Below are 549,665 nucleotides of genomic sequence, written 5' to 3'. Positions count from 1 at the left end.
GCGAATCCTCACAGCATCAGAGGCGGAAGATACTGTTCACCCGCTTGGAAATAGAGTCTTGAAGTGATTAAGTGACTTATCAAAGGTCACACAGCTAATAAGTAACAGCCAGCATTTAAACCCAGACTTCTGAGTTCTTAACTGCATTCGTGTATGTATGACTGACCGACATTCTCCAGGAAGGGTGTTAGGCCTTCTTTTCTGCCTCGCGCTGTAACCCTCCTTCTCCTAGGCCCCTGCCTCCTTCGGTAGCATCTCCTAGCTCCCACTGGCCCCTCACGGTAGGAGCCTCTCAGGACTCCGGGACTCCAGGACCCCCATGCTTTCACCGACCAGCAGAGTCTGGGAGCTCCCCCAGGGCTCATTCCCGGTCACCGCCGATAACTCCGCCTCCAGACCACAGCACCCCAAGATGTGCCCCGCCGTCGGGACTGTCGTTGAAGTGAACTGGGGACTATGTAAAAATGGTCTATCAGGTGGCTCACTTTGTTCCCTAGTTTCTTTTTGGCACAATTTGGACAGCCAGATTTTGGCATCGATGAGGTCTGAGACCACATGGAAAATGGGAAGACTTCCCCAGCAAGCTGAGGGGGAAAATAAGGATAATCCCTCTGGGCTAAGACCACGGTTTCAAGAGCCTGCATTTTTTTTCTAATTTTCAATTTTTTTTAAAGTAGGCTCCACACCCAGCATGGAGCCCAATGAGGGGCTTAAACTCACAATCCCAAGATCAAGACCCGAGCTGAGATCAAGAGTCAGGCGCTTAACCGACTGAGCCACCCAGGTGCCCCAAGAGCATGCATTTTTAATCAGAGGGGGCTCAGGGGTTTGTGACTCCCCTAAAATGGTGAGTAAAATTCCACGAGCATAACTTTTTCAAAGTGTTCTCAAAAGAACACATGACTTTTTTAAAAAGAGGTTAAGTAAGAGCATGCCTAGTGATCCCCCTGTCACTGCCCCTTTACCCCAAAGGTTGCTGCCTCCGTGGGGATTTGCCTAAACACATCCTCAGAGAAGCATTGCTCCCAGAGGCTCTGCCTCAGGTGGGTATTCTCGCCCCTCGGAGCTAGGGGGGGTGGTGGAGAATCCTGGGGCAACTCCAGGGAAATCCCTGCCTGGACAAATTGGCCTAGCCAGGCTGTATTCCAGCCCTGCCCCCTGGCTTGGGCCCCTCCCCGAGGCCCCCAGCCTGGCCCAACCCCCACCCCACATGCACATAAAAGGGTCGAATTCTCGTGGCTGCTCCATAAATTTTATTCCGTAAATATTAGTTTTCCCTGTGTTTAATAAAGCAGTGGCCCACCTCCCCGCCTACCCGCCCGCTCCCCGGGGCCGGGGCTGGGGCCAGGGCTGGCTGGTGGGAGAAGGGACTCTTTCAATTGCTTTGGAGTATTTTTAGAAAAAAAAATAATATAAGGTGGTTTACACGAGCAAGCCAGCAAACCAGGAGCAGGACTAGGGACCTCGAGGAAGTTCCTGCAGCAACTTGACCTAAAAATAGGGAAATAGCGCCACCTAGGCTGCAAGGCCTACTTGGCCTCGCGGCAGGGCTCCCCTGCCCCCACAGTCAGCTGGGACAGGCAAGCTCTTTGCTGGAAGAGAAATCTTCATCCCTTAGCACTCCAGCTGGGCAGCACCTCCTTCAGTCAGTCGGCCTGACTGAGGGCTTTCCCAGTAGCCTTGACGGCAGTGCCCCAGCCACCTCCTGGAAAAAATCCCACCAGGGTCATTCTCTGTTCTGTCCCGGGTCAGCCAGGCTCTCAGATCAAGGAGCGTTTCCAAAGGCTAGAAAAGTTATTGAGAAGGGAAAAAAGAGCTTCTGGTCTCCATCTTCCCACTGAACCCCGAGGAGCTCACCCTGGAATTTCTGGAGCGTAAGGTATCAAAGAGAGAGAGACCAGTGCTCCCATGCTCCGGACCAGGGAAGAATCTGTCCCTGTCGGACCACGGTCCCTTCCCCGGGTCTGAGGCATTTCACCCACAGGGAGCACTTGGGGGAAGGAGAGATGGTCGAGTCTCCTGAATGCTCGGCTCTAGTGCTTCTTAATTTTATCTGGTGTTACATTTGAACTCCCGTTTCTTGCCTTCCTATCCACTGAAACCTCCCATTTCCCCCAGCCCTTACCTCCTCCCCTGGCCCGGGTCTGCTGGGACATGAGTAGGAGCCTCACGTGTCAGCCTCGGAACAGCGAGGGCAGGAGGGGGGGATGGGAAAGGCCACGACTTCGTCTTGTTCTGGACGTTGTCACCAGGGGCATCTCCTTCTCTCCACAATTATTCTGTCCCTCATGTTCTCCTATTTACAACACTGGGAAGATTTGCTCCCAAGGTATAGGGGAAACCGAAAATCCTCTTAATCACTCGTCTTCATGATGTAATACGCTCTTTATCTGTCCTGCCTCCCCCGTCACTATTTGTGCTATGAATGCAGTCTGTGTTATATACGTATTTCCTGTGTGCCTCTTGTTTTCATCCTTTCATACTCTCAAGCAGTAAAATACTCTCTGAGAATAGAGTCCGTTTTTAACCCTAACTCAGAAAATATCACCGTGGTGGTATCATACTACCAAACGGTGAACTTTATGTTAACTGGGTTTTGATAAGACCAGGATGTATGCTTTTCTTTTCTTTTCTTTTTAAAGTAATCTCTACCCCCAACATGGGGCTTGAACTCCCAGCCCCAAGATCGAGCGTTGCATGCTCTACCAACTGAGCCCGCCAGGCGCCCCAGGATGTATGCTTCCCTAAGCTCTGCCCTGAAATATTTTCTATATTCTAGTTTTCCTGAAGAAGAAACTGTTCAAAAGGAGTAGTGACCTACTACAGGAAACCCCCCTGCCTTGGAGCCTGCAGCCCTGGGTTCCTAGTCCCGGTTCCAGGCATCCGTACCCACGTGGGCTCACCAAATTGCAATGGGTTATGCTGGGCACTCAGTTACAGAGAGGAATGTGGGAAGGGAAGGGAGCCCCACTTTGGAGGGAGAGTTTTCTTGAACTGCCATGACCTTCTGGAAGCAGCTACTTGTTGCGGACTTATTGCTCTATTCCCACCCCACCCCCCATGTTCTGTCAGGGCATCAGAAGATCCCATCCTGAGGGGAAACATTCAGATTGGGAGAGTATGAGTTAGCTTGTGTGTGTGTGCGTGCGCGCTTGTGTGTGTGTGTGTGTGTGTGTGTGTGTGTGTGTGGTACAGAGGGACCTAGGGAGTCCCTCGCTCCTTGAGCTGGAAGCGCATCTATTCTTCTGTCTTTCGTCGCAGACCCTTGGAGGAATACTTTTCCGTCTCCCGGGACTTTGTTTTATGGGGGTCCCTCAACTCTGGGGTCTCATTTCTTTACGCGGGCGTGCAGGAAGTCATTAGGTGGCACCAAAGTATTCCAGCAAAGGCTCATTCGCTCTTCCAAGCTGTTAAGTCCTACCTGCGCTCGGTCTCTCTCTCTGCTGGAGCCCAGCAGGTTTGCTGTGCCCTCTACACTCCTGGACCCTTGGAATGAGTGCTAGCCTCCCAGCACCTAACTCTCATGGGTTCCTGAGAGTCTGGGCCAGCTTAGGGGAACCCGGAAGAGGCACTGGAAGGACTCCAGGGTGTGGGGAGCACGCAGCCATTGACTCACCTGGGAAGACTGTGCCAGGATTACCTGTCCTGCTGGGCCAAGGGCCAGGAGTTAAAGGAGCTCACAGTGCCACACTCTTCCTCCCCTCACTTTGGGGCCCAAAACAGAAGCAGGGCCACAAGTGGGGAGTAGGGCTTGGGGGCTGCTGGGAGTCCCTTCTGAAATCTGGGTGTTATATTTACTTTTTCATATTGGCAGCTGGAAGGGGAAGCCCATCCCAGCTCGGCATTGTTGTCTAACATGGTTAATCAGATCCTATAATCCTGCTGTGGAAATATTGGGCCTCACTCAAAACAATAGAGACCAAGAATATTGTGGTTAAACTTCAACCAACTGCCTCCCTGGCCTGTTTGCCTAACCCCTACCCCCCTCTCCCGGGCCAGAGTCCTCCTTGCTTTATGGACCCCTGATAGGATCGACAGCCGGTCAGAAATCGGTGACAGGAGAAGGGAGAATGGTGTAGGGTAAGGGTAATCCTCTTGACTAGCCCTCCATCCTGCTTTTCCCCTTCCACCCCAGGCCTTAAAGGGTAAGCACGGTGATGCACAGAGTTGGAGCTGCGGGGGGAGGAGGGGAGCCCTGCAGGGTCTGGGTCTGTGGTCAGGGGTCAAGAACGTACTGCCGGGGGTCCTGGGGAGCGAAGAGATCCTTTATTCAAGACAAAAAGACCAGCTACCACCTGAGGAGGAAAGCCTGCCAGTTTCCTTTATGACTGCTGCCCGGGGAACTCAGCAATGCCAGCGGGTCCTATGTTGCATATGGGAGGAACAGGAAGGCCCTGGCTGGGAGAGGAATTGCCAACACGGATTTCTGTCTCATTAGTAACCTGATACGACAGCAATGTAAGGAGTCATAATCTGATGATATATGGAGGTGACCCTGAGACCCCAACTTGAGTGGTTTTCTGCTGGTGGTAATGTCCATGATGTTGCCCTCTTCAGTAAAAAAGACCAATTCAACGTGGCAGGATAATTCACATGCTTAGAAGAGGACAGAGGGAATAGAGGGCCTGTACAATGGCCGTTGGAATCAAAAGAAGATGCAGGGTCTAGATTGTGCTACAGGGGGACTCAACCCAGTGATAGGTTCAGCCAAAGGCAGAGGACGTTCCTCCTGCAGACACCAGGGCACCTGGCTTGAGAGACGGCCAACTTTGAGTCTGTACTCGGCTGTCACGCACCCAGGAGGCACTGGCCACAAGTTGCAGCCACCCTGCTTTTGGAGGTGTCACCAGCCAGTGACCAGAAGTCCAGTGAGGCCCGGTGCCAGCACCTTGGACTATCGAACGGTCAAAGTGTAGGCGCATTTTTAGGATTTGAGGAATGAAAATAGCAGAACTGTGCCAAATGAAACTATATTTGATCAGTTCATACGGGGTGAGGCTGGAACACCAGGAGGGAGCATTTGATGTCTCTCACCTCGGGGGCTATGTGGTAATTCAGGGACCGGCATGGCTCCTGTGGGTCATTCACCAAAGCCACTTTAAAGCAGGAACTGGTTTAAAACTGGCAGAAAGGCATCTGGAAAATAGTTCTTGGGAGCGAGAATCTAAGATGTATGTATGCTCCCAGATAGGAATCTTAAAGCCTCCCTAATGGCCGTCATCAGAAGGAATTGAAGCAGGTACGAAACTGATATCAACAGGATCTAAAGATGATGGAACACATCTCAACAGTTAAGTAAGTCGGACAACTAGTGGAAAGAATTCAGTGGGATTCCCCAGTGGGAGCTCTAGAGGACGGGCTGTATTTCCTCCCAGTAAGGGGGATGTAAGAAGCCAGGTGGGTTGGTTAAACCTTGCGCCGTGTATAGACCAGGACTGTGAATGGGACAGTCCAACAGGGCAGTTCCAAATCATCACAAAGGAATTCAAAGAAAGGCATAGGTTTGTAGGAAATATGTCAGGAATGAAATAGAAAAACCCATATTCAACAAGAAACAGGCACAATTAAACATGCATGAATTCGAATCCTGTATATAATTGAGTGCTTACTCACCAGGATCCCCACCAACCAGGGTCATTATGCTACTTGCTGTAGCCACAAAGACATCTCTCCTGTTTTCACGAAGCCTGCAATCCAAAGATGGTAGTGAAGGGATAGATTTTTTCAAACGTAAAAAGTAGAAAGTGAGAGCCACGCCTATGTCTCTTTTTTAAAAAAGTTTAAAAGAATCATATCCACAAGTACTGTTGTTTTTTTTAAAGATGTTTTATTTATTTATTTGACAGAGAGAGAGAGACAGCCAGCGAGAGAGGGAACACAGGCAGGGGCAGTGGGAAAGGAAGAAGCAGGCTCCCAGCAGAGGAGCCTGATGTGGGGCTCGATCCCAGGACACTGGCATCACGCCGTGAGCCGAAGGCAGACGCTTAATGACTGAGCCACCCAGGTGCCCCCCACAAGTACTGTTTTATTACCTGCTTTTATTTTTACTTGACTATGTTGCATCCATATTTATGCGTCAAACATAAATCTCTTTCAAGGGTCAGTTATCTTCAGTATGAGAGTTATGAAAAGCTTGACAATCATAGTCATGATCCACAAGCAAGACCCAAGCTTACCCCATCCCCCCGCCCCCGCCCCCGCCCCGGGCTTCATCCTCAATCACACTGGTCTCCTTGCTGTTTCTTTAAGACGCAGCACGTAAGGCCTTTGCTGTACGCAGCTCTCTCTGCCTAGAACGCTCTTCCCTAGATGTCAGTATCTTGAAGGGATTTTAGGAACTGGTAGACACAGATGAATGGAATCTTTTTTGTTTAGAGCAACCAGTCAGAAGGCAAGAGTGGGGGCTGAATGCCATTGTGTTAGCTAGAACCACGACGGAATGGAGTTGTCATTTTGCAGAAACTAAGAATACAAGTTACAAAAAACAAGCGACAGAATACATTCTTGCTTTCTTTGGCTATATATCCCCAGCATCCTTAGGGTGCTTTCCTTAGCGTACCAAGAGAGACTGGTGAGAGAGTGGGGGTGGGCCAGTCCAAACCCAGTTACAGAAAGCATGTTAAGGGCATCGCTTGAGTATTTAGAGTAATACCCTCTCCTGTACTGAACATTCACTCAACTAGTATTTTCCCAGTATTCTTCCTTTAAGCAACTAATTTCTTCCCAAATAGAGACCCTGGGGTTGAAATAAAGCTTGTTAGTTAATAAACATGTTATTATCCATATACAGAAATGTATTTGTATGTATATCTTTCAGTCTATAAGAGTTTCCCACAATCTTTAGTTTCTGATTTGAGGGGAAAAACTCTCTTCGTAATTAACTTTGCTACTTTTCCCTACTTTTTCAAAGTCATCAAAGAAAGGTCTTTAATGCTCAAATCTCTCTGAAATGCCTTGTAATGAGTTTATTGTTAGGGGAAGGTAACTTGACATTCCCATTTCTAATCAATAGCTGGCTTTCAAAGCATTTGAGTGGCTCTAATTGGATCTCCAAAATGTGTTCTGGACTGATTTGAGGCTTGAAAGACAGGCCTGCTCCCATTTCTGTATATGGGCCAAATTTGGTGGAGTTGTTAACCTCTTTAAAAAATCAACAATAGAGGGGTGCCTGGCTTTCTCAGTCAGTAGAGCATGGGACTCTTGATCTTGGGATTGTGAGTTTGACCCCCACTTGGGCGTAGAGCCTACTTTAAAACAAATCAGCAGGAGTCAGAGTGATCCCAAAGAGCTGGGGAAATGGTCTGTCTATGAGGTCTTAAAACTCCAAGATGAAGGTAACAAAAGAGTCTCCTAGATTTAGAGAGAAATGAGTATCTTGAACAGAGGTCAACAACCCAGCATGCTTGCCCCAGGAATCACGAAGAAGCGGGATTATTATGGAATCAAACCGGTCTGAATTCCAACTCCAACTCCCTCACTTGCAAGCTCTGAACCTTAGTTCCTCATTCGTAAAATGAAGCTAATAGTGTCATTTCATAAGGCTTTTGTGAAGGTTACGTCAGATCGCAGCGGGGTTTCCCCCTTTACTAGATCATCCAGCTTGGGTTTTCATTATCACTAGTGCCATCATCTGTGCTTGGGCCACGGCCCATCACTGAGCATCCTCTTCATTCTTTTCAGGCGTTCCTTTCCCTCCTTCAAGACTGATCTCTTTTAAGAGGTCTAACCCCATCATCAGAGGAATTGAAGCAGCTACGAAACAGATGTCAAAATGATCTAAAGATGATGAAAAACATTTTGACAGTTAAGTAACTGGGACAACTAGTGGGAAGGATTCAATGGGAAGAAAGAACCCAGGCTAATTGCTTCTTAACTCCATACCCTTCTAGGCCCTCATCTACTAACTTATCTCATTTATAAGGCATTATTCTGTACTCATTCATGAGTGGCATTCACAGCTTCGTTACTGTCTTTTATTTTCATGATTTATTTTTAAGGTTAAATAGCAAATTTCTTGAGGACAACCGTGTCTTTTACTTACTCTTTGCATTCTCTGTCTTTATGCACTGATCACGCTAGCGTGCACAGGGTAGATGCTTCCTAAGAAAGAGAATCCTCTTAATCCCACTACTGTCTCAGGACACACACGTGTGAGCAGTCGGATGGCTGTTAGTCCCTCTAGACGGGTGATAGGGATCAGAGAGCCGCTGTTGCTAGCGAACCCAGCAGAGGATGATGACACATAGGCTTTGTCGTTTACAGCTTATACTTTTAACCCTCTCAACAGTCCTGCAAGGTAAGTGATAAGATTTTCATTTGATAGGTGAGAAAACGAAAATTTAGAGAAGTCAAGTGACTTACCCAAGGCCACATAGGTAGAAGGTATCAGAGACCGTGTTCAGGTACACATCAGCCAACTCCAGGCCTAGTGCTCTTTCTCTGAGCCAGGGCTGCTGGGCTCTGAGTCACTGGAAGATATTTGACTAACTGCATTCCTGCAGCTTGTCTGGTTGTGGCTCAGCACCCATGGATTTAGAGCAGGATTCGTCTGGTCAAGTGGCAGGAGTAGGAGGAAAAAGACTAGTTGGTTATGGAAGTACGGACCAGCACAGTGTGTGTGTTTGTGTGTGTGTGTGTGTGTGTGTGTGTGTGTGTAGACATACACATCTGTATACACACACATGCATATGCACACCTATAGGAATAGATGACGATAAGCACATGGTATTTGTACTATAGTGTGAAATTCAAGATTGAGTCAATATACTAACATAGTAGTCTAATAAACAGATAATAAAATTTTTAAAGTTTTATTTATTTAAGTAATCGCTACACCCAACGGGGGGCTCAAACTCACAACCCCGAGATCAAGAGTCCCATGCTCTACCGACTGAGCCAGCCAGGCGCCCCAACAGATACTTAAATTATCAGGTTCTATGGTGTATTTTCCTCCCTCCCCTCTTTCTTTCCAATGTATTTTTCCAACGTTCACTCTAGTAAGCAAAAAATGAATCACAGTATCCAAAGAAATAGACTTTACTTTGTTCTCTTCAAAATCCAGATGATTGAGGGGGAGAAGGGGTCTTGAGGTGGCAGAAGAACAGTGATTTTAGCAGTAGGCCCAGGACTCAGGTGTGAGGTGCCCTGTCCAGGCTCTGTCGCTGCTGCTCAAACTGCAGGTCGTTGGTGGCCCTGGAGTGGCACACTTTGGTTCTCTAGTTTTGCCAGTGACCAGAAAAAGAAGCAGGCTTCCTTTGCTAGGTCTCATGGATTAGCGCAATTCAAAAGCTATCGAACAGCTAAGAACATAGGCAGCTAAGAAATGCCCCAAGGTTCTTGGACCCCAATTCAGATTAAAAGTGCTCCAGGATCACTGCCATGGAAGTGATGATGCTTCCACTCTCGGCCCCCTTCTCCCTCTCCCTCCACTGAATGCCACCGGACTGATGCAGATCAGAATTTGAGATTCAGATCTTGACCCACCCCTGTGTCCAGAGAAAAAAAGTATAAGTTCAGAGTGAAGAAGCTCTGGGGTTCAAATCTTGACTGTGGGACCCCAGACAAGTTACTTTACTCTTAGAGCCTCAGAGTTCTAGATCTGTAACATGAGAATATTAATTGCCATGCGCAGAGGGTTATTGTGAAGATTTGGCTAAGCGCTTAAGGTAAGTGCCCTAGAGAGAAGACTTGGAAAATGTGAGCCCCCGCACCATCTGCTTCTCCCAGTCCACACCCTGATCGCTGCCCCTAAGTTCGCCAGGCCGCCAGGCTGAGGCGGGGCTGGACTTGAAGGAGCACAATCTCAGCCATTGAGGTCACGCTGCTGTAGGAGCACCCTGCAGTGCTTTTTTGACACAGATCAGATCTTTACCAGAGATTTGTATTCAACAGGATCACAGTTCAAGAAGAGCAGTGAGAGGAAGAATGGCAAAGTTAATACATGGTTATAAGTTCGAGCCTCTAAGAAAATCTTACGTTGTCTTTTACTTGGAGAAAAGAAGGTTGAAAGTGAATTTAACAACTCTGGGTGCCTGGGTGGTTCAGTCGTTAAGCGTCTGCTTTTGGCTCAGGGCGTGATCCCAGTGTTCTGGGATCGAGCCCCACATCAGGCTCCTCTGCTGGAAGCCTGCTTCTTTTTTCTTTCTTTCCTTCTTTTTTTTTTTTTTTAAGATTTTATTTATTTATTTGACAGAGCGAGAGACAGCCAGCGAGAGAGGGAACACAAGCAGGGGGAGTGGGAGAGGAAGAAGCAGGCTCCCAGTGGAGGAGCCTGATGTGGGGCTCGATCCCAGGACTCCAGGATCACGCCCTAAGCCAAAGGCAGACGCTTAATGACTGAGCCACCCAGGCACCCCCCAACATCTTCCTCTCCCACTCCCCCTGCTTGTGTTCTCTCTCTCACTGCCTCTCTCTCTCTCTGTCAAATAAATAAATAAAATCTTTTTAAGAAAAAAAGAATAAAGTGAATTTAACAACTTTTTGAGACTGAAGTGGGATAATGGCCCTGATCTCTAAGGCCAGAAAAAAAGGAAAGGAGTTGAACTTGCATTAGAGAGGGCGGAAGAAAGAAAGACTGAACTTAAGGCCAAACTGTAGAAGATTATTACATTGCACATTGGGACAGGTGACCCTGGAAGCCTATGGGGGGGTGTTCTTTAGAGCTCCCTAAGAAGAGGGCCCCCGTTTGTCTGGATTGGGAGAGGTACTGAGCTGGCTGAGTAGTCTGCCCCAGAAATCAGTGGGAGAGAGGCAGGTGGTTGGGCAATATTTCAGGGATAGTTTTTGAACCCCAGAAAACATGCCTTAAAGCTCCTCAAGAGCTTTCAAGGAAAAAGACATCAGAGTGATCTGAGACTGGGAGAATCCAAATACCAAGGAAGGAAGAAACCCAGTGTGGGGAACGCGGGGCAAAGGGGAGGAAAAGAAGCAGTCCATTCTGTATCCAAGTGACATGCCACTCTACTGGTGGCCTCATCCTACTTCCCTTCTGTGGGCCTCAGTTTCCTTTTCTGTGAATGAAGTGCTTGGATTCAGCACTAGGTTGAGTCCTCCTCAATCTGAACTTCTGCTCACAAAATTGATCCAGAGAAAAATGTGAGTATATCTGTGAAAAGCCACCACCGTCCAAAAGCCGGGCTGTACTGGCCACACAAGAAAGAGGGCCAGTGCACCTGCACGGGTGAGGACTGGGGCTCTGGGGCCAGACCCGGGTAGAGGATTTGAATTCCTCTCTGCTCCTCAGCCAGAAGCTAGTTGTTTATCTTCTCTGAACTTCAAAATCTTCATTTGTAAACTAGGAATAATAATAGCTCATTGGGGGTTGTGAGTTTAAGTTAGATAATGCAAGTAGAATACTTAATATAATAAAACCTAATAGCTTCTGCATATCAGGCACGTAGCAATAAAACGGTACTTATTGCATTAGTATTCTTGGAATGAGCACTTTAAACCTTTTTATTTCTATCTCTACTGAATTTGTAGACTATATTGCACCCAAATCATATAATTTGTTGTGATCGTGGCATTTGTTTTTAACATACTTGCTTTTTCTTGTTTTAGCAGAACAAATCCAAACTCATTCAGCTGTCCTGAATGGCATATTAAAATACATACACAATCCATGCTTCTCTGGCTGCCTCTACACACTCTCTGTCCTTTTTAATTTGTAAAGTAGAATTAACAGAGTAATTGTGCGGCATGCCAGCAGCTCTGAATCGTTGGTGCGGTCCTTAGCAAGCCCCTGTCCCGGAGACGCGCGTTGCCCCTCTCCGCTGCGGTCAGTTCCTCCAGTATTCTGTCGATGTCACCATTTAGCTGCTCTTCTCTGCACCTTGGTCCGTCCCTTTGCAACTTCAGTTTGCTCTTTTTAATAGTGTTTCCCACTCAAAACCCCCTATCTGACTCTTCGTGAGGCTGGATGTCCCACTCCCAGCTTCACACCCCGCGGCCATGGGATGTGCACCCGGCTGATACAGAATTCAGTCCTCCAAGCTGGGAGGGAGCGTCTCCTGGGCAAGGGTGGGGCACCAGGTTAGGAGCGGCCTCCAGCCTTTTGGCTTTACTTCCCCGCAGGGGACACCGTAGGCGGCTGTGCGGTCCGGCCACTGCCCCCCGCCCCTCGCGTCCGGCCGCGCCGTGGGTTGCGGTCTCTGTGGGGGTGGCAGCTCCTGTCCGGGAGGTTTGCGTCTGGCGGGGCACCCCGGAGCCGCGGGGAGCCCAGAGGCGAGGCCCAGGCGGGGTGGGGCGCGTCCGGGCGGGGAGGGCAAACTCAGGCAGCGCAGGGGGCGCCGAGGGCAGCAGGGCGGGCGGACGCGGCGGAGGAGCGAGCGGGACGAGGGCTGGCTGGTGCCGGGGCCGCCCGCCCGAGGGGGAGGAGGCTGTGCCGCCCTTGCTGCAGGTTCGCTGTCGAGCGCACAGGAGGCAGGGACATGGGTAGGGTGCGGTCTGCGCGGGGCCCGAGCCCGGATCTCTTCCATTTCCCCTCTCACTCGGCCCCGAGCTGCGCCGCAGACGGCAGCAGCTCCCGCTCCGCCCGAGCCGCCTGACCGCCGGGCCGGGGTGCTAACCGCGGGGCCCGCCAGCCCGCCGGCCCGGCCAGCCCAGCCCAGCCCGGCGGCCCGCAGCCCCGCCGCCCGCCGCCCCCCGCCGCCGCCGCGTTGCCAAAACAAACGGGCCGGCCTATTTATTGGCGGCCGGCGAGCCGGGCAGCTCAGAGTCGAGGCGCCGAGGGGGACAGCGCGCCGCCACCAGCCAGGGCCCCGGGCCCCCGCCCCGCACCTGAGTCCCGCCGGCCCTGCGCCGCGCCGCGCAGCCCATGGCGCCCCCACCTGGAGCCCCCCGGAGCCACCCGGACGCCTGAGCCCCCGCAGCGCTCCCGTCGACTCGCCCACCCACCAGCCCACCAGGCGCCCTCGCCCGCCGCCGCTTGCCCGGGCTCCCCGGCCATGTCTCCCGCCCGGCTCCGGCCCCAACTGCGGTTCTGCCTGCTCCTGCTGCTGCTGCTGGTGCCGGCGGCGCGGGGCTGCGGGCCGGGCCGGGTGGTGGGCAGCCGGCGGCGGCCGCCGCGCAAGCTCGTGCCGCTCGCCTACAAGCAGTTCAGCCCCAACGTGCCCGAGAAGACCCTGGGCGCCAGCGGGCGCTATGAAGGCAAGATCGCGCGCAGCTCGGAGCGCTTCAAGGAGCTCACCCCCAACTACAATCCCGACATCATCTTCAAGGACGAGGAGAACACGGGCGCCGACCGCCTCATGACCCAGGTGAGCGCGACCCGCCCTCGCAGGGCGCCGCCGCCGAAGCACCGCCACCTGCCCGGCCCTCCCCGCCCCCCTGGCACCTTTTCTCGACCGGCTGGCACGCCCCCTGGCACCTGCCCCTCTCGCCAAGCCCGGCCTCCTGCTGCCCAAGATGGGCCGGCCAGGGGTCCCCCGCGGCAGCGCGGACATCCCCGAACCCGCCGGAGACTGTGAGAAGAGCTCCCCGCTGCCAAGCGCCACCGCCGAGCCGGGTGGCGGCAGTCCCTCTGCCCCGGAGTGCAGGCAGCTGAGGTCAGACGCGGCACCCGGAGGTACCTGGACCCGGCCGCCTCCCGCGCCTCCGGGACCCACGCAGTCTTTCCGGGCCTAACCTTCCGCAGGGCTGCGCCTCTCTCCTTTCGAAGCCGTTCGGCACCCCTGAGGCGAAGAAGCTGCGGGCGCAGGGGGCCCTTCCTCCCCGCGCGCTCGTGGTCCGCTGCGCTGCCCCCTCCTGGGTCTGGGCTTAGGGACAGCGGGAAGAGTTGGGCTGGGAGGCGAAGGTGGGAAAGTGAACTTGCCGGGCGAGCCCACGTGTCTGTCCCGAGAGCTGAGCGGCGCAGCTGCGGTTAAGGGTGGGGTGCCGGGAACTTCGGGCTCTGGGAACGAACTTGGGGGATCCCTGGGCTTGGTGGCGGGCACGGGGAGGGTTGAAAGAGAAGAGCCAGGATGCCGGGAGAGGCAGGGAGCGGAGCTAACGCTAGCTAGTTTCTGCAAGCTCCGAAGAGGACCCGCTCAGCCCACGCACGGGGGAGCAAACTTTCTTCCCTGCAGCCGGGGTCCCAAGGGATCAGAAACCTAAGTCCCCTTCCTCAGTGGTCTCCTGGGGCTTCCCCCGCAGGCAGGCAGCCTGCTTCCAAGGTGCTTTGGGAAGAGCAGCTCCACCACAGCCCTCAGCCTGCGCCCTGGCGCCGGGGCTGGCCGGCGGGTGTCGGGGCCGAAGGTTGGCTGGTGGCCGGGCCGGGCCGGGCGCCGAGGAATGCAGATAAGGATCCGGGCCACGGGCTGGGCAATCATTGACAGCGCGCGCCTGGGCTCTGGACCCGGGGGAGGGAGGAGAGGGGCCGGGAGCAGGGGCCCGCAGGGCCGACGTAGGTGGGGGGCTAGAAGCCTGCAGGCAAGGAGCACTGGGAGTTCCCTCCCTGGGCAGCGAGCGCCCCCAGCTAGGCTGCTCGCCCCAAAGGACAGCCAGGCCTTGGGCTGTAGCGGCTGTTGGCTCCTGGGAGACCCGAGTCCAAGGGTCTGTGGGGCCCAGGCTCTGCGAGGCAGGGGTAGGTGGAGACACTGGCTGCCCACACTTGGCGGGGCCTCTCACCTGAGTCAAGGACTGAAAGGGCCCCCTCTCCCAAAGGCCCCTCCCCCCAGCCAACTGCAGGGTCCTTTGGGCTGCAGGCCAGGGGGGAGTCACCATAGACGGATGAGCTCTCCTGTCCTTCCCGCAGGGCGTGGCTCTGCTCCCACCCCCATGTGAGACAGAGAGAGGAGCCCACTTGCTGAGATCAGAGGCTCAGTTTCTCGGGACCCTTCACTGATAGGGGTGGTGCAGAGGTGCTGAAGGCTCTGGACTCAGGGAGAACGTTGCCTGGGATTATCAACCCAGCGTGCGCCCCGCGCAGCGGAAGACGCTCCTCATCGCCCTCCATCTGACCAGGCTGGACGCTAGCATTTCCACCAGCTTCTGGTTCCCCCGCTTCCGCATCCTCGGGTGGGTTGTGGGATGTCTTTGGATCTTAAGTCCCAGCAGGAATGCTCTGAGGCACTGTAGTGATCCAGGCAGCCAGGGATTCCCCTCCAACACACCCCCACGCTGCTGGGGTGCTGTGCACCTGCCGCACCTCCCCACCCGACTTGGGGGGCTTCAGCCCTGAGGCTACGGTGACACCTACTGGGCACCTCCAGCCTTGCATGCCTAGCGGGCCAGCCGCAGGCCGTCGTCTCTGCTACCACCCCCACCCCGCGGGCAGAGGGCGGTTTCTGATCTCCGTGCCTTGGTGGGACAGAGGGACTGGGCGCTGGAAAAGTGTAGCCCCATCTGTGGAGGGATCAGTACCCCGTGCTGAGGAGAGAGAGTGCAGGAGGAAGGGGCCACTTATCAGAGAAGGTCGCCCAAGGGTGCACCACCGCCCACCGGGCCCTCCAGATTTGTGGCGCCACCGTGCGGTCCAGGTGCCTGAGCAGCCAGACGCTAGAATGCAAGGAAGCAAGTTAGGGCTCTTTGTTCCTAAGAGACGGGGACAGAGCACCCTCCCTGGGTTCCCAGCTCCAGCCGATGCTCTGGGAGAGGCCGGGGCGCGGCTGTGCCTCCACCTGCACGCAGGCCAGCATTTCCCCCTAACTCTGCACCCTTTCCTCTCGCAGCGCTGCAAGGACCGCCTGAACTCGCTGGCCATCTCGGTGATGAACCAGTGGCCCGGCGTGAAGCTGCGAGTGACCGAAGGCTGGGACGAGGACGGTCACCACTCGGAGGAGTCGCTTCACTATGAGGGCCGTGCGGTGGACATTACCACTTCGGACCGCGACCGCAATAAGTACGGACTGCTGGCGCGCTTGGCAGTGGAGGCCGGCTTCGACTGGGTGTATTACGAATCCAAGGCCCACGTGCACTGCTCCGTCAAGTCCGGTGAGCCGCTGCCTGGGGGCTGGGCCCGGGGCCGGGGCCGCAGGGCGTGGGCAGGCATTGGGCTCACTGCTGCCCAGAAGGCGAAGAGGCCCGCCAGGGGATGGAGGAGGGGACCCCAGGGAAGAGGACGTCCGCGGCGCTCCCCGCTGCTGCTTGTGACCACCTGCTCGTCTGGTGCCTGGTAGTGTCATGGCAGGAGCCTAGGGAGACAGGGCCCTGTCCCCGCGCTGCTGGGGGCCGGCCTTGTGGTCCACAATCCAGAGCCTGCCACAGGAGGTGCAAGACAGAGCACGCTTGGACAGATGGAAGCCAGGCTGTGGCAGAGATGGCCTCCCCACTCAGCTGACTCTGAATGGAGGTGGGTGGCGGGAGCAGGGGCCTGGGGCCAGGGCATGCCCAGACACCATCACGCCTGACCAGGAGCCAGGAGCCCAGAGCTTCAGAACCCACAACCCTGCTGCAGGTCAGGCCCTTTAGGGCACTTTGTATGCTCCTCCAGGGGGTGCAGGCGTCCCCAACATCTCCCCCCAGGGCCCTGAAGCTGAACGTTTTGGGGCAAAGCCAGCCACGAGGGCCAGAATAAACAGAGTGGACTCAATAAAATGGATTTTCCCAGATTGGCCGCCTTGTTGATCTGAATGGGCAGGCATGGGGGCCTCGCCCCTCCCTCAGATCTTATCAGCGTCCCTATCACCTACACTGAACCCAGTCATGGATGCTTCAAGCGGTTCCTGCGTGACTGCCAGTCTGGCCCCGCCTGGCTGTGGGCACAGCCCTCCACACTGGTACCAGGCAGTAGTCACGCTTGAAGACCTGGCACACTGAGACCAGGTCCGCTGCTTCCTATTCCCAAACCCGCCGGGGCACACAGTGGGGACCGCGCCCCCCCCCAGCACTGGCCCGCCAATTGTATCTACGTCAAGTCACCTCCACCCTTCACCTGCGAACACTGGCCTGGTACAAGCTCCCCAAGTGGCCACCTCCGTCCTTATTCCTGACCCCCCAACACTGCTCTCCATCCCACTCACCAATGCCACTGTGTCCCGTCCCCGCACAAGGACCCAGCACATGAACTGAAGATAGTGATTTTACCCTTGCCACTGAGCCAGGCCCTGGCCTGACCATTCACTCCGAGGCTCCCCAGAAGTCTGGGTTCGCCCACGGCGGGTCCTCCTCTCACTTCTGTATGGACTCCAAGGGCCAGCTCTGGCACAGAACTTGGGGAGTCTGTCTGAGAGGGCAATTTTTGGGAGTGTCTGATCAAGAAGTGAGAAATCATGGGACATCCAGACCCCAGAGGAGCTAAGTGCCTTCTCCATGAGACTGCAGCTTTCTGAGGGTCCAGTTACAGCTGACCACTGCCTGGCTCGGCCGATCCCTGGCCTCTCTGACTGCCTCGCAGCATTGTCAGGATTGAGAGCAGGCGGGGGCTTTACCCGGGCTTCGGGAGGGCCCTTTCCACCTCACTTGGGGGTGTTGGTACCACAATACGCTCCTCTCACTGGCGACGGATTCGCCTGGGGGGGAGGGTGGAAGGAAGATCACGTCGTGGGTTGGGGTGGGGTTCAAGGCTGCATGCGACTGGGCGGGGGAGTGTGGAGCAGAGCCAGGATATGGTGATGGGGGAGCTCTCCAGGAGTGAGAGGAGCTCTGGGGAGGGGTGCTGTGACACAGTAGTAACACCTTCATGTCCCTTCTTCCCACAGAGCACTCAGCTGCGGCCAAGACAGGTGGCTGCTTTCCTGCTGGAGCCCAGGTGCGCCTGGAGAGTGGCGCCCGTGTGGCCTTGTCGGCCGTGAGGCCCGGAGACCGGGTGCTGGCCATGGGGGAGGATGGGAACCCCACCTTCAGCGACGTGCTCATTTTCCTGGATCGCGAGCCAGACAGGCTGAGGGCCTTCCGGGTCATCGAGACCCAGGACCCCCCGCGCCGCCTGGCACTCACGCCCGCGCACCTGCTCTTCACGTCCAACAATCACACTGAACCAGCAGCCCACTTCCGGGCCACATTCGCCAGCCAAGTACAGCCTGGCCAGTACGTGCTGGTGGCGGGGGTGCCGGGCCTGCAGCCCGCCCGAGTGGCGGCTGTCTCCACACACGTGGCCCTTGGGGCTTACGCCCCGCTCACGAGACACGGGACGCTGGTGGTGGAGGATGTGGTGGCTTCCTGCTTCGCGGCCGTGGCTGACCACCGTCTGGCTCAGTTGGCCTTCTGGCCCCTGCGACTGTTCCACGGCTTGGTGTGGGGCAGCTGGACCCCGGGAGAGGGTGTGCACTGGTACCCCCAGCTGCTCTACCGCCTGGGACGGCTCCTGTTAGAAGAGGGCAGCTTTCACTCGCTGGGCATGGCCGGACCAGGGAGCTGAAAAGACCCCTTCACTGCCCTCCCGCGACTGCCTAACTCGGTCCAAAAGCCTCCTTGCCAGGAGCGCACTGACCCTGGCCGGGACCTGAGTTGGGGGGGGACACTGGTTCCCACCATCTCCTCTTTCACAGAGACGCACCATTGCGACTTGACCAGCCCGCGTCGGCCACCCCACCTCGATGTAGTGACAGAGCTGTAAACGGAGCTGGTGGGCGGGGGCTGGTCTAGCCTTCTACTCCAGAGACCTCAAGGCTGGCACAGTGGGGCCAACCCAGCCAGCTCTCACTTTGACCTTTCATACCTGCCTCCCCCAAGGGGGAGGGCCCATTCCATCTGTCTTAGGCCCCTCTTAGGTGGGCTTGCACCTCAGTTGATGCTGCTAGATTCCCTGGGAGCCAGCAGGGAGCTGGCTGGACTCAAGGCCTGCTGCTCAGAACTGAGAAGGCCGCAGGGTAGGGCAGCCAGGCTGGCCATCCTGAGGCATGACCTTCCTTCCTGGCCACACTCCTCGGGACACATCCAGAGACTATTGCTGTCAGCGGGCAGAGTTCTGGGTTCCAGCCAATGTGATCATAGTGCCTGGGACCAGGGGAGGAGGCTGGATGTCCTTCCGCCCCTGCCCAGGCTAAGCTCCCTCTTCTGCTGAACCATGATCCCCCACGCCCCCTCCGGTCAGTCTCCCCCACCTTATTTATTGGCGCGGAGGGGGGAGCCCATGGGAGAATTTTGGGGATGTTTTGGTCTTTTCTTCCTTTTGTAATAAAAATTATTTAAGTTGTTAGAGCCATGGAGTCTAGGACGCTGAGTGGGGCCAATACACAGACAGTCGGGAGCCATGGGTGAGTCTGTCCAGGGGTGTGCTCACCTTCCTCCACAGACAAAGCCTCCCGTGCTCCCACCGTCTCTGTAGGCCCTCCTCACCCAGCAGCCCAACAAAGCCCCCACAGAGCGCTGGGCTCTGCGCCGGGCAAGGCCTTTCACATGCTGACCTCAAAGTTTGCCCTAAACACTACTGGACCAGAGAGAGAACTGAGATAACTAGCCCAAGGTCACTTGACTCATTTAGAACCCCCCCACTGTGCCTAGCCAAGGCTCTTTTCCTGCTTACTCCAGACTCTCTCAGGGCCTGGGTTTCTCTTCCCTCAGTGTGAATAATGGACCACGGTACGAAAAGATTCCCGAGAGTTCACACCTGCCTCGTGGCCCCTTCTGACTTCTTAGATAACTCAGGGGTTCCTAATCTAGCGTGTCTCAAACCTCAGCATCACCTGGGCAGCTTGTTTAAACATGATTTCTGGCTCCATTCAAACGATTCTGCTTTCGTAGATCCCGAACGACCCCGGGAACTTATTTTTACAAACACCCCAAACATGACAGATGGTCCAGGGATCGCACTTGGAGAAACAGGAGAAACACTGCTTAGTCTAGAGAAGGCCCAGTTTGTTGCCGAGACAGGTGACCCCTTCTTCATTTTCTCTTGGTCTCTCTTTCCCAAGGCAGGTTTTTCTGGGCTGATCTCACTACAGATCGGCTGAGATTCCCAGGTCCAGCCGTACACTTGTGAAATTGTCAGACGTTTCGTAAGCCAGTTGAACTAGGCCATGGCGGAGGTATTCGCACTGTGGAAACTGGTGTGGGCTCTGAAGTAGATTCCCCTGACCACGGAGAGCCAGTTGCTAAAACACACCACTGCCCAGGTTCTCCCCTCTTACAAAGATCGCCGTGTCAGGGATGACTGGCCAGACTCTTACCTCACCCTTCCCCCACCTCCACAGAGGAAAACTCCAGAGAAAACTTCATTGCTCTGGAGACTGTGTCATCTGGGGGAAAATCGGCCCCCACGGGCTGTAATGACACTGCTGTTGTTCGGTGAAGACTAACCGTCACCACTCATTGTTCCAGGTGCTTTATATGAAGCCATTTAATTCTGGTGACAGCCTGGAGTGCCGTATGGTTTCATATTACCATGTTCCAGACGAGCACAAAAGCACGGGGAGGTTAAGGAACTTGCCCGAGATGACATAGCAAGGGACAGAAGCAGGATTCGAACCCATGCATCTGGTCTTTGGGCCTGCTGTTTTGACCACAGGGCTTTTCCTTGGTGAACTTGGGTTCTCTCTGGAAGGCACTCTCAGCATTTCAGGCCTGGAAGTCAGCTTTGTCAGCACATCTAGAATGGACTCATGGCAGATGCTCATGGACCAGGCTCACAGGGACCAGAATGTCCATGAACTTATTTACAGTGAAAAACAGAAGATCAAGGTCAAGATACTCTTGTCCATTTGTTTGTACATTCTCCCCCTTACAGACGTTCTTTGTGGGGGGTGGGGGACAGACAGAGAGAGAGAAAGAGACAGAGAGAGAAAGGGAGGGAGGGAAGAGGGTGGGAGAGGAAGAGAGAGGCTTTCCCCCAGGGGGTCTAGCTGTTTCTCCTACTGGGCTGGGCACACTCCGTCCTGCAGACACAGAGCCATTGGGCACCCCCAGACCTTTCCGTTCTAGATGGGCTCCTCAGGAAACACATTCATTCTTTAGACAGAGAAGGCTGCAAAGATTCAGAAAAAAAAAGTTATCTGAATTCAGACCCTCAAAAACTAACCTTGGGGTGGATGTGGGGCCCTGCGCCTTTTCTGGGAATCCTGGGGCCAGATCTGAGCAGACTGTGTGAGCGGGGAGACAGCCTGGGAAGTCATCTTCCACCGTTTACAGTATGGTGGTGGCTGCAATCCCTCCCACCAAAACCCACCTCTCCCCAGTGTCTGTAATGTCAAGGCCCAGAGGAGGGTCCACCATGCTGCCCAGGCAGCTACTGACCCAATGCCTGCCTCTCCTCTCAGGGTCAAGTGCAGCCCCCAAGGCCACTGCGTCCACAATTGACCTACATTCACCTGGTTGGCCATCACCCACTGGATGCTGTTGTGTTAGGTCCTGTGCCAAAGTGATGGAAAGTAGTAGTCCCTGCCTCGGGGTACTCTTGGGTGGTAGGAAGCAGCATGGGGAGACACGTGCTGTGGCTGGCATCTTACAGGGGCCATGGGAGTGCCATGGAAAAGCTGGGAGCTAGGAGGGCTTCCTGGAGGCAAGGATGTTACCAGTAGAGCAAGGAGGGCTTTGCATGGCAGGTCAGTAGAGGAAGGGATCCAGGCTGAGGACACAGGAAATGCAAAAGCGTGGGGGCTTGAGTGAGCCCAGGGACTCGGCAGAACTGCCAGGCAGTGTCACAAAGCTACGTGGGCTTGGCAAAACTGACGTGGAGAGGTAGGCAGGGATCAAGTGACACAGGGCCTTGTACGCCACATATTTGGACTTTAACCTGAGGGCTTGGGGAGGGCCTGGAGGGTTTGAAGTCGGGGAAGCTCACAACTAGACTGTTTCAGAAAGCTCACCCGGCAGCAGTGTGGACAACGAATCCGAGAAGGCGGCTGTGGAAGCAGGGAATCCATTTACTGGGGAGAGAAGTTGGTGGCCTGGACTGAAGACATAGCCATGGGGTCAGAAAGAAGGCGATGGGCTGTAGATGTTGAGGAGTGGCATGGCCAGGGCTTGAAGCCAGTTTGGGTGAGTAGCAAGGTTGAGGAAAGGGTTCAAGTCCACTGCAGGTGTTGAAGCATGAGATCCAGCTCCGCAGGCCAGAGCCCTGGGCTGTGGCGCTTCTCCAGCCTTAGTGCCTGCACCTGTCGGGGAGATAGCCAGGCTTTCCCATACAGATATCCTCTCTCCTCATTGCCCAAGCTGGTCTAACCGGGTTCAAGGGACCCTCGGGGGTCCTGTTCTCTCTGCCTGCCCGCCCCCCGTCAGGAGTGCATGGGGGAGATTCAGATTAGCCCCTCACAGCCTCGTCCAGGCAAAATGCAATACCTGTGCCTGCGTTCACGAGTCCTCGGGGAGAACTGGAGCTAGGGAGACCTGGAGTGTTGGGGTACAGGAGACAAAGTGGGGAATCTGGCTGGGAGGCCTATGGAGCTGCCTGGACGGACTGCCCTCAACACAGGGGCCACTGCACCCCGGCTCTCCTACTCGCCTGTGCAGAGGCGCCCCCTCAAATACCCACCCCCAAGCTGTCCTTGCAGCCTCCTCTCTCTGGTTTGGAAAGACCCAGTGACCCTGGCGATGGCTCTTCTGAAGCTGCGTGGGCCTGCACTCCCCTGAAGACACTGCCTTGGGGATGATTTCTGACAGTCTGCAGTGCTGTGCTGGGAAGGGCCGAGCTGAGGGCATCAGTCCTTTAGGCAACCAGGCCAGCTGCTGGCACTAGCAGCCCCAGTGTGGGAACTAGAAATAGGAGCCCCTCCATTAAAAAATTTAGCAAATCCCTCCCTCCCTCTCCGCCCTGCAAAGAGATCCAACTAGAAAAGGCAACTCTTCTGGCCTGGTGCCAGCAAGCCTGTTTAGGAGAGAGCCTAGTGCAAGGGGCACGCTGGGGTACCAGCGCGCCTGGGTTTCAGCCCTGGCTTGCCTGCCCAGCTTAGAGCCTGTATGTAATGTACAACTCATACAACCTTAACTCTGGCCCAAGGGCAGCCAGGGCCTCTGCCAGGCTCAGCCGATTCCCTGCCAGTGATTAAAGTTTGGATAGAAGTTCCCCACAGTGTCACATGGGAGGAAGCACAGAGCGATTAGACAGGGGTGGGGACAGGATGAGCTCCATGACCCCAGTGACCTGGAAGTGGTTTTGGGCTGCCGCCTTCTAGGTTGAGTGACTGGGGCAAGGGTAGGCGGATGGATTATTGGGAGCAGATTCGCAGAGAATGAGAGGTGCAGGACACACTCAGGAACTGGGAACTTGTGTGGCTCGGGCTAAAGATGCCAGGAAGGGAAATGGGAGCTGGACCGGGGGTTGGGGGACGCCATGCCCCATGGAAGGGGTGGAGCTGTGGGCCTGGTGGGAAGGGCTGGAGCAGGAAATGCCCCAAAGAAGTCAGACGGTGGGCTCTGGGGGAGGGCACAGGCCCTGCTCCCCACACAGGAGGGTGCCCCCAGCACAGAGAAACCTCTTTGGTAGGGGTTGGTGGCAGCGGCTCCCCCACCCCGTGCCCTCTGCCCCCTGGGTGGAATGCGCCTGATGGGGCTCGGCCCCATGTCCCACACCCCAGCCTGGTTCTCAAAGCCTCTTTGTTCCATGGGGCTGAGCTATGGCCAGCCCGGATCTGATAAGGCCGGTGGGGCAGATAGTGGCCCGCCCTGGGCACTGCACCGCCCCAAGCCACACCCTGGCCACCTCGCACGCACATGGCATGGGGCCCCAGCGGGGCATAGATGCAGGGGGCTTCCTGGCCAGGTTAGGTTCAGGAAGCCTCAACTTGTGGGCTGGCCCTCCCTGCAGTCCATTTAATATCCCCTCTCATCCGCATGGGGGAATTGGGTTAAGAGAATTATCCACATTTCAGAAATCAAGTCTCCAAGAGGGAAAATGACTTGCCCCCAGTTATTTCTTTCCTAATCAGGAGCATCAACTGTGCTAAGTCTGCTATTCACATTACCTTTTTAAAATCCTAACAGCCTATGAAGTGAGATTGTTCCTAATTCCTACTTTGCAGAGAAAAAACCGAGGCCAGAGAGGTGAAGTTGCCTGCCCAAGGTCACACAGTAGCAGAGTCCAGACCAGAACCCAGGTGCCCTACAGCAGCAAATTGAAGGAGGTGGGAACTGATGAGTCACCGTCCCAGAGGAATGGGAGGAAGGCATTTCTGATACAACCTAAAAGATCTGATGGGGCCAGGGGTGGCCAAGAACCCATCAGGGAAGGGTTATGGAGGAATAATGTTCTAGAAGCTGTGAGAGGATCCCATGCTGGTGGGAGTGGCAATGGTTAAAATATGTCCACCAATTATTTGACACTCCTCTGCCCTTGGAAAATGCCATATAGCTTCTGCCTGGTTCTGCCTGAGATTGCCGAGCTAGAGAGGCTACAGATAGATGTTCCTGTCCATAGGCTAGCAGAGCTCCCAGACCACAGCCAGCGTCAACTGTCAGCCACATGAGAGCACCATCTTAGAAGTCTCGGCCCAGTGGAACCTTCAGAGGGCAGCCCTGGCCAAAATCTAAATGTAACTACATGAGAGACTCTAAGTAAGAACTGCTTGGCCAGGCCCTTCCTGAATTCTTGACCCACAAAATCATAAGCAAAATAAAATAAGGGCTTGTGTGTTTGAAACTCTGAAGTTTTGGAGTGATTTCTTACACAGCAATAGTAACCAGAGCAAAGGTCATAGAGTGGATGGGAACAGATGAAGGTATCTTCTAAGGCCTTTAACACTTTTACACAAAAGCTTTTAAAAAGGGAGTCATGGGATGCCTGGGTGGCTCAGTTGGTTAAATGTCCTACTCTTGGTTTTGGCTCAGGTCATGATCTCATGGGTCCTGAGATCAAGCCTTTTGTTGGGCTCTGGGCTCAGTGTAGAGTCTGCTTGAGATTCTCTCTCTCCCTTTGCCCCTCCCCCCCACTCATGTATGCTCTCTCTCTCTCTGTCTCTCTCTAAAATAAATACACAAATCTTTTTTTTAAAATGGAGTCATTATTGGGCTGAAGGAGGTGTGATGCCTTTTAATCTTTTTTTTAAAGTTTTTATTTATTTAAGTAATCTCTACACCCAACGTGGGGCTTGAACTCACAACCCTGAGGTCAAGAGTTGTATGCTCTTTCAACTAAGCCAGGCCAGGTGCCCCACCTCTTAATCTTCTAAAGCAGAAGCATGGGAGTACATACTGATTTAGAATGAACTAGGGGCAGATAGAGATGAAGACAAGGGGGAAGGTTGGATAAGCAAATCTCTCCACACTCAATTGATTAGAAGTACGTTATGTATCCATTTTAGGAGCAGGATCTCTGATGATCTTGATGAATTCTTGGAGGAGTGAAGAGTCTTCTGGAAGGAAGGAAGCTCATGGATCTGGGCTAGTGGGTAGTAAGGAGTCATCCATGGCCAAATGAAAGGAATGCTGTTAGAGACTTTAAAAAACTCCAAATGTTAGATGTTGGAAAAAGTGCTCAAGGGTTAAGGCCAGACCTGAGAGATAGGCTGGACATTTCTGTGGACAGTTGCTGGCCACATTTTCTCAGAGTGCCCCTGCACACAGAAACTTGCAGGGGCTCAACAAAAAGTTCCCTGAAAATGGACTAGAAGCACCCTGTTGTCCTTATAAACTCCAGGTGTGTTTGCATTTGGCTTCTGCACATGCCTCCAGATGCCCAACTTAAGAAGACTCAGAGGAAAGTGACCAGACAGATACTAGGGACTGGGTGTGTCTCGGGGGAGTGGTTGGGAGTGTAGGGGTAGAAAGGTTACTTTGAGGGCAGATTTCCTGGTTTTTGAACTCTTAATCCTAGAGAAGCAAAAGACAGACATGATCAAAATCTAATAAAAAGAGAAAAGTAGCAAGTTGACAGTGGACAATCCTGACACTACTTTTCTAAGTAACCAAAGTTAACATCACCAATAATGCATATTGACATCATGTGCCCTCTGATATGATGCACTGAGAAGGGCATATCACCTCTGTATTATGCTTCCGAATAATACATACCTTACTCTAATCACATGAAACAAACCCAAGATTGAGGAACATTCTACAAAATAATTGACAGTACTCTTTAAGAGAGTCATGGTCATAAAAGACAAGGAAAGACTCAGGAAACGCCCCAGGTAGGGTCCTGAATTGGATACTGAAATAGGAAAAGGATGTTAGTGGACAAGCTTGTGAAATCTAAATAAATTCTCTACTTTCATTAATAGTGTGTGTTATACCAAGGTTAATTTTCTTAGTTTTGGTAAGTGTTCTATAGTCATGTGAGATGTTAACCTAAGGGTAGGCTGCGTGAAGGGTTTATGAGAACTCTCTGTACTATTTTTGTGATGCTTCCATATATCTAAAACGAACTCAAAGTTTTTAAAATGAAAAAACAAAGTCTAATAAAGTCAGAACCTCACGGTCCAGTCAAGGGTGGGCTCCCTTACCATCTTACCATCCTTGAAGTCCAAGCCAACTTCTGCACCCAAAGGAGGCCAGCAGCACTGAGCTGGTGGTCATGTTATGATACTTTTACTTGAGAATGAGCTCTGGTCAGAAATGGATTGGAAGGGGTTTGAGGAATTAAATAGGATGAAAAGTCACAGAATAATGTTCCTTTATTTAGAACATATAATAAGGCAGGCATGGTGCTAAGTTCTTTGAATCTTTTATCACACTTAAACCTCACAACCTTTGAGGTAGGTGTTAGTTTTCCCAGTTTACAGATGAGCAGACTGGGTCTTATAGAAGCAAAAGAATAAGATCAAAGAGCTGAGAGTTGGTAGGGTTGGGATTCAATTTCAAACTTTTTTACTCCAAAGCTTGTTCTTAGTCACGCCACTGTACTGTCTTTTCAAGGATGACCCTCATTCAGTTCATATCTCAGGGTTTCCGCACTGGGGTGGGTCAGAGAGGTGGGGATAGAAGGTAGGGGGAAGGGGATGGTCTGGGTTGGGCTGGTTAGCCAGAGCTGTCCATGGTGCTGGCCAGTGAGGTGTGTAGCTGGAAAGAGGAAGAGATGGTGTAGGGGAAGACAGCTGGGAAAGCTAACACAGAGAAGGAACACTGCTCAGACTAGAAAGGGAGAGCAGTTAGACGTGATGACTGATTCTTCACCAATGAGGAGGAATTCAAGGGGGAGACACTTCAAGTTTTGATAGAAAAAAATAACTGTGTATACAGCAGCTGGTGAGGTAGGATTTTTCCTCAGGTCCCACTTGCAACTAATACTATCCACTAGAGCTATACTGGTTGTTAAAATCTGGAAATACTTTGGTACCAGTTGGGAAATAGTCACTGGTTGAGTCCTCTACTGCTGTGGCTGCTCTCCCTGTTCCCTTGCCATACTCCCAGCTCTCCCCATCACCCTACAACCAAAGGGTTAAAGCCTGGCATAATGTGAACAACCAGGACCCTGCTCTGTCTCTAAGGCCAGCTGGTATCCATTCTCATAGCTTGGCATCCATACTTTACCAATTGTTAAGAATTTGGAATACTATCCTTATTTGCCCCCATTTTACAGATGAGGAAAGTCAGCCTCTAGAATATTTAATAATTTGCCTGAAATCACCCAAATCTCAGAAGGTAGAACCTGAACTTGAACTCAAGTCTCCTGAGATTAAGCCTCATGTCCTTTTCCCTCCATCACCCTAATGTTGGCTTGCATGTCTCTCTACCCTTTTGTGGGGATGGTGAAAGGAGGGATCAAGTTATCTAGGGAGTTTGGGTTGGCACAAAAGGGTAGGAAACCCTATGGGGGGGGTCCTAGGCAGAATGGAACTCTTTCATTTGAATTCTCTTGTGATATGACAGTCTTTCCCCAGCCTCTGTCAGTTTCGTGCCTTGGCAGCCCTTTCAGGCTGGAGGTGCCATCAACCTCTTGACGAATGCTCCCCACCCCCAGCAGCGTCAGAGGACCAGGCACCCTTGTGCAGAGAGTGATCCATGCCTGCTCTTAGATCCAGCCCCCAAACCACCCCAGTGGTCCTCTTAGCTGCAGCTTTCTCTCACTCTTCACCCTTCAGGCTGGGCTTGGAAGACTTACCTTGTGAATTTCAGAGGTCAGAAATTTCTGTGGGAGAACTCACCTCCTCAACTCCCTCCCCCAAGTTAAGTACATCTTGGATGCAGACCTGATTTTAGAACCAACACTGGAAATGGAGTCAGAGTTGCAGGGAAGGAAGATGGGAGGGCACTTTGCAAGTTCTGGAGTTGGCTTGACTTGCCAAGTGGACAGAAAATCACCCTGGTACCTACTTTTGTCTTTCTCCATCCCAGAGCACCAAGGCAGGCTCCTCCTTGTAGAAACAAAAGAGGGGGGTGTGGAGAGAAAAAAAACTTCCTGCCTTTCCAGTGCAGAGCAGAGAGGCTGGGAGGTGGTAGGAGGGGAGGGAGCACAGAAAACTGAGTGGCTTAATTATAGGGACCTCCCACTTGATAAGAGACCATCCTCTGTGCATGCCTAACTTTATTGACTGTCTACCATATGTCAAATACTTTTCACAGGCCTGATCGCTCAGTTGCTACACCAGCCTTTTTTTTTTAAGATTTTTAAAAGATTTTTATTTATTTATTTGTCAGAGAGAGAGAGCACAAGCAGGGAGAGCAGCAGCAGACAGAGGGAGAAGAGGCTTCCTGCTGGTCAAGGAGCCCAATGACGAACTTGATCCTAGGACCCTGGGATCATGACCTGAGCCAAAAGCAGATGCTTAACCGACTGAGCCACCCAGGTGTCCCATTTTTTTAAAAAGATTTTATTTATTTATTTATTTATTTATTTATTTATTTATTTGAGAGAGAGAGAGAGCATGAGCGGGGGGAGGGGGAGAGGCAGAGGGAGAGGGAGAAGCAGACTCCATGCTGAGCAGGGAGACCGACCTGGGACTCCATCCCAGGACCCTGAGACCATGACCCGAGGCAAAGGCAGACTCTTAACCGACTGAGCCACCCAGGTACCCTGCTACACGAGCCTTTTGATAATTATCCCCAGGTGACAGTTGAGGAAACTGAGACTGAGAGGCCATGTGACTTGTTCAAGGTCACACAGTCAGTAAGTGACAGTCAGGATTACTCTTAGGTCTGATTTCCCAGCCCAGAATCCCCTCTATTCTATTTGGTGGGGGAAGGGAGGGAGAACTTAGAAAAGATATTTTTGAGAGTGTTGAAGCCCAAATGACTGAGTGTGGGCTTTATCTTTATCCCCACCAGTGAAGGTTTCCTTAGAAAAGGATTCAAGTCAGTCTACTACCCATCCTCCTTCCTCCTTTTCTCCCACATCCTGGTCATCATCAATTTCCTGAATCAGCACCCACCTTTGTTCACAGCCCTGAACCAAACAGCACCCACCCTGTTGTCTTTCTTGGGCCCATGGAAGATACAGTCACCAGGACCTAGCACCCATTTTTTTCCCATGGGTTCTGGGCTCCTGGAAAGGAGGATTCCAAAGGAAACCCAGCCTCCTCTCTCCTCCTGAGACTCAATCCTTTGCCACACCCCTTTCCATGTTGTTTGCCTCTCGGAGCAAAGTCTGGCTTGGACCTCTCCCTGAGAGTCCACTATGTCAGTCAAGGTCAGAGCTCTCCAGCAGAATTCTCAGGAGGCAGCCAGAGCCCCACAGAAGTGAAGCCCACAGGGTGGGGACAATGAATCCGCCAAGGTTTGGGCACACCATAGCTGTGGGGGGACACTCCTTCAGTGAAGAGGCACAAGGACACATGGCTCCTAGCATAAGCTTTCCCACCTTCTTGGGGTTTTCTTGCTGGGGTTCTTGAGGCCACCACAAAGCCCTGTCTGCGGAGTCACTGCTCCCATTTCTTTTCAGCCTAAGAATGGAAAAACAGGTCCCTTTCCCTGTCCTTAAGGTCCAGCTGAGTCAGGCTGACCATTTCAAAAAGAGCTTAGAGGAAAACAAAAAGGAAATCATTATAGAAACTACAAACAGCATAGATGTTGTCATGTCCAAAGTGCAGTTTTCAGATTCTGAGAATAACATTAAAACTGGCGAAAAGCTCACTGAGTTCCACATTCTTTGATCCCAAGAAAATTCCATACCTAACTAATGGTGCTGGCATAACTTCATGGGCCCCCCTGGCCTGCCCCTTCCCTCCAGTTCAGCCAGCCTCTGGCCATGTGATTTCCCAGGCCAACTCAGGCCACTTTGTCATCTTAGTCCATCCATTGTTTACTTTCCCAAGTAAATGCCAACTTTCCCAAAATGAGAGTTTATTTTCAGGGTTTACCCCTAGACTCACTAAGGTCTTTCCCTGTAACACCACCCCCCATCACTGTCCTGAGTAGTGAAACATCTTTAATTGCCCACGAATGAACTTTGAGGCTTTCAGCTTCACCCACCTAAGGAGTCTTCACCAAATTAGAGCTGTTACAAAGAAAACCACAGGCTCAAAATGGTGTCACTTAGGCCAAGTTTCAACCTCCCCCAGAAATGTAGTCTTAATGGGTCAGACAGGAATTTTCTGGTCGGCACCAATGAGGTCATCTGTCACAGGTGCCCTCTCCACCCCCCAAAAGAAGATAAGGTCATCTTCAGTAAGAGTCCCTGCCCTTCCCCATAAGGGAAGGCCATCTTGCCTGAAACAATCCTTCCTTTTCTTTTGCTAGTAACATCTTGTCCCACCCTCCTGTCTATAAAAACCTTCCATTTTGCACAACTCCCCGGAGCTCCCCTCTACTTGGTAGATGGGATGCTGCGTGATCCATAAATCCATTAAAAAAGCCAATTGGATTACTTTAACGTTTACTCCCTTGACTTTTTGTTATTTTAAAGACCTTTCCCACAAAGCAAGGGCGGATAAATCAACAAATGGGCTTCCAAGAATCCACATTAGCATATCAGCGCCTTCTTCATACGTTAAACTCCAGATCCCTAGAAAAGAGTTAGCTTGGTGCCAGGGAGGAGGAAATGCCAGCAGAAAACGGATAGGACATTCTTTCTCCCACCTGCAAGAGGAATCCAGTTGTAAAGCAATATGCAAATGAGAAATAACTACGGGGTGCTTTTAAGTTAACAATCGCAATCACAGACTGAAGTTCCGGTAGAGATTCTGACCGTACGTCACCATCGCGCGGCCGGAAGGAACTGGAACGGCTCCCACTCCCAGGTGACGAGCCCATGGATGACCTCCTATGAGTTTGGTCGTCTACTAAAATAAGGATTGCGAGGGCGTCACGACAACTAGGAGACTATACATTACATGTTGCGACTGGTAGAAGCTCAGTGACTACTAGCAGGGAAAATCAGAGAATAGAAAAAGGGTAAGCATTAAAATTGGGCGGTACTTTCGCCTTCCATGAGACATGACTCATTCGCGTTGCCGTCGTTGTCCTGGGATACCGGGAGACGCCGTGTCCTGAGCGTCCCGTCTCTATGGAGACGACAACATGGCGGCAGAGTGAGTTCTGAGAGTCGGTCCCAGTACCAGGGAACGGCGCGAGTGGCCACCAAAGGTATCTGTCTCAGGAGACCGCCTCTTTTGGGAAGTTGTGGCCGGGGGTCCCCTCCATGTCCTTTAGAGAGCCCCGTGGGACTGAGACTAGGGTGAGATCAGTCTGGGGATCTCCTAGAGAAGGGAGGAACGAACTTAAGTATTTTTTATGACTTCCTTTTACGTTTCTTTTCCACTCCACACTACGCGACGACTCGCTACTTTTTCCACTGGTCATCTTAGGAATGTTTAGGTTGGAAATGAGACAAATAAAGGAAGCTGATGATATGTATATTTTTAAGTCCTCAAGATTAGAAAATTGGATTTAAAAACAACACCTACCCTGCCCAGTGTCTTCACAGTGATTGAAGATGGGTGTCTTTTGGAAAAGTAGCTCAACCGAGCATGGAAGTTATGGCTGTTAATTACAGTAACATTGGTTCCTCTAGGGCTTTTTTAAATCCCCTATTTCATTCCAGCTTCACATCAACTTTGTGAAGTAAGATAACCCTCATTTGGTAAGGTGACTGAGGCTCAAGGAGATGGAGAAAGTTGCCGATCTCAGCGAACCTGAGCAGATGCTGGAACCCAGCTCTCATTGCTCCAGGACGAGCGCTCCGTTCCCTAAGTCCTAAGACCTGATCTGGACCAGGTTTCTACCCCCATTGTCTCTAATTTCTTCTACCTGTGTTGGCTGGAGACTTTTTCAGAGCTCTGAGGCAGTGGTTAGCTATAGAATCCCCTGAGATCACAGACTTTACTGAGCCAGGCAGGACTACACAGCCATGCAATAGCTGAAAAGTAATGGGAATCTCCTCCCTGCCTCCCCAGCTGGCATTTCTTTGATTCCATCTGAATATCCTCTTTACAGAGGAAGGTAGGGGCCTTGCCTGTTTTGTCCATTGCCTAGCACTGTATGTATAATAGGTACTCAGTAAATGCTTTGTGAGTGGATGAATGAATGAATGAGTGAGTGAGTGAATCTAAGATATTTTCCAGAGGTTTTGGAGATGTTGCCAATTAGGAAAACCTGAATTAACAGAATCTTTTGCTTTGAATGGTGGTGGGGAGGGGATGGGAGAGTCTGATGAAATTGTTTACATTTCTAAAGGATAACCATAAAATTGTTGGCCAAAGTATAATATGTTATAATAAGGAGTTGAAAGTTTAACCCCAAACTTGAAAAGAGGTTTTTGTTTTTGTTTTTTTAAGTAGGCTCCACGCCCAGGTGGAGTTCAACATGGGGCTTGAACTCACAACCCGGAGATCAAGACCTGAGCTGATAGCAGCAGTCAGACACTTAGCAGACTGGGCCACCCAGGTGCCCCGAAAAGAGAGAATTTTAGGCCAAATAAAGGACAGCTTACATCTCATCATCAATTGTTGCAAAGATTAAAATACATAAGGGGCACCTGGCTGGCTCATTTGGAACATGTGACTCTTGATCCCAGGTTTGTGAGTTCAAGTTCCACGTTAAAGGTGTAGAGATTACTTAAAAATAAAATCTTAAATAAAATAAAATACATGAGAAGGCCTTACAGCACTGCTTGGCGCAGAAGTTCTCAGTAAATGTCAGTAAAAGTTGTTACTATTTTTGAGATTGTTATTTAAAGAGGTAGGGAGGGACACTGAGTAGTCTGAAAAACGTACGTATGTTCATAAAGGTATTAGACTGACGCTGTCCAATATGGTAGCCACACCTGGGTGTGTGTGCTGAAGGAAGGCTCCTAAAGGAAGAGGGGATTTGGAGTTTAGGCCCGGTGTGTGTTCCCTAGAGCAGGACCAAACACCCTTTTGAGTATTTGGTGAAAGCTGTGGACACTTTCCCTGGAAAAAAAAGCACTTCTCCATATATATGGCATTTTACAAATGGTTTGCATATAACTTTTGTGTATATTTGCATATAATTTCCAGCTGCAGTCTCTCCATGGATCCCTCTGCTCTAGAAGCTGGTTCGCTTATCCTTGGGTTGAGTGATTATTTCAGTCAATGCTTACTTTAAACCTGGACTGCTGGTTGCATACTGATAGAGGAAACCCCAAAGACCGAGAACCATCCGGTCTCCTTTACCTCTTCTTTGCCCATTCTCCTCCTTCTCACAGGAGGCAAGACACGTTCAGAAGAAACAAGTAGCGAGCAAAAGCCAGATAAAGGTAACGCGTGTGTTTCAGTGGTACTCCCTGGGGGCTTCCTGAGAAATGCCAAGCGTGGCCATGGCAGGCAGGGCTGAGAGGGCCGCATCCCTGAGTCCCTTTCCTGAATGGTGAGTTTCTAGGCTCCTGGGCAAAGCACTGAACCATGTATTCAGGCTCAGTGCTCACGGTGCCACCTCATACCCCCTTGCCACGGCTGGCAAGCGGGCCTCCTTTGGTAATGATGGCCACAGCAAGTCTGCTCTGTGAGCCTCTCTCTTCGATGTCCCTCCTGTCTCCCCTCTGGTCTCTTCCTAGTTCCAGATTGGCAGGAACTCCCGGCTCAGCCAGAGTGTTCCCCTTGGGCTTGTGTTCCAGGTGGCTGATGCTCATCCAGGCAGCCTTGAGCCCCCTGATGAAGACTAGGGTCAGTGGGGACTGCGCCATGAACTCCGGCTCGTGCCTGAGCGCCTGCACAATGGCCGTCCCCACCGTCACTGGCAGCAGCGTGGCGCTGAGTGCCTGCAACAGCAGCACCACCAGTGCCCACGTGAGGATGTGGCCAGGGTGGGCGGGACAGGGGGCAGCAATGCCGGGGGGAGAGGTGGCAGGGAGGGGGGTAAGAATCTGGAAGGACCTGACTCCCCCTGTCCAAACCCCAGCCCTAGACCCTGCGTATACTGAGCACCAAGCTGCCGGGAGTGGTGGCAGTGGCGAGAGTGACCGTGGGGGCTAGGGGTGCATGTGAAGAACTCTAGGGAGGTGCCAGTCAGAGCTGAGAGAGTAGTCAAGGCTTCTCTCTTCCGTCAGAACGTTCTTCTGGGTTTGACTCCTAGGACTTTGTGTTTGACCAAGATGTGGCTGTTGCTGCCTTTTTTTGCCGCTCTCGGGGTGGTCTCTCTGTGACATCGCAGGGGAGGGGGGTGGTTGTCTAGGAGTGTGACTGTGGGGTTCAACTGTGTGGGGTGCAGCGTGTGTCTGTGTTGCGTGTGGATTCTTGTGTCTCCTTGGATGCGATGGTGCTTGCCTTTGCCTCCCTGAGGACCAGGGGTCATCTCACCCCTTCCTCTGGGCCATTCTGGGCATGTTTGCCCCATGTTCCCTCACTGCCTTTCCCCACTCTGCGCTGAGCTGGCAGGAGATTGGAAGTGGGGAGGAAGGGAGGAGCCAGGGTATTTCTTTTCCCCCCTCTCTGCTTTTGTGACAGTATTCCCATCAGCAGCTGCATCTCCCCGTGACACCAACCCCCATCAGAGAGGCGTCGGGGCTCTGAGAACCCCAGTACCCCCCCTAACCTAGTGTGGGAGCAGCTTCTTGATGTTGCTAGCTTCTGGCTTACTTCACTATGCCTTGGTTGTGCGTTAAATGCCTTTTTTTTGAACACCCACAGTGGCTTCTATTTCCCTGATTGGACCCTGACTGATGTCCCAACTGATATTTACCATAAATTACCTTGCTCACCCATGTCACCTTCCGTCCATGGGCCAACCAGGAAAGAAAATACTATATTGGCCATCTGACACTCCTTGTAAATATTTAAACTGAGAGTGTAAGCTCCAAGAGAGAAGAGATGCGTCTGTCTTATTCGCTATTGTAGCAATCCTGGCGCCTAGCACAATGTCTGGCGTGTGATATGTAATCAACAAATATTTGTCCAGTGGGTGAATATATCTTTATGTTAAGTAACAATATAGAAGCAATGCTTGGCCAAAGATAAAATAACATGGCAGTGAGTGGAGTGTTCATCGCAATGGTAGGAAGAGGTACCTTGTTCATCTTCCCCTCACCTTGGCTTTGCCCCTGCAGCCCCCTCCCTTCTCAGGTAGATGGGGGCTGGGGATCAGCTCAGGAAGGATTTTCCATTATAGATGGGAAGCGTTGGCACCCTGTGCCTCTAGCATCATCAGGAGCTGGAGTGGCCCCCACATCAGGGCAGGAGGTTGGGCTTTGTCGCAGGCAATTTGACTCCTTCCCCTGCTCCACCAGCCAGTTGAGGGACAGGAGAGGGAATGGTAGAATATTCTTGTGGTCTCAAAAGGTGTATGGGATAGATCACTCCAGCTAGGAGAGGGTTCCACAGCGAAAGGTTAGGATGGGAAGGAAGGAAAGCAGAAGGCAGCACCCAAGGGGACTGGTACCTTTGGGTGCATTGAGGAACAGAACCAACCAGCTAAGAATGTTCAGTGCCCGATGGAGCGGTCCAGGGAAGGCTGCAAGGGCAGGGGCAGGCTCATGGACAATTTGGTTGGAAAACCATTGCAGTGACCTCAGAAATGGTAATATCTGACTCCAAAACTGCCTGCCCCTCACCTTCTCTCTCCAGACCATCCCCCAGGGGCCAGGGGTGGGGTAATTCCTTACTTTCTGGAGATGGAAGATCTTTGCCTGTTCTCTGGGTATTCGACTCTTACCCTGCTAACGCGTCCTTTCTTCTTCCCCTTTTCCCTGCCGACTGGACAGCCTGCGAGCTTGATGGACACTCGCGTGTGCTTCTTAAAGAAGCAGGACAAAGTGAAGAAGAGGGTCATCTGGGGCATTGAGGTGGCTGAGGTGCTGCAGTGGAAAGGTTGGACGCTAGGGAAGGAGATCACCAAGAACCTGGCTCTGAAAAATCTATCCTTGAAAACCCAGAAGATGACGTACAGGTACCAGCCTGAGGGATCAGAGACTCAGCCCCCGAGCCCTCAAGCCCACCCCTCCCCCCGCCAAACAGTGACTCTTTAGGAAACAGACATTAAATTTATCATATAAAATTAGGGGCACCTGGGTGGCTAGTCGGTTAAGCGTCCACTCTTGGTTTTGTCTCAGGTCATGATCTCTGGGTCATGAGATCAGCTTTGCCTCCGTCTCCTCACTCAGCGGGGAGTCTGCTTGAGATTCTCTCTATCCCTCTCCCTCTGCTCCTCCTCACCGGGCGTTCTCTCTCTAAAATAAATCAATGTATCTTTAAAAAAATGAAGTTATTGTATAAAATTAGAAGAATGTATAAAACATGCATAGTTGGAATAGTTACTGAAAGTGGAACCCATGTGACCAGATTCCTAATGGAATAATGTCTGAAACTCACCTTCTCCCATGGTGTGTCACTCCCCTGTTGAAACACCTTCCCTTCCATAAAAGTAACCATTCTCCTGATTTAATGATTTCCTTGCTTTTCTCAAATGAATGGATTTACCACCTATGTTTGCATCCCTAAATGATATAGTTTAATTTGACCTTCTTATGAACTTGATGTAAGTAGAATAGTAAGGTTTATTTTTGAATTCCTTTGTTTTTGTTAAGTTATGTTTGGAAGATTCATCTGCATGCAACAAGAGCTCATTCTTTTTCATCACCATATAATATTCCAACAGCTGCTTATATTGTAATATATTCATCTGTTCCTCTGTTGAGGGATGTTTGGGTTGTTTCTAGTTTGGAACTGTGATCAACATTGATGTATAGATCCTCACTTGCAGGAGTTTTTCGTAGGGTAACTACATAGGAGTAGAATTGCTGTGACCTAGAGCATGTCCATATTTGCCTTTTATAGATAAAGCCAAACTATTCCCTAAAGTACTCATTTATATTTCTATTTCCACCAGCCATGCACGAGTTCCTGCACCTCCGCATTTTTACCAACCACTGCTATCGTCAGAGTTTAAAATTTTTCCAACATTGGTAATTTTTTGTGGTTCTAATTTGCATTTCCCATCTTACTGATACAGCTGAGAGTCTTTCATGTGCTATTGACGATTTCATCTGTGGAATTCCTGTTCAAGTCTGTGCTCTTTTTCCTATCAGATTGTCTTTTTTTTTTTTTTAAGTGAACTCCATCCCCATGTGGGGCTCGAACTCACAACCCCAAGATCAAGAGTCCTATGCTCTCCCAGTCGCCCCTGTAGTTTTCATTTTTGTTTTTGTTTTTGTTTTAAATAGAAGTTCTTATCCCTCGGAAGCCTTTGTCGGTTATGTCTTGTAAATATCTTCTCCCACCTGTGACTTGTCTTTTGAAGAATTGAAGTTCTCCATTTATTAAATGTATCAATCTTTTTATGTTACGGTTGGTGCTGTTTTATATCTTGCTTAAGAAGTCCTTCTCTCCCCCTCCCTAGGTCATGAAGTCTCCTATAGTATCTTCTAAAGACTTTATAGTTTTGCTTTTCATGTTTGTCTTTTATATATGCAGAATTGATTTTTGTGAATGGTTTTATTTATTTATTTATTTATTTATTTATTTATTTATTTACTGTGAATGGTTTTAAGTAGGGATCCTATGATGCTTTTCCTCAAATGTCCAAATGTCCCCAAGGCATTCATTGAAAAGTTCATACTTTCCCTGATGAGCTTCTCCACCACTGATGTTTATCCTTGTTTCGTGTGTGATCTCTACATGAAAAATTCCAATGTATCACCATTGGTTTGGATGTTTCCTGTGTGCTTTTTGTTTTGGTTTGAGTTTTTTTAGATTTTGTCAGGTTAAGGATGTTCCCTTCTATTCCTAGTTTGCTAAGAGTTTTTCCGCACAAACATGTTGAGGGTTATCTAATATTTTTCTTTATTGAGACGGTCATTTGACTTTTTTTCTGTCTTAATTTGTAACCTGGTGGAGTACATTAATTGATTTCCTCCGTTAAGCCCACTATGTATTTCCTGGAGTAAGTTCAACTTTGTCATAATTCAGTTTTCTTTCTATACATTGCTAAGTTCTTTTGGCTTTCTGGTTTTGTTTATGAGAGAGATAGGCCTGTAATTTTCCATTCCTCTCCTGCCTCTGTCAAATTTTGGTAACAGCGTTACAATGGAGCTATAGAATATTTTGGGGAGTGTTTCCTCATTTTATATTCCTTACCTACCTACCTAGGAAGGTAAGGCTGGGGTTATTTTTTATCAAATGTTTGGTAGGACTTGCTGTGAAGCCATCCAGCCTAGTGTTTTCTCTGTGGGAACACTTTATTTATTTATTTATTTATTTAAGAGAGTGCTCAAGAGTGAAAGAGCACAAGCAGGGGGAGCGGCAGGCAGAGGGAGAGGGAGAAGCAGGCTCCCCACTGAGCAGGGAGCCCAATATGGGACTCGATCCCAGGACCTTGGAATCATGACCTCAGCCGAAGGCAGACGCTTCGTTGACTGAGCCACCCAGGTGCCCCTCAGTGGGAAGATTTTTAATTCCTTATTCAATGGCTTTGGTGATTTGGGGGGGGGGGGCATAAAATCTATTATCTAATTCTTGAGCCCACTTTGGTAAGTTCTACTTTCCTAGAAATGGGTTTATGTCATCTAAACTTTAACATTTATTGATGTAGAGTTATTGGCAGTATCGTCTTCCTGTGACTATTTTAGAAGTCTGCACTGTCTGTGGTTTTGACCCATGCTGGAACTCGACAGCCCTGCCTAGGTCCCTGCTTGGATCAGCATCCTGGCCTCTCTGTTCTCAGCCTTGGTTTCCCCCAGCTCAGCGCTCAGGGATTTTTCTTGTTTTCTGAGCCCTGATCCTGAAGCGCTTAAGCCCCGGCTCTCTCCTGCAGGTCCCCCAAGACCAAGTTCTTCTTCACAGTCATCCCCCAGCCCCTCTTGCTGAGCCCGGGCATAACCTTCACACTCCCCATTATCTTCCGGCCTCTGGAGGAGGTAAGGTCTGCCACTGCAAGGGGGCGGGCAGGGAGGGACCCAGGCACCATGACCTTGGAACAGGAAGCAGGGCAGAGCAGCAAGGAGCACTCCCCTCCCCCACCAAGACACACACATACCCATCCTGCCAACTGTAGCAGAAACTCCAGCTTGGGAAGCCCTGGAGAGGCTCTGGCCCTAAACTCATTAAACCGCGGGAGGTTCCCAGTTGGATATTGGGGGTTAAACTCTGTGCTGTGATAGCCTTAGATTCCTTAGCCTCTTCCTACTCTCAAAACATTCCCCCCAGTACAAGAGGTCCCCTATCTCTGAGACCAAGACAGTGTTAGAGGACAGGTGCCCAACTCTCCTCGGAGACTGAGGGGGGAGGGCCTTGGCCCAGCCTCACCCTCAGTGACTGTGTTGGGGGCATAACCAAGAGCTGGGGTGGGATGTGTGGTCCCTGAGTACCATGCGGAGGCCACCATTCAGCGACGGCCTCTGCCCCCGGCCTCCCACCCCCCACATTCCAGAAGGAGTACATGGACCAGCTCTGGTTTGAGAAAGAAGAGGGAATGTTCTGTGTGGACCTGAGGGCCACCCTGCCTTGCCACAGTCTGACCTGCCCACCGTCCCTGCGGTTGCCCACGTGTGCTGTGGGGGACACGGCTGAGGCCTGGTTCTGTCTGGAAAATGTGGGGTGAGGGGAGCAGCTGAGGCTCAGAGGTGGGGAGAGTGAGCTCGGTGAGGAGGGCCCCAGGGTGCTGGTGGGGGAAGGGAGGAAGGGAGGGGCCCAGCGTCTCTGCCTTCTAAAGTAGGGGCAGGGGTCAGAATGAGCCCAGTGGCTCTGATCTGCACCCCCCCCCTCCAGGGACCTGCCCACCTTCTTCACCTGGGAGTTTCCGAGCCCATTCCATATACTGCCCACCACCGGGCTGCTGGAGTCAGGCCAGGCCTCCTATATCAAGGTGACCTTTCATCCCATTTTGGCTGTCATCTACGACGTTCAGGCCACATGCTGGTATGGAGAGGACAACAAGCAGAAGAGCAGCATACAGCTGCAGGCTGTGGGTGAGGCCCGACCTCTCACCTGTCCCCAGAGCCCACCTGCTGCCCCTCCTGGGCCTCAGAGCCTCAGTGTGCCCCCCCACGTCCCCTGCTGGCCTGTCTTCCACAGGACCTCCACCAGCTCCCCGGCCTCCCTAGCCCTGCAGGCTTTGCCTTTTCTGTGCCTTCCTTGGTGTGGCAGACCCATGTTTCCCTGGGGACACCTGCCTTCTTCGAGACACTGCTCAGCTGGGGCAACCAAGGCCCTGGTGGGTTTCTTCCCAAGACGCCCTCATCTCTGCCCCAGCCAAATGCGCCCAGCTCCTGGTGAGCATAAAGCAGAAGCGACCAGAGGACCAGGATGCGGAAGGCATCCAGAAAGTGCTGCACTTCGGCACCATCGCTGTGGGCTGCACGGCCGAGAGGCAGATCAAGCTGTATAACCCTTCAGCGGTATGAGTCCTGTGTATGGGGCGGGGGGGGGGGGGTTGGAGGGTAGGATCCCAGGCTGGGCGGCTCCTAAAACCCAGCCCCTTTACAAAATGCCCTCTTTCTCTCCATACCTTTGGCCCCAAGCCTCACATAACCCGAGTCTGTTGATACACGTGTGTGTCAGCAGGTGTCCTCTCTTCTCAGCTGGGGACGGGGCTGGAGTATCCCTTGACCACCCCCAGGGCAACTCCAAGAGCAGCCCTAAGATAGTCCTACCCCCAGGACCACAGCTAGCCTTTCTGGTACCTTTAGGAAAGAAAAGAGTGCCCCCCACCCAGGCAGTCCCAGCACAGGGCACACAGCTTGGCCTCTTCCTTCCTCCTGGTGGAGGTGACCTCCATGCCCAAACTGACAGGTGGGGCAGAGGCTGGAAGTCGACTGCTCTCACCCCCCTCAGCCGGGCACTTTGGTCAGGACAGCTGGGTCACCCTGTGACCTGACCCTTCCTGCCCCCACCTGGCCCCATAGGTGAGCGCCCCCTTCCGGATCGAAATAGCCCCAGACATGCTGGCCAAAGATCATGCCTTCTCATGCCCCACTACCAATGGCATCGTGCCTCCAGGAGGGAAGAAGTCCGTGTCGGTGTTCTTCCACCCCGAGACCTTGGATGTCAGAACTATTGACTACTTGTCCGTCATGCCCGCTGGCTGTGCCTCCCAGACCTTGCTCAAGGTCGTTGGTTTCTGTAGAGGTACGGCCACCCTAGGATGCCGCACTGCCTTGTGGGGACAGGAGCAGCCCCCGTTTAGGATTAGGAAGGGCTCTTTGCCTGCTCCAAGGGCCTGATGCCTGCTCCAAGGGCCTGATGCCTCCTTGCCCTTCAGTCTGGGTGTCTGCTGCCCCCTGGTGGGCTCAGTGTGGAATCAGTTTTGGACCCCTGGAGATCGTGTTCCTGCTGACTCGGGAGGTCAGCTCAGGTTTCTGGGGCTCTGGGTCTTTCCAGCCCAGCCTTCTGTCTCCAGGAAGCCCCACCCTCCATCAGGGAGACCCCTTCTAAGACATCCTCGGGGAGGCTGATAGCCCAGCCCCACCCTGGTGGTGGGGCTGCTCACAGGAGCCCCACCTCCGCCCAGGTCCTGATGTATCCCTGCAACACCACTGTGTCAACTTCAGCTGGGTCAGCCTTGGGCAGATCTCAGAGCAGAGGCTGTGGATTGAGAACAAGTCGGACTGCACAGCCTACTTCCAGCTGGCCATTGACTGCCGAGAGAGTATCTTCGACATCAGACCGAGCTTTGGGACCCTGGTGGGCAAGGCCCGCATGACACTGCACTGTACCTTCCGGCCCACTCACCCCATCATCTACTCTCGGCGAGTGGCCTGTCTCATCCACCACCAGGTGAGCGGTGGGGGAGGAGGCGAGGAGGGGCTCTCCTGGGACCTGGAGAGGCCAGTCTGAGGCCCAGTGGTGAAGACAGGGCTTGGTGATCACTCTCCTGTATTCTCGGATCATCTCTGCCAGGGCCCCGGCCTGGCTTTTGGAGCCAGGGCCCGGCCAGGGGCACAGGAAGGCTCACTCCAAGCCTGGTGCTGCTGCTGCGGCTAATGGGCTGGGGACAGGGGGGAATGGACTCACCCCCTGCAGCACGTGCAGAGTAGAGAGCCTTGAAGGGAGGACCCAATTCAGGGCTGTGGGCAATGTCCTACAAACTGCGCCCTCACCAGCTGGCACCTGGCCAAAGCGGCCAGTGGGGGCCAACATCTGGCCTTATACAGACAAATGTCACAGGACCCACTGTTCCTGGACCTGATTGGGACCTGCCACTCGGACAGCACCAAGCCAGCCATCCTGAGGCCTCAGCACCTCGCTTGGTACCGCACACACCTGGCACGGGGCCTGACGTTCTACCCTCCTGACATCTTGGGCATCTTGCTGAGGGAGAAGAAGCTGGAGCGGGATAAGGATGGGGCCCTCAGGATTCCCACTGAGGTTTGATGGACCGTTTGGGGCCCCCCACAGTCAGGCTCCCCTCCCCAGGTTCATATCCCCTTCTCTAGAAATTCTTGGCGAGTTGTGTTCCCCCAGAGTCCTGTGGGCAACATTAATAGTTGGGGATGACCTGTGTGGAGCCCTTGTTTTTTCCAGAAAGGGGCATGCAAATGAGGGGCAGTGGCAGGAGGAATGGCACTTGGGCCCCTGCTCACCTGTCTCTCCCTGCACAGGACTCGGCGGACGCGTCAGCCCTGCAGTATCCTCTCATTCCCCCCATGACTGAGTGCTTCTTCGATGGTACCAGCGACATAGCCGTCTTCCCCCCACCTGTCAGCATAGAGCCCACTGAGGTGGATTTTGGTGCCTGCCCCGGGCCTGAGACCCCCAACCCTGTCCCCCTGTGCTTGATGAACCACACCAAGGGCAAGATCACGGTGGTCTGGACACATAGGTCTGACTGCCCCTTCTGGGTAACCCCAGACACCTGTGACGTGCCTCCACTCAAGTCCATGGCCATGCGCCTGCACTTCCATCCACCTTACCCCAACTGCCTGTACGCCGTGGAGCTCGAGGCCTTTGCTGTCTATAAGGTGAGTGCGGGCAGAAGAGCCCAGGGGAGGGCAGCCTCTCTGCTCTGGAGCTTGAATGGCAGGGTGGGGTCAGATGCAGTGGTGGGGGCTGCCATGGGATCCATCCTTGATGCGCCAAGCTCCACTTGGACCACACAGTAGTCCTTCCTGGTTTGTCTTCTCCCAGGCTCATAGGCTGCCTTGGCCAAGGGGCTTCTTGGCCCCTCTGATTACATCTCATGCGTATGTGACCTCCCACTCCCCCCAGAGGGAGACTCAGCTGAGGTCAAGCCCGTTGGGAAAATTTGGCACAGAAGCCGTACTCCCTGGGGCTCCTGGCTGCTCTGTAGTCCTTGAAGTAGAAAGCGGTCCATCCAGAAGAGCCATGGGCAGGAACCAGAGCCTGGGGGACCAAGTCCTGGGGGCCGGATAATTAGGTGTGTGGGGGGAAAGGGCTTCTGGCGCAACCTCCCTTGGCCAGGGAGCTTGGAGCACAGGCTGTGCTCTGCCCAGCCTCTTGGTCACAGACGCTGGTCGCTCCCTCATCCTGGTCCTGCCTTTTCCCTTCCTTGTTGGCTCTGCCTATGCTGCCGTTCTTTCCCAGGGACCAGGGTGCTGGGACTGAGAGATTAGCATCCCTTACCAGCCGTGTGACCCTGGGCAAGTCCCTTAATGTCCCTGAGCCCTGATCTTTTCATCTAAAAACTTGGGGTCATATCCGAACTTTTGAGATGGCTTTCCAAAGCTGAGACTTTCATTGCCTCCATTCTAATATCTTGGCAGTGGGGAGGGGGGGGCTGTGGGGGCTTGTAGGAATAAAGCTGTGGACACCAGGCTTTGCCGAGGCTGAGCCCTCCAAATTGTTAGGCTACTGGCTCTAGCCTTGCACTGTCTGGTACGGCAACCACCAGCCACATGTGGCCACCGAACACCTGAAACATGGCTAATTCAAATTGAGATATGTCGTTAAGAGACCCACTGGCTTTCAAAGACCAAGGGGGAAAAAGAACATAAGGTATCTCAGGCGTCGCTTACGTATTGATTATAGGTTGAAATGGTTAGATTCTGGATCTATTGGGGGAAGTAAGACATATCTGCTGAAATTAATTTCATGAGTTTCCCTTTGTTAACGTGGCTACTGGAACAGGTACCGCTACCTTTGCGGCTTGCATTTGTGGCTCGCGCGCTATTTCTATCGGCCGGCACTTCTCGAGGCACGTTCCTGCAGGATGAATGCTGTCCTTACATCCCGGCCCCGGCCCTGTGCTGGTGCTGTTGTGCTTTATTACAGAGCCTATTTGCGGAGTACCCAGCGTGGCCCCAGCACGCTGCGGTCAGCGCTGTTAGGAAGGCTGTTCTCCGCACTGTCTTCCCAGGGAGCCCCTCTCCTCCTGGAGAGCAGGGGGGCGGGCGGTGGGGCCCCCCTGCAGGGTCAGACATGGGACTCAGCTTGTCCATGGGTCCGGGCCCTGTGCAGGTCCTGCGGAGCTACGATAACATTGAGGAAGACTGTACCGTGTGTCCCTCCTGGTGCCTGACCCTCCGCACACGAGGCCACAGCTACCGTGCCGCCTCAGAGCACCATGTCCCTCAGTATTCCCTGCACGCCCCCAAGGTGAGTGTGGCCCCAGTAGCAGTGGGAGGTGGGGCAGGGGAGCTTGGCTTCTGCCTAGGCCTGAAGATCCCTCTCCGCACTCTGCTGGCCGCAGATACATCCCAGCACCCTCCCAGGCCATCCCAACCTCCCCACCGCCAGCCCTGGGGGCTCTGGGCACGGAGGGCTCTCTCGTGGGCCACTCTGGGACTTGGAGCCCTGGCCCCTCCTTGCTCCATCTGAAATACTCCCTGGGCCTCTCGCATTGAGGCTGAAGATTCTCTAGCTCCTTCATTTGTCTGTGCCTTGTTTGCTGAGCACCTGCTAGGGATCCGACCACCCACCATGAGCCCCTGGCCTTGGAGATTGCCCAGGCCGCTGTGGGTCGCAGAGCTGGTCCCTTGGCTTCCTGAGTCATAATTCCAGGCCTCTCTGAAGAGCGCTTGGAGGCCCTGTCTGACCCGAGCAGCCAGATGACAGAAGGTTTAAAAGTCAGATGTAGGAATAAGGCTGGAGTCAGATGGCCCCGGAGTCAGATGGCCAAGTTCCAGTCCTGGCTTCTCTTTTGATGCCTCTTGCCAGCCTCCCTTACCTTTGTCATCCTTCCAATCCATCTCTGCTGCCCTCACGCCTCATATTGCTGGAAAGGTGCCACTCTGGGCCTCTGTACTGGGGGTGATCCTGTCCCCACCCACCAGCTACACTTCTTCTGTCCAGTCCCCAACCAACTTCACCCCCAAGATTCAAGTCAAGTCCCTCCCTGACTGCACGGGGTTCCCATCCCTGACCCCAGTCCCTTTCTCTTGGCCGGTTCGTCCCAGCAGTCTGTGGCCTGTACTGCTATCTAGCCAATTCTGGGCCTGTGTTGCCCCCCACTGCCTCACACACGGGCACGTCTGCCCTAGCTGGACGGGTGCCCTGGTCAGCGATCTCGGGCCTCGTGTGACATGGCCAGCCTAGCTCTTAGCCTGCAACTGGCCATACCCTACGTGCTTCAGGAATGTTTGGAAGCTGGGATTTCTGGGGCTTTCCTTTTCTCAAAGGGGGGTTCCCCTCAGCCATCTGTAAGAGAATCATCTAGAAGGAGTTTCTTACCCCAGAGCTTCTGGACCAGGATCTCTGAAAGTGAATTCTCCAAAGGAAGATTTGAGGGCACCCTAAAATGAAACTCTGAGGAGGGGGTCTCAGAGGCCTGTGTTTCCTGGATCCACTTCCTATGGCCACTCCATCTCCCTGGAGCTCTCTGGAGGTTTTTTTTGAGGACAGAAGCATTTTTTGGTGCCAACCTGTGTCCGTCCATTCCCTGCTCCCAGGGTAGTGAGTGGGATGTGTGGAGTACCTTGGATTTCCTTGGAGACAGGCCCACCCAAGCCCACAGAGACTTCCCTGAGGCTCTGGGCGTCCAGGGAATATCAACGGATGTAGTGCTCGTGTGCAGATTAGCGGGGTGGGGGAGGGGGAAGTGCGTAGGTCTGAGCGCGGGTCCCTCTTGTCACACACCCCAGCTCTTTCCTGCGGTGTCTCCCAGCGAACCCTCCTACCGCAGCCTGCTCTTGATCAACAAAGGCTCCATGATGTTGACCTTCAACTTGGCCTCCCAGAGCAGCTTAGACATCTCCCTGCGGCCCAGCTCGGGGCTTGTGGCCCCCAGGGCCCACCAGATCTTCCTCGTCTGTACCTACCCCAAGGGCAACTCCTGGAAGCAGCACGTTTTCTACTTGCAGTTCAATTTCTGTCCCCAGTATCTCAAGGTAAAAGGCAGGGCTAGGCAACTGGGTTCTGAGGAGTGGACCATAGTCTGGGGCTTCCCTTCTCAAAGCCAAATTCTGGGGTTGGCCTCTAAAGCTCCCCTCAAGTAGTCAAGGGGCTGCTTTTCCCCCCAAGAAGTGTCAGGGCAGGGCGAAGCCCCCTTGGCCACATCTGTGAACAGCTCTCCCACCCTCAGGGCCCAGCATGTCCTCCTCAAGGTGTCTGGGACAAGAAAAGGGGTGCAGAGGTCCCGAAGGGATGAGCAGGGGCAATATAAGACTCAGACCTGCAGGGTGCAGAGGGGCATTTGGGGCTGGGCCAGTGAAAGGGGCCCATACTGGCCCAGTAAAATGGTCTGTACCTCCTCTCTCAGTCCCTGAGTTCTTTTTAAGAACCATCTTCCGGTTCGGTCACTGCCTACTCTGCCGTGACAGAGGCTGCCCATGCCCAGGCCGGAGGAGGGCCTTTTGCTGCCCTCTCCAAGGGGGAAAAGCCGCCCACCCATGGCTTCTTGGACATTTGGGGGAGCCAAGGCAGCGGGGTGACAGCAGGGCACTGCCCTCCTGCCTCCGGCCCTAGGAGGTAAGCATGCAGAGCCGGGAGGAGCCCCTGCAGCTGAAGCTGGACACCTGTAAGAGCGTGTTCTTCAAGCCTACCTGGGTGGGCTGCTCCTCCACCAGCCGCTTCACCTTCCGCAACCCCTCGCGTCTGCCCCTGGAGTTTGAATGGAGGATTTCCCACCCGCACCGAAAGATGCTGGCCGTCCAGCCTGCTCGGGGGGTTATCCAGCCCAGCGAGAGCCTTGTGAGTGCCCCGCCCCCTGGCTGGGGGCCCAGGCTCCCATCTGCGTGCTCCCCGCCCCCAGCCAAGGCAAGCACTCAGGGAAGTCTACGGGGTGGGCTGTCTGCAAAGAGATCCAAGGTCATCTTCACTTTCACCATCATCTCTTACTCGTGCCCATCAGGGGCCAGGCTTACAGGGTGCACCATCCCATTTAAGCCATAATCACCTCCCCTGTCTTGTAAGTGGTGGGACAGCTACCATTGTCATAACCCCGATTTTACAAAGAAGAATGAAACTGAGAGAAGAAAAATCCATTTACAAAGCTTACAAATGAGCAGGTGGAGCTGGTACTTGAACCAGTTTCAAGGGGCGAGTCCACTCTCCATCCATGGCCCCCAAAGCTGCGAGATCTTCAGGAGGTGGTTTGGAACAGCTGGATTTGGGGCCAAATGGGTGGTTATCATTCAGACATGAGGAAGGGGAGTCCTCAAGTCCCAGCAGCAGTCCAGAGGGGGGCTCCATCTGGGGCCCAAACTAGCAGAGCCACATTCCCTGGTCTAGCGCCTTATAGACTAGTTGGGGAGGCCAAACTTGGGCCAAGAACCACCAACACATGGTGTCTGGAAGGACCCAGGTAGTAGTCAGTGAGATGACAGCCCACATAGGCTCTGCAGTGGCTTCAGGAGTTCACACTCCAGCTCCCACCAAGCCCCTCGCCAGCCTTGTGACCTTGGGCAAGTCACCCCACTTCTCTGTCTCCAGTTTCTCATCAGAAAGCGAGGTACTAAATACCACTTACCTTGTGGGGATGAAGGATGGAGGGGCCGAGGGACATAACATAATATGTGATGTGTGGGAAGTGCCCGGCACAGGGTAAACCCTCAGAAAGGGGTACCGTAGCTTTTCTCCAGCAGCAGGACCTCTGGTGGTTGGGAGTCTGGGCAGGGGCTTCTGGAGAGCCCCACCTAGGGATGATTGCTGTGACCCCAGACGCTGACGTGGACCTTCAGCCCTCTGGAGGAGACCAAGTACCTGTTCCGCGTGGGGATGTGGGTCTGGGAAGCCGGTCTGCCCCCAAACATCAAGCCCCCCGCCACCACCCATTACATGCTCCGGCTGGTGGGCGTGGGCACCGCCAGCAGCCTCTCTGTGAGTAGGAGAACCCTGGCGGATGGGGCTGGGGCCAGGGCGCATGTGGGGGGGAAGGCCCCGGGGGGCAGGGGATGGGAGCCCCCTGGCCCTCTGGCCCTGCCCTGCCCTGGAGATTCTCCGAGGCCAGGGGTGGGGAAGGCAGGGCTATGGCTGGCTGACTCTGGCCATCAGGCGAAGGAAAAGGAGCTGGATTTTGGGAACGTGCTGGTGAACGACAAGCAGTCCAGGTTGCTGATGCTTCTCAACGATGGCAACTGCACCCTTTATTACCGCCTGTTCCTGGAGCAGTGCAGCCCTGTGGTCGTGGACAACAGCCCCCTCGGTACTCGGGCCTGGGCCTGGGCGGGGGCTGGGGCCGGGGAGGCAGGCAGTGAGGGACGATGGTGAACCAGATCATGGTCTGGGGGCAGGCAGAGCAGGGCTGAAAACTTGGTGCTTCCACCTTTTAGATGTGTGACTTTGGGCAGGTGGCTCTCTGAGCCTCAGCTGCCTCATCTGTAAAATGGGACTATTGCTGGCAACTGCCCCCCAGGGCTGTAAGGTGGAGTGAAGTCCTTAGCAGGTGCCAATGACCCAAAGACTGGTTTCCTCTGTCTGGTCTGGGAAGAGGGACTCTGCTCCTTGTTTCCTGGCTCTGGGCCTGCTCTCTAGCCAGTGCTCGGGTGGCCTGGGGGAGGGTATCTGGAAAGGCGCAGGAGGAGATGCCGGGACTCTCTGGCCTGTACTGAGGGCTTCTTCTGCCCTTGATCTCACCCGGGTCATCCCTGAGCAGCCTTGCAGCTGGACCGCACAGAGGGGAGCATGCCACCCCGGTCCCAGGACACCGTCTGCTTGACTGCTTGTCCCCACCAGCGGTCCCAGTACTGCTGGAAGATCAGCTACTCTTTCCTCTCCCACAGAGGTACCTGGGCCATCTGGCAGAGTCAGGGCCAGGGAGGAGAGGGGGAGGACTGTGTGAGCAGGACTCAGGGTGGGAGGGTGCTGAGTGTCCAGACAGGGCTAGCAGGGTGTGTGTTAGTGTGCTAGCATGTGCCTTTGGGTGACTGGTGTGTATGCCTCATACCAACCACATCCGTCTGTGCAGAAGCCTGTGTATGTGTGCGTGTGTGTGCCCGAGCTGGGGAAGACTCAGCGCGAAAGGTTTGGAGCTGCGCCTATTTCCTGTGGGATCTTAAGACAAATCCCCAGCTGCTCTGGGCCTCAGCTTCCTCCTCCGTAAAATGGAGTTGTTACCAGCCTGCCCCGGGGGCCTGCTGGTAGGAGTCCAGGGCCGCACGCACCGAAGAGTGGCTGAGGGTGTAGACCGGAGCCAGACTGCCTGGGTTGGATCCTGATCCCAGCATTTGTTAGCTGTGGAATCTTAGCCAGTTGTTTAAACTCCCTCTGCCTCAGTTTCCACATCTGTAAAATGAGGATAATAATGGTACACAGGCAAAAAACAAAACAAAACAAAAGAATGAAGCACTGATACGTGTTACCCCATGAATGAACCTTGAAAACATTACACCAAGTGAAAAAAGCCATGGCCAAAATCCACGTATTGTATGATTCCATTTACGTGAAGTGTCCAGAACAGGCGAATCTATAGAGACAGAAAGTAGACCAGTGCCGGGGTGGTGAAGAAGGGGCGTGGGAGAGGGGGGGATGGGGAGTGACAGCTGTTTGGTACCAGGCTTCTTTTTGGGATGACGAAAATGCTCTTGATTGGATAGTGATGATGGTTGCACAGCTCTGAATATGTGACGAATCTGAAATGTATGTGTTAAAAGGGTTAATTTTATGGTATATAAATTCTATCTCAATAAAGTCATTAGTGAGAGTCAGTTTGAAAACAAGTAACCGACGGGGCACCTGGGTGGCGCAGTCGTTAAGCGTCTGCCTTCGGCTCAGGGCATGATCCCAGCATTCTGGGATCGAGCCCCACATCAGGCGCCTCTGCTAGGAGCCTGCTTCTTCCTCTCCCACTCTCCCTGCTTGTGTTCACTCTCTTGCTGGCTGTCTCTGTCACGTAAATAAAAAAAAAAAGAAAGAAAGAAAAGAAAAGAAAACAAGTAACCGTGGACAGTTAACACAGTGATGCATGCGGAGCGCTCAGACAATGTCTGACGCATAGAAAGTACCAGACGAGGGGCGCCTGGGTGGCTCAGTCGTTAAGATCTGCCTTCGGCTCAGGGCGTGATCCTGGCGTTCTGGAATCGAGCCCCACATCAGGCTCCTCCGCTGGGAGCCTGCTTCTTCCTCTCCCACACCCCCTACTTGTGTTCCCTTTCTCGCTGGCTGTCTCTCTCTCTCAGTCAAATAAATAAATAAATAGATAAATCTGAAAGAAGAAAGAAAGAAAGAAAGAAAGAAAGAAAGAAAGAAAGAAAGAAAGAGAAAGAAAGAAAGAAAGAAAGAAAGAAAGAAAGAAAGAAAGAAAGAAAGAAAGGGAACCAGATGAGGCTTGGCTGTTGCTGGGAACGTCCCAGAGTCCAGGAGACATCTGCTGCTCCTGACAAGGTTCCTGGACATGTGACCGGGGGTCCTACACCCTCAGCCTGCATGCTGTGCCCTGGGCAGCTGGAAGGTGAGGCCACTCCTCTCTTCCATACTCTTTGCCCCAGATAACAAGGCTGGGAAGAGGCAAGAGCTGTGTCGCGTCTTTCTAATGGCCGTGTACCCCTTACTCTCCATCCTGGATGTTTGCTCCATGGGCAGCGCCAAGGGCATCACCCGGAAACACCTGTGGCGCCTCTTCTCCCTGGACAGACTCAACAGTTACTTGGAGCGTGACCCCACCCCCTCGGAGCTCACCTACAAGGTGCCCACCCGACACAGGTGAGGTATGCCCAGGGAAGGGGCAGGGCCTCTCTGGGGGTGTTCTTGGAGCTTTCTGCCCGCACCCCCCAGCACCAGGACCTGTTCATGGAGTGGCTCCCCATCTCCCCCCAAATTCCTGCCCATCCCTGGAGGGGCCTGGAGAAGTCAGGGATTGGCTCAAGGTCTGAGGTGCTAGCCCACCCCGGCCCCTGAGTCCCAGATTCTCCAATTCCCACCTGCAGGAAGATGATTGCCCAGCCAGCCAGCCACCCCTGGGAGGGCCCCATACTGTCCCCATCTCTCTCTGAGTCTGTTTCTCTACTCCACACAGCACAAGCCAGATCCCCACTGTCTTCACCCCTCTGAAGCTCGACTTTAATTTCGGGGCCGCACCTATAGAGGCCCTACCCTCGGTGGTGCTCCTGGCCCTGAAGAACAGCGGAGTGGTGCCCCTGGACTGGTACGGTGGGCTTGGAGGTGGCTGCTGAGGGGCCCAGGAGACAGCTGCCAGAGGCCGTCTCTGGCTTGGGGTAGACCTGGCTGTCTGGTGTCTATGAGAAGTGGAGCCCCTCATTGATGGGATGGGGAGGCCAGCATGGGATTGGGGATCACCCTTCAGCACACCAAACCTGTCACTGCCGGAGACATGTCCATAGACTCAAGAGTGGGGGACACTGATGGAGACCGGCACGGTCATCCTAAAAGCTTTATGAGTGCGAAGTATCCTTTGGGCACCTGCTACATGCCAGGCACTGATTTACATGCCCTTTCTCCTCCAAGCCTCACACCAACCCTGAGGGAAAAAATTCTCCTCTACTGACTCTTTTGCAGATGGAGACTAAGGACTCGGCTAAGGCCGCTCAGCCGTTAGCAGGCAGAGCCAGGTTCGAAGCCAGATCGGTACCACTTAGTCAGCAAGGAGTCTTCAGAGTGCGCCCGGGTACCAGGCTCTGTGCTAGGCACTGGGGTGCCCCCGACAGAGCTTCAGTCCAGGGAGGCCAGGCCTGCACGGGGGCGAGTTAAGATCTCTGGTGGGGAAGGACCGGGACAGGTGGTCACCCGGACAGTGTCAGGGAGGAAGACGTGGCTGAGTGAAGCCACGTGGGTTGCGGGAAGGCTTGAGGCTGGCCGTGGAACAGCCTGCACCCCTCCAGTCACAGGGGCCCGGGCCTGGAGCCCTGTGCCTGCCTGCCAAGCATGGCCCTTCCTGTGCTTGGCTTTCCTCCCGTCGGGGCCCGAACGTGTGCCCAGTAAACATCCTGTTTCCCTGCTGGAGCTTTCTCTTATTTTTCCTCCCTGCGTCGGCCACGCGGCTTGACTTCCTAGTCAATTTCCTTTTGATGTCTTCTAACTTTTCTTGCCTAGACAGAGGTGAGAAAGAAGTGCACCCATCTGGGGCAGGCTTGGGAGAGAGAGCCAGGGGCCCAGCCTGGGAAGAAAATAGGTGTGGCAGAAGGGAGTGCGGTGGGGTACTTCTGTGATCTCAGGAACCTTCCTGCCTGAGCAGAGTCTTGGGGTGCGTGGGGGCAAAGCTGGGGTGGGGGCTGCCTCATCAGGGGTGCAATGGCCGTCCTTACTCTCTGGGTTGTCCTGCCCTTGGCTGGGGTGGAGGCGACTGGGGAGGCAGGCTCCTTACGTGGCTCCTGTCTGAGAAGGGCCAGGACAACCGAGTAGTTGAGGGCTCCTGGCTCTGATGACTTGAGGAAGCTTGGCAGGCAGGGCTGCTGGCCTGGTGGGGAAGGCCCGGAGCCCGCCTGAGCTCCAGATCTGCCGTTCACTGGGGCTACTGGAGTGGCCAGAAGCCAGGCGCTACAGGAAAAGCGGCGTTAGTCTGTCTTGGCATAGAGCAGGGTATTTCGGTGGATTATGCATGCAAGTGTGTTTGTGTAGGAGCAAGCCAGCTCACACTCTCTGTGGAGAGAGTCCAGGTGGCTGGAAACCGAGGTGGGAGGAAACCCAGGCAAGGTGCCCGCTGAGCCGAGCCCATCCATCAGGAGATCATCTGAGGTTCAGGAAGGCAGTCCGGGCTTCTTCCAGGAGTCCAAGCACAACGAGCCTTCCTTGGAACGCTTGACTCTCCTAGGTTTTTTGTGTTGTTGTGTTTCCTTTCAGTTTCTTAGAAGGCTATTTTTGAAAATTCTAGCTGGTCTCTGCTGAGCTCATAAAGAACAGACTGGAGGTTTTATTCCTGCCAAGACCAGTAAGAAATGGGGAGTGTGGACTTAGCCTGGAGGCAGCGGCAGGCAGGACAGAGTGAGAACCCCCAGTGGGAGGGGAGCATCAGAGGAGATCGGAGCTAGAGCTGCCTGCCCCACTCCCTCCGGGTCTTCTCCTCTGATGCCTCTGCTCCTGACCCAGGGAGACGGGGGACCTTACCGACATCAGATACGCTGGTTAACATCTCCTGTCCCCTCGCGCACTCATTAAGTCTTGGCTTAACGTTTACTGGGGGCTTTGAGGCCCGGCCTCCCAACCTGGCCCTCAGAACTGAGGTGCCCACGGATCCAAACCTGGCCCTCCACGTGCTGCAGGGGTCTGGGGCAGGGCGATGTGTGCTGAAGAAAGCTGCAACCGAGCTAGACCTGCAGCTTAGGGGGAAGACGCAGAGAGGCTGCAAAGAACCTTCCAGACAGGGGCGCCTGGGTGGCTCAGTCGGTTAAGCATCTACCTTCGGCTCAGGTCATGATCCCAGGGTCCTGAGATCAAGTTCCGAGTGGGGTTCTCTGCTCCGTGGGGAGCCCGCTTCTCCTTCTGCCTGCTGCTCCCCCTGCTTGTGTGCTCTCTCTTTGACAAATAAATACATAAAATCTAAAAAAAAAAAAAAAAAAAAAAAAAAGAACCTTCCAGACAAACGGCCTGATACGTGCACAGGTAAGAGAAAAAGGCTCAGCCTGGCTGGAGTGTTGATAGAGAGGGAGGAAGGGGTCCCGGATGTGACTTAGGAGGCAGGCAAGGGCCATGGCATGGGGACCTTGTCATCCTTCTCCTAAGAGTTTGGATTTCTTCCTGAGGGCGTGGTGGAGATGTAAGCAGGGACAGGGGACAACGACATGATCTATCTTTAAGACCTGCCACTCTGGTCTGGGATGCAGGGTGCAGGGAGAGAGATGGAGTGAGGCAGGGGAGCAGGTGAGGGGGCCCACACTAGAGGACTGGCAGGGAAAAGGGGGTCGGGGTTATTGGGAGGGGGACTGGGTGAGGGCAGTGAGGGAAACAGAGATGTCAAAACTATCCAGATAACCCCAAAGTAGCAAGATCTCCAGTTTTGCTGCTGATCAGTATCCCCTGGATAAAACGACAAAAGCAGTTTATTCACCTGTCAAAACACACAAAAGTGATGGAAGAGAAGCAAGAAACTCCGGGCGCGTGTCCACTCTGCGGGGTGATGAAGGTCTGGAGGGAACTTCCGTCCTCAGCACTTACAATGCGCACACACAAGAACCCATGCACACACACGAGAACCCACACACACGCGAACTCACACACATGAATGCACACATGCGCGCACACAAAAACACACACAAATGCACATACACAAACGCGCGTGCACACACACACACGAACACAACCCAGGGGTTATTCTGTTTCCCTTGAGTTTTTGTTTTACCGTAATGGCACAATGCTGTGCACACTGCTTTCTGCTCGGCATTAGATCACTCATTTTCACTCAGCATTACGCCAATAACATTCCCTTCAGATCAATACGGATCAATGCATGAAACTCTTAACTCTTTCTTTTTAAGATTTATTATTTATTCATTTGAGACAGAGAGCGAAAGAGAGAACACGAGCAGGGGCAGGGGGAGGAGCAGAGGGAGAAGCAGACTCCCTGCTGAGCAGGGAGCCCATAGGATGCGATCTGGGGCTTGATCCCAGGACCCTGAGATCATGATCTGAGCCCAAGGCAGGCACTTAACTGACAACCCACTGAGCCACCCAAGAGCCCCTTAACTCTTTCTTTGTGATACTTGCATAATATTCTGTAATATGAATGGCCCTTAAATTATTTCATCCTGTGCTGGATGACAGTAATTGTTCCCGGTGTTTTGTTGTTTTTGTTTTTGTTTTTGTTTTTTTTTTGCCATTCCAAAGAAAGTTGTAATAAACATCTGTGTGTGTGTGTGTGTGAGCACATACACACAGGCATTTATTCCTGCAGGGTAGTTCCCCAGGAGAGGATTTCTGAGTCAAAGGGCACGTGCAGTTTTTATTCGCGTAGACACTGTCAGAATTCTTACAACAAAAGGCGGCGGCCATGCCTTCTCTCCCTGCCTGTTTGAAGGTGTCTGTTCTTTCTAAACTTACCAGTATTGAGTGGAACTGTTTACCACGTTTCTGATGTGAGACTATTTAAGACTGATTCAAGGGAGTCTGGCTTTGTGATTTCCTCAACTCTGTGTTGAGCGTTTCCCCTTTTGGCTGCTCCCTGTTCGTGCCCTCTGCCCAGTGGAAGGCCAGTTCTGTGCCATGTCTCTGCCAGGGAAGGGCTCCTCCTTGTCAGATCATAACCCAGAGACCCCTCACCTCTTGTTCTGTCCACCGGCTAGAGGGCAGTATCTACTTTCCCACAACGTGAGGCATTTGGGGGGCCTTTATTCTATGCCCCGACTTGCTCCAGATTCGAGAACACCAGCCCTGCTGGGGCATCTGTTCTCTGCCCTATGCTCACACTGACCTAGACACCCTCCCTCTTGGGGGGGGGGTCTGGTTGGTGCTGCTGGCATTTTTAGATGTTTCAGATGGCTCTGCCTAAGAGGTTTGTCACAAAGCCCCCCTCCCCAGGGGTTAGTGGCTAGCTAGCCCAAAGTTACCCACATACATAGGTAATCCCCCTTGACCCCTGTCACCCACAATGGAAGCCCCAATCTCCACTTTCCACTTTGTCACCAGGGACCTGCTGCTGTTCCCAGGTTTGGGTTTGGGGCTGTTATGAAGTGAGACTCTGCTGTGGCTGTGTTTGCTCAGCCATGCGTGGGGCAGCGGCCAAATCGGGGGAGGGAGCAGGGGAGGCTGCCATCCACCCCACCTGCAGCTCAGAGCTCCCGCCTCTCTGTTCTAAGAGGCTTGCACCCTTCTTCCAGGGCCTTCCTCTTTCCCAATGACCAGCAGATTGACCTGGAGCTGTGGGCACAACCAGCAGAGTTTGACTCCACTGAGCTGCACCAAATGCGTGTGCAGGACAACTGCGTATTCTCCATCAGCCCCAAGGCTGGGAGCCTAAGTCCCGGGCAAGAGCAGGTGGTGGAACTCAAATACAGGTGCTCCTCCCACTGCCTGTCCTACACTTCCGGTTCCGGAGACCCGCCCCTCCACCCTTTCCCTGTGCTCCTGCAGGAGCCTGGCCTTGCGCTCTGTGACTCCAGGGTACCCTAAGTGCCCGCCGCCAGGGGAGGACCCCGTCCACCCACTTGGCGGCAAGGTTTCATTTCCCTCTTACCCCATCCCAATGCAGGGGTTTCCACATGCTCCCAGGGGCTGGCCACCTCAAAACCGTAGGCCCTTGGCTCTCCTGCTGGTATTCAGGCTCCATAACTCAGCCCAGACTCATCTCCTCCCTTCCAGCCACATGTTCGTCGGCACCGATCACCTCCCAGTGCTCTTCAAGGTGTCCCATGGCCGGGAGATCCTGGTGAGACCCAGACCTCATCCTGTCCTGGACACCCAAGAGAGGAGCAGGGAACCATGCCCCCCACCCCGGGGAGCTAGGGTCCAGATCTTTCTGCTGGGAAGGATGCTACTCATGGGCTTTGTATTTCCAGCTAAATTTCATAGGTGTGACAGTGAAGCTGGAGCAAAAGTACGTGCACTTCACCTCCACTAGCCACCAGTTCGTCCCTGTCCCCATTGGCGACACACTGCCCCCAAGGCAGGTCAGTGGTCTACATTGCCCTGGTTACCAAGAAGCCTAAGCATTGATCTCTGTGTATCTGCATCAGCCCTTTACAGACTGACAAAGACCCTGCCCTCCAGAAGTCCTCACTCTAAGAGGGGGGGCTACAGGTCAAACCCTGGGTTTGGGCAACTGGGAGAGATCCCAGGTGAGATTCCTGGTGCCTGGTGCTAAGCCCTTTGCCAGGCCTCATTCCCATGTTCCCATGCAAAAGCAAGACGGTTCTCTCCTCTAGCACAGGATCTTTCGAACCTCTTTGACCATAAATCACACTAATATATTTTGGACAATAACCCAGTAAGTACATACATACACATATACTTAAAACAAAGTACCACAAATCAATATGTACATTACTACACGCAAAGCGTTCTGATGTTTTCCATTTTTATTTTATTCTGTTCCACCTGCTAAATTGCTTTCACGACCTGCTCACTAATAGGTCTCAGCGCCAGGTTGAAAATCGCTGCTCCAGGAAGGACATTTTTCTGGAGTGAGAAAAGTTAGACTGTGAATCCTTGCGAAGCTATGGAGTTTTCTTTATTAAGTGGAGGGAATTGGGTTCCTTTGCTCTGAAAATGTACACCGGAAATCTCCCAGAGGGGGCATAGTATTTGCCCAAACATGTCATAGCTGTGAAATTTCTAACCACTTAGAAGTCCTTGTATTTCTGAGCAGACGCCTCTGGTCATCCAGCCTAGAGCCAGAGGAATGGGCTTTCTGGACCTGAGAGGGTGGGACCCCCAGCCCCGAGCTCTGTACACATCTCCACCACGCTCTACCTACTGGCTTCCTGGAAGCCTCCCCCATCCCACTGCCACGGCTGTAAGAGCCCAGGTCCTTGAAAGGGAAAGCAAAGACTCAGTGCCTCCTGGAGAGCTTTCCCGAGAGACTAGACCACTCTAGACCCTGAACATAGACAGTGGAAAATGCCCCCCAGATCTGGAGCCTGGAGACCCCATTGTGCCTCCAACTTATCTCCACAACTGTGGCCAAGCTTCCTCTTTCATTCATAAGATGATGACAGATGGTGGCCCAGATCCACAAGAGGGCAGTAGAAGTTAGAAGTGAATAGATTTAATTTACATTTTGGAGGCAGAATCATTGGGACTTGCTGGGGCCAGATTGGGGAAGTGGGAGAAAGGGAGAGATCGAGAGGTATTGAATTCCTAGTTTGAGCATTTACTGAAAGGAGATACACTGGAGGGTTGAAATAGGCTTTCTAGGGAAGAGTTCGGTTTTTACCAAATTTGAGATGTCTATGAGACAATCAGTGGCCGGTGAGGGGGCAGGGAGGGCTTGTGGAACAGAAGTTGGATCCCAGGTCTGGAGCTCAGAGGTGGCCCAGACTAGAGACAGAAAATCAGCATATTCAGGAGTGAGTGCTGGGAAAGATGAGGGGACAAGACCTAGATCCAGACGAACTGTTTGTTCTCTCTGGCTTCCATTTTTCTCATCCTAAAATGAAGGATTAGACCAGAAGATCTCAGGTTTCTTCCAGGACATTCTGTGATTCCCACACTTTGGAGAGAGTCTTGGGGGACATCATAGCTTCCTTCTCCTCCCTCATCTGCCTCTAAGCAGGTCTGCCTCTAAGGGCAGATGGGGAAAGTGGCAGGCTCCCGGGTGATTAGAACGAGAGCCTAGAAGGTGCTGAAAGGTCTGAAGGATGCATGCATGGACACTTCCGTAAATCCCCACACTAGAGACATGAGCGTTGGTGTCCCCTTATACCTTGGCAGAGGTAAATTAAGAGCAAATAAAATAAGGATTACAGATTATCCTAAAATGTTCCAAACTGAAAATACAGTTACATACTTCTTGGATGATCAGGCCATAGGGAAGTCAGAGGTAGTTAGGGGGCTCTGGGGCTGGAAGGGTGACATCATGGAAATCAACCCGCCCTCCCACGGTGGACACAGAATCCCAGGCTGTCTGCATTGCAGCCCTGAGCTGGTGTGGAGACTTCTTTATTCCTGCCCCCCTGCAGATTTATGAGCTGTATAACGGTGGCTCGGTGCCTGTGACATACGAGATCCAGACCAACATCCTGTCGCAGGTTCAGGAAAAAAATTTCGATCACCCCATCTTCTGCTGCCTCAACCCCCAAGGGGAGATCCAGCCAGGCACAACTGCTCAGATCTTGTGGGTCTTCTCACCTATTGAGGCCAAGACCTACACGGTGAGCAGCAGCCTGGCCCGACTAAGGGTGGAGGTTGGCGTTGGCCTCCTCAGCAAGCCTTGCTCTGAACTGTCCCTTCCCCACCCTCCTAACTTCCTAGGTGGATGTGCCCATACACATCGTGGGATGGAACTCAGCCATCATCCGCTTCCAGGGAGTGGGCTATGACCCCCACGTCATGGGGGACACAGCCCCATTCCACAACATCTCCTCTTGGGACGACAGCTCCATACATTCTAGGCTGATGGTTCCTGGACAGGTAAGGGGAAGGGAGGTAGAAAGACCCGAGGCCTAGGACGAGCCTGACGGCCCCCGGGTGGCCAGCACAGAGGGCAGCTGGGAAAGAAATGTGATGGAGGTGATAAGGGAGGGAGGCAGAGGTGAAGCCTGGAACCAGCCCTCATGGAGATCTAGCAGACAGCACCAGGCTCCATGAGAAGCTTACCCTGCCACCTAGTGCCCATAGCTGTTCCTGCTCTGGGTATTGGGATGGGGATTTTGGAAGGGGTAGAAGGAAGCCTTCCCATTTTAGGGCTATAAAGTATTATCTTCATACAGAACAGTCCCTCTCTGGACTGAGATGGATTTTGCTGTAAGATATTTAGGGTCAATAACCCCATCTTTAGTTCAAACACACCTCACTGTTGGGACGTCTGACCCAGTCATTCACCTACCCATCCATCCCTCTCCTCCCATTGGCCCCCATGCCCATTTACTCATCCATCCATCCATCCATCCATCCACCCACTTCTCCATCCATCCGTCCATACAACCACCCAGTCACTATACACCTATACATCGACCTGTCCACCCTTCCATTCCTACCGTTTCTGGACTCTAACTGCGTGATGAGCTCTATGGAGGCCCTGAGGACACGAGGAAGAGCCAGACAAAGTCCAAGCCCTGGAGACACTCAGGGTCTGGACAGAGAGAAAGTGCCCCTTCTGTGTGGCCTCAGTCTTTCCAGAGCCCCTACTGTTGTGTTCCCATTGAAGATGCCAACGGCCGATACCCCATTAATTTACAGCCATCCTTCAGGGATTCAAATTATGTTGGCTTTCGTTCTGTCTTCTCTAAGCAAATTCTGATTTCTCAGCCCTTCCAAGCCTATTTTAATGGTCAAAAGCATAGGCTTTAGAGTGAGACTGTCTGGGTTTATCCCCACGGTGCCTGTAAGAGACCTTCGGAAAAATTCTTCATGCTCTCTAAAGCTTAACAGCGCATCTGCAAAGTGGGGACGATGATAATACGTGTATCACAGGGCCGTGGTGAGGGTCAAGTGCATGTCAACCGCCTACCATGCTGGCTGGCCTGCTGAAGGCATCAGTATCCAGGAGTAGTTGCTGTGTTTATGATTTCTTCACCTCCCAAAGTGGCCGTTGTGTTGTCTCCACCAACAGAACGTCTTCCTGTCCCAGTCTCATATCTCCCTGGGAAACATTCCTGTGCAAAGCAAGTGCAGCCGCCTGCTGTTCCTCAACAACATCTCCAAGAATGACACAGTTGTCTTTGAGTGGCAGCTGAAGCCTCTAGACTTTGGGGAGGTGAGAGTCCCCTATTTCTGCAGAATCAGAACCACTAGCAGGGCTCCAGGTCCACCCTATTCCACCCTATCCTATCCCATCTTGTCTCGTCTTACCCCATCCCACCCCACCATCCCTCCCCGTCCCATCCCACCCCACCCCGTCCCACTAAATCCCACCCCATCCTATCGCACCCCATCTCATTCCATCCCACCCCATCCCACTGAATCCCAACCCATCCTGTCCCACTCTATCCCACTCCATCCCATCCCACCCCATCTTATCCTGTCCCACCCATCTCACTCCAGCTAACGCCACCCCATCCCAACCCATCCCACTGAATCCCACCCTATCCTATCCTGTCTTGTCATATCTTACCCTATCTAACCCCACCCCACCCCACCACATCCCATCCCATCCCACCCCATCCTACCCACCCCATTTCATCCCACTCTATCCCATTCCTGTGAGGCTCCAGAGACCCCTTCCCCCAAACAAACAGGTGTCTGTGAGTCCCATGACAGGGAAGGTGGCTCCTGAAGAGACAATCCCATTTGTGGTGACCCTGAAGGCCTCAGTGCATGCCAGCTTCTACAGCATGGACCTGGTATGCAAGGTAGGACCCTCACCAGCGAGAAGCTAGGATGGAGCATAGCTCCCAGTACTGGGATGTGGGTGGGCTATGAGATCCCCAGGCCTTCGCAGAAAGGCAGGGGCCAGTCTCTGGAGGAGTGGGGGGTCCACAGCACACAGGTCCTCTAGACCTTGGCCTTCTCTCTCCTTGTCCTGGGCTGTAGGTATACCGACAGAAACTCCTGAATCAGTACCATAAGGAGCTACAGGAGTGGAAGGATGAGGAAGTGCGGCAGGAAGTGGAGTTCACCATCACAGATAGGAAAGGGAAGGTGAGAAGGCTAGAGTGGGCCTTGAACACCACAGATCTTTCTGACTGGCCTTACCAGAGGGGACAGAGGTGGTGATATGAGGTGGTCTTACATGCAAAACTGGCCAGTCTGTCCTAGATTAGCTGGCTTTTATTAGACCAAGCATAACATCTCCCCAAGAAACTCTTCTGTACACAGAAGACTGGCTGACCATTCCCTGCCTCATGTAGCCAGTGTTTAATGGCATGCTAAGCACTGAGCACTGGGGACCGAGGGGAGACCATCAACTTCTGATGGAAGACGGTGTGGGACAGGGGTTTCGGGGGCAGGCTCTGGAGACAAGTTGCCCAGTTTTGATTCTTGGCTTTGATGATTTCTAGTTCTGGGATCTAGGTCAAGTTACTTAACGTCTCAGTTCCCTCAACTATAAAATAGGGGTAATGTGACATCTGGGATTGACTTCAAGATAATCCAGGGGTGCCTGATGGCGCAGTCGGGGAAGAATCTGACTCTTGATTTTGGCTCAGGTCATGATCTCAGAGTCATGGGATTGAGGTCAGACTCTGCCTTCAGCAGGGAGTCTGCCTGAGATTCTCTCTCTCCCTCTGCCGCTGCGCCCCCCCCCCCCCCCGCTCACGAAAGTGCTCACTCTCTCTCTCTCTCAAATAAATATATAAATCTTAAAAAAAGAAAGAAAGAAAGAAAGATAATCCAGAGGTGGGGCCCAGATGAGCCAAGACTGGCCATGAGCTGCTGGTTGTTGAAACTGGGCGGTGGGTAACGGAGGACTCTTTGTACATTCTCTCTACTTTCCTATACATTTGAAAGTTTCCATATTAAGAAGGTTAAAAATAAAAGTTTAAAAATATTTTGAATGCAAGTAAAATAGTGCTTGCTTCACCGCACTGTGGTGAGGATTGAATGAGTTAAAGCAGGTAAAGTGCCTACAACAGAGCCTGGCGCCCAGTAAGTATGCACTAAGCCAGCTCTTCTATCTGTAGGGGAGCCAGAGGGTAAACGGGAGACAAAACAGCCCTCTCCAGTGTCCCAGCCTCCCTGTGCTGGTATTCTTGAGCCTTGATCACCTCTGCACTCACCACACTCAGCCCCCAGGGAGGCACTGCTCCCTTTTGAAGCTCTGGCCCAACTATGAATGCAAATCATGTCCACAGGGTGTGGGAGCAGGGATTTCTGAATTAAATCTTAATAAACAAGAGAATTTCCTTATCTCACCCAACCGCAAAGCTCCAAGGCAGAAGGACAGGTGGCCTTGCTATAGCCTGCATCTATTTGGTGGCATCTCCTTTTCTGTCCTTCAGTTGGGTGATCTGATTTTCCTGTGTGCAGGCAGTACTTCCCTAAGGAAGGTCCTGGAAGGGGGTGTGGCTGGGAGTTGGGTGAGATCAAGAGGGCAGCAGGTCCAGGCATTGGCTTCCAGCTCCCTCCCCCCATCCCGTGGGTTGGCAGGAAGGGTAAGAAGAGGGGAGTCCCTCTAGGCTTCTTGTATCCTGAGCACGGGTCTCTTTGCTTCCATAGGGAGGAGCGTATTGTAGAGCTTGTGCACCTAGGAGGAAGTACAAGGTGAGCTCAGAAGGCCCATCGCCTTGGGATAGATGGAGAGGGCCTTGCTTGCTCCCAGAGATACCCCAACTGCTGGCACAGCCTCCTAGAAGGGAGGATGGAAGTGCCAATGGGGGCGGTCACACTCCGACTTGGTTCAAAAGGCCTGCTTGGGGGCTAGGGACCCATCGGTGAGGGAGTGACGTCCCCAAACCCCTGTCATCCACGTCTCCCCCTTTCTAAAGACACTGCCCCCCATCAAGAATCAGCAGCCTCTCAACCGGCCTGTCAGCTGGAACCTTAAGATCCCAAAGAAGAAAGTATTCTGGCTCTGTCCCCAGCCGCCCTCGCCAGACGTGCTGTGCTTGGGCCTCACGGCCCGGGCTCATGCCACCGACTACTTCCTGGCCAACTTCTTCTCCGACTTTCCCCAGCACTTCCTGCACCGGTGAACTATCAGGGAGGGAGGGGTCTCTGCCCCCTGGGGAACCCACCTAGGCCTCCTGCCCCACCTCCTTCCTTCCCTTTCCAACTCTGAGCCTCTTCAGGTCCTCTCCCGCCCCTGAGGTTTGGGCTTTGGTCCCCAAATGCAGTAGCACTACATTTGGGTCAAGGTGAGGGGCTGTCCCAAGTTCAACTATGTTCTCATGATTGCATGGCCACCGCCCCTGCTCGTGACCCCACCCCCAGCCTGGTGGCTTGCCCAGGCCACTCAGCATGTCATGACCTGCTCCAGGGAGCTGCCGAGGAGGAAATACCCCAAGGAGGAGTTGGAGGCTTCGGAGGAAGACTCCCCAGACAAGGGGTCCCCCGTCTCCAAGCAGGAGAAGCAGCTCCTGATCGACTGTCTCACCATCATTATCAGGTGACTCTCTGGACCCTCACCATCCCCCTCAACTCACCAGCTCATTTAGCCAGCTCTGTGTCCACCCATGGCTCCTGAGGTCCCAGCCCTTCCTTTCCTGAAAAATAGAACTTCCTCACAAGATCCTTCCACTGGGGGCCCCAGGCCCTGCAGGATGGGGCAGCTCTAATGGAGCTTGCTAGAAGGATCCTCAGGGCTGGATCCCAAGTTCTGTCCTGTCCAAGGCTAGTAGATAAGGTCTGAGCCAGTTCACTGTCTCCCTGAGTTTCCTGTCCCTTATCTGTGTAACTCTGACCTCCTGGCTCTGCCTCTAAGAACCCACGGAGCCCAGAGCTGCCTTCCTCCAAACGAGGGGTGGGCAGGGCAACTGACTAAGGGCTGGCCTCCCCCATCAAGCTCCCATCTGTAGACATAGAAGTCAGGAAATGCCCCTTGAACTCTGAAGCCAGAGCCCCACAGGGGGTGCTAAGTCCCCTTGCAAGGCCTCTTGGCAAGGACCTTCTCCTCCCTGCCATGCAGGGGTCTGCTGGAAGACAAGATCTTCCATGAGGCCGTGGACCAAACCCTGGTGGAGAAGATGCCATACTTCTGCCAGTTCTGGAATGAGCAGTCAGCCAAGTTCACGGCCCAGAGCAACACCCTGCACTTAGCACCAGTCCTGTCTCCATCCTCCAGCAGCTGGGAGGCTGGCAGAGACAGGGAGTCAGAGGAGGACAAACTGAGGCTGGAGAAGAAAGAGGGGGAAGAGGAGGAGAAGAGCGAAGAGGAAGAGGAGGAGCTGGAGGAGGAAGAGGAGGAAGAGGAGGAGATGGACGAGGAGGAGACAGGGAAGGGGGAGCTGGAGGAGGATGAGCTGGGGGAGAAGGAAGAGAAGTTGCCCTGGACGGGGACTGAGCCCACACTGCAGCCCACGTCCCAGGAGTCCCTGAAATGGCGGTGGCAGCAGCAGCTGAAGGGCATAATGAAGGAGGAGCAAGAGCAGGATGAGAAGGAGACGATCAGCCGGTGAGCCGCCAGACCCAGACGAGGGTTGGCAGGGCAGGTGTGTGCAGAAGGATCCCAGGAGGCAGTGGTGCGCTGGGGCCAGCCTCTGTCCGGATGCAAGGCTCTCCCCAGCTCAGCGTCCAGGGACATCCCGCTGGTAGCTTAAGGCCTTCAGGGAGGTATTTACAGAATGGCTATCTGAGCTTTAGTTTTTCCCTCCAAGACCCACTGTGAACATTTTCTAGCACCCCACTTTCAGGGGGTAGCAATGGGTTTCCAGAGCCAGGAGAGCAATGCCACCTCTTCCTGGAGGGCCTTTGTCTGGGGCTGTTCTGTGGCCCTTCCTGTCTGTGTTGGGATTTCTTGAGCCCCACCCAGTCCCGTGGGCACCCTCTCACAGCTCGATGCCTCTCCCCAAACCTGGCCCTGAGATGGGACCTACAATTGCCTGGGTTTGGATCCCGTTTGGCAACTTGATCCCTTGAAGCCACAATTTGAGCGTCTGTAAAATGGGAACAATGATGCCTTATAAGTACTGGGAGGGCAAGGAGTGGAATGAGAACCCACGTCGATAGAGCCCAGGGCACACAGTGTACAGCACGGAAGAGGCCCGCAGAGAACGCGCGCGCCGTGGACGGCCGTGCTGACACCCGCGTCCTCCCCCGCCCCCTCAGGCTCCCGGCGTTCGCCAACCTGCAGGAGGCGCTGCTGGAGAACATGATCCAGAACATCATGGTGGAGGCGAGCCGTGGGGAGGTGGTGCTCACCTCGCGGCCGCGCGTCATCGCCCTGCCGCAGCTCAGCGTTTCCAGGTGGGGGCGCCGACTGTGCCGAAGGGGCGCGAGGGGCGGCAGGGGCGGGCAGGCTTGGCCCGAAGGCTCTCTCCAACCTCTCTCTGGGGCTTTCTGTCTTCCAGGATTGAGACTCCCGACTTGCTTTCGGCGGCGCCCCTCGGGCTGCCGCATGCCGAAGTGCCCCGCCTGGCGCTGCCGCCCCCTACCGACTCTTAGAGGATGTCACGGCCCAGCCCCTCCGACTTGTTGCCCTCAGGGCCCCCCTCTCCACAGCCCCGCCACTAAAGCATCTAGCCTTCTGTGTCTGCCTCCACTTTATTTCCCCGACGCAGGAGGAATTCTCGAGCGCGCTCTGGGAGGGACAGATGGTTGGAGCGGCCGAGGTGGACTGCAACGACTCGTGGCCGCCTTGGGTGCTGGGAGGTTGCTTTTCTCCACTCCACGGCGCCGCCGGGCCACAGTTCCGGCCGCTCGAGGCCGGGCGCCGGACCGGGTTTGCCCAGTGGAGGGCGCTTCGGGCGGGGCCTAACTGGCCTTTGCCCCAGCATTGCCCGGTGGACAGGCACTGAGCTCCGGGCCTAATCGGCGCAGCAGGTGGCTGCAGGGCGAGGTGACCACCCCTCCCCTTTCCCCGTTGCGTCTGCTCCGAGGCTCGGTCTCTCCATCGCCAGTCTTTTCTCAGCATCTGTTGGGCTCCCAGGACTGTGCTAAGAGGTTAAGAAGGAAGGGAAACCGAGGCACGTCGCGGAGGGCTAAGAGCTAGACGCTGGGACGCGGGTGGAGGTCACAGCTAGATAGCGAGCCACAGGCCCTAGTAAGCGACTCCCATCGTGAATCTGAATCCCCAGCCCGGGTGATGTCCCTCCTTCCCTAGGATACCCACCTCCCGCTCCCCCTAACCTCCTCCCAGCAGCCTCTGTCCTCTGCTCCTCACCCCCCTCCAGGCAGGTGGGTGGAAAAGTGACATCTGGTGTTGTTCCAGAGGCGCCCAGGTCCCCGACACCCCTCCCCACTCCACCCCCGCGGCCAAGGCCTCGGAAGAGCTCCGGCCCCAGAGCCCAGGCGGGGGCGGGGAGGGGGTGGGGGCGCTCCGCCTCCTCTGAGTCAATATTTGCTCCAAGCAAACGGGTGCCCGGACAGGTGTGAGTGTGTGTGTGTGTGTGTGTGTGTGTGTGTGTGTGTGTGAGAGCGCGCGCGCGCGTGTGTGTAGGGGCGGGGACTGAACCGGCCGTATAAGAGCGCGCTGAGCCCAGGCTCCCGCACAAGCTCGGGGGAGTGGGCTGGGGACCAAGCCAGGTGAAGGGTGGCCAGGAAGGGAGGAAGGGAGGGGCGGGCCAGGTGCGCACCTGCGGTGGCCACCTCGGCCGGCGACGTGTCAGCCGCAGATGCGCGCAGGTGAGGGCGGCGGCCAGCGGCGCGCTGTGTGGCACTGCGCTCGCGGAAGACCAGGACCAGGAGATCACCCAGGGCCAGAGCCAGGCCCCCGGCCCTCCGCTCCCGCCCCGCGACGAGCCCCTCGCACAAACCGGACCTGAGCGTTTTGTTCGTTCGGCTCGCGTGAGGCAGGGGTGGCCTCTCAGCACCCGCCCGGGGGCCGGGCCCGACCGCCACGCAGGCACCTGCCGCCGCCGCCGCCGCCGCCGCCGCCATACGGGTCGGAGAGGCTGTGCGCCGCTCCCAGGGGAGATCCGGCTCCCATCCGGCCCCGCCCGCCCTGCATTGTCCTGTCCGCAACTCCAGGGCTGCCCGGCTTGATTCCGGGTGATTTGGGCCCGCCGAGCAGGCTCCAGCGGGTGGCATAAGGGGCCGTGGCAGGAACAGGAGCCCTTCTGGAGGTAGAAACCCAGCTTCTAGTCCCGCTCTGTGCCAGCGACTTCTGTGGCCTTGGGCAAGTCATTTCCCAGCCTCTCCCTGGGTTTTCCTCTTTGCCCAGTGAGAGGGACTGGTCTGGCCTGCCGCCAGGGCCTCACTGGTCCCCAAATCCTGATTTCTGGGCTTCTGGCAATAATTCTGAGCCAACTGACCTGGGAAGTTGGAGGCCCTCAAGGGGTTGGAGCAGGAGCTGTGAGGTGTGGAAGATCTGGGCTGGGGGAGCCAGAGCCAGATGAAGTGTGAGCCTCCAGATGGGTTTGGAGCTGACATCCTGAGGGGTCACTCCCTGCCATCTCCCTGGCCCCTCTCAGTCTTTCCATGTGTGAGACAGACAGACTGGTTGAAAAGGACAAACATGGGGTCCCCAGGGACCACAGCTACCACCATGTTTCCTAAACTCCATAATCCCAAGGCCTCCTGTTTCATGCAGCCTGGGGGGGGGGGTCTGAATGGCCCTCTTCTTAGGCAGGAGACCATGGGTCATTAGCCACAACCCAAACCTGAGACAGACCGGCCCCCCTTCTGCGGTGATTCAAAGTGCTAAGATCTGACATGGGGGAGGGGTGCAGATTACCCTAGACCCTGGCCTCCTGCCTGGAGAGTCTAGAACTGAGGCTTCCATGCACAGCCTGAAGTCAGTCTGAGCGATTAGCTGAGTCTCTGTCCTTTGACTCCGGGTGTCCTCCTTTCCTCCTCCCCAAAATTGATGGTGATGCTGGTCTAGCCCCAGAGACAGGGCTAGTTGTAGGTCGTTAAGTGGAGGGCAACCTCAGCAGTAAGGAGCCCCAGGTTCCCCTTAGAGTGAGGAAGCATCCCTGGTACGGACTATACCACCACACACCCAGGCAGAGGTAGCCCCCTGAGGGGAGAGAGAGAACGAGGGTCAGGAGTCACTGGTCCCTTCCAGCTTCATTTTGGATGTTCCTGGAGGTGCTGGCTTGTCCCTTCTACCTGTCCCCTGGTTGCCCCCCACACCCCCCCCATCATCCCCACCCAACTACCTGCAGACCCCATGGGATCTGCTGAGTCCTCTGTGCAGAGAAAGGGAGGGGGAGGGGATAAGATGGCTCTGACATACTCCAGGCAGTTCTGGGAGGGGGCGGACTGCAGTAGCCCTGGGGAGGGAGGCATCTACGGGTCCTCAGCCTGGGGTGTGTGCAGCCCCCTGCCCTCCCTGGCCAGGCTTCTGTCCTGGGCCCAGCCCTCTGCTCCTTACCTGGCACTGAATGATTTGCCTGTCAGGGGCCAGGCCTGGCCCCGGCACATCTTCCCTGTGTCTGTGAGGGCTTCCTCTTCTCTCCCTAATCGTGGAAGGGGGCTAGAGCTCCCCACCTCTGGCTTGGATTTCACATCTTGGGGTTGCACAATGAAGAGATCTCCCCCTGAAATGACCTCCTTCCACACATTGTCATTTGGTGGTTTGTGGGGGGGAGTTGGGAAGAATGAGGCCACCTGTGGGCTGGGTCTGCCCTTGTGACTGAGAGCCACTACCTTCCCCCCCACCCCAGGGCCTAATTTCCCCAGACCTCCACCCCCTATCCCCAAGACCCGCATTTCCTGACCAAGGCCTGGGATCGGGCCTCTCGTCCAGGTCCCTCCTCCCTGCCTGGCCAGGGGCGGAGACTCCAGGCGCCAGGCTGGCCTGCAGGTGCGGGGCTTGGGGGGGGGGGTGCTCAGCAGCTGGTGTTCGAGCGGGCCCCCTTCCCCCTCCCCCTTCCTGCTCCCAGCCAGAGCCTGCTTCCTGTCATCCCTGTCAGCACCCGGGGCGGGGGAGGGGACAGGTAGTGGAGGAAGCAGAAACAGGGACTGAGCCATTGGAGTGTGGGCAGCCTCAGGACTGGGAGAGCACGGAGGAGAAATGGGGAGGGGAGGAGAGTGGAAAACACAAGCAGGGCAGAAGGACAGAGAACGAGGACCAGAGGGATGGGAGGCCCAGGGGAGATTTCAGGACCTGGAGAGTCTGCAGCCCTCCCCCGTCGCCCGTGAAAGCCAGAGCTAGGGAGAGGGCAGAGACAACCAGAGAGAAACCAGAGAAGAAGGACAGAGGCAACCGGACATAACCAGAGATGTGCAATTCCCAGAGATGGAGAGGTGTGAAGATGCCAGGTCAAAGGTCAGGGTACCGGAGGGGGAAGGCATGGTGTGTGTGTGGAGGTAGGGGTCCACCAAGTGAAAACAGCCTCCATCCCCACACTGGGGGAAATTACCCCCAAGAAAGGAGAGAGAAAGCTGGCTTCTACAGCCAGGGCTGGGGGTAGGGCTGATACCGCTCTCTTGGGAGACCCATCTCTCCCCATTGAAGGAGAAAAGACGAAGAGGGGCAAGGCTCAGGCCCCGCTGGACACTGAGCAGCGAGGGGCATGAGTCTGACCCCATCTCTGCCCTTTTCTCTCTTGGCCACAGCTGTAGAGACAGCTTTGACAGCTGACCTACCCTCTACCCACCTCCTGGTTGTGGCCCAGCCTTGGAGCCTCCACCCAGGGTCTCCGTGAGAGTCAGGGGACCTGCGAGTGGAGGTACCAGTTGGGGGGGGGGTGGTCATAACCAGGTGCTAATCCCCATCCGGCCAAGGCAGGACCAGAGCCTCACTGACCTTCTTAGAGATTAGTCCCCATGGCGACCTTGGCAACTCGCCCCCTCACTCTGGCTTGGTGGGGGGGGAGGGGAGGGGAGGGAGCCTTCCTGAGGCATCACAGGATCACAGCAGTCAGGGTGGGGAGGCCCCTCCAAGATCAGCAGTTAGGACAAAATTGGGGCCTCAAGAGAGGGAGCGACCTGCCCAAGGGCACATATGGAGCCAGAAGAGCCCGGACCGGAAGTCAGGTCTCCAGTTCCACTCCCAAGTGTTTTCCAGAAGGGCAGAGGACAGGAAATTGAGATACCCCCTCTGACCCTCCCAACCTTCCCAGACTGAGATCAGGAGCGGAGTGGCTTGAATGCGGTGAGGCAGGAAGTCTCCCCATCCTGAGGGCTAGGCTGGCTTCCTCAAGGCCAACGTGGGAAAGGGCATGCAGATCCCAGAGCTATGCTCGCTGCCCTGACTCCAGCCTCCATCCCAGCCAGGCCCAGGGGTGTGGGGAGCAGGGGGAAACCATGCAGCAAAGCCAGTCAAAACCACAACCACAGTGGCAGTAATAGCTAACATTTATTGGATACATTCCGCAGGCCAGTTCTGTTTTTACATGCTCTTAAATCTTCACAACAGCTTTTAAGAATATTGTTCCCATTTTACAGAGGGAAAAACTGAGGAGTAGAGTGCCACTTCTAAGCAGTGGAGCTTGGACTGGAACCCAGGCAGCAGTGCAAGACTCCAGAGCACTCAACCCTCCGGTGTCTGTCTGATCATGGGCAGATGACTGAGCGGCCTTCTCTCCTCCTCTCGGTGACTGATGACTTTGGAATGGGATAGGTGCAAGTGTAAGTCACAAGGGCATACTCGTGTGTGACTCCAGCCCCCAGCACAGAGGGGCACGTGGCACATTTTATTAAATGTTTGAGGAACGAGTGAGCAAGTGTCTGCCCATAAATGAGTGTGAATTTGGGGGTCTATAGAATCCTGGGAGAGGGCTCACCTGTGATGCGTGTGCGATCTGTGTGCCTGGAACTGCGTGAATGCGTGTGTGCACGTGCCCTCTCCCTGCTGCCCTGGGTGAGCCCCATGGCTTTGTGTCTTGGAGTGGGTGGTGGTGGGAGCTGCCTCCCCTCTCCCTGGATGGCAGCCAGCTCCGCGTCCCCACCAAGGGGCAGAGACAGGGGCTCTGTTTCTAGCGGGGAAGGACAACGGGTGTGTGGGTGGGGCTCCCACCCCCGCAAGGACCCCCCTCTTCTGGGCCAGCTGTCGGACCCTGCCTGAACTGAGCTGATCTCTCACTCGGTTATCTCTGTCTCCCAGGAGACCAGACCTCACAGCCCCAGGGAAGGTGCTCATCTGCCTGTTCCTGGCTCCAGACCTGGGATGGGGGCAGGGCAGGGAGGAGCAGAGCTGCAAAGGAGAGGCTGGTGATGGCACCAGGGAAGGGGGAGGGCGCCATTCACAGAATTTGCATCTTTGGTCACCAAAGCCCTGGCTGATTTCCCAGTGAAATGAGGGGTAAGGGATCGGAGCAGGCCAACTTAAGGAGAAGACGTTGGCCACTGGGTGCTTCTAAGGTGCCCAGCAGCACTGAGAAGTAGGGCCGTTCAGGGATGGGGGCTCTATGTGAGGGAGATGTCTCTGGGCATTCCCAGGGCTTTTATATGGGATAGAAACCTGGGTGGGAGCTCAGGATCAGGTTGAGGGTTTCTTTATCAGGTCTGTATGTCCCTGTATGGGATAGGATCTGAGTGGGATCTGAGGGTCTCAGGTCCTGAGGACACAGGACTGAGTCGAGGGTTTCTCTGTGGGATCTTAAGGTACCTTGTGGGATTTGTGTTTTGGTAGAACCATGGGGAAGGTGGTCCTAAAGATTTCTCTATGGGAACAAAAGTCTCCATATGAGATGGACTGGAGAGGGTGGTGATGGGGAGTTCTTTGAGGGGGATGAGATCCCTAGGAGGTCTTGAGCTCTTTTAAAGGTATAGATCTGGGGACATGGGTTTTTTCCCCTAACTTCCCCCTCCACGCCCAAAGGCTGAGGCTGTGGATGGGGAGGAGGTGGGGGTGAGGGTGCTGAGCTGACAAACAGAGCCACCTGTGCCTCCATCCTTCAGGAAGCTCTGAGAGCAACTGAGCTGGGAAAACAAACAGGACCAGCTGCTGGGGGGCGGGGAGGGGGCTAGGAGGGGCTTGAGGGAGTAGCTGGGGGGCTGGAGCTGGATCAGCCTCATGGAGAAAGGAGGCTGGGTGGGGGTCCATAGCGCAAAAAAAGGACAAGGATCTCAGAGTCCCATTCTAGCACACCAGGCAGGGCCGCCAGACAGCCCCTTCTCCTTCAGTGTCTCCTTCTTCCCTTTCTCCATGACTTGGAAGCCCAGAGCCAGGGGGAAGGTCTGGGGGATGTGGGGCCCCTGAGAGAGGGCTAGGCAACTGGCTCTTGGTGGTCTTGGTGGGTGTGCCCATTTCTGAGAGAGCTGGTCACAGACAGAACTAAAGGCCATGGACTGGGGACCCCACACACCGTTTTTCTGATGAGGAAACTGAGGTACACAGGAGGGAAGAGGCTGGCTAGTACCTCACAGCTTCTTAGAGCAGATCCAAGGTCAGGATTTAAGACTAGAAAGGTGCCCTATCTCACACGAAGGGTCCCCACCCCAAGTCCCAGCTGGACTCCTAATTCTAATTTGGATCTCAGCTGGTATTACCTCCCCACTACTTCCCTGGCCCTACACACACACACACACACACACACACACACACACACACACACCCCTCCTGTAGCATATGATTGTCTGGCCAACAGCTGGATTGGAAGCTGCCCACCTAGGTGGAACCTGGATCTCAGGGCCGTGCCCAGGCCCCCAGCCCCAGCTCCCGCAGACACAGCGTCCCTCCTCTGAGAGAGACACCCGCGCACCCGCAGACGCACAGCCTGACGCACTCGCCACCGGCGCGCGCCGCCGCTTGGACCTCAGCCTCCCACCAACTCCCCCTTCCACCCCACCCCACCCCACCTTGCCGGCTTCCCACCAAGCGCGTCCCGCCCGCGCCCCCTGGCGGCCGAATCCAGAATCGCCCAATAGAGATGGAGGAGGGAGGGAGAGGGAGGGGAGAGATTAGGCTCTCGCTTCCCTCCACGTCCGTAGTCCCGATTTGTGAGACCAGGCGCAAGGGCCAGGACGCGAAGAACCCAGGACGGGCTCTAGCCTCCGTCGACAGTCTGTATTTCTCTCTTCTGGACTTAGGGGAAATTATACCCTATTTGTGTTTCTCCAAACCCCTCTGGGGTAGGGCTTCAGGGGACTGGGCGTGCTTCCGACACCATCTCCAGTCAAGCCTGGCTGTAGTGGTCCTTGGTAGTGACTCAAACCTTCCTAACTTGGACTTCACTCCTCCTGTTTTAGGGCGCTTTACTCTTGACATTCACCTTCACACACCTTATGATCCTCAATAGCGATTCCTCACCAGTGAGAAGAGAGACCCAAGGGACGCTCCAGTGGCTCCCAATGCGTGTTCTCAGCACTCCAGAATTTTGGGGCCGGGAGGGGGGCTGGTAGAGTGGGCAAACCATTACCCTTGCTCTCTCGCTGGGGAGTTTCCTCTATACCCCTTCCCCCATGGACATTTGGCTCAGCCTGTCCACCTTGTTCCCTCCCTCACCCACATTTTATTGAGCACCTATTCTGTGTCCAATACTGTGCTGCGTTTGAAGATAACAAAGAGCAAGACTGACACAGCCCCTTTCCCCTTAAATGGAGCTTGCACTCTAGTAAGGGAGACACTCGGTGCCCCCACAAACACTCCTAAACAAAAGATGAAGAAGACAACTTTACAGAGTGATAAACACTATCAAGAAAACAGGATGATATGATGAACAGTAAATGCCAGGAACAGCATCACCCAGGAGGTAGCAAAGGAGCCAGCTTGCCAAGATCTTGTGACTAAGACACTCCAGGTAACAGAAGCTCCGAGGTGGGAATGGGCTTGGCGGTTGGGAGAAAGGCCGGCTGGCCGGCATGGTAGACTGCCAGGAGCTGGGGCAGCTGCCTCTGGCCTCTGAGTCCTTTTAGTCACGAGGTGTTGAGTGGTAAGAGCACTGGCTTTGGAGTCAAAGGGTTTAAGTTCCAATCCTGCTTTGACACTGGCTGTGGGAATGTGGAAGAGGCCCTATGCCCCCTGGTGCCTCAGTTTCCACGTCTATATGTCCAAGCCTACCTCACCGGACTGTTGCTGAGTCTATAAAGAAAGCACTTGGCTCATGGGAACAACAAAATAGTAGTTCCCTTCTCACTCTCCCCTTCACTTCTGCTGAAATACCCCCTCCATTAGGGAACGCTCACAATTTTGCCAGAAGTCTTGGTGCCTATTGGTAGCTGTGATGGTTAGGAAATTAGGCTGTGAATTGGGTGGAAACGGCCTCCCTGTGGCTTCCCTTTGAGGCCCCAAGCCTTTCCTCCTCCTCCTCTCCCTCCCCCACTCTCCACCCTTCTCCCCACCACACGCGGCACTGTGATTGAGGACAAGAGCCTAGGACCTTCAGGCCCCGACCAGAGTCCCCAGATCCTGGAGCTCCGTCTGGCGACTGGGAGCGTAGCGCTGAGGTTGAAACATTTTACCTACCACAGTGAGCCACCCCTGTAGCTACTATTATTTCTAAGCGCTTCGGAAATCGCGCCCTCCCTGGGGCGGTTTACGTTTCCTGAGCTCAACGCCGCCTCGCGGCGAGTCCTGGTCATTGCCTTCGCTTGGCCCCTCCGCGTAAGAAAACTCCCGGAGCGCAGAGCCGGGTCTGGGAACTCAAGCTTGGGAGGAAAGGAGCCACAGTGGGAAAGAGGACGGAGGGGTGTGAGGAAAGTCGCTTGCGGAGAGCCGTGTCTGACCCTGCCCAGCGTCGCCCAAAAGAGAGGCCTCGACGTAGGCCTGAGGAAGAGGTGGAGTTTAGACGTTGGGAAGAACTCCCGCGCCTCAAGTCACGAATTCGCGGTCTTAGCCGCGAGGCCCCAGAGTGGCCTGGTACCTCCATCACTAAAGGTCTGGGCCAGGGAGGGCGCGTTCTGCCCAGAGGTTGGGTGTGCCTTGCCTGGCTCAGGCCCCCAAAAAGAAAAGCGGAGTCAGCCTCAGCTGCAGCGGGCGCGGGACGTGTGCCTCAGCACTTTCTATTGTGAGATCCCCGAGGGCTGGGGCCAGATTGGCGGCTGCGGGAAAGGCCTGGGCTCCCCCAGAGGACACCAGAACTGACCTCAGCCTGCCCGCTGACTCAGCTCCCCCACCCAGGGGGAGAGAATGCGGAGAGGGGGGCGAGGCCCGGTATAAAGCCCCGCACGCCCGGCCCCCGCGCAGCCTCTCCATTTTCCGTCAGTACAGCGCTCACCCCACCCGGTGAATACTCGGGGCTGGGGCAGGGTCTCTCCCGGGCGGGGGAGGGAGAGGTGAAGGAGAGCCGCCTGCAGCCCGGGTCCAGCCCGGTGTTCACCCCCCACCCGGGCTGGGTGGACATGGGCCCGGCGGGACGCTGAACCTTTGGTCCCGCCCTTCTCGCCCGCAGCGGCATGAGCAGCGCCCCCGCGCCGGGCCCCGCGCCCGCCAGCCTCACGCTCTGGGACGAGGAGGATTTCCAGGGCCGCCGCTGCCGGCTGCTGAGCGACTGCGCGAACATCGCCGAGCGCGGAAGCCTGCGCAGGGTGCGCTCTGTCAAGGTGGAAAATGGCGCGTGAGTGATGGTCCAGGCGCGGCCGGACTGGGTTGGGCCGCGCCGGGCTCCCCTGACCTAAGCTCCAAGCCTGGGACCTGAGCTCTCGGCCCTCCGTTTCCCAGATTGTTAGCCCTGCCTGAGGGAGACCGACCTGCATGGGGAACCCCTTGGCCTCCCCAGAACTCCCCGTGCGCCACAACACACACCGTGTGAACTGAAGGGATAAAGGCGAGAGGCAACCCTCTGCGGGCGCCCCGTGGAACCAGCCTGAACCCTGGAGCGGTTCCCAGTGTAGTTATTTCCTCCCCAGAGTTTTTCTCTGGTCAGAGTTAGATGGCTCTGCGCTTGGTATAATAAAAGAAGCCAAATCCCCTCCTCTCGCTCCACCCTGGTCTCTGAGAGCCCGCGCAGCCCTCAGGAGAGCTGAGGCCCCCGACTGTCGCAGGTTGTTGCTATCACAGACTGCTATTGCAGGTGGGAGGGTTCCTACACCAACCTCTGCAGACACCTAAATCCTTGAGGTAGGAACCCTTGGTTAGGTGATCTTCAGAAGCCGGAAATTCCTTCCAACCTGAGGAGCCTAAGCGGGAAGCCTGGGTCCCTCAAACCCTGGATAGCAGGTGGTCTAGTATTTTTAGCTTCTAGAGGGGGCCAGATTGCCATGAGCTGTGTATGTCAGGGTGAGGGCTTGGGGTTGGAGAAAATAATTGGTTTCTCAGTCAGTCTTTTCGAACACCGAACACCGTGGGGGTTGGGGGAGAGGAAGGAGTGAGTCTGGGGCAGATGCCTCCCATTCCTTTATCTTTCCCCAGTTGGGTGGCCTTTGAGTACCCCGACTTCCAGGGACAGCAGTTCATTCTGGAGAAGGGTGACTATCCTCGCTGGAGTGCCTGGAGTGGCAGTGGCGGCCACCACAGTGACCAGCTGCTCTCCTTCCGACCAGTGCTCTGCGCAGTAAGCACAGCCTTCCCCTTCCCTCTCTGCCTCCTAGCTCCTAGCTCCAGGCCCTGACCCCACCATGGCACCTCAGAAAGGCTGTCTAGTCACTGTATGGGGATGTGTAAATACAATTCCTAGATGGGTGGTGGCGGCATTACTTCCCAGAACCAGAAGCGCCTCCCCAAGTTCAGGAAGTGGGCCTAAGTCAGGTGTCCAAAATCAGCACCACGGACAGCACTGAGCCGAGGTCAGTCTTGACCACCTACTGTTCCTCACTTTGTGTCCTCCACACCTGTGAGCAACAGCCTCTGTCATCACACAGTCCTGTAAAGTTGAGGTGGCTGCTGTTAGCCTCATATACAGGTGTGCAAATGGGGCTCAGAAGGGCAAAGTGTTTTGCCCTCGGACACAAGAGTTAACATGAAGATGAGACTAGAACTCGATTCAGGAATCATTGGTAAAAAGGGTCAGTCTCTGTGTGTATGTATGCAGGGGAAGGGTTGACAATGAATCAAATGAGTCACTGGAGGGGAGGATCCCACTTCTCACTTGTGCTGACTTAGCTACCCTACTGTTGAGGCTTGGGACTGAGAGGTAGAAGGTAAAGAGCAAATGCTGATTCAGCCTGGCTTCTCCATTCCAGGAGGGCAAGGCTCTAGGGCTATGGAAGGCAAGACTCAACCAACACTGATGCCCTCCCTTCTCTGTTCTGACTCTGCCATCTGGCATCCCTTAGCTGTGCCCAATCCTGTGAGAGGCTGTACTCAAGGTGCTGGGTGGCAGATTGAATAGTCAATAAGACCTTTAGGAAAACTGTCTTGGTTAATGGGCCAAATTTCTCTCAGGATCTCTGATTTTCCTTCTGCAAATAGGTCCATATTACAAGATACCCTCTAGCCCTGACCTGGAAGGGTCTCTGGGAAACTCTCAGTCTCACCACCTCAACCCAAAGCCATAGAAGGGACTAGGCTGGGGACTTCTGAGCATCCCAGCTTCCCAGACTGCTATGGACCTGACAGAGGGATCTCTGGAAATGTTTGTGGAGCCAAAGTGTCTACACAGCTGTGTTGGGAGGCCAGGTGGGGAAAGCAGGGCTGAGAATGTACCCATTAACACCTCTTTGGAGAGTCTGACCTGTCCACCCCCATCTTCCTGTGCCTCAGAATCACAGTGACAGCCGTGTGACCCTGTTTGAGGGGGAGAACTTCCAGGGCAGCAAGTTTGAACTCAGTGATGACTACCCATCCCTGCCCTCCATGGGCTGGGCCAGCAAGGATGTGGGTTCCCTCAAAGTCAGCTCTGGAGCGTGAGTCCTGGGACTGAAACAAAAGAGATGAGAAGAGAAGGGAGGCAATGGGCACCAGGGAGGGGGGTTGGGAAAGGCGATGGGGTGCTACGAGACATGGTAAAGAGATGTTGGGGACTGGGGGACAGGGGGAAGTGAGATGATGGAGACAGACTGTGGGGGGCAGGTAGTAGGAGATAGGAGTCAGGGAACCAGTGTGGGGATAGAGGAAGGGGTATTTAAAAAGATGGATGAGGAGGAAATGGAGGTTGGGAAGGGGGACAAGGGGTGGACCATGATAAGAAGACCTGGAGCAGTGGGCAGGGCAGGAAGAGATCCATGTAGGGAAAACTGAAGCAATGGTTTTGCTTCATTGTGGGTGGGGGTGTGAGCTGAGAAAGGAGGGCTACTAATGGGGGACACTGATGTGGGTGGGGGCAGAGTCTGCTTACCACCCTTGTGCTCTCACTGGACTAGGTGGGTGGCCTACCAGTACCCAGGCTACCGGGGCTACCAGTATGTATTGGAGCGGGACCGGCACAGTGGGGAGTTCCGTACCTACACTGAATTTGGCACGCAGGCCCACACCGGGCTGCTGCAGTCCATTCGAAGAGTCCAGCACTAAGCTCCACAGCCCTGACACCTCCCCTGAGGACCCTCAATAAAGGCTCCTGAACCTGCCTGCCCCTCTTGCCTCTTTCTTGGTGTCTTGCTTTGTGATCTTTATCCTGTTTCTTAAGGTCCTTTACTGCCAACATGACCCTCCTCTCAGGCTTCAGGATTCTTGACTATGGAGTACATAAACTGGCTTAGAATGTATGTGGCTAGACCTTGATAGGGCTGAGAAAACTGCTGGTAAGAATCTTGGGGATCCTGTGAAACACTACCAGTCCCATACCCCTCACGGTAAAGGGCCATCAGCTTGGGCCAGGTGTACCATAGCACACATGGCACCTTTGCCATTCTCTGGTTTGGGCGCAGTCCTACAGCAGGGCTCATAGCTCCATTTCAACCACTTGGGCCAGGCACAAGCATGCACGGCAGGACTTCCTTAACTCTATGCAGGGCTCAGTTGGGTTTCTCCCTAACCCCCAGAGCATTTCCAGCCTTTATATTCACCCTGGCTCCCTATCCAAAAGGATCCAGAGTAAAGCCTGGACCCTTTTCCCAGCTTTATAGAATCTCTGCCTTATAGAAAAGCAAGGCTGTAAGAGGAGAAATGAGCGGGAGGTCCCACTGCCTCCCAGGGCCTTCTGAAGGAGAGACTTTCTCTCTCTGAGTGGAGCCCCCAGACCTTTTGTCTGAACAACAACCCCTTCATGATATTGAACTCCAGCATTGACAAAACATTTTCATACCCCTCCACTCAGCTGTTCCAAAGAACCCTCTCTTCATTCTTCTTCTCCCTCCCCTCTCTTCAAAGGATTGGTGAGCTGGAGAGGCCACCCCTCAGCCACTGACCACAGTGAGTCTGGGTTCTGGGGCAGGTGGCAGAAGCCCACAGCCATGCTGGGGCTGAGTGGTAGCAGCCACCAGAGCCCCCGGCACCAACGCAGTTTCTACCCAGTTCCCTCTTTGGTCCAGTTAACAATACTCTCAATCCCACATAGGCAGGGCCCTCAAGGCCCTTGGGACTCCCCTCATTCTGTCTTTCAGGGATGCTTGTGTTTTCAAGCCCCTAGTGGACCTATCAATGGGGAGGAGTGGCCCAGACCATCACCCGAGCCCAGAGGAGGTAGGACAATGTTGGGCTAACAGTCAGACTTGGACCTGAGCCATTCCCAAGGGAATGTGCAAAGTCAGGCATCTGCTCCCTTGGGAAGAGCCCTGGACCAGAAGTCAGAACACCTGGGATCCAATCATATAGCATCCTTGAAGCCCCCACTCCCTTACTTGTAAAATGGGGCTACTGATCCCTGCCTTAGTCTGTCCCACAGGGTCGTGAGGATTCAAGGAGAAACCACTGAAAATGCTTGTGGTGTTATGGAAAAGCACCAGGGCAGTCAAAGCAGGGCCCTCATTCCCTTGCACTGCCCCCCCCTCCATGGATCCCAGGGTAGGGTCAGGGGAGCAAGGGACAGAATTCTGGGCAGGGTATGAATCCTGCTTTCTAATGGGATGGGTTCTAGAGTCCATGCCCCTGTTGCATTTAGTGCGCCTAACACTTTCCATACTTCATCCACTTCACCAATGAAGAAAGAAGCTGGGCTGTCTGAGAGGGAGAAGCCTTGATGAGGTCATCCACTTTTACTGGTGACAAAATCAGGACTTGAACACAGGGCTCCTGCCCCAAATTCAGGCTATTAAGGGGATGCTGACCTGAACCGTGGCTAAAAGCCTCAAGCTTCAGCAGATCCCCAAACCTCTGTGGGCCCCCAAAGAGTCTGGAGTTCCTGCCTGGTCACAGGCTCCTAACTAGCTCCTTGGAGGATGGTAAGAGTAACAATAGCTAAATGTATAGAGCCTGAATACAGCACGTGTTATATAAGCCTCATAATTCTGTATGGCAGGTAATGTAATCCCCATTTTACAGATGAAGACACTAACTTCCCCCAAAATCATATAATTAGGAAAAGGGGGAACCAGAGTTGAGCCCAGAACCCAGACAAACTAGCCTCAGAGGCCAGCAGCCCTTCTCCCCTCTTCCTGCTTTGCAGGGTTAGGCAGTGGGCAAAAGCAGATCCAGTATCCACCATCAGCTAAGCTGCTCTCCCTCTAGGAGGGTCTGTGGCTGCTGGGAAGAGTCAGCAAGACGGCTGCAGGAATGGCAGTGGGAACCTGAATAGGACACTCCCTGTCTCTAGGTCTTAGTGTCCCCATCTGTACAACTAGGGAGTTGAGAGAGCTAGTATTTGCTGCAGCCCTTGTCAACACGAACCTTCTAGGTTTTCCTGGACCAAGGAGTCCAATTCTGCTTCCCACACTGGCCCCTAAGGAGTGGGGGGCTCAGAGGCCAGGCTGGGAGTGTTTTCACCTTTCCAGCCTCCTCGCATTCTAGGCAGGTTGATGGCAAGCAGAACCCTGTGGGTCTGGGACCCAGCCAGGTGGGAGGAGGATGGAGGAGAAGCTGCCTGGGATTCATCCATTGGTTGCGCTCAGCCAAGACCAAAGGGGACGAAAGAGGCCATCTCCTTTCTGGTGCAGCCAAGACCCAGTGGCAGTGGAGGTGGGAAGCACCTCTCAAACTCTTTCCAGCTCTTTCCAGAGCTCACTTACCCCTTCAGCACTTGAGTCTTCAGTGAGGCAGAGACACAGAGCTCCAGAGACACAGAGCTCCAACTCTGAGCACCTCTCCCTTCTTTCTGTCTTAGCCTTCTGCTGAGAACATTGAGTGAACCCCACTGCCTCCCCACTCTCTCAGCTCTGACCTCCTGCTCTTCATTTTTTATTTGGGAAGTAAATAAGAATGCATGAAGGAAAGAGATTGAGACCTCAACCACACCTCCAAGGCCTTCCCCTCCTATGAAGCCCTGGGTTGGGTCTCCAGGGAACATCCTAATCTCTCCTCTTAGCTCTCCCCAGATTCCTCATCTACATCTTCCTTTAGGATCCTGGGGTCCTGGGATCCCCCAGTTCCACCTGGATTCTGCCTCCCTCACTCCTTTTGTTCCTTCTGATTTTGCACCCTCCATCAGCAAAGGTGAACACTCTAGCAGTTATAGCAAGTGAGGAATGAAGCCCTGCAGAACGCCCCAAGTTGGACTTTCCAGCCACCGTCAGTCAGCACTCCAGGATCATGGATCCTGCAGGAAACTTCCCCACTCCAATCTGTGTGCCCTGGAGTCCCAAGCTCCTCACCTCCTGGGCTCAAGCAGTGGGAGAGAAAGGCCTTGAGATTACCAATTCTGACAGAAGCCACCAGATGCTGTATGGCTGTGGGTAGGCTCCTAAGCCCAGAGCCTCCTCTTCAGTTAGCATTCCTCCTTAGCTAGCCTCTCTTGAGCCAGGAAGCCCCGCAGGTACTCAGAGACTCCGGGCCACCTGGGAACCACATCAGCTTTGCTAATACACAATCAGTGTCTTTGGAAGGGATTTCAGCCTCCACACCTCCCCTGGGTTGGAGGCCTTTTGCAGCACACAACCCTCTTTCAACCTTTCTACTCCTGCTAGAGCAAAGCGCCAGCTGCAGCCTGGTTCAGGGATAACCAGGGTGGGAGTAGTTGAGAGGGTGGATGGTAGCTTGGGATGAGAGGGGATGGGGAAGGGTGGAAGAGCAATACTTTGGGGGGGGGGAATGGAAGGGGGCTCGGGATCCTCCTGCATGACACTAATCAGTCCGGAACAAAAGAATGAAAAAAGGAGGGGAAGGAGAGCGGTAGGACAGAGAAAGAGAGAGAATAGAGTCAGGAAGGGGGATGGCATCGAAGAGGCTAGATGAGGGAGAAGGTGAGACCTAGAAGGGGGGGGGAGGGACAACCCGCTTGAAGTTGTAGGGGAAGGACCTGCTGCTGGCACAGAGGCCGGGGAGCCCTGGAAAGGCAAGAAGCGGGCCAAAGCAAGAGGGAGACAGGGAAGGAGATCGGGTCTCTAGGGAAGAGCAGAGAGTGGGAGAAGAGGAGGAGGGAGAAGGCGCAGGGAGGAGGAGGGGGCGAAGATAAAGGGAGCAACTGCTGCCCGGCCGGGAGCGGAGCGACAGGCGAGAGGGAGGGAAGCGGAAATTTAAAAGTGAAGATGCAGATAACGCAGCCTGGAGACGGGAACCCGGGTGGGGGTGGGGGGAGGAAGGGGGAGGAGAGTGGAGCCGTGATGGGGGCTGGAATGGGCGGAAGGAGGGGCTATGGCCCCGGGGGTCCGAGGTGGGGCCGGGTACCCTGCCCCATCGCTGTTTGCTGAGAGTCACGGAGGCGGAAAAGAAATGCGCTCCCGACCCCTATCAGGGCGGGAGGCCCAGGCCCATCCCCCGCGCGTCTCCCGGGTTGCGGGGCGCTGGGGGCTGCTGGGTGCGCTTGGCTGCGGCGCGGCGCGTTGGAGACTTTATTGCGATGGGGCGATAAGAGGGGCGGGGGCGGGGTCCGGGGGGCCGAGGCAGCAGCGCTTTAATTAAAACGGAAATTGCGGCCCCTGCCCGCGCTGGGGGCCGGAGGGTTCCAGGCAGCCTGGTAGCTGGGAGCATCGCTCCAGGACCCCCTCCATCCCCCGCCACACCCGGGCAGCCCCCTCCCGCCAGGCCCTGCCGGACCCGCGCCGTCTTCTCCCTGTCACCCGCGGTTGCCTCGGGCGGGGATCGGTGCCCCGGAGCGCAAAGCCTGACGCGTCCCCCCTTTCTCATCCCCCCCACACACCTCCCACCACCCAGTCCCTGGCGGCGATGAGACAGAGCGGCGCCTCCCAGCCCCTGCTGATCAACATGTACCTGCCAGGTACCAGGGACCAGCCGGGGGCTGGAGGCACCAGGACCTGGGGCCGGAAGTTTGGGTTCGGGCATGGGAAGGGGTTGCTGGGGTCCAAGGGAACGGGACGCGGTCCAGAGACTAGGATTGCTGGGAGGACTGAGCAATCTAGGGCACTGGGGGACCTTAAAGGCAGATGGAGAGCTTTGGGGTTTTAGTGTGAGGTCTAAGGACTAAGCAGATTGGGAACCTAGGAGGCCGAGGGCGCAAGCTCAGCGGCTGAGGGAGCCTGGTAGGGGGAGCAGGGGTCTTCGGTGTGGCAGGGGACTGACGTAGTGTGCGTTCAGCGTTGGGAAGCTGTGGTCAGCTGAGCGTCGCCCCTGCGCCCTCGTGGCTCCTCACCTCCGTGCTCCGAGCGTTCCCAACAGCCCAACCTTCCAGGCTCCCTCCTCTCTTCTCCGATGGGCTCCGGGCGCTCCCGCTCGGCTGGCGCACTCCCTGCTCGGCTTTATAAGGCTCCCGCCGGCCCGTTCGGAAAGCGGATTTCCTTTTTCCTGGACGCGTTTCCTGACTTGGGCGTTATGGAGGGGCTCCGCGCCGCGCGCGCCCGGGCCAGGCTCGGGGAGGAGGAGCTGGCGGCTCGAGCCCCCAGCCTCGCACCTAGGAACCAACCCCCAACCCCCCACCCCCGGGCCTTGGCCCGGAGCCCTTTCGGTCAAGCCCACAACCTCCGCCCGGGTCCTCCTGACTGTTTTTTCCTGCTGCTACAGATCCCGTCGGAGACGGTCTCTTCAAGGAAGGGAAGAGCCCGGGGTGGGGGCCGCTGAGCCCGGCGGTACAAAAAGGTGAGCTGGCCCGCGGACGGGGTGGGGGCTGGGGGAGGACGTGGATGGAGGCCATGGCACCCACCCCAGAAGGACGGGCGACACCGCCACGGGAGGGTGGAAGAGATGTGCACTTCGGGACTCTGGAAAGGGAGGGTCTAGGCATGTCTGTGGGGAGGCTGAGGGGAGGGGGCATTCACTTGGTGTTTGGCTCCACTCAGTATATTCTGAGTCCCAGAGCTGGACCTGAAGACTAGGACAGAGGGAGAGGATCCTGGCCTTTGGCCTTTTTACATTGAGGGTCCAGGACCCAGGTGCTTGGTGTCCTTTCCCTCTTGGCCTCAGGAGCACAAGGCCGAGGCACCTCTGGGCAAAGGGGACTGGGGTTATTACACCCTGGCCACTCCAGTCCTTCTCACCACTAGCACTGGGCCAGCACCTGCCTGCCTTACTGGCCCAGGCCTGCAGGACTCCGGGGGCCAAGTTCGCTGGGCCATTGATGTTGATTCTCAGGTTCCCACACCTGGACTCCGCTAGTCTCTAAATTACTCTTGGCATTGCCTTGTTGGTCTCAGAGCCTGGCTGGCCCTCAAGGCAAAGCCTCCCCACAGCCTCCCCCCACCCCCCTCAGTACCCTAGATCTCACCAAGTTACAGTAACCACAATGACAAACGTTGCCAACTGCCTGATCCAAAAGGTTACATGACTCTCAACAAGAATGGGTTTCCAAGCCCCTGATGTCAGTCTGCGTGGGTACCAGCTGCACATTTTAACCCAAATCTTCCCTGAATCTTCCCTTGTTCCTGACCCTTTGAAGCTCCTGACCTGGAGTCAGGGGGCTACTCGCTGAGCTGGTGTGGAGGGATTGGGGTAGAAAGGATGATGAAGGGAAGTGTCTAGGTTCAGAGCGAGGATTGAGAAAGGAAGAGAGGCTCCACCAGTCTATTCATTTGAATCAATAATTAGACTACCTCGAGGAAAATCCTTTTTTCCTCTCCCCTAAAAGAGAGTGAGAGGAAGTCATTGTATCAAGATTTTTCTCCCCTGGTTTGACTGAGGCTCCAAACCAGGGGAGTGAGAATTCTCGGGCAGCCCTCTCTCTCATCACTGGAATATCCGTGAAAATCCTACTTGCTCGCTTCCAGCAATCCCGAATAGGGACTGCCCGGCCCCAAGAGCCCAGAGATGGCGAAAGACGGGAGGAGGCAGGGAGCCAAGCCCAGCGGCGTCCCGTCTCACCTCCTTTCCTCAGAGCTGTGCATCGCGCCCCCAAGTATGACACCTTCCCATGCCGGGAATCCCGGCTGCTCCGAAAAACCGGGCGGAACCCGAGTAGCGCCAGCGCAGCGCTCTGCACCCCCGACCCTGGGGAGGGTGGGGAGCCTTCAGAGTCTGACGGTCCCCGCACGCTTCAGAGGCCACTGCTCGCATTCCTGACTGGTAGCGCAAGAAAGCCAGCCTCCACCTCTTCTCCACCGCAGGCGGGGCCGGTCCAACTGTATGCCTTTGAGGGCTAGGCCTTGTCTAGTGGCGGGGGTGGTCCCGCCGCACCCCTTCCTCTTCCCTTTGGACTTGCGGACATGGTCCAGCTGGGATGTGGCAGTCTAAGCACCTGCGCAGACTACCCCGTGCGGTCATGTAGGCGCCTCTCTACTCCGAATAAGGGCGCAGGGCCGAGGCGGCAGTAGGGGGCAGGTATTCGGCTTTTGGGGGCTTCCCGGAGCCGCGTGCCCTGGTGCACTGCTGCCTCCACGCGGAGGAGGCTGCCCTTCGCCCTCCTCCCCAATTCTCACAAAGCCAGGAGCCCGCGGGGCTGCGTCCTCCTAAGAGGGAGCGGTGTTTCCGTTGTGCAAAAGCACGGGAAAGGCTAAGGACCGCTTGGCCGATCAGCCCCTCCGTGGCCAGCCGCTGCAGCGGCGCTCAGCTCCCCTGCGGACGGGCCCTTCCCCTCCCCGACGCCGGTTCCCACCCGGGCCGGCTCGCTCTGCCGCCTCACCTCTTCCCCTACCTCCTGCCTCCCTCGTCCCGCCCGTGGCTGACCGCCCCGTCCCCACAGGCAGCGGGCAGATCCAACTGTGGCAGTTTCTGCTGGAGCTCCTGGCTGACCGCGCCAACGCCGGCTGCATCGCGTGGGAGGGCGGCCACGGCGAGTTCAAGCTCACGGACCCAGACGAGGTGGCGCGGCGCTGGGGCGAGCGCAAGAGCAAGCCCAACATGAACTACGACAAGCTGAGCCGCGCGCTGCGCTACTACTACGACAAGAACATCATGAGCAAGGTGCACGGCAAGCGCTACGCCTACCGCTTCGACTTCCAGGGTCTGGCCCAGGCCTGCCAACCGCCGCCCGCGCACGCCCACGCCGCCGCCGCCGCAGCCGCAGCAGCCGCCGCAGCCCAGGACGGCGCGCTCTACAAGCTGCCGGCCGGCCTCGCCCCGCTGCCCTTCCCCGGCCTGTCCAAACTCAACCTTATGGCCGCCTCGGCCGGCGTCGCGCCCGCCGGCTTCTCCTACTGGCCGGGCCCGGGCCCCGCCGCCACCGCCGCCGCCACCGCCGCACTCTATCCCAGCCCCGGCTTGCAGCCCCCGCCCGGGCCCTTCGGCGCGGTGGCCGCCGCCTCGCACTTGGGGGGCCACTACCACTAGACGGGGCGGCCGGGTGCCGCGTGGTCTCCCCCAGGCGCCCGGAGCCTCGCTCGGTCCCATCCACACCCGGGGAAGGGGCCCGGAGCCTCCCCCACGGTTCCTTTGATCTATGATTTTACTCCACCGTAGCACTCAGCCCCGGGGGAAGGGGGGGAAGGTCCTGAAGCCTCCTCAGTCTTCTTTTAACACTGGATTTTCCACCCCCCCGCCCCCCTCCCACCTTATACCCTCAGGCCCCAGGGAAGAGAGACTGTGCCCCCCGCCCCCGCTTTCTTTCACCTCCATCCTCTAGGCCCCAGAGCCCTGAAGGGGGTTCCCAGACCTCCCCTGTCTTTTTCTGCCTTCCGCCAGTACTTCCGCCTGGCTCCTGGAAGCCCCTTCCATTAACACCCCCCTTTTTCAAATTCCAAATCTTTTCTCGTTTGTTCTTTCCCCCACCAAGCTGCCCCATCTAGAACGATAGAGGCCTCACACAGTCCCCCTGCTCCTTGACCACCCAGGCTTCACCGGACTTGGTGAGGGCCCCTGCCCCTGTGACTCATCTAGGTAGCTTCTTGCCCCCCTTCCTCCCGCCTCTGCCTCTCTCTCTCTCTCTCTCTCTCTCTCTCTCTCTCTCAGGATGGCCTGGTGTGTTTCTATTCCCTTCCAGACCCATTAAAGCTCCCAAGCTCCCTACTGCCTCCTCTCTGTGTTCTTTGATGCACCAGAATCTTTTTTCAGGGGGAAAGGAGATGCCCCACTCGGGCCTGAGCAGAAAGGCCTTACAAGGAAGAGTTGGAGAAAATGAGGGCAAAGCCAACTTAGGTGCTACCGGAGGGGACAGAGGAGCCTCTGGTGGGCGGGCTCAGCCCAAGAGGGAGACCGCCCGGCTGCAGCAGCCCCACCCGACTGACCGCCGGTCAGTCCACCCCAAACTGCCTCACCCTGCCTTCCACCTGCCCCTCCACCTCACCCCATCCCACCCTCCACCCCAGCCTGTCTCGTGGGCACACCATCTCAACCTTTCCTGTCTCCAGTTGGTCTCCTTCTCCACTTCCCCTCCCCAGCCTACCCTCACTTTGACTTTCTGTCACCCTCATTCACAAAACGCCCCCCTGCCCCTCTATCTCCAACGCTATCTCTTCTGGGGATCTGCCTCCTGATTTTCAGAAAGATCCCCTGCCTCTTCATTCCGGCACCCGCCGCTCCCAGCCGTGGCTTACAGCGGCAACCTCCTTCTCGCGGGTGGCGCGCGCCCTCTGCTGGTCGGAGGAGGGTAAGCCAGGGCCGGGTTTTGCAGCTAAGCCCGGACTTAACCTGGTGGAACCTCAAGGTGTCTCACCCACCAGAGGCCGGGAGGACGGCGATGCTTCTAGGCTTCCTTTGGTCTTAAGAGAGGAGGGCAAAGGGGAACCGCAACCCTGCCTCCCTCAGGAAGTCCTGGAAGTGGCTCAAGGGGGTCATTCTGGCTGCCCCCTCCTTTTAAAGATTTTATTTATTTGAGAGAGAGAGTGAAAGCAAGGGGTGGGGGGCAGAGGGAGAGGGACAAGCAGTCTCCATCCCAGGACCCTGGGAAAAATGACCCGAGCCGAAGGCAGACGCTTCCTGGCTGGGCCCTTTTCCTCACCACCTGGAGGCCCTCTGAATCCTGCACCCACTGGAACCATGACCTTTATGCTCTCTCCGTGCCTTTTACAAAAACTGTTGGCAGGAAAACTGCTTTAAACCCGTTCCCTTAGATGAAACAACACCTGGCAGGTGCCTGAAGTGATTGCCATGATCTTGGACTGCACACCAAGGCAAGCCCCTCGCTCCCCTTCCCCATGGTCTTGGTGCTTCTTTCCCAGGTTCCTGCGGGTTGCGGGGAGAACACTCTGGGCTCCTGCAAGAGGCTGAAGAGATTTTCCCATGCCCTGTGGGTGGGAAGGGGACATGCAGGTGGAAGTCGGCACAATTTGGTGCAGGCAGGACTGGCATACTTTTCCCTAAGGAGTGCTGATGAAGTCATCAAGGTCCACCTAGGGAAAGAGGCTTTATTCTTTTTCATTTTATTTTCACTTAATTTTTTCCTGGTTTTCCAAATAACACATACTTGGCATAGAAAATCTGGAAGAGACACACAGAAGGCCTACATTAAATATGAGTTAGATGAAGAGTGTAATGAAGCATGGGGGGAAATCACCTACAGGCCCATTACACAGAGACCACTATTCATATTTCTTTGACATAATCTCTTTCCTTTTCACTATGCCTTTTAGAATTTATTGGTACCCTACTTTAGTCACCTAATATTCTGGCATGAGCATGTTCCACTCATTATGCCCCACAGACCTCATGAGGTAGAAGGGCGGGCTCACGTATTCCATGGGGCAGATGAGCCAGGGGATGTGTCCCACATTGCGAGGGCCTCAGTGACTTGGAGGGAGGTACAAAGGACCTCTTCGCAGGGGCAGGAAGCTGAGAGGGAGAATGGATTCACCGGAGAGACAGAACCAGGCTCCAAAAAGATCTGGGCTACTAAGAATTGTGGGCTAAATGTAACAAGGTGAAATTTTCTGGCAAGGAGTGTGAGGCCCTGCTCTTAGATCTTTCAATGAAAGGACAGGAGTCAGAGTGTGAAGCGTGGCAAGGAAGTGGCTCAGGAGAGCCTGTGTATAAATTAGCGGCTTCTTAGTCAGCACAATATTAAATGGGAGCCTGCAGGGTGACATACAGAAAAATCATTGGGATCTGAGGATGCTTTGATGGAGGTATGGCCCCGAAGATGAGGGGAATGACACACTTGCTCTAGTGAGCGTGCCCCCAGCACACTGGACAGTGTTAGGGAGCACTTCCAAGAGAACACCAAATGGAGAACATGCAGAGTAGTGGGCTCAGGCAGTGAAAAGAGAGAAAGCTGGAGAACCAATGACAATGAGAGATGTAGTCTGGAAATCACACTGGGGAAAGGGACACTAGAGCTGGCCTGTGGCAGAGGACCTGGATGTGTGTGACAAAGGGCAGTATTGGGACGCGTGGTAGGAAGCTACAGGAAGACAGATACGTCAGTTTGATCTAATGAAGCCCCTTTGTCAGTACTCAGCAGCCCCTTCCTTGGGGGGCTGGGGGAAGGGGGGGACAAGGTAACTTCTCGAACCTTGAGACTCTTGAAGTCCTGTGAGTGAGTTGGTAAAGGCAGGATTTCAGGCGCTGTTGGGCAGCTGAGGGGAGGTGTCCTTAGATTAGAGGATCTTCGTACCTATGAAATCACATCCTTAAAGCCTACCCTGCCCCTCTGTCTTTTCCTCCATGCAGAGCCAGTTTGGAAGCTAAGACACAGGATTGGGAATCATGAAACCTGCATGGCAAGTAGGGTAGCAACCCCCTTGCTGTGTCACCTTCGGACAATCACATCTCTGCTCTGGGATTCCACTGTATCTCCTTAAAATAATGAGGCTCAACCAGGGATTTGAGAATTCTACTTTGTGGGACCTCAGAGGTCACCCGGGTTCTCTCTGTTCAAAAAAAAAAAGTTGGAAAATGTCTGTTCAAGGTGATTTCTAAGGTTGTGTCCAGCCCCAGCATCCCACAGATGGGTGTTCTCTTTTCCAAACCATCTTGGCTCTGGCTATATCCCTGCCTCGGTGATGTTTCCAAGCCCTGAGTTTCTGTGGTCTTGGCATGACTCTACTCCCACCCAAGCCCCAGAGAAGCCACACTCTTAATACACTCAGCTTCCTGATGATCCAGGTCTGTCCTCATGGACCCTTAACCCCTTGATTCTTGCTTGGCCTTCCAGGGTACTGATCCCACCATTGCTTCCCTCTCCCATTCCAAGGGCCAGCCCCTCTTGCATTCCTGGAAGTCCTGAGCCTTTTCTCCATCTCCTCATTCATGTCGCTGGTGAAAATAGGACTCACTTCCTACCTCCCCCCCACCCTCCCTCCAGTACCATATGCTTCTGTTACAGGGTTTATAAAACACTTCCGCATCCATTGTTTTATTGGTCAGGGAGGAAGACAAGGCAGGGATTGCTTTACCCACTAGAGGGATAAATAAACCAAGGCCCAAGAGATTAAGAGACTTGGCTAAAGTCTCAGGTTTGTTCTAGGACCTGTGTCTTCAGGTTTCTGTCCCAAGTCTTTTCCTAGTGCTGAGTGGTTTCTCCATTGTCCCACGTGGCCCTTGATCACCTCCTTTGTCAGATCCCTCCCACCCCCGGCCAGGATTACACACACCTGTGTCTCCTGCAGTAACGTGTGTGTCATGTCCCAAGCTGCTCTTGCAGATGGACTCGGAAGCCCAGCTAGCCCAGCTAGTGGCGTGAGGTCGTGTGTTCACGCGGCCCGATACCTGCACAGTCACAGCGGCACATGTTAGCTCAGGGGACCATCGGTAGACATTGAAATGGGCTTCTGTGCTGTACTTTTCTCAGACCCTTCTGCCTTTCTGGCCTTCATCTTTTTTTCAGCATGTCTTTAAGATCTCTCAGAGCAGTTAAAGGAGGCTGGAAGGCCAGACCCTGAACATGAACATCAGGTTCCTTTTTCTGGAAGAGGAGGACCAGTTGCTTAGCAACACAGCAGGAAGTTGTCAGGGAGGCTTTGGGCAGTGCTGTCTTTTTTATTCTGCAGTATGGAGATATCTGAGGTGACACTAGATGGGGAGATGAATGGGAAAAGTGGGGAAGGGTCTGAGATCTGACGGCAACCCCTGGGCCTCATCCTCCTTTCCTATGATCTATCACCTTTCCAATACCCTTACCCTTTTCCCTTGGTTTTCTACCTTTGACACACAGAGACGGAGAGACAATTTCTGGATCCATCTTGCACACACATGTGTGGATGACCACATCTGTGACCGTGCATCTAAAACTCAAGACCGCCTTATGAGTACAGCACTTTACAGTTTACAAAGCACATCCATAGACATGATTTCACCTGATACTTACAACAGTTTCTTTAATTCCTGTATGACAGGGGAAGAAGTCTCAAGGTCCCACAGTTATGCTGCAAATCTCAGTATAATTCCACTACATGTTGAAGCATGGATGTTAGTACAGGCATTGGCACACACATGTGTGCATGCAATTCCATAGCCTCACACTTTGAAGGTTCTTCATGCCTAGTGTCCTAAGATGCTCCCAAATGCACCTATCCCCACCCCTGGTCACAAAGCATGTGCAATATAGAGGCAAGGTCCAGCTGTTCTTCCCTGCAGGCAAGAGCCAGCCTGGGGCCAGGGGATCCTGAAGTGTGGAATTCCACGAGGGACCTGGCCTCCTGGCCCAAAGGCCTCAACTCAGGAATGCTGCTGGGCTGGGCCTGGTTGGCATAAGTGTCTACATACCAGCAGCTGAAGCAAGTCCCCTGGCTGGCATTCCAGAGAGATGCACGTGGGTCCCACTGGACCTTTGCCTGCAGCAAGGAGTAAACACATGTCACCAAGGTCATAGATAGCTCATGGGAGGTCGAGGTCTCCAGAGCTCCCCACTGCCTCATGGGCCAGCAGAGCTGGTCAGGGCAGCCCTGGGGCTCCATTCCGGACTCTGTCTTGGTCCCTTATTCCCTCTGTCAATGTTTGTTAATAGTGCTGAGTACCATAGCAATGGTTGTTACCCCAACAACAGTAATATTGTCATTCCTGTTAAGCCACAACACATCTGAAATCCTTGTTTCCATCTGATAGATGAGAAAACTGAATTTCAGAGAGGTTGAATAACTTAGATCAATTAGTTAGTTAATGATCGAATAGGGACTCAAACCTCTGATTCCTGGAATTTTGTTCTGTGAATCCATCACACTGCTGTTAAATGTTTGGGCAGAGTGGGGGAGGAGGAGTTGCAAGAGAACATTCAGTCACTCCATCCTTTATCCCCAAACTGCACATGCCCATGACCATGTAGGCCAACATGCCTCAGAAGAGGCAATTTGAAAAGTTATTTTGATTAAGGTTTTATCAACTTCCAAAACATTATTTGAGATGACTTACTATATAGCAATAGGCACAAAATGGAATATTCAGTTTTAAAAGACAAATAAAAAAGGAGTTCAAGAAATATGTGAAGCATTCCCGTAAGTCAAGGACAAGGCAAATCTGTTTTATCCCTTCTAACCTTATCACTGCCACCACTGAACATTCTACTAAAGGTCCTAAACAATGCAATAAGACAAGAAAAGATATATTCTATATGCAAATATTGGAAAAGAAGATATTAAAATGTCCTTGTTTGCAGACAGTATGGCTGCCTACCTAGAAAATCCAACAGATCCAGCTGGAACACAATTAAAACTAATGAAACTAGTATATCCAGTAACATACAAAATTGACATACAAAAATTTACAGTTATTCTATAACTCTATAAAAATAAGGGAAATAATTGGGAATAATAGATGTACAACAATAATAAAAATATGCTCCTAGATAAACTAATGAAAAACATGGAAACATCTAAATGAGGAAAATGACAAATCTCCATGAAGGAACATAAAAGAGGACCTGAATAAATGGAACACTTAGCATGTTCCTGGGTAGAATGACTCAACATGGCAAAATGTCAAATCTGTCCAAATTGGTCTATAAAACTAATACAATCCCTGACAGGCTTGGTTCTAAAGTTCTTCTGGACTATGTTTAAGAATGGCCTAGACAAGGGGCGCCTGGGTAGTGCAGTCGTTAAAGCGTCTGCCTTCGGCTCAGGGTGTGATCCCGGCGTACCGGGATCGAGTCCCACATCGGGCTCCTCCGCTGTGAGCCTGCTTCTTCCTCTCCCACTCCCCCTGCTGTGTTCCCTCTCTGGCTGGCTGTCTCTCTGTCACATAAATAAATAAAATCTTTAAAAAAAAAAAAAAAGAATGGCCTAGACAATTTCAGCAAAAGAACAATGAGCATACTGCAAAGCTACAGTTATTAAAAGTGTGGTTTGGCATAGAAATAGTTGAATAGACCAACAGAACTGAGTAGAGCCTTGAAACAGACCCATGTATATGTGGGAATTTCATAAAAGATAAAGATCACATTCATTATAGGGAAAGAAAGACTGTTCAAAGGTTGGCACAACTTGTTATTCATTTGGGAAAACACAGTTATATCTCTACTTCTCACTACATATAGAAATAAATTCCAAAATAGATTAAAGAATGAAAGTATAGTTGTATACTTACTGGCAACCAGAGACAAACGTGGAAACTGTCACTATTTCACATTTATTGAGACCCTACTAAATGCCAGGCACTGTGCTAGTCCTCAATGTTTAAAGAAAGGTTATGAATAAGTTCATGTGAAGAGAAAAATTTCCCCTAGGTTTGTTATTTGAATAAGGGATAATGGGTGTTCCATGGCATTTATGCCAAAGATAGAGGAGTGTTCTTTAAATAGTCTTTGAGGGATCCTTGTGAGAGTGTGTATGCATGTATCATGTTCTGTGTGTGTTCATTCACCAAATAGGCTGCATGTATGCCCACAGTGCTAGGTGGGTATCTAACAGTTTGCTGTGCTAGATAGGTATCTAACATTACTTGTCCAGGAAGTACATTCTTAAATTCTTGGGATTTGGAAAGAGCTTGAGGAGAGGGAAGGAAGTGAAGAGACTTTGGAGATGTATGAGAGGAGGGAGGCAGGGCTGGTGGTCAGACACTGCCCAGCCTCACTTTTTTCTTCCTTCCTTCCTTCCTTCCTTTCCTTCCTTCTTTCCTTCCTTCCTTCCTTCCTTCCTTCCTTCCTTCCTTCCTTCCTTCCTTCTTTCTTTCCTTCCTTCCTTCCTCCCTCCCTCCCCCTCTCCCTCCCTTCCTTATTTCTCTCTCTGTCTCTTTCTTTCATCATGATTTTCCTTCCTTTTTAAGGTAATAATAATAATGCTCATTGTAACAAACTAGGAAACTCAGAAAAATACTAAGACGAGAGTAAAACTGATCATTTAAAATCCCACCACTTAGGGAGAGCAACATTAATATTTTAGTAAACCTCTTAAAAGTGTCTATGGCTGCACACATGCACACACACATACACACACCAGGATCATTCAGTGTAGATCTATTGACTGCCTACTGTGTGCCCAGCACTATGCCAGGTGCAGGGAATCTAGTAGTGAACAAGACAGGCATTTTATTGAGAGGATACAAAATAAATAAGCCACAAAAAATAATTGGGGTATGTGAAGGAAGATGACTTTCGGGCAGGCTGAGATGAATTCATCAGGAAGAGGTGGCTATTAAGCCAAGATCTGAATGACATGAAGAGGACAGCTATTTAAAGATCTCTCTCTCTCTCTCTTACACAAATAGAACCATATTACATTGTTTTTAGCCAGATATTTTCACTTTATCATGGTCATTTTTCATGTCAATAAATATAAATTGATGTATCATTTTTAATGGTCCATAATATCCCAACAAATATTGATTTATCACAATTTACTTAATCTCCTATTCTTACATCCAATTTTCTTATTATTATAAACAATGTTATGATAAGTGTCCTTATGTCCTTTCCCACTTATTTCCTTAGGGCAAATTTCTGGAAATGTGAAGCTGGGTCAAAGAGCACTCTGCCTTTCACATTTTGATCCCTAGCCAAGGGATATATATATATATATACATACATACATACATATGGATATATATATCCATATATATATAGTGTGTGTATGTACATATATATATACATATATATGTGTGTGTGTGTGTGTATATATATATATATATATATATATATATATCCCAATATGAGAAAGCGCACATCTCCTCATGTTTTTATCATCATTGGCATTTTCCATTTTTATAATTTTTGTCAGTATAAGACATGGAATCTCCCATTACTGTTTTGACTTGAATTTCCTGGTCAATGGCGAAATCTCTTTCTATGTGTTTATTGATTATTTACATTTGTGGCTTGAATAACGTCTTCACAGTTCTGATTAATTTTCTACTGAAAATATATTTTGCTGCAAATATGTTCTCTCAGCTTGTTACTTGTCTTTCTATCTTATTTGTGGTTGTTCTTTCTCTCCCTATTTCTCTAACATTCAAAAGCTGAAATGGAGTCAGATGAACCAATTTTTTCCTTCAAGGTCTATGCCAAAAAAAAAAATGTTCACCACCCATCCCAAGATGCTCTAGTAACAATACTAATAAATAATCCTTGTTGGGGCACCTGGGTAGCGCAGTCGTTAAGCGTCTGCCTTCGGCTCAGGGCGTGATCCCAGCGTTCTAGGATCAAGCCCCACATCAGGCTCCTCCACTGGAAGCCTGCTTCTTCCTCTTCCACTCCCCCTGCTTGTGTTCCCTCTCTCGCTGGCTGTCTCTCTCTCTCTGTCAAATAAATAAATAAAATCTTTTAAAAAAATAATCTTTGTTTTCTCTAAGTATTTTTATTTAATATTTGACTATTGCCATATATTAACTACTACTTTCTAATTATGCAAACAATATACTAATATATTTTTATTGTAAAAATTAAAGTCCACAGGGGCGCCTGGGTGGCACAGCGGTTAAGCGGTTAAGCGTCTGCCTTCGGCTCAGGGCGTGATCCCGGCGATCTGGGATCGAGCCCCACATCAGGCTCTTCCGCTATGAGCCTGCTTCTTCCTCTCCCACTCCCCCTGCTTGTGTTCCCTCTCTCGCTGGTTGTCTCTATCTCTGTCGAATAAATAATAAAAATAAAATCTTAAAAAAAAAATTAAAGTCCACAGATAAGGTGCATGTCCTCTAGACAAAATCAATCCCAGTTCTCCCAATAAGCCATTTATTAAGAGTGATATATATCTTTCTCAAGCTTCTATTACACACACACATACACACACAAATTAAGGTTTAGTTTTGTTTTGCTTTTGCATAAATTATATTGTACTGTATATATTGTTATGTAACTTTTAATGCTACTACATGTTTTGTAGATCTTTCATCAGTACATATAGTCTAATCCATTCTTTTTAACTGAATAGTATTCAGTAATTTGGCTGTATCAAAGTTTATTTAACCCCTAACATACTGGTGAATATTTACATCGATTCTAATTTATCTTTCTCCAAACAATAACACAATAAAAATATCTTTATCATGTCTCTATGTGCACATATTCAAGTATTTCTCCATGGTGAATACTAGAAATCAGAATTCCTGAATAGAAAGGTACGTGCATTTAAATTTTTAGTAGGTACTTTTAAACTTTCTCCTCTTCTTTGGGGAGCCTGGGTGGCTCAGGCAGTTAAGCAACTGCTTTCAGCTGGGGTCATGATCCCAGGGAGTCCCGTTGGGATCGAATCTTGCATTGGGCTCCTTGCTCAGCGGGAAGCCTGCTTCTCCCTCTGCCCCCACTCCCCTGGTTATGCACATGCGCGCTCTCTCTCTCTCTCAAATAAATAAATAAAATTTAAAAAAATAAACTGTCTCCTCTTCAAAGGATTTTTTTTTAAAGATTTTATTTATTTATTCGACAGAGAGAGAGACAGCCAGCGAGAGAGGGAACACAAGCAGGGGGAGTGGGAGAGGAAGAAGCAGGCTCATAGCGGAGGAGCCTGATGTGGGGCTCGATCCCATAACGCCGGGATCATGCCCCGAGCCGAAGGCAGACGCTCAACCGCTGTGCCACACAGGCGCCCCTCTTCTAAGGATTTTATAGCTTTTTTCTTTACATTAAAAAAAAAATCTGGAATTTATTTTGGGGTAAAGAATGAGGAATAATTCATCTTTTTTCTTCATATGAATGACTACCGTTGTATAAAACCATATGTTGACTAATCCATCTTTTGCAATGGATTTGAAATGGTGCCTTTATCATATATTAAATTCCCATGTATGCCAGAATTTAGCTTTGGAATATCTATTCTGTTCTATTGTCTATTCCTAAGTCAGTGCCATATATTTTAACTGCCTTAGTTCTATAATACATTTAAGTATCTGGTAGGGCAAGCCCTCCATCATTACTCTTTTTTCTTATGCTTTTCTTGGTATTCTGTGTTTTTCTGGGATCATATGTAAATTATTTTTTTTAAGGAGTAAATTGTTGAAAGATTATAATGGAATGGATGATAACCCCTCCTTCCTTTTAGGTAGTCATATGTAAAAATGCACACAGAGAAACTAATTTTATGTTTTATGGACTTGAAGCTAAATATCAATGACAGGAGACTATGACCAAAGGGTGTAAAGAAATGGGGCGGGGTAAGTCTTAAGAAAGGGGAGTAACTACTGTGGGCAATGTCTCCAAATAGAAAGAGACCTTAGGAGCAGCTAATTATTAAAGAAATAGTGGGAAAACCCCGGGGTGGGGGGGGGGGACCCATGAAAGCTCAAGCTAGACTGGGGGAATCTTAATCCAGAAACTAAGAGGTTAAACTTAAGATAGAGGAAAGAAAAACGAAAAATAGGGGTGGGGTTGCTGGAGTGAAAAGTTAGCCATCCAGCCTGTAAGTGCAATAGAGAGACTGACTCTAAATGTCATCAATGTATTAAACTAAGGTCAACTGATGTATTGAATCCTGAGACTCTCCGCTGCAATTTACCTGTTTTGCACCCAATCTTTCATCACTGAACTAAAACAATTTTTCTGCCCTCCATTTTCACACCTAGCCTGTGTGGGTATAGATGACCTTCTTGTAGGGCGTTTAGCAAGGTGCTGAGAGGGAAGGTAATGGTCTTAATGAAGGTCCTTAAAGTGTTAACACCTGCTGTCTTGATGTCACTGGCAGCAAATGTTGTTTATCATGTATAAAGGGATCAAGACTACCACTTAAGTGGGGTGTGTGAAGATGGTCAGCCCTCCATACCTGGCTGTCTTTGGTCATGGTGGCATGGCTGAAGGGGTTGCTGTGGAAGCCTCTGTTGTCAAAATCTTCCAGAGATCCCCGTCTGGGGGCCTGAGGCAGAGTCCCCATAGGTAGAGGCCACAGGATGTCCCCTTGGATATTGCCAGATGCTCTGGTTGCTGGGCACTCTGTCTGGCAGGCAAAGCAGTTACCATGACAACCAACACCCCCGCCCCCACGTCTGCGGATTTTTTTTTTTTTTTTTTTTTTTTTTTTTTTGCATTTCTCCTTTCCCATTAAGTACCAAGGTATTCCAGGCAAGCATAGCTCTCAGGACAGAATGTCCTCTGATCCAGGAAGAGGGGCAGGGAAGTAGGCAGTGGAGATGTGTACATGTGATATTCTGAAGGCTTCATAAGTATAAATGTATATGTATCTGCTTTCTGGGTAAAAAATGTATGCCTTTGATTGTATATCCATGCAACAAATGATCAGATCACTGTTTATCCACACATTTGCTTTCCTGCTCCCCTCCGCTCTCTGCTGCTCCTGTGCTGGGAGAGTCGCCCCAGTCCTTTGGCAGGGGAAGTGCTGAGTCATGGCTCCAGCTAGGTTTCTGTCTCCTATTCTCCATCTCCATTCTTTCCTCAGTCGGCCCCTCATCCAGGCTGGGCTCTTTCTAAAGCTCTGAGCCCTCTTCATCACTACCCTCCTCAGCCTGGACTCACTTTCCTGAGGTTCACTTCTGGGCAGTAAGGAGAAGGCACCTTATTCTGTTTTTGCACTTTCTCCCTTCTCACCTTGCCTTCTCAGAAGACTGAGCCTTTCTCCGTGTGACCACCCCTCCCTTAGAAAACAGAAGTCTGACGAGGTTTGACCCAGGAGGCTAATTCTTCCATGTATTCATGTTGATCCTCCTCCAGTCGCTTACCCCCTAATCGGATTATGGCAGTGTCTCATGCCTTGGGGCATGGCAAGGAAAGTGAGATTTAATTTGACACCACGCATTGAGGCTTTTTTCTCATTCTAAGTCTCCAAGTGCCAGACCACAAGTTCCTGGAGGGTGTGTGTGTGCCTGTGTGTGTGTGTGTGTGTGTGTGTGTGTAGTAAAGGGAGGATGCTGTGTCTACGGGTTCAGGGGCAGTACCCAGTGATCCCGCCAAGAGCAGGATGTTTGGGGGTCTCGGTAGGCTCTCTGGTCTCTCTTTCCCACCCACTTTAGACTGTTCAAACGCAGAAGTTCCAATCAAGCAGTCTTGCTAACTAGTTCCAAATAAGGCAGCCTAGGATTGTTTCCTCCGCTAGAGTGGGGAGAGTGGAAAGGTGGCCCCGCCCGCTCAGTCTGGTTACTATGGCGACAGCCGCGGGGTGACCCAAGTGCTTCTCCCTCCCTCCTCCCAAACCCAGAAAGATGACGGCACCGCGCTGACTGCGCCAAATTCCAGCCAATGGGCGGCTGCTCCCGCCTTCCCTTCCGCCAGCTCTCCCCCTCCTCCCCCCCCCCCCCCGCCCCGCCTCGGGAATTCGATTCACAAATCTGGACTGGGGATTTCCGGCTCCAGGCCGGGTGCAAGGGCGCTGGGCCGAGGCCGGGGTAGAGTCGCGATCTGTCCTCTTAGGAGGGCAAATGGAAGCCGGCATTCTTAGGTTCTTGGGCCAGACTCTAACTCGCTACCAGAAAAGATCACAACCTACTCCCAGATTATTCAGAAAATCTAGTTGAAGCCCGAATCTCCAACTCCTCCTGCCCCTACAAGCCCCCACCCTGCCCGAGCGCGCCGGTCAGTACCACGGACAGCGAACCTGGGCCTAGTGTTTTGGACTTCGAAGGGCTCTGACTCCTGATCCTCGAGGTCTGGGAGGCGACTACGGTCAGAGACGCCAGCGCTCTACTGGAGCCAGGCTTTCTTGGGCCATTGAAACTGAACGGGGAGCTCAGTCACGTGGCTAAGAAGGCAACAGGACAGGAATCTCAGGCTAAATTGCTTATTTCTCTTCTTTCAACCCCTAAGAATGGCTCCTGCCTCCCAGGCTGCCTGTGTCCTAGCCTCCCTTGGAGATAAAGGGCCAGGTCTGAATATTAAGCAGGGATGGACTTCCCAAGGCTATCCTGGGTGGGTGTGTGACTGAAATGGCCTTGAAACAACCCAGAGGGTTGGAGGAGGGGTGTGGAGCTGAGTGTGACAGTCAGGCCCCACCTGAGAGTGGTGAGCACAGGCTTAGTCAGGCCTAACTAGACTCTAGACAGTATATATAGTGGGGAGAGATGGAGGAGGAAGAGAAAAGCAGCAATCATAACTAGCTAGTTCTACCTCAATGGACTACTTTGTAAAGGGTACAACTTTTGCTGTCCTCACCATTTAATCCCTGAATGGCCTGGGCATTAATGAAGAGCTAAGTGAGACAAGATGGAGGCATAGTGTGTGAGGGGATTCAGCTTTATCACCAGGCCTCAACCTCTGTCTACTTTACTCTCTGTAAAATGGAAGCCAATGTGGGGGCGGGGTGACGGAAAGAGTAGCAGTTCTCAGGGACCCATTTTCCCCACTAGGCCCATGGGGGCCCTCCTGCCCTATCTGTGACTGTTTCACTCCTGATCCCACTCCCTCCCTCCCTCCCGGGGCCCAAAGAAAGGCCGGCGCAAAACCATCTGCAGGCGCTTCCAGCGCTTTATAGTTCTCTCCGGGACAGACGGACAGACAGACAGTGCAGCCCGCGCCGTCGGCCCGCATCATTGGCACCTTGGACACGGCACCAGGCCCAACCCAGTCCCTGGTACCCTCCCGGGAGGATTCCGGTCCGGCCTCAAATCAGCACCTCAGACAGCTCCCGGCCCAATACCCACCCCTCCCCCCTCCCTCTGGAAAAAAACAAATAAATTAAAAGGGGAGAACAAAACACCTAAGGATACGGAAGGGCGGTACCCCTCCCCCAGAGTAAGAAGAGTTTCTGTCTCCTCCCGCCCTTCCGTTGAGGCGCTGCCGCCGCCGGGGTGGCCTCCTAGGTTGATTTTGCTCCCAAACCTCAGCCTCCTGAAGCCGGAGTCTCCCTCCCCCCCCAACTCCCGGCATGCAACACGTTGGAAAAGGTAGGGAGAGGCGGTGGGGGTGGGGCGAAGGACCATCCTGGTGGTTGTCTGGGCTCCTGGGGCTGCAGTTTCTCGCCGCACCGAAGTCAGTCCAAATCAAGAATTAATATTCCCTTTGGTCTGGGAAAGGGGATATGGGGGGGCTCAGTAGGGGGAAGAAATGCAAGCTGACATAGGCGGACGGGGGGGGGGTGGTAAGCAGACAGGAGGGAAGATGGTGACACATGCCAGGAGCAAGGAAAAGAGAACGAGAAGGGGAGATGGGGACACAGGTGCAGAAAGAGAAGGGGGGCCAAAGATAGGTAGGGGGTAAGATGGAGACGGAAATACACACCCAAGGTACCGAAAATGGAAAGGCAGAGAGAGAGATGGGAAGGCAGACAGGAGGAAAGATGAAGGTACAGGAAGGAGGGGAGGAAATAGTCAAAACTGAGGGAGATGGATTTACAGACACACACGGAAGGGAAGGTGGAGACCCGGGTAGAATTGTAGAGATGGGGGCACAGGCAGACAGAAAGGGTGAGGTTGGGGGTCCCCCTCCCGCGCTCATCCCCCACCCCCACCCTATGCCCAGCAAATCCAGAGCCGCGGCCTCTGGCGTCCTGGCCTCCACCTTCCCCTGCGGGACAGGGGCGGCTCCTCCTCCGGCCACGGCACGGAGCGGCGGTAACAGCGGCGGCGGCTTGATGGTCCCGGGAGCTCCGAGTGCGTGTCAGGGGCTGGGGTGGGGGGCGGGCGCGACCCTCGGGAATCCCTAGCGGTCCAGATTCATAGTCCAGTGCTTGGCTCCGGTCGCGCAGCTGTCCCTGGCGGCCGAGGAGGAGGCGGGGGCAGCGGGCGCGCCCCCGTTGGGTGGACCCCCGGCGCCCGCGGCGGCCTCGCCCTCGTTCTTGAGGTCTTGAAAGACCTGCGTGAAGAAGTGGGGGTCGGCATTAAGCCGCAGCATCTGGGGGCTGAGCCGCTGGATGAGGCGCAGGCAGCGTTGCCAGAAGCGCTCCTTGTCGGGCTCCACGAGGAAGGGCTTGAGTGGGTATGAGATCTCGTTGCCCATGTAGGAGTAGGCGAGGTAGAGGCAGGTGAGGAAGGCGGCCTGCAGCTCGGCGGCCGACGCCAGCTCATCCCCGCGCAGCGACTCACGGCACAGCAGGTACACGAACACCAGATTGGCGGGTGTAATGAAGGCCTGGTCTTGCCAGCCCTGCAGCAGCAGCGAGCGGTCCACTCCGCGGAACCAGCCCACCAGCTCGCCCGGGCTCAGCTCCTTGAGGCGGTAGCAGCGTCGGCACACAAAATCGCCCAGGCAGCGCAGCAGCTCGCCGGTGGACGCCTGCACGATGACCCGCCGCGGCGAGCCGCCAGGCACCGGCGGCGCCGCCTGCGGGGCTGGGGGTGGCGGCGGCGGCGGCTTTCCCCCGCCCGAACCCGGCGGCGGGGCGGCCGCGCTGCCCCCCGACGGCGGCTCGCAGGTGGCGGCGGCCGCGGGCACGGTAGGCACCGGCACCGCCAGTGGCTTGGTGGCGCCGCCGCCGTCTGGGGGGTCCCGGCCCTTGCGCAGAAGGTTCTCGCGGTTGCGTTGCTGGACCAGAGGGTCGGGGCCAGTGGACGCCGGCTTGGGCGTCACCTTCTTGCTGCCTTTCTTCTTCTTGGCAGACGCGGCTACCAGGCGCTTCCAGGTAAGCGCCGAGATGAGCACGGACGGCCGCTTGAGTCGGCTCTCGCCTTTGCCGCCCTTGCCTGCTGGCGGCGCCCCGTAGCCCCCCAGCGCCTCGTCCCCCGCGGGCGGCGCTTTCTTCTTCTCTTCGGGCAGCCCGCCGGGCCTCCGGCCCTTGGCCGAAGAGGCGGGGGAAAGAGACAGCACCGTGCCCATCCTGCAGAGCGGGGCCGGCGCCCGGGCCCCGGTGGGAACCGCGGGCGGCGCCGCTGTCGCCGCCGCCGCTGCTGCAGCCCCCGGAGACCCGGCGGTGGGGGGCCTAGCCCCGGCCCGGGCGCGGGAACGGGCAGGGGAAGGTGGTTGCTTGGCTGCTCCGCGGCGGTTGCTCGGAGTCTGAGCTGCGCCAGCTGCAGCGTCAGCCCCACCCCTTGGACCCCGTCTTTAGCCGCGCCGCGCCCCGCTCGCGCAGCCAATCTTCGCCCGAGTTGCCCTCCTGACCGGCAGCTCCTCTAACCAATAGAAGCTCACATACCAATATCAAGTCCCGCCCCACCCCCACCCTCTGTCTCTGGTCCTTTCCCTACACCAGAAAGGGGAAAGGAGGAGGAGGTGGCCCTAGTTCGAAGGGCCTCCTCAGGGTCAGAGCTGGGGAGAGGGGTCTGGCGGCTCCCACTCTCCCTCACACCCCCCCCCCCCCCAGTCCTAAGGCCCTGGGTCAGCTTGTTTTGATGAACTGGATCGCGGTAGCAGAGAAGCCATGGGAACAGCCTCTCCCCTCTTTTGATTAGCTGCTGGGGGCAGTGTGGGCAGTGGCTTCTCCAATCTGGTCATAGGTGGATTACCTCTTAGCTCTCCTCTCCTCCCTTCATCCCATGAGGCCACCGTGGTGATGCTTGTGGGGGAGTGCAGTAGGTATCTTCTTGCTCTACCTGTGATGGGGACCTTCCTGCAGGTCACAAACCCCCTCCTTGGGGGCCTTCGTTCTGCGGGCGGCCAGACCATCAGATACATGCCTGAGTCTGCCGTTTGCCAGCCTGATTCTCTGCAGCTGAGTCTGTGTGGAGAGGCCCTAGCCTCTGGTCCCTTTATGGTTCCTCTCGTGCTCCTCTTCCCCACCAACACACCCTGATCCCACACTCGGGTGGGTGATGAATGATTGGTTCCTGGGGAAGTGCTGGAAATTGGATGGGTTGGTCTCCCCAGGCTCAGACAGGAGAGGGGATCTCCTGCACAGAGGGAGGCCCAAGAGGATTGACCCAACCTCCAGCTTAGCCCTGGGTCCAGGTTGAGGTGAGTTTTCATTAAGTTCTTTCTGCCATTCAGGTCCCAGCTGTCCCCACTCCCAGCTGCAAGCTATTAGGCTACATCCTGCCCATTCCTCTCTGTTCCCTCCTCAGCACCCACAAGGTCTTTGTCCTCTGGGCCTTACCTGCAGGTCCTGAGCCCAGCTGGTTCTGGGGCTGTTCTACCCGCCTTATAGGACAGTGTCCACCCTTCTCCAGGCTTGCTCCCTGTAGCTCCCCAACACAGAAGTCTTCCAACTTTTTAAGTGGGCCTTGGAAGTGGGTATGAGGGGGAGAGCAGGCCCTGCTATGGATTCAGCAAAACCCTTAGAATTATCCCTGGAGTCACCTCCATGTTCTTCACATGCCACCGAAATGACTTCCAAGGACCACTACTGTCGCTTTGTGTATATGCACACGTGTGGGTGTGGTTCCTTCCATATAGGCTGTTCCAGAACCCCCTTCTGCCACCAGAGGCACCAGCTTTTCTCAGCTCTCCCACAGCCTCTGCTCACTCACACCTTCCTGGAGGCTTATGGTCTGGTTGTCTTGATTCCCTATCTCTTTACCACCTCTCACACACAGACTTGTACCCGCTTCCTGACTCAGCACCCAGTGTGCACTTCTCAGCAGGGTGTCTCTTGCTCCCCTAAGATCTGATCATTATTACCTTGCAGCCTGAGCTGACCTATGCAACCTCTCGTTCTCCTCCTAGTTGAAAAAAAAAAAAAGTTCCCTTTTTTCAGCTCCTGTACTTGGTCCCACTTCCTCCTACAAGGCCTTCTGAGTCAGCCTTCATCTGACACCCAAGGAACAGTAGGCTCACCAGTAGTTAAGGACAGGTCCCTTAGACACTGAGTTGCCCTAGCAGAAACATGTGGATCTGAATGGCACGTGGGTCCTCCCAGCTCTACTCCCAGGAGTCCTTCATTGACATACGGCCTATTACTGGTGTCACGTAGGACAAGATCTTCTATTTATGCAGCACCCACAGATGTCACCACCATGGCACCCCCACTCCAGGCTCAGTTGTGACCTAGTGTCCTCTGGGTCAGAATCAAGAATTCTCTTCCCTGCTTTAGGGTCCCCAAAACAGGTGCCTTAAAAGGTCTTACTCCCCTTCTCATTCTTCACCTTGTCCCACATCAGACCCTCTCTCTGGCTCACACTCTCCACCCTCCTACTTTGGTTATCCCTCTTGAATCTCTGAGTTCCTACCACTACGCCAGAACCCTTCCTCAAACCACTACCTTGCCTTCTTCTGTCAAACTCTTGAAAATCCACCTCCTCCAAGAAGCCGTTTTGGACTGATTGTGAGGGACCTAGTGCTCTTCCTGACATCAGTCTTTCTAACCTCTTTCCCCGACAGCAGCTACTACATAACAACTTGTTTACGGGCTGGGCTCTGAGTCCTGAGTCAAAGATGTACAAAATGAATATGGATGGAATTTTTAAAGGAAGCAGACAAAATAGTCAAAACAGATCCATAAAAAAAATAGATCTGTATGTCACTTCTCATCTCTCCATTTCTCATGAATGTGCGTGCTCCTCTGGGACAGCGCTGGCTGTATTAGACTCCCCTTCCCTGAGAACTGCCTCCCTCCCAGGCCAGGCTCCTTGTCTATCTCCAGCACTTGGTAGATTACCTAGAACAGTACCCTGTCCAGTTAAATGGTTATTCCTGAAGGCTCTTTAAGGCAAGAACTGTAGGCCTCGACCAAGAATTGGAAGGCTTAGACCAGGGTATTAGCCTGTGTAGGAATGCAGCCTTATTGATGAGAATTACCACCAACTCCACCTTAGAGATGAGCCCTTCACTGATCCACCCTGGGAAGATGAGCCCCATCTTTAAGGGGACATTTCCAGGCAACACTGTTCAGACTCCCCTGCCCTTTGGCTGTTTTTATCTTCTTCTTGGAGAGGCCATAGTCTAGGAAGCAGGAGGTAGGGGTTCTAGTCATTTCAGCTCTCTGGGCCTCCTTTTCTTCATATTAAAATGCAGGGATTCTATATATGTTACTTTCATTATTGGACAAATGAATATTAAAGACATCAGATAACATCTTGGGGACTGGACTTAAAAAAATGATTCCTAAAGCCTCTTCCAATTCTACAATTCTGACTCTAAATAAAACCCGGGCTATGAATCTGTTTCATTTTCTAGCTCCAGCCCTGTCTGGCTCTCCCTAGTCTGTTTCTGCCTGATGGGCTCAGGCTTTGTGTGCATGGCGACCATGAGGCCTGCATTTCTGCAGTTCAGCCGGGGAGACAGAGACGAAGGGGAGGGTGCTCAGGCTCACAGTCATGCAAATCTCCCGAGGTCCCTCCAGGCTATAGTGGGGTCCCTGAAAAGTTCTGAGACAAAGGACAGGATGCCAAGGTGGTCCAGGGTCTCCCCAGTAAACATTAAGGCTGAAGGCCCCAGAACCTAAGGTCATTGCATCCTATGTCTCCAAGGGGCCCCTACAGAGAGGCTGATGACAATGAAGGTTCTTAGAACAGCCAGGGTGGAGACTTAGCCTGGACATCCGAATGCCTGGATTCTGCTGCCCCCACCCCTTCACCGGTCCAGTATCCTCACCCCAGGGTCTCAGCTCCTGAGGGGCACAAAGGGGGAGGATAGACACCTACCCAGCCTTCCTTCCCTCTCCCAAAGACCTTAGCCCAGGAGAGCTGGGGTGGAGGGGGGCAAGGCCACAAGAGGCAGTCGAGGGAGAAGCCTTCCTCAGTGGGGAGTAGGGAAAGGGGATGAGCAGAGAGAAGAGATGAACCTGACAAAGGAGATGCTACCCAAGGTCAGGACGGAGACTCCACCTTCACCCATCCTTCCCATTTCAGCAGGCCCCTTGCTAGAAGGACTTCACCGAGGAGGCCAAATAGAGTTTTTTTTTAAAGCAGAGAATGGGGGTGGAAAGCATAGATGAGGAAGAAGCGCCCTGGGGCAGGGAGAGAGGGGACTGACGCTGAGATGCTGGAGGCCCAGGATTAGGGATCAGGGCAGGATGAGGGTGAGCTGGGGACTCCTTTTCCTTCCATAGGCTGTGCCTCCGTCCTTAATAAAGCCTTGGTCTCCCTTTCAGGTTACCAATGCCAGCCCTCCTCATCCTCACCCCTGCATCTTCTCTCCCCAGTTCCCGGGCTCCTGCCTTTACCTCCTTTGTCATCCCCTGAGCACAGCTCTCTCTTTCCAATCCTTCCAGCTCCCTTCAGTAGCTTTATTTCTCAGTTCACCTTGTTCTGCCCCCACCAAGCCCTTTTCCCTCTCCTCCCTCTTGTGCCCACCCGAAGCCTCACCCCCCACTTTGTCTCCTCCCTGCCCCTGCTGGCACCCAGCATAGCACTCCAGATGTAGGAGCAGATCAAGAAGGGCGGGGGTGGTGGCTGTTGCTTTTCTGGGATATTCTTAGCCTGTCTGGGGGCTGGAGCTGGAATCAGTGTTTCCATCTCAACCAGGCAGGTGGCTGCAGGGAAGCTGCCACTGTGACAGGGTCTTCATCTCATTCCAGGTCCCTTTCCTTATCCTCCTATGTCTCAATTCCTGTGAGCACAGATCTCTGCGCCCTGAGGTAGGACCTTCCCTCCACCCTGACCTAGCTCCAGTGAGGTCTTAAAACCCCGCTCTTGGAGACTCTTCAGGGAAAAGAAGGGCCTTTGAGAACTCGAGCTCAGATGTTCCCTGGATCTGCACATAGCCTTCACATCTCTGCCCCAAGGTGGGCTTTCTTCTGTCCCAGCAACCCCCGCTTGGTACTTGGTTCATAGACTCTAGTCATGACCACGAGAGCCTTTCTTATTGCAAATACAGGAATCATTTAGGGGCCCTGGAGTTTTAGGAGTTGTCTCTTGAGAGAGTCAGAGCCCTGGGATCCAGGCCTCCTTCGGGAATGAAGAAGGTGCTCACTGGCCAGATTCGTTAGCAGAGGGAGGAGCCAAGAAGAGATCTGACTCGTTCATGAACAACACAGAATATATTTGTCACCTTAAAGGAGACAGACAGTGTAGGGGTTCCTATGTGGGTTCTAGAGTCATGCAGGTCTGAGTTCGAATACAGCCCATCCTCTAATGAGCTGGGAGACTTGGAACAATTTCTTAATTCTTTTGAAGTCTATAAAGGTAGACCATCACAGGGTTGTTGTAAGATTGTACTGAGTCTGGCTGCCTGGATGGCTCATTTGGTTAAGCATCTGGCTTCGGCTCCGGTCATGATCCCAGGACACTGGGATCAAGGCCCGCATAGGGCTCCCTGCTCAGTGGGGAGTCTGCTTCTCCCTCTGCCCCTCCCCCCTGCTCGTGATCTCTTTCTCTCTCTCTCTCATGCTCTCTCTCAAATAAAATCTTAAAAAAAAAACAAAAAAAGATTTTATTGAATTTCACAATGCTTCACAATGCTTGTATATTCCATGGGCATGGTGCTTGGTGTTCATAAAATGTGGGTTATTACAAATTACATTGTCACCATTATTTTCACAGAGCAGGAGAGGTTTGCTTGACCTGTTCCATTACCACATTTTCTTTTGGCTTTTCCTCATAAGAACATTCATTAAAGCCAGGACAGTACCATCATTTCTTTTGGTTTGGTTGAGACCTAAACTGACACCATCCTTTCTTTTGGCTATTGTACTGGCAGCTATCATACTCAGACTGTCCCCTGGGGGGTTGGCTTGATTTGATTCCTGAGGTCACGAGGATCTGACGGCATACAGGAGCTGGTCCTCTTCTCTGGTCCAATGTGGGCCTCATTAATTTTGTGAGCCTCAGAACTCCTGGGTGGCTCAGTCGGTTAAGTGTCTGCCTTCAGCCTAGATCATGATTCTGGGGTCCTGGGATCAAGCCCTGCATCGGGCTCCCCACTGAGCAGGGACCCTGCTTCTCCCACTCCCTCTCTGCTCCTGCTCTCTCTTTCATTCACGCTTGCTCTCTCTCTGAAATAAATAAATAAAATCTTAAAAAAATTTTGTGTGTGTGTGAGCCTCTGTGTACCAGTGATGTGCCAGGTGCCACCCTGGCCCCACGTTCTGACTGTGCTTTTCAGGGGGCATGCTCTGCCTACTCATTCTATACCCTGCTGTCTCTCCAAAGCTCTAGAGACTCTATGTAGGGTCAGTTCCAGGTTTCGAGGGCTTTGAGAAAGTGTTCTGCGAAGTTAGAAAATCCGCATTAGCAAATATTGCTTGAGAAATTGTAGCCTATGAGATAACGGGCTAGGTGCTGGGACCAGGAGAAAATGTGAGGTGGGGCTTCAGCCTTCAAAGAGCATACAACAGAGATGATAGAGACATGAGCAATAATACTAGTAAATTGATCAGTGTTCTACAAGCCGCTACGGAGGATGGGATTGGACCATTCGGCTAATCCCGCCCATCCCCCCTCCACCTTCCACCATTGTAGCTAATCCACCTCCAGCTTGTCCTGAATTCTCAAGGGTAAGCAACTACTGGCAGGGAGTCAATATCAAGTTAACTAAGGTCCAGTTCCTCTGCCTCGGGTTGGGTTCTCTCCAGTCCGTGGCTTTCCCTGTCTGACCCCAGGCTGGGACGATGATGAGCACCTTTTGCAAGGCAGAGCTGGCCTCAGCAGCTCGCTGCTGGCAGTGACAGACTCCCACCCTCGGAGCAGGAGAGTTAATCAGTTACTGTGTGAGTGAAGAGGTGAAGAGGTGAAGAGCCGCAATGGGCCTGCTAACCAGCCCAACATCTTAGGAGCCACTTCCGTTGATCTCCTATTTGTCCCGGATCAGGGGCAGGTGGGGGATGGGCTTTGAAATAGGTTCATTAATTTACACTTTCATCTCCCTGATCTCAAAATATAAAGATAATCCTTTATTTTTACCTCCTCTGAGTAAAAAGGCAGTTGATCGTTATAAGCTAGAACCCCACATATACTCACTTTTGATTTTGAGTGGTGAGCAGAGTAAGAAGGTTGTCCACTAGATTAATTACTAGTTCCTAAACTACTCTGCCCAGCAGAACCACCTGGGGAAACTTCGTGGAAATACAATTTCTGGACTCTACCTCAGGCCGATGGAATCATACTTTCTTCAGGTGGTCTCTTAAGGTGGCATCAATATCAGAAATTATTAACAGGGAGAAGAAAATTCTGGCAGATGGCTAGATCGCACCTGTTCTGTTTAGCCTCACTATGGTTGCTGCTGGCCAAGCATCGCTGATTTAAAAAAAACAACAACAACCCTTATTTACCTTTGGGAAATCTCTTCTCCCACTCTCCCAATCCATGTGGTTTTTACCTGCCTAGATTCAAGACAGACCTGACCAGCTGCTGTCCTGGTCACAGTGGGTCAGGGACAGGCTGGTGACCCAAACCAGTCCAATGAGACTCCATTCTTGAAGTTCTTCTAGAACTACTGGGAATGAGGCGCTTTTTTTCCCCTCTGAAGTTGCTCAGCTGGTGGGATGAAAGCCTTGAGATGCTGGCCCCCACATGGAGCGAGGTCATCTGAATGAAAGCACAGGGAAAGAGTCAATAGATGATGGAGGGAGACGTTCCTGATGTGATTCTAGCTGCTGGATCCACTTGGGCCTGACACAGGTCTATAATCCAGTAAATGCCTCTCCTCCCGACTTTTTTCCTAATTTTAAGGTAATGTGAGTTGCAAATCTAATATTTGCCAGCAAAACAATCCTGCCTAATGAACTTCCCTCTGGAAATTTGTTAGTAACTTCGGAGAAGTACATGTTTGGTCTTAATGGCTGAGGAGGGTAGTGTCTGACATCCGGTTGTCAGTGAAGGACTGAACCTGGAAGAGACACTGTTGACCCGGCCTGGATTCTGACCCCAAGGCCTATTTCCTACTAGATTCCTCAGACCTCGCTGTCCAAACCATAGCTGGTGATTGGAGTTCTTCGTCATGTCTCAGTGGCCCTTCCTCAAAGCAAAAGCCTTGGGACAGGAAAGCCATTTCCCTACAGCCTACACAATCGTCAAGCCTTCTTTCTGGACTGCTGCCAGGTTGCATTCCTTAGGTATCAGCTTTCTGCTCAGATAAGAAATCCGATGCTTCACCCTCCATCATGCTTCTGAATCAAGTTTGCATCCAACCAGTGTAAGAGCCAGTTGTGGCCAAAACAGAATCATTTGTTATCATCAGGGCCATTAGCACGGTGTCTCTGGGGGGCTGGGGTAGGGGTGGCTTTGAGCTTTAAGCTGCCCCAGGATTCTTGTCCAGGACTCCAGAACTCCTTGTCTGGCCTGCCTCAGAGAAGCTTTCGGGGGGCGGCGGGGGGGAGGGGGACGGGTTAGGGCACCAGACAAACCAAAATTTTCAGTTACCACATGGTTCATATCTGTCCTTTTTTTTTTTTTTTTTAACTCCAAGGTTATTTATTTTCAGATTGTTTGTGGATTATTCTTCAATGGGACAATATTTTCCTATCCCTCTCTGTGGTCCAAACACAATCTTTTTTTTTTTTTTAAGATTTTATTTATTTGAGAGAGAGTATGAGCATCAGGGGGAGAATCAGAGGGACAAGTAGACTCCCTGCTGAGCAGGGAGCCCGATGTGGGGCTCAATGCCAGGACCCTGAGACTGTGGCCTGAACTGAAGTCAGACACTTAACTGAGCCACCCAGGCGCCCCTAAATATACAATCTTGATGGCGATTCTATGGGACTTGGGCATCCATTCATAATTCATCTTTCCATTCATTCATTCATTCATTCAACACAAATTTGAGTGTGCAGAAATTTTTTTTCTTTTTTCTTTTGGTAAATCAAATCCAACTTCTACCACACTCCCATTGGGTGAAGGGAAATTCAATCCTAGTTGTTACGGGGAACTCCATCCTCCTTCCAAAGATGACAAGGTATTTCCAGAGAACAAAAGGTGTCTAGCACAGTCCTTTGGGGGAACTCATTGTCCAAGCCCAAAGGGCACCTCAAAATCTGTCATCTCTACTGTTTCTAGGCTATGACTGAGGTTCAGGAATCTTTAAAATGGTTATACAATATGTGAGACACAAAAAATATATAAAATAACATATCCACCTCCTAGTTCAAATAAAATACTGCCTACAGTTTAATCGCCTTATCTTCTCCTCCCCAACAACCCCTTCCCTATCACCAACCACCCAAGAGAATAAACAACATTCTGGATTTGGCGTTTGTCTTTTACATATATTTCTTTATTCTCTTACTACATATATAGATCCTGATTAAGCAAATGTGTGTGTCTGTGTGTGTCATTGCTGTATAACAATTACCATGAACTTAAACCTTTAGAGGCTTAAAACAACATCTATTCATTAACTTGCATCTGTAGGACGGAGGTCCAGGCAGGCCTGGCTTGGTTCTCTACTTAAAATTTTATAAGGCCAACAAGGGGGTATCTGGAGGCTCTGGGCAAGAGTCGGCTTCTAGGCTCATTTAGGTTGTTGGCAGTTCTTGGCAGTTACAGGACTGAAGTCCTCATTTCCTTGCGGGCTGTTAGCTGGAGGCTGGTCTCAGCTCCTGGAGACTGCCCACAAGTCAGAAAATCGTGCATTGAATCCTTACCACACTTGAAATGTCTCTTCTTTCCACTTTTTTGACCAGCTGGAGAAAACTTCCTGCTTCTAAAGGGTTCATATGATTAGGTTAGTTAGGCTCACCTGGATAGGCTGCCTATTTTAAGGTCAACTGATGAGTAACTTCAGTTACATCTGCAAAAATCCCCTGTGCCATATAATGTAGCATAATCATGGGAGTAACGTGGAGAAGGGGGAACATGGAGGCATCTTTGAATCCTCTATCTATCTATCTATCTATCTATCTATCTATCTATCTATCTATCATCTATGTATCTATGTAGCTTTCTATCTTTCGAGGTGTCCATATTTTAGCTTTATATAAGTGAAACCATGCTATATTAATCCAAAACTTGTTTTTTGCTTTCCATCAAGTTTGTAAGATGTATCCTTGTTGATGTTGGTCTTTGCAACTGCATAACATTTTGCTGTGTGAGTAAATTGTATTTATGTGTTCTCCTGGTGACTGATATTTAGGTTGTTTTCAATGGTTTATGATCGCCCACAATGTTGTTATAATCTATTTTATATAGCTCCGGTGTACCTGTGCAGTCATTTCTCTAGGAATACACCCGTAGTGAAATTGCTGGGGTATTGGGCATGCACATTTTTACGTTTGCTAGATATTGCTCGATTGTTCTCTCAAGGAGCTGCACTAGTTCACAGCCCCCATCAGCAATGGAAGTTCCTACCGCTCCACATGCTCATCCACATGTGATACTGTCAGATTATGTGAACTAACTCATAGTAATATATGAATTTTATGTATTCAACAAATAAATATTAATGAAGTAGCACCACATGCCAGGTAGTGAACAAAATAGACAAAATCCTCATCTTATAGAACTTCATCCCATGGAAAAGACACACACGCACACACACACACACACACACACACACACACACTGCCTCGTTGAGATCCCCACTTGGATGTACAGCATCCTGATGTGTCAAAAACCAGCTCCTGATAGATACCGCCCCCCAAACTACTCCTGCTGTCATCTCCATCTCTGTTAACAGCCATTCTAGTCTACTCATTTGTTAGAACAAAAGCTTTGGAGTTATCCTTGACTCCTCTTTTTATTTCACACCCATATGTAATCCGTCAGCAAATCTTGATAGTTCTGTCTTGAAAGTATCCAGAATGCCACCATATCTCATGACCCCTCGGTCTCCATCTTGGCCCAAGCCACCATCCTCTCATGCTTGGTTTATCACAACAGACTCCTATCTGGTCTTTCTACTTCTTCCTTCCCTATAATTTATTCTCAAAATGACAGCTAGAGTAGTTCTGTTAAATGGAAGCCAGATCATGTTACTTCTCTCCTTCAAACCCTCCAGTGGTTCCCTGCTTGTTCACAGTAAAGGCCAAAATCCTTGCTATGACCTCTAAGGGGCTATGTGGTAGATTAAAGATGGCCACAAAGTCTTTGACGCTCCTCTCACTGAGAGGTGCACTGGGACCCACTCCCGACCCCTTGAATCTACGTGGGCTCCATTACGACTCTGACCACTAGAATATGGCAGTAGTGCCACTGTGCCCGTTTCTGGGGCCAGGCCTTTAAAAGACTAGCAACTGCTATTTCCTACCTCTCAAAACACTTGCTCTTGGAACTGTGAGCCACTACGTAGGAAATCCAGCTACTCTGCTGGACAGACCACATGAAAAACCCCTAAGACTACATGGAGAGGTACAGAGGCCTGGCTTCCAGTCATCCCCACCAAGGCAGCAGACATAACAGTGAAGCCACTTTAGATTGTACAGACCAACGCATCTGCCAGCTGAACACTGCTGAGGGACCTCAGTTGATGCCACATGAAGCAGAAAAATCACCCAGTTGAGTCCTGTCCAAATTCCTGCCCCACAAGTTGTGAAATATTAAAAAAATGGTTGCTGTTTTAAGCCACCAAATTTGAGATCATTTCTTTTTTTAAGATTTTATTTATTTATTTTACAGAGAGAGAGACAGCCAGCAAGAGAGGGAACACAGCACGGGGAGTGGAAGAGGAAGAAGCAGGCTCCCAGCAGAAGAGCCTGATGTGGGGCTCCATCCCAGAACTCTGGGATCACGCCCTGAGCCCAAAGCCTGACGCCTAATGACTGAGCCACCCAGGTGTCCCTGAGATCATTTCTTATGTAGAAATAGATAACCAAAAGAGCCTAACTAACCTTGCCCCTGGCCATGACTACTATGGCTGCATCTACTACCTTTCTGCTTCCTTACTCCCCTCTGGTCCTAGTTGCCTCCTTGCAGTTCCTCAAACCCTCCAGAAAAAGCTTTTCTGCCCAGGACCTTTGCATGTGCTATTCCCAGTGTTAATTCTTCTGCATACACATAAATAAAGCTAGATCAAACTGTAGCTACTGTTTTGGATGTTTTGTTTATAACAGACAATATTCATCTTTCTATTAGAATAAATCTTCTGCCCAAATACTCTTTTTTTTTTTTTAAAGATTTTATTTATTTATTTGACAGAGACAGACAGCCAGCAAGAGAGGGAACACAAGCAGGGGGAGTGGGAGAGGGAGAAGCAGGCTCCTAGCAGAGGAGCCTGATGTGGGGCTCGATCCCATAACGCCGGGATCACGCCCTGAGCCGAAGGCAGACGCTTAACGACTGAGCCACCCAGGCGCCCCTCTGCCCAAATACTCTTAATGGGTGTTTAGTGTTCAATAATGCAGATATTTGTTTTACCAACATTTCTTTTATGAAAATTTTCTAATAATACAGAATGGAAGAACCATACAGTGAAAATCCCTATATTTACCATCTACAGTCTATAATTAATCTTCTACTATATTTGCTTTATCACATCTCTATTCCTCTATCCAACTTAATTTTGTTAAACACATTTCAAAATAAGTAAGGTCAGGGCTCTTTGATAGGTTTGTTCATTAAGTATTCCCAGCACCTAGAACAGTGCCAATTATAGAATAGTAACCATTCTATAAATATTTGAATCAATAAACTCAGGAAAACTACAAAAATTAATATAGCTCAGTAATCATCCTGTTATACCAACATAATGAGAGACTCAAGTCAGATGTCACCCTCTTCAGGAAGCCTTCCTTGAATGACCCCTACTCCCTGCCAAGCTAGGTTGAGGATCCTCCTCTGTGCTCCTATAACACCTGGGATACGAAGCATCCATCTCATTGCATTTAAAGCGTTGTATTATCATCTTGTACATAGATTTCCTCTACAGATGGTGAACTTCTTGAAGACAAGGACAGTTTTTCATTTGCCTTTGTACCCCAATGCCTACCTAGTACAATGCCTTCCCTAGTAAATCATAAAATGGCTAATATATATTGAGTTCTTACCACGGGGGCACATGTACTATTCTATGTGTGTCACATGTATCATGGATTTTATATGTATCATGTTATTTAACCGGGTCAACAACCCTATGGGGCAGATATTACTTTTATCATTCATATTTTACAGACAGAAAAACTGGGGAACAGAAAGGTTAAGTAATTTGTCTGAAGTTAACAACTAGATAGTCACAAAATTGGGATTTGAACCCAGGCCATCTGGTTCTTGTGCTTGTCTTTATAACACCACACGGCCTCCTACACAGAGGTAGCTCTCCTGTAAAACTTATTAAATGTCAGCCTCAGGGACTCTCACTCCCTAGAACCTTCTAATCTCCTGGGAGGGGCCCAATAGTGCAGTCAGAGCTACATACTTTTTCTAAAATTTGAAAAAATGATATTTGAACCCAAATTAGCTAAGACTGCTGTCTCTTCCTGCTCCAGTTTCCCATTACACATCCCTTATGCAGACGGTATTGAGACTCTATGGGGGTTTCTGGGATCAAGCTCAAATTGGGATATTTAATCTGGGTTCAGTGGCTGTAGTAATTTCCTGTGACTTACTGGCTTAAAACAACATGTATTTCTCTCTTACAGTCGGACACAATGTGTTAGCAGGTTTGGTTCCCTCTGGAGACTCTGAGGGAGAATCTGTTCCATGCCTCTTTGCTGGCTTCTAGTAGTTGCTGACAATAATTAGCATTCCGTGGTTTGTAGACACTTCACTCTCATCTCTGCCTCTGTCTTTGTACCACCCTTCTCCTCTGGCTCTCGAGTCTCCTCCTTTCTCTTGTAAAGGATGCCTGATACTGGACTGGGGGCCCGTGCAAAATCCAGCATGATCTCATCCCAAGATCCTTAACTTAATTACATCCACAAAAACTCTTTTACTAAGTCAAATCACATTTATAGGTTCTGGACGTTTTGATATGGACATATCTTTTGGTGGGGGAGCACCATTCAACCTATGTAGTGGGCTATAGTTGTGGAATCTGCAGGCATTACTACGTACGGTTCATTATTAACTCATTCAGGTGTGAGACTGTCTTCCAGAATGATGACTAGGGCCCATTCACTACGCCAACAGATGCGTATGTGAGATCAGAGCTTACACTGCAAAATGGACACACCCTACAATACCTAGTACCAGAAGTGTATGAGTAAGGAAGACAAACAAGGTTTGAATGTGGGGAGCCAGAAGTTTTTCTATGGAAGATTCTTCCAATCATCAGGTTTGTAAAATTGTAAATAGAGAATTCAGTTCTCATAGACACAAAAATGGAACTTCTCTCTTGTCAGGAATATATTTGATTATGCCCTGAAATCACATAGCTCATTCAAACTCATAGCAGTTTTTCCAAACTAGACAACACTCTTAAAAATTGACATGACAATATCAATCAGTTTTGAAGCCAAAGCAAACTCATTAAAGCTAAAAAAATTGTTTTGATCACCCATGCCAGAGGAAAGACTAAATCATCTTTCCATTCTTTCTCAGACACTGATATTATAAAATTGTTGTCATATACAGATGTGATCACAGAGTATCCAGCCAAGAAATGTAGTACAAAAGTATTATAGGATATTTTAAAATTTTTTTAATTTTTTCAGATTTTGTGATATTTGTATCAGCTTTTTAGAATTTAGAATTTATGATTTTGCTTCTCATTCTAAATAAATATTCACTTTCCGGCCTAATGTTATACTCATAATTTTATCATCTTTTTCTTTTTTTAATAAAAGATTTTATTTATTTATGTGCAAGAAAGAGAGAGAAACAGAGCACAAGCAGATGGAGGGGCAGAGGGAGAAGCAGACACCCCGCTGAGCCTGATGTGGGGCTCCAACCCAGGACCCTGGGATCATGACCAAGCTGAAGGCAGACACTTAACCGACTGAGCCACCCAGGCACCCCTTATTATCTTTTTTTTTTTTTTTAAGATTTTATTTATTTATTTGACAGAGAGAGAGACAGCCAGCAAGAGAGGGAACACAGGCAGGGAGAGTGGGAGAGGAAGCAGCAGGCTCCCAGTGGAGGAGCCTGATGTGGGGCTCGATCCCAGGACTCTGGGATCATGCCCTGAACCTAAGGCAGACGCTTAACGACTGAGCCACCCACCCAGGCGCCCCTTATCATCTTTTCCTTAAGAGGGGCTTCGAGATTATATAATCTTTAGGCCCCACAAAAATCTACCCTTGCCCCTTTAAATAAGATACTGGCATTTTTACTCCTAGGATTACACCCAGGAAATGCACATATATTCATGATAAGACATATATTAGGCTTAGTAAGGATACTGAAATAGCCCCATATTGGAAGATACCCTAATGCCATTATATTAGTTATCTATTGCTGAATAAAAACCCACTCTAAAACTTAGTGTCTTTTTTTTTTTTTTAATTTATTTGACAGAGAGAAAGACAGCCAGCGAGAGGGAACACAAGCAGGGGGAGTGAGAGAGGAAGAAGCAGGCTCCCAGCGGAGGAGCCTGATGCAGGGCTCCATCCCAGGGATCCAGGATCACGCCCTGAGCCGAAGGCAGAGGCTTAAGGACTGAGCCACCCTAAAACTTATTGTCTTAAAATGATAAGCATTTATTCTCTCTCAGCGTCTGAGATCAGGAATTTGGGAGTGGCTTAGCTGGATGGTTCTGAGTTAGGGTCTCTTCCGAGGTTACAATGGAGGTTACAAAGAGGGAACTGAGGTCCTTTGGAGACTTGCATAGGGCTGGAAGACCCAGAGCCAAGCTCAATAAGTAGCTGTTGGCAGGAGGCCTCAGTTCCTTGAGGGGTTGCTCTGAGGCCTCACTGTGGGGGGAGGAGCTCCCCATCGTATCTCTTCAGGTCCTTGCTTGATTTTCCTCCTCAGAGATTTCTATTTGCTGTGCATTGAGTCTTACTTGCCTATTTTCAATATTTGTAATTTTCCTTCTTTGAATCCTTTTCATCTCTTCTCAAATTTCATTTCAATTTTTAATGTTTTCTTTCTTTTCGCCGTCTATTTCTCTTTGGGCCCTATGTACTCTGTTAGTTCACTCAAGCATTTTTCCAGTGTAGACTTTTCTTCTGAAATTACCTTTTCTTTCATTTCTAATTCTCTTCTGAGTTCTGTCACCTCACTTCAGATTGTCTCTAACTTTGACTTATGCTCTTTTACATCTTGTATTATTTTTAATGTCTTTTATCTCCTTTCTAAATAGTTACAGGTTTTCTCTGCTCTTTGGGCCTTTCTGGCATGCTTTCTTTGCCTGTAGGTAGTATTGTGGTTCTGCTTCTTATTTTCTTATAACTATAATTGACTTGGCCTCAATACTTTCCTGTTGTGTATTTCTATGTGAAATAAATTTTCCTGAACTTTTAGGGTCGTGTTTGTCAGAATAACTCTTCTAACTTCGCAGAGTTCCCTTTTCTGTAGTAATTATTTTCATGTAGAAATAAAGAACACAGTAGAATACTTTCTAAGATTTCTTGGCTCTGCTCCCCTCCCTATTATCTTCTGAGCCTTGCCTGTCTTTATTTTTGTTGTCCCTAACCTGCTCAATGTTGATTCTTCCCCCATCAGTTTCTTCTCAATGTGGGATCCTGTCCTGGCAGAGAGCCCTGATGGCCAGTCTTGAGAGTTAACATGGGCTATAGTGCCCCAATTATTTCAGTCCTTGTCCCAGGCTGCTTGTACTCACCTACCAATGAGTTAGGCCAAACCCCTCCCAATCTCTGGTACTTTCTCAAATTGACCTCGTGCTTATTTTGGTGTCCTCTTGTTCTCAGTTCCATCAGAAGCCCACTACTTCCCTCTGCCTTCTTTTGCATAGATGACAATTCCATGCAAGTCTTGTTGCCTTGTTTCCACCTACCTGCATTTTGGGCGGTGTGGGGATATCCTGCTACCTAATTTTGTTGTAAATACTATCCATTGGGGTTTTTAGTTCTACTATCTAATTTTTTTTTGGTCGGGATTTAGAGTAAAACACTATGCCTCTGCTACAGCTATCTTCACAGAATCCCAATGTTTTATATCTTCTTGTGGATAGTGGTTCAACATATTCTCTTCATAAAAATTCACTGAACTGTACCCTTCATATTTGTGTACTAAGCTATATGTATATTATATATCCATAGAAAGTCTACCACGTATTAGGGCTCTCCAGAGAAACAAAGATAATAGGATTTGTGTGTATATACACATATGCCATAGATGTATATATGCATATATACATATGATATACATATACAGATAGAGAAAGAGGGAGAGAAAAATGGGGACATTTATCTTAAGGAACTGCTCATTTATCTTAAGAAAAGAGTGATTATGGAGGTGGCAAGTCCAAAGTCTCCAGGGTAGACCAGCAGGCTGGACACCCAGACAAGAGCCAATGTTGCACTTCAAGTCTGAAGGCTGTCTTAAAATTAACCAAACACCCCCTAAAAAGAACCTTAATATGAACTTATAGATGAGACTGAGAAGCTAAGTAACTTGCCCAAGATAGTAGCTAGAGTAGTGGATTCAGAAGTAGAACTTAGCTCTCTTTAAGGCCAGAGTCCATGGTCTTTTCACTATACCAGACAAAAGGTGTTCTAATGGAGTCTGGTCCCATATTCTCTGCTACTTTGCAGGTCCAAGACACCATCCTCCTCCATAAGGAACTGCAATGGCTTCTGAATGTTCTCATGGCTTTTGCTTTCCACACAGCTGCCAGAGTGATTATTTCAAGATTGAAATCTGATTCCATCATCTAGAACACTTCAGCAGTGTGCCACTGTCTTAGTCCATCTGGGTTGCTATAGAAAAATACCATAGACTAGTGGCTTAAACAACAAACGTGTTATTTCTCACAGTTCTGGAGGGTGAGAAGTCCAAGATCAAGCGCTGGCAGATTTGGTGTCTGGTGAGAGCCCATTTCCTTGTTCATAGATGACAGTGTTCTGTCTTCACATGGCAGACAGGGTAAGAGAGCTCACTAGAGTCTCTTTTGTTAGGGCACCACTGCCATTCCTGAGGGCTATACCCTCATGACTTACTAATCACTTCCCAAAGGCCCTGCCTCCTAATACCATTAGGGGTTAGGGTTTCAACATGTGAATTTTGGGAAGATAAAAACATTCAGACCTTAACAGTCACTAAGAATATAGGTATAACTTCTATGATAAAGACCAAAAAGCTATAGTTAAAACAAGTTAGAAGTTTATCAATTTGTCACATATAGTCTAACAGTCCAGGACTATGGCTGCTCCATGGTGATGGGGATACAGTTTCCCTCTATCTTGTTGCTTTGCTGTCCTCAGCATATGGTGTCCATCTCATGGTCTAGGATAGCTTCTCCAGCCCCAACCATAAGTCTATACTCTAGACAGAGAGAAGAAAATAGGATAAAATGGAAGCCTGCCCTTCTGATCACAACCCGTTAGTCAGACATGGTCACACGGGTAAATCTATATGCAAAGAAATCGGGGAAATGGTCTTTAATTGGCATGTGCCAACCCAAAACTTTGGGGTTCAAATTCCAAAAGAATAGAGGGAAAATGGATATTGGGGGAAAACTAAGACTCTATGACACATATGGTTTTCCACTGATCTTATAAAAATACTTTACATGTCTCTTGACTTTGCCTTGCCAGTCTCTAGTCTCACCTCCCAACACACCCCTGTCACTCTCTGCCCTCCAACCACACTGACCTTTTTCTAATGCTTGAGTGTTCTGCTCCCTGCCAGCACCCTGGGCCTTTGCAGGAACTGTTCCTTCTGCCTGGAACGCCCTTCTCCCACATCACCTAGTTAACTCCCACTCATTCTTCAGATGTTAGCTCAAATGTCACTTCCTCAGGCAGGCCTTCCCTGATCCCACTCTAATACACTCTTACCTACCATGAACTCTTCCTCTATAATACTCAGCTCAGTTGTAATTATATACCTATTTGATAATTATTCAACTAATTGCCACCCCCTCCTCTAGACTATAAATCAATAAGGGCAAGGACATTTCAATTTTGCTAACCATTGTATCCCTAGCACCTAGCAGAGGTACAGGGGAAAATATTTGTTTTTCTTGAAAAGAAAATGGACAAATGAGTTACAGTGAGTCCTTAAAATTGTCTGAATGATACTGACAGGACCATTTCAGCTGTGTGGACAAGTCCTCAGATCACATGGCTCGATCCAGACTTATCACCTCTACAGTCACGACAGCAAGTCTGGGTTATCTGGGTCCTCCTGTGGGCAGAGAATAGTTGTTCGAATTCCGTGGTATAAGGTTTGATTTTAGTATTCGGTACATTGCCCCCTTGCCCCCTGACTGCAAATAGATTCTATCAGGCTTTTAACTTTTTTGCTTTGGTCAGGTTGTATTAAAAAAGAAACCAGGCAGGTTGAATACTGCCAGATGCAGTCCCCATAGAAATCCTCACAGCTTTATCATGTGAATGACTGGCTGCTCCGAGGTCCAGAGTTCAGAATACCCAGAGGGAGGAAGCACTTGGGAGTTCCCAATGAAGTTAAAATGAAGTTAAAATAAAATATCTGCAAGTCACAGATTTAACTCCCTCTTCTGCATTATTCCATGTCCTCTGGAATAAAGACCTCCGCAGACCTCGGATTTACGTGTCTGGATGCTTTTGGCTATAAGTTGCAGAACGCTCCTTCTTGGCTGGCTTCAACAGTAAAGAGTTTCTCATCACATACCACAAGAAGTCTGGAGGCAGGCAAGTCCAGGTTTCCTTAATCATTGGAACACTCCACAGAGGCCTCAAATTCTTTCCATTCCCATTATATATGAATGGTTCTGCCCCCTTGCTTTTTTCATTTGACTGTCATTCCAAACAGTACATAAACATCTACTTTATTTTTTTTAGAATGAACAGTAACTTATTTTAAAGAGATATCATAATTTATTTAACCAATCCCCTCTTGATGAACATTTGTTTCCAGTCTTTTCCTATTACAATGATGTGATCATACTTGTGTATAAGTTATTTCTTGTGTGAGTAAATGCATCTGAAGATAAATTCCTAGAAGTGAAATTGCTGGGTCACAAGATATACGTAGCATTTGTAATTTTGATATATGCTGCCAATCTGCCTTCCATACAGGCTGTACCAATTTATAGCCCCCTCCCCTAATGTGTACAGCAGGGCTTGAAATCTTTCCAACATCGGAACTTAGACTATGGTAGACGTCTGAATGGTTTCTGCATAAAGAAACAGTAGGTAGGTTGCTTATCAACTCAGTCTATTTAACTGGCAGCAACATAAGCCTTGATCCTCCTTTCCAATAAATCATTAATTCTTATGGATGTCCCCAACTCCCATTGTCTGTCCAGGTCAGGCTGTCCCTGTGCAGTCCCCATTTCAGAACTTAGCCCTAAACTTGGCCATTCTATCCACAAATGACTCTTCCCTGGTTCTTTTCTCCTTGGCTCCACCTGGCCATGTCCTAGTCCTCTCCTCCATTAAACATTATGTGACACCTCCAGGCAGAATTAGTCACCCTTCTCTGCTCCTACAGAATTTTGTTCACACCTCAAGCATAGCACGAATCACCTATAATCATCCGTTTACCTGTCTCCCACACTATGCTCAAGGATAGAAACTTCACCATCATCTTTCAACCAGTGCCTCCCCACACAGTGCCTGGCATGTAAGTGGTCCACAGCAGAGGTCCACTGAAATGAAATTCTGCGAGGACACAGAGGGGGAGTACCTGGTGGCAAATACAACAGTATTTGTCTTTTTCCTTTTCTGATAATCCTGATGACAGGGTAAAAATATGGATGTTTCTGAGTATTTATTTATGTATGTTTCTGGATTTCCTCCTTCTTCTGGAATCTGTTCTGTTCTCTGCTATGTCCTCAGCGGCTGGAACAGTGCTTGTGAGAAAACAGGCCTTTCATAAATAAGTTGTGAAGGAATGGTTATCTCTGATCAAAAGGAACATCTATTGTGCAGCTGAGACTTTTGTGCCTGTTCAATGTGGCCAGAAGTTACTGCTAAGTCTTTCCCAAAGCCTCAAATCTTGGCCCCTCATGTGCCAGTTGAGTATTTGGAGTCTGTTTCATGTCAGGTGAATGCATGTAAGGGGGCTTAAAACGGGGGCAGGTACTTAGTACACATGCAGTAAGCGTTGGCTATGATTTTTATTATTCTTCTCACTAGCCCAAGCATGCTCCCATCAGCTCACCCCCCTGTGCTTGTCCCTTCATGTCTGTCCCAGCAGATAACTTGGCCTCGGTCCCTGGAAAACACTCCATTAAATGCACGGGCGTCAAGTCACCAGCTGTGTGACCTTGGACCAGTTACTTAATCTCTCAGAGGCTCAGTTTCTTCATTTGGACAATAAGCATTATATTAATATCTACCTCTTGGGTTGTTAGGAGGAGTAACATGATAGTCATGGACACCGCCGAGCTCCATGTGGGGCTTGGAGTAAGCACTCAACTGTCATCCTCCCCCTCCTTAGTATCGCAGACTTGCATCTCTTCTTTCCGGGGGGACTCATTCCCATAGCTCTTCTGGTTGATTGGAAACCTTTAGCTGGGTCTGGAGTTGGGAGCATCACCAGGAGGCTTGTTTTGACCATGTGTGGATGAAGCTCCTGCTCTTCCCTTGATGCCCTCCCGCCTGAATATATCTATTTCATTCCCATAAAAATGTTTTCCTCTGACCCATTCCTGAGAGCTGAAAGTAGGCTGTGGGAACTGTGAATCAGAAAAATACGGTTGCCCACTCTCTCTGACCATATCCCTGCCCATTGGCCAGTATTTGGTTGACAGTGCTAGGTGCCCCAATTCTGTTAAGTCTGAATTTTCATAGACTCACTTGTGACTTTGTCCTGTAAGCTTCTTCTGGGGACCTTTATCTGAAGTAGCAACTACAAAAAAAAAGGCAACTTGGGACTCCTTACTGATCCATTTTTGTGCATGTAACTCACTTTTATGAAACAAAACAATGTATCACAGAGGAATATAGAGGTGTTAAAATTATAAAGATAATTGTAGATACTAGAAGATAACTAACAGACAACAGGTAGAGGTTGTCTCTGTGGAGGGAGGGGGATATGCCTGCAGAAGGGCCCACAGGGAGCATATGAGACCCTCATAATATTCAGTTTCTTGAGTAGTGGATACATGGATACACATTGGGCTATTAATCTTTAAACTGTACATATTCATGTAATATGCTTAAGTGGGCATGATGCATTTCATTTAAAAAAAACAAAACCACTATAAAAGAGAAAGGAAGAAAGAGGGAAGGAAGGAAGGGAGAAGAGGGGGAGGAAACTGGATCTGTTAATAGGAAAGAGCATGCCAATGTCAAATTCCCATTTTTGGCTAACATGATTCAGCATCTAGGAGGATAATCTCAACAATTACTCAGTGGATCAGTTTATTTAATTTATGAACTATGCATTAATTCATGCTCAAAATCAAACATTCTAAGCTTCTTTCCTCAGAATATCTTCCACGCTAAAATTATCTATGCCATGGTTTTAGGGGACAGAATTTCCTACAGAATTTTCACATTATAGCTGCTCCTGCAGCAAGGGTGGGACGACCATACAGAAATCAACTCTTTAGTTTTCACCTTAAAATTAACTCTGCTCCCCTTCTCCCCTCAAGTTAACTATCACCTTCTATACCTATCTCAAGCAAAAGAAACTCTTGTTGACAAGTAATACAAAATATCATTTTCTCAACACTAGGGTTCTTTTAAGATTTTATTTATTTATTTGAGAGGAAGAGAGAGAGAGAGTACAAGTGGGGAAGCAGCAGAGGGAAAGGGAGAAGCAGGCTCCCCACTGAGCAGGAAGCCCCATGTGGGCTCGATCCCAGGACCCCATGATCATGACCTGAGCCAAAGGCAATGCTTAACCAACTGAGCCACTCAAGCACCCCACAATACTAGGGTTCTTAATTTTATTTTATTTATTTTATTTTTTTAAAGATTTTATTTATTTATTTGACAGAGAGATAGAGACAGCCAGTGAGAGAGGGAACACAAGCAGGGGGAGTGGGAGAGGAAGAAGCAGGCTCACAGCAGAGGAGCCTGATGTGGGGCTCGATCCCATAACACCGGGATCACGCCCTGAGCCGAAGGCAGACACTTAACCGCTGTGCCACCCAGGCGCCCCTAGGGTTCTTAATTTTAAATCACTTTCAACCATTTCTATCAAAAGCCTTGCTGAAACAAATTATTTTTCCCCCTGAAGTGGCCAAGGGATAGAATTCACGGTACGTCAATAGCCCATAGTTTCTTAAATACAGATCTCCATGCTGTTACCACTCTATGACCTTGTCCTCACTCTATGCAAACAGAGCTATTAGATCAGGATTGGGCACCACCTTATAGATAGACAATCTAGAGGTGGGCTGTGTATTTTTGTTAAATAAACAAATGAATGGATGACTATGATATAGCCTGGCACAAGAACTTTGCCCAAGAGAATCAACTGTGTCTGAACTGAATCAATCAGATTCATTCTCCTGTGGAGCTGAAACTGACATGCAGAAGTTGGAAGTTGATGACAGGTTGAGAAACTGAGTTAACTCACAAAGAGGTAGCAGGTCAGTGGTTTTGAAGCCACGAAGAAGCAGAAGTCATGAGCAGGCAAAACCAAGAACAAACGAACAATATTCAGAGAAGAGTTTGAAAGGGTTGGCTGCCAGCAGGAGTAGGAGAATCAAAAAAAACAAGGTGAGTTTCCATAATGGCAAGGAATTGAAGCCTTTCTGGTGTTGATGGCATGACAATGATAACCCTGCCACAAATTTTACTTAAGGTCCTGTCACCATGGGGTGCCTGGGTGGCTCAGTCGGTTGAGCCTCCAACTCTTGATTTTGGTTCAGGTCATGGTCTCAAGATGGTGAGATCAAGCCTGACATGGGGCTCTGCACTCAGTGCAGTCTACTTGAGTTTCTCTCTCCCACTGCTCCTTCCTCCCGCTTGTGATGTAAATAAATAAATAAATAAATAATAAAAATCTTAAAAAAAAAAAAAGATCCTAAGTCACCTTATAGTTCTCAAATTATGTCCTAGGCTACACAAGGATTAGCTGTTCTTGGTTTCTTATGAAATGTTCACTCATCTTCTTGCCATGTGTAGTCTTAGAATAAAGTGTCGAATAAACCTATGGGGGGGGGGTCTCCAACACTTGCAATCAGGGGAGCCTAACACAGATTTGAGAAGGATGATCTGAAGGATATGCTTGTCATTTGCTCATTCAAAAAAACCCCTCTTGTACTGTACTAGGTGTGGCAATCCCTAACGTATCCTCTGTAAGTCTGGTATAACTGGTATAAAACGGTTATAGTACAAAGTGATACCTGATACAACAGAGGTTCACCCAAGATGCAAGAGTGGAATTAGAGTCCCACAAAACTTCTTAGAGTCAATATGAGCTGAAATTTAAGGGTTCCCGTAGCCACAAAAATAAGGAGGATGCTGGAAACAGGCAGAAGGAACAGCATAAACAAAGGTACAGAAGTCTGAAGTGGTTGGTTGTGTTTAGGGAACTGTAAATGTATGACTTCTTATGCTGAGCAGAAAGAGCCAGAAGTGGGGGAAGAATTAAACATCCAGGAAAGAAACTCTGCTTTAGGCTATGATGAAGTATCAGAAGAATTCTCCTACTGAAAACAAATATACGCTAGATACAATACAAATCATAGTTGTTTGATGACATTGAAGAACAACAAAGGCAGCCAGGACATGGAGCACCAAGTTTCCAGAAAGAAGGAAAATGCAGAAAGAATGAAAAGCAGCAGAAAAGTACGTTTGTAGGTAAATTTCATTGAATAATAACTGTTTAGAACAAAAGTGATCTATTTTGAGGTTTATATTTAGATACATGACAACAATTGCATGAAAACAAAGTGCTAAATAGAATTAAAGTGCTGTAAAGACTAGAAAGGGGTAAAGGTATTAATTTAAAGGAGACTTTACTAAGTTATGGATGTATGCTATATCTAGGGTAACAAAATAATGAAAATAGATAACAGAAAAAGAGTAAATAAAAATACTGGTTAATCCAAAAGAAAGCAAGAAAGGGATAAAAAACAAAAGGTAGTCTGTGATCCACTTTGAGTTAATTATTGTGAAGGGTATAAGGTCTGTGTCTAGATTCATTTTTTGCACATGGATTGTCCAGTTATTCCAGCACCATTTGTTGAAAGACTATTTTTTCTCTATTGAAGTATTGCCTTTGGTCTTTTGTCGAAGATTAGCCAACTATGTCTATGTGGGTCTATATCTGGGCTCTCTATTCTATTTCACTGATGTATTTGTCCATTGTGACATACCATACTGTTTGGATTATAGTAGCTTTACAGTTTAAGTCTTGAAGTTGGGTAGTGTCAGTATCAGAACTACTGTTCCCCTTCAATATTGTGCTGGCTATGCCTCTATATAAACTTCAGAATCTCCTTCAATCTTGTGTTGGCTTTTACCTCTATATAAACTTTAGAATCAGTTTGTCAACATCCACAGAACAATTTGCTGGGATTTTGATTGGGATTGCTTTGAATCTATAGACCAAGTTAGGAAGAACGACATCTTGACAATATGGAATCTTCCCATCCACAAAGATGAAATAAATCTCTCCATTTAGTTCTTCTTCATCAAAGTTTTATAGTTTTCTTTATATAAATCTTGTACATATTTTGTTAGATTTATACCTAAGTGCTTCAATTCAGAGAGAGTTAATGTAAATGCTATTGTGTTTTTAATTTCAAATTCCACTTGTTCATTGCTAGTATAAAATAAAGTGACTGAGTTTTGCATATTTACCGTGTGTCATGTAACCTTGCTATAATTGCTTATTCAATGCAGGAATTTTTGTTGTTGATTTTCAAATTTTCTACATAAACATCATGCTATCTACAAACTTTTTTTTTTAAGAGTTTATTTATTTATTTGAGAGAGAGAGAGACAGCCAGCGAGAAAGGGAACACAAGCAGGGGGAGTGGGAGAGGAAGAAGCAGGCTCTTAGTGGAGGAGCCTGATGTGGGGCTCGAACCCAGAACGCTGGGATCATGCCCTGAGCTGAAGGCAGACGCTTAACCACTGCGCTACCCAGGCGCCCCTACAGACAAACATTTTACTTCTTCCTTCCCAACCTGTATATCTTGTATTTCCTTTTCTTATTGCATTAGCTACAACTTTCAGTACAATGTTGAAAGCAATGGTGAGAGAGCACATTCTTGTCTTGTTCCTGATGTTAGTGGGAAAGATCTGAGTTTCTTACCATTAGGTATGATGTAGAGGCTTACTGATCTTATTAATCTTTTCAAAGAAACAGCTTTTGGTTTTGTTTATTTTCTCTATTATCTTTTTTTCAATTTCATTGTTTTCTGCTCTAATTTTTATTTTTTCTTTTTCCCTGTTTCCTTTGGATTTAATTTGTTCTTTTTCTAGTTTCTTAAGGTGGAAGCTTAGATGGTTGATTTTTAGATCTTTTCTTTTTTTCTAATATATGCAATCAATACTTATAAACTTCCCTCTAAGCACTGCTTTCACTCCATCCTACAAAATAAAAATGTGTTTTCATTTTCATTTAGTTCAAAATATTTTAAAATTTCTCAACTATCCTTCTGTTATTGATTTCTAACTTAATTCTATCATGGTCTAAGAGCAGACACTGTATTATTTCTCTTCTTTTAAATTTGTTAAAGTGTATTTTAGGTGCAGAATGTGGTCTATCTTGATGAATCTTCCAAGTGAGGTTGAGAAGAATGTATATTCTGCTATTGTTAGAGGAAGAAGTCTATAGATATCCATTATATCCAGCTTATTGATGGTGTGGTTGAGTTCAACTATATCCTTACTGATTTTCTGTCTGCTGGATGTGTCCATTTCCAATAGAAGAGTGTTGAAGTCTCCAACTATAATAGTAAATTCATCTATTTCTCTTTGCAGTTCTATCAGTTTTTGTCTGCTTGACACTCTTTTGTTAGGTACACACATATTAAGGACTGTTACATCTTCTTAGAGAATTGATCCACTTATCATTATGTAACGCATTATGTAATGCCCCTTTTTGTTCCTGATGACTTTCTTTGCTCTGAAGTCTGCTCTGCTCTACCTGAAATTAATATAGCTACCCTTGTTTCTGTTTGATTATTGTTAGCAATGGTGCATCTTTCTCCATCCATTTACTTTCAATTTATATGTATCTTTATATTTAAAGCATGTTTCTTATAGACAACATGATTGAGTCTTGTTTCTTGATCCATTCTGATAATCTGTTTTAATTGGTACATTTAGACCATTAATATTCAAAGTGATTATTGATATAGTTGGATTAATGTCTATCATATGTTACCATTTCATATGTTACCTGTGTTCTCCATTCCTATTTTCTGCCTTTGTGGTTTTAATTGAGCATTTTATGATTCCATTTTCTCTGCTTTCTTAGTTTATCATTTATACTTCTTGTATTTATTTATTTTACTTTTTTTTAGTGGCTGCCCTGGAGTTTGCCATATTTATAGCTACTCCAAGTCCACTTTCAAACAATATTACACCACTTCACAGATAGTGCAAGTACCTTACAATAACAAAAGAATCCTAATACTCCATCCCATCCCTGTATCATTAATGTCATTCATTTCATTTATACATATGTGTGTATACATATAATACATAGCATACATAATCAAATATATTGTTGCCATTATTTCAAACATATTTTTATTTTTTAGATTAAGCTAAAGAAAAGTTTTTATTTTGCCTATACTTTTTCCTTCTCTAATGCTCTTCCTTTCTTCATGTAGATACAAGTTCCTTATCCATTATCATTTTCCTTCTCTTTATAGAACTTCTTTTAACATTTCTTGCAAAATAAGTCTATTGGCAACAAATTCCTTAACTTTGTCTGAAAAACTCTTTCTTTCCGCTGAACTTTTGAAGGATAATTTCACAGGGTACAGAATGGTAGGTTGGTAGGGATTTTCTCTCTCTTTCTTAACACTTTAAATATTTCACTCTACTCTCTTCTTGCTTGCATGGTTTCCATGCTTGCATGGAAAAACTGGATGTAATTCTTATCTTTGCTTCTCTATAGATAAGGTATTGTCCTTTTTTTCAGAATTTTTTTCTTTATCTTTGATTTTCTGTAGTTGGAATATAATATGCTTAAGTGTAGTTTTCTTTGGTATTTATCCTGCTTGGTGTTCTGTGAGCTTCCTCGATCTATGGTTTGGTGTCTGACACTATTTTGGGGGAAATTCCCAGTCATTATTTCTTCAAATATCTCTTCTGTTCCTCTTTTTTTTCTTCTGGTTTTCCGATTATGTGTATATTACACCTCCTGTAGTTGTCCTACAGTTTTGGATAGTCTGTTCTGGCTTTTTCAGTCTTTTTCTGTTTGCTTTTCAGTTTTGGAGGCTGCCATTAAAATATTCTCTAGCTCAGAGATTCTTTCCTCAACCATGTCCAGTCTACCTATAAGCCCATCGAAGACATTCTTCAGGGGCACCTGGGTGGCTCAGTCGTTAAGCATCTGCCTCCGGCTCAGGACCTGATCCCAGGGTCCTGGGATCGAGCCTCACATCGGGCTCCCTGCTCCTGCTTCGTCCTCTCCCACTCCTTCTGCTTGTGTTCCCTCTCTCGCTGGCTGTCTCTCTCTCTCTCTCTGTCAAATAAATAAATAAAAATCTTTAAAAAAAAAAAAGGCATTCTTCATTTCTTTCTTAAAATTCTTTTTTTTTTTTTAGATTATTTATTTATTTATTTTGACAGAGATAGACAGCCAGCGAGAGAGGGAACACAAGCAGGGGGAGTGGGAAAGGAAGAAGCAGGCTCCCAGCGGAGGAGCCTGATGTGGGACTCGATCCCGGAATGCCGGGATCACGCCCTGAGCCGAAGGCAGATGCCTAACGACTGCACTACCCAGGCGCCCCTTAAAATTCTTTTTTTAATTGAAGTATAATTTACTTAAGTATAACTAACATGTCATTATTTATTCTATTACAATGGGTTTTTTTTTAATCTCTAGTATTTCTTTTTGGTTCTTTCTATGAATTCCCATCTGTTTACATTGTCCCTCTGTTCTTTCATGCTGTCTGTTTTATCCATTAGAGATCTTAGCATATTAATCATAATCGTTTTTAATTCCCAATCTAATAATTCCAACATGCCATATCTGAGTCTGGTTCTGACGTGTGCTCTGTTTTCCAACTGTGTTTTCTTTTTAATATGTCTTTTTTTTTTTTTTTTTTTTGGCCAGGCATGATGTACTGGCTAAAAGGAATTGTTATAAATAGTCTTTAGTAGTGTGTTAAGTTGTAGGGGTAGAGGAAGCATTCTATAGTCCTATGATTAGGTCTCTGAGCCTGTACCTCTAGACTGAGAAATTCACATGTACTTCTCAGTCCCTCCTACCCCGCTTAGGTGGGACAGGATGGCCAGAGGGAGCTGGTGGGTATTTCCCTCACCCCAGGTCAGTTAGGGTCTGAGAAATCCCAGCAAGTTAGCCTCCAGTAAAATAGTTTCTCTGGAAGCAGACCTTGCTAAGACAAATGCTCTAGTGTATTTCAAAGTGGTTCCTTTTCCTCCTCCCCTTGTCAGAAGCAAGTGGAAATTTTTCCATTTATTCACTGTGAGATCCAGGTAGAACTACAGAAGGTAAAACTCACAAAAGTGTGGGGGTCTCCGGATGACTGGGTTCCCTGGAGTTTTTAACTCTCAGAATACATATTGAGCTCCCACCAATTCATAAAATACACTTCATGTTTCCATACCCCAGCACTGATTCCTACAGAGGTTTTAGCTCATTGGGTTCTTGCTACTGTCAGCTCTGATTCACTCCATTTGCTTGCTGTTCTCTTCAATGTGGGGGCGAGGGGTAACAGTTTGCCCTAATGACTTCAATTCTCTTACAAATTGAAGAAGAGTTGTTGAATTTTCAGTTTGTTTAGCTTTTTATTTGTTGTTAGGACACAGTGGTGACTTCTAAGCCCAGAAACTGGAAGTCTTATATTTTATTATAACTGATTTCCAGCTTACTTGTCAGATTTTAATCCTATAAAATATGCAGAGATTTCCGTTATGGCCCAGCTTAAAAACAAGACTCAAAAGTATCAAACTGTTACCAGGTAACTTAACTGCATCCCAGAACAGAGCTCAAACACAAGAATATTCTAAAGGAATAGAAAATAACCCAACACCCAATAAAGTAAAATTCACAATGTTTGGCACCCAATCAAAGATTACTTAGCTTACAAAGAAGCAGAGAAATATCACCTAAAAGGAAGAAGAAAAATTAATCAAAACCAACCCAAAATTGATATAGATTTTAGGATCAGCAAACAAAGTCTATTGTAACTGCATTACATATGTTCAATGGTTAAATGAACACATGGAAGAAAGTTTTTAAAAGAACGAAATCAACCATCTACAGATGAAACTACAATTATGAGACTGAAAGGGATTAGCAACAAATTAGATATTACAAAAGAAAAGACTAGTGAACTTGAAGATACAGGCTGTGATAAATTTAAGATGTATACTGTAAACCCTAAAGTAGCCACTAAAATAACAAACACAGAGTTATATAGCTAATATTCCAATGAAGCAAAGAGTAGAATAATAAAAAGTACTCAATCCAAAAGAAGGCAAAAGAGGAGGAAAGGGGAGCAAAGAAGAGATAGGACAAATAGAAAACAAACAGCAAGGTAATAACCAATCTAACCATATATAAAAAATCACATTAAATGTAGCTGAATTTATTAAATGGCAGAGATTGTCAGTTTGGATTTTTTAAAAAAGACCCAACTATGTGTCTCCTAAAAGAAACACACTTCAAATATAAAGACACAGGTATTTTGATAAAAAGTAAAAGGAAAGAAAAGGACATGTCATGCTATCAGTAAAAGAAAGCCAAGATGACTATATTAATACCAGACAAAGTAGATTTCTGAGAAAAAATATAATCAAGAATAAAGAAGGTCATTATATAATGACAAAGGGGTCAATTCATCAAAAGAACATGAGAAGCCTGAGTGTTTATGTACCTGAAGGCAAAGCTCCAAGATTCAGAATGCAAAAACTAACAGGACTGCACAGAGTAATCCAGGATTCTATTCAGAGATTTCAATATCCCTCTGTCAATAATGGATAAACAAATAGACAAAAGGTCATAAGGATATAAAAGGTATAAGCAACACTATCAACCCCCTTAACCTAAGTGACATTTATAGAACACTCCACTCAACAACAGCAACATACACATTCTTTTCAGTCAGATATGCAGGTCTGCAGCTTAGAAGAGCCATCCAGGTAGGAAAGAGACTTGAAAGTCATTAGCGTTAAGATGGTAATCGAAGCCTTGAGAGTGGAGGCAGAGTATGGAGGGTGAGAAGAGAGGATGAGTGAAGGAAGAGGAATCAGCAGAGCAACCTGAGGAGTAGCCAGGGCGTAGAAGTAGCAGAGTGAGGTTAATCAAGACCACTGAGGAGTGTTTCATGCAGGGACCGGCCCATAGAATCAAGTCTGCATTTATTCATTCAACAATTCTGAGCACCTGCTACCTAGCAGGCACTGTGCTGGGGACACAATGGGAAGAGAGAAAGAAGACTTAGACCCTACTGTCCTGGAGTTCACAGTCTAGTGGGGAAGTCAATCAAATAAATCCACCGACAAATTTGTAATTACCAAGGTGGTTTTGTGAGAGTATATATCAAAGGAATGCAGTCTTCCTGAAGAAGTAACATTTGAGTGAGATCAAGACAGGCAGGTCCTAGATAAAACACCAAAAGCACAAGCAACCAAAGAAAAAATAAGTAAACTGGACTTCATCAAAATTAAAAATTTCTGTGCTTCAAAGGACACCATCAAGAAAGTGAAAACACACCCTGAGCACAGGAGAAAACGTTTGCAAAACATGTATCTGAAAAGGGATTTCTATCTAGAATATATTAATTTTTAAAATTATTTTAAAGATTTTATTATTTGAGAGACAGTATGCATGCACACATGCATGCATGAGTGGGGGAAGCAGCAGAGGAAGAGGGAGAGCATCTCAAACAGACTCCGTGCTGAGTGCAGAGCCAGATGCAGGGCTCTGATCCCAGGACCGTGAGATCATAACCTGAGCCAAAATCAACAGTCAGATGTTTAACCGACTGAACCACCCAGACACCCCCAGAATATATTAAGAATTCCTAAAACTCAATAATAAAAGGACAAACAACCCAATTTAAAAGTGAGCAGAGGATCTGAATAGACATTTATCCAAAGTTATACAAATGGCTAATAAGCATGTGAAAGTATGCTCCAAATCATTTGCACTAAGGAAATGCAAATCAAAACCATAATGAGATACAGCCTCACACCCGAAAAGATGGTCATAATGATAACCTTTAAAGTGGAAAATAACAAGCGTTGGTGAATCCTATTAGTTAGCTAAGCCATAACACAATACCATAAACTGAGTGGCTTAAACAACAAAATTTTACTATCTCACAGCTGTAGATGTTAAAAGATAAAATAAGGCACGTTAAAAATCTTAAGTTTATTTGAGCAAAGACTGACTTCAATCAGGCAGCATCCAATCTAGCAGATAGAAAGGACCTCTGAGTCGCTGTACAAAATGAGACTTTCATAGACAGAAGGCAGTGGGAATAAGGAAGTTACAGCAGCAAACAGCAGATTGGTTGTTGCAAGGTTACTTTCCTTTAGGGGATGGCAGAGGTCTACCTAGTGCTGATCAGGTGATTCCTGATTGACTGGTTTAAGATTCCATTTCTGGGAGAGCTGAAACTGTAATTAGGTTAAGCCTCAGTTTGGTGACGTGGGGTGCAGTATAAGTGACTCCACTGTGGGTCTGTTATCTTGTTTTTAACAGAGGCTAGAAGTCCAAGATGAAGGGGTCAGCAGGGCCACGCTCCCTCCAAAGGGGCTAAGGAAGGATCTGTCCCAGGCCTCTCGCCCAGTTTCTGGTAGTTGCTTGGTTTGTGACAGCCTGATGTCAGTCTTCACACGGCATACTCCTTATGTGTGAGTCTTTGTGTTCAGATTTCTCCTTTTAATAAAAGACCCCTGTCATAGTGGATTAGGAGTCCAATTTGACCTCATCTTAACTAATTACATACGCAATGACCCTATTTCCAAAGAAGTTCACATTATGAGGGACCCGGGATTAGGACTTCAACATATGAATTTTGGAGGGACATAGTTCAACCCATAACAGCAAGGCTGTGGAGAAATTGAAACCCTCATACAGTGCTTTTGGGAATGTAAAATGGTGCAGCCACTTTGAAAAACAGTCTGGCAGCTTCTCAACATGTTAAACATAGAGTTACCATATGATCTAGCAATTCCACTCCTAGGTACATATCCAAGAAAATGAAAACATATGTCCATACAAAAAATTATATACAAATATTCATAGCAGCATAACTCATGAAAGCCAAAAAGTGGAAACAGTCCAAATGTCCTTCAACTGATGAATGGATAAACAAAATGTAGTATTATCACACCACAGAATATTATTTGGCAATAAAATAAATGAAGTACTTAAACTGACACAGTATTATATGTCAATTATATCTCAAAAAAAAAATTAAATGAGGTACTGACACATGAGTCAGCATGACAGCATGGATGAACCTTGAAAACGTTATGCTAAGTGAAAGACGCCAGTCGTAGGACACCACATAACGTATGATTCCTTATAAGAAATGTCCTGAATTGGCAAATTTGCAGAGGCACAAAGTAGATTGGTTGCCCAGGGCTGGGGAATTTGTGGAAGGTAGGGGGAAGTGACTATTAATGGGTACAAGGTTTCTTTCTGGGGTAACGAAAATGTTCTAAAATTGATTGTGGTGATGGTTGCATAACTACGAATACACAAAGTTTAACTGTATACGTTCAATGGGTGAATTTTACAGTATGTGAATTGTATCTTAAGGAAGCTGTTATTAAAAAATAACAAATAGGAATAAATAAACTCCTTACCATGAAAGAAAAGGAGGAAAGAGGAAGAACATTCCAGCAAAAAACAATCGCCAGAAGGTGAGTTCCGGAATGGCAGCAATTTTTGCCAGTTTTGTTCACTCCTGTACTCCCAGTACCAAAACAATGTCTGGTAAATAGTAGGTATAGTGTGTGTATACACACATATTTATAGCATACAGTAGAATGTAGAATATAGTAACGTGCAAAAGTCTTGTGGCTGGCTCAGTCGGTAAAGCATGTGACTCTTGATCTTGGGGTCATGAGTTCAAGCCCCATGCTGGGGGTAGAGTTTACTTTAAAAAATAAAAAGCCCTGTATCTGGAAAAAAGCACTGGCCTCTGGAGAAAAATATCAGTGTGACCGGGATGATGCTGAAGAGGACGGGTGGACCACGTAGGTCAGAGATTTGGATCTTAATCCTAGAAGCAATGGGAAGCCACTGAAGGATTTTAAGTGGAGGTGGAACAGATTTACATTTTAAAAGACCCCACCAGTAGCAGGGGAGAGTCCATTAAGATAAGGACTGAAAAGTTGGATTTAGCAACAAAGAAGTTGTTGGTGACCTTGGACAATATCAGTCCAGGTAGAGAGACGGGGTGACTAATTTTGGGAACTGGAAAGGAAGTAGAGCCGGCAAAATTATACTACACTTGGTGAGACCTCTCCATATTCACAAGTCTCCAAGGAAACCGACCAAAAATACACTTGGCTTGGGAAATAACAAAAGACATGTTCACATGAATATTCACACACAGCCGGTTCACCAGCTGATTCTGTTTCTGTTCAAGGATTCCACACTTCTCACCCTGACACAGAGGGAGGACCCATGGCCACAGTTCTGCATTCTCTCCCAACAGATGTGGCCTTTCATTGCTGGGAGTGGTGGATGGAAGTCCTCAGAGAAGGATGTCATCATCTGAGACTTGGGGACACTTTAGAAACATAACTTGTCCCCTTTTAGCATCACTGAGCCTCTCACCTGAGCTATGTACAACACGGAACCCAAGGACAAGCCAAGCAGACACACTCAAGCCCTACACACTGAAGACTAAAAGTGAAAGCTTTTGGAATAGGGTACTTAGGTCCGTAGTGTGACCAGATGTCTGAACTGAGAACCAAAAAGGCTGGGTGCTAGTTCTCATTCTGTCAGTCACGGTAGCAAATCCTTGGGCAAGCAACTTAACCTCTCTGGGCTTCCATCTGCTCAGCTCAAAAATGAAGAGAATAAACACACGCCCTGCCATGCTCAGAGTGGTTAGGAGATAACAACCGTGTAAGGGCATCCCCAGAGTTTGTGGGGCCTGAGGTTTATATCATTTTATAGGACCCCTTTAAGAAAAAGAATATAAAATTATAAAAACAAAATTAACGGATGTGAATATATGTTTACGATGAGAAATTATATCAAACTATAAATTTTAAAAAGATAATACAAAAAGAAAATCAAAACATTTTTTTAAATCACATGTTTATTCGGGCACCTGGGTGGCTCATTCGGTTGAGCACCCGACTCTTGGTTTCAGCTCAGGTCACGATCTCAGGGTCCATAAGGTTGAGCCTGCATCGGGCTGGGCTGATTTTCAGCGCAGAGTCTGTTTCAGGTTCTCTCCCTTTCCCTCACCCTCCCCCTCTGCCCCTCTCCACACGCACGCGCGCGCTCTCTCTCTCTCTCAAATAAATAAATAAAATCTTTTTTAAACAATCACATATTTGTTAAATTAATTGCCTGGCATACTACTATCCATTTTCTTTCCATTACATTTTTTGGCTACATATTCTCTAATGGTTTCCTCAAAGAGAACAATTTTGTAATGTTTCCTATGGAGAGAACAGGAAGATAATTCAGTCTTCCTCTCTCATGGTTGATCAAAATTTGTTATTATTGCCAGTTCAAAAAAGATATTTGCAGTGTCCCAACTCATTATTTTACAATGGTTCTCAAATTTGGGGAACTCTCTAACAAGCTTCTTTTCTTTATGAGCTATAAGATTTCAAGGAATTCCACATTTTCTTGTGCAGCGATTAATCTTTTATATCTCCTCATTCTTCTGGTGCTGGACACGCCAGGACCAAAGGACCTCTGGTGCCTTCAGATCGCCATGCTTATAATTCAGCACAGTGGGAGTTAAGAGTAATCTAGAAGCCATTCCTACACATGGAAGGCAGCAATAACTTAACTATATACATGAACCAAATATATGTATTCCACTTAACTCAAATTAGGGGTATTCCCTACTCCAAAATGCTTACAAATGTTCGTGGCTGCTTCAGTGTCCCCAGATAAGGAAGTCGCAGTGAAAAGAGACCACTAGTGATCTTAAAAGACGTGGGCTAAAATATCCTAGTTTTGGGGCGCCTGGGTGGCTCAGTCAGTTAAGCCTCTGCCTTGGGCTCAGGTCATGCCCCCAGGATCCTGGAATCGGCCTGCATGGGGGCTCCCTGCTAACGAGGGGGTCTGCTTCTCTCTCTTCCTCTGCCCTCCTCCCTACTTGTGTTCTGTCTCTGTCTCGCTCACTCACTCAAATAAATAAATAAATAAAATCTTTTTTTAAAAAAATCAAATATCCTAGTTCTGCTAATTTTATAAAAACACGACCTCTTCTTCCATGGCCATAGAGGGGGCCTGGGCGAGTGAGGGTCCAGAAAGTGAAGTTGCGTTAGCGTTGGGGCAAATCACCTCGGTGGCCACAAAGACTGTTTAAAAGGCTGAGCCAGAGCAGGGAATATTACTCACGTTTGGAGGGAAGCACAGCGGCCCCGCCAGCCTGGCTCAAGCTCGTGGCCGGCCACGGCAGCGCCCCAGCGAATGAATCTGTGGCCACTGCCAGCCAAACGTCACGCAGAGGTCCCAGCTGACCCACCTGCTCCCGCCTCCACCTGCAGCCCCCACTCGAGGCCCACAAGTGTCGGCTCCCTCCAGCCCACCTTTCCACTCCACAGGTCTCCGCCTCCGGTTTCAAAAGGAGCGCCCTCCCTCGGGCCCGCCCCTCACTTCCGGCCTGGAAACCCTTTGGTCTCACCGGGTCTCGCGATATCGCAGCTTCTCGCCTCCCCGAGCTAACCCCGGAGAGCACCGTCCGCAGGTCTCCTGGTGGTGAATTTTCCGGCTGGGGCTTGGGATCAGGGCTCGTCGCCAGGCACGTTTTCTAGCAGCACCGACCAGGCTATTAAGGCGCAGTTAAGTCCATCAGGCCCAAGGTTCAGATCAGGGGCGGAGGGGCGGGGGTCCGCCTTCAACCTGACCCTGGTCTGGTTCTGCGCGTATGGGTGATAAGAACTCAAAAATATGAGTGACTGCCGGACACTGGGCTCTACGCACGTCATCTCATTTAATCCCCACGATAACCCCGAGAGAAAGGCATGGTTTTTACCCTCGCTATAGAGATGGGGAAACAGACTCAAAAGCGGAAGGATGCCGAGAGTCACGGGAAAGGATGTGACCGGTGACCGGACAGTCTGACAGTAAGGGCTCATTACTTGGTAAAGCAATTTGTCAGCAGATTCTGCTGACCCCTCGATTCCTAGAGGACAGTGTAGCTCCGTGAAACGTGTTCCACCTTTGGGTTCACACCGACTTATGTTCATATAAAGATCCAGACACGTTCTATGCTGTGTGACCTTGAGCAACTCACTCAACCTTTCTGAGACTCAAGTGATGGGGATAATAATACCTCATGGGATTATGAGGATCGGATGTATATTCAGTGCCTACTCCAAAATAAGCACTCAATAAATTGAAGCTATTGTTATTAATAATATTTTTATCCCCTTACATGTTGTGCAGTGTTCAGTGTGTAGGAGATGCTTAATAAGCCATAAATGAATGAGTGAATGAATGGAGGGAGAAATGAATAAGTCTGGACAGACACCAGGTGATCTCTACCTCCAGTCCACTAATCTCTTACTCAGGTCCCTGATATGATTACACCTCAAAGGGCTTGAAGTGGGAAATGACTGTTCATCCTCCTTTTCCCAAGTAGTTGTGTGTATGTTCACTTGTTATTAAAGTAGCATACAGAAAAATGCACACATCTTAAGTGCACTTAAGATCTTATAAAATGAACACACTGGAATAACCAGCCCCCTGATGAAGAAGCAAAACATTACCAGACCCCAGAATGCCCTTCATGTTTCCTTCTAGGCCTATACCCCCTCCGGGGTAACCACTGCCTTGCCTTCTACCAGCAGACATTAGGTTTGCTTGTTTTTACACAAGTTGCAACTGGAATCAGATAACATGTGCTAATCTTTAACTCCCAGACTTCCATGTCTCCTCGCTTCCAGCGGGAGTCCAAGAAGAAGCCCAATGGGGTTGACTTCCATGTAGTCAGGGCAACTGCCTGAAGCCAACTATCTCAGCATCATGGCTAGCCTCTCTACCTGCTCACTGGCCCAAGGATCCCTGTGCCATGGACTCCTGGCATACCTCTCCCTTTCTGAGGTAACAAAGCATCTTCTGCTGCTTCTCAACTCTTTCGTAAGGGTTCCCATGGTGGAGATGTGTGTGTCCCTAGTGACCCCTGTCTTTGCCGTTATACCCCAGATCTTTCCTCCTCCTCCAGGAAGGCCGTGGGAGAGTGGAGAATGGAGATGTGCTGAGCCAAAAGGAGGTCATGCCCAGCTTCACAGCATTCCAAGTAATACTGCTCCCTCTGCTTTGTTCAGTGTGCCCCTCCCCCCTCCATCAAAAACTGTTTCTCGCTCAGGGGTATGAGCTCTCGAGGTCTCTGCTGTTCCTCCCTGCCATCTAGCATCTGCCACATTCCCTCAGCCCACTAGACATGTTTGTTCATTCCCAACCCCCAACTGAAGGCATGGGTTTTGTCCTCTTACAAAGGATTCCTGATGCCATGCAGATTAAGGGATGTGGTTTATGGGTTCTGGGCGTTCTGCCTCGAGGGGGCAGTGTCGCCTAACACCACAAGACAGCCCAGTCCTTAGCCCAGTCAAGAAGCCCCATTACACAGATATTATTATCAAACCCGTGTTACATATGAGGAGGGTAAGGCTCAGAGAAGTTTAAGCGATTTGTCCAAAACCATAGAGTTCATAAGTGATGATAAGGTGACCTCAGGAGTGCTGTTTGATGCAGGTCTAGAAGGCTTGGTATCTGTTAAAGGCCACCATTCAATGAAACTAAAATGAGACACGTGGATATTTTACATATTTCACATCTAGTCCTCAAACAACTCGAGGAGAAAGGTTTTTTTTAAGTTTCCATATGGCAGATACAGAAATTGAGGTCCAGAGAAATTAATTATTCTGCCCAAGATCACAGGGATAGAGACTAAACTAAAATCCAGCCCCTCCCATCCCACAGACTGACCCTAAAGCCTGGCTCTTTCCTCTGTGCTCTGCCACACTCATCAAAGGGATTCTGGCAAGTGCAGATATGAGTGGGTACATGGATAAGATAGGACGGTGGGGAAAGGATACAAAAATACTAATTCAAACGGATACATGCACCCTGATGTTTACAGCAGCATTATCTACGATAGCCGAATTATGGAAACAGCCCAGGGTCCATCACCTGATGATGGATAAAGAATGTGATACACACACATGCACACACACACTGGAAAATTACTCAGCCAGAAAGAAGAAGGAAATCTTCATGGATGGAGCTAAAAAGTATAATGCTAAGAGAAATAAGTCAGTCAGAGAAAGACAAACACCATATGATTTCATTCATATGTGGAATTTAAGAAACAAAACAAATGAGCAAAGGGGAAAAAAGAGAGAGAGGCGAACCAAGAAACAGATTCTTTAACCATAGAGAACAAACTGCTGGTTACCAGAGGGAAGGGGGGGGGTTGGGTGTAATAGGTGATGGGGATTAAGGGGTGCACTTGTCGTGATGAGCGCCGGGTGTTGCATGGAAGGGCTGAATCAGTATATTGCACACCTGGAACTAATATTACACTGTATGGTAACTAGCTGGAATTTACATAAAAACCTAAAAAAAAAAGATAGGACGGTGGGAAAGCATTCCAGAGAGAGCAAAACACGTACCACAAAGGGACAGTTTTGCTTCTCTATTAATGTGTAACAAACCACCCCCACACACACAATTTAGTGGCTTAAAATAGCAATTTATTTTTATCTTTCACAGTCCTATGGGTTGACTCCACTCAGCTAGGCAGTTCTCACTGGGGGTCTGTCATGCCATTGCAATCAGATGGGAGGATGGGGCTGGAGTCATCTGAAGGCTCATCTGGGCTGGATGTCCAAGATGGCTTTTTTTTTTTAATTTTATTTTTATTTATGTGACAGAGAGACAGCTAGCAAGAGAGAGAACACAGCAGGGGAGTGGGAGAGGAAGAAGCAGGCTCCCAGCGGAGGAGCCCGATGTGGGACTCGATCCCGGAACGCCGGGATCACGCCCTGAGCTGAAGGCAGACGCTTAACGACTGCGCTACCCAGGCGCCCCCCCAAGATGGCTTTTTAAACACAAGTCTGGCACCTCATCTCAACTGGCTGGACCAGATGGGGACTGGCCAGGCAGTCCTCTCTCTCCAGATAGTCTTTCCATGTGGCTTGCTTAGGTTTCCTTGTAGATGGTGATCTCGGGTATTCAAATCCCACACGTGGTAGCTGACTTTCCCCGCAGTGAACATTCCAACAGACTGAGGCAGCAGCTGCAAGACTTCTTATGACCTGTCTTTGGAATTCACGCAGCATCACTTCCACAACATGCTATGAGTGAAAATGAATCAGAGGGCCGGCCCAGATTCAAGGGGAGGGGACAATTCATAGGTGTGGATATCAAGAAGCATGCATGGTTCAGTGGGGGCCATCTTTGGAGATCAGCTACTACAGGGGGCTAAGGCAGGATCAACTCAGGAACTGCACATTTTCCTGTTTCAGTGGAACATGGTGTGCAAAGGAGCAAGACTGGAAGTGATGGCTTGTGGCATACTGTGGAGCGGTTCAGTGACATGCTCAGGAACCTGTAAGTGGGTACCTTCTGGGGTCTTTAGCTGCCCAGCATCTGAGCCTCCTTCCTTTGTTGGAGGATCCTCCTTAGTGAAGGTATTAGTGGGAGGTCAGGATTCCCACCCTTGACTCCTGAGAGGAAGGTCACAGAACTGTGACCTCGAAAGTGTGACAAATCCATGATCCCACTTGGGACTCCGATCAGTAAGTGACCCGAGGAAGCAGAGGACTGTTTATAATTCATCCTAGCGGCAGCCACAGCCAGTTCTCAGGTAGTGGCTATTCAAGAGAGGACCCCCAGAGCCCAGGGGCAAGAGCCCCCTAATCAGGCTGCTCCTAAGGCAAGCCCTGACTGAGGTTCTGGCTGCGTGGCTCCTCCTGGTTCCTGCCTACTTCCTGAGACTGATTCTGGAGGCTTCATGTCAATTTTGTGAGTTTCCTGACATCATTCCAGTAAATTCCTCTTCTACTTAAGTGAACCAGAGTCCATTTCTGTTGTTTGCAATTAAGAACCCTAATAGGCACAAAGACCCATTGAAATCTTCAGCCAGAGGAAATGACATGACCAGAGCACTTTATGGAAGAGAAAAATAGAAAAATCTGATAACGACAGATTGAAGAGAGAGCAACAGGAATGAGAGAGGCTGGTTGGGAGGCTGTTGTGATGTTTGGGGTGTATGGTGAGCTACAATATTACCAGTGCCAAGAAGTGGGAGAAATAGCAGCTTTTGGCCACTGAGTGAATATGGAAAAAAGAAGAGAGGGGAAAGTCCATGTCGACAGAGTTTTTAGTCTTAGCAACTAGGAAAATAATGTCACAGAGAGAAACAAGTAAGTCAGGGAGAACTCGTTTGGAAGGGGAAATCTTCATTCATTTATTCAACAAATATTAATTGCCTGCTGTATGCCAGGCACTGTTCTAGGCATTGAGAAGACAGCAGGGAGCAAAACAAAGTCTCAGTCCTAAATGAACAAATACATACATGAGAGAAGGAAACTGCTTTAATAAAGCTTCCGTTTGTGGCACCACAAGGCACACAGCGAAACATGTCTAACTGGCAGCAGGACTTCAAGAAAAATCCTAGGAAGCAAGGCCGGACCTAAGATGAATTGGCCATCATTCCCACAGACATTCATTCACTCATTCATTCACTTACATTTATCGAGTACCTACTATGTACTCAGTACCATTCTTGCCGTAGAAATACAGCAAAGAAATAAAAGAAGTTCTCAGCTCTCGTGGAGTTTCCATTATAGAGTAAGAGACAGACAGTAAACAAATACACAAATATGTCAGATACATGATGTGTACTATGAAGAAAAATAAAACAAGGGAAAAGCAAGAGGAAGTTTGCTATTTTAGACAGGCCGTTCTAAGCAAAGACCCCTCTTGTAAGGAGATACTTGAGTCAAGTCCCGAATGAAGAGAGGCAACATCCACGTGGTTACTATGAGAAACCTATATCAGGCAGAGAGGATAATAAGTGCAAAGGCCCTGAGGCAGGACAATTCGGTTTCTTCAAAGAACTGCCAGGAGATCAGTGTGGCTAAACTAAGTGGATGAGGACAGGAGGAGGAGGAGAACAGGTGAACGTGGGAGAGGAGGTGGGAGCCAGATCTTGTAGGGCCTTGCAAGTCATTGCAAGTACTTTGGCTCTCGTTCTGAATGAGATAGAAAGACTTTGGAGCATTTTGAGCAGAGGAAGCACACTACATGACTAACACTTTAAAGGGATTATTCTGGCTTCTCTGTATAGAATAGACTGGGGGTGTGTGAGGGCAGAAGCAGGAAGACCAACTAGGAGACAGCTACAGTCATTCAAGGCAAGAGACCATGGTGGCATGGAGCAGGCTGGTAATGATGGAGGAGGGGAATGCGATCAGATTCTAGAAATAAACAGAAGGAGAACAAACAGGAATCTGCTGATAGATTGGATGTGAGGTGTCAGAGAAATAAAGGAGTCCAATGACTCCAGAGCTTTTAATAGGTATCACTAGAAGAGCAGTTGCCACTTACTGAACAGAGAGGATTGAGAATTACAGCTAGAGCTTCAGGAAAGAGTAAAACTGTCACCAGCCTTCCCGCCTGCCTGCCTTCTGAATAATTTGGCTCCAAAGCCATGATGGGGGGACCAAGGTAAAGCACCCATGTGGGGGCGGAAGAAAGATATTTGGCTAGCATAGGTTGTCAGGGCCAAGATGGGAGAAGGTGAGGTCTGCAAGGGAAGTGGAGGGGGCAGTAGCAATGGCAGGGAATAGGTTATTTACAGAGGGGATTAAATAACCCTTCCAACTGGAAGAGAGAAGGAAGTCACAGAAATAGAAAGGGGGAAAATTAGCATAAATCTTGTGGTGTTGGATTGGAATTGAAGGTACGGTGTGCACTCTTGGTTTTCTACATAGGGAGATTGAGAGATTGATTGATCGATCAATCGATAGATAGGAATGTGTGTATATAATTATACATATATTTCCTAGCACTGTCCATTGAGAGGCCCAAAAGCAGTGACACCCCAAGAACAATGCACACACCCAGCACCCAGATCTTGATTTCTAAATCTCATTCTCCATTAAAAGAACAAAGGTGCCTTCAGAGAAATGGCTGGTTGCAGGGCTGGAACAGAGAAAGTACAAGATGAGCCCCGTACATCTTGTGCCAGAAAATAAGGAAGTGCTCAAAGAATCATGGTGATAGAAACCAGCTTGGCAGCTGGCCAAATCTGGGAAATTTTTGAGCATCAAAATAAATAATGATGCAACAAGTAAAACACCCACATCTATAATAATGTTGCCAAAGATGCATAGCCCAAATTGAACCATGAGGAAACAACAGATAAACTCCAATTGAAGGACATTCTGCAATATAATCAGTCTGTAGTCTTTTCAGTTGTCCTGGTCATGAAAGTAAACAAAGCCTTGGCACTGTGTCAGACTGAAGGACACTGGAAAGACAGGATAACCAAATGTAATGAATAATTCTGGACTGGATCCTTTAATCATTAGGCCAGGGAATGAAAGTCCAGTAAGGTCTGGGCGTTAGATGGTATGAATGTATCGATGTTAATTTCCTAATCTGGAGCATTGTATTGTTATGTAGGAGAATGTCCTTTTTTTAAAGAAATTTACCCTCAAGTACAAGGAGCGATGGGGCATCGTGTAGACAACTTACTCTCAAGTGGTTCGAGGAAGGGGAAAGCTCTTTGTATATTGTAATTTTTCTGTTACATCAAATAAAAAGAAAAAGGCAAGAATGGATGAAGTCCCTGAGACGTTGGAGAGTGACAGGAGGATCAGCCAGTGCACCAAATGGTGGATGGAGTATTCCTAAGGAGAGGACAGTTGATGAGGTGCAGTGTTGCCAAGAGATGGCAGAGGACAAGACTGAGATAAATGTCTTAGACTTACAAATTTTGTCCATGTTGTCAATCATAGCAAAATCTGTTTACATATGCAGTACAATGGAATGTAAATTGGTTATTTATCATGAGAATACTGAACGTGCATATGGATTTCTAACAACTTCTTGGCTTCCCTGGGCCTTGGGATTCAGAGGTTGGAAACCTGCTTTCACTACAAATCATCACTACTTGGAGAAGAAAATCCCAATGACATAGTCATATTAGCTCTTGTCAGGAGGCCCGGTCTCCAGAATTCCTAGTTTTAGAAGGGTTCTTTCTTAAATTTAGTATATTCCAATGATACAATTCAATGCTCACATTTTGGGCCAAAAATATTCTGGATATGGAATTATTATTGTGCCCAAATAATACATGCTCATTATAAACTAATGAAAAATGTAGATAAAAAAGAGAACAAATTTTAAACCACCTATAATCCCATCATCCCAAAATAATTTCCGTTAGCAATTTGCTGCTTATTTTAGACTTTTAAAATGCAAATCACGTCTATAAATTTTTGTTGCACTAAAGAAGGGATCCTGCCCTATGTTATTTTGTATCTTGCACACTCCCACCCCCATACAGAGCAAACACGTTCTCAGTCACTAAATATGCTTCAACCACCTCATTTTTAAGGACGCTGCGAAGAATTCCATTGAGCAGATGGACGATGATTTATGTAATCATGTTCCTATTTGCGGACTTTCACATTGGGCGCAGAGAGATCGCGCCGCAGAACTTGCCCACCAAGCACGGACGACTAGAGAAGATGGGGGAAGCTGGGTCACCGAACAAGGTTTTAAGTACACAGGCACCGAGGAAAGGTCATCGAAGCCACGGCCGGCGGAAAGCAAAGGACCGAAAGAGTCAGGATGTGCCTCAGGACAAGGCGCGCGGAAGGAGTGGACTCCGAAACCCACGGAAACGAAGCGAGACCCGAGGCCGCCGGCGGCTGCGGCCTTAGCCGCGGCTGCTGCGGGACGTACAGGCTCGAAAGCTGGTGCACCGCCGATCCTCACCAACAGAGGGCGCTGGGGCCACAGCAGTTTACAGTGGGCGGGTCCCAGCTGCCGGCCAGATGTGGGCAGCTGGACCGCGGGAGACGCAAGCGCTACCCAGCCCCTGCAGGCCCGCAGGCAGGGGAAGAGCGAAAATGGGATTCAGAGGCAAGGGTGATGGCAGAATACCCCATCGCTGCTCGGCAGGGCCTCAGATTGCCTTCCTTGTGGGGCAGAAGGCGGGGGGGAGCCTCCTGCCCAGAGGGGGCTCCGTTTTCTGATTCCCACAAAAGTGAGGTAGGGGCAGGCAGCAACCCTGGGGCTGGCTCAGCAAGACAGAGCCAGGTCAACTGGGTGGGGCTCCGGGCCAGGGGAGACCCACGCGACTGTCTGCGGCGGGAAAGAGAGCCGGCCTTGAGGGCTTTGAGCTTCTTGAGTACCCAGCCCTCGAATCCAGACGTTCCAACACACACACACACACACACACACACACACACACACACACACCCCACACCACACCACACACAACCTCCCTGCGCTCTTTCTGCCCTGGGTGCGGTGTGCATTCAAGAAGAGAGCAACTGAGGCACAGCAAAACCGAGCACCGAGTAGACCCGTCCTCCCCACATTGTCTGGAGCGGAGAAGAGTTGGGCTAGAAGGCGGCAGTCCGAAGTTCCAATTAAGGATCCCGGGCTAGGGACAACCCTAGGGACCCCGCCCCCTTGGCCTGCCTGCTGTCCCCACCCCTGCCGCTTCCCTGACTCCGGAGTAATCAGCTGCTGCGCGCGGCTGTAATTGACGGTGCAGGCCCTGTCTGGCAGAGAGCCGGCGGGCGGCGCAGGGGCGGGCGAGGGGCTTAATTGCAGGGCTTCGGGTCGCAGTCTGGGCTGCAGCTCCGCTTGGGGGGAAAGGGACAGACACTAAGCTCGGAGAGCCTGGCCTCAGAGGAAGCGAAAGACCTCCGAGTCGGCAGTCGGGGATCCCCACCCCGGAAACTGGGGATTGAGGGGCTTGAACCCTAGCGAGTGTGCGGGGAGGGGGGGAGGTGTGGGACGTCTCCAGAGAGCTAGGAGGAGGGGGGCAGATTCCAAACTCCCCACCCCAACGCCAAGGAGCCCTGGTTCATCTTGTCCGAGACTCCTCCCTCGTTCTGACCCTCCCTCCACCACCATCCCCCGCTCCCCTTTCTGCCGCCCCCGTCACCCCCCTTCTCGTATCCCCAGGGCGCTCCCACCCTGGGGAAGAATGTGCCCTCCTAGCGCACCCTTGCCATGGTAACGGCACACCCCCACCCCCGCGCACCGCAGCGGCCCGGCCTGGCCCGGAGGGCGGCGAAAAAAGGGGGAGTGGGCGCCTCCCAGCCCCGCGGACACACCTCGACTGCCCTGGTTGCCGCAGTAACCGGGGGCGTTTCGAAGTGCGCAGCCGCAAAGTGGCACAGGGCACTCCTCTTGATCCTTCACCCCTCTAATCCACCAGCAGAGGACCCTGGCTCCTAAGAGAGACTGCCGCCCACCCTCCACCCCCGCGCAACTTCAAGGACAAAGTCCAGAGAGGGATCATGGGGAGTTCCAGCTTCCACGCACAGCAAGCCTAGAGGGCAAAGGCGGCAGGAGGACCCAGATAGCCTGGAACCTGGAAAGGGATCCCCCTGTCCCCAGCCCGCCCCCTCCCCCAGCAGAGCCTAAGGGGGGCGCTGGCAGCAGGAAGCCGGGAAGGGCCCCGGAGGCGCGCAGGCCCCACAGTGGAGCGGTGATTACAGGGACCTGTCCCTCCCGCCCCCGGCTCCCACTCTCATTAAGTCATTTTTTCCCCTGTTGGAAAGTCCCCGTGCCTTGAGCGCAGGGGTTGGGGCGACCGCAGGCAGCTGCCGGCAACCACATGAGAAGGGGGGGGGGTGGGGAGGAGGGGGCCTGCGACAAGGGCCTGGACAAACTCCAGCGTGGAAGGCCCCCTGCCGGGGGCTAGCTGGGGGCGCGTTAGTTTGGGAAGAGGAGGGCCTGGATGCCGCTGACCTTGCTTCTCACTCACCAGGGTCCTCTTCCAGCTGCCAGGGCCCCTACCTTTGATTCCCTCCTCTTTTTTCAGCCCTTCGATCTTGGGTGACTGACAAGCAGGATGCTTGGGTTCTGACCCCCACCTCAGTCGTGCTGCCTCTCCCGGACCCTTAACCCTACCACTGCCTGCTGATGTGTCCACCACCCTCGCTCTCTGTTGCTCTCTGTTCGTTCTCTCCCCCCCCCCCCATTGGGGCCATCCAGGATCATACTGTTTTTTCCTCCTGCAAGGAGGTGACCCAGGGTCCATCAAGGCGAGAGGTATTGAGGACCAGAACTGTTCCCTCCCCCTCTGATCTATGGTTCACCATGTTCTTATTTCCAAATTGCAACCCTGGTCCTCCTCAAGCAACTTGGCAAGTTCTTCCTCCCATCTACCTCCGCCACCCCCTATTTCCAATCAGCACATTGATTTCTGCTGCGCCCTTCAGCCAGCATGCCTAAGCCCCCGGTGCCCCCTGGGCCCTATTTTCCTGCCCTTCATCACCTCCACATGTCCCCTTAGGGCCCTTGCCAAATCCCACATTCCCCTTTTCAGTTGTGGGGTCCAGCTTTGATCCTCAGACTCTAGTCAGCTCCCAGCCCAGAGAGAGGATGTGAAGCAGGCAACACCTAGTTTGTTCCTTTCCCAACTCTCCCTCTCTTCCTTCATAGGTCAGGCCAGCATATATCAGCTCACCAGGACTTGACTGGAACATGTCCCTCCCCTACAACGTGGTGTCCAGCCCCTGCCCCACCCCACCACCCACCCCTCCCTCTGGAGGCAGCATGCTCCGCAGTATTCCGACTCCTACCTCCTTATCCCAACCCTGAGCCTATATCTCTCCTCTTCAGTCTCTCCTCCCCCAGCTCTGTCCTTCTTCTGCCTGGAAGGCACAGGAGGGTGACACTGAAGATAATGCTGTAGTGGACACTGCTGGGGTGGGAGTGCCCCCCTAGGCCTTCATTTCTCCCCCCCCCTCAAACACACACCTCTTCTCTCCTCCTTCCTGGGATGGGAGGGAGCAAGGGGGCGGGGAACCCAGCCCCCACAGCCCTCTCCTGGGTGAACAAGAGGAAAGGAATGAGGCAGGTGTGTCTGGCTGCTCCCGCTTACCCCTCCTCCCCGGGGGACTCTCACCCGCCTGCCTATGGGGCTGTCTTTTGGGGGTTGGGGAGAGAAATCCTGCCCTCCACAGAAGCAGCAGAGCTGAGTACGTGGACGGTCCTGCTGTCTTAGGCATGTCCAGGAGCTGCTGGGATGCAGGCAGTTGGAGGGAAGGAAGCTGAAGGCAAGCTAGTGAGGGCACATCTTCCAACTGGTGGGCTTACAGGGATACATCATCATGAGAGCCTCCTTTCCTTCTCATACCCAGAGAGCTAGGGAAATATGGGGATTTGTGTAGGCTGGTAATTGGAAAAAGGAACCAGACTTCATCCACATCTGGTTCATCGAGAAGGATGCCATTCTGGGTAAACTAAGGTAGGCAGCAGGATCCTCAACTGTGAGCAACAGGAGGTCTGGATGAAGTAGGTGAAGGGTCCTTTCTCTGAGATCCTGACCCGACCTCCGTCTCTACCACCCTCCTTGAGGGTCTATTTCAGAAAAACATCCTATCTGAGAGCCAAGGAGAGTGCAGCACTGGACCCAGACTCCCAGCTCAGCAGTGTCCTATGGGGGTAGAGAGAAAGAGGCTTGCCCACCGGCCAAAGGGCACCCTGAGCTGGGGATCTGGGGGCACAAGAGGCATAGGAAGGATGTTGCTCCACCTCTGGCCTTACCTACATACCCCACCTGCCCTGCATGGACTCAGAGAGACCAGAATCCAGACAGTGAGTCTCCTGGCCCTCCCCCGCCACCCTCCTCCTGGCCGCACCTCCTGGCCCCACCTGCTCCCTGGGGCGCTGGGCTGGCTGGGTTGAGCTGGGTCTTGCCCAGGATTACTCCTCTCAGAGTGCCTGTCTCTGCCGAAGGGTGCTGCTGGGCACCTCCACTCGTCCTGGCTTGTGGCAGAAGGCTCAGGCACAAGGTGGACAGCTAGAGCTCTGGCATCAAGAGCTCCTGATCCAGCCTCTTGTCAACATCCCCACGGCCTCCATCCAGTCAGGCCCCGTGTCTGGTTTGGAAGAGGGCTGTAGTTTCCTAACTGACCCCCTGCTGTCAATTCGTCCCCTCTTCATTCAGTTCCCTGTACAGCAATCCATGTGGAAATCAGACCATGACACTCAACTGCTTAAGACTTTCTGAATTTTCTCATTCCTCTTAAAAACCCCAACTTCCTACATTGGCCAGAGGCACATGTGATATGACTCTTGCCTGCCCTCTGAGCTCCTCTCCTGCTAACCTGCCCTTTGATTCTTCACTCCAATCATACTGTCCTCTTTGCTGCTTCTCCTGAAGACATCTTTCTCACCACTGAGCTATTGCATTTGCATGGTCTCTGCCTGGAAAGCCCCAACCCTCAGTCTGTGCATGGCTGTCCCCATTGTACCGGTCTCAGCATGAGTAACACAACTCAGAGAGGCCTTCCCAGACCAATGTGTCTATCAATCAATGAATGGATAAAAAGATGTGGGCCGTGTGTGTATATACATACATACACATATACATGTACACAATGGAATATTATGCAGCCATAACAAAGGGTGAGATCTTGCCATTTGCAACCACATGGATGGACCTTGAGGGTAGTACACGAAGTGAAATAAGTCAGACTTGGGAAAGACAAATACCATAGGAGTTCACTCATATGTAGAATCTAAAAAAAACAAAACAAACGAATAAACAAACAAAAAGCAGAATTGAAACTATAAATACAGAGAATGAGCTGGTGTTTGCCGGAGGGGAGGTGGGTGGGGGATGGACAAGATGGGTGCAGGGGAGTGGGAGACACAGGCTTTCAGTTATAGAATGAATTAGTCACAGGAATACAAGGCACAACATAGGGAATAGAGTTACTGGTATTGTAATGGCCTCCTATGGTGATAGATGATAGCTACCCTTGTGGTGAGCAGACCATAATGTATAGACTTGTCCAATCACTATGTTGTACACCTGCAACTAATGTAACATTATGTATCAACTGTACTCAAAAAGTGTTTTAAATGCAAACAAAAAATAAGGGGCCCCACTCCCCAGAAATCACTCTACACCCAGCACCGAGCTGTATTTTCTTTATGGCACAGAACATTGTCTGAGATGACCTGGTCTGTGTATTTTCTTATTTATTGTCCATCTCCCCCAACCAGCATGTAAACTCCAAGAGGGCAGGTGCTGTGACTCTCTTATTCACGTCTGTGTCCCCAGCACCCTTCGTCCCCTGCAGAGTGCCAGACCACAAAGAGTGCAAAATAAATATTTGTTAAATGAGTGATGAGGGGCAGAGGCCCTGCGGGGAGGGCATCTGAGGCCTCTATAGAATCACTTCAGCACAATCATGTCCATTTCTTCTTTTCTAATCATAGTCCCCCTGCCCATAGGCTTCCATTCATTCTCTCTCCCAGGGGAAGAGGTGAAGGCAGGAAAGGGGACAGGCCCAGAGACTGCCTGGCTGACACTCGCCCTCACCCACGCCCTTAGGTGTGGGGCAATCCCCAGCCCAGCTGAGCTTGACTGAGCCTGGGGCAAGGAGCTGGGAGGCATATAGGTCCTTGGAGGCCACAGAAGTGAGGAGTGGTGTCCAGGCAGGACGGGGCTGTCCCCTGATTGCAGATGTGACCCTCAGAGCCGGGAGGCTCCTATGCGATCAGATGGTCCCAACTCCTCTCCCAGGAGCCTAGGCGACGCTCGCCGGGCCAAGCTGGCAAGCGGCCGAGGGCCGGGCTCCGGGAGGGGAGCCTGGCTCTCACTTGCAGACGCTGACCCACTCGGTGATGCGGCACTCCTCGCAGACGACGAAGCAGCACCAGTGGAAGCGGCAGTGGCAGCGCTCGCTGCGCGTCTGGCGCAGGATGTTGTGGCCGCGGCCGCAGCACATGCTGCCGCAGCCGTCGGGGCCCGAGCTGCTCTTGTTGCACAGGCGGCCCACGGTGCCCGCCGAGTCCAGGCGCGGCTCGCGCTCGCAGAAGTCGGGCGACTTCTCGAAGTAGACCAGGTCGGCGGGGCTGGCGCGGCGCCGCGGCCCCGGGACACCCGGGGCCGGCGAGGGGGCCCCCGCGGGGCCGGGCTCCAGCTGGCCGCCGTTGCGGTTGTGCGGCCGGATGAGCGTGGCGCGGTGGAAGCGGCTGCGCAGCAGCGCCCCCACGGCGCGGAACTCCGGCGTCACCTGCCAGCACGTCTTGAGCTGGCAGCTGCCTGACGTGCCGTGGCACTTGCATTTCCGCCGCATGTTCTCCATCACCGCCTGCAGAGGGAGGCACGGCGAGGGGTGACGCCCGCGGCCAGCCCCGCGGCCCTCCTCCCAGCGCAGACACTGGCCTTCGAGAATCTCCGAGACTTGTGAAACCGACTCCCATCGAACAGAAACTCAAGCCCGAAGCGGGGCGGGGCGGGGGCTGGGGGTGGAGAGCTGGGGCGGGGGGCGCGCGGCTCCTGAGCCACGCAGTCCGGAGAAGAACTCTGCCTGCTCTTCTGCTGCTCTCCCATCCGCCTCCCACCAGGCCAGGTCCTGGGGGAATTCCCTCCTTCCTCCCCTCCTCTCCTTTCCCAGCAGCTGCAGGGGGCCCTTGGGGCTGGAGGGCTCTTGCTTCCTGAGGGGGGATCCCAGATCCTCAGGGAAATTCCCTCTCCTTCCACCCTCAGGTGGGGGCCAGGAGGAGGGGGGTGCTGGCCCCACTATATCCCATCCCCAAAGCCTCTGGCCTGGATCCAGGCGTGAGTGGGGGCTGCTGTGGGGAGTCTGAGAAAGCCCCTTTCCTCCTCTGGGCCCTGCAGCCCTTTGCAGGGAGCCTAAGGAGGGGACAGAAACTAGGGAGACTCCTCTTTTCCCCATTATACTGGCCGGGGCTTATTCTGCCCAATGCTGAATGCCACGGTTCCTCTAAGGGAATAGTGAGCACCAACAGGGGCCAAAGGCTCTACCTGAATACGGAATGGGAACAGTCCCAGGGAACCAGACCCCCTGCGCAATGAAAGCGAGAAGTCCCCAAGCCTCTGAGTGAGGTAGTTACAGAACACAACCTACCCACCCCCTGCCCAGCTCTCAACCTGCTCTAGAATCTCCTCCCAAAGGATCCCTTGACATTATCCTCACTAGAGACACCAGAAGGAGTTGGCCACACCTTCCTTTCCCCAACTCCATCCCAGAACACGCTCAGACCCGGAGAGCAATGATCTGGGGCCCTCTAATCTGGGCGGTTAGGGCCACAAGAGAGAGAGACCCTGCCCTCTGAGTCTTAAAGGACTCCTCGGCTTGTAGGTGCAGCCTGTGGTGTCAGCACCACGGAGGAACCAGCCCAAGGCCCCCCCTGGCCAACAGCTCCAGAACATTTGCTTCCCACAGGCAGCAGTCATTAACTAACCAGTTTAACAAGGAGGAGGCGGCACTGTTGCTACGGGCTGGGATAGTATGGAAGCTTGGGAAAAGAGCTGCAGGAACAGGGCAGGGCTGGGTGGGAGCTGGATGTGACCGGAGGGTGGCTATGCCTCAGTTTACTTCACCTCTCAGTCAGGACAGGAAGAGCTGAATCAGCTCCGAGCCTCTGCGGAAGGAGAGGGTGGCCCGCCTGGGTCGAGAGGCCAGGAGAAAGGGGAATGAGGAGGAGCAGGTGCCAGTCAGAGCGAGGGGAAGGCAGAAACAAGGCCTGAAGGCAGGCCGGGCAGAGCTGAGAGAAGGGACAAGGGCTGAACAGCCAGGAAAGGGGGGTGCAGACAAGGCTGCGGAGTGAAGGAGCACAGGCTCAGCGCTCAGCGGCCGGGCTATGAAGCTGCCTATGAAGCCGGCCTCTACCACTTCCTCACCAGTGACACCACCTCGAGCAAGCTTCTCCATCTCCCCGTACCTCAGTTTCCATATCTGAACCTGAGGCTAATACTACTACCCTCATAGCTAGTTGTAAGGATTAAATAGGCTCTCCAGTCAGGGCCTGACACGTAGAAAGGACTCAGTAAATGCAGGCGATTACTCCTTTCCTTCTCCTTCTCCTCTTCCTTCTCCTTCATCTTCTTCTTCTTTTTTTCTTTTTCTTTTTTTTAATGAATGACCTTTGAGGTAGTATGCACAGTCAAGGTTAGGGAGAAAAAGGAGAAAGGCAACCATGCAATCACCGCACAGGGCCGTGGTGGCCCCCAGGAACCTGCCCTTGCAGGAACCCTCATTCTGCACAGAAAAGTCTGGGAAAGGAGGTAGAGGGTCCCAGCATAAGATAGCACAGAATCATGGACCATTAGAGCTGGCCAGGGGCGCAGGACTCGGGGATGGGGTGATCCAGTTGAACCTTCTTGCTTTATAGAGGAGGCGACAGAGTGGCAGAGCAGGGCCAAGGCCGCTGAGGCCTTGACTGCAGCCCCGCGGCCCCTCCTCCACTGCTCACTGCAGAATAGTGAGAGGAGCAGGCTGCTCAGCAGAGTGGGAGCTGATGCAGGACAGGGTCGGTTTCATCCCTGCATCCCCGGCCCAGTCCAGTGCCTGGCACACAGTAGGTATCCAATGCATGTTTGACAACTGGATTAGGCAGGGGCAATGAGAAAGTTGCTGAGCTAGGGGGAATGGCGTGGGCCCCAGAGGAGAGGTAGGCCTGGGGTGGGGGAGGGGAGGAGCCCGAGGCAGAGGGATTTGGAGCAGGCCCAGGCGGGTGGGGCTCTCACCTGCCTCCCAACTCGGTTGTTGTGGAGCCTCATGCGCGCGTGGATGTCTCTGTGGGGCTCCCGCGAGTCCAGAAAGTCCTTAGAGAAGCGCTCCCCGAAGCCCACGTCGGGGCTACAGCCGCCCCACTCCCAGGAGTCCTGCAGGCCCGGGCTGGCAGGGGGCAGGGCCGGGTGTTCCGGGACCCCGTGGCTCAGGCCCTTCCCGCGCTGCAGCGCGTCGAGCTGCAGGCGATGCAGCTTCCGACGGAAGGCCTCCTCGTCCCCACGCCGGGAGGCGTCGCAGCCGCATGCCCTCAGTTTGCCCAGGGCGCAAGCATTGGACACAGCGTGCACGACCCCGGCGGCGGCGATGGCGTAGGCGAAGGCGCTCTCTCGAAAACCTGAGGGTGGAGATCCGGGGAACAGGCTCTGGGGGGCTTCCACGTCTCATCCCTCCGCCCTCCCTGCCCAACCTTCTTAACATACGAAGGAGAAACCAAGGCCCAGTGTTGGGGGAAGGTCTGGTACAAGGACACAGACTCAAAGAAGGGCAGAAATCACCCCCGAAGTTCCGGGTGCAGGGTGGAGTGGGGGAGGTCTCCCCCAGAGCCCTCTTTTCGCTTTGCACTTCATTCCCTGTTTCATTAACATCACCCTTAGCAAGCTCAGAATTTGTGTCTACTTCTCTCCTGTTGGACAGAAAGTATCTGGTAAACATTCTTTTTAAGATCAGGGACTTAATCTATTACCTCTCATGTGATATTTGCAATTTAAAAATAAGCCTGCAGAAAGAAGGCAAAATTTAATCTAAAAAAATAAATCACTTGTGATGGACTTCCAGGCCTCAGAGGATGCTAATGGGCAGAAGGGTAAGTAAGAGGAGATGGAGTCCTCCTAAAGCTCCCAGCCCCAAGGTTGCCTGCCCGGTGCCACCCCCTTTGGCACCCACTACAGAACACTCCCTGATGGCCAGGTTCAAGAGGCAGAGAAAAGAGCCAGCAGAGTTTTCCCCTTCCCTGTCCACAGGCATCCCAGAAAATCTGCTCAGAAAAGGGCACCGCCCAGCCATCCAGCCAGCATTGGGTCTAGGTCAGCAGAAGGGGTGGCTTGAGGAATTCTGGAAATCAGCTCAGTGCCCTGTAGTAGTGTTGAAAGTTGAGTGGGAAGGGTGAGCTAAGGCAGATGCCTTCCTTGAGATGTTTGGCGGGCACAAAGACCCTGATGAACCACCCTCAGGGGCCCAGGACTTGTCTACACTACTTTTCTCCTCTGAGTTTCCAGCCTGAGCCATCCTCTGAGAAGGCCCTGATAAGTCTGGGCCTCCTTGGCAGGGGGATGTCTATTCCCAGAGGAGGCTCCGGCTCCTGGACCCACAAGAGGCTTCTGGCTTATTCTGCATCTGAGAAGGGACCAGCTAGCGGCATTTTCTGGTACATGTCTCTGACCCGCCTCTGAAACCGAGAGTGTGGGCAGTGGGAGAAGAAGCCAGGAGCAATCGCAGCCTCCACATGAGGAGGAGAACTCAGCTGTGCCATAGGCACCTGTTGGGGGAAGCCCAGACCCTAGCAGGAGACTGAAGGCTTGCAGGAGACCAGAGATTCAGAGCAAAACACTCTGGGTCCTTCCACCCTAGTGTCAAAGCCTGGAAGGACATGCTCTGGGAGTTCCCATAGACCTCAGAGAGCCAACCAGGACTTGACAGAGACCCTAGCCCAATCCTGCAGCCCCCCCCCCCCAAGCTCACCCTCTGCATTACAGGGTCCTGTCCTCCATCCTTACCTAGCCACCCCCCCAAAAAAAAGGCAAGATGTGTATAGTTCAAAGTATGAACTCTGGAGCCCAATTGTCTGGGTTCAAATCTTAGCTCTTCCACTTACTGTTAATAGCTACATGACCTTGGCCAAGTGACTTGACCTCTATGCCTCAGTTTTCTCATCTGTAAAACAAGATTGTTATTATCTGCTTCATTGTTGTCCCAAGAATTGAATTAATTAGTAAACTGCAAGTACTTCGAAGAGTACCTTACTCATAGTAAGTACCGCACAAACATTAGCTTCTATTGAGAAGTTCTTCATATTGTCTCATTCCACTCACTACAGCTGCAGTTTCAGGCCATTAGTTTTTGTTTCCCCCAATTACGGACAGAGCCCAGCAGCTCATGACCCACTTTAGAATAAATCACATGGGCCACCAGAAGCCTGAGAAGCAGGCCGTCCCTGTCTATCTTCTCTCTCCAGCTTGTGGCATCTCAGGACCTTTTCTGCAAGGAGCCCAGCTACGAGCAGACAGGAGGGGATGGGGATTGGGCTGAAGCCTTTTAAGAGGATGTTGGGAATTGGTGAGAGCTGCAGAGAAATAGACACTGACATGGGAAGTGGGGCCCAAGGGAAAGGAGGGCAGACCCAAGTCCCTAGGGAGTGCACCCTGCATTTTCCCTGCCTTTTAGCTGTGGAACTCTCAGCGCTTCCCCTATTGCTAGGGGGCTCATCAGCCCACTGCTAGGACAAATGGCAATATTCTGACCTCCAGAAACAGCCCAGGCCTCAGAAATTATCCCCCCTCCAACACACACACACACACACACACACACACACACACACACACACACAGTGCAAGAGGGAGATGCCCAAGATCACAGGGGTTATGTAGCAGCCCCAGCCCCAGCTCTCTCAGTTCCCAGGCCTGGTAACTTTCTGCTAAAGGACATTTGGCTCTAGGGAAGACATGCTCCTGTGTAAGAAACCCAGGTAGCTCTGGCCCCAGTTTCTATGGCCCTATCTACGCTTGCCACCAAGAAAGAGCAAGAGGCTGGTCTAGGGGGATGTGCTGGTCCACTCAGCATCTTCCAGGCTTTGTTACATTCAGAGGCAGGCCCAGAGGAGTCTGGAAAAATGTAGTTCACAATCTACAGAAAACACCCCTACCTACCCCAGGCAGCTAAGGACACCATGCCATGGCCTCTGGCAGCTGTCACGGCCACGTGTAGGGGCAGCCAGGCAGGGCTTGTGTGACCACCCTGTGCTCCAAGCATCCAGGATTCAGAGAAGCCCAGCCTCCTGGGTCTGCCCCCAGCTCCCATTCAGGGCCCCAGTTTCGGTCCTGGCCCCAACTGTCTGGGGCAGACACAGGCACTGTGCCATCTGGCCAGCTGGTGGGGGAGAGGGGTGGGGCCATGGCCAGCTGGGCTGCCTGGAGCATGGAGGGGGGGGGGCTTGTTAAGACGCACAATTAGCTGTCCTGCCTTTGATCTGGGACAGGGACTGCCAGCATCTAAGTGGAGTCAGCTGCTGCTCCAGGCCGCAGCCAATGGCCAGGATGGGGCTGGGGGAGGAGGTTTGGAGGGCAGGGGAGCATGGAGGAGAGAGGATTCAGGAGCCAGTGGGAACCAGGAGGGGTCAGAGAAGCTTGAGCCCCGCCTACTTGAGTCCAAGAGGGAGGGAAGGGGGGAGATCTGGTAACAATCCCCTCCATGCAGATAATCTGTGCATGCTCCCGTGCCTGGGCTGAGAGAGAGAGAGAGAGAGAGAGAGCGAGTGAGAGAGTGAGTTGTGTGCGCATGGGAACGCTTAGGGGTGACATTGAATGTGGTTACACGTTTGCACAAACAAAGGTAGGTGTGTGTCTCTGTGTGTGTGTATACATGTCAGTTTCATTTCTTGGACTACTCCTCCATTGTACCACTCACCTCTGGACACACAGTGGGAGATCATGGTGGCCTGGTAGCTTAGGCAGGCAGTATGGCAGGGGGTTGAGGGCAATCTCTAAAGTCAGCTGGCCTGCATCTGAGTCCTGGCTCTGTAGCTCCCTTAGAAGCTGTGTGACTAATTCCAAGTTACCCAACCTCTCATTGCTTCATGTGCAGAATGAGGATACTAATAGGACCCATTGCATGGGGATTGTTTAGGGATCTTAAAGTACAGATAAAATGCTTTAAAACAGTGCCAGACAAACAGCAAGTACTTAATATGTATTAGCTAATTTATTGGGGGCTATTAGGATAACGGAAATTTAGGCGATCCTGGGATATGATGGCCTGAGCCTCTGTCTTCCTATCTGCATGCCACCACTCACCCCAAACCTGGAGGCTCCCCAAGGATAACCGTAAAAGAGAGGTGGGAGAAGAAAGAGCCAGGGCCTTGGAGAACAGAGGCTAGACTCTTAAACTGTGGCCTTCCACTGGGCTGAGAGCCTGGCTGGGCTGCAGGGCCTTGTGCCCCTTCTTTCCATCCATTCCAGATGGGTCAGGGCCTTGGGAGAGGGCTGTACTAACCTGTGTGGGCGCTCCTAGGACCTGCTGCTTGAATCTCCTACACTTGCCTCCACTGGCCTCTCCCAGGCCCCATATCCCCGTCCACTCTGTTGCCCCTGCATCCATGGTTGGGTGCTCTAGTCCTCACCAGGAGGGGCTCCCCTCTAGATGTGCTGCCCAGCAGACACCAATTGTCTGGGTCCACAGAACAAAAGGCTGGGGATATCAGTGCCCTGGCCCTGAGGTTGGAGCTGCCCCTGGGTTGGGGACCTTCCCACAGCTTTTTTTTTTTTATTCTAGCCCCAGAGAGGCCTCTCTCCCTGTCCCCTACCCACCCAGGTTCCAGCACCCTGTCATGCCCTCTCCTGGGCCAAGTAAAGCCCTATCATATGCCCTGCCTTCCCAAGTTTGTCTGCTCCAGGTGTTCAAGCATCCATCCCTCCTACACTGGAACCCCATCCCTTCACCCAACCCATTTCAGGGGACATGCCAGAACAATCAGATGGCAGTAACAGCATTAAGGTGGAAGGCCCCAGGGACCACCTCCTCCCAGCAGTCTCTGAATTTTGGACATGGCAGAATGCACCTTTAAGAGAGCCCCACTGGCAGTCTGAGTTGGAAGAGGGGTCAGCACCCTGTATTCCACTTAGGTGAAATGGGTCAAGTGACCCCACATGAGACAATTCACAACTTGAAAAGAAGGGAGACTGGGGGAAGGACCCAGTCCAGGGACTGGCTGCCACCAAGAGTAGCCCCGTAGAATTCAGATTTAGCTAGTCCTTGAGGTGACTGGCGGGGCGGGGGGGGGGGGGGGATAATCCCACAGGAGGGTGAAGGGTGAACCCAGATATGGAGTGGGGGAAGGGTTGTAACGGTGGCCGTGGAGGGAGAAAGTGGCAATTTCTTCTAGAAGCCCAGAGTCCCCTCCGAGGAGGGAGACGTAGAAAATGGGGTGTCGCAATGCGGGAGCAGAAGCCACATAGGTAGGACAGTGTTCCAAGGCCAAAGGAAGGAGCCCAGCCCCCCCTGCCAGAGCCCCGGAGCCGCTGTCCCGCCCCTTCCCCGCGCTGGGCACCGCCCCGCCCTGGCTAGCCCCGGCAAGTCTCCCCCTTCCACCACTAACCTCCCCCCCCCCCACTCGTCCCCCCAGCTCACCTCCCGCTTATTAAACTGCAGGTGAACCCGGGAGCTCCTGGCGCCGGGCCAACCCCGCGCGCTTCCACCGCTCCGAGCTCACCCCTGAGCTTCAAAGACCCCACGTCCTCCACCGGGCCACACGGGCCTCACGCGGGCGAAGTAATCAGGACGCGTGGGTTCACTCTATCTAGAGGGGACAGGAGGCGCAGAGGGGAAGAGGGGACACCGTGGCCGGGAAGAGGGACGAAGAGCTTGCCTTGCCTTGCCTCACCTGAAGCGGCGGGGGTGAGAACCTCAGCGCCTGTCCAACCGCCCCCCCCTCGCCGCGAGCAGAACCCAAAGCAGGGCTCCGGCGCCCTCACCGCGGGGGCCCGAGCGCTGGAGGGCACACAGGGCGTCGGGGAGCGCACGGGTCACCTAGAAAGCCGGAGGGGGAGCGGGCTCGCGGCGGCAGCGGGCTCCGGCCTGGCCCAGCCGCGGCAGGAGAGAGGCATAGGCCCGTCCCGTGGCGTGGGCGAGCGCGGGCGGCCCGGGCGGGGCGAGGCGCCCGGCCGGGGTCCCCAGCAGCCGCCGTCTGCCGGCCGGCGGGGCTCGGGTGCGGCGGGGCGGGCGGGGCGGATGGGGCGGGGCGGGAGCGCGGGGCAGGGGCGGAGGGGGGCGCCCCTTGGAGAGCCGCGCGGTTCGGGCCGGGAGCCGTCTGCCGCGGCCCGCGGGGATTAGTTCGCGGCTGCATGCCGCCACACGCGTCGGGCTGGGCTTGGCCGGGTAGAAACAGCGCCCGGGGCGCGCGGGGGAGGGAGGGGGTAGGGCGCGCGGGGGCGGGGCGGGCGGCCTGGGGCTGGGCTGGGGGAGGCTGCGATGGTCCCTGACTTGGGGGCCCCTGGGGATGCAAGGAGGGGTCCTGGTGAAAAGGGAAAGTCCCAAGCTGGCCGACTTCTTTCTGATATTCGAGTACCTTAGAGTCTGACTCTTCCAGAAGCCTCTGGGCCCCCAGGGCATAGGGTATAGGGGTACCCCTCTTCCTCCACTGTCAACTGAGAATTGGACAAGTCGCAAGGAGCCAGGTCCCCACACTGTCCCACTCGAGCAGCTGAGAGGAAAAACAGATAACGCCCATCTTCCCCAAAAGACCTGAGTCAAGGCCTACCATACCAGGGCAGGGGTGGGTGTGAACAGAAACGAGTGACAACACCTCCTGCCATCGCCAGCCCAAGCTCCTCTAGGGGTTGTCAGGGTGGGCCCTGGGTCACCCAGAAGTCCCAGAGGGAGGACAGGGAGTGGGCTGCGGCTTCTCTGGGCTGTGAGGGGAAGAGGGATTGGCAGAGCTGTCAGGCCTGCCGGGCAGGAGGCCTGCACACACACCCAGGGCCTCTGATTCAGAGAAGGTTTTCGGGGGCGGCGGGAATGACACAGAGGCTGGTGGTGTACCCTGCCGGGAAGAGCTCCTGCAAACGCACAATTTACCTGCCTGGGCTTCCCTCACCTACACCGTTTGGCAAAAGTCCTTCATGCTGACTCTGGGCACCTTATCCCAGACTCTCCATCCTAAATGCTGTTAACTAGGTTGAGGGTCAACTGAGGAAGGTGACAGATGTGGATATTTCCTGGGCCTGAGATAGACAGTGTCAGTGACAAGGCAGGATAAGCCAGGAGTCAATTCTCAGGCATGGAACCTACTACCCTCAGCCCGCACAGCCCAGGCTGGAGACATGTCTGCCCCATTTGTCTGGCCCCCATGGACTGGCCAAAACCAGAAAGGAGCAGTATGGCTGGTAGATGGGCATCTGGGGCAGGGGGGGTTGCCAGTTTGAGGGCGTAGGTAGAGGATGGTTGGCTTTTGGGGTGCGCAGAAGGGCAAGGGTGAGGGGGGCAGCTACCTCTGCTGAAGATGGGACTCTCGTAGGGGATCTTGTTGCGGGTCTCCAGACTAGAGCAGTTCCAGCGCTGGTCCCGGAACTGGTGCTGGCACTCGTGGATGGCGATCTGGATGCCCTGGATGGCTGAGGCAGCCACATCAGGGTGGCGCACACACACCTCCATCTGCCTCCTGCTCAGGCCCGGCAACGTCAGGCACACCGTGTTGGCATTGAGCACGGGCTCCGGGGGCAGGCGGAGGCCCAGAATGTCGTTGGGTGCAGACCTGCAGGCAGCGGGGGTGGGGGTGGGTGTGGGTGAGTGTTTCGGAGAGCTGGGAAGGCCCCGCTTGGCAATTTACACTCTGTCCCAAGAGCCATAATCCCTCTGTTCCAACCTCTGCTTCTAAAAGTTGGGCCTGTAGGTAGAGTCCTAGAGCATTCTCCTGTCCTCGGTCCTCTCATCATCGCTTCCTCCAACACCACCTGTCCAGATGCACACCCACACAAGCTAATGTGTAAATGCACACGCATCCAAAATGCCTGCGCACAAGTATTTCATAGGTACATGCTGAGCATAGATGTTCACATACATAGCGTTCCCCAGGAGACTACTCCCAACGCCTGTTTCAGACGGTCACATTCGCACAGACACACTTCTGCACACATTGAGGGGGCCACACAGACCCAGGAACACTTACACACATACACACTTCAGACATAGTTACACACACAGACACACAGACACTCACAAGCATGTACATGTACGCGTGTTAACGTATAATGTATATTGATCCGTGAGCTCTCAGTTCACACACATGTGCACACACAGACTGCTGTTTACAACATAACTTGCAGGGTTCACAAAATCACACACACGCACTGAGAACCCTTCCAGCCGCAGTCTCAGTGACCCCACCTGATCTACTCCCTGCCAGCTCCCCCCCCCACCCGCCCCTGCCTGGGAGTGATCTCTAATGTGAAGCAAGGCAGTTTGAGCTTTCTCCTGGGGGGGGGGTGCATTCCCCCCGCCTGGCATGGACTCCAGGTTGGCACTTGTTTCCCCCACACACATACACACACCTCCTCTTCTAGTAGCCTTCACTTTCCTGGGCACTGCCTTATCTCCCTGGACTGCCCAGATTCTGTCACCAGTTCAGCCCCCTCCTATGAGGGCAGTGTCTTTCATTGGGTACCAGCACTTTCCTGCGACACTGTCCCTCCCTCCTTCCAGGGTCCCCTGCCCCAGCAGGAGCGCCAGAGGCCCCTGTGGCTGGGGGTCCCAGCTCTCCAGGAGGGCGGGGCATAAGGTGAGGGCTCACCTGGGCACGGAGGCAGCCAGCAGCAGTAGGAAGAACAGGAGCGCGCAGAGCGCGGGCCGCGGCTGGGGCCGAGGTCGGAGCCGCAGCCAGGGGCAAGGGTGGGTGCTGCCCATGGCGCGCGGGCCGTCACGGGCCAGGAGTGGGGGGCTCACAGCCCGGCGGGACCGGCGAGCCAGGGGCGACGGCGCATGATCCGCGGGGGTCGGGGCGGCTGCGACACACAGCTCCGACTCGGGTCACGGCTCCGGGAGCAGACGGCGCCCGCCTCCCCGCTCCATGGGGCAGCGCCCCCGGGCACCGCCCTCGGGGTGGGGGGGCGGGCGGGCGCACCGGGCACCTCCTGGCACAGGGGTCCAGGGAATTTCCCGAGGCCCCCCTGCGACAACTCCTGGTGCCTCTCGAGGGTAGGGGGGGCCCGGAGGTGCTGCGGGCTGGGGACGAGAGGCTGGGGTGCCAGGGAGCCCCCCAGAGCAGCGCCGCGAGCCTGCGCTTCCGAGGGCGTGCGAGGCGGGCGGTGTGGGGGGGCGGTGTGGGGGGGCGGCGCTGTCTGTGCCCGGCCCCACCGCCCAGAGAGTGAGTGACTGTCCCGGCTCGGGGAGCTCTGCCGCCTCCCCTTCCTCCCCCCGCCCCCCCGCCCGAATGTCTCAGGGCTCTACCCCAGGTGACGTCACGACGGGGGGGTGGAGGCGTGTATGGGTCCTGAGGCCACTGCGGCCGCTCAGGACTCCGGGTGGGAGCGGCGGTGCCGAGGGCAGGGGAAGGAGAGGTGTTGGGGGGGAGGGGGTCTGCGCGCGCGTGCACGTGGAGGTGCCAGTGCCAGGGCGCGCGCTGGTTTGTGTAAGAAGCTGTATGTTACTTCGAAGTGTGTGTGTCTGGCCGAGACACAGCTGCCGGGGAGCAGTCCTCCCCAATATACACACCTGCAGGGGCTGGAGGGGAGGGGCTGGCCCCCCTGCTTGCCTCTCCCACCTCAGGAGGGACTTCCCAGGCTTGGCTGGTGCGGCAGGTGTGGGGGGTCCTGTAAAGGGGTTTGGCAGCCTCTGGGTTTTGCTCTTCTTCCCTGTGTGACCTTAAACAGGTGCCTTGTGCTCACTGAGCCATCCTCTGCCCCTTCGTGAAATGCGGCTATCGAGGCCCACCTCATCTAGTCAGTGAGCCCATGAAGGTAAAATTGCTGGGACTCCAGTAAATGCTTATTTGGAAGCAGAGCTCCCAGGGGTGACACACCCTGGGAGCGGGATTAGTGAGCCCTTTAATTCCAAAAGTGTGCTTTGGGGGTCATCTTATTTTGTCCCCTTTTATTTCACAAGAAAATAATGAGGCTCAGAGAGGACCATGACTTACTCAAGGTCACACAGCAAATTAGTCCAAGAGCTGGAACTGAGTCCAGTGCTCTTGACCGTGAGCATAGCAGCAGTGGCCCCAACACTGAGTGTTGCTTGCCTAGGCCTTGCTGCAGATGCTCCGGATCTTGCCCTGGTGCTGCTACCTGTACTTGGCTCTCTGGGAGCCACCCAAAACCAGGCTCCTGGCTCAGGCCCACTCCGCTCTGGGATTTTCCTCTGGTCCTCCCACCCCGGCTGAACACTTAGCTCATCTCACTATGGGGTGAGTATACTAGACCCAGGCAAAGGCCTGAGAAACCAAAGGGTCGGGGACAGAAGCTCCAGCTTCTGTTTCTGGTTCTAACCTGGGCCCTGATAGTGAATCCTGCTCCCACTGCGGCCTTAGCATCCTCCTCTGTAAAATGGGCACAAGTCTTCTGCTCTATACACACACCTCCCTCCCAACCTCATTGTCCTCTCCTGGTTTAAGTACAAACTCTGGGCTCTGAGACAAAAGGGGCCCATTCCTGGAATTGTCCATCCCTGGGGAATTGGAGAGGGGTGGGGCCTTCCCTGTCCCCAGACTGTCAGGTGGTGGGGGCTGCCTGAGTAACAGCAGGCTGACGGCATCCTCCCCCCCTCCTTTCCCCCATCTCTGCCGGCAGCCTCCGCAGCTGTCAGGAATTAAGGGCTTGAGGCTGCTGGGGGTGGGGGTGGGGTGGGGCAATGGGGGGGAGCAGTCTGGACAGCAGGAAAACAGCCGGGGGCAGGAAGCGGTCTGCGTCAGCCAGAGCCTTGTTTGACCCCAGCCGCCCCCTGCCCTACCCACTCTCCTTCGCCATGCTGCAGGGACAAGGACAGCTTGGGACTAGAGTTTGGGAAGAGTATGGGGGAAGGATAGGGCAGGCCCAAACTCAGCACAGGAAGGAGGCGGTGAGCCTAGGCTGGGAGAGGGCACCACAGGGACAACCCAGGCTGGGGACACATGTGCCCATTGGCTGTTGGGAAAACTGAAGCCCAGAAAAGATTAGGAAGAGGCCCAAGGTGGGACAGGGAATGCAGTCATGACTGCTTAACTCCCTGGGTAAAGCTCACACTAGTCTTCCCATGCTTGATGCATCATATGTGTCCCCTGGGGTAGGCCATTGTGGGGAATACTGATTCTGGATCCCATGCAGCTGAATCAGCCTGTCCAGGGGCAAGGCCTAGGGGTCTGCATTTCTAGCTGGTATCTCAAGTGATTTTCATGAAGACCACATTTAGGAAATTCTGCTGAGCTGCTTGAGAAGCTGTTTTTTTTTCTTTAACCTGCCTCTGCAGAGGGAACATCTCTTTGTCCCCCACCCCACCCCACCGCCTCTATGGCTCATGAAATATAGAGATGTAAGAGAGAGGGAGAAGGCCCTTTCTTTGAAAACCCCAGGAGGCAAATAATGATTCTCAAGTCTTGTTTGCAGTGGGGCGTAGTTCTGGCCTGATGTCATGAGGGTCTAAAAGTGCCCAAGCCTGGGGCACTTCTCAGTGCAGGGAAGAAAGGGCATATGTGCACAGGACCTTGGCATATGTGGAGATGAAGCCCAGAAAGCATATCTGCAACTGGAGCCCCCGTCTCAGTGACCTTTGCCATGGCCAGGCCCCTATCGGCAGTCCCCAGACCCCACCCTGGCCCTGCCCTGGGCCCTGGCCCTCAGCCCAGCCCCAGCCCCCGCAGCCGCCAGCTGAGACCACAATTATAGGGGCCACTGGGGGTGGGGGGAGCACCAGGGATGAAAGGCGGCTCAGAGAATGGTTCCAGCTGTGGCAACTCTGGAGGAGGTTGCAAGGAAGGGAGGGCGAAGGGAGGCACCAGGGTGAGAACAGGTGGGACCCTCACAGCCCCAACCCAGACCAGGCCAGGCTCAGTCCCGATGCTTGGTGAGAGAAGTCTGTCTTGGTGAAGAGGAGAGGGAAGGAGCCCCAGACCAATAAGGGAGCTCTTTGTCTTATCCTTCAGGCCTCAGGGACCAGAGCCCCTCAGCAAGGTAAGGGGATTAACTTGCTGCTTCAGTCACCCAAACTCCTGGTCAGTCATCGGAAGGAAGGGGAAATGAGCCCTTGGCCTTAGGCTGATCATGGGCCTTCCACCAGCTTCCCCACCCATCTGCCTGCATTCTGGCTCTTCCTGATGTGGTCATGCACACATCTGGGGCGCCTCTGTGCTCTTCGCCCATCTCCCCGATACCACATGTCCCCCACCACTCAGCCAGCAGGGAACCTTCATGGCTCAGACTGTGCCTGGGGCTGAGCAGCTGGGTGAGCAAGGGGGTGGTGTTGAGGGGGCATTTCTGAGCTCTGGGCCCAGCCTTCTTCCAAGACAGCAGTGCAAGAGCACAGAGCTATCTCTGAGCTTAAAGATGACCAAGATAATGGTCAAAATGGTGCCTCTCAGGCCAAGGCGCTCACCCTTCACAGAAGCCATTTCCCAGACTTCTGCTGAGCTTGGTCCAAAAGATGGACCACTAGTGCACAACTAGCAATTTGAAGATTGCAGTGCCCTCTTACGATGTACTAAAAAGCTATCAGGCAGCCCATTTTTAACGGGAAAACTGAGGCTCAGAGAGATTAATTGACTTGATCAAGGTCAAGTTAGCAAAGTAGGCCTTTTTTTCACTGTATCATGCTACTTCCTCTGAATTCCTTTTAACCTGATTGGGGTGGTGTCAGTTCATGCCACTGCCTCAGTTTCCTTCTGTGGCATCATGGAGGAGTCCAGCATCACCCACTCTGCACCACTCACCGGGACCTGGCAATAGAGACCAGGAGGCAAGTGTCCCAGTCCTAGGTGCGGGTCAGCCCCAAAGGTCCCAGACAGTCTGGAATCCTAGCAGCTTGACCCAAGCTGTCCTTGGGTCTCCTTGCTTCCTTTCATCTTACCCTCTCCTTCCTGCCCACAGCTCTCTGAGCCCCCCAGATGTCTTGCAGGTCCCATCTGTTGGGCCCTGTTAATAGGGAAGCTGGGCTCTGTGCACCCTCTTGTGGTCTCTGAGAGAAGTGCAGGAGTTCGTTCTTTGTTTGTTTGTTTGTTTAGTGTGTTGAACCCAGCTCTGCGGAAGGCAGAGCTGTGAATATAAACCCCACCCTTAGGGAGCTTCATTTCTCCTCCATGTGGCCCACAATGCCAATTAGTTATCCAAACCCCTTGAGTAGAGAGGTTGAGTTCAGATTCTCCATGACACCTCCCTGAAGCCCGGGCCTTTGACCTAAGGGAGCCGGGAGGAAGTAGGAAGGAAAACTCAGATACCCTTTCCTTCCCACTGCCACCTGATATCCCTTCTCCTTCATGCTTCACTCTGGGGTCCCCGCGTGATTCTAGAGGACTGAACCAGGCTAGCACAAGAGGTGGGGGCGGAGACATTGTGGGGGGGGAGGGCAGATGCACCGGAAGGCATGGTTAAGGTCTGTTACATCCAGGATGAGTTCCGCTTCCTTCTGTTTCATTTGAAAAACTCTCCTCTCCTCCCTGTGTCCCCAGTACCTGTGGTCTTGGCGGTTGGAGGGCGTTAACAGTCAGAGTCACAGTAATACATCTTTCTGGGTGGTTATTGGTTTAGGGATGGGCAACTGACCCAAGCTGACCAAATCGGGGTCTTCCTTAGGACTTTTTCTGGGAAAGCCATTCTTTTTTAGACTACCAGCTCTAAGAATGTGAGCATAGGGCTGACATAGAGTGAAAGTCTATCTGCAACAGGAGGTAATGAGGACAGTATGAGCAGTATGGTGGTGAGGGAAGAAGACAAGGGAGAAAGACCTATGACATTGTTTGGGCCTCTGGGTTCAGTTGTGCTTGAATTCAGGCTTACCTTTGGACTTCCCAGGTAATTAATTCCCTTTTTAATTATTTTCCCAATAATTCATTCCTTTGGGCTAAGCTAGTTTGAGTTGGGTATCTTCATTTGCGATCAGGGTCTGCCCTGAGAACATCAGCTTTCTATCCCCATTCCCACAGTAACTGCCATTTATTAAATATAAGCTTGACCTAAATTATTGTGCCAAATGTTGTGCTAAGTGCTTTTTGTATCTCAAAAAAATCCTCCCCATGTTTCTATGAGGATATGAATGGGTTATGACAGTGTTGCCACTTTCCCACTGAGAGATGGAGACTATTTCCCCTTCCCTTGAATTTTGGCTGGTTATGTGACTTGGGTCAGCCGACAGGGAGTGACAGCAGCTCTGTGACTTGAGACAACCAATAGGGAGTGTGTAACTTCCAATGCTGGACCGTAAGGAGCTTCTGTCTTCACATTCAACACAATTGATTTTGAAAGCCAGCCTGGATAAGAAGTCTGACTACAGGGGCGCCTGGGTGGCACAGCGGTTAAGCATCTGCCCTCGGCTCAGGGCATGATCCCGGCGTTCTGGGATCGAGCCCCACATCAGGCTCCTCCGCTATGGGCCTGCTTCTTCCTCTCCCACTCCCCCTGCTTGTATTCCCTCTCTCGCTGTCTGTCTCTGTCAAATAAATAAATAAAATCTTTAAAAAAAAAAAAAAAGAAGTCTGACTACACCAAAGCCACCACGCTGTGAGGAAGCCCAAGCTAGCCACACAGAGAGAAGGAGGCCATGGAGGAGCTCCAAGGCATTAGACGCATATGAGGGAAGCCTCTTAGACTGTCCAGCCCAGCCCAGCCACCGCAGGAGGCGGCCAAGTGAAGGACCACAGCCAATAGTTCTGCTATAAGAAGCAGAACCACCAAGCTGAGTTCTGGCAAATTCCTAACCTACAGGATCATGAGATGTAATTATTTTGGGGTTGTTCGTTACACAGCAATAGATAACTGAGACACGATGGTGTTCCCATTGTATCGCTAAAGAAACTGAGGCTAACATGCCTATATTGCTACCTTCGAAGCAGCAGCCGCAGCTTCAAACCCAGAGTGCCTGAATCCAAAGCCCAGGCTTTGCCTATATACGTAGGTGGGGCAGTCATTGTCCACTATGGTATTTGGACTGTAGGAAAATTGGGGGCCCCAAATCCCAGCCATTTAGCCATGCCCTCCCCCATTCTCTGGAGGAAAATGGAGGCGTGAGATTCAGCTCTGGAGAACTCAGAACCCCAAACCTTTTCCTCTCTGTCCCTTCAGCCTCAACATCAGCTTCCTGAGAAAGAACCAGAAGGCAGGAAATGTGGTTGGGTGCCAACAAAAACCTTGGGACAACGTTGCTTCATCTCCCTCTGAGTGTGATTAGAAATGCTGTTCTGAGCAGTCTTTTGGACGCTAATGGGAGTGAAGTTAGTTTTGATGGTAACAAAGTCTGATGTTACTAATCACATAGTTTCATCACATTCTACAGTTTATAAAGTGCTTTAATCCTATGGGCTTGGGTGGCCCTAAAAGTCTACCCTCAAATTCCCCAGGGGTCACAGAAACAGAAGGGCAGATAAGGGTGTCGCAGTCCCCTAGAATTGAGATGAGGGCTGATCTGAGAGCTGAGGACACTACCAGAGGCTTCTGGTCTTCCTTTCCTAGACCTGTTCAGTCTGTTCCTTTAAAGAGCGATGGCTTAGGTCTTCCCCAGCTCGAAGATTCAGGCGGGAGAAGTGTGACAAGGGTGACTCTTCACCACGGTTTCGAGGAGAGCCTCATCCAATAGGTAGGAAGATAGGGACCTAAGGCTGACCCCTGAGATGCTAGTTCTGTCAAAACCATTTTCCTTTACACACTCCTTCGGAAGCCTGGCCCCATGGCAGCCCCCAGGAGGCCAGCTCCCCTCCCAAACCGTGGGCCCAGTCCTATTGGTTTAAATACTTTTATTGATACTAAACTCACCCACCCACCCAATGGCCAGCAGTTCTAAGGAGTCCTGCATCCAGAGGCCTAGAGACTGGCTCTTTGGTTTCCATATGGGGGCCAAAGAGCGAGAGGGACTGCATAGCCTCCCCCGGAAGCCTTCCAGAGCGCTCCCTGGCGGGGTGGGGGGGGGGGGCGGTGCGGTTCTCCAGCGCCCTGGGCCTTCCTGGGCTGGCGCATAACTCCCCTCCGCCGCCTTTCAGTTTGCGGAGGCCCGGGAGATGGGCTTTCGGTGGGCGAAACTGGGTCGCACCCTCGCTGGGGTCCAGAGGTGCCGCGGTCGCCGGGCGGCGCGTCAGAGGCAGAGGCTGAGCTCCTTGCGCACGCGACAGCGGTGGCACTGCACGACGCAGCACCAGTGGAAGCGGCACAGGCAGTTCTCCTCGAGCTGCACGCTCTCCTGGCGGTGCCCGCGGCCGCAGCACAGCAGGTCGCAGCCGCTGAGGTCCGGGGCGCTGCTGTTGCAGGCGCGGCCGCGCGTGCCAGGCGAGCCGGTGCGCCGGTTGGGAGCGCAGAAGTCTGGCGAGTCGGCGGCGTAGAGGAGGTCGGCGCGGCCCGGCGGCTTGAGAGTGCGGACTGCGGGCAGCAGAGCCTTGCCGTCATTGGTTCCCATGACACGCGAGGCGCCGTGGAAGCGCTCGAGCAGCCGCGCGCCCACCTCGCGGAACGGGGGCAGCTTCTGCCAGCAGGTTCGCAGCGCGCACGAGCCCGACAGCCCGTGGCACTTGCACTCGGTGCGCGTATGGCTCCGCACGGCCTGCGGGGAGCGAAGGAGCGGGCGGATGGGGGCAGATTGGGGGTGCGTGGTTTGGCAAGGCCCAGGGGATCGACCTAGAATAAGATGGGGAGGGTGGGGTGGGCGGAAGAGAGAAAAGAGCAGACCAAAAACACAAAGGAGAGCGCAAGGTGGAGAGGAGGAAATCAGGGAGCAACCCCTCCGACAGAAGGAAAAATGATACAGATGGAAGAGTAAGAGAAGTGAGGGGGGAGCGCTGTACGTAGCACAGAGATCGCAGGATACAAAGTCAGGAATGGGGGAGAAAGCAGAATGGACGGCAGGGTTGAGATTCTCCCTGGAGCGAGGCGGGGAGGGATTGCAGCTGTTGCGCTCTATTCCTTCCTACCAACCCGGGCCCGTCCCGGCCCCCGGCCCCCGGCCCCCTCGGCCCCCTCTCCTTGCTGCCACTAACGGCCCCAGGCAGGGCTGAGCAGAGTCCCAGAGCCGCAGAGCCCGCCTCTTGGGCGTTTGTCTCTGCCACCCCTCCCCAACCCTATCCGACAGGTATGCGGGCCTGTCTGGACATTCCTCTCTGGGCCCCCTCTTACCCCCTGCCTGATGCCTCAGGCTGAACCCTGGAGGACACAGGATGTGTGTGGGGGCGTCCCTAGAGTACCCTAGAACTGAGGCCTAGGGTGCGGGAGGGCCCACTGTGAATGCATTACTGAGAACTGGAATCCAGAACTCCTGCCCCTTATTTGCTATTTTGTGCCTAAAGCTGGGGTCTAATTGTCACAACCGCACTAGAGATTTATGGCGTCAGATGACCCAGGATGACCATCTCTGGAAGCTCAGGGTCCAGAGGCCAACCTGATCTACAGACTTGAGTGCGTTCCCCCCTTCCCAGGCCTCTCCTTCCTCACAGCCCCTCCTGGAAACATCTGACCCAGACAGCTTCTTGTCCCTAAACAGGAGCTCCTGGGGCCCTCCTCCTTGCAGAGGGAAAGGGAGAGGCTGCCAGGATCCCGAGCGGGGCCCACTCTGGGGCTGGTGGGCAGCCAGTTGGCAAGTACCCAGATTCGGTCACAGCTTTCCTGGCCTCTGCCTGACTCCCTCCTACCTTCACCAATATCTATGCTTTGTCTTTCACACCTTTCCAAGCCCATCCCTCTTGGGCCTGTTCTAGCCCCTCCCAAGGCCTCGCCTGATGCCTCCACCTCCAGACCCCATACCTTGCCCCAACTTCTATCTTTTCTTTCATCCCCAGCTTTAGTCACCCTCCTCTGCCCCTGCCCAGGCAGCCAGGTGTCTCCCTCCCCAGGCTTTGTCCTATCTGTCCTCTGTCCAGTCTCAGAGGTTTGTCTGCCCTACCTGAGGTCCCTAAAGGCCTTGAGTCCTCTTCCCGGGATGTCCCTTCCCCACCCTGCCCATTAGACCACCAGCTCCAGGCCCTCCCAGGCCTCCCAAGGGACACCTTCTAGGTTGGCCACCTTACCTCCCACATGGCCTGCACATGCCCCAGCCCATCTGCCCCCAGGGTCCCTCTCTGCCAGGCAGCTCCCACACAGGTACTTCTGCACCTATACTCCCTCGCACCCACCCCCTTCCTCACACTTCCACAGACCACACCCTCACCGACGTCCACTCACACCCACCCATACTCACACATTCACAACCCCCACACTCTTACACAGCCCTGCCCCCACTCACCAGCCGGCCCGCCTCGTTGTTGTGAAGTTGCACCAACGCACGGATGTCTCCCCGTCCCCGCTTGTGCCGCGCGTCCATAAAGAGCCTCGACTTCTCGTCCCCGAAGTCTACGTCGTCGCCGCAGCCTCCCCACTCCCAGGCGGCGCTGCCGTCGGGGGAGCCGACGGGACCCGGGGGCCCGGGCGTGCCGGACAGGCCTGGGGGGCGGGGTGGGGGCGGTGGGGCCCGCCCTCGGGGCGCCTGGCAGCCGCACTGCAGCAGCTCGCCCATGGAGCAGGCCTGCGTGACCGCGTGGCTGGCACCCGCAGCCGTGATCGCGAACACGAAGGCAGTCTCCCGGATGTCTGTGGGCGCAGGTGGGGGGCGGTCAGCCTGCAGGACCGATGCCGCGTCGGGGGGAGGGGTGTGGGGAGGGGAGGGGAGGGGCGAGGCGGCGGGGCTAGGAGACAGGGGCAGGGCAAGGGCGCCCACAGACCCGTGGGACAGGCGGGCTCAAGCAGCCTCCCCAAATCCCCCCGCCCCCTGATTCCCCTAGAGAAGAGAAAGCAGCACCCCCCCCCCCCCCCCGCCCCCGTGCTCTGCCCACACTGACCCTGCTGCAGGATGCGCCCGAAGGCCTTGCTGTGGCTGGAGCAGTTCCAGCGACGGAAACGGAACTGGAACTGGCACTCTCGTACCCCAAGCCGGGCGCCCCGGGCTAGCTCCGCCACCACCTCTGGCTCGGCCTGGCACAGCTCAGCCTGCCGCCCTGCCAGCCGCCGGGCTTTTCTGCAGATGCTGGTGGGGTCCATGACCAGGGGGCTGCCCACCGCCCTGGAAAGCAAAGAATGGCAGGTCCCGGGTATGACTTAGAGGGCTTGGGGGGAGGGAGAGGGAGACCAGCCCCGTTCAGCCTTGGGCTAAGAGCTGGCATGCACCTCTGGTCTTACCCACCCCAGCTGAGCTGGAGATTGTCCTGTCTGGTTCTCCTACCATTCCACGTCCCCTTTTAACTAGATTTTAGACTGAAATTGCTATAGGGCAAGGATTCGGTCTTATCCTTCTGTGCACATCTTCATTAATAAATCCTTATAGGAATTTGACTCAAGGTCAAGGCACCTGGCACCAGGTGAGCCAAAAAGGAAACGAGGAACAGATGAACAGGAGGAAGATCAAGAAAACTGTCAGAGTACAAAACAGTATGAATCATAAGGAGATACAAAGAAAAATAAGCAGTAGCAAAGAAGGATCTGGTCTTAGTGGACAACAAGCTGGTTTTGGCAGCTGAACAGCCCTGATGCTAGAAAGACAGGGGCAATCCAGGGATACAGAAGGCCACAAGATTTTAGGATGGCTAGGGAAGGGGTCCTAGTGACCTTTTCAGAGCAGCAGGGCAGCAAGCCAAGCCCTGACGTCCCTAGTTGTGACATAACTGGTCTGGGAAGAGGTAACTACTCTTTGGCTCAGTGGTGAAGACCTCATGGGAAGTTCCACACACTTTCAGAAATCCCTCCTATGCCTAGCCTTCATTTCACCTAAGGAGAGAGCTGGTATTAGGTTTCCATATACCAGACCCCCGAAGGTTAAGGTTATTCACACTGGAGTGGAACTGCTTTCATCAGATTGTTCTGACTTGAATGCTTAGCTGGGATCCCTGTGCTTGCTGTAGGAATGAGTGGGTGGAGCTCTTGGACCTGACAGTCATTTGCGATCACACAAAAACCCTTCAGCAGAGGGCAGAGAAAGACTCCCGGGTGGGGAGAAGTCGCACCAGGCAGTAGAAAATGTAGAGGAGAGTGGTAGCTAGGTGCCAAAGGTCAAGGTGGCCTACTTTTCAGTGTAGCTTTGGTGACCATCCGCCCGCCCCCCTGTCCCCATTTGCTCTGCAAGTACAGGCTGCCCAGGCATGTCTGGCCCCACAACAATGAGTTGTAATGGGCTCAAACAGCAGCGAGCGGAATTCAGGTCTTAAGGTAGAACTTCGCAACTCTGCGGAGTGAGTTGCAGGAAGATGTGTAAGCTCAGTCCTTTGAGGTCCCCTACTCTCCACCCCCCACACCAGACCCCACCCTATCAGATCATTGTCAACCTCCCCACCCAAGTAGTCCTGGAGCCAAGATTCTTTTCTTGGTGAAGAGACTTACAGTCCAGACCTTCCTTCCTCCGTGCTTAAGACAGGCTCACCCCTGCATTCCAACCCTGGAAAGGTCCAGCTCCAGCCCCTTCCCAACCCTAGAGAAGTGGTGGATGGAGCAGTGGGAAGAGGGCTATGGGTAGGGTAGGACAGCCCAAGCTGGTTCCCAGGGGCCCAATGACCTTCAAGTGTGGATCAGTCCATATCTATCTATCCCCCCTCCATCCACTTATCCACCTCATTACAACAAGGATTTGAGGCAGCTTTCAGCATGGTATAGGGTCAGTAGATAAGACTATGAGCACCTTGGGAGTTAGAAGTGACATTTTCTTTTGTTTCCCACGGCAGATTTTTAGGTGCTTAATTCATATTTCCCCCAATTTTTATTATGAAAATGTGCATGTTATGAATGATTACTATAATACTACAACGAGCACCATTTACTACATGTTTCTGAATGAATGAATGAGCCATCCAAGGACAGTGTCGTCACTTGAGGCCAGGCCCCTGTCCAGGACTCCTAATTGGCTTCCTCTCTCCCCCCCACACTGGATGCACAGGCAGGCAAGCAGGACTCCCCATGGCTGTCCAGCTCCTTTCCTGCCACCTGGGAGTCTAGGGTTCTGCAAGCTCATCTTCCCCACCCCACCCCCATGCAACTAAGCTCCCTAGTCTTCCCCGCCCCAACCCTGCCCTCTGCTAACTCCCTACTTTCCCAAGGTTGACTGGCCTTATCCTCTCAAGGTTACTCTGACCCCATCCCTCTCCTCTCAGCTCCTCCTACCCTAGGAAAGGAAGAGAGGGTGGGGGTATGCAGCGAGAAAAGCAAAAACCTCCCGACCTTGTCTGCTTGCCAGGGGTTAGAGATAGGAGAGAAATCAGGAGAAGCAGGAAGGGTAGGGCCCTCCAGGAGGTGGGGCCAGCCCTTCACAGGGTTGAGGGGCTGCCCCAGAGTCGTTGCTGGTCTGGGTCTGGCTCCCCAGGCTGGCTGGCTGCCTGGGAACTAGGCTTGTTTACAAGCTGGTCAGGAGGAGGGATGGGCAGGAGTAGCAGCTAGAATCCCAAGGGACCAGCTTGCTCCCTGCCCTGCTGTCCTCGCTCCCATCTCCAAGTCACAGGGAAGAAAACTCCAGAAGAGGATTGGCAGGGGGGCATTGGGCAAAACATCAAGCCTCTTCTGTGCCCTGGTCTCTGCCAACTCTGGGTGAACTGAGCCACTGTGGGCAAGTCATTCTCTCTGGGCTTCAGAAACGTGAGGAGTTAGCATGAGAAGCTCCCTTATCCCCTCTAACATTAACACTTGACTCCACATCAAGAAATAACTCCCCCATCTCCCCTCTTCCTTTACCCTCCTTTCTTCCCTTCTGCTTCCTTAGACAATCAACTCCGCTTTTTTGGCCTTTGAGTCAGCATTGGCCTGGGGTCAGCCCAGGGAAGATGTGCCCATTTGAGAGCATCTGCATGTTTTGGGGGCTGGAACACAGTGGTGGTAGGAAACATATAATATGTAGTGTGTAGGATCCGAGATCCCAATCTAATAGCCATTCCTGGGCATAGAAAAATGAGGCTAGTCCTAGAGAAATCAGTATGCAGACAAGAAGGGACAAGCCTAGGGTTGGCCATTCGAACTGGCTTGGCCTGTGCCAAGATCTCCCTCCCAGGGACCTTGATTGGTAGAGTCAATAGCCAAGCGAGGTGGCATTAGGGGCCAGCCAGTTCCTCCTGGCAATATCTGTAGCTCTAAGCCCTGGCGGCCCCAGGTTCTGGCCTAACCTACCTTTCCAAGCCCAGATTCAGAGGGTCAAAGGGAATGCCAGAAATCACCTAGTCCTACTCTAACCACCTCACCCCCCTTTATACAGATGAACATCTAAGGAGGGACGTGACTGACACAGGCCATTCAATGGAGGGATCCTTACTGCAAGGAATTTAGATGAATATTTTCTTTTAAAAAAATTTATATTTATTTATTTATTCATTTATTTGAGAGAGAGAGAGAAAGAGGGAGAGAGAGAGAGAAAGCATGAGCAGGGGGAGGGGCAGAGGGAGCTTCATCCCAGGATCCTGGGATCATGACCTGAGCCAAAGGCAGATGCTTAACCGACTGAGCCAGCCAGGGGCCCCTAGGTGAGTATTTTTGAAACCAAAGGGGCTGGAGGGAAATGACCGCATGAGGTATCAGAAGACCTCAGATGGCCTCGCATGCCCTCCTCCACACAGCCCTTCCTAACTTTTAGCAGGGTTGGCTAACTCTGCATTCATCCCAGATTACACCTCTAACTTTCTGGACTCAGAGCCACCCCCTCCCAACCCCTAAGTCATTGAACTCATACCCAGCATGTCTCCAAGCTCACCTCAGATCCCACTTGCCCCAAGGAGCCATCCCGAAGCCCCAGCCCTCACTGACCACCCCCCCCCCGCACCACATCACCTCAGGTGTCGCTCAATTGGGGGCGCTTGTGATCCTGCCAGTGGCATAACTATTTTGTCATGTTTTCTCGTCTTATCTCTCCACTTAGCTTGAAGACACGGTAAAGACAAAGATCTCACGAGGAGACAAAACGTCATCAATAGCACACCTTTGGAGTCTGGCGAGTCTGTGACGGGGCTTTGGATCTGGGCTCTGCCATTTGCTTGTTCTAAGATGTTAGCATGTGCTTGCTTGTGAATTTGGCACTTAATATTTGTTGAATGAATGCGACCTAACCTTCTGAACCTCAGTTTCCACAACTGTAAAATGGGAATAAGGGATACCTGACTGCTTCTCTGGTACACAGGAAAAGGGTCTGTCCGGGGAGCGAGTTCCAGCAAGCGGGTTTTGTCTTCCCGGTCACACCCAGATTCATCTTTTGGGCCTGCCCAGTGAGGGGCAAGCAGTAAGAGCGCAGGCAGAGTTCGTGGGTTCATGAGAACACCCTCTTCACGAACTCTCTGCCTTACTTCTCAGCTTGGATCCCTGTGTTTCCTCTTCCTTTGCCGGCCCTGCCCCTGGACCAGAAGCACCCTCCGGGACCCCTCCCCTTCCCGAGAGCACTCCTGGGTGCATTGTTGAGGGCAAAGTGATCACAGACCCTTTTGATGCCCAGCCACCTCTGAAGGGCCTCATGGCCAGCCCCCTCTATTTCCTCACACTCACCCCCAGGGTCCCTAGTCTGACCCCCACCTCCTAGGAGCCAGCAGAGGGAGCTCTGAGCCCTGGGGCTGTGGGTGGGGGCTGCACGGGGGTGGGGGGAGGTGGGTGGTGGAGAAGGGGCAGAAAAATGTTGCCTGACGGCTGCTGAGGCGGCTGGGCCCGGGCCTGTGCCCGCCCGCCTGTCCTGTCCTGCTCTGTCTAACGCGGTAATTACTGCTCCCCCTCCCCCAGCCCCTACCCCCACCCCAACCACCACATCAAAGCCAGTGATGCCCCAGCTCCATTAACCCCTGCCTCCCCACCGCCCACCAGACACCCCATTCCACCCCTCTCCCACACTGACCCAATTTGGTTCCCTCTGCCCCATCCTGGACACTGCCCTTCCCACCTCCTCACACTGTTCTCCTCATAGCTCTTGGAAGAGGTAGGGGCTCTCCCTTCCCTGATGGCCTTCACCAGTAGAGAGGGCTTCCTATGGGTCAGGGCTGAGGGATGCAAAGGAGGGGCCACACTGACCATCCACTGGATTCTCTGAGGAGAATCTGTCATGTGCCTCTGCTCTCCCATACTGAGGTGGGGAATACCCATGTGAAGGGGGGGCTGGGGAACAGAAGGGGCCTGTGGAAGGCTCTGTACCCCTTTCCTGACCCCCACCCCTCACTGCACACAGGGATGAGGTACTCAGCAGGAGGTGGACTCCCAGGCCTGGTCCTCACTGCCCGCATCCTGGGTGGCCTTAGGCAAGTCCCCTCCTGTCCCTGGACTTTGCCGGACTTCTAACAACCCTAAGTGAGAAGATTGGCTTAGATGATCTCCAAGTCCTTCCTAGGTCTAATTTCTGGCTTAAATGAAGGGCTTGGAGCTGGAGGAACCAGCTTTGGAGGCCAGGTGGAAAACAGAAGATCCCTCCCAGTGACCTTTCCCTCCCTCAGCTCTGGATCAGGGGAAGCACCCAAGGTCTCACCCCTCCCCCCGGGGCAGGAAGGAGGACACAGGCTAGAGGGCGCTCTGCCCAGGCCCCAGGGACTGGCTGCTGTGTTCCCTAGCGCCTCCTGCTCTGGCTGGCTGGGCGCCCTGCTGCCAGCCTGACCACGGCCTGGCTGCCCGCCCCGCCCTCGCCTCATCCCCTCCACAGCTGCATTTTTCCATCAAAGTACACATTCTGGAATCCCCCTCGCTGGGCCCTGGTGATCAAACCTCCCTCTGACCTCCCCCCCCACCAACTCCTGGCTTCCGATGAGAACGGGGCAGGAGGGGGCTGCCCCCCCATCAGGAAATGTCTCAGTGCCAGGACTCTGGTGGGCTCAGGGCATGCTCTGGGCCGGATCGAGCCAGCCTCCTTTTGCCCCTGCCCTTTTCTGCTCACAGCCCCATTGTCTCCCTCCAGGGGAAGCTGCCAAGACGGGAGGCCTGGAGGGGGGTACTGGATGGCCACCCCACCCCCATTCTCCACCCGACCCTGAGCTTGATGGGGGCCAGCCACCAGACTGCCCACAAAGGGTCAGATAAAGACCGCGATAGAAGAGGGTGGCCAAGCCCAGCCTGGAGTGGGGGCTCTCAGCTGGAAAACCTGGGTGTCAAGAAGATGCCTGGGTCCTTTTCCTGACTCCCTGTGGGGCCAGAGATGAGGCTGTCCTAGGCCTCTGGTTCCTATTTCCTTTCCATGGGGTTGGGGGAAGGCAAGATGAGATGGGGGAAGGGAGTGAGACTGGGTGCTGTTTTGCTTGTAGAACAAGGGGGAGGGTTGGTTTCTTTCACAGAAAATATAAAACAGAAGAAGGAAGGGAGAAGAAGGGAGATTGATTTGGCTATTCTGTGAGAGTGAGTTATTTTCCACATCCACTGATTGAAGGCATAAATAAAGATGGGTCAGACACTGAGAAGGACTTCCTGGGGGAGGGTGGGAGGGGTTCAGAGAGCAGGCTGGAAAGGGCTGGGAGCTGGTGGCCAAGGAGCCACAGACTTTCTCTCTCTGCCTCACTCTCAAAATGGGATCTGTCAGGGCCAGAGCACAGGCTGGATGGCCTGGAGGCAGTGGGCTGGACGAGATGACCTCAAGAGAGCCTGGCCAATGTCCTGGAATCTGGGATTCTGCAATTTACAAAGATATGGTTACAGATGGGAGAGAGACAGACAGAGAGGCCGGAGGCAGAGTTTAGAAAGCATGCATTGCATGGAGGGGGAAGGAGGAGGGGGAAAGAAGGTGGAAGGGAAACGTTTCTGGAACCCAGAGCCAGGTACCTGAGCCTATATCAGGACATGGATCACTCCCATACAGGACCCTCCTTTCCTAATCAGGACAGTCCAGTCACTCAGAGCTCCTGGGGTCCTCTCTGTTCCCAGCCTGGCTGCTACTAGAATGTCAGAGTGGACTGCAGGGGCTGCTGCCTTCCTGTCTACTGCTAGAGCTCTGGCCTGGCTAGCATTCTCTGAGAAGCAGGGAAAAGAGGGCCAGCAAGCAGGTCCTAGACATTAGAGAACAGCCTGGAAGCTCCGGGCCTGATAAAGTTCTAGCTAAACTAAAGCTGGTGTAGGGGGGCAGTGCAGGGGGTGAGGGGTGGGCAAGGAGTGGCAGGAGCCTCAGGCCACCGGGGATGCTGGGTCCAGCCCTCCAGTCCAAGCCAGATCTTGGAGAGCGATGATGGCGTGGGGTGGGGACAAGAGAGTAAGCAAGTAGAGTCAAAGATCCTGAGAAAGGAATCTGGGATCAGACCAAAGGAATGAAGTGTCAGAAACAGACAGAGAAGAGTGAGGGGGCCAGTGCAGGTGGGACAGGCAGGTTCTCTCTGAGAAGCAGCTGAGAGAAGCAGTTGCTGGACACCTTATCACCCCAGCCCCTCACTCTTCACCCAGCTCACCCTGCAGCTGCAGCCATGAAGGCCCCTGTGTTCTCCTACACCTGCCCTCCTCACCTCCTCCCCCACTCCCTGCTTCCCAGCTTCAGGGGCAGTTTCCAAGGGACCAGGCCCCTCTCCCTCTAGCTTGTCACCCACGCAGGAGCACCTCCTGAACAAAGGAACCCCCACAGACACAAGTCTCCGGAAGGTGAATCAACCAATTCAGCAACACTCCACAAAACTTCCCCAGCACCTTTAGCCCCAGGGCCCCAATACAAAGGCTCTGCCTTCCAGGAGCAGAGAGGAAGGACCACAGAGGGGATGGTTGTCAGTAAAATGCAGTAACCGACATAGTTGCCCAATGCGTGGGGTACAGTGGGAGCACACAGAAGGCAAAGGAGGAAAGATAAAGAGACAGTGTTATGGGGGATGTGATATTCTACCTGGAAGGATGAGAATGATTTGGAGAAATGGAAAAGGAGTAGAGGGAGGGGAACGACCATCCGGGAGAGACCCCTGTCTCCATGCCTTGAGAAAGGGCATAATAAGAAAACATGAGTCTGGGAAACAAGACGGAGATCCCTTTAAAAAGTTTTGCTTGGGACTCTGGATTTTAAATTTAAATTAATCCTCTTTTTCACCCCTAAAGACTCTGTCCAGGAGAACCCACAGCATGGAGGAGGGGACTTAACATTTACAGAGCACTCCCAACGTCAGATCATTTTGTAAGTCCTCCCACCTAATCCTCCTATCCAGCCTACCAAACAGGGGGACTGTTTCCCAATTTTACAGTTGAGACGTTGAGGCGCAGGGAGAAGTGACTTATCCAAGGTCACAGACTTAACAAATGGCCGAGATCGGATCTCAGGTCTATTTCAAAACTGATACTATTATTATACTAAGTATGCTACGCCAGGATGGAAGGACGCAAGTCCCCTAGCCGGGACCTCGGTCATCCTCGATTTGCTCCCTCGCTGACACCCCCGAGGGACATCTCTCCCACATCACGAAAGAGGGATCGAAGCCAGCAGCTCCCTGTGTGGGCATCCAGCTCCCTATCTCCCTGGAAGAGAGGGATCTGCCTGCCCCACCCCTCCTTCCAAATCGGGGGTGGGGGAGGAGTGGAGGTAGAGAATCCAGCCAATGATACGGCGCTATGCAAATAGACAAAACCCTGCTTTCTTAGGATTGGCTGATGCATCAGTAATATTGTCCAAGTCCCTCCTCTTTATACACCCAGCTATTCCGGGCGGGTCTTTGCAGCTCTAGAGAGACCGGGAAGGAAAAAAAAAGTCCACGGGATAGAGATCTCTAAGAGGTCCCGACCAGGCACCCACCTTCCTAGTTGCTGTCCATCCCCAAGACTCAAAGATCCCGCGACCTTAGGTCCGTAGGGGTCTGGTCTAGGTTGGGCCAGTTCTGGAGGTCACGTTCCGTTCCCTGGTTGGCCAGGCCTCCCTCCCTTCCACCAGGACCCTTCACGATTCCCAGTACCTCCGAAGCTGTATTTTTTCATTCCTGACCCCCACATCTGGAAGGACCGGGAGCCTGGGTCCCTTTCCTGTCTTTCTACCTCTTCTTTGCTCCGGGAGGAGAATGTAGAGAAAGCCGGGGTCCTGACTCAGTTTCCCTTTACGTTTTTTCCCCGCCACTACTGTCCGCTTTGAAGTAGCACTCAGAGGGAAGCTGGTGGGTTGTTGAGCAAAGTGAGGTGGGGAAGAGGCAGCTGTTTGACCCTCCTTGCCTTTTGGCTTCCCACTTTGTTCCTCTCTTTCCCACAAATCCCGTCCTCCTCCTCTAAATCCAGGGCTCTCCGCATACATTCTTTTCTTCGGATCTCTAACTACAGATCTTTCCCCTGTCTACTCGGTAGCTCTTTCCTACCCACGTGCCAGTTCCTTGAGGACCTGGATTGAGTGCATAACCGGAGGGGGGAAAGGGAGGATGAGGAAGGGTGTGTAGCACAAGGTAGGAGGAAATACAACAGAATGTGCGGATTGGAGGTTTAAGAACGTCTGAGTGGCAGTTTAGAAGTGGCCCAGACGGGGGCCGGCAGGAGAGCGGCACGCACCTCCCCGGCACCTTTCCAGCTGCCCCGGGGCTGGGGTCCGCTCGAAGATAGAGCCCGGAGGCAGCTGGAGCGCGTTTCGGAGCCCCCCAGTCAGTCCCGAAGTCCCCACCCTTAAGCCTCAGGAGCCTCGCGGGGACAGCCAACCCGACGCAGCACTCACCACCACAGTCCACCGACGTGCGCGGGACACAGGAGCAGCAGCAACAGCAACCCGAGGAGGGAGGGCGCGGGCGGCAGCATCGTGAGCGCTCTGCCGCCGGCCGGTGCGGTAGCGAGCGAGGCTGCCGGGCCAGCCCGTGCGCGCGGGGGCGCGGGCTGCAGGGCAAGCGCAGGCTTCAGGGCGAGCGCGGCGACGGCGGCGGCCGGGAGGCGATGGCTCCGGCGGCGGCGGGGGGGCCCATCGCGGGCGAGGAGGGCGCGGCGGAGGCGGAGAGCGGACGGGGCAGCCAGCGCCTGTGTCTCCCGCCGAGCTCGCTCGGGAGAAGAAATCAGAGCCGGGGGCGGGGGTGGGAGGGGAGCGGGGCCCGGGCGGGGGCGGGGGCAGAGGGGCCGTGGGGTGGCAGTTGCGACAGTCAGGCGGCGGGACTCTCGGGAGGGAGCCGTGCGCCCCGGGGCTGCAGGCGCGGAGCTCAGCGGAGGGCGGGTGCGAGGTCCCGGGGCGGGGCCCAAGAGCGCCCGTGGCTGCGGGACCCGCCTGACTCGCCCCTTCCCTTCGCCTCTCGCGGACTGGGAGCCCCCCGCCGCCTCCCAGAGTCGGGGGCAAGGAGGGGCGGAGAAGCAGGGTGGAGAGGAGTAAGGGGGGGGAAGAGGAGCTGGGGAATGGGGGACGGGCTGGAAGGGAGACGTTTGACAGGTTTGTTGACTGTAAAGAGAGAAAACTTCCCAGGAATGAAGGAGTTGGGGGGGGGCAGTTCGGAGGGAGATGCTGGAGCGGGGGCCGGGAAAGGAAGTCCGCCTCGGGCGCTGGGTGCTCCGGGGAGGGGTGCCGAGCTCGACCGTCGGACGGGCGGACTCCGGAGGGGTCACCCATTGCCGGCCCCGCCTTCGTGCTGCACGCCCCTTTCTCAGCCTTTCCTCGAGGAAAGGAGGAAGCCCTAGGCCTCCACTCTCGCTCCCCAGCCGCCCCGCCTCTTCAAGCCCGCGTTCGGGGGAGGGCTGCGAAGGGGAGATTAGACAGCAAGAGGAACCTCTTGGATGGCCTGCGCTCAAGCGCTCGCACGTGTAAGCGAGCGATAGAGCTGAGGTTGCAGACTTGCAAGAGATTAGGAGGGCAGATCTCTCTGCAGCCAGGCCTCGCGTGTCCGCGGGTAGCCTGCCTCGCGTTCCTTCCCCAACTTGGCCGGGGCCAGAAGGGGTGAAGAGCGAGCTGCAGGTGAGATGGCGTTTATCTGATTCTCTAATGCCACAAAAATGTCTTTGATGCCCCAGCCCCCCCCCCCACGGGTGGGGGGGAGATCAAAGGCCCCGTGGGGAGGAGGGACAGCTCCATTCATCACACCAAGCTTACTGGCAGTGGCTGCAGTCACTGCTCCTCCCCTCCACTTGCTTGCCCCAAGGGTGCCGAAGGACAGGTGGTGCAGGACATTCCACAGCAAGGGCCAGTCTCTCCATCAGTGGCATCAACCGTTAAGGGAGTGGGGTGGGGTGGATCTCCCAAGTGGTAGAAACTTCAGGCACCCAGAGGAAAGCTCCTGGTCTTTTGGGGTGGAGATAGCAACTGAATTCTGGGAATGAGGCCACTGCCAAGAGAGAGAAACATCCCTGGTGAGCAGAGAGAAGGCAAGACTGAGTCCCGCCAGAGAGTGGGGACAAGCGAATAGAGATGAAGCTGGCGACTAAGGCGATGTCACCGAAGACCATAGATGCCTAACCCAGGGGACGAGGCCGATCTGGGGTAGCAAGCAAGTGGAGAACAGAAATGGAGAAACATTGCCCTAGGCACGTGGGGAAGCTCCTAGGTTTGCTGTGAGCCCAACCCCACGGCCATGGTGTCCCAGCTGTGTCAGTCTAATCCACTCTACCTGGGACAGAGAATTTTGGTGAGGGGGCTGGAGCACTCTAGAGAAGGGGAAGGGACCCTTGGTGGGTCGCCTAGTGACTGAGGGAGCTAAGGAGGCACATGGGGCCCGAGTGTTGCCCCCTCCCATTTTAACCTTTCATAGCATCCAGCTGCCACCCGTGGCCTCTGCACCTCTTAATTTTGTGCACAGTTACTGTTTCTGCAGGGCAATGCCAACTCTGGACACTGCACTCTCAAAGACATGCCCAACTCAGGCCAGATGGTACTAAACAGGCATCTGGAGAGCTTTAGAGGTTCCTAAAGGCTGCAGGTGGCCAATGACCAGACCCCTGGGAACCACTGCCTGGGTTCTGAGTCCCCTACCCACCCCTACCCCCACCCTGCTACTGTTATTGCAGATTATGAAATGCTCTCCCTATCCTGCATTCTTCTCCGAGGCAAGAATTTTAATGTATTTGTCTTTGTCATCAGGGGACCAGGGCTCTGGGACCGCCCTGCCTCTGCCTGAGGAGGGAGCGCCCCAAATCTAGTCCCTGCTGTCTCCAGACCCCAGCCTCTTTCCATTACCACCCCCTCATGCCCTAGCCCTGCCCCTCGCCTCCCTCTCCTAAGACACAGTCTCTCTGTGGGGTGGATAAAAATGATGTTATTGAAACAACAGAATTGGGAGCAGTGGCAGGGAGCAGGGATCAGCGCAGGAAACTGGGGCGTTTGCCAAGAAGCCTTCTCCCCCGCAGGCGGCCTTTCTGCCCCCACCCCCCACCTTTCCTACAAACACACACAGATCGCCCCACCCCTCCTGCAGCACTCTCCCTGGCCAGATCTTTCGGAATATTTGGCCATCCCCGGATTCCCTAAGCCCTCACCACCACCACCCTCCCCCCAGAGTCCCATTGCAGAATTCATGGGCCCAGCAGAGCCAGCAGAGGCACCAGGGCAGGGGAGGCGTCCTCTGGAGTCGGTGATGGGCAGGCCTTGGCTCTCTGCTCACTCTCTTTTGCCTTCTCTGCACCCCCACCTAGGAGCTGGCTGGCATCTGGGCAGAAACCAGAGCAATGACTTTGGCCCTTATGTATTCCAAATCTTTAGAGAGAGGAGTTCAGATGTTCCTGAGGCTTCGGTCCCTCACTATCACCCTAGAAGGCTTTTCGTGGAGCAGGGCTGGGGGACAGAGACAGAGGTCCACAAAGATCAAGATGCATGTGAGCCCACGGAAACCACAGGACACCCTTGCATCCCCTAGACAATGCTGAGTCACTTTCACCCACAGGTACAGATGGACACACAGATGGGCTGGCTCAGGCTGAGACGCATGCCTGCCTCCCTGGAGATGACAGGCACCCGCCCCACCCCCACCTCACGCACACCACCTCTGCACAGACGTGCACGTGAAGGAACGTTCACAGAAGACTGGAACACAGCAGCCCAGAAGGGGGCAGCATGGAGGGGGTGTTGCCACTCTGATCCCCGCTTTGTCCTCTGGGCACTGGGACCCCTCCACCTCTTCCTCTGTTGCTCTGCCTTTAGTTCTGAGAACCTTGTAACTCCACTTTTAGGCCCTCCTGCAAAAGAAAGAGGGGGAAGGAGCACAGGGATGTCTGGCTGCGGGATGGGAGAGGGAGGAGGAGCAGAGGTGGGGACTGGGGAGGGGGGAGAGGCAGCTGGAGAGAGATAACATCGGAGTCGCTGCAGGGGAAAGCAGAGCCCTGTGTGTTGGATCCTCTCTCGCTGTCTTTCCGTGTCTTTTCACGTCTCTCCCATCTCCAGAATTCGGTTTCTATTTGTGTCTGTCTCTAAATCACTTTCCCTGCTTCTTTGTTTCTCAGAATGACTGAAGCTGCAGGAGCCCAGGAATTTGGGCCCATGACCCTTCCCCTCCCAGTAACCTCCCTCTCTCCCTCCCTCTGCACCGCCTTCCCTCCCCCTTCCCCAGCAAGGGGACCTAACTGCCATTCCTTCAGGGTGGTGACTGGGTCTTGAGAATTCCTAAGGGCCCTGGGTCTCTAGGTCCCGGAAGAACAAGGAGAGGAAGGCCTAGCCCTCTAGAGAGATGGAGGGAAGGAGAAAGAAAAAGGGTAATTTTCCTCTCCCTTTTGTACCCATCGCTCCACTCCAGCTTTCCCCAGCCTACCTGAAGTCAGGAGAGTGCGCCTTTCCAGCCAAGGGTGGGAGCTCAAATGCCTGGTTCCCACTTAAGCCCTGTCTGATCACTGCCTTACAAGCCAAGTTTCCTCTGAGACCCCCTCTGGGCCTTTGTCCAAGGGAGCCCCCACCCCAGTTTCCAGTTCCCCACAAGGCCTACCTGCCCCACATCTTCCATACCTCTCAACCCTACCTACTTCCCACATTTCCAATCACCCCATCTGTCAAAGGGAGAAAGAACTGGAAAGGGGTTTTGGGGGGGGGCTCTGAGGAGGGGAAGGGGAGCAGGGGCTGAGAGGGAGGGGCTGCTCACCGGACTGGGCTGGGAACAGCCAGAGAACATTTGTTTCCACTTAGCTCAGCCCCAGTGGCCCCGGGTGGGAGTGGTTGGCCCCAGGAGCCTCTCCAGCCTTCCCAGTCCAGGCCTGGCTCCTGTGTTAGAACCTGGGGGTGGGCAGAAGGACCCTGGCATGGCCTCAGGTGTTCTGGGAGGGACCTCCACCACTTCATTGTTCTCCAGGAAACACCCCCTATCCATACTGCTTCGGCTCCCACCTCCGAGGGAATCAGGGCCTTCAGTCTCTCCTAAGTTCTGTCTCTCCTAATTGTGTCGGTGTCTTCTGTCTCTCCCTGGGCAGCTGTCAGCACATTTTTAATTGAACACCTATTATGTGCCAGGCACCCAGCTACGTAGTGGAGAAACAAGGGTGAGCAAAAGTAGACCTAATCCCTACCCTCGTGGAACTCATGGTCATTAATCATATCATCTTACAAACAAATGGAAAGCCGCAACCTTGACCTGTGTTGTCCAGGAGAAGGGAGGGGCCCGTGAGGCTCTGGCTGGGGGTATTCGCTGAATCAGGGAAGGAGGAGCGGGCTTCTCTGAGGAGCACACATTCCCTCGGAGATACAAAAATAAGTTGGGGTTAACTGGGAGACACAAGAGAAGGAAGAGCATTTCAAGCCAAGGGAACAGCCTTTGCAAAAGGCCCTCCGGGGTATGGAGAAAGCATGGGGGCACTGAGTCAAGGTTGGCATGGGTTGAAAGAGAGTGAAAAGCAGCCTGGTGGGAGATGAGACTAGAGAGATTTAGGAGGATCAAACCAAGTAAAGCCTTACAGGCATGGAAGGGAAGGTTTTTCTTATTTTAAAAGCAATGGGAACTCTTTAAGACAAATACACTGCAAGAGGGAAGAAAAAGAAATGGGGGGGGGAACCTCTGGATTAAAGGAGAACTAAAAGACATATAAGAAAACCCCAAAACAGGCAAAGTTGGACTACGGTAGTTAGAGACATGTGGTTGGATGACAAAAACAAGTAGATGCTTCCCCTGAAAGTGAGGATAGGTAGTTCCTCGGGGGTGGGGGATGGAGGCAGTTCTGTTTTGAGGAACAACTGGAATGGGATGGCTGGCAAGGTTCTGTCTCTTTTCATGGCAGTTGGCTTCAAGGGTGTTCAATTGTACATTTGTTCTATGCTCTTTTCTGTATTCATTTTCTTAACAATAAAAGGGTTAAGAAAAAAAAATTCCCTTTGGGCCTGAGCGGGAAGCCACCATAGCGATTTCCCCTGGGGAATGAGTGACATGGTCAGTTGTACATTTGGAAAAGATGACTCTGGCCATGGTGTGAAGGGAAGAGTGCAGGAGAGCCAGAGCGGAAGGAAGCAGGAAGGCCAGCTCGGAGGCTCTGGAGGGGCCCAGGTGAAAAGCCCCCGCAGCCTTGAGCTGGGTGAAGGGCAGCCATGATGGACAGAGTGGACAGTTCTGGTCCCTGTTGAGGAAGCAGGGTCAGGTGGACTTGGGGGAGGCTGGAAATGGGGGCGAGGAAGAGGGAGTTGGCAAAGGGGCCTCTGGGATGTTTCCCTGGCCGAGCAGGATGAATGGTGGTGTGTCCACTCAGCTAAGGAACCAGCATTAGGCAGGGCTGGGTGGGGGGTTTGGGACGTGAATGAAAGATGCTTCTGAGACATTCGCTGTGGGGTGGCAGTTGGATGTTTGGCTCTGGAGCTCGGAGGGGAGGCCGGGCTGAGTCATCGCGGTGTGGGGTGTAATTAAGCCGAGCACAGGGCCAGGATCGCCCAGGAGAGAGTGCGGAGGGAATGGAGGCTCCGTGAGCATTTAATGGCCCGAGGAAGGGTAAGAGGCTTCCCCGAGGAGGAAACCAAGGAGCGCCTTCAGAAGTGTAAGAGGAGAGAGCATTGTGGTTTCACAGAAGCCAAGGAAAGAGAGCACTTGGAGATGAGGGGAGTGGCAATCGTATTAACCATGTGCGAGAGGTGGGTCAGATGGGGAAGAAAATGTGTCCGCATAACACAAGACGAAAACCACTGAATCAGTTCAACCTCAGGCTGATTTGGCCAAAGCACAAATACGACCCACCAACCCACTGTTTTCTTGCTGTCACACCGGCACAGCTTCGCTTACAAAATCAAGTGCATACTCCTTAGCTTGGCATTTCAGGCCCCACCACGGTTTGTCTCTCTGTCCGCTCCCAGCCTCACCTTCTTTTCTGTCTCCACCAGAGCTCCAGGTTCACTGTGGCGCTCCGTCAAGCCCCAAACCCTGGCCTCCCCTCCACGCTCTGCTCACCTGCCTCCCGGCCCCAGCAGGCCCAGCTCTGCCCTTTCTCCAGGTTCCCACACACCCATCGTGGGAGGCAATCTCTCCAATTCTCATTAACTCATAGCGCTTTGAACCTTTCTTATAGGAAGTACAGCATTTAGAGTTGATTTTGTCTGTGTATTTTTCCTCCACTTGCTTATGAGTTTTTTGTTTTGTGTTTGTGTTTGTTTTTGTTTTGTTTGCAGGGCATGAACTATATCTGGCCTGCAGTGGACACTTCATAAACTTGGGTTCTCTGGAACTTGGAAGCTTCAAAGATAGACCGCAGGGCCGGGCAAGGCAGACCCCCCCCCCCCACCATGTGGGGTCACCTCCTCACCAAAACCAGGTCTTCTGAACTCAGGTGGGAAACTGGGACCCTCGGGGAGACCAGAGGATTTCTTAACATCCCCTCTCCTGGGGCAAACACACACAGCCCACCCTACAGCCCACCACTAACACCAGGGCACCCGCTCAGGGAGCCTAGCACAGAGTCACAGCACCATCTCCTGGCAAGAGGAGACACTGTCCCTCAAGAGAAAATAAAGTAAGGTCGTTTCCATGGTAAAGAAAAGCAGATTAATAATTAGAGCCAGGAAGAGCACCAACCTGTTCAGTTAACAACAAAAATTTAGAAGGTGTAAGCTCAAAGCTGGGAGAGGTGTGGAGAAACCTTCGCGTATTGCTGGCAGGGCTATCAAGTTGACCGTGTGTTCCAGGAGGCATGACACCAACTGATCATATATACCTTGTGTGATTTCACTTTGGAGTGATACCCAGTGTAAGTTATTTAAGAGAAAAAAAGAAAGAAACTATGCACGCTAATGTAACTACGTTTTCTGTATTAGTGGAGAGCTCAAAGCTTACGCAATGCCTAGCTAGCAGAGGGTGTGTTAACCACACCATAAAACACTGGTCACGCATTAAAATGACATATATGTTCATTGCACTGACGCAAGGAACAGTCTCTATAAAATAAATGCTAAGTTACAAAAAGAGCAGCCAGAATGTCTCTTTCATTTATGAAGTAGAAACAGTGCGTGCAGCAATAAGGATTGGGAGAGGATTAAACATCTTATAAGGAGCTGATGTTATTCAATGGTGAAGAAGCATTTTGAGTTTTTGGCTTATTTATTTCCTCTCTGGTGGAAGCTTGTGTTTCTGATAGAGACTCCAGCTCTTCAGTAAAAAGAAATCAAAAAGGAGAAAACTGGTTAGGACAATGTCCCAAGCTCATGGGGCTGGGCAACGTCCCTTGGGGACATTCAGGGTCAGAGAGCTTTCCCTGGGCTTTTCTCCAAAGCTTTCCACCTGCCAGCGACTTGTATGTAATATGCGTTCGGTAAGTGTCGGTGGAGTCCCCGAGGTGAGAATGACGTCAAGCCTGAAGACCAGCGGTCTTCCTCAGTGCTGTCTCCTCTCAAGAAGCCTCCTTCAATTGCCCTTCAGCCCTAAGTCTTCAAATTATTGGCCCTGATTCGATAAGGGCCAGATAATGCCTCGAGGCTGTCACTGAACCGCACAGCCTGACCTTCCTACGGCCTTCAGTGCCTCTGCCCAAAAGGGATCTGAGACTGGCCAGGAGGGAGGTCCCCAAGAGCTGGAGGAGCCTCACGCTTTGGCTTCGTATCTAGCGTCCTTTCGTCAAATCTAGCAGCGTGCCTCCTTTGCTCTGGGCACGGAAAATAGATACGTCGCAGATTGGGTCCTCCAGATGCTGGAGATGATTTTTGCAAGGGGTTTATCTGGAAAGGAGGGAGGCAGAAGCAGGATTGGGCAGAGGGAGAAGTGGGGCTGTGACGCAGGCTCAGCTAAGCCTCCTTCACAGGCTCTGCCAGCTCTGGAGGGACTTTTGCCACCAGAATGTCCCCCCACGGATTGAAACGGCCAGGGCTTTATACCCCTATCTCACTTGGTCACCAGATAGGTGGGCAGCCCCGAGGAAGGGAGAGTGTGTTCTCTGCAGCTGACCCTGAAGGAGCTGACGGCAGAGACTGACTGTTGACCGCACTCGCCATGGCTGGGTAGCAGACCCTTCATGAAGGGGAGCCTGGGCGGTGCACCTCTGTCTTTATTAGAGGACATCTGACAGATGAGGAAATTCAGGCCGAAATCATAGGCATCAAGTGGTAGAGCTAGGAGTCCAGCTTGCGCTCCTGGTGCACCCTTACCCCCGCCTGTTGCCACGTATCCCACAGTGCCCCCCCCCCCCAGCATTGAAAAGGGTTCCCATGGAGAAAACGTTACGGAATGGACCATTAGTGATCAGAAGGGGCCACGGGATATCCAGCAGGGTCAATGGCATTCCTCACGGCGTCAGGAAGACGGAACCTGGAGTGCCCCCTCTTAGCCACTTCCATCTCCTCCCTCTGCCCCCACCCCCTTGGACTTCTGGCACGCACATCCTTTGGTGCCCCCGTCCCCCTATGCCAGGATATAGCACTTTGCCGGGTCACAACACAGCCCTCGCACGTCCTCTCTCTGCCTCTCCTGGCCTAGAGGGGTCCCTCCAGCCCTCATCTCTTCGCTGTAGTTTGGCATTGTTTTATTTATTTTTTTTTTAAATTATTTTTAAAATATTTTATTTATTTGACAGAGAGAGAGACAGCCAGTGAGAGACGGAACGCAAGAAGGGGAGTGGGAGAGGAAGAAGCAGGCTCCCAGCCCAGCAGGGAGCCCGATGCAGGGCTCCATCCCAGGATTGTGGGATCATGCCCTGAGCCAAAGGCAGATGCTTAACGACTGAGCCACCCAGGCGCTTCCTTGGCATTGTTTTAATTTCAAAAGACAACAAGGTCACATCCGTTGGCTTTAGACAGAGCTGTGATCAAATTCAGCTCAGCCATCTGCCAGCTGTTGGACAACTAATGGTCCTGCCTGAGCCTCATTTTCCCCTGAGGTAGGAACACCCACCCCATAGAGCCATCATGAGGATTCAATGATACAGCGAAGACACAGCGCCAAGTCAGGACCTGAAAGATACCAGGCTCTCATTCACTAGTAGCGGTTATTTTTTAAATAAAGAATTCAGGATGAGGATCCGGTCTTCTTGTGCCAAATGAAGAAAACAAGGATTCAAAGACAATTCCTAGAGAACCAGTTGCGTCTATGGATCATCGTCCCAGGGAAGGGTTTTAAATGAGCCAATTTAAAGAAAAGCATTGAGTAAGTATAGTCCACGTGGTATGTGGACATACAGGAAAGGACCTACAAATAATGGTGTAGGGGAAGGCACAAGTCTGCTTACGGTCTTCCTAACCCTATCCATGCTCTGAGGGGAATAATGAGGCGTCCCAGAGAGGACAGGAGGGCCGCTGCCCCAGAACACAGCAGAGGACAAGCTCAGCTGAGCAGGGGTCCACTACCTGATGGAGAGTTCCTTAGAGCTCCCAGGGTTGTGTGGATGGCAGACTCACCCACGTTGTGGGGGAGGGGGTCCAGTCTGGCAACTCCTATGTCTTCATTCCTTCCAACAATGGTGTGCGGGAGACCAGAAGACGGGTCAGAAGACATAAGTTCTGGTCTTAGGAGCCGGTTTGCTTTGTGTTCTTGACGCAGTCACTTCCCCACTTGCTGCTTCTGTTTTCCCATATGACAGTGGGGACTGGGAATGAACGAGCTCTCAGCTCTGCGCGGGTGGGACAGCCCTTTAAGTGGTGAATCCTCGGTGCCAGCAGAGGGCGCCAGACCCTGAGGAGCAGATTGGAGGCTCCCTTGGGACCATCCCGCAGAAGGCCAAAGAGCCAGAGTGAGGCAGAAGTGACAGTTTCACACAGACTTGGGGTACCCAAGCGACTGACTGGAGGGACAGGCTCCTCAGAAGAAAGAGCTCTGTGTAAGGACAGGGCGACTGGCGTCCCAGCCTGGCCCTGGGTTAATGGCAATTAGAAACCAAACAGCTGGCATTCAAAAGCAACTTTTCATTTCAGCACAACGCTCCCCCCCCTTTGGGGGGGGCCTCTGTTGTTGGGTGGGAGTTGAAGATCTCTCCCCCGACCCCTCTCCTTACAAAACTATTTTTAAATGTTTGGAGAAAAGAAATGTAGCATCATGGGAAAGTATCATGTTCTACAGGCGATTCAAAATGTATCATTCTTACGGCATCTAAGTTCAAAATGCATTTGCCATCTAAGATGCTTAAACAAGACAGCTCTCTAGCACGTCACTGGTAATAGCAAAGAGAAAAAAACTAGAAACAACCTAAAATGTCCATCAATAGGAAAATAATAACCTATATTACAGCAAATACCATAACATAAAAGCTCTCCACATATATAGTGACAGGGTCAAGACGTACCATTCAGGAAGCAGACAAGAGCAGTGCACCAGGATAAATTCTATAAATGAGTAAACTTCTGGAAAAAAACAAAAGGAACAGTTAATGGGGCTACCTTTGGAATAACGGGAAAAGGAAGGTTTACTATTCGATTTTATAGCTCCGTATACAAAATGGGGGAATTTTCAAACAATGTGCATTGTGTGTACTGTTTTTTTTTTTTTTAATGTCAACAAGGAAAAAAATGTCAACAGGGATTATCTGGTGGGAAGATTATGGACCATTTTTGTCTGTTTTTATCTTTATGCTTTACATTTTTAAAAAACAAAAACATTTTGATGAAACCAATATTATACTGTATGTTAACCAACTGGAATTTAAATAAAAACTTGAAAAGAAAAAAAAAGTATTGTTATTTTGAATGGGTGACATAAGGTTCAAAAAATCAGGGCAATGTAACACAGTATACATGGAGAAATCTTATTCCCACCCTGTTCTCATCTAGCCCATCCCCCTGCCCATCGTCTGCCAACCCTTATGAGTAACCACTTTTTTTTTTTTTTTACCTTTTAATCCCTTTCACCCATTTCTCCCACCCCCACCCCAGCCTCTGGCAGTCACCAATCTGTTCTCTGTATCCACAAGTTCGTTTTTGGTTTGTTTTAGATTCCACATATAAGAGAGATTATATGGTATTTGTCTTTGACTTATTTCACTTAGCATAGTGTCCTCAAAGTTCATCCATGTTGTCATAAATGGCAAAAATTCTTTTTTAAAAAACTGAATAAGAGGCGCCTGTGTGGCTCGGTGGGTCCAACTCTTGGTTTCGGCTCACGTCGTAATCTCAAGGTCGTGGGACTGAGCCCCAGGTCGGGCCCAGCATGGCAGGGAGTCTGCTTGAGATTCTCTCTCCCTCTCCCTCTGTCCCTCCCCCTGCTTGTGCATGCTCTCTCTTTCTAAAATAAATAACTAAATCTTTTTTAAAAACTGAATGATATTCCATTTATATATAAACCACATTTCTTTATCTGTTCATCCATTGACAGACACTGAAGTTGTTTCCGTATCTTGGCCTCAGTGAACATGGGGGCGCATATATCTTTTTGAGTTAGTGTTTTTGTTTTCTTCAGACAAATACCCAGAAGTGAAATTGCTGGATCATAGGGTAATTCCATTTTTGACTCCATAATGTTTTCCACAGTGGCTGTACCAGTTTACATTCCCATGGACAGTTTTTCTCCACATCCTCGCCAACACTTGTTATTTCTTGTCTTTTTGATGATAGCTATTCTAACAGGTGTGAGATGATAGCTCATTTTTGATTGGTTTTGATCTGCATTTCCCTCATGATGAGTGATGTTGAGCATCTTTTCATGTTGGCCAACTGAATGTCTTCTTTGGAAAAATGTCTATTCAGATTTTCTGTCCATTTAAAAAAATTAGATTGTATTTTTGCTATTGAGTTGTATGAGTTCTTTATATATTTTGGATATCAGCCCCTCATTGGATATATAATTTGCAAAGATTTTCTCCCATTTGGTAGGTTGTCTTTTCATTTTGTTGATGGTTTCCTTTGCTGTGCAGAAACTTTTCAATTTGATATAGTCCCACTTAGTTATTTTTAATTTGCTTTTGGTGTCAGGATAAAAAAAAATCATCACCAAGACTCATGTCAAAGAGCTTACCACCTACGTTTTCTTCTAGAAGCTTAACGATTCCAGATTTCACATTCAAATCTTTAATACATTTTGAGTTTATTTTTGTGTATTGTATGAGATAAGGGTCCAGTTTCATTCTTTTGCATGTGGCTTCCAGTTTTCCCAACACCATTTATTGAAGAGATTGTCCTTCCTCTATTGTACATTCTTGGCTCCTTTTTTGTAAATCAGTTGACCCTATATATGACCCTTGTATGTTCCATTGCTCTATGTGTCTGTTTTTATACCAATACCATACTGATTTCATTACTATAGCTTTGTAATATGGTTTGAAATCAGCTAGTGTGGGGGCGCCTGGGTGGTGCAGTGGTTAAGCGTCTGCCTCCGGCTCAGGGCGTGATCCCGGCGTTATGGGATCGAGCCCCACATCAGGCTCCTCCACTATGAGCCTGCTTCTTCCTCTCCCACTCCCCCTGCTTGTGTTCCCTCTCTCACTGACTGTCTCTTTCCTGTCGAATAAATAAATAAAATCTTAAAAAAAAAAAAAAAAAGAAATCAGCTAGTGTGATGCCTCCAGCTTTGTTCTTTCTTAATTGCTTTGGCTATTTGGGATTTTTTTGTGGTTTCATACAAATTTTAAGATTATTTGTCCTGTTTCTGTGAAAAAGGCCACTGAGATTTTGATACAGATTTTGTTGAATCTATAGATTGCTTTTGAATAGTAGAGACAATTTAGCAATATTGATTCTCCCAATCCATGAATACAGACTATCTTTCTATTTATTGTGTGTCTCTTCAATTTCTTTCATTAATATCTTGTAGTTTTCAGCACATAGGTCCTTCATCTTCTCAGTTAAATTTATTTCTAAATATTTTATTATTTTTGATGCAATTAGAAATGAGATTCTTTTCTTAATTTCTCTTTCTGATAGCTCATTATTAGTGTCTAGAAACAACAGATTTTGGTGTATTGATTTTGTATACTGCAATGTTACTGAATCCACTTACTACTTCCAACAGTTTTTAAGATGATGTCTTTAGGGTTTTCTATATATAATATCATGCTGCCTGCAAATAGTGATAGTTTACTTCTTCCTTTCCAGTTTGGATACACTTTATTTCTTCTTCTTGCCTAATTGCTCTGGCTAGGATTTCTAGTACTATGTTGAATCAAGCTGGTGAGAGTGGCATCCTTATCTTGCTCCTGATCTTAGAAGAAAAGGTTGTGGGGCGCCTGGGTGGCGCAGTCGTTAAAGCGTCTGCCTTCGGCTCAGGGCGTGATCCTGGTGATCCGGGATCGAGTCCCACATCAGGCTCTTCCGCTGTGAGCCTGCTTCTTCCTCTCCCACTCCCCCTGCTGTGTTCCCTCTCTCGCTGGCTGTCTCTCTGTCACATAAATAAATAAAATCTTTAAAAAAAAAAAAAAAGAAAAGAAAAGGTTGTATGTTAGCTGTGGGCTTGTCATATATGGTCTTTATTGTGTTAAGGTATGGTCTCTCCAAACCAGCTTTGTTAAGAACTTTTATTATAAATAGATGTTGAATTTTGTCACATGGTTTTTCTGCAACTATTAACATGATCATATGATTTCTATCCTTCATTTTGTTAATGTGGTGCATCGCATTGACTGATTTGTGGATGTTGAACCATCATCCTTGCATCCCTGGAATAGACTCCACGTGTTCATGGTATGCGATCCTTTTAATGTATTATTATGGGAAACCACTTGTATTGCTTCATGTAATCCCACTGCTGTTTCTTTGTGCGGACTCAAGCATATACATGGATAGTCTAGTCCCTCTTTCACAGACTAAAGGTAATATATTATGTACACTGCCACATCTTGCCTTTTCTATTTAGCAATGCCCTGGATATCTTTCTCTTTCACAAAAATATCTTCCCCATCTTTCTCCTCCCCTCTTTTCACATGAGTATTTATTGCTATAAATCTCCCTCTCAGCACTGCTTTAGCCTTTACAGGGATGTGGAAATCAAGGCTCAAAGAGAGTAAGTGGTTTGCTGATAGTCAAATAGGCTAGTGTGGCAACATCTCTTGGCTGGGCAGAGCAGGAGCTCTGTTGAAACCCAGACTCTTCTCAAAGGTTCTCTGTGGCTTCTAGATAAACTAGGGCATTTTAGGTAAGAGTTTACATGCCATCCAGGGGCTTTGTAGGAGAGGACTTGAACCTGGCCTATTATCGTCATTTAAACATGTACAGCTGTTGAGCTGGGATTTTCTGAAGAAGATAAGACTGGGGGAAGGAAAGAGAGAGAGAATGAGATCACTAATGGGTCCCTGAGATAAATCACTGTGTGTAAAAGAAATCTGGTAGAGGGCTGTAGAGTCAAGATGTTGGAGGATGCTGTGACTCCAGGCAGGAAGAGAGGCTGCACTTGACCATAATCCAGTACCCCCTCCACCCCTTGAGGTTCTGGAAAAGAGAAGGCTGTGATGCAAGGGAATGAAGAGTATTACTTGGGGCCAGCACCTGGGGTTTTGAAATAGCAATGTGAAGAAGTAGATGGAAAATTTCTATTGGCCAAAGAGAAGGACAGAAGCCACAGAGGTCTGTGCTCAGAGGAGTAAAGAAATGGCATGTGTAACAGTGTGGACAGTAGGGTGGCCTTAGTCAACAAAGAGAAGGATGACTGTGCAAAGGACGGCACGGCGGTGGGACTGCAGCCCAGCGTGAGAGCTCTAACTATTTGCAGAACATGTTCCAACTCCTACAAGGAATTCGTGGGGGAGGGGGTTAGTCCCAGGGGAAAATAACTGGTCTTTTTGCCAATCAAAAGGGTATCACTTTGCCCTGAAGAATTTTGGCATATCAGTTGCAAAAGTGACACATTTACTAGGGATCAACAGCTGGGATATGAATACATACAGCTCTCGCTGGTTTATTTTTGTCAGTATTTTAATTGAAATCAACATCACAACCTGCATAGCAGACATTATTATTCTCATTTAATACACGCGGACATTAGAGTCAGAGTTTTCCAAGCTCACACAGCCAGAAGCACACTCACCTCATTCCCTGACCCATTTTCTCTTAAATCCAGGTGCACATTTCTGATGTGATGGAGAGGCGGGCACATCTCCAGAGATCCTGGCTTGCCACTGGATGGAGAGTGGATGGTACTTTTTCAGAAGGGCATGAGTGCATTGCCTTTAGACACAGGCATTTTTTAAAAAAGATTTTATTTATTTATTTGACAGAGAGAGAAGGAACACAAGAAGGGGGAGTGGGAGAGAGAGAAGCAGGCTTCCCACTGAGCAGGGAGCCCGATGTGGGGCTCGATCCCAGGACCCTGGGATCATGACCTGAGCTGAATGCAGATGCTTAACGGACTGAGCCACCCGGGGGTCCTCTCTCTCTCTTAAAAAAAAAATTTTATTGGTTAATGTAACTGAAAAACCCAGTGGTAGGTCTTCAGGTACAGTTTGATCCAGGGGTTCGGTATGTATCAGGAGGACCTGGTCTTTCTCATCATATCATGGTTCTTTTGCCCTTTATTTTTCCTTCATTCTTAGGCAGTTTCACTCTGCCTGATAGCAGAACCTCCACACTTACATCCTCAGCTCCAAATCCAGTGGAAAAGTGCTCCTATTCACTCCAACAAAAGTTCCAAGATTGACCTCTATTCGGTCAATGTCCCTTTCGCTGTGGCTAGGGGAATGTGATGTGCTGATTAGCCAAGTCTGAATCAGAGGTAGACTTCCTGGAACCCACAATTAAGCCCCTCTGAAAACCATGAGTTTTGAGATTGGAGGAATCGTGGTTTCCTGAAGGAAAACTTGGGGGGGTTGCCAAAAGAGGGGGTAAATGGATACTGGGTAGACACAAGCACCATCTGTCCACTTCAGTCTCCAACAACCAGCAGAAAAAAGCTCAGGAACAGGGCCCTTGGGGCAGAATATACTGCATTAACAAGGTGCTGATTCTATCCAAGTCTTTGGGACACTGACATAGATTTCAACCACACGCAGACAGGACGAGAGCTGGAGTGTTTGGGTGACTGACCTGAAGGCTGCCCTCATAGCCTCCTAATCACTCTGCACAGCAGACCCCATTTGTAATTTATCAGGCTACTCCCGTTGGCCTCCTCAAGCTGTTTTTCTCCCTCTGATATAAAAATAACGCTTTAACAGGATCCCGACCCCATGTCCCAGGCAAATCAGCTATCCAGAGATGGCAGCCAAATTCACCCTTGGGGCAGGGTGAAGATCCTTATTACACCCAGTTTTGAGAGCAAGCCAAGAAATAGGGTTTCAAGAAATATGATACCATGACCAGAGACTAAAAGCAAACACCCAAAGAGTATTGATTTCTCAGCTAAAGGCAGTACCTTCTGCTGATTCGTCCTGCCAAAGATAATGGGCAGCAAAAGCAGGTGTGGGGGCTCTGAGAGGCTAAGGGCAGGGGCAGGGCAGAGAGCTCAATCTCTCTCTCTCTCTCTCTCTCTTTTTTTCACAACTGGAACATCACTATGGGTGTAGTGTTGAGCAGTGCTGGGTTCTGCCCCAGATGAAGCCCTCCTCTGATCCCAACCTCAATACCACTATCTCATAGTGATGGTCAGCGTGCCCCGTGCCTGCCCGCCTTCAGAGCCTTGTAGCTGGAGGTCTAGGGGCACCGAAAGCAGGTGGCAAGGCACTAATTATAGTAACCACTTACTGAGCATCTATTACATGACGGGCCTGTGTTTTATTTACAATAAGCTTTGGGCTTAAGAGTGTGGCCCCCGAGTCCAGAAACACTGGTCTTGACGCTGAGCTCATCTCACTCGCTTTGAGGTTTTGATCAAGTTAATCTCTTTATACCTCGATTTTCTCATCTGTAAAATGTTAATCATATGTATATAATAATATTAATGCATATTAAAAATTTCAAACTTAAATAACACACATACAATAATATTTACCACCCAGGGTGGTGAGAGATTACAAGAGATACTGCACACAACGTGTTTTGCCGTGTCTGGGAGGTATTAAGCACTACATACATGTGAAGGATCGTTATACACACTTGTCATTTCTAACCCTCCCCCAGTCCTGCAATGTAAATGCATTAGCTGGAGAGAGGATTGGTTGCTGTAGCAAAGCTTCGATTTGTCAGTGGCTTAAGCAAGATGGGACTTTATTTCTCTTTATAACGTGACAGCCCAGAGGTAGGCTGGCCAGCAAGGGGGCGGGAGAGGTTCTGTCATTTCCAACCTGCATCTTCCACCATTGGGCTCAAAGGGTGCTCCAGCTCTGACCATCGTATCACAATTCCAGTCAATAGGAAGAAGAAAATCTGCCCCTTCCTTCTAAGGTCATTCTTAAAGTCCGCATATAACGCTGATGCTCAGATCCCATTAGCCAAGCTTAGTCACATGCACATACTATCTGCAAAGGGAGCTGGGAAATATAATCTTGCAATTAGCCAAAGTTGTGCAGGTTACTCGTAGAGGAAAAAGGAGAGAGTAGATACGGCTCTGCCAGAGCCCACCATTGGGCTGCCCCCAGCAAAAAACACAGTCAGCAGCCCTGGAAGGGAGGCATCCAGGCACCGCACCAGCTCAGAGCACAGGATCTCTGAAGGATGAGGTGTGGATGGGATCCTACGGTCTCGTGACCTGTAAAATAAAAGGCAGATAATCTGCTCCTCCTACTCTCCATAGACAACAGTGGAGGAGGAACAGGATAAACTCGGTTAAAACATCCACTTCGATAGACCCTTCTATTATGATAGCGTGTCCTTCTTCATCTCTTATTACACTCTTTGGTCTAAAATCTAGTTTGTCTGATATAAGGACGGCTACTCCGGCTTTCTCTTGGAGTCCATTAGCATGATCAATGGTTCTCCACTTCTGCACTTTCAATCTGGACGTGTCTTTGAGTCTAAAATGAGTCTCTTGTAAGCAGCACATCGATGGGTCTTGTTTTTTAATCCATTCTGATACTGTGTCCTTTGATAGGAGCATTTAGTCCATTTACATTCAGAGTAATTATTGAAAGATATGAATTTAGTGCCATTGTATTTTATTACCTGTAAAGTCACTGTTTCTGTAGATTGTCTGTTCTTTTCTGGTCTTTGCTACTTTTGGGCTCTCACTCTGCTCAAAGGGTCCCCTTTAATATTTCTTGCAGGGCTGGTTTAGTGTTCACAAATTCGTTTAGTTTTTGTTTGTCCCGGAAACTCTTTATCTCTCCTTCTGTTCCTAATGACAGCCTTGCTGGATAAAATACTCTTGGCTGCATCTTTTCCCCATTTAGCACGTTGACTATATCCTGCCAGTCCTTTCTGGCCTGCCAGGCCTCTGTGGACAGGTCTGCTGCCAGCCTTATGTATCCACCCCTGATGGCCATTAAGGAGGGCACTGATGTAATGAGCACTGGGTGTTATAGGCAACTGAGGAATCACTAAATTCTACCTCTGAAATTAACAATACAGCATATGTTAACTTAATTGAATTTACAGAAAATTAAAAAAAAAATTCACTTGGAACAGGGAAAGAAAGGCAAACACCCAGCAGTCACTGGGTCTTATCAATTTCCAAACCCAGCTGGGCAGGAATCATAAAGCTGCTTCCCCATAGAGGAGTAAGTTCTTGGGCGATGCCTCTGGAAGCCACTGCTTCTGCTCTCTGGGAGGACCTCCCCTTTTTATTAGCCTATGTGGCGTCTGGTGTTGCCTCCTGGGAAGTTATCCCGTCCCCAGAATCCTCTATGGCTGCACTGGAGAATATGTCCTTGCAGACCTTATAGCTTCTATAGACCTCTTCCCGCTGGCGTACATCTGGAAGGCCGATCAAACCAGCTTTTAGTGACCAGGTTTGTAGTTTCTTTGCCAATACAACACCCTCAGAATCTTTTTTTTTTTAAGATTTTATTTATTTATTTGTCAGAGAGAGAGAGACAAAGCACAAGCAGGGGGAGCAGCAGGCAGAGGGAGAGGAAGAAGCAGGCTTCCCCGCTGAGCAGGGAACTTGATGCAGGGCTCAGTCCCAGGATCCTGGGATCATGACCTGAGCTGAAGGCAGACACTTAACCGACTGAACCACCCAGACATCCCCACCCTCAAAATCTTAAAAGGCTTCTGACCAGTTCCATATTTGAGTGACCACAGCCAATGGTCTCACAGAGCCATAATTTCTGTGCCTGATACTCTCTGGACATGGTGTACTTTCTATTCTCTCTCACACCGCTGGTAGCTATCTTGAGGCCATCTGAAAAAACATGCTTGGCTGTGAAGGGAGCCTCCCTTCTTCTGCCCACTGGGCCAGCTCCCACTGTCGCTGAACAGAGTGTGCTTGAGAAAGAACTATAGGTACAACCCCGGCTAAGGCTGCCTCTTTCAAACCACCTCTTACAAACAGCCCGAGGGCATCTCTCCCGTAGGTCTTTGTTAGTAGCTGCAAGCCACAGCCAATACACACCGACAGTCTGAGTGTTTCCATCCAGTTTCTGTGACGTATACGCTCTGTTAAGAGCCTATGATTTACCTCTCAAGGCATTATAGATGACTGTCACATCATATGTTTTGCTATAATATAACAATTGTCAGCACCTTACCAACATACAACACTGTTCCTTGTTATCTGCTGCCCAATCTCTAAACCAATGTCACTTGTTTTGGACTTTTTGGAGCAGTGCCACTTACAGATACTAACTCTGCATTCATTAGGATGCATGTTTGGTGCTGTACCAAAGACCCAATTTAAGAATGACTTAAACAAGAAAATTTATTTCTCTCTCATATAAAATCATCTGTAGACAGTCTAAAGCTGGTAGGGTGACTTTGAAACCTTTAACAAGCATCTTCCATTTGGGGTATAAGATAGCTGCTCTAGCTCCTGCCATCACATCAGCATTCCAGCCAGCAGACGGGGCAAAGGAAAAGGAGGAACCCACGCCTCTTTCTTTTAAAGCCTGCCCTGGAAGTTGCTCACATCCCTTCCACTCACATCACTGTGGCCAAAATTAGTCACAAGGCCTCATTTAGCTGCAAGGAAGATTGGGAATCTGAGTCTTTGTTACCGACAGCCACTCCAGCTAACATTCAAGTGATTCTACTACTAAAAGAAGAAGAGAAAAATAGATAGTGGGAGGCAACTGGCAGTCTGCCACAGAATGTTTTTATCCTCATTTTACATTGGTAGAAACAGGCTCAGAGAAAACAAGCAATGCTTTTTAAGGTCATATGGAGAACAAACGGCAGAACATGAATTTTAATCAAGTCCATCTGACCGTAAAACAGGCTTTCCATCACATCCAGCCAACATATTTTGGTCATCAAGGTGCCCACTGTTTACTTGGAGATACGGGACCTTCCCATGTGACTAGTTAGGTAAATGTCAGCTCTGAGTACCTGAGATAGGCACACAGAACCGCTGCTATAAGGAGACCGGTGCAGTGAGAGTGATGCCATCAGGGAAGACTGTCTTAAAGAAGAACCCTCCCACTGGCCCTGTAGATGGAACAGGCCTAAGGCACAGGGGGAACAGAGCATCGCAGGAGAAGGCAACGGTGTGATCTGCACCTGTTCTGTATCGGGCCTGGTTGTGAAGGTGGCCCGGAGCTTAAGGGGAGGTAGAGGCTTTCCAGGTCCAATGCATCGCGTCTCTCCAAGGATGGTCCACTTGATCCTTCCACTAGTGGAGGCATCCCCTTAGCTGTGCCTTAGACATTCTGTCTGCTGAGACAAGACAGGAACAGGCCACAGGAATCCCGCAGAAGGAGAGCTGCATTCACCCCCCCGTACTACCCAAGACACACAAGGAAAGGCAAAGTCCCTTCCCTGATCGGTTCTCCTCCACCCTCCCTGGAGGCAGGACAGAGGCTTTGAGGGGTGATGAGAAATGTGTTCGGTACATTCAGCAGGAAATCCAGTAATCCATTACTGAGTGTCCAATCCAGGGCCTGAGACTGGGATGGAAGAGGCTGGAAGGAGAAAAGGAGGGGCGGGCAAAGAGAGGGGAGCTTAGAGCAGCTGGGTCAGCATTCCCGATTTGGACACTGACTCAGGCCCCAGGAATGCCAAGGAAGGGGGGTGGGCAGCCACCAGAGCCGGGCTGGGATCCTGTTGGCACCCGGAGATGTAGGGACAGCACGGACAGAGGGATGTTGGGACCAGGGCTCCCACACCCGGGGACCCACCTCCAAACCACTGGTGGAAACAGATGTCTCTCCCCTGGGCCCTCAAGGCCACTGCACAACTTGACGGTGATTCTCCCACCTCCCCACCTTCCCGGACATCCCACTCCAGCTCCTCCAAGCAGGGAAAGGGACAGGCTCCTGGGACTCCAATGGGGACATCTGGACACACAATGGCCACTCTCCTGGGACCACCCACAAACCCCTTGGCCCCAGCCTCCCAGCTGGCTCCAACTTGCCCTTTCTAACTCCAACACCACCCACGACTGCAGTTTGAATGAGGAAGAACCTTGAGCTCAACTCGCCTCCATTTTCCGTCCTTTGGCACCTGACAAAGATGAGAAGGAACCCAGGATGCCGAGAGCCCACCTCCTCCTGCTGGTGCCCCCCCAACCCGGTGCTCCAAGCCACCTCCCCCGGAGTGAGGTCCTTCATGTTTGTCCTCAAAGACCCGGGAGGGAACCCAGGACCCGGCCTCCAGATTCCAGGTGCGCCCCTGCCCTCCCCACCCTGCCCCAGGCTCTGGGCGGGAGCAGCTGAGCCTGTGGGGCCCTCCTTCCCGCTGCCTGACACCCAATCAGAGAGAAACCGATCCGGGGAGGGCAGGGCGCCAGCGGCCGGGCCCAGAATAGTGCTGAGCCGCTCGTGTTGCGCACTTGTTCTGCAGTTGCTCGGGCTTGGCCGCATGGAGCACGCGCTGCCCCGGGTACAGGGGTCCCGGGGGACGGGCGCTGGGGCAGCCCAGGCCAGGGGATCGAGAGCGCACCACACTGTGGGAATGTGTGTGTGTGCGTGTGTGTGTGTGGTCTGGATTCTGTGTGTGTGCGAGCATGTGGGCATCTGTGTATATGTGTGTTCTTCGTCTAAGTGACGTATGTGGTTCCGCGTGGATCTGGGAATGGTCGGATGTGTGTATTTCTGAGTGTGTCTAAGTGTGCACGGGTGTGTGTGCGTGCATGCACACGCAGTGGGAAAAGAAGCTCCCTGTGGTTTGGGAATGTGGGACATGTTCCCACCCCTTCAGACCTTCTTCTCCCCACAGAACCCATCCTGGAGCCGCCTGGGGGGACCTGAGCCTCAAGGTAGGTGGGGCTGCCTCCTCCTTGTGGGCCGAAGAGCCCCTTCTCCCACTTCCTTTGTCTGCCACCTCTCTGGGTCCCCAATCTCCCCCGCCCTCATAGCCTGGCTTTTTGTCTCTTTCTCTCCTTTTCCTTCTTTTTCCTGTTTCTTCTTCCTTTGTCCCTCACCTCCTCCTTCCTCTTTCAGAAGAAGAACTGGGGGGATCTAAAGTCCAAAGACTCTGACCCTAGTTCTGACCTTATTTATCACGTACTAGCTGTGTGAACTGTGGCAAGTTGCTTAACCTCTCTGATCTCAGGTCCCTCTTTAATAAAATAAGGGTGAAAATAATCCCTCCCTTATAAGATTGCTATGAGGTTTGAGTGAGAAATGTATAGAAGAAAAACCCTTGGGGAGCTTGCAAATATTAAATATTATTATTAACATTTTAATTGATTTTGTTGTGTTACTCCCTATTAACCAAACAGGCCCCATTCCCCCTTCCAGAGATGAGCTTCCTAGAACAAGGACAGAACACTCCATGGCCATCACCGGCCATGACCACTGGCTCAGAAAGAAGCCATGGGAAACAGGGGGCCAAGGCCTCAAGATGGACAAGGCAGGAGGCCTTGAAGGAAGGGGAGCTGCCGGGTCTGGGGGAAGGTGAGGCCAAGGCCAGTTCTGGGGAGTTGGGAGTGGGGGCAGTGGGATGTCCCAGAGCCCGGGGCTGGGGCTCTGCTCTGGGTCCCTCCATAGCACAGAGATGGACCCAAGCCTCATCTTGTAGCCTCAGTTTCTCCACATGGGAAAGGTCAGCTGCATTGACGAGCCAGGGGCCCAGCACGGCCAACTCAGGACAGAGCCACTACCCTAACTCTGAGACTCAGCTTTCTCACCTGCAAAATGGGGCCACAGCACCCAGGCTTCCCAAGGCTGCTGTGAGGTTGACCCAAGCCAGCAGATAAGAAAGTGCTCCGGAAGATGGACTTACTGTGCTCTTCCCCCCACAGATCCAACAGATCCCCAGGCCAGGCCACCTGCTGAGTACATCAGGCTGGAGGCCACATTCCCCAAGGCCACACATTTGTCCCAAGCTGCTCCCTTGGCCCAGGTGGGCTCCCCACCTGCCGAGTGGGACATCCTCCCCCCTGACGACGCAGCCTCAGCCTCAGGCTCCAGCACAGATGATCTGGAGCTGAACATAGAGTCCCCAGCCACGGCAGCCTGGGGGTATGAGCTGGGCATGGTGGAAGAGAGGCCGGCCCTGTGCCCCTCCCCGCAGGCCCTGTTTCCCAGGCCAGGCTGGGACGACGAGCTGCAGAAGCCGGGGGCCCAGGTCTACATGCACTTCATGCAGGAGCACACCTGCTATGATGCCATGGCGACCAGCTCCAAGCTGGTCATCTTCGACACCACGCTGGAGGTGAGGCCATGGCTCTGCCCCACCTCCCTCCTCAGGGGCTGCAGCCCCCCCACCTCACACCTTCCAGGACACCCTGCCGGGCACCCCCTGCAAGTCTCCTCCCAGAACTCCTTCTGAGCACCTTCTCTTTGTAATTGTCATCCCAGCTCCGCCATTTAGTATCTGTAGGATCTTGGGTCAGTCCCTTTACCTCTCTGGTTTCTAAAACAGCCATAGGGGGACGCCTGGCCAGTTCAGTCGGAAGGACATGCAACTCTTGATCTTGGGGTCATGAGTTCAAGCCCCACATTGGGTGGAGAGATTACTAAAAAAATAATAATGATAAATAAAAAATGAAATAAAATGGGGACAGGAATGCCTGCTTTGCCCTACAAGTTTCAGAGGACTCCTGGGACCACCCAGGATAAATGGGAACACTTCCCAAAGTATGTGGAGGACATAGCAGGGTGGCCTAGGGACAAACAGCAGGGAACTCTTGGTAACAGAAAATTACGATGAGCTCTAGTCCCTGCTTTTCCCTTAGGCTAAGCTACAGAACGCCTGATTCCGTTCTTACCATCACAGAGAGCAGGGCAGCGTTTCTAGAAGCACAGCATACGAACTGTCCACAGTACGCTCTTTGATTCTAGTGGTAGATGAACAAATATATTTATTTTAGTAGCTTTGCATGTATTTTAATATGCATTAGAAAAATACACCTGGAATAGATACAACCAGTATCTATTAGATAGATAGATAGTATTCCTTAGGAGGAGGCCACGTGAGCCAATGTCCAATTTATTTAGAGAGAAGTATTTTGGAAGTAGTATGTAAAGAAGTATACCTCTAGTGCTTAGATTAGCAGAAACTATACTGTGTGTGACTGTCCACATATGGCTTCTGAGTGGAATCGCTCGGTTAGTTTCCCACGCCCTGGTGAGCCCGGGGAAGGGGTCACTGAGGTGCCTCTGGCCACCAGCAGCCTTATCTCTAAGCAAATGCGCCTGACAAGGATCACGTCTAGGGGGTGCAATGGCATAGGAAAGGCAGTCAAGCTCATGTATAGGAAACTCTGGGAGAAGGCCCCAGGGGAGGCCCCTGGTTGGGACAGGGTAGCACCGAGGGGCGGGGAGAGACTCACCCCTCACTGTTCTCTCTGGCCCTCAGATCAAGAAGGCCTTCTTTGCCCTCGTGGCCAACGGCATCCGGGCAGCCCCTCTGTGGGACAGCAAGAAGCAGAGCTTCGTGGGTGAGGAGGGGCTGGGAGGCAGAGGTGGTAGGGAAGGGGAAAAAAGAGATCTTCAGCGGGCTGATTCTGGGGCTGAACTCTGACACGCCACGGGCTTGAGCAGATCCTCGGGCTGAGCCAAGCTGGGGGACTGGCACGGGGAACGTCGGATCCCAGTCTTGTGGTCGCCAGGTGGGAGACCCCATGCGTGGAGTAGGTGTGACCAGCTGACCACTCCAGCTCTACTCCCCTCTGGTGCTAGATAGGAAGAGAGGAAAGGGAGAGGAAGAAATTAGGAGAATAGAAGGTGGGGGGAGGAGAGAAATTACAGGGAAGCATAAAAGGGACGACCCCATTTCTGAGGCGTGGGAGGGACTGCCCTGCTCCCTTCTTTCCACATTTCCCACAGCTGTCTCAGTCCTCGGCCTCTGGCAGAGCGGGCAAGGGGGTCTGACCCCCAGCCTGCCTCTCACCACAAGGCCCCAGGCTGACCGCCCTTTCCTGACCCCGCAGGGATGCTGACCATCACGGATTTCATCTTGGTGCTGCACCGTTATTACAGGTCCCCACTGGTGAGGAGAGGGCTGGGGGTCCCAGGGGGCTCCCATCTGGGCTGGGACGGAGGGTGGCTCAGGGAGCCTAGTGTCCCGAGGGGCCCATGTCTGACTTCTGGAGTCCTGTCAATGTCTCTAGGTCCAGATCTATGAGATCGAAGAACATAAGATTGAGACCTGGAGAGGTGAGCTGGCGGCGGGGCGGGGGGGGGGGGGGGGGTTGGTGGTGGTGGGAGGGCAGGGGTGGGACTAGAAGGGGCTGAGGGTGTGTGGGTGAGTGTGGGGCCAAGCACCTGAGGTGGAGGATGGGCGGTGGGGATTTCCTAGAGGGAGGGGCCAGAGGGAGGAAGTCAGTCTGGGAGCTGCCAGGTGACAGGCAGGGCCGCCAGCTCCCTGGGCCTGACTCTGGCTTTGCCTACAGAGATCTACCTTCAAGGCTGCTTCAAGCCCCTGGTCTCCATTTCTCCCAACAGCAGGTAAGAGTCCCCAGCCACCCACCTGCACTTCCTTGCCCCGAGCAGTCCCCTTCCCTGGCTCTTCTGTTCTGAACTCATGGGCTCATCCTGCAGGGGACAAGGGAGCCTGGACACCCTGTCCTCCTTTGGCAGGGGCTGGGGTAGAGGGTGTATCTCCCCCAGACCCACTGCTCCCACCTCTGCAGCCTGTTTGAAGCTGTCTACACCCTTATCAAGAACCGGATCCACCGCCTGCCGGTCCTGGACCCGGTCTCGGGCGCCGTGCTCCACATCCTCACACACAAGCGACTGCTCAAGTTCCTGCATATCTTTGTGAGCCTGGCCACAGCCTCGGGGTGACCTGACGGGTGCAGCGCTTGGCCCCACGGACCTGACCAGGGAGGGAGCAGCTGGGAGCCCTCGGGCTGTGGCTCCACCCTGATCCGCACCTGTCCCTGACCCACCCAGGGCTCCCTGCTGCCCCAGCCCTCCTTCCTCTCCCGCACCATCCAAGACCTGGGCATCGGGACATTCCGAGACTTGGCTGTGGTGCTGGACACGGCGCCCATCCTGACGGCACTGGACATCTTTGTGGACCGGCGCGTGTCTGCGTTGCCTGTGGTCAATGAAGCTGGTACCTGCTCCCGGGAGTGGGGCTGGCTGGGGTGGGGTGGCGGCAGGCAGGGGTCTGTGGGCATCAGCTCAGGACCCAGGGTGGAGTTGGGGCTAGAAGTCTGCCTGCTTTGAGTCTTGGACCCGTTACTTAGCCTCTCTGCGCCTCAGTTTCCTCCTTTGGGACATGGGACTCTTGACAACACCCATTCCCTGACTTCAGGGGCTGATTTGAAAGGAATATGTGTGATAAAATGAGCATGGTGAGAGGAAACAGGAGATGAGGCTTTTAATGCTAATTCATCCTAAAAGGGGCCATGGGATCCAGCCAGATGTCACCTTTTCTTGCTCTGAAGAGGGGTTAGAGGGACTACATTTCTTTAGTTGAACCATGTCTGTAAATCATTTCAAAGTTAAAATTGTTGTAAGGAAGCTAGATACCAAGAAAGGTTTTGATTATGAAAAATTTCAAATGTATGAAAATGGTAGGAAAACCGTACACTGAAATCCACATATCCATTACCTGGACTAATTCCTGTTATATTGCTGTAACCAGGGTTTCCCCCCCCCCTTTTTTGCTGGAGTAATTTTAATTACAGAGATCATGTCATTTACCCCTTACCTCTTCAGTCTGTGCCTCTTAAAATCAGTGTATTTCCCATATCACCTGACAAAGCTAAATAATTTATTAATATTATCTAAGATCTGGTCGTAATTCTTATTTGCTCACCTTCCCTGAGAATATCTTTTTACAGTTGATTTGTACAAACCAGGATCCAATTAAGGTCCATGCTTTGCATTTGCTTCTTTGGTCTTAAGTCTCTTTTAATCTGGAACAGTTCCCTCGTCACTTAATTTCTGTGACAGTATCATGGGTCCGTTGTCCTGTAGACTGTCCCAGCTCCAGCTGTGTCCCTGCTTTCTACAGGTGGCCTCAATGCTGTTCCTTTATTCCCGGGTTTCCCCGTAAACTGGAAATTAGATCTAAAGGCTTGGTCAGATTCAGGCGACCCATTTGAGGCCAGGATATTTCAGAGGTGACACTATGTACTCGTGCTGTGTCATATCAGGAGGCGTGTCAGGCTGGCTCTTTGTCCGTAATGCTGTGTGATTCATAGGTTCAGGTGGTGACAGCTCCATGCGTCATTTTGAAGCCAGTAGCCTGGGAGGGGTGGGGGGGTGTCCTGTAATTCCTCCTGAGAGCCCGCCCCCAGCCCTTGCACAGCATCCCCGTCCTTATGTGAACCTCTTCCCTTTCTCTCCCCACCCCCACCCCTGCAGGACAGGTCGTGGGCCTCTACTCCCGTTTTGATGTGATTGTAAGTGTCTGCGGGAAGGGGGAACGGAGGGTGCCACGGGGAAAGGCTGTGGGTGTGAGGATCAGTAGAGGGCTATCTGTGGACCAGAAGGACCTCTACGAGTGGAGAGGGGGCAGTATCTGCGGGTCCGGAGCCCGGCTGAGGGGCTGACTCACATGGCACTTCCCTCCCTGCCCCAGCACTTGGCTGCCCAGCAAACCTACAACCACCTAGACATTAGTGTGGGAGAAGCACTGAGGCAGAGGACACTGTGTCTGGAGGGAGTCCTTTCCTGCCAGCCCCAAGAGAGCCTGGGGGAAGTCATCGACCGGATTGCCCGGGAGCAGGTACCCCCTGCCTCTCCATCTGCGCCCCCAACACACATGGCCCAGTCCTCATGAGCAGCCGCAGCTGTCCCTGTACACTGGGCGCCTGCCCTGTCCCCCTGGGTCATGGCCATTTCGAGCTCTCAGTGTCCACACTGCTCTGCAACTGGTCCTGCCCGTGGGGCCCTCGTGCTAAGGGCCACAGCCAGTTGATCACCCAGAGTGGTCAGAGCCACCCCTAACTGGTTTCTAGGAGACACGCTCTTGCTCCCCCAGTTATGTTACGTGGATGCGCCTGATTCTTGGTGCTAACCTTGCTGGCCGCTGTAGCCGCGCGGCTCTGACCCCTCACGGACCGTCTGCGGACCCGCAGGTACACCGGCTGGTGCTAGTGGACGAGAACCAGCATCTCCTGGGTGTGGTGTCGCTCTCCGACATCCTTCAGGCGCTGGTGCTCAGCCCTGCTGGCATCGACGCCCTCGGTGCCTGAGAATATGTGAGTCCTCCCTCCCGGGCCACCTTTCGCACGCCGAAGCCAATGAAGGGAGCCAGGGGACCCGGCCTTCATCTTCCCCCACCCCTGTTTGCTGGTTTGGCTCTGGTTCAGGTAGGCTCTGCCCTGGGCCATTGGCCTCAGCACAAGTCCACTGATCTTTCGGGGCTCTCGGATCTCAGACCGAGGAGCCTTGAGGACGGGAGTGGCCCAATTCATTGCTGAGGAGCCCCATGAAAATACCAAGTGTCAGGACTCACCATGGGGCCCCCACTTAGTCCCCGTCACAGCTGAGGTCATGGAGGTCCTCATGAGAGGGATGGGCAGGGGCTGGGGTAAAGGCAAGGGCAGTGATGTGATTTCAGATGCTCCAGGGAGACTGACCTGCCCTCTCACAACTCAATTCCCGCCTGCTCGGAATTCCACTGGAAGGAAGCAAGGTTAATAAATCTTTGTTGAATGGAATTTCCATGCTCAGTAAGAACTACCGCCGGGAGGAGGGAGCTTCTCTCTAAGTACTCATCTCGGTCAATTTGACACGGCCTCAGCAGCTGGTAGCATGCTTGTTAGGGTTCACACAGATTCCACCTGCTTGGCCGCGGATGGCGAGACAAGGTTCCCGGATTGGAAAGGCAACCTCCCCCCACCGTGTAGTCACTGTCTTCCCTTCTCTTGTCCCCACAGGCTTCTCCAGCCCTCCCTCATTGCCCCTGCCCTGCCTATGCTCCCAGAAGCCCTCACGAATGCCCAGTGCACCGTGGGATGGTGAAATGGAGAACGGCTGAGTCAAGCCTGGAGATCCACGAACCGGAAGCACTGGGATTACCCCAGGGCCGGCTGCTCCAGTGGGGTCCTCCCTCCATTCTCATCCTGAGCACCAGCAAGCGCTGTTCTCATTCCCCAGTGACGGCCTGGCTTTGGATCACTGAGGATGAACCGTCGAGAAAACACAACAAAAAAGAACCACCCATGAACTTGAATTGTAGAAATTTCACTCAGAAAATGCCAGCCATTGGACCTGAACGTGTGGCCAGGCCCCCGAGCTTGCTGAATTCGAAGACACAAGGGAAGGTCTGTGATGGACAAACACTACGACTGGCATTTCTTTGGCGCACAGAGTGTTAGCCCACTGAAATTTCTTTTTTCATCTTTTATTTATAACAAAACCACAAAGAAGATATGAATTAGTTAATTACATAGTAAATACAACTCAGTCCACAAACTCTCATCTGCAGGAAACATAACTTTATTTTTCTAACACTGAATAGAGTTTCTATTATGAACCCCATTTCACAAGGTGGGAGAAATTAATCTCATTCAGTTTGGGGCTCATCCCCCACCTTTTCCTGGGGTTAAATTTGGTGAGGGGGGAAGGCTTTAAAGAGTGTGAGACTTTGTTCCTCTGGCATCATCACCCATGCATGCCGGCACCTGCTAAAACAATCCCATTCCCATCTGCTTGTCTCTGGGTTGGTCGCTGGTGGACCTGGCGCCTGCTAGGTGCTCCCTCAGTCCCCACCGCGAAGCCTCCTTGGGCCTGCCTGCTCCTGGGGCATGAGAACCTTCTAGCTCCTGGACCCGCACCCCTCTGGGCTTCGGGAAGCTCTGTGGGGCGCTCGCAAGCGCATCTGCTCAGACAGACAGCAAGTGGTCTGCTTTACTCTGCATTCTGCTTTATTTCAGCCTCTACCCCAGAAACACAGGGCACAGGGCTCTTCTACCCTTGTCATCTCCAAGCCTCTCTGGGGTATTTGTCACACTCCCCTCTCCCTTCAGACACAGCTCCCTTCTCAGGGCCCTCTTCTCAGGGATCCCAGAAATGTCCACAGTCTCTGCTTCCCCAACCCCCATCAACCCATGGAATCTTTACCAGTGGGACCTTTTCTCTAACCCACCATGCATTCTTCCAAACCCACTGTACGTGTCTTATGTTTCTTGCCACCTACCTTGAAGGTCCAATTCCAAAACCAAGACCAGGTTTCCACTGTGTCATCCCTCCCCTGTGGCCATGGACTCTGTAGGTCTGCTGTCCAGTGGGGAGAGGATAGGTTAATATTTCTAAAATACGATCCCACCCCATGTGCCTCACCGAGCAACAGAGTGGAGACACTTGTGCTTGATGAGTCAGGCAGCCAGTGAAGGCCTTTTCTCATAACACCCAGCCTCTGTTTCCGACTTTGCCATAACCCACGGGTCCGTTCCGGCTCTGCTCTGGCCCTCCCTGGGAAGGCCCCGGGCCTCGGGCCCAAGAGGGATGATGGGATGGGGGTGCTTTTCTGGGCCCGTCTCAAGTGCCAGTGTCCTCGGTGAGCCTGGGGCAGGCTGCCTCCAGCTGCGCCTGACTGTGGGCTAAGTGCAGCAGGTCAGTCTCTGAGGGGGTGCCCCAGACTGTTCCGCGTGAACAGACCTCCAGAGGTCCTAGTGCAGGCAGAAAGGGCAGCCCGAGGAAGACACTCTTTCCCCCTCCTGCTCCCCCTGAGAGTAGATAGGTCTCCAGCCTCCTGGGCCCACCCTGCTGAGGACCCAGCCATTCTCCCTTGGGCCCTTCTGTGAAGGACCCTGCCAGCCCCCGGCCTCAGACCTCCTGCTCGGATCACAGCCCAACCCTCAGTTCCCGACAGTCCTCCAGCATCGTGGCTGCTAGAACAGAAGCCAAGGGTTGGCATGGGGACAACTCCTGCCCTGACTCTGAATGAAAGTGTAAAACCCACCTTGCTGGACCCCTGTTCATACTCTGAACCTGGGGCTGGCCAACATCTTCCAGGCATCATTGGCTCCATGCCCCTGACTCCTGCCCAGGCCTCCGCAGCCCGTCCAAGGTTCTGTGGCCCCCAGGCTGGAGTCCCCTCCACTTCTCGGCCCACTCTGTCTCTTCTCTCACACCATCTCAACAGCTGTCAACCCTGGCAGTGCAACGGGATCCCCCGGAGAGCTTTATAAGATGAAAATTCCAGGACCCATGCCTAGAGACGCTAATATCCTGACTCGGGGGTGGGACCTGGGCAACTGTATTTATTTTTCGCAGACACTAGAGATTATGATGCATAACACGTGATAAGCACGATGGCTTGCTGAGAGATAAGGATGCCGCATCTCCATAATTGGGAAACTCACTCGTCGCGTTACTGCATCTGTATTATTTGTTATGCCTAAGAGCTACAAGGAGAGCTGGCGAAGGGCAGGGACACAGCGTAGGAGAGACATGATTTGCTGGCATTCTTGCTAGCCTTCCAAACATCCGCAAATATAGAATTGAGTACAATGTCCCATATGTCCAGCCCACGGTGACAGTTTGTCAGAATTTTTATTTGACATGCATCTTAACACTGGAATCATAAATAAGGAGCTGGAGCCGAATTAATATTAACAAGCCAAACTACACCCAGAGTTAGAACATCTATAGAACAGGAGTGTGTAGACAGCCAGAAAACATCAAATACTCGATCTGTTTTTGCTCCTGGGAGTGCTGCATGAGTGTTTAAGAAGACAGCTGATTTCTTTCTTTTTTTTTTAAGATTTTATTTATTTATTTGACACAGAGAGAGAGGGAGAGGTAGTGAGCAAGCACAAGTAGGGGGAGCGGCAGGCAGGGGAGACGCAGTCTCCCCGCTGAGCAAGGAGCCCAATGTGGGGCTCAACGCCAGGACCCTGGGAACATGACCTGAGCTGAAGGCAGACTACCAACTGAGCCATCCAGGCACCCGGCAAGTTGATTTCTTAAAGTCGTACCCAAAAATATGGATCCTACTTTGGCCCACAAGTTCAAATGAGCTTCAATGGCAGTAGTGAGATATGCACATTCTTTTTAGTCAAAGGTGTATCTGTTGTGCTGAATTAACGCCTGGTCGTCCTCAATGATCCTTATCATTGCAATGATTGTTCTTCCCTTACAGAGTCAGGTCGGGGTGGATAATCAGGGAGCCTGGCTGTGATATCGCTTCCCTGTGACTTACCTGAGCAGCACAGGGTCCCTGATACCATGGACCCCTGGGATCCAGAGGAGCAGCACATTGGGAAGGCGGAAGTGGCTCTGGTTGACTTTGCTACAGAAATCCCCGTACCCTCTGAGCCCGGCCCTGTGCTCTGCATGTGTCAGGTGCTCTCACAGGTGAATCCCAGCACAGGTGGGGTCAAGAGCTAAGCCCTTACAATCAGGAAATCCTCCCAATTCTCTCCAGATTTCCATATTCAGTAGGAAAAGCTCTGCACCATCCCCTCTTCTTCCTTACCCTGCCTACTATTCCAGCCTCTTCTCACTCAACAACCATTTATTAATCACCACCTAGGGGCTAGACAGAGTTTGGTCACTGGGATCCAAACTGAAAGGAGCTTGATTTCTGCCCTGCAGGGGGTGCCCAGCTGGTTGGGGAGACAGTGGGGTCTCCAACAAGGTGAACAGGCTGAGCGCTCAGTTCTGTAACGTTGCGGGGGGGTGGGGTAGGGTGGGGGCGGGGAGCACAAAGGAAGTGCTTGTGCTCCCCCAGAGAGGTCAGGGGAGGCTTATTCAAAGGCAGTGACATTTGCGCTGAGCCCTAAGGAAGAGCAAGTTCTCTGGGATGACATCACAGTTGGTGAAGAGAGTGTTCCAAGGAGAGGGGGCAGTAAGAACAAAGTATTGAGGTCAGAAAGAGCGGAATGTGCTCAGGGCAATACAAGGAATTGGGGTTAGGCTGTGGAAAGGGTGTCTGGGCAGGGAGTGAGGGTGGAGAGCAGGGTACCGGAGTCTTCCAAGCCAGAGTAAGGACTTCGGGCTTTGCTTCAGGGCTGAGGGAAGCCGCTGAAGGATTTTAATGGTTTTAATAAGTGCAATGACATAATTTTTTTTTAAATCTCACTAACATAAGAAATGCGATTTTAGTTTTCTATGACCCGGCAGAAATTTACCACTGGGGCTGGGGCTCTGTGAGGCTGGGACTCATTGCCTCCTCAAACCCGTGGAACACTCAGTCTCCACGCTTTCCTTCTGGTGGGCGGATTCCTGGGCTGAAGAGGCTGGAAAGCTAAAAACTACAATCCCCATACTGCCCTGCAGCTGGAGCTCCAGGCGGGCCCTGGGTTCCACCTCTGGGCTGTAGGTGAGATGTGTGGAAGGTGGTAGCAGGACAGAGGCCATGTTTCTGCTGCTCCTGCTGTCACTGTCACTGTCGCTGTCGCCATCGCTGTGGGGGGTGGGGGCAGTCGTGGGCCAGGAGTCGGGGCAGGGAGGATGCTTTTCTTCACCAGGGAGACCCGGAGGCACACTGGGGGCCCTCCCAACGTTCCTGGTCCTGCTCCCGAGGGCAGCCAACCTGGTGGTTCCCAGGCCGATGGGTGCCCCGGGAGCCATTCCTGCAGGGTCAGCTGAGAACGCCTCCGTCCATTTTTGCAGCACTTCCCTGCCTCTGTCAAAGCACTTTCTGTTCAAAAGAGGGCGCCCCCCCTTGGGGCCCGGAGGATTGTTGTGCCCTCAGGTTGGGTTTCAGCCAGCACCAGGGGAAGCGAAGGCCTCTCTGTGAGGTCCAGGAAAGCAGAGGTGTGCTCACTTTCCATGGTGGGAGGGGGCTCTGCCTCCCACAAGATCCCTAAGCGGGGAGAGGCTGTTCCCCAGACACAATAAGGGGTTCAGATGCTGGGTCATCAAAGAGAATGACAAAGGCCTCCAATTATCAATAGAAGTCCCTTTATTCTGTATTTTCTCCAAGGACAGCAATGCGACATGCGGGTGGCCCTTTATCTGAGAGGGACGCATTCAGAATGATAAAAGTGGCAAAAGCTCAGGGTTCTACAGAAAGCGCACTGCGTTTCTTTGACCTCTGTTGTCTGGCAGCCACCTTCTCCCGCTTCTGGTCTGAGAGACAGCGGTGGCTGGGAATGACTGCGCCAGGGAGAGAGCAGGGGGCTGCTCCTGGGAGGCTCGGGCCCAGCTCAGCACTGCCTCTGCCGGAAGTGCAGGCTCACCTTCTTATTGGGAACCAGGACAATGCGGGCCATGCTCCTCACCTCCCCTGTCTCGGGGGCCAGGACCACCTCGTACTGCTGGATCAGCTGGGAGGGCACACACACCGGCGTTAGAATCTGCGATCTCTATCTACTGCCCTCCTTCGTGTGCTTCCTCCTGGTGCAGCCCTTGCGCTCCTCCCCCTGGTCTCCACCAGCCCCGCCTGGCCCACACGGCCCTCCAGCCTCGGCCCACTCACCCGTGACAGCAGCAGCTGCATCTCCAGCTCCGCAATCCTGCGGCCCAGGCAAGCCCGGACCCCATAGCCAAAGGGCACAGAGCCAAATGGATGCTGGACCCCAAGGGCAGCAGGCTGGCTCTTCCTCAGCCAGCGGTAAGGCTGGAAGCTCTCTGGCTCAGGGAAGATGTCAGGGTCACGGGACACCACATAGTGGCAGAACACAAACTGGGTCTGCAGAGCAAGAACAGGCAGCACATCAGCTTAGGGCGACAGGGCAGCCCTGGCAATCCCAGCTCTTCAGCCCCACTCACGTTCTTGGGGAAGAGGAAGCCATTGACTTCGATTTCCTTTTCCGTGATGACCCGGGAGTTCATGGGGACCACAGGGTAGAGGCTGCAGGGAAAAGAAGGTGCAGGTTTGCCTCTGGTCCCCCAGGTCCTTCTTCCCATCTCACCCCTGGCCCTAGCTCCAGCCCACCAGCCTCCACTTCCGACTCCTGTCCCTGAGTCCTCCTCCGCACAGACCCTGCGCTCCCGGGAAATGCCACCTACCGCAGGGTCTCCTTAAGCACCGCTTTGAGCAGGGGCATGTGGGCAAAGTCCTTGTACTGGGGCACCTGCCCAGCTGGCACCACACCCACCACTTCCTTATGCAAGGCAGCCTGGATCTCTGGGTTCTTTGAAAGATGGTACAGGGCCCAGGTCATCGTGTTGGATGTCTGGGAGGCAGAGGGAGAGATGAAGTGAGGAGGGATTTCTAGGCAAAAGGCTAGCGAGGTAGTGGAAGGGTGAGTGAGTGGGCATGTGCCGAACAATGAATTTGCCACGAGCATGGCAGAAATCGACACAGGGGCTCCTGGGGCCTCTCCATGCTGAGCGTGACTCCACAGCAGGATGAGGACCCATGAGACGGAGAATTGCACTCTTAACAACAAGGAGATCTGAACAGAGAGACACCCCATGCGATAAAAGGAACACAAAGAGTTCGACTAGGAAGATGCTTGTGGTCAAGCTCTCCACTTAAGTTACACCTTAAATAGATGTGAGAAGAAACTTTGAACTGGCCGAGAGAGGCTCCAGGAGGCAATGGGTTCCCTCTTACAAAAGGACCATTCCCTGCCCACCTCTGCCAGGTTGAATGACCCCCCACCCCGGTTTTCCTTCTAGCTCTACATCTAGAATACAGAAAGAGAAGCAGGTACCTAGAGGAACGAAGGTCAGGCTCAGGTGAGGGTAATGGGCAATTGGTTCAGGATAGCCCCCGGTCTCCTGGCTGGCCCCCCTCACGCACCGTGTCTACGCCCGCCAGGAGCAGCTCAGGCAGGCTGCCCATAGCCTCACGAGTACTGAGCTGTCCTCTGGTCAGCAGGAAGTGCAGGTAGCCAGATATCTGGACTTCATCTGGCCCCCTTGTCTGCAGCTGGGTCTCTATCTCCTTGAGCTTCTGATCAATCAGCTTCTTCCCTACAGGGAAAATGGAGAACAAAGGAGGACAAGGTCGAAAGTCATGATCTCCAAGGACCGAGAGCCACTCTGACAGCTGGTAGCATGAGGAAGAAGGTCCTGGGAGAGACTGCTGATGGCAAAGACCCTGGAACCCACTCCCCTACCCCCACCTCCACACCCACCACTTCCTTCCCTGGCCTCCTCACCAAAAGAGAAGATGGTGTTCCAGCCATCCAGATAGCGCTTCCAGAAAGGCAGCAGGGAACGGGTCCACTTGGGGAGGAAGGTGACATAGACTGAGTTCTGGAACATGAGCCCGACAGATCTGATGAAGGCCACCGTGTCCTGGGGGATGGGGCGCTCCAGGCAGCCGATCCGTTTCTCAAACAGGATGTAGCAGATCGCTGGCAGGGCACAGAGCCCGTCACAGGAGGCAGTGTTCTGGTGCCCAGAGTCCAGGGGGCTTGAAGAGGGCGGGGAGCACAACCTGCCTCTGACCACCCCCCCAGCTCCTCTCCCAACAAGGGTACCTTCCAAAGCAAAGTAGTAGAACTGGTGAGCCATGTCGGACACCTGGTCCCCCGAGGCACTCTCTGCCAACAGCCGGTTCAGGTGGGCCAGGAAGTCGTCGATCACCTCGTTCACAGCATCGGTGTAGAGCGCGGCCTCGCTCGGCTTCAGCATCCTCTGGTTCAGAGTACGGCGCAGCTCGTACCAATGCTGTCCTTCCCTGCGGGGGACGGAGGGACCGCACACTGGTAAGTTGCAGTGGAGCTTAGATTAGATGGAATCGGCCCCCTGCCCTGAGACCCCTCCAGACTCTAGGAAAATCTCAGACTCGAGATGTAGAATTATAGAGTCACTGAACGTCAAAGAACAGAAGCTTCAAATCACAAAACTTCAGTCTCACCAGAGCATCGTGGAAGGAGTCAAGGTGGGCCTCTGGAGCCAGACTACCTAGGGCCAAATGACAGGTCTGATGATTACTGGCTGAGTGACCTTAGGCAGGAGACTTAACTCCTCTGTGCCTCAGTTTCCCCTTCCGTAAAATGGGAATAATAAGCGTGCCTGTCTTAGTAGGGTTGTTCGGGTGATTAAAGTGCTTAGATCAGAGCCTGGCACATGGTGAATGCTTAACGAATGTTGACCATGATTATCTTAGGATGATACAACTCCAGAATCTTCTGTACGTGAAATCAGGAGGAGGTGCGATGGTCCTTCTGCATGGACAATGAGGAATAAAGGAGGAGCAAGTTAGGGTTCCTGGGAAGCTCAGATTCTGGACCTTCATGCTCTACCTGGCTCAGTGAGCCAAAGGGACAGGGAGACCCACCAGGCTGATGCCCCAGGTCGTCTTGCTACAGTCACCCAGTAGGGGGTTGGGTCACCACCCTGGTTAGACAGGGATGCTTGCGAGGGTGGGAACATGCTTCCAACAGGGGGCGGGGGAAGGGACGTCAGGTCCGGGGACTGTCCCCACCCACATCTGTTCCCCAAACCTGTTGCCTTTCCTAAGCAAGCTGGGCACAGGTCAATTTTTCTAAGGCTAGTTGCAGAGTAATAAGTACAATGTGGCCCAATTTTAGGAAGAAGAAAGGAAACCCTATAGGTCCATATGTACAGTTGCATGTTTCCACATAAAGTAGGGAAGAATACCCACCAAACTGTCAGGATTCCTTAGAAGGATGGGATGGGAGTGGGCGGCAGGACGACAATATTTTATTATTGGGCTTTTTACAATAAGCATTACTTTCGAATTGTAAAAACCAATACAGTATTTTAAAAAGAAAGATATTAAAAAGGCTTACAGCAAGAATTGGTTTTTTTTTTTTATTTAGAAAAGTATTTATTTAAATGAACCTCAAACTTCAGGAGTTTTCTTTATTGTGTTGGGAAAAGCTGCAAAAAGGTCAAATGACAGTGCTGCTGAAAAAGGACCGAAAACCAGAATAGACTCATTTACTGGAACTTCAGGTTGCAGGTGCTTCTCCAAGAGCAAAACATTCTCCCAATAGTAGCAAGAAGACTCACAGAACTTAAATGAGAACATTTCTGTGGTTGTTAAATTATTTCCTGGGAAAACAATACTTCATAAAATGAGATGTAAAGGGACGCCTGGGTAGCTCAGTTGGTTAAGCATCTGTTTTCGGCTCAGGTCATGATCCCAGGGTCCTGGGATTGAGGCCCGCATCCGGCTCTTTGCTCAGCGAGGAGCCTGCGTCTCCCTGTGCCTGCCGCTCTCCCTGCTTGTGCTCAATCTCTCTCTGTCTGACAAATAAATAAAGGCTTTTAAAAAATGAGAGTAAAACATACATACGTATATATATATATATACGTATGTATGTTATATATATATAAAAACAAAAAGAACTTATCATTGGTTAGCAAAATAGCTTTAAAATACATATATAGGGTATAATATAATTAGGAAACTGTAGAGTGAAAAACTATAAATAGATAAATAGGGGTATCCATAATGTTCAGCTTCAATTCTAAATCTTGAGCCATCAACCCTAGTGGTGGCCTGACCTGGTGAAAACCTAAGACCCAAATCCTGCCCTCGGGGCCAGACATCATGTTAATGAGCTCTGGAAGGACAGACACTCGATTCTCTTCCCATAACTTTGGGCTCATTAATTGTTGCAGTTCTGAAACTGTTCACCTGTGAAGGAACCACAAAAAAGAAACAAACATGCGATGGGAGAATGAACATATAGGCATCAAAGACAGATGAAATGCACCCTCCATCCGGTTTGCTTCCTTTCCAAAAGTATCAAAGCATTAAGTTCCTAAATTCTAAAATTAGATCGATTCCACCACTCACTACTGGTAGGTGATACAAAAACCTCTCGAGGCTTAAGTTTCTCCACCTATAAATGGGGATAATCACACGATCTACTTCATGGACTTGTTGTGAGAATAAAAGGAAATAATAAATGTACAGAGACTAGCCTGATACCTGGCATGTTATAAACACCTGCTTAGCTATTACCATTGGTGCGGCTACTATAACCACTGCCGGGATTAACTTTAATCCCTTAAGAAATGATGAAAGCATGAGATGTCAAGCAACTAGGGAAAATAAAAGTCTTTCATTATTTTCTGGAGCTCTGTTAACATACTACAGCAAAAAGAAACCCGTATTAGGGTGAAAGAGGTGATGGGGATTAAGAGCACACTTATCCTGATGAGCACTGAGTAACGTATAGAATTATCGAATCACTATAGTGTACATCTGAAACTAAAATAGCAATGTCTGTTAACTATACTGGAATTAAAATAAAAGACAATTTTTAAAAAGCCCTGTAATATATCCAGTTACAACCTGGGTAGCATTGGGAATGATTCATTACCAATGATTCTCAATGGTTTACCTCAATCGGCATATGCGTATATAACACATTTGGCCCATGCTTGAATTTGTCACTGCCAAAATAATCTTAACTTTTCTGGGTGTAACTTCAAGGCTGAAAGCTACATCTGCCTCTGTGTATGGAAAGCAACCTTGAAAGTTATATCCAACAACAAACCTATAATACATAATTTGGGAAATATTTTTAAAGTTAAATTCAGCCTTCCTAACTATTATGGTGATGTTTTCCCAACTATAAACAGATATGTCCTATTATGATTCAAGTTGGTATATTTTCAACTGTAATGTAGAACAATGGAGCTGGAAAAGTCCTAGAGATAGTTTGGAGATATTCTGCTCCAAACTTCCCATTTTACATATGAGAAACGTAAGGCCAAGGAAGGAGAAAGTATTCCTTTGTCCAAAGTGATACAATATATTAATGGGAAAGATAATGAATGGTCCCTGGGCTTCAGCCAATCCCAACCACTGCTTTCTAGACTGATTATCAGGCTCAGAGAATGCAGGGAGAGCCCACTCTGCCCATTATCCACTGGCTTCCCAATACCACTGTCCTTGGGCCTGGCCCTCTGAGGCCTTGTACCAGTCCCTTCAGGCCCCAGCTCACGTGGTGAAGAGCCCATAGGACAGGCCCTGCTGGTCCCGGTGCTCCTTCCATAGTTCCATGTCGTTCCGTACTGGGTACTTGCCCTCTTGACGCATCACTTGCTCCAGGAGGGGGGCACTGGCCAGGTTCACATGGGTCTGAGGCCCTGCGCGGGTTAACCACATTGGACCATACTTGGCCTTGTTCAGCACCTGTGGGGTTCAACCAAAGCTGAATAACCATGGCCTATCCAGGCAGGCATTTACTAGAGAGGCGATGGGATGGGGGAATATCTGATAGTCACACCAGAGTAAGTGGGCTGGGCAAAAGCGTATTGTACAGGAGGTAGGCATTAGGATGGCCTGTGGTTCTTAAAAGAGAATGCTGAAAAAAAATGGGCAACAGGAGTTTAGAATACTGAGAGAAATGAGCATCTGGCAGAACTGGGGAAGTTGAAGTCCTTGGAGAGATGAAATTTTAGAAAAATGGGATTATGTGGCAAACTGGGGTCTGTTCTGAGGTACAGATATTTGGGGTCTGAGGTTTTAGAGAAATTGAACCCTTTAGTGAGGTATTGTAGAATGCCTACAGCCCCTTCATAGAAGCATTTAAATCTAATGCAGCTTGCTGTCAATGAGATAAAGATACATATCTCATATAATCAATAAGAAAAAAGAAACACAATAAAACTCCAGGAAAAACAAGAAGCTGAATGAGAAAGTCAAGATTCAAATATGAAGTACACTATGTGGTACGAATTTTATTTATTTATTTATTTATTTATAAGATTTTATTTATTTATTTTTTAGAGAGAGAGAGAGAGACAGTACAAACGGGAGAGGCAGAGGAAGAAAGAGAGAGAGAGAGAGAGAGAGAGAGTCTCAAACAGACTCCATGCTGGGCTCAGAGCCTGATGAGGGGCTTGACCCCAGGACCCTGAGATCATGACCTGAGCCAAAACCCAGAGTCAGACACTTAACTGACTATGTCACCCAGGTACCCTGGTATGAAATTTTTTTAAATAAAAAAATGTATTAGCTGTGTTAAGTAATATAATTCTCAAATATTTTATCTTAGAACTTCTAAAGCACTTGACAGTTGATACCCACAGCATCTATGAAATCGACATCAGTATAATGTTTTTATAGTTTCTGAAAATGAGGGGAGAAATAAATATATTTTGGGTTTGGGGGGTAAAACTTAAGAAGAATCCACAAATACTGAGGCTAAATTTACTGGCTAAGTTACATGTACGAACTTAGAGAATATGAAACATGGTGGTTTCCCAGGTCCTTCATCTTTCATAATCTGTTACTGAAAAGATATTAAGAGGCTCCAGTACAGAAATTAGACCAAAGCGTTTCTGTAAAAGATGGGTTAAAATTATAGAGAAGAGATCTTTCATTCAAATCAGAGAAGGAAACATCACCCAACTTCTGGTCCAGAAAAACAGCAAGCTTCCTGGGTTTTACTATTGACATTAAAAACCAGATTCTTCCAGGACCAATGTGACCTGATTGCACTCAATACATTACCCAGTTGCCCAGAATCCACCCTGAACTAACAGCTGATTCTGCCAGGTCCTAGGTAAACGGCCTTGACAAACCCCCAACATCTTTTTAGTTTTGTTTCCCACTTCTACGTCCCAGTAACACCTGCCCATGTGGTCTGGTTTTGAACAGATGATTGTCTGGAAACTACAGCGATTCTTGGAGGGAAAGGGTCATATTCCTACATTGCTGGTGGGAGTCTAAAATGACACAAACCTACATGGAGGGCAATTTGCTAATATTTATTAAAAATTACAAATACATTTATAAACAGAGTATGGAATGTCTACAGAATGGAATACTATGTCACCTTAAAAGAGGGTGAAGCAGCTCCTTGTGTAGCAATATGGAAAGATGGATTGTAATGTACAAAGATAGATAGATAACCAAGATAGATTGTTAAATGGAAAAGTATGATAGCTTCTAAGAAAGGGGGACCAAATAAGAATATAGAGCATTTGCATTTGCTTTTATAAAGAAACACTGGGTTGATACATCAGAAACTAAATTAAAGTGACTGCCTATGGGCAGGTGGACGGGACGGCAGTGGGAGGTAAGACTGCACGATGTATATCTTGTCATATTGTTTTGCGTTTTGAACTATGAGAATGAATTCAAATGTTTTAAATCTAAAGGGAAAAAAAGAAGCGTCTTGTGAAACTATGAGTCACCTGCCATTGATCAGGTAATTCCAGAAAGCAGGAAAGCCTTGGCAAACCTCTCAATTCATGTATATACTCCTTAGATTTATAAGTGAGCTATCACTTTATTTCTTGTAAAGATTCCATTTTTAAAAAGTACTTATATGGGTGGCCCAGTCAGTTAAGTTCCAATTCTTGATTTTGGCTCAGGTCATGATCTCAGGGTTGTGGGATGAAGCCTCATGTTGGGCTTCACAATGGGCGTGGAGCCTGCTTGGGATTCTTTCTCTCCCTCTCCCTCTGAGCTTCCCCTCTCTCAGTCTCTAAAAAAAAAAAAAAAAAAAAAAAGTTGAAAGTACTTATATGTCTGTTTTTCTGTACTGAATTCCTTAGGAGAATTACCCTTTTTTCTCTCTTTCTTTTTTTTAAAGATTTTATTTGTTTATTTGAGAGAGAGAGAGAGAGAGAGACAGCCAGCGAGAGAGGGAACACAAGCAAGGGAAGTGGGAGAGGAAGAACCAGGCTCCCAGCAGAAGATCCTAATGTGGGGCTCGATCCCAGAATGCCGGATCACGCCCTGAGCCGAAGGCAGACGCTGAACCACTGAGCCACCCAGGCGCCCCATAGGAGAATTATCCTAAACATAAATTTTAGTCTGTGTTTCCAGTTGGCTTATTTAAGATATTAATCACATAATAATAATGATAATAATAGTAAATATTTCCATGGAGCTTAGCATAAACCAGACACTGTTCCAAGGACTTCACTTATTTTAGAAATTCAGTCCTCACTACAGCTGTATGAAGAGGGTGTAACATTACCACAGTTTTTGTAGATGAGGGAACTTAGGCCCAAGGAGGTTGCCCAAGGTCACATTACTGGGAAGTAGAAGGGTCCGAATTCAAACTCAGACCACCTAGATGGGGGTCATGCTCTCAACCACTTACTCTATTGATCTCTGAGAAAACTATGTCCTACTAACCAGAAACAAACGTAGGCCCTTTAAAAATATGTACTATTTAAAACCAACATAACTCTGCAATAAATCAGGGTTCCTCCCTGCACTACTGACCTTGGGGCTGGATGACTCTTCGTTGTGGTGGACTATCCTGTGCATTGTAGGACGTTTAGCAGTATCCTTGGCCTTTACCCACGAGCATCTCCCTGCCCTCCAAGTTGTAACAATCGAAAACATCTGCAGACATTGCCAAAATGTCCCCAGAGGGGAAAATCACGTGGGTTGAGAACCTCCACAACAACCCCAACATTTTTGTTGTTGTTGGTTTGTTTGTTGTTGTTTTGTTTTGTAACCCCAACCTTTTAATACAACCCTAATTTTTTAATTTTAGAGGACACTTCTTAAGAAACAATACCTCATTTGAAAAAATACTTAACTGAAATTTGGTTTCTTTTCCTTGTGTTAAGTTCAAATACAATTACATGCAACAGTGTTATAAAAATGCAAAGAGTGGTTATCTCTCAGTCATGGTTTATAGATAGGTTCCTTTCTTCTTTATACTGCAATTTGTTTTTCAGATTTTCTACCATGATCTTGGAATCAGAAAAAAAACCAAAAACAAAAACAAAACACCTCATGTTTTAAGAGACCAGAGCAATAACCATTTACTTGGGAACTGGCTTCTTCCCTGGAATCCAAAGCCTCTGGCATCTCTTCCTGGCTGTCAGTTTGCAAGTTTCTGAGACATTTCCCCCTTTGCATAGGCCATGCTTTCTTCCCTCTTCCTTCATATTCCTCTTCTCAGTTTACTCAGTGGAACTTAACTAGGATCTATTTATGTAAGAACTTATTTTAGAAAGACACCAGAATACTTGCTGAAAGAGTGTGCTGTGTCTGTGAACCTACCATTGGGCCGTAACCTGAGCCAGTTAGAGAGCCCCAGGGTTCTCAGATAGATCCTGTCCAAGTGCCACTTTGCAGAACACAGTCCCCTAGCGATCATCTTCCAGGATGAATGGGAGGGGTAGCTTCCACCAAGTGAGATTCTGAAGGGGGAGAGTGATGAATTCACTCAACATTCATTTATTGGCTCATATCCTGTTCCTCCTATACTGATTTCGGGGCTGAGGATACAACTGTGAGCACAGCAGGAACACCTACCCTTAGAGAGTTTACATCTTAGTGCATGAACCACACAGCTGAGTTGCTTATAAATTGCTCCCTAGTTATGTCTTGTCTCCTCAACTAGATTGAAAATATTCAAGGGCGGGAACCATGTCATACTTCTTTATTGCTTCCCATATTGCTTGACATATTATTAGGCACAGTTTAGACACTTAATATTTAACAGTTGTCAATGAATCAGGTGGAGGAAAAAAGTTGCAGACAACGCAGGTTGCAGACAGAAACAAAGAGACAGAAAGGAGGTGGAGAAAGAGATTCATGGGAAACTGATAACAGTGGCTCCAAAGGAGTGGCCACTAGTTGTAAAAGCCTGGAAGAGTAATCCGAAAAGGAAATTAAGAAAATAATTCCATTTAGAATTGGATCTGCTCTAGACTGAATATTTGTGTTTGGGGGAATTCATATGGTGAAGCCTTGGCACCGCCTGTGGCTGTATTTAGAGATGGGGCCTCTAAGGAAGTAAGATTAAACAAGTAATTAAGATTAAATAAGAGTGAGTCCCTGATCCAATAGGATTAGTGTCCTCATAAGAAGAGACATCACATCAGAGAGCATTCTCTCTCTCTCTCTCTCTCTCTCTGCACATAGATACCAAGAAAGGCCATGTGAGGACACAGGGCAAAGATGGCTGTCTATAAGCCAGAAAGAAAGCTGTCACCAGAAACCAACTATGTTGGTACCCTGATCTCAGACTTCCAGCCTCCAGAACTGTGAGAAAATAAATTTATATTGTTTAAGACACCCATATTTTGGTGTCTTATTATTATCTGTCATATTTTGTTATAGCAGCCAGAGAAGATTAATACAGAGCAACCAAAAGAATAAAACACTTAGGAATAAATTTAGCCAAGGAAGTGATACACTCGTACACTGACAGCTACAAAACATTGCTGAAAGAAATTAAAGAACTAAATAAATGGAAAGATATCCCATGTTCATGGATAGGGAGACTTAATATTGTTAAGATGGGGTACTCCCCAAAGTCTACAAATGCAATCCAATCTTCACCAAAATGCCAATGACCTTTTCTGTAGAAATGGAAAAATCAATCCTAAAATTCACATGGAACTGCAAAAGGCCCTGACTAGCCAAAAAACTATTGAAAAAGAAAAACAAAGTTGGAAGATTTACACTTCCTAATTTTAAAACTTACTACAAAGCTACAATCATCAAAACAGTGTGGTAGTAGCATAAGAATACACATAAAGACTGACAGATAAGAATTGACAGTCCAGGGGCGCCTGGGTGGCACAGTCATTAAGCGTCTGCCTTTGGCTCAGGGCGTGATCCTGGCGTTCCGGGATCGAGCCCCACATGAGGCTCCTCCACTAGGAGTCTGCTTCTTCCTCTCCCACTCACCCTGGTTGTGTTCCCTCTCTCGTTGGCTGTCTCTCTCTGTCAAATAAATAAATAAATAGATATATCTTAAAAAAAAAAAGAATTGACAGTCCACCATCTATGGTGAGTGGATTTTTGTAAAAAGTGCCAAGACCATTCAATAGAGAGAAATAACAGTCTCCTCAACAAATGATTCTGGAACAACTAGATAACCAAGTGCCAAAGAATGAAGTTGGACTCCTACCTCACTTTATATACAAAAATTAACTCAAAATGAGTCAACAACCTAAATATACGAGTTAAAACTATAAAACTCTTAGAACAAAACATAGAGGCAAGTCTTCATGACCTTGGATTTGACAACGGATTCTTCAATTTGACACCAAAAGCATGAGCAATAAAAGAAAAATAAAAAATAATTAGGACTTCATAAAAATTTAAAATATTTGCACATCAAAAGATATTATCAAGAATGTGAAAAGACAATTAATAGAATGGGAGAAAATATTTGCAAATCATATGTCTGATGAGAGTTTGATATCCAGAATGTACAAAGAAGTCTTAAAAAACTCAACAATAAGAAGACAGCTCAATTTTAAAATGGACAAAGGACTTGACATTTCTCCAAAGAAGACATACAAATGGCCAATAAGCACATGAAAAGACATTCAACACCATTAGTCATTAAGGAAATGCAAATCAACACCACAGTAAGATACCATTTCACACTCACTAGGAAGGCTTTAATCCAAAAAACAGAAAATAACAAGTTTTTGGTGAGCATGTGGAGACATTGAAACCCTTGTACATCGGAATTGTAAAAATGGTGCAGATGCTATGGAAAACCATTTGGCAGGTCTCCAAAAAGTTAAACATTGAATTACCATATGATCCAGCAATTCCACTGCTAAGTATATGCCCAAGAGAAATGAAAACATATGCTACAGGGCGACTTGGACACGAATGTTTATAGCAGCATTATTCATATTAGTTCAAAGGTGGAAACAACCCAAATGTCATCAGTTGATGAGTGGATAAGCAAATTGTGGTCTACACATACAATGGAATATTATTCGGTCATAAAAAGGAATAAAATATGATACATGCTACAACTTGGATGAATCTTAAAAACATGTACTAAGTGAAAGAAGTCAGACACAAAAGGTCATTTATTTTATGATCCTTTTTTTTTTTTTAAAGTAAGTTCCACACCAGCATGGAGCCCAATGCAGGGCTTGAACTCACGACCCTGAACTCAAGACCTGAGCTGAGATCAAGAGTCAGACACTTAACCGACTGAGCCACTCAGGCACCCCTGTAGGATCCTTTTTATATGATTTACCTGGATAGGCAAATCCATAGAGACTGAGAGCAGATTAATGATTATCGAGGGGCAGTAGGAGAGAGGAATGAGGAGAGATTAATTGGTGACAGGGTGTTTACCTGGGGTATTGAAAAAGTTGAAAACTGAAATTAGGGCGAGGTAGTGGTTTTATAATATTGAGAATACACCTGAATGTCACTGAATTGTACACTTTAAAATGATTACTTGTATTATGTGATTTCCCCCTAAAACAAAACAGAACAAAAAGCCCAAAAGTTCGTGATACTTAAAACCTCCAGGGGTGCTTGGGTGGCTCAGTTGGTTAAGCGACTGGCTCTGGATCTCAGCTCCGGTCTTGATCTCAGGGTCATGAATTCAGGCCCCAGGCTGTGCTCCACATTGGGTATGGAACCTACTTAAAAAAAAAAGTCTCCAGAGCCTCAGCAAGAACTTGCTATGCACGAAAAATAGCCCCTCAGAAAAGAGAGCGCAGAAAGAGGCTAAGGGATGTTGAGTTGGTTCTTCCTTGGCTCCAGGGTTTTCTCTCTTGTAGATCAAGGAGGAAAGAGAACCAGGGGCGCCTGGGTGGCACAGCGGTTAAGCGTCTGCCTTCGGCTCAGGGCGTGATCCCGGCATTCTGGGATCGAGCCCCACATCAGGCTCCTCTGAGAGCCTGCTTCTTCCTCTCCCACTCCCCCTGCTTGTGTTCCCTCTCTCGCTGGCTGTCTCTATCTCTGTCGAATAAATAAATAAAATCTTAAAAAAAAAAAAAAAGGAGGAAAGAGAACCAGACCAACTTTCCTTTCTGTGGTCAGCTCCTAACCCGGGATAAAGGATCAAGCTTTGAGGGGTATTTGTGGGTCTGTTTATTTGTTCCGGGAAGAACACAGGGGCAGAGTCTCTGAGAATGCCCTCTGTTGTGCAAAACTACTGTGTGTACAACTTTCCAAAAGGACAATTTGGCAGGCGAGACATATCAAATCCCCGAACAGAATCTTTTACACAACAGTTCCATTTTAGGGGTTTATTCTGCAGAACTAATTCAGGACGGGCATGATATGTAGTGATAGATATATTTGGGAAAGCTTTACACATACAAAAAATCTGAATACATAATGGTAAGGTCCAGCAAATTTGTATCATATGAAGCCGTATGTTAGAACACCATTCAGCCATTAAAAATTGTTATAGGCGTGTTTGTTGATAGAGAAAGGTATGCATATTTGTTCATTTATTTATTTATTCATTTTTAGATTTTTTATTTATTTGAGAGAGAGACAGCATGAGCAGGGAGAAGGGGCACAGGGAGAGGGAGAAGCAGACTCCCCACTGAGCAGAGAGCCCGACGTGGGGCTTGCTCGATCACAGGACCCTGAAATCATGACCTGAGCCGAAGGCAGTCACTTTTTTTTTTTTTTAAGATTTTATTTATTTATTTGACACAGAGAGAGAGACAGCCAGCGAGAGAGGGAACACAAGCAGGGGGAGTGGGAGAGGAAGAAGAAGGCTCCCAGCGGGGGAGCCTGATGTGGGGCTTGATCCCAGAACGCCGGGATCATGACCTGAGCCAAGGCAGACGCTTAACGACTGAGCCACCCAGGCGCCCCCTGAAGGCAGTCACTTAACCAACTGAGCCATCTAGGCACCCCCATATTTATTTTTAATAAAGGGCAGGTTACAAAAGAGAGTATATGGTATGCTTTCATTTTGTAAAAAAATGTATATGTTGATGACACGTCGGGAGAAGTCTGGAAATCTATTCACCAAGGGTAAGCAAACAGGGATAATGCTTACTGATCACTAAGACCAGGTGTGCATTTATGTATTCATTTCACAAATATTTATCAAGCACCTATGTGTACAAGGTACTGTGACCTGTGCAGGGCTTGGGGATGATGGAAGCTTTGGATTTTCTTCTTTTTGTATCTTTATATCTTCTGATTTCTCTACAATAAACACGTGTTTGTGTGTACAGAATATTGTTTAATATCCTGCAAATTATGTCAGCCACGTCGAAATGACATTTTCTCCTACAGGTGGTCTGTAGTCATAAATAATTAGCACGTAACTCATATTTATGTGATTTTTTCCAAAAAACAAGAGTAATTTTTACAGGCAAAACGTGCCCGTTGCTGTCATGTGTTTTCGTCTCGTCCACAGCCGGCAGGATCAGTGCAGGGATCAGGGACTGCCTGGCAGGAGACTGTTCCAGTTCCAGCTCCAACACTAACAGGCTTTGTCACTTTGTTGGATGACAGCTTCACTATGGCACCCTCCCGACCTTGCACGTATCCATGCACACAAAGGAGTCTTCGGGGCTCAATACCCTGTGACCCTCCCGGGACACCAGAGGACAGGAGGCCGACCAGGAGCCACCACGAGACCAGCACTTGCCTCCCTATGTCCCCTGGGAGGCCATCAGGAGACCGGCAGCTTCTCCTCTGGGCTCCAATGAGGTGCATGCTTTCTGCCCCGCCCCCCTCAGGAAAGAGCTGCAAAATACAACCCCTCCCCCAGCTGCAATCTAGAAGGGGCACCTCCACCACTGGGTACCCCTTTTGCTTCGGGGTTGTCCTTTTGCACGTGTGGGGCAAGGATCTTGGGGAGCTGGCATTTTTGGCTTATTCTTTTCACTCCCCATGTAAGTAATGAACTGTCAAAATCTAAACGTGGCCTGTTATATCTTTACCAGAAAAATCAGTTACGTCTTGGCCTTGCCTTATCTAATGTGTGACCTGGACACATTTGGTGCTCAACATGGGGCTGGTAAAGTCCCTGTTAGAGGAGCGCCTGGGTGGCTCAGTCGTTGGGCATCTGCCTTCGGCTCAGGGTGTGATCCCCAGGGTCCTGGGATCGAGCCCCACATCGGGCTCCTCCACTGGGAGCCTGCATCTTCCTCTCCCACTCCCCCTGCTTGTGTTCCCTCTCTTGCTGGTTGTCTCTCTCTGTGTCAAATAAATAAATAAAATATTTTTTAAAAAAAAGTCCCTGTTAAAGAAGTGGGACCACTTGGTCAGGTTTGGAGATAAAGTAGAACCCATGATCTAGGAGCACATGCTCTGGGCAGGGAAGGGCCCTCCCACTGGCGGATGGCATGGGTCAGGGTAGGAGAGAGAAGGTGGAGGAGTAAGGGTCTTCCCACCGTCCCATCCAGCCTGTTAATAAAAGGCCACTGAAGAAGCACCTGCGTGGCTCAGTCACTTAGCCTTCCAACTCGTGATTTTGGCTCAGGTCCTGATCTCAAGGGTCATGAGATGGAGTCCCAGGGTGGGGTCCACGCTCAACTGGAAGTCTGCTTGAGCTCTCTCCCTCTGCCTCTCCCTTCACAACCCCCTCCTGCTCGCTCTTGCTCTCTTTCTCTCAAATAAGCAAATCTTTTTTTTTTTAAGATTTTATTTATTTATTTGACAGAGATAGAGACAGCCAGCGAGAGAGGGAGCACAAGCAGGGGGAGTGGGAGAGGAAGAAGCAGGCTCATAGCAGAAGAGCCTGATGTGGGGCTCGATCCCATAACGCCGGGATCACGCCCTGAGCCAAAGGCAGACGGTTAACTGCTGTGCCACCCAGGCGCCCCATCAAATAAGCAAATCTTAAAAAAAAAAAAAAAAGGCCACTGAAAATTGAAATTAACCGCAAAGCTGCCCTTCTGTTGGAGCTGTCCCCCTGAGCTGCCCCTTCTCCCCCGACCTTCCAGCCACTGCCCACTGAAGTGCCTGAGTGAAACCCTTTGGTCTGTGTTTCTGTAAAAAGTGACTGATGGTTTGGGACAAGAATGGCAGCCAAGAGAGAACAAAAGGGAAAGGGATTCCGTGAGAGGTCCACGAGATGATTCCTCCTACAAACTTGCAAAATGTGTAACCGGTATTGAGACGTCTCCCTGACAGTGTTCCTAAAGTGTTAGGAACATTCCTCTGATGTCTCAACTTTTCATTGTATAATGACGTCTTGTTGGTTGGCAAGTGGAAGGGCTCAGTAGGAATGACTGGTAAGATTCAGAGTCCGCTTGCCAAGTAGTTTTGGAAACAATGTTGGTAGAGCGACAACACGGAATCCCTCTGGCAGCCAGAGAAAAACTGCGGTCTTTTACCAACTAAAAAGCGGTATATTCCTGGGGCGCCTGGGTGGTGCAGTCATTAAGCGTCTGCCTTTGGCTCAGGGCGTGATCCCGGAGTCCTGGGATCAAGCCCCACATCAGACTCCTCCACTGGGAGCCTGCTTCTTCCTCTCCCACTCCCCCTGCTTGTGTTCCCTCTCTCGCTGGCTGTCTCTCTCCATCAAATAAATAAATAAAAATCTTTATAAAAAAAAAAGGCGGTATATTCCTGATATAGAAGTTGCACCTGTGGGGCGCCTGGGTGGCTCCGTTGGTTAAGCGTCTGCCTTTGGCTCAGGCCATGATCCCGGGGGAGGGGGGTGGGGTCCTTGCTCAGGGGAGAGCCTGCTTCTCCCTCTCCCTCTGCCTGCCGCTCCCCCTGCTTGTGCTCTCTCTCTGTCTGTCAAATAAATAAATAAATAACATCTTAAATAAAAAGAAAAGTTGCCCCTGCAAAAAGGAACCACAGCACCTGGGGTTTCACCCCACTGCTCCTGACAAATTGGCTTACATGGGTTTTTTAAACCCTCCTCACCAGCTGATGAGGTCACAGCATCCATTTAGGAAAAACACAGTGAGACCCCACAGGCCAGCTAGCAAAGTCTGCAACAGGATCCTGGCAGGCAGTAGCAGACCCAGTGGATATGTTTAGTGACAAGGTGACAAGGGTCAATGACCATGGTCTCTGAGAGCCCCGGCTAGTTGTATTGGTTTTTAGAGCAAAAGGGGAGAGGGGCCCATAAAATGTTTAAAAAGCATTCCACAGTTGTTCCTTCCCCTTCTGTATCACCAAGGAAAGCAACACTGTTTCCATCGCACATGTGGCTGGGGCTGATGCCCTTTCATCAATGGCAGTCAGTTCCTCAGAGACATACTGAAGTCCCCTCTTACAATGAGCAGGAAAGGAGAAATTAGGGAACGATTTGGGCAAAAGCCTAATGGGACTCTGGAAGTTTGGTTGCACCAGGTAGCCGATGAGAAAGCCACACCAGTTCCGCCGGATGAGAAGGAATGGAAATCAACATGTCACCTAATGACCGACCCCATGCTTCTCAGACACCCTGGCCATGAGCACAAGCACCTTAGCTGACGGAGGAAGGACAGGTGAAGACCGATCAGGGTTTGTTGCAGTGGATCCTTCCATCCATAATAAACCATATGGGATGACTAGGGAGGAAACTGTAACTTCTCTTAGGGATACTGTAACCTCAGCTGGATTTATAATGGAAAACATGAGTGCCTGGATGAGCAGAGAGTCACTTATGGTTAGTTTGAGCTGTTTGTTCAATGGGCACCATCAGGCTTTAGAGAACAGTTAAATCTGCTCTTGCACCCCAAAGACAGGCTCTAGAAAACAATCCATCTCTGGGCAACAAACTTCCCAGAATGGAAGCCTAGACACAGAGGAAGGTCAATGCCCCTCGGGCTAAGGCGGGGGGTGTTACAGATTGAAATATGCCCTTCCCACAAATTCATATGTTGAAGTCCCAACACCCAGTACCTCAGAATGTGATCTTGTTTTGAGACAGAATAAAGAAGTAATCCAGTGAACACAAGGGTGCGCCCAAATCCAATATGACTGGTGTCCTAAGAAAAGGAAATTTGGATGCAGACGCCCATGCATACAGGGAGAATGGCAGGTGAACATGAAGACTGTCTCCTGCCAGGCAAGAAAAGAGGCCTGGAAAAGATCCTCCCTGCACAGCCCTCAGAAGGAGCCCACCCTGCCAACACCTTGATTCAGGGCTTCAGTACATTTCTGTTGTTTAAGCTCCTTGGCTAGTGGTCCTTTGTAACGGTGGCCCTCGCAAACTAACACACAGGGACAACATAGGAACACAGGCATCCAGCGTGTAGGACCATATGGACCTGGTTATAATGCCAGGGTGACGCCAAAATGAAGACTGAGGGTTTGTCCCAAAAGGAAATTCTCTCTTGCTACAAGGCCATGAGATGGCTACAAACTGAAAGACCCAGGTTGTAACAGGGGAGAATCCCCAGTCGCCATTGGCACTTACTGTGGGAAAAACAGGACGAGGGCCAAGAGGATCAAGCCACCCTCGCTGAGGTCTATGCCATTTGGAGCGGTGCTGATCCAGTACCTCCACCCCCCCTCCCCAGATCTTACCCCTTCAAGAACAAACAGGACTAAGGCAGAGGCCCAAGTCCCTCCTGCCCTAAGGAGGACCAGGGTTCTTATTCATTCACTGGCTAAAATGTGTTCGGGACTTGATGGCAACACAGGTTGTCAGAATTTTTCAGCCTTTTTTGGACTCCGGGGCACTAGTCATTGTGATGCTGAGAAATACCCATGGGCACAGCTGAGAAATCACTTCAGCTGGATTTGGAAGTGACTCTCAGACTGGACAATGGACTGATATAATTTTGTGGGCATATTAGTCAGGCCTTTTTAGAGAAATAGAACCACTGGCTGTATGTATATATAGAGAGAGATTTATTTTAAGGAATTGGCTCATGCAGTTGTGGGGGCTAGCAAGTCTGAAATTTATAGGGCAGGCCAGAAGGCTGGAAATTCCAGCAGGAGGTGAGGTTGCAGTCTTGAGTCTGAAGGCAGGCTGGAGGCAGAGTTCCTTCTTCTTCTGGGGACATTCAGTCTTTTCACTTAAGGCCATCAATTGATTTGATGAGGCCCACCCACATTATGGAGGGTAAACTGCTCTACTCAAGGGGTACTGATTTAAATGTTAACACACCTATAAAATACCTTCACAAAAATATCTAGACTAGCATTTCACCAAATACCATAACCTAGCCAAGATGACACATAAAATTAACGATCCGTGGGTGAGCCTTTTTTGAGCCAATACACGCTCCAATGGTTGTCATGGATACTACTGACTGTATTGTGTTAAGTATATCTAATGCTTCTCTACACTGTAAGGGATGTTCCCAGTGGGGAAACACCATGATTAGAACAGTGGTAGTGGGTCGAGTGGACCACCAGGAATCCACCTTTTTCTCTCAGCCCAGTCATATGTTATCAATAATCAATAAATAGTATAGAATTCCAGGGAGAGGGAAGGGGTACAAGGGAAGATCACCATCTTGATCAAAGAACTACTACAGACAAACACGATGCTTAAGAAAACAGTCAGGGGCACCTGGCTGGCTCAGTCCAAAGAGCTTGCGACGCTTGATCTCGGGGTCATGGGTTCGAGCCCTGCCTTGGGTGTAGAGGTCATTTAAAATAAATAAATAAATAAATAAATAAATAAATAAATAAATAAATAAATGTATTAAAAAAAAAAACCCGAACGACCCAACAGTACAGATCGCCCTTCCACCTGGGTCAACCCTCACGAGCCCTCTGAGCTACACGGGTCAATGTCTGACATGCAGACTGAGTTCTGCAGCAAAACGATGTGGTCACAGGATACTGGTTCTCCAGGGTCTTGGACGTGCCCTTGCCTGACGTCAGCTCCCGGAATACCCCACGTGAGAGACCGTTACTGGCTTGCTACCGAGAGCTGGTGCGCATGGAGAGGCCGACGCAGCAAAGCGCGGCTGTGCCTGGTATCCCCCTTGTGAGATGGGTCAGAGATGAGAACGCCAACAAAGTGGGTATGGCCTAACAAGAATCCCTTACTACGGGGCAGTGGTACATCCAGGGGCATCGTCCACCAGCCATTAAGTGGTTAGACAGCCCTGAGATGTGCTGATTCAGATGCAGGGTCTAGGCTAGCTCCTCAGATTTCTTGGGGGCCTCGCCACACTGAGGTTTTTTTTTTTTTTTTTAAGATTTATTTATTTATTTATTAGACAGAGACAGCCAGCGAGAGAGGGAACACAAGCAGGGGGAGTGGGAGAGGAAGAAGCAGGCTCCTAGTGGAGAAGCCTCATGTGGGGCTCGATCCCAGAATGCCAGGATCACGCCCTGAGCCGAAGGCAGACGCCTAACAACTGCGTCACCCAGGCGCCCCCACACTGAAGTTCTTGACAAAGCCTGGGACTGGTTCATGGACAGATGAGCTAAGTTGGGGGCCACGGGGCATACTGGGCTGCTGCTGCTGTGTAGCCCCAAAGAAAATTGCTTACAACCATGCTCAGAAAAGAGAACATTCACTGTTCAACAGCCAAAGTTGTGAGCTGTGGTTCTTGTTCTGGAAAAGCCCTCCCAAAAATGCACCTTGCTACATTTTTCCCTTGGTTCCTGACAGTGTGGCTGGCGCTTGGCAGTGGAATGCCTGGATGAACAAGTCTCAGGCTCTCTGGGAAGGAACGTTATGGTAGCAGATCACACGAGACCCATAGCCTCTGTCCATGACCCAGGTGGATGCCCGTGGCAAAGGTTTCCTTGGATGAACATCAATGGAATCAGCAAGCAGACGGGACCTGTGATACCCATGCAGGGACCCTAGCCACCTGGGTACACCATTGCACAGGGCATGGTAATCCATCTACAACTCAAGACTGGGCCTCCACACAGGCATAGTGACTCCGGCACGTGTAGCCAAGGAAGCCTGGCAAACATGTCCGGACTGCTCGCTAGACAGTCCAGTGGTAAAGGAAATGTGGGGCCACAGAGTGAGGGTTACCAGCCCTGGCCTGTCCTGGCACACGGACTGTACAGGTTCCCTACCATCCTCTCGAGAGGCATGGATAACCTGGAAGAGACCCAAGCCACATAATTAACTCTTCTCATTCCACCATTTTTCTTCCCACACCTACCCCTTGGAAAACCAAGGCTACTGGAATTTGCACGCAGCAAGAAGAGTCAGGGAGTGAACGAGTCCAGCTTGGTGTTTCTCTCGCCATCAGCTCTGTTTGCCGCTCTTGGGCAATAATAGATATTGATGATAATGGTCATGACTATGGGGTGACAACTTCTCAGACGGTCCTGCCATGGGGGCTCGGAGATGTTCTAGAATGTAGTTGGTAGATAAGGAAGGAATGACCGCGGCACCTCATGAGAAACCAGGGCTCGTGTGAGAGTGAGACACAAAGACTGGGACAAAGAGGTGAAGCGATTGCTAGAAGAAATGGTCACACTGGTCACATGGTTGTAGAAAGAGGAATACCGCTGGCTTGTGGGAGATCAGGGGTCATCCTTTGGAAGTTGGAGGTGCAGGAGGGACTATTAATCTCTCTCTCTCTCTCAGCATCTGTCTACAGACAAGACAGCATCTAACTGACCTCTGGCCAATTTAACCCAGACTGCCACCACCCTCGACTTGACCACGGGCCGAACAGAACCTCAATCTAAAAACTCTTAGGAACTCCCCCGGAGACATTGATTTCAGAAATGGTCAGCTTCCAATAAAGATAACAGAACAAGATTAAGTTTCTGGACACGGATTTGGTCTCTGTAGCTTCATCCTGTTACCGTTGGCCCCTTTTGTTCATTTGTCACGGGCTGCTCTAAACTCGAGCACGGGTGGTAATGGGCAATAGTAATGGCCATAACTTCCTCGGGCTGGCTGAGGCGGGGCATGGCCTCAGTAACAGGCCTAATCAGCCTCCAGGGAGGGGCGAGTGTGGTGACTCTCATCTGAAGTTGTTGAAGACGAACGACCGATTTGGTATGAGCTCCTATCAGTAGAACTGGACTATTTATCTGGTGGGGTATTCACATCGCTGAGGATTCTCTCTCATATCTGGATATGGGAAAGGTCAGAGGAGAATTGTGGAGCTGCCCCGTACATATCCATGCACGCGATGACTTGAGCCATACCTTATGAGTTTTGGCAGAACACTCTGCCATCTTCCTGGAATATGAGAGAATGTTCTATAAGGAGCTGCTATAAGGCTACTTCCTACTCACCTTCCTAATCTCCCCTGGGAGGTTGTCATGAAACAGTTTCTCATCACCTCCCAGGTTCTGAGGAACTGCTGGCTTTCTGCCCACCCCCACCCAGACAAGAGCCACAGAACAGAAATCCCCTTGGCTGTCGTCTAGAAGGAACAGCTCAGCAGCGGGGTACCCTGTAACTCACACTGTACTCATCTGGTGGGGAAAGCTTCAGTGTAGTCCTTCTGAATGCGTGGGACGAGGTTCAAGGGCAGCTGGTATTTGTCTGTTCATTCTTCCTTTCACTATGCAAGCAATAAAATGTCTACATCTAAAAGTGGCTTGGTGTATCTTTACCGATTAAATTAGGCCTTAGCTTTGCCTTTTCTTCTCTGACATTTCACCAGTTGAACAGGAGAACTGTACTATTAGTGGATCCCAAAGGTACACGGTGGCTAGCCATATGTTAAGGTCAATAACTCAAGGCAGGTCCTCATGGCCATTACCCACATTTGAGGCATAGTGCCTAGAATGTACTAATCCACTTCTAGCATGGGATAGTTACCTGGGCCGTGCAGACAGGCTGGGGCGGGGACGATGCACTCTGTGTACTATGTTGTACACAGACTCATTTTTTGCTGTTGCAAAGGGCCATAGCCTTCAGATTTTTAAAAGATCGGGGACCTAAACAAATTTAGGAAACTCAGCTTTGGGTTGTGATAGAGATTCGCTCCTTAACCAGATTCCAGTCACGCTCCCCCCGGCCCTCTTCTCAGCTAGGCCTCAGCTGTAGCCGAGAAAGACTCGAACAGACCACCACAGTTTCTAACAGCTCAGAGCAGCATCCCTGGGACGACCTTCCTCCCTAGAAGAAAGACCTGCCTGAGAAAACTCAAGGTTGCCAAAAGAATTTCCTGTTTGTTCCAGTCAACACCTAAAACTGAGGCCCCTGTCTCCAGTCTCTGAGGAAATGTAGGAGTCCAACTTTGATAAGCACCAGTTAACAAACCAGATGAGTTTCATGTGGACCAACTGCCCCATTTCCTGCTTTTGTAATTTTGCATTTCCCTGACTCTGCTCAAGCCCCCACCATCCCGCTCCCCACTCCCTCACTCTCCTTCTAAAATGCCCGGTTACCCCCTCCCACACGCACAAACCAGAAGGGAGTTTATCTCTTTCCCCTCCTGTCACTCATCACTGAATAAAATCTGTTTTCACCACTCTAATGTCCACCACGCTTATCTTGGACAGTCCTGTGTACCTTGAAAACTCAAAAAGTAATACTGAGCCCCAAAGCGGAAACCACACAGACCTCCATCCACAGAGGGTTGAAGGACACATCGGGACGTAGCCCCACAGTGGAATATTAGTCAGCCCTGAAAAGGAGCAGAGTCCTGATACCGGCCACCACATGGATGAACCGTGAAAACAGGAGGCTAAGTGAAAGGAGCCTCTCACGGTAGACCACACAGTCAATGAGCCCAGTTATACGAAATAGCCAGAATAGGCAAATCCACAGAGAGAGAAAACAGATTCGTGGCTGCCAGGGGCTGACGAGGGAAGGGGGCCCAGGTGACACCACAGAGCACTGGGTTTCCTTCTGGGGCGATGAAAATATTCTAAAATTGATTGGTGACGGCTGCACAAGTCTGTGACTCTCCTAAAAGCCACGACATTGTTCAATGGGGTGGAAGATATGGCACGTGATTTTATCTCCATAAAGCTGTTACAAGAGACAAAAAAGAAAAGAAGAAAAAGAACATTAAAACCATCTCAAATCTCCCCTAGGAAAGACCGATACCACATCGCCATGGTCTATTTTCCTACTTGATGGCCTGTTCAGTTTACTGACTCACGGACTCCACAGGGAGGCTCTTGGCACAGCAAAAAACCCCCAAGAAAACAGCAAATAAATAGCCCTGAGGACAAAAGCAAACTCACCAGCACCCGTACTGTTTTGCCAGTATCAACAAGCCTCCCCTACAGGTTGGTAGCCAGCAGCTGGAGAAACAGGAGAGAGGTGACTGTCGGCACGGGTCGCTCCTTTGCCTCCACTGACAGATGCGGCAGAAAGGAGGCCCACGTGGGGTCAGAGGTGAAGAGGAGCCCCGCTGGGACAGTCATGTCTCAGGCCTGTCAAAGTGTCATCAGGAATTTCGCCCCAACCCTGTCCCACAAGGGGAATTCACATTTCCGAGAGACAGAAGGTGCTAAATGATTAACGGCATTCCCCGGTTCTCCTTGCTCTCAACCTGGCCTTGAATGACCCCTGAGACCAGACCAAGCCCGTGGCTCCACGTGGACTTGGGATGAGCAGCGTTACTTGTATTTTTTATTATGAATATTTTAATGTGGACAGTTAAAGAAAATAACGTTATAAATACACATGTACCCACCCACCAAAATTAAGAACTGGTACTACTTGTCATAGTTGCTTCAAACCTTTTTCAAAAATGAAAACACTTAAAAAAGAAAAGAAAACATTTCAAAGTCTCCTTCTTATCCTTCCCTTCACACTCCCTTCCCAGAACAACCACTATCCTGAATTTGAAATGTATCCTTCCTGTCAATGTTTATATAATTTCACTACATCTCTATGTGTCCAGTGACAGCCTAGAGTATTTTTGTGTGGTTTTCAATTTACAGAAACAGTATTCTACTGGACCTATCGTTCTATAGTCAACCTTGTTTTTGAGTTCTATGCCGATACATTAAAAGCTTGCGCATTCATTATGACTGTCGTATATTGTCCCATTGTAGGACTGTATCACAATTTCTTTAACCTACTCATGGGCATTGAACGTGGTTCTGAATTTTTGATTTTACAACCAAAGCTGCAAAAAAAAAAATGTGGTGCATGTGTGCAGCCACTACTGCAGTAATCACAAAAATGTCTGTTTTTATGCCAGAAGACAGAACTGTCTTAAGTCACCAAGACACGTACTGGACCACAGGCCGTAAGAATTTCCCTCGGACTTAGGACTCTAGACAAACAATGGGCTGAGGGGAGAGGGTGATCCAAGAAAAGGCACTGCCTGGAACGCCCTCAGAGGGGCTGTCGGGGCAACAGAAGCACCGCCCACCCGCCACCTGCAGCCCTCACCCACCCAGAGGCAAACCGCGGTGTGCTGAGCGCACTTTGCCTGCACACTGGGCTGGTCACGGGCAGAATGAGTATTCCACGAACAAGGACTGTGCCTTCAGCAGTGGACGCGGAACTGGAAAGAGGATGGAGCACAGAGGTGGAAATCGAAAATAAGGACCCGGAGCCTGTACCCAAACAAGGTACAGGAGGAAGGGCCATCAGAGGACCTCAAAACATTATGGTTGACCAGGAAGCACGTGGTCAGCCACGCATTTATCTCCTGCTTTCCAATCTTTGGCTGTTGTTGTTGTCTTTTATTGTAATAGGTAATTTCATTGTCACAGGGAAAACCTGGGGGAGGTCCAGAGTAGTCCTGCAATAAAAGACAAGATTTCCTCCTAACTCTCGTCTCCAACACCAAGACCCCACACAGAGGCAACCATCATTACCAAGTTCTTATGCATCTTCCCAGAGAGATTTTATGCACTTACTAAACATATATATGTATAATGTAGTTTTGTACCTTACTTTCTTCCCATCTCTTAGCAGACAACTCGTATTAATACACACAGAGCTGCAGTCTGTTTCAGCAGTTGCATAAAATTCCATCGTATGAAGATACTATAATCAATTAGTCCCTTACTGGGACATGTACGTCATTCCAATCTTTCCCAATCAGAAATACTGCTACCTTGACTCTGTATTCTCTTTGACCACAGAATTTTATCTGTAAAAATTCTAACAGTGCAGTTGCTAAGTTAGTATGATTCCCACTTTTGACCGTAATATCTGGTTTCAAATTTCCCATCCCTGAGGCTTCAAAGCCATCCACCCAATTTGGCCATAGTCTCAAGGACAACCTATCATGTCTGCCAGATGACACTGAGAGCCAAATAACGGTAACTAGAGGATAATCTCTGAAAGGCTGGATGGGAACAGGAGTCCTGGGGCAGAAAACCCACCTAATCAATGGTATTAGCCAACCTGAAGAAAGAATGTGTTAACAGAATGGGAGCGGCCATTATAAAACCCAGAAGAGGGGAGCCAAGCAGCAAGAATTTGGCAGCATTCATCTCTCAAGAGAGATACTTAATCTAATGGACAGGCACCAGAGATGCACATTCAACCAGGTTTCTCCAAAGCCTAGATGAAACTTCCTTCCATAGGATTCTACTCCTTTCATTCTGGGGTCTCCACACACAAGCAGTCTACTAATGGAATGACTATATTCTCTCCCTAGGTACCTGGACCCTAGGAAAAGGATGTGGCGGATTAAAGATGACCAAAGATTTGTCGACACCCTTCCCATTAAGAGGCGAGGTCTATGTCTTCCCCTCTAGAATCTGGGTGGGCTCTGTAACTGTTTTGATGGGTAGAATACAGTCGAAATGACGCTTGCCAGTTTTTAGGTCCAGGCCTTAAGAAACTGGCAACGTTCACTTCCTATCCCTTGGAAAGTCACTTTGAGGGAAGCCAGTACCCTGCAAGAAGTCTGACCATCCAGAGACCACACTGTGAGGAAGCCCAGGCTAGCCACATGGAAACAGAGAAGGAGAGATACTCAGCTGCTGTGGCCAAACCAGTCCAGGCACCAAACATGCGTTTGAAGAAACTACCTTGGAAATTCCAGGCTCAGGAGTCATGACGTGGGGAAAAACTGAGGAAGCCAGCCAAAAGCCAGGCCCGAGGCCCGGAAACATGGCCCCACTCGAGCCATCCCAGCCATTGCCAGCCATTCGAACTGAAGCCCCCTTACACTGTGAAGCTGAGATAAGTCAATTCCGATGCTCAAATTCCTGACCCCCAAAATCAGGAGTAACAAAATGCTGTTTAAGCCATTATGTTTTGGGGCAGGTTGTTACATAGCAATAGATGACTAGAATATGAGGTTTCTGTGTGATGGAGTATTAAGGTCCCCAAGAGGGCCAGCTTCTCCAGGAAATAAACATGTGGGCGCTCCGGTCCACAATTTGTTTCTGTCTGTTTGGCCAATGCTGGTCAGCCCCTAATAGTCATCCCATGCTGAATGTGCTGATAAAATTTAGTTTCTGAACTTGAAAAGCTGAGACCTGAAGGGTCGGGCTTACTCCATCTGCCCACCGCCCTCACCATCTCTTCTTCGCTCCATCTAATGTCGCACAACTCAGACCGAAGAGCTGAGGAGAGCCTCACAAACTTCACCACCAGGTGCAGCCACTGCTCGGTGTCCCTCACAGTCCTTTGGCTGCTACGTGAAATTTATTATTTTTTATTTTTTACTTTTTTTAGAGAGAGAGAGAAAGAGCAGGGAGGAGCAGAGAGAGAAAAGGAATCTCAAGCAGGCTCCACGCCCAGCACAGAGCCCAATGTGGGGCTCCATCTCACGACCCTGAGATCATGACCTCGGCCGAAGTTAAGAGTTGGACGCTTAACCAACTGAGCCACCCAGGTGCCCCTGAAATTTATTTTTCATTAAACATTGCTGAGAACTTTCCCTGTACCCAGGACTGTGTCTGGCACTGGGAGACTCAGAGGTGGGAAAGACATAGGCCCGGCCCTCAGAATTTACGAGCCCAGCTTCTAAGCCATGTGAACAGGTAATGGTATAAAACATGAGCACCTGAATATATAAGACAAATATTAATAGACCTAAAGGGAGAAATAGGCAGTGATACAATAATAGGAGGGGACTTTGATACCCCCCCGGACAGATCATCGAGACAGAAAATAGATAAGGATATATTGGCCTTAAATGACACAACAGACCAGACGGACTTATTGGACATATACCGAACATTCCATCCAAACACAACAGAATACACATTCTTCTCAAGTGCACATGGAACATTCTCCAGGAGAGATCACATGATAGGCCACAAAACAAGTCTTAACAAATTTAAGAAGATTAAAATCTTATCAAGCATCTTTTGTCACCACAAGGGTATAAAATTAGAAATCAATGATCAAAAAAAAAACCTGGAAAATTCACAAAAATGCAGAGATTAAACAACAGGCTACTGAATAACCAAGAAGAAACCAAAAGAGAAAATAAAAAACACCTAAGGACAAATGAAAATGGAAATACAGCATGCTAAAACTTAAAAGAGGAGGGGGTGCTTGGGAAAAGGAGGCCGGGGCCTCGAATGTCCCTGTAAGGAGTTAAAAGCTGATTCCCCAGGCCCTGTGGGGATTCCTGAGCAGGGGAACCACACATGCTTTTAGGGACACAGACACGGCAGTGATGCATGCATAAATTACAGGGGCAGACTGCGCAGCACGGGAGACCGAGCAGGAGGGGGCGCCCGGGCACCATTCCTTCCCACAGTCCCCACGGGGCTGCTCCTGCTGCCGGCCGAGCCACAGCCAAGCAAGGAGGCTGACCTGGCGCTGGAGCGGCCGGAGCTGCTGGAGCTGGACACGACATCCTCTGCGTTGGGCAGGACAAAGCCCGCCAGGTGCAGAAGGTCACGGATCATCTGGCCTTTGATGCTGACGTCCAGTGGAGAATGCGAATGCAGGCTTCAGGGAAAGGATGGAAAGAAAGGTAAAAGCCAGAATGTATGGGATGCAGCAAAAGCGATTCTAAGAGAGAAATTCATGGTGATAGAAGCTTATGTCCAGAAACAAGAACGATCTCAAATAAACAACCTAACTTTACACCTTCAGGAACTAGAAAAAGAACGACACACTAACCCCTAAGTTAGCGGAAGGAAGAAAACAACAAAGATCAGGATGGAAATAAATAAAATAGAGCCTAAAAAGACAACGAAAAGTATCAATGGAAACAATCCGCCTCACAAATGGGCAGAAGATCCGAGTAGACATTTCTCCAAAGAAGACATCCAGATGGCCAACGGGGACAGGAAAAGACGCTCAACATCACTCATCATCAGGGAAATGCAAATCAAACCACAATGAGATAGCATCTCACACCTGCTAGAATGAACCTCAAAAGGACGAGAGATGACAAGCGTTGGCAAGGACGTGGAGAAAAGGGAACCCTCGCGCCCTGTCGGTGGGAATGCAAACTGGTGCAACCCTGTGGAAGTGTACGGAGGTTCCTCAAGAAATCAAAAATAGATTACCCTGTAATCCAGCAATTTCACTCTGGGTATTTATCTAAAGAAAACAAAAATAGTAACCAAAAAGATCTATGCACCCATGTTCACGGCAGCATTACTTACAAGAGCCAAGTCCTAGAAGCAATGTAAGTGTCTGCTGATGGATGAACTGATACAGAAATTATGGTGTATATTGGGGCGCCTGGGTGGCACAGCGGTTAGGCGTCTGCCTTCGGCTCAGGGCGTGATCCCGGCGTTACGGGATCAAGCCCCACATCAGGCTCCTCCGCTAGGAGCCTGCTTCTTCCTCTCCCACTCCCCCTGCTTGTGTTCCCTCTCTCGCTGGTTGTCTCTATCTCTGTCGAATAAATAAATAAAATCTTTTTTAAAAAAAGAAATTATGGTGTATATACAATGGAATATTATTCAGCCACACGAGAGAAAGTCATCTTGACATTTATGACAACATCGATGGACCTCGAGGGCATTATGCTAAGTGAAGTAAGTCAGAGAAAGACAAATATTGACTGATCTCTCTTCCACGCAGAATCTAAAACAAAACAAACAAAACCGAATTCATAGATACACAGAACAGACTGGTGGCTGCCAGAGGGGGCAGGTGGGAGGGGGCGGAACGGGTGGAGGGGGTCAAAAGATACAATTTTCCAGATACAAAATAAAAAAAGTCCTGGGGATGTAACATTCAGCCTGGTGACTATAATTATTAATGCAGTATTGTATATTTGAACGTTTCCAAGACAGTAGATCTTAGAGTTCTCATCACAAGAAAAAAAATGTGTAATTATGAAAAAAAGAGAGAGAAACATGCATGTGAAATGACAGTTACGTGCACAGGGCAGTGTGGGTCCCACAGTAAGACCTACAGAGTACATAACTGGTCTCATCATTCTCTGGGCTGACCTCTTTCAAAGAAATCACTTTAATATAAATCTCCATACAAATTCAAATTCAATGGATGTTCACATTTCATTTTTCTAGCACTCTTGGTATTATTTAAGAAAGAGAAAGGAACTGCATGTATGGACTAGCACGATTTTCACATGTCCCAATCCCCACTCCACCCCTTAAGTCCTACGACGCTTCTCTGAGCTGATATTATTATTTTTGTGCGTGATACACAGTTTTCGACAACTGACGGTACAGGGGATATTATGATCAGCCGCCCCTATAGCAACTCCACTCCTCTGCCTTGTGCAATCCTCACCTGGCTTAGGTGGGAGGGACCCCAAGCCCCGCTTTAGAGGCGAGCCTGCGCGTGTCTAAGCTACTTAGAGTTTGCCCCTGGCCACTATGATGGGTTCAGAGGCGGACAATTAACCCAGGTCATCTAACTTCCGCAAGACAGCATAGCTACCAGAACTGCAGAAAAACAAAACTATAGCTTTGATGATCTCATGAGGCCCCAGAGCAAACTCTATAGCTGAAGCGTATCCAACTATTACACTTTTGGGTTCTGTGAGCCAATAAAGCTCCTCGAAGCCAGTGTGAGTGGCAACCAAATAAATTTGAACTCATGCACAGTAGGTCACTGAAATGTATACTCTGTCTCAACAGGGGTATTGGCTGGGCTTTAGGGATGGGCAGCTCTCCGCTCTTTATTAACTCACACCAGCCACATGTAGCAGGAAGGGCTAATATATTTTCCATCGATGCCCTGGGAAGGTTCATGCGACTCCATATCTCTGGGATACGAGGGCTGGAGCCAGGCGGCTCTCCTCAATCCTAGCCCTGGCTGCTCCTTTAAAAGGTTACACATGGTTCATTCCCCCTTCTGTTTACCCCCCCCCTTCATTCTTCCCTTCCTTCTCCTACCGATCTTCCTATTTCTTACGTTCCATAAATGAGTGAAACCATATGATATTTGTCTTTCTCTGCTTGACTTATTTCACTTAGCACAATCTCCTCCAGTCCTGTCCATGTTGCTGCAAATGTTGGGTAATTGTTCCTTCTGATGGCTGAGTAATATTCCATTGTATATATGGACCACATCTTCTTAATCCAGTCATCTGTTGAAGGGCATCTCGGCTCCTTCCACAATTTAGCTATTGTTGTCATTGCTGCTATGAACATTGGGGTGCTTCAAAGGGGACGGGGTGGGGGATTGGGATAGGCCAGTGATGGGTATTAAGGAGGGCACGTACTGCATGGAGCACTGGGTGTTATACACAAATAATGAATCATGGAACATTGCATCAAAAACTGGGGATGTACTGTATGGTGACTAATATAACAAAATAAAAATTATTAAAAAAATAAAGTATAACTTGAAAAATAAAATAAAAGGCTACACATGCCTGGGCTCTTGGGTGGCTCAGTCGGTTAAGCAGACGACTCTGGATTTATTTCTAGGAATCCATCTCAAAGAAAGAGTAAACGGGGTGCCAGGGTGGCTCAGGTGGTTAAGCATCTGACTCTCGATTTCAGCTCAGGTCATGATCTGAGTGTCGTGAGATCGAGCCCCACGTTGGGCTCTGTGCTCAGCATGGTGTCTGCTTGAGAGTCTCTCTCTTCCTCTCCTTCTGCCTCTCCCCTGGCTCTCCCTCTCTCTCAAGGAAATAAATAAATAAAATAAAAGGCTACACATTCCTGGCTTTCTCCTGCTTCCTCCTCCACCTTCTAGGAGGGTCTAAAATTTCTTTGGTAGTCACTGCTCCAGAGATAATCCTAGGCAAAACTTTCCAGTAAACATTCACTAAGAAGTGATGAGAAATTCTTAGTCACCACCCTCGGGGCATTCCCTGCGCCACTCATATTTCCGGAGGTTAAATCAAGTAAGAAAAGTTTACAGGACTCTGGTTTCTTGGTTTTACTTGGTTTCTTGAAGCTGAGCCCGGAAGGAATGATTTTGTAACCATCTCTGAGTGCCTTGGGAGCTGCCCACCAAGTCTTGGAAACAGGAGCTACCAGGGAAGGGCTCAGAAGACAGCAGCAGCCCGATTGGGTGCAGAAGATGCAGGTGCATGGAAACTGGTCAGGTTAGTGCTTCAAAGCCTCAGAGTCATTTCCCCCCTCACCCTCAACTCCTGGTCCAGCTTGGTCTGGAGGGTGGCTCAGATACGTCCCACCCGAGCCTTTGTCCCCTGAGGTCCTCCCTACCTCTCCTGTCTGGCCCATCCTACTGCACACACCATAACCTGGACAGTGTCCCTTGGAGGCCATCTTCACCCCATGCCTGCTCGAGGGCCCACGGCAGCCCCTCAGAGGAACTAGGGCCCTCAGGCTGACCCGGAAGGCCCTCCTCAAAGGCCTGTCCTATCCCCAGTGCCCACAGCTCCTCTGAGTTTTTGACTACTGACCAGCACGGCTACATGGTACCAGCCTGCTCACCAGCCCAGCCAAAGGCTTGCCTGTTCCTCTTACCAATCACTGATAACCACACATGTGCCGAGAGGACAGAGGAATCAAAGGTCCCACTCAGCCCCCAACCCTGGACAGGCTTCCCCTCTCAGGGCACTCAAGTTCTCTTTCTGAAATTAGCTGTTTATTGACTTGTTCATACCCCTGTCCTCCTTCTTCCCCCAAAGGAGCATATAAACCCTGGGGTGTAAGCTTCCAACTAAGCATATAAACCATGAGGGCATTGGCCACCTTTCAATGAATCCCAGCACTTGGAAAAAGGCCTGGGGCAGAGTAGATGGGTTTATCCTTAGTAATAGTCATTAGGAAGCCAGATCCCAGATGAATCTCTTCAGTTCATTTCCTAAAACCTCTCCAACTAAACCCACGTTGGGTTTTCCGGTCTCTGTCGGTTGACAGTGGGATATCCATCCATCCCTGCCTCAGTGTTCCACTGGATAAACTCTTCTTACTGGACACTGATTCCTTAGTAACAACAACAACAAATGCACCTTTTCCTTAACGTCTATGACTGCTTTCACTCCCTGAGAAGTGACATTTTTCTTTCTATGGAAAAACCTATCTTGCAAATTGCTGGATGCCTGTAATCCTCCCCGAAGCCACTTCCTTTGGAAGAAGTCTGTGGTAGCCAACATTGTCCCAGAATTAACTAGTGGTTCTACCCCATCTGGCAGCTTGGACGATGGCATCTGTCATTCTGTTACCAAGACAGTTCCAGCCTCTCTCAAGCTCCGTTCGTTTTGAACCTGGCCCCCCAAGTCACCGCCTCCCTGGTGCCCTCCCAGTGCATACCCCTCCTGGACCTGTTCATTTCAGTCCAAAGGCTTCTGTGCACTCTTCACACAGAAGCCCTACAGATGTCCAGTCTATGACCCTAGCTCCAGTGGGTCCTGAGCTAAATCCTCGTGTCCTTCACTTTTTTGTCCAACATCTCTCCATCTCCAGCTTCTCTGTCCTGGTGCTCACCCCCCCCCACACCCCCGCGGGCGCCGACCGCCCCCACCCCCACCCCGTACCTGGAGCTTGTGTAACCGCAGAACGTATCCTCGCACTAGCAGCTGGAATAAGAAACGCAGCTGCCCTGGCCCTGGAACCTCCTCCAGGGTCCGCAGCCTCCGGTCGCCAGGCCCGTTTCCAGGAGTCTCAGCGGTAACCGGGACGGCGGCGGGGATCGCGGCCTTGGCTCTGGCCCCGTGTGGGCAGAAGCCAGGGGGGGCCACCCGCGTCCCCAGCAGCGCCCACCGCAGCCTCGCGCCCCGCAGCGCAGCCATGCGATCCATGGCCCGCGCCGCTGCGCCTTTGCACGGCGAGTGAAGAGCGTCTGGAACCCGCTCAGAGATCGATCCGGAGGGGCGGGTTCAAGGGCGCCAGAGGCCGGGGGTGGGCCGGGCGGAGGCCGGCCAGGCCCCTTACTGTTCACTTTTCCTCGCGGTCCTCAGTCTCTCCAACGGGACCTAACGAACACACAGAAGCCACCTCCTCCAGCCGTAAGCCTGCGGCCCGGGGCAGGCGCCGGCCAATGCCGGGGCAGAGGATGAACCCCGGGATTTATCGAGACCTCCAGAGCGCCGATCGCGGCCGCCTCTTCCGCGCGTCCCCACCTTGCACTTCCGCGGACTCGCAGCGAGAACCTGAAGTTCTTTGGTCTGTACTTTGATTCGCAGTACAGCAAAGTTCTCGGAAGCCCGGGCCGCTTCCAAGGCCAGGAAGCCCCAGCCAGCGAGCCGGGCCCTCGTCTGACCTGCAGGTTCGCCACCGCACAGCGCCCTCGCCCCACCGGTCCTCGCTTCCCCGAGAGCAGGAACCGGCTGCTGAGATTTAACTGGCCTCTGGCTTTTCCTAATGCCCCCCCCCCCCAGCCCCGAGTTGGTCCCGGAGCCTGAGCGTCCAGCTACGAGAGAAAAGAAAAACAAACAAACAAACAAAAAAGAACCCCAAAAAAAAACAAAGGAAGCAAATTCAGCAGAGCACAGCAAAGAAAAGAAAACCAGCCCCGTGTCCAAGGTCATCTGATTCCTGGGGGCTGACAAACAAATTTAAATAATAGGGATTTGTTAATGCAATTCTCTTCCCTCCACGCTCCTAAGTCAGCTAAGGCAGGGCTTTTCAGACTGTAGGTTGAGCCCGGATTTAGGGACTGCGACCAGAGGTTTTTTTTTGTTTTTTTTTTGTTTTTTTTTTTTTTAGATTTTATTTATTTATTCGACAGAGATAGAGACAGCCAGCGAGAGAGGGAACACAAGCAGGGGGAGTGGGAGAGGAAGAAGCAGGCTCCTAGCGGAGGAGCCTGATGTGGGGCTCGATTTCATAAGGCCGGGAAGGCCGGGATCACGCCCTGAGCCGAAGGCAGACGCTTAACCGCTGTGCCACCCAGGCGCCCCAACGACCAGAGTTATTTTTTAAAAAGATGGAAAAGAATAAAAAAGTTCAGAAAATGCTGCCAAGAAGAAAGAGTAGTGTTTCGTGAATCCTTTGTCTCCTATATATTCAAAGTATATTGAAAAGTTATTTCTATTTCAAAAAGTTAAAAGCAGGATGGTAAAGCTTGTTCTAAGAACATTGGAAGAATTGCTATTTCTAAGCAGCCAGAGGGAGAAAGGGCATATTAGGTTCCAAGGGGCAACAATTAGAGGGTCAGTTAATGCGGCTAGGTGTGGATTTGCTTTTATTCATCCCACCTGGGGCCATAAGGGTTCTTAAATCTGTGACTGAAAATCTTTCATCAGTATGGGAGTTTTTCAGACATTATCTGTTCAAACATTTCTTCTATCGCAGTCCTTTTTTAAGACTTCAGATTATACCTGTGTTAGACCTTCTGGCAGATCCTTCCTGTCTTTTAACCTCTCTTACGCATTTTTTTTAAATTTTTGTTTTTTAAAGCAGGCCCCACACCCAGGTGGAGCCCCAGGTGGGGCTTGAACTCAGGACCCTGAGATCAAGACCTGAGCTGAGATCAAGCGTAGAGGTCCCTTAAGCGACTGAGCCCCCCAGGTGTCCATCCTCCGCATTTTTTAAAATCCTCTTGTCTCTTCTAGCTCCTTAATTCTCTATTTGGCTGTGTCTAACCTGCTGTTAAATCTGTCCATTGAATTCTTAATTTCAGCTATTGTATTTCTCAGTTTTTAATTTTGATTAGTTTTTTTCAAATCTATGTCCTTTTTTGGTATTTCTAGTTTTATGTCAGAATTCTTAGCTTTATCTTTTATTATCCCCTTATATTTCGTCAACATAGTTGTTTTAAGAATTATGACTAATAACTCCAATATCTGGGTACTACGTGAGACGATTTCTATTGTCCTTTGTTTCTAGTGGTTTTGTTCATGTTGCCATCTTTCTTCCTGGGCCGGGTGCTTTTGATTGTGTGCCAGAAAAATGCATTCCTTACGTTTCTGGGGAAGCTCATTTAAGCTTTAGGATGATTTCATTTTCCTCAGGCAAGATTTACTTTTGTTTCTGACAGTTGCCTGAAGGCATAAGCAACCCAGGATCAGCCTAATTCAATTTGGGAGTGAGTCTTTGAAGCCAAGCAGCAATTCTTTAGAAAGCCAGTCTAGTCCAGTCCTTAACCATTTTGGATCCCAACCAAAAGCTGGGTGTAAGAGATCATGGATTCCAGGGTTTCTTCACCCAGCGCTGTGAGGCTAAACAGCTCAGCCTCCTCTAAAAAAGGGAGGGTGCCTGGGTGGTTTAGTCGGTTAAAGCATCTTGGGTCCTGGGATCAAGTTCTGCATCAGGCTTCGCATTAGGCTCCCTGCTCAGTGGGGAGTCTGCTTCTTCCTGCTGCTTGTGTTCTCTCTCTCTCTCTCTCTTGCTCTCTCTCTGATAAATAAATAAAATCTTTAAAGGAAAAATAAAACACACAAAAATTAAAAAAAAGAAAAGAAAATGGGTAATACCACTAATAGGAAAGTGGTCCTTAATGCCTAACGTACCTCTCTCTGGGTTTCCGTCTTCTGGTTCTATTGTCTATTACCTTGTGTGTTCGCTGATGCTGATGCTTCAAGTAAATGCTTGATGTATTTGTAGTCATACAGCTTTTCTAGCTATCCTTAGAAAGAAAGTCTGATATCAACAGAAGTAGATATCGGATGTATGCTTTTATCTTTATTCTTTCCTCGCCCCCTCTGGATTCATTTTCTTGATATTTTATATTTTTTAAACTTTTTTTTTAAAGATTTTTATTTATTTATGTGACAGAGAGATAGCCAGAGAAGGAGGAAACACAGCAGGGGGAGTGGGAGAGGAAGAAGCAGGCTCCCAGCGGAGGAGCCTGATGTGGGACTCGATCTGGAACGCCAGGATCACGCCCTGAGCCGAAGGCAGACGCTTTAACGACTGCACCACCCAGGTGCCCCTATATTTTTTAAACTTTTTAAAAAACTGACTGCTTAGTAAAATTTTCTGATTTCCCAATAAATGCTTTTAATGCTGTTAATTTTCACATGTTAAGGTGCTAGCCATTCCAGTAAGATTCAATACACATTCTCCCTTATTGTCATTCATGTCCCAATAGTTTGTAATTTCCATTTTGATTTTCTTTTTAATCTAAGAGTCATACGGAAAGGTGATTTTTATTTTCTTGCAAATAGTTGCAGTTTTGTTTTTTGTTTTGAAAGGTTCCATTCTTTTGTTATTAATTTATAGTTGTTACATTGTGGTCAGAGTGTATATGTTCTGCTTTTTAGAATTACCTAAATGTTTTTATAGTCTAGTAATTGTTTCTTTTTCTGAACGTTCCATGTGTTTTTTTTTAAATACTTATTCTCTGTTTATTAACTTAGTTTTGTTATTTAGATCCTCTATAACCTTACTTACTTTTGTCTACTTGGTTTGTTAACTTCTGAAAGAGGTATGCTTACGTATTCCCAAAATATTATGTATTTGTGGGCTCATCAAATTTTCTTGTATTCCTGACAGTTTTTGTTTTATATTTGGAAATCTGTTGTTAGATTTATAAACTATTCTTGACTATTATATATTCTTGATGTATAACAGCTCTTATAAATCTGAGATATTAAATTGTTTTGGATTTAGTTTGGTTTTAATATTGTTACTCCTACTTTTTTTATTCATGTGTTTGCTATATCTTTATTCATCCCTCTATTTTCAGTTATTCTAAGTTATTTTGATTTAGAAGTATCTCTCATAAATACCATGTAGCTGGGTTTCTTCTTGCCCAGCAAGAGAATCTTTAAATAGCAAAAATTATTTTTAGAATTTGAATGAAAGCCTAAAACTAAGTAAATGAAGTTGAATAAAATTAAGACATAATAAATGGATAATTCAGAAGGGAGGAACTATAAATGGCCTTAAACATATACAAAAATGTTCAACTTCACTTGCAATAAAAGAAAGACATATCAAAATTACGTAAGAGACCATTTTTCACCTAAAGGTTGGCAAAGATCAAAAGCTTGATATCACTAGGTAGTTGAAGGTATAGGGAAACAAGCTCTTAATCATGGTTCAAAGGAATGCAAATTACTACAGAGCATTCAAAATTTAAAGTACACTTACCTTATGAACCAATAATCCTATGTGCAGGGCTTTCTTCTACAAATATACTTGCACGTTTGCAAAATCACAAATACGGAAGGATATTTATTACGGCATTGCTTGAACAAATAAAATATCGCAAATAAAATCAACGCCTATCCATAGGGACTAATGAGGTGAATTATGGTTAATCCACAAACTGAAATCATTTGCATTTGCATAGCATTGAAAACAATGATACGGCTCCCTCTATACCGATATACAACAATTTCTAAGATGTACATTTTTCAAGTAAAAAGAGTAGGTGACAAACCAGGGTTATGGTAGGCTACCCCGTAATTATGCCAATGTTTGCACATATGTAGACTACCTCTGGAAGGATATACAAGATATTACTATTTGTAATGGTATCTGCCTCAGGAACAAAGGTGGTAGGGACACAACTTCCCAGCACACTCTCTTGGTATGTAAGAGTATGTAATACGGACAGGTAATATCTAGTTTTTTCAAATGGCTTATTCGAAAGTCACATAACAAGGACATTTTCTTTTGACCTTTCTGAAAACTTGTTTCCCAAAGTGATGTCTGGCTATCTATTATCTTGGTCACTTTGGTCCTCACCAGAGTCAAAACTTTAGTGAAAGCACTAATAATGTATTAAAATAATTATATATTTATATATATATGGAATATATATATAATTATATATATAATAGCTAATAATTAAATATTATTTTAAATATTTAATTATTATTTAAATAATTAGATACCTTCTTTTTTCTTTCTTTCCTTCTTCCTTGTTTTCTTTCTTTTCTATTTTCAGTAGGGGGGCTATCTAGAAAGAAGTATGTTGGGGAAAATGTATAATTGAAGATATCCATGAATTAAGTACAAGGACAAATAGTGTGAGTAAAAATTGGTTTGAGGGGCGTCTGGGAGGCTCAGTCAGTTAAGCGTCTGGCTCCTGATTTCGGCTCAGGTCGTGATCTCAAGGTATTGGAGCCTGCTTAATATTCTCTCTCTCCCTCTTCCTCTGCCCCCCCCGCCCAATATCTGAGATGTGAGAGGAGGTAGAAACTGGCCTGATTCCTCTAATTAACTCATACATTTTTTTGGTGATTTCGAAACCTAAAATAAACAGGAACTTTCCAAACCCCCTGAAAGTGGTGAGTTTGTTTGCACTGCATGCAAAGGGATTAAATTGTACAGCAAAACATCCCCAAGGCAAAATCACTCATAATCTCACCACATGAAAATTTAATATAAAGTAACAAAATAAAAGACCCCTGCTCTGCTTTGTCAGTTACACTCCCCCAGAATGAAGCACTGCTCAGAATTTGGTACATATTCTTCCAGACCTTATTCTGTATTTACACATCTTTTTTCACCTAGAGATAAAAGAGTCATACTGATATTTTAGTGTGAATTCTTTTAAATATTATAAAGGCTCAGGGTTTCTAAAAATATATTCTTACTGACCATTTCTATTTCTCTATGAAGTCCTTAATTATACCCTTTGATCTTTTTCCTGTTTGCGTGTTTTGGGGGTTTTTTTTTGGTCTTTCTTATTAGTGTGTTGGTGTTCTTTTCCTATTTAGGGAGATTAACCTTTGTCTGTTATATATTACAAAGTATTTTCTCCTGGTCATCTGTTCCCTATATCTTGGTTGCATTTAAGCTATCTTTTGTTCGTTTCTGTGTGGTCCAGGCTGGCACTTTTTTCCTTTTATGACCTCTTAGTTTCATATCTTGCTTGGGACTACCCCAAGACTGTTAGCAGAAAGAAACTTTCATATGTTTTACCTTATATTTGATAGTGTTGTTTTTTATATGCTATAGGTTTTTTCACAATGAGCAATCCAATCCATCTGGAATTCATTTTCGTTGCTGGTGTGACCTAGGGTGTGCACTTATCTAATTATTCTGACATCATTAAATTAAATAACATCTAATTATTCCAACATCACTTATTATATAATAGCTCGGGAGTTTGCTGGGTGCCCCCACCTCCCATCTGGGAGCAGGATTCTTAGAAGACTTAGCCGATTTGATCTTCCATTTCACTGCAGAACATTTCTTTCGTGCCATGTAGCTTTCAGGATCATCTTCTGATATTACAATGGCCACCTGCAGCTTAGGGTTACAGTTCACCCAAGGGTGACCCTCCACCTTCCCTGGGGGCCAGGAGGAGATGGGAAGGAACATTCCCTTCCACGTCATGCCACTCTGCCTCTTTAGCGTTCACAAGACCAACATAGAAGACAAACTTTGTTCCTTTAGCAAAAAGGACATTTCCAGAAGGGAACCACTACATAGGAGAATCAAACATTCTCCTGCAAATTGCCCAAGGGTGGGCAGCTGGTGCCCTAGACCTTCATGACCCTGGGCTTCGGATGCTTCTTGAACAGCTTTCTAGCTGGCTTCTTCAGAACTTGGGCTGTTCCTTGTCCCTCTTGCATTCTCTTCTTCAAGTCTTGAAGTAGAGAAACTCTATTTCCCTTCCTGGGGAAAACCCCACTTCTTTCCCAAGGAGCCCGGATTCTTTTCTTCGGATAAGGTTCTGAGTCTTAGTTTGGTCGTTTCATTCAACCCTGAGTTGCAGCCAGTGACCCCACAGGCACAGGGGGGTGGGCACCCAGCTCCTGGGAGATGGTGAAGCATCTGACTCTAGACAAATTACTTTTCTTCCTCTTAAAGACTGTGCAGTCTAAACCGTATCAAAGCAAGAATATTTCCTCTTAAAATTAATAGAATCTGTGAGTATCAGTTATTTTCCTGAAGAACAGACAAAGCGGCTGGTTTCTTTCCTGCCTTTCTTGGGGTCTGGGGGGAACTACTGACATCACAGAAGCTCTAGGCTACCTCTTAATGGCTGCTCTCGCTGATACCCGGAGAAAGGCACCTGCCTTAACCTCTTCAAATCAACACATGTCCTCTCATTGGGGATGGGATGGGATGGCTTGGCCCGTTCTTCCACACAATGCTTCCCTATAGGTTTGAAATATCATATACATTTTATTTTCAGTTCGAACATGAATTGGGATCTATGTCTATAGTTTCCATCCCAGGTGCCAAAAACCCTAATGGCTTTAGGTGAAGCAGACCAGGCTGGAGAGCAGAGCAGGGGAGTGCTGGGAATTGGACGACTACCACCCAGCTCCAGCCAAGTGTTGCCATGCGGGAATGCAGGCCCCGTGTGGCCGGAGCTTTCGATTTTAGACAAGAAGCCAAAACATCAGAATTTTTATGAGAAAACCCCCTACAGCCTTAAAAAACAAATTAATCAGTCCAAACAAAATCTTTGTGTGCCAGTTTTCACTCCCTGCTTTATGTCCCACTCTTCCCTCGACCCGTTCCTGGGCCAGTGTGGTCTTGTTTGAAATACTGCTTGTGACAGACTGACGTGTCTGCCCCCCAAACTCGTGTATTGAAGTCCTAACCCCCATTACCTCAGAATGTGACTGTATTTGGAAACAGGGCCTTTAAAGGGGTGATTAGGGTTCAATGAGGTTGAGTGGGCCCTAAACTCATACAATTGACATCCTTATAAGGAGATTTGGACCCAGACACACACAGAGGAGACCAAGTGAAGACACCTGAGGAGGATGTCTACAAGCCAAGGAGCGAGATCTTAGGTAAACAGCCACGCCTGCCGACACCTTGCTCTCAGACTCCTGGCCTCTGGAACTGAAAACATGAATGTCTGCTGTTGAAGTCACCCAGTCTGCTGTGCTTTGTAACAGCAGCCTGAGAAAACTGGTACACTGCCTCTTTTTCTTTTTTTCAAGATTTATTTAGTTATTTTAGGGAGTGCGCAGGCACAAGTGGGGGGAGGGGCAGCAGGAGAGGGAGAGAGAATCTCAAGCAGACTCCCCACTGAGCACAGAGCCCGATGTGGAGCTTAATCTTATGACCCTGAGATCAGGATCTGAGCCAAAACCAAAAGTCAGACACTTAACTAACTGTGCCACCCAGGCGCCCCTCTGCTGACTCTTTTTAATTTTTTTCTATTATTATTTTAAAAAAATATTTTATTTATATGACAGAGACAGAGAGAGAGAGAACACAAGCAGGGGGAGCAGCAGTCAGAGAGAGAGGGAGAAGCAGGCTACTGAGCAAGGAGCCCAATGCGGGGCTTGATCCCAGGACCTTGAGATCATGACCTGAGTCAAAGGCAGACACTTAACTGTGCTGCCTCTTTTTAAAAAGACTTCCTACTCACCACAACATATGTGAATGCCGCAGCCTCCTTGAATAGTTAGAGGTCATTACACTTGAAGTTCAGAGAGGTAAATACAATGGTTGGCAGAGCCAAACTTGGAATGAACCCAGGAATTCAAGCACTGAGCTTCATGTTGTTTCTACTAGGTTTGCAGTGAGAGGGGACGGAATAAGTTGTATGAAGTTTCTACTGCAGGAATGGGAAGTGGGGCACCTGGTGGCTCAGCCATTAAGCGTCTGCCTTCGGCTCAGGTCATGATCCCAGGGTCCTGGGATCGAGCCCCGAATCAGGCTCCCTGCTTGGCGGGAAGCCTGCTTCTCCCTCTCAGACTCCCCTTGCTGGTGTTCCCTCTCTTGCTGTCTCTCTCTGTCAAATAAATAAATAAATAAAAATCTTAAAAAAAAAAAAAAAGAAATGGGAAGTGGCGAGGTGCCCATTATTGCCCTGATAACCAGGGGCTGGGGGATGGTCCATAAGAAGGGAGGACCCCTTGCCTGGCCCCACATAAAGACATCTGCCCGGAGCAAACAGTGCCCTCCAGTCCTTGCGACCTGACTGTCTGTGGGGGTGGCAGCTCACTGTCATCCCACCCAGGGCTGCCATGCTGACGTCTCCAGAAATTACCTCAGGGGTATGTGCTGGCCTTCTGAGTCTTAGAAACTGTTATTTGGAATTCCATTTTGTATCAGAAAGTTATCCTCAGTAAGATTAGGGACACTTGCCACTGTGTAAGAAAAAATTTGTCTGGTCTTGTCCCCGATTCCTGAGATGTAGCCATTGGAATTCTGTGAGTGGTAGGAGGGTCTTCGTTATTCACAGCGGGTCCCTAGATAGTTTCAGGATGGGGACTGGTCATGCTGGAGAGCCTGCTCGTGTGATTAGATCCTGCCGATGTCATGAAACACCAATGAAAACTCTGGACACCAAAGCTCAGTTGAGCTTGCTGGTTGGTGAGCCCATGAAAATGCTGGGAGGGTGACACATCCTGGTTCCATGGAAAGAAGACACGGACGCTCCATGTTCAAGACCCTCCTAGATGCCATCCTCCAGGTCTCTTCTTTGGTCTGGTCCCAATGCAGATGCTTTTTAATAAAACTGTACTTTTTAAAAAAGATTTATTTATTTATTTTAGAGAGAGAGTGGGGGGGGAGGGGCAGAAGGAAAGGGAGAGAGAGAATCCTTAAGCAGACTCCCTGCTGAGCGTGGAGCCCAACCTGGGGCTTGATTCCAGGGCCCCGAAATCATGACCTGAGCCAAAATCAAGAGACATCGGCCGCCTAACTGACTGAGCCACCCAGGTGCCACAATAAAACTATGATTTTATGTATAGAGGTTTCCCGAGTTCTGTGAGTCATCCTAGTGAATTATCAAACTTCATAGCGTTGTGGGAACCCCTGAATTGTAGCTGGCTGGTCAGAAGCATCAGTGGTTTGCCCCCCCCCCCCCCAACTAGCAGGTGGCATCTGATATGACGACAGTCTTACTGGGGATTGGTCCCTTAACCGGTAAAGTCTCTGCTCACTTCAGGCAGTTACTGGCAGAATCGCAGTATTGTACCTAGCGTTTCCCTGTGGTCGGGTCTAACTTTAAGGAATGACGTTGTGCCCAACACCTGTGAGGATCCCAACCTGGTCTTCAGCTGCTTTTGGCTCCTGCTGCCATTTACTGAAATAACCTCATTTCTGCCTGGCGGCAAACTCTGCCCCCATTCCTGACCCAAGAGCTCTTAGGTGTGGCTCCCACTCGCTCTTTCCCCACCCAACACACACACATCTCTCTCCTACTTCCACATCCTCCATGGGCTCCTGGGGGCATCTGGCTCTTCCTGAACTCAGGGCAGGGAGAACTTTGAGCTTATCTCAGGCCCATCTGCCTCCATATCTCAAATGTCCTCATAGTGGGATTTCTCTTCCAGGAAGCTGGTACAGGTCTTTGCTGTTCTCTGATTCTCAAAATCACTGGTGGAGGAGATAGACAGGACACGGCCCCGATTACAAGACACACATCAGCCTGGAAGAAGGAGGAAGAAGAGAAGAAGAAGGGGAAGGGAGAAGGAGGAAGAATTAACATTGGAGGGCTTACTATGCGCCGGTCACTGTTCTGAGACTTTTCTAATATTAAATTCATTTGATTCCCACATCAACAGTACAGTTTCTATTACTATCCTAATATTTTAGAAAGCAGAGCAGTAGGGATTCAAAATAATCTGCCCAAGTCATACGGCTACTAAAATCAGAGCCCAGAATTCCCAAAGTGGGTGTTGCAGTGATTGTGAACGCTTGTCATGAACTTGCTGCGTAGACGGACACATGAGTTGTGTCTTTCCCCTGTGTCAGTTCCATTTGGTCACAAAGCAAGGTTAACATAATTAGCAGATTCAGGATCCAAACTCAGTGACATCTCACCACGTGTTTAACCTTGGCTTGTAGAAGTCACGCAACCAAGGGCACCGGGGTAGCTCAGTTGGTTAAGTGTCTGACTCTTTTTTTTTTTTTAAGATTTTTTTTTTTTTAAGATTTTATTTATTTGACAGAGATAGAGACAGCCAGCGAGAGAGGGAACACAAGCAGGGGAAGTGGGAGAGGAAGAAGCAGGCTCACAGCAGAGTAGCCTGATGTGGGGCCCGATCCCACAACGCCGGGATCACGCCCTGAGCCGAAGGCAGACGCCCAACCGCTGTGCCACCCAGGCCCCCCTTTTTTTTTTTAAGATTTTATTTATTCATTATTCACCTGAGAGAGAGACAGAGAGGGAGAACATGAGCCGGCGGGGGGGTTGGGGGGAGGCAGAGAGAGAGGGAGAAGCAGATTCCCTGCTAAGCAGGGAGCCAGACCTGGGGCTTGATCCCAGGAACCTCCCCCCCCCCAAGATCATGACCTGAGCCCAAAGCAGATGCTCACGTGACCGAGCCACCCAGCCACCCCAAGTGTTTGACTCTTGATCTCAGTTCAGCTCAGATCTTGATCTCAGGGTCATGAGTTCAAGCCCCACGTTGGGTGTGGAATTTTCTTTTAAAAAAAAAGTCACGCAAGACACAAGGCGAGTCACACAACAAACAAGATAGAACACGTGAAGGAAGTTAATAAATCAAAAGCAAGTCAGTCTGAGCCACCCCTGAGATAAGGCCTGAGAGATAAGGCCTCGGTCTGGTCCGGGTCGGCTTATTGTGTTCAAGCCGTGAAGGATCTCCGTTCTGTTCAGAGATCAATTGGGCAGAGCCTTTGGCAGCAGCTGCCTTTTTGAAGCGGTCAGACACGGAGGGGTCAGTGTCCAGAGAGTGCGACAGTTTGCTGCAAAAATCCTCCCTTTTAAAAGGGATTTAGTCAGTGCCGGGCCTTTGCAGACCTCCTCTGTTTCTGCGGGTTATCGTTCTGGGTGTGTCGTCGGCCGGTGCTGCTCTCGGCGATATCTGGTCTGAACCGCTGTGCCCTCGGCTGCCTGCCCCGTCGCTGCTTGATGCAGGCCACTGCTTGACGTGAGTGACTCCATCTTGCTTTCTACAGTGCTCTGTACTGACTTCCACTCACTAGAGCTCCTCGCCATTGCCTCTCCTTCTGCCATCTCAGGTAAGTCGTCTGCTGTTCGGAGCAGGAAATACTGGCTCTCAGTAACCAAATGTGTTCTTTTCTAAATATTTCATCACACATCTAAACTTGAAATTTTGCAAACAAATACATGATGATTTTCTTCTCTGCTGTGTCGGTCTTTCCCCCAGAAGGAATGAGATGAAACACTCCAGCCTCTACTCCCTTCATGGGGGAGGGCCACCCGTGCAAAGGGAACCACTGGGAGTGTTGCTATATTCTGACACTTGAATGGGGCCCCCACCCGGACATAAAAGAATTTATTGAAACCAGAGGCAGCATGATATGGTGAAAAGAGCAAGGATTGTATTAAAATGCTCACAATGTTTCATTAAGAAGAAACAAAAACAAGTTACAAAACCATTTCAACAATTCATCTCTCCCTGCCTCCCTCTCTCTCTCACACACACACAAAATTGGAAATATACACACCAAAATTAATAATGGTGGTAAATTATATGTGACTTTTATTCTTTTTACTTTCCTGTATGTTGTCCTAATTTTTTAAATGAATTTCTTTGTAATAAGATAAAAATATTCACGGCAGTAAAGCATGTGGGCTGTAATGGACACACAGTCCCGGCTTTGTTACTTACTAGCTATGAGACTCTGGGCAAGTTACATAACCCCTTGAATAAGCCTCAGTTCTCAACAATTAAACAAGAATAATGCATATCAAATTTACAGGGCTGTTGTGGGGATGAAAGGTAATATAAGTAAAGTTCATCACTTGATTAATGATTATCATCATTGTAATTTACCAGGGTGTCCTGTTTAATCTATAACCAGGGCTCTGTTCACAATGGATAGAAAGTATTGATTCGGGAGGCCTGGGGGAGGGCCTGAATCCTCCATCTCTAACAAGCTCCTGGGTAATGAAAAGACCTCAGGTCCAGAGACCACATTTTGAGTAGCAGTCCAGAGGATTGAAGCCACTGAGGGAAAAGAATGTATAGCTGATCACTACAGGTATTTTCATGCTGGGAGCATTTGGAAATTCTGGAAACAGGTGGGAGGTTGAAAGTCCAGGCTTTCAAGGAGAGCCACTTAGGCGGGACAGAGAAATTAGAAAGAATGTTGGCAGAACTTACAGGGGACTTCCAGCACACAGCCAGTTTCTCCCTAGGAACATTTGCCAGATTCTAGGGTTGCAAAGTGAGAGATTGAAAAGCTAAGAAGAAAAGCCTCCAAAAAGCAGAGTGTTGCTTTCAGCAGTCTTGAGATATATGTAGAATTAAAATGTAATTTTAAATAAGAGGCTCCGCTCACCTAATTCCAACGTGTCTGGGGGGTGGGGCGGGGGACATCACCACGTGGTGCTTGGACACCCAGCTGGGTGTCCTACAGCTCAACTCGATTCTGGACCTGGGACAGCATCAGCTTCCACAGGTGAGGGGCTCGGCCCCACAAGACTGCCACCCACCCCTGCAGATGCCGATCTCGAGCCCAGGTGATCTGTGCTTCTGACCACCCAGCTGCAGTTTGGAGGTTCCCGTGACCCCCTCCTTAGGCTTCAGATGCCAGTCACAAGGACAGTGGTTATCTAGACTTCTGACCAACTAGCTCTAAATCAGAGGGTCCCAGGATTTTGGCTTTGATTAATTTGCTAGAGCAGTTCCCAGAACTCAGGAAACCCCATTACTCACTAGATTACTAGTTTATTATGAAGAATTTTATTTTTTTTTAATTTTTATTTTTTAAACATTTTATTTATTTATTTGACACAGAGAGAGACAGCCGGCAAGAGAGAGAACACAAGCAGGGGGAATGGGAGAGGAAGAAGCAGGCTTCCAGCGGAGCAGGTAGCCCTATGCGGGGCTAGATCCCAGGACCCTGGGATCACGCCCTGAGCCGAAGGCAGATGCCTAACGACTGAGGCACCCAGGCACCCCTATTAGGAAGAATTTTAAAGGAGATAAACAAACCTCCAGATGAAGAGAAACATAGGACAATGTCCAGAACAAAGAAGTTTCTGTCCCCACAGACTTTGGGCCCAGGATGGTGGCATGTGGAGGCCTTCTGGTTCCCCAAACCAAAAGCTCTCCAAACCCCATCCTTTGGGTTTTTTATGGAGGCTTCATTCCAGAGGCAGGTAGATTAAATCATTGGCCATCGGTGATTTGATTCAGCCTCCAACTCCTCTCCCCTCCCTGCAAATCAGGGGTTGGGATGGAAAGTTCCAATTCTCTCTTCATGGTTGGTTCCCCTGGCAACTAGCCCCCATTCTTAGGTGCTTTCCAAAAGTCACCTTATGAATGTAAGCCCAGTTGGGGTGGAAAGGGGCTCATTAGAAACCATAAGACACACATTGCACCTTTATGCCTCTGGAGTGATTTCAGGAACTGAGGACGAGAGAGCAAATATTATAGCAAAAAATTCTCCCATTGCTCTCATTGGTCAGGGAACTCCTAGGATCTTGAGAGCTGTGAGCCAGGAACCATCCATGAAGGCCACATGTATATGAGGAATGTATGTTGGTCATCTGCACGACCGACTATATATATCTCATAAATCACAGTGTCACAATAACAATGCCCAAGGCAGGAGGGGTAAACATGGGGCTCGTGTGCTCTAACATGCTAGCATTATGCATTAAAACCAATCGTTTGCATTAGACTTCTGCTCTTGCTGCGTAACAAACAATGCAAATCATTAGTGACTTAAAACGACCACTGTTGCGTTACGGGTACGGCTTCTGTGAGTCAGCGACACCTGGAGTAGGCATGGTGGGAATGGCTTGTTTCTGTTCTACGGTGTCGGAGACCTCAGTCTGCAAGGTTCAAAGGCTGATGGCTGGAAGAATCTGGAAGTGCCCGATGACTCAGGGGCAAGGATTGTCGTCCAGAGTGTCCTCACATGGCTTTTCCGTGTGGCTTGGCTTCCCCATAGCAAAGCAGCTTTAGGGTGGTAGGATTTACACATGGCAGCTCCGGGCTGCAAGCATGAAGGTTCCAAAGAATAAGGCAGAAGCAGCCTGATTTTTGTTACCCTGCTTCAAAAGTGACACAGCATCCCTTTGGCTTTACTCTTTAGTCGGAGCGGTTACACGCTCTCCCAGATTCAAGGTGAGGGAAATCAGACTCCAATTCCTAATGGAAGAACAGCAAGATCAGTGGTAGGATTACATGTGTTTCCAAAGAAATTGTGGCAGTCCCCTTTGGCAAAAACAAAACAAAACAGCTTCGCATATTAGCCATCTGTTTAGGGTGATGAAATATTTGGCAGGAGGTAGTGATAATGGTTACGTAACAAAGTGCGTGTCGTTAATGCTACTGAGTTGTACATTTAAAATGGTTGAAATGGCCAATTTTATGGTATATATATTTTGCCACCATAAAAAATTCAGAGAGGGAGGAAGGGAGGGAAGAAAGAAGGGAAGGGAGGGAGAGAAAGAAGGGAAGGAAAGAAAGAGGGAGAGAAAGAGACCCAGACCAGCCCAGGGCCGAAGTCAGGTAGGAGCTAGGTGGGAAATCAGGCATGACATTCCGCAGAGAAAAGCTGGATTTCATGTCCGTGTTCCTACCTGTGCATATAATTTGTACCCCCAAGATTCCTCAGTGTAGAAGCTTGTTAGGGCGTTTGCAGATAGTCTGAAGGATAGGAGAGGGTTTGGCTGGAGCCATGATGAAGTGCACTCACTAGAATAAATGAGAGGTTAAGAATAAAACCAAAGGACCAACTTACATTTCCAAACCCACGATTTCAACAGAAGGTTTATGAGACCAACCTTGGGAGACTAACGTATAATTCCAACATCATTACTGAGTTTCTCAAATTCGTGTTTAATGAACAGTGACGCTGAGCTGGGAACAAATGCCGTGGGTGGAAAGATCACCAGTGTAGTCTCTGGGAGGTGCAATGCCCGAATGATATTTTGTGGATAATTGTATAACGAGGACGCAGTAATGCCACCAAACAATGGGCACACTGTTCCGAATGAGGAAGTAAACAGTTTCCAGTGCCGTCATCACATATTTGGTTTTTGGTTTTCGGGTTTTTGGGGTTTTGTTTTGTTTTGTTTTTTGTTTTTGAGATCTGATGTCTGATCTTGGAAAAATCTCATTTTTGACTGGACTCAAACTCAGAGGTAGAAACTCTCAGAGAGGACAGCCCCCGTCTCTCGGCAATCTGTTCCTGCTGCTTTGCTTTGACCTCTTTCATTCTCTTGGCCAAAAGTCGAGCATATTCTGCAACGTCTTCCTTACTTTTCTCAGCATGCTGTTTCCTCAGGGCAATTCGCCGACATCTGTGTCGGAGGACATTTGGACGCACGGAGTACCAAGGCGCTGGATCCTGGGCGCTCTGGTTCTAGGTTTCTTACCTTTTTTGTTTAGGGGCTTTCTCACAACATACGGGCGGACATCATCTTCTTTAGGGAGAGATTGAAAACTCTGCGGATTCTGCTGGCTCTTTGGGGCCCCAGGTGACAAGGCACAGTAGTATCAGTGAGAACACTGAGATTGGCATCCACAGTGCAACCCTGAACAGATTCGCACTTTCTTTCTCCAGTCCTCCTTGGTCTATCGCAGGAATGCTCCTTACCCAGCAGGAGGCGGACGAGGCTATGGGTCAAGAGCACCTGCTTCGTGGGGAAGCCTTGTCTGTCATCGCCTCCATTGCTCCAGACCACAAAACCTTCCATTCTTCGCCCAGAGCATCGGCAGCGACTTCCGTGGCCAGACGCTTCTTATTAAAGGTACAAAGTTTGCGTTTCTCATCCACGTCAATGAGTCTCTGGCAGCCAGTAGCTGGGAAAGAGCTGTTGCCTCTCATCCTAAAGCAGCTGGAGGCCTGCGAGGTGCCACGGAAAAGAGTTGCCATCACATGTTCTAAACACTTATGGGGACATTCGATTTTATAACTTTATCCAGAGAGCAGGATTCATCTGCTGCTAAATGGAACACCTGCAAGATAGAGGAGAGAAGAGGAATGGAATGTGTAGGGGCCCAGGGCAGGCCGGCCCGAGATGGGCCACTTTGGCATGAAGGTTATTCAAGCTGAAGGCAATTAAGACCCAGAGGGCTCAGTAGAAACTTTTGCCCTTCCCTTAACTACTTGGAAGAATTTAAATTGGGGATCCTTCCCAAAATAATGGTTATTACCACAGATAAGTTTTATCTGCGTGACCCATCTGTATGGCAAGGAAAATGTCCAATTACCAACATCTGCTCTGCTTGCTTGCCTGTGAATTGCATTCCTTCCCCCTGAAGTCCCCAGACCCTAACACCCTGCTCTTTAGTTCAGGATGACATATCTACCTCGTTGTGCCTGTCTTTGGGAATTTCCATGTCTGTTTGAATTCCCTGTATGTACCCTGTTAAATCTGATTTTCTCTGTCTCGTGTCAATTTGATTCTTAGTCCAGCTGCAAGGACTTTGAAGGGGCAGGATATTCTGGCCCCCCGACAAGTGATACCCCTTATTCCATTCCTGTGATGTTCTCACCCATGTCCTCCCTCGCATTTGTATAACTGGGGAATTGGATGACGAAATCTAGACAAAGTAAAGATCTCAATTCAACTTTACAGTTATTGAACGAATATTGATTGAGGGGCCGGATGGAAAGCCAACCATCTCCAAAGATGGGAAATAAATTCTTTTTTTTTTTAAGATTTTATTTATTTATTTGACAGAGAGAGAGACAGCCAGCGAGAGAGGGAACATAGGCAGGGGAGTGGGAGAGGAAGAAGCAGGCTTCCTGCTGAGCAGGGAGCCCGATGCGGGGCTCAATCCCAGGACCCTGGGATCATGCCCTGAGCCAAAGGCAGACGCTTAACGACTGAGCCACCCAGGCACCCCAGAAATAAATTATTCCAACCATGTAGATTTTAAATTCTGTTAGGTGGGATTAGAACAGATTTTGGACTATTTTTTTCCCCACTCTCAAGGTGATACCCTTCTGAATGTTTAATCTGGTGTCCCATGAATTATACATTTTTTTCTACTTTGGGGGGAACACAGTCTATTCCTGTCTCTATATGAGTTCTGAGGATCGTTCCCTTCGGTGGGTTTTCCCCCAGGCTTGGGTGATTTCTTCTCAATCATGCGCCGATCAGAATTCAGCTGTAGACTCAAAAGGGACTCTCTGTAGATCTCCTGAGCGTTCTCCCTGTCCCTCTTTCTGGGCGGAGCTCTCTTATGTAGCATAAGACCTGAGAGATGGGAAACAAAAAATATGATCCTTGTGGTTGCCCCAGCTTACTACCTGGAGAGAGTTTCTAGGCCTAAGCTCAGGGAACTGGACCCCAGGTGGAGCTTGGTAGAGCCCCTGAACTGAAGAAGGGGAACTAGTAGTCGGGGAGGACAGGAATTCACAGGCGGATTCCCCAAGAAGAGAGCTCCGCCCAGAAAGAGGGACAAGCATTGTTTCATATTTTGCCCATTTTTTCCTTGTTTCATGGGGGAGGGCAAATCTAGCCCCTGTTACTTCATTTTGGCTGGAAACAATCACATAGATCTTAAATTAGATGACATTATTAATTGCTGTCTCCCTTAAAAATTGCTCTTGACTCCCAACATATGTTATCTTTTATACTGAGGAGTTGGTTTACTGTCTTCAATATGAGGAAGGAGGGTTGTCAAGATAGGTGTCAGATGGGAGTTGGCAATTCTCTTTAATGATACTACAGGTGTCTCTGTAGAATTAATTAGCTACAGGTTGACCACTATGATGGATAGCGCTGGTCTTGAATTTGGCTTCTCATATAAATAAAATCTAATTGTAGTTTGAATTTCTAGATTCCATCTTACGAAGTCTCTTCTCTCTTTTTTTACAGTTGCATCTCTGGGGAACATCATGGGGTAACCTTTAGGATATGTAATCACTAGATGTGTAAGTGTAAATGCAAGCCACTTTATTTAGAGTGGTATGAATAAAACAGATCTTTTTTTAAAAAAGATTTTATTTATTTGAGAGAGAGAGAGAGAGAGCATGCGCGCGAACACATGAACAGGGAGGGAGAGAATCTCCAGCAGACTCCACGCTGAGTGCCGAGCCTGACAAGGGGCTCGATCCCACAACTCTGAGATTGTGACCTGAGCCAAAACCAAGAGTTGGTTGCTTAACCAACTGCACCACCCAAGTGCTCCTAAAATATATCTTGAGACAAAAGAAAAGGAAAACCCACAAACTTGGGGATGTGCCACAAATAGTCAAATAATGGTGTTGGAAACTCCTTTTGACAACTGGCAGAAGTTTTTATTTGGCCATGGACTGTCTATTTCATCATTTTCAGTGAGGGAGAATGTGTAGAAGACACCTTATATAGGGGAAAAAACACTAACTTCGTTTCTAAATCATTTAATCATTACTTTATAACTTTTAGGGTACCTTTGACTATATGATTAATTCACTGTCACATTTGTCAATCTTCTAATATTTTTGACTCTTTATTTGGCTTCATTGTCCATCCTTCCCTCAGGCCAGGTCTTCCCATCAGTTTCTGAAGTCCGTAAGTGCTACAAGGCACTAGGAATCAGTACATGCAATCATTAATTCATTCGATAACCTTGGACAAGTTATCCAACCTCCTTGAACCTCATTTTTCTTATCTGAACAATAGAGATAATAATCCTACCAATATTGAAGGAATTTTTCGGTAAGAGTAAGTGTGTGAGTGTGCGGGCGTGTACGTGCATGTGTGTGTCTACTGCAAGAACAATGCCTGAGTCATAATGGAAACTCAATAACCAATAGCTGCTATTCATTTTGCTCAAGCATCCACTGTCAGGAAAGAAGTATACATATTAATAAAATGTCTGTCATACCTCTTCCAGGGACTGATTTCTGAAATATAGCATGATGAAATTCTCAATGTCCGAGACTTCATCTATTAATAGCACAACCCATAAGAAGGTCATTTGTCCAGGCTACAGAGGGATTGCAAAAAAAAAAAAAAAAAGTCTCTCAACTCCAGGGATTTGAAATTTTTCCCATCTAATAGAGGCAACAGAGTCAGTGATATTTATCTCAGCTGTAGTCTCAGATATGATTGCTGAGATACCTGGCACTTACCAAGCCCACGGATCCTGATTTTGAATCAGTTCCCCAACAAGAGAGTTGACTTAAAGTTCGTATTCCTCTGTCAAAGAGCATTCAGATTTGGGTTGTCTGGTTTCAAGTGAACTATCTTTCAAATTTGAAATATATCACGCACTGACAATATTATGACTAATGGGTGCAGGGATCCATTCACCTTCCTGCCACCCAAGACAAGCCTCGTATGTAAGTTCCCTTTTCTAGTATTAAAATTATCACCTGCCAACCTGGAGTGGCCTGCTTCTTTCTTCAGTCTCTCCCTGACCTCTGAGTATGGGGGCTGGTTTCAGATTACACCAGGAAAGCTCCTGAGAGAGTTGCAAACCTACATACACATACAGTGGAATACTATTTGGCCATCAAAAGGAATGATGTACTGATACATGCTACGAAGGGGATGAACCTTGAAAATATACTAAATGAAAGAAGCCAGACACAGAAGATCACAAATTGTAGGATTCCATTTACATGAAATATCCACACTAGGTTAATCTATAGAAACAGCAAACAGAAAGTGGGGGTTAGGGGTAGGGGTGCTGGGTTTCCTTTTAGTTGGATGAGAATGTTTTGGAACTGGAGAGTGATGGTGGTCACACAACATTGTGAATATATTAAATGCCACTGAACTGTTCACTTTAAAACAGTTACTTTTGGGGCGCCTGGGTGGCTCAGTCACTTAAGTGGCCAACTGTTGATTTTGGCTCAGGTCATCATCTTGGGGTCCTGAGATCAAGCCCCACGTCAGGCTCTGCACTCAGTGGGGAGTCTGCTTGAGGATTCTCTCTCCCTCTTCCTCTGCCCCTCCCCCTACTTGCACTCTCTCTCAAATAAGTCTTTAAAAAAATAAAAGTTAATTTTGTTAGATCAATGTCACCTCAATTTCTAAAAAAAAAAAAAAAAGAAAGTGCTATCTTAAAATTAATGCACAGGTTTTAAGGGGACAACTTGATGAGTTTTAACTAGTGCGTTACCTGTGTAAACAACAGCCCCATCAAGAATAGAGCGTTGCCATCACTCCGGAACGTTCCCTGGTATCACTTTTCTTACCAAACTATTAACTCCCAGAAGCAAACATTGCTCCAATTTTAATTCCCATGGGTTGTTTTCCTCTGTTCTTGAACCCCACGAGTTGCACAGTGTGTGCTCTTTTGCATCTGGCTTCTCTTACGCAACAGAATTTTTTTGAGATTCATGTTGTTGAATAAATCAGTAGTTTGTTTCTTTTTACTGTTGAATGCTAATATTTCAGACCAGTTTATCTGATCTTCTGAGAAACATTTAGGTTGTTTCCAACTCTTTGTTATTATGAAGAAAGATGCAACAAACATTTTCGGTGGGCATATTATTTTATTGGGGGGAGTACTATCTAGGAGTGGAAATGCTGAATCGTAGGCAGATATATGGTAACTCACAAGAAACTGCTGGTGTCCCATAGCAGTTGTTCCATTTTACACTCACACGAGTCAGATGTGAAAGCCCCAACTGTATAACCTCTCCAACATTTGGTCTTGATTGCCCTTTAAATTTTAATTATTCTAGTGTTCTCTCATTGTCTTCAATTTGTATATGCATCATGAAATGGTATCTCCTTGTCCTCTTTAGGGGCACCTGGGTGGCTCAGTCGTTAAGCGTCTGCCTTCAGCTCAGGTCATGATCCCAGGGTCCAGGGATTGAGCCCTGCGTCGGGCTCCCTGCTCAGCGGGAAGCCTGTTTCTCCCTCTCCCACGCCCCCTGCTTGTGTTCCCTCTCTCGCTGTGTCTCTGTCAAATAAATAAAATCCTAAAAAAAAAAAAAGCGCCAGCTTTATTTACTTACATACAATAAAACTCACCCATCTAGAGTGTATAATTTGACTACTTTCAATGAATGTACAGTCATGTAACCACTACCATAATCAAGATACAGAGTAATGTCCCCCTGACCAGTCAATCCCCTCCCTCATCTACAGTTTCTGGCAACCACTGATCTGCTGTCACTACAGTTTGCCTTTTCTAGAATGTTATATAAGTGGAATCATAACGTACATAGCTCTCGGGCGCCTGGGTGGCTCAGTTGGTTGGGGGCTGCCTTTGGCTCAGGTCATGATTCTGAAGTCCTAGCATCAAGCCCCGCGTCAGGCTCCCCTCTCAGAGGAGAGTCTGCTTCTCCCCCGACCCCACCCCCTCTTGTGCTCTCTCACTCTCTCTCAAATAAATAAAATCTTAAAAAATGATAACGTACCTAGTTCTTTGTTTCTGGCTCTTTGACCTAGCACAATGCTCTTGAGATTCAGCCATATTGTTGCATGTATCAGTTTACTTTTTTGAGAGAGAGAGCATGAGTGTGCATGCCAGGGCGAGGGGCCAGGGGAGGCAGAGGGCGGGGGAGGGAGAGAATCCTAAGTAGGGTCCATGCCCAGCACAGAGCCAACGCAGGGCTCGATCTCAGGACTCTGAGATCCTGACCTGAGCCAAAGTCAAGAGTCAGACACTTAACTGAGCCACCCAGGCCACCCAGGAGCCCAGTTTATTCCTTTTTTATATCTAAGTAGTACTGAGCAGATATACCACAATTTATTTATTCAGTAGTTGTTGGATATTTGGGTTGTTTCCAAGTGTTTGCTACTATGAATAAAGCTGCTGTGAACATTCGCCTGCAGGAGTGAATTGCTGGGTCATATGCTAAGAGTATGTTTCACTTCACAGGAAACCACCAGTCTGTTTTCCAATGTACCATTTTGCATTCCCGCCAGCAACATAGGCATTCCAGTTGCACTGTATCCTCGCTGACACGTGGCATTTTCAGCCTTTCTCATGTGAGCCATACTACGTAAGTGGTGTCTCCTTGTAGTTTTTCTTGTATTTTGGTTTTCGTTTACTTTGCCCCTTTCCCACCCCACCCCCTTACATCAAGGGCTGACTTTCAGTAGATCCCGGTGAGGGAACTGCTCAGCTACATAGCAACCCAGACCCAGAAGCAGGTCCTCTACAAATAATTTTTTTTAAGATTTTATTTATTTGACACAGAGACAGCCAGTGTGAGAGAGAGACAAGCAGGGGGAGTGGAAGAGGAAGAAGCAGGCTCCCAGCAGAGGAGCCTGATGTGGGGCTCCATCCCAGCATGCCGGGATCACGCCCTGAGCCGAAGGCAGACGCCCAACGACTGCGCCGCCCAGGCGCCCCATACAAATTATTTAACACCAGGTTCTCCTTGAATGTGCCTTGCTAGGCTTACAAGGATGAGGCTCCCCTTCTGGCCACACCTGGGTCTCTGGAGGAGCAGCTCTCTGCTCGGGACGCTGCCCCCGCAGCAGGCACCTGGGAGAATGGGTGGAGGCCCAGCCACGACGCCCTAGCATTTGGCCTCAATAACACTCTGACTTAGAAGGTCAGTCATAATCCTACAGATGGTAGCTTCACCCCATTGGCTCCTGATTCAGCCACATACACCACATCTCTGAACCCGCATCATTATGGTTTTAAATGCACTTTCCTGACAGCTACTGTTGAAGGGTCCAATCTTTCCAAGCTAATTATCTTGATGAAATCACCAGGTTTGGTATCCCATGAATAGAATTAAAGTATATTTACACAACTAATGAATCATCGAGCCTTACATCGGAAACCGGGGATGTACTGTATGGTGACTAAGATAATATAAAAAATAAAAAAAAAAAAAGAATTAAAGTATATTTGATGAGCTTTATAACAGCAACATGCTATTGTAACAGTATTGTAGAATTGTTGAAATAACATGCTAGGTTACTATTACTTTATGGAAGACATATTTTTGGTGGTGTTACTTTATTTTAGAGTTTAAGTTTATTTAAGTAATCTCTACCCCGAACATGGGGCTTGAATTCACAACCCCGAGATCAAGAGTCACATGCTCTTCTGACTGAGCCAGCCAGGTGCCCCTAGCATCTATTTTAAATCTGCATGGAATGTTATCAGACACTTTGCCTAATGTTTTACATAATTCCTCCACCCTCATAACTACCCTATGAAGTATGCTTTGGTCTCCCCACTTCACCAATTGAAGCACAGAGAGAAAAGAGCTTTTCAAAATTGTGGTAGCTTTTCTAGTGACAGTCCCTAGCATTCTGTGTCCTAGTCCATCACAATAAAGGCACAAATAGGTTTTCAAAAACAACTATTGATCCTCCTTGTGTGCTTTCATCTATGCAAGAAATCTGCCAAGAGCAACAGAAGATTGCTTGCAGCTTTCATTGCTCCGAAGCTGATGAAAGGTCGTTGTCACAAGAGCATCTATCGATCCCTGGACATTAACGAGGATGCGAACTCTGCTCAGGTGGGGGTGGGGGGAGGGTCCAAAGTCCAAGGTTTGAGAGGCTGGATCAGAATCCCAAGTGGCATGACATAGAGGTCCCTCAGCTACACATCTCTGAAAAGTCTCAAAGCAGTTAGAGGAATTCAACCAATAAGATTCAACACGGCTTAATCTTAAATCTTAAGGACAAATCCAGAGGAAACGAGAAGGGGAGGTCCCGCAGCTGCTTTTGGTGACCCCCTTATTTGTGTAGCTAATTCAGCTGACAGGGACTTGGAAGTACCTACCATGTGCGGGTTATCTACCTCCTTCACAGCCCAATGCTGGATGGGTCTGGGGGCAACCCCGTGTGTTGTGTGGCCATGGTGATAGGGACAATTGCCCTCAATGAATAGCCTAAAATCTTAAGAACGCACCTGTAACAACTGTCCCTTGGCACAGCTGTTGGGTCTATGCATGTTCTTTGGCTCCAGTTCCAGCTCAAGGTCTCCTACTTTCTGGGCCCTGCTCTTCCCCCTTCCAGCCACCAGGTCCCCAGTGTTCCCTTGCTCTCTCTTTCTTATCAATGTTTCTCTTGGGATAGGACTGAGTAATTTCATTCAATTCACATACTTGCAATGCTTGATGTGTTTCTTGTCCCAGGGAATTGGCATTCTGTAAAATTTTTTTACATTATTTATTTGACAGAGAGAGAGAGAGAGAGAGAGAGAGAGAGAGAACGCACACACAAGCAGGGGGAGTGGCAGGCAGAGGGAGAAGCAACCTTTCCACTGAGCAGGGAGCCTGATGCGGGGCTCGATCCCAGGACCTTGGAATCATGACCTGAGCCGAAGGCAGACATTTAACCAACTGAGCCATCCAGGTACCCCAAGTATTCTGTAAAATATTAACCAAAGAAACCCCCAATGAAGAGTAAATCAGAATGAATCATGCTGGTAGTGTTTGTGTGGGGGTGATGAGGTATTATATAAGCCTGTTCTGGCCTTCCTCACCTCTAAAATGTCTCAGCTGCTTCACTTCCCTTGTGGAAAGGGCTTTACATTTCTTGCCTGCCTTCCCCTAGTCAAGGAACAGGGCTTGGACAGCAAATGGAGAAAGGAGTAACCATGTATTAAGTTCCCTTTACGTCCTAAGTACTTACTTAATTTTCACAGCCCTGCAATGTAGGTATTATTTTCATCTTATTTAAAATACCTGACTTTAGGGGTGCCTGGGTAGCTCCATCGCTTGGGCATCCAACTCTTGGTTTTGGCTCAGGTGGTGATCTCGGGGTCATGGGACTGAGCACCCCATTAAGCTTCACGCTTAGCGTGGAGTCTGCTTGAGGTTCTCTCTCTCTCCCTCTGCCTCCTGCCCCCCACCAATCAAGTGTTCTAAAATAAAATCTTAAACACCTGACTTTAAAAAGTTAGATGACATGCCCAAGGTCATACAGCAGAACTGAGATTAGAACCCGAGGTCAGACTACGAGGTCCGTGCTCTCTTCCTCTCACAACCTCACCTCTTCATTAGTATTCATTCTGAATTAGTTTCTTTCTTTTTTTTTTTTTTAAAGATTTTATTTATTTATTTGACAGAGATAGAGACAGCCAGTGAGAGAGGGAACACAAGCAGGGGGAGTGGGAGAGGAAGAAGCAGGCCCACAGCGGAAGAGCCTGATGTGGGGCTCGATCCCAGATCGCCGGGATCACGCCCTGAGCCGAAGGCAGACGCCCAACCGCTGTGCCACCCAGGCGCCCCCTGAATTAGTTTCTGATCCTGAGTGAATCTGAAGTGAACGGGAATAGTGGCCACCCTCCACGTCCCCACCCCAATCCCTACTCCATTGATCCAGAAATTCCCTGTATTTCTCCCGTCTCCAGACAGGGACTGGGTGTAAGTTACCAACTCAGAAAAACAGCGAACACGTTCTGACACTTACCGTACTACAGCTCCAAAGTTAAACTGTCGAAAAATTTCATTACTTCTCCCAAAGTCCTTATTTAGCTGAATACCTTATACTGTGGGTATTCATTGCTAAACATGTATGCTGAATGCTTAAGCAAGATTCAATTTCTCTCAAGGGGGAAGGGGGAATATAAGCCCATTCCTTTCTCCCATCCAGTAAAACACCCACACCTTCAGATGATGGGATGGAAATTAAAAATAATCTGTATAAACATGCTTTCAACTATTAAGGACACTTATTTTCATCCCTTACTTAACTGAGTAAGCCCTCCTCCCACCCCTGATGCCCACGCTGCCGCAACACTGGTCTCCTCTCGTTACAGGGATGCCTCCTGGGGACTCTCAGATGGCGGGCCGAAGGCCTGAAGTTGCTTTCCAAGGAGTAAACCAGTGCAGCCGGGCCTCCGGACCGAAGCCTCGCCCTGGACCAGCCACTCCAAAAGTACTGAAGCAGGTGGCCAGCTTTGTTAGGAAGGCCACGTCCTGCCCTCGTCACATGTTTGACATGGCACTAGGGTACTGCATGCAGGTAGGACACGGGGGAGCTGGCTTCAATTCTATCGGAAGGGACTGAACCAGAATGCCTATCCCGCTGGGCCTGACTCTGATGTCCTTGCAGCAGGTGCTGCCCCAGGCCTTTGCCACCAAGCTTTCTTCACAATTGTCAACATGGCCTTCAGACTGGCCAGCGGAGCCATCTGCTGGGTGGCCTTGAACCCAGGCAGGCCTCTCAGTGACTCTTCCATGGCTCCATCCCAACTCGCCACTTAGAGCTCCAGGAGCCACGAAGCAGGGTAATCGTCTTTCCAAAACTCCGAGAGAATGAAGGCAGAGAGCCCGAGGCCAGGTGGCTGCTCGCTGGGCACCACTGCTAGAAAAGCAAAGCAAAGAGACCATGGGGCTGGGGAGGGAGTGAGCTACCAGGAAGTGCTGGCTCGAGCAGGAGCACAGTTCGAGGTGAAAGCACCTTTCTGACCCGCCCTATCACACCGTGTCCTTCCCCTGGACGCCACTCTGCCCCAGGAGAGGAGCTCGTGTTCTTCGTAAGCACAGTTCACTTGGTCAACCTTTTCCCACACTCGCCATTCTACTGAGTGCTGGGGAGGGAGGCAGATTCAGTTAAGACTACAAGAGTTTCGTCGGCGGTCCGACTAGAAGGCCATACTACAGGGGTGACTGCTCCTGCTTGCCCTCGTGACCTGTGAGCCAGACCCCGCTCATCAGAGACAGTGAAGGGAGTAAGCAGAACCCGAGTCTCCCTGTGTTGTGGGGAAATCACAGCTCCTGCCGCCCTCCCCCTGGACGGTGTCCTTCGATGCACGGACACAGACAACAGCAACTGGGATTACCTGGGCTCCTTCCCTGGGGCCGCAGGCAATTTGCAAAGCTCACAAGACCTCTCACCTCACAGAGTGCTAAGCACTAACACCCAAGAGAGAGAAGGCTCAGGACTACTGGCTGCTGAGTAGATGGAGGAGGGGAAGCCCCGAGGGCTAGGATGATAGGAACCGGCTTTATCGTGTATGGCCTCTCCCTGTCTACTGAAGAAGTCTGAAGGTTTCTCAAAGGGGCTTCTCGGGAGAGGGTGTGGGGTGCGGGGCCTGAGGGTGAGACCTGAGGATGAGGACCTTTGGAGGGACCTCCTCAATTACAGGCAAAGGGCTTCAGGGCATTTTCTCCTCTAGAGCTCTAACTTACTCCCTGTACCAAGGTCTACAACAAACCACACACGGCTCTCTGAAGTTAGAAACCAAACCCTGCTTTATAAGGCTGAGTGGCCATCAGTGGCTTCTCTGTGGAGATATGAGGTACCAGCCAGTGAACCTTCCTCACCTTCTCCCCATTCCCACCACCCTTCCACCCCTCCAGATACCCATCTCTGCAATTCAACCACTTCAAAAAAATACTTTGAGGAAGGGGCTGGGGCTCAGGCTGGCTGGCCGGCCAGCCGGCCGGCCAGTTCCCATGAGGTAGCTAACACCGGTGCTCCTAGGCAGGGGCTAGTGGAGAGAGGCCAGTCATGGGCTCACAGCAGCCAGGAGTGAGTCACCGGTTGACTGGGAGGTGGGGGAAGCAGAGAGTCTCGAAGTCTGCCCAGAGTACTTCATCATAGGTAACATCTGCATGGAGAGGCTGGGCTCTTTGCTGGTGTCCTCACTGTCCTTGGAAGAACTGGGTTTCCCGGGGAGAGGAGAAAGGCCAGCTTGGGTCTTCCTGGGCTTAGGGATGGTCCCGTCTTCAGAGAGTGATATGCTTCCCTCGGAGAAGCTGTGTTTTCTGAAGGATACAGGTGGGGAAAGAAATGGCTGAGACGCTGCGTAGCTGGGGCTTTAGCCGGTGAGCTGCCTTCAGACCTGGACCGGGCATTCACAATATTAGGGGCTACGCACCGCAAGTAGATGGAGATAGAGGTAACCATAAAATACATCTTCTTTATCCGAAGGCTGGAGAGCTTGGTGCAAATGTGAACGTGTGAGAGGGGGCCTCAAGGAGCCCACAGGCAGCGGGCAGAGCTGAGGGGCTGTGTGCAGGTAACCCTGCACTCCAGCTCAGCTGTGCCGGGCAGACGGGGAGCCACCAGGCAGAGGAGACGGTGGCCGCATACCCCACCCCCCTCCCCCAAATGGAGAACACTGATCTCATCATCATCTGGGAAGAGAGGAAGAAGAAAACTTCCTGAACTCACACCCAACACCCTTCCCTTGCCCCGACAGCACTCACCCCAGCTTGCCAGTCTCTGATTTGGAGAGAGCACCGAGTGCCACATCACCCTTTGGGATGGTCAGAAGTGATGTTGGGAGAGACCACTAAAAACAAAGGAAGCGGTGAGGCCAAAAGGGCTAGGCAGAAGTCAGGCGTGAGTGTTTAGGGTCCTGGGACTCTCTCCCGGCTCTACGTCTGAGTGATCATGGGGCTCTCCTCTTCCCTACCCTTCAGGCATGGGCCCATCTGGGACAAATTCTCCGTTTCTCCAGATTCAGACAAGAAGCTGAGGCTACAAAGCACTCTTTGACCCTTGAAAGAAAGGTAGCCAGGGAATCCTGGAGGCCATTACTCCCTTGAAAGGGAAGGGTCATGAGACACAGAGAGAGGGCCCCAGGGAGAAGTGAGAGGGTCTGGACCTACGTCCGACCCATGCTGGACTCTTAAGGTGGAGGACTGAGGGTGCTGACTGGAGGTGTCCTCCTCCCCCGCAATGGCGTCACTCACCATTGGAGCAGAATCAGAGATGGCTCCTGTGTGGAACCCTTTGTAGCACCAACTCCGAAGCAGATCTACTCCTAGGAGAAGATTAGCAGGGGTGGGACTTAAGAGGGTGGAATCGACTGGTCAATTCTTCTCATCAGGGAGGCCCATTTCTCTGTCTCCTATAATCACTCGCTAAACACGGCCTCCTGTGGGCAAGGAGGACATATCACCTTTGAGCTTGTTGCCATGGTACTTCTGTTCCCACTGGGTGGTGAGAATGTTGAAATATCGTGGCTGCTCAAAAAAGCGGAGATAGCGAGAGGAGATTCGAGAAGGAAAAATTCGTTCAAATTGACCACGGCGAGAAAACTCATCCTCCATCTCCACCAGAATCCGAACGTCATCTGGCGTCAGGACATCCAGTACAGATGCGTAGAAGTCCTAAGGGACAAGGAATGGAGAGCAAGAGCGTGTGAGAGGAGTAGGAGCTGGAGGCAGAGAATCAAAAAGCTGGGGGACAGTGAACACAGCTCTGCGGTCCTAAGGCTCCAGGACTCCCAAGGGAACACCAAGGCTGACCTCGTCTGTTCCCAAGCCTACTGAGCTTTGCTGTTGGAGAAGAGACTCTTGGGCGAGTCCCTGGAGCACAGAGGTTTTAAGAGGTTTGCTGGATGGAGTCAAGATCAGAATCTAGGGGTGAGATGTGGCAGCCGCCTTCGGTCGACTACTCTCATCTGCTCCAAGAAGACATCGAGCCTCCCTGGGGCTCACTGCATCTCAAGGAAAGCAGCCCAAAGGGTCTACAGCTCTGACAACAGGGGATGGCTAGTATAGCATCTGGCTAAGAGCGGTGGTTGACCACGTGATAAAGGCCATCAACTCTCTCCTGGAACAACGCATATGCCAGCAGGTCCCTGCACACCAAGGGAACCCGGAGCTGGGTCAGGAAACCTTGTCTTAGAGGGAAAACTGCTTGCCTTGGGCTCCCAAATGTTTCACCAGGGAAACTTTCTGTTGGCACTTGGGGGGTGGAGGGTAATCTCCTACCTGATCAGGAATTTTCTGGGTGAGATAATAGGCTTTCTTCATCTTCTGTGCAGTGAAATGCTCCGGGGCCATTCGACATTTACCCCTGGGGGAGCTGGGCAGGCTAACACGGTGGATGGAAGAGAAACAAAGGGTAAGGTCAGCAGCCTCACACCCTGAGAACATGCGGAGACAGCGTCCACCTCAGGACTCTTAGCGTAGCTGGTGGCGGAAGACAACTCCTGGGTGGGGTCCGGGGACTCACTGGGGTACCAAGCTGCAGTGGTTTGTTGGAGGGAGTCACCCCCTTCTCAAGAGAAGACAAAGAAGTTTGGACAGATATTTGGTGCTCGAGTAGATGAGACTGCAATGCACTCTACCCGAGTCGCTTGTCAGAGACCAAGGACTGTGGAATAACTAGAAGAGTATGAGGCACCCGCACTGGCTTGCACTTCAGTGGTAAAAAAAAGGACCCTGGAGTAATCGCTGCGTATGTCAGTTTAGTGGAACTTGGTGGACCCTCCTCCATACCCAGTTCAGCACTGGCTGTGCGACCCTGGGCGCACTACAGGACTCCCTGCCCGGTTTCCTCACCCACGTCACTACGATTACTGCTGACAGACACCAAGATGGCCTCCATAGAGCTCACGGGATGGCAGGTGTCAAGTGACAGCCACAGACAGAGCCACACAGGCGTCTACGAGGCATGGTGGGGAAAGCCAGTGTTGTTCCCAGAAAATCAGAATTGGAATCCCAGCTCTACCACTCTGTAGCCGAACAGCCATGGGTGGGCTGCCCAATCCCAGTGACTTCCAGTTTCCTCATCTATAAACTGAGGATACTAATACCAGCCTCATGGGGGGGCGCCTGGGTAGCGCAGTCGTTAAAGCGTCTGCCTTCGGCTCAGGGCGTGATCCTGGCGTACCGGGATCGAGTCCCACATCAGGCTCCTCTGCTATGAGCCTGCTTCTTCCTCTCCCACTCCCCCTGCTGTGTTCCCTCTCTCGCTGGCTGTCTCTGTCAAATAAATAAATAAAATCTTAAAAAAAAAAAAAAAAATACCAGCCTCATGGGGCTGTGGTGGAGATAAGTTACAGGTTTCTCCTTACACACAGCAGGTCCCAACTAAATATGAGCTCCCGGCCCTCCAGAGTGGTTCCAAGAGGTTTGGGGCCGTGGTGGTGAAAGTCCATGTGGAGCTGGCTTCATGAAGATGCTGCCCTCAGCTAGGCTCTCGTGGGTGGGGGAGGTCCCAACAGGGAGGTCTGACTGAGGGGATTTTCAGGAAGAAGAACCCCATGAGCAGAGGAGGGGACACGACGGAGGGACAGTGAGAAGCCACACGCATTCCAGAGAGGAGAATCAATCACTGATCCTTCCAACTCTGAGGTTCTAGGAGCGACTGCTTTGTCAGAGCACAGGAGCCAGGAAGAGGAGTAGAGGGAGGGGGCGCCTGGGAAAAGGAGGCCGGGGCCTCGAATGTCCCTGTGAGGAGTTAAAAGCTGATTCTGCAGGCCCTGTGGAGATTCCTGAGCTGGGAGCAACATAACCAGGCATGATTTTAAGGGGCACTGACGTGGGAAGAGGTGTGCAGGAAGACTGGGGGCAGACTGCGCAGCACGGGAGACCAAGCAGGAGGGGGCGCCCACAGGGCTGCTCCTGCTGCCGGCCGAGCCACAGCCAAGCAAGGAGGCTGACCTGGCGCTGGAGCGGCCGGAGCTGCTGGAGCTGGACACGACATCCTCTGCGTTGGGCAGGACAAAGCCCGCCAGGTTCAGAAGGTCACGGATCATCTGGCCTTTGATGCTGATGTCCAGTGGAGAGTTGGAGTGCAGGCTTGGGGGAAAGGGTACAAGGAGTAGTAAAACAGTTTCCGGCTATGCGCCCGAGTCAGTGCCAGCCCCGTTTATACCCTGCCTTCCCGACTCCTGAGCGCCATCATGGGCGACTTCTTGCCCCACAGAGAGTGAGTAACCTCACTCAGGGTGCTTCCTGACTATGACCTTCATTTGCCAGGGGAAAATAATGAGGTAGGGATCAAGTTGAAAAGAGCAACTTTTAATAACCTCTCCCCATCCTCAAAAGAAATCTTGAGATAATGGCGTAGAATGAGTGAATGAGCAAAAAACAGATCATGAAGGGAAAACACAAATTTTGGTGCAGGAAAGGTCTTCCCAAAGTCAGCAAGACTAGAGTGGAAAGAGGACTGTGAGGATACAGGCAGGGTTGTACTCTGAGTGCCCTGAGAACCCACCTACCTCGGGGAGATGTTGACCTCCAGGACCCAGGGCTTGAGGTTCTCGTCCAGCATGATGTCGAAACCAAAGAGCTCATGGCAGCTGTAGGGCCGTCGCACGTACATCTTCAGCAGGCTGGTCACATAGGGTTCTGACCTGCTCACGGGGAAGACCAAGCAAGCCTTCAGCGCGATTCCCGGGGGGCCCTACCTACAGCTGCCCTGACGGGGGGAGCTGCCTAGAGATGGGAGAACAGACACAACCCAGGAAAAGCAGCCCCCAAGAGATGCCTCTGATCTGGAGCCAGCTTCGGAAGACGAAGTTCAGTGAAAGAGCAGAATTCTATCCGCTCCTTCCTAGTCCCTGTCCTCGGAAACTGACGCACAGCGTGGTCAGTGTCTGGGGCGCAGCCGTGTGGAGGCTCACGAGCAAAGGGGCTCCAGCGGCAGGTCCCACACCCAGGGTGGTAGTGTGACTCACGAGATGATGGTTTTGACAACAACATCCTTTATCTTCTCCCAGATGGCATCACTATTGACTCCCTTCTGGCTCAGGTAGTTCCATAAAGCCTTCAGTGCCCTGCAAGGCAGGGGGGAGAGGGAGGCAGAGTCTGGGGTTATATTCTATGAATGGGTGATGAAGAAAAGAGAAAAGAAAAAGGAGTAAGAGGTCCAAAGGCGTTCTCTCCATGTCTCTTCTTTTGAGGTTTTCAATGAAGAAAGATAGGAGCCTGGATGGAAACAGACCAATTCTGAATTGCCCAGTGTTTACATAACCTTTGAGTTTCACATCAATCTTCCACTGACCAAGCCCCTGAACCTCCCCAAAGCCCAGAACCCTGTGTTCCCCTAGGCCTCCGCCTGACGGGGACGCTGCCTGGGTACCATTTGTGGCCCTGGCAGGCCGTTTCATCCGCATTGGCCTGGTACTCGGCATTCTTTTTATTGACACTGTAGTTGGTCAGGTGCATGAACTTGTTGCCGAGGCTCTTCATGGAAGGGGAGTACCTGGAAGTGAGGAGAAAGGCAGAGGTAAGACAGGGAGACAGCAGGTAGACACAGGTCCAAACATTTCCCCACATCCTGAGGAGGTCGAGGACAAGCAGACAGATCTTTTCAGACGCACAAGAGCCTGAGAAGTATGGCTGCTGGCAAGGTTTCTAGAATACCACAGCTCCTTTATCATGAGCCACTCAAAAGACTCAGGAAAATAGTATGTTTACTCATTTCTTATAAAGGGAGATGACACAAGATACAGAAGAACAGCCCAGTGCAGGAGAAGCGTGGGACATCTCCTTCATCCCACCTCAGTTCTGCGGGAAGACCCACCTACATTCAGTGCAGGAGAGAACCTTCTTGTTTCCTCTTCCCCAAGTGACAATGCGATTTATAATAAGAAATTTACACGTGTGTCTCTGCCCCTGGTTCCTGGCGCAGAGCTCCTAACGCCCACGTAAATTCCTCAGTGGCAAGAGCACTACGAGCATCTTTTGACTAATAATTGGTCTTTGACCCCAGTTCCCGACACACAGCTCCTGAAACCTGTATAGTTTCCTGGGCGATAGGAGTGTCTCGTGTTCTAATGAGGCGAGTTTGGGTGGGTTCCTGGATAGGGTCTGATCACCTGACAGACCAAGCCATGATTAGGAGCTTGGAATTTTCGGCCCTGCCGCCCCTCAAAAGGGAGAAGGGCTAAAAACAGAATTAATGATCAATCATGCCTACGTGATGAAGCCTCCATAAAATCCCAAAAGCACAGGGCGCGTGTTCTGGGTGGGTGAGCCTGTGGGATGTGCTGGGATAGTGGTGCCCAGAGGCGGCAGGGGAGCGCTGCACAACTTGCCACACATGCTGCCCTGTGCCTTGTCTCTGACACCTCACCCTGTCTCTTCTATGTGGCTGTTAGCCTGTAACCAGACTTTACCATCTCCTTTCACGATAAGCTGCTCTGGCAGACTAATGGGAGCTGAGAAGGGGTCCCAGGAACCTCTGACTTCTAGCTGACCAGTCAGAAGCACAGGGGGCACCCGACTGGCTCGGATCCGCCGGGGGAGGGTGCGACCAGCGTCATACGGGGAGTTAAAATGCAGGACCCGGCTGGTGTTGCAGAGAACTGCTTCCTGTGGGGAAAAGCTCCATGCATTTGGGGACCAGAAGCGTCAGAGGTGAAGTGCTCTCTGTAACAGGAGACGCACAGGAGGAAAGGAAGATTGGGTTTTCCAAACACAGCCCTCCTTCTCCTTTGCCAACAAAACTAGCACGACGCGGTGTTTTTCTGCCTGGCGTCCTCCAGTTTCCCTCACTCTCAGGAAAACAAATCCCCAGAGCTGTCGGGGTGAGGTCTCAGCACGACCACATACTTGCAACTGGCAAAGCGGACGAGTCCATCTGAAAAGAGGTAAATCCGTAGAGGGTCGTAGGAGGTGACGTAAACATAGACTCGCAGATCGAACTTGCTGCCGCTGATGAGGTAGGGTCTGTGTAGATACCTACACAGGGAACGGCCAGCTTTAGGGACGTGGCCGACGAGACAGGGCTCAGCGGGCAGAGCAGCAAAAGCCAGCGAACAGTCCCCAAGGTGAGGACCTTAACACCGCGGGCTGAAGGGGGTCAATGGCTGGGAGGACAAAGGGCAGAAGAACCCTAAAAAAGGGAACCTCCGGGCTGAGGAGATGGGAGGATGAGGGCTGGGATGGGAGCTGGAGGCGGGCTCACCTCTGCACCAGGAGGGGCCTTCGCTTGGGGAGCTGACTCCACTTGTGAATGACCTGGATGCCAATGCCTCGGGCTGACGCTGGCTAGAAGTCAAGTGGCAAGGAGAGGAGATTTGCTGCCCTCGTTCCCACTCTCAGACCACGGCCCGCCGCCCGCCGCCATCCACTCACCGGTTTAACAATCCACTTTTGGCGGCTGCTGCTCTCCCAGGCTTTGCGCAGGAGCTTGGCATCCTGGGGCAGGATGAAGGACTGAGGGAAGAAGCTGAACTCCTTCTTGCCAAAGCGGCTCTGCATGCGAGACAGGTTCCGCCACAGTCGGTCCTTTCGCCCAATCTGGAAGGAACCTGGGAAGTGGTTTAGCTACAGAAGGGACAAAGGGTGAGAGCAGGGAGAGGGCCGAGGTGAGGCCAGGAAGACAGCAAGACTCTCGGGTGTCCTTCCAACCTCCTTAGCGACACTCTGAGCTCCTGATCCATCTGCCCACCGCCATCTGATGGTAAGTACTCTCTTGCCGAGCACTCACCAAAAGATGATTAAAACACAAACAAAACACATCAAAATGGAGTGCCCCCAAGGAGCTGATAGCTCATGAATAGCCAGAGAACAGTGATTAAGCCAGACATGCTATTATTCCCCTTAAGTGCAAAGAAAAAGCTGTTTTAAGTCTTTTATAGTAACAGCCTGTAGGGCGAAGACAGGAAAGTACTCGGCCTTCGCTAAGTCTGGGGGCAAGGGACTCCTTTGTCGCAACATGAGACCAGAGTTCTCTGTGCGTATCCAGCTTGGAGGACCAGAGGCAATGCACAGTAGTCACAGGAGAGACATGATTCACGGAAATAGTGCCATATCCCAAGACACACCAGAGGAGAAAAGTGTCTTTAGGGGGCTGCAGCTGCCCGGAGCTGTATGGCACCCGCGAGGGCCCCGCTGCCCCCCTCCTCCCGCACCACCTCCGCTCCTCTGTGCACGTTCCTGGCTTCTCCGTGGTCATCTCCTTTTTCCCCACGGCCCACACCAACCTCCTCCTGCCTAGCCCGAAGTCCAGGGGAGGGGCTCCCCAGAAAGGACCCCTACCTTCTGATGCTCCCGAATGGATCGGAAACTAGGAGACTTCATGTGGTGACCCCAGCAGCCTAGCCAGTCATCATTTCCTACAGAAGGCACATCAGGGAGTCAGTCCTGCTAGCAGCTCAGTCCTTGGGACAGAGAGGCTCAGAGGCCCCAGAAATACCGCTAGACCTGGGCACAGCTCCCAGACCCAGTTTCCTAAGAGTCACCATGGAGCTGTCCTACATGAGACTCTAGAGTCAGGAACAGAACGGCTCTCTGTCTTCTAACTCTGAGGACCAGGCTCCGGCCTGGTGAGATTTCAGAGCTGCGTCTTCCTAGGAGGTGGCAACTCCAGGCCAGGGCGCCCGTACAGCAGGACGTATCTCGGGCCCTCCTCCCATCCGGAGCCCACCTGTCAGGGCAGAGGACAGGCTCGCAGTAAGGCTGGTGACTCACTTTTGCTGATTTTGAAGTGGGACCGTCCAATGGTCTGCTTGACAATGTTGGGGGTCACTGTGCTCATCTTCCACCGGAGCAGTTTCCTCTGCTCCCAGGGAAGTTTCTCCACTGGGAAAAGGGGGCGGGAGGTGAAGAAGAGCGGGAGAGTCAGGGTTAGAAGTGGAAAGGTGGCACAGCTGCTCAGCGTTCCCTAGCGAGACATGTCACTAAGGAGTGTTCCAGGCCAGAGTTTCAAAGGCACACCCTTGGTGACAGAAAGGGGGGCCACAGTGGGGTGAGGAACGCGGATAGGAGGGAGGTTGGAAGGGAGAAGAAGCAAGGTTAGAGGACAAGAATGAAGCATGAGATTATGGGGCTGACAAGGGTCAGCTCAGGGACAGACATGGAGAAGTTCCCCGTTATCAGACTGGTGAACCAGGCAAGGAACCGAGCACCAGAAAGGCCATTCTGGAAAGCCCCTTGCACCCTACTGCCACCTCCTCCTAACTTCGCTAGCATCCTTCTCCTGGGGGCACTTCTGGGCTTAGCCACTTGGCCAGGGTTACCTCTCTCATCCCGGGTGCCAAAATAGATGGTAGGGGGCACGTTGGGAAAGAGGCTGTAGATGAGGGCTGGTCGGACAACTTTCTCACTGGAGAGGGGCTTGGTTAGAATCTCCGCACAGCTCCTAGGATGCAAAACAGATGTGTGGTAGAGAAAGGGGAGACCACAGCCCTGAAGTGCTGTGACTGTGTCATTTCTTTCGGGGTGCGGCCTTTCACATTGTGATTCTACAAAGACAAGTACTCAGTAATTATTTTGCAAGCAGGAATCCATACAGTGCCAGGGCTAACACCGTTACATGTCACCTAAAGACCAGATCTTCCGGTACTTCCTTCCGTGATACAGCTCCAAAATCTCCGGTGACAAGCCACAGGCAGGGGAAGCCCCTGGAAAGAGTGGTTCTGAGAGCAGGTACGCGACACTTGAACAAAGGAGTAAATGAGGAGAGAAAACAATTGATATGGAGAACGAAAAAGAAGGAAGAGCAGAAAAGACCTAGGAAGAAGTATAGAGAGCTTTAAACAGAAAAAGGAAAAAAAGCAACAGAAAGAAAAGAAATAGGGATACTTCTAACTCATTTTATGTGTAGGTTAATCTGAAGATATGCAGATGATGAAGGCTCTTCTCCATTCTGGAAATGATCACGGACACAGGTTTTTATGTAACAGTGAGGTAACACGGGTCAGGGAATCTGGGGCAGTGGGCCACGGGCTCCAGCTGTTGCTCCAACAGTGCCTCGGCCAAGGCGATCTCAAGGGATCTCTAAAAACTGAACCCCTCAACTATGTATCGGGAACACGCGGACAGACCCAGACCATGTCTTTAAATAGCATCGGGAAAGGAGAAAATAGATGTGACTCTCTCGACGGAGCTGACATGACCCTCAAAGATTTACCGTATCAGCTTATTCCACCCGCTACTGCGCAGAGCAACGGAAAGAGGCACCAGTACGGACAATACTTCAGTGTTTCAAATCTTCAAGATCTTTAAAGAATGAGACTGGGTCAAGTTAAATACTAATTCTCAGTTAAATAATTCCAATGAATTCAACCCTCAATTCCTCATTTCCCAAATAGTTTATTTCAAAGGCTTTTAATTCACAGAGTTTGCGAATTTAAGATTGCTGAAAATCAAGGAGAAGGAGTTAAGATTTAGAAACAAAGACAAGATAGGAATGTAAAATGGTATAGCCACTCTGGAAAAGTTTTGGCAGTTTCTTAAAAAACTAAACAAGTGGGGCACTTGGGTGGCTGGGTCGGTGGACTAGGTCACAATCTCAGGGTTGTGAGGTCCAGCCCCACACCAGGCTCTGCACTCAGCTCAGAGTCAGCTTGAGATTCTCTCCACCCCCCCCCTGCTCCTCCCCCTGCTAGTGCTCACTCTCTCAATAAATAAATACAATCTTAAAAAAAAAAAAAGCCCAAAACAAACACTAAAACATGCAACTACCATATGACCCAGCAACTGCACTCCAGGACATTGATCTCAGAGGGATGAAGACTTATGTTCACACAAAAATATGTACAAGAGGGCTGCCTGGTTGGCTCCCTTGGTAGAGCCTGTGACTCTTAATCTCGGGGTCGTGAGTTTGAGCCCCACATTGGGTGTAGAGATTACTTAAAAAAATAAAAAAAATTAAAAAAAATATATGTACATGAGGTTTACAGCAGCTTTATTTGTAAGAGCCCAAACTGGAAGTAACGCAAATACCCTTCACCAGGTAAACGTACCGTGGTGCATACATCCACACCACACAACACTACTCAGCAATGCCTGCAACAGCCTGGATAAATCTGCAGCAAACAGGCCGAGTAAAAAAAGCCCATCCCCAAAAGTTACATACGGCAATCATTCTATTTGTATAATATTCTTGAAACGACTAAATTATTATAGAACAGATTAGTGGTCGCCAAGCATTAAGGAGGGGCTGGTCATAGGAGGGAAGCAGGTGTGGCTATTAGGGCAACAGGAGGGATTCCTGCATCGTGGACATATTTGAGCCTTGACTAATGTTAACATCTTGGCTGTACTGCATCGTATTAGTTTTGCCAGATGTCACCACTGGGGGAAACTGAGTAAAGGGTTCAGGGGATCTCCGTATTATTTTTTACAATTGCATGTGAGTCTGCAATTGTCTCAAAATCAAAAGTTTAAGGAAAAAAAGGCAGAAAATGTTTGTTGGCTGCCTCTCGAGAGTACTGGACGGATCATCCTCAGGCGCCTGGCTTCTGGTCTACCAGTGTTGGAGACTGTGACCCCACAACAGTTAACTTCTCTGGTCCTCAATATTCATATCTGAAAAAAAGAGGCTGGACTTAATGACCTCCAGCTCTAAAATTAAGTGATTCTTAGAAAAAGACTATGAAACAGGAAAGGCAATAAACTACTGCTAGGTAGAGAAATAGAGACAGCGTTTTCAATGACCTTTCTATAACTGTCAACTTTTCTATAATAAAGCACAGAAATCTCCCACAATTTGGAAAAAATGATTTTAGCAATCCAAAAGTATTTCTGATTTTAGTCATCCTCACAATGCAAAGTGGTTTGGAATTCATCAACCTCCATTTGGTTGAAAATCCACCTTTTCAGCCTTGTATAGATAAGAAGGTCTGTACATCTTGTAGGGGTTAAATTAATCAACAAACGAATTATGAGCAAACACCTTTTGAGAATTTTATCTTTACGTAAATCAGAAGAGTTAAGTAAAGGGCCGTGCCGCTGTCTCACAGGAGGCCTGAAGACAAAGCTAGAGCGTCACTAAGTGTGGAAAAGGTGAGACTCCAAGTCGATCACATGTTGAACATCCTTCTCTTACGTGGACAGCAGAGGTCCTCAGTCAACATCCAGATGCACCTTTGTTTTTCTGGACGGAGGACAGGTTAGGCTCAAGGTAACAGAACCGAGGCACTCTGAAACTGGTGCAGTCGCCGCCGCCATCACACGCACAGAGCTACAGCTTGCCTTGTCCACACCAACCAAGGCATGGAAGGTCCCCGTGGCTTCATCCAAGGCACAGCAGACCCGGAGAAGAGCAAGCTGCATGCGCGTGCTGCGTATGATAGGTATGGGCTAGCCTTGACACATGTGGCTTTTCACTGAAATTAGGAGAGACATTTTGCAAGAAAAACAAAACAAAGCTCACCAATTGCCAATACTTGTAACTTTGTTTTTCTTTTACATTTTCAGTAGAAGTTATTTTTAAAAAGAAAAAACTTTAATGTTTAATACTTTGGGGAGGGGGTTTCTTGATAATATTTAATAGACTAATAATGAGGCAAGGCGGCAAGTGGTGAGGGGAACAAGATTATGTTGGAGTGCTACCTTTCTACCCGAAAGCTGGCATATATGATCCTTTAGCAAGTTCCAAAGATCTTTAGCACAATGACATGCCCTCGTTTACTGTAACTTCCTCACAGTCCTGCATTCCTTCCTCTCCCCTTCCTCTCCATCTCAGTTCCGTAGCATCCTCCAACAACCTGTTTTATAAAAGAAGGGCCTACATAAAGAGACTCACTTTTTGGTTCCCTAGTCAGAGACAGATATCGCTCAGACTCCACCAAGGGCAGTCAATAAAATAATCTAGATTTAATAAAGCTAGAGGGTTTTAAATTCAATTTCTTATTATTAATAGGTTAATGTCCATCTTATTTCCCCTAACAAAACTAACCTCAGAAAGAAGCATTTCACAAAGCTCCAATTAGTGGCATACTCATCTCAGAAACTGCGTCTGATAGTGGGGCACATTTATAATGCAAGGTGGCAATTACCCTCATGTGAATGGCCAAATACTATGTTTCTCCATTAACTGCTTATTAATTTTCTTTTTACTTGAACAATTTCTTGGAAACTAATGACCAAACTGCAGCCTAAGAAACATGGTACTTTTTTAAAGCCCAAATGATAAAATATGCTTCTAGTCCCTTCCACTGGTCCTTGTTTGAAAATTAAAGTCTCAAATGTAAAAATCTGGTAAAAATGAGTTACAGTTAACATTAATGACTTTATAATCTTTTTTTTTTAAAGATTATTTATTTATTTGAGAGAGAGTGCATGAGCAAGCAAGCGGGGCTGGGGGGGGAGAGGGGGGTGAGGGAGAGAATCTTCAAGCAGACTGCCCACTGAGCGAGATCATGATCTGAGCTGAAACCAAGAGTTGGACGCTCAACCACTGAGCCACCCAAGAGCCCCTCTCTTTATAATCTTAAAGAGATGGCAAACGAGCCTGTACCAATGATGGACACAACACTCACCGAGAGATCACTGCTACTGACTCGCTGGTGGAGACAGCACTGAATGAGGAGCACTCTGAGTCTCCTGGAGGGGAAAGAGCAGAGAAGTTCCAGCAGGAAAGCCTGCTACACAAACCCACCAAGCCCAGGCAGCTCTTCCTCGGGTATCCTGGCTCAGCCTTCCTGAGGAGCCACGGGCACCACCCTGCAGCCTTGCTCTGCCCTCCGTGAGCTTGTCAGTAGCACAGAGAAAAGACTGGTGGACCGCAGGGCTGGTGAAGCAGTTTCCCAGAAGCCACTGCTGCCCTTAGACCCACGAGGCAAATGATCACTGTAGGTGATAAAGTGAGTCAAGGACCCAGTATACAACTGTTAGCCCCATTCCCTCGCAGGTGGTGACCACTTCCCAGCTGCAGGTAAGAGAGGGTCCCTTACTCACTCACCCTCTTCCTCTTCATTCTCATCATGGCTGCAGCAGTCCTCCAAACCATCTACTAGCTCTTCTTCTAGATCTTCAGCCTCACCCAGGTCTAGCTGGGGGTCTGTGGGTGAACTATAAGAAAGAATCATGCCCCAGCCCAGTCCGTAAGAGAGATCACAACTAGATTCTCATTCCTTCATCACCTCCCAGTGTTTGTCTCTTCCCCACTCACCAACCTGCTGTCTCTTGCCCAGATCTCACAACTCATTTTTCTTGCCCTCAGAGCTTAGGTCTAGCCATAGTTCCTCAACCCTATGGCCCCTGTTGTGCAGGGACACACTCTGTCTCCCATCTTCTCGGAAGTCCCTCATAGCACTTCAGTGCAAAATTCTGCATACAAATCACCATCAACGAATGTCTGATAATTGATTTCAAAAGTCCCTAGACCTCTGAGAAATCAGAGCACGCTGGTGGACCACGCTTCCGGAGAAGTAACAAGGCACGAGAGAAGGAGCCAAGTTTGTGTATGCCCTAACTCTGAAACGGCTATCAAACAAGGGATGACAGAGAGCCTGATTTGGTTTGGAATTAAGTAGAAAAGTCATAGGCCCCAACATTTGGTATTATTTCTTCCTGGTTGTAACCTAAAGCAGGGTCAGCAAACTCTTTCTCCAAAGGATTAGATAGTAAATCTTTTCAGTTTTATGGGCCATTCAGTTTGTTGCAACTACTCAACCCTACCAATTTAACAGGAAAGTAGCCACAGACAGCAGTAAAGGGATGGGCGAGGCTGCGTGTCAATAAAACCTTATTCATAAACGCAGGCAGTGGGTAAGATGTGGCCCACATGCTGGTCCAGTTTGCCAACTTCTGCCCTAAAGTGAAAACCAAAATTCCAGGGCGGCCAAATAATAAAACACCCTTCAGGGATGTAGGGTCAGTGTCACCAAATTACGGTGTATACATTCTGCTGCTCTAAAGGAATCAAAAACTTTCTCGAACTTACCTGATACCCCTAGCAGGGGAGTCCGGCCCCCTGGCTTCCTTCAGCCCCTCCTTCCCAAGCTGGCCCAGATGGATGGAAGACAGGCGGGTGGCCACGTCGGCGACACCAAGGGGCTGAGGGGGAGAAGGCAGAATGGGAGTTTTGTCTTCTCCGGGTGGTGGGGAGTCAATCGCAGATCCACAGGCAGGGCCGTGGCCGAGCGCACTGGCATGTGAGGCAAGGAGGTGAATGCTGATGCGTTTGGTACAGAAGACTGTACTGTCCAACTCCAAGGTGTCCGAGGCGCTAGGGAGGATCGCACTGCTGGCTCCGGCATCTTCCTGAGGGAACTGCTGGCCTGCCACGGGAGGTCTCCACTGCCGGTTCCTGCTGAGGAGATCACACTGCAAGCCGGGGCTCATGAAACAAGACTGTTCAAACTGGCAGCCTTGCCTTGGCTTCTTCTCAAAGCCTCTTGCAGTCAGCTTCCTCACGGCCTCGGTGAACCGAACCTCCTTGGTCAGAGCCTGAGAGACAAAGTCGCCATCCAGGCCACACGGACGCGGCTCTGCTCTTGCGGCGAAGCTACTCCGGCTGTACTGGGCAGAGGCAACACTGGTGGTCAAAGTGTCCACGGAGCCGGGGGCAGACAGGGCGCTGCGGGCGGGGGCGTCACCCAGGACGGTGCCGCTGCTCCTGGGTACCTTGTGTTCCACAGGCTGCAGTGCACAGTCTCCGGTGCCCCCCGAGTGAGGCCAGGGCACCAGATGGATCTTGGGTGGGGATACTGGCTTCAGGCCCTCCGCGGCCTGCGGTAAAGGCACTTTAGTGCTATTTGGCCGCATGAACGAGTTGTTATTGAGCACGGGCTTGTAGGACGAGGAGGAGGAGGTGAGCGGAGACGGGATCTTCCCTGAGATGGCAGCGGCCAGGCTCTTCCCCGAAGGGTTTTCCCCAGCCGCTCCCAGCGAGAGGTATGGATCTGTGGACGAGGACGCCATGGGCTGGGCCATGGGGGAGACCGTGAAAGAAGGGGCCTTACTGGCAGTGAGTCGGACAGGGAGGCTCTTCGGAGCGAGAGAAAGAGGTCTTCTCTCCGGCAGGCCTGAGCGCGAGCAGAAGGACTCCAGCTGCTGGTAGGGCTTGTGCCTGTAGCTGGCGCGGCGGTACAGCAGCGTGCCGCCCAGCGAGTCCGGGAGGGAGTGCAGGTAGCAGCTGCCGTGGCCGGCGAGGACAGCCGAGCGCCCCGAGCCACAGAAAGTGCTGGGGCAAAAGAAATACGCTGGCTGGGGTGGCACACCCAAGAGGCCGGGGCCCAACGCCGCTGACAGGGTCCCCACGTGCCTCCTCTCCAGCTTCCAGATCGGCTTCACCTGCTGATGGGCCTGCGCCCAGCCTTTGCCCTCAGAGGGCTTCTCCGGTGGCCGGGCGGGCACGGTGCCTGAGGGGCCACTCTGCTTGAAGCTGTTTCCCCGGCGGAGGCCAATACTGTAGTGCTCTGTTCCTGCTGAGGCCATGAGGGGCCCCCATCATGGCCACGTGGCCTCGGGGCCCAACTCGGAACAGGTGCCACGCCCCTCCGGTAGGAGCGGCTGCATCCTCGAAGTCCGTCAGCCTGCAGGGGAGAGAAGCCATCGGGAAGTTACGGTGCCGGGAGGAGGAGCAGGGCGCTACGGTGGTCTTCTGTTAAGCAACAGAGCCCTGCCTCCGTCGCCCCTGGGCAGCCAGCCGGGGCTGTCATTTCGGACCCCGAGAGAAGAACACCAGATCCCTAGAGTGTTTCCAGTGGTCTTCCGGCTGCCCTCACGCAATCAGAGCTGGCTTCATCAAGACCGGGACTCGACGACTCCACCCAGGAGTCTGCTCCCGTGTTCCCACTCCCGTGTTCCCACTCCCTCGGAGCTCTCTGCTCTCTCTCCAAAGAAAAATAACATCTCTCTGTCTCACCATCCGTGACTTCACCGAGGGGCTTCCTTCTCTCTCCTAACGCCGGTGTGGCTCGGAAAAAGGCAAGTCTGGGGGGTGGGCAGGCAGAGAAACCAGCCAATGTCTTCCTCCTCACCAACTAATTCTGAAAGGTTGAGGGTCACTTGAGAAACCTATTTGACATCTACTTGTCCCTGACCAACTCCCAGCGGCCCCTGGTGTGGTCTGCTTTTCACGGCTAAGTGTGACAGCTGAGATACAAGCAGAGACTTCCCCTGCTGACCTCCGGGGCTCACTCGGAAGCCAAGACAGTGGTTTCACCTCCTCAAGCGTCTGGCCAGCTGTATAGACTTTAATCCCATCACACATGTTGATGGCAAAAAGAAGAAAGAAAATGGAACTGGACACCAACATTATTTTTACTTCAAGTGACCTTATTTCCAGCAGCCACAGTAGGACAGGAGAGTTCAGGGAGTAAAAAACAGGGGAAGAAGGAGGAGAGCTTTCTTTACCCTAAGTCTCAGGCATCAGTTTGGGCTGATCTCAGGGGGGAGGGCCTGTCTCAGACGTTCCCTCATTCCATGTTCCCTCTAAGGCAAAACCAGCCAGTAATTCTGAGTTCCAAACAGCCTGTTAAGTATGGTCGCCTACTTTCTAAATCCAAGTCACAAAATAATCTCCAGTTTTCACAAATGACAGCATCCAGAGGGGAAAAAACAAGACCCTTCTATAAGAAGTCACTCATCTGGGATAATTCTGAATGGAATCCTGGCATCCTTACCAAGGAACTGTTTTTGCAGTGGCTAGAGGGAAAGAATTAGCAGAGAATTGTTTTGTTCAAGTTAGTTTTAAAAAACATCAACTTCACCAGGAAGACGACCTCGTATTTTGATAAGAGACTAATGGCCAAGGAAGATCCACGACTCCTGTCTACATCTACAGGAACTGTTGGTGTTGTCGACCAACAGAAAGCCTGCAGAAGCCACATGACGTCACCCCCTTCTCCTGCAAAGGCTGGCCTACGTGGGTTCTTCCTCGAGGAGGGAGTACAAAAACCACAACTCATTGCTGTCAATATTCAATATGACAGTGGGCTAAAAACAGCCTAAGTTCTAAAACTAGATTTTGATGCCAGTAACCTCAAATTAAGGGGACAGAAAATGGACCTCCACCAAATCCAAACTATGGAAATACTGTGCAGGGGCTAATTACACTCCGTGCGTTTATGGTAGAGAAGCAGACACAGGGAAGAGTCAAAGTCTGTCAGGGACTTTACTAGACCACATGTGTGTGTTATGTACACCCAACAGATTCCCAGTCCCAACTCATGTCATCCTCTCTTGGGAATCCATGTCTGGCCCTACCGACGCGACCCAACAGACAAACCAAAATGACAGGCGAAGAGTGCCAAGGAAATGAAACTGCACTGGTCGGCCTGAAAAATACCTCACTTGTGGTTCCTCACATGCACCCCGCTACCTCGGACCTTCATGCCTCTACAAGTACTCCTCCTTGGAGTCTTTTCCTTCTCTTTCACCAGACTTAAAAAGTAACCAGCTTGAGGGGCACCTGGGTGGCTCAGTCGTTAAGCGTCTGCCTTCGGCTCAGGGCATGATCCCGGAGTTCTGGGATTGAGCCCCACGTCAGGCTCTTCCGCTGGGAGCCTGCTTCTTCCTCTCCCACTCCCCCTGCTTGTGTTCCCTCTCTCGCTGGCTGTCTCTCTCTCTGTCAAATAAATAAAATCTTAAAAAAAAAAAAAGTAACCAGCTTGAATACCCCCTCCTCCAGGTAGCCTTCCCGGACTCTCCACTTTGCACAGGATGCCTCATCCATGTGCAGGCCACCGTCACTGCCTCTACTGAACTTTAATAACATGCCACTCATCTGCCCAGGAGCCACACGAATGTTTTCCGCTAGCTCATGTTCCCTGCAGCGTCTGGAAGACAGTAAGTGCTCAATATTCTGTTGAATGAATAAACTGAAAAAGTTCAGTAAATGAAGGGGAAACACACTAACAGTGATGAATACTAATTTGGACACCTCACAAAGCCAGGTACTATGCTAGGCTCTTTACCTCTGTTTTCTTATTTAATCCTCACAAAAACCTTACATTCAATTTACTTACGATGAATCCGAGAATCAGAAAAGCTAAGTAACTCTTCTGTAATTAAACAACCAATAATGAGTGGTGCCGAGATTAAAACTCGAGTTTGTCTGACTCCATGTAAATAGGAATGAAACACACGCTTAGTCCCTGCCCCCTCAATTATCCTTAAGCTTCAGGAACGAGACAAAACCCAGGTTGGAAACACTCTCCCAGTTTATACTGAGCCCCTTTGGGGTTGAAGCTTGTAAGAGCATGCGTTCTCATCAGCACCACGGCCAATCCCACTTTCCCTCGTAGCCATGGATGCCCACTGCACACTACCCCAGGGCTGGGTGCAAAGAACCCTCCCTTCTTCCCTTCTGCACACACCATACAGTGTCTGCCTCGCCGCATTGTATCACATGAATCCTCAGTGCCAGGAATATTGGATGCAAGTGGCCTGGCATCTGGCTAGTTTGACTTCTAATCCAAATGAGGAAGAGGGAAGCAAAGAATACACTCCCACCCTCTTCAGAGGCTGCGGGGGGCCTGCTCCCAGGCAGAGTGTGAAGCAGGCCAGCTGGGCAAGCACCAGAGTAAAGTGGCTTCTCCTCTCTCTAACGGGATTCCAGATCTCGTATATCTTTGCAATGGCCGTTCCCCCCTTCTTGTTTCCTCTCGCAGTCCCCATGATGTGTAAGATGGCAGCTTAGAAAAGAGCCACCTGTCTTCCTAAGGAAGCATTATCTGGACACAGGGGCCAAGCAGATGAGAAGACGGTTCTGTAAAAGTCTCTTTCTGGGAAAGAGCTCCATTGCTAGTAAGAGACGGCCAGCGTTGGCTAAGATGACTGTGTCAGGAACTGCCAAGCAAAACAAGTCCGTCATGTCAGATAATCTACACGGAGTAGATTCGGGAACATGAAGTAAACAGTATCACTCATACCAGTACCACATACAAATGTTCTCACCTGGTATCACAGATTCTGCCTCAGGCGTAGTGTCTGGTTTAGATGAGGAAATGGCTGCTAAAAGCAACCTTCTCCCGGGGCGCCTGGGTGGCACAGCGGTTAAGCGTCTGCCTTCGGCTCAGGGCGTGATCCCGGCGTTGTGGGATCGAGCCCCACATCAGGCTCCTCTGCTATGAGCCTGCTTCTTCCTCTCCCACTCCCCCTGCTTGTGTTCCCTCTCTCGCTGGCTGTCTCTATCTCTGTTGAATAAATAAATTAAAAAAAAAAAAAAGCAACCTTCTTCCTTCTCTTTACAGAGATTCTTGATGAAATCAAAACTCCATGTGAACGGAAAGCAGGGACCTAGCTAGAAAATTCAGGCAACCTGGGTCCCAGGAACCTCCGACTGCTGCCACAGGCCACCTTTTCCCAGAGGTGGCCCTCAACAGCACTGCCACTCAAGTGCCAGGGAATGACCCCATCTTCCTACAGGAATGAGGAGTGACAAACTTTAAATAAAGTCTTAGGTGGTCTAAAATACAAGAAGTAGAGGAAGTGAGAAAATAGTTGCAAAATACAACACACTGAGAATAGTGGTTTCTGGCCATAAAGTCAAAGTCTAGATTGGCAAATAATGTCTGGCAGCCAAACCCCATAGACAGCATACACTCAGAGGGTCGTTTTCTCCTGAGGTCATAAAACCTGTCCTCTGTAGAGTACCCTGGGCTCCTGACACAATGTGAGATCCTTCTCCCCATCTCCCTCAAATTTCTAGGTGCACTGTGATGACACACACTTGATGTGTCTGTGTGTGTGCCCATAGAACCTCAGAGACGGGCTGCCCATCTCCCAGGAAATATTCTAGGATGAGACATTAAAGGCAAGAGAACAAGAAGGAAAGGTATTTATATATGTAGGCGGCCTCGCACAGGCTCCTAATGGAAGCCTTGTTTTAAAAACACCCAACTGAAGCAAACCTAAACTTAGAGTAATTGGTGATTATATAAATTAAAGAATTCACAAGTCCCATTATTTTCGTTCAACTTACATACGCTTCTTAGCCACATATATCCACTACTTAAAAATAAGCAAAGGCATTCATACTTACCCTCTCTGACTAAGCCTAAAGGATCCACCATCAGTTGACCCTCCAATCAACAGCTTGTGAGGAAATTACTTTAGGAGCCAACACACTGACCTCATCTGGAAAAAAGTATTTTGAACAATCTAACACATTTCACAGAGCTATTAATCTTATATCTTTCTTGCTCCTATACATTATCCCTGGGGAACAGGAGGACTTAAGGGGTGAACAGGGGAGATAAACACTATGCTATTGCCCGGAGAGTTCAGGTTTAGAAGCAAACAAGCCTGTTTCTGGTTAAGTTCCTTAATCAAGGTCCAAACAGGAAAATGCCCAGCTGAAAAGAAAGGTTAGTTTAGGGCAGAGCAGCTGAGGAGTGAGTTCTTGGGAAGGAAAGTCTCTCTGAAACAGCTCTCAGAACATTTGAATATGTTTATGCCAAAACAAAGATCTGGGGGCGCCTGAGTGGCTCAATCAGTTAAGCATCTGACTCTTGACTTCAGCTCAGGGTCATGAGTTCAAGCTCTGTGTGGGGCTCCACGCTGGGCATGCAGCCTGCTTAAAAAAAACTAAAATAAAATAGTTAAAAAAAACTCAAAACACCACCAAAGGTCTGGAAGAATATACGCTAAACTATTATGGCAGATACCTTGGGGGGAGGGTGAAATGAGGATGGGGCAGGCTTGGGGGGACACTTTTCCAGTTTACTTGTTTAATCTTTCAAAACAAAAAACAAACAACCACATGTCACTTGTGTGAAGTATTTCAAGAGTCTCCAGGGCACTACCAGTCCTCACAGCCATGCTGGATCAGCAGTTACCACCCCTCATAACTCATGTCCAGCAGAGCTCTGATGAATAGTGAATTCATTCAATGCTAAAACCATACAGCGGAATGTTTGGGAAAAGACAAGAAAGGAAGTACCATAACCCCCACTGGGTAGTGGTGAGAACAAATTAGAAAATTCACATAAAGCACAGTGCATGGTCCACACTAAATATTCAAGGGATGGCAGTTATCACGCTCTTTATGACTGGCACCAAATGATCGAAACTTCTCCCTCAGCCCTCTTCTCAAGCTTCCATGAAGAGGGGGACACACTTGGAGAGGGCAACGAGTATTCCACGCCAAAATTTCAGCTAGTACAAATCATGTTCTTTTATAAAAAGACATAGTCCTGTCACCTGGACACTTCTGTGAAATTTATTATATTACCACTAACTCGGTTCTTCAGTGGCAGGTCTGACTTGGCACTAAAAAACAACTGAAAAGTGCTTTGGGATATACCCAGAGAAAACCCTTGCTTCTGGCTCTGACAGTTTTTATATAACTAGGTGGTTGGGATTTCTGAAAACACTGGGAGAAGAGGTTAAAAAGTGATTGTTACTCACCTAATGCCTAGACCCTGATCACTACATACCATTTGTCAATAAAAGAAACCAAGAAACTAGAGCTCCTTGGAGGACAGTTGGTGCAGGGAAAGCATCAAATGAGCCCGAATGTCTCTTATGCTGCAAAAACTAAGGAAATTCTCAAAGTTTGACAGAGACATATCATAAGATCACAGAAATAGCTCACATCACATTTAATAGTAAAACACTAGATGCTCTCCCTCTAAGACTGAGAACAAGGCAAGGATGTCTACTCTCCTCATTTCTATTCAACATTGCACTGGAAATTCTAGCCAGTGCAATAAGGCAAGAAAAAGAAATTAAATGCATGTAGATCATAAAGGAAGAAGTGAAACTATACTTACTTGCCGGAGATATCATCTTGTACGTAGAAAATCCTAAGAAATCTACAAAAAACCTACTAAAATAAGGAAGTTTAGTAAGATTAGAGAATACAAGATCAGTATACAAAAACTGATTTAATTCTATATACTAACAAGTAAAAAATGAAATAAAAGAAGTACACTGAAAACTACAAAACACTCCCAAGAGAAATTTAAGAGTTAAATAAATGGAGGGATATAACACGTTCATGAATTGGAAGACTCAATTTGTTAAGATGGCTATTCTTCCCGAACTGTTCTATGGAGTAAACACAATTCCTATCAAAATCCCAGCAGGCTTTTCTGGAGAAATTGACAAGCTGATCCTAAAATTTATATGGAAATGGAAAAGACCTAGAGCAGCCAAAAACAATTTTGGAAAAAAAAAAAAAAGAACAAAATTTAACATATACTACCTGATTTCAAAACTTAGTATAAAGCTCCAGGAATCAAGATAATGTGGTATCAGCATAAGAATAGACATACAGATCACAGAACCAAATAGAGTCTAGAAATAAATCCTTACATCAATTAATTCTCAATAATGTTGCCTATGCAACTTAATGAGTAAAAGGATAACCTTTAACAAATGATGTTGGAACAAGTGGATATCCATGCACAAAAAAATGAACTCCAACTCTTACCTTACACCATAAATTAACTCAAACTGGATCAGAGAGTTAAAGGTAAGAACTAAAACTATAAAACTTCTGGCAGAAAACACAGGAGAAAATGTTTATGACTTCAGGCAACTGAAAAGTTTTAAGAGAAAATGTGGTAACAGTCCAGCTGTTAACTGGATTATATCAATGAAGAATTTAGAAAAACACTATCAAGAGAATGAAAAGAAAAATCTACAAACTGGGAGAAAATATTTGCAATTATAAAGGACTTGTATCCAGAATATGCTAAGAACTCTCACATTTCAAGAAGATGAAAACCAGGGCGCCTGGTTGGCTCAGTCATTAAGCGTCTGCATTGGACTCAGGGCATGATCCCGGCATTATGGGATCGAGCCCCACATCAGGCTCCTCCGCTGGAAGCATGCTTCTTCCTCTCCCACTCCCCCTGCTTGTGTTCTCTCTCTCTGGCTGTCTCTCTCTCTGTCAAATAAATAAATAAAATCTTAAAAAAAAAAAGATGAAAACTGACCAAATTAAAAAAATTTTTAAATAGGCAATTTTAAAGATAGGCAAAACATCTGAATGAGTATTTCACTAAAGAAGATATATAAGTGACTAATAAGCACATGAAAAGATGATCAATATCTTTAGTCATTAGGAAAATGACAATTAAAACCACAATAAGGTACTACTATACACCCACTGGAATGGCTATAATCAAATGGATTGATAATACTGTTGACCAGAATATGGAGAAATTGGAACTTACATACATTGCTGATAGGAATATACAATGATACAGCTACTTTGAAAAACAGACTGTGAGTTTCATAAAAACTGTAATATATAATGACCCAGCAATTCCTCTCCTAACTATCTACCAAAGAGAAATTAAAGCATCATGTCCAAACACTTACACACAAATATTCACAGCAGTATTTTTCTTAATAGGCAAAAACTAGAAATAATTCAAATGCCCATCAACTGGTAAAGTAATAAACAAAATATGATATATCCATATAATGGAATGCTGCTCAGCAATACAAGGTAACAACCTGGATTAACCTCAAAAACATTCTGCTAAGAAAAAGCCAGACACAAGAGACTATATATTGTAGGGTTCCATTTTTATAAAATTTCTAAAAAGACAAAATTATAGAGATAGAAAGTAGATCAGCGGTTGCCTGAGGCCGAGGGTAGGAATAAGGAATGACTATAACTGGGAATGAGGAAACCTTATGGGGTGATGAAAGTGTTCTAAAACCAGATGGTGGGGGCGCCTGGGTGGCTCAGTTGGTTAAGCATCTGCCTTCCGCTCAGGTCATGATCCCAGGGTCTTGGGATCGAGCCCCACATGGGGCTCTCTGCTCAGCAGGGAGTCTGCCTCTCCCTGTCACTCTCCCTCTGTGCACTCTCTCTCAAATAAATAAATAAATAACATTATTTTTTTAAAGATTTTATTTATTTATTTGACAGAAAGAGAGACAGCCAGTGAGAGAGGGAACACAAGCAGGGGGAGTGGGAGAGGAAGAAGCAGGCTCATAGCGGAGGAGCCTGATGTGGGGCTCGATCCCAGAACGCCAGGATCACGCCCTGAGCCGAAGGCAGATGCTTAACGACTGCGCCACCCAGGCGCCCCAATAAATAACATCTTTAAAACGATAAAATAAGAAATAAAACCAGATGGTGGTGATGGTTGCACAAATGTACAAACTTACTAAAAGTGATCAAACTCTACTTTCGTAGTGAATGAATCAATTGTATAGTATGTAAATTATACCTCAATAAAGCTGTTAAAGGTGGAAGGGGAAAAGAAGGACAGAGGAGCCAGCTTAAAGAGGCTCTCTAACCAAATCTGGGACAACCTGAGCCGCAAAATAAATGAGTATCAGACTATGTTAAAACAAGAATCCATGAATCCACAGTGATATAAATAAATAAATGAATGAATAAATGGGGGAGAAGGAACAATGCTCCCTTACAACAGAATTTCAACCGATAAGAATAGAAAATCACCACCGGCAGCCACCATGGTAATAACTGCTTCATGCAAAACTCATCAGTGGATCCTAAAATTGGTGGGTGAAAGATTATTGGGAAATGGGATAATCACATTGTCTCAAAATATCTCTTCACAAGATATTTATTAATTCCGAAGGGAAAAAACATAACTTGGGGAGCCTGGGTGGCGCAGTTGGTGGAGCCTCCAACTCTTGGTTTCGGTTCAGATCGTGATCTCAGGGTCAAGCCCCACTTCGGCTCCATGCTCAGCGCGAGTCCGCTTAAGAGTTTCTCTCTCCCTTCCCCCACTCCCCGCCATGTGTACTCTCTCTCTCAAATAAATAACTACATATTGGAAAAAAAAGACAAACCCATAACTTTACCGTAGAGAAACCAGGCAGACGCTACCATAATCAAGTGACCAAAGTTCCTGTCATCAGTAAAAGCACAAATTGGCATTATGCACCTCGTGATATGACTCACTGAAGGACACATCATCACATCTGTGATTTCCTGACCTAAATGCACCACCTGAATACAACGAGAAATATCAGACAAGACCAAATTGAAGGTCATTCTACAGAGTAACTGGTCTGTACTCTTCAACTCTGTCAAGCTCATGAAAGACAAGGCTGAGGAACTATTCCACTCAGAGGAGACAAAAAAACCAAGACAACCAAATGCAATGTGTGCTCCTAAAACAAAGGACAGTGACAGGACAACTAACAATATCTGAATAAGTAGGTCTGATAATAACATTACAGTATGTGGTATTATATCAACATTAATTTCCTGATTTTGATCGATATACGGTGTCAATTTAAGAGAATATCTTTGTTTCAGGAAACATTTAGGAAGTTTTTAGGAAATACTCAGATGTAAAGGGGTTTCATGCCTGCAACTTATTGTCAAACATTTAAAAAACAACTCACAGTTCACATACGAATACTAAAGCAAGTGTGGTGAGATACTAACATTTGATAAATGTGGGTAAAAGGTAAATAGGAATTCTCTGTACTATTTTTGCAGCTTTTTTTGCAAGTCTGAAATCATTTCAAAACAAATAAGTTTTTTTTAAAAAAAGGTTATTTCTACTTTTAAAGGGAAGTTTGGTTTTCCTCAGACCAGGAGGCAGGCAGCGCACAATCACCTTCAATTCTTCTTTGAAAGAAGACTGGCAGGAATGGATTTTACAAGGGAATGATTCCAGCCATTGAAGTAAGACTCACTCTTGCTCCGTTACCTGAAGCAGGCTTGACTGGGGATCCATCTGTCATCACTAAGGTACAAGAACTGAAGTCACATGCCTTATGAAAGGCCTACCAAGACATGTCTTTTCAGCGTAGCCACCCAGCATACTCCCCTCTCATCTGTCAGTGAATTTGCAAACTCTGGCTTAAGGGGAGTTCCAGGAAGAAGGCAAACGCCAGAGCCTGGTAGATGACCTTCAACAAAATTTTCTCTGGGGCCCATCAACATACGATGTCAGGGGACGTGTCCAATTTTTAGGGGAGAAATGCTTCTATGTGAAAATCTCACTGCCCAACAAAACCCAAGTCCTTGTCTTGACTTCAACCTAGAAAGCAGTTTCTGCCAGCATCACCTGGGAAACAGGAACCTAGAGGCTGAGATAAGGACCGGCTAGACTCAAGGGATCATGGGGACAAAAGGGGAAACTCAAGGTTTTCTATGACCCCTGTTATTCAAGAAAGGAACATGCTTTCTCTTAATCTCCTTGAAATTAGATGAGAATGTCAGATTTTAATAAAGTCATGCTAAGGACAATGGGAGCAGGGCTGAGATAAGAATGCATCAATCATATTCCTCACTTCATTGATTCCCTTTTAGAGCCAATTAACCTTGTAGAGTCAGGGGCAGTAAATAAACTGCAACGGCACAAAAAGACTTCAGTTAAAAAAAAAAAAAGAATGCAGGCTGAAGGGGCTAAGTCCCTGGGGCAGGTGTTCCTGCAACACCAAAACTCCCAACATGCCCTGGGTCATGATTTCACCCTGACCTCAGATCTTCACTGTTACTCACTTAATCCATCAAGTCTTTCCAGTTCAAATACACATCCCTGGGGGCGTCTGGGTGGCTCAGTCGTTAAGCATCTGCCTTCCATCCAGGGCGTGATCCTAGCATTCTGGGATCGAGCCCCACATCAGGCTTCTCCCCCCTAGGAGCCTGCTTCTTCCTCTCCCACTCCCCCTGCTTGTGTTCCCTCTCTCGCTGGCTGTCTCTCTCTGTCAAATAAATAAATTTGTGTTCCCTCTCTTGCTGGCTGTCTCCGATTGATTGATTGACTGATTGATAGATAGATAGATAGATAAAATCTTTTAAAAAAAAAAAAAACCAAAAAAACCAAATACACATCCCTGGAGCCATCTATTCTTCTCTGTTTCCACCATTATTCCCCTAGTCCGCACCACTATCCCCTCTCACCTGCTGGTCACCCCCCACACCCCCTCACCCCCGCTTCTAACTCTTAGGCCTTCTTTATAATCAATTCTCCAGACTGTGGTCAGGCGCTCTTTTTAAAATGTAGCTTAAAGCTATCTGGTGGCTCCAAGGCCTACGTGATCTGACTTATCTCTCTGACCTCATGCAAGTCACTCTTCCTGCTCAGCAGGCGTGTTCCCACCTGTGTTCCCAGGGGCTCCACTGTTCCCTCTGAAACACTCAGATCTCTGAACTGCCAGCTCAGTTCCCTCTCTCAGCATTCAGCAAACATCCCCACCCCAAAGAGCCTGTCTACACTAATACTGCACCACCCCTGATCATTCCCTATCACATTACCTGATTCTAATCTGTTTCATTCTTCCACTAGCTGAAATTATTGTATGTATTTCCTTATAACTGCCTAAAGAAACAGTGGAAGAACACATAGGAACGGATTTTTTTTATAAAGGTGACTAATGGGGTATGAGACCTAACTGTGCATACCTTTTCTATCATTTTAATTTCTGGCTATACACATGAATCACCGAGTCAAAAACCCTGTTCGTTATTTTTAAAATAAGAACTTCAATTATTTATGCATTCCTTTGTTAGGTGTCTATCTTCTCTTCCAGAATGAAAGCTTTTTGAGAATTGGGACCTTGTTTACACAGTCTGTGCCCAGCCCTAGGACTGTAATCAGGGCTCATTAAATATTTGCTGAATACACAAATGCATCTACAACAGCTAAACCCAGCAGAGCCACAGTGGGCCCTTTTCAGATTAAACAGGTGATGATTCTACCACCATCTCCTTGTCGCTACTTCTTTACTCAGTGCAGGAACTCGGCCACAGCCACACCCACCTCCTTCAGGGGTGCCTTTTCTTCCCCAGGAGGCCCCCTCCAAAGTCCTCCATGGCTCCTGTTCTATCCTGCCTCCCACGTCCGACCAATCTGCTCTCGCTATTTCAACCATTATCTGCAGAAGCGCCACTCTTCAGACCTGCCCTCTCTCAAGCTTCATGTCCTCATCACCAACCGTCTATTCCACCTTTCCCACGTGCATACCCAACCACTTCAAGCTTGTCACACCAGCTCGGCGCTCTTGACCTTCAATTTCTTTCAGTGGAACCTTCTTTCTCTCAGTCACCTAAGAGGAACACCTAAGCCACTTCTGACTTCTTCCCTTCCCTTATTCTCCAAAGCCAAACCAGTTACCAAACCTAAGAGAGATTCTTTCTTCCTAGGATGCTTCCTCCATTTATTCCCCCACCCCCTCTGCAGAGCTGGATCATTGCAATAACATCTAGACTGAGGTCTCTTTCCAGGGTCCACCCTTCCGAAGCCCACCCTTGCAGGCAGCCTCCAGATTAACTTTGCTTGGTCTTACTTGATCGGGTTACTCCCCTTTCAAAAATTTCCTAGGAGTCCTCACTAAATATCACAGCAGCCGACCAATCACCTGCATCAGAATAACATGGGGTGCAGGGTGCCTGGCTGGCTCATTCAGGAGACTGTGCAACTCTTCATCTCAGGGTCATGAGTTCAAGCCCCCTGTTGGGCATGGAGCCTACCCGAAATAAAAAAATAAAAACCAAAACAGAACAAACATGAGATGCAGATTCCCAAGTCCCATCTTCAAAGTGGATTCAGTGGGTCTGGGGTGGGGCCGGGAATCTGCATTTTTAATAAACATTCCAGATGATTCTCACATGAGTCAGCAAATAATATCCAGATTTCTTAGTTTGGATTGGAAGGCTTATTTCCATCTCCTTACGCCTTGAACTGTGCCCTATGAACTGTGCTGGTCTTAACACTAAACTGGAATAAACCTTTCAAACCTGTCCACCAGCCTTTACTCCACTAAGCCTCTTTCTTCTGAATCCTTGTATTTTATTTACCTTTTCCGGACACAGCTCAAGCCCCACCCTCTCCATGAATATCTCTTGCATAATCTATCCCTCTAACTTGATACTTTACAAAGGCTACTCTCACCACTGTTCTCTTTTCACATGGATATGCCTCATAAGTTCCATGATGATTTTCATAGGGAATCCCTGTTTACCTGTAACAGACAGGTGCAAAGCTAAACTGGAAGAAGGGGGAAGATCACTGCCCTAGTTTGGTCTCCTCCTCAGCAATGCCGCCCAGGTCTCCTTGCCAAACAACTTTATGGGGCACTCGGTCCCTAGAACAAAGTTTCAAAAACAACTGACTTGGGGTGATAGGTATGTTCCAGATCAGTTTTACCTCCACGAAGTTGTTAAAAATAAAACCAAAAAAACTGCCTAGAGGATAAGAAAGGAGGATAAAGAACCACAGAGCATTCTAAAGATAAAATGGCCTCACACATCCCCTTCTTTGTATTTACCTGCCTGGCTCAGCCCAATCTCTACCCCTCCGAGTACCCACCTGACCAAGTGCAGGGCTTCTGCGGTGGAATCCTTACCGCCGTCCCTGGCTGCAGCTTCTGCAGGGAGCCTCAGGACTCACACCAACCTGCACCAACCTGCTTTGTCATCTTTATACAGCACTCAGAAACTGCCTACCTCCTTTTGCCTTCCACTCTTTGAGATGTAATTTTGCCTCCAGTTTCCTCCTTAGTAGAGAGTGAATAAAGAGCAGCCTATGCTAGAAAAATCTACGGCTGTTGTTTCAAACCACCAAGTCTCTAGAGGCCAGGTCCAGACCAACTTGGACAAGTATCTATTTCTACAGAAAGCAATTATTCATTATTCACTGATTAAATCACTCTCCTGTATTACAGGAATGTATGTGAGTGTGTGTGTGTGTGTGTGTGTGTGTGTGTCTGTCTGTCTGTCTCTTGGGACTCGCAGTTTCCTTTCCCTCCTCCACCGAGGTGCTTCCCTCCGTCACCAGGGGAACTCAGGACATCAGAAATGGTTCGGAGTCTACACTCTGAAAGATCTCTAATGAGATTGCTTTAATTGCTCAGTAGTTATTGTAGAAGACGGAACTGACTTACCTGGAACCAAAGAGAATGGGGAGGATGGTGGGAATCATCCTCATCTAGCTATGTCTCCCCCCAAAAAGCTGGAGGGGCAATGAGCTTCTTGAAGGCCTTCTGGGAAAGGAAGCTCAATACCCCAGCCCTATGAGAAGGGAGGGTCAGTACCACAAGTTAAGCTTTTGTAGAACACTGTTCGGCAATGCAAAAGGAGATGGTAAAGCTGAGAGAAAAATACAGCGTACAGCACCTAGAGTTGAGCGGGGCCAATCTACAAATTACTGAAAGGTGAAAACTGTTGAAGGCTTAACGTAATTAGTGACTAGCTCTCCTAGAACCTTGGCTTTTATCACCTTCAAGGAACCTCCCTCCTCCTCCTGAGGGTAGACAGTGTCTTCAAGGTATAGCCTTTAGGTTGTGCTGGGGAAACGATTTTCCTAACAAAACTAAGATGCGATTTGCTTTTTAAATTGTGCTGGTCTTTCCATGGTGGTAGAAAAGCAATGGTGGGTCAGCCTGTTGGTACCTGAGCAAGAACTGAGACAATGTCACACCGAGTCAGATCCTTGACCACCACAGGCTTCCTCACCGCACAGTGAAAGAATGCCAGCCTTACCCAAGAATGTCCTTGGTGACACAGTAAAAATTACCTTAAATCTCAATTCTGGAGTGCATCTTTTTAATGCTCTATGTGACAAAACAAGGAGCACGTGCAAAACGCTTCTGTGGTATACAGAAGTTGATGGCCGTCTCTAAGGAAAGCTCTGTGTGTTTCAATTGCAAAATGTTTCTGTGGAACACCACGTTCGCTTGAAAGAATAAATGACATGAAAGTGATGGGTTATTCAGACTTTGGCATTTGGCAAACATTTTCTAGAAAATAAAACAAAGTGAGTCTGTCAATTCAAGAAAAACTGACAGTATTTGTTGCCAATGATAAAATTTCAGCTTCCAAGAGAAAAATCAGAATTCAGGCAAAACTGTCTCTGCCACCATAAGCTTGACACCTTCCCAAAAGTTAAGCATTTTTCTGATGAAAGTGCAGTGATAACATGAATGATTTTGGGGGGATACTGTTAATAAAATGTGGCAACATTCGGAAGAGCTGAAACGCAATGAAAACAGTGTTTTCCAGATACCTATCACAATGTTATGGAATCATGTCTGGGTAAAAGGCCCCATCAAAAGCAAACAGGGAGAAAAAGAAAAAAAGACCCAGTCAAAATGAGAGACCAATGGATTTTAATGTAACAAAGTATGAAAAGTTCATTTCAGATTCCACATTGCAATAACCTTCATAAAACCATCCCTTGCTAACTTTCGTGTAATACCAAAGAATACCCACAATTACCTGAAAAGGCTATTAAAAATATTCCTTCCTGTCCAACTAAATGTCTGTGAGGCTGGATTTTCCTAATAATTCAACCAAAACAACACATCACAACTGACTGAACAAAGAAAGAGATATGAAAATCCACCTATCTTCTATTAAGCCAGACATTAAAGAGATTTGCAAAAACAATGCTACTCTTCTCACTAATCTTTTTGAAACAATATCATTTTTCATTTAAAAATTCTGCTTATGGGGGGGTGCCTGGGTGGCTCAGTGGGACTGGTGTCTGACTCATGATTTCGGCTCAGGTCACGATCTCTGGGTCATGAGATCGCGCCCCATGTTAGGCTCCACACTCAACATGGAGTCTGCTTGTCCCTCTCCCTCTGCTCCTACCCCCCGCTTGCGAGCTCTCACGCAAATAAATAAATAAATAAATAAATATTTAAAGAAATAAAAATAGGGGCGCCTGGGTGGCACAGCGGTTAAGCGTCTGCCTTCGGCTCAGGGCGTGATCCCGGTGTTATGGGATCGAGCCCCACGTCAGGCTCTTCTGCTAGGAGCCTGCTTCTTCCTCTCCCACTCCCCCTGCTTGTGTTCCCTCTCTTGCTGGCTGTCTCTATCTCTGTCGAATAAATAAATAAAATCTTAAAAAAATAAAAAAAAAAAAGAAATAAAAATAAAAATTCTACCTATTTTAACTTGGATTTATTACTTCTAAATGAATAAATATTTCAATTTCTAATATGGTAAATATCAAGACTATATATCCTACATTAAAAAATATACTGAAGATCCCAAAGAGGTTTTGAAGTGCATAAAGGAGTCCTAAAAGCAGAAGTCTGAGCACCTCTGGTCTAAAATGCCATTGCCTGTCCAGAATATCCATGAGGACTCTTAAGGACAAATTTCTCTGTATTTCAGGGCCTAAGAGAAATTAGAACTCTCCATATTTCTTCCCAAATGCCCAGTCTGGTTTCCCAGTTCTGCCAGAAGAGAGTGTAAGAAGTTCAGGGCACATAAGAGAATTTTTCTCTGCAATTTCACTGACACATCAAAGCATCTGATCCTGTGCTAGAATCCAGGGAGCCTATAATCAGACCATTCAAGGTCACAAAGGAATCTAGTGGTGAAGTTAAACTCAACTCCAGATTATGAATATCAGATCGTGAAGTTAAGGCTTCACCGAGATACAGCTGTTTAGCAAGCAACTTTTCATTTACACATTCATTTTTGTATTTGGTTGTAAATTCTCTGTCTCCTTCTTTCACCCCTTTTCCTCTGCCCACTCTCTCAATGTTGGTGTTCCTAAGAGTTCAGTCTTCTCACTCTGCCTGGCACATAGTCAGTGCTCAATAAACTCTCCCAGAGCAATCTCTTCCATCCCATGACAGCAACCACTTCCTTCCTTCTCGACTTTTTATCATCACCCAGACCTCTGTCATGAGCTCCAGACTTACAGAATGACCTCCTGGCCCTCTCTACCTGGATGTGCTATGGGGACCTCAACTCTGCATGTCCAGAGTGAACCCCTTTATCCTTCTCCTCAAAGCTGCCCTTTCTCCTAATAGTTTCTCCTGCACCATCACCCACCTGGTCACTAAAGTTGGAACTTAGGATCATTCCGGACTGCTCCTTGTCCCACTGTGTATCTATTTTGCCACCAGGCCTTGTCCACTCTATCACCTTTAACATCTCTCTAAACCCTCTCCATTCCCACTGCAGGCAACATACAGCCCTCACCATCTCTAGCCCGGTCTCGAGTTTTCTCACTGGCTCCCTACCTCCAGTCTAAAATCCTCCCTACTCATTTTCTTGGGGGGGCTTTCAAAAATTGTTTTATAATAATTTTTTACTATGTTATGTTAGTCACCATATAGTACATCTCTGGTTTTTGATGTAAAGTTCCATGATTCATTACTATTCAAACCACACACTGATGCTACAGTAGCCTCAAATACAAATCTACTGTTATCTTCCTGCTAGTTATATTTCCATGGTTTTCCTGCAACACACCCTTCAAATGGTTTTACTCCTGTATCCCCAAAAGAATCTAAATCATGTATTCCTTGCAGATTAAAGTTTAATTCTAAGATTTTTCATCACAAGTTTAAACACATCTATTCCTTTGTTAAAAGGAGGTATTTTATAAAAGGACTAAGTTAAGGATTAACTGTAAAGATTTTATAAAAAGATTTTATTAAAAGATTTTATAAAAAGATTTTATAAAAAGAACTAAGTTAAAGATTAACTGTAATTCAAATAAGCATTTCATGATTTGGGGGCGCCTGGGTGGCTCAGTCATTAAGCATCTGCCTTTGGCTCAGGGTGTGATCCCAGCGTTCTGGGATCGAGCCCTGCATCAGGCTCCTCCGCTGGGAGCCTGCTTCTTCCTCTCCCACTCCCCCTGCTTGTGTTCCCTCTCCCACTGGCTAGTTGTACTTCCAGATCTCCCTCTGGCTGTCTCCCTCTCTCTCTCTGTCAAATAAATAAATAAATAAAATATTTTTTAAAAAAAGAAAAGAAAAAAAGCATTTCATGATTTGATAAAGTAATTTTTAGCTATTTTACTGAAAAACACACACCTAAATTAAGAAATCTCTTTAATAAAAGTTTTTATGCAAGTGTTATCCTATAGCTTGAAAAACCCAAGGTCCCAAAAAGCATTCTAGCCACATTTAACTGTTGAGTTCATCTGAATTCATAATATCACAAGAAGAATCAAGCCTCACCCTAACAGCAATGTGTATTAGGAGAAGATAGGAAGCCTCCTGAGTTTTCAAAGTAATTTAATCATCAAAGGAGGCCTTCCTGAAATCAGTATTTCCTAATACTCCACTTGGCAACCTTTTTTTTTTTTTTTTAAGATTTTATTTATTTGACAAAGAGAGAGAGAGAGTGCACACAAGCAGGGGGAGAAGCAGGCAGAGGGAGAGGGAGAAGCAGGCTCCCCACTGAGCAGGGAGCCAGACCTGGAATCATGACCTGAGCTGAAGGCAGATGCTTAACCGACTGAGCCACCCAGGTGCCCCACACCTGACATTTTTACCCTTGGGACAAAACATTATAATTTGGGAAGTATGAGGGATATAACATCCCGCCGCCCCCACCTTTTCTTGTAAGGTCAGTTTCAGAAGAGTTCATTTGGAAGCTGAGGATCTGGAAACTGATTCTTCTAAAGCTATATGTGCAGGTGTATTCCTTGGAAGTCCTGGGCCCTAATCACCCCGCTTGAAAAACTTAAGGATACTGTTCTCTTTAACAAAACATCTATGGCCCTTTGTGATCTAATCCCTATTAATTTTCCTCTTCCTATTTTTTAAAAAAGATTTATTTATTTATTTGAGGGAGCATGCACAAGCAGGGGGAGGGGCAGAGGAAGACAGAGAAGCAGACTCCCCACTGAGCAGGGAGCCTGATGCAGGACTTGATCTCAGGGCTCTGGGATCATGACCCGAGCAGAAGGCAGACACCGCAGACGCTTAACCGACTGAGCTACCCAGGCGCCCCTTCTCTTCCTATTTGTCATTGGATGGCTACCTTCAAACCCAGATCAGGCCTGTCAAACTGTTTCCAATTCTCTTTTTAGGCCTTGCTGTATTATTTTGTGAAGCTACTTTGTATCGGGAATGTGCTCTCAACTTCTTTATTCCCAGAAGACACTTGATAATTTTTCAAGGTTCCATTCAGCCCAACCAATAAGCAGCTGGTAACTTTCTCAGGGTTGAGGGTGTGGGTCTCATACAGTGTCTCAGTATTTACTGCAAGAAATGAAGGATGGACAGAACACTGTCCCAAAAGGTCCCCCAACTACTTTCTGATTGGCTAAATCAACAGGTGATGAAGTTGAGAAAGATGTCATCTGGAGTACGTGAGGGAGCAAGGATGACTCCATAAAGAAGGATTAAAACATATCCTAGATTCAGAATGAGAATGTGAAGACCAGGGAATGGGGATAATATACTTTTCCAAGCAAGTCTGGGTTAACTATCTTTCTAATGTTCTATCAGAGCACACACCACACAGTATGGCAAATGCTTGTTTACTTGATTAAAATCTCCCCTAGACTAGAAGCTCAGTGAAGACATGCCTGCCTTGTTCACCACTGTTATCACCCCAGCGCCTTCCACAGTGCTCTGGCTCACTAAATATTTGTTGATGTTTGTAAAAAACAAAAACAAAAAACTGTTGGGTGAATGATTACATAAAGGGATGAATAAATGAAGAGAGTTAAATTTACAAGATCTCAAATTCTGTTTGAAACCTCTACAGTTTAGGAAAGTATTTCTCTATAGCTACCGAAGATGGGGAAAGAAAAAAGTGGATTTTCATGTTCAATTCAGCTACGAATTGAGAGGAGCTTGGGCGAGGAGAATTTAAACCGCAGCGCGGCGGGAAAGCGGCACGGAGGCCCAGGGTGAGGGGATGCTGCAGGGTTCGGGCACCCGGAGGCAGCGCTAAGTTCACGGGGCGTGGCGGAGGGGGAGAAGGGTCCCGAGGACGGGCACAGACCTGACCGGGTGGAAGGCCGCAGCCCCATCGCCTCCCCGGAGATGGAGAGGTGGCGGGCAGGAAGCGGGGCTGGGGCGGGACCCGCCGGAGGGCTGCGGACCCGCGCGAAAGGACCCGGGCAGAAGGAGGGGCGGGAGAGTCGGCGGGCGGAGGGTCGTTCCCCCGGCTTCACCGTCACACTCACCTAGCGGACCCAGCTTCGCCCCGGCTCGGCGCCGGCTCCGCGTTGCTTCCTCCCTCGGCCTGCTGGGCGAGCGGGCGGCCTTAGACGCCCCTAGCAACCACGCACCGCCACGCGACCCGCGCTCCCAGCCGCCGGCGCCGAAGCCGCCTGCCAGGCACTGCGCGCGCCCCCAGCGGACAGACCGAGGGCCTGGAAGGGGCGATCGCGGCGGGCGGGCGGGAGGCAGGCGCGCGGAATCTCGGGGGTTGTGGGGCCTGGGAAGGCAGGCCGGCTCCAGCCTCGCGCATGCGCAGTCGCTTCAGGGCGCGTGAGACCCAGAGAGCGGAATTCTGGGAGATATAGTCCTGAGAGTCTCACACACACCAACCACACACACACACACACACACACACGCACACCACACGCACACCACACGCACAACACACACACACCACCACCACCACCAAAAAAGACTACGTTAGGGGTTTCCAGGATTCTCTCCTTCTCTGGACCTTGATACCACCTCACCTGAATGGACTATTTCTTTGGCCATGCCTTAATTCGCTCCTCTAAAATTAGGGGCGCCTGGGGGGCACAGCGGTTGGGCGTCTGCCTTCGGCTCAGGGCGTGATCCTGGCGTTGTGGGATCGAGCCCCACATCGGGCTCCTCTGCTATGAGCCTGCTTCTTCCTCTCCCACTCCCCCTGCTTGTGTTCCCTCTCTCGCTGGCTGTCTCTATCTCTGTCAAATAAATAAATAAAATCTTAAAAAAATAAATAAATAAAATAAAATCAAAAGAGTTCAGGCTTTATTAAAAAAGTTTCTTAGTAGTCCTTTTCAGCAGAAGTCTTTCAAATTTGACCACATGAAAGGAGACCTCGCCATATCCACTGTTTCCCTCCAACCCACTTTCCCCTAACTCCAATCTACTCAGTAGAGTACTATTACGACCACCTGCTTTATGGGCTTCAGGTAAGAACTTAAGGAAACAGCGACTCAATTCATCATCTCTCTAGAAAACGAAGATGCCCCAGATGTTCTTAGTCCCAGATGTTCCTAGACCTAATGGATTTGAAAATCAAAGGAGAGGGGCATCTGGGTGGCTCAGTCAGTTAAGCATCTGCCTTGGCTGGGGTCATGATTTTGGGGTCCTGAGATGGAGCCCCACCCACATCAGGCTCCCTGCTCAGCGGAGGAGTCTGCTTCTCCTTCTCTCTCTGCCCTTCCCCTGATCGTTTGTGAGTGCTCTCTCTTTCTCTCTCTCTCAAATAAATAAAAATAAAATCTTTAAAAAAGAAAAAAAGAAAAAGACCTGGAGGGTGAAAAGGTCTTTTCTAAACAGTAGGCTACAGAAATAAAGAGCAAAATAAAAGGTTAAACTAACCTAATAACAATCTGGACCAGAGCAAGGAAGCTTAATAAATAATTGATTTCAGCCACAGTATTGACAGATGCTAAAACCACTAGAGGATTGATTGGGGGAATTTTACACTGGAAGGATCACCTCTAGATTTTAACCAATCTTAGATCATGAAATGCAGGACAGCTATAAATTATGTTTCCTGATGTGATGCAATTTAAACTACACAATATTTAGGAAGTAGTTTATTTTTGTCAAAAATAGTTGAATCTGAATATAATCAAGCTTTTGGCTCCAACTTCCAGGTTATAGGAAATAAAGAGAAATAATGACATGGCAAGAAAGCAATCTGACGAATCCAGAATGTGGGCCAATGTACAGATGAATGACCTCATTTCTTCAACAATTTCGGAGTTTAAAAAAAAAAGTGAGGTGTTCTAGATTGTAAGAGACTTAAGAGACTATCAAATGTAGTGAGTGGACCTTGTTTGGATTCTGATTCAAAGAAACCAACTGTAAAAGATATTTTTGAGACAATGGAGAAACTTGAATATGGGGACATTAAGAACAAAGACCGATGTTAAGAAACCATTATCAATTTTGTTATGCAGTTGACTGAATGGTGCCCCCCCAAAAGATATATCCACACTCTAATTCCAGGAGCTTGTAAATATTATATGGCAAAGGATTCTGAGAGGATTAAGGAATTTTCCTGGATTTTCTGAGTGGGCCCTAAATCCCATAACCTGTGTTCTTCATGAGGCCAAGGGAGATGTGACAGACAGAGAGAAGACACAGAAAAGAGGAGGAGGGGACACCTGGGTGGCTCAGTCCATTAAGTGTCTGCCTCTGGCTCAGGTCATGATCCAGGGGTTCTGGGATCAAACCCCACATCGGGCTCCCTGCTCAGTGGGAAGCCTGCTTCTCCCTCTCCCTCTGCCTGCTGTTCCCCCTGCTTGTGCTCTCTCTCTCCCTTTCTGTCAAATAAATAAAACCTTTTAAAAAAAGAAAATACCCTTATTTTTCACATACAGGTATTTTTTAGCGATTAGACATGATGCCAGGGGTTTGCTTTTGCTTTAAAATACTAATAGCAAAAACTCTAGAGGCAATGAGCACACCAAGCATCCAGGTCCTACTTTCTAATACCAATCTCCATTAAAAAGAACAGGAGCTCCTTGAAGAAATGGCTGATTCCAGGACTGGGGTAGGAAATATACAAGATGAGCCTGAAGCACTTTGTAGTGCCAGAAAGAAAAACCACTTTGGTAGGAGTGTGTCACAGGAGCTAACTGAAAGAACTCCCAATGACCAAAGCTGGAACAATGTGAGCAACAAAATTGAATAAAGTAGTAGTAGTTTATAACCCAAAGTGTAAAACAAATATCCATGAGTCCCTGGTATAAATAAGTGGTTTAATATGTTCATAAACGCAGTAAAGACACAAATTTCCTGTGCAGAAGAATTCCAAATAAACTGTGTAGATACTCAGCCCTAAAGGAGGGGAAGCCTAATTCCCCATTCCTTAAGTATGGGCTGTACAAAGTGACTTCTTTCCAAGAGCACAGTAAGGAAAGGGGGAAAGGGGTGGAGTAGGGCAGAAGTAGTAACAGTAGAAAAATCTGGCAAACACTACTTCAGCCAGGTGATCAAGGTCAGCATCAACAGTCAGATACATAGGACGCACCCTTGATAGGTTATGAAAATGGCACTTTACTTTTGTGATCTCCCTCCCCAAAACCCATAACCCAGTCTAGTCATGAGAAACATCAAACAAATTCCAATAGAGGGGCATCCTACAAAATACCTGACCAGTACTTCTCAAAACTGACAAAATCATCAAAAACAAGAAACTTCCGAGAAACTGTTACAGCCAGGGGAGCCTAAGGAGACAACCAAATGTAATGCGTAATAAGACTAAGGAAATCTCAATAAAATACAGGCTTTGGTTAATAATGTATCAATATCAGTTCATTAATCATAACAAATACATCATAATAATGTAGGATGTTAATAATAGGGGAAAGTGTAGGGAAGGAGTATATGAACTCTCTACTATCTGCTCAACTTTTCTGTAAATCTAAAACTGTTCTAAGATACAAAGTTTATTAAAAAAAAAAAAAAAAGAAGTCAAAAGAAGTCTGCCCAGACCACCTTAACCAAGTGACCAAAGGTAACTTCACCAATAATGGGAAAAAGCAACATCATTAGCTTCGGATGTGATATATGATATAGAAGACACGACACCACTTATATAGTGTTTCTGCTAAAAATGCACCTGTGGGGTGCGTGGGTGGCTCAGTTGGTTAAGCGTCTGCCTTCGGCTCAGTCACGATCCCAGGGTTCTGGGTTCGAGTCCCAAATTGGGCTCCCTGCTCAGTGAGGAGTCTGCTTCTCCCTATGCCCCTCCCCACTGCTCGTGAGCTCTCTTTCTCACTCTCTCTCAAATAAAGAAATAAAATCTTTTAAAAAATAAAAATGTATAACCTGAATCAAATCACAAAGAAATCATCAGATATACCCAAACTGGTCAGTATTCTTCAAAATGTCAATCAATGTCAAAAAAGGCAAAAGAAAAGATGAAGGATGGTTCTAGATTAGAGACAACACAACGAACACAAAGCATGATATTTGGTTAGATTCTGGACCAGGAAAAAAATTGGTATAAAGAACATTATTGGAAGGAGGTGGGCAGGGGTTAGGCTAAAAAAGGTGATGTGTATTAAGGAGGGCACTTGTTAGGATGAGCACCGGGTGTTATATGTAAGTGGTGAATCACTACATTTTATGCCTGAAACAAATATTACACTATAGGTTAACTAGAACTTAAATAAAAAGTTGAAAAAAAAAACAGAACGGTTTTGGGGAAAAAAAACCCATTATTGGAACAATCGACAATATTTGAATATGGGCAGCATACTAATTAACAGTATTATATCAATGTTAAATTTCTTGATTTTGTTAATCACGTTGTGATTATATAAGTGAGTATCCTTGATCTTCAGAAATTCCCCCGTAAGTATGTAAAAGGTAAAAGGACGTGATTTTACAACTTACTAACAAATGGTTCAGAAAAAATGTGGCAAAATGTTATCAGTGAATCTGGGTGAAGAGTATATGCAAGTTCTTTGTAACTATTCTTTCAACTTTTCTTTAAATTTTAAATTTAAATTAAAAAAATCTATTTCAAAATAGATGCTTTTTAAACTACAGCAATGACAACATTTAAAAAGGGATAGGTAGAACCAGTGTGACAAAATGTTGATAACAGCCGAATCTGTAGGATCAGGGTTTGGAAACATATTATGCCATTCTCTCTACTTTTAATGTTTGAAAACGTTAACCTCCGTCTCACACCAGAAGGGTTAAAACACATAAACTCTCTTACACATGCAAAAGCAAACACAGGCACAAATCCTCAAACCTTCCAGACATTCTCTGAATTCCAGGCACTACCCAGACCATTCACGTCAAATCATCTCAGCACTTTGTGCAATGATATAAAATGAGGTGAAATTGTTTACATATTTCTAATCCATTAGATTATATGCTCCCAAGGATGGAAACGTGTTTTCTTATCATGCTTCCTCATGAAATGATTAACTATTGTTTTATGTGAGAACCTAAAAAGTTTGTATATTTAATTTCTCTACATCAAATATTTTATGCACCAGACAAGCAAGGTATTTCTAGCTAGTATTTAATGAATTATTTGGGGGAAAAAATAATTCTTTCCCAAGGTAATTCTTCCTAGTTCATCTTTTAAGGGGAAAAAAAATCTAGATTTTAAAATACAATACTGTATTTGCCTGAATCCAGACAAATCTTAGTGAAGTACTGTGGCTTTGTTAAAAACAAAAACAGAAGTTCTGATCTGTTAAAGATACACCAAAGTACTATGGGTAACATTATATGTTTCCTGAGAGTTGATTTAAAATACTTGAAAAAAAAATAAAATACAATACTTGAATAGAAAAAGAATAGATATGGCAGCTGTTGGAACCGTAAAGCAGTTCACTGAATTCATATCTCTACTTTTGTGTGTTTAAAAATTCCCAACTAATAGACTTAACAGGTTGAAAACCGAACTTGAATTTTCCCACCCATTACCACTCCGCTACTAGCCTTCCTCATTTTAGTTAATGGCAATCCCATTCTCCCAATTGCTTAGGCCAAAAATCTGGGAGTCCTCCTTGTCTACTTTCCTTTGTTCACACCCCCACATCCAATCAGTTAAAAAATCTTATTTGCTCCATGTTCAAAATAGATTCAAAATCAGTTTTTCACCATTCCATTGGTACTACCGCAGCCTCCTACCCACTCACCCTTCCTCCCAGCTGCTACCCCTCCCCACTCTTCACAGTCCATGCACAACACCAGAATGAAGAGTAATCTCTCAGAATATAAGGCAGATCACATCACGTCTCTATTAAAACTCTCCATTAGATGCCTACTTTACTCAAAGTAGTAGGTCTACAGGCTTACAACATCTGGTCCCCACTATCTTCCTGTCCCCATCTCTACTATTCTCCCCCTTCTTCACATCTTCCATCCAAAATGGCCTTCCCCACAGCTCCTCAAGCCCCCAGGCACGCTTCCGTCTCAGGGCCTTTGAAGTGAGTATTGTCTCTGCCTCAAATTTTCCCGCAGCGATCTGCGCTGCTTATTCCCTCATAACCTTCAAGTCTCTGCTCAAAGGTCATCTCAGTGAGGCCACACCTGACCATCCAACTCAGCACCCCTCATCCTCTCTGTGCTTAATTTTTCTCCAGAGCTTTTCTCACCTCTCTATGTGCTCTACAGAATTCGCTGATGTTAGTAAGTTCATTGTCTTCCCGACCAGAATGGAAACTCTATGACGAACATGCATTGCTTATCTCCAGTGTCCAGAACAGTACCAGGCACAGAGAAAGGACTCAATGGTGAACCGAATTGAAATAATCGGGATAGGAGGAAATTATAGTGGTCTCTAGGCAAAAAAGGTTATTTTTGCTAAAATATAAACACAGACAATGCACAACGAAGATGAGGGCTAAAGAAAATTACTTATAAAAAATAAGGGCACCTGGGGCACCTGGGTGGTTCAGTCGAGTGTCGGGCTCTTAATTTTGGCTCAGGTCATGATCTCAGAGGTGTGAGATCGAGCCCTGTGTCAGGCTCCGCACAGAGTCTGCTTATCCCTCTCTCTCTGCTCTTCCCACCCCCCCCAACTCGTGCACACACACACTCTCTCTCTAATAAATAAATAAAATCTTTAAAAAAAAAACAAGGGCACTTTACTCATCTTTCACTTCGAAAACAATTAGAATTTAGGAAGGACAAAAAGTAGTCTCCCCATTTTACGGATGGAGAAATCAGGGTCCTGAGAAGCTTGTTGCAAGCCACCTAGTGAGTCGAGGTTTAAGCTTTCAGTGTTTCCAGCTGGATCACGACTCTAACTAATGGGTCTGCCAAACATCTCTTTCCGGTAAAATGCTCAATGTCCATAAACAGCTGCCCTTCTCAAGCAGCTGGGCTTCCCTATACATTGAAACTCCATCAAACATCAAAACTTGTCACTAAGGCTGAGATCACAAGGCAATCCAGTGTACGTCTCTGTTTAATCCTATCCCTCCCTATTTCAGCTCCACTGGCCTTGGCTTGGAAGTAGGAGGCCACGTGTAGCTCATCTGGGATGGAGGAAGCCGGAAGGCAGGAAGAGATATAATAAAGAAGCTCCCAAACCAGGATCTTGTGTGAACAGGACACAAGTGCTTCCGGCATCACACAGCAGCTGAGAGGAGCTGAGCCCCCCAACCTCTTACCCTGGCAGCTCCAAGTAAGGTGAGGTATACCTTTTATGACAAGAGTTTTCAGAGGAAGGATGAGCAGAAGAAAGGTAGGAAGGCAAGAAGGCAAGAAAGAAAAAGAAAGAGAGAGAGAGAAAGAGGAAGGAAGACAGGCAGGCAGGAAGGGAAGAAAGGAAAAAAGTAAGAAAGAAAGAAAAACAGAAAAGAAAGACTCTCCACCCTAATCCATGGATGGGAATGTGGACTACGGGTCAGGGAACCATCCATAGCAGGGACTGATGGCATTTATCACTTGGAGGTGAGACAGGCTCTGTCTTCATCACTGTCCTGGGGCCAGTGCACAGGAACCTGCTAGGAGGATTATAGGAGCTCCAGAAAGGAAGAGAGCTCTCAGATAGAAGGTGCCTCTGATGTCCCGGAGACATGTTCTTGGGATTAAAGGCACATGACTGGAGGAAGAGCCTTCGATGTAGAAAAGGAAGGAATCTTCTCTGGCACCAACATCAATGAAGTTTACTGGTTGAAATCAGTATCTGGGGAAAGGAGGGAGCTTTATACATAAATCTTTTCTAGTTTCTTGTTCTCAAATCAGTTGACTTGCAGCTTATCTCTTTTTTTTTTTTTAGTCTCTTTCGCTCTTGGTTGAGTTGGTGGCTCATGTAGTAGAAAAAGGAGAGGTTGGCAATAAGGGGGCAACAACGGCTGGAGGACGGACCGCAGGAATCTGAGATCACGTGCTGTGGGTTGGCCTCAGGAGGTGAATGAGTTTCCTGCAGTGTCTGGCAGAGGCGGGCCGGGGGCTGCTGGGCGCCAGTAACTGATTCCCCAGAGAGAGCATGGCTAATCGCTCACTGGCCCCCAAGGACACCAGCACCTGTGGGACAGAGAGCAGATGACAGAACACAACATGGCCCAGCAATTCCCACTCTAGAAAAGAAAGAAAAAGAAAACAGGCTCTTGGGGACTCAGTCTAGAGGGGGCTCATCAAGACCAGAGGTCTACTCCCATTCGCTTTGGTTATACACCATGAAACCGAGGCACCGAGGGATCCATGCATTTGTCCCTAGAAAGGTAATACATGCCACCATGACAGTCAGTCAAAAGTGCGATTCGCAGCTGTGGATCCTGACCATTGGGCCTTAACCTCATTACCACTGAGAATCCCTTTCATTATTTCCACAGGGATTGCCAGAAAATCCTATAATTTATATCATTGCCATCCCATCAAAACGTCTATTCCGCATGGACCATCCAATGCTACCACATTGCATTATAATAATTTGGATGTTTAGCCTTATCAGAGGTAGATGTGTGATTTCCACTAGGCCACTTTATATACCAGGCAGAAACAACAGAATAAAGCAGTGGTTAAGGTGTGGGGCTCAGGACTCAGACTTCTGAGCTCAGAAGTCCAGTCCCCCAAACTAGCTTTGTAACATGGACAAGTTCTCAAATTCTCAGTGCCTCAGTGTCCTCACCTGCAAAATGAGGACCATAATAGCTTAAACCAGATAATAAAGGTAAAATGCTCAGCATGCTGCTTGTCACATGGTGAGTGCTGAAAAAAGACAGCCGTTTCACGGCCCCCAGGATAAAATCCCTCAACACCTCAACATGGCCTAGTGTGTCCTCACCTCCTTCCCACACAGCCTCAAGACAGAAACCCTGGTCCTTGAGATGCCAGGAACTTCCCACTCATCGGAGCCCTCTCCTGCACTCCTTCCCTTTTCCAGGGTGGGAGATGGGAGATGAGTTTGTCATTTCCCACTTCCGGACAGGGGATTTGTGGGTGTCCCAATTCCTTAAAGACAACCTCAGAAAAATGTTGTGAAATACAACCCCATTGTCGGGGTCCACGAGTCCCCAGGGGTGTACCTGATGGATGCAGGGCTCCTGCCGGAGGCTCCGGAGGGCAATGAGGGCGGCCTCCTTCACGTTTAGCTGGGGGTCTCCGCACGCCATCTCTAGGAGCCGCTGAGGGACTTGGCACTGTAACAGCTCTGCCCCCAAACCCTCAGGCCCCAAGTTGCCCAGAGCCGACGCGGCATTGCGCCGGATGCCAGCCTGAGGGTCTCCGAGCAGCTGGGTCATACCGGGTACCGCAGCGGCCAAGGCAGGGCCCAGGGGACCAGCTTGGTAGGCTGCATTGCCCACAGCAAAGCTGGCACTGCGCCGCACAGCAGGGTCCTTGTCTCCGAGCCCCAAGAGCAGGAGGCTGAGCAGCCCAGCCTGGCTCTGCAGCGCCCCACGCAGGGCCATGCTGTGTTGCAGCAAGTGTCCCAGGAGCCCGTAAGTGCGCGCCCGCACAGAATTCTCTGGATGGCCCAGGAGACTCCGCAGGGGCCGGTAGGACTCATCAGAGCCGGCCAGGAGTTCTTGGATAAAGGACAAGTGTCTGGGAGACAGCACTCGGGCTGTGTGGGCCAGCAGGGAGAGAAGGTCAGAGGTTAGCAGTGGCTGGTCACCCAGGAGGGCAACTGAGAGGAAGGAGATGACAGTTCTAGGGGAGGCAGCCACCGCATTCACAAACTGGTTGAGAGAGGTGGGATCCGTGAGGGCCAGGCGTGTGAGGAGACTGACGGGCAACTCAACTTGAGGCAATGGAAGATGGTGGCAGCAGACCTGGGAAAAGAGGGCCAGGGCAGCAGGCAAAAGGGGTTCAGGGAGAGGGAACACTCATTGCAGTGGGGTAGCTCAAAGGAGCCCAAGCTCTGGCAGAGAGAAAAGCCAAGCTATGCTGAGAAACACCCCAGAGAACTGGAAGACCTGACCCAAGCCCGCCACGTGAGACACGGTGGGGAGCCCGGGGGAACAGGTGCAAGATCATTCCTTGCTCTGCAAGGACGCGGTCTCTCCGCCTTCAAAGGCCCACTGCTTAGTGCCAAGAATTGCCAGAGAAATGATTCCTGGCTGAGGAACTGAGTCTCCAGTGCCTAGACTGGGATGTCCTCCCCATGGCGCTCCAACAGATCCAGAGGAGGGACGGATGGAGAGAGGAGGTGCCAGCCCCAGGGCCAGCCAATGCCTCTGCTCAGGCCCAAATGCCTTCTCCACTCCCAACTCTTAGATGGAGCCAGACCCTCCACTCTTCCAGGGGCCCAGGAGCTGTTGGCAAGTGAATTCGAGAACACAAGGTTGGCCATCTTCCTCCCCGACTTGCGTGCCTGAGTAGCTTCCCAAGTACCTGCAGCAGGTGGGCTGCGACTTCTGAGTCCCCCAAGTCAGCCAAGACGCCTCCGAGGAGGTCGTCATCCACATCCAGGGCGAAGGGAAAGCAGAAGAGCTGGCAGACGGAGAGCACCACAAGGGGCAGAAACTCAGACCCATGAGGCCTAAGGAGGGCAGTGCAGAAGGATTGACTCGGTCTTGCTCACCCACCCTTTACCATTCTCGGCCCCCTTCTCAAATCCCAGAGTCCGGCTCCCCTTCCCGAACCTCACCAATCCCACTGCTCTCCTCATAGCTCAAGCTGTCAGCTACGGCTCTCCTGCCTCCCCTCTCCCCACCCCACCCTGCAGACTCTCTGGACCATCTGGTCTCCCTCCTCTAGCTCCAACTCACGCCCGGCCCAGCTGATGCAGGAAGCTGGGGGAAAGCAGATGCTTCAGGGTGGACATGAGGATACTTCCACGCTGTGACAGGTGACTCAGGCATAACTGGGGCTCCTGGGTGAAGGTGGCCACAGCCAGGCTCAGCAGGGCTGCCACGCCTGGAAACACCCAGAATGGAGACCCAGTGGAACAGGTAAGAGGCCCGGGCACTCCTGCTTCTCCAGGGCTCTCCGAGCTTCCACCTACTTAGTCCCTTTCCCACCCAGCGTAGCCCGCACCATCCTCTCCCCAGGCGACAACAGTCGTAGCAATCTCTGTGGGCTGATCCGGGGCTGGGCTGCTTTCTTTGAAGAGGGCTCAATACTTCGGCCCCACAACGGAGGCCATGTTGATGGAAAGATACCTTGGGGTGAGATCAGCGTCCAGTCTGGCTCTGGGCTTTGTGGCCTGGACAGTGACGGCTCCTCTTCCTGTGGAGACACCTCTTTGGGGAGCTTTAGGGCCATGGAGAAGCGGTGCCACAGAACGGTCCACATTTCTGAGCTAGCCACGTCCCTTATCAGGCTACCCTTCCCTGGCTGGAGAGGAAATTGAAGGAGGGTGGGCGGGTAGGGAGATCGAAATCAGGCCTCAAAATGCTTCCCCTTTATCCCTGACCTACAAGGAAAGAGAGTCCTAGAAATAATTCCTCTGTTTTCCCAACAATCTGGGATTTCCCGGTTGTCTGAATTCCCTTTCTTTTCACATCTTAACCCATGTGTATGTCTTCTGGAAACCAGGGAATTACGGCTCTCCTCCCCCACTGAATCCTGAGGGAGGCAGCTGTGATTCCCCAGAAAGGGTCTGTACTAAGGGCAGGTGGGCCCATTCGAAGGCTATTACGGGCACCCTAGTTTGACAAAAAAGGCGAGTGTGGGTTGCTTCATTCTTATTGCCTAGCGGTTCAACCTTGGATGTGCCCATACCTGGGTTACGAGGTGCAGCAGGAGGATGAGGAGGCCGTCGTAGAATCCACAGCCACCGGGTGGGGTCAGCCGGACCTGTTGGAGAGAGGCAGGAAGAATGCAGGTCCTCTGCAAGCAACTCCTGATCAGGCAGAAAGAGCTCTTCCTCAGCCCGGGGAAGTGGGGAGAGCGCTTCTGGACCTAGGAGTCTTGGTTCCTGGCTATTCATTCAATGACTACTTCTACCCCAAGGACACATAGTCTGGTAGGGTAGGAAGACACTTGCTGGACAAGAGGGTGGGGTGGAGGTGGGGCGGAGACACAGTGGAGAGGGCCTAACTCTGCCTTCTGGAGGTAGGACACTGATGAATGAAAAGTTTAAAAGGCAGTCAAGTGAAGGAGATGGTAGGAAGGGACAGCATTGCAAGTAGTACTCATAGCATAAATAAAGCAGCTCATGAACGACGACAGTGACCTTTGGAAGTGGTAAGTCCTGGTACAGAAGGATTAAGAGCCCAGAGGAAACAGATGAGCTTTGAGGAGAGGGTAAAGGAGTTTGGACTTTATCCCGGAAGCAGCGGGAAGCCACTGAGGATTTATGCAAGGTCCATATGGGCAAGATTTTTGTCTCTTTTATTCACTGCTGTATCCTCAAAGCCCAGAATAGTGTCTGGTCCTCAATACGGATTTCTGTGCTAAATGCCTGTTGGTTGAACAAATGACTAGACTTTTAAGAAAGCTCACCCTGGTGGCAGTGAAGAGAATAGACTGGAGAGGAGAGTCTAGAAAAGAGGTCCCTTGGCAGGCAAGAGTGCAAGATGGATGATGTGCACACGAACAAAGGCAGGGCAGGGACAGTGGCAGGCAGCAAAAGATCTGAGAGATGACAGGAGGGCTGAACACATGGGGCCTGGGGGAACCATCTAGATGGGGGAATAATGGAGCAGAGGGCGCAGTCTATGAGGACTCCCAAATTTCTGACTGGGGCTCCTGGATGAATAGGAATGCTGTCCCTACCACCTCTCTGAAGTTCAACTTCATCTAGAAAAAGCAGGTGAGTATCATTACATTTCATGTGTCTCTCTTTCAAGCATGTTGTGGGATAACATGTGAAGTGCTTCCTAAGTTGTAAGGAATTCTGTGCCTATAAGGATGACAATCATCTGAATATGAAATCTATCCTTCTTTTTACAAAATGACATAAATATAGGTTTCAAAGTATCTAAAGAGGAGGGGGAGGGGTTAAGGCCTGGAAAAGGAGAAAGTGGAAAGGAGGCTACGCGGTGGACCGGATTCCTGAAGAGTTCTCAGGATGCCAGCCACCTTTTCCATCTCAGTTAAGGAGAAGGAGGGGGGACCAGGAGTGCCAACTGCAGGCAGAGGGGAAGAGATGAGGCTTTTGAAAGGACCTTAACAACAGGAGCAGGAGCTGCTGGAGGAAGGGACTAAAGCAGGCAGGGAAATCTCATCCTCTGGTAACTTGGGTCCCCCTCCCTCTCTCCTTCTTTGCCTGCCAGTCGGGGCTCAGAGGGGGCTGTTATCTGGGGGCAGACAGAGAGGAAAGGAAAGACTCCTTGGCTCCTTTCCCCACTCCTTGGTTTGCCCCAGGCGTGCTGGCGCTGCAGTCTTTTCCCCTGAATGGAATCCTGGGTCTGAGTCAGAGAGAAGGCGTCTGTGTCCTCCCTGGCCCACCTCACCTCCGCAGGGGCAGACAGAGCGTGTGAGGCTGCTGCAATCCACTCCACAGGCTGGAGGTCGAAGGTCACCCCTTGCTGACCAAGTTGTCCCAACAGACAGGCTGCTGCACTCTGGGAGGAGTCAGAGGAGAAGGAACGTCTGAATCCATGCAGCAGGCAGGACAGGCAGAGAGCATATGTCTCTGTCAGGCCCCACGGATGCCTCAGAACCCGCTGCTCATGGGACAGTGACGCCTGTGCTCCCCAAAGGGCCGGACGGCAGGGTGAAAAGGGGAGGAAGAGGAAAGCTGAAAACTCACCACGAGAGAGACGACGTGTGAATGGGTAAACAGAGTAGCAATCTCATTGCCTAGCTTCTCCATTCTGGAAAAAGGAGATACATCAAAGGGTGCAGCCGAGGGAAAGGAGGCTGGTGAATGGCCTCCCTCCTCGCTGGACAGCACTCTCCACAGAGACCGAAGGACCATCGCCAAGACACAAAGTCAGTAGGAAGCGAGGTCTGCTCTTTGTAGAGAAGACTTCACTCTCTCTATCCCAGTCCGTCCTAAGGACAGGCTGCAAGGTGCCATTTCCCATTTCTACATCAGGGTGAGCTATGGGGATGGAAGACTCCAGTGGAGAGACCCCACTTTATGACTTACCCAGAAGGCAGATCTTGCAGCCGGAGGACAAGAAGGGAGAGGACGTAGAGGGCCACTTCGGTAGACTCTTCCCAATCCACTACCTTTACCTACGAAGGAAACCTCAGATAGCAGAGCAATTTCTGAGTGAGACAGTGGGGCCACCACGATACACCTGTGTTGCTGGCCTACCTTGCCCTGGACCAACATCAACAGTGACTCCAAGGCCAGGGGCTCTTGCCCTAGAAGATGGCACAGGCGCTCGCTGACATGGCAGCAGGAGTAGAGAACCTAAGGGAGTGGGAAGCAGTCTGTCAGTGAGGCCGAGTGGCCCCTGAGCTGAGAAGCAGGCTGGCCTCTCAACTGATCTAGTATCCACCACGGGGGTATTAGAGACGCCCAGGCCATTTCCACCTCTTGCTATAAGTCAGTGAGATCGGGCTACTTCTCTGTTCTGATGAGGACTGGCTAACAGTGGGGCCATCTCAGTGGAATACATTTAGAAGCAGAAAGGAGCCCTCTGGGATCTCTTGTCTCTCTCAGTGTCTTTCTCTCTCTCTTAGTCCTGGGGATTAAAAAGAAACCTGGGGGCACATGGGTGACTCAGTAGGTTAAGCATCCAACTCTTGATTTTGGCTCAGGTCATGATATCAGAGTCATGAGATGGAGCCCCACATCCCACGCCCAGCACGGAGCCTGCTTAAGATTCTCCCCCTCCCTCTGTCCCTTCCCCCCTAAAGAAAAAAGAAAAGGAAAGAAACCTGAAGTCCCAATGGTTTGGGACAGGCAGTACCTTGAGAAGGTGGAGGCACAGGACGGGATGCTGCAAGCCAGAGATGAGGGACGGCCTCAGCTGGTTGTTGTCTTCAGTAAGCTGATTCGCCAAATGCCGAGAGATCTGTAGGGACACAGCCCAAGCCTCTCTCCCATTCCCAGGATTCCCAGCCTATTCCTCTCCTATCTCCAATGAATCAGGTTTCTCGCCCCTGCTAGTCACTCTCCCTCAGATTCACCAGGAACCTCAGACCCCATCCCATCCCCAGTCCTCATAGCCAACGGAGAACCAAAGGTCCTGGCCTAGTTTCGCCCTAGTGTAGGCAGGTACAGAGGAAAGTGTTGTTGGCCAAAAGGGGGGCAGGAAATCTAAATCCTGAGCCCTTGAAGAAGCATCATGGGTGGCTTCAGATCAGCTACCCTGCCACACGGGCAGTTTGTCACTGAGCTCTCTAACCAGCTGGCCAAGGGCTCTGGGATTTTGGTGACATCATGTTCTACAAGTGGCCCAGATCCAGGGTGGGAGAGTATCAGTTTCTGAAAGTACAGAGTAAGGGGAAGCATCAATGCTAATTTTTATGTCTTTCTGAGAAACTGAGGCCAGCTTCCTCATCTCCGGCAACATGGATTAGAGGAACCAGAGACCGCAGCTCAGACCTGCTCCTTGGCTTCCCAGCAGCTGGGCAGCCCCACCGGGGCCGTGCATATGGCTGCCAGCGCGGAGGACATGGCTCCAGGCAGATCCTCATTCTGCTCCCGCAGTGGCTGGCTCACTTGGGGGGCTCCTATGGAGAAAGGCGAAGAACGCAGGGCGGGGTCTGGTTGTTTCTCTCAGATCCCCGTTCATTCTTTCAGTGCACAGTCACTGAGCACTCACTGAATGCCAGGCACTATTCAAGGTAATGGCAGTCGGTGGTGGTGGGGGGTGGGGTGCAGAGCCAGAGTTGCTCCGGACTCAAGAGAACCTCCGCGCCCTACTCTGGTTACCTGGGGGTGTGTGGAAAGGGAGCTGGGGAACGGTCAAGCCGTGAAGCAGCCCGTCCAGCACTGCCCGCTGCGTAGTCAGCAGGCTGGAGTAAAAGGCTTTGGAGATGGTCCAGCTGTTCCCATCCATGGCTTCACACAGAACAGTAAAGCACTAAGGGAGACAAGGGCGGGGTTGACATTAGAGCAGCAGAGAAGTGACGGGGCTTAGGATAAGGAGCAAGAATCCCCCAGAGAACCTGGGAAAAAAGGAGAAAACCCAGAGGGACCAGCTGTGGCATTCAAAGTATCCCTCGCACAGAAAATGCATTATAATCGCCTTCACGTTCCAAGGATGGCAATTTTAGATGGCAATCCTTCTATTCTCTGATCAGCTGCCTCCTGATGACGCTTCTCAAAGTGTTATCTATAGACCATGAGTATGAGAATTCCTGGGGATTCCTGGGTCCCTCCCAACCCAGTCCTACTGGTTCAGAATTTCGGGAGGAGGGGTGTTTATTCCAAACTCCCTATGCACTCACTCCACAGTGACATATAGGGTAAATGCTAGCCAATAACGTAAATTGCTGATGGCCAAAACTTAGGTTAGACATTGAAAAAGCTTCCTGACTTGAATGGGTGAGGAACTTTAAAATAGGCTCTCAGACTAGAAGAGTTTGAATGGACTGCTAGCTGGAGGCAGAAATGCAGCCCAGATCTGTGTCCCTCATTGTCAGTTTGAACAAAGACTAGGCAACGGCTTACTTCCTTACTGATGTTCCTCTCTGTCTCCTCTGAGATCAGTCAGAACTCAGCTATCTTCTTGTTCAATCCTCCATTCTCCTGTCCCTCACCTCCAGAGTCCAGGGGCGAGAACCCACTAGTTTATTGGTCCACAGGACAAATAAGTTTGGGAAATACTAGCCCATCTGCAAGTCTCTTCGAGAAGGAATGTGGTTTCCTGAAATAGGCCACAGTGTTTAATGCCTCTAGATCTTTATATGCACTGCTCCTTCTGCCTGGAATGTCCTCCCTACTTCCTGCCTCACCTACCTGGCAAACTGCTATGCGTTCTTCAAATCCTAGCAAAGATGACTTCCTTCAAGACTTCTTCTGTGACTCCCCAAGTAGCATTAATCATATCTTCTTCAGTGGTGCTTCTATATTTCATACAAGTTTTATATAAGTTTTAATGTACTTCTCACACTGTTGTCCTTGATCATTTTTCGTCTCCCCTACTAGACTATTTCTAGTCCCCTGAAGACAGGGACTTTCCCTTACTCACGTGGCACATGGTCGGTAAATGTTGGTTGTATTACCCTGACCTAACCCTACAGAGGTATAAGAAAGGGGAAGGCAGAAACGTGGGGAAAGACATCAAAGACAGAAACCTGGGCCAGGGAACAGATTACCATAAGACTATCCCTCCGCAGGGTCTGCTCAGAATCATCTGGTTGTGCCAGCAATTTCCCCAACAGGTCCAGAAAGAGGTTGGCAGCCTCCTGAAACACCTGTAGGCTGGGAAAAAATAGCCCATCTCTCTAAGAGCCCACATGTGGTAAATGGGTCAGTTCTGGGCAGGCAGGAGGATCTCTGCAAAGGAACATCTCAGAATGCTCCCTCCCCTCTCCCCTGCTAAACACACACACAGTCTTCTATATACATCCTCCTAGCCCCTTCTTTGCAATTTTCTCTAGGTTATTCACCAATTGTGACCCTTCCATTTAGTGTTTGGTGACCCTTAGAACCTGCAAGTCTTGGGATAAACTTAGAGGGGTCTCTGAGTCCTTAGAAGGGCTAGCTAGACCCTCAGCAGTTAGTCAGCTGACCCCTAACCTGTCGGCTTCTCCTTACTTAGCCTGTTCCTAACAGAGAGGGGAAGAAATGGGGGTAGAAATTGAAGCCAAAGGGGCCAAAGGAGCAAAGCTGGCTCTCGTCCCACCTGTCACCTGTCTGGCTCCTCTCCAGATTGAAGGTGCAGGCAAAGTAGGCCTGAATCACAGCCATCAGGTCCCGTAAGAAGGTCCCATACCAACATTGCTGCCAGGGAAGAGGAGAGAGAGTAAGGGCAATGAAGAGGATGGAGACGAAGAAGAGAAAACGCAATAAAAAAAAAAAAGGGTGTCCTATACCCAGTCAGGTTGATCAAACAGGAAGGGGCAGAGGGAAGAGAGCGTCGGACAGAGAGGGGACATCCAGAGGTAACAAGTGGCGGCCAGTGGGCTGTATGTAGCCTGAAAATGTGTCCTGTTTGGCCAGAATAGCATTTAGGAATTTAGGAGGCTCTGTTTTTCAAAATCACTCAAATTCTTTTCTAAATTTCTTAACAACACTCAGGGTTAGAACTCTTGAGCAGAATGCAGCTTCCAGCCACCTGAGCCGAGGCCCCACTAAACGTTTCAGTATTCTGTCCTCTCAGCTCGGCCACAGCAGAACACAGCTGGTGCAGGGAGGGATTCGGCCTCAGACACACTGAGCCTCAATCCTAGCTCCTCCACGTACAGTCCCTGTGACCATTTACAAGTTAGTGCCTGTGTATGAGTTGGCGAATCTCTGAATTTCAGTACTCTGTTCTATAAAATCAGGGCAACAGAAGCCTAGAATTTAACATTCCCAAACAGCGCTCTAAAGATTGGAAAACTGTGCATACACATCTGGATTTCTAGCTTCTCTTAGAAAACTGGGCGAGCTGGTACCACTGGGCACGTGTTCTCACGTGGCAACAGTGAGCTGGAGCCGAGGGGATGTCCCATTCACAGACTGGGCACAAGCTCTCCAATTTCTCGTGGTCCCCACTCCTCATACAGTGGCCCAGAGTCTATACTTCACTGCCTGACAGGATCCGTCTGGTCTCAGAGCGCAGCAGAGCTTGCAACTCGTGATCCACTAACTAGACAGGAGGCAAGAAAAGAAAAGGCAGGGGGCCGAATAGAAATCCAAGGTGAAGAAACGGAAGAAGAAGAAATTTGAAGAAGAGAAAGCCAAGGTGAAGGAGCTCCTGAAAGCCTCGCGAGGCTCCTGGCGTAGGGCTTACCTGCTGGATACTGTTGCTCTCCTGGCTGTGTCTGAGCAGGCTGAGCAGGAGCCCGGGGAGCCCCGCCTCGCGGCAGAAGGAGTACAAGGGAACGGAGTCACTGCAGCTAGACAGAAGACTGCTCAGGACCCGGAGTGCCGGAAGGATATGGGATCCACCCTCCAGCATGCCTTTCAGGATCTGGGTGACATGAGGGAAACACAGTCATGATATTATCAGAGGGAAAAGGAGAGTCACAAATACCAGTGTCCCCAAGGAGCTGGCAAAGCAGACTATATGTTCTCACTCCTTTCTTTGGAACTCTAAAACCCAGGGAAGGAGAACAGAGAAAAAGGGAAACAGCGTCAGGGAAGAAGAATATACACGGACAGGTCACCTGACTTACAACAACAGTGACCAAAGTAAAGGGGACCTCCCCTCGGTCTCTGGGGGACCCAGTGCCATTCCTATCTGCTCCCTCCCTTGTCCAGCCCTTCACCTTAAACACACACACGAACACACACACGCACACACACATGCATGTGCACGCACACACGTTTACACACTTCCAAAGATTAAAAACAACAGACACAAAACAATGTAATTCAATTCCAGACAGATAAAACAGTATTGTCTAACTCTAGATCAAGATTTAACTATGACCCACAGGCCAAATCCAGCCTGCCACTTATTTATATGGAACCTGCAAGGTAAGGGCACTATGATACTTTTAAACAGTTATTCTTTAAAAAGTTAACTCTTCAAAAAAGAATAACATTTACGTCAAGTGCTTTATAATATATCATTCTCTATTTCTAAATCTTTTCACTTATTTGCTCATTTACTCTTTATAATAACTCTGTACAGTAAACACAATTACCCATTTTACAGATGAGAAGACTAAAGCCTCTAGATAGGTTAAGCAAGGAGTCAATTACCACATAGCTAAAGAGTAGTTCAGCTGGAATTCCAACTCCGCAAGACTTAACCTGGAGGCAGAGCTTTTCACCTGCCTCCCTACTGAAGTTACCACCCCACTACAAGGACAGCATGGAAGGGCCAGAAGAGAGGTGCAAGGCGCCAAGGCAATTCAATGGGGAAAGTAGAGTCTTGGACCCAGGGTGCTGGGATGACTGTAGAGCCATGTGCAAAAAGATGAACTTAGAGCCCTACCTCACATTATATATAAAAAGTAACTCAAAATGACCTAAATGATAGAGCTCCAACTAAAAAACTTTGAGGAAAAAATAGGAGAAAATCTTCCAGACTTTGGATTTGGAAAAGATTTCTTCCATATAACACCAAAAGCGTAATCCACAAAAGAAAAAAATGGTAATTGGACGTCATCAAAATTCAAAAACTTTGTGCTTCAAAAACCACTCTTATGAAAATAAAAGGGCAAATCATAGACTGGGAGAAAATATTTGCAAACCACATATCTGATAAAGGTCTCCTATCCAGAATATACAAAGAACTCTTACAACTCAAGGGTACAAACAACCCAATTTAAAAATAAGCAGAAGAACTGAATAGATATTTCACCAAAGAAGATATACAAAGGGCTAATAAGCACATGAAAAGATGCTCCACATTAGTTATTAACAAAATCCAAATTAAAATGACAATAAGACATGATTTCACATTCACTAGAATGGCTGTGATAAAGACAGACAATACATGCTGGCAAGAATGTGGAGATACGGAGCCCCTCACACAGTGCTGGTGGGAATGCAAAATAAGGCAGCCACTTTGGAAAATAGTTTATCAGCTTCTTAAAATGGTACACATAAATTACCATTCAACACAGCAATTCCTAGATAGCCAAGAAAGAAAAATGAAAGCGTTATGTCCACACAAAGACGTCCACGTGAATGTTCGTGGTGACATTATTCATAAAAGCCAAAAAGTGGAAACAATTCAAATGTCCATCAACCGGTGAATGATTAAACAACATTAATTATGAATGCCAATTAGACAAAATGTTATCCTTTAAAAAAGAATCTCGTTCTTCTCATTAGTATACTTGTATTAGAAGCTCTTGTATACTTACATCTGTATTTTTAATTTCATCAACAAAATTTTTTAATTTAAATTCAATTAGCCAACATATAGTACATCAATTTCAGATGTAGTGTTCAATAATCTATCAGTTGCGTACAACACCCAACGCTGATCACATCACCATCAATAAAAATTATGTGGAAAAGCGCTTTCTCTCATTACAGAAGTACTTAATATCCTCCATTTTGCCTCTTGCTCTTCAATGCTCAAAACGTTTACCATCCGAGTTTGCCAACCCCTGCTACAAATGAATGCTTTTCCCTTCAGAAAGAGAAAATTGAGACCTGTTCGTTCTTTCTTTCTTTCTTCCTTTCTTTCTTTCTTTTCTTTTTTCTTTTTCTTCCTTCCTTCCTTCCTTCCTTCCTTCCTTCCTTCCTTCCTTCCTTCCTTCCGTTTTTTCTTTTTCTTTCTTTCTTTCTTTCTTTCTTTCTTTCTTTCTTTCTTTCTTTCTCTTTCTCTCTTTCTCTCTTTTCTTCCTTCCTTCCTTCCTTCCTTCCTTCCTTCCTTCCTTCCTTCCCTCTCTCCCTCCCTCCCTCCCTCCTTCCTTCCTTCCTTTCTAAGATTTATTTACTTATGGGCACCTGGGTGGCTCAGTCAGTTGGGCATCTGCCTTCGGCTCAGGTCATAATCCCAGGGTCCTGGAATTGAGCCCTGCATCAGGCTCCCTGCTCAGTGGGAAGCCTGCTTCTCCCTCTCCCTGCCCCCGCTCATGCTCTCTCTCTTGCTACTTCTCGCTGTCTAATAAATAAATAAATAAAATCTTTATAAGAAAAGATATACTTAATAGAGAGAAAGAGAGACCGTGCATGTGCAGGGGGTGGAGGGGCAGAAGGAGAGGGAGAGAAGAATCTCAGGCAGACTCCCCACTGAGTGTGGAACCAGAGGTGGGACTCGGGTCCCTCGACCCTGAGATCATGACCTGAGCCAAAATCAAGAGTTGGGCATTTAACTGACTGAGCCACCCAGGCGCCCTTTTTTTAAAAGGTTGATTTATTTATTTTAGAGAGCCGAGGCCTGTTCTTTCTGTGTTACTAAAGGAGGCTAGCAAATCTTGAATTAAATAGATGAATTGAAAGAGAATTGAAAAAGGGACAAACTTTCTTTTTCTCCTCATGTTTTTTAATGCCTCATCTGTGATTACAATAGTCTAAAATCCCATTACGTGTGCCCATTACCTGCCCCCCGGCCTCATGCAGCTGGCCCTGGATGCGTTGGCAGAAGTCAGGATTGCACAGCAGAGTGAGAGGGGCCTTCAGTTGGACAGGTGCAGGCTCAGCGGTCTCTAGCAGGTGCTGCCACTCATCGTCGCTGTCTGGCTCCTGAGGCATAGGGGAGTGAAAGAGGTCAGGAGCATGTCACGTTCAAGGGTAGTAGCGCCCAAACTGGGGAATCATGGAGTAAATGCAAGAACCAGTGAATTCTTCGGCACACATGTATTTGTTTCAACCACCAGTTTAAAAAGGTCTAGCTGGCAGTACGTGAGGGGTCTTGAAAAGTCTCTCAGAGAATACTGGCATGTGTTCATAAAGAGATACCTACAAATAGGTCTACTGCAGCATGGTTTATGACGAAAAACAATTGGAAATGTCATAAAGCTAATCAGTAAGGGAATAATAAATCATGGCACACCCATCTTAGGAAATATTATGAAGTTATTAAAAAGACTATAAAACGGGGCCTGCATCACCTAGGTAGTAGTCCCCCCAACACTGCATAAAAGAATCTCATCGTGAGGAAGTATGAATTTGAGGAACATTCTACAAAATAACTGGCCTGTGTACCTCAAAACAGTCAGTCCTGAAAAACAAAGAAAGACTAGGAACTATTCCAGAATAAAGGAGACTAATGAGGTGTAACAACTAAACACGATGCCTTACTCCGGATTGGAGCATGGGCTGGGAAAAATTTGTTTTCCCCTATAAAGAACATTACTAGACCAACTGGCAGACTTTGAATATGGATTGTAGATGAAAGAACAGAATCATATCAGTGTTAAATTTCCAACTTCTGGGGACACCTAGGTGGCTCAGTTGTTAAGCGTCTGCCTTCGGCTCAGGGCGTGATCCCAGAGTCCTGGGATCGAGCCCCGCATCCAGCTCCTCCCCTGGGAGCCTGCTTCTTCCTCTCCCACTCCCCCTACTTGTGTTCCCTCTCTCACTGGCTGTCTCTCTCTCTGTCAAATAAATAAATAAAATCTTAAAAAAAAAAATTCCAACTTCTGTAATTGTACTGCAGTGGGTGTAGGTCAATGGTCTTGTTCTTCAGAAATATGCACTAAAGCATTTAGGGGTAAAGGGACGTGATTGCATCTTACCTTACCCATACATAGATATCTAGGGAGAGAGAATCATAAAGCAAATGTGGCAGAACTGTAACAGGTGGGGAATCTGTGTGAAGGGTATACAGGAATTCTTTGTGGCGTCCTCACAATTACTCTTTAAGTTTGAACTATTCCAAAATAAAAAGTTAAACCCCCCAAAATGACATGCTCAGATGTAGAAGGATCTCCAAAACAGCTCATATGGTAAGTGAGGCACGATGTAAAACAGTATATCTGGTGTGAACTCAGTAACAGAAAACAGCCAAACTAGAGATTTCTGTGCGTGCATATACATATCTGCAAAAATTCAGCAAGCTTGGAAGAAGAAAGACTAAACTAATAACGCAGACACCACTGGGATGGGGGTAAAGCTCAAGAGGGACTTTGATTTTTACCCATGTGTTCCAATTTTTTATAATTACGTGTTCAGATGCTATGTAATTAAAATCTATAAATTGATAATAAGAAAGCAATCTTTAATACAAGGTGAGCTCCTACTTGGGATAGTCAGGAATCACTATTCCAGAAAAAATATCTACCCAGACCCAACATCCCATGGCAGGGTCAAGGCCAAGTGCAGCCCGTAGGGCTTACCTCATTTTCTAGGTCCACTGCATCAATGCTCCGCTGGCCCACCACCTCTGGCCTCAGCTCTGGGATAACTCGTTCACAATCCTGGGTGATGCGGTTTTCCCTGCCAGAGGAACAGGGAGTAGAGGAGTTCCAGACCTGTGAGGCTCAGGGTTCATTAACATGTTCCTTGCTCTAGGTCCAAGAGAAGCATGAAGAAGAGGCCATACAGGATTGGAAGGGGGAGAGCTTTCTTCTAGGATATGGCCAGGACAGGACGTTGACCACTCCACACGTATCCTTGACTGCCCTTCCACTTTGGATCTTACTCTCAAGTCTACCTTGGCGGCTTTCACCTGTAGCTCTCAACTCAAATAATCTTCCCTTTTGCATGGAAACAATTCTTTCCTTCTCAGTTAATGTACAGCTGAGGCATAGAGAAAGGAAGATTCCCACGATTCCTGATGAATCAGGAAAATATCAAGAATCAGAATTCAAGAACCCAGGACTCGGACTCCCAGGGCCCTGTCCCCATGAGGCGGTGGCTAGTGACAGGCACCATGTTGTATTTGCTTTGGCTAAAGCCAAAGACCTGCAAGATACCTCACCCTGTAAATCCCTGGCTATCCCCTCCTCACCGAGGTGCAGGAGGGGCCTCTCCAGCCCCCCACTCAGCCCAGCTGCTCTTCATTTCTGAGGCCAAGATGCCAGCCAAGAGGCCTGGTTCCTGAGGAGTGGCTCTTAGTCTAGGCAGCGGGGTTGTGCCAGAAGCCATCTTGCTGGTCCTGTCCTCTTGCTCAAGGGCAGGTCCTGTGTTCTGGTGTTTCTGTGGGAAGTAGGCAGGAGACACTGAATCAAAACTGTTTGGTTGCCATAGGGCAGTATGAATCCTATTCACGGCCCCTCCTCAACCTTCCTTCTTCAACCTCCCCAGTTGCTAGCCTGGTCATGTCACCTATCCCCTCTGTCCCACATACCTTCTGCTTGGCCTCCTCAGCCATGCGCTTACAGGCCTGTCGCAAGATGCGAGATTGATTGCCCTTGGGGGCCAGCCGATGCACCTGTTGGTCCTTTAGGACCTGAAGTTCTGGGGGTAGGCGACTGGTGAAAGGGGTGCCCAAATCTGGGCCTCCTGGTTCGGTTATTACTGTAGGGAAGGAAGAGGGAGAATACGTGATCACACTAGAGCCACGCCACCATCTCCACTTGGCCGGAGACAACTTCAGTGTCCTCAGGCTTCTGTGGAAGGAGACCATTTTGACAACGTGACAGAGAGGGAGTGGGGCGGCAAGGGAAGTGGCAGAGGTTAGGCAAAGGGCAAGGAAGAAAGTTCGAGCTGGTAGGGTAAAGCAGATGTGCTGCGTCCACAAGCTGGGGGAAGGAGCTAGATCGGGAAGAGTCCAGGGAAGTGCCAAAGCCCCTGGAACTGTAAGGACTCACTGGTGACACGACCAGCTATAAAGGGGTGATGTAAGAGGTCTGGCCAGGACAGACGCTGCCTGGGGTCCTTGGTGAGCAGTCCCTGCAGGAAGCTCTGTGGAGAGAAAAAAATACCCCATGGGTCTTCGCTTTTCTACAGGCTCTCTTTAACTCACCAGCAGAAGCAGGAGACCAGGACTCCTGAGTCCATTTCTTCAGCAAAGTAGCTGGCCTTGACCACACCCTCTCTAATCCCATCCTTAGGCCTCATTTCCCTGGCTCCAGGAACAGACTTCACTGCCTCCCCTCCTGGAGAGCCCCACATCTTGTCCAGAGACATTCTGTCACCTTCACAATCATCTTCAGAAAACAAACACTCAGAGGGGTCCAAACTGCTCACTGCGCCCTCCCTTTGACTGTGGCTTTGTTTGCGGCTGGGTAGGAACAGACGCATTTGTGGTTAAAAGCACACTCACACACAAGTCATTGCATAAAGATAGGTTTGGGAGCACGCAAAAACAGAAATCTTTCAGCAAGTCTTCAGATGGCGGTGGGGAAGGCAGACTGCCTCTGAAAAGGGTACATCTGTTATGAGGTATCCTTGGGAAAATCGTCAGTTGGGCCTAAAACAGGAATAGAAGGTACTGGTCGATAACGATCACTGTTCTAAAACAAGGTGTCCTCTGTGGCTCTTGCTGAACGAAGATGCCTGCATGTCTGCTCTAAGGGAGAAGGAATATCCTATGCCTATCACCCACTTAAGTTTCTTTTGTTTAGATTCTTTTCGATAATTACTTGAGCTTCCCCAACTAAATAGGTTGGGGAGAAACTTGTCCCTTTTCATCTTAGAGCAAGAGAAAGTTATAATGAGACTGCACTCTGGGAAAAGTTTGCATTTAAATTCCACTGAGGGCCCAAATTTTGCCCTAGATAAGAATAAAAAGGGTCAACTCTTTTTCCTCCCTCCCTCCCTCCCCCACTGAGACTTAGCTGCAATCAACAGGCACCGCCTCTGTCATCTGCCCCTAATCCTGAGCTAGCTAGCCCCTCTAGCTCTGTCTATTGGGATGTCTGAACAGTCCTTTCACGAGGAAGACTGACAGTTCTGCGGGCAATTCTAGATCTCATCTGGACCTTGCATGTGAGAGGAAATAAGTGGAATAGAGGGTGTGTAAAAGGACAGCATCTGTCCCTGGTGGCTTGAAATTACCTTTCCACTGTGATAAAGAATAAGCCCCAAGGAGGGGCTGCTATTCCCAAGTTTGGCAGACCTTAGAACAGCCTCCCAGAATCAGCCCCTGCAATAGAAAGCAAGGCAGCTGGGCCCAGCTCCTGCATTCATTCAGTAATGGCAAAATCTTGCCCTAGATTTTGGAAAAGGGAACGGGGAGGGAAGAGGAAGACAGGTTTCTCATGCAAAAGTAATCTCCCTTTCTGTTCATTACCTTGAAGCAAGGACTAATGATGGTCGGCCAGCGCACAGGGTCCTTGAGAATGAGGCTGACCAGCTGAAAGATGCTCGTAGTGTAGAAGGGAGGGGTGCCTACAGCCAGCTCATACAGTATGCAGCCCACAGACCAGAGGTCTGCGTTGTGGTCGTAGGGTCGCTCTTCCACCAGCTCTGGAGACATATAAAGCGGTGTCCCTTTGATGGATGTCAGCACCATCGTGTTGGTGCTCATCGCCCGGGCAAATCTGGGGGAGATGATGGAACGGAAATGGGAAGAGAGAGTGTAATCGATACAAACTAGGCCTGGTGACTAGGCCTGTGTAAGATATCCCAAACCCACACAGAGAGCACCTTCCTAAAGACCCAACAGGAATCCCAGTCTCCAGCTTGGCTTCTAAAATGAGGCTCAGGCCAGTCAAGCAGATGGTCTAAGACTCCCTGCAGAACAAGGAGCGGAGACAGAAGGTCAGTCTCCTCACCCAAAGTCACAGAGCTTGATGCCGCCACCCTTGGCAAGAAGGATGTTCTGAGGCTTCATGTCTCGGTGAAGGATGCGGTGGGAATGCAGATAGTACAGAGCGGACACCAACTGGGCAGCAATGGCTTGAACCTAGGGGTCAAACAGGTGGCAGAGAGAAAGGAGAGGTCAGGTCAGAGGAAGGAGCCTACTGGCACCTCCCTAAATAACTGATGTGATCTTCTCTTCTTTTTCTTTCTTCCAGAGCTTCCCATGACAGCTTCCTTAGTTCTTGCCCCCCCAATTCATTCATTCTTTCATTTGTTCATTCACTCATTGAAGAAAAATGACCATGGATGGGCAAATTATCCCATGCCTCTCAGACGCGTCATTTACAAGCTGGCGATAATAACACCACCTCCCTTACAGGGTTATTGCAAGGATTAAGTAAGTTACAGCATGCTATACTCAGAATGGTGCTGGGCACTTAGTAAACCTCCAATATACATTAGCTGTTATTAAATAAGACGAAGTCCTTTTTCTCAAGAGAAGTAGTCAAACGAATAAGATACACAAAATGAGCAAGATGATGACTTACAAATAATAATGCTCAGAGGGAGATGGCATGCTGCATCAGGAAGTCCTGAGGGGGGCCTACTTGCTAGCGTACAGAGAAATCTCTAGAAAAAGTGTGGTTGGAGAATGTGTTTGACCAAACCCCACTGCTAACCACTAGATCCTGCTGGTGAATCCTGCCTTAACCACAACGCTTATCCCCTTCTGCCCTCTTTGGTACTACCACACTAGCCCTTCTTCCCCAAGGGTGCCTAGTGACAGCAACAGCATTAATAATCGCTGATTAGGGGTGCCTGGGTGGCTCAGTTGGTTAAGTGTCTGCCTTCGGCTTGGGTCATGATCCTGGGGTCCTGGGATCGAGCCCTGCAATAGGGAGGGAGCCTGCTTCTCCCTCTCCCTCTGCCTGCCACTCCCCCTGCTTGTGCTCTCTCTTTCTCTTTCTCTGTCAAATGAATAAATAAAATCTTAAAAAATAATAATAGCTAACTATGTTGAATACTGTGTATCAGGTACTCTTTTAAACACTTCACATGAATTAATTCACTAATCTTTACAAGAGTCTCATGAGACAGACATTATAATTACGTCAATTTTTAAATGAGGAAACTGAGCACAAAGAAGTTAAAGTAACTCGCCCACAAAGATCCAGCTAGAAAATGGCAGGGTCAACCTTTGTAGTCCGAGATTTTTGGCTCCAGTGTTCACATACTTTCCTGTCACACCACACTGTCTCCATATACACCCGGGCTCTTATATTTCCCTCAGGAGTTTTTCAAAATGGTGACTCTCAGTGCCCTCAGGTTTCCCTAGCAGTCCTTAAGCTGAAAAGAGGTAGGGGAGGGGAGAAGTTTGAGCCAGGAAACATACCTGGTCTTCAGGAAGTTTTCCGTCATCTTCCAAGATCTGAAAGAGCTCTCCCTCAGCATAGTCTGTCACCACCACCACCTGCAGGGAGAAGGCAATTGTCCTGATGGCTCCAGATTTATGCGTTCTGAGGTCAGGAAATTTCTGGGACCTTTCTTCTTGGGGAAGGGGGACCCAAAACCGAAGTGCACCTCTTTGTCAGTTTCAAAGCTGTCAAGCATATGCACAATGTTGGGATGCCGCAGACTCCGCATGATTTCAATCTCTCGTTGCAGATTCCTCAGCTCCTTCTCTGAGCGTCCCAATTTTGGAATGAACTTCAGGGCCACCACCTGTCAGTGGTAAGATGAAGAAGAGTCAAGGCCTAACCACGCTATTGAAACATTCACCTCAGAGCTCCAGAACTCGGGCTTTAGACCATTAGAGCAAATTCTCATTACCTGCTAGTCTATTCTCCTTCCCCATGGTACCCTGGCCTTATCCAGGCCTCCCCCACCCCTTGCCCTAGGAGAAAACAGCTTCTGCCAGACAGCTCCCTTTGGTGGACTCTGGGAGAGGTGTTCTGATCTGGGTAAAGAACTCCGGGTAAAGATTTAAGAGATTTAGGAGAAAGAGAAGGACGAAAAAAATGAAGAAGAGAGAATAAGAGTTCAGGTGGTTTATCTCTTCTGGCATGGTATGATAGAGGAGAAAAATAATAAACATAAAATTTATTTATTGTTTACTAGGTGTCAGACACTGTACTAGGATAGTAATTCAGCGTGAATCACATTTAATCCTCAAACCCCATCAATCAGATACTGTTCTTATCTCATTCTAGAATTGAGGAAACTGACATTGAGAGGGTAAGTAACTTGTCCATAGCTCAAAGGCTACAAAGTGGTGGACCTAGGATCTGAGCCCAAGTAATCCAATATTAGGGCTCATGCTCCCTAAGAGGAATGAGGGAGTCAGTGCCTCAGGAATACAGGTCGGGATTCTGGTCCCATTTTCCACCGTAGTTGGAGGTACAGAACCCCACCCAAGAGATACCCCTCTTTGTTCACCACCTGAGCACTGTATTTTCTTCGACCCTTGTACACCCTCCCAAAAGAGCCTTCTCCAATCATCTCCAACACATGGTACTTTTCCATGACAGAGGTTTCAGGATCCCTCAGAAGGAAGGAGGTAGAGATGGTGGTGAAGGGCTACAGCTCCAGGGGCAGTCCCACACATTTAGGAGGCCTGGTTCGGGCATGGAAGAAAGGTTCATGTTAGCCACCTTGCCTTTTCCTGTTTCATAATCATCCAGGCCTCAAGAACATCGTAGGACGGAGTGGATGGAAAGATGAGATCTTGGCACTCCTGTCCTCCTCCCTCCTTTTCAGCCACCTCCTGTCCCCCAACCCAACCTCGTTCCCACCCGACCCCGCGTCCCCCTTCCCCCTCCACGCAACCCCGCCCACCCGCCCCCTCCCCGTCTCCCTCTCCCTCTCTTTCTACCCTGCCTCGCCCCTCGGCCCCGCCCCCTCCGCCCAGCCTCGCCCACCCGACCCCGCCCCCTCCATCCGGCCTCACCTACCGACCCCACCCCTTCCAGCCTCTTCCAAGTTCCCGCCACAGCCAACCTCCTCAGCACCCTCTCCCACGCCCCCTGCCCGCGCGCTTCGCAGACCGGAGCCCCTCTCTCACCCCTAGCCTAGGAGCTTCAAGCTCCTCAGGCCGGGGGACGTCGACCCTGGCCTTCAGCCCCGCCCCTTCCGGCTGCCTGCAGACTTTGCCTGACTTATAATTCTTCTCCACCCCCACTGCCGGTCTCTTTAGACTCCCATTGTTACCAGCAGTACTCGCTGAAACTGGTCAGAGAGGTTCAGAGGACGAAGGCGTTCCGAGTTGTTGGGAGAGACGGCGGACCGCCCATAGGCACTTCCTAGGGCACTTCCGAACCTTCTCTTGGGCATCAGGACCCACTAAGGACCAGGAGTCTACGGTTGCCTAGAAACGGCCGCTAGCCTCCATGCCTCCCTCCCTCCTTTAACTTGCCGCCCCTGACTTCCCCGAGAGTATTTCCGGTTCCGGCTGTGGGCCGGAGAAGACATGGCGGCGTCTGCGTCGGCGTCTGCAGGGGAGGAGGACTGGTAACTTTGGGGGCATGGGCTTTGGCTGGCCGCCTGGATCCTGTCCGGGGGAGTTAGTAGTGGCCGCGGATGGTCCATACGGCGGGCTTGTGGGGCGGAGCGAGGGAAAAGGGATGACAGAGACGCTGACATGTCTTCTAAGAGAGCTTCTGTACTGGGAGCCCGAGGGTGGAGGGGCACTGATCTGATGGGAGAGGAGGCCGGATCTGCGCCGGCCGGGCCAGCTCGGGCTGCGCCTTCTCTGGCTCGATCCCCTCTTCTCCGGCCTCACTTGTCCCTTTCTCCTGAAGTGGATTTGCTCAGGGTCCCGGAGGATGCCTGCTTAACAGCTCTCCTCACCTCCCTTTCACCTCCTGGAACCGATGTCCTCCAGCCCCCTTTCCCCTTGGATCAAACTATTTCCGCCGAGGCTTTCCTCAGCCGTCTCCCTCCCCGACGGCACTAATGAGGACTATTGTCTGAATAAAGCTTTACACCTCACAAAAAGCTCTCCTAGTCCTTCTCTGAAGCATTCTCAACAAGAGACCAAAACCTGGAAGGACTCTGGGATTGGAAATAGGATAAATGTGGGTTCACTCCATATTTTATTAGCGTGTGATGCTGACCAGGCCACCTAGGCTCTGTGAGTCAGTGTCCTTAGATGTAAAAAAGTGGGTGTGGCATCTACCTCAGAATAGTTGAGAGGATCACGGTGGATTTGTAACATAAAAGCCTACTTTTTGTAACCAAGGTTAGGGTTGAGGGGACTAGATGAGGCCTGAAGAGGTACATCGATTGCTAAAAAGTACATAGTTATGACGAGGAATCGAGGTTATCTGACTCCGATGAATCTTATGTTTTTAGTACTAGGACATTATAGAATCCTCCTGCCGGCCCCTCCTTTTTGTCACCACCTTACCATCATCCCATTCCATACCTCACATCCAGGGCCCAAGTCACAGGTAGGGTGGGTGAGGTATTGAAGTGCCTGTTGATGGAGGTTAGGCCTCAGTGTTTTATTGATTCAGGGAGCCCAGCCAGTGTTGGCCTTTTTGAGACCATCTAGTCTCATGTTTTCACCTTGTTCAGGGGAACTTTTAAGATTCTGAGGAGACACTTTGAGCCATGGAGAGGGCAGTAGTGATTGCACAGCTAGCTTGTGGTGCTCTGAGACTCCCACACTTATGTCAACCAAAACTACTCCACAGTTTTCCATTTTATATTTTGAGGTGTCTAAGACTTAAAAAAAAAATTTGAGAACCAGTAATATATGGGCCATGCTAGGGCAGTCCTGCTCTTGTTAAAGAAAGAACAGTGACTATAAGAAAGGAAACCAAGCATGTGTCTTTACATGCATTACCTGGGTAGAGCTGTAGACTCAGCCTATCACTAATCTTCAATGGCTGTTTCTATAATTAAACATGTGTGTCCTCTCATTTACATCAGGACCACCAGATCCTGACCTAAACACGTTGATCTAGATCAACTAGATAGCAAGGGTGATAAATGCATTGAATACTAATTATATCCTTCCTTCTTTCCTTTTAAGGGAGAAGGTTATATACAAATAGGAGAAAAGAGAATATAGACTAGCTACTATGGCCAAGATATTATTAGGTACTTTACATAAACAACTTTTTATCCTCACACTAACCCTAGAGAGTAGGTGGTATTATCTATATATGGTAGACAGTGTGACTCAACCTCGGAGAGATACTTACTCAGATCATGTAGCTGGTAAGTGATTGGTACCTATTACTCCAAAGCTGGTGGTTCTTCTACTACATCACGGCCTTTATACCACCTCGGTCTCTTTTTCTGTTCAGATTGTTATCTCCTTTGAGTAGGCTTAGGGCAACTGATACTGGCAGTATGTGTAGACACTGGGATCCACGTGAATAATGGTGTAGGGAAAGCCAGGAGTGGTATCGGTAACCTTGATGTGAATCAATGGACATCTGATTTCTGGGTCAGAGAGATGGCCAACCAGCAACACGATGGAAGTTAAACAGGGAGTCAGGAAACCTGGCTCTGGTTCTAGTTCTGCCTCTGTTAAACTTTGATATTTGAGCTAGTCATTTCACCTTCCTGAGAATCCCATTTCCTCATCTGTTGACAAAAATGGCCCCTTAAACTCTGATTCCCATGCTTCCTACCTGGCCACTTGACAACTTAAGAAAACATACTTCCCCCATTTTTATGGAGGTTAGCACGAGCATGCACTCAGGCACATTGCCAGTTTTCTATAAAGCCAGCCCTCACGGGCTCTAGCAGGCTTTAACGGGGAGACCTATAATGGTGAGTCAATCTCCCCCCTGTCTCTCTAGGGTACTTCCCTCTGAAGTCGAGGTGTTAGAGTCTATCTATCTGGATGAACTACAGGTGGTTAAAGGAAACGGCAGGTACGTATTCAACTAGAGGTGGGCAGGAGTCCCCTTAGTAACGAGAGGATTCCACGCAGAATCCGTGAGCCTTGATTCAGAGAAAATGCTGTTCTCATGGAGACAAAGACGACTCCTTTAATCGCCCCCATAAGAAAGAGTCCAGTGCTCACTTCCTCCACCCCCTTTACTGTCTCACCCCCATCTTCCCTGGGCCTCAAACTTGTGCCGGGTCACATCCCTGGTCCCCACTTCATCCCCCCACAGATCTTCACCGTGGGAGATCTACATCACCTTGCACCCTGCCACCGCGGAAGACCAGGATTCACAGTATGTGTGCTTCACTCTGGTGCTTCAGGTCCCAGCACAGGTGAGGCCTCTGCTTTGTGGCAGCAAAGGGAGGAAGGGGAGAGGCCCTAGGGTGGAGTGCTTTAGCAGTAATGTTATTTTCTCCCACTAGTACCCCAATGAGGTGCCACAGATCTCTATCCGTAACCCCCGAGGACTGTCAGATGAACAGATCCACAAGTAAGTTGGGCTGGTCAGAGCAGGGGAAATGGGATACAGCTCGTCTGGTGAGGGGAGGGGGCAGGACTAATGTTTGCTTTGCCCTTTTCCAGGATTTCACAGGCACTGAACCACGTGGCCAACGCTGGGCTGGGTACTGCCATGCTGTATGAACTCATCGAGGTAAGAGGTGTGCTAGCTCAGGAAGCTGTGAGAGCCTTTTCTCTCAAGGGAGGTAGTGGGCCTAGAATCTTACATCTGGAGTCATTCATTTAGTTCTTGTTTAGGTGAGGCCTAAATCCAAAAAGAAAAGATTTTCGTCTGTTTCCAAGAATTCCCCTCAGAAGATAGTTCTATAGCTTCCCCAAGTGGCCTATGCTAGTATCTTGAAAAGGACTTTTTCTTTTTAATAAAACTTGGATATTCTTAATTCCATTCCAGTGCATTCTCTTGGCACTGCAACCAAAAGTAGCCAGAGATAGGAACCTTGCCTAGAGGGTTTCGCCACGAATGAACATTTGAAGGCTTGCCTGCCTTTGGAGCAGACTAAGAAAAAAAGTCCTGGTTCCTTTACTCAAGAGTTTCTCCCCTAATGAAGTTAACAACCCACAGGGACCACCCTGAGCTACAAGTTCACATACACAGATAACTTCTGTTGCTTGAGATTAAACGCACGCAATGAAGTACAGTCTTGTTTTCCTCAACTTTAAGTTTGGAAGAAAAATGTTCAGAAAAGAATGAAGGTGGGCGGCCTGGCGTCAGAGTGGGCTTAGACCACTGTAGTGCTTCTGAGGCCAGCCTCCACAACGCAGCTTTGAGCTCCGTGGAATTCCAGAGTATTCGCTATTCAAACAGCAGTGCACATGAGTTAGTTCTTAGCCCAGCTCGATGCCTTTGAGTTCTCTGTTGGGGTTGTCCAGCCTTGACTTTTTCTGAAAGCTGGCTCCAAGAACAGACTTTTTGGGGGAGTGATAATTGGGGGGGGGGGGGGCTAACCAAGGAAGGCGTCCCAGAAGATAGGAGTGTCAACAGAACATTTGGTTCTCTCCGGGTGTATTATTTTCATTCCTGAGATGTATTAAAGGTGATTGAATGCGTGGAAAAACAATGAAATTGGATTTTGCAGCTGGGTAGATGTGGCGGGAGGGGCAGGGACATGGAGGATTGATTCCAGGCAGAGGGAGCCTCTCCAAGACAGAAACGTGTGAACACAAAGTACCACACTGGCTTGGTAGGACGTGGTCCTGCAGTCCCTCCTGGGAATGGTGGACAGGCTTTGTTCACAGTTCTTGCCCCTGCCTCCCTGTTTGAACAGTGTCTTCTCTCCTCTCAGAAAGGGAAGGAAATCCTCACAGACAACAACATCCCCCATGGCCAGTGTGTCATCTGCCTCTATGGTTTCCAGGTGGGTTTCTCTCTTGGGACCTGAGGTCAGCTTGGGACGGGCAGTGGAGGGCTCACGAGAGCTCTGACGCCATACCCTATGTCCGTCCTCCCTTCAGGAGAAGGAGGCCTTTACCAAAACACCGTGTTACCACTACTTCCACTGCCACTGCCTCGCTCGGTACATCCAGCACATGGAGCGCGAGCTGCAGGCTCAAGGCCAGGAGCAGGAGCAGGAGCGGCAGCATGCCGCAACCAAGCAGGTCAGCTCGCCGGGCCCTGCGCTCACCCTGCGCTCACCCCGGACTCACACCCTTTTCTGTCCCTCTGTGGCAGTGACTCTTCACCTTCTTAGGGTCACAGATACCTTTGAGATTAACAAAAGCTCATCTCTGTCCAGAAAAAGGGGCGTTCTTATATACCCATATACACATTGCATGCAGTTTCAGAGTTCCCAGACCTCTAGGGAGGCAGCCCCTGCCCTGTCCTGCTTCCCTGCTGAACCGTATGCCAGGGCCCTCCGTCCCCGCCCTGTGCGGATTAGGCTGGCTGACGGGGTTGGGCAGCTGGTGAGCACCAGCGCTGGGAAGCAGGGCTGTGATCTCTCCTCTATTTTTAGAAGACAGTCGGTGTGCAGTGTCCGGTATGCAGAGAGCCCCTCGTGTATGATCTTGCCTCACTGAAAGCAGCCCCCGAACCCCAGCAGCCCATGGTAAGGGGGACTCCCTTCTCATCTGAGCCAGGAATAGGGGCATTCTCCAAGGCGGGAGGGATGGCATCTTGTCAGCCTCGAATGGGATCTCTGGAATTGGGCTTCCCCTGCCTGGGACCTCTCTGCAGAGCTGCAGCCCCCACTAGGCTAAGGATTTAGGAGCCCAAATCTGAGGGACAAACCCGAGAACCTCATGCAGATCTCCTGAGGCAGTCCTGAAAGAGCAGGGGTTCGAGTCTGCCTTCTCTCTACTTTTTCCCGGGTCCTTCTGCTCCCTCCCCTCCAGGAGCTCTACCAGCCCAACGCGGAGAGCTTGCGCCAACAAGAAGAGCGCAGGCGGCTCTACCAGAGGCAGCAGGAGCGGGGAGGCATCATTGACCTTGAGGCGGAGCGGAACCGGTACTTCATCAGCCTCCAGCAGGTGAGGGAAAGCTTTCTCACTCCCCCCTTACTGCCACCTACCTTCCCACCAGCACCCCTCTGCCATGGTCCTAGGGTGAGCTTCGTTCTACCGTTGAGGATACAGGCTGATGGTGGTCAGCCGCAGTAGTGAGCGAGGGGCCTGCACTTCCCTGCTGTAGGGAACTACATCTCCCTCACTGCATCTACTCACTTCTTTCTAGCCTCCTGCCCCTGTGGAGCCTGAGTCGGCTACAGATGCCTCCAGAGGATCCCACCCGCCCACTGCCCTTGCCACAGAACTGTCCACCTCATCAGCTGCCCAGCCCCACCTGTCGGCTCCTCTGCCTGGGGCCTCCCAGTACACGTGTGAGAAGATTCCGGGGCCTGGGCCAAATCAGCAAAGGTTGGGCGAGACCCAGAAAGCTATGCTAGATCCCCCCCGGGCCAATCGAGGCGCCTGGAAACAGCCTGAACGGAGGCACCTAAAGGGAGGGGAGTGCCATGCCCACAAAGGTACCAGTGACACCCAGGAACTGCCACCTCCTGAGGGGCCCCTCAAGGAGCCCATGGACCTAAAGCCAGAACCCTGTAGCCAAGGGGTTGAAGGTCCCCCCCAAGAGAAGGGCCCTGGCAACTGGCAGGGTCCCCCACCCCGCAGGACTCGGGACTGTGCTCGCTGGGAGCGCTCCAAGGGTCGGACACCGGGTTCTTCCTACCCCCGCCTGCCTCGGGGTCGGGGAGCCTATCGTCCTGGTACTCGAAGGGAGCCCCTGAGCCTGGAATCTGAGGATGGTTCCTAGCGGTACTGTGGGGGGCAGGGATTTGGGGGGGGCAGGGGGGGCAATAAAGAGATTTGGCCTTGTTTGGCTTTCTTTGCTTAGTGGCACCTGGCCTGTACAGTAGGGCTCTTTCTGAATTTCTAGCAAGACTGGAGCGTGGCAGAACAGCCCCAACTTTGCTCTGAAGTCCCATTTTCCCAAGAGATCAGGGTCTGAATAAAGGCAGGTCTGACATCTCAGCTCGTGTGCTGGGTTTCAGGAAAACTGGTAGATGCCAACATTTCAGCAGAACGTGTGGGAATGTAACTTGCACACACCCACTGCGTATACATCCACATTTTTACACATACACATTTTTTTTAAAAATTGAATGCCTTTAGACGGGAGACTGTACTTCCCTGTCTGCCATAGTGTCTCTTCCAGCTCTGCCTCAGCTGATCCCCCCAGCACTTGCCTCTGTGGATGCCTGAGAGCCCCTGCTTTTTACTTAAAGACCAGAATGGGGAGGTCAGAGACCACAGTGGTGCAGCAGGTGTTTATTGAGCTAGAGGAAGAGAGCGGAGCACAGCCTGCCCGTCACGTCCTCACAGACTCAGCGTTGTGAATTGCCCCTGCAGGGTCATTTTTATACAGCATGAAGTAGCCCTGTACCTGGGCAGGGCTGATCTGAGTTGTCACTTGAAGCACGCGTCCTGCAAAGGCCTCAGCCAAGGAAGGTGCTTGCCCTGGATAGAACCTCTGGAACATCTGGGTCAGCTGCCAGTGTGAGCAGTAGCCCACGTACTCCTTCATGTCTACTCGTCCAGGGCGTATCAGGGCAGGGTCCAGCCTAAGAGGACAAGGCAGCAAAGGCAGAGTCACAGGCCCAGGTACCACGAGTACCCTCCCAGAAATGACAGTCCCTCCAGATCCCCTGATCCTCCCGAGGTGCTGAGGGGGTGGAGTCTTGCCTCACAGCCTCAGAGGGCCTCGCCCCTTCTTACCTGTCAACATGGTTGGTGGTCATGAACACAATGCGTGCCTCAGTGGATGCCACGCCATCCAAGGCATTGAGCAGTCCGCTGAAGGTGAGGCGACCTAGACCTTGGTACTTGACTGGGTCTAGAGGAAGGCAGAGAGAAAGCGCGGCTGGTCATGACCCTGCTTAAACCCTCTACTCCCCACCACATTCCTTAACAGATGAGCGCCTCTTGTGGACTCCTGTTGCCAACCCTCCGTCAGCCCTCTGGATTTCCACTTTCTTTCACCGCTCCTCACTTACTCCTTTATCTCATTTACCTTCATTTAGAAATGCTGCCCCTTCCCTCAGACTCCCCTCACTTACTCTCTGCCGCTAGGTCTCGGCTAAGAAAGGCTGCATCCACGTCCTCCAGAAGCACCAGGCTCTGTTGCGGGGCCACGCTCAGCAGGTGGTTGAGCCGGTCATCGGAGAGGCTGGAGTCCGTAAGACTCAGGAGGCAGATGCTGTGCTCCAGTTCCCCAGCCAGGGCTGTGCTATGGAGGATGGGAGGAGAGAAGGTGGGCAACCTGTGAATCCGTTCTTGGGCCCAAATGCTTGTCCTCACCATCCTGGGTGGGTCTTAGAGACCTAACCCTTCCATCACCCGATCGCTTCTCATGTCCCACATTTATCCTGTTCCCTGGTCCCCACATCCCACTCCCTTTCCAACCCCACAGCCTATTTTTTCTCCAGTTTATGGATTAAGAGAAAATATAACCCTACTCACATAAAACTGCTTTTTCCACAACCAGGGGGCCCATAAAGCAGGTAGCCACGTCTGTAGGGAATGCCTAGGAATACAACCAAGAGGATCAAGACCTAAAATGAATTCATGCACTCTACCCCCAGTGTCCACATTCATTCCCAACCCTGCCCCCTGGTGGCCTGATGACCTTGGTATGGGAAGAAATCACCCCCCATGGCAATTTTTCTTTCCCCTTGATCTCTGGGAAGTGGGCTAGAGCTTTATAGTCCTCCCCCCACCCACCCCCCCTGCCGTCTGGCCACCGAGACCAACCTGTTTCGCCCTGCTCTGACACCACATCAAAAACAGCCTGGCCAAGACCCCAGCTGCTGCTCACCTCTGTCAGTGTACCACTTGGGGTTATCAATGAATTCCCGGACGTCTCTGACAATTCGATCAGCCAGACCCTGTCCTAGAACCACAGAATTCAGTGGCCGCCGCCGGCGTGGATAGCCAAAAGGACGCCATTCAGAGCCCATGGCTGTGTACATCACCGTCTTCCCTTCCTCCTGCTGCAAGGCCAGCTCTCGAGCTGGGGGGGGGGGGGGGGGGGCGATAAGACAAAGCCAGTAATGCCTCTTTGTCGTGCAATTAGGCAGAGCTCTGCCGAAACAGCTTCCCTCTTAGTCCCCTGGGCTCAGATTCTCCTCTCCAAGCTTCCCTTGCTCTGATGTCAAATGCCCCCATCCTTGCAACCCTCCACGTAAAGTCAGCCTGTGCCATCCCACACCTTCCTCCAAGATGTTGAAGAAAACCTTTCGGTCAGTGCCCAGAGCCGTGAAGGTGACAGATTCCCAAGGGGTTCCTGTCTGCAGGTCTATCATCTGCATCTCTCGGCTTCGTTCCACTCGGATCCATTTCCCCTGATACCTGAATAAAAATGGCCAAGGCGGAGTGAATGAATGGGTCAAATCCAGCTCCCCTCATTCTCCTTTTCTACTCTTTGAGCCCATCCTGGTTCCCAACCTTACCAGATAAAATGGTTTCCAGGGCTGGGGACAAATTCAAACTTAGTGGAGATACGCCCACTCTCATGCTGGAGGTACGAAGTCTCAACACTGAGGTGCTGAGTACGGGTACTGTGGCGAGTGAGCCAGCTAAGCAACCAGGCATAGCTTCGGTCTCGAGCAGGGACTTCCAGTGTGATCATGTAATGGCGCCGGAATGCCACCAGGCCCAGTTGGGCACCCTTCCGGGCCAGGGCCAGGGCTGTGCCCACACCCACAAGCCCAAATCCAGCCCCAAAGTAGGGATTGTCCTTCAGGGCCAGAATAAAGTCTGAGAGGGGCATCTTGAGAGGGAAACACGGAACCTTACAGGCTCTGAGGTATTTTCAAAACCTGGGGGTGGGGAGCAGTGGAGATGGGACAAAGCACAAGATTAGTTTAGAAACTGGACTCCGCAATTCCTCCTCACCCTTGCCCCCTCCCTCCCGCAGAAGCCAGCTGCAGGAAGGACAGGTCAGTGCTACCGTGTCTTTCAATATCCTCTGTGGGGAGGAGGAGGTACTGGAATGCAGGAGCTGAGACTCCGCGATAAATGTCCTTCAAATACCCTGTCCTTTACATGCTCAATTGCTAATGTCCTGTTAGCCCTTTATTGCCTCCCAACTAAACTGCCTCTTTAAAATTTATTTTAGTTCTTGAAATGTCATCTTAATGGGTCTCTCCACCTACTGCTTCACCAAATTGCTACACAGGTATCCAGAACGTTCTTCATAAAGTCCACTTCAATCCTATTACTCTCATGACCTCCAATGGCTGGCTCTCCAACAGATCCTTGAATTAGGTAAAAATTCCTCTGCCAGGTACTCAAAACCTTCCACAACACGGCGCCTACCTATCTTTCATTGCTCAGGCCCCAATACTCCCTGTTGTACAAATATGCAAACAACCTTCTCCTTGCTCAAGCAGGTCTCTTTACTCGGAATGCCCATTCTAATTGATTCCTTCCCTCTCTCCAATCGAAGATCTGTCCATTTGCTGCTTCCTCCACGGAGATTTTTCCCGAATTCCACCCCCCACCCCCAATAAAACGTGACCTAGTCAAATTCTAGAGATCCCGAGGGATAGGAGGCTACGTCGTTTCTAATACACCTTCCCGGCCCCTGCCACTTTGCGCGGCGCGCAGGGGGCACGCGGGGCGGTGAACTGACAGCCGAGACCACCGCCGAGGCTCAGAGTAGAATCCAGAATGCCAAAATACCTATGCATGGAAGGCCACAGACAAAGCCCTTCCCCCTCCCGGCCCTTGTAGGACGCCCAGAAACCCCTGCCGAACACCCTCCACACCCTGGCTCGCGCCTCCGGCGGCGTGGTCTGGAGCAACCCGTCACTCCGCCCCCTTACCGCCATGACTCTCTGGCCCTCCCTCTCAATGGTTTCAGCCCTGCACACTTGAGGGAAGTGCCGCTCGGCCCCGCCTCCGCGTTCCTTCACCTACTTCCCGCCACACCCACCCAGCGGGCCGTGCCGCTCTGCCCCACAGCTCTCGATGGTACTCTTTGCGCTTCTCAGTCGGGGGAAGAAGCAAGGGGAAACGCCGGGGAAAACCATAGAGAACCCCGCCGGCCGACGAGGGAAGAGAGAGCGGCCTCCATCGGCTCGAAGTCCTGGAGGCGGCTGGGCCGGAGGCGGTCGCACAAAGGGAGTCCCGGGAGGCCGCTCCAGCGGCTGGAGGACCATAGAGACGCAGCTCCCGCCCGCCCTGGGCCGGGAGGTGAGTGAGCGGCTGCCGGGCGGGAAGTAGTAGGGGGTGCGTGTGGAGCGGGCCGGAGGCAAAAGTTTCTCGAGCCGCAGGATGAGGGTGGGCCTGGGCGGCGGGACCCCTCGGGAGGAGGTGCTGAAGGGAGCACGCCGACGATCGGGGCCCCGGCGCATCACAGCGGCAGTCCTGGTGCCCCATCCGCGTCACTGCTCTGGACCCCGCCCGGTTACCCGCTGCCTCTCATCAGGACCGTAATCATGACGATGCTCCATCCCAAGCTTTGCAGGTTACAAAACGGCTTTCCCATTTGCTGGCTCTTGTGATTCTCGCTCCCGCCCCACGTTGTGGACGCTGTCATCACCTCCACTTTACAGATAGGAAAGCTGAGGCCCTGGGAAGCGAGGTTACTCTGTCTGCGGCCGCACGGTGAGTCAGAGCCGAAAGGCAGGTGGAAACCCGGGTGCCTCGGGTCTCATTCTTTCCGCAGGCCCTCTCTCCACCTTAATTTGTCCTTTCTCTTCCTCAATGCCTGTGCCCCAAAGATAGGCTCATTTCTCCTCTTCTGACTACCGGTCTCCCACCTCACCCGCCTTCCAGCGGCTGAAGGTTCAGGTTCTCCACCTACACCGACCTAGTCCTCCCCCGCAGAGCGGTGATAATATTCAGTAAGTGGAGGCTGTGGTTTCCAGAGAACCCTCTGACCTCGGAAGTGCACTTCCCAGCTACCTTCTGAATCCCCTGAGCCAGGGTTTTGAGTTGCAGGATTTTCACCTGCAGCCTGATTTCCTAGTCCTAAGCCCTCACCTGAGGTGCATGACTCAATTTCATGAAGCGATTACCGTCGTTCTTATACATTACTAATTATTCAGCTTCAGCTAATGTTAGCCCTGGATAACAGGATATGCAGTTTAGTTGCCATTCATTTCTCCATTGTGTTCTAGTGTTGTCAATATGAGGCTGTAGTCAGTGAGTTTGATATTTTTTCACGTGGGTTGCTTTATACCTAAGGAACCACTGGTTTGTTATCTTTGTAGAAATCTGGCTTTCTCTGATGCATCTCCGTGTCTTCAGTTCTTCACTAGAATCTCATCTGTCTGACTTGCATAGATGTTGTGTTTGTGTTCAGTGAAGTGGTAATGTCAGTTAATTGCACCCAGAAAGCTCCAAGTCTAGGGAGGGAGATTGATAAGTAACAACGGTGCCGTGTGACAGAGTTTCTGACAGAGCTAGGTACAAGGTGCCATTGGGACCCCACAAAGAGTAACTTCTATGAACAACGTCAAGAAGCCTTCATAGCCAAAATGACATTTGTGTAGATTCTTAAAGGACGGGAGTTGGTAAGACAGATGAGAGAGATGGAGAAGGGGAAAAGGTCCATCTGATGGAGAGAGAGAGAGAGAGAGAGGGAGGCATGTGTGAGGGTATGGGAGCAAAAGAGGATGTGGTGAGCCTGGGGAGTGGCAGCTCATTGATATGGCTGGGTCAGAGGTCTGTTAAGGAGCGAGGTGGAAGATGAGCCTGGAGAGGTCAGCAGGGCCAGATCCTGAAGGACGGGCTTTAGACCCATACTAAGGAATAGTGAGATCACAGTATGGTAAGAGGGGAAGGGACCTCTGAGATCCCTTGGCCCCAGTTTTGTTGCAGATAAGAAAACTGAGGCCCAGATTGCTTAATGATTTCACCAAGGTCACTTAGCTCCAAGAAACATAACCTTCAGTCTTTAATATATTGGCCAAAACTTATTGGCTCTCTCCTAATGCTGATCCCTATTAGCATCTGTTTACTTTTTGTTCTGAACATTGTTGTAAAAAGAAAACTTCTAGGTTAGCTAGGTGTGGCATGCTGCCATGCAAGGAAATGCGTAAGTGGGCAAGCACTGGGCCATGCCCCCACACCAATGGGAAAGAAAGTGAGATTTCTAACTCTGTTTTGTTCGGTTTCTCTTGCATTGGCTTATCAGCACATAAGGAGACCACAGAACACCAGTCAGTGGTGATGACAGATCCCGTGTTGGACTCACAGCCAACCAACAACACTGGGGAGATGGATGGACTGTGCCCTGAGCTGTTGCTGATCCCCCCATCTCTCTCCAACCGTGGAATCCTGGAGCCCGTCCAGAGCTCCTGTCCTGCTGGGAGCCCCACACCTTTGCCTGCTGACCCAGGCTGCCTGCTGGTAGAGGCCACAGCAACCGAAGAGGACACAGGGAACATGGAGATCATTGTGGAAGCTGTAGCTGGAAACCTGTCCCCAGGTGCTCCCGGAGAGACCCCAGGTACCAACACAGTCACTAGCAGTCACTGGGACAATCAGCTCTGAGGTTTTGGCTGTGCTATTTTTGACCCTTCTATATAAATACGATGAGAACACAAGGTAGCATCTTATTTTTATTCTTAGAGATGTTGTCATTTGATTTGCAGTTGGTGAATGTTGATTGAAGGCTGGCAGGGTGGTTCACAACATGGTACCAAGCTCTTGGCAGAGTCTATCCCTGCAAGGACTTCATGTCTGCTAGGCAGGAATCCAGAAGGGAAGACCTTTCTGACACCTCCACCCAATCCTTAAGCCTATAGCATATCGACCCTCCCACTCAGGAACTGCAGCCAGGGATTAGGCAAAAGGCCCAGTGTCTCTACCTCCCTGGGCTTGGCAGGGCTTCCCAGAGGTAATCTGGTATTTCCTTGCCCTAGTTTCTTGTGTGTAACATACGTAACTCATCCAAGGCATGTTGTCAAGAGTGGGAGTTGAGCATTTATATTTATGCTAGAAAAAAGATTCTCCCCTTTATTCTTCCCATATCTACAACTTCTTATTTTTAGGTAACTTCCCCGTTGTTAACTGCCATCCTCCGGCTACAGTTGTCACAACTTCTCTTGGCAATGTAGTATGGTGACAACGAATCCTGGGAAAGATTAGCTAATTTGATTAGCATAGAGTGTTTCTAAGCTCCTGTGTGGTGAAGCAAATAATAAAGAACAGACATGGGGAAAACATTTGCAATATATAAGGAAGAATTAAAATCTTTATTTTTTTTAAAGATTATTTATTTATTTATTTATTGGAGACAGAGAGAGATAGCAAGATCAGAGAAGGAGGGAGGGGCAGAGAGAGAGGCAGGCTCGCTGCTGAGCAGGGAGCCTGATGTGGGGGCTCCATCCCAGGACCCCAGGATCATGACCTGAGCTGAAGGCAGCCGCTCATCCAGCTGACCCGCCCAGGCGCCCTGAGTTAATCTCTTTAAAATTCAAAGAGCTCCATAATAAGAAAAAGAAAGGGTGTTTTTTTTTTTTTGAAAGAGAAAAACCTACATGCAATTCCCTAAAGAAGAATAAAAATAGTCAGTTGCCATAAGAAGGGTTAATCTTACTAACACACAAATAAATTCCAGTTAAAAATAATTATGAGGGGTGCTTGGCTGGCTCAGTTGGAAGAGCATGTGACTCTTTATGTCCGGGTGTGCGTTCAAACCCCATGTTGGATGTAGAGATTACTAAAAAAAAAATAAACTTAAAAAAATAATAATAATTATGATATGCCATGATCTCAACTTTGGCAAAAATTAAACATTTTTAGTAATACTTAGCATTGGTGGGAAAACAGATACTGTCTTATAGCTTACGGAAAGTATAAATTTAGCATAATCTTTCGAAGGTCAATTTATCTACATAAAAAATTTGAAGATATGCGTACTCTGACCCAGTAATTCCATTTCCAGGGCTCTGTCCTCTAGAAAGTGCTCACACGCGTGCACAAGAACACAGGGGTAAGGACGTCTAGAGCAGCCTTATTTACAAGGGTGGCAAATAACCCAAATGTCCATCAGTAAAGGCAAGACCTCATTTTGACCTGTCCATGCTTGGAAGTACTGTGAACTGGACAGAAAAATATTAGATTTAAAGGTACTCATTGAAAAAAGTATCTGATCCACAGCAAGTGGGGAGGAGGAAGGGGAAGCAAATTGCAGAGAAATGCCTTAGAAAGGCCTAAAACAATATAGACCAAATGGGGTGTGTAAGGGTGGGATTGGTTATTCTTTCTGTAGGTGCATCCCTGTCATTTGAATTGTTGCACTGAATTTTTATTTAAACAAAGAAATAATAAAGAGAAAAAGAACCACCGGAGTAGATGTGACACAGAGCTGGGCTGGAGTCATGGCTTTGCCATGAATGAGCGCAGCCGCCCTAACCTCCCAGAACTCGGGGTCCCTCTTCTCGTAGGGCAGCTAGAGGACCAAGTGAGTGTTTCCTAAGCCTTTCTTTATCAGGGTCCTGCCCATTGCTTAAGAAATGGCAGTGATTACCATGAACAGGATTTGGGTCTTTTGAAAATGGATGTTCTCCATTTTATGAATTACTGTGCCTTTGAAACAAATCTCTTTACAGAATGTGAAAAGGAACACCTTGTCATTTAAACTGCAGATATTATCCCCAGATTGTCATTTTCTTCTTTTGAGAGTTCCCGATTTTTCCTTTGGGCAAAGCATATTGCCTTTTCTTAATGCTTTCTGGACTTGGTTAATGCTTGGTTAATTCGTTTAGCAAATGTTTACTAAGTACCCGTTTTATGCCAAATATTGTGCTACATACTGGAAATCCAGATACATATGCAAATAGACTGTCCCTGACCTTACAGGACTTACAGTCCAGGTAGAAGACTTAAGGTCCATCTCCACCCCACCAGTATTAAAAGATTCACCTACATTTTATATTAGGAGCTAATGCCTATGAGTTTCGTTCCATCTGATTCCGTGCCTTTCTGTCGGTCGTCTGCCTGCAGGTGTCCTGGTAAAGGTGGTGGAGGTGTACTTCTGTGAGCGCTGTGAGCAGAGCTTCGCAGAGCCCACTCTGCTGGCCCTGCACCAGTGCACTGAGACCCTCATACAGCCTCTGCAGGGCCTTTCTGGCCACCCGTGCTCTGTAGAGCTGACCCCCAGCAACCTCACTCTCTCTGGCCCTCTGCAGAGCCAGGGCCCACCAGATAGCCCCCTGCCGTGTCCCGTGTGTAGACAGGAGTTTGCCCAGCCCCAGGCCCTGAAGAGCCACTTCAAGAGTCACCGGGGCACTCCGGACACCTTCTCCTGCCCAGAGTCTGGCTGTGCTTTCTCCGCGCAAGATCGCAAGGGTCTGCAGCACCACCTGAGGCAGGCCCACACCGCGGTTCCTGTGCCGTGTTCTTTCCGGGGCTGCCCCCTGCTCTTCGGGAGCCAGCAGGGCATGGAGCTGCACCGGCAGGCCCATTACCCTTTCCACTGCAACCATTGCAGCTTCATGGGCTCCAACGTCAAACTCTTCCGGCAGCATCAGCGGAGCCACGGGGCCGGGACGCAGGGAGAACTGTCTGCCCAGCAGGGTCTTCCATCCCAGGAGCTGCTGCCAGGTATGAGGCCAAGGCCAGGCAGCCCCTTGCCTGGAACGTAGCCACAGTCAGTCCCGTAGGAGAGGCAGTTGGTTCCAGTGCCATGATCGTGTGCGTGAACGCAAGGGGCTCTGGAGCAGTGGCTTAGCAGGACAGAATTACTGATTGACATGGGAAGGCCTCTCGAAACCTTGGGCCAGTCAATATATGAGACAAAGAGGAAGTCTTTGTCCATGACAGTGAGTGAGATTTGACTTTGGCGACACTGTGGCCTTGAAGTTATTGACTATTCTTTCTTGATTCGTTTCAGAACTTTCTGAGGGCAAAAGCTGAAATGTTCATCAGTGGCTGTAGCCACTGGTAGAATGCTTGTAGACTTCCTTTTAGAGCCAGTGGGATTGGGCCAGAGAAGCTGGAGTTATTTTAAAAAGAAGCCTTCGGCGGGGGTGGGGTGGCGCTTCACTGATGCTTCCTCCTCTTGGTCTCAAAAAGAGGGCATGGGGTGAATAGAGGAGAAGGAGGAGGAAATTCGGCTGGGAGAGGCCAGGATTCTGCTGAGAGACCTAGGCTTGCTAAGACTGGTTGGTGCTCTGTTCCCGAAGAGAAGAGCCCTCTTTCCTGGGAAATCATCCTCCGTCTTTGCCTTATTGAAGCAACTGTGTCTGTGGGGGTAGAAGGGATGGATCGGAGGGGACAGGGTGTGACCCTGAATTGCTGAGTTAGGCTTCTCAGTAGAGCAGTTTAGAGGTCCGGCTATGTGCAGCTGCACTGAGCCACCAGCCATTAGCCCTGGGGACCTGAGCCAGGGAAGTGCAGCCTACCCATGCTGTACCTCCCAGCCCCTTACCGCCCACTGCAGTGATTTCAAAGCCCTTGTCTTCGAGGGGTCTGAGGATGGCGTTATCTGAGGTTTGATTTGCTTTAGGTTTGGAGCATTAATGATAGCGTAGCTCCTGGTCTCCCTCTCCCTGTCTTGAGTGCTAATAAATGGGCAGACCTAGAATCCAAGTCCTAGATTCTCTTACACTAAATGGGGAGGGGGTGGGCCTGCCAGCCAGAAGGAGTACAAGCAGTCACTGCTGTCGTCGGCCCCTGTAGACATCATCAAGTTTTATGTGTCTCCAGCTCCCAAACTGCCCCCTAGAGAGGGAGCGCCGTCAGGACAAGCGGATACGCCCTTGCCCAGGCAGGAGTCAGCGGACGAGGAGGACGTGGAGGAAGAAGAGGAGACTGGCGCTCCGAAGGACACCCAGAAAACCCTGGGGAAAGGCCAGGGAGCTCAGCAGTTAGAAGGTAAGGACGTGGTTGGGCTTGAATATCTTGGTGGTGGGGAGGAATGGATTGTGGAGAGTCTGGCATTGAGGCTCTGGGGTTTGGTTTTCTGGGCTTTGGTTCATTGCCTTTTGTTCTTAACCTTCCACTTTGACACGTCTAGTGGGAAAATGATAAATGCATAAAGACAGTAGAAATAGAGTAGGGGTAAACAGTTTGCTCTCCTGGGCTGGTTTTCCTCAGGCAGAAAGCTCTTGTGCAGGGAACGAGAAGGTGATATTCATCATACAAGATGGCAGACGTTACTGGTCAGCAGCCTGTCTTGTCTGGCATTGGGCCCACGAAGATTTTACTTCTGAACCCTTGCTTCCCAGTTTTCCAGCTCACTAGAACAACATTTGAAATGCATCCATCCCACAGGGAGCCCGTTTACTGTCAAGTGAATAAAAAAGATCTGATTGTATTTATGACCAGTTCTCTGTGATCTAGAACTCAGTGAACTAGTGTTTGGAAGCAGGAGTACTTGACCTTCTTCTTGTCCCTTCTGCATACTCTGTGCGTTTCTTTTCCTTCCAACCAACCCTGCTGATCCCACTGCCTACCCCCATGAACAAGGGCCGGAAGAACAAGAATGCTTCATCCAGATTGCTCTCTTGAGCAGCTCTAGACAAAGGCTTAGGAATAGTAGGTGGCTGGGTAAAGCACTCCAGATGGGTCTGCAACAAGGTCAGAGAAATCCTCGTGACTTTGCTTCTTTCACTACTTGAATTTCTCGTCTCTTTTTGGAGACGACCCTGAGATGCTATTATGAGAGTTCCCGGAGAGAAAGGGGAAAGGCCGCGTAATGTAGTGTCTGGGCACACGGTGGTTCTGCCGCTACCTGGCCAGCCCCTGACCTATCAGAGCATCTTGCTGTCAACCGTCTCTGCCTTTCCCTCTCCCAGGGGATGCGGCTTCTGGCCCCGAGTCCCTCTTCAAGACCCACATGTGCCCGGAATGCAAGCGCTGCTTCAAGAAGCGGACGCATCTGGCGGAGCACCTGCACCTGCACTTCCCGGATCCCAGCCTCCAGTGCCCCAACTGCCAGAAGTTCTTCACCAGTAAGAGCAAGCTCAAGACCCATCTGCTGCGGGAGCTGGGCCAGAAGGCGCACCACTGCCCGCTGTGCCACTACAGCGCTGTGGAGAGGAACGCGCTCAACCGCCACATGGCCAGCATGCACGAGGACATTTCCAACTTCTACTCGGACACTTACGCCTGTCCTGTGTGCCGGGAGGAGTTCCGCCTCAGCCAGGCCCTGAAGGAGCACCTCAAGAGCCACACGGCGGCGGCCGCAGCAGGGCCCTTGCCCCTTCGCTGCTTTCAGGAGGGCTGCAGCTACGCGGCCCCCGACCGCAAGGCCTTTGTCAAGCACCTGAAGGAGAGCCACGGCGCGCGGGCTGTGGAGTGCCGCCACCACTCCTGTCCCATGCTCTTCGCCACAGCCGAGGCCATGGAGGCGCACCACAAGAGCCACTACGCCTTCCACTGCCCGCACTGTGACTTTGCCTGCTCCAACAAGCACCTGTTCCGCAAACACAAGAAGCAGGGCCACCCGGGCAGCGAAGAGCTGCGCTGCACCTTCTGCCCCTTCGCCACCTTCAACCCCGTGGCCTACCAGGACCACGTGGGCAAGATGCACGCCCACGAGAAGATCCATCAGTGCCCTGAGTGCAACTTCGCCACTGCCCACAAGAGGGTGCTCATCCGCCACATGCTGCTGCACACCGGTGAGCCGCCCCCCACCCCTGCAGTAACCGGCCGTGTTGTCACACGAGCCCTGACAGTGTGCGAGACTCGTGAAGGGCTCCGCGTCCGTTGTGTTATTGGACCCAGTGTTCCTAGAGCTAAGTCTACCATTCGTAGTTTACAGACGAGCCTTACAGTGAGTGTCACTTGTCTAGTAAAATGGTCAAGCTAGGATCGGAGTCCAGGCAGCCTGAGCCTGGGCTGTGACCACAGTGCCGCTGTGTCTCCCCCTTAAGGCCGTGTGCAATTCTGCCTACCCTCGGGCGGGCTTGGAGGGGTCGATACCCAGCCTGTTAAAGCAAAGAAACCCAGACCGGGAGAGATCCCTTCCTTTGCGATTCAGGTTTTGAGAACGTGCTTTGAGAGATGGGGGGGCGAGGGGACTGAGCCGTCCACACTCGGGAAAGCCTTGGCAGCCGACTCAGACCCTTAATTGGTTGCCAGCATTATACTGATGCTTTGGCAACCATATTAGGCTTCCTGTTACAGCATCATCCCATTCGTGATCTCTAGGCAAGCATCAGTGGGGTGACAAGACATTTTTTAAAAAATCTCATCAAAGACTCTAGTTTGGGAGGACAGCTTTTAGGCAGCTTGGGGCAAAGCCATTGTTTCCATTGATAAGTTCATTTCTGTGCATGCCTTAGTCACCACATCTCATTTTTCTGAGGCCCTTCATAAAACCTCCCATCTCTACAGTGCTCTTTAGTTCGCCAGGTTCTTTTGTATTATCTCATTTAATGCGTAGTAACAGTCTTGCAAGGAAGGCAGGTAAAGGAGAGAAACTGAACATTTAAATGGCCCATTTTGGGATCACACAGCTAGTATTAGAACCAGAGCCAGAACACCTTTTCGCTTGCCTTTCACCACAGGGAAGCGGGCTGAGCGGGTAGGCAGGGATCACAGGGAAGGGTCCTGAAGGAATGTGCCCCCAGCTTCTTGCCCCATTCCATGGACAGCTCTTCCCTGAGTTCTTGCTGGGCACTGCTGAGGACTTTGGGACGTCTCGTTTAATCTTCTCACCAGCCATGAGCAGTCAGTATTTTTGTTGCCCCCCTCTTTGGAGACAAGGAAACGGAGACTGAGAGGGGTTACGTGACCCATCCACGGCCTCATAGTAGTAGTAAGCTGGGATCTGAACCGCCACTTCATAGCTCTGGGTTTCTCTGTGCCTCAGCTTCTTTCTCTGTAAAATGGGGCAGTCCTAGCACCTGCCTCATAGGGCTGTTGGGAGGAGTCAGTAAGAGGGGGCATTTTTTTTAAGATTTTATTTATTTACTTGTCAGAGAGAGAGCACAAGCAGGGCGAGTGGAAGGGAGAGGGAGAAGCAGGCTCCCCGCTGAGCAGGGAGCCCGACGCGGGGCTCCATCCCAGGATCCTGGGATCATGACTTGAGCCAGAGGCAGATGCTTAACTGACTGAGCCACCCAGGCGCCTCAAGAGGGACATTTTTATAAAGTGCTCAAAGAGGGGCACTTCCTAATGCACGTTCTGTACGTGTTTGCTATTATTATCTTTATTAACGTGTTGGACTCCAGAGTCCCAGGTTCTTAACCACTATGTTGTATGGCCTAATTTTTTCTCCAAAACTGGAGGGAATTGGGGTAAGTGGAACAGTTGGCCGTTAGTGCCAACAAGGTCTACAGCAAATCCAGGTAGACTTGCAAGCTGGTTTTGGAAAGCACGGTCTTCACCGCCCGCCCCCCCCCACCCCCGGCTTCCCCCGTGTCGGAGCGGAGGAGAGGGCCGGGCAGCAGCACTGACTGTTGGGAGCCACCCCTCGGGCGGCGCGGGAAGCTTTCACTCCCACTTGTCAGCCGTGCAAGCTTGCGGGTTGGGGGATGATCTGTGTGCTCACTCGATCTGCGTCTGACCCGTGTTTCCTCCCCTCCCACCCCTCCCCCCACTCGCACGGAAGGTGAGAAACCTCACAAGTGTGAGCTCTGCGACTTCACGTGCCGAGACGTGAGCTACCTGTCCAAGCACATGCTGACCCACTCCAACACCAAGGATTACATGTGCACCGAGTGCGGCTACGTCACCAAGTGGAAGCACTACCTGAGTGTGCACATGCGGAAGCACGCGGGGGACCTCAGGTACGAGCGTGCGCGCCCCCGCCCTAGCCCAGGGCGCGGACGCTCCGCTAGCCTCCTCTTGAGCTCAGCGTGCTCTCCTGGCCCCAGCGCGACTCCTCCTAGTGGCCCTCTCTGCTCCTCTCGTCTCCGTTCTGGTGCCCGTAGCCCCGTCTGCACGGGGAGAGCTCTCTGGGCTCAGCGAAGGGAGTACAGACCCAGAGTCCAGGCCTAGCCCTGAAGGTGTCCCTTAAGCTCTCAGAAGTCCAGGCCTGGCAAAGTCAGGAGACAGCACTTGGGACCCCAGCCCTAGCCATGTTCCCCATCCAGGCAAGCTCCCCTCTGCCCTGCGGCCCGGCTGGCCAGGGGGTCTCTCCTGAGCTTTCACGCCTCTGTGGGAGAATGGGATCTAGGCACAGAAACCTGCCCTGTGAGGCCACAGCCTGGCAGCTCCTTCCAAGGCCACGACGGGTGGCTGCTTCATGCGGTCTGCCCTGTGGGGAGCAATGTAGAGTAGGGGTTGGAGCACAAGCCCCAAAGCTGGCTCTCTGCCCTTCACGTCCTTTGTACCCTGAGGCACGTTAGTAACCTCTGAGCTTGAGTCGCCTCCCTTGGGAGTAGATGCTATGTCGTGAGACAGCGGCAGGGAATGAGTTAGATGACACGAGTGCCACACTGAGCAGAGCCTCGTGCACAGGAAGTACTTACGGGCTGGTTACGAGAGATCGAGCATGGTGACTTTGCTGTCCCTCCCCCCCCCCCCCACCAGATACCAGTGCAACCAGTGCTCCTATCGCTGCCACCGGGCCGATCAGCTGAGCAGCCACAAGCTGCGCCACCAGGGCAAGTCCCTGATGTGCGAGGTGTGCGCCTTCGCTTGCAAGCGCAAGTACGAGCTGCAGAAGCACATGGCCTCCCAGCACCACCCGGGCACGCCGGCCCCGCTCTACCCCTGCCGCTACTGCAGCTACCAGAGCCGCCACAAGCAGGCCCTGCTGAGCCACGAGAACTGCCAGCACACGCGCCTCCGTGAGTTCCGCTGCGCCCTCTGCGACTACCGCACCTTCAGCAACACCACCCTCTTCTTCCACAAGCGCAAGGCCCATGGCTACGTGCCTGGCGACCCGGTGTGGCAGCTCCGCTACGCCGGCCAGGAGCCGGAGGGGGCCAGGCCGTGCCCGACGCCCCCTGCCGCCTCCGAGCCCTCGGGCCAGCCGTCCGCCCCACCTGAGGGCCCAGACCGGGCCCCTGGGCCTGTGGCAGAGCCCCCCTCGGACCCGGCCCCACCAGAGACCAGTGAGGAGGAGAGCGCCGGGAGGCAGGATGGCGGGGAGGGTCCGCAGGGGGACGACCTGGTCGGCAGCCCCAGTCCGGCGGAGGTCGAGGAGGGTGGCTGCACGCTCCACCTGGAGGCCCTGGGGGTAGAGCTGGAACCTGTGGCTGAGCCACCCCTCGAGGAGATCGCTGAATCCGCGCCTGTGGCGTTCAGGCCCCTGGAACCCTCAGGGCCCCTGAGACTGGAAGGGCCAGATGGAACTTTGGCAGAGCTGTCTACCGTGGAAGGTGCTGGGACGTCTGGCTTGGGTGCTGAAGAAGAGCCCGTTCTGGAAAAGCCAGTCCCTGAGGCCCCTCAAGATCCCCCTTCCTCAGAGGAGCCCCCTGACAGCTGGGCGGGGGCCTTCAAGGCCACTCTGCCTGCTGAGAGTGCTCCCCTCCCCCAGTTCCCTGAATCGGAGTCCTTACTCAAGGCCCTCCGGAGGCAGGACAAAGAGCAAGCCGAGGCCCTGGTCCTGGAGGGGCGCGTTCAGATGGTAGTGATCCAGGGCGAGGGCCGGGCCTTCCGCTGCCCTCACTGCCCGTTCATTACCCGCCGGGAGAAGGCCCTGAGTGTGCACTCCAGGACGGGGTGCCAGGGCCGCCGAGAACCCCTGCTGTGCCCCGAGTGCGGGGCCAGCTTCAAGCAACAGCGAGGCCTTAGCACCCACCTGCTGAAGAAGTGCCCTGTCCTGCTCAGAAAGAACAAGGCTTTGCCCCAACCGGGTTCACCCCTCCCTCTGCATCCCCTGCCCCCGGGCACCCAGGTCTCCGAGGATGCAGAAGGTGGAAAGCCCCCACCTGCACCGTTAGAAGTAGAGCTAGTGCTCCCCAAAGATGCTGCTCCTGTGCTTCCCAGGGAGCCGGAAGAAGTAGAGGAGCCTCCTGGCACCCTCAGCGTCTCTGCAGCGCGCCCTGCAGGAAACACCTCACCCGCAGAGACCCCTGAGAAGTTCCACTTCGAGCAGGGCAAGTTTCACTGCAACTCGTGCCCCTTCCTGTGTTCTCGGCTCTCCTCCATCACCTCACACGTGGCCGAAGGCTGTCGGGGGGCGCGTGGCGGGGGAGGAAAGCGAGGGGCCTCCCACACCCCGCCCGTTGCCTCCCTCCTGAGCCACGGGGACGCTGCCTCCCTAAGCGGTGGGAGTGCAGAGCGCAGCCCCGGGCCTGGGGACGCAGCTCTGGTTCCCAAGCAGAAGGGGGCTCGCTTCTCCTGCCCCACCTGTCCCTTCAGCTGCCAGCAGGAGCGGGCCCTGAGGACTCACCAGACCCGCGGCTGCCCCCTCGAAGAGTCTGGAGAGCTGCACTGTGGCCTCTGCCCCTTCACGGCGCCTGCGGCCGCCGCCCTGAGGCTCCACCAGAAGCGGAGGCACCCCGCCACGGCCCCAGCCCGCGGGCCCCGGCCCCCCCTTCAGTGCGGGGACTGCGGCTTCACCTGTAAGCAGAGCCGCTGCCTGCAGCAGCACCGGCGGCTCAAGCACGAGGGAGTGAAGCCGCATCAGTGCCCGTTCTGTGACTTCTCCACCACCAGACGCTACCGGCTGGAGGCCCATCAGTCCCGACACACGGGTGTGGGCCGCATCCCCTGCAGCTCCTGTCCGCAGACGTTCGGCACCAACTCCAAACTGCGCTTGCACCGGCTGAGGGTCCATGACAAGACGCCCACGCACTTCTGCCCGCTCTGTGACTACAGCGGCTACCTTCGCCACGACATCACTCGCCACGTGAACAGCTGCCACCAGGGCACCCCCGCCTTCGCCTGCCCCCAGTGCGAGGCCCAGTTCAGCTCCGAGACGGCGCTCAAGCAGCACGCCCTACGCCGGCATCCCGAGCCGCCCCCCGCGGCGCCGGGCTCCCCGGCCGAGGCCGCCGAGGGCCCCCTGCGCTGCCCCCGCTGCGGGCTGCTGTGCCCCAGCCCGGCCAGCCTGCGAGGACACACCCGCAAGCAGCACCCGCGGCTGGAGTGCGGGGCCTGCCGGGAGGCCTTCCCCAGCCGGCCGGCCCTGGAGGAGCACCGGCGGCGGCGGCACTTCAGCCACCGCTGCCAGCTCTGCGACTTCGCCGCCCGGGAGCGCGCGGGCCTGGTCAAGCACTACCTGGCGCACCACGAGCAGGCGGCGGCGGTGGCGGCCCCGGAGGGCGTGGGGGCCGGCCAGCCCCCTCTGCGCTGCCCCTTTTGTGACTTCACGTGCCGCCATCAGCTGGTGCTAGACCACCATGTGAAAGGGCACGGCGGCACCCGGCTCTACAAGTGCACCGACTGTGCCTACAGCACCAAGAACCGGCAGAAGATCACCTGGCACAGCCGCATCCACACGGGGGAGAAGCCCTACCGCTGCCACCTCTGTCCCTACGCCTGTGCTGACCCCTCCCGCCTCAAGGTAAGGCCGGGGGCCACGCGGGCCAGGCATGGAAGGCAGCCGGGCTGTGGAGGAAACTCCCTGCGGTCTCCGTCAAGCCCCTTCACGTCTCCAAGCCTCAGATTCCTCCCCTGTGAAAGAGGGGGTGATACTTCCTAGGGTTGTTGCAGAGATGAAATTCCATTGGACGCGCTTGGTCTGCGACAAAGGCATGTCATAGTTCGGTGGGGTTCTAGATAATAACGGCCAGCATTTATAGAGCACTTACTGCATGCCGGACGCTGTAATTTTAATCCTTGCAAAACAGGAGCTATAGTTACTTCTGCCGTTTCTCATCTTAGAGATGACTAGACTGAGAGTTGGGGGCTGAGCCCCCAAAGGCACAGGTAGGAAGTGGCAGCGTGAGATGGGGCAGAGCAGGAGGCAGGCCCGGTGGGTCAGGGTGGCGTGGGAGCGGCCAGACCGGGGCGCCCACTTGGTGACGGGAGTACGGCTAGGGTGGGAGCACCTCCGTTGAGGACCGTGCTCGGCTCTTCCCTCCTCCAGTACCACATGCGGATCCACAAGGAGGAACGGAAGTACCTGTGCCCCGACTGTGGCTACAAGTGCAAGTGGGTCAACCAGCTCAAGTACCACATGACCAAGCACACAGGTGAGTCTGCATGGTTTGGACGGGCCCAGTGGGGTACCCCCCCACTCCCGGCACACCCAACCTCCCTGAGTTGGCAGATGTCCTTACTCCGATTCAGGGTGCACATTGGGGGCCAGAGGGGTGGTTAATGGCCAGAATAGCTTCCCACCCCACTGAAGACCTATGAGAATCAGAAGAGAGGTGAGCCTGAGGGTCTGGGCCTGGGTACTTTCTAAAAGCTTCCCTGCTGACCGTGGCACTAGGCCATGCACCCCCACTGAGAACCCCCCCAACACAAATGTGTGACCGGCAGAGGTCTACTTAGTCCTGCAGACACGATGGAACTTTTAGGAGTAATGAGGAGAACATGAAAGGTTCACCTGTTTTAACATCTTTTATTCTCTTGGGTATGGAGTCCATGAACCATAGGTGCTCAGAAAACGGCTAATGATGGCGTGCCTGTATTATGCGTCGGATCCCCTCGTGTCAAGGAAATAACCAGATGCATTTCAGGGCGCTCTGCATCTGTGAAGGCCACTCTCTTGCCTCTACCCCTTCCTTCTTTTTTTTTTTTTTTTAAAGATTTTTATTTATTTATTTGACAGAGATAGAGACAGCCAGTGAGAGAGGGAACACAAGCAGGGGGAGTGGGAGAGGAAGAAGCAGGCTCCCAGCAGAGGAGCCTGATGTGGGGCTCGATCCCAGAACGCCGGGATCACGCCCTGAGCCAAAGGCAGACACTTAATGACTGTGCTACCCAGGCGCCCCTACCCCTTCCTTCTTAAGCATTTTCTTTTACTTTTTGAGTTGAACAAGGAGTTCTGTTTAAATGGATTCCCAAGTTCCATGAGTATGCCATGATCGAAAGGGGGGTTGGAGTTTCCCATTTGGAAACCCTGTGATATTTGAGTGAGTATACACTGCTGTCAGGTGGCTGTTCTGGGGCCCAGTTAGTATCAGCTTGCATCGAGCGCTCATTGTACACAAGGGGCTGTGTTGGGAGGAGGGCACAGAAACGTCAGACGGGGCTGGAACGTTCCATAGACGCGATCATGAGTCAGCTTGCTGCTTGTGTCGTGTCCCAGGATCACAGTGACTCCTGGGCCCACTAAACATTGCCCCGCCCCCTTCGGTAGTAATTTTGTTCGTTGGCCCTGCCCTGTCCTGTAGGACTGAAGCCATACCAGTGTCCCGAGTGTGAGTACTGTACCAACCGGGCCGACGCGCTGCGCGTGCACCAGGAGACCCGGCACCGGGAGGCACGGGCCTTCATGTGTGAGCAGTGCGGCAAGGCCTTCAAGACCCGCTTCCTGCTGCGCACCCACCTCCGCAAGCACAGCGAGGCCAAACCCTACGTGTGCAACGTGTGCCACCGTGCTTTCCGCTGGGCCGCCGGCCTGCGCCACCACGCCCTCACCCACACCGACCGCCACCCCTTCTTCTGCCGCCTCTGCAGCTACAAGGCCAAGCAGAAGTTCCAGGTGGTGAAGCACGTGCGCCGGCACCACCCCGACCAGGCCGACCCAAACCAAGGAGTGGGCAAAGACCCCACCACCCCCACCGTGCACCTGCATGACGTGCAGTTGGAGGAGCCCGGCCCTCCTGCTCCTGCCGCTCCCCCAACCGGACCTGAGGGCTGAGAGCTTGCCCCACGTCTGGGAGGGTGTGGTCTGAGACGTGCAGACTGGAAGCAGAGCTCGCCTGGGGCTCGGGGCCTACGGAAGGGCTTGCTCCGAGGTGCCCGGGTGGCCGGAGGCCTCCAGGGACTCCAGCTGTAGTACTGACGTTGATGGCCATATAAAAGAGTGACATGGACCACAGGTGGACTTCTGGTTGAGGCACACTGTGTTTCTAACCCGTGAGTTCCTGATTCCTTCATCGCTCCCCCAGAGTCCCTGGCTCTAAGACCTTGGTTCTACCCACGCTCTCTTTCCCTTCCTCCTTCCTCTGTCAAGCCCTGTTTTCTTGCCGCGCCCTCAGAACAGTTGTATCTAACTGCATGTGCTGTCCTGCCTACTGCTGTCTAAAGCATGTTAAACAGAGTGGTTACCAGCTTACCGACGCGTCCGCGTCCCTGACTGAACATGGCCAGGCTGTCCCCTCCACCTGCCCTGTTCTCTGCCTCTCCTCCTTCCATCTCCTTCCATCTTCACCGAGGGATTCCCAGATATTCCCGGGTGTGCCTTCTCTCTGTCCTGGAGCCTGGCTTGGCCCTCGCCCTGCTCCTTACTTCTGAGCCCCTTGGTCGCCCTGTATAGGGAGGATGGCCACCCAGTAAGCCTCTTGCTGGAAGCAGCTTTAATTCGGCCTCCATCCTCAGCCTGGCTCGGCAGTTGCACGAGAATTCAAGCACAAGACAGTGTGAAAGACACAGGACTTGGGGGGTGGGGGGGGGGGCGGTGAGGACCTCTAATCCAGAATTCTGTGAGTACCTCACAGTGACTGTATGCTTCATCACTGAAACTGGGACACACTGGGAAACTGGAAAAGGGTACTTTTAATACTTATTATTGGGACAATAGACATAAACTGGGACTATTCCAGGCAAACTCTCGGGAGGGTTTGGATCACATAACCCTTTGTCTCCTCCTTTTGCCCTTAGGAGCCATACTTCTGTACGTAGCACTTGGGGGGGGGGCTGGAAACTTCTTATTTTGCCACCCATTCTCTGCCCCACCTGTCTCCCCAAATGTCCCCCCAACCTTCATACCTCTTCTTGCTCAGCAACAGACCATACTCAAGCCAAACTGGGTAGAAAAGCTCTATTTATACACAGGGGGCCAGGGGAGAGCGGTCCAGTGGGGACTCAGCTGTGCGGTGTTCTCTTGCGAGTTGTAGTATAGTCCTGGGGTCCAGTGTCCTTCCCCAGCCTTTGCCTGGGGAGCCTTGAGGCTCAATTTCTTCCCCTGGGCTCTGGGTTTTGAGGAAGTTAGGGTGGAGGGGATAATGCCTCTTGGTGTCCCTCTGCTCCAAGCCCCTCTCTGGGTTTCTAGCTGCAGCCAGGCTTTGAGCTGGGGTTGAGGAGAGAGGTTAGTCCTAGATCTGGGTAGGGGATTGAGCCTATGGCAAGAGGAAGGAAGGAAATCCAGTGTAGAGTATGTGAAGGAAGGGGGCAGAAAAGATACCACAGACTTGTAAAAATGAAGAAAGGGAAGAGAGAGAGAGTGAAAAATCAGGTCCTAGATTTGCTCGTTCGGAAGGGTGAGGTAATTTTGTGCTTAGGAATGCACAATCCAAAACTTGCTTTTTACCACCTCTGTCTGCTTTCTGGAGCATCCTTCCAGGTTTTTCTTACCATCTCAAGCCAGTACACCCACCCTTCCCAAGTAGTGCCCACCTTAGGATTCATCCCCCTCCAGCCCTTCCCGGATGCTGATATTCACGAAGATGGAAGCTGGATGGAGGCTGATGCCATCCTTGGAGAGCAGGTGTATGTGGCGGTAGCCTGGAGAGGGGCAGGAGGAGGGCATTAGAAGGGCAGCCAGAGCCCGGGTGGTGTTGGCCAGGGGTTGGAGGACTGGCCCACCTTGCTGCATGCAGGTCCAAGGCACTGTGTACTGCCCGATAAAGTCATTTCGGGATTTCCAGTTGTAATCCTTGACCACAAAACGCAGCAGGGCCAGTTCGGGCACCAGGACCCGGAAGCTCAGCGTCTGCCCCCAGTATGGATTAAAACCTGAGGTGGTGGGGAAGGAGAGAGGGAGTGAAGGAACAGACATCGTTGACCGCTTTAGGCACGTCCTGGGTTGCTTTCCTTGTGTTCTCACAATTTTCACAGCAATCAGCATTTTATAGGTGAGGGGATTGCGGTCCAGAGTGGGAAAGCAATTTGCCCAGGTCACCAGAACTCGTAAGTAAGGGGCCAGGATTCAGATCCAAGATGTCCAAGCCCATATTCTTTGTCCCGATCCACACTGCCTCCCATGGAGGTGGGAGAGGGGGGTGGGGACAGGGACTTTGCAGCTTGGAGGGCAGCGTGGTAGAGAACAGTTCCTCCCACCTACCTACCCCACCCACACACCCAGCACCGCCCAGCCTCACCGTTGTTCTCCACGTAGCTGGTCTCTTGCCGGGCTGTGTCTGGGCGGACACCAAAGATCTCTACTCTCACCAGCGGATCCACAATGGACCTCTCTTTACTCGTGTCCTCTTTGGGGAGTTGCTGACCACTGATCACCTGCAAGCAGGACTCTGGAACCTCACTAGTTCCTGCTCAGCCCAGCCCCGCTCCAGCTCGCTCGTACACCAGGAGGTGGAGGGGGGGCAGGGGGGGGCTAAGGAACTGGCGCTATAGTTTCTGGGTTTGAGTAATATATTCTCTTTTAATAATCTGTCTGCTATCTAAAATGCATCTGAGTAGAAATTGAACAAGGTTTGAAAATAGGTATGTTCAGGAAACCCTTTACAGCCCTGACTCTGCCCCAGGCATTGTTGTCGGCACTTCTAGACTAATGACCGCAACAACCCTGCAGGCTGGAGAGTAGCATTCCTCCCATTTTGCAGGCGAGGAGCCTGAGGTTCAGGAACTGGCCCAGACTTACACAACTCGGGAATGGGCTCGCACCTAGGCAGCTGGCTCCCAAATCCCCGCGGTTCACAGTCAGGCTGTCCTGCCTCTCGTGAGGAACTCTTCACCCACTCCGTTCCTGCCGGGCCCCGCCACCTCTGCCCCCAGCTTCCGTCCTGGCTACCCTAGGTTCTTCCCAGCGGTCTCCCTCTCCCTGGTACCTGGATTAGGAGGGTCTGGGCTTTGAAAGGGCTGATGGGCCGCTCGGGGTGGAAGGAGCTCTGGGCATCACGCAGGAAGTCAGGCTTCAGCACGTAGCCACAGCCACCGTTCTGGCGGAAAAGCCCATCATAGATGTCCATCTCAAGCCCCGCGGTCTGCACATTCATGGCCACTGCGGGCCCCAGGAAAAAGGAAGGCAAGCATACATCTCAGGAGCCCTCTAGCCCCTCTTTCAGGGAACGGAGGAGATGGATTGGGTAGAAGAGCGCCTGCTGGGAACACCCCCCCCCCTTGCATCTTTCTTAGCCTAGCACCCTTCAAGCGTTCCCTGGCCCTCCTGCCACTGGGGCGCGTAACTTCCCCCCTGTTGCTCTTCCAATCCCTCTTCCCTGTCCCTGCTGCCCGCTCACCCATCTGGCAGCCTGCGTTCCAGAGTTCCTGGGGGTTGTAGTTGGATGAATCTGTCCTCAGGCCACTGGGATACACACGGCTTAACTGCCAGGCGTTGTGCTGCACAAACTCATTGCCTGTATAAAGGGTATAGTAGGGAGATGGCGATGGGGTGCATCCCCCCACTTCCCTGGCCTCAGGTACCCCGCCTACCCACTTCACTCGTCCCCAGCATCTCCTGAGGCCAGCTCTCCTCCCCCGAGAGCCTCGAGCCCACTGCTCAGAGCTCCTGTCCCTGTGCCTGCTCTGAGGGCTCGCTTAGCTCCCTCACCCCTCCTTAGCCTCTTTGTCCTCTTTCTTGGGACTCATCTGCCTGCCCAGCAGCCTGACCCTACCCAGCCCAAGTCCCTCCCTGACCCTCCCTTTTGGTCCTGACCAGCCTCCTTGATGAGGCTTCTGGCCTTGCTTTCAGAGAAAGATGACGTCTCATAGAAGCGGTAGTGCTCCTTCGAGTGAGCGAAGCTGTGGAATGAGACAGACTTCAAGTAGACAACCAGGGCAGAGAGGGACGGGCACAAGATGGGTTTGGATCTCTGGAAAAGGAGCAAATAGAGAGGAAGATGGAATTGAACCCCCAGCGATCGGAGAGGGAAGGAGCCAATAGCCAGGATCTGAATTTCCCCACCCGACCTAAGCCTCTGCCCACTGCCTCCCCTTTGCATTCTCCCTCCTGCCTCACCTGCTTGGGAAAGAGAAGGGACTCAGGCTTGGAAATAGGAGCCTGAATCATAACCTCACAACAGATAGGCGGACAAAACAGCGGGCGCATCACAACCTGGGGATGGGGATGGGAATAAAGGCGGTCTACGTACCCTGATGGGATCGGTTTCAGCCTCTGGGCTCAAAGGGTCTGCTCTACTGTTACTTCCCGGGTAACAGGTTTTTAATTATTACTTTTAAGCAGAGAGGTGTCCTCCTCCCTGCCTCTCGTCTTTTAAAACAAATTAATAGTATAGTTTGGTCAAAATGTACACGGACCCAGACAGAGATGTCGAGGTAATGCAAATGGCCATCGAAGTCACACCAGAGGGATGTGAGGGTCCCAGAGTAGTATCTTTACATTTTTCTCCTGAATTCCCATTTCCTTCCCGGGACATGGTAGCAGGTTAGACACCACAGCCCCAGAGAGGGCAGGATACGCTAGAAGTTAGTCAGCTAAGTCAAGGAAGTGCACGAGAAGGAGAAAGGCAGACTTCTAACAGAATCTCGGCAGTTCCACCAACGGCACCCCTTCCCCACAGGGAGACGGACCACGTTGGCACAGTCTCAGAGCCTGCACCTTCCCCAACTCCTGCTCCTCCTTTGTAGCTATTTATGGCCCCTTCTCAGACTCACCTTTTCTAAGAAGCTTTCTCTAAGCCCATCTCAGGTGAGGTCACAGCAGTCACTTCAGTAAGCCCTACACCCCCAATACAACAGTGCAGGGTACTCTCTCTCTCTGTCTTACACACACACACGCACACACACACACACACACCAGTGGTTTTCAAACTGGCCTTTAAAGAGACTGAGAAGAAGTACAAAGATGTCTCGGGAGTCAACGGGGGACTCAGGAGAGAGCCACGTGGGTGCTTCGACAAGGATGGCTCCGCGTTTCTCTCTTTTGTATGCAGAGCGCCCATGTAAGATTTCATTCCAAACCGATTCCATGGCCCAAAGAAGTTGGAAAGCCACCGTAATCTCTCTACATACGACAATATATCACGCTGCCATGCACGCATCCTTACCCCTCCTTTACTGGGGCATTTTGCTCCTTGGCCCTCCACCCTGCCTGGCTCTAGTCTCTCCGCACATGAACTCAGCTTATGGTACAGACTGACCAAATGCAGGACCAGAAAGACCCCTCTCCGGGCCCACCTTCTCCTTCTTTTTGTCCTTACTGCGCGGGCTCAACTCCTGGGGCTCAGACTCCAACTGGGCCTCCAGCTCCGAGTCAGCTTCCTGGCCCCCCTCCAGTTCAGACTCTAACTCTTCCTCCTCTTCCTCTTCCTCAAGATCCTCCTCAAGTGTCCTTAACTTCTTTCCCTTCACCAGGATCTTCCTCCGAAGCTCCTGGAGACAGAAATGAAGGGGCTTGTTTACCCGTCTGCTCTGGGACCGTCCTGGGGACCATGCAGCTCCCACTGCTCTCACAGCCCCACCTCAAAGGCAGAGGAAGTGAGTGGCCAGAAGTTCCCACAGGGGGGCTGCTTGATATGAACAGTAGGGATTCCCTATTGTTAAGCCAACTTGTCCCATCTCTAGCCAACTGGAAAACATTACAAAACAGAAAAATACCTCACATTTGACACACAGATTCTTCCCAGATTCAAGATTTACATGTAAATATAAAGAACATAAGAGTATTAGAAGAAAACAGAGAATCTTTCTGAATAGTCTTAAAGTGGGAAAACCTTTAGAAACAAGAGATGAGGGGTGTGTGGGTGGCTCAGCCGGTTAAGGGTCTGACTCTTGGCTTTGGCTCAGATCATGATCTCAGGGTCCTGAGATCAAGCCCTGTGTCAGGTTCTGCATTCGGCAAGGAGTCTGCTTGAGATTCTCTCCCTCTCCCTCTGCCCACCCCCATCTCAAAAAAGAAAAGAAAAGAAAAGAAAAACAGGAGATGAAAACTCAGAAGACATAAAAAGGACTGGCAGATTTGACTACATAAAGCTTAAAATCCTCTATAGGGCAGACAGTGCTATAAGACAAAAGCAAAGCCTGCAGAAACAGAAATTTCCCCGACATCAATGTCTTTAACATTTAGAAACTTGTCATATAGCAATAAATATTATAAAGCCCAATAAAAGTGGGTAAATAATACTAATTAATTCAAAAGAAAATACAGACCTTTCTTTTTTAAAAACTTGACTTTTTTTTTTCCACATTTGCCACTATGAATCCTCTTACTACTGGAGTTATTTGTGGTCTGTCTCTTACGCTGTTGGTCAGAGAGCAATTTGGTATTTTTTTCCAGAGGGCAACTTGACAGTAATAACCAAAATATTAACGTGCAAACTCTTCAACCCAACAATTTACTTCTAGGAATCCATCTCAAAGAAAGAGTAAATGGGAAGCCAACGTGGCTCAGTTGGTTAAACATCTGACTCTTGATTTTGGCTCAGGTCATGATCTCAGAGTTGTGGGATCGAGCCCCGTGTCAGGCTCCCTGATCAGCAGGGAGTCTGTTTGAGATTCTCTCCCTCTGCCCCTACCCACCCACCCCTGCACGCTTGCTCTCTCTCTCTCTCCTTCTTTCTCTCAAATAAATAAGTAAATCTTTAAAAGAAAGAAAGAAAGAATAAAAAGTAAATGGACAATACTGTATGCACAAGTGAAAAATTACCAACAACCTGAATGTTTACCATTTACTGGTTGAATAAATAATGGTTCATAACAGAAAATGAAATACCATAGAGCTATTAAAAGGAAAGAAATTATACATGAAAAGACATCCATGATATATATTGTATATGAGATATAAAAGGGATATATATATATGTGTATATATATACACACACATATGTTGATATATATATATACGTATACACACACACACACACACACACACGTTTATATAAGCATTTACAAAAATCTCTTGAGACCCATTATGGGAGAGGTTGAGATTAGGGTGGAGGGATTTCCCTTTCTCTATATTGTCCGTACGGTCTACAACAATTATGAACTATCAGGAAAAAAATCAAGATACTTCCATTGAAAAAAGAAATAAGAAATAAATAATTGACTTAAAATTTAGAAAACTATAAACAAGTCTGCATTCTATTGGATTTTTTAAAAATTAAAGTTGTCTCCAAGGATATTAAAGAGCAAGATGGGGCATCTCAGGGTGAGGAGAAGGGACCAGGTGGGGCATGAAAGAAGGAGCCAGTGGGGGGTTGGAAGCCACAGCAGAGCCTGGGCTGGGGAACAGGGTGCCTACCTCAGGTGAGGGCAGCTGAGTGGGCAGCAGCCCATCCAAGGTAGTGCTCAGCAGCTGCTCCCCCAAGATCTCGGTCAGATGGTTCGCGATAACCTGCTGCTGCTCCCAGCTGCAGTGGTTCTCCAGGGACAGGATGACCGGGTAGTCTGATGTCTGATGGGGAAGGGAGGGAACACCAGAGCCAGAGGTCTAAAGCGCGTGACCTCCTTGCTTCTCCAGACCTTCCCTGGTGACTCACTCAGCTGAGTACCTTGATGGCTAAACCCCTCTGACCCTATTCTGGGCATCGAGGAGGTCTCGCTGGGTCCGGGGCCCACCTCACATCTAAAAGTCATGGTTGGATCCCAAATCTCAGACCTATACCAGGTGTGACCCAGGTCCCTCTGGGACCTTTGAGTTTTTAGGCTCAGAGTGGGAAGGCTAAACCATTCCCCTGATTATGTGTTCGTGTTGCACTCTCATCTCCAGACTCCTATTGTCCCCAGGCCCACCCACCACTTTCTCTGTTTCCTTATCCACCCTCTCCAAGATGGGTGACAGTTGTTAGAAGTAACAGTCACTGATCTCTAGCAATTACCTCTAGGACTACTAATTACGAGGGACACATCCAAACCCTTATTCATAATCCCTTAATATTTGCCTGATGCTTCACGGTTAAAATCTCTTGTACATCTCTGCCATTTGATATAATCCACCTCCCTTCCCCAGATGCAGAGCCAGCCCATCTTCCCTCAGATCACCTTCCCTCACCAGTACACCCATCCCGGGAATCCTACCTGGAAGGCGTACTGGGCTACAGTGGCCACGACATCTTTGAATGGGATGCGGGAGGTCAGGGTGTGTCCATGGTAAACGATAGGTTCCCCGCTAGGTCCATCCCATATATCCACCTCCACGCAGCGGCACCCCCTCTTCAGGGCCCTGCAAGAATCCCAAACCCCCAGGGACAGAGAGGTTAAGGTCTTACCTTCCATCTAGGAACTCTCTCCCCACTCCGGAGAGAACAGTGCTCACTGGCACTTAGTTGTCAAGACCCCTTCAAGCTACATCTCTGTGGACCCTTCTCTGTCCACAGGGACATTGCTACGGCTCACACCACCTCCCCAACTCACAATCTTCCCTCAGCAAGTCATCACATACTGCCTCGTGACGCTTCTGGTCTTCTGGTTGTATAGCATTCTGCAACAGCTGAATAGTCAAACTCTCAGTAATTTTGTTTGTTTTTAAAGTAAGCTCTATGGTCAATGTGGGGCTTGAACTCGTGACCCTGAGATCAAGAGTTGCGTGCTCTACCAACCGAGCCAGCCAAGTGCCTCTCAAACTCTCAGGAAATTTATACATTATTTTCCCTACTAGACTTTCTAGGGCAGAAACAATATGTTCCACTCATCTTTTATGCCCTGAAGCTCCTAGTTCAGTTGCTGCCACTACAAAGATATCTAGAGTCTTCGATCCAATCCATAATTAATCACAATAGCAGGTATCACTTATTAGCTATTAACACATGGATTATCTCATTTAATCCTCACAACAACTCAGACAGAATAGGTATTTTTATCATCCCTATTTCATAGATGGGGATACTGAGGCACAGAGAGGTTAAATACTTAGAACCAGAGTACCAAGTGACAGAAGTAGGATCTGACCTCACATGGTCTGACTCCAGAACCTATGTTTCTAACTTCTATGCTCTGCTGCCTTCCATGTAACATTTAGTTTATTTATTTGTTCAAAATAAATCTGTCAGGACCTCTGAGTTCCAAGAGAGTTTCATAGCCTATGAAAGAGAGAGAAGCTCCATTTACCCATAGAGTTTCAATACTACTCTCCTGTCAGTCTTCAACATCTCCTCCAAGTCTCTCAGGTATGCAGGGATCCTCAGCCCCACGGCCCCCCACAACATCTTTTCAATCCCTGTTATCCACTGATAGCCCAGATGGCCCCTTCTCATGAGCTGGAGCACTTCCCCCTTCCTTCCCACGGCACCGTATATATCCCTCGACGCTGCTCTGGCCACAAAGCTGGTCCCCCACGAGGTAGGTGTTGTGAGAGGAGTTGATGTAGTAGTGGTTCAGGGGTTGAGTCATATCCTGGTAGATGGGGAGGCAGGTTGGGTTGAAGATATCTCCGTCCTTTGAGCAGAGGTAGCTGAGGAAGCCGTCCATGCTCAGCACGTGTCGCAGTTTGCCTGGTGTGGAGTAGGGGAAGGCTAGAGTGAGAAGCTCTGAGCGAGGGCATCCCAGCGCACCTCTAGCCCATCCTTCACCTCGCCGCTCTCCAGGGTCCTGCCTTTCAGATGGTGCCCATTCTCAGCCTCCAGATGCTGAACATGCCCCACCCACTGTCCGTCACTGCAGTCATCCCCACCCTCAGAGAGAGTTAAAGCTATGAGGAGAACCATTAAGATCATTCTAGCTCAGTGGTATCCAATAGAACTTTCTGCAATGATGGAAATGTTCTGCTCTGTGCAGTCCAATGTGGCAGCCTCTAGACACCTACAGCTACCAAGCCCTTGAGATAAGGCTGTGTGCCTGAAGAACTGAATTTAAAATTTTGATTTTAATTAATTAATTAATTTTAAGTCTTAATTTATTTATTCATTTAAGTAATCTCTACACCCAAAGTGGGGCTCAGACTCATGACCCCGAGATCAAGAGTCACATCTTTTCCAAACTGAGCCAGCCAGGCACCCCAATTTTAGTTAATTTACATTTATTTTGTTATTTTTAAGATATTCTTTTTTTAGATAGAGCATGCACACGTGTGCTCGTGCCGAAGAGCGGGGCGGGGGGGGGGGGGAGGAGCAGAGGGAGAGGGAGGGAGAGAATCCCAAGCAGACTCTGCTGAGCACAGAGCCCAACAGCGGCTCGATCCCCCAACCCTGAGATCATGACCTGAGCCAAAATCAAGAGTCAGAGGCTTCACTGACAGTCACCCAAGCACCCTGTTCATTTAAATTTAAATAGTCACACAGAGGGTCGCCTGGGTGGCTCAGTCAATTGAGCATCCACTCTTGGTTTCAGCTCGGGTCATGATCTTGGGGTTGTGGGATCGAGCCCCATATCGGGCTCTGTGCTCTGCACTCAGTGTGGAGTCTGCTTGTCCCTCTCCCGCCCCCTCTGCTCTTCTTCTGCTCATGTGAGCGCCCACACTCAATCTCTCTCTCTCTCTCTCTCTCAAATAAATAAATAAATAAATAAATAAATAAAAATCTTTAAAAAAGAGTCACACAGAGCTCATGGTTACCATAAGGGACAGCACAGTATTCAGTGTAAAGGGTTAATTTAATATGGAGAAACTGAGGCCCAGAGAAAAACAAAGTCAAAGAGTTTTTAGCGACACAACCAAGGTACCTGTGTTTTATTCCCTGGGCTGTGTAGCTGCTGCCAGCTATGACCTGAGGGTTTCTTCCTTTCATCAGTTCCCATACGGTGTTTTGAAGATTGTTCGTCCAATATACCCCTGGATTACAATATCCCCTCTCTTCTAGGGCAGAGCCCTGTCACTCCCTCCATAGGCCTCACCCATGTCCGCACGGGCTTCATACAATACCAACAACAACGACTAATATTGAACACTTGCTCTGTGCCCGGGACATCCCATGCAGCATCTCTCTTACTGCTCTCACCAATGTGGCGAGGTAGATATGGTATAATCTGCCCTGAGAGCTTAGGTAACATAACTAGTAAGGGAAGGAGCTGGGATTTGAACCCCGAGCAGGCAGGTGTCTGAGCCACGCCCATCGCCCTGGGCTTCGCAGTCTCATTGAAGGGCACATGCTGCAGGGGGGCTCCCTTGGGAGTGGAACAACTTGACTCCAATGCCTAGCTTCGTTGCGCCAGCTTTGACAAGGCCTCCAGATGGTGGAGAGTAGCAGGAAGTCAGGCAGGAAGTTTTATTCCTAACAGCAAGGACTTAAATTGCGAGAGTAAATCCACAGTTGCCAGATAATTTTCATGTGTGTCATTTCATTTGATCACGCATTATTTTACAAATGAGAAAATCGAGGCTCCGCTAGATCAAGCAGCTTGCCCAGGGTAACTGAGTTAGTAAGAAGCAGAGTGGGGCCTTGAGCTCAGGTCTCCTGGGGAGACTGCCCTCTGCAGCCAGAGTCTAGTATTGGACAGTTGAGTGCAGGGGAGGGAATGCCACCCAAAGGGGCAGGGGGTAGAATAAATGTAACCGATGTCGACATCCTATTTCTTAACGCTCGTGCATTCTTCTTCTATTTATTTTTCTGAAATGATTTGCTTTACAGCCCCCTTTCTTCTCTGAGCATGGACAAGAATCTGGAATCAGGGATTCCAAGCGTTTCTGTTTGAGTCTAAGCTCCATGAGGGCAGCATTCTTGTCGGACCTTCTGCTCTATCTCTGGGGCTGAGAATAGGTCCTGGCCCATTACAGGGGCTCAATAAGCCTGAGCTGAAGTAGTGAGCGAATGAATGAAAGGAGTGGGAGCTGAGACCTAGGAAACAAGGGTCACTTGTCCAGCTCTCATTCATCTCATCTCGCTCTCTTTTTTAAAGATTTTATTTATTAATTTGAGAGAGAGTGTGCAACCAAGTGCACAAGTGCAAGAGCAGGGGGAGGAACAGAGGGATAGGAGCGGAGGGAGAGGGAGAAGCAGGCTCCCTGCTGATTAGGGAGCCTGATGTGGGGCTCCATCCAGGACCCTGAGATCATGACCTGAGCTGAAGGCGGACACTTAACCGACTGAGCCCCCCAGGCGCCCCTCATCCATCACATCTCTATTCCTCATGCTCAACCAAGGTATTAGGTAAGGGTCAGGAGACCTGAGTTTGAATTCCAATTCCTCCTCTCAACAGCTGTTGGCTTTGAGCAAGTCATTTGATCTTTCTAAATCCGAATTTTCCTCTTTGGCACAGCTGACTTAATAATAGAAGCCACTTCATCGGGTTGGGTGGTTGGAAGGATGAGAAGAGAAAAGGCATGTAGAGATGTTAGCACATTAATGCGATACTTAGCAGAGGCTGAATAAGGATTATGCTTTTGATTTACAAGATTGTAGTGAGGGCTAGAGGAAGTAAGTGATGTGAAAGTATCTTGTAAATCATTTATTATTAATGTAAATTCCTCGTGTTCTGAAGGGGGAATGGAGGGCAGGGCGATGTCTACTGAAGGGGCAAGGAGAAAGGGCTGAAGACAGAGAGGGCATATTTGAGCTGTGCTTACTGAAAGCCAGGTGACTGGCCTCCTCCTCATTCCACTCAGGCAGGGACTGACTAGCTTCCTGGCCCAGGGGCTTAGCCACTCAAGAACCACTTGGAGAATTTGGAGAAAGCCCAGGAAAGGGCAGAGAGCCAGCATTTAAAGAGACAGCAAACAGGAACCATGAAGGGAGCTGGAAGAAAAGGAATGAGGCACTCAAGGAGAAGAAGCCAAAGGGAGAGGACCAAGGATCTTCCTTTTCCACTGGGGACAAATGTTGATATCAGGACGAACTTATTCCGAAAGAGAAGCACGAGCATAGTGGATGAAAGGGGACTGATGGAATGTTCTTCCTCCTGAGAGATACAGCATTAAGGAGGAGACTCTTGTCTCATCAGGGCAGGAAACTGCTGTTCTCCTTCCCAGGGAGTGGTTGAATGAAATGACGATGATGGCACAGGGGCTGGGGTAGGGGTGGGCTCAGCCTTCCCTGACTTAGGCAGAAGATGGCTTGTCTCTGGACCTTTCTACGATTCCCCTCCTCGCCCATGTCCAGTGCCTCTCCACCCTAGCCCCCTTACCGCTATCTGAGGGCTCATAGCGGTCGATGAGTTCCAGAGCGAGGTCAGAAGCTCGCTCTCCTTCTTTCTGCTCCTCTCGGAGGAAATCCACGAATTCCAGCAGGGTCAGCTTCTGCCCATCCGCTGAAAAGTTTTCGAACACCTCGTGCACCTCAGTACGCTTAGTCAGCGCCTTATAGAATTGTACAAACTCTTCTCCCTCCAGAGTCCCAGACTCGGACGTGTCTGCTGTCTGCACGTGAGGGTTGAGAGGATGGTGGAAAAATCCTTTTAAGAGCACATTGTATGGCTTTGACCTGTCCTGTAAGGGCAATCTTGCTGACAGGTGGATACAAACATGCTTCCACAAAATTCTCCCAGAACTCCTGACACGTAGTGTTTATAGAAGCTGCTTCGGTAAGTAAAAAGCAAAATGGCAGCCATACCATTTGCTACTAGAGAAACATTTCAATTAGAAAGGGTTAAATGCCCCCAGCAAGCGCTTAAAAGGTCAAAAGATCCCTCCTCTATTGTATTCACATTCCAGTTGGACTTTTCCATTGTTATGGGGCACCTGGGAAGTTCTGGCCCTGGACAGAGAGGTCCCTGAGATCTGACACAGTCATGTATGGCTATTTACCTTTCATAAGACTATGAATCGTCTTTTGAAGACTGAAGGGTAAGAACCATGCGCTACACTTTCCATTGAGCCTGGCCTCGTGATAGGGGATATAGGAGAGATTCAGCAGAAAGTGATGCTGGATAGGGTCAAGTACACTGGCCACGTAAGAACATGGCCTTGGCTGGCTTCTGAAAATTCTTCCCCAAAACACTCACTTGGAAAAGCTGGAAGGCATATTCTTGGTCCATTTCCACATTCATCAGGTGCAGTAACCGCTGGACTTCGTGGAAACTCATCCGACCATCCTGGTTCCTGTCTCCACGCTGGAACCAGTCACTCAGCCACCCAGGTGTGAGTCAAGGCAAAAGCACCGTGTGTGTTTGTGTGTGCAGATGTGTGCATGCTCATCCACTGACATCGTCTCCCCTAGCTTTGCTACCAGGCTCTCCTCCATGCCAATGCATTTTCCATATTAGCTTCCAGAATAATCTCCCCTGAGCACCAATCTGTCTTGTCCCTGCATAGCTCAGGTGCCTGCAGGGTCCTCCCTGTTGCCTGCAGAAAGGAGCCTAAATTTTTTAACGTAGATTGAAGGTCTTGACCCCCGTGACTGGGCCCCCACGCAGCCTTCTCAACACACCTCTGTCCTCCCCGTACTTTAGCCAGACTCTCCCTCCTGCTCTTCCACATCCTGTCTCTGAGCCTTTTCTCATGCTGTTCCCCCTCAGGCAAGAGAGCCTTCCCCGCTCCTTTCTTTATGTTCAAGTTCTACTCCTTAGCTTAATAGATGGTGAATGAATGAATGAACAAACGAACGAATGAACGAATGACCTGGCATGGAAGGTGAATACAATCTAGGAAACCTGAATGAGTCAACACCATGCAGGCTGCTTCCCAGTCCCGCGGTAGTTAATGCCACCGGGATCTTCTGTTCAGCTCTCAAGATCAGCACCTTGTTTGGTCCTTTGCCTCTCACCATCCCTCCCACCATCCTGAAGGGCCTGATTTCTGCCCACCCTCTGTCCGGTTATGTCTTAGCCATCCCAAGCCTCCATTACCCCTTCAATATCCTTGGCCTCACAGTGGCCCGAGCTGCCCTTGCCCACCCCACCTGGACTCTTAGTCCTCCTTCAAGCTGCACGCCCCCACCTGTCTCTAGCCCTGCAACATCTGGCTCCTTCAGTGACCCCTGGCCCCCACTGTGACTCCATCCCGCTGATACTGGTCCAGCCGTTCCTGTTGGTCCATGCCGGTGACAAAGTCCACCAAATGCTGGAGCCCCTGCATCCATATCTTGGCCTCCTCGACACTGTTGGCCACCAGGTCCAGGTTGGAGCGGCGGCCGTGGAAGACGATGGTGAAGCCCTGCTCCAGGGGGAACTCCTCTGCCAGGCTGCGCAGCAGCTCAGACTCGTGGCCCTCACGCACTCTCTCCACATCTGAGATCGAGACTGCCAGAGAGGAAACAGGTGGGGCCGGAGGAAGAGAGTCGGCCGAATTGCAGGGGCAGAGGGTCGGGGCCCCTTTGTGAAGCCATAGGGTGGAGGAACCCCAACCTCCACAGGATGAGACCCCTGAAGTCTTGGTACAGGGAGACGCAGACCCCTGGGATTCAGGATTCCCCATGAGTCACTGCCATGTTCAGAGGCAGTTTGGCAAGGGGCCTGTGCTGGGGGTGGCAAGACCTGGCTTCAGGCCACCGGCTGGCACTGTGACACAGACCAAACTGACTTAATCCCTCGGTACTCTCATCTGAAATAAGGGACGGTCCCTTCTATGGCCAGTCCACATGTGACCACTGGTGGGGCTGACAGATGGAAACACACTTAAAAAGATAGAAGCAGTTACACCCAAGCATGATATGTCCAAGTCCAATTCCCCCATTCCAGGTTTGAGGGCCAGGAAAGAGCCAGAGAAATTCGTCTACTCCCTTTCCTCAGCTGGGGGTGCTGTGGATCGTGAGCTCTGATTATGTCTCTAAAGCAGGCTCTCTCAGACGTGTCCTGTGATCGGATTTTTAGAGGGTCATAAAGCGTCTGGCCAACAGGACGTATTGTTGTGCTGCATTTAGGATATTTAAAAATATTCATCATAACGGCTAGTCTAGGAAACGCATCCTGGTGTCAGGTGCCACGGTAGCTGCCTTGTACGTTCACTTCCTGAGTCCCTGTCACCTTCTAGGCAGGTGCTGTGCAATCCCCATTTTGCAGATGAGGAAACTGAAGCTTAATGTAACTAAGTTGTCCAAAGCCACTCAGCTTGAAAGTGGCGGAGCCAGGGCTTTGATCCAAGCAGTCTGATGCCTGAGATCATGCTCTCACCATAATAATAATAAAATATAACCTAGGATTTATTGAGCCTTATTATGCGCCAGGGCCCTCCTAAGCCTTTTACGGGCAGTAACTGATGGAATCCTCAAAAATAGCCGTAAGAGGCGAGTGCTGTTAAAATTTCCACTTTACAGGGGCGCCTGGGTGGCCCAGCGGTTAAGCGTCTGCCTTCGGCTCAGGGCGTGATCCCGGCATTATGGGATCGAGCCCCCACATCAGGCTCCTCCGCTATGAGCCTGCTTTTCTTCTCCCGCTGCCCCTGCTTGTGTTCCCTCTCTCGCTGGCTGTCTCTCCCTCTGTCAAATAAATAAATAAAATCTTTAAAAAAAAATTTCCACTTTACAGGCTCGGAGGTAGATGCAAGAGGGACAGGGCAAGGCCCCGCTTTCAAGCTGCTGGGCTTTTCAGAGTCCGATCCCCCCACCGCGCCCACGCCTAGCTATCCACGTGACTCACAGGTGGGCTTGGCAGTGCCGCCTGCCTGCCGGGCGTGCCAGACTGTCATGCCGTCATCCTGAAGTCTGAAGTATCTTTGCTTCTTCCAGCTTCTGGACCTCACCTTGCGCAACAGCATGCCCTTCTGCATCATCAGCAAGTCCTGATTGATGGGCAGCCCTGGGCCGGAAGAAGAAGGGGCTGGCTGGGTAGCCGGCGGGAAGGGAGGAGGGCCCAGGAGGAGCTCTTGAACAGAGGTCCAGACTCCTCCCCTCCTCCCCATCCCTGGGCTGTCTCCCCAAGCCCTCCTCTCCTGCTGGGGTACTCACGGCCTTGCATCAGAGACGCCATCACCCGCCGCTCCACCAGCTGGTGCCAGAGTCACCTGGAGGAGCAAGAAGGAGCAAGAGGCTCTGGGTTAATGCTGGTGATCTTAGAATAACAGACCAAAGGAGGAAGAGAAGGAAACCCGTGCTTCCTGACGGCCCACGATGTGCCAGGGGCTTCATCTACATAATCTTTAGCCCTTTTTTTTACTTCTAGTGTAAGTCTGATGACTTTGAAGCTTAGAGAGGGTAAGAAACTTGCATCAAATCACATAGGGATTCAGAATTTAAAGCCCAATATGTCTGATTCCAAAGTGTCTGCCGTTTCCCACAGCCCCTGCCAGAGAGGATGACACCGAGGCCTTCTGCCCAACACCCCACAGTCCGCTGGGTAGCCGGGGTCACACCCTCAGCTCCTCTTTATTAGGGACCACCATCTTGCTGGCTGCCCCCTTTCCGGACCTGGAATCTCTCTATAGCCTAAGCTTCTCTTCTCCAGGCAGAATCACCCCAGCCACTATATCTTGGGGACCCTCTCCATGCTCCCATGCAGACCCCCCAGCTCCCGAGGGGCCCAGGCAGAGTGCTGCTTTTGCCTCTCCGGTGACACTTAGTGCCATCCTTGCTACATAAGCCACCTTCTTCTGCCTTCCCATGGGAAAGCACATTTTATACGCCTTGTCATAACACTTATCGTCAACAGCTTAATGGACCAAGTTACGTGGTCTTAGAAATGCATTTTCAAGTCTTCTTTGCCTCCCGATAAAGGGAACCCTCTTTAAGATATACGCTAATTTGGGTCCTGGTTAAGTTGTCCTAGTAGGTGACAACATACTTCCCTTGAAGAGAACCAGAAAAGGGGCGCCTGGGTGGCTCAGTCTGTGAAGCGTCTGTCTTCGGCTCAGGTCATGATCCCAGGGTCCTGGGACTGAGCTCTGCATCGGGCTCCCTGCTCAGTGGGGGGCATGCTTCTCCCTCTGCCTCTGCCCCTCCCCCTGCTTGCGCTCCCTCTCTCTCATAAATAAACAAATATCTTAAAAAAAAAAAAAGGAGCCAGAAAACTTGATATGCAGGCATATTGATTCTAGCTCTGCCCCTCTAAGAAATTCTCAACTCTTGACCAAATCATTCTGTAACAGGCAAAGCGCACGAGAAACATAAAGCTCTATGCTTTGTGTAAGCAAAGGAACTGCCCTCGAATAGAAATGCTATGTTTTTTAATTGATAAGTTCACATTTTCGACCATAGTGAGCACTGAAAAGACTCTAAAGCAAATATTCAGTTCATGCTCTGTTAGCGCGTAGCGTGGCTCAACTCACTAGTCCCATAAATGAACAGCAGAAGTCCAGAAACGTGAGGCGGTTTGTCTGAGATCCCGCAGCATCTCAGCGCCCTCTCTCTCTTTAGCTGGAAGAGCCTGTCAAGTCACCCAGGGGTGACCAAATCTTTAGGAAAAATGCAGAGGTCACTAAAAATATAGCTCCCCTGACTAGAGGACCTAGGGAAGGCTTTCTAAAGGAGTAACAACATGCAGGTGCCCGGGGGAGAGGGGAAGGTTGCGAGCCAGTCTGTCCCTAGGTGGGAAAGATGAGGCAGCCCCTCAGGAGAGACAGAACCCTGCGATAGTTCCAGAAAGCAAGGGTTTTGCCTGCTGAGGCTGAATATAGTGAGCCTGGGTGAGACCAGAAGAAGCCTCTGGAGGGATCCAGAGGGCTTCATGAGAGGCAGAAAAGTAGCTCCACTTTCTGGCTAGAGTTTGGAATCTAAGGCTCACAAAAACTGAATGAAGACTGAAGTAACAGGTCCCTCCTAAATGTCTCAGGTCCCCAGACTCCAGCAGAAGGGGGAAGCCTGTGGTTCTGATCCCCCTCGCCCACATCCTGCCTCATCTCCTCTTTGAACTTCAGTTCCCATGTCTGGGGCATGGGGACTGTGGGGTGGGGGGAATCTTGGCCCTGGGAGAAGACAGAATTCCCTTCCCTTACACCTGTGTCCAGGAGCCTCACAATCATTTCCTGAAACGTGGGAAGCCTCAGCTCAAGTGCTGGGACACCCCTATTTTGGAGCCTATCTCCTCTCAAGCAAGCCTTAGAACATTATTTTATGCTTTTTGTCAAACTCTCCCAACCCCAGGGCTTGGCGTGCTCTACCAGTCCTGCTCCCATTCCTGACTCACTACTTTAAACCGAGATCCAGGCGACATGTGGCTGTATGAGGGCCGATTTCAACTCAGGGAGCCACAGAATGTCAGAGCTGGACTTCATTGTATAGAGAAGGGCTAGAAAGATTAGCTGAACTGCCAGAGTCATTGAATGAATTACGTGGCAGAAGTGGGACCAGAACCATGGTTCCTTGTGACCAGCTCAGAGATCTCACCAAAGCTCTGCCCATAGAAAGGGTTTTCTCTAGGGGCACCTGGGAGGCTCTGCCCAACTCTTGGTTTCAGCTCAGGTCATGATCTCAGGGTTGTGGGATCCAGCCCCGCATCAGGCTCCGTGCTCAGCCCAGAGTCGCCTTGAGATCCTCTCTCTCCCTCTCCCTCTGCCCCTCCCCCTGCTCTCTCTCTCTCTAAAATAAATAATAAATAAATCTAAAAAGAAAGAAAGAAAGAAAGAAAGAAAGAAAGAAAGAAAGAAAGAAAGAAAGAAAAGAAGGAAGGAAGGAAAGAAGGAAGGAAGGAAAAACCCTTTCTTTCCAAAAGAAAACTTTTGGAAGCGGGTTAGAGCAGGGCTAAGAACCAACAGGGGACATGGATGCTTTGTTTCCCTGCCTTTGTCATTCTCTGCCCCCACCATGTCCCACTTAATAGCCTTTCCTTTCTTCCCATTTCTCTCCTCTCCCCATCCTGGTGCCTTCCTTTTCCTTTCTCCCAGCTCACTCTTCTCTCCTGATCCCGTCTGCCTCCCTACTTGCTCACTTGTCAGCCTCTCTGTGCTCTCCTCTCTTTATTCTTCTCCCCACCCTTTCTCCCTCTCACCTCTTCCGCTTTTTCTTTCTCCTCTAATTCCCAAAAGGTCAGGTTCTGGTCCCCTGAGCCTGGGGTCCAGGAGGGAGGAGGACACTCGGGAGCACACCCCTTCACTCAGCCTCACTTCCCCCGTATCCTAGGAGACTGACTAAACGCACTGCCCAGAGAATGCGACTTAGAACCCAGGTGTTCCAGGTCTTGGTGTTGCCTCTGGTGTCTGAAGGTAGGATGGGAAGGATGGTCACAGCTGATGCAGGTGCAGTGAGGAGAGAAGGAACAAAGGATTGGGAGTGGGAGTAAGAGCAAGAGGTGAGAAGCAGAGGTTGAAGACTGAGAGTAAGAGATTGGATCTTAACTGTTCACTCCTGGACGCGAATGGGGAGATCCTCGGGGACACAGATAATTACCTCTATAACACAGATGAGAGAACAAAGACACAAAATAAGGTGGGAAGTGGCCAGGGCTGCCCAGTAAGACTTGGTCCTCAACTTACAGGTAAGAGATGGACTTTGGTAGAGTTGCCAATGATGGCAATGGCATTAGAGTGATATTTGGGGGGTGTCTCAGGGCTCCCTGAGGGGCAGGAAGGAAGAGAATCATTATGTCTACTCTCTTGCTTCTGAGCAGGATTATTAGGTGACCTCATTCATATAAAGAGGACAGAATAGCTCTGGTCATAGGTAGCCTTCAGAATGTTAGAGCTTGAAGACTCTTTCCTAACTCATCTCATCCAGAGGTTCCCAGCTATATTGATATCCCTAGGTCAAATAGCGATTCCCTAGCCGCACCCAAAATCTGCCAGATCAGAATTTGCAAGGATGGAATTCAGGAATATTTATTTTTAAGAAGAACCCCTACTACACAAGCAAGTCTGGGAAACCCTAAATTCCTATCCCAGATCAGGAAGCTGCTGTCCAAAGTCACATAGCCTGTTAGTGGCAAAATCAGGGCTAGAAGCAGGTGCTCTTCCCAGCACAGCACTTGGGCATGCCAACAAATTGCCCTAGCCCATGGAGCAGGCTAAGAACAAGTGAAGAGCTCAAAGCCCGGCTCTTTCTAAGGAAATCTCGTTAACTCTATTGTTTCTATCATTTTCCCTGGGTCTTCGGTAATCCTTGACATTCTGTTAATGAATCTATCCTACTCCAATTCTCTCTCTTCCCTTACTAGGGGGCTCACTTCTTGAGTGGTAGCTAAGAGGTCCCCATGTAAAGGGGTGACTGCCGCAGCCAGGAGGACAACTATAAATCAAAGGGCTAGAGAGAACCAGGAGGTGGGAGCCTTGCAGACGTGTTAGGGCTAAGGAGTCCGGGGTACAATTTAATCAGGGTGGATAAGCATGTGGAGGGACAGAGTTAGGGACTCAGGCAGGGCAGAGCTGGGAGCAGAGGCTGGTCAGAGCCTCCGGGCCCTTACCGTGGGCAGGATAGCAGTCCTGTGTCTGTGAGCTGTGCGATGCTCTCTCCTGTGGGACCAGGAAGCCCAGCTGGGCTCTTTCTCTCCTCTCTTGCTCCTTTCGCTGTCTTCCTCCCCTTTTCTACTGCAGTTTGCTGCTGTGACTGGCAGACTTGCAGTCAAAGGGAAGGAGTAGGGAGGGGAGAGGTGTGAGCTCTCTCCTCAGTCCAGCCCTTCCAACTCTTAAAGGCCCAGGACACTGATCAATGTGAGGGAGTACTGGGGGAGGGGTGCGTAGAAAAGGATTAAAGGAGGAGGAGCCTGGCTGCCCTTCATCTCGACGTCAGCCCTCACTGACCCCAATCCTGCAGTCGCTCTCAGAGTGAAACCCAAGGAATGTCTGAGTTGCGGTGCTCCGTGAATCACTGCTTTTCATTCCGCACAGTTTCTCCCTGCAGGTTACACAGCTGTCTTTGCCCTGATTTCATCTGGCTCCTTTCCAGGGTGTCTGTTCCACCGGGCTGCTTCTGTGTCTCCGCACCCTGCCTTGCAGGGCACTCCATCTAGCTCTGAGGCACAGGGGAAGGAAAAAAGAAGCAGGACAGGGAAGGAGGAAGATGAGGAGAAAGGGAGGAGAGGAACGATCCTAGAGGATCGAGGGACGGGTTAGTATCTCTGTATATTTTGGGCACTCGCTGAATATGAAGGAGTGCATACATAAATGCATGAAACAATTCATTTGTTTTCTTTACATGTATGCGCTCTATGAACGTTTGTTCAGCACCTCCCATGTGCGAGGACATGCGTGTGTGTTTATAAAGATGTATGCAGAGATGATGCAGACTCATGGTATTGTAAGAATCAAGGCCAAAAAAGTGGAGCACGAGATTGGAAAGACACCCAGGGGGAAAGAAAGGTGATGAGCTTCTTGCAAGGTCAATGAACAGGCACCTGAGATAGAAACCGAGACTGAGGAAAGGGGACCAAGTTAGGAGAAGAATATAGGGGATCCCAAAAGGCTTCATTATGGCCCCATACTACACACTGAGACCGAGACCCAGGGAAGTCTTGGCAATGTTCTGGGCTCTCACATGTCAGCAGCAGAGACAAATAGTCCCTGGAGCTCTCCCAAACACTGTGAGCTGAGACCTACTTTTGCTTTGCCTTGGAAAGACTGTGGGGTATGGAGCTTTCTGGACCAGTGGATGGGAGTCAGGCAGCCAGGCTGGACTTGGACTTCTGTGGATCCTTTCCAGTGAGGTGTGTTTTAATCATAGGCACAGAGAGAACTAACTGTATGAAATGATGTGACTTTAAGTGTGCTGAGATCTGGCTACCTCTCATGGCTCCCCCAAACACCCTTTGAGTGCCCAATATTCTACCATTAGTGATTATTTATAGCTAAACCTTTAGTCCCATTAAAATAAAATCCTCCTAAGTGATTACCATAAATGTCAGGATTGTGGTTACTTTGGGGAGGAGGGTGAGTTGTGATAGGATCGGGCACATAGCTGGCTTCAGAAATAGCTGGCCGAGTTCTATTTCTAGCCTTGGGTGCTAACGAGGGTCTTCCCTTTATAACTTATTCAACTATACATTTTCCTTTCTTTTCTTTTTTAAGTAATTTAAAAAAAGATTTTATTTATCCATTTATTTAGAGAATGCATGAATAGGGGGAGGGGCAGAGGGAGAGAGAAACTCAGGCAGACTCCACTCAGTGTGGAGCCCGATGCAGGGCTCGATCTCATGACCCAGGCTGAAATCAAGAGTCGACATACCACCAACTGAGCCACCCAGGTGCTCCAGGAATTTCTTTAAAATAATGTCTACACCCACCATGCGGCTCAAACTTGCAACCCTGAGATCAAGAATCACATGCTCCCGACTGAGCCAGGCAGGGGCCCCTAACTATATATATTTTATGTATTTTTCTATATTGTGTTATATTTTACAGCAAGAGGGTTTCCGATTTTTGCAGTTGGTAATTTCTGAAGTTTTATTGGTTTTTCATAGTTCATCCGTTGAGTTTCCATATTCTCCTCAGAGTTTGTTTTTGGTTTTTTAAAGTTTATTTACTTATTTAAGTAATCACTACACCCAATGTGGCACTTGACTGAGCCAGCCAGGCACCCCTGAGAGCAGGGTTTGATAAAGAAAGAGGGGTATGCAGGGAGGGGAGGCTGAAGAGGGAGGCCATTCATGGGGAATAGAAAGATTAAGGGGGCATCAAAATTTAAATGGTGCCGGCTTTAATAGAGCACCTGTCTTCCTCTCCCATTTCTACTGCCCTAACATCATCGTGTCCTTAGTTTTCCATGCTTCCCCCTCACATTCCTCGCTCCTTCTACACTCCAGGTTTACGTATGCTTTGCCTCTATTTGCCTCACCTAATTGCTGCGGAACTTCCTTCCCTTCTGGGGGTTCGGTGAGGGGTATTATCATTCCTCCTGGATTTTCTGGGAGAATTCATATCTTAAATATTCTTTTTCAGTGTTCTCATAAACATACCAATCCTCCCCAGATCATGCATTCTGATTTTGGGGGGCAGGCACTTGGGAGACTTTCACAAGGTTAGAATGGCTCCAAAGAGTGGCTTAGAAGACTAGCCTGCAGCAGGACGATCTTTAGATCTAGGGAGGGAGCAAACAGACTGGGGGGGCGGGTTGCTGGTACAGGAACTGTCCATGTGGTTTGGTTGCTCCTATTTCCATAATGGTCCTGGCCCTTCCCCCGCTGTTGTCTATTATTAACAGATCCAGAAACTTGATCAGGGCAGCAGCAGCAGAGGGATTTTCTGGGAACCATGCCCAGGAAAGGCCCAGAAGCGCTAAATTGAAATGAAGGGGCAGCTGGCAAAGAGGGAGACCTAAGCACTGTCCTCTCCTGCTGCCACGCAGACAAACCGAGACCCTCCTTATACACAGGGGAGATGCCCTAAACATCTCGCTTCTCAGTACTAGAGAGTCAGAGACCAGTTCCCCAGTCCATCCAGCCAAACTACTCAAACTTCTGAAATAAAGCCCATTTTCTTTGTGGTCAAAAATGCAGCTCAAAAATATTAAATTCCACGTGAAAAACCATCAATATGAGACCACTTGTGGAATTAAAAGCCAGGATACGTAACTTCAAAAGACCAGAGAATATATAGCCATTCCTCAATTCTGACATTAAAAACAGAAAACTAAGGGGAAGGGGAACAAGGGAGGTATAAAATCAGAGAACAAGATGATGGAATTAGAGTAAAAAATACAAGTGGTGTGATATTCCATATTGAGACAAAATCTTCAGAAAAGGTCATAAAACAAAACACAAGAGTGTGCTATTTGTAAGAAGCATGTCTACAAAAAGGTGTTAAAAAAATAAAATGTGGCATAAATCTTAACAACAACAAAAAGGTTGAAAGTTAAAGGAACACATCTGGAAATGGAGACTCCACTTTCGTCCTTACTCGAAATTGCCTTGGCTGTCTTGGCACTTTGCATTTCCATACAGATTTTGGAATCCGATTGTCAATTTCATAGAAATAAACCTGCTGGGATTTTACTCAGAATTGAGTTTAACCAGCAGATCAACTTGAGAACACTGGCATCCTTACAATGTTGTTTTCTAATCCATGGAGAAGGTACATCTTTCCATTCTTTTATGTAGGAGTTTAATTTCTTTCCAGAATGTTTTGTTGTTTTAATGTAAAGGTTCTGCATATCTTTCCACGTATCTATTTTGAGCTATTTGATTTCTTATGCTCTATTTTTTTTAAGGTTTTTACAATTTTATCTCTACATCCAACATGGGGCTCAAACTCAAGACCCCAAGATCAAAGTCATACGCTCTTCCGAGAGAGCTAGCCAAGCATCCCGTTATATTTTTGAAATTCCTTGTGTGTGTGTTTGGAAACAAGTAATTGACTGTTTTGCATACTGACTCTGTATCCTGGGCCCTTGCTGAATCCATTTCATTCTAAGAGTTTGCAGGCTCTTTTGGATTATCAGTGTACGCAGTCACGTTGTCAGCAATTTTGTTCTCTCCTTTATAATCCTGTCTTATTTTCTTGGTTTATCACACAGACTTGGACCAGTATAATGATACATGGGAGTTGTGGCAGTGGACATCTCTGGTTCAATCCTAATTTCATGGAGAATGATTTCAGTATTTTTTCATTAAGAGGTTTACTATAGCGTTTTTGTTGGTATCTTTTGTTAGATTAAGGATGTGCCCTCCTATTTCTTGTTTTCAAAGTTTTTTTTCTTTTAATCATGAATAGGTATTGCATTTTGTAGTGTTCTTTCGTACATCTACCTAGATAACTGTGATTTTTCTATTCACATTTGTTGATTGTTAATTGCATTGATTACAAGTATTGAATCCATCATGGTTTTTTACAGTAAGCCCAGATAAGGTACGTGCATCATCATTTTTCTAGATTGCTGGATCTGATTTGCCTGTTTTTTCCAGGTATTTTACATCTACATTCACAGGAGAGTTCAGCCCCTGGTTTTCCTCTGTGATATCCTTGATGGGTTTTGGTGGCTTCGAAAGTAAATGGGGACCTGTTCCCTTATTCTATACTCTGGAACTTCATGGAAAATTCGTGAGTTTAAGACACATGAGTGATGTGCCTTTTTCTATTTCTAACATTTTTTGGTCTAAGGTCTACTGAGGTTTTATCAATTTTATTGTTTTTGAGGGAATGACTTCCTACTTCATTTTTTTTTCTTGGACATTTGTTTTCTATTTTATTGACTTTTGCTTTTCTTTTCTGTATTTTCCTCTATTTTTTGAATTTGTTATGCTGTTTTTTTTTTTTTAAGATTTTATTTATTTGACAGAGAGAGAGACAGCCAGTGAGAGAGGGGACACAGGCAGGGGGAGCGGGAGAGGAAGAAGCAGGCTCCCAGAGGAGGAGCCTGATGTGGGGCTCGATCCCGGGACTCCGGGACCACGCCCTGAGCTGAAGGCAGACGCTTAACGACTGCGCCACCCAGGCACCCCTGTTATGCTGTTTCTTGACATAAAAATTAAGATCACTATCTTCAGCCTCTCTTTTGTAACGTGGATTAAAACCATAAAAAGTATTACTTTACCTGTATACCACAGGTTTTGATATGGTATATCATCATTCAATTTTTTTTGTCAGGGACTTCCCAGTTTTTTCCCCTAACTTAATCCCCCCGTGTTCACAGAACATTATTTTAATCTTTAAAAATTTTTTGAGGCTTGATGGTCTACCATGACCGCTCTCGTAAATGCTTCTGGCATAATTAAAGAGGATATGCGCACTGCTGGTTTAGAGTATAGTGATCTGCCAATTGAGTTAGGCTTGTTACTTGTGTTGTTCAACTTAACTGTATGTTAGCTTTTGAAATAAATGTATTAAAATATTTTTTTAAAAAACGAAATTCCACAGCATTCAGGAATTTCATTTCATTCTATGCTTTCCTATTCCGAATGTTTTCCTTGGGCTTTTGACAGCAATACCTTTGTCTATCTCCTCCCCCACCCTTTCTCAGCCTTTGAGCCGCAGTAGTGAGCAAAGGAATGCTATATATGGACAGTAAGGAAAGCATGCTCCGAAGGCTACCAGCGCCTCTCCGTGCCCTGTTCCACCACTCAGTCACAGGCCCTCCGATGCCTCGGAAAAAATCTGGAAGCAGAGGTTGGCTCTGTCCTGCTGAGTGCCAGAAACAGGCATGGAAGTTCTGGGGATGTGTGCAAAGTCTTGAACCTTGGAAGGACATGAATACTGAAGTCTGTGATAAAATGTTTCCAGCACTACCTCGTCCCTTCAAGTCTCTCCCACACCACACTAAATTCTGACCACTACGGCCAGGAGTGAGGTTCTGTGTCAGCAAAAGACATTTATCAGATAGAGGGTTACCACCCCAGCCTCCCAAACGGCTTTTAATACCTCAGCGGGACTCTTCCCAAAGGACCTAGCCGCCGGGGAACCATCACTGCCCTCTTGGCAGAACAGTGTGTTTGTGTTGAACAGATGGTAGAGGCAAGGGTGACAATGATCGTGTGACCAGAGTGCCTAGAGATCTCCATATTGACAAAATCAAATCTCCAGTTTAAAGGAAAAATTATTTTTATAAAAACAGAAACAGGTTTTATTTCAATCCTGTTAGGGAGTGAGAGGGATGGAAAACAAAAACATGAAGGGAGGGGTCTCTTTAAACACACCTGACGTCAGGATCAACTACATGGAATAACACCCATTTCATCCCTCCCCCAACTCCTAGTGGGGTCCAAGGCCGGCTGAGAATAGACGGAACAGGAGTTAAGACACCACTGGCACAGTAACATGGCCAATGCCCCAAGAGATGGAGAGAGAACTTCCCAGGGAGCAAGGCCCTGGGCCTCAGCTGCTTCCCCAGTGGAGGAAGAATGAGAAAACTTTGGCTCAGCAGGAAGGCAGTTGGCAAAAATCAAGAGATCCCTTAGCGGGACGCCCCAGATCACAAAACTACGGGCTGAGGGAAGTCCAGACATCTGTCCAGTCCGAGCTGCTCTCTGCTTTCTCCAAGACCTCTTCTCTTCAGGCTTGGCACTGAGAGCTCTCCTGGTTCTCCTCTTCACTTTGGAAGGCAGGGGAGTAAGTGCTTATTCTACCCTTCCTACGTCTAGGCTACTCAATGACTACTTTCTCGGCTCTGGAGGCAGAAGCCAACTAACGAGGCCGGCTCCCTTTGTGAAAGTCGGCTCGAAAGAGCCCTTGGGTTGGCAAACTGCGTCTGCAAGGTTTCTCTGAGCTCGCTCCTCAGACGGACCCGCCACAAACTTGTTTGGAGATACCTTCATCTGTGTGAGATGTGGACAGAAAATTCTTTGTCTCTCTGTCGAGTTGGATTAATAATCCCACCTTTGACTGGAGATGGGGATGAGAGAGAGAGCAGGTGTTGGGCAGGGGGGAGGATTGGGGGAAAGCCAGGCAGCTCACACTGCGTTACAGATTCAAGTCTCTGGACTGTGAAGGGTCATCTAGAGCTCCAAGGAAGGAAGGGGGAGTCGCTGACTCAATACGAACAAGTGGAAGTATTTTAGTGGCAACCCTGTAATTCCCATAGACCAATAGGGAACGTGTCAAAAAAAAAAAAAAAAAGACAGTGAAGAAGCAGAGTCCAGCCCTCTATCTTAAATCTGAATAAAATGAACTCATTTAGCTAATACCACTTCAAGTACAATCGTGAACACAGATGGAGCTGTGGAAATTCATACTAAAGAATGGGATCAAATAGTCTGTCGTCTTGATCCCAGGCACCCTCCCCTTTAAAAGTCATCCAGAAAATCTCTCTGAGGACTGGAATTGAAGGTGAGGTCCATGCCGCCTCTCCTCCCCCAATACCCTTCTAGGACAGCCTGATGAATTAAGATGTCTGTTGAAGTTTAATAGGAGGAACATGAAAAAGGGAAAAGCACTGAGATTTGGAAAAGCTAGCAGCTAGAGCCAGAAACAAGGTTAGGGTCCTTGTGGCGTCCAGAACTGGGGGCAAAAGGGCGGAAAGGGAAGGGAAAGAGGCTGTGGGGTCCTGTTGTCCTTTGGCTTTATCCTTCCCCTGCCGCCCATTCCTCCCCACAGCTCGTGCAGCTATTGGCCTGCTAGAGGGGGTGTAATGCCCAGACCAACTTTTTATTAAGCTTATGCAGCTAACAGACTTGTAAACAGTGCCAATTGACAAAGTTTTGCTGACTATTACAGCTTGTGTCCACTACACACACCTCTCTCTGACATTAAAAACACAAGACCAAAGTAAACAAATACTAGAGAGAGGATGAAGAGACACATCTTGAGTCTTCCAGGAAGGCAAAATAAAAGACCGCCACACGGCTTGGTCCCAGGCGTTCAGCATGCCGAGCGTGCTGCCACCGTCGTGTCCCCCTCCCCGCCAGCGGCTGGTACGGGGGTGGGGGGTGGGGTGGGGTGGGGAGAGGGGCCACCACAGGCATGCTGCAGACACAGCATTCGCTGGTGTTGACACTCTCCTGGAGCTGTGGTGGCAGACTGCTGTGTCAGGAGCCCATTTCCTGGGAGTAGCGGAGGGAGCCCAGGTCCCGGAGGCAGCCTGAGATGGCAGCCCGTTCACCTCAGCGGTCACCTGGCCCCTGTTCTCCAGTGCAGTTCGGCATTGAGGTTGTCTATTCCCGGTCAGCGGTAAAACCTGAGCTGTTTTCCTCGCAGGTTCCCCCTCCCTTCCCCAACTCGGGGGAGTAGTAGAAGGGGGCGGGGAGGATCACTGAGGGGGCAGGGGGATCCCCCGGGGATCGGTGACTTGACCCTCTTGCAGGTTCTTCACCAGTTGTGCAAGCCAGCGTTTCGTGGTGGTGTCATCTTTTAGCACCTGGGCGAAGGTCGTGTCCTTCAGCTGGTCAGGGAGGCACTGCCTGAGCGCTTCACGTGCCCTACATCAGAGACAAACAAGCCAACCAGGGAGACCAGCAAATAAACCCACATTGGGGGGACAGGGAAGAGGCCCTTTCTTAGACATAAATAGACAGAGCTCGGGACTATGAGGTTCAGTCAAGTTATCTTAAGAATCCATTAAAATTCCTTAAAACTTGAATTAGGCATGGGCTCAGAGATCTCCAGGATCTGTCATCCGTGAACATTTTCAGAATGCTGTCTCCACGTGGAATTCCAAGACAGCGAAATGGAATGGAATTGTGCCATCGTTCGATGCAAACTGCCTTCTGATTTATTACAGTAAACATGCTCAAGGTAAATGAGCTCACGGTAATGCTCAGGGTAAAAACAGATGGGCTAGCGTCCATGAAGCCCTCCCCAAATCAGCACACGGACAGGGAAGATGACCTGGCTCGCAGTCGGAGAAATTACTGAACTTGAATTCTAAATTAATATAAATTTGTGTCTTTCTAAAAACTGCCTCAGTTTCTTTTCTCTTTCCTTTTTTTTTTTTTGAAGTAAGCTCTACACCCAGTGTGGGGCCTACACGCTCGACTCCGAAATCACGAGTCGCGTGCTCTACTGACTGGGCCCACCAGATGCCCCTGTTTCAGTTTCACACTTAAAATGCTTCATAAGAGATGAGAAGTAAAAACAAAACTATGGTAGCAACGTTATCAGATGAACTTTCAGACGTTTCATTTTCTTTAAAAGATGACCAATGGGAAGTCAAATCTGAAAACCTCAGAAAGGTAAACGCCAATGGTTTATAAAGCTGTTTTAAATAAAGTTACGGCTTTTGTACCCAGACTAGTTTAAATAAACATATTTTCAAACTGATGAAAATAGGAACCACTGAAGAACAGGACAAGTAACACGGTTAAAGAAACAGCTAGGGTTTGAATAACCTCAGTGGCAGAAGGCTGCGTTCACATTAAATCGAATTATCCCCATTCCCAGGAACACAGAAATGGCCCCATTATGTGGTTTAGCAGAACCGGAGCAAGTGGCTTTCAGCATGAATTATGGATTTACAAAGCAAAAGGTCAAACATTTCTAAAATGCACTATATCTACAATGTCTGATTTCTGACAGAAAGATTATGAACACAGGGAGATAAAATAATTAGCTCAAGGACTTTACAGGAATCAAAAAGAGAACTGAAAATATAATTCAAGCGCCTCTGGGCTCCATTCCTTTCTTAAGAGATCTTTGAAAGTATACTTCTCTTTCTGACCACCTGGGGTAGCAACAGAAAGCTCAAACCACAGGAGTAATGTATCATAAGGTTCCCTGGGAACTGTCTGGACTCTCTGGAATTCTAAAGCAGGGCACAGTTACAGAGAAAAAACTCTGATGGATTTTTTTGAAAGTAAGCTCTATGCTCAACGTGGGGCTTGAACTCATGACTCTGAGATCAAGAGTCACATGCTCTACTGACTGAGCCAGCCAGGTGCGCCCAAAACTCTGATGGATTTTTAAATTTAGCACTTCAGATTTTAAAAGGATTTAAACAAGTTCTGTTGGAGTAATTATCGTTATATGCCTTCCCTACCCTAAAGATGTAGGAGCTATGCCATGAGCTGGGACAACTATTCACCAGAGTATTTCCCCCGAGTCCCATAAATCCTGCAAATGTTTACCTGGGATTGTCTGAGAGTCGAAGGTAACACCTCACTACGTGCTTCAGCAGACGGGCGGAAGGCTCCTTGGATAGCTGCAGGACCATCTTACCCTGTTTTCCCCCAAAAGGGGTTGGGGTTGGAAAAAACACACAAACACAAAATAATCCTGGTTGACATCAGAGATCAGATATTTTTTTTTTTTTAAGATTTTATTTATTTATTTGACAGATATAGAGACAGCCAGCGAGCAGGGGGAGTGGGAGAAGAAGCAGGCTCATAGCAGAGGAGCCTGATGTGGGGCTCGATCCCATAACGCTAGGATCACGCCCTGAGCCAAAGGCAGACGCTTAACCGCTGTGCCACCCAGGCGCCCCCAGAGATCAGATATTTTAAGAATAATTATGCAAGGTTCCAGGAAGCTGTTCAGTGTCGACTGCAAAGGGACTAAGCTGTGTGATCAGAAGTAACTGTAAGGGGGTAGATGAAAGAACTCACCAGGATCATGGCAACATGGGAGAAACGCTCGTACGTTTGACATATATATGCCAAACCGGTGTCATCTAAGAGGATCTTCTGGAGGATGAACGTGGCAACCTGGAGTAAAAACAAAAATTAAGGAGTCCAAAATGTTGCTCAGACTTGTCTCCCAATGGTCGATTCATCTTCCAGGAATAATTGTGAGCCAGAAAATTAAGCAGAGACCCTGACAATATGTACAACTTAGTCAATAAGATATGCACAGTTTAAACAAAATTGATAATAAACATTACCATGGTGAATACTTACTATTTGCCAAAATACTTCCTAAAGGCATAACACGCCTTATCTTCTTTAATTTTTCTTTTTTTTTTTAAGATTTTATTTATTTATTGGACAGAGAGAGCACAGCAGGGGGAGTGGCAGGCAGAGGGAGAAGCAGGCTTTCTGCTGAGCGGGAAGCCCGATGTGGGGCTCGATCCCAGGGCCCTAGGATCATGACCTGAGCCAAAGGCAGATGCTTAACCGACTGAGCCAACCAGGTGCGCTGCCTTATTTTCACGACAAACCTATGAAGTAGGTACCACCGTTAATCTCTTTTTACATAAAAGAGTAGGTTCTGGGTAAGAAATGGACCCTCGGCTCTTTGGGCAACTAATCTTTGACAAAGCAGGAAAAAACATCCAGTGGAAAAAAGACAGTCTCTTCAATAAATGGTGCTGGGAAAACTGGACAGCTACATGCAAAAGAATGAAACTTGACCACTCTCTCACACCATACACAAAGATAAACTCCAAATGGATGAAAGACCTCGATGTGAGACAGGAATCCATCAAAATCCTAGAGGAGAATATAGGCTGCAACCTCTTTGACATTGGCCACAGCAACTTTTTTCATGACATCTCCAAAGGCAAGAGAAACAAAAGAAAAAATGAACTTGTGGATTTCATCAAGATAAAAAGCTTCTGCACAGCCAAGGAAACAGTCAAAAAAACTAAGAGGCAGCCCACGGAATGGGAGAAGATATTTGCAAATGATACTACAGATAAAAGATTAGTATCCAAGATCAACAAAGAACTTCTCAAACTCAAAACACGGGAAACAAACAATCAAATCAAAAAATGGGCAGAAGATATGAACAGACACTTTTCCAACGAAGACATACAAAAATGTTCAAAATCATTAGCCATCAGGGAAATTCAAATCAAAACCACATTGAAATACCACCTTACGCCAGTTAGAATGGCAAAAATTGACAAGGCAGGAAACAACGAATGTTGGAGAGGATGTGGAGAAAGGGGATCCCTCCTACACTGTTGGGAATGCAAGCTGGTACAGCCACTTTGGAAAACAATGTGGAGGTCCCAAAGTTAAAAATTGAACTACCCTATGATCCAGGATTGCACTACTGGGTATTTACCCCAAAGATACAGACGTAGTGAAGAGAAGGGCCATATGCACCCCCATGTTCATAGCAGCATTGTCCACAATAGCTAAATTGTGGAAGGAGCCGAGATGCCCTTCAACAGATGACTGGATTAAGAAGATGTGGTCCATATATACAATGGAATATTACTCAGCCATCAAAAAGAACGATTTCACAACATTTACAGCAACGTGGACGGGACTGGAGGAGATAATGCTAAGCGAAGTAAGTCAAGCAGAGAAACACAATTATCATATGGTTTCACTCATTTATGGAACATAAGAAGTAGGAAGATCGGTAGGAGAAGAAAGGGAAAAAGGAAGGGGGGGTAAACAGAAGGGGGAATGAACCATGAGAGACTATGGACTCTGGGAAACAAACTGAAGGCTTCAGAGGGGAGGGGGGTGGGGGAATGGGATAGGCCGGTGATGGGTAGTAAGGAGAGCATGTATTGCATGGTGCACTGGGTGTTATACGCAAGTAATGAATCATGGAACTTTACATCAAAAACTAGGGATGTACTGTATGGTAACTAACATGATATAATAAAAAATTATTATATATATAAAAAAAAGAGTAGGTTCTGGGTAATTATCAGATTCTTAAAAATGTGGTACTTTTTCAGGTACCGAACACTGACTGTGTGCCAGGCATAACTGCTAATCAATAGCTGTTAGCTTAAGGTCCCAAGTGACAAAGCCTCTAAGTCGTGGAGCTGAGATCCAAACCTACTTTGAATACAGAGCTTTTTCTCTTTTCCATGGGCCAAGATGAGTTTAGAAATTCAGCTATGCCTCATCTCTTCCAAATGAGGTCAGTAAAGCTTTTCCTACTTTTTTTTTTTTTTTTAAGTAGGCTGCATGCCCAGTATAGAGCCCAATACAAGGGCCTGAACTGTCGACTTTGAGATCAAGACTCGAGCTGAGATCAAGAGTCAGACACTTAACTGACTGAGCCACCCAGGTGCCCCAAGCTTAAAAGATCTTTAAGAATTAAGATTTTGGGGGCGCCTGGGTGGCTCAGTCATTAAGCTCTGCCTTCGGCTCAGGTCACGATCCCAGTGTTCTGGGATTGAGCCCTCCATCGGGCTCCCTGCTCCGCGGGAAGCCTGCTTCTCTCCCTCTCCCACTCCCCCTGCTTGTGTTCCCTCTCTCGCTGCCTCTCTCTGTCAAATAAATAAATAAAATTTTAAAAAATAAAAAAAAGAATTAAGATTTTGAAGCCTCCCTTCTAGCACTATTACAACAATAGCAAATAATATCCTCAATTTAAACTCATTAACTCTTAAACAAAAGGTACTAAAAAAATACTACTTTAATTCAAGTCAAACAATTATTTTAATGATTCCTTTCCTTGGCTGCTCATCAGAAACAACTGTGGGAATTATTTATTTCATTTTACTATTTTTCTTGGGTATAAAATTGTGGTTGGGCTAAATAACGGCCCCCAAAGATATACAGGCCCCAATAACCAAACTCTGTGAATGCTACCTTCTATGGCAAAAGGGACTCTGCAAATGTGATTAAGGATCTTGGGGACAGGGGTGCCTGGCTGGCTCAGCTGGAAGAGTACATGACTCTTGATCCCAGGTTGTGAGTTCCAGCCCTGTGTTTGGTGTAGAGATTACTTCAAATTAAAAAAAATACAAAAACAAAAAAACATCTTGGGGAGATGAATCATTCTGGATTATCCAGGAGGGCCTTAAATGTAATTACAAGTGTCCTTATAAGAGGGAGGTGGAGGGAGATTTGACCACATAGGAAAAGGTGATGTGACAGACAACAAAGAGATCTGAACATGTTACATTGCTGGCTTTGAAGATGGAGGAGGGGAGCATGAGCCAAAGAACGTAATTCTCGAAGCTGGAAAAAGCTAAGAAAAGGATGCTCTCCTAGAGGCTCCAGAAGGAATGTTGCCGTACCAACACCCTGACTTTAGCTTGGTGAAACTGATTTACAATTTCTAAGTTGCAGAACTATAAGAGAATAAATTTGTGTTGTTTTAAGCCACCAAGCTTGTGGCATTTGTTATGGGAGCAAGAGGAAATATACAGAGTAAAATGTGTATTGTGCACAAAGCGTGCTCATCTTCCGTGTATCTTAATGTATTTTCACCTATGTACACATTTATGAACTACAACCAGATTAAAATAAAAAGATTTCCGGCACTCAAGGAGAGTCCACTGTGCCTTTTCTCAGTCAATACCCTTCCCTGAGAGGGCGCCTATGTGGCTCAGTTGGTTAAGTGTCCAACTTTGGCTCAGGTCATGACCTCAGGGTCCTGGGATGGAGCCCCACATCAGGCTCCATGCTGAGCGGGAAATCTGTTTCTCCCTCTCCCTCTGTCCTCCCCCTGCTTGTGCATGCTGTCTCTCAAATACATAAATCTTTAAAAAAAAATACCCTTCCTTGAGAAGTAAACACTATTCAGACTTATCCCCACTGACTGGTTTTGCCTGCTCTTGACTTTCACGTAAACGGAATCATACAGTAGGGATTCATGTACGAGCTCGCTTCTTTTGTTCCACAGACCCTCTGTGAGCATCACCGATGCTACCCGTATCAGTACTCTTCCAAATTACCATGGAGTTTATTTTGTGGCAATACTATAATTTACTTATTTTTTATGAATAACGCTGCTATAAACATTCTTATACAAACTGGGATGTACACAAGAACTCATTTCTCTTGGATATATACCCAAGAGTGGGACTGCTGGGTCACAGCATAGAATTATGTTGACAGTGGATACTGCCAAATAGTTTCCCAAAATGGTTATACCATACGCTCACCTAGGGGGACTTTTTATAAAACACCAATGTCCAGACTTTACCACCACAGAGAACGATTCAGTAGGTCAGAGATGGGGCCTGGGCATCTCCATTTTTAAAACACTTCACTGGGACGCCCAGGTGGCTCAGCCTGTTGGTTGAGCGTGTGACTCTTGATTTCGGCTCGGGTCATGATCTTAGGGTCGTGAGATCGGCCCTGCGTTCATCTCTGCACTGGGCATGGAGCCTGCTCAAGATTCTTTCCCTCTGATCCCCCTTCCCCTTGCACCCACCCTCCTCTCACAAAACAAAAACAAAAACCACTCCACAGGGTGAGACTCTGCTTTATTGAGACTGCTACAGCAAGGGTTAGACTAAGTATCGCACATAAAAAGGAAACGTGGTAAGGTCTCTGCTTGCATGGAGCAAAAAAGACAAACCAGGAACTATTTACCATACCAAGCAGGATATGCCGTATAAGCTAATGGGAACCTATATGCATTCAGAATGGATTAACTCTAATAATGCACAAAGACTGTAAATAGGGGAGGGATCATTAGAATGGGGTTCCTGAAAAAGGGAGAGATGTCACAAAAGAAATGGGTCTTTTCCTACCCCATCCATAAGAACCCAACTTGAAAAACCTACTCATAGGCAACCACTAATATAAGATGACAAAGTACAGTTACATCCATTCTGATCCTGTCCCAGAAATCCACTGAAATTAACAAACCCCCCTAAAATTAGGGAAGAAAGAGAGAACAAAAACATGCACACAGATTCACACATCACTCACCTTTTGAGTGTTTAAGCAGAAAAATGAATACGGAGGTATAAACGCCTCCCTAACACACACACCCCAGACTGCTAGACGGGGTGGAAAATATTCGTAGGTAAAATACTGATTTAAAAGCTGCCAACATGAGCTCCTACAACCTCTTTTTTCATCCATTATTTTCAAACAGTGATCTTGGCTAGAATTGCTCCCAACTGAAAACTTTTGTGAAGACATACCCGGAGAAGAGGTAACAAGTAATAATTACCTACATTTTCAAAGAAATTGAAGAAAACATGGATTTTAAAAAACATCAAAAAAAATGCAAAGAGGATAAAAATTTCAAAGAAGAGCTGAAAAGACATGAAAAGTGAGAGGACAAACACTAAGGAAAAAAAATCAATGCAAAATTAAACTGTAACACGCACACATATAAACTACTTCTGGAAGGATCTGAGAAAGGGGTAATACTGGTCACCTGCAGGGAGAACTGAGAGGCTGAGGTAGGAGACTTACTTTTATTTGTACTACTTGAATTTTCTACTTTATATATATATATATATATCTCGCATGTTTAAAGTTTACTTATTTTTTTTAAGTAATCTCTACACCCAACATGGGACTTGAATTCTCAAACCTGAGATCAAGAGCCACATGCTCTTCTGATTTCCAGGTGCCCCTGTATTGCATGTTAAAAATAAAAGAATTTTTAAATCGTTACATCTGCTTACCTCTAAGTCAGCATTAAAAATTCACTGAATTAAAAAATTTATTCAATGTGATTGAGCATACTTCAGAAAGAAGTTGGATATTGCTAAAAATAGCAACATGGAAAAGTACCTTAAGAAAAGTCACATGCTGTAAAATAAAAAAAGTAGAAAGCTATCAGAGGGGGAAAAAGATAGATAGGAAAGATATCCAATATAGCGTAACTGACGTTGCAGAAGTGAGAGGCCAGAACAAACTAAAAACTATAAAAACTAACAAGAGACACAAAGAGTATGTTCTTCCAGAAGAAAATCTGATGTAAGATTATCAAATGAACTTAAAAATAATAAAAGCAGCTTACAGACATCCACACAGAAAAGGCAAATTCACCAAGAAAAGGAAAAACTTAGGCTGGCCCAAGATTTCACTGTATATTCAATATCAGAAGACAACAGGGCAACAGAGTTCTGACACATAAAATTAGGTAAGAATTTTATACCCAGTCATGCTGTCATTCATAGTTAAAGAGCAACCTAAGCAGAAGCTCAAGTACGTATACACTTGAGTATGCATAAAAAAAATGTCTGGAATAAGGAGCACCTGGGTGGTTCCATCTGTTAAGTGTCTGCCTTTGGCTCAGGTCATGATCCCAGGGTCCTGGGATCGAGCCCTGCGTCAGGCTCCCTGCTCAGTGGAGAGCCTGCTTCTCCCTCTCCCTTACTGCTTGTGCTCTCTCTTCCCAATAAAGAAATTAAAAAAAAAAAAAAAAAAAAAGGTGTCTGGAATAATACACCTTTGGAGAAGTGGGTTCAGAGAAAAGGGAGAAATTCAGTCTTTAACTTTATATTCCTTTTAAGGATTGGGGTTTTTAAATGGTCATTTTTTTAAACAATTTTTATCTAAAAGAGAAAATAAATACATAGAAGTTTCAAAAAGCCTGAAGGGACACAGAAAATGACCCTAGGACCATAAAGCAGTTCAAGAGCCAACACAATATAGAATATAAGTTGAAAAGCACATACCGTTTTAGAAAGTTCACTTCCAGATTCCATAATGCGCAAACACAAAGGGATAATTTCTGTTGTCAATAAAAAGTTGATTACTTCCTGTTCATCTGTTTTCACTAGGGCACCTAAAGAAAATAGGGACAAACAAAATTATTTCGAGTCAGGGTTTTTAATTAAAATGAACTTTGTAGGTTTCATCCAGCTAGTTGTGGAACTTAAATAGCAGAGAACACAAACTGGGGTTCATGTCAGAGAATCAGATTCATACTGATGTAAAAAAAAAAAAAAAAAAAAAAAAAAAAAGAGGAAGAGGAAGCACAGGTTGATTTTATCAGTCAGCACTTCAAAGATCAGGTACCAAGTTTGGCCCATCACATGGTTACCAGCAGGTCAGCCCTCTAAATCATTTTTCTATTACTGTTGGTAGACAACTACACAATAATATCACCATCTAGTCTCCATTTATTTTAGGTAAGAGAGAAGAATTCTGTATCAATATAAAAGGATATTCCCAGGTAGCAAAAAAATGGTGTCAGTTTTAATCCTACTTCACAATGGACATAAACAAACATTGCTTCTTGGCTGTTTGTCACTTTCTCCAAAGAGTGCAAACATGGTAGGGTATACCCAAACAAGCAACACACACACCTCAACTCTAATCCTAGTTCCACAACTAGTTTACCTAAATTTGACAGAGCTACCTTCTCTTTATAGGCCTGTTTACCTATAAAATAAGAGTTGGAACAAATGATTTTTAAAATTTATCCCAATTCTATTGAGTTCTAACCTGACACCATTGACCAAGGTAACAGACACAGTTCAGTATTAATCTTCTCCATTCTGTACACAGGGAAGCAGAGCCCCATTAAACAAATGACTGGTCCCCAAGCTGCCCAATGTATCAACTAGCTTTTATATGAAAGGCCTAGGTTAATCAGATCTGTAGTAACTAAAATCAATCACTTTAGAAGAGAAAGGAATATCATTTAACAAGAACTGGCAATCCACAAAATGCTACATCTTTAAATGCCATAGCAAACACTATATACCATAATTTACTAATATGATCTAAAGCTGATGTCCAATTACTATTTTCATTTAGACTTTACATGCAGGTCTAAAATCCATTCTGAGTTAACTTTTATAGAGTACAAGGTATAGGTCGTGGCTCATTGCTTTACATATGGATATCTAATTGTTTCAGCACCATTTATTGAAAAGACTATCCTTTCTCCACTAAATTGTGTTTGCACCTTTGTCAAAAATCAATTAACCATATCTGTATGGGTCGATTTCTGGACTCCGCAATTCGGCTCCGTTGATCGACAAGTCTAGTGTTTCTCTAATAACATGCTGTCTTGACAACTGGTCTTCCAGTAGGTCTTGAAATCAGGTAGTATACACCTTCCAGCTTTGTCCTTCTTTTTAAAAACTGGATATTCTAGGGGCGCCAGGATGGCTCAGTTGGTTGAGTGACCAACTCTTGGTTTCAGCTCAGGTCACGATCTCAGGGTCTTGGGATTGAGCCCCATGTTGGGCTTCACGCTCTGCTTCCCCTCTTCCTCTGCCCCTCCCTGGGCTCACACACACTCTCTCTCCAAAATCTTTAAAACAAAAAAACCCTGGATATTCTAGTTCATTTGCCTTTCCATATAACTTTTAGGAACAGCTTGTCAGTTTCTATTAAAAAAAAAAAAACCTGCTGGGATTTTGTGGAATTGCTCTAAATCTATATATATATATCAATTTGGGGGGAACTGACATCTCAATAATATTGAATCAATGATAGACCAATCAATGAACACAGTACATCTCTGCATTTATTTATGTCTTCTTTTGATTTCTTTCATCATTGCTTTGCAGTTTTTTAGCTACAAATATTGCACATCTTTTGTTAAGACTTACATCATGTTTTGGTGCTATGACAAATGGTAGGTTTTTAAATTTTCCATTTCTGACTGTTTTAGCTAGCATGTAAAATGAATAGACAATCTAATTTTTTTCTAAGTTCTATGCCCTTTATTTTTTTCTCTTGCCTTGCTGCAACACGTAGGATTTCCAGGATGATACTGAATAGGAGGGGTGAGAATACATATCTTTGCCTTGTTCTCAATCTCAGGGGACAACGCGTGGTTTTTCACATTAACTATGACCTTAACTGTAGGATTTATTTTTTTTAAACTCTATCGGGTTGAGAAAGTTCCTCCTATTTCTACTTTGTTGGAGTTTTTATCATAAATGGATGATGAATACTATCAAAGTCTTTTTATTATTATTATTATTTTTTTAGATTTTATTTATTTATTCGACAGAGATAGAGACAGCCAGTGAGAGAGGGAACACAAGCAGGGGGAGTGGGAGAGGAAGAAGCAGGCTCATAGTGGAAGAGCCTGATGTGGGGCTCGATCCCATAACGCCAGGATCATGTCCTGAGCCGAAGGCAGACGCTTAACCGCTGTGCCACCCAGGCGCCCCAAAGGCTTTTTTTTTTTAAACAAAAGAAATGGTCATACAATGTTTCTTCTTTAGTTTGTTGATATGGTCAATTATATTGACTGATTTTTTTTTTTTTTTTAAAGATCTTATTTTTAGGGGCGCCTGGGTGGTTCAGTCATTAAGCTTCTGCCTTCGGCTCAGGTCATGATTCCGGCATCCCGGGATCGAGCCCCATATCAGGCTCCCCGCTCAGCAGGAAGGCTGCTTCTCCCTTTCCCACTCCCCCTGCTTGTGTTCCCTCCCTCGCTGCCTCTTTTTCTGTCAAATAAATAAATAACACCTTAAAAAGAAAAGATTTTATTTTTAAGTAATCTCTACACCCAATCTGGGGCTTGAACTCACAACCCTGAGATCAAGAGCTGCACGCTTTACCAACTGAGTCAATCAGGCACCCCTATATTGTCTGACTTTTAAAAGTTAAGCCATCATGCATTCCTGGGATAAACCCACTTGGTCATGATGATCCTTTTTTTTTTTTTTTTTTTAAGATTTTATTTATTTATTTGACAGAGAGAGAGACAGCCAGTGAGAGAGGGAACACAAGCAGAGGGAGTGGGAGAGGGAGAAGCAGGCTCCCAGCAGAGGAGCCTGATGTGGGGCTCGATCCCACAACGCCGGGATCACGCCCTGAGCCGAAGGCAGACGCTTAACCACTGTGCCACCCAGGTGCCCCGAGATAGCAGCTACTCCTTAAATGTACAATAAAATGTCTCTAAGAAGTATGTCTCAGAAGTACAAAACTTTTAAACTGGTAAGAACAGATACTACACTTGATCTTAGCCAAAAGGCTGAGAAGCGACAGAAGGACTAAATTCTTTTAAAGTATACTTCCTGACCCATGGTTTATAATCATAGGGATATGAACACAGGTTGAACATAAAAACAATAACCAAACAAAACAAAGTTTGTACAATGTTCTTATTGTTTGGTCAGTATGTGAGCAAAAACTATGAATAAAAGACACTGAAGGGAATTTGGAAAGAAACCTTGAATGCATTTATTTTTCACAAATCCAAAGACAGTTCTTTACTATCTGGGAGTCTGAGATCTGAAACAGCTAATATATTATTTTCTTGAGTGAAACATATTTTAGACACATCTCCCATAGTAAATATATGTGGAAACATTAACTTTGGCATGCAAAAATTCAACTAGGTGAAATAGAGGACGAACATCTGTAGTTATGGGGGAATAGCTTAGAAGTTAGAAAGAGAAACAAAACAAAACAAAACAAAACAACACAAATTCTTTTTTTCTTTTTTTTTGAGAGTGCATGGGCTCAAGCGCGGGGGGGGGGGGGGGGGGAGAGGGAGAGAGAGAAACCCAAGCAGGCACCACACTCAGCAGAGAGCCCGACACGGGAGCTCAGTCTCACAACCCTGAGATGATGACCTGAGCTGAAATCAAGAGTTGGACACTTAACAGACTGAGCCACCCAGGCGTCCCAAAAAAACAACTCAAGTTCTTTTCTCTGTAATACTCTTTGTTGACTTCAGCTTGTTCTTTATTTTCCCTACGATTCCAGTAATTGTTTCTTTCTTTTTTTTTTTTTTAAGATTTTATTTATTTATTTGACAGAGATAGAGACAGCCAGCAAGAGAGGGAACACAAGCAGGGGGAGTGGGAGAGGAAGAAGCAGGCTCATAGCAGAAGAGCCTGATGTGGGGCTTGATCCCAGATCGCCGGGATCACACCCTGAGCCGAAGGCAGACGCTTAACCACTGTGCCATCCAGGCGCCCCCCAGTAATTGTTTCTATACATATGCGGAATTTAATTCCAAATGTTGGGCCTCATACCCTTATTAACAACACTCAGAATGGTACTTGATAAGAACTATTGTATTAGGGGCGCCTGGGTGGCATAGCGGTTAAGCGTCTGCCTTCGGCTCAGGGCGTGATCCCGGCATTATGGGATTGAGCCCCGCATCGGGCTCCTCCGCTGTGAGCCTGCTTCTTCCTCTCCCACTCCCCCTGCTTGTGTTCTCTCTCTCGCTGGCTCTCTGTCAAAAAAAAAAAAAAAAAAAAGAACTATCGTATTAGTTATTTACTTATTAATATTTATCATTTATTATTATTTATTATTATGTCCTCAATTATTCGTAAAAATAGACTCAACCTCAAAAACAAAAACAAATGGTGAACAAAAGCTATAAAAGACAAAACACCTAAGATCACTGTTATGAATGAAGATTTCAGACTTGCAAAACCACCCCAATAACTTACCAATAACTCCAAGACTGGTTAGCCGAAGATATTCAAAGGGCCGTGTTTTGCTGACAGTGTGCAAAAAGGGGTACAAAAAAAGTGGGATGTGTGCTGCAAGAAATGCTGACCTGGAAGAAAAAAATAATCCCAATCAGAGCCCTGAGTTCATTTCTAAGGATTTTGAACACTCAATTTCCAGACAGTTCATTCTGTAAGGCCCGTAACGTTGCCTAACCAAGGAATCTCTAGAAAAGAGTTACTGGTCATTAGTCTAGACCTGTGGTTCTCAGTTGGGGTGATTTTGCCCACCAGGGTACACGTGACAATATCTGGAGATATTTTTGGTTGTCACAACTGAGGGGGTGCTATTGGCATCCAGTGAGCAGAGGCCAGGGATGCTGCTAAACAGGACAGACCCCTTTCACTCCCCACCTCCAACCACAAAATCTAGCTCAAAATGACAATGTCAAGGTTAAAAAAATCTAGTCTAGGTCACGGTTAAGAGAATACCTGATTTTCCCTGTAATCAGCACCAAGTACCTGAAAAACTGATAAAATATCCAACTGTGGATTTTAAAAAATAGGTCATAAAATGCCATTAAGTGCCTAAGAGATTCTCCTAGGTGCCTTCCCTCACCTAATTTATAACTAAGTAACAATATTCACAGGTGTAGTCAGACAAAACCTTGTAAACCAAGATGAGAAAACAAAGCAGCCATTATCAGATTTAACTGTTATGCTTAAAAGCACACTGTTTTGTTTTTTTGTTGTTAGAGCAGTTCAGATACACTAAGTATGCTAAAAACATTTTAAAGATTTTATTTATTTATTTTAGAGAAAGAGACAGTGCACACATGCAGGGTTGAGCAGAAGGGGAGGGAAAGGAAGGGAAAGAATCTCAAGCAGATTCGGTGCTGAGTGTGGAGCCCGACCTGGGGCTCGATCTTACGACCCCAAGATCATGACCTGAGCTGAAATCAAGAGTTGGAGGCCTAACCGACTGAGCCATACAAGTGCCCCTCTAAAAACATTGTAATTGGAAGCTAATATGTCAGGCAACTAATACAGAACCAATTACTTTGTATTATTTATAGTTAACACCTTGTGGGAGAGCAAACACTCTAAATTTTTTTTTTTAAGATTTTATTTATTTATTTGACAGAGAGAGAGACAGCCAGCGAGAGAGGGAACACAAGCAGGGGGAGTGGGAGAGGAAGAAGCAGGCTCCTAGCAGAGGAGCCCGATGTGGGGCTCGATCCCAGAACGCCAGGATCACGCCCTGGGCCGAAGGCACATGCTTAACCGCTGTGCCACCCAGGCGCCCCCAAACACTCTAAATTTTTAACACACAAAGTACTCTTGCATTTTTCTTAAGTGCTTAAGAATAATTTTCACAGTAACATCTCTAAAGTTCTGCAATCTCAGTGCCAACCTAGCACTCAGATTTTATAATTGATAAAGAGACAGAAGACTTTAATAAGATGACTTTTAAATGCCTTAGAACCATAGAGGTCACAAAGCAGATTACTGAACAAGATTTCCTTTTTCTTGTCAGATGTAGCGGGCCAACTGGCATGCCAATTCTGATCTATTACAACGTTGTCTAGGATCCTGTGTTAAGAAAGATTCTGAAGCCAAATCTAGGTTCAGTGGGAAAAAAAATGCTGGGTTCAAATATTTACTGAACTCCTAGTAAATGCCATGCATTGTGCCTCACGTAGTGATGCCTACCATGGATTCAGGAGGGAGAAATATCTACATGTCTGACCTTTCTTGAGATGTGAACACTACCCTTTTAATTATTTTAATAGTAAACTCCACCCTCAACGTGGGGCTCGAACTCATGAGCCCAAGTTCAAGAGTCGCATGCTCTACTGACTGAGCCAGCCACAGGCCCTGTGAACACTCTTTCAAGTTAACTGCTGTGAATGGGTAAAAAGTAAATGAGACAATGGATTATTATTCAGCCTTAAAAAGGAAGGAAATTCTGACATATGCTACAATATGGATGTTATACTAAATGAAATAAGCCAATCACAAAAAGACAAATACTGAATGATTCCACTTAAATGAGGTATCAGAGTAGTCAGGATCAAAGAGACAGAAAGTAGAATGATTACCAGGGACTATGGGAATGGGGAGTTATGGTTTAATGGGTAACGTTTCAGTTTTATACAATGAAAAGATGCATGGAGATGTATCGTGGGGATGGTTGCCCAATACTACTGAACTCTATGCTTAAAGAGAGTTGAAATGGTAAGTTTATCTTACATATATTTTACCACAACAACAAAAAAAAAGAAAAAAAAGGTATAGAAGAACATGTTAAACAATACGATACTGTTACTACATGAAAACCTGGTGAATTAGAGAAGAGAAATTCTTCAGGGAAAAAAAAGCAAATGAGAATCCTGAAGATCCATATCCACACACACGCTTCCTACTCCTACTGCAGGCCCTTCTCTCATCACTCAGAAAAAGACTGTATTTCATACAAACCCCCATCATCAGACTCAACAAAGCGCCTACCTGGTTTCTGGGTGTGACGCCACACATTGCAGTAATGCCAGAGCATTGCAAACTCTGTTAGACTGGTGTGCTGTCAAGGTGGGTGGGTTGATAGATGGATAAATATTTACAATTTCCTAAAAATGAAACCAGCACCAGATGAATAAAGAATAACTATTTCAAAGTTCATTTCCATGGTATTAAAGCAAAAACCCTAGAGACCCCCCCGACCCTTAATTCTATATATCCTGTAAGAACTGAATCATCAAAGGGCAAGCAAAAATAAACAAATGATGCTCCTATCTTTTTATCACAAATATACCTGAGACTATGAGACATTTCTACACAGGTCTCTAGGAAAACTCCTCTGGAGGTAACTGTGGTCACCTACACTTCCTCTTATATCCAGCATCTGTTGAGGCCTTCACTTGAGGGGCTGTGGCTGTTATAGTTATAATCCCTTCTTTTTGTAGACACCCTGTGTTAAGCTACAGTGCTAAGATAATTGGCCAGATAACAAGTGTCAGTAAATCAACCACAGTGACTCATAAAGAAGTCTGAGTTTGGTCAGGTAGCAAATGCAAAAAGGGAGAGATAAGAACAGGAGTATACGCATGGAGACACATGCAAACAGCAGTGGGTATGTGTACTCTCTGTCCAAAGGGGATGATCTGCTGTATACAATTCCTTTTATTTTAATTGTAAAACTTTTATTGAAAATGTTCCTATAAAAAAGATTAGTTTTAGGGATTAAGAATACACTTAATGTGATAAGCAATGAGTATAGAATTGTTCAATTGTTGAATCATTATACTGAACACTTGAAACTAATAGAACATCATATGTTAATTATACTTTAATTAAAAAGAAGATTAGTTTCTTGGCTACATGAAGTAGGAATTGAATGCAAATTTACTTAACAGATTTGAAAAATTAATTATTAGGAATTTCAGACAATACTTTAAAGGATGATTATTCCATTATCTTGGTATCTTAGGATCATACTGTATCAATTTATTCCCCACCAATGACCATTACAGTCAGAACCACAATTCAGTGATTTATTCTTTAATGTACAAGCGTACCTATCTCTCATCCTATAGCTGTTATATCTTTATCTTAACATTTCTGTTAACCAGAATATGCCCTGCGGTTCTTATACTTTACCTTTCACCTTCTCCTCTGTCACCTAGAAATGTCTTGTAGTATTCCTAAAGCTGTGTTTCTCAAAGTGTGGTTCTCAGACTACCTGCATCAGAATGACCTAAGAACAGGGCAGGTGCTTGTTAAAAATACAGATTTTTCAATCTTAGACTAAATAATTCTTTTGGGTAAGATCTATTGAACCTGCATTTTAACAAACACCTTACAGACTTTTCTAAAACAGATTCTTACAAATGCTAATATTTAAAGATTGATTCTGCTAAAGTCTTCAAAATCATTTGAGCAAAGGCAGAGAGACAGAAGGGTGATGAGTAGGACTGAACTGCAACTCACAGATATATACCCACCTGTAAAAGTGCTGCAATAGTACCAAATGAATGCCACAGCATGGGTGCGAGATCAGGAACAGACTCTCGCTTCTTACTCAGCTCCAGCAAAGCATTTTCCCTCGTCTCAGGACTGGACAGCTCATTGATCCACTGATAGATTTTTTCTCTATCTACCTGAGCCAGTGCAGTAGGCACAGGCTGTAAGTGAAAACAAGAAAGTGAGCATGTGAGTTTCGTTAAAGTCAAACCAAGTCTTACTCTGCTTTAGAAGGAATATATTTTTCCTAAATACCAGGGGAGTTTTTCTAAGCACATACATCTAGGCCAATCTATCAAAATCTAAAATGCATACATCCTTTAATAATTCCATGTTTAGGAATTTATCCTATAGGTATACTTGGACTATACCGAAGACGTACCAGGATGTTTACTATTGTATTGTTTTAAAAGCAGAAAACCTGAAATACTAAATATCTATCAACTAGGACTGTTAAATATGTACGGGTACATCTTTATTTATAACACTATGTAGCCTTTTTTAAAAAATAGTTCTACATGTGCTGATACTAAATAAAAAAAAAAACACAAGGGGTATAGAACCGTATATATGCTTCCATTAATATATACAAGTATATTCTTATATATTTATATACAATGTTTCTAGAATGACACATAAGAAACTTAACAGTAACAACTACAACAAAAAACTGTAATTACTGCTAAGGTTGGAACCTATATGGGAGGTTCACTTTTTTTTTTAAAGATTTTATTTATTTATTTATTCATTCATTCATTTATGAGAGAGGGAGAGAGAAAGAGCAGGAGCACGTGTGCGGTGGGGCGGTGGAAGGAGCAGAGGGGGAGGGAGAGGGAAAGAATCCAAGCTGACTCGGCATGCAGACCCTAATACGGGGCTCAATCTCAAGACCCTGAGATCATGACCTGAGCCGAAACCAAGACCTGAAGGCTCAACCAACTGAGCCACCCGGATACCCTAATTTACTTTTCATTGTATATGATAAAATCTTCTGCACAGTTTAAACTTCTTTTTAAGAATATGCTTATGACAGTTTTTGAAAGAAAAAAATTTACACCCTCCCCACCCATTGCTGGCTGTTCCCCAGTAATTCCAGCCTCCCCCTCCATGGAGCAGAAAACCTATGTAATTTGGAAAAGCTCCCCTTCTAATGATTCTTATACATACTCTACCTCCACCCCTCTGAGACTCATTCATTACTTACTCATGTAGGGGCCATACAAACAGAGAACATTCTTTTATTATTGTGCTAAACCATCACACCATTCCAAAAAGCCCTGAGCATTTCTGTAATACTCCATATTTGTCAAACAGCCTTGTGACTTGGTTAAGTTCCTTAATTACTCTTCTTTGGAAAATAAGTTAATAGACTAGAAAAATGATTACCATTGCTATTTCTAGCTCTAATGTCCTAACAAATTCATGACTTCTAGCCCTATGCCCAGTATTTTCTCAGTTAATTCCCCCAAACAAGGGGAATAGAAGGGTAGATAGGTGAGTAGGTAGAAAAAAGGCAACTACACTTGTAGATGAGATCGTTAACACTCAGAGGAATTAACCTGCTCAATTCACCCAAGTATGCAGTTGCATATTCCAGTGCCTTCTTGAACTGCATCACACAGCTTTCCATGGTATTTACACGTTCCCACTACACCTTAGTGTGACAGAATGATGACCAGAAAGGACAACTGTCTTTGCTGAAGAACAAAAGTTAAGACAGACTACGAGATGTACTCACAATTACTCTACCCAAGCTGATCAACAGCCTTCTATAAATGGAAGGTTGATTAGAAGCTTTTAGCTTAATGTTTATCGTTTCACTTGCTTGACAGAATGAACCACAAGGTGTTCTGCTAAATGGACTTAAATACCATGCAGCTCAAGTCTTCTTTAAGTGCCTTAGAGTAATCTGGTGAAAGATGTTTTGTAACTCCCATCAGTGACGCTCCTCAAGGAAACACAGGCTCCCACAGCAATCATATGAACAGGGTAGTCCCTCCCATCCCCCAACAGCAAAAGCAGTCCTGACCAAGCACTTGCCCTTTCCGGGCTGCTACAGATAGGCCCTCAACTAAAAAATTATTTTTGGAAATGTAATTCCCACCAGAAGACAGCATATGTTTATTTAGAGTATTACATCACCTTAAAAGCTCAGTGGAAACAAGGGCTAAAATTTTAGCTTTGGGTTTCCTGCCCACAGTCTCCTGGATGACCCACAATCCAGTAACTAAAGGGGCCTCAAGAGACACTCCTCCAGCAACGTAGTATCTATCCTGATTAGTCATTACTCATTCAACTCTCCCTAAAGTCCTGTCGCCCCGACACCACCAGTAAGCTCTGTTACCCCGACAAGAGCCAGCCTGTGACTTGTATCTGGAATTTCTATCCTCGTGCTGCCCTGGGGGGCCTCAGGTGAACAACAGCAGGACGGACTTGTAGCCACCAGTCTACCATATCATGGCTTCTAGACACCAAGCCTCCCCCCGCCCCCCCCCCCCCCAGATTCCATTTCCAGAGCTGGCCTGACTCCAGCAAAGAGATGGTGCCCTGGAGCGATGCTAACACCCTAGAGAGCCAATGCCTGGTGACAACTTGGGTATGTACCTAAGGTCATGGACACCTGCTGCCAGCAATACTCCAACTTTTGAGGCTACTTATGGGAGCACCAGCCTCCACGGGGCTTTGGTTCTAAGAGAGCTAGGGGCTCTGTAGCCATTCTAGCAACAGGAAGGCAGTAAGCGCAGTTTGGTGCCAGGAAATACTTGGGATAAGGACCCTCCTTTTACATCACCCTTGGTGAATTTTGCTCCCAACTTAAGAGCAGGACTTACTTTAAACCCACCAAATACCTATTTGTTATGAGATAAATACAATTATTTCTGAAAATAAAAATGGGAGCTAACATATAGTGTTTACTCTGTTAGGCACTGTCCTATCTAAATACTTGTCACCACCCTCATTTTATAGAGGAACAGAGAAGTTATTTAACATTTAAGTGCCAAAGCCAAATCTGAACCCAGGCAGCCTGGCAACAGAGTCTATACTCTCAACTGCTTTGCTAAGGCTGCTTCTCACCTGCCTGAAAGATTAGGTCTGATCTAAAGATGACTTTCAAAAAAAACTATTCCCTGTGACCTAGACAAGGGACAGGGAACACATAAACACCTCAGACAAACATTAAAATGTTACTGCTGTGAGTTCAGCAGAGTCTGAAAAACAACCAGCACCATGAACGACACCACTGATATGAAGACAAAGTCTCGACTTGATTGAGATTCCAAGGTACTGGATCATCACCATTTTAATGAGAAAGTCCGTGAGATAGTTTGACATAATTCCCTATGTCAAATTATGGTTCATATGGGAATAATCTAGCTGGTGATAGCCACTAACGCACACTAACACACACACACCTCCCCCATATACATCAACAGGTAATTTTATAACACATGCATAAGTTTAGTTATTTTGGAGAATGAAAGGGAAAATATTTTTAAATTTTCAGTTACACATTGATTCATGTATAGATGACTCCTGAAAGTGGGTTTGAACTGCACACGTCCATTCATTTTTTTTTTTTTAAAGATTTTATTTATTTATTCGACAGAGATAGAGACAGCCAGCGAGAGAGGGAACACAAGCAGGGGGAGTGGGAGAGGAAGAAGCAGGCTCATAGCGGAGGAGCCTGATGTGGGGCTCGATCCCAGATCGCCGGGATCACGCCCTGAGCCGAAGGCAGACGCTTAACCGCTGTGCCACCCAGGCGCCCCTGCACATGTCCATTCATATGCAGATTTTTTCGATAAATACAGTACAGTACTGTAAGTATATTTTCTCTTCCTTGCGACTTGTCTTAACATTTTCTTCTACTTTATTATAAGTATATAATATTTATAACCTACAAAATATGTGATCAACTGTTATCAGTAAAGCTAGTAGTCAAGAGTAGGTTATCAGGAATTAAGTTTTGGGGAAGTCAAAAGTTATATGCAAATTTTTGACTGCATATGGGAGCCTTGTTCAAGAGTCATCTGTATGAATATTAACAACTGATAAAATACATTGGACATTATCCTTGAATAAAACTCTGAAGCATAACTCCAGCATCTCACTAGATCTTGATGGTAATAAAAACTCCAAATGTATCTTACTCTCCTTCTAAATCCCAAGGATTATTTAGGCATACCTTTCACAAAAATATGAGAATCTAGAAATTGAGGTCTTTCTAAAAGGGTGTGGGAAGTGAAAGAGGGAGTGGGGGGATGAGGAAAGAAACAGAACTGTACTGTACACTTTATTTACATATGTATGTATTTTTGAGAGAGAGAGAAAGCATTGTGCACGCAAGCAGAGCAGAGGGAGAGAATCTTTATTTATTTATTTGTTTGTTTTTGAAGATTTTATTTATTTGAGAGAGAGAGATAGCACGAGCAGGGGGTAGAGGGAGAAGCAGGCTCCCACCTGAGCCAGGAGCCCCACATGGGGCTCGATCTCAGGACCCTGGGATCATGACCTGAGCTGAAGACAGATGCTTAACTGACTGAGCCACCCGGGCACCCTGAGGGAGAGAATCTTAAGCAGGCTCCATACCCAGCGCGGAGCCCAATGTAGGCTCGATCTCACAACCCTGAGATCATGACCTGAGCTGAAACCAAGAGTTGGACACTTAACCGACTGAGCCACCCAGGCACCCCTGGTACACTTTTAAAAACATGGTTTCATTCAATGGTCAGAACAACCCAGTTATTATCCTCATTTTATAACTGATGAAACTATGAGTAAACCATGGCAGGTTTCCTCCTCTTCCCATTTTCTACTTAAAGATCACCTCTAAAGATGCCTAATCCAATTGCTACAATTCTTTTAATTTATAATCTACTAATACATTTCTGAGACTGTGGCTGATAGGGAACTCCATCTAGTAGCACACATTGTTCAGTGGCTGATAAGCAATTCGTTTATGACTTCTCTATTGGAGACTACTTAACTTAAACACATTAAAAATACTAGCAGGATACTACCACAAGAACAGAGGTTAACACTTCTTGAATCACATGGAATCTATGAATCTTTTCCTCAGAAAAATATACAAGTGCAAATGGTTTTGCACATAATTTCTTTTTCACAAAATTTACACATAATTTAAAAGAATTCATAGACCCTATGAAACCTATCCATGGATCCAGAATTAAGAACCTGTTTATTAAGTTAAAGAATAGGAAAGACTTCGATTTACATGTAACTACACAAGTACATTAAGTGGAACACACCCTGGACTGGGAGCCAGAAATGACTTCAAAACACAGTTTTGCCATTTCTATAATTGTGTGACTTAGGATAAGTCATTTACTTTTCCAAGCCTCAATTTTATCATTGGTAAAATGAGGAAACTACGTTTACGGAAGTCCCAGGCAGCTCTAAAATCTTGGAAATTATTTTATTTAGCTCTTAGTTATAACTGAGAGACTAAGAGCTCTTTTAAAAAGTTAATTTTACTGACGTTAATTTGCATAAAGTTTTAAGTGCACCCATTTTACATATATATTTCAATTTTGAGAAATCTATACACCTGAGTAACCACCACCACAACCAAGAGACAGACCTCTTCCACCATCCCTAGAAGTTCTCCAGTACTTCTTTTAGTAAACCCCACACCTAGCCCTAAGCAACCATGGATAGACATTCTGCCACTATAGATAAGGTCTGCCTTTTCTAGAAATTATTTATAGGGAGCAACATTTATTAAATATACCATATTTATATCAATGTACCAATCACTGTGGATTACCTCCCTTTATTCTCAAAATGCTAAGAGGAATCAGGTTCAGGGAGGTTTAGCAGACTCAAATTCATACCACGAGTGGATGGCAGAACCAGATTCAAACTGTAGTCTACATGGTCTATAGGACAAATCACAACGATCCTTCCAAGTTGAAGAAGTTATTTTTTAAGAACTCAATACAGAACTCTAAGTTTAATATTCTATTATAATACAGCTCATTAATAGTTGGACTTGGATAAACAGTGGGTTCAATTACATATGCAGAAACCAGAAAGTCATTTAGGAGAAATATGATTTGGACTATTAGTTATCATCCTCAACACTATTTCCAAGATTAGAAATCATATATAACTATATATTTTTAGGTATAACCTCCTTAAAGTTAGTGGTCCTTTCCTTGTAACAAGTTTAAAAATGTTTATATTATCAAAATTTAGGAGGGAATCACTCTCCTCTTTTCTGTTTAATGGTTTGGCTATGAAAAATGTATTTCAAGTAACTTTTTTCTTTCTACAAAGCTTAACACAGGCAAGACATTTGCCAAAGTCAGCCATTAATGGTTAACTCTAAGCGTCACAAACACAGGGTACTGACAGTTGGTCTTCTATCTCTGAAAGATCTTGACTCCATGTGGAAAGGAGAAAGATATTTAGAACTTAAAAGGAAAAAAAAAAAGACCCATGTTATCCATAAATGGGAACAAAATATGACATACCCTCCATCAAGTAAATTAAAAAATTTACGTTGGTGGCTTTTTTTAAACAGAAAATAACCAAATCTCTTAATACAACTTTATATTCAAGGGCCAAAATACCTGTTGGTTTTCTTACCAATAAATATGTGACAGTGAATAAAGAAAGAATGCCATATGATTGAAAGAGAAATTATTTTCCTAAGTCTGGAAACTACTCAACATGTGGCTTTGGTGTCTACATAATGATGATAATCCAAGAAAACACATTTTTAAAATAATGCCAAAGGGAAATATTAAATTCGCTTAATTATCCCCATATCTTTATAAGGGCCAGAATGTTCTTCAACTTTTTAAAAATGGAAGTGAACAAGCAAAGAGAAGCTAGGCAATGTGCTTAAAGCTTCAACAGAAAACACGGGAGGAGACAGTGTTTGAATCAGATCCCTCACAGGGCGCCTAGGTGGCTCAGTCAATTAAGTGTCTGCCTTTGGCTCAGGTCATGATCTCGGAGTCCTGCGACTGAGCCCCATGTCTGACTCCCTGCTAGGCAGGGAGTCTGCTTCTTCCTCTCTTTCCCCTTCTGTCCCTCTCCCTGCTTGTGCTGTCTCTCACATAAATAAAATCTTAAAAAAAAAAAATCAGATCCCGAAGAGTACACAATGTTCTTTTTACTTGCCAAAGAGGAGAGCACCTGGAAGTCTAGCACAGTTTCAACAAGATGATGTACCGATGATGCTACTGGTTAGGTGCAAAATGAGGGGGGAAACACGTGTATAAGGATGTTAAAATTGCCAGGGGAAATCAGTGGGGAAATTTTTTAAAAATGCATACCCAATGCATCTTTTAAAGGCTTAGCTTTGACTATTTTAGATCCCTAGCATAACATTCATTAAAGACCCACAGTATGCGAAGATTTGTAGTTCTATTACTCTGAAACAATCTCCAAGGTCCACAACAAAGTGATCTGTTACTTTGCAGAGGCAGGAATTATAGTCCCAAGGCTGAAGTATGGGAGCAAGTCATATAACCAAGGACTATACCTAGACAACCACTGAACACTTTGTTATTCTTATTTCATCTTTAGAGTAGTCCTGCATGGTATTTCTGTGCCTATTTCACAGATGTGAGAAATTATATTCTATGGTAGCAATAATGACAATGTTAAAATGTATGCTATCAAGTTTGACAAGAGTCTACTACACTGTGCATTTCTAGCCTAATAAAATACTACCCAAGAGTACAAATTTAAGATACTTCCCAAATTGTCAGTTCTTCCTCTAGTGAATAAAATCCTACATTCACATGATCACTTTCTCTTTTGATAGTACTATCTCCCTAGCTGAAGTGATGATTTACCTGTTATTTTAAAAAAGAGATAAATAAAGGTACACACAAGTATAAAACTTGTCATCATTAAGCTAAAAAAATCTTCTCAGAAAGTGGCTTAGATTGCTGCAGGCACTGTTGCATGTTATCATGAACTCTTCCCAGTTTCCAGTAATATATACCATTACTGACCCCTTTACCCAGATCAGAGTGATACAGGCAGTATAGTCTAAGAGAATGCATGAAGGATTGGGAAAGAGATGGCTCAACTTTCCTAAGCTTCAGTTTCCTCCATGACCAAAAAGTCTAGCAAATGAGTGGTACAAAGGAACTTCTCAGAGCTTCTGTGGGAGCCCAATAATATTAACAGATGAAAATGTATCTAAAAGCTTAAATTTTAAGGCAATGTAAGGCACTATAAATGTAATTGAAAAAACAAGTACTGAGTATTTATCATAAGTAATGAACCACGGCTTTAATGGCTGTTCAAAAGATGCATTAGGTTGGGGCACCTGGGTGGTTCAGTTAAGCGTCCCACTCTTGATTTCCACACAGGTCATGATCTCAGGGCTGTGGGATTGAACCCTGGGTCAGGCTCTGCACTCAGCAGGGAGTCTGCTTAAGATTCTCTCCCTCCCTCTGCCCCCTTGGCCCCCTGCCTCTCTCTCAAAATAAATGAATAAATCTTAAAAAAAAAAAAAAAGATGCATTAAGGGAAAGTAAAAATAAAAGGAACTGAATAAGTATAGAGTTTAGAAGTCACAGGGAAAAGAGCAGTTTGGTATCAAAGCCTGGAGAAGACACAATCAGATTTTGGGAACTACACAAGCCAACCTCAGAAGAATCCCTTGTGTAACCTGCCCCTCCCCTACCAGCAGCAACCTTATCTTTTTTTTCCCCCCAAAGATTTTTATTTATTTATTTGTCAGAGAGAGAGAGAGAGAGAGCAGGTGCACACGCATAAGCAGGGGAACGGCCGGCAGAGGGAGAAGTGGGTTCCTTGCTGAGCATGGAGCCCAATGCAGGACTTGATTCCAGGACTCTGGGTTCATGACCTGAGCCAAAGGCAGACGCTTAACTGACTGAGCCACACAGGCATCCCTCAGCAATCTCATCTTCTGACTTGCTTCTTCCCAGTATAATTTGGGAGAAGAAACAAAAAAGCTGGGGAAATTGCAATCACCTAATTGAAAGATATAAACGTATCCACTCTGAGCACTTGCAAACACTTAGAAACACGGTGACAGGAAGCAAAGATGCCACTGGCCCTGGAAATGACAATGTATTCTATAGTCAAGTAAAATTCAGCACACTTTTTCACTTTTTATATTTAAAGTAAAAGCAATTTTTTTGGTCCTCTATTTAATACTGAAGTCACTTTGCCTGATAATGCAATGTCAGTAACTACCCTCTTCAGTCACTTCATCTTAGTGGAACAGAGAAAGTGTGATTGGTATCTCTCAGTCATCACCTTCCTCACCCATACTTTTTCATTCAGCAAAGTATTTGAGCCCCTACTTTGTGCCAGGAACTGTCCGGGCACTTGGAGTAACCATGTAAACAGGACCCACGGGATCTCTGTCCTTGCCCTTAAGAGGCAGACAGTCAACAAGTAAATGAATACAAAAATCACAAAATTGAGATTAGCACTGAGAAAGAGATTTTTAACAGAGAAAAGTTGCAGGTTACAGAACTTCTTTAAATAGAGTGGTCAGAGAAGGTTACTCTAGGGACATTTAGGCAGAGACCCCAGGGAAGAGGAGCCAGTTACACCCACATGCTGTGTGTGTATGTGCCTGTGTAATTGGGGGTGGGGTACGTGGTAAAAAAGAGCATGCCAGGAATAGAGATCAGGAAGTGTAGGTGGAGTGGAAAAGCGCAGGTATAAGGGATGGACAGGCGGTCAATGTAGCTGGAGCTTGTGGAGCAAGTGACATAAGACTAGAACGCAAACGGGGGTAAGACCTTATAGTACAGGGAGGGCCTTGTAGGCCACAGCAGGGAGTATGGATTTTATCTACATGTAATGGAAAGCCAGAAAATTACTTCAGACAGGTGAATTACACGATCTGCTTTTCTTGTTAAAAGATCGCCCTGGTAAACTGAGATGTGGGAAAAAGGTTGTAAGTCAGACGTAATAATTATTCACTTCTCCCGGTCTCAGATTTTCCACCTGTGAAAGCAAAGTGGTGTGAGTTAGAAGCCATTTCCTTCCCGCTGCGAAGTGCCCGGGCAGTGAGTTCCGAGAGCAAGGGCCGTGTCAGATTGACCACAGAATTCCCCCTCATCTCCGCCGACGCCCAGAACGCAACCGGCTCCCTGCAACTGTTGGTCAGCGCAATGAATCAATGAATAGCCTGTCCCGGCCGCGAGGGAGGCGCTCCGGCTCGGGACCAGGCCCCGGGGCCGGAAAAGAACGCGATACGCGGCGCAGGAGGCCGCGAGAGCCGACCGGAGAGGAAAGTGTGGACCGGCTCCATCACAGTCAAGGCGCGACGAGGAGGAGGGCCAGGGCCTCGCAGATTGAGGGCAGGCGGAGTGGACTCCGGGCCCGACACGGCGACCTGGGAAAGCAGGCCGAAACGCGGGGCTAAGGAGGGGGTCTGGGCCCAGGCCGGAACGCCCAGCCACTCACCGCAGCCGTCGCCAGGCTGTGCATGTTGGGAGCGGCCGCCGCTCTTCTCCCGATGCCGGACGCGTCCGACCCGCGTCCCCGCTTCAGTGACTCTGCCGCCAAAGATGAAGAGCCTCGGCAGCCGCCATCCGCCTCCGGCTCGCTCCGCCCCCTTCGCAGCCCTATGACCTTTCACCCCTGACCCCGCCCACACACCTCTTCCCGCCTCCTAGCTCTCGGCGGAGTTAACAGTCCCAGAGTATGTCCTTTGCCCCTTAAGATTCTGGGCCAGAAGGACTTCCGCCACCTACTAGTCCCCGCATCCTCTGTCTTCAAACAGGTATCCCCAGAGAGGGGCGTGAACTCTGACTCTCCTCCAGGGGCCAGTGAACGGCGGGAAAAGCCGGGCAGTCTCGGAGGACAAGTAGTGCGCATGCCCGACTGGGCTGTGTAGGAGGGAAATGATGGGAGGTCCGCAGTGAGTGAAGTGGTGAGTGCGCATGCGTACTACTTCACGGCGGGGGCGGGGCTGTCTCGGCCAGACTTCGCTCGGTGCTGGGGCGGGACGAAGACGCAGAAGGGGCGGTGTTTGCAGGCTTGCGCGCACGCGCTTCGTTTGGTCGCGTCGAGTGTGCGTGCGTGCGTGCGTGTTTGCGTGTGGTCACAGTTCCCGCCATCAGCCGCTCTCCCTGACTAGGGGGAGCGAGCGGCCCCTCTCCTTTTGCCCGGTATCCCTTCCTCCCTTACCCCCGGCTCCTCCCCCTCCGCGCGGACTCTCTGCTTCCGGCAGGCCAGTGCAGGGCTCCGGACCCGCAGGCACAGGTAAGGCGCTCCCGGCGGCGAGCTTCTCAACTGAGCCGTTTTCCCCAGGTCCCCCTCCCCCCCCCCCCCCGCCCCTTGCGGTCCGCCCACTCGGTGTTCACTCTTCTGGAGTTCGCCCGGCTGCTGCTCAGCTCACCCCCACCCCCTCGACGCTCCCAGGGACTCACAGGTACTCCTCTTGGGCTCCCCCCCCCCCCCACCTCGGCTTTCCCTCTTCTTTGACCTGGTCTTTACTATCTTTACTATCACGCTTTTCCGCCGCAACCCAAACCTGGCCCCTTTTCGCTGGGGGCTGTCGTCGTACGCCACTCGCCCCTTAGCAAGGCCTGCTGTCTCTTCAGGTGACTTTCGTTGCCGCACACCCATAAAGGCCTTGGACATTCACTCTTGACCATCTTTCCTCTCCTAACCATTTCTCACGAAAACGCATGAATTGTATTTTGTCGTGCAGTTGGTTGTTCCCCATGTTCTAGCTATCAGATCAGGTTGTCAGGTTTACCTATTTTAGGTCATGATCCAGGAAAGGAAATGATCATTAATGACAAAATCCTGTGTTCTGGAGAGTTGGCTAGTAGTGGTTTTGTGGTAATTGTTTTCAAAATTTTGGCTTTATTTAAATGCCTTTGGGGGGGGGGTGGGCATTATCTGACAAGTCTCTAACTGGAAAAGATGCCTAAGACAGGCTGTCAAGGAGGCAGTTGGATTTAGTGGGTTGGAACTCAAAGGAGAGTTCTGGGCAGGCTGTATAAACTAATGTATGTATGTCGTCTGCCATGTTGATAGTAACTGAAGCTATGCATGTGGATGAAATTGCCTAAGGAGAGTGTAGTGCTAGGAAAAAACGGGCCCAGGATGGGGCACGGAGGGATTCTTCGTGTTTAATAACCGTATAGAGGAGAACAAGTCTTTGGTAAAAAAGATGAAAGAAGTAATCAATAGTGTTGAATTTTGTTGAAAGGTAAAGTTGAATGAGGACTGTAAAGCCTGGTGACATCAAAGTAATCGATGATCACAGCGAGAGATGTTTGATGGAGTGAAATGGAATATCTGGGTTTAGTGCTAGGGTCTTGTTTGACCTTTTACTCTTCTGCCCTAAGCTTTAAATTCCACCTGTATATTGAAGACTTAAGAATTTTAATTTCCAGCTTTTTCCCTTTATATTCAGCTCTAAATCTAAATAACCAGTTGTCTGCTTGACATCTCTACTTGATTTTTTTCTTAGGAATTTCAAATATAATACATCTAAAACCAAAGTCTTAATTTTTCTCTCCGTATCCCAAATTCTTTGTCTTCAGTACCCTATTTCATTTAAGTGGCATATTCATTTATTTATCCACTTACATAAGCTAGAAACTTGAACTCCATTCCTGATGTCTCCTTCATCCCTTGTGTTTGAAGTTCTATTGTATATCCAATACAGTTGACCCTTGAGGGTTAGGGGCACGGACCCCTTCCAGTTGAAAATCCACATAGAACTTTTGACTCCCCCCAAACCTAACTACTAATACCCTACTGGTGACTGGAATACCAATAGCATAATCAGTCACTTAACACATATTCTGTTTGCTATATATATTTTACACTGTTTTCTTAGAATTAAGACAAAAAAGTGTTATTAAGAAAATCGTAAGAAAGAGAAAATACATTTACAGTACTGTATTTACTGGAAAAAAAATCATGTATATGTAACTCCATGCATTTCAAACCCATGTTGTTCAAGGGTCATCTGTACGTCTGAATGTGTTTCTGTACATCTTCAGTATCACTTTTCGAGTTCAAGCCACAATCTTCTTTCACCTGGACTTAATGTCACGAGTTCCCTCTATTCTCATCTGTAAAATGGGAATAATAATCACCTTATTCGATTGTTATGAGAATTAAACGGGGCATGACATATAGTAAATAACCAGTGAGCATTAATTGTTATTGTAATTGTTGTAAACTGAATCACTTCAGTATTCTCTTGTCTGCCCTATTTTCTTTCATTTTTCCTTCTTTTACTGTCCCCCAAACCCAAACTGTATCACTTCTCCATTCAACAGTAACATGTTATTTCTTGCTTCAAACTCTTCAGTGGATTTCCCATCACTAAACTAATGTTTATTACATTTAGGGTAAAATTCAAAATCCTTACTGTGGTCTACAGGATTCTACATAACTTGATTCTTCCCGGCTTCACTACCTTTATCTTGGTCCAGCCTCCTCTTGCTCACTAAACTCTAGCCTACACTGCTTTTCATTTCCTTAGTCACACCAAGTTATTTTCCAACTACAGGGCCTTTGCACATGCTGATTGTTCCAGTATGACCATCCCTGATTAACTCATTCTTTAATATTAGCTTAGCCTTTGCCTCTACCCTCTATCCCCAAGTCTTAAATCAGATAGTCTGTTATAATGTCTTGTCATGCCCTGTACTTTATATTTGTATCAGTTTTTAGAACTTGTAATTATATATTGTGTGATTATTTAAAGCCTGTCTCCTGCTAGAATATATGCTAGTAGCTATTTCGTTTTTATTTCTCAAGAATTTAAGTGAATAAGTAAACTGGAGCTTGTGTTAGAAACCATCATGTCTTTCAGAAGCACTAGTTTACTGATAATCTTGTCATCTGGTGACAAGTACCTTTTCTCTCTTCAGACAAATTAAAGGACACAAAAGAAAAAAACCCAAGCGTTTTCTGGCTATGGATGATTTTACTCATTCTTAGGTCATAAAAATCATTCAGATTTTAGACTCTGAATTGAAGATAAACTTTATCTAGGTCGATTTCTCCCTTTTAGTCATATACTAATTTTATCTGTGTGCATTTGTTTTATAGATCTTTTTAGGAAAGAAAGCTCTTAGAAATCAGAGCAGTGGTTTATGTATTTTAACAACAGGTTAAACTATGAGCATACTGAGGATGAGATTTCCAAAAATAAGTAAAGGAAAATTCCATATTTAAGTAAGTTATTGTTGGTGGATGTGGAAAATATTTAAATTTAATAATTTGTGTGTATAGAACAGGATTTGTGTTGAAAAATAGGAAATATAGGAAGCGTATTAGTGCCAAACACAGAAAGGCATTTGGATTTATTTTATGTGTAGTGATGAGCTGCTAAAAATGTTTGGGAGAACGTTTCAGTTAAGCAAGATGAAAACATTCTAGAGATACGCCTTACAACGTTGTACCTATAATTAACAATATCGTATTGTAAACTTAAGGTTGTGTTAAGAGGATAGGTCTCATGTTAAGTATTTTTACCATAGTAAAATAAAATAAAAAAAAAATGTTTGGGGGGGGATTGGCTTCAGTAACAAGTATTTAGCACTTACTAAGTGCTTGTATTTTGTTGTAGTACAAAAAAAATAAGACCGGTTCCTGTCCTGCCCCTCACTTAAGGAGAAAGTTAAGGAGACAAATAGTGCATACTTAACTTGGTAAGACATAGAGTAGTTCTTTAGAAAGAGTATTATGCAATACAGGATTCATTGGCTAGAAACATCCTGAGAGAATGGAAACTGGAAAGTGATTGTTGCTGCAAGTCATTGATGAGGATGAATGTGGTAGTGGTTAAAAATGTGGGTTCTGGTGTTAGACTTAGTTTTGTCTCCATGGAGACATGGATAAATTAATCATAGATAAATTAATATCTCTAAGCCTCAGTTTCCTTATCTGTAAAATAGAGATAATAATCCTTGTCTTACAAGATTATTGGGAAAATTAAATGAGATAATGCGTGGATGATGCTTAGCATTATGCTTAGTAAATAATTGCATAATAAATATTAGGTGGGAGTGACGGCAAAATGAGGAGCTTCTGAATCAGGGTAGCAGCTATGAAAAGGCTGGGTTTTAGATGAATGAGAAGGAGGATAAAGCTGATGCTAAAATTTTTTTGCCTGAATGATGGTGGAAGGAAAATGTAGAGAAGTCTGGGAGCCTCTGATAGTGAGGGCATGGACTGTATCATCTTTACATTTGTATTCTTTCCACAGTGCCGTCAAATTAAAGTAGCTCAGTTATTTTTTTGCCAAGTGAACAAATGAGTTGTTAGTTGATATTGTAGCATTCTAGAGGGCAGTGAAAGATGTTTGGTTAGAACTTCAGGGAAAGTTGAGGCTTAGAGAGCCTAAATTTGAGAAACCCGTAAAGAAAAGTAAAAACCAAATTTACTTACCTTTTGAAATTTGTATCAACACATCATGGAAATGGTATTTTGAGACTTAAGACATCATTCATTATGTAACAATGTTTATAAAGTCAACAAAGAATATACTCTTTTTCATTGCCTTCTTAGTTTCAAAATGTAGCAGGAATAAATACACGAAGAACACAAATGGATAAGGTACAGGCCTGAACTCCCTCATTTTGCACAACAGATGTATCCCTAAAGTTCCATTGATTGTGTGTATATGTGTGTATCTTAAGCATTATATTTTAAATGTTTTCAGTAAGGTAGCTTGTAGTTTTTAAATAATCAAAAAGAGTTCATCTTTGTTGTATAAATGATTGCTTCTTTTTAATTTTTGTAAATTGGATTCTTTTAAAAAGGCACACTTGTATTTTCTTTAGCTGAGTTGATGGCTTCCGGAGAACTGGCATAGCTGCAAAATATGAGTAGTTCCCCAAGAAGAGTGCATTGCCTTTGGCACAAGGATCAGAATAAAGGTGAATTGTTATTACATAGGGTTTTTCAGTAAAAGTCACTGAAAAGTAAGTAATGTTTTTATTTTGGATATATGTTTCCAAGAGTATGCAAATTGGCGAGAATTAAGTTTTCTTTCTTCTGTTCTGTAGTAATGGTTTTGTTTTAGCATGCTTGCTCTGCCACAGAATACCCCCTAGATAAGGATGTTTTCAGAGCAGTACTTAAAATATGTACATTTAAATAACTGTACAGGGTACAGAAACATTTTTGTCGATATTGATTGAGCGAGCTCTCATAGAATGCTCAAAGTTGGACAGTAATTTTAATAATTGTGAAAAAAGGGAAAGGAATCTCTTTGGACCTACTTAAGGAATAATTTGTTTTTGTTATAGCTTGTCTTAGTAATATTGCTTTGTTAAGGAATTAGCATTGTAGAGTTCAAAGAAGCCTCATTGTCCTAGGTTCATAGAAAGTTTAACTGTTACTACTGGATCATGCTACATACTGAAAAAGAAACTTAGTTTTTTTCTATTAATGGGATAGGGCAAACCTTGATAGTATAATGAATGTACAAAAGTAGATATGGTTAATTCATTTAGTGCAAGAGCTAGGATTGGACTAAATTAAGGGATTAAGAAAAAGTTTTGTTGGTTTACAAATTTTATGTCCTCTACCTTTTGGGGTTTTTTTTTTCCTTAGAGGAAAGAAAAGTTGCTAGTAGAAATGGTTAAGGAAATTTCAATATCTGAATTAAAATTTGATATACTTAAAAGTTTGCATCAAAATGTTTGAGAATTGTACAGAGAAATTAAAAACAGAAGTAACCAATAAATTTTTTTTATTTCTCATATGCTTTAGTGAACTTCGAAATCTTCATCTCCAATTTTGTTAAATAATGTAATTTTAAAAAATATGCTTTGTTAGAGGAATTTAAGGTCATTGACCTTTACTTACTTTTGGTCTTTAAAGAAAACACTAAGATAACGGGGTTTTATATTCTCTCTTAATTTGGTACCCTGACCCATAATGACATATAAGGAAAGTGAGGGAATTTGGCACAACTCTTAAAATGGAGTTTCTTCATTGAACAATGAATAATATGAATCCCAGTTTAAGCAAGTTTACTGATGCTTTTGTTTTAATGCATTATGTAACTGCATATTAATTCTTGTTCTTCCACAAATGATTTTTCTCATTGAATTTTGATGTGAGGACAGCTTTGCATTTAGTAGAGGAGTTCAGATGCACATAGAAAAGGCTTAGATGCAGTGTTCAAAAGATGAGTTATATGTAGTACAGTGCGTAGTGGTATTTTATAAAGAGCTTAGTAAGTATAATCCTATGTTGGCCATTTAAGAGGGATTTATGGTTTCAGTATCTGCTGTTGTGTATTTTAGCAGCAAACTGAATAAGGGATAGTGCTGATTTCATTATTCTTGAATAAGTTTATTTCTTGTATGTCAGACACTGTCATAGTGGGGACTCAAGAGTTTAAAGAACATATTCCCTGTCTTCAAATAGGGAAGTGTAGATAGAGACAAAGAAGTAACAGTTTATGATACAATGTTATACTCGAAGTAAGCACAGGGTACAACAAAAATACAGAAGCTTGACACAGTCGCGGTGTGGATATGGGGTGAGACAAAGAGTGAAAGGTAGCTAGGAAAGGCTTCTTAAAGAAGATAACATCTAAGCTGAGCCTTCATTTTTTAGCCAAGAGAAGAAATCAAGGGGAGTTTTAGGGGGATGGGGAGAGTACATACAAATTCTCCAGAGATAAACCACAGTGCACGCAAAGGTATAGTGGCATGAAAACATAAGGCTTTTGGGGGGAAATTATATAGTTCATATGGCTGGATTTGGCAACGGGCTTGTAGGGATAGAGAGGTAAGTAGGGCCTGAATCATGAAGGGTGTTTATGTCATGTTAATGAGTCTAGATTTTATTGTGAGGGCGGTGGGGAGCTGTTGAATGATATTAAGGAGGAGAGTGATGTGATTTGATCTACAGTTCATTATAATAAAGATGTCTGAAAGGTGTATGGAGGTTGAGTTGATGGGACTCTACTGTGATCTTCCATTTCCAATCCAATACCAGTAATCATCAAGAGAAATCAAAGATAACTCATATTTCTGGATGGGCAACTGGGGTGGGAGAGAGGTCACATATTCTTGGCAGTGTTCAGAGCAGAGTGGAAAAAAGTCTAGGACACATCCAGACAACGAAGCACCAAATTATTATTATTATTTTTTAAGATTTTATTTATTTATTTGACAGAGAGACAGCCAGCCAGATAGGGAACACAAGCAGGGGGAGTGGGAGAGGAAGAAGCAGGCTCCCAGCAGAGGAGCCTGATGTGGGGCTCGATCCCATAACGCGCCGGGATCACACCCTGAGCCGAAGGCAGACGCTTAACGACTGCGCTACCCAGACGCCCCCCAAATTATTAATTGCAAAAAAAAAGTATTACACACATTGCTCGTCCAAAATTCTGTAGTTACTAGTTTGAGCAGTGCCATGTTAACAGACAGGTCTATAAACAGTAGTGGACTCTGTTACTTTGATAGATTCGTATACCTAGCAAATTATGCTATCTAAATTGGGCCGAAGTAAGCATTCAAGAAATTTGATGAAATGAGTGAATAGTAATGGAGGACTTAAAATGCATAACACCTTTTAACTATTCATAGTGTTTTCACATCTCTTTGAAATTTTATTCCCAGTTATTTGATATATAGTATACCTAGAGCCCTCAAACTAGGGGGCCCCAGGCTGTATCCTGCCTATATGTGGGTTTTGTTTGATTTGTAGCTTTTAAAAATGAATTTGAATTCATTGCCCACAATTTAAAATGGGCAGTTTTACATAAATATTTGGAACTCATTTTCTTGAGAAGTTCGATGATCTGGCAATAACTGGGTTGACTAATTCTACATGGTAAAATTAGTTAGATTTCAGTAGTAGTTTTCATAGTTTGCCTGCTTAAGTCATGTCACCTGTATGGCCCCTCTAGGCAGTTGAGTTTGATCCCTATTAACAGCTTATTTATCAGAGGTCTTCAGAGAAAGGTGTGATAGGCAAGGAATAAATTCAGAAAGTGGACACTAATTTCATTCATATTAAAGTTTTTGTCTGTTTAGTGCCTAATGTGTGCTATTTCATTTAGTTATGCAACACTATGGCATTTGCTATTCCTATTTATAGTTGAGAAAACTAAAAGTTACAAAGGGAAGTTATAAATTAGGGACAGCTGGCTCCTGATAGCTAGGTCTCCTATGTTTTTCTTTTGTATACTACTTTTTAAAAGCTTTTCTAGTTGTTTAGGCAGAAGCGAAGTATGATGATTTTTAATTTCTTAAATTATAAGCAAGAGTCTGTATTAGCAATGTTTTTTAATTTTTTTCTTAATGATTTTACTTAAGGAGGGGGTGGCGGGGTGGGGGGGGTGAGAAGCAGGCTCCCCACTGAGCAGGGAACCCAAGGAGGACATGGGGGCTCAATCCCAGGTCCCTGTGATCACAACCTGAGCCGAAGGGAGACGCATAACTGACTGAGCCACACAGGCGCCCCTGTATTAGCAATGTTTTTAGAGATTTGAAAAGAGTATAAATAAAATGTTTTAATAATTTTAGACAATTGTGTGTATGTTTATGTATGTACATATAAAACATGACACTACTTAACCTTCTTTGCTGTAATTGTATTTACTTGCTGATAATTGGTAAGCTAGTTTGAAGGTCTTAGATATTCTGTTATTGCTTAAGTAATTTTTAAGTATTTAGAAGTTCATTCAGAAACGTGAATATTTGTCAAAGATAAAATTGGTAAAGATTCTTTCCACTTTATGGTAATATTAAGCATAAGTGCTAGGTGGTTCTTAGGAAGAGAGTTTTTTGTTGTTGTTAGTTTGTTTTGCCTAGAGAATAAATTACTTTCTCAACATAATTCTGGAAGTTAAACTAATTTGATTATTCTTACAATTTTTTAATTCATTTAGTTGTCTTCCATATATGTGGATATGCTTACACTATGGACTGGTAGAAGGAATTGTTTTGTGATATGATTTGGTATTTTGGGAAGAGCTCTATTCTAAGAAATGGAGTCAGCTGACTGAAAATATTTTTTAACTTATATTTGAAATTCAAGACCCTTTAGCATTCATGAAGGAAGATAAAAGTTGGCTGTATTGCTGTGGGTAATCACTTTGATAATGGAATCTTTAGTATTCCTGATTGACATGCCTTTAGTGGCAGCAATATGGTTATTAATGGTGCAAAATGCAAAATTTAAGCACTAATAGGGCATAGATACTGGACATATGGCAAAGAAGGGAACATGTAGAGAAGAAATAAAAGGTGGGTAGATTTAGTCACTGACATTCACTGACATTTAGTTGTCTTTCTTGTGGCTATCAGCTAATCAAGGTCTTTGAGGATGCTTAATAAAAAGTGGTTTATTGAAATAGAGAAAAGGACATACGTGGTTTATTAAATGCTCTTTCAACTCTTAATCACTCTTATCTCAGTAAATTGTAACTTACTATTTTATTTTTCTTCCTTAGAATCTGTCAGGTGAAGGTGTATTTTTGCTTTTTAATTTGGCTAGAAGCAATTTATTTCAAAGAAAGTATGTCTCCTCTGAAGATACACGGTCCTATCAGAATTCGAAGTATGCAGACTGGAATTACAAAATGGAAAGAAGGGTCCTTTGAAATTGTGGAAAAAGAGAATAAAGTCAGCCTAGTAGTTCACTACAATACGGGAGGAATTCCAAGGATATTTCAGGTATTTACCATATTTTGATGTGAAATAGATCTTGAATCATACCTTTTAGTGAATACCTTCCCTTTACCATAGTAAGTGTAATGGTAGGCCTCCTCCTAGATTAACATTTCTTCTTATTTCCAGGACAGTAATAGTTCTGCGTGCATATTTTATGAATTATTCAACAGCATTGTTGATGGTGTATAATAAAGAGCAGGAAGTAGTCACTGTTATTGAAAAGAAGACTAGGAGGAAGCTGAGAAGAACTGAGTTTGGATACTTTTCTATCAAGCTATTTTAAAAACCACATTAGGATAACTTCAGTTATTCCCTTTTTTTCCTTAGTATATATAATAGATTCATTACTGTGTAATATTAGCTTTTAATAGGACTTACTAGGGTCTTCTAAAACCTAATGCCTACTTCCTAAATAATCCTGCCAAAGGTTGTGGTATGGGCCATTCAAGGATGATTATTCAAGGTCATTCTTACTGCTGTTTTCTTCTAACTAAACTTTTGAGGAATTTCATTATTTTATCACTGCAAAAAATAATTGTGTTTTTACTTCTGTACCGTTTATTCTGTGCAGCCAAGAGCTACTTATCTTGATATGATTTGAATTTAAGAAAGCAATCATATTGTTCTGCACTTTAAAATTCTGAATTTGTTAATTAGATAATACAAAAGTATAATAATTCACTCTAAACTGAAGTACTCTATTGAATAACAATTTATGAAATTTTATGCTTGAGAACCCTAGAGCTGGGGTAAAATTTCCATTCCTCTTTGCTTTTGAGCTATGAAAATAAGTTACTTATGATTTTGTGTATCAAAGGTACTCTTAAATAGATTGGAGGTGGTGACATGGGTAATAGAAACAATAGTAGTTTCTGTCACATACATTTATCTGCTAATTGCTCATCTCAGTGAAAGAACGATTCCTTTTCAAATAGAGGTTCAGTTTCTCAGTCCTCAGCCTAAATTAGCAGTCAGTAAATATTTAAATATTTAAGCAAACAGTTCTTTAGGAGCATGAGGATTCTGCCTGTGATTTCAGCCTCATTGCAGTTCTAGATCAGTTTCCGTTGAGCATTTATTTTGCTAACCACCTATAGAATATTGTGGTGGGTACTGTACTAAGGGCCAATAATACAGAGTTGAATGAGATGCTTTTCTTCTCAAACTTAAGTGTAATCAGAAACATTTTCAGATGTAAAAATATTTCAGAGACACTGAAGTAATGCAAAGAAGAGAGTGGTTTGTGTCCTGAGCATTTAAAGTATAAATAGTAGGAGTTTGCCAGACAGGGAGGTAGGGCAGAGGTGATTTCTATCCATGGACAAACACACGCAAGTGTGAATCAACCCTCAGGGAACCAGAAAATTATTTTAAAATAAATGGACAGTAGGGAGTGCATGGCGGAAGTGGAGGCTGAAGAGCTAGAAAGGAGCCAGATCTTGAAGTGTCTTATTTGTCATACTATTTGTCATACTAAGGAACCAAGAATCTCAAGTTCAGATTCATTTAGGAGCTAGGCAGATGACTTTATTTCAAGAGATAATGGAAGAATAAGGACATACAGGAGGTTATTATGGGAGTTTAGATGAGCAATAAAAGTCCTAATCAAAGGAAAAGACAGTAGGAAGAAACAAGAGGAGGAAAGGATAGATTTGAAGAGATTTCAAGAAGGCTTGACTCATTAGATTTAGGGGGGATGAGAAAGAAAAGACGGGAGATTCGCAAGTTTCTGAGTGGATGGCAGTGCCTTCCATGTCTTGATAGAGAGCAGAGGGAAGGAATTGGAGTGGGAGGATTAAGAGAAATGAGTTGTTTGAGGTGTCAGGCATTCAGATGTTCGTATCTAGTAGGCGTTAGGTAAACAGGATTGGAACTCCAACAGAGAGGTCTGGACTTAGAGAAAAGATGGAAGACCTCACCATATGGTAGTTAATAAAATTACGGGGTTGATAGGATTTTCAGTTGTTGAAGACTTCAAGTTCAAGATTATTCTCTCAGCTTGTTCATGAGCAAACTTTTCCCCTTATATATTTAACTTTCATTTTTAAAAAGTGGTATATTGACTGAAATAGTGGTTTTATGTGATCTCTTTTCCTTTTGCCTGTTAAACTCCTTGTTTAAATATTTTAGAGTTAAAGCCTCTGAAGCTATTGTGTTTTATGATAGAATTTTTACTCAAGGACATGAATTTAAGACCTACTTCGAATATATATATCATTTAAAATTTGAATATAAATTAAGTCTGATAAAATTATATTTTCATTCTTATTTAAAAACTGACAAAGATCAATTCTAGTTTTAAAAAATGTAAAATGCTATTACTTATTTCTTCATGCTATTCAAAGGGTATGTCTTCAGCAAAAGGCAGCCTTTGAAACCTTTGTATATGCCTGCTGAGGGAGAACATTAGAGAATAAAGGTGCCTAATTGGCAAGAATTATTTAGGTAGTAAACTGCAAGATTTAATTTGGGTCTTGGAAAAATTTCATCCAAGAGAAAATAAAAGTTATCACTTCATAATACATAACCAAGAATCTGGAAGAGTAAAAGACATTATTGAACCAGTTCTAGGGAATGGAAGAAGTAAGCTAAGAGAATTTCCAGAGTGCTCATGATCTTCATGATTGAATGAAAGTTAAATGAGCCTGCTTAGACAGTTAAAGAAAGAAAGATGGGGGTGCCTGACTGGCTCAGTGGGTAGAGTATGGGACTCTTGATCTCAAGGCTATAAGTTTGGGCCCCATATTGGGTGTAGAGATTACTTAAAAATAGAGTTTAAAAAAAATGTATACGTATGTATGTATGTGTATATGTATGTATATATTCATATGTATATAAAGAAAAAGATGTCTTCTTACATTGATAAAGGGTTTTTTTAATTTGTTTTTGAGAGGTGGAATTCTTTTGAGGATTATAGTTTAGATTAATAGATTCTTTTAAATTACAGCTACCTAAACCAACTGCCGGATATTTTACAAGTTTTTTGTTTTTTGTTTGTTGATTTGTTTGTTTTAAAGGGAAGAAAGAAAAAGAAAGCCTCTAACACAGTACGGCTTTCTAAACTAGTGGAAGTGTAACCATCTAGGCTCTGAAATTGTTAACTCACTAGTTTTTATAGCTTTATAACTATACCCGAAAATATGTAATTCCCTACCATAAAATCAATAGTGCCAGGGTTACTTTGTAAAATAAGTTTTAATAATAGGTGTTTGCCTTTCCTAAAAGTGAAATCTTTGATTTAAGTGTATCAAGAAATGGAAACTCTTTTTGGTTGGGGGGAAAAAACCCTCAACTAATGCAGGAAAGACTAAGAAATATAATTTAGAAAATACAAAGTTTAGTATTGCTTATACAACTTACTATACTTTGTTACCGTACATTTTTAACAACATAATTTTCCTTTTGTGTTGATTAGCTAAGTCATAACATTAAAAATGTGGTGCTTCGACCTAGTGGAGCGAAACAAAGCCGCCTAATGTTAACTCTACAAGATAACAGCTTCTTGTCTATTGATAAAGTACCAAGTAAGGATGCAGAGGAAATGAGGTTGTTTCTAGATGCAGTCCATCAAAACAGACTTCATGCAGGTGAGCAATAATCTTCCCAGTATTTGCCATCAATAGTTAACGAAAGAATATTACTAGATAGTAGATCAGTATCACTGGTGAATATTGATAAAAAAAAATCCCCAACAAAATATTGGCAGAGTGATTTCAACAGCACATTAAAAGGATTATGTACTGGGGCACCTGCGTGGCTCCATCAGTTAAGCATCCCACTCTTGGTTTTGTCATGATCTCAGTCGTGGGATTGAGCCCCCACATCAGGTGCAGTGTTCAGCATGGAGTCTGCTTGTCCTTCTCCCTCCCCCGACCCTCCCCACTCACATGCACACCCTCTCTCTCTCAAATAAAGAAAATCTTTTTTTTTTTTTTAAGATTTTATTTATTTATTTGACAGAGATAGAGACAGCCAGTGAGAGAGGGAACACAAGCAGGGGGAGTGGGAGAGGAAGAAGCAGGCTCATAGCGGAGGAGCCTGATGTGGGGCTCGATCCCGCAATGCCGAGATCACGCCCTGAGCCGAAGGCAGACGCTTAACTGCTGTGCCACCCAGGTGCCCCAAGAAAGAAAATCTTAAGAAAGGATTATGTACTATGACCAGCTGGAATGCAAGGATGGTTCGAGATATGAAAAATCAGTGTGATACACCAAATGAGTGAATGAAGGACAAAAGCCATGTGATCCTCCTCTTCATGCAGAAAAAGCATTTGATAAAATTCAAAACCCTTTCATGATAAAAACACTCAATAAACTAGGAGTAGAAGGAAACTACCTTAACCTAATAAAGGCCGTATATGAAAAGCCCTCAGCTAACATACTCAACAATGAAAAGTAGAAAGATTTTCCTTTAAGATAAGGAACAAGGCAAGGATGCCCTCTCCTAGGATCGAGCATAATACTAGGAGTCCTAGTCAGAGCACTTGGGCAAGAAATAGAACTGAAATTCATCCAAATTAGAAAGGAAGAAGTAGGGGCCCCTGGTTGGCTCTGTCTGGAGATCATGTGACCCTTGATCTTTGGGTCATGAGTTCAAGCCCCACACTGGGCATAGAGCTTACTTTAAAAAAAAAAAAGTAAAATTATCTCTGGTCTCCGATGATAGGATCCTAAATGTAGAATACCCTAAAGATTCTACAAAAGAATATGGCTAGCAGAGGAGGAGGATTTAAATTATAATTGGAAAGAGTTACATTGTTATATAAATCTTAGATACTTGTCTTTATATGAGACTTACTCTGTGGTTTTACTCTTGCTATGAAGACAGCAAGTACTAATAGAAAATCATATACAGTATTATCAGATTCCCCTGCCCCTTCTAAAGCCCTTTCATTTAAAATATTTTGATTTTTTAAAAATGTATTTATAGACCTTTTCTGAAGAAATAATCTAGTGCTTAAAATGAGTTTTCCACTCTTACTGTTAGTCTCCAGCTCTATTATCAAAACTTTATTATTAATATTTTAGAGTTGACAGACTCTAAAGAGCTTTTTAATTTAAATATAATAAAATATTAGAAAATGAAGATGTATCAGTACTACTTTGTATTTGATATTTATTTGATACACTGTTTTCCTTGTAAAATTAAAAAAATTATGGTTGTTTGCCATTTAGTACCAACTCATGTATTACATGTTTCCTTGGTATCCACTGTCAAGTGTTCATGCCATAGACGTACAGTGACTGACTTTTCTGTAGTGTTAATTATCAAATATTTATATAGGAGAATTTCTTGCATTTTCATTTTGCATTTAAAATTTTATTTTTCTGTTACATCTTCCCAAATTTATGCATGTTATTTTCATTTTTTGCTTGAGACTCTAGCTCTGAATTTTAATTACTGTTTATATCAGGTATACTTTCAGAAAGAATTGGTTGATAAGCACTTTCATTTTTTTTGTGCTTCTATTTTTTCAGTATTCTATAACAATGATTAATCTTTTTATTAAAATAAATGACTTGGGGTTTCTTTATTTATTTTCCCCCCACCAGCTATGAAACCTTCTCAAGGGTCTGGTAGTTTTGGAGCTATTCTGGGCAGCAGGACTTCACAGAAGGAAACCAACAGGCAGCTTTCTTACTCAGACAATCAGGTATATGTTCATTTGAGTCTTTCTAGTTTTAAGAAAAGTTATAATCAACTATTATTATGAAAATCTTTTCAAAATTTATCACATACTATTCTTCTTACATGTAGTTTTACTGAACACATAACTTACACTCTCTGTCTCATGGTCATCATTATGAACCACAGAAAAGTGTAGTTTTTTAAAAGCATAGTTTTGGAGTTAGGTGTGGGTTTGAGATTTGGTTCTGCTACTTACTAGTTATGGGTCATTGAGGAAGTTCCTTAAGTATCCTGAGCCTTACTTTCCATCTGTAAAATTGAGACAGCAGTAATATTTTAAGGGTTGCTGTGAGAAAATGCATGTAAAAGTGCTTATTAGCCTGCAGTATCATATACTAACAATGCTATAAATGTTTGCTACTGTTAATTCTGTGATGCCCTTTGGGTCTGTTGTGCATTAGGAACTTTACCCCTACACTATATGATACCAGACTGTTTGTTAAGGTCTTCTGTTTGCTTTTTAAATAGTTTCTCTTTATAAATATTCAGACAGCCATGAGACTTGCTTTGTACTATTGCAGTTTAGCAGTCCTATGTCTTTGAAAATTTATTCTATAAAGAGAAACCAGGCATAAAGTAAGAAAAACTTCGAAACTATTCTGTGAGTAAACTGATGAGTTCTATTTGGCTGTGCAGAGAAGTGATTACTTAGTCCATTTGCTATGCAATGAATAAGATTTTATTTTTGTTAGTTTTTTTTAATAGGTTCTGGGGTTTTGTGGTTTTTTTTTTTACATTTTAATTGAGGTATAATTGACATGCTTTATTTATTTTTTTTAATAATTTTTTATTATGTTAGTCACCATACAGCACATCCCTAGTTTTTGATGTAAAGTTCCATGATTCATTACTTGCGTATAACACCGAGTGCACCATGCAATACATGCCCTCCTTAATACCCATCACCGGCCTATCCCAATCCTCCACTCCCCTCCCCTCTGAAGCTCTCAGTTTGTTTCCCAGAGTCCATAGTCTCTCATGGTTCATTCCCCCTTCTGTTTACCCCCCCTTCCTTTTTCCCTTTCTTCTCCTACCGATCTTCCTACTTCTTATGTTCCATAAATGAGTGAAACCATATGATAATTGTCTTTCTCTGCTTGACTTATTTCGCTTAGCATTATCTCCTCCATTGACATGCTTTAAACTGCACATATTTGAAGTATACAATTTGATACATTTGACTTACGTGTATACCTGTTAAATCATCACCATAATCAACCAAGTGAATATAACCATAACCCTTAAAAGTTTCCTCATCCCTCTTTGTAATCCTTCCTTCCTGCTTTCTCTCTGGCCCCTATCCCTAAACCACAACTGGTTTGCTTTCTGTCACTGTAGATTAATTGGCATTTTCTAGAGTTTCATATAAATGGAATCAGTGTGCAATTTTTTTTGTCTAGCTTTTTCACTTGGTGTAATTACTTGAGATTCATCTATGGGTAGAAATTTAAACCATTAGACTATTTAAACATATAGATGTTACCATATATAACAGAAGCAAATATTTATACTCTCACAAATAATGATTCTTATCAGTGGGATTATAAAATCAATTTTATGGGTCATAACTAGGATTAAATAAAAAAGGAACAGAATAGAAAATAATTGAGCAGGTATTGTACATAGTAAGGATAAGTATTGATTTCTGAAACTTTTGGTTATTTATATGTATATATAATAGTTGTGATGTAAAGTATTTCTACTAAGTAGAGGTCATGGTCAGAAAGGTTAAAAAACCCAAAACAGTATACATATAGTATGCTACACTTGTATAACAAAAAGGATAAAATTAAAATTGCTTTACATTTACATAAAGAAAAATACTTAAAAGGGACAAGAGAAATGGGAATGAAAGAATTGGGTATATGGCAGTGGGTGATAATGAGACATCTCAGGAAATGGCTTTGATAATAGTATTTTGATTTTTGAATCTTCAGAATGTATCACCCATTTGAAAATAAATTCTAACTTTTTAAAACCATTCATTCAGATGATCTCAGATTTTTTCTTTCTTATGCTAACATTGTACGTAATTCTGTAGAAAGAAAGAAATTGGAAATTTCTTCTATAGACAAATCACATAGCTTTTAATCTCGTTGTAAAAATTTACTGGCAGAATGCTGGTCAAAAGCATTATTTCCCAACTAATATGCTTAAATTGCTGTATTCACTCTGAGTGTTCTTGCTGTATCTTTAAGGTATACTCTTTGATTTATCTTCTGCCAGTGGACTCTTTCTCACTTTCATTCTCCCCATCAAAAGTCATATGAGGTATTTGTGACTTGGCATTTAAGTTGTGGCACCCAAGTGTCATTGTTGCTCCTTTTTCTCACATTTATGTCACTTTATCATAATCATAATTTGATTTTTTTCTCTGAAGATTTATTTTCATCCTGATCACTAGAATCACATCTTGTGTATCTAAGTCCTTTCTTAAAAAGTCAGGTATTCAAAGAAAATTCCTTTCTGCCTCTAGTTATGTTGTAGAAATTTTAAATTTATGGAGTGCTAGAAGAAAATAAGTGTCAAGTTCAATTTCTGACACAGATTGTATATTACAATCAGCTAGAGTGCTTTAAAAAAAACTGATGAATGGGCTTCGCCTCAGGCCAGTTAGGCTAGAATGTCTGAGGAGATGGGTTTCCAGTTGTATTTTTAAAAATTGATTCCACGTGAGAATCAATGATCTAAATTAAGCATGCCAATTAATTTGAATATTTAGCTATGTTAAACTTTACTCTTACAGGCATCTTCAAAAAGAGGAAGTTTGGAAACTAAAGATGATATTCCATTTCGAAAAGTTCTTGGTAATCCAGGTAGAGGATCAATTAAGACTGCAGCAGGAAGTGGAATAACTGTCGCCCGGACAATTCCGTCTTTGACATCTACATCAACCCCTCTTAGATCAGGGTTATTAGAAAATAGGTATGGAAGACTTACTTTTTTTTCTTAGTCATTAGCTGTCATGAGCCATGCCTGTTTATAAATGTCTTTTAGGCCTTTTAGAAAGACAAATACTTTGAGAAAAAGGAAATTGTCCGGTTAGTAAAATATGTTAGAAGAAAGTATACAGTATATTTTTAGTAGGTAATTAGTATTGGTTTATTTATGATTTATGTCAGTGACACATACTGAGCATGCAGATATACAGTATATGTATTTTTTTTAAAGATTTTGTTTATTCGTAAGAGAGCGAGAGAGAGCGCGCACAAGCAGGTGGAGAGGCAGAGGGAGAGGGAGAAGCAGACTCTCCGTGGAGCTGGAAGCCTGACATGGGGCTCAATCCCAAGACCTAGAGATCATGACCTGAGCTGAAGACAGACGCTAAACCATCTGAGCCACCCAGGCGCCCCAGATATACAGTATATTAATCAAAATGTGGTTTAGAGAACTAGGCACAGTAGTCACAGTTTCTGTCCTTGAGTATTTTGGTTTACACTTCTTAATGGTATGAATTATGACTTTTTTAAATAGCTTTATTTTTCTTTGTCCTCTACAGGACTGAAAAAAGGAAAAGAATGTTATCTGGCTCAGAGTTGAATGAAGATTACCCTAAGGAAAATGATTCATCATCGTAAGTTGCTTTAAGAACGCTTATGGCACTAGGGGTGCCTGGGTGGCTCAGTCCATCAAGTGTCTGCCTTTAGCTCAGGTCATGATCTCAGGGTCCTGGGATTGAACCCTGAGTCAGGCTCCTTGCTCAGCAGGGAGTCTGTTTCTCCCTTTCTTTCTGCACCCCCCCCAACTGTATTCTTTTTCTCTCTCAAATAAAGAAAATAAAATCTTAGGGAAAAAAAAAAAAAAGAACCCTTATGGCACCAGGTCATTGTTTCTTATATTGGTAATTATACTCGTGATGGAAAATTGGCAGGGGGAGGGATTCAATTTACGAGAATTCTAAAGGTAGAATTTATTTATTTATTTATTTATTTTTAAAGTATTTATTTATTTGACAGAGATAGAGACAGCCAGCGAGAGAGGGAACACAGGCAGGGAGAGCGGGAGAGGAAGAAACAGGCTCACAGCAGAGGAGCCTGATGTGGGGCTCGATCCCACAACGCCGGGATCACGCCCTGAGCCGAAGGCAGACGTTTAACCGCTGTGCCACCCAGGCGCCCCTAAAGGTAGAATTTAAAGTATTTTGGGAGTGCCTGAGTGGCTCAGTTTGGTTAAGTGTCTGCTTTCAGCTTGGGTCATGATCTTGGGGTCCTGGGATTGAGCCCTGCGTGGGGCTCTCTGCTCGGCACTGAGCCTGTTAATTCTCTCCCTCTCTCTGCCCCTCCACCCCAATCATGCTCTCACTCTCTCTCTCAAATAAATAACATTAAAAAAAAAGAATTTAAAGTATTTTGGTGGTGGTAGATTATAGGCTTCATAGAGAGAATATTTGGCCATTGCTGTTGCTTTGATCATTTCATTGCCCTTTTCCCATCCTAGCTTTTTAAAGTCTGGAATACTTTTTTTTTTTTTTAAGATTTTATTTATTTATTTGACAGAGATGGAGACAGCCAGCAAGAGAGGGAACACAGGGGGAGTGGGAGAGGAAGAAGCAGGCTCATACCGGAGGAGCCTGATGTGGGGCTCGATCCCAGAATGCCGGGATCACGCCCTGAGCCGAAGGCAGACACTTAACCGCTGTGCCACCCAGGCGCCCCTAAAGTCTGCAATACTTAAAGGAAGAATAGAATTGAAGAACTCTAAGCAGATGTTTCTTTTTTATTTTTTAAAATTTTTTAAGGATTTATTTATTTTAGAGAGAGAGACAATGTGCATGAAAGGGGGAGGGGCAGAGGGAGAGGGGAAGCAGACTCTCTGCTGAGCAGAGAGCCTCATGTGGGGCTCGATCTCACGATCCTGAGATTATCACCTGAGCCTAAGCCAAGAGTCGGATGCTTAACTGACTGAGGCACCCAGGTGCCCCTAAGCCCATGTTTCTTGTTGGGTGCTCTTTTGTTGTGAATTCTTTCCTTCCCTTTATCTGTGATTTTTTTTTTTTTAAACCCTCTTCATGTGAAAAGTTAGCCTAGGAATAAAAGGATGTGAACCCAGGGTGCCTGGGTGGCTCAGTTGGTTAAGGATCCAACTCTTGATTTCGGCTCAGGTCATGATCTCAGGGTTGTGAAATTGAGCCCCATGTCAAGCTCCACACCCAGTGTGGAGCCTGCTTAAGATTCTCTCTCCTTCCCTGCCCCACCCTCCCTCGCAGGTGAGCATGCTGGCTCTCTCAAAACATGGGCAGGAGGGAGGGGATGTGAACCCGACATAGGTTCTAGGCAAGGAACATCAATCTTTTAGAGATATTTTCTGGTTGAACAAAAGAGGATAGACCTACAGCAGGATAGTTACCAGCTTACAGTCTCTTCCTCATCATGGGAGGGTTTTTTTTTTTTTTTAATTGTTTGGGGGAGAATACTTACTACACTGTTACGAAATACCTCAGTTAATACCTTTTTTTAAAAGTTTTTATTTAATTTCCAGTCAACATACAGTGTGATACCAGTTTCAGGTGTACAATTTAGTGATTCAACACTTACATGCAACACCCACTACTCATCACAGCAAATGTACTCCTTAATCCCCATCACCTTTTTAACCCATCTTCTCTCCACCTCTCCTCTTGTAACTATCAGTCTGTTCTCTATACTTAAAGAGTCTCTTTTCTGGTTTTCCTCTCTTTTTTTCCTCTAGATCATTTGTTTTTAAATTCCACATATGAGTAAATCATGTTATTTGTCTTTCTCTAACTTATTTTGCTTAGCATAATACTCTGGCTCCATCCACATAATTGCAAATGGTCAATTAATATCTTAACAGAAGTCTGTTGATAGTTAATTAACTGGTATTCTAGATTAAGGGTCACCAGAAGGGAGTTGGGAAAAAGCTAAAGGAACTTTATGTATTTATGGGGATTTTTGTTCTGTTGCTCTAACAGATGTAAAACTGAATAGATGATAGGACTGGTGTGACATCTGAAACTACCATCACCATGGACTCAGATTCCTTCTATCTTATTGATCTATAATTCTTAATAAATAGCTTCTGTTTTGTGAACCAAGATAGTTGCTTCAGCCTCCACTCTCATTTCTGCATACCTGTTGGTGGGAATGGGGAAAGGAACAAAGGCAGGGCACACTACTTTCCTTTAGGCTGGAAATTGTACACACCACTTCAGTGCACATTGGCCAGAATTTGGTCATATGGTTATATCAAATTATGAGAAACTCTGGGAAATATATCTGGCCTAGCCCAAATTCTGTTATGGCAGAAGGGTACAGCGGTTATTTGGGAACAGATAACAGTCTGCTGTAGTTTACCCCTCTAGCCTTAGAAATATCTGTTCATCATTCTTCCCATATGAGAGTCCAGGATCTCTGGGTGATGTGCAGTTCTCTCCCTAAAGTCTAAGTGTGCTTTAGACCACGTGCCTTATGGTCTGATACCTAAAAAAACTAAAAGGCAAGTTCATCTATATACCCCACTCCCATCTCCATACATGTATCATTATACATTGCTGGCACAGGTGTAGGATAACCACAATAAAAATTTCCATTTAGAAAAGACAAGTATAGGGGCGCCTGGGTGGCACAGCGGTTGGGCGCCTGCCTTCGGCTCAGGGCGTGATCCCGGCGTTACGGGATCGAGCCCCACGTCAGGCTCCTCTACTATGAGCCTGCTTCTTCCTCTCCCACTGCCCCTGCTTATGTTCCCTCTCTCGCTGGCTGTCTCTATCTCTGTCAAATAAATAAATAAAATCTTTAAAAAAAAAAAAAAAAAAAAAAAAAGAAAAGACAAGTATAGGAAACTTAAGGAGTCGCTGTTCTGTAGCAGTAATAAAATCTTGGTAGGCAGAGGTTGTGAAGACAGTGAAGGCAATAGAGTAAGTTCTTGGTTAGCCTTTGTAGCAGTCTCTGTTCTGTCCTCTGGGAGAAGCTCCCTTCCTCATTGTATTTCATTGGACTCCTGACTTTGTCTTCTGGTAGATTTCCTTTGTCTGTTATCTTTCAAGGCCATAGCTGAAGTGGGTTTTGAAGACTGTGTTCTTCCTTGGGGCCATGCAGCTTTTGTAGCCTGCTTCATGCTGATCAAGTTCTGGGAGTTTAGAAGTGTCTAGAAATCTAGGAGTTTTAGGAATCTAGAAAATTCTTTAAAGGTGGAACAAACAGGATTTTATAGGCTTGAGAAAGAATTGGGGCCAATATTTTTGTTGTTGGATTTTTTGTTTTAATAAACTCTTAAATTTTGAAATAATTTTAGATTTACAGAAAAGTTGCAAAGACAATATAGAATGTTGCTGTGTACCCTTCACCCAGTTTCCCTTAATATTAACATCGAGTTGTTTTTTCATAAACTACTTCCTCAGTTACCTCCTATCATTGTCTCAGTTTGAGAATCAGAAGCAAATGGATTTTTTTGGTCCCATGTGGTCTCAAATTATTAGAGATTTCAATTAGACAATTTCAATTCTAGGCCATTGGCACAGAGGGCTGTATTCCTTTTCATCCTTGATTTAGGGTGGCTAGCCCTTGCCCGAATTTATCTGTCTTGAATAGGACCTTGCTGAAACACAGACCAGTATTTTTGTCTCCATCTTTTCCTTTAGAGCTATAGGCTCAGTAAGTATGTAGTCCACTTCCCAAGACTGCAGATAGTAGGTTTTTGTTTTTTTGTTTTTTGTTTTTTTACTATTTGTGAGAGAGAGGGTGCATGTGAGTTGAGGGAGGGGCAGAGGGAGAAGGTGAGGGAGAGAGAGAATCTCAAGTAGACTCCCCACTTAGTGCAGAGCCTGACATGGGTCTTGATCCCACAACCCTGAGATCATGACCTAAGCCGAAACTAAGAGTCGGACACTTAACCGACTGAGCCAACCAGGTGCCCTTACAGATAACAGTTTTATAAATATTTTGCTGCGATATAACAGTCCTCACCAGCTTTCCAGTCTGTAATATCTATGTCCTTATTCTCCACCTTCCTACTGTAGCTAGTGCTATATATTTTAGGTTTGTTATGGTAGCTCCCCACTTCTAATAACAAAATTTGTGGATTCAGGGCCTAGTTGTAGGAAACAAAATTCATTTATGTAGTTTACACACAAAGTTGTTTGCCTTTAGAGAGTATGAAATGACTTACAGAATCATTAGAAAAGCTGAAAAGATAAGCTATAGGTTAAGCTTTCCGAATGATTTTGAGAGCTATGCCCTAGATCAGGTCACCAAAGATGCTCCTGTCTGTTGTCAAAGCTAATAGCTGAATTGGAAGCTGTCATCTCTGGAACCATGCTGCCACTATCAAAATTAGAAATCTCTACAGAAAAACTGGACACCTCCAAAATGATTTTTGCCATCACAAGGAGCAGAACACATGACCTCTGCCTTACTTCCACTTTCCAGATATTACACAATTATATGTAATTACCTTAATTCACATCTTGAACAGTAACTAGGAAATGGAGTGTTTTAGCTTTCTGGCTTTCATAGGATAGCTACATTAAAAGGTGGTTGTAATAGACTGTTGTATGCCAGTTCACTGTATTCACCACACTTTAGGATCATCCCAGTTTTTCCACTTAGAATTCTGTCTGATGAGCCCTAAATTTCTGATCTTTGTTGTGGACTAATAACACTTTTTTCAATATCACAGTTAGATTTTTTTGAAGTTTGAGTTTCCTAGAAGACTCTAGATTGATACAGTTGTACAAGTGACTTGTTAAGAAAGTGCTCATAGGAAGATCAGAGTGAGGAAAGTAGGACAGAGACAGAGAGGAAGCCAACGAAGGGTGTCATCTCTATGGGAGAGTAGGCTTCGTCTTGATCCAGCAGGGGGCACTGGGCCTGTTCCAACTTGAAGTAAGGAAGATGGGCTTTCATGTTCTCATACTGTACAGTCTTTGGTTCTGTGGCTCTGCCTAGAGGGGCAAAATATTTTAAGTAGCCGAAGGCAGTCCTCTGAGGAAGAACTGCAGGTGCTGGCTGTTGAACACACACAGTCTGGAGGTGTGAAAAGTATAAGAAGGGATCAGATAGGCTCTGATGGAGCACAACTATTAAGTTCACTCCACGTTATCACAGATTCTTCACATTGACACTGCCCCATTTCTGGATGAAAATCTTATAAAAGGAGGATTAGAGGGATGAGCTGTAGTCCTTTTTGTCCTTACTGGTATAGATAGCCTTGAGGCTGTAACTGATATTATCAGCTTTTTCTTCTACCATTCATTCTAGACTTGCTACATTCTCCACTAATACTTCTGTTGGGCTTGGTGATTTGCCTAGTGATATGACTAAGAACTTCATCTCTGTAGCAATGAGCTTGACAACAGTAAGAGATTCCCTAGTCTCCGTTATTCCATATTCCTCCTGCCCTCATTATCTAGCATCAACCATACCTCCTTAACAATAATCAAAGTCAGTTACCCCTGCTACTGTGGCAGTTCCTTTCTTTGCCTGATGCTCTGCCAACATGAGGAGCCCAAAATGAGTAGCGGCCGTAGCTTTAGATTAAATGGGATTCTTACTGTCCCCATGGGTGAAAAAAAGTTCCCTCTCTGGGAACCAGGACCTGATTGTTTAATGTCTCTTTAGTGGAGTTCTCTGGTGAGCCTTAATATGTGACAAAGATCCTCACCCTTTGTACACAGTTCCATGTGGCTATTCATATACCTCCTCCATAAATCATCTCTCCCTGGTCTTCCAGGCTTGCTACTTGCAGGCCCCTGACTATCCGTGCAAACAATTTGGCGCTATACAGGAATCCATGGCCCACTCTTTTCTCCACATAAAGTGGATAATGAAGTGCACCTCTCAAACTCTGCACGGTGGAGGATTTCCTTTCACCAGTCTTTTTGGGCAGTCCCATAATGGGTCTATAGTGCAGCAGCAGTTCATTTTCATCCTCTAGCAAGATACCAAGATGATCAGGCCAGGTTTTTCTTCCTCTTTCAGCTGGTTCTAGGCAGTACTCATAAAGCCTCTTCTTGTTATCTATTCCTGCTTGCTTAGAACTCATCCCAGGTATACCACTTCCATTTTATGATGGATTACTGCTGTAACTTCCTGGTCTTATGACTCTTAGGAGTATGATAGCACCCAGTTCATGATGGCTAGCTCTGGTTGATGACCCATAGTTAGATAGTCTCTTCCAGGCCTTAGTACTATGTCAAGAGTAGTGTGTGATACTTCCTAAGGAATGTATACTTTTTTTGCTGCAAACAGCATTGTCTTGTTCTGAAATCCTAAAGATCTGGGCTGCAACTGTCTTGGATGAGCGATTCTTCATGGTGTTTTATCTTTAGGTTGGTAATTGACTCAACTGCATCTATCATTTTCTCTGTGGAGGGGATCAGTACTTATAGCAACAACCAACCAGTTCTGTAGTCTTTATGGTTATTATTCCATATCACTTGTATCAGTTCTGTTGCTGTATAACAGACTACTCCAAAACTTAGTGACTTAAAATAGTAACTATTCTCTCCTATGAGTTGATGGCAACTTGAGTGGTTCTGCTTATCCGGGCCAGAATTGGCTGATTGTGGCTGGGTACTCTCATTTTCTCATGCATCTATGGTCAGTTGGTGGGTTGGCCAGTGGTTGGTTGGTCCAGAATGGCCTTACCCCTATGACTGGCTATTGTCTGCCTAGTATTTGGGTGATGAGGGTGATTGGGCCATGTGTCTTTCATCATCTAGTGGAGTTATTCACATAACAGTGTCAGGGTTCCAAGAGAGTGAATGTAAATTTGCAAGGTGCCCTTAGCCTTATGATCAGGACTTACACACTGTTATGTCTCTTGCAATCTTTTGGGGAAAGGAAATCACAAGGCCAGCCCCATTAAGGGATAGGAGAATAGACTAGATTGTATTTTTTGATGGAGGACCTGGGGACAAGGAAAGGAATAATTTGGGATGTATTTTTAACAACTTTATTGAGGTACATATTTATATATTATAAAATTCACTTGTTTTAAATGTATAATTCAGTAATTTTGGGTAAATGAGTTGTGCAACCATCACCATAATCTAGTTTTAGAACATTTCTTTAGGGGCGCCTGGGTGGCACAGCGGTTGGGCGTCTGCCTTCAGCTCAGGGCGTGATCCCGGCGATCCGGGATCGAGCCCCACATCAGGCTCTTCCGCTATGAGCCTGCTTCTTCCTCTCCCACTCCCCCTGCTTGTGTTCCCTCTCTCGCTGGCTATCTCTATCTCTGTTGAATAAATAAATAAAATCTTTAAAAATATATATATATATATAGAACATTTCTTTAACCCCAGTAAGATCCATTGTGTGATCTACCACATTTCTTGAGTGCTAGAGATATTGCGTGAGCCATATTCTCTTCTAGTTTATCCCATCCCAGTTCACCTCAGATGAAAAATTGTAGTAATTGCAAACTATAAGGTCCCAAAGTTGTTATCATCAGCAGTGGGATTTTTGTTGCTGTTGCCAAATAAGTGGTCCAATTCCAGAATCCTGTCCTTAGATGTGTGCTTCCTAGGCCCAGTTCTAGAACCAGCTGTTGTAAATCAAGTTCTCCAGAACTAGAACCTGAAATGGAAATTTGTGTGCAAATTTATTTATTAAGAAAGTACTCCCAGGGGATACCAGGAAGGGAGTAGGGAAAGCAAGTCAATGAGTGCAGGAAATTAACCCTGAGTGTGATCTTAGACAGAAATCAAGCAGAGGGGCGCCTGGGTGGCTCAGTCATTAAGCGTTAAGCATCTACCTTCAGCCCAGGGCATGATCCCAGGGTCCTGGGATCGAGCCCCACATCGGGCTCCCTGCTCCACTGGGAGCCTGCTTCTTCCTCTCCCAGTCTGCTTGCTTGTGTTCCCTCGCTCGCTGGCTGTCTCTCTCTGTCAAATAAATAAAATCTTCAAAAAAAAAAAAAAATCAAGCAGAGGTTAGGCTTCATTCTAATTCCAGAGAGAAAATCTGTTATATAAATTGCACCTTAAAAAAATTTTCACCTTAAGGTTGTTCTAATCCAAGGCAAGGGAGCTGGGCTTCTTGACCTTACCTGTGACTCTCTCAGAGTGCCGGTAAAGGATCTCTAGTGGCTTGAGGACAATCTGTGAAAAAGAACCCTAGGTACTCGCTGTCGTAAACATACCTAAATTGGTGTGGGGTCAGGGGGAGTCTGGGTAGAGTATCTGCATTATGTGCCACAGGCTTTATGCATGATGGGCCTCCTAAAATTAGCACTTTTAATCAAAGCATGAGCATATCTCTAGTCCCACTACACTCATATAGGCTCAGGTATTTGGGAACAATAGATGGGGGAAATGTGACTTAAGAAATTTTAATTGTATGTGAAATATAAATATTCTGAAATAACTATTTAAAATTAAGAACTATGTCTTTATATACCTATGTATATATATTGAATTAAATTATTAACTGTAGGAACAACAAGGCTATGACAGATCCCTCCAGAAAGTATTTAACCAGCAGTAGAGAGAAGCAGCTGAGTTTGAAACAGTCAGAAGAGAATAGGACATCAGGTAAGTATTTGGTCTTCATATAAGATACTCATTTATTATATGATGTACTGTATTATACTAGAAATAAAAACCTAAACTGGGACACATCTCTACATTATTCAGGAATACTGCATGATTCAGTATTAGTTATTGGGTGCCAAATTTGTGTCCTATGCTTGGCTAAAGTATTAGCAATATAAGGGAATTTTTATTCTGTTAACAAAGAATCTAACCTTTACCTTCTTCCCTATTTAATTGCCTAAAATTAAACTTTCTCATTATAAAAGTGCCTGGACCATAGAATGAATCCAAGGAGTTAAAGTGGTTGAAACTGAATTTTATAAGTGTTGTTACATGTTAGAAGTTCCAGAAGATCTTGGAATTATTGCCTAAAGCAGTTGTTTAAGCTCACCTTGTGCCCTATTTTTACAAAAACTAAAAGTTAGACTGTCCACGAATTGATGTCAGTGTTTCCCACATTTAACCTGTCTTTCTGATCCTCAGAACTCCGTAGACACTCAGCTTTGTGGTATTGATTTGAATATTATGTCAGCTGGAAATTAAAATGAAGCAAGTTAAAATATGGCATGATTTTGGGAGTTGAAGAGAATTCATTTGAGTAGGACTCTAGGTACATTCTTTAAGTGGTTCATGATTGTGACATTAGACTCCTCCAGAAAGAAGTATCTAATATAATTCTTACTTCTGAAATAATAATACATTATGTAAACTCCACTTACGGGTTTTCAGCTTTTGTAATCAATCTGTAGTTAAAAAACAATGCTTAAAGATGTAATAAGCCTTAACAATGTTGAATTTAAGGTATGTCTTAGAAAAGTTGATGTGGAAATGGAGAAGGAATTAATACGTGGTCAGGCGATAAGAAAGTTCATAGAACAAAATATAGAAGTTTTAAGTGTATTGAAGTTACAAAGTTAATTAGTAAAAGTAACATCACAATCAATAATTGGAGAGAAGAGAACAAGAATGGGGTGATGTAAATGAGAAATTTCTAATTTTTCGTAATGGAGGTAACTGATACTGTTTATAATGAATAAATTAAATAGTAGAAACATTATGTAGCATTATGAAAGAAATGAGGAAAACTAGGTTTTAAAAAATGGTTAGAAATTAGAAGCAAAATTTGTAGAGTTTTGGGACAGGAAAGTATTCTTTACTGTTATAACCTTTCCCCAGTGTTTGATCTTTTAACATGCATATATATTACTTTGATGAAAAGAAAGGGGGAAAAAGAATTAAGTATGAACAGGCCTAATGCATAATTTTACTACTAAATGAACTTGAATGGTTGATTTAGGAATTAAATTTTTCCTGTTTGTTTGGCTTTTTTAGGACTTTTACCTTTACAGTCATCATCCTTTTATGGCAGCAGAACTGGATCCAAGGACTACTCCTCTGGTGGCACTAACTTAGACAGGTATGTGTTGGTTATATACCTTGTGAAGGACTTGAGGTGCTCTCTTCTGCAGATTATTGAATTGAAGGGGTAGGCTGTCCATTATGCTCTAAGTGAATACTCTAATTTAAAATAACAAAATTGATGAGAATCATAGACTCATGACATTTTAGTTGGTACTCTGGAAATGTTTTAGTTTTCAGATTTTTTTAACAAATTTTTCAACAAATGAATAAACTGATGTCTAGGGAGATTTGTACTAGGGTCACAGGTCACTGGCAATGTGATCAGATTCTAGACTAGTGTGTTTTCCATCATGCCAAGCGATGAACATACTAAGATCTCTCCTGAGGCATTTTTAAATTGCCTTTGTTGCCTTTGTATTTGTTAAGCTACTACCAAAAGTTAAGACATTTTCTTTAAAAAAAACAAGTTGTACACAATTGTATAGTTAGTATCTTTTTCCTGAAAAAGGCCACTCAGAAATTTAATTGCTGTCCTATAGATACAGGTTAAATTATTTTTGATATTTATTGAGTATAAATATATGAGAGAACTGCTGACTACTTGTGAAGAAGGCATGATCTTGGAATGTAGCCTGGAGGGACAGTGGTAAATGTAAAAAGATAAGAGTAATGGTGGTGTATGTGCTATATAATGACCTGTGGATACTTTGTTTTTTAGTAGAATTTAATTCAAAGTAGTAGGAAAAAAAATCTTGATTATTTGATAAAATGATTGAGGGGAAGTAAAGAATTTGATACTGTACTTTTAAGAGAGAGACATATATCTGCTTATTGGAAGAATCTTAAAGGAATCCAAGTTTTTACAAAAACCTAAATTTCGTTTGTAAATAATTAAATGTAGTACAAATTTCTTCTCAAAATAATAGACTTCACTGTACACTGGATGGCTAAGGAAAAGAAAATTTTTTTTAATACAAAGCTTTAGTCAAAGATGAGGTGATAATTTCCAAATCGGTGAGAAAAAACCGATATTGAGTAAAGGCTGAAGTCATAGGGCATATGGCAAACACAGACTAGAGACGTATTTAGAAAACCAGCATGAGATTGGGACTTGAACATGACCCCAGGCCAGAATTTGGTTTCTGATATGAAGCTTCATATCTAGAACTGCTCTCTGTGCTAATAAACCAAGTAAAACACTTCTGTAGAACCATAAATATGCTGCTTGCCTCATGCTCCCTGAGCAGAGTGCAAATACACAGAAATGGGAATTTCAGTGACTGGCATCTGTGTTACCTGCGTAGGGGCAGGAATTGTGAACCTCTAATATAAAGTCCTATGCAGATTAGAGATCCACACTGAGGCAGATACTAAGCAAGTCAAGAATGCCTGATTGTGGACTGCAACACAGAGAGAAGGTGGTAAATGTGAAATGAAATGAAGAAACTTATGTTGGGCCCCATGGTCTATCCGCCATGTCTTTTTTTTTTTTTTTTTAAGATTTGTTTATTTTAGAGAAAGCTTGTGAGTGGGCTGAGGGACGGGGAGATAGAGAGGGTGAGAGAGAATCTCAAGCAGATTCGTCACCGAGCACAGAGCCGGATGTAGGGCTCGATCTCACAACCCTGAGATGATAACCTGAGCCAAAACGAAGAATCAGAGGCTTAACCAACTAAGCCACCAGGCGTCCCCATCCTCCATGTCTTAATAGCATTTTGGAGAAAATAAGACCAAGGAAAATAAAGACAAGGAATTTGGCAGAGAAACAATGGATGAAAATGATGAAAGTCCACACACTGAAAAGCTTCAACAAATGCCAAACAGCAGGTACTTAAAAAAAAAAAAATCCATATTGTAGATGAAATTTTAAAAGCTACTCAAAGGAAAATATATCATTTATAGAAGGAAAAGAGAGTGACATTTGCAACGACAGAAACAGAATACACTGGAGTAATAGCATCAAAGAATTCTATACCCAGCTAAATTATAATTCAAGAATGCAGACAAATAATTCTGTTTTTAGCTACAGAGACAATTTATTCTGCAAGAAGCAAACTGAACAAAGGAAGAAATGAAAATATCAGCAAAAATTATAAAAGCATATTTAAAAATCTAAATACTTTTAAAATTCTTTTGTATAATTAATAAGTGCATATGGTAGAAACTTCAGAAGTTACAGGGTGCATGCAGTAGAAAGTAAATCTCCCTTTCTTTTTTAATTCCTAGTTGTTTATTTTTCCAGATACCCGTTAAGGATTATTCTATGCATCTAAATAGTTTGATAGTTTTTATAAAATGAGGATACAATAGGCTTGAAAGCAAAAAAAATAATAAAATATTAGACAATAAGAAATATAGGAGTGGGGAAGAGTATAGGGAAATTAAAACATTTTAAGTTACTTTTGAGAACTTAAGTTACACATATTAAAAATTTAAAGATGACTTCCATTTCTGGCCAAGATGGAATAAGAGGGACCAGATTTGCTCTCTTTCATGAAACAATTGAGGACCTGGACAAAATACATGAAATATTATGAGTCTCATGACGTTGGACATGAGGCAGTAGACAGTGATTGATGAGAGATGGGAAACAAATGAAATTAGTCTTATGACTGCTCCACCTTGCTTCCTGGAGAAAGTTCCCAGGCTGCCACGCAAGGAGGGGGAACCAAGCAGAGCCCTGTGCTCATCCTGAGTTGAGGAAATGGAACTAGGAGTCCAGGGAGGCCAAGGCATCTGGAATTCACAGAACAGGGACCGGAGGGGATAACTGCACAGAGAAAGAACTATAGAGCTCTACAGAGGATCCCCCTTGAGTATTCAGTTGACTGCTCATCAACCTGTGCAGGTGAATAAACTAGCCAAGGCTTGGGAAGGAATCACCCACAGGATCTAAGGGAATAATACTTGGAGTTCACGTAAAGCCAAACATCGTTCCTGTTCCTGATAGCAGGAGTTTGCATGCTAAGAAAGGTCTTGCCTCATTAGCAGGGAAATCTATCCCTGGACTAATTGCTGCTCTGTTCCCACATAACCTTAAAAGCAAGACCCAAAAAAGATAATACTGTTTCCAGGTAACCTAACCACATCGCAGAACAAAATTCCAGAATGTTTATAGAAATAAAAAATATCTAGCACCCAATAAGATAAAAGTCTCAATGTCTGGCATCCAAGAAAACATACTAGGCAGACAAGCAGAAAAATACAACTCATATGGAGGAGAAAAATTAATAAATACTGACTCAGAAATGACACAGGTGGTAGAATTAGTACATGGATATTAAAAGTTATTAGTCGCCCCCCCCCAAAAATGTCATTGGTCTAAATCAGTCATGATATTAAATATAGATACAAAATGTTTCAGTTAAAAAGAGAAAGACTGGATTTTAAAGGAAGAAAAATAATTATATGCTATTTAAAAGAAACAACAACATAAAGATGAAGAAAGGTTGAGAGCAAAAGGATGGAAGCAAATATACCTTGTACTGTTCAAATTACAGTGTTTTTAGTAGTGCATAGTAAGAGATAAAACTGATAGAAAGCTAATGATAAGTTTTAGGGTAGGGGTGCCTGGCTGGTTCAGTCAATAGAGCACGTGACCCTTAATCTTGGACTTGTGAGTTCCACATGTGCATTGAATGTAGAGATTACTTACAAATAAAATCTTAAAAAAAGAAAGTCTAAGCAGATTAAAGACCTAAATAGGAGGAAAATGAGAAAACTTTTAGGACAGGGGCACCTGGGTGACTCAGTCGGTTAAGCGCCTGCCTTCGGCTCAGGTCATGATCCCAGGGTGCTGGGATCGAGTCCAGCATCGGGCTCAGCAGGGAGCCTGCTTCTCCCTCTGCTGCTCCCCCTGCTTCTGCGCTCTCTCTGTCAAATAAATAAAATCTTTAAAAAAAAAAAAAAACTTTAAGGAGAAAATAATAGGAAAATATTTCTGTGACCCTTACAGTATAGAATTATAGAATTAATTCTTAAGACACAAAAGTTGAAACCATAGGGGCGCCTGGGTGGCTCAGTTGTTAAGCATCTGCCTTCGGCTCAGGGCATGATCCCAGGATTCTGGGATCGAGCCCCACATCAGGCTCCACCGCTGGGAGCCTGCGTCTTCCTCTCCCACTCCCCCTGGCTGTGTTCCCTCTCTCGCTGGCTGTCTCTTTCTGTCAAATAAATAAAAATAAAATCTTAAAAAAAAAAAAGTTGAAACCATAGGGCAATGGCCAGGCAGCCCAGCTTTGCACATGCTCTTCTTGCACTGTGACCTGCCACCAGGATGCCCAAGAGGGGGGTCCGCTCTGTGGTGGGGAAGGGGGGCAGCGAAGGAGGAGAAATCTGCTCCTGCAAAAGTAAAAATGAAGCTCAAAAAGGCAGCAGGAAAGGATGAATCTTCAGACAAAAAAAGTACAAACAAAGAGGGAAAAGGGGAGCAGAGGGAAAAACAGGCTACAGTGGCTAACCAGAAAACAAAAGACTTACGTGCAGAAAACATAGAAAACTGGGGCATCTGGGTGGCTCAGTTGGTTAAGCATCTGCCTTCGGCTTGGGTTATGATCCCAGGGTTTTGGGATCAAGCCCCATGTTGGGCTCCTTGCTCAGTGAGGATCTTCCTTTTCCCGCTCCCTCTGCAGCTCCCCCTACTTGGGCTTTCTCTTTCTGTCAAATAAATAAAAGCTTTAAAAAAAAGAAAATGGAGAAACTAAAAATGAAGAGAGTCCAGCCTCAGATGAAGCAGGAGAGAAAGAAGCCACTTCTGATTAATATCATAAGCCATGTCTTATCAGTGGTCCCTGTCTCCCTTCTTGTATAATCTAGAGGAATATTTTTATCAACTATTTTATAAATGCAAGTTTTTTAGTAGCTCTAGAAACATTTTTAAGGAGGGAGTCCCACCTTATCCCAATTTTTTAAGTGTAGATTTTTTTTTTAAGAGGTTAAATCATTTGCTGATTGTTTCTTGGTACAACCAGAAAATAGTGGAATATTGAATATAGGAGGCTTTGATTGTTGGATGTCAGCTGAACATTCCATAGGTGGAGTAGTTTTTCTAGCCTAATAATACCAAGCATACTAAATGGCAGTTTTGGAGTCAGTTGTGCGTTTAACAGGTCATGAACATTTTAAATTACTTCCTTTTCCATGTTGTTTTTGGTAGAATTGTTTCCTAAAGAAAACTACTCCTTGATCTTGGCTCCCCCTGTCAGAATTTTGTACACTGTGACATCTTGGTCCTGGCAGTCCTGTTTTCCTAGTAACTTTGTTAATGTGCTGTGCAAGATTGAAGATGTGAGTGTGTAGTGTATATGATACTACATTGTGAATTAGTGGGACTTAACAGTGTAACAGCATATCAACATTTGAAGATATTGATACTTGATAAGAAAAATTATTCTCATTTATCATAAATTGGTACTTGATTAAGGAAAATTTGCCTTCAAATTTTAAGCTGGAAGGTCACTGGAAGAAGTTTTAGAAAAGAATTAGAACTACATGATTTTTTAGATTTTTGGTACACTAATAATTGTGTACAAATTGAAATGTCTACTAATCCTCAGAACAACCAATAAAAACTGAATTATGAAGGAAAAAAATTGAAACCATAAAAGGTTGGTAAAGACTATGTAAAAGCTTAAAACTTAGAACATATACAGGGCTCCTGAGTGGTTCAGTCAGTTAAGCATCTGCCTTTGGCTCAAGTCATGATCCTGGGGTCCTGGGATCAAGCCCTGTGTCTGGCTCCCTGCTCAGCAAGGGAGCCTCCTTCTCCCTGTCCCTCTGCCTGCCACTCCCCCTGCTTGTGATCTCTCTGTCAAATAAATAAATAAAATCTTTAAAAAAAAAACAAAACACAAAAATACTTAGAACATATAATAGACAAAGGATTAGAACGTAAAATCTGTGAAAAACTATAAATCATTAAGAACCCAATATAAAACTAAGGGTACACAAAAGCAGTTTAGAGAAGAGCAAACAATTGTAAAAATATGTTCAACTTCAGTAGTAATTAGGAAGGTGCAAAATAGAACAACAGTGAGATCAGTTTCACTCATTAATGTAATGGAGACCGTGTGAAGAAATGGAAATTCACTGTTAGTGGAAATAGAAATTGGTACAGCCTTTCTGAAAACAATCACAAGGTCTCAGAAAAGTAAAAATTAAAAATGCTTATTCCTGACATTTTCACTTCTAAGCTTATAAACTAAAGGAATTTCTCCAGGAGATTATGTGAAAGAATATTTTTTGTGTCATTATTTGTCATAGTGAAAAAAAGTTAACTGCTAAATGTTTTCAAGACTAGTCAAACTGATGTATCATATCCATTAAGAGAATAAAAGTCAATAGCAAAGTAAAACTATATTATAGTTTGTCTCAAGTCATTAATAATTACAGGTTACGTAGGTATAGTGTTGTATGCCTCTTCAACTATCTTTTTTTTTTTTTTGAAGATTTTATTTATTTATTTGACAGACAGCCAGCGAGAGAGGGAACACAAGCAGGGGGAATGGGAGAGGAAGAAGCAGGCTCATAGCGGAGGAGCCTGATGTGGGGCTCGATCCCACAACGCCGGGATCACACCCTGAGCCGAAGGCAGACGCTTAACCGCTGTGCCACCCAGGCGCCCCTCTTCAACTATCTCTTGACAGACTTGCTAATTTACATTTGGGGAATTTTTCCCCAGTTAATCATTATTACTGATGCTTCCGCAAGTTTAGGATTTTTTTTTTCAGGCATTGATTTCTCTGAACGCGCTAGGGGATAAAACAGCATGCAAAATTATTTTGCTTATGCACTATATGTTCTTTTTAATAGGACTAATGTTTCAAGCCAAACTCCCTCTGCCAAAAGAAGTTTGGGATTTCTTCCTCAGCCTGCTCCTCTTTCTGTTAAAAAACTAAGGTGTAACCAGGATTACACTGGCTGGAACAAACCAAGAGTGCCCCTTTCCTCTCACCAACAGCAGCAACTGCAGGGGTAGGTAAATTCTTTATACTTTGCTTTCTTTTTATGAAGTCATTAACTGAAGTATATTTTGCTTGATGTCAAAAAAATGATGAAAGGAGTCCTACTAATTACAGTTCTCAAATATGTACTCACTTATTAAAGATTTATCACATGCATAAATAATGGTAACTCCATTATCCAGTCTCCAGTTTTTGAACTTTGGAAAAAATGCATGTATATAACATACTAATCAGAAAGTAGAAAATGCGTAGTCTCCAATCACATACACTTCATCATACTCCTGAGATACTTCAACAGTGTTTTATGTATATCCTCCCCATCCCCTTCATGGTTGTATTTTTATTAAACACATAAAAAAGAGATCATAGTGTAATAACTATAGTAAAAATAGTAGCAGTCTTACCTAAAGTGTTTATGTTGAATACTGTGTGTTAAGTGTTTAGATTTTTTTTTCTTTAAATCCTCACAGGCCCTCTGTGAGCTAGATGTATGAAAAAACTGCTTTTACAAATGAAGTAACCAAGGCTTTAGAGAAGTTAATTAACTTTCTCAAGGTGATATAGTCAGTGGTACAGCAGTAGTAAATCTAGTCGGACTCCACTTGCATTCTTTTTTTTTTTTTTTTAAGATTTTTATTTATTTATTTATTTATTTTGATAGAGAGAGAGGGCATGCACGACCGCTGGGTTGAGCAAAGGGAAAGGGAGAGAGAGAATCTCAAACAGACTCCATGCTGAGTGCAGAGCCTGACACAGGGCTCGATCTCATGACCCTGAGGTTGTGATCTGAGCCGAAACCAAGAGCTGGATGCTCAACCAGCTGAGGCACACAGGCTCCCCTCCACTTGCATTCTTAACCGCTGTGCTCTATTATCTGTTCCCTGATTTTTTCACTCTACATTGATCATGGGCTTCCCCATATATTAATACATAACCTTCAACCATGTTAGTATGCATTTAGATTTCCCTTTTTTCCCATTACAATTCAGGCTAGAATGAACATTCTCATATACATACCTTTTTAAAATTTATTGGAAGTTTTCTATAGGATAAATTCTTGGACGTGTATTTTCGTTAAGATTAAAAGAAGGCGCTTTGAAATGTTTTATCACTATTACCAAATTGCTCTCCTCAAACTACCAACTTGTTTTCAGTGTCACTCAAATTACTGTTTTTGTACCAGCTTTAAGGTTATCTTTTTACTTGAATAAGTGGCCTCTCCCAGTTTGGCTTATCCATTGTAATATATGCGCTTCATGTCTTAGCAGATAATAACATAAAACTTGCAGTGAAGGTATTTCACTTTCTTCTCTGCTTACCTGTTCCTTTTCTCTGAACCTTTTTTTTTTTTAAGAGAGACTAAGTGCATGCACGTGCAACTAGTGCAACTAGTGGGGAGAGGTAGAGAGAGAATCATAAGCAGGCTCCATGCCCAGCACAAAGCCTGATGTGAGGCTCAATCACACAACCCTGGGGTTATCATCTGAGCAGAAATTAAGAGTCAGATGCTTAACTGACTGAGCCACCCAGGTGCCCCAATAGACAAAATGTTTAAATAAACTGCAGGGAGAAAAACAGTTGTAAAATAATAGCTGAAGATCATCAGTACTCCACTTTCAATAATGGATAGAACATATAGACAGAAAAATCAGTAAGAAAATATAGGATTTGACCAACACTAAACTGCCTAGATCTTATGGATATATATAAAACACTCCACCCAACAACAACATAATACACTTTCTCAAATGCACATGAAACATTCTGTAGGAGAGACCATACGTTAGGCCACAAAGTCAGTCTCAGTTTTAAAGGTTCGAAATCATCTGAAGTATCTGAACAGTAGAATGAGGCTGGAAATCAGTTATAGATGGAAAACTGGAAATATGTAGAAATTAAGTAACACACTCTTAACCAGTGAAGTCAAAGAAGAAATCACAAGGGAAATTTAAAAATACGTAGAGATGAATGAAGCTCTAGCGGCATACCAAAATTGGTGGGATGCAGTAAAAGCAGTGCTCAGAGGGAAATTTATAGCAGGAAACACCTACATTAAAAAAGAAATGTTGGTGAGGCTCTGAAGAAGTTAGAACCCTTGGACTTTGCTGGTGGGAACCGTGCAGCTGCTATGGAAAACAGTGTAGCAATTCCTCGAAGAATTAAAAGTAGAATTACCATATGATCCAGCAAGTCTGTTTCTGGGTATATATCCAGAAGAATTGAGAGCAGTGACTTGAACAGATACTTATACACCTATGCTCACCTAAAGGTGAGAGCAACCCAAGAATCCAATGAATGAGTAGATAAACCAAATGTATTTTATACATATAATGGAATACTGGTTAGCTTTAAATAGGAAAGAAATTCTGACACATGCTACAATGTGGATGAACCTTGAAGGCATGTCAGGTGAAATAAGCTTGTCACTGAAGGACAGATACTGTATGACTTCACTTATATGAATTACCTAGAATAGTCAGATTCATTAGAGTCCAAAAGTAGAATGGTGATTGCCAAGGAGAGGGCAATAGAGAATTATTGTTAAATGGATACAGTTTCAGTTCCAGAAAATGAAAAAATTCTGGAGGTTGATCGTGGTGACAGTTGTACAACCTTGTGAATGTACTTAATGCATCTGAAACTGTGCACCTTAAAATGGTTAAATAATGGAGCGCCTGGCTGCCTCATTCGGTAGGACATGCATGTGACTCGTGATCTCTGGGTCGTGAGTTTGAGCCCTACATTCAGCATAGAGTCTTCTTAAAATTTTTTTTATAAAAATGGTTAAATGGTAAATTTAATGTGTATTTTATGATTTTTAAAAAATGACCTCAAATCAGTAACCTAACTTTACACCTTCAGGAAGTAGAACAAGAAGAGCAAACTAAACCCAAAAGCTAGCAGAAGGAAGAGTAGAGAAGAGATGAATAAGAGACTAGAAATACAGGAGAAATACAAAAGCAACAAAACCAAAAGTTGATTCTTTGAAAAGATCAACAAAATCAAAAAACCTTTATCTAAACTGGTAAAAAGAGAAGACTCACATAACTAAAATCAGAAGCACAAGTAAATATATTACTACCAACCTTACCAACATAAAAAAGATTTTAAGACAATACTGTGATTTCACCACCAAATTAGATAACTAGATGAAATGGGCAGATTTCTAGAAACAAGGGAGAATTGTGCAGCTCTGAAAAAGAAAGTGTAAAAAGTTGAAGAAGGTACGTGAACTCGAAGCCAAAATGAGATACCACTTTACACCCACTAAGGTGACTGTAATTTTAAAAAAGAAACCTGAAAATAACAAAGTATGTGTTAAGTTAAAAAAAACAAGTCACTAAAGAATATACAGTGTATAGCAATCTATCTTTTGTTTTTACAAAAAAAGAAATAAGAAAATATACATTTGCTTACATGTATACATGAAGTATTTCAAATATATAAAATGGAATATGTAAAACGTAATGTGTTTAATATTTTGTTTTATTTAAATTAGAATGTAATACACAGTATTTATATCTAAAATTTATTACATAAAATATATAGATACTTCACTTTTTATATTTTAAGTTGCTGTGTCTTCAAGTTCACTGGTATTTTCTTCAGTGTCTAATCTGGTAATCTCATTCAATAGTATTTTCATCTATTGCGTTTTCCATCTCTAAAATTAATTTGGAGCTCTTTTATATCTTCTGTTTCTTTCCTCTTAAGTTTATTTTTTTTCTTTGCACCTGTGATCACATGAAACATATTTATAATAGCTGTTTTAATATCTGCAATTGGGTTTGATTATTCTTGAGACCTGTGTTTAAGCTCTTTGGTGTCAAATCTAGAATGGACTTTATTCTAAGGCTAATTCCTTTTCTAAAGCATGGCTCCTCTGGGGTTTCTAGTAATGTCCTATGAGTTCACCTAGGTCTCTCCACTCTGGTGGGAACTTAAACAATCTTGGGTCCTGCATGAGCTCTGGGAATTATTCTGCTAAAATCTTGCCTCGTGGGGCGCCTGGGTGGCACAGCGGTTAAGCATCTGCCTTCGGCTCAGGGCGTGATCTTGGCGTTATGGGATCGAGCCCCACATCAGGCTCCTCTGCTTTGAGCCTGCGTCTTCCTCTCCCACTCCCCCTACTTGTGTTCCCTCTTGCTGGCTGTCTCTATCTCTGTCAAATAAGTAAGTAAATAAATAAATAAATAAATAAATAAATAAAATCTTTAAAAAATAAAATCTTGCCTTGTGTCATGGGGTTTTACCCTAAGCATGCGCAGGTTGGTATTCAGCCAAATACTCAACAGACCATGCATATTTCTGGAGTTCTTCCTTTGCACAGCTCCCTCTCAGGTGCTCTGTCCCAGAAATCTTAGCAGCCTCAGCCTATCAAACTCCAGTTTCTTTCAACTCAATTCAGCATGATTTCTGGGCTCTGGGTACCCCGCCCTGGACTGCAGTTTGCAAATTACCTGTAGCCAGAAACCCTGCATAATGGATGGTACTCACACAGTTTGTTTCCCTTCTCTTAAGGATCACAGTCTTGCACTGCCTGTTGTCCAATATTTTGTCCATTGTTTTTTTCATTATCCGTGGTAGTAGGATAATTCCAGACCCTGATACTTTCTCGTAGTCTGAAGTGGAAGCTCTCCAGGGTATTCAAAGTTGACATCACCAGTGATCAGCACGGGAATATCATGTACCTCTGAATGTGATACCCTGGAAAGGACACGGTATCACTATGTGTCACTATGTGCTTTTCCAGCCTGAGCTGAATCTTGTCATAAAGAAATAGCAAACCCAACATGAGAAACAATCCATTAACCAATAGTGGTGGGGGTGGCGGAGGTTGTATTCTTCACAGATGTCAATGTATGTTAGATAAGAGCATATCAACATCAAATTTTATAATGCTGGTAACTCTGCTTTGATTGTATAAGAGAATCTTCTTGTTCTTGTGAAATACACCCTGAAGTATCTAGGGCTGAATGGTTATGATCTATGTAACTTACTCTCACATGGTTCAGGAGAAATACAGGGAGAGGTGCATTAAATTGTAAAGCATATAGTACAAAAGATTAACGGTGAATATGGATAAAGAATATATTCTTGTGCAACTTTTTGAGAGTTTGGGAATATTTTCAAATAAAAGTTTTTTAAAAATACGTGCTTTAGAAAAATGTTTGGCAATGCCCATTTAACCTAAATACATATATCCTGTGACCCAGCAGTTCTACTTCTGGGCATATACCTAAGAGAAATGAATTAAGTTATATCTCAATGAAAAAATTAAAATTATAAATAAGAACAAATAGCTCTTTGGATAAGTCCCCAGTTATTTTTAGCATTCATTTGAAAATGTATAATTTTCCTTGTTATAATCTTATAATGCAGTGGTTCTCAAAGTATGGTCCCCAGACCAACAGCATGAGCATCAACTGGAATCCTGCTAGAAATGCACAGTTCTGCACTCTCTCTGACTGGATCTAAGTTTCTAGTTGGGGCCCAGCAATACGTATTTTAACAAGCCCTCCATGTGATTCTGATGGGTGCTATACTATGCTATACTAGAGAGCCCCCTACTTTAATGAACATATGTCAGGAACTACTGTTGACTTCAAAAGTACTATTTTTTTCATTTTCAGCTTCTCCAATTTGGGAAATACCTGCTATATGAATGCTATTTTACAATCTCTGTTTTCACTTCAATCATTTGCAAATGACTTGCTTAAGCAAGGTATCCCGTGGAAGAAAATTCCACTGAATGCACTTATCAGGTAATTGTTACATTCTTACTAAGTAACCTTTTACCTTATTGATTATAGAGTAGCAGAGTTTTAGACACTTAAAGTTTTATGTGACATTGTTAACAGTCTTTAAAATATCATGCTAACCAGACTTTTGTAAAACGTCACTAAACTTGTCTCTTGTTTTAACAGACGCTTTGCACACTTGCTTGTTAAAAAAGATATCTGTAATTCAGAGACCAAAAAAGATTTACTCAAGAAGGTTAAAAATGCCATTTCAGCTACAGCAGAGAGATTCTCTGGTTATATGCAGAATGTGAGTACTAATTGTTTTTAAACATTTTAGAGATAAGGAAAATTGAAAAAATTGATTTCAGTGTATTATCTAATTTCTATTTTAAAATGAGATTGTGTGCATGTGTTCATCACAAGTGGAAAAACCTGAGGACTTACAGTAGGGTTTAATATGACTCTTCTGTGTATTTTATCATATTTGAAAAATACAGATATCATTTGTCATTATAGGAATTTGGGCTATTTTTTAGCTATAAAGGCTTTTCTAGAAAAAATACTTTATCTTAAAGGAGTGATTCATTTATTCATTCATTCTAATCCAACTGGTAGTTAAAAATATAAAATCTGTCGTTCTTTTTTTTTTTTTTAATTTTTCTTTAAATTCAATTTAGTTAACATAGTGTTGTATATGTAATAACACACTATATGTTGTATGTGTAATACAGCATACAACACTATACGATAATATAGTGCATTATTTGTTTCAGAGGTAGAATTTAGTGATTCATCAGTTGCAATGTCATTTGTTCTTATTCACAAAATATGTACCCCAAAATCGTTAGAGTAAATCTGACCTTTTTCACATACGGTACTGACCTCCGAGTGCGTTAGTTGTATAAATCACAATGTTAGCAAGCTATCATTGTGATAGGAAAGGTTTTGATCGTATCATTAAAGATATTGTGCCTTCTTAGGATGCTCATGAATTTTTAAGTCAGTGCTTAGACCAGCTGAAAGAGGACATGGAAAAGTTAAATAAAACTTGGAAGACTGAACCTGTTCCCGGAGAAGAAAATTCTTCAGATATTTCGGCCACCAGGGTGTACACTTGCCCTGTTATTACTAACTTGGAGTTTGAGGTTCAGCACTCCATCATCTGTAAAGCGTAAGTAGCGTCTAAGAAGACTCTGTGCCCTTTTAATTCTTCATGGCAAATGATTAAAATTCTTCTAGAAGGTTTTAATTCTTACCTTCCTTTCTATGTCATAAGGACACATAAATGCATAGATTCTACCAAACATCTCTTTTCAATATCTTTATCTTCTATAAAAATGCTTTGTAGGGTGAGAACTAAGGAGAAGCTATTTTGTCATGTGCTGTAGTGCTGACTAAACAATTTTGATCTATAAGTTTGTTTTTGTGGGTTTTTCTTTTAATTTCTATGTGGAATATCGAGTACTTTGGGAATACTTGATGTTTTTTTTCTTTTTCCCTGAAAAGACTCTCTCCTAGTGCTTATTTTATTAAACCAAATTGTCTTTATTAAAAATGGGGTTTTTGGGGGGCGCCTGGGTAGCGCAGTCTAGTTAGGCGTCTGCCTTCGGCTCAGGGCGTGATCCCGGCGTTCCGGGATCGAGTCCCACATCGGGCTCCTCCGCTGGGAGCCTGCTTCTTCCTCTCCTACTCCCCTGCTGTGTTCCCTCTCTCGTTGGCTGTCACTCTGTCACGTAAATAAATAAAATCTTAAAAAAAAAAAGGGGTTTTTTTTACAGTAATTTGAATTGTTTTTAATTTTTGCAGTGCTTTTTAACCATGTTTATATTGATTATTCAGACTGACTTTCTGCATTTAGTTAATTTCCATGCTCATTACCAAGACTTCTAAACCATGCACTTCACATGAAAACGTTCTATTTTGATTAATTTTTCAGTTATCAGTAGTACATCTCTGAATATTTTTTCAGAGAGAGTGGATTTCTTCTGTATAAGTAAGAATTGTGTTGCTTTCACAGAAGAGTTAATACAGGATTATTGAATCAGACGTAGCCTTTCCCCCTGAATAATATCTTATGTTTACTGTCCCATCGTGTTTTCTTACTCTGTGCCTTTTGGGAGAAACCCGATTTTGTGGGTAATGTTTTTCTTCCTGAAAATCTGTGGTATTCCTTACTTTTGAAATCCACATTTTCACAAGTTTGCATCTAAGCATTTTGTTTAATTTTACCTTTAACATGATGGAGCTTTCTCATCTGAAAGATTTGGGATTTTCTTCCGCTCAAGACAACTGTTCTCTAAATATTACTTCCCTTCCATTTGTTTTGAAATTTTCTTTAGAAATACTCAAAACCCATATATTGGCTATCCATTCTGTCTTCCATTTCTGTTTTTCTTAGAAAAATTTCTCTCCCACTATAACATTCTAATAATTGTGACTAGAATTTTGAGCATTCAAATGGACACTAGAAAGATAGCTTTGTAGCTCTAGTGTGTGTGACATTTCTTGTCTTCATAATTTCTTCAGTCTTTTGTTTCCCCAGTGGATAAATTGTTTTTACAAGAAAAAGTCCAGGTCTTATAATATAGGCCAGCTCCTTGTAAAAGCTGGAGAGCCCATCAGCAGTTAATAAAATGGTAGCCAGTTACCTTTTCCTTTTCCTCTAACATACTGTCCCAACAAATTTGTTCAAGTTAGGGAGAGAAGCAAAGTTTTAATTGTTGTTATTTAATTGAGAGGCTGCCAACCAAATTTATTTTGGTAGGAAAATTTCAATGGCCTCTGATAGAAATGGCTACAGGCAGTGCAAGAAGAAAGAAGGCCATATCAAAGTAGTGGCTGCTGTCCTGTGCCAACAGCATCAGTCAGGCCCTCCACTCCTGCAGCACCCAGATGTTGGGTGGACATTTGAGGTGTGTGCGCCATGCATGAAGTGGCACGTCTCATGGGATGTTAGATACACCAGTTGGGTAGGCTGAGCAGTGGCCCAAGGGTGTGGAAAGTCTGGGAGGCCTCAAGGCTCTATGAGGCCACAGCAGCAGTGGTACAACTATCTCCTTAAACGCCTTGCTTTAGTTGATTTATTAGCAATTTTCTCTAAGACAGTTGCTTAAACACAAAATGGTTTTTGGCTCAAGGAAGATTGCAGACACCTCAAATTGTAATTTTCATTGTTTAGCCTCTGTCCTAGCTCACTGTGGGTTAGTTTGGCCAATTTGCCAAATGTACTTATTTTTCTTAAACTGTTGTAGTTTAAATGGGCTTGTTTCCAATTACATTATAAGGTATCTCAGTATAGTAAGATATTATCGAATATGAAGAATTTTCCATTCAAAGAACTTTAATTATCTAAAACTAAGTATTCTCCATAAAACCTTCTGCAGTCTTCCCTGTCTCAGTAATAACAGTTCCATACTTAGAGTTTATCAGCCCCAAAACTCTTCTCTTTATCTAGCATCCCTACATCTCATATGTTAGGAAATCCTCTCAGCTCTTCCTTCAGCGTATATCCAGGATCTGACCTCTTGCCACCATTATGATCAAACCCACTATCATCTCGTGCCTGGATTGTTGGAATACCTTCTAAACTGGTCTCTGTTTCTATCCCGTCTCTCTCGAGGTTTTTGTAAACACATTAGCGAAAGTGATCCATTTACAGTGGAAGGTAGTTCATGTTAGCCTTCTCCTCATAACCTATAAAAGCTGAAGTTCTTACTGTCATGTGCAAAATCCCATATGATCTGTTCTTCAGCAGCCCCTCTTCCCCCAGTTAACTCGGTCTTCACCTCCTACCGCTCTTTCCACTTCCTCATTCTGTTCCTATCAAATTAGCTTCCTTGCTTTATATTTTTTAAAAATGCCGGATCCTGGTACCTAAGGGCCTTTTTCACTTACTGTTCCCTTTATCTCAAATTCTCTTTCCCCATATTCCCCTCCATATCTTTATGGAAAAGCCACTTGCTCGGTAAGGCATTTTCTAGGCATTTACCCTATTTAAATTCCAACCATCTACTCTGATCTTTCACTACCTCCCCCCCTTAGCACTTATCACTATCACTTTAACATACCATACATATTACTTAAATGTTTTTTATTGTCTCTTTCCTCCAGTATAGCTTTGTGCAGGGAGGTATTTTATCTTGGGTTGGTTCATTGCTATAATCCCAATGCTACTAGAACAGTTTCTGGCATATAGGAGGCGTGTTTAGTGATGCCTAAGAAATTGCCCAAATTTATCAGCTTAAAACAATATTTATGAACTCAGTTCCGTAGGTCAGAATTCTAGGCAGGGTGTGGCCAAGTTCTCTGCTCACAGTATCAGAAGACTGAAATCAAGGTATTGCTTGTTCTCATCTGGATCCCCTTCTACACTCATTAAAGTTGTGGGCAGAGGGGCGCCTGTGTGGCTCAGTCGTTAAGCCTCTGCCTTCGGCTCAGGGCGTGATCCTAGAGTACTGGGATTGAGCCCCACATCAGGCTCCTCTGCTGGGAGCCTGCTTCTTCCTTTCCCACTCCCCCTGCCTGTGTTCCCTCTCTCGCTGGCTATCTCTATCAAATAACTAAATAAAATCTTAAAAAAAAAAATGTTGTGGGCAGAATGTAGTTCCTTATGATTGCAGTACTGAAGTCCCCATTTTCTTGCTGGCTGTTAGCTGCAACTACTCATTTCCTAGGTAGTATCATGCTGTGTGGCTTCCATAGGCAGTTCACAGCAGTGCTGTTTGTTTTCTTTCAGGTTAGCAGTACGTGTCTGACTTTGAATCCCTGACTTCCTCTGTTTGAGACCTCTAGGCCCAGATTTAAAGAGCTCAAGTGATTAAGTCTGACCCACTCAGATAATCTCCTTTTTATCAACTCAACATTAAGATTAGTAACATTAATCATATCTGCAAAATCGCTCTGTCGTGTAAAGTAACATCCTCATGGGAGTGAAAGCTCATCGTGGTCACAAGTTCTTCTAAAGGGGATGGAATTATACAGAAGGCAAGGGTCATCTTAGAATTCTGCCTGTTAGATAGAGGCGCTCAAATATTTGTTGAATGAAGAATATATTTTTATGGTCTCCAGTCTTCAACTGTGGCAGTAGAGAACTGGGGCAGGAGATTGAATATTACTAAAAATGCTGCTGTGCTATGCTATGCCCAGAGAAGGAAAAACATCAACTAAAGCTATTTAAAAGAAGTGAATTTGCTTCCAGATAAATACAGTGTTCTGATCTCCAAGCCCATTTTAAAAAATTGTACAGAAATATATCCAGTGATCAAACAGTTCTTTTTTTTTTTTTTAAAGATTTTATTTATTTATTTGATAGAGAGAGCCAGCGAGAGAGGGAACACAATCAGGGGGAGTGGGAGAGGAAGAAGCAGGCTCCCAGCGGAGGAGCCCAATGCGGGGCTAGATCCCAGAATTCTGGGATCATGCCCTGAGCCAAAGGCAGATGCTTAACGACTGAGCCACCCAGGTGCCGCAGTGATCAAACAGTTGTAACAGAAGTTCACCAAAACACCTAGAAAAAAATTTTTAAGATTATTTTATTTTAGAGAAAGAGCATCCATGGGGAGAGGCAGAGGGAGAGGGCAGACTCTGTGCTAATCATGGAGCCTGATGTGGGGATCTCACGACCCTGAGATATGACCTAAACTGAAACCAAGAGTTGGATGCTTAACCAAATGAGCCACCCAGGTGCCCCAAGAACACATAGGATTTTTATTTTATATTATTTTCAGTTCAAAAAGGTATTTTTATTATTAAAGCATGGGGACAGGACCTGTGGGTAGAAAGAGTTGCTGAACACATAGAATTTTTAAAGCAGCATTGTTTGTGTAGTCAAAAACTGGAAACAATCCAAATGTCCATCAGTAGTAATATAGATAAATTGTGGCATGCTCAAAACAGGTTAATGTGAGCCAGCAATGAAGATGGGCTGTCACCACATGTAGCAAGCATGTTTGAATCTCACAATCATGTCGAACAAAAGAAACTAAAGAAAACATACTGTATGGTTCCATTTATGTAAGGTTCAGAAACAGGCAATACTTACCCTGTTGTGTTAGAAGTCAACATAATAGTTACCTTTTGGGAGAAAGGGGTAGTAATTGGAAAGGGACATGTGAGAGGGCTCTTAGGGAGCCCATAATGTTTTATTTTTTTATTTGAGTGGTGTTAACTGATAATTCATGAAACTGTGCAACTTTGATTCACTTTTCTATGTGTATGTTGTACTTCAGTGTTTTTAACCTTTGGGGCTTTTTAAAAAAAATAAAATTTAGCATTCTGATAAAGTACTTCTACATACTTGTAGTTGAGGTTTTACCTATATTGATTTGATAAGGGTAAAATACTCATTAGAAAAGTCTTACATGTTGTATATTGCTTATCAACCAAGACTAGTCTTTGTCAGTACCTGCTAAGTTCTGTGCAGGAACAGTGTTTCTGAAGTATATTTGTATTTATTTTGTATTGCACAGTTAGACTTCTAAATGCTTCCATTTGTCGTCTTCTATTCTTACAGATGTGGAGAGGTTATTCCCAAAAGAGAACAGTTTAATGACCTCTCCATTGACCTTCCTCGAAGGAAAAAGCCACTCCCTCCTCGTTCAATTCAAGATTCTCTTGATCTTTTCTTTAGGGTAAGTATATCTTTTGGTATTTTCACATAACTAAGTTTTATATGTCATAGTAATTGTATTTGAAATGGTTTCTTTAAGGCAGAGTTTTAACAAAATTACATGAAGGAAAAACAAATGAGAAATACTTATAAATAACATTTAATTTTAAAAGCTTGATAAATCTAATTGTTAACTCATCAGAGATGACTATTAATTGGTTAAGTGGATCATACGTTTAACTCAATAGCAGGTGTTTTAACCTTAGAAGCAGTTGTTAGTAAACAAACACTAACTTGAAGTGTGTGTTAAAATTTGGTAGTGTTGGTAAAAATTGGAGATACTATATAAGTTTGTATCTAACAGCTGAGGAATGAAAAAATACTCTTTGCTTTTCCTTAGGTTATAATAACGTGTTAGAAACAAAAGGGAAGAGTCATGTTTATCCAAAGCTGTAGATAAATATGTTTTCTGTGATATACTGTTACAGATATTCGGCAAGTTTTAGGGGTATAATTGGACCTCTTATGTAGCAGTCCTTACAACTGATGGAAATTTGCCAGGATCACCCTTTGTCTCTTTAATAGTGGTTCTTGTTTTGTTGTAGCAAATGGGCAGGGTTGTCTTACTAAGGTTAAAAAAAAATTCTGTTCTTTAAATGATGAACGTTCAGCTCCACCCAAAGATAAATACTCTGCTTTTCTTTTTGTTTTATCATTCCTTACTATTCCTGTTATTATCATAGAATTTGAAGCTTTTCCTGTGTATCTTTACCCCCATTTTTTAAGGATTTCTTGTTTCAGTTTTCTCTAGGTAATGATATCCACCCCAAACTTTGGTCCTTTTAGAGCAGTTGTTCTTAGTGGGCTGTCACCAGAAGATTGAGTTCCATTATAAGAAAGGGGTAGAGTTACAGCTAACAGACCAGGAACTCCGCCTAACCTGCAGGTGATCTTATCTCTGCTCTGGCCGAATGTTAAACTCTGGATGTACTCTTGGCAGGGGTTCTTGTGCATCCACGGGGAAAAGGTTGAGAATCTGCTACTGTAGAGTCTAGCTGCTGTCATAAATTGAGATGTTTCCATGGTAAAAGAGGAAATTAGGAATTCTGAAATAGGATGTGATATTATAAGATACCTATTTTGAGGATTAGGGCTTAATTTAGTAAGGCATATGACTCGACACAAAATTTAAACTGGTCGGAGTTGTCATTGCACTGAACTAGTGTAACTAGAAAAGAGTATTAATGTTTAATGGGGTAATGCTGATTCAACTTCATGCTTCTTTATTTTTGCCTCTTGTCTTTTTACAGGCAGAAGAACTTGAGTATTCCTGTGAGAAGTGTGGTGGGAAGTGTGCTCTTGTCAGGCACAAATTTAACAGGCTACCCAGGTAAAATGAATTGCTCTTCAGTTTTTCTTCTTAAAGTACTTACAGATATTACTGGATAAGTGAGGCTCACTAGAATGGATTGGTAAAGCAAAGCTGAGATGGGGGAGGGTAGAGGATGGGAGGTTAGGATGCTCTTGCATAAGAAGGGAAGATTTGAAATGCTGAGGAAGAGAAGTCACTTGAGAGTCCCCGGAAGATGGCAACAAGATGATGTGGCTAGTGAGACTTTAGAACAATGGTAGGGACTAGGTAGTAGATTTTTAATTTGGTAATGTATGGCAATTCAGTTACAATTTGCAGTTTGATTATGTGCTAGTCTCCTCCTCTTCTCCCAAACCTTCAGTAAAAATCTGCCAAAACACATACACGTGTGAGCATGAAAATAAAACAAGAAGAGTAATATTCTGCAGGGTGTTTTTGCATTCCTTTATTCAAAGGATCATGTAAGTTAGTAAGTTTCGTATAATCAGAACAGTTGAGAATTAGGAATAAAATTAACTTATATTAGCTCTGTGTACACATACATAAAACCAAACTAGTTAGACAAAGTATGATGTGATTATAGTGCAGCTTTTAGTTCTTTCCAAGAATAGATCTCAACCACAAACAAGGTTGTTATTATTAAGTATTTATGTGGCACTTTGCCTGTAGAGTGCTTTACTTTCTTTTATTAGCTTCACTTTTCTGTAAGTGTAGAGTTTCTGGAACCTAGCCCCTAGAGACTAGTTCTTTTACATTCCATAATCTCCTTTCTAGAAAATGAATTTCTTTTAAAGAAATAACTTTCTGAATTATAGCAGTATCATTATGTTGACCATTTCTTACTCAAGAGACTTATTCTTTCCTATTGGTGAGTGTTTTGAGGCAGGGGGTGGAGAGAAACCTTAAGGCAAAGGATTGATTGTTACCAGCTGTCATTAACTAAGGAAAACATGCACAATTTGAAATACTTGTTTGACCTGGCAAGCTGAGTGTCTTTTCCCTTTTCCAGTATCTAGCTATTTGTTCTTTTAGTGGGAAAAAAATCCTGAGGGGAATTTTTTTTCCTTGGTTTTCTCTTTTTTCTAGTAGGTCACTTGCGTTATAGGTTAATTTATTCCAAACTTTAGAAGCCTTTGTATAATAAATCCTGATTATCAGACTTGCTCTGTTTTTGTGAATTTCAGTATTAAAGCCAGTTTACTTTTATTCTTGAAGGGCCTGGTATCTTTATCAAATACGTTCAGTTTTAGTCCTGTTCAGTTTTAGTCCACCTCATCTTTGTAGATAAGATAAGTGATTTTGACTGTCATCTATCTGTTTCATATTACTTTTTACTTTGGTAGGATTATTTGGAAATTTAGTCAAAATATTTGACATTAGTTTTAATCTCTTCATACCATTTGGATCCTTGTGTTCTCTCAAGTTGTGAATTTGAAAATTATGAGTTCTAGCATATTTTTTTTAATTTTTTTATTTTTTTTTTAAAGATTTTATTTATTTATTCGACAGAGATAGAGACAGCCAGCGAGAGAGGGAACACAAGCAGGGGGAGTGGGAGAGGAAGAAGCAGGCTCATAGCGGAGGAGCCCGATGTGGGGCTCGATCCCCTAACGCCGGGATCACGCCCTGAGCCGAAGGCAGACGCTTAACCGCTGTGCCACCCAGGCGTCCCTCTAGCATATTTTTTAAAGAGAAATATAGTCAGTAACTTTAATTTACACTTTTTTTTTGGTTTGTGGCTTCTGTGATAAAGATATGTACGGTAAGAAAGGAAACAGTTTTCCATAAAGCAGGCATTATTTTGCTTAGAATTGAGGTTTATTCCCATAAGAGTTCTGAAATTCCAATTTTAAAGTGTTCTTGTGGGCTGTGAAATATATTTAGTCCATCAAGCAGAGATTATGGTCTGTATCAGAGGTGAGAAGGTTGGCACAATAGTAACTAAAAAGAAGTGTTTCTACAGAGCTGAAAGCCTTTTCAGACCCACAAACCAGATTTGGCATGTAAATTTTGTAGAACTTTTTGTAAGCGGAGAAAACTTTCCTGTTTCTTTCGTAGCTTTCTCCAGAGAAAGTGCTACACATTGAAATAAGATTAGCTCTTGTCATGGGCACCTGAGTGGCTCAGTCAGTTAAGTGTCCGACTTGATCTCAGCTCAGGTCTTGATTACAGGGTTATGAGTTCAGGCCCTTTGTTGGGCTCTACACTGGGCATGGAGCCTACTTAAAAATAGTTCTTGTAAAAAATCATCTTGAAAAAATTAATGTTCACCATCAAACCTATTGTAAACTATATAACATTGAAGTAAATAATTTAAGGATTTAACCCAATACCAACATTTTATTTTATTTACTTTTTAATTTTTAAAAAATATTTATTTAGGGGCGCCTGGGTGGCTCAGTCGTTAAGCATGTGCCTTCAGCTCAGGGCATGATCCTGACGTTCTGGGATCGAGCCCCACGTCAGGCTCTTCTGCTGGGAGCCTGCTTCTTCCTCTCCCACTTCCCCTGCTTGTGTTCCCTCTCTCGCTGGCTGGCTCTCTCTCTCTGTCGAATGAATAAGTAAAAATCCTTTTTAAAAAAATTATTTATTTATTTTAGAGAGAGAATGGGGGGAGGGGGTGCAGAGGGAGAAAGAATCTCTAAGCAGAGTCCATGCTGAGTATGGAGCCCGACTCGGAGCTCAGTCTCATGACTCTGAGATCACAACCTGAGCCAAAACCAAGTCAGACACTCAGCCAACTGTGTCACCCAGCTGTCCCCCAATACCAACATTTTAAAATAAAATGTGTTTTATTTGATGTATTTTTTTTCTGCTAACATTGTAAATATTTTACCCAAACTTCATTTATCCACCCAATGCCCATGTTTTATTTTTATTTATATTCTTAGTACCTAGCACAATGCCTCGCACATGGCAGGTATTCGGTAAACTTTGAACGATCTTTAGCCAAAAGTATTCTTTAAGTCAAAAGCTGTCTAACATGGTTAGTTACGGTGATCTCTTTTCACCGGTAAGAGAGCTAGCTCTGTTATGTGTGAACTAGTAATGTCATCTCCTGTTTTTCAGGATCCTCATTCTTCATTTGAAACGATACAGCTTCAATGTCACTCTCTCACTTAACAACAAGATTGGGCAGCAAGTCATCATTCCAAGATACCTGACCCTGTCCTCTCATTGCACTGAAAATACAAAACCACCCTTCACCCTTGGTTGGAATGCACATATGGCAATGTAAGTCCTTGAGAGAGAATTTCTTTACCTTCCCTTTTCAAGTAGAAGGGCTTTGGTATCTGATCAAAATAATGACTGAACTAGATAACATGACTCCCAGGTAAAATCAGACCAAGAAGGAGATTTTAATTTTGCTCTATTTTGGAATTTTGTGTCAAATTACTGCCTGATGGAGGTAATTAAATAAAATGCTTAAACAAAATTTTTCTGATACATTAATTGCCTTTCATAGTAAGTTACCTTTTTAGAGAGTGCTGTTACTCTTTTAGATCACTAGAAGACAAGTTTGATACATTTTGGGAATATAAATCAAATTTGCTTATTCATAAGAGTCACCGGAACGCTAAAAAATACCAATTCCTGTGTTCTTTCCCTAGCAGTTCTGTTTAGTAGATCTGAGATAGGGTTTGAGAATTAATATTTTTTAAAATGCCTTTCTGACTCTTTGGGATATGCAAGTTTGAGAAACAGTATACTAAATTTTATCTAGTGCCCCAAAAATTGTATCTTTTTTTTTCTTTTTTTTTTTTAAGATTTTATTTATTTATTTATTTGACAGAGATAGAGACAGCCAGTGAGAGAGGGAACACAAGCAGGGGGAGTGGGAGAGGAAGAAGCAGGCCCCCTGCGGGGGAGCCTGATGTGGGGCTTGATCCCAGAACGCCGGGATCACGTCCTGAACTGAAGGCAGACGCTTAACGACTGAGCCACCCAGGCGCCCCCCAAAAATTGTATCTTTGTAAACGTATTATCACCGATGTGAGTGAAGAACTTCGGTGGCTCCTAGAAATTTTTCCATGATAAAAGAAGTAACCTTTACTTTTGATTTTGCATCATCGTGTATACTGGGAAAACCTTAGGACTTCTCTGAATGTTGCTCTTTCTTGCATTACTTTTGTTGCATTACCTTGGAGCCATGTATTGTAGTTCTTTTTTGTACTTGAACTCTAATTTAGTAGAATCATTAAGTTCTCCAACTTTAGAAGTGAAAAAGATCTTAGAGATTTTGTCTAAATTTTTAGTTTTACAGAAAAGATTCAAGGAGAGTAAGTGATTTTGTTAAGGTCATGCAGTTAATAGCTGGAAGAGCCAGGTCTCTTGGCTACAGTAGAGTAAGTAGACCTTTCAGAAAGTGAATGAACATTTGCTAACAATAATTGATGCAGTTTTATAGAATGTATTTCCCTTGGATTGATAATTGAAATATATACTACATCATGTAAGTTTACACTAAAGGACTCAGTGGGTCTACTTGTTAATAAAGATATTTTCCCAGAGTCTTAAGTGTTTCTGGGTTTTCTCTTACGGACTTTCTTCAGAATAGATGTTTTTGCTTAATGCAAACTGCCCTCTGCTGGTAGAACTGTTACTCTTTGTGGCCATCAGTGTAGGTGATTTATGATCACAGGCCTGAAACCAGGCTATATGATTCCACAATGAAATGTCTTGAAGACTTTGGACAAGTTCTTTGACCTGGTTATAGGGGAAATAATAGGATGGTGTGAACATTAAATGAGGTAATACACATAAGCTCTTACTGCAGTGTCTCATAGCCAGTAAGTCCTCAATAAATGAGAGCTACTATTATTTTATTGCTTTAAAGTAAAGAACTGAGACAGGATAATTTTTCCCAAGTTGTTCTTTTCATATCCATTACCTTTGACTTCATTTCCAATGCTGTTTATTTAGATCATTGGATCAGGAAGAGCCTACAGATGGTATTTTGTTTTCTCTTTTGGCCTCTATTGCTAGTAGAAGTATTATAATTATTTGCTTTTCAAAAGGATACATAGGAGCTATAGTACAGAATAATTAGTTTTATAAGTTAAATATATATTTTTAATAATGTAATTATATACATTATATATTTTCTAATTTTCTGATAGTTCTAGACCATTGAAAGCTTCTCAAATGGTGAATTCCTGCATCACCAGCCCTTCTACACCTTCAAAGTGAGTTATATTTCTTGTGTACCCAAAATTTGTATTTTTAAGGATTTGGCTTACCCTGATTTCCAAGATTATCCCCTTCCTTTTTCTTTGTTTTTCTTTGCATGATAACTGCTCTGTATTAGTATACTTTGTAATTTTCCTGAATCTGCTTTAAAGTATAACCTAGGGTATAACAGATCTTTAACAGTGAAGCACGTTCAGATGATCTTCTGAAAATTTTGTTTTTAAACTTCTTAAATCATCTGTTAATACGTAATATTTTCATCCTACAACTATAGAAATTGATGACAAGGGATTTTAAGGCTTGAAGGGATAAAATAACCACTGTTGGTATAAAGCACTGTTCCTCAAAAATACACATGGGGATCCCAAAATATCTTTTCACCTGTTGCTAGCCAGTCTGGGACTTCCTGTCTTAGACACTGAACTGGAGCAATTCTGAGAGGGAACAAGAAAACAAACACACAATGAAATGTAGCTATTCTACAAATGTTTTTTACTTAAGATGGAAAAGTTTGTCCAAGAAGGGAAGCAAATACTTTTTTTAATCTTAATCTCTCTCTTCTGTGATTTAACTAGAACCACAGTTCCTGATTAAACAATTTTAAATGACTTGGTTGTCATTTATCTTTAAAATTAGTTTTTCTGAAAATTTGATGTCCCAAAGTACTTTTAGAAAAGAGACACTTCTGTTGGTTAAGGGCTTTGGGGGGCTTATATAACCGTAAAATGACATTTGGGAACTGCTATTTTCTTTTCCTCCTGTTAACTATTTTTCAGTGCAATTAAAACCAGATGACTAACATGACTAGAAATCTGAAATGGTACCGATATGAATACTCTTGCCCGTTCTCAAGATACAAATGAGCAATACCACTTGGCTGCTTAGAAAGTGAGCAAGTGATGCATTTACAGGATGAATATTTTTCCTTACTACAGGCAAGCTGCCTTCTGTGAATATAGTAATTATTAATGGAATGCACTCTTTATGTACCAAATCACTGTAGTTTCAAGAAGGAGATGGTTTCATTGGGCATCATTATATTTGGCATGGTCATCTGTTCTCCAGGGTCTACTGGTATGAGAATTGGAGAGTTGGTCAATAAAAGATAATTAGGCCCTAGAAGACCTGTCATGCCGATCAAACTTAAAAGAGGCTGAGTTATGAACAAGAATACCATTGGTTCTTCTACAATGTCCTTTGTCACATTTGACCCTGGTACATTAGTAGCCAGGTGTCACCCTCCTTCCTCAAAGTATTTACATGGATAAACAAATTAATACATTCAGTTTTGCTTGGTGAGCATGAAATCAGAAATGAGGAATTAAGATGGCTAATTGGCTATTTCTAAGTTATACTAAAAACCCTTTTGAACACATAATGGGAGGCTATTCAAGTGTATAGGCTGGAGTGCAGTGATATCCTGGTTGCTCTCAGCCACAGACTATGTTTGGGCTTATCACTGACCACTTGCCTCTTTTCTTTGATCTACATTGCTATGCAGTCCTCCTGGTTTCCATTGTGGCCTCTTATTTCTTGGTGCCATCATTCTATATGTTTATTTACAGTTTTTACATTTAGATTAGTTGCATTTTTCCAATTTCCATTTTACTTTTTTTTTTAGTATAGTATATGAATTTATGTTAACCTCCATCAAAGAAAGTTCGTGCTCTTTGACCTTTCCCACTTTTTCTTTTAGTTTATTTTCAGCTCACTTGGAAGACAATGCAGTAACACCTTACTTATCTGGTATCACTAAAGAACGATATTTGATGTTCCACATATAAATTTTTACATAGCTAAAGATTGCTTTTTTAAGCATTAATCTTTAAAATGCTTAACCATTTTAGATGATTATATACTCTGTAATCTCACAGAATTCCCTGTATTCCTAACTAAAATACACTGAAGATAATTTAAATATATTTTAATGACTTAGAATCAGCATTATGAGTGTCACGTATTGCACTGTGTTTTAATATGATAATGCCGTCAGAGGCTTTTAATTCTTAGAAAATAGTTTATATTAAATGATTTTATAGTTCTTTATTGCCCTTTTTGTGGTTATTCTCTCTCATTTCCTAGCTCTCATTTCTTGATGAACTTGCTACATTATTTTATACACCATTTCCTGGGAAAGAAAGGGTCCCTGTCTAAAGTGTAAAGTGCATTGGCTTTGAAACTACTGCTTTCCTCAGAAGCCTTTTTTCTTACTTTTGAATCCCTGTGTTCTGGAGAGTTGAGGTTGCCAAAAGTCTGACCTACATATAATTGGATAAGTGGAATGTTACTGTTAATTTTAAAATACATGGATCATAATTTAAAAGATCAAAAATTAGCCCTCATGCACAATGTTGTCAAAAACATTTATTCATTGCTATGTTTGCATGCATTCAGTAGAGTACTTGGCTTTATAAAAACAAAAACTTCTTTGGGGTTTATCATTAAAAGAAAGAAGGCACAAAGTGATTGGTTTACGGATGGATTTTATTATAAGAATTGTCTAATATTCAAAGCATGGCTGTTTTGGAGTGGGGCAAAGGTAATGCTTAAATACACCTCTTTTGCTATATCTTTTTTTCTCTCTAAATCATTTTCCATATGAAAAAGTTTTTTATTTTGGTATTTATGCCAAGGGAATAACAAGGACAAATGTTTATTTATCAGACTCATATAGGTTTTTTTTTTTCTTAAATTACAGGAATTTCACCTTCAAATCCAAGAGCTCCTTGGCTTTATGCCTTGATTCAGACAGTGAGGATGAGCTAAAACGCTCTGTGGCCCTTAGCCAGAGACTTTGTGAAATGTCAGGCTGCGAACAGCAGCAGGAAGACCTGGAAAAAGTAAGTACTTTCTCATCAAAATACTTGACAAATAATTGTATAACTCTTCCTGTCCAAACAAATGCCTTTGTAACCAGCATCAGCAAACTTTTTTTTTAATTAACTTAATAAATGCAAACTTAATAAAATACACAGGGTAGATCATAAATTCATAAACTTAATGGATCTGTTGAAACACTAATTTTAAAGAGTATACTTTCTGTAACTACAAAACCACTGTTTAAAATGGATTGGGACTTTTTCTTATTGAGGTATAATTGACGTATTAGTTTCTGGTGTACAGCGTATTGATTCAGTATTTGTATGTATTGCAATAAGCTCACCACAGTAAGTCTGGTTAACATCTATTACCATACATAGTTGGCAAAAAAAATTTTTTTCTTGTGGTAAGGACTTCTAAGATCTATTCTCTTAAGCAACTTTCAAATCTGCAGTAAAATATTAACAGTAGTCTAACTAATTCTGTACATTACATCCTCATGACTTATTTATTTTACAACTGGAAGTTGGCCTGCTTTACCCATTTCTCTCTCTCTCTCACACGCACACACACAGGCTTCCACCCCTAACTACCAATAGTCTATTCCATACGTGTGTGAGCTTGGTGGGGTTTTGTTTTGTTTTGTTTTTTAGATTCCATATGTAAGCAAGATTATGTGGTATTTGTCTTTTTCTCTCTGACTTTTTTCACTTAGCATAATACCTTCAAGGTCCATCCTTGTCGCAAATGGCAAGATTTCATTTCTTTTTTTGTGTCAGAATAGTATTCTATTGTATATGTACACCACATTTTTATTTATCCATTGATGGACACTTAAGTTGTTTCCATGATTGAGACTTTAGAAATGAAAGTTGTTACAGGTAAATTGCTTTCTCCTGTTAATTTTCAGAGCTACTTTTACATATGGGTCCTGAAATAATTATTTGCTTTATTTAATACTAATTGTTAATATATGGGAGATTATAGTAAATGTTTTATATCAACAAGCCAACCAGCTAATATAGAGGTTTACATAATGAATGTGAGAAGGCGTAACTTTATCATTTTCTATCTTGACACATAATGACAGTTAATACTTTAAAGATACAAGCTTTCCTAGGAGTTTGCATCATCTCATGTGACTTATTTTAAATCTTCCTTTTGTTAAGATAACAATTTAGTAGTTAATTTTTATTGACTTTCCCATCTTATTTCAAAGCTAGTTTGTGGCTGCTCACCTTGAATGAGAAATGATAGAAAGTCAGAAGTTCTCCCAGAAACGAGATTAAGCTCTTTAGAAAATAACTTCTGAATATTTTCATACTCTCGATGTTTTTATTTTTCTCATTTATTTGAAAAGGAGAAAAAAAAAGATGGTGACTTAACATTTAAATAGAAATATTAGGGGAAAAAAGAAATATTAGGTGTATGGTCAGATTGGCTAAAATTGACAACTCAGGAAACAATAAATGTTGGCAAGGATATGGAGAAAGGGGAACCTTCTTACACTGTTGGTGGAAATGCAAATTGGTGCAACCACTCTGGAAAACATTATGGAGGTTCCTCAAAAAGTTAAAAATAGAACTACCCTACGACCCAGCAATTACACTACTATTTATCCAAAGTAGTCAAAAATAGTGATTCGAAGGGGCACGTGCACCCCAATGTTTATAGCAGCAGTGTCCACAATACCCAAACCATGGAAAGTGACCAGATACCCATTGACAGATGAATGGATAAAGAAAATGTGATATATACATACAATGGAATACTACTCAGCCATCAAAAAGAATGAAATCTTTCATTTGTAACGATGTGAATGGAACTAGAGGGTATCTTGCTAAGCGAAATCAGTCAAAGAAAGACAAATACCATATGATTTCACTCGTATGGTGGAATTTAAGAAACAAAACAGATGAACATAGGGGAAGGCAAGGAAAAATAGTATAAAAACAGAGAGGGAGACAAACTATAAGAGACTCTTGACTATAGAGAACAAACTGAGGGTTGCTGGAGGAGAGGTGAGTGGGGGGATGGGGTAATTGGATGATGGACATTAAGGAGGGCACTTGAGGTAATGAGCACTGGGTGTTAATATGCAACTGATGAATTACTAAATTCTACCCCCGAAACTAATAATAATCACTGTCAGTATTATTCAACTAAATTGAACTTAAGTAAAAAAATTCAAAAATATAAAGTAATTTTTAAAAAAAGAAATACTAGGTGTGGTGACAGTGTCTATAGTGTGATTCAGTATATCTGGAAGAAATTACACCAAAAATACTTACTGTAATTATCTCTGAGTGATGGATTTTGAGTGAATTTATTTTGTTATTTTTATGTATTTTCCAAATCTTATACTTAGCATGTACTATAATCAGTAAAATAAGCATGTATCCCTGTATATTTATTAAAAGAAAATTAGGCTTGCCAGTGAGTTCATATATTGGTTATTGATTGTTAACTCAAAACATCAAAGAAAGGAAACGTTTTAGAAATAAACTAACTTTAAACTCTGATTGCCATATTCTCAGGAATTCTGGTTTCCTCTAAATATGACTCTCTTTTTCAGGATTCAAAATCATGTAGAATAGAGCCTGATAAGTCCGAATTGGAAAACTCCGGATTTGACGGAATGAGCGAAGAAGAGCTTCTAGCAGCTGTTTTAGAGATGAGTAAGAGAGAATCTTCACCAACTCTGAGTCATGAAGATGATGATAAACCAACCAGCAGCCCAGATACTGGATTTGCAGAAGATGATATTCAAGAAATGCCTGAAAATCAAGAACCTGTGGAAACTGAGAAGCCCAAAACAGTCACAGAGCCTGGTAGGTTTAATGAAAATAAACATCTGTGAGGGCACAACTGTGTTCGAAAGCCTTATAGGGACAAGTGACTTGTAAATAATGGGAGGTGAAGTAGATCTGTGTTAATAGAGCTGATCATACTTTCATGCTTTAAAAAAAAAAAAAAAAGTTTAAAAAATGAGAAGTATATATTGTGAGTAGTATCCAGAGGCTGGTGGTAAAGTATGCCGTATCCCTTTAAGTGTACAGCAAAAGAAAAGTTAGGATTCTTTTGTGCATTTAAGTAAATGTGTCATTTTTTTGGTCACTTTTTTTTTTTTTTTTTTTACCACTGCTCTCTCAGAAATTTGTATAATTGTTTCCTCATTTTTCTATATCTGAATTTGTACCAAGTTTTAGTTGTATAAATAATTCAAGTTCTCCATTCTCCTTTGGATTCATCCGTTTATAATGGTAGAAAGAGCCCTGAACTAAGAGGTCAGGTTTTAAGCCTCTCATCTTGGCTGTACCACCAACTAGCTATGAATTTTTTTTAAAGGTTTTATTTATTCATTTTTAGAGAAAGTGAGGGGAGGAGCAGAGGGGGAAGGAGAGGTGAGCACAGATCCCGACGTGGGGCTAGATCTCATGACCCTGAGATCACAGCCTGAGCTGAAATTAAGAGTTGGACGACTAACCAACTGAGCAACCCAGGCTCCTCATAGCTATGAATTTTCTAAATAGGTGATTTAACCTCTTTGGTACTCCATTTTCTTATCTCTGTATGGGGATACACCAGGCATACTTCAGAAGGTTGTGAGTAGAATGTTAGGTCATATATGTGTGTGTATAAAGTGCTATACTTTTATATATATATAGTGTAAAGTCCTATAGAGATAAAAAATTATTTTGTGGTAATCATATTTTGTTATTTTTCAATCCATCAGTGGGAACAACAGAGCCTCCTTGCCTTGTACTGTGGGTATTTTAAGATTTTTAGGTAGAAAACTTCCACTACCTCTTCCTGTAACCAACTAGTATTTTTCTCCAGATATCCTTAATATGTATATCTGTCTGTCTGTGTAGCTGATGTGTTTCAGTACATCAAGCCTAATTTTGGAGATGAAGAGAATAGTAGTAAATCACAATTATTTTCTGTATTCTTGGGGTTAAGCCTCATCAGTTGTGAATTACTTTCCATGCAAGTGAGTTAGTATATCCTCAATCTGATTGGATACAAAGAGCTGAAGGTTTTTGGATATAGGTGTTCCTTTTTTTCCCCTTCTTGATGCAAGTATCCTTAGGAAATCCCTTTCTCTTACTAAACTTAAAGTCACTGCCCTTAGATATCATTGGTTAATATTAGTGCTTTTGCCTTTTGCCAATAATTTCTGCTTTTAGCTCTTCCTTTCACATCTTTGCTCAGTCCTACATCTCCCTAAAATTAACAAAGGAAATTATTCTTATGTACAGTTCTAGATTCTCTACACCAGTGGGGGAGAACACTTGAGTTATCAAAATCGTTAATAAACACAATGGTTTACAAACATACAGCAGCATTGGGGAGAGCAAACTTATTAGTAAGTACTTTATAGCCTTTTTAAATAAAGTCCTCTATTCTCTAGCTACCATCTTCCCCGACTGGGTGCAAGCTTTTTTTGTGTTTCTTGTTTCTTTTTTTTTTTAAAGATTTTATTTATTTATTCGACAGAGATAGACACAGCCTGCGAGAGAGGGAACACAAGCAGGGGGAGTAGGAGAGGAAGAAGCAGGCTTATAGCAGAGGAGCCTGATGTGGGTCTCGATCCCGTAACGCCGGGATCACGCCCTGAGCCGAAGGCAGATGCTTAACCGCTGTGCCACCCAGGCGCCCCTGTGTTTCTTGTTTCTTTAATGTCACTGTTCCATTCACCTTCTTACTATAACTGAAACGCAAAGACATTGCTTCTGCTGCAACATTTCTTTTTTTTTTAACTTACCGAAATTATGTAGCAAGGACAAAAGTAAATAGATGAGTGTAATGAATCCTCCCCCTTGTACCTATTATCAACAATAATTATCAAAAAAAGACAGTCTTGTTTCATATATTGTCCTATCTTCCTTCTCCACCCCATCCCCTTGATTATTTAGAAGTAATTCCCAGATACTAGATAATTTCATCAGTAAAGATTTCAATATCCTTAAAAGATCTCTTTTTTAAAAAACATAGCCTCAGTCCCACTATCATACTTTTAAAAATTAACAATAAAACTAAGGAATATGATCAAATATGATCAAAGTCCTCCATAAGTCTTTTATTTTGAAAATGTTCAAATCCAGAGAGAAATTAAATAGATTCATTATTTAACATTTTGTCACATTTGCTTTCTCCCCTCACTGTGTGTGTCTGTGTATATAGTTTTACAGCAATTACCCAAAATTAGTGTCTTAAAACATTTTAATATCTCTTGTAACCCTGTGGATTGACTGGTTGTAACTAGGTTGTAGCATCCAAGATGGCTCAGCTAGGCACCTTGGTGATGTTGGCTAGACAGGTCCACTGGGGTGGCTGGATATCCTCTCCATTCTTTCCTTCCCCTCCCCCTCTTCTCTTCATCTTTTCTTCTCCACGTAATCTCAGGGCCTCTCCCTCTCCATGTGCTCTTTCCAGCAAGGTAGCCAGCTTCTTAGATGACAGTTCAGAGCTCCCAGAGCACAAAAGGGGAAGAAGCCTCCAAGTCTTCTTGATGTAATGTTGAAGCTCAGAATTAGCGCAGAATCAATTCCACCACATTTTGTTGCTTAAAGCACTCACAGTGAAAATCTACTCACATTCACTCTGGGGGCGACTACACAGCAGTACAAATACTGACAGTGAGAACACAGTGTAGTTCATTGGAGGCCATCTTTGTAGACTACACACATGCTCGCATGCACTTTTCTTTTTTAAAGCAACTGTTTGAAAATGCAGGTATCATATTTCACCCTAAAACACTTCAGCCTGAATCTTTAAATATATGGAAATTTTCCTACATAACGATTATTCCACCTAATAGTAACAATATTTCCATGTATAATTCTAGTGTAGAGTCCATAGACATTTCCCCAAGTGTGTGTATTTTTTTTTTTTAACCCAGAACCCAAAGTTTACCCACTGCATTTAGTTGTTAGGTCCCTTTACTATTTAGTCAAAGCCAATTTTTCTTTGAAAAGCTCCCATTATGGATTGCCCTACTGTTCTTTAAGTGTAAGTTGTTTTTTCCTGTACCCTAATACTTCAGACCTGAAGATGGGATAGGTTTTCTCCTTGTTACCCACTGCCATTTCCAACCCTTTTGTCTCCTTTTATCCTGCAAAAATCCCAGCTCTTTGAAGTATAAGACATCAAGCTGTGCCTCCTATTATCTCTTCCTATAGCTGTCTTTTACCTTTCATTCTCTCTCATCAACATTCTTAGGGCCTTCAGTATCTTCATAAATGATCCTTTCAACAACCTGGTTTCTCAATTCCTGATCTTAATTCTGAAGATCTTTTTTCCTACCCCCATCTTGATCACTAATAGAAGTCCTGTCCTAGATCAGTGGTTCTCAAAGTATGTCCCTAGATCAGCAGTATCATATGGGAACTTGCTGGAAATGCCATTTGTGGCCCCACCCCAGACTTACTGAATAAGAAACTCTGGATATAGGAGTCAGCATTCTGTGTTTTGACTCCAAGTGATTCTGATGCACGCTAAAGTTTGAGAACTACTTCCCTTGACTTTGTCTTCATCAGTAACTATACCACCTTTGAAATCTTGATTTCATATATCCTTCTCTCCTTCCAGCTTACTTGGTGTTATGTTCTGTTTTCAGTGATTACTTGATCTCAAGATTTCCAGTCCTGGGGCCCTGGGTGGCTCAGTCAGTTGAGTGTACGTTTCTTGATCCTGGCTCAGGTCTTGATCTCAGGGGTGTGAGTTCAAGCCCCAGGTTGGGTTCCATGCTGGGTGTGGAGCCTACTTTAAAAAAAAAAAAAAAAAAAAAGATTTCAAGTACTTTGACTTCTTTTTTGCTGTTCATCACCTCCCTCTTGTCCTCACAGTCACCTGACACAACCCTGGCTCCCAGCTCAACTAGATTCGTGTTCCATACCTACACCCAAGCAGCTGAAGATTACTGGAGAAAATCACAAATTAGTGCTGACTATTCTTTCCTCTTATTCATGACTATACTCTTAAGTGGGCACTAAATGTGACTAGTTGGTTCTGTTACACTTCCTTAGTAAATTTCTTTTCTCATTCTCCATGATCTCTTCCTCAAATCTCCATTTCTGTTTCCACACACACTGTAGGTTTATGGCTAAGCTGTGTACTTTTCAAAGAAGATAGATGTAGTCAAATGAAAACTCTGCCTTCACTTTTGTTATGGAGGAACTATCCCTGCTCTTATTTAAGGCCAGTCCCTCTGTTAATACTCAGAATTTCATCAACTGTGCCTTCTAAAGACCTTTTCTCTTGAAATTATACTCTGTCTTCTGCATCAGGTCTTCCCTCTCTTTTAAAGTATTCTTGTCTGCCTTAATTTTAAAATGATTAAAACCCATCTTTAAAAAAACCCTCTTGTGACCTTCCATTCCCCTACTGCTCCTGTCCCCTTTCTTTGCTGTACGCACAGCAAAATTCTTTGAAATAGTTGCTTTATTCATTCTCTTTGTTTTCTCACCCCCTCTGTTCTCTTGTCAGCCCTCTCCAAGTGGGCCTTGTTCCCCATCACTCCACTGAAACGGTGTTTATCAAGTTTATATTAGTAGTATTTCACATAATTCACCACTCCCTCCTTAACATTTAAAAACTTTTATAAACTTTTTTCCTCTGAGCTTCCATGATACAAGCTTGGCAGGGTTTTTTTTTTCCTACTAAACCAGCTACTCACTCCAGTTATCCACCCTTCCCACATCAGAACTCTGGTTGTTGACGTAGTCCCAGGACACCATCCTTAGCTGTCTTCTCTACTAAAGCTCTCTCCCTGAGTGATCTCACATTTTACCACGGCCTCACATACCAAATTCATATCTGTAGCCCACATCTCTCTCCCATGAGCTTTAAACTTTTATAGTGAAATGCCTACTTGAAATGTCCATTTGACTAATTTTCATTCCCCACCCTCCAGCCAAATACACCTTCCCTGTGTCACCAAATGGTATCATCATAAATCCAGTTGCTCAGGCCAACAAACACATCTCCCTTAATTTTTTCTGTTTTACTTCACAACTTAAATTCAGTCCATCAATGAATCTGGCCACATGTACCCCCAAAACATATCCTAAATCCACCCGTTTACCATCTTCATAGCTACAACTCTAGTCTTCCATCTCTCACCTGGGCCCCTAGAAATGATTTCTAACGCCTCTTCTGCCATTGTTGCCCCCCCACTGACCTTCTGTGATGAGCAAAGCAGCCAAAGTAATCTTTCTGAAGCATAAATCACACTGCTGTTCTTCTGCTTAAAACTTACTTGGCTTGGGGCGCCTGGGTGGCACAGCGGTTAAGCGCCTGCCTTTGGCTCAGGGCGTGATCCCGGCGTTCCGGGATCGAGCCCCACATCAGGCTCCTCCGCTATGAGCCTGCTTCTTCCTCTCCCACTCCCCCTGCTTGTGTTCCCTCTCTCGCTGGCTGTCTCTATCTCTGTCAAATAAATAAATAAAATCTTAAAAAAAAAAAAAACAAACTTATTTGGCTTGCTGGTACACTTCATCCCAGCTTCTTACCATGACCTCTTTCACTCAACTTAGCCATAGTGGCTTTGTCTCTCTCTCAGAATATGCTAAGTTCATTCTCCTCTCAGAGCCTTCGCCCTTAAGCTCCTTGAGGACGGGCTGTCTTGCTCTAATTACCACTGTGTCCTCACCTTCTACAGCAGCGCCCAACGCATAGGAGAGTCTCGGTGCATATTTGGGGCCCAACAGATTGTCTCGCGAATCAGCTCAGGAAGGGCAGGAAGACTGGCCAAGTAAGGTTTCACTGTCTCCAGACACGAGCCAGAGGGAAGAGTGTTTGCAAAGGCCCAGACATGAGAAACGCTGGCAAGTTAGTGGGCAGCAAAAAAAAGTTCAGAATGATTTGCATGGCTGGAAAATTGTGTTGAGCAAGAAAAGCAAAAGAGAGACATGCATTCTCTAGTTTTTACATGGCCTGAAGCCATGTTTAGAAGTTTGGACTTTTATTTCAAAAGCATTAGGAAGTTATTGCATAATTTTAAGCAACCAAGTGTTTGATAAAGATTTATATTTGTAAAAGATGATTCTGGCTGCAGTGTAGCACATAAATTAACCCAAAGTAATCCTGTGAGACCTGTTAGGAAGTTACCGCAATTGTCCAGACCAAAAGCTAATGGTGCCTTAAGCCAAAGTTTTGGCATTTGAAAGAAAAGTTGATGGGTTTAAGAGATAGGAAAGAATGACTTATCTGAAATGAGGGGTAAGTCAAAAATAACACCAGCTTTCTGTCTTAAAACAACAACAGCTGTGTATGGTGATGCCATTCGCTGAAATAAAGACTGTAGGAAAGGAGGTTTCATTTGGGATAGAGGAAGAGGCAGATGATCTGTATTCAGTGTAAGAATGTTGAGTTTTAACACATGGTTTTCCTTCTATCCATTGTTCAAGTTCCTTAAAAGTGTGTTATTATTCCATGGTTGTATTTGTTCCTGTAGATCTTAAGTAATGTTTGTATCCATCTGATAATCTTGTCCTGAAGTTAAATCTATCTTGATTATATCAAAGTAAACGTTCTTGGGGTGCTGGGTGCCTCAGTCGGTTAAGCGTCTGCCTTCGGCTCAGGTCATGATCTTAGAGTCCCGGGATCGAGCCCCACATTGGGCTCCCTACTCAGCGGGATATCTGCTTCTCCCTCTGCCCCTCCCCCCTGCTTGTATTCTCTCACTTGTGTGCTCTCTGCCTCTCAGATAAATAAATAAAATCTTTAAAAAAAAAAAAAAAAGGAAACTTTCTTGATTGGTTTTCTATCACATGGATTAATTGTGTAATTTTAGGATTGTGTGGGGGCATATTGATACGTGGAATGCTGAAAATTACTGGTTAAGAAAAATTGTACCTCTGTCACCTTTTTTTAGTTGAGTATATTTTGGTAATAAAAGTAATATTTATCTTAGGCCCTATTATCTTAGTAACATTTATCTTAGCAGCTTAACTCCCAAATCTTTCTTCCACTTGAAATGTTCAACATCAGCTAACTTTGAATGCCTCAGTTCCAGATTTCCAGAAATAATCTGATTGGTTGACTCACATATCCATTCCTGGTACAGTAAGCTAAGGCCAAAGGGACAGGCAGGGTCAGAGAGACTTCAGAGCTGCCCCTTCCAGACTATGGAAATGACTGTTTCTCCAAGAATGGAGGAAAAGAAGAAATTACTGACATCCTTTATATAATTTTTTAAAGTTGGGATCATATTGCTCTTGCCCTTAATATATCCTGAGGGTTTTTCTCTTCTAATGAACATTCAGAGTTAGTTTTAATTGTAAATATTCAGTTAGCAATTCAGTACAGTTAAAAAATGATGAACTACTTACTGACTTAGAGTCTAAAATCAAGATGCTGTAAACTTCAGGGACGACTGGGTGGCTCAGTAGGTTAGGTATCTGCCTTTGGTTCAGGTCATGATCCCAGGACTCTAGGATCGAGTCCCTCGTTGGGCTCCTTGATCAGCGGGGAGGCTGCTTCTCCCTGTGCCTCTGCCTGCAGCTCCCGCTGCTAGTGTGCTCGTTCTCTGACAAATAAATAAAAAAAATATTAAAAAAAGAAAAGATACTGTAAACTTCAGAGTTTATAGTCTGTGCTGTAGAAAAGTGTATCATTTAAGTGGTTAAAATGCAGTATTAGGGAAGGTAAAGCGCATATACTGATTTTACTTACTTACTTACTTACTTATTTATTTATTTATTTATTTATTTATTTTAGAGCACAAGTGCAGGGAAAGGGGTAGAGGGAGACAGAGAATCCTAGGCAGGCTCCCTGCCCAGTGTTGAGCCCAACATGGGGCTTAATCTCAAGACCCTGAGATTATGACCTAAGCCAAAATCAAGAGTCCGATGTTTGACTGAGACACCCAGGCACCCCAAGCATATACTGATTTTAAAGCAATCCATATAAAATGAATCTGTAAAGTTAATTCTTGTTGACCAAATTCTTTTATGAGAATTTCCTTATTAAGATGAGAATTTTGTAAAGTGAGAGAGAAAGAAAGAAAGCCCTTATCTACCCCCTCTTATCTGTATTAAAATTATAGTGAAATGTTGTTCTCCCAGAACAAAATCTGTTTCACCAGAACAAAACCATGACCATACTGCTTATCCTAGCTAGCTGTGTTCTAGAGATCGAGAAGGAACAGGAGGAAATGAAAGATTTTTTTTTTCTTATCTCCTTGGATGAATGTTTTAAACATATATATTGTCATTTACTTGTGCAGTACATGAGGTGTTTATTACACATTTCATGTAGCTCTTTTGCTTTAGAATGTGTACAAGGCTTATTTGATTATTAATGTGAAAATATACTCATTTGACATACAATTTAATAATGGAAAAAATCTCAGTATTAGCATTATCATTCTAGCCTAATTCTTATTTTGTTTACTCTAAACAACTTTATTCCTGGTACTTGGTCATATGACATTATGACCGGCTGTGAATATGGCTGTTAATTCTCCTCCATTCTTAACGATAATGCTTCTGATGATTGGTTAAGTTTCAGAACCATTGCAGTAGATCAGTGATTCTCAATCAAGGACAGTTTTGTCCCCCAGGGGACATTTGACAATGTCTGTCATTTTTGGTTGTCACTACTGGGGGAGGGGGTGCTACTGGCATCTAGTAGGTAGAGGCCAAGGATGTTGCTAAACATTCTGCAGTGCATAAGACAGCCCCCTCAAACAACAAAAAATTATCCCACCCAGAATGTCAGTAGTGCTGAGATTGAGAAACCATGACCTATGTGTAGTAAGATGAAATTGTATGTCCCCAAGCAACTCATGTATGAGACTCAGGTAAATTACTCTCTGAACAGTAGATGTCACTCTAATCCAGAGATTTCGGTTTATTAGAGAGGATTTCCTAGTTACGTCCTGTTGTGCTTCCTCAGATTCTGCCAGTTTTACGGAGATAACTAAAGACTGTGATGAGAATAAAGAAAACAAAACTCCAGAAGGATCTCAAGGAGAGGTCGATTGGCTCCAGCAGTATGATATGGAGCGTGAAAGGGAAGAGCAAGAGCTTCAGCAGGCATTGGCTCAGAGCCTTCAAGAGCAAGTAAGAGATAATTATATTGCTATTTTCTCCATACCTGTCTTTCCCAGTAATAACAACACCTAACATGTGTTAAGCACTTACTGTGTGTCAGGCATTATTCCAGGTGATTTTACATACAGTAAATCATTGATACATCAAAACAGATTTTGTTTGGAGCTTTGCCTTGGGTTTGATAATAGAAACAGTGATAGCTGTTTTTTTGGGTTTTTTTTTTTTTTTTTTTTTTTTTGAAAATCCAAATGTAACAAAACATACTGTTAATTACCTCCCATTACTGTAATTCATTGCATGCCAAAGCAAGGTGGGTTATTAGAGATCATCCCCAGTCCAAGTTTGTTTTGCAAGCTATAGAAAAAGCCAGCATGCCACCATGATTTTATCACTAATATTTTAAGGCATTGTATTTGTTCTGGTCACTTTCTCACAATATGAATCCTTTTCTATGAATTATTTGAACATAAAATTCTCAGGAATATTATCTGAATAGTATCTGAAATTTCAGATTTCAGCCATTGACTAATTTATCTGCTCTTATATAGTAATCTATTTTTTTTTTAAGATTCTAAGTAGTCTCTACACCCAGCATGGGCCTTGAACTCACAACCCCCGATATCAAGAGTTGCATGCTCCACTGACTGAGCCAGCCAGGCGCCCCATATAATAATCTATTCTTAAATTTTTAGTTCTTCATGCTTATATTTGCCAGAGCTGGGTGATTGCACCATTGCAGTTGCCTGACGTATCTGACTAAAAGGTGATGTCACGGTTGACTAATCCAATGCCATCCAAATCATGTTAGTAATAAAAATTTACTAAAACTCCCTAGAATAAACACACAGTTTTAGTGTTTACAGATAATCAGATTAAGAAACCTATTTTGTCTTGGGGCTCCTTGCTGGCTCAGTTGGTGGAGCGTGCAACTCTTGATCTCGGAGTTGTGAGTTCGAGCCCCATGTTGGGTTTAAAGATTACTTAAAGGGGCGCCTGGGTGGCACAGTGGTTAAGCGTCTGCCTTCGGCTCAGGGCGTGATCCCGGCGTTGTGGGATCGAGCCCCACGTCAGGCTCCTCCGCTGTGAGCCTGCTTCTTCCTCTCCCACTCCCCCTGCTTGTGTTCCCTCTCTCGCTGGCTGTCTCTAACTCTGTCAAATAAATAAAATCCTAAAAAAAAAAAAAAAAAGAAAGATTACTTAAAAATAAAATATTTTATTTAAAAAAAAATTTTTTTTTTAAGATTTTATTTATTTATTTGACAGAGACAGCCAGTGAGAGAGGGAACCCAAGCAGGGGGAGTGGGAGAGGAAGAAGCAGGCTCCTAGTGGAGGAGCCTGATGTGGGGCTCGATCCCAGAACGCTGGGACCACGCCCTGAGCCGAAGGCAGACGCTTAATTAGACTGCGCCACCCAGGTGCCCCCAAAATAAAATATTTTTTAAAAATCTAATTTGTCTAGAACTGTGGGGTTCAACCTTAACTGCACATTAATATCATCTGGGGAGCTTTAAAAAATACTGTTGCCTGGGTTGTTCTCAGGAATTCTGATAGAATTGATCCTAGGCTGTGGTCTGGGCATCTAGATTTCTTTCTTTTCTTCTTTCTGTCTCTTTCTCCCCCCTCCCTTCTCCCTCCCTTTCCTCCTTCCTTCTTGCTTCCTTTCTTCTTCCCTCTCTCCCTCTCTCCCTCTCTTCCCTCCCTCCTTACTTGCTTCCTTCATTTTTTAAAACTTCCTGCAGTGATTCTAGTGTTCAGTCAAGGTTGAGAACTGCTTTAAAATGATTTCCGAACGAGCTGTTCTGTATCCTTTTATTTACAAGAAGTACCTCCCTAGCCTCCTGGCCATGAAGATGCATTTATGTCACCCACTTTACAAATAATGGATAGTAATCGTTTGTTTTAGAAAACTTATTTTTAGGGCTGCCTGGGTGGCTCAGTCGTTAAGCATCTGCCTTCTGCTCAGGGCGTGATCCCAGAGTCCTGGGATCGAGCCCCGCATCAGGCTCCTCCGCTGGGAGCCTGCTTCTTCCTCTCCCACTCCCCCTGCTTATGTTCCCTCTCTCGCTGGTAGTCTCTCTCTCTCTCTCTCTCTCTGTCAAATAAATAAATAAATAAATCTTTTTAAAAAAGAAAACTTATTTTTAATCCAAAAGACCAAGGTCTGATTTCTTAACAATAGTTCCTTATAGTGCAGAAAAAGAAAAAATTCAGCACCCCTCTTTTTCATATGCAGAAGACGTATATCCTATTTCCTGAGAGCTGACCCCGTTAAAACTATCTTATAAACCTATGCTCACATCTGAGAAATGTAAGATGAGGTTTCTTTAGTTTGGTATACCCGCATCATTCCATTAATAGCTAAAAGACTCTCTTACCTGGGTTTCCACATAGACTTTATATCTGGATAAGTTTAAGTAATCATATTTCCTCTTATATCTCTTTCTGTTGTTGAATACAATATTGCCGTATTCCAGAATATCTGTTTCTTTCTTGAATACAATATTATTGCTCCCAGGACTTTAAGGCAGAAAGCTCATTCTGAGCTTCTTACATACTTTAGTAACCTTAAAAACAAGTCTAGACTTGAGAAAAGTATAAAACAGTTCTGCTTAAATTACATTTTTTCTTCATTTATGCATGAAGTTTGTAAATTATATTTTCTCTGCAGATGAGAGGGAAATTTTTTTTACAGGCAATATTTCCATACTTTTACAGTTAGTCATCCGCCTGAGACATTTTCAAAGGTACTTGTTTTTCTAAGAGAACCTCAGATGTATTAGAGAAATAACAGCCAACTCAACAGTCAACGAATTCATTTCATATTCACCATGTAGCTAGTATGTGTCTTTTTTTTTTTTTAAGAACAAGAGAGAAGTATTTGAATAATGATCTTGTGGAAATACTGTTTATCTTGCTGTCACAGACTTAGTATCAGCTATACGCTAGAGCCAGTTCACCATCAGCTCAGCTGTACACACCTCTTCCCAGCTCTGCACTCAGCATCACGTTGGTAGTTTAAAATTGGCCACAGTGGGAGTGTTTATACCATGAAAATTGGTAAAGTCTCTAAATTAGAGGAAAGAAAACAGCAGTTTGCCTAGTAGATTCGGCTATATACCAGGTGTTTCGTACATAGAAGGAGAAAGGGAATTACATCATAATGTCACAGTGAATGGCTTTTGGTTAGCAAGCCAAATGTCACTGACTAGAGGAGATAGCATGTAAGCCTTTTTAACCCCCAAGGCATGTTTTAGAGGGCAGCATTGAAAAAAGCAAAGAATTTCTCCACATCCCTCAAAAGGTCATATTCCAAACATTCGTAAGATTACGGAAAACATTATTAGCAAATACTTCCAAAGCAGCTGATTTTATACTCCTTAAATAAGTTTATTCAATACTTTTTTAAATACCTTAGTTGTGTTCTTATCCCTTTAGGAAGCTTGGGAACAGAAAGAAGATGATGACCTCAAAAGAGCAACAGAGTTAAGTCTTCAAGGTGTGGAGATTATTTTAATTACATTGTTTAATGGTGAAATGTATCACACACACAAAAGCATTTGATGTATTATTTTTAATGATTTAATTGTTTTGTAAGTTTTGAGGGGAGGGGGTTCGTAGAAGCAATACCACCTCAAATCTCTGAGGGTATTAAATATAGTTCATTTGTTTGTTTATTTGAAGTTTTCTTCTCCCTGAATATATTGTTTCTTCCAGCTACTGTGTCCTGTGTAGTTATTATGCTCTTTATATTTCTTATTAGAGACTTTACTCAGATAACCTAGTAATCCTTGGCTGTGGGTTCGTGATTTAAAAAAGGAGACTAAAAGGTTGGTTGGAAGCCCTGAGCACATGAATAGCTAGGGCTTGTCAACTGTGAGTTTTACGGGGTGGAACTGTTTTGGGGATGATGTTAATGTTATTTAGGCCTTTCTCTTGAGCTGGTCAGATTCCTAAAAAAGAGTTTTTTCTCTTTTGCCTTTGCCTTTGCCTAAGGTACAAGATGTGGCTGCCATAGTTCTGGGAGCCAAGTATAGGAATAGGGCTGGGGGTTATATTCATCCTTCACTGTGCAAACTGTGGTCTACTCCCCTGTTCTCAGTATGTGCCTGGCATCTCCCAATCCAGAGACTGTTTTACCCCCTCCAGAGGATGAAACTCCAGACTTCTGTCATTGCTCAGCAGCATGAAGTGGGGAGAAAGGGGATCCTGGGAGTCTGTTCTCAAACTCTTTCATCAAATCCTTATTTTTTTCTCCTCCTTAGCCTCTGCTTTTAAGGGTACCTGGTACTTTGAAGTTGTATGTCTTTTGAACAAGATTCTGTGATGTAATTTGGATTGGTTCTCAACTTTTCCATTACTGGCTTAGGATTTGGCTTTGGCTCTCCTAGGTCTGCTAATTCAGTCACCATCTACTTTCTAGCTTCCAGAATTCTGATGTTATAGTCTCTTTTTCTGTTCTGCCCATTCTTAGGTGTTCATGTCTTATAAAAACTCTATTCTGTGATTTGAGTGGAATTAATTATATTTTAAAGCAAAGAGACACAAGTACAAATGATTCTGGGGTTCTTTTGTTTTAAGATTTTATTTATTTATTAGAACATGAGCAAGGGAGGGGCAGGGGGACAAGCAGACTCCCCACTGAGCAAGAAGCCGAAAGAGGGGCTTGATCTCAGGACTGCGAGATCATGACCTGAGCCAAAGTCAGCCTCTTAACCGACCAAGCCACCCACGGCTCCCCCCACCCTGGGATTCTTTATTTAAAGTCATTAGTAAAGATGGATTCTGCCAGTGGAAACACTTTTAATCTTTAACTTAAGTTTCACTAAAATACACTAACAACTAAATCCAAGATCCGCTTTTTTCTTTAATAAAGTGTTTCCAGGGGCACCTGGGTGGCTCAGTCGGTTGAGTGTCTGCTTTCCACTCGGGTTGTGGTCCCAGGGTCCTAGGATCGAGCTCCGAGTCTCAGGCTCCCTGCTGAGCAGGGAGCCTGCTTCTTCTCCCTCCCTCTGCTTGTGTTCTCTCTCTCTCTCCCCCCACCAAATAAATAAAATATTTTTAAAAAGGTTAAATTTCCATTCTATTTTTTTAAATTTCAAAAGATTTAATTTTGAAGAACACGAAAGGATACTAATTTTTTTATGATCGCTTTTCTGTGAGATCATTTGTATTTGCTGGGAGCACCTACAATATACACCAAGTACTTGAAATGTAACATACGGTTTATATAATGTGAAATTTAGTGAAATTGGATTATCTGTAAAATCATAATCTTTTTTTCAGTTTTATTCCTTTCTTAGCAGCATTATATTCCTTTCATATAAATATATTTAAAAGAAAAGGGACATTTCTTTTATAGATACCTGATACCTGAATTGTTATTCCCCGGAGTGGGCTGGATAAATTGAAACCCTAATGTTTTAGGTTTCCTTAAGATGATAAAATATGTACCCCAAGCTGTTTTTTTTATCCTTCTAATCATAACACTTTGTGTGTATTCTAAGAACTTTTACAACACTTTGTATTCTGCAGAATTTAACAACTCTTTTCTGGATTCGTTGGGTTCCGATGAGGACTCTGGCAATGAGGATGTTTTAGACATGGAGTACACAGAAGCCGAGGCAGAGGAACTGAAAAGAAATGCAGAGGTAGGCTGCTTGCTCCCTAAGTGGGACTGCTCGGGCTGCTGGCATCACTCCTGCTGCTATTTCTCTTCCAAGGCCCCACAGTTACATCCGCTGTGGCAGCCATCAAATGCTCTTCATTTTCTCTCGTCCTTTGCTCATTTCTCTTTTTTTCTTTTAAGATTTTATATATTTATTTATTTATTTTAGAGAGAGAAAAAGCCTGTGAGTGAAGGTAGGGGCCAGGGGGAGGGAGAGGGAGAGAGAGTCCCAAGCAGATTCCTTGCTGTACCCAGAGCCCAACGCAGGGCTTGATCCCAGGACCCTGAGATCATGACCTGAGCCAAAACCAAGAATCGGACACATAACCAACTGAGCCACCCAGGTGCCCTGTGCTCATTTCTTATACACAAGATTCAAAGTAAAATGAAACAAAACTAGAAAGATTTCTTTCTTGTGTGTTTAAGGCAGTAACTGCGTAACATGGCTCTCGATGTCATATATATACATTAATTCACCCGTAGTTTTGCCAAAACTATGTTGCCCTTAAAGTGAAATAACAAAACGAGTTGGTTGTTACTCAGTAAAAACTACTGGATTAATGACATTGAACCAGAACACATTATAACCTTTTTTTGCCTTTCTTTTTTCTGAAATAATTGCTTTTTTTCCATTTTCCTTTTTTTTTTTTTTTTGCAATTTTAATTACCTAGAACTCCACTATCCTAACACAACTAGTTAGCATTTTTACATGATACTTTGTCAACCCTACCTCCAAGTGTGCTTTTAAAATGTCATAAGTACAGTTTTTATTCTGCTTGCTTATTAAAGATTATTTATAAACATTTTATTTTTAATGGCCGTATATACTATATTGCCTCAAATCAACATACTATTTATTTCATTTAATTTTTAACCATGAGTATTTAAGTTTCTATTGTTCCGTTGTAATAAAGACTACATGGGAAAGTGCCTGGCTGGCTCAGTAGGTAGAATGTGCAGCCTTTGATCTTCGGTTGTAGGTTCGAGACCCATGTTGGGTGTAGAGATTACTTAAAAAAAAAAAAATCTTTAAAAAATACATCAAGGAACTGTGGATGTCTGTAATGTTTTCTATAATTAGGATTTTCTTTCAGTAAATTCCCAGAAGTAAATCACTGCTTCAAAGTTGAGAAACGTTTTAATGGTTTCTCATTTACATATACCTGTATTCCTTCCCCGAATTTGTACATTGTAGTGCTGCCTGCAGTGCATGAATGTCACTCTTCAGGCTTTTACAATTTCTCTACTAACAGTATTTTAATAGCATTTTTAATATTTAAAATGTAAAACTTTGTCCATAATCCCTACGGCACCACCGCAGCTGTTTTCGTTTTGTTCATTTTGTTTTCCAGTACTTAATCATTAACATACCTGTTTTTATAGAGCTGTAATTATTGTGTGCATTCATGTGGGTTTGAAAAACAAGTTAACGTGTTGCTGACCCACTGAATAATACTGCATTGAGTTGGTATACCACTAATCATTCAACTGTTATTGGGCCTGTTGTCAGTTCCAGCTTTCCATTATTATAGATAATGCTACAGTGAATAATTTTATACATGTACTCTTTTCTCCTTTTGAATTATTTTCCTAGGATAAATCCCTTAGTTGGGAGAATTCTTGGGTCAAAAGGTACGAACAGTACAACCACTGGATTTTTTTTTATTGAGTTTGACTACACACACACTGAAACTCAGCCATGTTAGCGTTGATAATAAATTTAAATTTAGTGTTTTGCTTTTATTCAAATGAAGAGTTAAAAGTCGTGCCCACTTCTGTTTTCCAGACAGGAAATCTTCCTCATTCTTATCGGCTCATCAGTGTTGTCAGTCACATTGGCAGCACCTCTTCTTCAGGTAAGTGGACACTATGATTTCAGCATTTTACAAATGAAGTAGCCAGCATGTAACCCTGCTAGTTTGCTCTGTGCCTCGCTTTGTGAGCTGTAGGTTGAATGATCACACTAAATGTGAATTCAGTGTTAAAAGTGCAACTTTTTTATTTCTCTGTTTATAAGTGACCCAAATTCCCCTATCTTTGTGTGTGTAAATACATATGTACTTATCAGAAAAGTTGTCCTGGTATAGTACATTTCTCCCTTAAATTCCCGTACATGTTTTCTGAATGGTTTTTGGGAACAGTGTTGGGGATGGGGTGGATGGCGTGGCTGCTTCTCTCTCTCCAAAACTCCTGTACCTAAAAAAAATGTGGTGTGTTTTAAAAACTACAATTTTAAGATTTTGTTTATTTTAGGTCATTACATTAGTGATGTGTACGACATTAAGAAGCAGGCATGGTTTACTTACAATGATCTCGAGGTATCTAAAATCCAAGAGGCTTCCGTGCAGAGCGATCGGGACCGGAGTGGTTATATCTTCTTTTATATGCACAAGTAAGAAACTGCCAGGTCTGGAGCTGTGGGCTAAACATCTTTCAAACTCTTTTTTTTTTTCCCCCTGTAAGGACGAATTGTTCCCATCACTTATTGGTTGACAGTTTTTGATTTTTGTTATCTTTGCTTAGGGCTTATATTTGGATACCTTAACTGCATGTTAATTACTTATCTCACAGTAGTGTGGAGGTGTGGAACTTAAGACTGTTAGATGATAAAGCCGTCCTATCATAAACCTTTTTGATCTTGTATTTGTATCAGTTAGAAGGTCTAAGTTACATGGATGGATGGGAACTACACAGCATCGTTATCAGGGGTAGCCAGTGCCATTGTCCCCCCAACGTTCTCAAAAATCTGCACTTGGGGTTAAGATAGTGATCAAATGAATGAGCTGCTTATTTAATAAAATTAAGGCACCCAATGGGACTGTGCAGGCTTTATCTTCTGTCTGTCCTTTGGCTTTGCTCACTGGATTTCCTGTTTTATTTCTTGTTTGTTTTATTTTAAGGGAGATCTTTGATGAGCTGCTGGAAACGGAAAAGAATTCTCAGGCACTTAGCACGGAAGTGGGGAAGACCACCCGTCAGGCCTTGTGAGGAGCAAACTGCTGGGTCGGCAGTGTGCACTGCGTATCCCCTCTACTGCTGCCCACCTCCCCTGTCCTCTGCCCGAGGAGGATTTGGAATTCTGCTTGATACGGGAGCAACAAACAGCTCAGGGCCAAACCAAAAGACGAAAATTGCAGTTATGTGGAACGCTCCATGCTCATTGTTTTATGGAAGCTTTGGTCTCACATCTGTAGCTGTGATCCTCTTTTTCTCCTGCAAGAGTGGCACTTCCTTTTGTCTTAGGAATACATGTTGTAAATATATATATATATATGTACATACACACATGCACACACATATATGTGGAATGAATGGAGCCTTAAAGAGTTAGGATGAGCCACCGTAGTTTGCCTGCTCAAAATTAATAGCACAGCAGTTTGGAGAAGAAATGAAGGTGTCAAAGAGTCCGTTCACCTGAGAGATGTGTAAAGATGTACATATCAGTTGGCATTTAGCTTTTCTGTTCCTTGAGTAGTTTCACTCAAGTCTATAATCTTTCACGTGTGTTTCTTATTAGTAAAGTTCACTGGAAAGCCAGCTCTCCATGTTACACTAATGACAGTTTGTCCTCCTTGCAAGGGAGAGGCATTTCTGCCACCTGACATGAGGAGCTTTTTTTAGAAAATTACTTCATGGATTTGTAATGCTTTTGCTGTTTACATGCAGTCCCAAGAAATGGATTGTTGGTGCTTTGGAATGGGTTATGGTTCCCCGTTTGGTATTCATTGTACGCATCGTATTTTCTTTAAAAGAGATTCCTTCACACAGTATATTCATTGTATATCTATATTATTATGGTAGTGAAGATAGAATCTTTTCTTTTTCTTCTGTATCATTCTTCCATGGAGCAAGCATTACCCTACTAGATTGCAACCAAAACTTTAAGAGGTAGGAAAATTATATCCCAATTGGAATTCCCCAGCAAGGACACTTGGGGATAAGGAAAGAATGCTAGCATCTGTCTCTCATACTTGGAGAGGTCAGGATGAGGATTCTTGTTAAAGCTAAAAACTCTGGACCACTAGAAACCCTACTGCAAGTGGGAAATTAAGTACGTGAGTTTAGGATGAAGCTTAAGCATTTAATCATTTGCTGTCTGGCTTTGCCTTTAAAACGGCGAGAATTAGAATGCGATTGGTTTAGGTAATCCCGAGGACTAACAACAACGGTGCATAATACGTTTCATCTTTTTAGGTGCTTTGAGTTGAGGCTAAGTGGGAGTGCAACATTAAGTGCCACATTAGTCACTCAGCTGGCATAACCAGCTTGGATATTAAGCAGCTTGTGAAACCATATAAAGAATGAGTTCGAGAGGGGAATTCTATTCACAAAATAACTTTGTAAGCCCAGGAATCATTAGGTTCACACAGTTAAATGTAACAAAATGAAACCTTCAGTATTTTCTTTCATGTTTTACTTGCTTTTATTATCAACAAGGGGGGATTTCTTGGTTCAGTTCTGAGGTAGGGACAAAACCACATCAATTTTCAAGGGGAGGAAACATGTTAAAAGTCCATCATCACAGAAGGTGCAACATCTTTTCTAGAAGATTGCCTTAAGAGAGCTCCAGGCCCCACACTTGGACGTGTTCTGACACAGTAACTTGTTCAAAAATTCTCGGTGTTTAAATTGTAAATGGCCCCAGCACGTTGGTTAACTACAGATGAAAGTTCAGCCTCCTGCTATTTACCTATACACTACCGCAGTGAACGTTCCGAAATGGTGTGCTGGTCGCTTGTGCATGAGGAGTATAGAGCAGAGGAAAATACTTGTTTTAAAAACTATAGCTTTTGCTGGAAAATAACTGGTTTTCTCCAAAATGAGTGAAGTGGTGATCAAATTCTATAGCGAGTTAGGACTTCTCTTCCACGTGTTTGCATTTGAGAGCTTCGAGGGGTGCTGTTAAAAATGACTGGAAACGTTTTGAAGTGGGGGATGCATTAGGGCGTTAAAAAAAAATAGAATTGATGCCATAAGCCTGGTTGCCCATGGGGTACCCTCATTTGACTTGCTTTTTGTAGCGCGCGCGTGTGTGTGTGGTTTAGAAGTACACGTGGCTCAGAAACCTAGTTTGATTTGATCTTCATTTCTTGCGCTGGGCCTGCTAGTTGAAAATAGGTTACTGAGGTTGATGAATTATCTTACTGCTGATACGCTTGCAAATTTGGGGCTTGAATTTTCCTTGGTAGCCGTGCATTGTTGTGGTCTGGTCAGCCTTCCTCTCTCCCTGTGCTCCTTTATCCCCCCTTCCACTACGCGTTACTTCTCATTTGGGTTCATGACTACAGATGGAAATTTCAGCTGAACCACGTTGAAGGGGTTTATCGTTTTTTTTTGAGCTGGTTGTATATATTTAAAAATTATAAATAGATAATATATTATTTTTTTTTTGCACAGTATGATCAGTTTGCTCAGAATTGGGGGAATGGGGCAATTGGTGTGTTGGGGCCAGGAAGGGACAAGTCAGATAGAGGCAGAGTGCTTCAGTCCCAGGCAGCCTACACAGTCCCCTTTCTATTAAAAGTACCAAATGTGGTTACATTACTTTAAATGACATTGAATTGGAGCTTGACCCCACTTAGTTCTGCAGACAGCTGATCTTAATTGAAATCTTTTGGAAGGGAAGAGTAAACTAAAATTCAAACTTACTGATTCTTATCACCTAGTATTACGGAGAATTGGAAGTTGCATGCGGCCAGATGGCTGCTGTCCCTTTAGTAGCCATGACTATACTTTAGGCCCATGAGAAGATAGACTCTGTTTTGTGGGGAATGTATTCATATGTGTGTGCACACTCATGCTTTTTGTCTCAGCAGGATAGGATAAGAAGCAGCAAGTCTATGAATTGTTCTTCTATTTATATTTTGATTCCAAAAGCTATTTGTTTACTTGCCATGGTCTGTTAATTTCAGGCCTAACTTAATGGCTCAGTAACAGATGTAACAAATGTAAATGTGTTTACATTTTTTAAAGTATACAGTGATATTTACAGATCAGCTGATTAACTCTGGGAGGCAAATGTTAAGACTATACGTTTCTTTACTTCTCTTCTTGTTCAAGTGTAGCATTCTTCCGAAAGAGAGACTTTAAGAATAAAAACCTCAGCCAGTGAATTCATGGGTTTACTTATTCTTCCAGACTGCAGTTACCGTTAGGTAACTGTGTCAACATAACTACACGTGTACAGCTACAGATACAGTTGTATCAGGAAAATTATTTGGAAACACCTAAATGGAAGAGATTTTTGGCAGTGTCTATTTGGTGGAGTGTTACGAGTATAGAGAGCATGGGGGTGAGGTTTGGAAACACAGAAAAAAGTTTGTGAACTCATCCATGATCTGGAAAGAGTTTATATTAAAACAAAAATATTACTCTCCTTTGTCCTCTGAAGTGACTGCAGTGGATGCTCTTCGTCATCCAAACTTTTGTTTTGTTTTGCTTTTTGATTTAATTGGTGCCCCTGCCCTGCGCCCCCATAGGCAGTCTTTTGTTTTCAGTCAGGGAAACAGAGCTAGATCTCCCAAGTACATTTGGATCTTGTATATATATGGAGATTTTTAGAAAAATCAACTACCCAGTACCAGATGCAAGTCCCGTAAGTGTCCCCAAAACACAGGCGTGTCCTCTTCCTTCTCCCCATCTTGCTTTACCACTGAGTAATGCTCTCTTCAAGTGTGTACAAAAACGAATGGGTTTCTGCCATCTGATGTCTTTTGAATGCAGTACTTCAAAATTCTAATTTTGTCTCTATTGGTATGTCTTATTAACATCTGAAAAACATATATTTTATTGGAAAACTACAGTTTGGTAGGCCTTGAGAGTTTCGTGACCGTTCCTTTGCTGTGTCACCACAATCACTGACTCCTGTACGGCATGCTCTGATTACTAGACTTCAGGCAGTCTTTTCCGTTGTATCATATTTATACACAGTAAACTTTTCTTTCCATGTGTGCTAAATGTCTGAGGTTTTGAAGTTTTTAATAAAAAGTGTGCCAGTATAAGTATAAGCAGTTGATTTTAGTAACATTGGACTTTGCTTACAGTACATTAAGAGGTTCGAAGTACAGGCACGTTCACTGGTGAAACAGTAGAGGGGGTGAGGGTCTGGATCAAGACCCAAGTGCGGTAGGTCAAATGCCAAAACAAGAGCCATCAAGACCTGGCCTATTTCAAGAACAGAGAGGATGTGAGGAGTGAGACCACACACCTTGTCCCCAGGTTTCCCTCCCTCTCTGAGCTTGTCCTTCCATCCTAGTTCCTCTGGCCTGTTGTCAGTGTTGTTTACTTATGCTGTAGAGAGGAAAACAGAAGGAAGGGTCCTACACTTTGCCTAATTGAGCCACTACCAGATTTGCTGGCAGCTTTGGCCACATTATTTGTGAGGTGATTTTCTTTGTGTTCAGAGTGACTTGATTCTGATTCTTTATGTTGTTTCGTATGGAGCGGCACTTTATCTGTGTTTTAGCAGAACTGTTCCTCTGTATCCTTTACGGTTTTTCCTTGTTTTTGTTTCATTTTTAAATTATGCATAGAGTTTTTTGTGTGTGTGAAATTAAAGCCTTTATTAACCTTGTGTTGGTCCGACTGTTATTTCTGGAAAGGACTTATCCTTGCAGACACTTAACAACCATTTGTTGAGGTTGTGAAATCATTTTCTGTTGGCCTTCTGACTTGGACTTCCATGCAGCACCATTACACCTTAAAGGAAATGGAAGGGCAAACCGACAAATGGCTGGAGGCAGCACCGAGTTCTTGTTTTCACTGGAGGAGCCCGGGAAGCTTGGCAGAGGTCCTGGATAACAGTTTGTAAACTCGGCCTTGGCCTTAGCTAATTAAGCTCATCCTTTGCCTCATTAGTACCAGACAGGGGTGAAATGACCTCCATTCTAGACCCCGTGGCTATGCTGCTCTCGCCAGGGACCGGTTGGTGTCGTGAAACTTCCTCACAGGGCCTTTTCCCAGGCCATTCAACTCTTGCAAAGAAGGAGTGCCCTTTAACTTCTCGCCTAAGTCAGCGAGGAAAGTATGTGAAAAGGAAAAGCCATTACTCTGGGAAGATATGAAACTGCAAAAGGCTTCAGCCCACTCTCCATGGATAAAAATTGGTCGCAGGAGAGGAAAACCTAGGGATGGCTCCTCAGAATTCGAATGTTCTGTGGAGTGTTTGCTCTTCTAAGAAGGGAAAGCTCTAGAACAGGATGGTTAAAAGTGACATTAACACCCCTGGATCGAAACAATGTGACCACCTTCTGAAGAGCTGAAATTGGGACCACAGTCTCCTTAAGGAGGTACCATTCTGGAAGAATAGGTAGGTTGCCCACAGGTAAAATTTCACTTCAATTAGTATAGGACTAATAAGCCAGTCATAAAAACAATGAGACAGTGAGCAAGGTAGGGAACTGCTCTCCAACCACAGCCACTCCTTCTTCTCAAAACAGGCCTTTTTCTTTCTTGAGGTTTTGTTGCTTCCATCGAGGGAGGGCAGAGAAGGCAGTGGGTGTCATCCCCAAGGCCTTGGTGAAATCCTCGATGGACAGGTGCTCCTAGAAAGGAGAGAGGAACCAGAGGGCAACGGTCACATTCTTCCCCGGGGTTTACTTGGCTGAGTCCTATAGATGTGTCGTAACAGGCACATGAAGAGCCACGACAGGTCATGGCGGGAGAACCCGGACAGAGATGGGGAGGAGCCAGGTGGCATGTTGAAGTCTAAGAAGCGTGATCCCTGAATCTGGAATGTGATCAAGGTGAAGTAGACTGAGCCCCTGTTGACAAGTGCACCTAGCTCTGAAATAAGAATTGGGACATTGGACTTGGCTAGGGAATTTGCTAAGAGAATGTCTTAGTTTTCCTCTTTCTAAAATGGGAGAAAAATCTTCAAGGCCAATTTTTCCTTCTTTGTAATGCTTTTATGGGGATGAAAATAATATTATACATGAAAGGGGAGTGGAAACAAGGTATCTTGATCATCTGTCTTAGTAAACAGTGAACCTAAGCTAGAGGATCCTTGTTCCTGTAAGTCCGGCCCACACAGTAAGCACATGAGCCACAGAACGGAATCCACCCAGCTCTGAATATGAGACGCCGCTGCTGTTAACACAGGAGGCCCAGCTCTGCTAGCAAAAGCCATGACCCTTGCAAGGCGCTCGCCACCTGGGCCCTACCTTGCTGGGGACCAAGTGAGCAGGCTGGCCGGCCCAGCGCGACGGGCCCGGCAAGCCGCAGTCTCGCGCACAGGTACGGCTGTGGCACTTGCAAAAACCCCTGGCTGTTCTGAATGCGGAACGAAATATTTGGATGACTCACTCATACCGGCTTCTCCCATCCTATGAATGATCTAGAAGTTTGGATAGCACAATTCTACTTTTTTACTCTTGGCTTAGAGATCATGACTGAGAGACTGCTTTCTAAGCCAGGGGTATTATCTTTCTCCATATGATGAGGGGATTGCCTGAAATGACCTTTGCTCCCTCCTAACAGAATATAATAGTGATGCCGCTTAAGGCAAGCCAGGTACCCTCAAGGCAGTCACGTGAGAACCCCAAACTGAAGCGGCTATAAAATGGCATCTCCCAGCCTTCGTCTCTGCCCCCTAGCACCAAGAAGGGGACGGGGTGGGAAGAGCCATGGGTTTTTTTTTCAGTGTGACCCCCCCCCCCCCCACTCCAGGAGAGTGTTTTATCCACTCCTGCAGAGAGCCCTTAACTGAACAGCGCGGACAGCATCTGTAGGTGGGATTCAAGCTCGGGTGGGTCTGATGCCTCAAGTTCTCTAACCTGTCTTTAGGTTTGCCTCCTCCGCCCCAACATTCTCTCCTCAAGTCCCTGAGAGCCCTGCCCACTCCCCCAGGCAGGGAAGAAGACAGGAAAGGTGAGTGGTTTGGGCATCAGTGCATGGGGAAGAGCTGCCTGCCCCAAACTGCTTTGGAGCAAACCCCCGCCCCAGGTCCCTCACAGCTGTGGCTGCAGGTGCCGTCCCTGGCCCCAGCCAGGCTGGCTCCACAGCTTGGCTGAGACTTCTGGACTCTGACCCCCAGGGCAGATAGCAGGAACTGCCCATCCCAGTGGACTTGTATCTTTCCACTAGTCCTACTCTTGGACTCTGTGGTCCTGCCAGCCGATTACTGGCCTCACCCATACCCACATCCGCCTCTCCGTGGTTTACTCATTTGTACTCAAACACTTAGATTATCCTCTTGCTACTGCCTGCAGCCAGACCAACCACCCCACTGTTCCTTGTCACTGGCTCCCCTTCCGAGTTTGGAGGAGCCAGAGAGGCCTGAAGACCTCTCCTACTCTCCCCACTGAACATTGACCTACAGCTCTCACAAGGTGCTGGAGCACCCGGGTGGTGCAGTCGGTTAAGCGTCCGACTCTTGGTTTCAGCTCAGGTCATGATCTCAGGGTCTGGAGATCAAGCCCCATGCATTGGGCTTCTGTCTCAGAGAGGACCCCCTTGGGATTCTCCCTCCCTCGCCCTTCGCCCCTCCCCTGCCCCTCGCACATACACTTGCTCTCACTCTCAAATAAATAAATCTTAAAAAAAAAAAAAAGTCAGCAATAGACAACTGATTGTGTAGAGTGTGTCTACATGGTAGGGTTGTCTTGATTCTGTTTGTCCCATTCAGAATTCACCACCCATTCAGCCTCCTATCGGTCTCCTGGGTCAGAAACACTGGCTGCCCCTCCTTTTAGAAATACTTCATGCCACATGATATGACAGTAGCAGCAGGACTCCAAAGACCTGGTTCTTGCTCTGACTCGGGGCTAAGTAGCTATGTCAAGTCACTTCCCCTCTCTCCAGTTTTCTCAGCCCCTTACATTTACAGAGCACTTTCTATGTACCAGGTGCTGGGCAAATAATATTCATAGCATCACTGTTACAAAAAATATGTTGGGATCATCCCAGTATTCCAGTGAGGACACAGATAGGTAGATCTGGGAGAGAAGGCTTGAACATGGTCTCCAAGGTGAAGGGCAGCGTGCAAATGCTCTGGGAACAATACCCTTGAACACATATTGGGCCCAAACCCCTAACAGACTTGGAGAGATCAGGCATCTTTCTTCTGTAGATTCCTTAATTCATTCACAAGACGCCTTTATGGTTTATTATAACCAGAGTACTTTGTCTCTTGATACCCCCATCAAGCCAGTTTTGCCATCCATTTTGGGTCTTCCTATAGTGGGAATGAGTATTGGAAATGTATTTGTAACAAGCTCTCTTCTTGTCATACTCTGTCCCCACGAGTGACCCTGTGCACTGGTGGGTCTCTGGCCTGGGGGGTCTCAGAAGAGCCTGCCCACCAACCCGGCGTGCCTCAGCCCGGATGTCCCCGGATGTCCCTGGCTGCCTCGAACGGCATGGCTACCGCCAAACTCACGGGGATCCCCTTCTAAGCTCAGTCTGATGCAGGGTTTTTTTTTTTGTTTATGTCAGAAAATGACACAATTGCCTCCCTCGACAACCTCACACCCTTCATCCCATAATTACCAAGTGTCATCGACTTTACCTCCTAAAATTTCTCTAAACCACCTCCTTCCCTCCACTTCCCCAGGCACCACCTATCCGGGCTCCCATCCACCACTCGGCCTGCCTCTGGCTGCTGCTTTTGCCACTTTCCAGTCCCTTTACTGAGTAGCTATAGTGATCTTTTTTTTTTCTTTAAGGTTTTATTTTGGGGGCCCCTGGCTGGCTCCGTCAGTGGAGCATGCGACTCTTGATCCCAGGGTTGTGAGTTTGAGTCCCACGTTGGGTGCAGAGATTACTTTTAAGAAGTTTAAAAATCTTTAAAAAAATAAAGATTTTATTTTTAAGCAATCCCTGTACCCAACGTGGGGCTCGAACTCACAACCCCAAGATCAAGAGTCACACGTTCTGCCAACGGAGCCAGCCAAGTGCCCCTATAGTGATCTCTTAAAAGCATAAACCTGACTGCTGCTCCCACCACTCCCCTGCTTCAACCATAATGGCTCCTGTCCACTTTCAGGACAGACACCTCATTCCCTAACGGGGCGTAGCAGGCACTGCTCAGTTAGGCCCCCAGCCCCTCAGCCTACTGCCCCCCCTCTCCATGCACCACAGCCACGCCGGCCGCTGTGCTCATTCCCTGCCTCTGGGCCTCATGCATGCTGTTCCCTTTTCCAGGAATAGTCCATTTTGCCTGAATAAGTCCTGTTCACCTTTCAGAAGGAAATCTTCTCTAAGTCAGGTTCCTTTTTGGAAGACTCTTCGTGGCCCCTGTAGTTCACCTTTGTGGCGCTTATCATCACCGAAATTAAACCATAATGTAATCAGGGTCCTTTGAACCCTCTGTCCCCGCTGAGATGTCACCTCACGTAAAGGCGGAGAGCAGGTCTGTTTTGTTCAGCAGGGCAGCCCCAGCACCTAATCACCTGCAGGGCGCAATCTGGGGGGTCAGTCCCCACATTTATGACCCTCTTTCTCTTATCTGTCATGAAACTGTCATCAGTAAATTCCTTTAGCCTTGCCTTATCTACCTGTGCCTTCCTGCCTGAGCCGTCAGTCCAGCAGTCCAGCAGACGGCCCCCCAGCTCCCTTCATCCTCCCCCTCGAGTCTGACCTACCTCCTTCCTGCTGGGGTCCACACCCTCAGGGAGCTCCTCCACAGGCTTGTTCACCAACTGCTCCAGGGGAAAGACGGGTAGAGGCCCAGAAATGAGGTTGCTGTTCGCATTGAACTTGTCCGGTGTAGGGCTGGTGATCTCCTAGGGAAAAGAAGGAAACTACCGGTTCATTCTGCTTTGTGGCTACTTCCCAGGTTGCCTTTGTCTCCGGGGTCCACATTGGTTCTAGAGTATCTCCTTCGAGAAGCCTTCCATGACCACCCCCCACCCATCCGCCTGCCCATACACACACTCCCCATAAGAACACAGCACCTGATTGGACCTGTGAACTAAAACTTGGTGGTTTGTACCCAGCCGAAGCCATTGGGTCCAAAATGATTATTTTGTTCTATGACTTACGAACTTCTCCATGGCACAGATCTTCTAAGTCCGCCTTGGATATTTATGACCCTCTTTCTCTTATCTGTCATGAAACTGTCACCAGTAAATTCCTTTAGCCTTGCCCTAACTATCCATGCCTTCCTGCCTGAGCCATCAGTCCACCAACAAGGGTTTATTGAGCGCGCGGTACTCAGCCTGCGGGTGGGGCCGACGAGCCGGCCTTATCTGCTGCTTACCCCAGCAGCTTGTGAAATCGCTCTCGTGTTCTGGACACATTTCTACAGAGTCTGCTTGGTCCTGCCTCACCTGCAAGGCTGTGAACTTCTTGAAGGAAAGGTTTTGCTTTCAGGTTTCCATAACCCCGGGCCAAAGGGCTCAGTGAGGTTTATTCACTAACTGAGTCTGCAGTTTGCACCTGGAGAAAGAACCCCAGGGGTGACCACAGCAGACGAATCATTGTTTCTTGAAGTGGAGACCGCAGACTAACTCTATCAAATCACCTGGCTCTGCATTTAAAAAAGGCATATTCCCAGGGGCTCATCCCAATTCCACGAACAAGAATTCGGGGGAGTGAGTGGGACTTTGGGACCTGCGTTTTAACCAGCCGTCCCCACCTCGCTCCTGGCTCCCCTCACCCAGACTTTCATGCATGATCAGACTCAGACATGGAGGAGGGAAAACAGCTGGTGGCCTTGAAGTTCAACAGGGAGAAGCACTTCCATGAGCAGCGGGAGGACGTGGTGGAAAGGAAAGCCCAGGACCCTGCTCTCTATTCTGGAGCTTTCTCAGCTCCCATGGCGCTGACCGTAGTCAGCCAGCCCCTGCATGCTACTCACCGCAGTGATCTGGCTCCAGTCCCCAGAGTTTCCGAGCTCCGCCTTCAGATCCTCATAGGATTTGGTGTTCTGCACATAAAGCCAATAACAAGTGAGACCAGGCTCTCAACAGAGGACATGGAAGAATGTTTTCCTTTGGCGGGTTGAAAGAAGGCTGGCTTAAGGCCTGGGGATGGGAAGGGGAAGAGGGGGCTCAGGTAGGGGCTGGGGAGGGACCCTGAAAAAGGAGGCTAGATGGGGAGGGTGGACACCCAAGGGACTGATGGTCAGGAAAGGCCCTGCTCAGCCCCACGTGGGGATGGAGGCCGCCCTCAGAGGCAGTGTGAGCAGCGAGGTGCAGTCTTGAGAGGACACCCACACTGTGGAGGCTCTGGGGAACACCCGGGAGGGGTGCTGGAAAACCGGGGCCTCCTCTCAGAGCCTGGAGGGGGACCCTGCTGCAGAAGGATGAAGGGAGTCCAAGGGACCCTGGCCCCACGAGGAGCGGCTTCTCCATACGCCCAGGGCCTGGCCCCAAGCAGGTGCTGATGCCAGACAGAGCAGTCAGCGCGGCCTGGAGGGAGGGAAGGGCCGCCAGAGCTGTGGCCCTGGGACCCCGAGATGAATCTAAGAAGTTCTGGCATCTAGGTCCGCAGGCTTGAGGTTTGTGTGATCTCCCTCAGGACTAAACTCAGCCCTGAACGAATGCTTTCAAAACATGTATTTGAGGAAATTAAGATCTATTTCCCTAAACTCATCTGTTGTACAACTTTCGTGCACCCAAAGCCACCAGGCCCTAACCTTCCTCCTTCCTGCAGAACACTTGCACGGGCTTCCGTTTTGAGGACCTGCCCTCTGCTTCTGTCTGGGGCCAGTTCAGGAAAGTCCTGTGGAAGTCTGACTCCCTGTCCCTCGGGTAAGGACCCCAGGTGTGGCCCATTTTGCTTAGAAGTGGGTGCCAGGAAGACGTTTGTCTGTCCTTTAGAACTGACGTGTATCATTTTCATCCGGCTTGAGGAGCCAACAACACTGTCCTGGGGAAGTTTCTAGAATGACGGAAATGTTCTTCTCTGCGCTGTCCAACCTGGGAGCCACTAGCCACGGATGGCTACGGAGCACTTAGCTTGGGGCTTGTGAGAAATCGAATCTTTAATTTCATTTAACTTCAGTTACTTTAAGTTCAAGTGGTCAGTACAGCTCTTGGCAAGAAGGTCCAACAGCTCTGAGCTCCATTGGTACACAAACAAGGCAGGGTCACGAGCCTGGGTGCTTGATAGACTCCCTTCCCTCTCCCTCACCAGGGGGCTTCATGGGCTTACCCAGTCTGACTTTTTATTCGAGGCCCCCTCCGACCTCTTTAAAAATATATCACTGGTCATCTATCACAACGAATAGAAAAGCCTGGGGGTCTGCCCTGCCCTCGGGCTGTGCCGTGAGCGGCCTCCTGGAGAAGGTCGTGCTGGGCTGTAAGGATAGTGGGGGGCTGGCCCACTCACACTCCACTTGAAGGGATCCCATGCCAGGAACCAGCCTGTGAAGGTGGGGGGCTCATGTCCCTGCTTCACCACAATGATGGGGGTCTCGGGGTCACGGCCGCTGGGGTGGGTCTTGAGGTATTCCTGTGCCGTGATGGCCGCGGCTTTCTTCTCCTCCTCGTTGGCGTGCTTCCCGATCCAGAAGAAGACCTGCGCAGAATCCAGAGTTTAGGCCGGCCTTCCCGTCCTCCCTTGCCCACCGGGCTCCACCTGGGTTCAGCCAGGCTCCAACGCCTGACAGTGGAGCTGGGTGACCTCGGGCAGGCCCCATCTCGTCTGGACTTTGCATCTGGGAGATGAAGAGCTTGGACAGATGTCCTCTGCTCGGAGATTCTGCCAGTGTGGGACCCCCGGCCTCTCCCAAGCCGTAGACCCTCAAAAACACGCTTCTGCCTTGTGAAAGAAACTGGGGCTTTGGGAAAACACATGCTGTCCCGTAGCCCCTTGGGGGCACGGTCCTCCCTACCCACCTCCTTCTTCCTTAGGCTTTTGCTGTTCATAATACCACCCCCAGGAAGAATGAATGAGGGAGGCAAGAAAATGTCAAAAATTACCTGTCCATAAAGTCACTATTTCTTGGCCCTGGGGCTTGAGCTGGTGGGAAGGCAGGGCCCCGGGCCTCAATCCTACCTGGTCCCAGACATCGAGCAGGAACACATCGTCCTCTTCCAAGTCATCCTGATTGAAGTCAGGGATTTCTGTGGCCAGGAAGCGCCCGGTCTGGTTGGAACATTCGAAGAGCCGGGGGGCGATGGCCAGGGTTTCCTCCTGCAATCTGCAGGATGCGGAGAAAATTGTTTCGGCAAGAAGGTGTGAGGAAGGAAGAATGGAGGACACAGGACTCCGACGCGGAAAGCCCTGCTTCTAGGAAAATGCTCTTTTTTCTGATCAGATGAAAAGCGCCCCCCTTCGCGCAAGACTCTGAGAGCGCTCGGGAGGGAGAAATCCCCACTGCCCTTCCAGGCCCTGCATTCCAGAGGCTCTTCGGCAAGCCCAGGCCCGTTGGGAAGTTCTGCTATGTTCGTTCTAGGCCTCCCCCTGCCACTGCAGAAATGCCCTTTCACTTCTGAACGGGGGAATAGCTGACCATGGGTGTTCTTTAGAAAAACCATTGGAAAGAGTGTTTACAGCTGGGGCCTCTCAGCATCCAGGTCCTGTGTCAGGACTAAAGGGCAGGGTTCTGGCAGCTTCTTCCCCAAGGGCAAGCCCTGCTGCTCTCCTTGAGTTCCTTCCTGCTGCCCGTGAACTCCATTTGCCAAGAACCCCCCCTCCCACCGCCGCCCCAGGTCCCAGGCTTGCTAGCACACACACAGCCTCTGTGCTCAAGGAGCTCTGAGGGCCCAGTGGGTGGCCCCTTCTTTCTTCATCTTGTAGCCCTGGGGACCTGGTACACAGGGTCCTCAGTCCATGCTTGCTGCAGACTCTGGGCCAGGGACTGGAGGTGCTGGGAGGCTCCCCAGCCTCAGAAGGTGAGCTGGAGGCAGAGGGACCCCATACCTACCTCTTGGAGCTGGCATAGGGAGCCTTTCCACCCAGGGCTACCCAGAAGCTGGCCGGCTCCTGCCCTTCCACCACCACTTGCTTCTCCGTCCGGGAGATGGTGTCTGCAACCATCTTGGCCATCTCCCGTTCGTCCCCGCTACAGCCCTGGGGAAAGGGGGGTCAGCTGTGTTGGGGGAGACCATCTCTACTGCCACACCTCCCCCCACCCTTCCACCACGTTTACTGGCCCAGAGCTCCTGGGTCCAAAGGGGCCCCTCCTGCCTGGATCGGGACCCCATGCACACCCGTCCTCTGTCCTGGACACTTCAAAGAACGGCAGAGGGGACAGGAGTCTGCACCCCTCTTACGGGGCAAGAGAAGGAATCCAAGAGCCTGAGATCAGTGGAGAGGCAGAGGCAGGTACGGGGACAGTGAGAGAGAGCCCCAGACACAAAGACAGACCAACACTGGGACAGACAGAGACAAGCCAAATGAGAAAGACTGAACCAGGCGCAGAGCAGAGAACGTGAGGGCAGAGGGAGACCGGCTAGGGGCAGCTAGGAGAAACGAGCCCAAAAGAACCTACCGGCTGGAGGCTCCCCTGAGGCCTGGGGACCCCTAAGAGCCACTTGGGGAGGGGGAGGCCCCCGGCCCCTGCCCATACCTTCCCGCACCACAGGTAGCAGCAGGACTGGGTCTTAAGAATGAAGACGTCACTGGAGTTGAGGGAGCTGGCCCGGGCTTGGACCTCAAAGGCCTTGGTGTTGTTGGAGCTGGTTCCCTGGACCTGGAACAGCCGTGTGGAGGGCACCGGCTCCACGCTGTTGGCCCGGGAGGTACCTCCCTGCAGCGTGTGGGGAGAAGGCAGAGAGAGAGAGAGAGAGGTGGGAGCAACTTAATACAGACGATGGAAGATTCTCAAGAGGGGCACAGAGAACAGAGCAGAAGAGAGGCTGGGGTGGGGTCCGCCCGCCCCCAGGTCCTCTAAAACATCATCACCAGACTAGCCTTTCCAAAGCGTTGCTTTGGTCATGGCACTCTCCCGCTCAGAAATCTTCAATGACTCCCCTCTGCTTATAGACTAGAACCAGCTCAGCCCAGCCTTTGAAGGCCCCACAGGCCCTTCCAGACTCACTCTGCTCTCTCCAGACCCTCCCATTAAGCTTCTCCCTGTTCCGCGTGGATCCCCTCTTCTGGGCCTTTGTCCTTGCTGTGCCCCTCCACAGCATACCCTCATGTTACCTCTGCTGAGCGTCTGGACTCTGACCCTGATGTCAAGAGCCCCTCCAAACCCCCCCTCCAACACGAACTCCCTGCCTGCCCCAGTATTCGAGCTCCTTGGTGAATGGTGAATGCGGGTCTGGATTTAAGCACACAGTGCCCCGCTCGGGCTGTGAGTTCACCGCTCTGGCAACAAGACCGGCAACGGGACGCGCGGCCTTCTCCAGCCCCGGCGCCGGCAGAGGGCTGCAGGCTTCACGGGCGCTGGATTAACAGCTGGTTGCTGAAATGTCTATTCCATTATGATGGAAGGCACCGGGGCGTTTGGCCAGGCTCACCACGTGCTCAAATCTAGCCCAAAGACCCGCCTTTCTCATGCACAGGCCCTGGGGGGATGGGTGTAGAGAGAAACGTGACCTGCCCACGCTGTGCACTCATTCCGTGTTCTTCAAGCACAGAATGCTGGTTTCTATTGCCGGTTCCACATGGGTGACGGGGTCTCACACAGTCCTCTCCTACGAAGGACGCGCTTCACCCCCAGGCCCACCCCCCCCCCCGCCCCAGGTCCCCTTCCCCCATCTCCTGATGCCCACCCCGCGGCAATTGTGGGTCCTGCCAGGCACCGCGGGCCAGCAGCCACACCTGGTAGACCACCATTCGTCCCTTGAAGATGGCCATGAGGTGCGGTGGCTCCTTGCCCATCGGGACCCGGATCTGGACTGGTTCGTCGTTGTACTTCTGGTCCAGGATGACGGCTTGGTAGGCAGAAGCTGCTATCTCATCCTGGGTGGCCTGGCTACCCTGGGGGCAAGCACGATAGAAGTAGGGGGAAGGCAGTCGGCCCCAGTTCTGAGCCCATCCCCGGCCGCAGCAACAACTCCATCCCCGATTCTCACCTGGCCCCAAACCCCACTGTCTGCCCCACCAAACACTGCTCTGGACACAGCTCAAACCCAATGTGACCCAGACCCGTTCTGATCCCAGACCCACACCTAAAACTTTTCCGGCCCCCGGTCAATCCTAGCTCACCTGCTACCCTGTCCTTGACCCCAGACCTCCTCTCCTTCTTACTCAGGGGGACGCCATGGCTACCATACTACTATCCCCAGCACCGAAACATCTCCCTGCACACTCACATCTGGACCTAAAAACCCACGGTGCTTTGAGCAGTTGAAGGGAATGTTCTGGAAGCCATGGAAATTGGAAGAGAGACTCCAAGAACACAGAGAAGGGGCAAGGGTTGTGAATGGGGGTACCCTGTGCCAGTGGGATCTCATAGCCAAAGCAGTCCCAGGATGGAAAAGGGGTGAGCTGCCCATCACCAGAGGTATTCAACTCAAGGTTGATGGCCACTTGGCAGGGCTCTAGCAGAGCGGGAGCTGTGCCGGCTGTGCTCTGGACTGGGGGCGGGGGGTGCTGACCTGCCAAATGTAGAGCAGGTAGTGCTTCTTCTCGCCGATGAGGTAGGTGTAAAGCAGCAGGTAGCAGTCGCCCCCGTAGAAGTGGCCTAGCCACTTGGAATCCACCGGCACCAGCTCCAGGTCCTCAATGCGCCACACCTGGGGCCAGTACCAGGCTGGTGTGAGGGCCAGGACAGGTGCCGCCGACCCCGCCCTACCCAGCCCCGGCCTCCCACCCTCCCCATACCTGCACCTCCCCGCTCCCGTCGTCCACCATCTTCTGCTGGGCAGCGACTTGAGGCTGCACGTGCATGGACGTGGCATCAAACTTCACCTGCTCCACTTTGGCTGGAGGGGGGAGGGGAAGCAGGACACCAGCTGTCACAAGCTGAGGTCCCCCAGGTCCTCACAATAGCCCTGAATGACAGCTACAATTCTCAGATCCATTTTACAGATGGGGAAGCCGAGGCTAGAGAGATCGGATGGCTTACCCAAGGTCACAGACCTAGAGAGTGGCAGTTTTAACGCAAAACCCTATCTCCCACCCCAAGCCTCCCAGAGGAGCCAGGAGAGGGACAACCCTTTTATCCTCCTCCAGGGGCCTGGCACTGAGCTTGCCTTCAGCAAACATTGTCTGGTGAGACACTGATGCTGTCTGGTTTCCAGGGAGACAACCCCATTCCAAAGCAAAGACAGGTGCTTCTCAGCTCCCTTTGTGGGACAGCTCAGTTTACCCATGTTCCCTCGTGTCCCCGCCCTACCGGGGGAGCCCAGAGCCAGGGGAAAAGAGCACATGGAAGAGGCGTGTCTGGGAAGGAGGACAGGAGGCAGGTGCAGGTGTCTTCCTAGCCCCACGCCGGCTCCTGACCCCACCACGCCTCGGCCGGTCCTCACCCACAGAGCCCAAGGTGTGGGTTTTGCCCAGGCCTGAAGTCCGATTGGGAAGCGTCCACTTCTGGAAGAGCTGCTGAAAGACAGCTGACTCGGCCCCATCGTTCTGCACCTCCACCTGCGTGCTCGGCGGGTACTGCTTCGCTTTGATAAAGTTCTGGGAAGAGAAAGGGGTGGCTGGGTCTGTGTCCCTCTCCTAAGCCCCGCAGTCCCCCGATGCCAGCCGCAGGCTGGCTCGAACCCCAACCAGACACAACCACAAACCTACCCCTGCTCCCAAGCCCAAATTTGAACCCAACCCCAGTCCCAGTGCTGACCCCAAAGCTAAGCCCTGCTCTGACCCCAACCCCAAAACCCAATGAGACCCCAAACTTGGCCTTACCTCAATTCTAGCCCCAATTACCAGCTGCTGTCTCCAACGTTGAACCCAACCCCCATTCTAAGGCTGACCCCAAGCCAGCTAGGGTTACTGACTCTAGCCCTGATAAGGACCCCAAACTCTGACTTGGCCCCAGCCCCCCAGCTGACCCAATCCCCTCTTGCAGGAAGGCCAGCCTCCATTTCTCCCTCCTTTCTCTGAACCGAGCTTGAGGTGGGAGCTCACATCCTGAGGAGGCCCCCAGGTTGCCTGGTGCCTGGCCCCTGGCATGCAGAGAACCCCTCAAGGCAGCTACGGAACTGACCCTCAGCACCCCCGGCTGGCTCAGGCCCAGAGCTTTCCAAGGCCTCTGCCTGGTGCTACACCTGGTCTGACCCCACTTCCCTCTCCCTGCTGCGTCTGTTTCTCTCCCCTCCCCTCCCTGACCCCCATGCCCACCAGTGCCTGGTTCATGGCTCCCGTCCTCTCCTGGGCGTTGGCATTCTTCCCCTTCCACACGTAGATCTTCAGGCCCCCTTGGTCCAGGATGTAACAGTCCTAGGGGTGGGAGCGAGAGACGCAGTGTGGGAGCCTGAGTGCGGGAGGCGCTGGGCCACGGAGCTGCAGGCACGAAAATGGCTCCAGCCCCTGGCGTTGCTCCCACCTGGGGGAAAGCGGGCAGGTGCAGCAGGATGGGAGCTGGGCCTGGGGGTCTCCACACCCTCTCACCTCGTGACTGAGCAGGTCCTGGGTAAGTGGCCTCGTGGCGACTTCTCTAACCACCAGCTTTCCCTCGGAGTCAGACATGCTGCAGGACAAAGGCACAGCAGGGACAAGGGGGGGGGTCCCACAGCCCAGCCCCCCGGGGGCCCCCACCCGTGGCCACCAAGAGCCCAGCTGGACACTCACTGGTACAACTTGAGGGCGGCCTTGAGCGCCGGCTCTACCACGGTGTCGGGCACAGCGGCCTTCAGCGACCCCCTCTGACCCAGCACATAGTTCATGATCTCCATCAGCTTCGGGGTCTCCTTCTCGTTCTCCCCGTCCACCACAGCCACGTAAGTTCGCCCACCGCGCTCCTGGTCTCGGATCTCCTTGGCCAGGGTCATGCCCTGCAGGGAGGCCCCGGAGACAGTGAAGGCGGTGGTGGGGGACAGGGCATGTCCGCCACCCCCAGCCGTGCAGGAGAGCCCGGCCCCGCCTCCAGCAGCCCCAGAGGATGAGGCACCTGTCCTGCCTGTACCCCCTTGAGGGACCCAAGTGAACCCCATCGGGGAAGCAGTTTTCTCGTTGGCAGGGGGGCTTTTGGGGTGCACTTGCTGGGCCTTCCATTTTGACATTGACATTTGTGATTTTACTTCACAGTTTTGGACAAAAGAGGAGCCCTGGACATCATAGGGCTCAGTCTCTTTGCCCCAAAGTGAGCTCGCATGTGCACGCGCACACGTACGCACGCGCATGCATGTCCTCCAGTGTGCTCACACACATGTGCGTGCATACACGGCACACTTCCTCACATGCACACACGCACACACACTCACACCCTGGCTCCCCCTCCTCAACCTCCTGGCATTTCGGTCCCCAGCCCCAGTCCCCGGGCTTCTTCCTGGTTCTGTCACCAGCGCAGCTCTCTGCTCTCTTCCCCTCCCCCCAACTTCCAGGAGAACCCATTTTAAGATGCCCCAAACTGACCTCGATTTCCACCCCCTCCCGCCCCAATGTGTTGCTCCTGGTCTTTCCCATTTCGGGAAATGGGACTCCTTCCCTTCCCCGGTGGTGGTTCGAGCATAGCGCCCCTCCCTCCTCGGCCCCATCCGCCCTGCAGGTAAGACCAATGGATCCTCCTTCCTGTCCCAGAGGCCCGGGGAACCTCCTTCCATCCTCACGCAGATGGCCACCGGCTCCCTGCCTCCCCGCAGCCCCTCCACACCCCTTCACCACCCAGGAGTCAGGACGACCTTCAGAACTCCTGGGCACCAAGAACAGAACCCAACCCTCTTACACAGCCTTCTGGCCCCAGAACACAACCCGAGAGCGAGAGCGAGACCTCTCTCTTCTCCCAGCTCCCTGTAATCGCCATCCTGTGCCCCCCACCAGCCACTTCTCCCCTGCCTTAAGGCCTTCTCCTTCCCATCCCACCTCCTCCAGAAAGACTTCCCAGAACTCCCAGGGCCGCGTGCCCACCCCTCACTTCTCAGCTACTCTCTTCATGTCTGTCTCTCCCAGCTGGAGGCCAGAGCCAGGGCAGGGCTCTGCCCACTCAGTTCACCCCCGCATCTTGGTCCGGGGTCCACCATGCAGCAGGCACTCGTTAAACCTCAGCGGACGAGCTACGAGAATGCACGCAAAGCCCAACATGCCTACGTCTCCACATACACACGGAGACTCGGCTCCACGTTTGAACACACCGTCCAGGGCGGTCAGCCAGGAGAGGCCTGGGGACCTGGGGGCTGGTTGGGGGGTGGCAGAAGTCTGGCGAGTGTGACTGGCAGGAGAGGGGCGGGTGCGAGGGAGCCGGTGAGGGCAGCGTGGGACTGGGGAGAGGGGTGGGGCGTGGGCAACACTTACCCTGAGTCTCTCCATGCGGTTGCTCTCCGGCCCGTTCCACTGGATGATAATCTTCCCCAGGTCCAGGAGGAAAACATCCCCACGGTTGAAACTCTTCCAAGACATCTCCACCTGGAGCGCCAGCCAGAGGGGAGGTGAGTCTCCATTCAGATACTTGCCACCGTCCACATCTCTTCCCCGCCTCCTCCCTGCCCTCACCCCTCCACCAGGCCTAGGAGGGGAGACAGGACGCCATGCCCCAGGGCCCTGGCCGATGCCCACCTCTCCGGCCACCACGTTCCTCTTGCCCTTGACGTGCAGCAGCCGCTGGACCTCGTAGGAGTTGGTCTCCACGTGCTTCATGCCAGAAGCCACACCCCCCTTCTGGATCCTGAGAAGAGAGGGAGCTGACCCAACTGGAGTGAGAGGGCTGGGAGGTGTGACAGCCTGGGGTGCCCGGCCACCACTGGGCCATCTGAGGGCCGGCTCCCTCAGCTGCCAGCGCTGAGGCACTCGCTCTCAGGGTCATGCAAGTGCAAGGTCAGTCTTCTGCCTGCATGTGTGTGACCTTCCTCAGCCTCCTTAGAGTTTGCACCCTAGATGCCTCACTCCCTGCGCCACATTCCCTGCCCTGCCGAGAGGGCCTGAAAAGAAGGGCGCGTGGTGATGTGGATTTGTGGAAGGACAGGACAGAGCTCCGAGGACAGGGGGCTGCAGGGAAGGGGGGAGGGGAGATTCTATGGACTGAATCGTGTCCCCTACCAAACTCCTATGTTGAAGCCTTAACCGCAGTGTGGTGGTATTTGGAGATGGGGCCTTTGGGAGGGGGTAAAATTCGATAAAGTTTAGATGAGGTCCTGAGGGTGGGGCCCCGTGAAGGTTAGTGCCCTTATAGGAAGCAACACCGGACAGCGCGCTCACTCTTCCCCATGGCAGGACACAGTGAGAAGGCGGCCGGCTGCAAGCCAGGAAGTGGGCTCTCGCCAGCAACCAAATCAGCTGGCACCTTGATCTTGGCCTTCCCAACCTCCAGAACTGTGAGAATATTGATTTCTGTTGTTTAAGCTGCTCATTCTATGGTATTTTGTTGAGGCAGCCCAAGCAGACAGGAGAGGGGCCAGTTCAAATGCCCGAAGGGGTGGGCTGGAAGAAGAGCAGCAAGATAAAAGGGAAGGGTGGGGACTGCGGCTCACCAGAGAGCTTCTGGCCTATTGTACTTGGTCAGTCGCAACTTGGCTCCTGACTGTGTGTTTCCATGGGAAAAGCCCGGAGGCCAGAACTTCAGACTTTGCAAGAAAAGCTAGAAATTGGGGTGTTTAGTGTGGAAGTGCTGCTTTAGAGACGGGAAGAACGGTCATCTGCCCACGGGCCGAAGGGAAGGATTGATGTGGGGCCCTGGAAGGCCTCCTTCGGCACCGGCTTTCCAGAACATTTACAAACATGAGGGTTGATTTACAAAAACTCAGGTGCACAGACTTTCACAACGGCCTCTGGGGCAGCTAAAGGGCACGCCGAGGGATAAAAACCAAGGACAGGGCAGCGGCAGAAATGGTCTTCCGGAAGCGGAAAGAAGTTTCCAAAAGCCCATTGTGGGTCTCCCCCCAAGAGGCTCCTTTCCTGGCCCCAGCTCCTCCCCTCCCCGGCCCTGCTCCCCTCCCCAGCGGCAGCACGCCCCTCCGTACACAAGGCCCCGTTTGAAGTAGCCTCGGAAGGCCTCGCTCTCGTTGCCCTGGACCTCGCGGTGCTGGACGGCCCGGCCCTTCAGGAAGTCGTCCATCTGTGTGGTGTAGATGGCGGCTGCCCCTTGCTCGTCCTGGGACGAGGCCTGGCCGATCCAGTAGTGGATGTCATAGGACAGACTGCTGCCCGTCTTGTGGATCTAGAGAGGAGAGGGGACGCGCGGTGTGCCCGAGGCCCTGGGCTCCCGTGCCCTCTCCCCACCTCCCTGCTCTGCATGGCTTCGCACACACGTGGGGCCCGGGCAGCAGGTGAGCTTGGAGGGGTGTGCAGGGAGCGCACCGCACGGGTGGTCAGGAGCCAAGAGTACCGCCCCCGGCCGCCACAGCCTCGGGACACAGGGGGCAAGTGGCTGTCAGAGGCCTGCAAGACGATTTGGTGGTGTGCAAACAAACGTGCAATGTATAGCCACCTTCTGTTTGCGATGTGCAACACCGCCTTCCCCTTATTATGCTAATGATGTGGAGTTATGTTTTTAAATAAATGGCTTTAAATTTGGAAAGCGATTCAGTCAACATAAGGACAAATACAAATGCATTCAATAGTGCGGGATGCGGCAGAACCCAAGAAGGTGAAACGAAGGGGACTACGGATTTCGGAAACGTGGACCTGGGGTAGGTAGGGTGACACCCTGCTGGCTCAGAGCGTCCCCAGGACCACACATTCAGAGAAGTTCACCTGGGGTGGGAGCTCAGCGGGCCGAGGGCAGGGAGAGCCACGAAGGCCGGGCCGTGGGCGCACCCAGCGAATGCTGGCCAGGGCTAAAGCCCGGGCAGCCCCCTCTACTGCCCCCAGCCTCGAGGTTCCTCCCTGATGCCACAGGGGCCTTCGCTGCCAGCTCAGCCCCTCCCGTGCCCGCCCCCACTCACTGCCAGGACGATGTAGCAGTCGCCGTCATAGAAGCTACCAAAGGTGCTGGAAGGAACAGGCACCATCTTCATGGCCTGGGGAGAGGAAGGAGCTCAGAGGGGCTGCCCGGGACCACCCAGAACCCCCAGCTGCCCTGCCTCCCTGACCCCAGGGAGAGCTGGGAGAGGCAGAGAACCAGCAGGAGAGGGCGTGAGGAAGCTGACCCGAAGAATGAATGTGCCGATGGGAGGAGGAAGAGGAGCGGGAGGTCTGAGAAGACAGGAGGGTGGCCGGGGGACAGGCACCAGGGGCTCGCACCCCAGGAGGGCAGGGTAATCTCAGGCGCCTTCCTTCCCTCAGCCCGCAAAGCCCCGACACCCCGGCAGGCCTCACCTCGATCCTCCATATCTGCACGCCGGGGGTGGTGATGTTGAGGGAGCCTTTGACTTGGGCGCTCAATTTGGTCATGGCCGGTGAGCCTGGCGGGGGGGGGGGGAGCGAGGACAGAGGAGCTGGGAGTATTTCAGGTGCTGCCCTTCCAGCCCAGCCCCGGAGAGCTCCCCACAGCTCCAGAGGTCAGAGCGCCAGAGGCCAGGGCTCAGGGACTTGGGGAGGTGAGGGCTTGGCAGTCCACCCTGGCCCCTGATTGGCCGAGGGCCCAGCCTCCAGTCTTCCCACCCAGCTGTGATCTTGTCCCTCTCTCGCTCAAACCCCTACCCTGACTCCCTATTACCTAACTGATTAAAGCCCCCACTCTTCAGCTGCCATTCAAGGCCCTTCTTTAGCCCCAAACAATTTTTCTTTTTGAAAAATTTTTATCAAAGCCATGCTGACTGAAAAGAAAAAAAACATACAGGCTTAAAAAAAGGAAAGCAAAAGGGGCGCCTGGGTGGCACAGCGGTTAAGCGTCTGCCTTCGGCTCAGGGCGTGATCCCGGCGTTATGGGATCGAGCCCCACATCAGGCTCCTCTGCTATGAGCCTGCTTCTTCCTCTCCCACTCCCCCTGCTTGTGTTCCCTCTCTTGCTGGCTGTCTCTATCTCTGTCAAATAAATGAATAAAATCTTTAAAAAAAAAAAAAAGGAAAGCAAAAAATAAGTAAGGGCCCCGAAAAGGGTATTCACCCAGAAGAAAAAAAACAGGTGTTCAAACAAAACTTGTACTTGAAATTCATAGTGGCTCTATTCACAATAACCAAAAGGTAGAAACAACCCAAATGTCCATCAACAAAAGGTGGTGTGTGTGTATACACACACACACACACACACACACACACACACACACACATATGTACCTTCCCACAATGGAATATTATTCAGCCGTAAAAAGGAACCAAGTGCTAATACATGTTGCAACACGAATGACCCTTGAATACATTATGCTTCGTGGAAGAAACTGGACACAAAAGCCATGTGTTGTGTGAGTCCATTTATATGAACTCTCCAGAACAGGCAAACCCATACACGTAGCAAGTGGATCAGCAGCTGTCAGGGGCTGGAGGGAGAGGGAGGAGAGGGCCTACTAGTGGGCCTAGAGCTTCCATTTGGGATGATGAAAAAATCCTGGATCTAGACAGTGGCAATGGTTGTATGGTCGTGAATGTCCTGAACGCCACTGGGCTGTGTCCATTAAAGTGGTTAAAATGGTAAATCTTACGTGTATTTTACCACAGTAGAAAAAGTGTATGCAGCAGTTTCGTGTTCCTTCCTAGTTATTCCCAAACACCCTTCAGCCACGGTTCTGGTGGTGCTGAAGGTCTAGTCCCCACAAGGGCAGGGGCCATGTTTGTTTGCTCAGTACTGAACCCCCAGCATCTAAAACATGTGGGCACTTTGTGGAGTAGATGGATGGGTGGATGGATGGATGGATGGTTGTATGGATGGATGGATGTGTGGATGGTTGTATGGATGGATGGGTGGATGTGTGGACAGTTGTATGGATGGATGGATGGTTGTATGGATGGATGGATGGATGTGTGGACGGTTGTATGGATGGATGGATGGATGGATGGATGGATGGATGGATGGATGGTTGTATGGATGGATGGGTGGATGGTTGTATGGATGGATGGGTGGATGGATGGTTGTATGGATGGGTGGATGGATGGGTGGATGGTTGTATGGATGGATGGATGGGTGGACGGTTGTATGGATGGATGGGTGGATGGATGGTTGTATGGATGGATGGATGGGTGGATGGTTGGATGGATGGATGGATGGGTGGACGGTTGTATGGATGGATGGATGGATGGATGGATGGATGGATGGATGGATGGTTGGATGGATGGATGGATGGATGGATGGATGGATGGTTGTATGGATGGATGGATGGGTGGATGGTTGTATGGATGGATGGATGTGTGGACGGTTGTATGGATGGATGGATGGATGGATGGATGGATGGATGGATGGTTGTATGGATGGGTGGGTGGATGGTTGTATGGATGGATGGGTGGATGGTTGTATGGATGGATGGATGTGTGGACGGTTGTATGGATGGATGGCTGGATGGATGGCTGGATGGATGGATGGATGGATGGGTGAATGGGTCAATGACAGAGTGAACTCTCCCAGTGTGAACCAGCCTCCACCCATTGAGCTGAAAGAAACCCCCCCCCCCAAGCTTTTTATGATATCATCTATGGCTCTTTCCGTGTTCAGCTGTAGCTCTGTCCCCTGCTGCAGCTGCTTGTCAGAATCACCTCAGGAGCTTTTAAACAATACCAGTGCTTTGGCGCTGCTCAGGTCTACCCCCAAGGACTCTGATTTAATTAGGCTGGGTGCGGCCCAGGCCTGGGTACTTTATTTTCTGTCTTTTGGTTGTTTTTAAAACTTCCCAGAGAGGGGCGCCTGGGTGGCTCAGTTGGTTAAGTGTGCAGCCTTGGTTTGGGCTCAGGTCATGATCTCAAGGTTGTAAGATGAGCCTATGTCGGGCTCCATGCTCCATGCTCAGCGTGGAGTCTGCTTGAGATTCTCTCTCTCTCTCTCTTTCTCTCTCTCCCCGTCCCCCCCCCAACCCTCCCACTTGGTTGCTCTCTCTCTAAAATAAATAAATAAAATCTTAAAAACAAAAAACTTCCCAGAGACTCTGATATGAGCCAGGGTGGAGATCAGCTTGTCCCCAGTTACTCTCAACCCTCGTTTCCTGCCTCTCCCTATCAGGCTGGAGGCAACCTCTGTTCCCCATCAAGCCCACCACCCAGCCTGGCACAGCCTGGCACAGGGCTGCCCCCCAAGAAGGCTCCTTGAATGCTCCTTGAATTGATGAACAATGAATGAAAGGTCGTGTGGCCCCGAGGGTCAGGCTTCACGCGCTGACAGCCTGGAACCTCCCTATCTAATCTCTCCTGGCACCTTGACTCTGAGTCACCTCTTGGAACAATGACCTGGCCCTTTACAGCTGGGAAACTCCCTCTTCTGAGTCCTGAGGGGCGACCTCTCTCCCCGGCATTCAGGAGTTTGGGTCAAGGTCTCCAGGCCCAGCCTCTGATTAGCGCCCCCTCTGGCAGATCAGAGGACCCTGTCAGGTCACCAGCTCCGTGCTCCTAGGAGCCCCTGGTGCCTGGGCCCTGTCTGATGTCCCTGTGGGCCATGGCCATTCTATGAGGTATTTCTCACCCCACAGCGACCGTGGGTTCCCAGGACCCCGGGGTCAGTAGGACCAGTCTGGGTACAAAAGAAAAAACTGTTTTCCGTGTTATTTCATTTACCACCTTGGCCTATATCCCCCTTTCTCCGAGACAGACTCTTCGACGCTCACTAACCGTAGCCACATGAGTCCCGATTCTTCATCTAGGGATGGGGGGAGGGTCAGGTCAACCAGATGACCTCTAGGGACAGGCTCTGATCCTAGGAGCGAGCAGGAAGAGGAATTGAGGGTAGACAGGAGGATGCGCTTCTTGCCCACCAGACGAGTGGAGATTTGGGGGAGCAGGGACTTGGAAAAGCTGGCACCTTCCCTCCCGAGAGGAAAGTCAGGATTCGGGACCTCCAGCAGCCTGAACCTCCGCTGGGGTAGGGGGCAAGAGGATCCCGAGGAGGGCAGCCCTGAGAGGTGAACTCATACTCCAAGGGTACCCCCACTTGGAGAGTACCCCATACTCTCCAATGGCTCCTGCTCTCACCCATGTTGGTCCGAGCAGACGCCCCTGCCCCCCACCCCAGGGGGTCCCTCCCCAGAGAGGCTGTCGCTCCTGACCTGGTGGGAGGATTATGGGCTCCTCACTCCCCCATGCCCACAGCAAGGCCCAGGTTTGGATATGCACTGCCTTCTCCCTCAAATGGAGTTCACTGGCTGCCCCCCTCACTCTTGGTCCCCAGTATTCTCTGCCCCCTACTTGAGGAAGGGCACCATTCCTCCCAGACCCCCCCCCAAAGTCATCCACCTGTGCAACACCCTGGACCCCTCCCTCTCCTGCCCCTCCGTGCACCTGAATGTCACACCCCTACCTCTCTCTGCTCACTCGCAGCCTTCTAGTGATGCTGGACTGCTTGCTTGCCCTGACACCCCAGGCTGCTTCTCCCCCTCCCCCCATGTCCTCGCTCCTGCTCTTCCCCTCACCGAATGCTCTCCCCACCTTTCCTCACATGGCTAAAGGTGACATGCTCCCCCAGACTTAGCTTAGCTCTCATTTCTTTCAGGAGACCTTCCCAGAATCCTCCGGCTAGACTGAGGGTAACTCCCCGGGCGCTCCAAGGCATCCTGGACCCATGCCTCTCTTGACCCCCTGACCACCTGGTGATGAGAGGATCTGTTTCTAAGTCTGAGGTCTCCAAGGTCAAGGGCCTAGACAGTTCGTCTGTGTAGCCCCCAGCTCCTAGCACATAGTAAGTTCTCAACCAATATTCACAGACCTTGAAGACAGAGCTGTGGAATGGAAGGGGTGGACTGTGTTGGAGCCCTGGCGGGAGTTAGGGCTCCCGCTCCACCCAGGTCCCACCTTTCCTTGCCTAACTGTCGCCCTGCTATCTTCAGGGTTCCGGCTTCAGAGACCTGTGGGGTGCTGTCACTGCTCTCAGTCCCTAGTCATGCCATTCTGCGCTAGACAGGGATGTGGCAGGCCCTAAAACCCAGGACACCCTCCTGCTTCCCCAGGCCCATGAGAGCAGGGAGTGAGGACACCCCAGCATCCCAGCCCACAGATTCTGCCCCTCGCAGACCTGGGATGCCTTTGCAGGCTTTCTGGGAAGGGGTGGACCCCATGTCCCAAGACCCTAGTCTGGACTTGGCTCCTACTTCCCCTCCACCCATTTCGGCTACATGGGGCTGGTAAGGCCAAGATGACGGGTCTTGGTGGAGGGGAGATGGGACAGAGGTGCGTGCTTGGGTGGCGGGGCATGGACTGGGGCCGAAAGGGCCCTGCCTGTCACCAGCCTCCTGCCTCTCTCTGCCTTTGCCCATTCAGTTTCTGACGGCTGTTGCTCACACCCTAGGATCCAGGAGCACCAAGGCCCCAGCAGGGCCAGGGAGAATAGCAGCACAAAGAAAGAAACTGTTTCAGATAAAGAACAAATGAGCAAAGAGACGGGGTGGGGTGGGGGGAAGGGGAGGCGAGTGAGGTCAGGGTGACCAACTAGTCCCGGTTCTCCCAGGAGTGTCCAAGTTTTAAATCTCAAAGTCCCGTGTCTCCAGATTCTTCCCATCCAAAGGCAATCGGGATGGTTGACCCCTGAACGGAAGCTAGCGTCAGGTGAGGGTCTGAAAGAGCAGTTGTCTAGAGTGGAGACTGTACAATTCTTTCCTTGGAGGCCCAGGAAGCCACACTGGGCTCCCTGCTCTTTCCAGACACTCCAGAATGCCGAGCCTCTCCCTCACGTCTGCTCCAAGGTGCTACAGGAGGCCCTACGCTGCCAGCAAGAAGCAGGGGTCCCTGTCCTGTCGTCTCCCACCGCCTACGGCCCCAGTGTCCCGCAGGGTTGCCTTACCTGTCTGGGGGAGGCGGCTGCCACCTGGGAGGTCTCAGGGAGTTGTGGCAAGCTGGCTGCAGGAGAGCGACCTTTGTCCCCACCCCCCCTCCTCTAGGAACTGCCTTCACCATATAAGGGAAGATAGGGCCCCAGAGAGAGAGAGAGAGAGAGAGAGAGAGAGAGAGAAAGAGAGAATGGGTGAGGGGGTGGGGAGGCAGGTGCCCGCCAGGTCCCTGGGAGCTGGTGGAGCCCAGCGACAGCCTGACAGTCAGAGCCAGCGGGCCCCGCCCTTGGCTGTGTGTGAGAGAGCTCCCAGGGATAGGGTGCATTTCTGCCCAAGGCTCAGGCCCTCATTGCACGTGGACAGCAACGGCCAGGGAAGGCAGGGGAGCCTGGACCCTTCCTCTTACCAGCCCAGATGAGGAGGCTCGGCAGTCCTCCCTTATTCCCAGCGAGAACGGCTCATAGGGCAGGACTTAGGGATGCAGGGCCAGGGGTTCACACTTGCAACCCCTCCAAGATGGAAGGGACCCTGGCACCCTCACGGGTCTTTTCACTGGCATGACACTTGCTCAGAGGGGGCACAGGTGCTCTTCTTGTCCCCCCACCCCCTTCCCAGGCACTGACTCCACCCGGTGTGTTTATTAGCTGCCATAAACCAGTGCCTTTGAACTCTGCCATTGTCTCCCAGAAGCCAAGGCTTCCATTTCCAAGCCCTGATCCTAGGCGGCCCCGCTCATTGATGACCAGAAACCAGTGCAGCCCCTTCAGGGGTGGGTCTTGCTCTGAAGTCAGTCGGCTTTGCCCACAAACCCAGCACCCTGGGCAGCTGCCCCCAATCCTGACCCCTGCAGAAATTCTCCTGTCCACTCTGAACCCTGGTCCGCTGGAGGGCAGGGATGAAGGGGGCGAGCTGAGGGCAGCCCGTCCTCCTGACCACACCTTCCCCAGAGTTCTGGAGGCCATCTGTAGGTGTGTGTGCACATGTGTGCACGTGGGAGCACGTGGGAGCATAGCCACCAACAGTCTGCAAAGAGGAGTAAACACATGGCAGGTGCTACTTTGTTTTTTAAAAGAACATCTTTTGTCCTGCATAAAAAGGAGCTCTAGGGGCACCTGGGTGGCTCAGTCGGTTAAGCGTCTGTCTTTGGCTTGGGTCGTGGTCTCAGGGTCCTGGGATGGAGCCCCACATCGGGCTCCCTGCTCTGCGGGAAGCCTGCTTCTCCCTCTCCCTCTGCCCCTCCCCATTCATGCTCTCTCTGTCTCTCAAATAAATACATAAAATCTTTATTATTTTAAAAGATTTTATGTATTTAATTGGGAAAGAGAGAGAGAGAGCACAGGCAGAGGGGAGCATCAGGTGGAGGAAGAGGGAGAAGCAGACTCCCCACGGAGCAGGGAGCCCAAAGCAAGACTCGATCCCAGGACCCTGGGATCAGGACCTGAGACAAACGCAGCTGCTTAACCAACTGAGCCAGCCAGGCACCCCAAAATAAATAAAATCTTTTAAAAAATCCTTTTTTATTCTTTTTCTATGTTCATTCAATTATACAGACAGGCAAAAAGGAAAGGAAAAACTCATTTATAATTTCACTACGGAGATAATCTACAAATAAATCAGTGATTTATTGTGGAGTATTTCTTTCAAGTGATTTATTTTTGAGTATTTCAAGTACATATGCTGTGTGTACTGTATGTATAAAATATCTATTTTTCTAAAGATCCTTTATTGTGACACATTACATGTTATTTCGCGACTGCATTTTACTACACTTGATCTTAGCCAAAAGGCCGAGAAGCGATTCGCGACGGCATTTTAATGGTCTCAGGGTAATCCATTAGATAGATAGCATCGTTTATATAAGCAATAGTTCATTTTTGGACTTTCAAATTTTATCCATTCATTTGATACTACAAAGAATGCCACAGTGAGTATTCTTATTATGGAATCTTTTTTTTTTTTTAAGATTGTATTTATTTACTTTAGAGAGAGCGAGCATGAGCATAGGGGAGGGGCAGAGGGAGAGGGAAAAGCAGGATCCCCGCTGAGCAAGGAGCTCCATCCCAGGACCCTGGGACCATGACCTGAGCTGAAGGCAGACGCTTGACTGACCGAGCCACCCAGGCGCCCCTTTTATTGCTAAATCTTTGCCATTCGATTGCATCCCTTATTATTTCTGTGGGATAAACTCCTAAAATTGGAATTGCTGGATCAATGATGTGAATGGGCAAAGCAGCCCCGGGAAAAGTCGCATTAATTTCTAGTACCACCTACAGCCCAGAAGACTGCCTGTTTCTCTCCATCCTCCCCAGCACCCGGCTCCAGATTTTAAGAAAATCTGTCAGTCTGCCTGCCAAAAAGAAAATAAATAGTCATTGTGTGCGTTGATTTATTGTATTTTGATTACCAGTGGAACAGACCATTCTAAGATAGATAGATATATAGGTTACATCTTCTTTTGTGAATTTTTAATTAATTTGTTGTCTATATGTTTAATGTATTAAGGTTGGTAATCTGCCTGTCATTTATGCTGTACTTTTCTCCAATTTGCTTCTTGCCTTTTAATTTAGCTGCCAGATTTTTGGGGAGAACATATGTTTTGTTTGTTTTTAATTTTAATTCCAGTGTAGTTCGCATGCAGTGTGATATCAGTTTCAGGTGTTCAGCCCTCCCACACGTGACCCAGTGCTCATCGCAACACGAGTGCTCCTTAATCCCCATCACCTGTGTCCCCCATCCCCCTGCCCACCTCCCCTCTGGTCACCAGCAGCGTGTTCTCTACAGTTAAGAGTCCGTTTCTTGGCTTGTCTCCTTTTTTTTTTTTCCTTTCCCTTTGTTCATTTGTTTTGCTCCTTAAATTTCACATATGAGTGAAATCATATGGTATTTGTCTTTCTCTGACTGGCTTATTTCGTATTTATACTCTCTAGCTCCATCCATGTTATTGCAAATGGCAAGATTTCATTCTTTTTATGGCTGATTAAGATTTCAGTGTGTGTGTGTGTGTGTGTGTGTGTGTGTGTGTGTGTGTACACCACATCTTCTTCACCTATTCATCTTCTGATGGACACTTAGGTTGCTTCCATAATTTGGCTATTATAAATAATGCTGCAATGAACATAGGGATCCCTTTAATTTACTGTTTTTGTATTCTTTGGGTAAATACTCAGTCGTGTGATTACTGGATCATAGGGTAGTTCAATTTTTAATTTTTTGAGGAATCTCCATGCCATCTTCCACCGCGGCCGCACCAGTTTACGTTCCCACCCACAGTGCACGGCGGTTCCTACTGGGGGAACATGTGTTGTAAAAAATCATTACCAATGTCTTTATTATGGTAAATGTCAAATATAGAGAGAATTATAAATAAGAGCGCAACAGTATAACACTCAAGGATTCAAGAATTAATGGAAGTAAATGTACTTGAAAGTAATGTGCAGATATCATGATATTTGAGCCTGAAATATTTATCACATGTATCCGAACAATAAGGGCATTCTCCCTAACGATAATACAATTTTCACACCTGAGAATATGAACAATAAGTTCTAACATCATCTCCTATCCAGTTCGTAGTTAAAATTTTGCCGACGGTCCCACAAGGACTCTAACAGCTGGTTTTCTTGACTCATGGTCAAATTAAGATCATGCATTTCCTTTGAGTGTGACGTCTTGGCAGTATTTTGTAAATCTAGAAGAGTCCTCCAACTTTTTTCCCGATGTTGACTCACCCGAGTCAAGGACACATGTCTCGTCGTGTGTTCCCATCGTGGATTTGTCTGAGTCTTTCCTTGTGTATTTAATTTGTTCCTCTTCCGCCAGTATTGCCCACAAACCGAAAGGACTTCTAACGTCTTGATTAGGTCCTGTAAAGACACAGTCTTCCCTTTGCAATCAGAAGTCATCGCGGGGCGCCTGTTTGGCACTAGACGTTTTAAATTCCTTACTTAGCACTTTTTACTTCGTCTTTTATGATATTCATTCTGTAATGACTTTTTTAACACCAGAGCTCCTCACCGTGTCTGGTTAGCTCACTGCTGAACCCTAGTGCTGGATACATGGTAGGCATGCCATGAATGTTTGAAGGAAAGAAATGGAATTTAGGATTTCTATCTTTGATGTTGTATTTAGGAAGCTGTGTTTTACATTGTAAACTGATTTTTATCTTGAAAATTTAATAAATATGCCTGGTACAAGAATTCACATTAGATGTATAATAAAATGTATCCCTCCCATGGTAGATGACTCCCACCCAGCCCCCAGCTCTGTTCCCCAGGTTGGCAACAGTTCTCATTTCTTGTGTACCCACTGGAGGATAAGCAAGTATATATTTGTGTCTGTTTTTGTATTTCTCCTTTATGGGAATATACCATCATCGTTGTTAGGTCTCTTTCTTTGTTTCATTTACCAGTCATTTGTCTTGGGGATCATCCTGTATCTGCTTGAATGGTTCCAAATCATTGTTTTTCAAGACTGTATGGTATTATCTGCTATAGATATAACAAAATTTATTTAACCAGTCTCTTACTGATGGACACTTAGGTTGTTTCAAGTGTTTTGCTGTTACAAACAAGGATGCAATTAACATCCTTATACGTACGAGTCTATCCGTACATACATTTTATACACAGCACACATTCCTAAAAGTGCATTTGCTGGATCAAAGGGTGTCTGCATTTAAAAATTTTTTTTAAAGATTTATTTATTTGAGAGAGAGAGAGAGAAAGCACAAGCAGGGGGGGAGGGACAGAGGGAGAGAGAGAATCTCAAGCAGACTCCCCCTGAACAAGGAGCCCGAAGGGGCGCTTGATCTCATGACCCCAGGATCAGGACCTGAGTGCCCCTCAAAAATAATTTTGATGGATAGTGTCAAATTGCTCCCCAAAGAGGTTGTACCAGCTCATACCCCTGCCAACGGCTTTTTATCTGGTGCCCGCTCCCCTGAACCCTCTACAGTGTGTGTAACAAGCGAATAGTGAATATGTGCCCATACCAGGCTCCCGGTAGATACATTCTCGCAGCTGACATCTCAGAAGCCTTCCTCCCGGCCATCCCTGCCCCCAACTCCCAAGCCAAGCAGCCACAGCTTCCCGCCGGGTTTATCTCTTCGCTGACATCCATCCCTTCTATTCTCTTCTTGCTTCACTCTGCCCCGGCCTCAGCTCAGGCTTCTGCCCTCCGTGTTTGGGACCATGGCTGTGGTCTCCCCATATGGTCTCCTGTCTTTGTACCCCTGGTTGAGGTTCCAAAATCCAGCTGTTGCCTTTGAGCACCGCCCCCACTGCCTGCAAGGAGACCACACTCCCTTGGACTGCCCAGACATCCGCGCTATCTGGCCTCTCCTGCTGTCTCCAGCACCATTTCCCATCCTTCCTCCCTCGTGTGCACTTCCAAAACGGTCATTTCCCACACTCCCACACTGGCAGTCCCCAGAGATGTTCGGCTTCCTTTCCTGATGTCCCTCCTTGTTTAGGCCACCTTACCTGAATTACTCCTCCTTCCCGAACTCCTCTGAGCAGCAAGACCGCAGGACACATTCTCCAAACCTCCCAGGCCATCCCAGGTGGGCTGAGGCGTCCCCTCTGCTCCCCACCTTCCGTGTTCTCTCTCTCTCACTCTTTCAATCTCTCTCACTCCGCTTGTTGCATTTCAGGTTTTACTTATTTATTTATTTTTAAGATTTTATTTCTTCGGGGCGCCTGGGTGGCACAGCGGTTAAGCGTCTCCCTTCAGCTCAGGGTGTGATCCCGGCGATCTGGGATCGAGCCCCACATCAGGCTCTTCTGCTATGAGCCTGCTTCTTCCTCTCCCACTCCCCCTGCTTGTGTTCCCTCTCTCGCTGGCTGTCTCTATCTCTGTCGAATAAATAAATAAAATCTTAAAAAAAAAAAAGATTTTATTTCTTCATTTGAGAGAGAGAGAGAGAGAGCATAAGTGCAGGAGCAGAGGGAGAGGCAGAAGCAGACTCCCGATGGGCAGGGAGCCCGACTCGGGACTTGATCCCAACACCAGGGGATCAGGACCTGAGCAGAAGGTAGCCGCTCAACCATCTGAGCCACCCAGGCTCCCTGCAGTTCAGGCTTCAGACAGTCTGCTCAGGTGTCTTTCTCAGCACTAGGGTGTGGGTTCCTTGAAAGCAGAGGCATGGCCCGATCATGGGGTGTCCCTGGCTCCTGGCATCGTGCCTGGCACACAGAGAAGGCGGATACATGTGGTTGAGTTGAACTCTGTGTGGGTGAAGGTGGTGGTGGGGAGAGACTGACTGTGGTCTCATTCAAAGCTGGGAACCCTGGTGACTCCCTGGCGTGTCAGGGCCCCTGGGATGCAAATCGTGGGGGTAACCGGTGTTTACCGGG

At 48.0% G+C, this 549,665-nt stretch overlaps 18 protein-coding genes, 1 long non-coding RNA gene and 3 pseudogenes across 41 annotated transcripts; 9 read left to right on the top strand and 13 right to left on the bottom strand.

The window, feature by feature from the left end:
• Positions 1-12,652: 12,652 nt before the first annotated feature.
• IHH (Indian hedgehog signaling molecule) lies at positions 12,653-19,054 on the top strand. Its single transcript, XM_026491925.4, has 3 exons — positions 12,653-13,256; positions 15,648-15,909; positions 17,616-19,054. Exons 1-3 carry the CDS (start codon positions 12,945-12,947, stop codon positions 18,272-18,274), a joined length of 1,233 nt encoding a protein of 410 aa, XP_026347710.1. The 5' UTR covers positions 12,653-12,944; the 3' UTR covers positions 18,275-19,054.
• A 14,671-nt stretch (positions 19,055-33,725) lies between these two features.
• Positions 33,726-66,039, top strand: CFAP65 (cilia and flagella associated protein 65). The gene is made up of 31 exons (XM_026489397.4): positions 33,726-33,905; positions 35,816-36,000; positions 38,863-38,965; positions 39,478-39,644; positions 39,816-40,015; positions 40,299-40,444; positions 40,952-41,174; positions 41,557-41,822; positions 42,213-42,413; positions 42,647-43,006; positions 44,463-44,600; positions 46,085-46,330; positions 46,908-47,132; positions 48,102-48,260; positions 48,435-48,585; positions 49,036-49,164; positions 50,867-51,080; positions 51,394-51,522; positions 56,144-56,320; positions 56,625-56,691; positions 56,822-56,932; positions 58,943-59,134; positions 59,235-59,393; positions 60,535-60,678; positions 61,160-61,273; positions 61,455-61,562; positions 63,347-63,549; positions 63,838-63,966; positions 64,486-64,971; positions 65,625-65,762; positions 65,867-66,039. The coding sequence occupies exons 1-31, from the start codon at positions 33,741-33,743 to the stop codon at positions 65,958-65,960; spliced, it is 5,529 nt and encodes a 1,842-aa protein (XP_026345182.3). The 5' UTR covers positions 33,726-33,740; the 3' UTR covers positions 65,961-66,039.
• Positions 66,040-75,740: 9,701 nt separating this feature from the next.
• Positions 75,741-78,732, top strand: CRYBA2 (crystallin beta A2). The gene is made up of 4 exons (XM_026490231.2): positions 75,741-75,901; positions 76,696-76,837; positions 77,986-78,128; positions 78,585-78,732. Exons 1-4 carry the CDS (start codon positions 75,741-75,743, stop codon positions 78,730-78,732), a joined length of 594 nt encoding a protein of 197 aa, XP_026346016.1.
• A 4,521-nt stretch (positions 78,733-83,253) lies between these two features.
• FEV (FEV transcription factor, ETS family member) lies at positions 83,254-86,904 on the top strand. Its single transcript, XM_026490243.3, has 3 exons — positions 83,254-83,467; positions 84,208-84,282; positions 86,318-86,904. Exons 1-3 carry the CDS (start codon positions 83,416-83,418, stop codon positions 86,902-86,904), a joined length of 714 nt encoding a protein of 237 aa, XP_026346028.1. The 5' UTR covers positions 83,254-83,415.
• Positions 86,905-102,448: 15,544 nt separating this feature from the next.
• On the bottom strand, positions 102,449-103,561 carry CDK5R2 (cyclin dependent kinase 5 regulatory subunit 2). The gene has a single exon (XM_026490254.2). The coding sequence runs from the start codon at positions 103,559-103,561 to the stop codon at positions 102,449-102,451; it is 1,113 nt and encodes a 370-aa protein (XP_026346039.1).
• Positions 103,562-153,924: 50,363 nt separating this feature from the next.
• WNT10A (Wnt family member 10A) lies at positions 153,925-166,175 on the bottom strand. The gene is made up of 4 exons (XM_026490264.4): positions 166,063-166,175; positions 164,765-165,027; positions 157,523-157,902; positions 153,925-155,120 (listed from the first exon to the last, which is right to left on the bottom strand). The coding sequence occupies exons 1-4, from the start codon at positions 166,173-166,175 to the stop codon at positions 154,623-154,625; spliced, it is 1,254 nt and encodes a 417-aa protein (XP_026346049.1). The 3' UTR covers positions 153,925-154,622.
• Positions 166,176-172,732: 6,557 nt separating this feature from the next.
• WNT6 (Wnt family member 6) lies at positions 172,733-186,045 on the bottom strand. Its single transcript, XM_026491927.4, has 4 exons — positions 185,958-186,045; positions 176,236-176,456; positions 175,644-175,987; positions 172,733-173,972 (listed from the first exon to the last, which is right to left on the bottom strand). Exons 1-4 carry the CDS (start codon positions 186,035-186,037, stop codon positions 173,511-173,513), a joined length of 1,107 nt encoding a protein of 368 aa, XP_026347712.2. The 5' UTR covers positions 186,038-186,045; the 3' UTR covers positions 172,733-173,510.
• Positions 186,046-208,265: 22,220 nt separating this feature from the next.
• On the top strand, positions 208,266-216,289 carry PRKAG3 (protein kinase AMP-activated non-catalytic subunit gamma 3). Of its 5 annotated transcripts, none has more exons than XM_044381156.3 (13): positions 208,266-208,340; positions 208,677-208,716; positions 209,201-209,356; positions 209,704-210,116; positions 211,263-211,344; positions 211,837-211,895; positions 212,017-212,062; positions 212,299-212,353; positions 212,539-212,665; positions 212,801-212,966; positions 214,226-214,263; positions 214,443-214,589; positions 215,746-216,289. In XM_044381156.3, the coding sequence occupies exons 1-13, from the start codon at positions 208,320-208,322 to the stop codon at positions 216,184-216,186; spliced, it is 1,791 nt and encodes a 596-aa protein (XP_044237091.2). In that variant the 5' UTR covers positions 208,266-208,319; the 3' UTR covers positions 216,187-216,289. The 5 variants fall into 5 exon arrangements, with proteins under 5 accessions (XP_044237091.2, XP_057160852.1, XP_044237094.2 ...); XM_057304869.1 differs by having other exon boundaries at positions 208,279-208,340; positions 214,942-216,289; XM_057304870.1 differs by having other exon boundaries at positions 208,297-208,340; positions 209,182-209,356; positions 214,942-216,289.
• A 4,414-nt stretch (positions 216,290-220,703) lies between these two features.
• On the bottom strand, positions 220,704-255,774 carry LOC113250446 (sterol 26-hydroxylase, mitochondrial). The gene is made up of 9 exons (XM_026491930.4): positions 254,981-255,774; positions 226,645-226,835; positions 223,195-223,394; positions 222,871-223,068; positions 222,510-222,682; positions 221,771-221,937; positions 221,531-221,612; positions 221,238-221,450; positions 220,704-221,085 (listed from the first exon to the last, which is right to left on the bottom strand). The coding sequence occupies exons 1-9, from the start codon at positions 255,242-255,244 to the stop codon at positions 220,966-220,968; spliced, it is 1,608 nt and encodes a 535-aa protein (XP_026347715.1). The 5' UTR covers positions 255,245-255,774; the 3' UTR covers positions 220,704-220,965.
• An 11,071-nt stretch (positions 255,775-266,845) lies between these two features.
• LOC125281321 (uncharacterized) lies at positions 266,846-286,793 on the top strand. 2 transcript variants are annotated; one of them, XR_007188483.2, is made up of 3 exons: positions 266,846-267,248; positions 277,988-278,111; positions 281,843-286,793. It is a non-coding gene; the product is annotated as an uncharacterized LOC125281321 (long non-coding RNA). The 2 variants fall into 2 exon arrangements; XR_007188482.2 differs by lacking the exon at positions 266,846-267,248 and adding an exon at positions 267,446-268,235.
• LOC113248687 (40S ribosomal protein S6-like) lies at positions 271,320-272,039 on the bottom strand (annotated as a pseudogene).
• Positions 283,263-320,526, bottom strand: TTLL4 (tubulin tyrosine ligase like 4). Of its 3 annotated transcripts, XM_057304861.1 has the most exons (20): positions 306,176-306,231; positions 304,444-304,538; positions 298,396-299,989; positions 297,412-297,521; positions 296,990-297,053; positions 292,742-292,863; positions 292,194-292,304; positions 291,762-291,838; positions 290,856-291,047; positions 290,686-290,768; positions 290,331-290,459; positions 288,856-288,978; positions 288,452-288,550; positions 287,993-288,127; positions 287,433-287,570; positions 285,756-285,858; positions 284,939-285,149; positions 284,730-284,800; positions 284,241-284,326; positions 283,263-283,796 (listed from the first exon to the last, which is right to left on the bottom strand). In XM_057304861.1, the coding sequence occupies exons 3-20, from the start codon at positions 299,889-299,891 to the stop codon at positions 283,538-283,540; spliced, it is 3,609 nt and encodes a 1,202-aa protein (XP_057160844.1). In that variant the 5' UTR covers positions 299,892-299,989; positions 304,444-304,538; positions 306,176-306,231; the 3' UTR covers positions 283,263-283,537. The 3 variants fall into 3 exon arrangements, with proteins under 3 accessions (XP_057160844.1, XP_026347716.3, XP_048070299.2); XM_026491931.4 differs by lacking the exons at positions 304,444-304,538; positions 306,176-306,231 and adding an exon at positions 320,252-320,526; XM_048214342.2 differs by having other exon boundaries at positions 303,357-307,360.
• Positions 320,527-322,991: 2,465 nt separating this feature from the next.
• STK36 (serine/threonine kinase 36) lies at positions 322,992-350,562 on the bottom strand. Of its 2 annotated transcripts, none has more exons than XM_026491934.4 (27): positions 350,476-350,562; positions 349,708-349,882; positions 348,850-348,990; positions 348,662-348,739; positions 347,241-347,371; positions 346,757-347,006; positions 345,333-345,426; positions 344,870-345,039; positions 344,531-344,718; positions 343,917-344,016; positions 342,178-342,321; positions 338,963-339,142; positions 337,871-337,968; positions 337,341-337,446; positions 335,953-336,103; positions 335,623-335,750; positions 334,985-335,089; positions 334,384-334,482; positions 334,213-334,301; positions 333,871-333,934; positions 333,572-333,682; positions 331,896-331,970; positions 331,334-331,508; positions 330,941-331,088; positions 330,564-330,711; positions 329,255-330,001; positions 322,992-328,253 (listed from the first exon to the last, which is right to left on the bottom strand). In XM_026491934.4, exons 2-27 carry the CDS (start codon positions 349,789-349,791, stop codon positions 328,110-328,112), a joined length of 3,948 nt encoding a protein of 1,315 aa, XP_026347719.3. In that variant the 5' UTR covers positions 349,792-349,882; positions 350,476-350,562; the 3' UTR covers positions 322,992-328,109. The 2 variants fall into 2 exon arrangements, with proteins under 2 accessions (XP_026347719.3, XP_026347718.3); XM_026491933.4 differs by lacking the exon at positions 350,476-350,562 and adding an exon at positions 350,330-350,399.
• Positions 350,563-350,638: 76 nt separating this feature from the next.
• Positions 350,639-357,001, top strand: RNF25 (ring finger protein 25). Of its 2 annotated transcripts, none has more exons than XM_026491935.4 (10): positions 350,639-350,775; positions 353,082-353,156; positions 353,403-353,505; positions 353,596-353,663; positions 353,756-353,825; positions 354,976-355,047; positions 355,145-355,288; positions 355,648-355,737; positions 356,024-356,158; positions 356,361-357,001. In XM_026491935.4, the coding sequence occupies exons 1-10, from the start codon at positions 350,735-350,737 to the stop codon at positions 356,937-356,939; spliced, it is 1,377 nt and encodes a 458-aa protein (XP_026347720.2). In that variant the 5' UTR covers positions 350,639-350,734; the 3' UTR covers positions 356,940-357,001. The 2 variants fall into 2 exon arrangements, with proteins under 2 accessions (XP_026347720.2, XP_026347721.2); XM_026491936.4 differs by having other exon boundaries at positions 350,679-350,775; positions 355,645-355,737.
• A 437-nt stretch (positions 357,002-357,438) lies between these two features.
• LOC113250450 (mitochondrial chaperone BCS1) lies at positions 357,439-361,089 on the bottom strand. Of its 5 annotated transcripts, none has more exons than XM_026491939.4 (8): positions 361,012-361,083; positions 359,635-360,003; positions 359,394-359,533; positions 359,001-359,195; positions 358,646-358,709; positions 358,243-358,412; positions 357,902-358,019; positions 357,439-357,747 (listed from the first exon to the last, which is right to left on the bottom strand). In XM_026491939.4, exons 2-8 carry the CDS (start codon positions 359,952-359,954, stop codon positions 357,495-357,497), a joined length of 1,260 nt encoding a protein of 419 aa, XP_026347724.3. In that variant the 5' UTR covers positions 359,955-360,003; positions 361,012-361,083; the 3' UTR covers positions 357,439-357,494. The 5 variants fall into 5 exon arrangements, with proteins under 5 accessions (XP_026347724.3, XP_026347722.3, XP_048070298.2 ...); XM_026491937.4 differs by having other exon boundaries at positions 360,955-361,041; XM_048214341.2 differs by lacking the exon at positions 361,012-361,083 and adding an exon at positions 360,869-360,983.
• A 74-nt stretch (positions 361,090-361,163) lies between these two features.
• ZNF142 (zinc finger protein 142) lies at positions 361,164-385,011 on the top strand. The gene is made up of 10 exons (XM_026491942.4): positions 361,164-361,381; positions 361,648-361,795; positions 363,330-363,644; positions 366,146-366,745; positions 367,850-368,017; positions 368,941-369,765; positions 371,703-371,880; positions 372,626-375,551; positions 376,077-376,182; positions 377,332-385,011. Exons 3-10 carry the CDS (start codon positions 363,365-363,367, stop codon positions 377,799-377,801), a joined length of 5,553 nt encoding a protein of 1,850 aa, XP_026347727.3. The 5' UTR covers positions 361,164-361,381; positions 361,648-361,795; positions 363,330-363,364; the 3' UTR covers positions 377,802-385,011.
• On the bottom strand, positions 378,910-399,603 carry PLCD4 (phospholipase C delta 4). 3 transcript variants are annotated; one of them, XM_057304829.1, is made up of 16 exons: positions 399,086-399,603; positions 394,705-394,760; positions 394,397-394,555; positions 391,826-393,061; positions 391,010-391,241; positions 387,246-387,447; positions 386,036-386,180; positions 385,260-385,412; positions 383,198-383,392; positions 382,020-382,115; positions 381,717-381,873; positions 381,301-381,417; positions 380,890-381,062; positions 380,203-380,338; positions 379,499-379,837; positions 378,910-379,221 (listed from the first exon to the last, which is right to left on the bottom strand). In XM_057304829.1, exons 4-15 carry the CDS (start codon positions 391,904-391,906, stop codon positions 379,500-379,502), a joined length of 2,025 nt encoding a protein of 674 aa, XP_057160812.1. In that variant the 5' UTR covers positions 391,907-393,061; positions 394,397-394,555; positions 394,705-394,760; positions 399,086-399,603; the 3' UTR covers positions 378,910-379,221; position 379,499. The 3 variants fall into 3 exon arrangements, with proteins under 3 accessions (XP_057160812.1, XP_057160819.1, XP_026347728.1); XM_057304836.1 differs by having other exon boundaries at positions 378,910-379,606; positions 379,688-379,837; positions 399,086-399,598; XM_026491943.4 differs by lacking the exon at positions 382,020-382,115 and having other exon boundaries at positions 378,910-379,606; positions 379,688-379,837; positions 391,826-391,955; positions 392,833-393,061; positions 399,086-399,595.
• A 5,528-nt stretch (positions 399,604-405,131) lies between these two features.
• Positions 405,132-435,901, bottom strand: CNOT9 (CCR4-NOT transcription complex subunit 9). Its single transcript, XM_026491944.4, has 8 exons — positions 435,427-435,901; positions 424,971-425,150; positions 423,481-423,596; positions 420,970-421,079; positions 416,266-416,375; positions 409,583-409,681; positions 409,106-409,197; positions 405,132-407,461 (listed from the first exon to the last, which is right to left on the bottom strand). The coding sequence occupies exons 1-8, from the start codon at positions 435,448-435,450 to the stop codon at positions 407,293-407,295; spliced, it is 900 nt and encodes a 299-aa protein (XP_026347729.1). The 5' UTR covers positions 435,451-435,901; the 3' UTR covers positions 405,132-407,292.
• On the bottom strand, positions 419,438-419,546 carry LOC113250918 (U2 spliceosomal RNA; annotated as a pseudogene).
• On the top strand, positions 435,872-519,179 carry USP37 (ubiquitin specific peptidase 37). 7 transcript variants are annotated; one of them, XM_048214151.2, is made up of 25 exons: positions 435,872-435,895; positions 440,784-440,924; positions 445,421-445,643; positions 449,056-449,227; positions 451,193-451,293; positions 454,075-454,253; positions 454,828-454,902; positions 463,724-463,821; positions 465,154-465,238; positions 471,994-472,155; positions 477,779-477,910; positions 478,073-478,196; positions 478,870-479,060; positions 484,401-484,518; positions 485,807-485,886; positions 488,938-489,102; positions 490,989-491,054; positions 493,757-493,898; positions 496,454-496,709; positions 505,783-505,949; positions 509,376-509,436; positions 511,473-511,588; positions 513,393-513,462; positions 513,860-513,998; positions 514,507-519,179. In XM_048214151.2, exons 3-25 carry the CDS (start codon positions 445,488-445,490, stop codon positions 514,592-514,594), a joined length of 2,943 nt encoding a protein of 980 aa, XP_048070108.1. In that variant the 5' UTR covers positions 435,872-435,895; positions 440,784-440,924; positions 445,421-445,487; the 3' UTR covers positions 514,595-519,179. The 7 variants fall into 7 exon arrangements, with proteins under 7 accessions (XP_048070108.1, XP_026347730.1, XP_044237102.1 ...); XM_026491945.4 differs by lacking the exon at positions 435,872-435,895 and adding an exon at positions 435,920-436,227; XM_044381167.3 differs by lacking the exon at positions 435,872-435,895 and adding an exon at positions 435,947-436,227 and having other exon boundaries at positions 440,784-440,879.
• On the bottom strand, positions 519,173-543,405 carry VIL1 (villin 1). Of its 2 annotated transcripts, XM_057304808.1 has the most exons (21): positions 543,327-543,360; positions 541,166-541,250; positions 537,797-537,882; positions 537,424-537,498; positions 536,500-536,696; positions 535,100-535,208; positions 534,839-534,949; positions 533,180-533,382; positions 533,000-533,078; positions 532,730-532,828; positions 531,916-532,069; positions 531,269-531,369; positions 531,043-531,180; positions 530,264-530,422; positions 529,065-529,244; positions 528,420-528,565; positions 527,549-527,693; positions 526,880-527,068; positions 525,405-525,473; positions 524,188-524,328; positions 519,173-520,149 (listed from the first exon to the last, which is right to left on the bottom strand). In XM_057304808.1, the coding sequence occupies exons 2-21, from the start codon at positions 541,191-541,193 to the stop codon at positions 520,036-520,038; spliced, it is 2,523 nt and encodes an 840-aa protein (XP_057160791.1). In that variant the 5' UTR covers positions 541,194-541,250; positions 543,327-543,360; the 3' UTR covers positions 519,173-520,035. The 2 variants fall into 2 exon arrangements, with proteins under 2 accessions (XP_057160791.1, XP_026347736.2); XM_026491951.4 differs by lacking the exon at positions 541,166-541,250 and having other exon boundaries at positions 543,327-543,405.
• Positions 543,406-544,966: 1,561 nt separating this feature from the next.
• Positions 544,967-545,111, bottom strand: LOC113250938 (U2 spliceosomal RNA; annotated as a pseudogene).
• Positions 545,112-549,665: the final 4,554 nt, after the last annotated feature.

Source organism: Ursus arctos, unplaced genomic scaffold (genome assembly GCF_023065955.2).
Source record: "Ursus arctos isolate Adak ecotype North America unplaced genomic scaffold, UrsArc2.0 scaffold_1, whole genome shotgun sequence".
Lineage (NCBI taxonomy): Eukaryota > Metazoa > Chordata > Mammalia > Carnivora > Ursidae > Ursus > Ursus arctos.
This window is presented reverse-complemented; position numbering and strand designations above follow the sequence as displayed.

Coding starts and splice junctions, on each gene's coding strand:
- USP37 (XM_048214151.2), top strand. CDS start 445,488: ATGTCTCCTCTGAAGATACACGGTCCTATCAGAATTCGAAGTATGCAG. Junction 478,197..478,869: donor TCTCTGGTTATATGCAGAAT/GTGAGTACTAAT, acceptor GTGCCTTCTTAG/GATGCTCATGAATTTTTAAG. Junction 511,589..513,392: donor AACTGAAAAGAAATGCAGAG/GTAGGCTGCTTG, acceptor TCTGTTTTCCAG/ACAGGAAATCTTCCTCATTC.
- ZNF142 (XM_026491942.4), top strand. CDS start 363,365: ATGACAGATCCCGTGTTGGACTCACAGCCAACCAACAACACTGGGGAG. Junction 375,552..376,076: donor CTGACCCCTCCCGCCTCAAG/GTAAGGCCGGGG, acceptor TCCCTCCTCCAG/TACCACATGCGGATCCACAA. Junction 376,183..377,331: donor CCACATGACCAAGCACACAG/GTGAGTCTGCAT, acceptor CCTGTCCTGTAG/GACTGAAGCCATACCAGTGT.
- TTLL4 (XM_026491931.4), bottom strand. CDS start 299,891: ATGGCCTCAGCAGGAACAGAGCACTACAGTATTGGCCTCCGCCGGGGA. Junction 290,769..290,855: donor AAAAGTGGATTGTTAAACCG/GTGAGTGGATGG, acceptor CTTGACTTCTAG/CCAGCGTCAGCCCGAGGCAT. Junction 285,859..287,432: donor TCCGGCCGCTCCAGCGCCAG/GTCAGCCTCCTT, acceptor CCACCGTGTTAG/CCTGCCCAGCTCCCCCAGGG.
- CDK5R2 (XM_026490254.2), bottom strand. CDS start 103,561: ATGGGCACGGTGCTGTCTCTTTCCCCCGCCTCTTCGGCCAAGGGCCGG.
- CRYBA2 (XM_026490231.2), top strand. CDS start 75,741: ATGAGCAGCGCCCCCGCGCCGGGCCCCGCGCCCGCCAGCCTCACGCTC. Junction 75,902..76,695: donor GTCAAGGTGGAAAATGGCGC/GTGAGTGATGGT, acceptor ATCTTTCCCCAG/TTGGGTGGCCTTTGAGTACC. Junction 78,129..78,584: donor CTCAAAGTCAGCTCTGGAGC/GTGAGTCCTGGG, acceptor TCACTGGACTAG/GTGGGTGGCCTACCAGTACC.
- FEV (XM_026490243.3), top strand. CDS start 83,416: ATGAGACAGAGCGGCGCCTCCCAGCCCCTGCTGATCAACATGTACCTG. Junction 83,468..84,207: donor GATCAACATGTACCTGCCAG/GTACCAGGGACC, acceptor CTGCTGCTACAG/ATCCCGTCGGAGACGGTCTC. Junction 84,283..86,317: donor GAGCCCGGCGGTACAAAAAG/GTGAGCTGGCCC, acceptor CCGTCCCCACAG/GCAGCGGGCAGATCCAACTG.
- WNT6 (XM_026491927.4), bottom strand. CDS start 186,037: ATGCTGCCGCCCGCGCCCTCCCTCCTCGGGTTGCTGTTGCTGCTGCTC. Junction 176,457..185,957: donor CACGTCGGTGGACTGTGGTG/GTGAGTGCTGCG, acceptor TTTGCTTTCCAG/GGCGGTGGGCAGCCCCCTGG. Junction 175,988..176,235: donor CGGGCGCATCCTGCAGCAGG/GTCAGTGTGGGC, acceptor CTGCGCCCACAG/ACATCCGGGAGACTGCCTTC.
- RNF25 (XM_026491936.4), top strand. CDS start 350,735: ATGGCGGCGTCTGCGTCGGCGTCTGCAGGGGAGGAGGACTG. Junction 353,157..353,402: donor GTGGTTAAAGGAAACGGCAG/GTACGTATTCAA, acceptor ATCCCCCCACAG/ATCTTCACCGTGGGAGATCT. Junction 356,159..356,360: donor ACTTCATCAGCCTCCAGCAG/GTGAGGGAAAGC, acceptor ACTTCTTTCTAG/CCTCCTGCCCCTGTGGAGCC.
- CNOT9 (XM_026491944.4), bottom strand. CDS start 435,450: ATGCACAGCCTGGCGACGGCTGCG. Junction 421,080..423,480: donor GCGTCACACCCAGAAACCAG/GTAGGCGCTTTG, acceptor TTTTTCTTCCAG/GTCAGCATTTCTTGCAGCAC. Junction 416,376..420,969: donor AACCAGTCTTGGAGTTATTG/GTAAGTTATTGG, acceptor TATTTTCTTTAG/GTGCCCTAGTGAAAACAGAT.
- STK36 (XM_026491934.4), bottom strand. CDS start 349,791: ATGGAAAAGTACCATGTGTTGGAGATGATTGGAGAAGGCTCTTTTGGG. Junction 342,322..343,916: donor CAGTGGACCTAGAAAATGAG/GTAAGCCCTACG, acceptor CCTATGCCTCAG/GAGCCAGACAGCGACGATGA. Junction 335,090..335,622: donor GCTGGGAAGCCAAGGAGCAG/GTCTGAGCTGCG, acceptor GTGTCCCTACAG/ATCTCTCGGCATTTGGCGAA.
- PRKAG3 (XM_044381156.3), top strand. CDS start 208,320: ATGGAGCACGCGCTGCCCCGG. Junction 208,717..209,200: donor GGGGGGACCTGAGCCTCAAG/GTAGGTGGGGCT, acceptor TCCCCCTTCCAG/AGATGAGCTTCCTAGAACAA. Junction 210,117..211,262: donor TCTTCGACACCACGCTGGAG/GTGAGGCCATGG, acceptor TCTGGCCCTCAG/ATCAAGAAGGCCTTCTTTGC.
- CFAP65 (XM_026489397.4), top strand. CDS start 33,741: ATGCTCATCCAGGCAGCCTTGAGCCCCCTGATGAAGACTAGGGTCAGT. Junction 41,823..42,212: donor CCTGTCTCATCCACCACCAG/GTGAGCGGTGGG, acceptor CAAATGTCACAG/GACCCACTGTTCCTGGACCT. Junction 43,007..44,462: donor AGGCCTTTGCTGTCTATAAG/GTGAGTGCGGGC, acceptor GGCCCTGTGCAG/GTCCTGCGGAGCTACGATAA.
- LOC113250446 (XM_026491930.4), bottom strand. CDS start 255,244: ATGGATCGCATGGCTGCGCTGCGGGGCGCGAGGCTGCGGTGGGCGCTG. Junction 223,395..226,644: donor TCCTATGGGCTCTTCACCAC/GTGAGCTGGGGC, acceptor CGTCCCCCGCAG/GGAAGGACAGCATTGGTACG. Junction 222,683..222,870: donor GAACACCATCTTCTCTTTTG/GTGAGGAGGCCA, acceptor TTTTCCCTGTAG/GGAAGAAGCTGATTGATCAG.
- IHH (XM_026491925.4), top strand. CDS start 12,945: ATGTCTCCCGCCCGGCTCCGGCCCCAACTGCGGTTCTGCCTGCTCCTG. Junction 13,257..15,647: donor CCGACCGCCTCATGACCCAG/GTGAGCGCGACC, acceptor TTCCTCTCGCAG/CGCTGCAAGGACCGCCTGAA. Junction 15,910..17,615: donor GCACTGCTCCGTCAAGTCCG/GTGAGCCGCTGC, acceptor TTCTTCCCACAG/AGCACTCAGCTGCGGCCAAG.
- WNT10A (XM_026490264.4), bottom strand. CDS start 166,175: ATGGGCAGCACCCACCCTTGCCCCTGGCTGCGGCTCCGACCTCGGCCC. Junction 165,028..166,062: donor CTGGCTGCCTCCGTGCCCAG/GTGAGCCCTCAC, acceptor CGCTGCCTGCAG/GTCTGCACCCAACGACATTC. Junction 157,903..164,764: donor GAGTCCCATCTTCAGCAGAG/GTAGCTGCCCCC, acceptor CTCCACCCTCAG/GTTTTCGAGAGAGCGCCTTC.
- LOC113250450 (XM_026491939.4), bottom strand. CDS start 359,954: ATGCCCCTCTCAGACTTTATTCTGGCCCTGAAGGACAATCCCTACTTT. Junction 358,413..358,645: donor TGTGGAAAAAGCAGTTTTAT/GTGAGTAGGGTT, acceptor CATCCTCCATAG/CACAGCCCTGGCTGGGGAAC. Junction 357,748..357,901: donor ACCACCAACCATGTTGACAG/GTAAGAAGGGGC, acceptor TTGTCCTCTTAG/GCTGGACCCTGCCCTGATAC.
- VIL1 (XM_057304808.1), bottom strand. CDS start 541,193: ATGAAGAATCGGGACTCATGTGGCTACG. Junction 535,209..536,499: donor TACTTCAAACGGGGCCTTGT/GTACGGAGGGGC, acceptor CTCTCTTCTCAG/GATCCAGAAGGGGGGTGTGG. Junction 528,566..529,064: donor GCTACCTGTGGTGCGGGAAG/GTATGGGCAGGG, acceptor CCCTTTCCCCAG/GGCTGTAGCGGGGACGAACG.
- PLCD4 (XM_026491943.4), bottom strand. CDS start 394,726: ATGGCGTCTCTGATGCAAGGCC. Junction 386,181..387,245: donor AGCGTCGAGGGATATATACG/GTGCCGTGGGAA, acceptor GGATTCTTGCAG/GGCCCTGAAGAGGGGGTGCC. Junction 379,838..380,202: donor CAGCTACGTGGAGAACAACG/GTGAGGCTGGGC, acceptor CCACCACCTCAG/GTTTTAATCCATACTGGGGG.